The sequence below is a fragment of the Ceratotherium simum genome, chromosome 1 (genome assembly GCF_057802395.1).
Source record: "Ceratotherium simum simum isolate JZ-2026a chromosome 1, ASM5780239v1, whole genome shotgun sequence".
Lineage (NCBI taxonomy): Eukaryota > Metazoa > Chordata > Mammalia > Perissodactyla > Rhinocerotidae > Ceratotherium > Ceratotherium simum.
The window spans coordinates 12,449,056-13,025,771 of NC_141900.1; the positions used below are offsets into that span (position 1 = coordinate 12,449,056).

A 576,716-nucleotide genomic window follows, 5' to 3' on the forward strand; every position below is an offset into this window, starting at 1 on the left:
ACTAATTAGATTTCTAATTTTAATTCTATTTCAAACTTTCCATATCTCATGCAACTTCCTTTCCACATTATTCTGTTGTCTTAACCTCAGAAAAAATGCTCATTAGATCTCTCCACACCTGCTTCAAGAGGTCATTTCTTCTCACATCCAGTTGAAGTCATTGAGAATGCTTCTTTTTTTTTCTGGCTCTTATAATAAATTGTTTTCAAAAGCATTTTTTTCCCCTGAATTTCCAGAGTGATGTTTCCTTCCCTTTGCTGCTGTATTTTTTTAAAAAGATTTTTAATTGGAATAAAGTTCACACAACAAAATTCACCATTTTAACTATTTTAAAGTGGACAACTCAATGGAATTTAGTACATTCACAATGTTGTACAATCATCACCACTGTCTAGTTCCAGAACATTTTCTCACCCCAAAGGGAAACCCTGTACTTATCAAGTAATCACTTCCCATTCCCTCTTACCCCCTAGTTCCGGCGACCACTAATCTGTCTTCTATCTCTACAGATTTGCCTAATCTGGATATTTCACATAAATAGCATCGTACAGTGTATGGCCTTTTCTGTTTGGCTTCTGTCACTTACATCATGTTTTGCAATATTTTTTCATGTTAAATTTTTCGTTTTGATTATTATTCTCACCCACATAGATTAATCTGGCCACCATGTTTGTCAAGAGATAATGTGGTGGAGTTGCCGCCCTAATCTTTATTTGGTAGTTGGGAAAAGCTCCTTCACCGCACGCTAGCAGGAGAGCATGGAGATGTGCCAAGACCTTATCCCAGTCCTCGTGCCTGCTGATTTTCATCTAGCATAGTTCTGCTGGAATCAGGCTGAATCATCTCTCACCTCCACTGGCTAATTAAAAAGCCTGCATTACTTTCAGAAAAAGTAGTTTCTCTGACCAGTTTAAATAAATGTTTTACGATAATATCTTTGAAAATTGGCTCCTTCTAGAAAGCTAGGGAGCAAAAAGAGATGTTTTCAAAATAGCAAGAATTGTGTGTTTGGTATAGGTTATGTAATTGGAAGGCAGAGTAGCACAGTGCTTTAAGAACTGAGGTTCAGATGTCTGGCAGCCTGGATTGAATGTTGCTTTGTCACTTACAGGAAGACCACAGACAAGTTCCTCAATAGCTCTGCACCTTAGTGGAGGAAAATAATAACATCTACCTCACAGAGTCATTTGGGGAGTTAAATGAGTTAATACATGTAGCACATAGATGTCTCATAGGGAAAAAAAAATAGCTTAATAACTCAAATTAGAAAAAAAAGGTCGATGATGTTAAAATTGAGCATACATTTTCAATCAAATCATAAGACAAATTATTATTCAAGTCTCATATTTTTTGTCAATTCAGAGAGCCCACGATTTTTTCAGATTTCTTCTACTTCAGTATTCAACATACAAAAAAAGACAGTAGCAACTCAATATCTGTGATTTCTTTCTTCTAAAAACAAAATTTCTTCCTGATCTTCCTTTCTCTACTCCCACAAATATCCTCATCCAGTGTTATCCATGTTTTCTGGCAGCTCACAATAAGCACACTGCACTTTAGGCTGTGATACACCATGTCCGATGCAAGTGAATCAAACAAATGTGTTCTCTGTTGGGGTGCATCTCTGCCTGGTCCAACTCTGCCCACCTTCCCAGAGTAGACAACAAACAATTAAGTCACCCTCTGGAAGAAGGAGATTTTTAGGTCCCCCAGGTGCTTCTACCATGCAGCCAAGGAGAAGAGCTACTCCTCTAGACATCCATTCCTAAAGTTCCTTCCAAGTGAACCATTCTGTGAATCAAAGTGAATTTTTTTATTCTTCTTTTCCTTTTTAGCCAGAGTCCTCAACTTCTATCATTGCAGGAAAGGGCATATTGTAGGCATTTATTTATTCCCCAGTTTTGACACAGTCACATCTGGGCAAGAACTTGGGCATATAGTCCTTTACAGGAAGATCATTTTCCAGGAGAAAAGTTGACAATAGTTGGAAATCTAAGGCCTTCAAAAAGATCTATGTCTGGGGAAGCACAGCAGGGGAGACAGATTCAGAGGACCCACATTTTAAAGAAAAGATGAAAAGGTCATGGAGGCCTTTGGGTTTTACACATTAAGAAGGAGCCACCCACTCACCTTACCAGATAAAAGACTTCCATTCCCTTCAAGAAAAGTGACTGGGAAGGGATGTTTCTGCCTATTTGGGATTTTGAGAGCTAAAAATAGCAAAGATTTTTTTAAATGTTATATGCAAGAGACAAGTACTGTACAAGGATCATATCCTGGCCAATAATCCTATCCCATTAATACTCCAGTGGGCTGAACGTCTTGGCTCTGATTTCACTCTCTGTATAAAAGTATCTAATTCAGAAAATTAATACAGATGCTTAAATAACACAGTTACCCCTCACCCCCAAAGAATACAATCATTTGGACCCCATATTAAATGGGAAAGGTCACTGAACAGAGAGCCCTACAATCAGATCTAGCCTTGTTATTCACTGAGCATGTGCTTTTTTCATAGTATGTAACCTCTCAGAGTCCTCGTTTCCTCAGTGCCTGGCACGTGGACCATCATCAATGAGTATTAGTTAATTGTATGAATGAATGAATGAAGTATGATTATTAGCTCTGCCTACTTATTAGGATTCTGGTAAGGACCATTTGAGAAAAGATGGGTTAAAATGTTTATAAACTGAAGAGCATCATAAAAATGGAAGCTATTGCTATTATTCAAATCAATAATAATAATAGTAATCTAAAATTAATAAAGTATATCAGAAAAAAAGGCCTTCTATGGGCAACCAAAACAAGCCCTTGATTTCCTATATTATATTCAGAGAAGAATCATAGTTTTTAACATTATTACTTATACAAAATCCAAACACATTAGAATAAGTTTTAAAATATAACAGTTCTTTACAAGATAGTGGTTTTTGATTCAGATCAGAAGCAGCAAGTTAGGAGGCTGGACAATGTGGACCGCATAAGAAGTGAGAGGGGAGAATGGACAAGCTGAAAGCAAGAGAGAGGTCTGGGAAAAAACATTAAAACTTCTGGATTCAAGGAGCAGATTATGAGTATGTAATTTAGGTGCAAGTATCCCACTCTTAGACAACCCCATGGGTAACATTTTATTATAGCATTTTGCAACAACTGATTTTATTAATAACAATGATGAAGACAACATAAGTGGTAGGAGTATACTCTAGTTAAAAGGCAAAAAAATAATTAGTGCACATCTTGAGAATAATTTCCATTAAAAATGCTTCTTTAAAAATTTTGGTTCTTTAGAGGGCAATTCTCCGCATGCGGGAGAGGAGTATTACATAATTCTATATCTCATTCCCTAGGAGTCAGGTTTTCTCTGCCTTAAAGTTGGTAATAAGTAAGCCTACAAATCCCAAGCCAGCCAGGCCTTTGTCTTTCCTCCTACACCGAGGACATTCCAGCTCAACGGTTCTCAAAGTGTAGTCCTTGAGGGTCCTGCTAACAGGTCCCCAAGTCTGTTTGTGAGTTCTTATGGGTAGATGACTCATAATTCCATAGATCTTTATACTTAGAGTATTTATAGCTTACTAATTGAGATATTAAAGACAACTAAAATTTGGTGTTCATACTCGAACATTAGCAAGTTCCTTGAGTTTTCTGAGGATTCTAAATCAGTATTCTTCTAAATATATGGCTGTCTGTTACAAGGGTCTGTAACTTTGCAAAGATACCACTGTGCATGTACATGTAGGTGTTAAAATATCCAATTTGGGGGAAATTTTCCACTTTGTTATTAGTTTTGCTGTCTTGAGTCGGCTGTAATTTTTAATTGCTGCTATTTTTGCTTTTTTAAATATAAATTACTCTTTATTTAACCTCTGTTATTAGCTCATTGTGTTGTGGGTTGTTTGGTTAATCCTCCTGCATGGTGAGACATAGTTGCATCAATAATATTTCTGACATAAAACTTCCAATTACTGGGCTTTAACACATGCATGTATCATATTTCCAACATGACTCATTCTCTATTACTAAAACATACGTGGAAAATCCTCCCATATTTTTTTTTGCATAATGCCTGTGCATGTGTGTTGTTTATACTATTAAGGTAACTGTAATGAAATTACTGGGCTATGTTTTAAGTTTATAGAGCATAATTTCATAGCATAAAACTGTGATAGAAGCTAATAATTTTCTCCTATAAAGTAAACAATAAGCAGTTCATATGTGCTTCCAGCAAGTTTGCTGGTGTAGTTTATCCCTCTCTAATTCTTTGTTATCCCGAAGTTATTTTGTACTAAAATAGAATGCGAGGTAATGGAGCTGGCATTGGGGGAGAAAAGAAGGAGTCCTCTAAATTACCAAAACCATGCTGCTCTCCGAATGAATCACTCTGAGCGGATTCCAGATCACTAAAGTAGTGATGTACATGGAGACCCAGCCAAAATATTTTTGCCCAAGAGCTTCATAAACAAGCTGTCAACAAACATGTGTGGCTGTGCTGTCTTGCAAATGGAATCTCCTGACTCTCCTGGCTGGTCATCTGAGCATGCAGAGAGAATCTGCTTCTGGATCATGTAAATCAGCCCGAGGTTCTCTGCTGGCCAAAGCAGTGTGGGAATTTATATTCCCCAGAATGCGCTGTCTGCCCTCAGCACGGAGGCTCAGCTCAGCTTCCTCTCCACCCTCACCATGGAGGCCTGTTCCAATTCTCTGTCTCCTTCCGGACTGCGGCTCAGGCCGCTCTCAGACCCCCTTGCTGCTTCTTGTTGCCCTCAGCTGCAGCACGCTGCTTTCCACCTGGTTTCTGTCTCTCAGCCTTGCCTCTTTCCATTGATACTATAAACAATACAAAATGCTTTTCTCTTTAATTCATGACCTTAACTTCAAGGTCATGAATTGACCTTGAAGATTTTCCCTGGATAGTCCACTTAGGGGTGGTCTAATCCACTTTTCATACCTGCAGCAGAAGTTTCTTGGGCAGAGCTTCCAGTACATTCATAGGAGGCATTGTTTCTAGTTGGGCTTAGTGCTAAACGAGAGAGCCACCCAGTCCTGTGGCTGATAGTCTGATGAGGTGAATGACAGGCATAAACAAAAGCCAATCCTGTTAAGTGGGCTCTTTCCATCTCTGTCCCAAGCTAGGCAACTTCACCCCTCTGGTTACAATGTACAACAGCAGTCTGCCCTCTATTCCTGTTGAGCTTCAGGAAGCAATGTAGAAAGATGTGGCAGAGAAGGGCATCCATATAAAAGTGATGACCACCTAACTTTCTGGCTGGGTCACATCCTGGTTCTGAGTCAGGGGTCATAGAGCAGGGAAGTGAGGGGGAGAACTGAAATGTCTTTTCTCCTCCCTTCTATCAATTTTACGAACAGCAATGCTGTGTTTTAACAAGGTGATGGGTGGGTGAGCTACCAACTCTCATTCTCAAATCCATCTCCACTAGCCTTACAGTTTGTGAAAATTCCTCAGAGATTCCGTCAGGCTAATTTTGTTTTTGAGGTATATTTGTACATTTATGCACCATTTTAGAAATTTTAGTGATAAGTTAGAAAAAGCCAGACTATCATTTTTTAAAGTATATTTAACAAAGTATTTAAATTGAAAGCAGGAATATCCAGTTCAAAAGGCATTTTTGAGTGTCATCTCCCACAGTCCTATTACAATGACTAGAAAAAAATTTAAAGCAGTTCTGAAAACCAAGGATCAAAGGTAACATTTTGGGAAATTCTTAGAGGTCTTGCTAAAATTACTACCAAGCATGTATAGTTGGAGCTGGATTGAGAAACAGAACTGTTTTCTACATGCTCTACCCTTTGAAATATGAGATCTCCCTTCACAAAGTAGGTAGGAAGAAGTTTCAGACTTCCCCCACGATCTACTCCTAGTTGGGACATCCATGGTCTACAACTGATGGAAAAAAAGAAAACGGAAATCTGTATGGCTATCACTGTCTAGATTTTGATTTATGATACAAATATCTATGCTTTCCAAATCCATGCAGTGCCCCACTCCTCACTGACATTCTCTTTCCGGTTCCGCATTGGTCCAGAGGTTCCAACTCACAGGAGAAGAAGGTCTGTTTCGTGGACAGAGTTTCCTGTCCATTCGGAAGAGGCATTGTTTTAGTTAGCTCTGATACTAATTGGGAGAGCCACCCAGTCCTACAACCGATTCTCTGATAATATGAATGACAGCCATGTACAAAAATCTACCCTCTTCCCTTCTTTGTCCTATGCCCAGGCAAGAAACAGAAGAGAATAAATTTTATCCACAGGTAGGTAGTTCCTTTCATGTAAAATGCTACCAGTGGGAGCTAAGATCGAAGAAGCCCTGGGAGCGTGCACCCTGGACTGAGAGCTGTACATGTGTGTATCTGTTGAAGGAGACTCTAATTATATAAAATATAAAGGTTTCCCTAATTCTGGGAGAACTGGACAAAGAATAGGTGAATATTCTGCTCGAATCCAGAAAAATGGAACAAGATAAATGCCTATTAGAAGGGAACCCAGTGCACTGACCCGCCCTACTGCTTTCCATCTGGGAGAAGTCTTCATGGGCTCAAGGGCAAGTTCCTGGGACCAAGGGTCTGGGTGGGTCTCACATTATTAAAGGATAATTAAAGATAAACCAACCACACAATGGCACAGAATGGGGAAAATACACACTACACGGAAAGGAAGGAAAAAAAGTATTATCTATAAGTTTTGGAGGCACAGTTCACCTCTGAAAACTATTTTTGCCAGGAAACACAAGGACATTTCTTGGAGTTCTCAATAGACAGGAATTTACAGCTCCTGGAAACGGAAGAATCGGCTTGTATGAAAAGATCAAAGATAAAGAAGAGATGCAAAAGCCACAGACTGAGAAGCAGGCTGAGGGAGGGGTAAGCTGAAAGTAAAGTAATGCTAATTTTGAAATATGGAGCAATAGAAATTAAAATACTAATCATAGAATTAAGGGTAATTTTAATTTTATTCTTCATGATTTTCCGCATTATATATGTTTTCTAAAGTAACTATTTTTTTGTAAATAGGAAAAATAAAAGTAATTAATAATGCTGTGTTTTAATTATAAAAGCAATATAGTAATGCAGTAGAAAAACTTAACTATAGGAAAGATGTATAACTCAACCATCCATTATCATTCTGTGAACTCTCTTTTTCCTTTCCTACTTATATTTTATATGTTTTAATCATGTTATAAATAAATTTTGTTTCTTATGTTTTCAACTTATGTTATTTAGGAATTTCTGTTCATTTTATTTTGCTGCATAATCTTCATAAGTGTTCATTTAATGGCTGCAAAACATTCCACCAGAAAACTATTTAATAATGTGCTTAATGGTTCTCTAATTGATGGACATTTAAGTGACTTTCAAATTTTTAAGTTATGAATGATGGTAAAATAAAAACCTTTATATATGCAATCTTTTAATTCTTTTAGATTAGTTACTTAATTTAGATTCCCTGCAGTAATTATTCTTCTTATTTAATCCTAACAATAACTCTTCTAAATTAGGTATTATTACCATCATCATCTTACAGAAGAGGAAAATTCAGCCTTAGAGAAGGTAAACACTTGCCCAAAGTCTCACAGTCGATGTGCGGTGGAATCATGCTCACTGGAGGCAGGCAGCAGGGTCAGCCCGCTCTGCCATATTAATTTCCAAAATTGGTTCTTTGCAGGTTAACATTGCCAATTGCCATGCCTAACAGTTCCTATTTCATGGCATCCTTACCAGCAATTGGGTATTTATGTTACATTTTGGATGATTTAACAAGCGAGGTGGGGGGAAGACCAAATTTTTATCTTGATCGCAGCATGCTACACAATGGCACTATTTTCTTTGCTGATTATTAAGACCACTAAGAGGATTGTCTAAATACAGAGCAATGCCTTCAAAGGATGACTAACTAAACTCATTCCTACTCATACTGCAGGCTCATGTAAGCAGGATCTATTCCAAACAAAAACCAAAGCAGAAACAAAAAAAAAAAAGCCCAAAAGAAGTTAAACTAAAATTCTTGCAAGAATAAAATTAATGCATTAACAGTAATCTATATGCCAGGTGGATGCAATATTCTATGTATTATGTATTGGACTAAAAAGCCTCTTCAAAAGGTTGCAGAAAAGAAATCCTGTGGATTCAATGAACAAGGGTTTTGGCGTGAAAGCCATGACCTGAAACTGCAGATTGCCATGTAAAAATAGTCATAACAGCCCTTCACAGCCTCTCAGATTGCCTTATATAAAAATGGTCTGTGTTCCAGGGTGGTGTGGGGGGGGGAGGGGCGGGGGGGGGTCAAGGAGAGACAATATGTAAGCAATTACAAAAATGAATTCTCAGAGAATAAGGAATAAAGTAACCCCTCCTGTATCTACATAACATACAGATTGCAAAATACATATTTCACCCCAAAGTGCTCAATTCCTGATTGTAAAACACCATAGCCATCAAGTGACTAGTTTATATTTGCCATAAGAGTGAGAGCCTTTTACATTTTGGCCAGGGGACCCTTCTCAAAGTAGATCCCATTCATTCCACACCTGCATTCCTATTGGACTCCCCTCCTCACCCGTGAAAATCCTCCCATGGAACCCTTTGGTGGAGCAGGGTGGAAGGTGGGGCCAGGGTGCATGTATACGAGGCCTTGATGGGGGCAGGCTGAGCACAGGCAGACACCCTCCCCCCGCCACAAGCCTCATATGTGAACCACAGATCAAGCAGAAGCAACACTTCCCAAGCACTCACAAGCACCCTGCACATCTCCATGTCCGTGAACAGGCACTGCGGGGCTCTCCTCCCAAGCCCTCTGACTGCCTGGTCAGTTCCATATTGTGGGCAATTTTGTTTTGAATCCAATTTTTGCTTTCCAAGTGCTTCATTAGACTTGATGCTTCAGGTCTTCCCATGCTCCCAGGCCCACCCCTCACCCTTTTCCTTCTTGAAACAGCCATACCTACTCTGCCTTACCTATTCCCACACAGAGCCCTGGCTCAGAGAACCAACTGTTCAATCTAAAACAAGCCCTTGGTCTCTGACTTTCTTAGCATGGAAGGGCTGAAAACCAGAATCAAGTGGATGGTAAGTTTGGGGCAAAATAACTAAGTCCAAGGGGTTAGAATAGGTCAAAATTCTGGAGGCCAATGGAGAACCCAAAGGGATTGGAGAACTCTACCAAAGTTTACTGAACATCTATATTTCAGTACTTACTCTGAAGTGAACACAACAAGCATTGCAAAAGTGCAAGAGACAAATGACCAATAAGAATATGAAACAATTCTCAACATCACGTTATTAGGGAAATGTAAATTAAAACCACAAATACATACATATCACCTCACACCCATTAGGATGGCTAGTATTAAAAAAAAAAAACAGAAAATAACAAGTGTTGGCAAGGATATGGAGAAACGAACCCTTGTGCATTGTTAGTGGAAACGTAAAATCATGCACCTGCTTTCAAAATAGTATAGCGGTTTCTCAAGTAATTAAAAATAGAATTACCATATGATCCAGCAATTCTACTTCTGGGTGTATATCCAAAAGAATTGAAAGCAGGGTCTCAAAGAGATATTTGCAAAAGGCAGAAGTAACCCAAGAGTTCACCGACAGATGAAGGGATAAAGAAGAATGTGGTCTACACAGTAGAATATTATTCGGCCTTAAAAAGGAAGGAAATTTTGACACATGCTACAACATGGATGAACCTTGAGAACATTATGCTAAGTGAAATAAGCCAGTCACAAAAAGACAAATCCTGTATGATTCCCTTTGTATGAGGTATTTAGAGTAGTCCAACTCATAGAGTCAGAAAGCAGAATGGTGGTTGCCAGAGGCTGGAGAGAGGGTGAATAGGGAGTTGTTGTTTAATGAAAAAGAGTTTCAGTTTTGCCAGATGAAAAAGTCCTGGAGATTGGTTGCACAACAATATGAATATACTTGATACTACCGAAATACACACTTAAAAATGATTAAGGTGGTAATAAATAAATAAAAATAAATACCCTGAGAACATGTATTGCATATGCACTATATGCCAGACACCGTCCCAATGTATTTTAAATGCCATGGCAGGAAAGCATCTTGAAATACAAATGTCTGTGCTGTTCTTTTCTAGTCTTCCTTGCACAGCTCCCACAGAACCTTGAAAGAGAGGGAGGACAGCTGAAACAGAGAGAAAGAAATAGTGTTCAGTACTTTAACTTCCAAAATAAGCTCTTGATCCCAGATCAGAAACAATACTTTTGAGAGCCAAAGTTTTTGATATGCAAGAGGAAGGGTTTTAAGAGAAGAAAAGGCTATTAAGAAGCAAAAAGAGAAGGCCTTAGAGGAAGGAGGGCAGAGCATTTGTGCCAGAACAAGGGATTGAAAAGAGGATGGAGGAAGACCAGACTCCCACGCTCCACCCCCCATCCAAGGCTGACAGAGTAGCTGCAGTTCAACCAGACTGAAGGCTGGAACATTCAACGGCAGGAGTAGGAGGGGCTGGAAGGGGACCAGCCAAAGCCCACAGACCATCATGGTTCAGCAGCAGTGAGCATGGAAGGCTGGTGAGAGCCGTGTGCTGAGAGCTGCCAGCAGGGAGCCCCTCCCATTAGGTAGGTTGATCCCACCCAAGTGCACACCTGTGGCTGGGCCGTTACTGAGCCCCAGGCCACCTGCCTCACTTAACATAAGCTCCTTTGCAGTAGGCGCTGCAATGTAACGGTTGAAAGATGGCTTTACCACTTCACCAGTGTGACCTTGAACAAGTTTCATAACGGGCGGGTCTTGGAAGCCGGGCTGATTCCTGTGCCCGTGACTTACAGAGCGGTCGTTATTGGGCAAAACCTGTAGGAAGTGAAGGAAGCCGGGAAGAAGGAAGGAAGATAGGTGGAGGAAGATGGGCAGAGATGTGGGCGCAGCTCAAGTGCAGCCTTGAGAGACTTCATCTCTCACCTGAGAGGAATTTCAGGAGCATATGACGAGGGAGATGGCAGTGAGGCAGGATTTAGTGAAACCCTAACAGCTTAGAATTTACCAGAATTAAAGGAAGACATAAGTTTTCCTGGAAAGTTCGCATCGTGTGCCAAGAATATCTACGACTAAACTGATATTAGTGAAACTGCAGAACTTCAAAGATAAAAAGAAAATGTTAAAATCTAACAAAGAAGAGACATGGATTACCCATAAAAAAGGAAAATAGCACTTATGGAAACAGCAGTTTTCTTACACAACAACTGAGGCCAAAAGTCTAGGAAGTAATATCTTTAAAGTGCTGAGAAGAAGAAAGAGGAGGGGGGGGAGGGGAAGGAGGAGAAGAACCTATTGACCTAGACTCTACACTTCACCCAACTGTTACTCAGGAGTGAGAGCAAAATACAGCCATTCTCAGTCATTCAAAAACTACAACAGGGCCGGCCCTGTGGCTTGGTGGTTAAGTGTGCGCACTGCAATGCTGGTGGCCCGGGTTCGGATCCCGGGTGCGCATCGAGGCACCACTTCTCCGTCCATCCTGGGGCCGAGTCCCACATGCAGCAACTAGAAGGATGTGCAGCTATGACATACAACTATCTACTGGGGCTTTGGGGGGAAAAAAATTAAATAAATAAAATCTTTAAAAAAAAAAAAAAAAAAAAAAACTACAACAGATTACTACCAATGGACCTTCCCCCAAAGAAGCACAAAAAGATGAAATTTAGCAAGAAGAAAAATAAACCAAAAGGAAAGAGTGTGATATAAGAAGCAACGACAGACAAAGCTAACAGTAAAATATGGTGGCAAATTTAATTAATTATTCACCAAAAATAACAATATGAATAAGACTCAATTTTAGTAATAACCAAAAATGTAGAACTAAAACTTAGGGTAATAATAATATTAAAGACCAAAGGGAAGAATTTGAAGAAGCTATAGATCGCTCAAATATATGGTTTTCCTCAGGGGAAAAATACAAATACTGAATTATTTCATATTTTAGTAGAATATAAAGTTAAATGTTTGTGGTAAAACTTAAAAGATAACTACCAAAAATTGAAATACAAGCTATAACTCTGAAATTAGCAGAGTAAGGAAAGTGAACAAATTTCATTAATCACAAAAAGTAGGAAAAGAACAGAAGCAAGAGGAAAAGCCACGAATAGAAAGCACAAAATGTGATGGCAGAAATAAGTCAGAATATATCAATAATCACAATGAATATAAATGAATTGAATACATCCATCAGATAATACACCATTCAGTTGGATGGAAAAGCAACAAAAAGATCGAGATACATGTTTCTATGTAGCTTACGTGAAACACTAAAAACAATAAACAAGAATCTAAAAATAATAAGCTGTTAAAAGATATACCAGGAAAATACATACCGAAAGAAGATTAGTGAAAAAATATTTGTACTGGTATTAGACAAATAGAATTAAGGTGAGAAACTTTAAGATAGATAAAGAGACATAATACAAAATGATGAAAGAAACAATTCTCCAAGAAAAACCAATAATCGTGAATCTGAATGCACCTAAAAACAGAATCTCAAAGTATATGGAAAAAAATTGTTGTATTTTTGCTCTTTTAACTTTTCAAAGAATCATAAAGATTTTGGTGACTTTTTCAATTCCTGTGACTATATACCGCAGACACTGCAAGATTTCTGGTAGGTTTAGGTCAGAGTAATTTTGTCCTATGTATCAGGATATTTTTCTGCTGTAAACACACACAACTGCAACAACAGCAACAAAATAAAATAACTGAATAAAATTACTTACAAAAGGTTATTTTTAGCTCACCTAACTAGAAATCTGGAGATAAAAATTTCCAGAATTGGTTAATCCAGCAGCTCAGTCAAGTCAGGGGTCTGGTCAGCTTCACTCTGATTGTCTTGGCTTTCTCCTCACAGTCACAAGATGTACTAGTAAGTGTCAAGCATGATTATTTCCCTACTCACAGATGTCCAAAAGCAGGAAGGGCCATGTCTCAGAAGCCTATTAGCAGACTTCCCAGTATGTCCACCAGCCAGCCATGACTCTCATGGCTATTCCTAAACCATCTACTGGCAAAGGGCAATGGGCTACCATGAATACCAGTTATAGACAAACCCTGGGGCAGGGGAGGGGCCCACTTCTCTGAGAATATTCACACCTGATACCTCAGCAAAATCAGTTCTTTTGGCAAGGAAGACAGGGTAGTGACTGTTGGGAGAACACCTGAAAGTGTCTGCTGGCCCCTGGGAAAGGACCATTATTGAAGGCTTGTCCTTTGCTTGTTTCTTGCTGTCTTAAGGCAGCAGGTGGTGCATCTCACAGCATTATTAATTTTCCCATTCTCCTTAACATTCTAAATCTCACAGGCACAAAGATAAATAAATGTGGAAGATGTAGCATGAGTAACTTAAAAGTCATGTTAGGAATGATTCTTCAGAATTCTTAGGGAATGGATTAAGCAAGCAAATGGTATGTGGGCTGATAAATAAAGACTACTGCCCATGTGTGAGTTTGTCTACTTAATTAATAGAAATTTCTAAATAGTGCCATAAAGTAACGCTTAAACACTCAGAACCCTTGAGAGAGTCTGCCTCAGAAGTTATGTAACTCATTCCATGACTAGTTAGGAAACAAAGATCGTACCTCAAGATGTCAGTATCAACCCAGAATACAACTCACTTTCCAGTTTACTCAAATCTCTATCTTCAAAGGATCCTTGGTCAACAATTCTTTCATGGCTCCTCATCATTTCAAGCACACAGTCCAAATCTCTCAGCAAGGCACATATGACTGGGCATTGTCTTGTCCTCTAGTCTCTGGCTTGTGGAACAGTAACACCTAATGTTGTTACCAATTTCACCTCACTCTGGTGGGACTCCAACCCACACTCAGAGGAACTCTGAGGAGGGGCTCATGGGTGGGCCTCGTATCCATAATCCGTCCCTTCCTCGGAGGGTTCTTTCCTGTTCAGTGTCATGGATTTGAAATGAAACTGAAGCTAAGCATTCAATAGCGCAAGCTTTATTCAATGGCCCAAGAATGGAGAAGCAGGAACAAAGTTCGAAAATCAACTTCTCAGCTCCTGGAGTGATTAAGCAGCTATTATAATGGGTCTACGGGAGGAATATTGATAGTTATTTGGGGAAATGGGCAGGCTTTTCTGGGAAGCAAGGGTGCCACCACTTTCTTTCCTTATGTGGTTATATCCTGCCATTGCCATGGTATCAGTGGGTATGTTCTATAATAATATATTACAATGAGCATATAAGGAGCTGCAGGATCTATGTCAGGTCAAGTTGGACTGCCATGTTGCCTTTAACTGGTTTTAACTGGATTTGACCTATGTCTCTGCCGTCTTCTCCTTCCTCTCTTTGTGGTTTCCTGTAAGCTAAAAAGAACACGTTAGGATTGTTCTGAGCAGGGTTGTGGTTAATGTCTTATGGGGTCAGTGGGTTGGGTAACAAAGTGACTATATAAAATACATAGTGTGGCTTATTAGATATTTACTTGTTTATTTCTTGTCTAAGTTCCCCGCACACACACACACTAAGCTCCATAAGATTAGGACTTTGTTTTGTCACTCCTGAATCTCCAGTGCCTAAAATACGGCCTGGTATATGGAGAGCACTCAATCAATAGTTGAGAATGGATGAATGGATAATATGCTGCAGCCATCTTGGATACCTTGTAGGTGTCTGGTGGACCAGACTGAATACAGTAAATAGCGATACCAACTACCCAGTTTCTCCAGCCAAAAAACTAGGATTCATCCTTTATTCTACCCTCTCCCTCTCTGCCTGCACCCTTTCTATCAGTAAGTCCTCTTGTCTCTACCTGCAAAATCCTCAATCTATTCTGTTGTCTCCATTTTCACTTCCATCTCACTCTGGTCCAAGCCAATGTCATCTTTCCTGGTGATACCTTTTTGTTCTTCCTGCCTCCGTCCCCTGTCCCCTGACCCCATTCTCCACATGGTAACTAAACTTTAAAAAATGTAAATCAGACACACCTTACCTGGGTTTTTTTTAATTACATAATAAAGGAACTGAATATTCTCACCGCCTTGCTCATCAAAACCCTATCCATCAGAGATAATTATTTAGCACATGTTCTTCCTAACTTGTCCTATTTCTACCTGTGTATATACTTGTACACACACCAATGCACATATACATATTTTTTTTTTTTTTTTGCCGAGGAAGATTCACCCTGAGCTAACATCTGTGCCAATCTTCCTCTACTTTATATGTGAGCCACTGCCACAGCATGGCTAACGAGTGGTGTAGGTCCATGCCCAGGGTCCGAATCCATGAACCTGGGCCGCCAAAGTGGAGCATGCTGAACTTAACCACTATACCATGGAGCTGGCCCCTAAAAAGATATTATACCCTCATACATATTATGGACAACTTTCCAGGTGAGTATAATAGCTATTCAACAGTTTGACAGTTGAATGAATAAAATAATGAATGGTTTTATATATTACTTTTGTTTAAATAAAGTACAATATGTGTAAGGAGCAGTGGGAATTTCAACAGAAATGTGAATGTTTGTGAAAATACAACTTGATTCTGCAAATGGGATTATTTGCAGAAAACATCAAGCGGTAGGCAGGTGTTCACTGCATATATTGTTCCTCACACTGTAGAAATTATCATGTTGTCTAGACATTTTGTAGCCCATATGACTGACTACAAAATTGAATTCTACTTCTTTACTCCTGTTCCAGTGCCTACAATGATCTTCCTGGTAAATATTCTTGGTTAGAGGATATAGGCATTTTGCATCAGCATTTTGTCATGATAAATTTCCTGGTTATTTTGTATACATACAGAGCCAAACCACAGTCCTGAAGAGCTGCAATAGCACAGGCCGACAATGCTGTACATACTAAGTCATTTTGTCTGAATATGGAACAAAGTGGTGAGTAAAAGATACAGACCTATAAATTATTTCACAAAAATTAAATTCTTGTTAGTTGAATCCAAGCTATATTGAGTCAAAAGCAAGGGGGAAAGCACCATATATGTTATTGATTTAGATGCTAAATGCTTTCCTTTGTGAGAGATTCTGGACTAGAAGAAAAGGTAGGGTCATCTATGTTTCTCAAAAAGATGTCATCTCAACCATTTACTACTTGCATGAGGGGCCACAAGTAGTTTTCTATCCTACAGAAATCCCTACAAATGCAGACAGCATACTTATACTGTGTTGAGACATAAAAATAAGAATAAGAATAAATAACAAAAACAATATATTATGAGCTTACTATGTGTCAGGCACTGTACTGGTGCTTTACATAAGTTATATCATTTGATCTCAACAACAATGCAAGAATAAATTACAATTGTTATCACCTTTGTTTTATAGATTAGAAAACTGAGGCTTGAGTCGAACCAGGACTAGACACATTCTTAACCACTTCTTTATTAAATACCACTTAACATACAAAAGTGTGGTTCTAAGCCCTAAAGATAGTGCTACCATTTATTTATGAAGGACAGTACCTCATTAGACGTTTATACTTGTTGAATGTCAGAGTGCAGCAGACAGGCCCCTGAACTGCCTTCTTTATTCTTCTCCACAGACACAAAAATAGTAGCATTTATTTATAAGTATAACATCACAATGGTCAAAGCTTAGATTGAGTTGAAAATTTGAGAACATGCTAAAGACAACAAAAAGGTTCTTTTAGTTAAGCTTGGAACAAGATGGCAGACAAGTTGAGGATAATCTAACTGCTTGGAGGAGGTGCAATATTAACAGATGACCGAGATGGTGGAGGTCTCCCCCTGGGCCCAGCTCTGTAGCCCAGAGATAGAGTGCATGAAAGAGTAACCCACCACCTAGATCAGACAGGCACAGCTGCATTCTGAACAATGAAACAGACCCACACAACTAGCACAGCATCTGCGCACCGATCGGGAAGGAGAGTTATGGTGACATCATGATCATATGAAGGAAAACAAAGAAAGCATTCTAACAAAATAATTCAAAAAGGTTAACAGATTCTGGATTCAAAATCGCCTTCAGAGTATGAAAACAAAAGATCAATACTAAGAGGATGAGACAGATATACATTCCTTCATTAACACATTATCAACAAATAAAAAAGACAAAACTGAACTTGACCACAGGATATTGACTGGAACAAAACACAAAGAGTGCTAAAAATGCCAAAGTCATGCAGGTGACAATATGTGTATCACATTCAAATCAAGATATAAAATAGTGGCACCCTGAATTTCATATCTGTTTATATTCATTCAACAAGTGACTTGAGTGTGTAGAATACACAGAAGTGTACAAGACAGACACAGCCTCTGACCTTATGGAGCATGCAGTCCAGTTGGAGAGACACGTATTAATCAAGTAATTGTTAGTTTAGTTACATATAATCAAAGATGTAGAGGAAAATTACAGGGTGCCAAAAACAAAGACATCACAAGAAAAGAAAACTACAGGTCAATATTCCTCATGAACATAGACAAAAAACTCTAAAAAAAAAATGAACAAACCAAATCCAGCAACATATAAAGAGAATTATACACCAGGGCTGGCCCGGTGGCGAAGCGGTTAAGTGCGCAGTGCTCCACTTGGGGAGACCGGGGTTTTTGGGTTCGGATCCCAGGCGCACGCCGACGCACCGCTTATCAAGACATGCTGTGGCGGCGTCCCATATAAAGTAGAGGAAAATGGGCACGGATGTTAGCCCAGGGCCAATCTTCCTCAGCAAAAAAGAGGAGGATTGGCATCAGATGTTGGCTCAGGGCTGATCTTCCTCACACACACAAAAAAAGAATTATACACCATGACCAAGTGGGTTTTATCTCAGTAATATCAGGTTGCCTTAATGTCCAAATACATGTAATACACCATAACAATAGAATCAATGACAAAAACAACATACTCATCTAAATAGATGCAGACAAAGCATTTGACAAACCCAACATCCATTCACTATTTAAAAAACAAAAACAAACACTCAACAAACTAAGAATAGAAGGAAACTTCCTTAATCTGGTGAAGAGAGTCTATGAAACACCCATATCCAACACCATTCTTAACAGTAAAAGGCTGAGGGCTTTTCTCCTGATATCAGGGGCCTGCTTTTGCCACTTCTATTCAACATTGTATTAGAGATTCCAGTCAGTGCAATAAGGGAAGGGGAAAAAAAAGAAAGAAAGAAAAACAAAAGAAATTAAAGGTCTCTCGATTGGAGCAGAGGTAATATCGCCTTTATTCATAGACAACATAATCTTGTATGTAGAAACTACAAAAATCACTAGAACTAATAAACTACTTTAGCAGGGTTGCAGGCTATAAGATCAATTTATAAGAATCAATTGAAACAGATTATATAGAAATAGTATTTCTATAAATGTATTTATAAATAAAGAGAAATAGTGTTTCTATTTACTAGAAAAGAAAAATCTGACAATGAAATACAGAAAATTCAATTCACAATAGCATCAAAAAGAATACAATATTTAAGAATAGATTTAACAAATAATATGCAAGACATTTACACTGAAAACTACAAAAGACTGCAGAGAAAAATTAAGGAGATCTAAAGAAATAGAGAGACCTTTCACATTCAGGGACTGGAAGCCTCAATATTAAAAAGATAGCAGTTTTGCATAATTGATCTTTAAACTGAAATCAATCCTTACCAAAATCTCCAGAGGCATTTTTGTAGAAATTGACAAGCTGATTCCAAAATTTATATGAAAAACAAGGGACCTAGAATAGCCAAAACAATTTTGGAAAAAAAAAAAAAAGAACAAATTTGGAAGCCTTATGCTACCAAATTTCAAAACTTACTATAAAGCCCCAGTAATCAAGACAGTGTTGATGGAAACATGGACATATAGAACAATAGCATAGACTTGAGAGTCCAGAAATATATCCTTATATTTTGGTCTCTAGGTGCTCAACAAAGGTGCCAAGACACTTCCAAAGGGAACAGGAGGTCTTGTCAATAATCAGTGCTGCAGTAATGGGGGGATATCCACACACACGATGATAGACTTGGACCCTCACCTCACATTACACATAAAAATTAACCCAAAAATGGATTATAAACCTAAATCTAAGAGCTAAAACTATAGAAGTTCTAGGAGAAATCATAGGAGAAAATCTTCAAGATCTTAGAATGGACACAGAGTTCTGGACCTTTTATGGATCTTTTATGATCCATAAATGAAAAAACTGATAAAATGGGTTTCATCAAAATTAAAAACTTTCATGCTCCAACAGATAGAAAAGACAAAGTGAGCCACAGACTGGGAGAAAATATTTGCAAATCATATATCTCATAAATGGCTTGTATCCAGAATATATAAAGAACTCATAACTCATTCAGAAGACAAACAATTCAATAAAAAAATAAGCAAAAGATTTTAATAGACATTTCACTAAAGATTTACAAGTGGCTGAAAAGCACATGAGAAGATGCTCACAGTCATTGGTCATCAAGGAAATGCAAATTAAAACCACAATGGGATACCACTACACACTCACTATTTAAAATAAGACAGATAGGGGCTCGCCCGGTGGCATAGTGGTTAAGTTCGGGTGCTTTGCTTCTGTGGCCCAGCGTTCACAGGTTTGGATCCTGGGTGTGGACCTATGCACTGCTCATCAAGCCATGCTGTGGTGGCACCCCACATGTAAAATAGAGGAAGATTGGCACAGACGTTAGCTCAGAGACAATCTTCCTCAGGCACAAAGAGGAAGATTGGCAACAGATGTTAGCTCAGGGCCAATCTTCCTGACCCAAAAAAAAAGACATATCAAGTGTTGGTGAGGATATAGAGAAACGGTAATCCTCATACATTGCTGATCATAATGTAAATTTACATGGCCACTTTGGAAAACAGTTCATCAGTTTCTTAAGAAGTAAAATGTAACTTATCATACAACCCTGCAATTTCACTTTTAGAAGTATACCCAAAAGAAATGAAAACATGTGCCCACATGAAGACATGTATGTGAACATTCATAGCAGCATTATTCATCTTAGCCCAAAATCAGAAACAAGCCAAATGCCCATCAACTGATGAATGGATAAACAAAAGGTGGGGCACCCATACAATGGAATACTATTCAGCAATGAAAAAGAATAGACATGCTACAACATGGATGAGCCTCAAAAACTTTATCTTCAGTGAGTGAATCCACATATAAAAAGAGTACATATTATGTAATTCCATTTATATGAAATGTCCCCAAAAGGCAAATTTAGACAGAAAGCAGATCAAGTGATACCTAAAGCTGGAGGTAGGAGCAGGGATTGACTGCGAATAGGCATGAGGGATTTTTTCTAAGGTGATGGACATGTTTTAAAATGGGATTGTAGCGATGGTTGCACAACTATAAATTTGCTAAAAATTATTGAATTCTGTACCTACAATGAGTAAATCTTATGATAAGCAAATTATACCTCAATAAAGCTGTTTAAAAAAATTAAAAGGCTGAGAGTACCGTGAGAGAGTGTAACAGGGTGACCAAATTAGACTAGGAGGATCAAGAAAAGAGTTTTTAAGGAAAAGATATTTAATTTTTGATCTGAACGAAGACTAAGGTTTTGCTGTGTAATGTGACAGTGGGGTGAAGGAAGAAGAGAAAGCAGGGAAGAGCATGAACAGCATTCCAGCCAGAAAGAATCACGTGTACAAAGATCCTGGGTGCAAGGAGCCTGGCAGGCCGTGAGACACACAAAGGATGGGAGTGCAGAGCACGTAGACTAAGGGGGAAGGCAGCATGAGGTAAGGATGGATCCACAATTTAGGTTTCATTGCAGTAAATTTTTTGGATTTCATTTTAAGAGCAATGAGAAATCATTGAAAGATTTTAAACAAAACAGTCATGTGATCATATCTGGATTTTTAAGAAAATCACTCTTGTTACTGTAGATCAAAGGTCAGCCAACTTTTTCTAGAAAGAGCCAGATAATAAATATTTTAGGCTTTGCGGGCCATAGGATCTTTGTCCAACAACTCAGTGCTGTCTTTGTGGCTCAAAAGTGGCCACAGACAAAACATAAACAAATGACCCCGGCTGTGTGCCAATAAACTTTATTTTTAAGCAGTGGGCAGGATTTGGCCCTCAGGCGATAATCTGGCGACCCCTTGCTATAGGCGGAGAATGGGTTAGAGAAAAAGGCAAAGCTGGAGTCAAGGAAACCAGGTTAGAAGACAAGTGCAAAGTGTAAGTGAGATCATGCAGTATTTGTCTTTTTCACTTATTTCACTTAGCATAATGCCCTCCACTTTCATCCCTGTTGTCAAAATGGCATGATTTCATTTTTTTAAGGCTGAAAAATATTCCATTGTATATTCATAGTAATAGAGATTAGAATAGTAGTTACCAGAGGCTGGAGGGTGGGGGAAAAGGGGAAATTAAAAAAAAAAAGTAGAATAGTGGTCACCAGGGGCTGGAGGGAAAGGGTCATAGGAAGCTATTATTTAATGGGTACCAAGTTTCAATTTCTCAAGATGAAAAGAGTTCTGGAGATGGATGGCGGTGGCACAACAATATGAATGTACTTAATATCACTGAACTGTACACTCACAAATGGTTAAGATGGTAAATTTTATGTTATGTGTATTTTACCACAATAAAAAATGGGGGGGAGGCGAGTGAAAAATGATGCGTCTTATATTAGGATTGGCAGTAGAATTGTAGAGAGTTGACTCCAGGCAGCAATTGTACTGTATATAAGGTGGTGAGGAAAAAGGAAGGGTCAAGAAAAACTGCTGGGTGTCTGGCAGGAGTAACTGGGAAGATGGTGGTCATCTCAGTATCTTGGTGGAGAAGTGGATGTGGGGCCGGGACATGGAAACACAATATTTGAAGGAAAGGAGAAGAGACTCATAGAATCTAAGCCTTAGGATTGATATTTAGGTCAAACAGTCCACTTTAAGTGGTCATTTGCACAACAGCTTCAAAGCATTCTGTGGGAGAATTCCCCAAAAGACCAATAGAATTAATAAAGGAATGCTCATATTGTCCTCAGCACCTGAGGTTCCCCCTACTCTCTTTGACCCCTTTAGGTTCTAATAAATTCGCACAGGTAGGTAGGGTCAGATTATGGGGTTTGGGCCTTATTCCATTGGCAGTGGGAAGCTGTTAGAAGGCTTTCCATCAAGAGCAACAGCAGATGAAAGCCATTTTAGGAAGCTGTAGCAATGGTCGAGGCATAATGTTATGAGGGACTCCACTTAGGTAGCCTGTCAGTCCGTCAGTCAATCAAGACTGAGTGTCTGTGCTAGACCAGGCACTGTGGTAAGTGATGGAGTGCCAAAAGAGAAAAGATGGACTTAAGAGGTATTTTGAAGGAAAAAATTGAAGAAACTTGCTGACTGCTTAGATAAAGGGAATTTTAGAAGAAGGAAATAATTTTAAATTAAATTAAAGTTGTGAATTTGAGTGACCAGGAGAATGAGTACCCATGAGGGAAACAGGAAAATTTAGAAAATTGGCTCCCATAAAGGCCAAGGTGAAAAGACAGTACATTCTAATTGCTGTACATTCGTGTTGACTCTGGGTTTCCAGTAGGTTAGTTGGGAAGCAACAGCACCAAGATAGAAGTTGATGCCAAGGGATCAATTTGATGAATTTTTAAAGGGATCCTAAAGAGAGAAAAGAAAAGACCAAAATGGGGTTTCTCTCTGTAACTAACTTGTCTTGCCATGAACCAGGGAGCAAGAGAAAGAAGAATGTGAAACTGAAGAAGGCACTGAGTGAAGCACTTTACTGAATAAAGCAGGATCATGTGGCCACATGAAAACCATCAAGAGTTTTCATATATGAAATTTGTTTCTCTTTCTTGGTTTTGTGTGTGTGTGTGTGAGGAAGATCAGCCCTGAGCTAATGTCTGATGCCAATCCTCCTCTTTTTGCTGAGGAAGATTGGCCCTGGGCTAACATCCGTGCCCATCTTCCTCTACTTTATATGGGACACCGCCACAGCATGGCTTGAGAAGTGGTGTGTTGGTGCGCGCCTGGGCTCCCAACCTGCGAACCCCGGGCCAGCGAAGCAGTGTGTGAGCACTTAACTCCTGCGCCACCGGGCCAGCCCCCGAAACTTGTTTCTCTTTCAAATGTCTTCTTTTCCACTGTCTCCCTTAGTTCGGCCATCATCATCTCCCACCTGGATTACTACAGTATCTTTTTAAGCCACCTCCATGCTCCTGGCCCTCCCTGGTTCAGTCCAGACTCCAAAAGTCCTCCGTGGCTTCCCTTCACTCTGTTGGATACAACTGAAGCTCCTTGGCATAGAAGGCACTTCATGAGCTGATTCTTTGTCTATGCCTCCTGCATTAACTTTCCCCGCCACCTCTTCTCTACCTGCAATACCCAACTACCCGAACCTGTATCTCAGAGGCTCTCAACTCTACTCATCTTCCTTCATCAGGTTGGTGGTATATCACAAGGAATTTGTTACTAATAGTAAAGCTCTGAAGTTTGTGAATATTTGCCTTTTTAATTAATAAGAATATGTTCAGAATTATCCCTGTAAATGGCACTCTCCCTTGTGTGTATTCCAATATGCTGTGCTTTCTTGAATAGGAGGGAAAGGAGTGGAATAAGTTCATGAAACTTGCCACACATATGAAAGTTATCTGTCACGGGGTTCAGATAGGAAAAACAACCACTGTTCTAGATTATACAATGAAATACTCATCACAACTGTCAAACTTAATTATGATTATTTATCTATTGCTCCCACTGTGAGCTCCTCAAGAGTACACACTTATGACTTTTACCTCTGCACATGGTACCTTAAAATGCCTCATAAAAACAGAAGAGATTTTCTTTTCCTACTGTCAAATGAAGTCAGAGGTCATGAAGGTTGCCAGTGATGCCTTCTGGAAGTGAGAAACAGTTCATGGTCTTTGGCTGGGGGTGGAGGAGGGAATGGGTGGTTAGGAAATGGAGACAACAGATGTAGGCTATCATTTCAATAACTTTGGCGCTAAACGGAAGATGAAATATAGCACAGTGTATAGAAAAAAATAGGTTCAAGTGAACAATTTTTAGCCTCCTCATTTCCCATTCTCTCCAGTCTGGCTCTTCTCTAACCATGTCACAGAAGCTGTTCTGGCTGAAGTTACTAATAACTTCTATTGCCAAATCCACGGCACATTTAAATGTGCCTTACCTTCCTTGATTGCTCAGCAGCATTCAACTCAGTAGGCCGGACCCTCTTTTTGAAATACTCTCTTTTCCTTTCTCCTGTGTCATCATGTTGGCCTACCTATAGAATAGGATTTTCTTCCTATATTTTTGACCACTCCTTTGCCTTTGGCCCCTTCACCTGCATTCACTCTACATGTTGGAGTTCAGGCTTCGAACTGGGCCATCTTGTCTCACACTACATTCTTGCCCTGGTAATCTCATCCATTCCAGTGACTTTGAATACTAACTATACATCAATGACTCCCTTCTCTTTAAAAAAGTTTTTAGTCTACTATTTTATAGATATAGTCAACCACATATCCGTACATCTTCACATAACTATGTCTCACTGGGATTACTGCAAATAGCACCAAATGGGCTCTCAGCTTCCATTGCCTTCCAATCCATCTACATACCACAGTTTGGATCGTATTTCTACTCTTTCAAAACTCTTCAAAACTTTAGGTTAAAAATGAAATTCCCTGAGATGACCCAGAAGGGCCTTGCAAGATCTGACCACTGCTTATTTCTTCAGCCCTATTTCAGGCCACTCCTGTCCACACCCGCTCATGATGCTCGGGCCACTGGCTTCTCTATTCTGACATACACCAAGATCCCTCCTGCCTGAAGGCCTTGTGGATGTGATTTCTTTAGCCTACAATTCATTCCCTGTTCCGGCCCATGTTTTTGCCAATTCCTACTCAATATGCATGCCTCAACTTAAATGTCTCTTGCTCAAAGTGAAATTCCCTACCACTTTTCAAACAGAATTAAGTAATTTAATGCCCCCTGTTATACTCTCTTTTAGTGTCCTCTATTTTCCTTCATGGCACTTATCACAATTAGTCTCTGTGTGTCTGTTGATTTGTTTGGCATCTTCCTGTCCTACTAGACTATAAACTCCACAAATGCAGGAACCATATTTCATCTCTAATCACTAGCACTTCACCCAGGACTGGCATAGAACAAGTGCCATAATAAATGCTTGTTAAATGAACGGATAATAAAGGAATAGTAAGCGATTATTTGAGAATAAAAGAGAAAAAGCCTTAGACCTTAAAGACTTCAACAATTAAGCCAATGTCTACATTCAGTCCATAGGTAAGTGATGCTGAAATCAAGGTTTGGGGAGTAATAACCATGGCTCACGCTTTTTGAGCCCTTCCTATCTGTCAGGAACAGGTTTAAAGTGCTTCATGTGCCAAGTCCCTTAACTCACATAAAGCCTATGAGCTTACAAAGGAGAAAGCTGGGAAGAAAAATTTAATTAACTTACCCCAAAGACACAGAGCTGGGAAGAGGAGAAACTGGGATTCAAATCGAGGCAGTCCGGCTCCAGAGCCTTCATGCTCAGGCACTGTTTAATTCAGAACTTCCCAGCTGCTGAGCCACCAATGAGTTACAGATGTGCCACCAGAAATCGATTCATTCAGCCCTGGGGCAGCCAGGCTGGTGGCCTTGGGCCATGAGCAGCCTCCTCCAGGGCTCCTCAGAGGATGGCAGGGCAGGTCTGACAGCTACCCGGGTTCTACAGCAGGAGTGGGGAGGCCTGACCGGTGCCGCCGACACGATAACACCCTACCCCTGGGTGTCCATCTCAGCAGCAGCTGCAGAGGTTGCCACTGAGCATTGCAGACAAGGTGCTCTGGAAGCTGCCCGGTGTGCCGGGGGCAGGGCACGCAGTGCAAGATGCTGATGGATGACGAGCAGGGCTGCAGAGGAGGTCGGGCAGGAAATTCTGTCTTCACATAATTGAATACATCTGTCCAGTGGTAGTTGACACAACCATCTTTTTGGTCAGCTCAGCGGGCTGCATGGTGGCTGCCTGGACACCGCGCGTACCTTCTGCTAATGTGAGCTTCATCAATATCTTGAAATGCTTTATTTATAACGGTTTGATTGCTTTGGCAATCCATTCTCATTTTCACCTTTGTCAATGAAAGAAAAAGAGTTTTTAGATATTTTAATATAATTTCAGCTTTTGTACAGTTTTGAATGGTTGTAGAATAAAATGTTTTAAATGTTTCATTACCTATTTTTGTGAACAAAGTTTCTTGCTGATGGTGACTATCAAGACTTTGAAGAGATGGACATTAAAACCTCTTGAGTGGAGTTCCTTATAGACATTTAAAGCATAAAACCGGTAGTAAAAAAGTTATGTTGATGAAAGCAAGCTCAAGTTTTTCACCAAAAATATTGAAAAGATAGTACTTAGAACTTTTATATAAATTTTATATCAATATTTTCTTTAATACTTTTATTTTTCTTGTCACAATTACATAGTACAAAGAAAATGTAACTAATTTTTTCATCAAGCATCACATAGATGCCCCAAAATTCTATCCAGGTAATGCAATGGTCACTTTCCATATGTACTACAATGAGAATAAGGTTGAGAGCATCTCTATGCGCTTTGCTCTATGTGAAAAGTGTTCTTTTTTTTTGTTTGGCTGAGGAAGATTCACCCTGAGCTAACATCCATTGCCAATCTTCCTCCTTTTTCCCTTTTATGTGGGCCTCTGCCACAGCATGGCTGCTAACAGATGAGTGATGTAGGTCTGTGCCCGGGATCCAAACCCAGGTTGCTGAAGTGGAGGGCACCAAACTTAACCACTTGGCCACCGGGGCTGGCCCAAGAGTGTTCTTTTTTTTTTTTTTTTTGTGACGAAGATCAGCCCTGAGCTAACATCCATGCCAATCCTCCTCTTTTTGCCAGGGAAGACTGGCCCTAAGCTAACATCCATGCCCATTTTCCTCCACTTTATGTGGAACACCGCCACAGCACGGCCTGACAAGTGGCATGTCAGTGCGCGCCCGGGATCTGAACCCCAGGCCGCCAGCCGTGGAGCGCACGCACTTAACCACTATGCCACGGGGCTGGCCCCAGAGTGTTCATTTTTTAACGCACTTGCTTCATAAATGCAGCCCCGTTCAACCATACCAGATAACTTGTGGTTACTTCTGAATGCCTTGTACTCTCTCTTGCTTTTATCTCTGTGTGGTGGTTAAGAGGAGAGACTCTAGAACCAGAATGCCAGGTTTGAATCCCAGCTTGGCCACTTATTAGCTGTGTGACACTGAGTCAGTAACCTAACCTCTCTGTTTTATCATGTAAAAAGGGCATCATAATAATAACCACCTCATTTTGAGGTAATACACATGAACATCTCAGAATGATGCCTGGCATATTGTAAGCACCCAAAAAAGTCAGCAGTTGTTGTTTCTCCCTCTCTCCTCTCTCTGCCTCTCTGCCTCTCCTTATCTTTCCTTTGCCTAGCTGAGTTGCACACAACATTACGACCTCAGCTGCATGTCATTTCCTGTGACTCACCTTCTCTGTCCACTAGACTAGGCTGGTAGACTCTCTCGAGAGCTCATGGAGCCCATAGTGTTGCCCCCTCACAGTGCTGATCACAGGGCATGGTAATTTTCATTTTCTCGTCTATTGTCCACCCTCTCTCATTAAAGCAGGTCCTTCAGAGCAGGAACGGTTGCATTAGCTCATGAATTCCCAGAACCTGCCATGGTACTCAATAACCAGTCAATGGATGAATGGCTGGATGGAAGAACCCCATTCTGTGCCCTGTTTCCATAGCAATGACTGAGGAAGGTAGGCAACTTTTCTCACGGGTATTCAGAAGTCTGATTACAGAGGTAATTATCCATAATATCTTCCTACTCACTCTCCCCTGTCCCAACTACCCATTGGCCTTTATGCCGAGAAAAATGGCTTCCCCCTTTTTCCATACAAATCCATCCAGCTGCCTTGTGTGACTTTGTGTCCCTTCAGAGATGTCCATGGGCCAGAGAAAGGTTTAACACTTTGGTGTTAGCCATGCCCTAGGCTGTATGTGGACGCGAGTTTCTCGATGCTCAGGCAATATGCGGAGCATCTGTCCCAAGTGAGGTGGCTCTGGCTGCTTGGAGCTCAGCTAGGTTGGGCCCCAAACCAAGGCCTGAGAAAGGGCAGGAAGGGCTGGGCCATACCTCTCAACATGGTGATGACTCCAAGTGACAGCTGCAGAAACTTCTGGGCTCTGATTTGGTCAGCAAATTGAAATCCATGTACTGTAAAACAATGTGAATTTGCCTGAACAAATCACCTGAATCCACAAATCTGTGGTTTCCACATTTAGACTCCTGAAGATGTGGGGGTTTTGTTTGTGGTTTGTTATTATTGTTTTTGTTTTTCTTTTAAGGTGTGAAAATAGCAGAGGGAACATAAGTGGCCCATATTACAGAGAAAATAGATTTTCCATCCATCACAGCTGGGTCTTGTGTGAGCTTCACATACTCCAGTGCCACAGGGTTACCCAAAAAGGGAAGAAAGAAAGAAGTAAGAAAGAAAGAAACTAACTTTTTTAAGGTAAAAAATGTATGTGTGTGTGCATGTGTGTATACTTGTAGGGGGGTTAGGAAGAAAAGAGCAGGAAAGGGAACTAACGTTTATCCCACATCTGCTCTGTGTAGGCTCTGCGCTGGGCTTTCTAGATGCTAACTCATTCAGTCCTCACAGCCGCCCCGTGAAAGAGATGTATCGCCCACATTTGCAGGTGGTCAAGCTAAGACACAGAAAAGTAACAACCTCAAGACATGAACAAATTTTGAAACTAGGTTTTCCTAACTTGAACTCCTCACCCCTTTTTTCCCCCCTGAGACAGGTTAGCAAACTCACTGGCCACATTTAGCCCTCTACCTGTTTCTGTATGGCTGCAAGCTAAGAATGGTTTTTATATTTTTAATTGGTTGGGAAAAAATCAAAAGAAGAATAACATTTTATGACACATGAAAATTATGAAAACTGTATGAAATTCAAATGTCACTGTCCATAAATAGATTCCTCGGGGCACAGCCCCGCCCATCCTTTCTCTGTTGTCTCTGGCTGGATTACAACTGCAGAGTTGGGGAGCCGTGCAGAGACTACAGCCTGCAAAGTCTGCGAAGTCTAAAACATTTACTATCTGGTCTCTTACAAAAGAAGTTTGCCAGCCCCTGTACTAAGGGAATGATTTTGAAAGTCTACAGTTGCTGAGGAAAGTTTATTAAGAAGGAGAAAAAGGAAGATTTGGTCCCCTAAAATATTCTCCTAAACTCTAAGAAGGATAACAGAATTATGAAATAGATGTCAAATTGATATCTTATTATAATAAAAATACTAAAATTTGGTCACATTGATGGTAAAGTAACTTTTCCATCTCCTCTATGCATATTTTTATGCTTCTCTTATCAGTATTTACATGTTTAATTTGCAGGGTATTGCCGAGGAAGAACTTAGCAGAGGGGGAAGATGGAGACACGGTCCTGGTTCTGCTTCTAACTAAATTAAGCAAATCACTTAATCGTCTTTGATTTAAATTTTCTTATCTCCAAATTGTGGGCTGGACAAGATAATCCCTAAGGTCTCTTACAATAATAAAATTATAGGCCTCTGTAACTTGGAACATAATTTTAAAATGTTAAGTGATCACTGAGGTTTATAGCAGTTATGGCTCTGCATTTATGGTAGATCAGTGGCCATATTTATGATTTATTTTACTCCAAATCCTTAGTCAGTATGTCAACTCCCAATTATGGCATTGTCCCTATAGGAAAATATGAGCGACTTTATGATGATTTGATTCTCAAGAAGATTTCCAGGGATGCATTGAGCGAAAGACTGTAGAAACTTTTACAGTTCTATAGTTTAGTACCAATTTGAGATTTCAGGGTCTTTAGAAAAGGACTAAAAAGTACAGTGGTATGAGTTTTCAATGGGCACATTATTTTTTTAGTTAAAAAATGTACTTCTAGTAATCGACAATAAAACTATTGAATCCCTTTTCCAGAGTCTTCCATCCATTGACACAGGGATTAAGACACTGAAACAAATATTCATTGTGTTTCTTAATTGTATATATTTCTATCAGAACTCAGGGTCTATTCTGATTGGCGGATCAGATAGGAAGGCTCAAAAGCAGAATTGTAATTCTACCTAGGGCAAGTTCACATTCTATTCTGTATTACCATTGTGTTGCTCACTTCCGTCAGATGGAGTTGTTGTGACTGTAGAACAGTCTGGAAAGAGAAGCTTCTACAGGGAGCCTGCCCAGAGCTGGCTCTCCAGACCAGACCAGAACATGCCCATCTTCCCTGGAGAAACGGCTGAGCTCTAGGAACAGGTGGAAGTGTTCGGCAGCCCCTGCCCATTACGGTGTCAAGATTTCTAATCCTTTTCTAACACTTTGGGTTTCATGTCAACCTGTCATAACATTAAGTACTGGATCATGTACACTAAACTTAAATGGAAGTAGAATAAGAAGCAGAAACCTGGTAGTGGGCTGAAAAGAAATGGAACATTTTGCATTCTTCCCTTCTATAACATTGTTTGCTTTGTTCTCTCTGAGATCTAAGGATGTTTGCAGCTGGTTAAGACTTGTAGCTTCTCAATACATTAGATGATGACTGTCAGTGTCATGTTTAAAAGTTCTTAATCAATAGGGAGCCAGGAAACTCACACCGGCTAGCCCATGTCAATCCTGGGCAACCTTGATTGCAAGCTAGAACCACCCCAAGCCCCATGCAGCAGGGGGCTGGAGGAAGGACATCACATTTTAGTTCAGTGGATGCAGAAGGCAGTTTAAAATGTTCATCCTCTCCCCTCTACTTCTCACCTCTAAACACCTTGCCAACACCCCCCTCAAAACAAAATAACATTACCAACTGCATCTACCCCCAAACTTTGAAAAGCCAGACATTAGGCCTGCCCCTGTATAACCAGCTTAACAAAATCAGCCAAAATTTATGGTGCTGGGGCTGGCCCAGTGGTGTAGCGGTTAAGTTTGTGCACTCTGCTTTGGCGGCCCGGGGTTCACAGGTTTGGATTCTGGGCACAGACCTACACACTGTTCATCAAGCCATGCTGTGGCAGCGTCCCTCCCGTATAGAAAATAGAGGAAGGTTGGCACAGGTGTTAGCTCAGGGACAATCTTCCTGGAGCAAAAAGAGGAAGATTGGCAACAGATGTTAGCTCAAGGCCAATCTTCCTCACACACACACAAAAATTATGGTGCAAATAATTTTAAACTAAATTAATGAAAACATTAATATATAAAACACCAGTCCAAGAAATCAACATCCCAAATTCCCAAACAGTCTTTTTTTTAACATTTGAAGTCCAACCTTTTTTAATTTTTGATTTTATAATTATATGCCTGGGATAGACCAAATTCTAAGCAATGTACCTGGTCAAGACTAGAGGAGCCTCAAAAATGGCACATGCTCTGTTTAAAAATGGGAGGAGAGAAGGTAAGGTTGAGGGACAGAAGATGCTATTTGGAAAATCTTCCTCCTTGTTCTGTTTGGTCAACCTAAGTGGTTCACATATGGCCAGATGTTCCCATTTTAGCTGCCTTGCTACCAACCCAAACTCTCCTTCCTCGAAGTAATTCATCCCCACTCTCTGATCCCCCCCAGTGTGTACTGGCTTCAATCCCACACTCCCCTGAAACTGCTTTCCAAAGGCACCAATAAGTCTCACTCTTTCACTAAGAGTCAAAGCGGACTCCTTATTATGATCTATAATGTCATATTGTCCAACCTCTTGATGCTCAAAATAGGAGCTGCAGATAAACAGCATCGCATCACCTGGGGGCTCATTAGAAATGTAGAACCTCAGGCCCCACCCCAGGACGCTGAACCAGATTGTACATGGTACTAGGATCCCAGGTAACTGAGATGCACGTTAGGTTTGAGAGGCACCATATTAGCTCTTGCCTTCCTGGCCTTCTCCCCACAGTGCCTGGCACATATTAGATGCTCAATAAATGTTTATTCAGGAAACCAAATTGCCAAATCTGGTAGCGACTTTTTAATCTTCAGGTCATTTAACCTCTTTTGGTATCTGAACAGTGGCTACTTCATTCTTTAACAACAGTTCTTTCTTGGTTTCCTCCCTACTGTTGTAGCTTCACCTTCTCAGTCAGATTTGGTGAATTGTCATCATTAGTCCATCATTTAAGTGTTGTCATTGCCCAGGGTTGTGTCATATTGTCTTCTGGTCTATCTGCTTTTCCTGGTGAAAGCATGTTTTCCCATAGTTTTCATTAATATGTATTTCGGATTTCCAACTCTTTATCTCTAGCTCAAACCTGTCCCCCTCAGCCCCAATTCTATGTTTATATATCTATGATCCTAAGAATATTTCTAACTCATTACCACAAAGACTTCAAACTCGAAATATCAGAATGGTACATATTCTCCCTGCCCTGCCTCTTACAACTCCCTTCACCTCTACCATCACATGCTCTTCAATCCTGTGCTCCACAGTAGGTTGGTGCCATCAACTTATCACCAATGTGAGAGAGTGGGAATTACCCTACACTCTCCCTCACCCCTTACAAATCAAAACAATTGCCATGTCCTAATTCCTACATCTGGGTTTCTTGGATTCATCCCACAGGATTTTTGAAATGAATGTGAGGTGGAAAGTCATTCTCTCTCCAGGGTCTAAAGCCATAAGTGGTAAATTTTCTTCCTGACTGAGGTTATGTGTTCTACCATGTTGTTGGAGAAACACAGTCCTCAGCAAGGCACTCTAGCTAAGACCTGGAGAAATCTAGAGATAAGAAATGAAAAGTGTCTCAGAAGAGATGCTCTGAGATCATCTGCCTTCTCTCTCCTGGGATCTTGCTGGTACATTATCCTCCTAATGACTTACCCTTTTTGACTTACCCATTGGGTTTCTGTAACCTGCAAATAAAGAGAGACCCACGAACTTCAGCTATCTGAGAGACCACAGCAGGAGCGGCCATGTTGAAAGGCCTGTGATTACAGACTGGATTGCTTTGGGTGCTGGCACATAGACTGGGGTGCACATGAACCCATTCTCAGAAGGTGTCAAGGACTTTACAAACTTTCTCCAGATAGTCCCAGGAGAAAGGATTAAAAAAAATGACACATTAGGGCCGGCCCTGTGGCTTAGCGTCTCCGCTACCGGCAGCCCGGGTTCGGATCCCGGGCGCGCACCGACACACCGCTTCTCCAGCCCTGCTGAGGCCACGTCCCACATACAGCAACTAGAAGGATGTGCAACTATGACATACAACTATCTACTGGGGCTTTGGGGGGGTGGGGCGGAAAGAAAAAAGGAGGAGGATTGGCAATAGATGTTAGCTCAGAGCCGGTCTTTCTCAGCAAAAAGAGGAGGATTAGCATGGATGTTAGCTCAGGGCTGATCTGCCTCACAAAAAAAAAAAAAATGACACATTAGAAAAAATGGCACATCATCCAATAAACCTTTAACTCCCAAAGACTAAAAATTTATCAACTGTTAAATAACAGCTGGGTTTGAGGCCTTCATAAAGATATTATTTACAGAGGAGAATATAACATTGGGGATTCCCTTGGGTGCAAAAGTCGTAGGTCCAAGTAGTTCTATTTTTCACCATATGTACAGTCTGCTCTTCTAAAACAAAATGGCTCCATGATAAGACTCAGTCATTCCTCTTTCCCCCTTAGGAGGCCACATGCAGTGCTAGAGACAGCTTTGTCCAGTAGAAAGCAAGCATACAATTGTTAATAATTATATAAATAAATACAAAAAGCTTTCACATGTGAGTTGATTCTCTCTAGACCATTCCTCTGCATATAGAGATAAGTTGAGGGTTAAAATTTGGGAGGCTGAAAAGCAGTGTTTGGGACCAAAAGGTGGGTTTGGTTGAACCATATGAAGATATCAAGAGTGGGCTGATATCCGGGCCCGGCAGCATGACTATCCATTCCCCTATTAAGAGAAATGAGTGTAGTGTAGCCCGTCCACCCCAGGCACAGGTGGACACATGGATCCCAAGCTCCAGGTTTTATTAGGGCTACGCATCACGTCTTTGAACGGGCAGCTATAAAACTGCACTAGGTGGAAGTTGGTGAGGGAGGAGCAGAGAGTGAGGGGAAGTGGCGCCACTCTAGAGGACATGGTCTTTAAGAGCTTCCTCCAGCGGGCTTCTGCCCCATCTAATTCCACCCAAGTTCGAACTGAGAGTGCTCCTTCCAGGTCTCTGTGATCTTTAAGCCACACAAGCCCTCCAGCTCCTATTTGAGCAGAATAAAATCCAGCTTCATTTCTTTATGGTCTATCTCCTCTCATGGCACTCTATATATTTTATTCATTTAATGAATGTTTATTGAGATTCTACCCTGGAACTACTACAAGTTTCTAAAATAAGGGGGAAAGAAGTCAAGTTGAGCGTCCATGTGTCAGGCAGAGTATAAGTATTATCTTATTTAATCCTCTAAATAATTTTCTAAAGTAGGTCTTAGGATTCCATTTTACCTATGAGGAAATTGCAACTCACAGGGGTTGAGGAGCTTGCCCAAAAACATACGGTAAAGAAAGGGCAGAACTAAAATTTACAGCAATTCTTTAAGCCCAACCATTGTCACCAATTCCGAGCTGAATTTTAAGGGTAAGAGAGCTCCCATACTGACTTGATAGCAAGTGGATGGACTACTTTCCTTCCATTACTTCCATAACTGGGATCTTGTGGAAACAAGATAACAATGGGAAAGCTCAGTCCACCATAAACCAGTAGACTCTTTTGTGAAAGCTCCTGGAAAGCAAGCTGGAGCCAAGGGTTATGATTCTGGGATGTGAATTATTTCCCTTGGGAAACCTAGGTGTCTGTGCTCATTCCTGCTCCTGAGCATGGTATAACTGACAACACACACACACATATACAAGCTAGTCTCTAAAAACCCTAAAACCTTGTCCTTAATAGAAGCTCTATTGTGAAAGGTACCTTGTCCAAGCTGAACACCCTCTCTTTGGGGGTGAGAAATATGCAGGAATTTAAGTACTGCCCAAGTGTCTCTTACCTAGGCAAGCTTGAATGGATTCTTCATGGCTGGGCTCCTTCTGTGGGAGACTGTAACCTTGATGGCTATCTACCTAGCACCTTTCCATTCAACACTGTGATTATTTAACATTTTTAAAAAGAAAGGTGTTTTATTCTGGCTTTCTGATGCAGCCTTCTGATAAGAGCAGAATCTGGAAAATCCAGGCTAACTAACTACTTTTTGCCTTAATTGCCTGGCCTATATGACGATAATTTACTCAATTCTCCGCTTCATTTTGCATGTGTAGATGAAATTTGACTGCTCAGGCACTGTTAATTCGAGTTAACAAGCAACCAAGAAGCAGTGCATTGGTATTTCAGGCTCAACTTTGACTGTGCTTACAGCCTTCATACCCGTGTGCTTACTGGTGTGCCTCTCTTTGAAATGTGCTCCACAGATACTGCGTGTAACCTTGTATATTTATGCTCAAAAACATATCGAATATTGGTGGAGCTTAAGAAGTGGGCAGAGTGAACATTTTTAAATTGGTATTCCCAATAGAAAATAAGTGGAGGATATGTTTCTCTAGAGGGTACCTTGGGAACTGAAGCAACATGTAGAATCAATACTTTCAAATATGATGTGAAACTTCAAGGAAAGAAAAATAAATGCAATGTGTTCTTAATTCATGTAGGAGCAAAATTATGAACTAAGCATATACTGACACTTCATTATAATGTGTCTTTTAAACAAGGATATTGAAACCCTTTGCGGCATTACCTAAGGCTGTGGGATTAATTTCCTGTGTCAGGTGGAATATAAGCAAAGCCAACACTGACCGTCTATCCTGGAATCTGGCAAGCTCTGCCTACCTCCGAGCCTTCAGCCATGCTACTTCCTTCCTCTGCCTTCCTCTGCTTGGACCACACTGTCAACCTCACCACTACTCTTCATCCTTGGATCTCAGCCTCAGTTACCTCCTCAGAGAGGCTCCCATGACCACTCCATTTATAAGCGGTAGGTCCCCACCCTGATATCTGTCTCGTGTTGCCCTGTTCTTTTCCTTTCTAGTGCTCACCACAAAGTGTGTGTGTGTCCATGTTTGTCTTCCCCTCTAGATTCTAAGCTCTGTGAGGGCAAGGAATGTGACTATTGGCTCACCACCATACGCCCAGTGGCTTGTGCAGCCTGTCACACATCACATGCTCAATGCACGTTTGTTGAATTAGTAAATGATTGAATGGAGACTCCATCTAAGGTCCCTGAGGTGTAAGCAGGCGGAACTAGGAAGGAAACCTCGTTGCTTCACAGAATTTTGCCTGCACACTGTCATCCCACAAGCCAGACTTGTTGATGGGTTTGTATAAAGAAAAACCTAGAGTAGCTAAGGGTCAAGTGCTTTGGATCTTTGCTGTTTCTGAATGATGTACCAGTAAATGACTTCTAAATGATTGTGGGCATGAAAGAGTAGCAAGCTACCTGGAATTGGCAGGTTGTTTCTTTGTGGAAGAAATTTTTCTCCCAAGAGCTCTTTGTGAGTAATAGACTCTTGAAACAGTTTTGTGACTTTGTATATTTCAGTAGAAAAACTATTCAAAATGAGTCACACTTTTACAGGTGAGGGAGAACAGAGACTTAAACCCCCACATCTCTAGTGTCTTCCTTACTGAGTGTGAAGAGGCTGTGACAGGTAACCTGGGGCTCAGCTGGCATAAAAAACAGCAGGAAGAGGAAATCTGCTTTTCTTGGCATCTCCTAATCCAGACAGAAGGCCCACCCCTTCATATACGCCATCTCATTCCTTCTTACGATAACTCTGCGAGACAGATACCAACAGTATTTCCAATTTACAGGTGGGCAGACTGAGTGAATTGACTTGGCAAAGTTACAAAGTTAGTAATGGTGGAGAAATGATCAATCCAGGTCTGTTCTGTCTTATATGCTTCTGATTAGTATTAAAACCCCAAAGAAGTGAGACTATTAGTCATTATCATAAAAAGCAGAGCCGCGTGCTACATATTACGTATAGACAGAAATAGAGAGCGATACAGAGAGGGAGGGAGGGAGGGAGAAACACCCGTCTTTCACCCTCTCTGTCACTTGTGCTTCCCTCCTCAGCCACACTGGACCCTGGAAGGGCCAGGAAAGGGGTGTTACAATAACAGAGGTATAAAAATAATCACTAGCTCTGAGCTCTCAGCTATCGGGATCACGCAGCACAGAGCTCCTCTGTCCTTCCCTTCCCCTGCTAGGTGTTCATTCACTTTCTCCTGCGGCCACCATAAGCACTGTTCTTCCAGTTCTGCTGGGCCTGGCTGGGCTTGCTGCTGCTTTTGGGGTGTGACCCCATTGTTTTCCCATCAGCATTCATGTTAACCTCTCACTCACTCTGATTTCAGAACTCCACCTCTGAACCCCATGGTTCTTGAGGTTGGGGAGGTCTCTCTTCCTATGAGTATTATGGTTCCCAAGCACAGGGCTACCACTTCTTGTCTTTTCTTGAAATATCTCAACTCTTCATTATGTTCCCAGGTGCGTGGCCTCAGTCTTCTCAGTTTCTTATGTAGCAAATACAGGAAGTTTCATTCACCAAAATTCCTTGTAGGAATCTTCACACGTATTTGGAAGAACTACACTGATGAGCTGCTGGGTGCATGTGTCGAGGGTTAGGGAGTGAGACTCAAAAGACAAGATGAGCTTGAACGAGATGTTCTAAACCACTTTCTAAGGAAGATGGATCCTGCGAACTGGAGGGCCTTTGTTTCGCTGCACATTAGAGTCTCTCAGAACACCCAGTTCAGAGGAGCAGAAATGAATTGCTGTGCCTAAGAGAAGAGAAATCCAGGGGCCAGCCCTGTGGCCTAGTGGTTAAGTTCAGCATGCTCCACTTTGGCGGCCCGGGTTCAGTTCCCAGGCACAGGCCTACGCCACTTGTCAGCAGCCATGCTGTGGCAGTGACCCACATACAAAATAGAGGAAGACTGGCACAGATGTTACCTCAGGGCAAATCTTCCTCAAGCAAAAAGAGGAAGATGTGCAACAGATGTTAGCTCAGGGCGAATCTTCCTCAGCAAGAAAAAAAAAAGAGAGAGAAGAGAAATCTGTGGGGCTGGGCACTGAACATGAGAAGAGCAGAGTAAATGAAAATAACACAGTGGGGGCATCACCAGACACGGATGAAGGACAACAATTCTAGTGGGAAATGTTGGAGCTGTTTGCTGTAATGTGTTTGACATTACATCCTCCTTTTACAGTCTGTTTATGAAAAGACTCAGTAGAACCTACAGTTTGTGTAGTGGATTATTTAGGGCAAAAAGAGCAAACTCAAATGTTTTCAGGAGTGAGATATATTATGTAAATGAGTGAAGCTGCAAGTATAAGGTGATGGGGAGTGGTAGAGACTGTGACAAAATGAAGAGTACTAGGCAACATGGACTCATGCACATCAAATAACATGCATCAGCAGACAACACTCATCCCACAGGCGACTGCTTGTTACCTTAGCTTCAAGGAAACTCAAAGAAGTGCTGGGCATTGAAGCCAGGTGAATGGGAGATGATCACGAAGCTAGTAGAGCAGACCCTGGGCTAAGACAGATGGAAAAGGCAAGTGAAACCAGCGCGTCACATGCATAAACTCCTAGGAAAGGACGGTGAGACCTCAGGAAACAGATGCTGGTCACTAAACTGCTTTGTTTCAGACACAGAGAGAAACTTATTTTATTTCGGAAAGAGAGGGATGGAGAAAATCATCCCTGGGCTAGCCAAACCATCAGTAAAATCTACTAAGCTCACCCCATGCCTGCTATGGGTGTGTTTCCTGTGGAGCTGGCAAGGGTCTGAGTATGGGGTATGGGGTGATATCATGCAGCACCCACAAGGGCTCTGAACTTAGCAAAAATCCAAAGGGAGGGTTTTAGGTCTTTCCAACCTGTGGGACTGGCTGAGGTCCAAGCCAATTATAGCTACATTTCCAAGGTGAAGAGGAACACAGCAGACATCTGGATTACATTTATAATCCCAATGTTCTAGGAAGATGGAAGAATAAGTTATGTGGGTGCTGAGTGAGAGACCCCTGGAAGGGCACCTTTGCGAGGCACTGGAAGCATTCTCCCTCTCTGGCAACCAGCCAGTCAGCGTGGGAAAGCTCGGGCCCGTCCACTCTGTGCCACCTCATGAGTGTTTCCTTTGCTGGGGCACTCCTGAGACATTTGTGTGGCTTGCTGGCTGCCTGTGTCCCCCAGTACTTTTCCTACATGCACACTGGCTGGTGGGTGCTGTGCGCGCAGTACCACGATGCCGGGGAAATGAGAAGGGGCAGCAGGAAACCTAAATTGGCCACTGTTGCACTCAGGAAGTCTAATCAGCTCAGTCCAGGAATAGGTTGTCGTGGCCTTGGTGGGGAATGCAGAAAAGAGCTCGTTAGGAAACCTGGAGGTGAGAGGAGGAATGGAGGATTGGGGAGAGAGAGTAATGAGTTGGGTGACACTGGGGTCTGGGACCTTGGTTCTTGCTCTGTCTCCCTTGCATGTCTCCAGGGGCCAGTTCCCCCTCTCCACGTACTCAAATCCATGAGATACCTCTGGAAGTCAGCACTTCCTGGCTGAGTGGGAGGTAGACTTCTCCAGCTGCTCCCCACTCAGGGGGTGGGTTAGTTGGGGGGAGCATGGACAGATGTAAGAAATCTTATTTTTGTTTTGGACTCCGGTTCTCAAATGCAGCCAACACAGTATTTCCCATAATCCTTAAGGAAAAAAGTTTTAAGCAAATCTGAGCTATTTCCCAAAAGAAAACTGGTAAGAAATTCAAACATGAGGACCAACATATGAAGAGCCTTGTGATCAAATATAACTCATAAGAGCAAGAGAAGCCTCCTCTCCACACAGATGTGGGAGGCACTGTGACTTCAGAGCACGGAGGAGAAGAACATGGTGGTCCAAGAACATGGTGCACCAAAGGCATCACCTTCCAGTAGGCAGCCCTATGGTGGGCAACTGAGGCAAAGGTGACAGTCCTCATTTATAGGAGGGAATCAGCACAACAGAGAAAGGAAATAATAGCCATTGCGTTGGGCTTTATAGAGGATGCCTGTTAATTGTTTACCTGGCATGCAACTCTCCCTCTTGCCTGGCCAAGAGGAATACTGCATCCCCTTGGACAAGGTGATTATTCTCTGGGAAGGCACACAGTAAGATTGATTAGGTAAAATGCAGCTGCCTCTGGCTACCTTCCTTGGTTACCTAAAGAAAGTTTGTATGAATAAAGTCTAGCTGAAAGATGGAAACAACACTCAGCAGACATTGTTTGAGCCCCCGGATCCTGCCTTGCCTGAAGACCACCTATACACGTCTGGACTTTTCAGTCAATACCTCCCGCCAACGCCACCACCTTTAAATTTAACTTAAGCCAATCTGAGTTGGAAATTTGTCACTTGCAGCTGGAAGTTTATTAGTACTCATGAAATATCCTCTTGGGATTTCCCAGTAATTAATTAGGGGCTACTGCACAAGGAGATGGAAGAGCTTCAGTGGTAAGTGAGGGGAAGCACAGTAATTATGTACAGCACACATGACAGGGCAAAAAAATGCAGAGGAGTTTGTGACGTTTGCTCTCAGCTTCATCCTTTGTCCTCTCAACTTCAGATTCTTCAGTCTCCTCTGACTATCTCTTTCACTGTTGTTTTGGGTTGAATTGTGTCTCCCCCAAAAGCTAGATTGAGGTTCTAACTCTTGGAACCTCAGAATGTGGTCTGATTTGGAAACAGCGTTGTTGCAGACATTCTTACTTAGGACGAGGTCATACTGGAGTAGGGTGGGCTTCTAATCGAATAGGACTGGTGTCCTTAGGAAGAGGAGAGAGAGACAAAGGAAGAATGCCCTATGACTATAGAGGCCTCGGTTAGGGTGAAGCAGCTCAAGCCAGAGAACACCAAGGATTGACAGCCACCACCAGAAGCTGGGAGGAGGTAAGGAAGGATCTTCCCCTAGAGGTTTCAGAGGGAGTCTGACGCTGCTGAGAACTTAATTTTGGACTTCTAGCCTTTAGAACTGTGAGACGATAGATTTCTGTTGTTTTAAGCCACCCAGTTTGCAGTACTTGGTTCTGGCAGCCCTAGGAAACTGATACAAATATCTTCAAGTTTCCTACTTCATCCAAGTTGTTGCAAAAAGAAAACTGTCTTATCAACTTAATCATTTTGAGAACTCACTATATTAAAATTTCCTAGGACATTTGCATTTGAAAAGAGAACTGATGAGAGATGGCAATAAATGAATCTATGATGGTGGAATTTTAGACATGGAGGAAGGGCAATCTCAGAGCTCTGTAAGTCGGTAAGTGCTTGTTTATCAGTACAAAAGAGGTTCTAATATTGAGTTTCAGGGTGCCTTTGGGATTCTTAGAGATGTCTCAGGAACCACTGCAGAAAGGGGGTGGGTGAGAAGAGAAAGGCTAGGGGGCTGGGCCCTGAGACCCCATCCAACTGCAGCCAAAGTCATTCACTTTTATATAGTGGGATTCCATATAAGATTTCATTTGGAAAAAAGGGTTCTTGTGTTAAAGTAGATTGAAAGTCACTGAATTATGGCATTATTTAAATCACGCTAAGGCAAACTATGTCTTATTTCTTTCACCACTTTGGCAAAATGTGCCCACTTACATATATGTTTCCACTAAAGCAGAGAGCTGTTCGTTTCTGCCAAGACTCTAAGGTGAGGAAGCAGGGACACACGGGAGACACCAGCATTATTCCTCCTCTTCTGTTTTTAGCTATTCTGATGGTTATAAGGGGAAAGATTAGCTGCTATTTCTTTGTTCTTTTCATTTCAAAACTGAGAATCAAGATCTTCATGATTCAAAATGTGCTGGAAGACTGTTTTAAGTAAAAGTCAAAATATCTAGTTTACTCAAGTTGTTGATTTATTGGCTGTCTTTCTTCCTTTTATTTATTTTTTGCCATCGGGTGAACAGAGGCGGCTATCAGGATGTATTATTTGCATCCATGTGACTGAGGCAGAAGCAGTACTTGAGTACAAAAAAAAAAAATTTGACTGATGCTGGAGGAGTATATACCGAAAGGAGGAGCTTGCAACTCTCTGCAACTGCAAAAGTATAATAATAATTCTTACACATTTGTGTCCCTTTACACTTTCACACGCATTATCTCATTGGAAACCCATACAAATCCTAGGAGGTATGCAGCCTGGTTTTCCTATCACCATCCTACAGATGGGCTCAGAGCCCATGGAGGCTTAGAGAATCATCCTGGGCCTGAGGCCAGTCAGTGGGGGAAGCTGGGGCCACCACTCCTGTATCCTGAGACCTCTGCTTTGTATGATGAGTAAGTGGTGGGTTTTTTTTGAAGAGTGGTGAGGTCGAGAAAGAAATCTTAAAACAAATGGCCAAAAAGGACTTTCAGCCCTACTCTATCTCCACAGCTTCTACCATAAAAGCTTAAGTCAGGGTCTGCTTTTGTCCTGCCTTTGAGATAAGCAACAAGTCCCAGGAACCAACTAGTGAATACCACCATCAATTCCCTTAAAAAATTCTCCAGTTAAGCATTTGAATCTCAAAATGCTCTTCAAATCATAATAGCTAATCATTCATCCGCCCACTCTCTTCCTTCAGTCAAGACGCTCAGTGAGTCAACACAAGTGCACACCCTGAGCTCGAGGGAGGCACTGCTGGCTGCGGGTGGGTGGGGAGACTCTCACCTTACCCCAGGAGGAATGGATTTTGGAGTGTCACGGGGGTTTTCTTTTCTTTCTTTCTTTTTCTTCCTTTGTTTACCCCAGGGGAACTCCTTTTCTAAGTTACAGGTCCAAGTTGGGTACACTGAAGGGAGACAGATGAATGTAGGCTGGCCGGTGGAGGAAGGAGGGAAAATAATTTTTACTAGTATGGGCCACAGAAAATAAATCAGAGACAGAGGGACTGCAGCTCAGGGAAAAGCACCACGCTGGAGTGCAGGCTCCAAGCCCGGGGTCTTTGTTTTTGTGTCCTTTATAAAGTGGCCCATGGGGACAGCAGGCTGTGGAGTGGGAGTTCCCACTTCCCAGATTTGGCCCCAAGGGCAGATGAGTCTGGTGGAGAGGAAAACCCTGAACTTCCAAAAGCATCCTCTGGCGAGAGAGGGAGTTTCAGAGTTGGCCTGGGGAAATGTAAAAGGAGAGGGGTGGCCCAGGGCGAGTGTGATCAGAGAGGCCTTAAAAGAAGAAAGGGAAGCCCAAACTGGGAGCAGAGAGGCGGAGTGGGAGGCGATGGGAGCAGGCAGGACGCAGCCTGGGCGCGGGCGCTGGGGCGGGGGGCGGCGGGGGCGTCCCGGCAGTGCCGCGAGCGCAGGCGGGGAGGGCGGCCGTGACATCACGCCCGGGCCCCCTTCCCTTCGCCGGGTGGGTGGGGCCTCGGCGCGCGGAGCGGGCGCGGGGTCAAGGAGGGGGAAGAGGAGGAGCAGGCATGAATGTGTCTGTGTGAGGACTGGGGAGGGGCGGAGGAGGCGGAGGGCGGGGAGGGAGCGCGCGCGTGGCTCGGGGCGCCCGTGCTCCCCCCAGCCCCCGACCCCAGCCCGCGACACGCCGCCGCCGCCGCCCGCATCGCAGCTGGGACCCGCTCCGGGCGCGGGGACCTGGCGGGCGGGGAAGCGTGGGCCCCCGGTGCAGCCTGGAACGAGCAAGAAAGCAAAAGTAAGGCGAGCAGCACTCCAAGTTTTCCCAACTTCGCCCCCTGCGGCGGCAGGCGTCCTGCTGCTCGGCGCGTCCTCCTCGCGCTGGAGAGTGGCAGAAAGAAAAGAGACGAGGCGGGGGCGGGGACGGAGGAAGAGGGAGCTCGAGGGAGAGAGGAGAGTCCGGCAACATCTGTTAAAACTTGGGGGAGGAGGAGCGCGGGGAGGAGGAGGAAGAAGAAGAGAGGAGGGCAGGAGGGAGCGCGAGGGAGGGAAGCCCAGAGCCGAGGGACAACTTTTCCACCCCGTGAGTAGCGCAGGCTGCGCGGGTCGGGGCGGGGGGCTCCTCCACCCCGCGCGGGTTTCCAGGCCGGGATGGGACCTTCTTCCAGAAAGTCGATTGGATGCCAGGAGGGGAAGACGGTGGGGGCTTTCTTTTTTTCCCTTTCCCCTCCCTCCCGCGGGTGAACCAAATCAGAACTGTCACTCAGGGCCTGTGAGTCAGAAGGGATCGGATTACACGATCCCTGAAACCGATGCCGGAGCTGCACGAGCGGGAGGGAACGGGCAGGGTCAGCGCCACCGGCGCGCTCGCACACTCGCACTCGCGCACACTCGCCGCCCCGACTCGTCCGCGCCGCTCGCCCGCCCTCCCCGCGCGCCCCGCGGCCGCCCGCGCCGCACCATGCCCGCGGCGGGCGCCCCCCGCGCCCGGCCCTGCCGCTCGCCGTAGCCCGAGCCGCCCGCGGCCGCGCAGAGCCCGGAGCCGCCTGCCCGCGCCCCGGACGCGGGTCTATGGGAAGTTCGGGGACTTGACAGCCGCCGCCGCCGCAGGTACGTCCCGCCTGAAGTTCTTTGTTCCGCGGGGCCCGCACGGGGCAGCCCGCTCCTGCGGCCGCGCCCGCGCCTGCAGGTCGAGAGAGGGTCGCCCACGGGGGGCAACGAGAGGAAATGAAAATGGCTGTCAGAAGGCGCCCAGATTTAGAGAGCAACGCGCAAGTCATCGGAGCAAGTCTTTTCTGCGCTCCCTCCTTCCTCAAGCTCCCTTTCCAAGTGTCTGACCCCTCGGCCAGCCGCAGACGCACTGGAGAATTTCACATCCCGGAGGGGGGACGAAGTTTGCAGCAGCGGCGATGGCGCCCCTCGCCCCCACTCCCCACCCGCAGGGTTAAAAGGAGCTAAGTGAGACCCCAAAGCTCGGGCGCCTGCCTTCGCCCTGTTGCGTCCCCCTCGGGAGCCGGGTCCCCGCGGGGAGCGCCGCTGCGGGGTCTTCCTCCAGCCTGCGCGTCCCTTCCGGGGGGGGGGGGTGTGTGGTGTGAGCCGGCGGGGAGAGGCGCGCCTCCGTCGTAATAGAGGAAAAGTGAAAGTTGTACCATCTGTGTATGATTTGGGTTTCTTTTATTTCTTCCCCTTTCCAGGGACAGCATACACACACACAAAACAAACAAAAGAAAGAAAAGAAAACAAAAAAGAAAAGAAATAAAAGCGTTAGAAGCTGCTGCAGGCAGTGAGTGCGGGGTTGTGGGTAACCGTGGCCCCGGCAATAATCGTTTGAGAGGCCGCATTTTCACCGAGCAGAGTTGGGTAGGAATCACTCTGCAGAGGACAGTTACTTTCTTGAGTTGCAGAGGGAAGCTGGGCGGGAGGAGGTGGAGAAGGAGTAAATATTTACCCCAAACTTGGAGAGTTTGTCAAGCGACTTTTAAGCAGATTGCCAGATGCCGAAACTCGACTGCACATCCCGGCCTTTTATCCTTCCCTGAACTTTGGGCTCAGGTCCCTGATTGCACCTCCTTCAGGAGATGCCATGCCGGGAAGGGCTGGACCCAGGCTTCCCTTGCTGACCCCGAGTGGAAAGAGGATTAAGGAGGCATCCTCCTGCCCCCAACTTCTCATCTTGGTGTGTAGTGCCGAATAGATTCTGGCCTTGGGCACAGTGCTCGTGGCCCTCTGCCAGTTTATATGTACATATATTTATGTAAAACATTTTCTCCCAGCTCTTTGCCAGCTGTTCCACATTTTCCAGCTGCCATTTCAGTTTGAAATGATGGACTGTCCGCATCTCCAAGTAAAAGAGCCCTTTAGTCAGAGGTGGGAGGGCCAGCCGCTGTGCAAAGACATGGGCAGTGCCATTAGCTGGACTGGCATTATTAGTTCTAAAAAACACCTTCTGCTCTCCTTTTCCTTTCCTCTTTCTTCTCCCCAATTAGTCTTTCCAGAGCACTTTGCTGGAAATTCACAATAATTAGGCTTTTCCCCCCAAATGTGATTTTGTACAGAAATTTGGATGAGGCCATTTTTTAGATCCTTGAAATATGTGTCTGGTGGAAATAAATTCACTTTTAAAAAGAGTTCCAGCTTGAGTGCGTTGGGCATGGCTGGTGGGGGGCCTCTGCCATGGCCAACTGAAATGAGCTCATTTCAGTCTATTTAAGGCAGACACTATTCATCCTCCCCATGTTACACTTTCTGTGTTGTTTGATGTCTTAGCATATTATAGACCGAAATCTTAAAGAATTGGCCTAAAGTATTAATTTTGAGTATTTATGTAATTGCTCTGTAATTTGAATAGGTGCCTTATTGATTGATTCCTGTAATTATTTCATTTACGTTTTAAATTAAAAATTAATAATAGTCTGACAGTTTCTTAATTACATGTGTCAAGATTATTTTGAAGGAGGAAAATGCTATGTTTTAAAGGAGTGAAATAACCTCAGAATCTCTTCATTTTTCTCCCAGAACAGTATTTCAGTTGAGGGGATATGTTAAAGCAGTGGTGATTGGCCTTAACGATGTAAACTGTGTCAAGTATCTAAAGAATTTGTTTATGTTAGGAAATATTGGTCTGAACAACCTGGTACACACACACTGTGGCCCGTTACACTATAGTCATACGGAAAGCAAACATGAAATGAAATAACATTTAAATTAGTTGTAATAGCATACTTACAGAGCGAAGAGAGTTTATTTTATACTAAAAGCTATTTAATTAGAAACTCCTTGCCTAAGGGGAGATCCTTTCAGGGTATATAATTCTTAAAGTCAGCCTAGGGAAGCTTTGGGTTAAGATGCCTGAATGAGTCCAATGTGAGGGGTGCCTAGTGAAATTTCACACACAGAGAAGCTCTTTAAAAGGTAGAGAGTATATTCTTATTAATAGGCTAGTAGGTCCAACTCAGATGCCTCCCGATTTCCCAGTACCTTTACCATGTTTGTAGTCCTTGATTGAACCCTGATATAAACACATTCTTATTGTATGTCTAATTTGTAAAAGACTAGAGAATCAGAAAGAGAAAATTCAGTACTGATGAAAAATGGCTCTGTTGAGTTATTTCATGTCTTATTTAATGGAGGAGTTATTAATTTATCAGTTTGATGCCCAAGCCTAAAAGTGGAACTTCCCTTTGTTTCCTGGCCAGTTTTCTTAATTACCTGCATGCTGGACGAGTTTCTGACTTCCTCTGTGCTCAGCCTTTGAGAGGACCTTCTTTTCTTCTGTGTAAGGGATCCTGCCATGGAGATCCCCCTTCTCCCCTTTTTCTGAGGATAGAGTTTGGGAGTTTATGAAAGGAAGCAATGTAATGATCATTGTTCCATGCACTCACTTATATGGAGACCGTCATGTACTAAGGAAAACCGGTCTTGAAGGAAAAGTGAATCAATGAGTCATGAAATCTTCAAGAAAACCTTAGTAATGGCATGTTAATGCTTTTAGACGATAGTAGATTATCTTAAAAGTCAGACTTTTCTTCTTTATGCAATTGTTGTAAATCCCCAGCTAAAGAATTCTTTGAAGGAGGTTTTAGTTTTGCTGGCATTCATATTCTATAGTTGGTCTGATTTGTTTTGGAAGATTCAAGAAATTTTCTGCCAACTTATATTATGAGAGGCAATTAAAATGCTGAAATGACTATAGAAGAAGTGTGTGTGTGTGTGTGTGTGTATTTAATTTGTTGAGCAAAAGATTTCACTCTAATAATAACTTCAGGTTGTCTTTTCATTAAAGGCTAGCTGACGATTCTGCCCATTAAAGGCCAGTAGAAAATTCTGCTTCATGTTGTCATTTTTCTAGATGAAAATTGATTTGTTCTAGTTTCAAAGCAAATAAAGGGAGACAGAATAAACAACAACAGGGCAGGGGGACTGCTGCAAACTTTTTCAAGTACTTTCAGTGTATTTTTCATCTTTACTTTTATTTGATGGGCCTGTGAAACAGAGCTGTAGACTGGCGAAGACTTTAAATGAAATTTCACACTTTGATGATTTTTTTTAAACTTTGATATATTGACAGCAAAAGGAGCTGCAAAGCTTTTATAAACTTGAGCAGTAACGCCAAGCAGCAGTCAAACGTCTCTATGCATTTGTGTTTAACTGCAGAAGAAAAACATGTCCATGGGCAGTAGAGGTTCTTATCAACCCCCTAATCCCAGATCCCAGCAAACCTTGAGGGCATGCCTCAGATCTTGCTGAAATCACTGCAGACTCTCACAGTTCGCAGATTAAATATGCTCTGTGTTCCTGGCTCCAACAACAGTTTTATGAGCTCACTAAGCTTCCTGTTTTAAGATCCTTTTCTTAAGTTTTTAGGAGCTGCTAAAGGCCACGCTCTCTGGAGTTAGTGGTATTTGCTAATTTAGAGACACTTTAGATATTTCATTTTCTCTAAAAATTGCCAAAATTATTATTTTTAAATCAAAGGACTAGTTACTTGGGAATGAGGGAGGGGCGGTATTGGAAAGAAATTGGGTGTTAAATGTGTTTGTGAGTGTGTTTGGTTGCAAACTTGACACTGTGTCTCAGTTGTTTTAAAGAACTTTTCCTTTGCCTAGCCCTTGAAAATGAGACTTTTTCCACTTGTTATTCTAAATGCACTCTATTTTAGTGCTGCACTGCTTACTACTCATGACCACTTTTAGTGTTTCTTTTTTTTTTAATGTGAAAGTGTTTTTTGTTCTCGGTGTGTATATTTCAACCCGACAAAACGTCCCAGAAAATCTATGGCTCTCTAAAGAAACTGAATGAACAAGCCATTACATAGTTAATAAGGTGACATTGGAACATTTCAGCCCTCTCTTGAAAGGCAATATTGTGTTGCACTCCACATCTGCATCTCTAGTATCTATAGTTGTGTCCTTATATATGGTGCTTTTGCATTTTGCTTAAGAGTCATAATTAAAAAAGAAAATACTTACATCATCCTCCAACAGCATGTCATATAATTCCCGAGAGAACTCGAGCCAATTTTGTGCTTAAAGGTTATTCAATGAATGAAATTGTGAAAGCCCATTTGTCAAAGTACTGCATGGTTTCTGTTAGTTTTCAAGCCCCAAATTCATTGTCTGCCCCAGCCCAGCCATTAGTCATCAGTGTATTAGTGCTGCCTTCAGACCATGCTGCCCAGCACTTCTTCACACCATTATAGCTTTGAAAGTGTACTCTGTCGACTTGTAGAATTACTGCTCTGATTTCCGCTTGGCTGGGTTTGAGGTAAGTCCCCTCCCTACCTTCTAGCTGACTGTAATCCTTGCTTTCTTTTAAAGCTCCTTTCCAGAGATTTAGGGGAAAACTTTCTTGAGGGCCCTGTTGGCATCATACTGTGGCTTTGTTATGGCATGCACTGTACATATAAATTGTACCTGCAGTAAATTGGATTGATTGCTGGCCTGAAACAGCTAATGGGCTTTTTCTTTTCTTTACTTTTTTTATTCGAGGGAGGGGGCCCACGAGGGGCGTGTGTGTGTCACGGGAGTATGTTTTAAACATAAGCATTTGATTGCATATTTGAGTAATTTTTATGTCACAAAATTAAGTAATGGGAGATAAGTGTAGTTTTATTTAAATCTGTCTATTGCAATACCTTCGGAATGCAGTGTGACATCTGATTTGCTTATTTTCATGTGGAAATTTTTAGCTTTAGCGACTTTGCCCTTTTTTGAAGATTGCATAAAACACCTAACAATATTCCAGAGTGCTTTACATTATAAACTATTGATTTTTACAAAAAGAGACTGAAAACTCACAATTTAGATAGAAGATAACTCTGAAATTGCAGTAATGAAAGAATGAGGCAGTTAAGCCATATTCTTGATGTCAATTTGTGATATTTTTAAAAAGAACAATTCAGTCTCAAGAGAGGTATCTGTGTGTGGAGAAACCTCAGCCAGCAGCTTAAGAATGAAGCCTTAATGAACTAAGATGTATGGAAACATGAATGGAGTGGCCAGAAATGTGGACCAGGCCTGCCACTCCAGGACATCTGCTGTTTGAACTGTGGATGTTCAAATGCAATTCCATGCCAAAGCGTTTCATTGCAAGGTGTGTAGTTTGGTATAGTTGCATCGGCAGTTTTGTACATGACTGGGGGCGAGGGGGCAAGGGGTGAAAAAGAGACAGCTGAAGAATTCTGTCTGTGAATAAGCCAAGTTTATAGGCTGAGTGGACCAGGGGGTAATTTTTATTGAATAAGCCTTAATTAAAAATAGTTGAATTTTGAAAAATTTGCTTTTTAAATTGCAACTAAGATTCAAGAATCACAAATTTAAAAATTAGGAGGATGAAGTACGATGAACCATACTTCACAAAAAAGTACATTAAGTATCTTTGGGATATCTCTGGCTGATTTTAACACCCAGCAGGTATTGGTCTAATATTTGTAATGGTTTAAAAGTAAATTACTCTTCATAGAACATGCACTGTACCCCCTTATGCTTGATTGTAAAGACACACATGATTCTGGGAACCAAAAGTTATATAAGTTCTATAAGAATAATTTTTAAATTTATGTGTTTTTTTTCCTTCTGAAGATGTGTGAACTTTTAATTCCTATAAACCTCAGGGAAGGAACACCTTTGATCTGTCATGATGTTTTTGTGATATATGTGGGTTTAAGGGAGATACAGTTTTCATGAGCTTAGCTGATCTATACACTGATAACTGACTTATAGATCTCTTTTTCTGTCTGAGGGTTCTCTGTCTCCAGCACACCCACAGAAAGTTGGGGTGCCAGCTTGCTCCATGTTATTGCTCATTCGTTAATGGCACCTGCTATGCAGGGCACTTCCTGCAAAGCCTAACCAAAGTGCACTGGACTGGTGTTTTATAGTTGTGCAAAACTCAGAAATGGTAACGAGTATTAAATAGAGACCTTATACTCCCCTCAAATGTTTCTCATAAAATACTACTGGTAGCCGAGAAAGTCAGAGTAGCTTATGGTCATTTCTTTTAAATACACATGGCAGAAAAGTAAAACTGGCACACAAAATATCATTTATGATTTTAACTGTAATAGCAATCATTACTTCATGTCAAAAACTTGTCAGTGGTTGAAGTTAAGTATATGGCTTTCTTCAAAGTTTAGATATAATTTACTAAAACCAAATTCACTTAATCCATAGCCAGGCAATTATTTCCCCTTCAAGTAATTCCATTCCCTTTAGAGTAATTCCATTTTGGGATGTCTGTCATGAATACTGCTTATCTGAGATTAGGAGCCTCAGAAATGTAGGAAAGAAAGATTGAAAGCAGTAGACTGCAGATTTGGGGAACCTTCTGGGTTACCAGAGACCATTTATGGCATCTTGAACAGAGACTGGCTTTCTTATTTGCAGTTAAGGCTTTAGGCTTTCCTAATTATGGAAAAAAAATCATATTTAAAGGTAACATAATTGTACATTTAAAAATACTACAGTTAAAAAATCATGAAGATTTCATTAAGAACTTATGAAGTTGAGCTTCTTTTCCTACAGAAAAGAAAGGCAGTGCAGACAGAGAAGGGAGAGGAAGCCCTAGAAATCTTGGGAACTGTTGGTATGTCACAAAGGTTATGCATATCTAATCGATTTTAAGTTCAGAAAGATTTGGAGCACAAGGAAACCTCAACCACATTACAAACCTCTAAGAGGTTTTCCATAATGCATGGTTATATGAAATCCACTGAAATATTTTACATTTCCTAAATTTTGCTCATTGAAACTCGACTATTTCTCACTTCCAGAATTGATCAGAAGTTAAAATCAGCATTAGTTTGTGCTTCTCGATTTTTTTTTTTCCTTCCTAAAGGATTCATTTTCATTAGAAACTGAGTTTTAATGCTTCAGGAAGGTAGAACTATTTAGTAGGAATTTTACCTAAACAGTTGCTCCAAGAGGAGCATCTTAAAGTGGCAGCTAATTGGCTAGTAATAAAGTGTAAGAGAAATGTCACTTTTCAGTGATACAGGGGAGGCCCCTCAGAAATGCTGACACAGGTTGCTTCCTTTTGGGTTAAAAAACATTAACACGTTAGGGAGATCATTCACCTTATAAATATACAGGTGGGTGTAAGTAAATGTAATTTCTCTGAAGGAAAGCCTTATTCCACTTGAGCAATAGTTACCTAAACTGCACAGAATAATTTCTCACTTAAGGTCTAGTCACCGTGCTGTTAAAAGTGCTGCTCTGCCTACTGGAATTCCTTCTCTTTCTGATCCCTCATTGGCAGTAGCTACCCATAAGAAACTGATCAGATTACCATTAATCAGGCTTTTAACTTAGTTGTTTTAAATCTTTAAATGCATTAAGAAAAAAATCAAAGAGAATTATTGCTCAAGTACAGGCAACTTAAAAATAAACCAACTGGATTAGGGAAATAAAATTCGTAGTCTGCTGTTCACAAAGGATGCATTATCAGTTTATAACTACTGTTTCATTTCACCTTAGATTAGAAAGTTGTTTTATACCGTTCAAAATCATTTTAAATGTTGGTTTGAGCACTGGTGCTTGCTTTTTTAAATTTTAAGGGTTTACATGATAAAGGAATCCTGCTTGAGTATGCATCCGAGGTTTCGATGCACAGACCTGCAAGGAGAAAGGCTGATTTTTGCACGTGTTCCCACAATTGTGATTTTTCATGCTCTCTATTTACTCCATAAAGCCTCATGGTTAAGATTGAACTTTGGAACTCCACTGAGGGCTTACCTCCCTGAGAGACCGTGAGATGTGTCTGTGCCCTAACCATTCACAACACCTGAATCTATTTATGGCAGCTAATGAAGAAACAACATTTATGGGCCAGGTTAACAGAAGGTAGAAGTTTTGTGAGTGAAGCACATAACGACTGGTTTTGTAAAGACTTCAGGTGTCCCCAATGTTTTATTGTAGTGCGACACACACTGTGTTGCATTGCAAAGTGCCTGGAAAGTTGCATCGCCCTGAATTCAGCTGGTAAAACAGCTGTGTGAATGAAAGCAGGGCTGCGACCGACAACTGTCTGCTGGAAATGCTGCGGGGCCAGCTGTGCATAGACTTTTCTAGTGCTCGTGAATATGCCCGAGGAGCGGGGTAACCGGGGTGATGAAAGTGATAAGGGGCACTCCTTTCTCTGCAGAGGCCCTGCGGGGTTCCGATTGTTCTGCGCCCCCCCCCCCCCCCGCCCCTTTGCACTTTCGGGAAGACTGCTTCAGGAATGCGGATCCCAGCGAGGCTGGGACGCGGCCCCAAACGCCCAGGAGGTGTCGGAGGAGCCAGACCTGTGCGCGGGGGCGCGGGGCCGGAGCGGCGGGGAGGCCCGCCCGCGGCCGGGGCAGGAGCGCGGAGGCGGCGGCTCGGCGCTCGCAGACGGCCCGCGGGACGCCGAGCCGGCTCCGCAGTTGACTGCGACCGTGGGCTCCGGGAGCACGCCGCCGAGACCCCGCGGGCGGGCCGATGGCGCGCGGGCAGGTGGTCAAGGTGCGAAGACGCGGCCCTGGGCACCGTCTGAGGAACAGCACGCGAAGGGAACCCGACGGGGAAGAGCAGAACGCGTGGAGCGCTTGCCGACGAAACTGACCACAGCCCCACCGCCTAATAAAAACTCTTATTATAATAAATGACTCGTCTTTGCAAAGATGAAAGTTTCTATTTTATTTTTTCATGGCAGCTCTAGTGGCGACTCTAAAGAGAGGGCCACCTGAAGCTTTTTGTGTGAAAGTGCTGTTTCCAGTGTAGGTCCCCACAAGAATTCTGGAATTTGGTAAATGCTGAACCTTTTTTTTTTTTTTTTGCTGGCTTTCAAGTGGAGACGTGCACTACAGCGTCACCTGGTCAGTGGCCCCAGGAAGCTTTAGAGGCCTTCTTTTGTAGGAGGTTGAGCAAGTTCAGATTTATAATTTAGCAAGAAAGTACCCACCTGAAGGCAGGTTGCTGGTAGGAGAGGGATTAGGTTTAAAATAGGGTTTGGAATTAATTGTGCCCTGGGTTTCGGCCTCGGGGAAATGACAGAAGGTTCAGGGACAGTTGAACCGGGAAAAGCCATGGCTGTTTGCTCTCAGGAAGGAATGTTTATCCCTCCATTTACCTATGAAACTTCAAGCTGTAGCAGGCGCGCGCTGTTAGAGAAGTTTTTTTTCGTATACTCAAGCTGCTGGGACTCACACATCAGCTACAGTTTTTTTCCATAAGCGTAGAAAGTCAGGGGCATGCCAGCAAATCTTTCATGTACATGTGCAGCGATGAAACGGAGTGAAGGGGAGCAGTGTGGGGTTGTGAGGAAAGGGACCATGGTGGTAGTGGTTGGGGAAACCTTACATTCACTAAAAACAGTGGCGTGAGGAAAATACTTGAAGTGAAGCAGAACTTAGAAGTTTTCCTTGATAGTTCTGTTCTAAAGAAATTGTACTTTATTATTTGAGAAATTCCAGGTTTTAAAAGTCATACGACGGGCCACTGCCCCAGTTTTGTATGTTTTGGGATTCCATCAGGAATCTTTCCTGTCGTTTCTATACCTCAGGCTTTCCTGTGTCAACTCAGGACCGAGTTTCCAACTCTGCTTAAAAAACTGCCGCCACAGTTTGAAGCAGACAGTTTTCTGCTCTCTAACTCTTCATGCATACTTTTGATGAGGTGTGAGAGCCTAGAATGTTAAAACTTTCTCTTTTGTAACTGACAGGGACAAAGTTGTGTTTTTATCAGTAAAATAAGCTGAGATAATTTATAGGGATATACAGGAAGCAGCTGTCTGCCTTGGCAAGTTGCCATTTTTAGAGCCCTGTTCAAAGCATAAACCACACTTTTAAATAATTAGTTACTAACTAATGAGATCAAAAAATAAGTTGTCAAAATAGAAGAAGGGGGTGGACTCTTGAGTGACCAAGGACCTATTTTTTTAAAATCCATTTCAGACTAGGGGGGTAGGAATTAGTATTCTCAGGGACCATTAATTAGCGTGATTTCAGTCAGTGCCTGGGGCCTTACCTCCTCTTGCAGGAGCCTCTCTCCAGTGATGAGTATTCGGAGGGTTTTATTGCTTTGTTAAAATGAAGTCCTTTGCTTGGGGGAAAAACCAACAACTCCGAAAAAACCAAGTTTGTCAAGGAACTTTGTGACTTGTGTCCTCTCTACTGTTAATTAGCTCCCTCTACTAAGGAAGAGACTTCTTACCAGGAATCCCATCTCTTAGTGGGTTTTTTCTGGTCCATTGGCTTGTTTCCGTGTGCAGTTTTAACTTAGTAAGCTCCATCCAAATTTGACCAATAAAACTGTATGTGTGTTTTGAGGGAGACAATTGTAGTATGGTAAATGCCTGTTTCTCCAAAATGGTTGAGAATGGAGTGTTTTGATTAAATATTCCTGTTAAAATTTTTTATTTTTTTATTTTTTTTTGTGAGGAAGATCAGCACTGAGCTAACATCCATGCCAATCCTCCTCTTTTTGCCGAGGAAGACCAGCTCTGAGCTAACATCTATTGCCAATCCTCCTCCTTTTTTTCCCCCAAAGCCCCAGTAGATAGTTGTATGTCATAGCTGCACATCCTTCTAGTTGCTGTATGTGGGACGCGGCCTCACCATCGCTGGAGAAGTGGTGCCTCGGTGTGCGCTTGGGATCCGAACCCGGGCCACCAGTATCGGAGCGTGGGCACTTAACTGCTAAGCCATGGGGCCGGCACCCCTGTTAAAGTTTTTAGTTTTTATATAATTTGCCAGTTTTCAGAGAAAACACTGGATAATAAAAGAAAACAGATGTAGCTGAACCAGTGGCGATTAGGATTCAAGACACTGCAGAATCATCCGAGTCATAGGATCATTGCTGGATCATTTATGTACTCAGTAAAGATGCTTACGGGGTGTGAGGTGCATGGGCTTGTCCTCATAGAGCTTAAAGTCTGGAGGGGGAGATGGGCACAAAGGTTCAGTGTTGTGATGGGTGCTGGGACAGGCTCATGCAGGCTGTTGGAATTTGGTACCCTGAGGGGCAGTTCATTCAGTAGTTCATGCAGTCAGCAAACACTTGAATGAGGACCTACTGCAGAGGGACACAGCAGCGAACAAAAACGTGTAGAACAGTTGTCTGCAAGCTTTAGGGAGCCTGATCATCACAGTGCTGGTTAAAATAAAGGTTCTCTGGGGCCACCCTCCCAGACGTCATGGACTGGACCCGGGAATCTGAATGTTTTGCACACACCGTTAACAAGGCCAACTCAGGTGGCTCTTGTACCACACTGAGAAACTGCTGTGGATCGGAATGAGTTGCTCTCATGGCATACTTTAAAGATTATTTTAAATTAATTTTGGGGGAGCATTCAAAAAAATTAAAGAATTATCTGACATTTTTAGAGCTAGACGGGACTGCTGGAAATTTCTCCTTCAAGGAGAACTCTATCTGAATTCATGGAAAAGCTTGGAAATTGTATGTATACTTCTGTGTTTAAGGCTATTTTCCTGGGGAGAGGATGGGTAACTTGTAACGTAATCTTAAAGAGGACCGTACTCCCTCCCCGTAAGCTTAAGTTTCAGTGTGTGATGCTGTCATGTGACAGATAAGAACACTGAGGCACTAGACAACTCCAGGGGGCGCCATTCAGGGGGCCGGTCACAAGGCCGGACCCCCAGACTTTTTCATGGTGGCAGCCCTGCGGAAGGAAGCTCTGCAGTCCTTTACTGTGGTACTTGGTCAGCATTCTTTGAGGCGTGTCTCTGAATTTGGAGTGGATCTTACAATTGATATATAAATTTAACTTAGTGCTTCTTTTTTTCTTTTTTGTCCTAGAAAAGCTGTTCATAAATGACTTGTGTGTTTTACAATGAATGACACTGGATAATCAAGGAAAAGAAATTGAAGTTAGTGGAAGAGCTGGTGCTACAGGGCCATGAGGCCTCTGGGTCTTAAGCTTTTCTAGTTACTTGAATTCTAGACTTCTTGTTCAATAGAGAAAGAATTTGCAGTGCCCTTGCAAATTTGAGTTAAGGATGACTAAAAATATTTCATTGGTATTTTAACTCTTTTAGTTGGTTAAACGGTTGCTTATTTTATTTCACTAATTGTTGTTTTGATTGAACACGGTGGCGTCTGCTAAATGTAGAGAAGCAGCGGATGACTGGACGCAAGAAATTGCCCACCATGAGTGTTGCAATCTAGATAGCTTGAAGAAAACATGCTCGAGAGGGTACTTGTCATCTTTTCTTGTAATTCTTTGTAGGTGTAGATCATGACTACAAAAAGGGAACAGGAACCAAATAGAGTGAAAACTGATGAATGATGAGTTGGTGCGATTATCACATGAATGAAGCCAGTGAAAGACTGACAGAACTGAACCTGCCTTTAGTATTTAAGTGGTTCCAGTCTTTGCTGTCGGCAATCTTTTGACTTTTCCTGTGAGATGGAGAGCATGTTTTTCTATTACCTTTATTTGTTTTAAAAATGTAACTCAAATGAATTGAAATGTTCTCATGTTTTAAGAAAGCTTAAAGAGTGTGATTTACCTGAACGAATTAGGATTAAGAGGCATATTGCAATTCAGATATCTTAGTGAGGGAAGCAAAAATCACTGGCTTCTTGGCCCGAATTATCCTCTGATTCAGAACTTTGAGTAGGGCTTGGATCTGAGAAATTGTTGCACGATCTTTAAAATGTCTAATTAAAAATTAAAAATTTTCCCCTGCTTGGAAAGTTGTCCTAATGCCCCTTCCTATAAAGTTGGCCACCTGAAGAGACATTTGTAGATGTGGCTTAAAAGAGTAATGTGACACTTGGGTTTGACACTATAAACACAGCTGAAAACTGAGCTATTTAGACCATTTAGTAACAAGTGCCCAGTAGGAATTTGGGAAAGGTCCCACATTATGAACATTTCCCTCTGTTCTCCTTTGGCGTGTGTAGACAGAATTTGACTGACTTGTTAATAGAACTTTGAGGCATTTTTGCAAGAAAACATGTGGGGAAGGGTCTTGCAGATTTTGAATTTGTCAAAGCTTTAAGCACTTTTTCAGGTGACAGGTGAAGTGGGCTTTTGAGTGAGATTTTTTTCCCCTCTTATTTGAAGTTGATGGCGCTGTTGTTTTATGTAGGCGTTCCTGGTAGCAGAGAGCTGAAGTAATGAGAAGGCATCATGGAGGCCCACTCCCACAGCTCCACGACCACTGAGAAGAAGAAAGTTGAGAATTCCATAGTGAAATGCTCCACTCGAACAGATGTCAGCGAGAAGGCCGTGGCCTCCAGCACCACTTCCAATGGTGAGCAGCCGCGGGGATTACCAGCAGCCAAACCTACAGTCATTTTTATGTTCTCTGCATTCCTTGTGAATTGAGCATTTGCACCTGGACCAGTGTTTGTTCTATGAGAGGCTAAAGAAAGCAGACAGGGGTAGAGAGTGGGGGGGCAAGGGATGGGTAGGCTTTAGTAATCTCTGTCTTGGCACCGAAACTACACGTTTTCTTCCAGATTTTCTAGTTTGAGATGTAAATGTGATAGGTGATTTATTATAGGAAGTTCCTGTTTTGGCATTTTGGAAATCATCTTGATTATTGTGGCAAGAGTTCAAAATACTTTGCATTTCACATGGAAAGTCTACACTAGTCAGAATAATTAGTTATTAGTTATTACAAAAGACACAAAAATTGCCTTGTCAAAATTAGTGACAGGATCCCCCCCCCCGCCAACTTTAAGTAGTCTACTCTAAAGGATTTTCAAAGTTGTTAATGGTCGAGCCTCAAGGTAACACTAGCATCTGAGATGCAGGTTTTGCTATTGGCTTATAAAAATTTAATTTACTTAATTTGTGTTCAGAGATAACATAGAGCCACTGTTTCTATATGCTATGTTTTTTAGTATTTTAGGCAAAGTGTTGAGAGGCATTTCAATTCAAGCATAGAGCATTGAAAATAGATTCCAGAGCCCCCTCTGGTAAAAACAGATTGAATAAGTTAAAGGTAACCTTCACTTCCTTTTCCCACTCTTCCCCTCTTGAAGGCCATTAGTGCCTTTGCTTTTTGTAGATTTCATAGCCACCGTGGCCTCCCCGAATTGCACTCTGCTTTTCCACGTGCCCTTAGGAAGAATGAGCTAGCGCGTTCTCCCGGTCCTGGATGCAGCATATCTGGCCACACCGATTTGCATGAGCCAACCTGCTACCTCCCTCCCTGTGGGCTTATATTTCATTTATTCTGAGAAATATTTTACATATGATTGGAGAGTCAGAATCTCTTTTGAAGGTCACTGCAGCCCAGAACCACAGACTGTCAGTGCAGATATCCAGTAAAAACGCTGCGCCCTCCTGTCCTGACTCTGGTGCTGCCTGAGCTGATACCTGAGGACCCTGCCCCTGTGCTCTGTGCCCATCCTTGTCCATAGCAAGTGTGTGCTGCTCCTATGTGCTCCTTTCCAGATGTCACCAGTGTGCATTGCTGGCTTGACTGGGCGAGGGGAGGGGCTGGTGTTACACCTGCTGGCTAATGAGTCCAGTTTTGAATTGATCCTTAGGGAGATGTATTTATGTGTGAGTTAAAATAATGAATTTACTTTACATACGTATTAAAATATGTCCATCTTTCTCCCTTTATTTGTGGTGTTTATAGCCAAGACTGGAGCTTATTTTAATTGAGCCAGATATTTCCATTATTCTTCCAACGTGGTTATAGAAGACATATTTTCTCCTTAAAAAACATATATGACCCTTGTTGCTTTTTTCTAGAATTTGTAAGAATTAGACAGATTTATGATTTTAGAAATACAATCAGCATAGGTTATTTGGTAATTTTAATAGTAATTTTGTAGGAATAAGCACTTTCTGGATATTATGCTTCATGAAACATCAACTCTTGGTTATCTTTATAGCTTGTGTGTGTGAGTGTGAGGGTGTTGAGGGTGTTTAAATGAGTGAGCATGAGTGTGTGTGTGTCTGCGCGTGAGAACGGGGGAGATGGAGTGTAAGTTGGCAGAAGGCAATGCTGCACTGTGTGGAGATGCCATAAGCCACTGTGCTTTCTGTGAATTTCAGCGGAGTAACAGCAGTGGTCTGTCTGTTCTCATGAAGGTGCTGCTGCTTCTGCTGCTCCTGCATCTGGACACATGTACCCAGACACATGCTTGGGAGGTTTTCGGTGCTGCTGCATTTGTCTTAAGCCACTCTGACCACGAGTTCCCCTTGTGAACCTGTTCAGGGTGACTAGGAACAGAGCTAACCTAACCAGCCCCGTGGCAGCCAGGAAGCCACTGGAGAACATTACCAGAGAAGAGCAGTCACGATTTACAAAGTTAGTCCTATAGTCTGCAATAACCATAGAACTGATTCCTAAACCTAACCCCGCTGACTTCCCGCTCTGATCGGCCTGCGCCCTCGAAGTACACGTGCCCTCCTAAACGGGTATAGAACCTGTCCTGTTTGGGGGCAAACGCTCATTAGTCAGGTTTGTGGGGCATGTGCCTGAATGATGGCTGTCCTAGAAATCCTGCCAGCACTGGCCACTTTTTCAGTGTTCCTATTTCTTCTGCTTTTTATTTTTGGATAACATAAAGACCCAACCAAATAAAAGTGGAAGTGGTGTTTTTAAACATGGATTGCAACCTTTCTCGAAGGTTCCGGAAAAACCAGCAAACAAATTTAAAGAAAGGAAAAAGTGAAACAAAGGAAAATACACCTTTTTCTTTGTGATGGCTTTACGTCAGCAATGCTAATAATTGTAATGATCTTTTTTACAGAGTCCTCTGCAGGTTTCATCTGACTAGTTCAGAGCCTCTTTTCAGCCCCAGGATCATGCTTCAAGGGGTGGAATGGCCCAGCCTCTTTGTGCTGTAAGCTCCTACCTGGTTGCACGCTTCCCTCCGTTCTCAGCTGTGGTCACACAGTTGTTCTGGAGGCTTTGGTCTGGGTTTGGTTTGGGTTTTAGAGCTCGTGGGGTACGGGCTTTCAAAGCTTGGCCCACTGTGAGTGTGCTGGCTGGTGGCTGCCATTGCCATGGTCATCCATCTGTCTGTCTGTTCTGTCTCTGTTCTGTCTCTTCTCTATGAACATTTCAGAAATGCTTGGATACCTCTGCTGAGGCTATTCACAAAAGGGAAATTAAAATCATTTGGATCCTGTCATAGGTAGTACCGATTGCTACTGTTTTCAGGAGATTTTTATGTTTTCTTTACAAAGCTCTGAAATTCAGGGATTTGTAAATGAACAATTAAAAATGAGTTCAGCACCAAGAACCAAACAGATGTAATATATACATTTTCTCTCCTGTCCACAATTTCATGATTAAAATAAAACAAACAAAAAAGTTTTGTTATTGGCACTGTGTTGGGGTGACTTAATTAACTTTTCCAGCCATTATGTGCTGCAGTTTGTTCCTGATTGTGAGCTTTACAGCCAAACCACGCACATTCCACTGCATGTCCTTACAGATCTGTTTTCTTACTTTTCTCAGCTGAGTATCTACTCCTAGAATAACATTCATATAGAGTTTTGTTTAAACACAAACATATACAAAATCAAAATGTATGGTTCAGAAACCTGGAACAACATTTTAAGTAAGGATTTGCCTCTTAACACTGAAATTTAAAATAATGCAAGTGAAAAATTATGTTCTAAATCTTGTATAGGAAAAAAAAACTAGCCAAAGTTGATTTTTGTAACATTTAAGAACCGATCTAGATCAACATATAAAGTATTCAGTACTCTTTCCAGGAACCACAATGTGTGTTTCATGTGCCATAATTTGATTTTAAGCTTCAGTGTTATTTATTAACCATAAATGACAAAAGAGAAGACATTTAGTTTTCTGAATATTTGTTAAGTGCAATTGCAATTGAAATGATCATTTTTGGCATCTAACGTGGTTGTCTTTCACATATAAAGGAGGCACTCAGATATTAGGTGTCATTGTTTACTTAAAAATCTCCAAATCTGTTAATATGCTAGTACCATAAGTAAAATGCCTTAATAATTTGTATGTTTCTGGTATGGATTCATTACTTTCTAAGTTACATGTTGTGTTTTGTAAATAATTAACATTTTTTAATCTAGATCTTCCAATGTTTTAAACATCTCATTATCCTACAAAATTTCCTACCATGATTGCAAATACTGACTTTTCAGGTTGAAGTGTTTTGTCTCATTTTTGGCCTGTGATTTTTTTTTAAAGAAGTAATCTGATATTTCTTATTAACCTACTACTCTGCTTTAAAAAAGAAAAGAAGCTAATAATAAACGTATGTGGGCCATGGTCTTAGGGATCTTTTATCGGATCTGATAGTTATTGGGAACATACCTTAAAGTGATAGACAGCAGAAATGATTATCCTAATGGTGCTGCAATATGAAACCAAAGTTGATAGATTAATAACAAAGAGGAAGTTCCCTGTTCACTTTGATTCTTTCAAAAAGAAGGGCTTGGTTCTCCTCTGCTTGAAAAAAAAAGTTCTTTGAGGTTTGTAAGGGGAAAGTGTTGTGGTCTGCAAATACATAAGGAGATACCTTTGTTTTTTCACTTTAACTTTTGGTTACTTCCTGGCCTTACGATTTGCTTTTAAACTGTCCAACACATAGATGTTAATCGTTATCAATTGGTCTTCTGGCTGGGCGTAAGATGGCTCAGGGTTTTGTGAGAGTTTGGAATTCATTGGCTGTTCTCCACCATGTGCTCTTGTCTCCGTGACCTTTGTTATGGTAAGAGTCGATGTACCTCATTCTGCTCAGAAGTGGCAGTCAGTTTGCACCATATAGACAGTAGGTTGTGAGTTTTAGGTTTCTTGTCCCTTTAGACGTTCAATTCCTCTTTTCTTGGCCACATTCCGTTTCCTGGCACATGATAGATGGATGGAAAGGACTGTCAGATAAAATGGATTTCACATTATAGGGTGTTGGTTAGGAGCACCCACAGGTTTTGGGATCTGAAAGCTTGGATTGAGTTCTGGCAACCCCCAGGACTAGCTGGGTGAGTGTTGGCAAGTTAACTGCTCTAAGTCTTGGTTTCCTTATCTGTTTAGCAAGATAATAATTAGACCCACTTCACAGCATCCCCGGGGGGATTAAAGGAGGCAGTGCCTATACTGTTCCTTGAGCATGGCACAGTAAGAGCTCAGCAGATGGCAGCCATCCCAGTTAGGACAAATCATGTGGGTGAGTTAAATGTTATGAATCCAAAACAAAAGGATTGTGTTTTCTTGAAAATACACATAGGTTTTGAAATTAAGGGAAAAATGTCTGGCAAAAGTAATTTTAAATTTGCAGGACTCTGTCTGAAAAATAGTTCAAGATGTTTCACAAATCCCAAATGTGACCAAGTTTGCACATCTTAAGGAAGGGTGGATTAAAAAACCCCACTTTCTGTACCTTCCTTCTGAGTACCTTCTTAGGCCAGAAAATAGGGAAGATAATTTTGAGAAAATTTATTTTGATTTCTTTAAACCTAGAAAACTGAAGTTGACTGTATGTCCTAGCATTAGAAAGAGCATATGTACATCATTTTTCTGGATGTTTTTCAGGGGTAAACTGTTTCCTTTCAGGTTAGTGATACCCGTTTATAGGGTGGTTTGTGCTGTTTTAGAGTTAGATTTTATGCTTTTTTAAAGAGCTTTCACGTTTTTAAACCAGCTAACTAATGATGAGTAATCTGATTCTCATAAGACCCCTGGCTCCCTTGAGCTCCAAACCCACGTGTCCCTGAACCCCGGCAACCGCTGTGTTCTTATTTTGGCTGAGTGTATCGCCTTTCCTGCGGTCACCCAGGCTTGAAACCGCACCATCACCTTTGACCCCACCCTCTCTCATGCTTCCCGTGTCCTACCAGCTTTGAGGTTCTGTAGATTTTCCTCCGTAATTATTTACAGGCCACCCTACTATGGCACTATGCTATTTAAAACCTCACTGCCTCCTGCCTAGATGATGAAAGTAACCTTCTATCCAATCACCTCTGCTCTTCTCATTCATCAGACTTGCTCTTGCCTTATTAATCTTTTTATGGTTCTGCTTTATGTTACACCCCTACTCTAGAACCTTCTGTGATTCCCAGCTACTTATAGAATAAAGTTCAAAATCTTTTGCTTAATATTTAATTACTCCCCAAATCTGACCCCAGTCTGACTTTCCAGTCTGACGGGCTCCTGCTGGCCTGTCCCATCTGTAGCCTGTGCTTTAGCTGAATGGAAGGGCTCCTCACCTCCGTCCACGTTGCTCCTGCACAGGAGTGTTTCTTCTATCATCAGTGTGTAAGTTCTTCTCAAGTGTGACTATGTCCTCAGTCTCTCTCCTCCTTTCTCCCTATAGTCTGTGTCCTTTCGGAAACCAAAAGGTTTCCGAAACAAAATAACAACAAAATAACGATTTGTTGGGGTATTTTGTTTATTATTATTATTTTAATTAATAGACTATATTTTAGAGAAGCTTTAGGTTTACAGAAAAATTGAGCAGAAAGGACAGAGTTCCTACACACCCCCTCTCCTACCCCCCACAGTTTCCCCTGTTAGCAACATCTTGCATTCGTGTGGTACATTTGTTACAAGTGATGAACTGGTATTGATACACTCTTATTAAGTCCATAGTTTTCATTAGGGTTCACTCCTTGTTTTGTACATTCTATGGGTTTTGACAAACGTATAATGTCAAGTAGGTGCAATTACAGTATCAAACAGAATATTTTCTCTGCCCTAAAAATTCCCCGTGCTCCACCTATTCATCCCTCCACCCCCTCTCCGTAATCATAATCCCCCATAATCTCCACCTCCCATTCCATGCTTTTTGCCAGCGGGGGGATGGGGGGACTCAGCCCATGATGAAGAGGCCTGTGTGGTACGCTGGCCTGCCAAAACTTTACTCAGCAAAGAGGGGGCAGGGGACATGTGTAGCACAGCAGTAGTGTTAATGCCAGGGTTTCAACCTTAGCTTTGCCTCTTAATTGCTGTGTGATCTTAGGCTGATTGCTTAACATCTCTGAGGCTGGTGCAGTGAGTACCCAAACATGTTACCTCTTATTAGTAATAGTAATAGCCTCTTCTAGATATGATCTGTCAGGGTTTGATGCATTGACATGTTTCATTCTCACTCCTTTCAGCACAACATCATTTGTTAATAATCTATGAGTGGTTAAGCTTTAATGTGATTGAGAGAATTTGGGGGTGTTGGTTTACAGAAAATCTTTAAAATGTGGTGGTCACGAGGATCTAGCTTAACAGGCCAGTAGGTGATAGGAGCTGGAAACAGGAAACAGTGCCTCAGATTACTGCTCCTGAAATCGGCACAAGTTTGCATTTAACGAATCAAATGCTTTTAGGGTCTATTTCTCATTCATAAATACTCATTCAAATGATGGGGTGAAATCAGTAATTCTGGGCTAATGGTCTTCCCTGAGGGCAAGGCTCCTTTTTCCTCTTGTAGAGCGTGATTGGATTTCTCCTCTAAAAGAACAATTCTTGAGTGCTCAGATAAGTCAGGAATAAAGATCTATCCCATCTAGTCACAGTTTTCCCAACTGGGGAGTAAAAAGAAGCCATAGCACGAAGTGTTCTGCTTGTGGAAAGTTTCTGGGTTCCCTTGATTGCTTGTGATCAAGTGATGTGGGTATTTCAAATTTCCAGAAATAAACTGATCAGAATCAGAGACAGCAACCAAAGAGGGGAAGTTCCGGGCCAAAATGGAGCTTGTGGGAGGACAGTCTCCCTCTGAGGAGGTAGCTCGGTGGCCTTCCACCATGCACCACTTTGAGCCCCAAGTTTGGGGGTAGGCGGGCACTTGCTTTTCCAGGCAGCTCACAACGTGGAATGCTAGAGGATGCCACGCTGTGCACTGGGAACCAGGAGAGTCCCAGGCAGAGGAGGAGGCAGGATGACGGTGAAAGCAAAAGCCTTCCGTTATCTTGTCTACAGGGAAATCTTTCCAAATACATCTGCTGTAATTTTTATTTATTTAAAAAAATTTACGTGCAGAATAATTCACTCTTTTTGGTGTACAGTTCTATGAGTTTTGACAAATCCATAAAGTCGTGTACCACCACCACAATCAAGACACAGAACGGTTGCAGCAGCCCCACAATTTTTGACAAATACTTGTTTTTTAAACTGCATAGTAATACATACTGTATGAGTCACCAGTAGTAATAGGAAACATTAGAACTGCAGTAGCTGCTTGATGTTATGTTTATCTTGTGTTTCAAAAAAAATCCGTGATGTTTTAGGTCCTGTTAGCAATACTCACTGTTAATTTTTTCCTTTTTATTTAAATAGTTCATGTTGAATTGGTAGTAGAACTGAAATGTTCTTGAAAACTGCCCATAAATATATAACCTAGTGTCTCTGCCAGTCTGAGTCTTTCAAGAATGTCCAATCAATGTATTCTTTCCTTTCAGGCCGATTTAAAATGCCACTTTATACTTAAAACTACAGGGCAACCATATTAATGAGGGCTTTTTTGGTTATTGTTTTGTTCCTATGAATTAATTGAACGAGAAGGTTAGAATCAGAACATTTAACATTTAATGCAGCTCTAACCCAGAGGAAAAATATCAAAGGCTTTGTTAAGTCCGTCTGTCTGTCTGTCTGTCTTTTTTCTTTTTTCTTTTGTAATATCATTCTTTTCCCCTTTAATTTTACAGCTAGGACTTCATCTCAGGTAGGGGAAATGTTTAAAAGTTATTCCTAGTCTGTCTTGGGCTGCTATTTTTTCCTTTTTCACTTGTTTTTTTCCCTTTCTTAGACTCTTTCCTCTCTTGGTCTCTTTTCTTTTTCCCCCTTTAGTTGTAGAAAGTTGAGTTCCATCCCAATTATTAGATCTTAGGAGACCGTTCCCACGTGGTTCTGTAAATGGTCGCTTCAGCCTGCGTTCTTGCATCTCTGCCCTTGCTCTCTGGCTTGGCAGTTGAAAAGGTCTGGCTGTGCCACACAATAGTTTGAGTGGTTGCTCTGGGGGAGACTTTTCCCTGCCTCATCACTCGCCAGGCAGGTGGACCAGAAAGTCTCTTGATTCTTTTGTTGCCTCTCAAAGTCCGAGGTCTTTGACTGAATAAATCCGCCGTCATGGGATAATTTCCTAAAAGGAGACTGAAAGATGTGAGAGAAAAGCCTCACGACTTGGATGCTGCATTAATGAAATAACGGGGCCTTGGAGTTTGCAATTGAAAAATCACCAGGAATGCAGTGGGTGGAGACGGGCTTCTTTTATTTCCCATAATAAACTTTTAGTTCTATCATTTAAAGCAGGCCTGTCCCTTTGCTTGTCTGCCGGCCTGAGGGTGTTTGCATTTGTACCCCTGTGTAAGGGGACAGCCCTGTCCGGCTGAAAGCCATTTGGGCGCTGTGTCTAGTTAGTCATTAGATTATTACTAGTGGATGGGAAGAATTCCATATGACAGGACTAAGGTTGAGTTAACACAGGACGAAAAGTAATTTACAGATAGGCTGTCCCCAGCCATCTTTGTAGCCCCCTGATAAGGTTTCATTTCAGAATGGATAGGCGACATTTCCACTTACAGGCCCATTCTGCGACACCTGTGATAACAGCTTCTGGATCCTAATTGAAATTGGTTTCAAAATGGATTTTCACTTTTCTCTGTCTGTGGAAAATATTGAATGGACTCAGAGCTGCCACAGAGAACCCCGGACCTTGGAAAATGGAGCGGGAAGCTAGGATCATCTTTCATAACAGTGTCGATGATATGACAGTTTTGTTATCTGTCTTATTAATGAAATCATTGATCACCTGATGAGGGAGATAATAAACTGCATTCCACCACTGTTCACGAAGCTCAATTAGATTCGTATTACAACTAAGGAGGGGAAGAAAACAAACAACAATGGAACTGAAGTAGTAAAGATCAATTACAACTTTCATTCCCAAAGTGACCATTTCAGATCAGAATGTTCTGAGTGATTGCAATCCAAGTATTTTGAAATTATAGAAGCCAGTGTTACAGTCAAGGACTGTCTTTTTGGCCGATGTAGAGTAAAGAGCATTTTTAGTAAAGACTCATTAAGTGAAATTCAGAAGAAGGGGGAAGTTCTGAAAGGTTTAAGTGCTTTGTAATGGGGAAAATGGGAAAAAAGAAATCCAGGGATCCTCTCCTCCTCCCGTGGTGAAAGGATTTGGGGCTTGTTCTGGGTGGGGATAGTGGGTAAGGAAGAGCAAACTGAAAGAAAAGTAGCTTATTGTCGGTTCCTCTCTGAAAGTGCTTTGGGAATCCTAGTAAGACTGGAATTAGGCTTGGATTTAAGGAGGTAGCTCTATTGTTTGGTGTTGGGCTGCTCTGGAATGTGCTCTCTGTTCCTCTCCAAGGAGGGGAAGAGATGCTGATGACTTCTCGTGTTTCACGGTGAATTGTGTTCCTAGGTGTTTCTCCATTCTCGGTGCCAGCAAGGATCAGTCCAGTCCCATCTGAGCTTGAAAGAGGAGCTGTGATCAAAGGCTCTAATGATGTCACTGATGTCTGGTGATTGATTAGGAACAGAAGTTCTGGAGAATTCTGCCTTTCCTTATAATTTCAAATTCATTAGTGTCTACCATTAGGGTAGCTAGCTCTTAATCCACAAAATTACAAAAATGACTGATATAGAAAATACTGTATTTTTATTTTCTGGATCTATGTATCTATGTCTATTTTTAAGTTTATTGGAACCATGGCTGCATTTTACAAGCAACCTTCCCCTTTAAGTATACTCCACAGAAGTAGAATTCTCTATATAAATTGGGGTAAATATTTTGGAATTCTTACATATAAGTTGGGACAGTATTCAGGAGTGAAAACATATTCATTGTTTCCAAAGCAGTTTAATCATATATAGGTATACACACATATAATCATTAAATATATTTAAATGTTTTATTACCTTGGAAATTTAGGATTTTGGAATTTTTAAAATTCCTTTACTTTATTTTTATGAAACTAACATTTTCCCCTTGCCATTCAAAAATAAAAACGAATGCGTTCTATGCCAAGAGGCCACACGTCTTACACCTGGGGAAGATGTATCTTGAAAGGAAATAAAAAAACGAAAGAGCGAGAGGTCACTTCTTGGAACCGCTCTCAACTGTACTGTAACTCTTGGCTTAGATCCACCTAGAGTAGGGATGGATTGCAAAAGCATTGGAAAAAATTCTGTTTTGGAAGGCGCTGCAGCCCAAGAAAGAAAAGTTGAATGGAAAATGGAGAATGTAAATTATCGTTAAAGTGCCTGTTACCTTCCATGGTTTGCTGTTGGTTGTCAAGGACTATTGCTTCGTGTTTGCTTATAGCTAATTCCTTTCACAGAAAACTTCATTTTGAGAACTGCTCTCTGAGTAGGACTGATAAATGTGTTTATAGTCTAGAGTGAGTATCTAAAGAGAAGAGATCATGCAAATGAGCCTTTGGGAGAAGATGGGGAGGCAATTATGAATACTAAGCTTTAATGGATGTCAAAGACTCCCCTTTCACAGAATATTTTTGTTCTGATGGCAATGATAAGAAAAATAATCCCACACCCTTTGCCTATACCCAAAAGAGAACTTCTAGAAAGAATAGAAAAATGGCATGGTTAGAATAATGGAACTTCCAGCAATGTAAACACTTTCTGATAAAATAGAAATCTAATATTCAGTTGAAGATTTCTTTCAAGCATTTAAAAACTAGAAAACACACAGTGGCCCATTTCACATTACATTTAAATCAAATCTGTGTTAAAAAACTAATGTTTCTAGGCTTGTTTTCAAATCCTGGCAAGTTTCAGAGCAGTAGGAAAGTTCCTTTCCTATAAATGTTGACAGCAGTTCCGGTGGAGGCTAACGATGTTTTATAAATAGAGTTTACTTAGTAAAAACCATATGTATGCCTAGTGAAATAACCTCACATTTATTTATGTTTTGATTTATAGAAAACATGTGCCCTTTGACAAAGCCTTTGGGCTCTTTTCCGCAATTAAAAGGAAGCATGCTTGAAAAAATAGCTACCATCTTAATGGGAAACTTTTTCACATAAATTCAAAGCACTTTCTTTGATCAGTTTCACACAAATTGAGAATGTTTTTATCCATCAGTTGGACCCCCAAAATTGGGTTAATTGAAGAAGAAAGATGCTTATAAATACACACACACACATACATGTGTTTGTGTACACACACACACCAGCATATATATTGGTTGAATATTGGAGAATCCAGGGATTAAAAAGACTGAGTAATACAAGAGTGTCAGTGTGCAGTTGTGCAGCAGGAAAATTTCTATTGTTGCTTGTTCTTGCTGGTGTCTATGGTGTAGCATGAGGTAGTACTCCTGTTTGGTTTGCTTTGGTTTTTTTATAGGCTGAAGAGGGGCAACATGTTCTATATGTACCTGTTGCTAGGCCTTTACCTGGTTATCTGAGAAGTATCTATACCTCGATTCTCTTTCCAACAACAACAGATGATAAGGAAGGAGAGGGATAAGAAGGTGGTTTGCAAATCTCTGATCCCTTTCCTTTTTTTTTTTTTTTAAGAAAAAGACTGTATAATTTAGTTAAAAATATGTGCCTTTTGGGGCCGGCCCAGTGGCACAACCAGTTAAGTGCACGCGCTCAGCTGCAGAGGCCCAGGGTTCGCCAGTTCAGATCCCAGGCGTGCACCTACGCACTGCTTGTTAAGCCGTGCTGTGGCGGCGTCCCATATAAAGTAGAGGAAGATGAGCACGGGTGTTAGCCCAAGGCCAATCTTCCTCAGCAAAAAAAAGGAGGATTGGCATCAGATGTTAGCTCAGGGCTGGTCTTCCTCACACACACACACAAATATATGCCTTTTGCTTGTTACTCTTTCGAAAAATTCAGGGTTGGGAGTGAGTTGTTGAGAAGAAAAAAACTCTTTCTTACCTTAAGAAAGAAGGGATTGGGGCCGGCCTCATGGTGTAGCGGCTAAGTGCGTGCACTCCGCTGCTGGCGGCCTGGTTTGGGATCCCGGGCGCACCGAGGCACCGCTTGTCAAGCCATGCTGTGGCAGCGTCCCATATAAAGTGGAGGAAGATGGGCACAGATGTTAGCCCAGGGCCAGTCTTCCTCAGCAAAAAGAGGAGATTTGGCATGGGATGTTAGCTCAGGGCTGATCTTCCTCACAAAAAAAAAAAAAAGAAAAAAAAGAAGGGATTATATTAGCTGGGATCAGACTGCAAAATATTGTTTTGTCACTATTCTAGACTAGATCAATGGTTTTCACATTGCTGGGGGGTGGATTAGGGGCCAAGAGAGAGTCAGTGTTTAAATATAGAAACTTCATAATACATAGGTATACTAATGCTACAAGTACAAATCTTACATATAAGTGCTGGTATAATTTTGTACCTTGTTTTAATTGGAGGAGGCCTTTCATTTTTAAATACGAGTGAGAGATTGTATGTGCTTAAAAAAAGAGTTAAATTTTTATAGGAAATCTTTCTCATGAAGGTGATGTCAGTTTTCTAAGCCCTAGGAAGCCTCGCTCCTACCTACATGCAGTCAGGAACAAGTACCATTGAGCATAGTGGCAGCTACCTCAAGACCAACGTGGCGTCTGAGAGGAATGAACCATCTTTTACAGCATGAGGGCTTAACTGGCAATCCAGGAACCCTTGAGGTTCATGGATAAGCTTCAGAAAATGGGCCAACCCCTTGAAATTACTTAATGCAGTGCTTTCTGAGCATGTGCCTATCTCCTCTTTGTGCATGACCTAGTATATGCCAGAGCCCTGGTCTAGGGTTAGGTTTCAGAGCTCTAACTTTCTTCAGGAAAATATTAATTCAGTGATTAGCATTGCTATTTGAAGGAATGATTATCTATGAGAAGAGAGCCTCTCAGTGGTTAGGGACCATGAAACTGAGTATTTCACATACAAAATGTGAGATGATAACCATAGTCGTGACTCAGCTTACTTTATAGGGCTACACATTAAGAAGTCAAAAGATGCTGCTTGCACATCACTGTATCTCTTGACATGGGGAACTTGAGTATATGATTGAAAGAGCTCTTCCCCTCAAAAACTCTGTCTCTATGACATTCACCTTAGGTTCCCCTGGAATGTACAAGAAGGTAAAATGCCAGGAAAGATGTCAGGTAAATAAGAGGAGCTTGAAAGGAATGAGTGAATGTAATCTAAGTTTAGAAAGGGAAATCCACAATTCTCTTCATTGATCTGTATAAATCACATGTAATTTGTCCATTTTGGGTTTAAAGCCGCTGAAGAATTTGTTTAGGCCAGAAAGTGCTGTCACATTGTTAAGTCAAAGTAATCCCAGGTATTTTGGAGGGCAGTCTATAGATATCAGTTTCAGGTGCAAATCCAGGGAGATTTTTGCCCAATTTTGACTGAATTGCTGATAATTACAGGTAGTTGCTACAAAAGCGGTGGATCCTCTGAAACCTGACATGTGTGTGTCCTTGATTTAGACCTGATCTCATTCATTGCTGACCCAACTTCCTACATCCATCTTCCTGGAAGGACACGGGCAGAGCCTGTTTTGGGGACAGCTAGAAGGAACATCTGACTTGGTGTGACTAACTCGTCCCAGACCACGGTCCTCTTTTAAACCTCCTGAACATCCTCAGAGAGTGCTCTGCATAGTTTTCTGTTTGGCATCTGGTTTTATGTATTTATATTTCATATATATGGCTTCACTGAGAGTTTTTGCAAATTTCTTTGATGCTAATTTAGTTGCTTTAAACTCTTTGGAGTGGAGAAAAGAAACAAAACCAAGAGTACAATAAACTTTGATTACCAGGCTCCTAAACACTGAGGCTCTCAAGTAACCCATCTTTGTCATTATTTTTTGAGAATGGAATTTATGGGCAGAAGCTGGGGAGCGTTGTTACTGTTGCTGTTCAGATATAGCTGAGGGAAGGGTGTAGGGCTGAAGGCTGGAGGACACTCAGGACTCGGGTGAACACCGCACTTCACGGGACACCTGGAGAAGATGGTGCACCATCTAAGGGAGACACGATGGTTCATTATACAATAATTATTAAAATAATGTGTTTTAGAAGGCGCTTCAGTGAAAATGGAACATAAAGGGGTGTGAAGAATGAAGGGCCTGCTCTCCACAGCCTGAGACCTTAGAATTGCCCGTATCATTCTCTGCTTTCCTCGCTCTTCAACTTTTTTGTTTGTCTGTTTTTATAAAAGGAACACCTGCTTATTGGGAAATTCAGAGACGCTTAAAGAAAAACGTGAACATGTCGTGGAATCTCAGCACCCAGAGATAGCCCTTGTTAACATTTTGGTCTATTTTCAGCCTTTTTTTCTCTCTTCCTTGTCTGTTTGGTTTTGTTCAGGTAACCATGTACTGGGAGCATTTTCCATGTCATGTACTACTCTTTTCCATGGTGACTTTAATGGCTTTGTGATCTATTCAGCCAATTCTCTATCATTGGACATTTACGTTTTTCTTTTCTTTTTCCAATTGTAAATAAGGATGTGATGAAAATCCTTAAAAAGTCTGTGTGCTTTGAATAAATCTTACCAAATTAGCTTGTGCTTTGAATAAATATTATGAAATTAATAATAATGTTTATGTGTTCATTTTCAGAAATACTTGTTAACGTTAGTGAAATATTTTTAAAGAAAATATGTGAAAACTTTACCTCATTTTGCAAACTTTTTAATTGAAGTATAGTATACAGAAAAGTGCACATAGCGTAAGTGAGCAGCTTGAGAATTTTCCCAAAGTGAACACATCATGTAAATAGCATGAAGATTAAGAAAAAAACACTACCAGCCCCTGGAAAGGTTCTCACATGCCCTGGCCAGTTACTCTTCCTGTGCCAAGGGCTTGCTCTGTGTATCTATTCTACTGCTGATGGGCATTTGGGTTGTTCCAGTGTTTGACTGTTAGGAGCGCTGGCTGTTAGGTACCCGTCTTTTCGTCGACTTGTGTACACATTTCTATTGGATATGTATCAAGGAGTGAAATTACTGCATCATAGAGAGTGTCCATATTTAGCTTTAGTGGATACTGCCTAATAGTTTTCTCAAGTGGTTGTATTTTTCTGTATTTTTCATTTTAGCCCTTCTGTGTAGTGGTATTCATTTGTGGTTTTAATTTGTCCCTGATGACTAAGGGAATTAAGCATCTTTTTAGATATTTTTTGGTCATTTGGCTATCCTTTTTGGTGAAGTGTCGGTTGAAGTCTTTTTTTTTTTAAATTTGTAGTTCTTTGGGGGTAAATAATTGTTTACTAGTTGTTCTGTCACTAATTGGAAATAATAGATATATCTGACACTGTCTTAATATGTTTTATAGCCTCTTTTTCTGAACTATTTTGTTCTGTTGACCACTTCATTCTTTAGCCAGTACCCACCCTCCTTCAGATGTTGTAATGCATTTTATTCGATAGTGCACATTATCTTTTATTATTATTCTTTTTCAAATGCTTCTTGGCTCTTTTTCAATTTTTATCTTCTAGATGAATTTTAGGAACACCTTTTTGGAGTTATGTTGTTTATGAGTTCATCCATATGTAATAAAAGTATGAAAACATGGATGGCTGCAATCAGTTTCAGTAATCGTTGGTACCTCTGGGGAGAGTGGAAAGGGAACAAGACGGGGAGGCTTCAAATGGGTCTGTATCGTCTTACTTATTTCAAGGGAAAAGCTTCCAAGCAAATATGGCAAATATTTAACATGTGTTAAATCTGGGTGGTGGGTATCTTGATGCTGCTCGTGTGTCTCTGAAATATGTCTTGATTAAAAGATACCCCTTTTGAGTTTTGTGTGGAATTATATTCAGCTAGCTTATCCAGGCTTTCTCGTAATTATATTGGCTGTAAGAAACAGTCTTGGTTGCTTTTCTGTAGCATTCTCACAAGGTTACTCTCTTCCCAGCTGTACATCAAAGCATATGCAAATGCAGGCTCGCGTTGGTGCCCACATTCTGCATTCATCTTCAGAAGTATTTTGCAAAAAGTGTCTGTCACTTAAAAGAAAATATGTAGGAAATAACAATTGGCAAGACCTAACAGGTGTTTGCTTTATTTTCACCTTTTATACTTTAACATGTTCTGGAAGCAATTTAGTTTTACTATTGTCTCATGTGTCTTGAATTGAAAGTTGCAGGTACCTCGATAAGTACTGGGGTTAATGTAAATACCTCTTGTCTTCTCTCAGGAGAAATACTCTGCTCCAGCTTCTCTACATCAGGCTACGTTTTTATCAAGTCCTAGCAGCTGCCCTCTATAGTGGTATCTATTATGTGGTGGCTTTGTCTACTGAAATCCATCAATGCCACGGTCAAGGATTATGAGTGGGTTGTTATTTTTGTTATTTGTTTATTTGTTGTTGTTGGGAGAACACTGATAGCAATGGAAAAGGCCAGAGGATTCTTGGCGCTCTTATTTTTGACCTTAAATTACCCTAACCTCTGAGTAATCTTACAAGTAATGACTTGGGAGTGTGCTGGATTCAAGATGATGCTGGTTGTGACCAAATTGAAAAGTGAGTCTGTGAAGGATATGGCCTTGATGCTTTGTGTGACACGTTGCTATGACACGTTTATGAAACAGAACTCGTAAAAAGAAGAGAATCACAAACATCTTTAAGAATGCTGAGTAGCAGAATATTCATCCCTTTGAAGATAGGAAGTGTTGCTGTCAAAGGTGTAATTCCAGTAGTGTCTTAAGCCTTAACTTCATACGCTTGAAAACATGCCCACAACCTGCTGCCTACAGCTTTTGGAAATAATTGAGAGACATGACTCCTGTTTATTCTCCAAATTTCAGATCATCCAGCATTTTGTTGGCCTTTTGTCTGGAGAGATGCACATTCACCAGAGTCATGCCAATAAGTACAGAAAATTTGCCAGCCCACAGAGAAATTCGAACTTCCTTCTTTTCCCGCAGGAGTGTCTCGGGGAAATGGTGCACACAATAGAACTTTTCATGTCTAGACCCTGCCCAGGGGATTTCTGTCTAATAAGAATCTTTTCTTTTTTCTTAAGCATACTCAAATGGAACAAAGCTCAGGAAGAGATTGGGACAGAATGCAGGGAAAGAAAATATAGAAAGCCCCGGACCATCATGTTTTTCCAAGTCTTTTGTGTCTGAGTCCATGCAATTAGAAATGTAGGTTCTTTTTGACTGATGTGCTGCCCATAGTCAACAGATACTATTGAGGCCCCACTAAGTGCCAGACACTGTATCTGATTCTGAAGATTAATAAAATATGGGGCCTGCTCTCAAGATACTTATAAGTGGATGAGTAAACAACTAAAATTATAGTATACTTATTAGGTGCAATGTAAGTGATACCTACAGAGTATCAAGCAAAGTCTCATAGAAGAGGTAATACTTGAGTTAGATCTTTTAAATGTCAGTGGTTAAGGCAGGGGTGGACAGGAGTCTGGGCTGGGGGCTGGAGGATTGATGCAGAAGAAAGGCATCCAGGTCGAGGGAGAGCATAGCAAAGACTTGGAAGTAGTGACGTTCCTGGTGATTTGGGGAAATGACAAACATACCTTGGCCCCGGTGGGAAGGATGGCTTGGACTGGAGAGAATGGAGGCATGGAGGCCATCAGGAGGCTGTAGCAGACCTGGTGGGGAAGTAGGGGGCAAAAGGAGAGCATGCAGAGGAAAGCAAAAGGAGGAAATGAGATGGTGGATAGAGAAATGAGTGGGACCTTGAGGGCATGGATATGTGGGGGAGGTCACGAGAGGAAGAGAAGGGTGGGGTGGAGGAAGTAATTCGGTTTTAAATGTTGCGATTTGCAATGTGTATTTGAACTGTACATCCAGGGCTTGGGAGAAAGGTGGGGCTGAAGATAAAGATTTGAGATTCATCTCAGAGGCCTGTAGTAGTCAAGGCAACAAGAATGAGTGAATGGGCTGCAGACAGGAACAGGCCAGTGGGTGAGACTCAGGAGGAACACTGGTAAAAAGAGATTGAGATAGAGGACCAGGACCAAAGAAGCTGAGAGTTTTAGGAAGGTGAGGGATGGAGGTGGTTTCAGACATGGTGAAGATCAGGAAGATTGAGGGCTGGGAGAAAGCACAGTATTTGGCTATTGGGACTTTACAACATGTGCAGTCATGAGTAGAAAGATGAGATGGAGAGCGAGACCCAGTGGGGTAGCATAAGGCTGAGGGCGTGTGGGAAGAGGAGGTCTTGCGTGTAGAGCACTCTTTAAAGGAGGTGAAGGGGAGATCTAGCGCTGGAGCTGGAAATGTAGGTGGAGTTGAGGGAAGGCGCTTTTAGGATGGGAGGTCTAGTCTGATTGTAGGTGGGCGGTGAGGGAAGAGAGAGCGAAGGTGTAAAGACAGTGACAATCAGGGACAGGCTTTGCAGGTCCCCCAGGGCGGTGCTTCTCAAGCCAGCCTGTGTGGTAGGACAGGGGATCCGAAGCTCTGGCCGTGGGGCTGGTGGTTAAAGCTCCCCAGGCGGTGCCCGTATGCGTTCAGGCTGTGAATCTCTGCTCTAGGGAACGAGGGTCAAGAACATGTGGAAAGGGATGAGCTTTCTAGGAAAGAGCCTTTCATCTGAGAAAGGAGGGAAGCAGGCCTCAGGGGTGAATCTGTGGATAAAAACTGGAGGGAGATGGGAAGGGAAATTCAGAGATTCTGCTCCCACTTTCCTCTGTTTTCTCAGGGAAGTTGTAAAGGATGACATGAGAGTAGCAGGAGTGGGTTTAGGAATGGTGCATTTTTTGTGAGTTATGGGACAAGGTGTGATTACATATGAGAAGAATTGCCCAGTGACATGGGGGAGCCTAGCTGAGGTCAGACATGATCATTTTATGATCGCATCAATAACCCCCCACGTGTTCGCTGCCACTTCTAGCAGAGTGGAGAGAATAGGTAGCTGACTTAGGGTTAGGGCTTGACAGCCCAGGGCTCTGGAGGGCAGAGGGGAGGAGGGGGGCATGTTTCCCACCTACTCTCCTGCTCCATCGACCTGCTGATACGCATGTGTGTAAGGAGGGTTCACAAACTTCCGTCATTTATTTGTCTAAGAGGACAGTTATGAAAGTAGCCCTTGTAGAGATAAGACTCGTAACTTTGTCTTCCTTCGTAGGGATGCTAACCAATTGTTGGCATAAAATGAGTAAAATCGATACTGACTACTGCTCCAACATAAATTTCTTGCTCTTAGTAGAATTGATGTCTTGCACGATTTTAGAACCAGGAGGGAGGCTTGGCAAGGCCATGGAGTACACTGCTTTGGGTGTGTGTGTGTGTGTGTGATCCTATGAATTTTAGGTGAGGTCAGATTTTGGGGAGAACACTCACCAAAGTTGGGCCAATGCCTCTATCTTTGGAATCTTATTGTAATCTAATTAACTGCAAGTTTTAAATATTAAATGTTTTTTTAAAAATACTGGTTCCTTTTCACTTCTCTGTGTGTGTGTGTGTCTCCACTTTGACCTCTTAAATTCTTTTATATAGAAAGCATATTAACGTATACCTTTTTTTTGTTCATTTATTGCTTAGTATTTCTTAAGAGGAATGGCTAGGATTTGAATTTATCTCCATCTAGAAAGACATTGGAGAAATACTAAGAGTTTTACACAAGCACATGTACACGCACACTCAAATTCACTCATCTTCCTCCCCATCCCCAGTAGATGTTCCTTAAAGGCCTGGAGGAGAGAATGACCATGGAGTACTGACTAAGGCTGAGTGGAGGAGGAGCAGGGATCTGACTTCATGCTGACTGTCTTGGCAACTAGGGAAGGGAAACTGAGCCCCTGAGGGCCCATCAGGTGGCTGGGTGTGTGGAAGTGATGAAGCAGCAGGTGGGTAGGGCAGAAAATGGCTGAGAACTGGACCAGGAGAACAAAATAGTGCTTTCCCCTGCCGGGTGCCCTTTCTAGAGAAAGCAACTTATTTTCATGGGAGAACCCAGGTACGTATGTGGAGAAGTTCAGCAGGTGGGGTTCCTGGGGGGAGGACGCCAGAGCGGTCTGAACTGTGGGTTATGCCCCACTGAAGCCCTATGGAAACCCTCCGAAGTGCTGGGAGACTCAGAGCACCCCAGGCATCCTCAGCACTGTGCAAGGACCAAGTAGGCAATTTCATGGTTTCTTGTTCTTTTTTTGGCGGGGGAGGAAGATCAGTCCTGAGCTAACATCCGATGCTGATCCTCCTCTTTTTTTGCTGAGGAAGACTGGCCCTGAGCTAACATCCGTGCCCATCTTCCTTTACTTTATATGGGACGCCGCCACAGCATGGCATGACAAGCGGTGCGTCAGTGCGCGCCCGAGATCCGAACCTGCGAACTCCGGGCTACTGGAGCAGAACGCGCGCTCTGAACTGCTTGCACCACTGGGCTGGCCCCCATGGTTTCTTGTTCTTTCTTTCTTATATTAATGATGATGGAGTGACAGCTTTGAGAATTTTGATGTGGGGACAGATACACATGTGAAGTCCTAGAAATTGCTTCCGGAAGAATAGCTGGACGGGTGCAGGAGGGCCAGCATTAAAGCATCTTTGTTTTCTTTGACCAAATTAGGTTCAGTGTTTTTGGATTCAGAAAGCATGACCATCTTATTAAACCAAATAAAGAGCATCTCGTGGACCGCTGGGATGTCTGGGAAAGGCAGGCAGGAGCCAGGGAAAGAACTGCTCTGGTTGGTGGGCTCCCATCCTGTGCCTCACGATCCCCCACTGCTGCCACGGCCCAGAATTTATGTCGAGTCTTTCAGAGAAATTCACCATGCTGATGCTGAGATGTCCTTCTGTTCGCCAGAAATCACAGCCTACCAGGACTGAGTGGGGTCATCTATGCCAAACACCTATATGATAGATAAGCAAACTGAGGCTCAGAGATTGGCTTTTCCAGGGTCCTCTCGCTCCTGCTCTCCTGGTTCTCGGCCTCCTTACACTCAACAGGGTGGGAGGGAGTGGGGCCGCGGAAGTGGTGGTGTTACATTTTGGTGTCTTGAATCAAAGATTAAGCATTGGCAGCTGCTGCAGTATGTGAGCAGTGATAATTTTCTGTTGGTAAAGTTTAGTTGCCAACAACTATGTGGTTCCCATCTAATGTATACATAAAAGTTGTATAAATGCCACCGAGCATGTGTCTTTTCTGGTTTTGTATCAGCACACGGCATACATGTTTTTCCTCTCTAAAATCTGTGTGCTTTTTTTTCCATTGGATGGAAAATCGAAACATATGATTCCATCTCAGCCCAACAAACTGAAAAAGGACTACTTTGAAATACAAATGACAGTGTCTGGAAACACTTTAAAACGCACTAAAACACTGAGGATAAGGCGGTCCTATCGTGTCATTGTCGGTGGTCTTAGAATGAGAAACTTCACCTCAAAGTTGTGGCTGTAACAGTTTCTACCTCATGAACTGATTCTGTCAACTGCCTAGCAAGTTTTGGACACTTACTGTTTATTCATTAATATTAGTTCATTCCAAAATGCTTGTTATCTTGTCATCTTTCAAATCCTAGAGTGCATAGACCAGGGAGCCCTTCCATCCTCCTAGGAATGGTTCATGTATTATGGGTTTTAGTCTCCTCGTGTCTTCAGACAGGTTAGTCTTGAACCAATCCAGATAAATGTCAATTTTTTTCCTGAAAAGTCTTGACTGAAGGAGATTGTTCCCTCTCATGATTTGCCTACAGTGCCCAAGGAGTTACGGGAGAGCCAGAATAAGACTCGAAGCCTGAACTTCCTCCCACAACCTGAATGGCCAGACCAGCTTGTCCCGTATGAGAAGCATTCTTTCAGACACAAGAAAATAGTTCTTACTACCTTTATTTTAAAGTTATATAATTTATCAGTCAGTCAGCATCACTTTTGTATATACCACACCTCCCCAAAGGAGATGAATTATTAAAAAAAAAATGCAACTGGTAATTTTTCATTGGCTAGCAATTTTGAGAAAGAATTTTTGCAGGAGAAAAGGTAGGGTTAGTGGAATGCTGACTTAAAAATCTTTGGGGAACAAAATTTCTTGGGAGACAGTTGATGTGGAGAGAGTTAGGGAACGTTTTGCATTCTCCATTCTAAGTTGGGGACCATCAGTGGTACAAACCTGGGCCTTGCTGGGGGCCGGGGTGAATTTGCAGGGTCGGGCATTGCACGGGTGGTGCCTAGGTTGTGACCACATGTGGTGTCTGCCTCCCTCACCAGAAATGCGTCGCTGCCCCTGGGAGCCACTGCCCATGCCACATGTCCTCTCCCCTCCCCCAGGTAGGTTAAGGAGTCAGTGCCCATCAAGATGAGATGGGCAGCAAGTACACCACTCAGAAGATGCCTCAGAATGTGAAAATGGGTCACTGGAGAGCCCGCCTTCTGATGAGTGTGGCTGCATGTCTTAGATTCTTGACCATTATTGTTGCCAGCATTAAAAGACGTGTGTTAATCCCTCCGCTCCCTTTTTGGTTTTTACCGGAGAGATATTTTTCTTAGTGGTTAAGAGCACTAATATACAGATTCCGCCCCCCTGCCACCACAAGTAGAGGAGTTTTTATGGAGCCATCACCTCCTAGAGATGGGAAGTCTCGTCGATCTTGGAGTCCACCCCTGCTTTGCTATACAAATCTGTCAGTGAGAGCCCTGAAAAGTCCAGCTACAGCCACTGCTCAGAAGGGACGAAGCTCTTCACAAGGCTGCCCATTCCGTTTTCAGACAATTCCCTTCATTAAAACATTCTTCTTTGTGCGGGGCAAAGATCCCCCTCCCCATAACTTCAACACTGTCTGCGCCTCCTCACCCCACTGCCTTCAGAAGCACTTTAAGTCACAGATGGGGGAAGGATGGTTGATTCCCTGGCCTTCTGGATCCCCACGAGTTAGTGCTAATTCTTCTTCCACAGACACTTGCAAATATTTGAATAAGGCCCAAGGCCTCCTTCCTTTTACCTTTTTTTGTATCTGGGGTGGCTTTGAGTGTTCACTCTCTGTCCACCTGAGCCTGGACATGCATCAATGTATGAAAGTACACAGTACAGTAGAGTGACACTTTTTCTTCTTCACCTGAGCCCGTCATCACGGGATTAAACTGATATGACGTGCCTCCTGCCCTCAAAGAGCTTGCCATATTGTTGACTTACAAAGCTTAGGTAAAAAGAGAACACACCCACATACAAGTCTTGCATTCACCTTTCTTCTGCTTTTGCATGCCAACCATCACCCGTAAAAACTCACTTTGAGTTGTGACCATGGAAACAAAACTGATGGAGACGTGAAGGAGAAGCATGGTGGGCCTCTCCTGCCCCGGCCGGCCCTGCAGCCTGTTTGGTGAGATGTGGAACTGAAGTGGGGGGAGTAGTGTGTGTTGAGGAAAATTAGAATTCTAATGTGCTTTTAATGTGCTTTCTGTAAACTTATTAGAACTAGATATCTTGCCTGTTGCCTGTTATTTACCTTGCATACTAATGTCTGTGTATCAACAATGGAAATTTTTCATCTGCTCCCAAGCAGGCTAGCAGCCTGAAAATCATTTTCAGAAATTCTAGAAATGCTGGTAACCCAACTTTGTGGTGAGTAGCAAAAACCACATCTAACATTTGGATCAAACTGTACATTTTCAAAGTCCTGCCGACTCTTGCATGTCTAACTGACACTTTTCTAACTCTGTTCCTCGTATTTGCAGTGTATTCTTTTGTTTTTGGTTATTGACCGACTGCTTTATAGATGCCATTTGTTATCTATCATCATAGTAAATTTAGGAGAAAAAAAATGCTTCATCATTCTAGTTGGCAATGAGATTGTCCTCAGTCTTTTCCTTAGTTAAAAAAAGAAACATTCTGAAAGAGGTTTGAGAATTTTAAGCTATGCATTTTTAATATCATTGATTGTGTTTCATCTGATTGTTTCTAAACTGTAATAGTCTGACGTTTTCTCTACAGGAGAATTAATCTGTGTATGTGGTGTGTGTGTGTGTGTGGGGGGGTGTCTCAAGGAGGTATCAAAATTAGACCCTAGATAGATAGACTGATTTTTAAGGATTTATATACTAAATCAATTCCTTGAGGGAAGTTCTGTGGTCTTGATATCTTTAAAGAGGCCACAGCCATTTGCCTAGAAGGCTTTGATTCCAGGTCTTGCCAAACCACCATGAGATGAGGTAGAGAATCTTTGGAGAACAAACAGAACGTGCCCTGGCCTGTGAGTCCAGTCATGCAGTCCTCCCACGTTCGCTGAGATCAGCACCCCCAGGGTCAGCTCCGCAGCTCAGGTCTCAGGGCAGCTCCTCAGGCTGAGAATGGGGTTGGAAAAAATCACACCTCAGGGATCATCATCCCGACCTTGGCGCACCTGCTTCTTTCCAGTGGTCCAGCCTCAGCTCCCTGGCTGTCCTCTCTGAAGTGCCCTCCCCGCCCCCCCGGCACTTCCTATCACATTTTCCTTTATTTTTTCCTCAAAGAACTCCTCACTCTATGAAGTTATTTTACTCTTCATGTGTTTGCATGTTTATTTTCTGTCTCCGCACCAGGATCTGAGAACCAAGAGCTTCTCCTGTCTCCTTCACACTGTACCTCTGCTTGGAACAGGGGCCAGCAGAGTGTGGGCTCAATAAATATGTATTGAATGAATGAGTAGGTCTAAAAATGACCTTAAACCACACCTGGAGGGGTTTAGGAGAATTTTCACTCCTCCAGGTTGTGGTGGGTTCTATTTAATTTGCAGAGTAGATGTTTGTGTCGTATATTTTGGACAGCAACACGTATATTTGCCGAAATCACTCTACTCTGCTCCCACCTTCAGTTTATTTTGACCATCTTTGACTGGTTTCGTTAGAAATGTTAGCGTAGGCTTCATGAAGATTATGTGGAGCGAGAGCCCTCTGTAAACATGGGGTGAGTCTCAGGTTCTCACAGGTCCTGTGACGCCCATCAGTTGTTTCAGTCCAGGATCCGAGGGCAGGTGCTGACTTTCATGGCTGGGGTGGTGAAGCCTGAGATGGCCGGTAGGCCTACAAGTAGGGAACTGTCCTCTTGCTAATGAGAGCACTGATGTCGTAAATCTAGATGTGGGCAAAGGCCCGCGTCCTTCTCTGTGCGCTCAGTAGGGCTCTCTGCTCCAGGAGCTGGCATTGGTTTTTGCTTTGAAGTGACGTAATGAAGAGTAACTCCATGGGTGTTTGAACATATGGCTTCAAGGTGGTCCAGTGGTCAGATACCTCTAGAAAGGGGCCATTGTCTTAGGGCTTTTCCTCAGCTGAGGAATCTTCCTTACTTGGCTTCACCTTCCTTTGGTACTACAGGGTACAGCCTATTGACTGGTGTTGGTATATTAGATAAAGCCTAAAAATGGAGGAATTGTTACATAACTACTCATTTGTCTGCATGCACTGGATAGCTGCTGATAGGTTGTGAAGACTTGATTTTTCTAGAGACTCTAGGAATGGTCAACTAAACTTTGTGGTATTAAGATGGACACGTATGGTTGAGAACAATGGTGGGTAAAGGTGAGTTGTGACTTCAGGTTCTGCCCTTAGTAGCAGCGGCTAATAAGGCCTGAGGCAAGGTACTTTCTAGGCCTGTTTCCTTATTTGTAAAATGGAGATAATACTTTTGAGAGTTACTGTCAGGAGTAATAAAATGATGCGTATGAAGTACCTATGTAATTGTCAATTCCATGTTCACTTCCCTTCTGTTGGAAAATGTCGCTCTCTGGCTTCTTTCTCATTTTATTCCATGAATAAATATGTTGCCAACCAATATTAAAATAGATTTCTTTCTCTTTTTTTTTCCTTCTTTTCTCCTCTTTCCTTTTTTTCCCCCTCAGAAGGTCCGTTATTCTCTAGCTTCTCAAATGAGACATGAAACCACCTAGAAGACAATCTCTTATCAAGTTTAGAAACAGAGTTTTCAGAGAAAAATTGGAATCTTCATGTCAGAAACAAAATTGTCTTCGTCAGGTTCATAAATCGGAGCTAAGATGAAAGTATCCTGTTAACTCAGAGTGACAAAGGTGGTGACCTCTTTAAAATCTTTGTGAATCAAACCTTTAATGCTTTTTAAAGTGAATAGTGGCCAATGCTTTTGTGTAATATACTTTTTGATTGTTGTTGTCTCATTTAAACATAGATTTTTCAAAGGTCTTTCTTGGGAGCTACATCTTCTGTAATGAAATGTTGATCAAGACTCCTTTGTTAGAAGACCAAGTATTGAGCCTCTTGTGTATCTGCCCTCCCCTCCACGTTTTCCAAAGCTTTTATGTAACACTGGTGAGACTTGTTAGTTAAAATGGAGGAGCTGACCCACGTTGTCTAGCTTGGATAACCCAGCTGTGTTTCTTGACCACTTATTGCTAAGAGAGATTTACAGGCTATCTACATTTAGGTGTAGGTCCCTTTAAAAAATATGTCCTTTATTTTTTTAGGACCAGGAAAATGCCTTTAATTGTAACTAAATGAATGGAGCAGCATTGTTTTCTGGAGCATCTTGGGGATCTACCTTATTTATATATGTGCTATTTGACGTTAGTGAGGATGAGAGGCTGTTTTTGCTTTTCTAGCCATTAATTCTTGTGTTCAACTTTGTTTAGCTTACTAAATAAAGACACTCCACCAGGACAACTTGGCAACAAAATCATGTTTGAAAAATGATCAAAATGGAAATAAATTCAATTCTAGCATTCTAGCTAGAGCCAAGGTACATAGAAAAGACATACTGTGTCTGTTCAACTGGCCCCTGTGTCCTGGAGGAGGAAGCAGCAACCAGATTTATTGAATGCCTACGAATTGATCCATTCATCCATTAATTTCTCCAGTAAATATTTTTCAAAAATTTCCTATCTACCAAACACTGTGCTAAGTACCTAGGAGTGAATGAAACGGAAGTAATTCCTGCCCTCAAGGAGTGTATAGTCTGTATACCAATTACCTGTGATAATTGTTATGATAGAGCACACAACAGGGGCCCTGACACTATTCGGACTGCAGCTGGGCATCAGGGAAGACTTTCTGGAAGAAGGGATGTTCAAGCTGAAACCTGTAGAATAAAAAAAATTGGAGAAAGCAAGGAGGTATGTACAGAGGGAAATTATGTTGCAGACAAAGGGAATAGCAGGTGAGAATTCTCAGAGGTGAAAGTTATGCTTGTATATTCAAGCAACTAAAATAACTTTAGTGGAGGTAGGGAATGGAGTGAGAGGTGATGAGTATTGAAGAAACGGGAGAAATAAACAGGCTCTAGGCTGTGAAGGTCCAGGAAGCCTTGTTTGAATTTTATCCTAAGGATAGATAAGAAGGTGTTTGAGCATGGAAGATAGGACTATATTTGGGTTATATCACTGTAGCTATAGTGTATATAATAGGTTAGAGGGGGCAGCACAGAAGGTAGGAAGACCTATTAGGAGGTTACTGCATTGACTCACCTTCAAACAGGTGGTGGCTTAGACTGGATTGGTGGCAATGGGGATGAGAGAAGTGGAATGCATTAAAGACATATTAGGTTAAATATGACAGGGCTTAATAGGATTGTGGGGATGAAGGAGGGGGAGTTTGGATGCTACCCAGTGCTCTAGCTCTGGCTCCTTAGGTAGATGGTGGTGCCATTCATTGCCTGAGACAGGAAGAGGAGCAGGTTTGGAGACTGTGATGGCCTCAATTTGACCAGTTAAGTTTGAGGGCATCCAAGTAGCTGAATGTAAAGGTCAGAACCTTAGAAAAGAGGCCTGGGCTGAACATATTGATGGTAATTGGGAAGGGATGCAGTCACAGAAGCAGAGCAAGAAGAGATGAGTGTAGACCTGAACTCCGTGGGGAACATGCACAAGGCACAGATAGGGGAAGAAAATGCTCTCTTTCCAAAGGAACTTGGCTAAATGAGAATATGGTATATCTTCCTAGAAGGTAAACCTTAAAGTTTGGGCCTATCCTTTCTAAATGTAAATATTTATGTCTTGTTTCCTTTTATTAATTCTTTCCTAAGTTTGTTATCCTCATTTTGGTGTTCTACAGGCAAGAATGTGCCTCTGCTGAGGTTGATCAATATTGGAACAAACAGAGTGGGTGTGAGGTGGAAGGCTCTTGTGAAAACGATTTGCTATGTACAGAACTGATACTGGCTGGGAATAGGGCAATGAACTTCATGCATTTTTAAAACGAAAATCAATATTATTGTCATAGGCAAAAAAGTAAAAAATATCCACAAGAAAGATAAAGACTGACTTAAGTTACTTACTATTTTTGTATTTCTGGAGAGGAAGGGAGAGAGTAAGTCTTTTGGGGGCAAGGGATGGGAGACTTGCGCTATCTATGTCTGTTTTATTTCTTTAAAGCTCTCTGAAGCAAATGTGGGGACGTTCACATTGCTTAAATCTGGATTGTAGGTAACATGGATAACTATCGTAGCATTTTTAGTACTTTTCTGTACCTTTGGAATATTTCATAATTAAAAGTTTTAAAAAGGAAACAAAAGTAAGATGAGATGGTGTATGTACTGACTGCCTGTTTAGTTTAGCTCTAGGAATCCGTGGAAATCAGACAGGTAATAATAACTAATAATAAATAAGCATTTAAAAATAAATAACAAATTAAAAGGGATGGGAGTGTCCAGCCCTCTGGACACATTTCTGTGTTCAGAAACCTGACCCGTGGTGGATGGGGATATTCAGATAGTTCTACATAAAAGTTTCAAACACAAAACCAAAAGCTCCTGCTGCTTGTTCTGCGTGGGGGAAAAGGCCCACGGAGAGCAAATTCAGTCTGTGTGGAGGTCTTTGCTTTTGCTACCCATAGAATTCGTGAGTAATTGGAGTCATTTTTTTTCCTTGGAGCTACTGATCCAAGGTGTTTGCACGCAGATGAAGGCAGGGTGGTGCTCAGGAGCAGGGCTCACAGGCCAGAGAAAAGAGTGAGCAACGCTTTGGGTCCAGGAGATAGAAGCTTCCTCCAGGGATTTTTTAAAACCCCTTTTGAGTGGACTCATTGTTTATAACAGCAGCTCCTTAATGGAAAAACAAAAAGGCCAGAGGGTCTGTAGCCTGCTCTCTGCTTTCCTGTGTCGGCCTCTCTGTTTATTTGATTTATCAAGTCTCCAGTAGTTGCTCTGCTCTGTGACCTTCCTTTGCGATTTTTCTAGAGTATCCATTTACTTTATTTAGAAACACAATATTTAAAAAAGCTGGAGCTGAGTCAAGAAATCATCACCTTTTTGATGTGGCTGTTTCCCCGTCTTTTGAAACCTTAGCCACGAAAACTGAATCGACAAGTGTTTCTGGGTCCTGGCTCATGCTCCCAGACAGTGGTCCTCCTAGGCCGGGGAAGTGGGGCAGCAGGCTGCTCAGTCCTCCAGGCCGGTTAACACGCGACTGGAGAACACAGTGCTGGAGAATCTGGTAGAGAAGGGCCTGCAGGAGGCGCTAGCTGCAGGCGGGGCTTGCGTCCTCGGGAGGAAGCCTGATGCAGGAGGCAGCCCTGCAGTGGGACTGGAAACAGGGGCTGGTGTGGTTATGGTGTGATCAAGAATGCGTGTTGGCATCCCTTTGTATTTTAATACAGCTGTGGAATTATTCCTGAGCCTTGCTTTTCCAGATTAAACATTCTGAATGTATGCAATCTTTTAAAGAAGGTTTCTTTTTTAAAGATCATTTTTAAATTAGTTTTTTTACAGTTGTTATCTTCCCTTCTCCTTGCCCTTTTTTTTTACTTTTAATGATAAAGGTTCTAACTATAAAGAAAGTTTGAAGACCAAAGAGTAGATATCAAACATAGTTCATCACTTAACACACTAGCTGTTTTAAATCTTAGTGTATTTTCTTTTGAGTCTTCACCTTTCTGTTGTTATTAGGTTTTGTGGGTTCTTTTGTATTTTCTTTTCTTTATCTTTTTTTTTTTTTTGAGGAAGATTGGCGCTGAGCTAACATCTGTTGCCAATCTTCCTCTTCTTTTCCTTTTTTTCTCCCCAAAGCTTCAGTAGATAGTCGTATGTCATAGTTGTACATCCTTCTAGTTGCTCTTTGTGGGACGCTGCCTCAGCATGGATTGATGAGCAGCGCGTATGTCCGCGCCCAGGATCAGAACTGGCGAACCCCGGGCCGCCGAAGCGGAGCACATGAACTTAACTGCTACACTGCCGGCCCGGCCCCCTCTTTATCTTTTTTAAAACTAAGGGACTACCAAAGGTGTACGTGGAACTCTGTTTAGAAATTGCTTGTAGGAATGAGGAACTGCATGGACCCAAGCCTGGAGACGACAGTGACTAGCATCTTAAAGGACAGTTTAATCCGTGTTATTAAAATTTCTTGGCTGGATATTCACTTCTTTTTCTTCTAGAGGAACTTTAGAATCACCTTATTAAACTCTGCCTCCCTCCATGCAAAAGCACAACATCAATGAAAGTAATACTTTCTCTATAGATTGTGATTGGAATTACATTAAGTCTATTTATTATTTTGGGGCTAATTAACATTTTTATAAGGTACAAGTTTCCTGTTGTGAAATATGGTATGTCTCTATTCAAATAGGGTCATCCTTGTGATGGTCAGAAAGTTTATTACTTCTTAATGTCTTCCTATGGGTTGCATGTATTTCTTGTGTTTATTATTAGCATTTGGTGTGAGTTAGGAGTGTGCCTTTTCAGTTGAATGGGGAGGCACAGGTGGAATGGAGGTGGACACGAGGACTGTTGCTGGCTCCGTCATTGCCACCAGTGTGACTTTGAGCAAGAGACATAATCCTTCTAAGTCTCTGCTTTCTAACGTGTAAAATGTGGGTTATAATGGTAGCTACTTCTTAGGGTTGTTGTGGAAATTAAGTGAGCTAGTATGTTAAGGGCTTCACACCATTTCTGGCAGTTAATATGTGTGCAAAAAATATTATCTGTTTCTATCAACTGGTAATTGTTGGAAAATAGAAAAGCTATTGATTTCTGGATATTTGTTTTCAATTTTATGGCTATACTAAGTGTCTTATTTGTTCTAATAATTTTTCTGTTACATCTTCTCAGCTTTCTAGGATAGACTGTAATCCTATGTGCCAATAATAATATTTTTCTTTTCCTTCCAATTGCTGTATACTTGATTTCTGTTTTATATCACATTAAACTGCCTTCAACTTCTTGGATAATACTGATTAATAGTGTTGATAACCATCTTGGCTGTGACTTTAATATTATTTTTTTATCATGCTAAGGAAATATCTTTCTAGTTTAGGTTTGGTGCTTTTTTTTTTTTTTAGAATGTTTTTCAGCTTTATTGAGGTATAATAGACAAATAAAATTGTATAAATTTAAAGTGTACAACATGATGTGTTTTGTTTTAATAATTTTATTTATTTATTTTTTCCCCCAAAGCCCCAGTAGATAGTTGTATGTCATAGCTGCACGTCCTTCTAGTTGCTGTATGTGGGATGCGGCCTCAGCATGGCCGGAGAAGTGGTGCGTCAGTGCACACCCGGGTTCTGAACCTGGGCCTCCAGCGGCAGAGTGCGCGCACTTAACCACTAAGCCACGGGGCCGGCCCATGATGATTTGATATATGTATACACTGTGGAATATTTACCACAATCAAGTTAATTAACACATCCATCACCTCACATAGTTCTAAGAAGGAAGGTTATAGCAATACAGGCCTATCTCAACAAACAAGAAAAATCTCAAATAAACAATCTAACAATGCACCTAAAGGAACTGGAAAAAGAAGAACAAACAAAGCCCAAAATCAGTAGAAGAAGGGAAATAATAAAAATCAGAGCAGAAATAAATGAAATAGAGACTAAAAAAACAATAAAAAAAATTAGTAAAACCAATAGCAGGTTCTTTGAAAAGATCAACAAAATTGACAAACCTTTAGCTAGACTCACCAAGAAAAAAAGAGAGAAGCCACAAATAAGTAAAATCAGAAATGAAAGAGGAGAAATTACAACAGACACCTCAGAAATACAAAAGATTATAAGAGAATACTATGAAAAGCTATATGCCAACCAATTCGACAATCTGGAAGAAATGGACAAATTCTTAGAATCATACAACCTTCCAAGACTGGATCAAGAAGAAGTAGAGAATTTGAATAGACCAATCACCAGTAAGGAGATCGAAACAGTAATCACAAACCTCCCCAAAAATAAAAGTTCAGGACCAGACGGCTTCCCTGGTGAAGTCTACCAGACATTCAAAGAAGACTTAATACCTATCCTTCTCAAACTCTTCCAAAAAATTGAGGAGGGGGGGAAGCTCCCTAACTCATTCTACGAAGGCAACATTACCCTGGTACCAAAACCAGATAAGGACAACACAAAAAAAGAAAATTACAGGCCAATATCACTGATGAACATCCATGCAAAAATCTTCAACAAAATCCTAGCAAATCGCATACAACAATACGTTAAAAAGATTATACACCATGATCAAGTGGGATTTATTCCAGGTATGTAGGGATGGTTCAACATTCGCAAATCAATCAACGTAATACACCACATTAATAAAATGAAGAATAAAAATCACATGATCATCTCAATAGATGCAGAGAAAGCATTTGACAAGATACAGCATCCATTTATGATAAAAACTCTGAATAAAATGGGTATAGAAGGAAAGTACCTCAACATAATAAAGGCCATATATGAGAAACCCACAGCTAATATCATCCTCAATGCTGAAAAACTGAAAGCTATCCCTCTAAGAACAGGAACCAGACAAGGATGCCCACTGTCACCACTCCTATTTAACATAATACTGGAAGTCCTAGCCAGAGCAATCAGGCAAGAAAAAGAAATAAAAGGGATCCAAATTGGAAAGGAAGAAGTGAAACTGTCACTATTTGCAGATGACATGATTATATATATAGAAAACCCTAAAGAATCCACCAGAAAACTTTTAGAAGTAATAAATGAATATGGTAAAGTTGCAGGATACAAAATCAACATACAAAAATCAGTTGCATTTCTTTACACTAACAACTAAGTAGCAGAAAGAGAAATTCAGAATACCATCCCATTTACAATTGCAACAAAAAGAATAAAATACCTAGGAATAAACTTAACCAAAGAGGTGAAAGATCTGTACACAGAAAACTATAAAACATTGCTGAAAGAAATTGAAGAAGACACAAAGAAATGGAGAGATATTCCGTGCTCTTGGATTGGAAGAATTAACATAGTTAAGATGTCCATACTTCCTAACGCAATCTATAGATTCAATGCAATCCCTATCAAAGTTCCAACAACATTTTTCACAGAAATAGAACAAAGAATCCTAAAATTTATATGGAACAACAAAAGACCCCAAATAGGTAAACGAATCCTGAGAAAAAAGAACAAAGCTGGAGGTATACAGTCCCTGATTTCAAAATATACTACAAAGCTATAGTAACCAAAACAGCATGGTACTGGCACAAAAACAGACACACAGATCAATGGAATAGAATCGAAAGCCAAGAAATAAACCCACACATCTATGGACAGCTAATCTTTAACAAAGGAGCCAAGAACATACAATGGAGAAAAGAAAGTCTCTTCAACAAATGGTGTTGGGAAAACTGGATAGCCACATGCAAAAAAATGAAAGTGGACCCTTACCTTACACCGTACACAAAAATTAACTCCAAATGGATTAAAGACTTGAATGTAAGACCTGAAACTATGAAACTTCTAGAAGAAAACATAGGCAGTACGCTCTTCGACATCGGTCTTAGCAACATCTTTTCAAGCACCATGTCTGACCGGGCAAGAGAAACAATAGAAAAAATAAACAAATTGGACTACATCAAACTAAAAAGCTTCTGCACAGCAAAGGAAACCAACAACAAAACGAAAAGACAACCTAACAATTGGGAGAAGATATTTGCAAACCATACATCGGATAAGGGCTTAATCTCCAAAATATATATAGAACTCATGCATCTCAACAACAAAAAAACTAACAACCCAATTAAAAAACAGGCAAAAGAACTGAACAGACATTTCTCCAAAGAAGATATACAGATAGCCAACAGACACATGAAAAGATGTTCAAAATCATTAACTATCAGGGAAATGCAAATCAAAACTACAATGAGATATCATCTCACGCCCGTCAGACTGGCTATAATTAACAAGACAGGAAACAACATATGTTGGAGAGGATGTGGAGAGAAGGGAACTCTCATACACTGCTGGTGGGAGTGCAAACTGGTGCAGCCACTATGGAAAACAGTATGGAGATTCCTCAAAAAATCAAGGATAGAACTACCATATGATCCAGCTATTCCACTGCTGGGTATTTATCCAAAGAACTTGAAAACACCAATGCGTAAAGATACATGCACCCCTGTGTTCATTGCACCCCTTTGTTCATTGCAGCGTTATTCACAATAGCCAAGACTTGGAAGCAACCTAAGTGCCCATCAAGGGATGAATGGATCAAGAAGATGTGGTATATATACACAATGGAATACTGCTCAGCCATAAGAAACGATGAAATCCAGCCATTTGTGACAACATGGGTGGACATTGAGGGTATTATGCAAAGTGAAATAAGTCAGAGGGAGAAGGTTAAATACCGTATTATTCCCTTCATTAAGTAGTAGATAATAACAACAATAAACAAACACATAGAGACAGAGATTGGATTGGTGGTTACCAGAGGGGAAGGGGGGAGGGAGGAGGGCGAAAGGGATAATTCGGCACATGTGTGTGGTGATGGGTTGTAGTTAGCATTTGGGTGGTGAACATGATGTAATCTATGCAGAAATGGAAGTATAATGATGTACCCCTGAAATTTATACAATGTTATAAACCAATGTTACTGCAATAAACAAAAAATTAAAAAAATAAAAAACATAAAGTGTACAACATGATGATTTGATATATGTATACACTGTGCAATATTTACCACATCAAGTTAACACATCCATCACCTCACATAGTTACCTTTTTTTTATTGTGAATTTTTGTTGTACGTTATTGTTTATCAGTCACCATATCAGTGCATCCCTCCACCCCTTGTGCCTACCCCCCCACCCCCCTAGCCCCTGGTAACCACCAAACAGTTCTGTCTGTCTGTATGTTGGTTTATCTTCCACATATGAGTGAAATCTTGCACTGTTTGTCTTGCTCATTCTGGCTTATTTCACTTAACATAATACCCTCCAGGTCCATCCATGTTGTTGCAAATGGGATGATTTTGTATTTTTTTATGGCTGCATAGTATTCCATGGTGTGCATATACCACATCTTCTTTATCCAGTCATCAGTCGAGGGATGCTTGGGTTGCTTCCATGTCTTGGCTATAGTGAATAATGCTGCGATGAACGTAGGCATGCATAAGCCCTTTGGATTGTTGATTTCAGGTTCGTTGGGTAGATACCCAGTAGTGGGCTAGCTGGATCATAAGGTATTTCTATTTTTAACTTTTTGAGGAATATCCATACTGTTTTCCATAGAAGCTGCACCACTTTGCATTCCCACCAGCAGTGGATTAGGGTTCCCATTTCTCCACAGCCTCTCCAGCATTTGTTGCTTTTTGTCTTGGTGATTATAGCCATTCTAATGCGTGTAAGATGATATCTTAGTGTGGTTTTGATTTGCATTTCCCTGATGATTAGTGATGTTGAGCATCTTTTCATGTGCCTATTGGCCATCTGTATATCTTTGGAGAAGTGTCTGTTCATTTCCTCTGCCCATTTTTTGCTTGGGTTGTTTGTTTTTTTGTTATTCCGTTGTATGAGTTCTTTATATATCATGGAGATTAATCCCTTGTCAGATATATGGTTTGCAAATATTTTTTCCCAGCTGGTGGGTTCCCTATTCATTTTGATCCTGGTTTCATTTGCCTTGTAGAAGCTCTTTAATCTGATGAAGTCCCACTTGTTTATTTTTTCTTTTGTTTTCCTTGTCTGAGTAGACATGGAATTCAAAAAATCCCTTTATGGCTGATGACGAGTAGTGTACTACCTATATTTTCCTCCAGGAGTTTTATAGTTTCAGGTCTCACCTTCAGGTCTTTGATCCATTTTCAGTTAATTTTTTTGTGTGTGGCAAAAGAAGATGGTCTACTTTCATTCCTTTGCAAGTGGCTGTCCAGTTTTCCCAGCACCATTTATTGAAGAGTCTTTCCTTTCTCCACTGTATGTCCTTAGCTCCTTTGTCAAAGATTAGCTGCCCATAGATATGAGGTTTTATTTCTGGACTTTCAGTTCTGTTCCATTGATCTTTGTGTCTGTTTTTGTACCAGTACCATGCTGTTTTACTTACTATTGCTTTGTAGTATGTTTTGAAGTCAGGGATTGTGATTCCGCCAGCCTTGTTCTTCTTTTTCAGGACTGCTTTAGCTATACAGGGTCTTTTGTTGCCCCATATGAATGTTAGCATTCTTTGTTCTATTTCTGTGAAGAATGTCCTTGGGATTCTGATTGGGATTGCATTGAATCTGTGGATTGCTTTAGGTAGTATGGACATTTTAACAATGTTTATTCTTCCAATCCAAGTGCGTGGAATCTTTTTCCATTTCTTTATGTCATCATTGATTTCACTCAGTAATGTCTTGTAGTTTTCATTGTATAGGTCTTTCACTTCCTTGGTTAAATTTACTCCTAGATATTATATTCTTTTTGTTGCAATTGTAAATGGGATTGTCTTCTTGAGTTCTCTTTCTGTTAGGTCGTTGTTGGTATATAGAAATGCAACAGATTTCTGTAAGTTGATTTTGTACCCTGCCACTTGGCTGTAGTTGTTGATTATTTCTAATAGTTTTCCAATGGATTCTTTAGGGTTTTCTATATATAAGATCATGTCATCTGCTAACAGCGAGAGTTTCACTTCTTCATTGCCTATTTGGATTCCTTTTATTCCTTTTTCTTGCCTGATTGCTCTGGCCAGAACCTCCAGTACTGTGTTGAATGAGAGTGGTGAGAATGGGCAGCCTTGTCTTGTCCCTGTTTTCCAAAGGATGGCTTTCAGTTTTTCCCCATTGAGTATGATGTTGGCTGTGGGTTTGTCATATATGGCCTTTATTATGTTAAGGTACTTTCACTCTATACCCATTTTTTTGAGAGTTTTTATCATAAATGGATGTTGGATCTTGTCAAAAGCCTTCTCTGCATCTACTGGGATGATCATATGGTTTTTATTCCTCGTTTTGTTGATGTGGTGTATCACATTGATTGATTTGCGGATGTTGAACCATCCCCGTGTCCCTGGTATAAATCCCACTTGATCATGGTGTGTGATCTTTTTAATGTATTTGCTGTATTTGGTTTGCCAATATTTTGTTGAGGACTTTTGCATCTATGTTCATCAGGGATATTGGTCTGTAGTTTTCCTTCTTAGTATTGTCTTTGTCTGGCTTTGGTATCAGGGTGATGTTGGCCTCATAGAATGTGTTGGGAAGTGTTTCATCTTCCTCTATTTTTTGGAATAGTTTAAGAAGGATAGATATTAAGTCTTCTTTGAATGTTTGGTAAAACTCTCCAGAGAAGCCATCTGGTCCTGGACTTTTATTTTTTGGGAGGTTTTTGATTACTGTTTCAATCTCTTTACTTATGATTGGTCTATTCAGGTTTTCTATTTCTTCTTGATTCAGGTTTGGGAGGTTGTATGAGTCTAGGAATTTATCCATTTCTTCTAGATTGTCCAATTTGTTGGCATATCGTTTTTCATAGTATTCTCTTATAATCTTTTGTATTTCTCTGGTATCTGTTGTAATTTCTCCTTTTTCATTTCTAATTTTGTTTATTTGAGGTTTCTCTCTTTTTTTCTTGGTGAGTCTGGCTAAGGGTTTGTCAATTTTGTTTATCTTCTCAAAGAACCAGCTCTTTGTTTCATTGATCCTTTCTACTGTTTTTTTAAATTTCAATTTCATTTATTTCTGCTCTGATTTTTATTATTTCCCTCCTTCTGCTGACTTTAGGCTTTGTTTATTCTTCTTTTTCTAATTCTGTTAGGCGTAGTTTGAAGTTGCTTATTTGGGTTTTTTCTTGTTTGTTAAGGTGGGCCTGTATTGCTATGAGTTTTCCTCTCAGGACTGCTTTTGCTGCATCCCATATGAGTTGGTACGGTGTATTTTCATTTTCATTTGTCTCCCGATATACTTTGATTTCTCCTTTAATTTCATCAATGATCCATTGGTTGTTTAGTGGCATGTTGTTGAGTCTCCACAGCTTTGTCACTTTCCTGTTTTTTTCCTTGTAGTTGATTTCTAGCTTCACAGCATTATGGTCAGAAAAGATGCTTGTTATGATTTCAGTCTTCTTAAATTTATATAAGCATGCCTTGTTTCCCAACATATGGTCTATTCTTGAGAATGTTCCATGTGTGCTTGAGAAGAATGTGTAATCTGCTGTGGTTGGATGGAGTGCTCTGTATATGTCTATTATGTCCATCTCATCTAGTTTTTCATTTAGGTTCATTATTTCCTTATTTATTTTCTGTCTGGATGATCTGTCCATTGATGAGAGTGAGGTGTTAAGATCCCCTACTACTATTGTGTTGTTGTTAATATCTCCTTTTAGGTTTGTTAATAGTCGCTTTATGTACCTTGGTGCTCCTATATTAGGTGCATATATATTTAAAAGCAATATGTCTTCTTGGTGGAGTGTCCCTTTTATCATTATATAATGCCTCTCTTTGTCTCTCATTACCTGTTTTATCTTGAAGTCAACTTTGTCTGATATAAGTATGGCAACGCCTGCTTTCTTTTTTTTGGCATTAGCTTGGAGTGTTGTCTTGCCCCCTTTCAGTCTGAGTCTGTGTTTGTCTTTAGAGCTGAGATGTGTTTCCTGGAGGCAGCATATTGTCGGGTCTTGCTTTTTACTCCATCCCACCACTCTGTGTCTTTTGATTGGAGAGTTCAGTCCATTTACATTTAGGGTAATTATTGATATATGGGGGCTTGTCTTTGTTATTTTATTGCTCTTTTTCCAGTTCTTTTGCATTTCTTTTGTTTCTCATCCCATGTGTTTCGGACTACCAATTTAGTGTGGTCATTCTCTATGGGAGTTCTCTTAGTTTTCTCTTTCTTTATCACGTGTGATTCTGTTCTGATTACTTGGTTAGTGGTTACCATGAGGTTTGTATAAAAAATCTCGTGGATGTGATAGTCCATTTTTTGATGACCTCTTATTCCCTTAGACTAAGGCGATTCGATCCCTTCTCTCTTCCCCTTCTAAGTTATTGTTGTCACATCTTATTCCTTCTTGTGTTGTGAGTTCGTGTTTAACATGATGAGGTTATATTTATGCTTGGTGCTTACCTTCCCTTGATCTTTGGTTTTATGTTTAAGTGTTTGCTAATCTATTTTGGTAGAGGACTGCAATTTTTCTGGTTTTGTCGACCTGTTTTCCATCTTGTTCAAAACTTTGAATCCCCTTTCTCTTTTTTTCCTCAGGGATGAGGGCCTTCTTGAGCACTTCTTGTAGCAAGGGTCTTGTGGCAATGAACTCCCTTAGCTTTTGTTCATCTGGGATAGTTATTATTTTTCATCATATCTGAAGGATATTTTTGCTAGATAGAGTATTCTTGGCTGAAAGTTTTTGTCCTTCAGAATTTTCAATATATCGTTCCACTCTCTCCTAGCCTGTAAAGTTTCTGTCGAGAAATCGGCTGAGAGCCAGATAGGAAATCCTTTGTATGTTATTTTTTTTTCGTCTAGCTGCCCTTAATATTTTTTCTTTGTCATTGACTTTTTCCAGGTTTACTACTATATGCCTTGGAGAGGATCTTTTCGTGTTGATATATTTAGGAGATCTATTGATTTCATTCACTGGTATTTCCAGCTCCTTCCCCAGGTTTGGAAAGTTCTCTGATATTATTTCTTTGAACAAGTTCTCTGCTCCTTTTTCCCTGTCTTCTCCCTCTGGAATACCTATAATCCTTATGTTGGATTTCCTAATTGAGTCAGATATTTCTTGGAGAGTTTCTTCATTTCTTTTTAGTCTTAGTTTTCTTTCCTCCTCCATCTGGAGCATTTCTGCATTGCTGTCCTCAATATGGCTAATTCTTTCCTCCATATTGTCAGCTCTGATGCTTAAGGCTTCCAGATTTGTCTTTATCTCCTCTATTGTGTTTTTCATCTCTAAGATTTCTGATTGGTATTCTTTTACAATTTCAATCTCTTTTGTGAAGAAACTCCTGATTTCATTGAATTGTCTGTCTGTGTTTTCTTTTATTTCATTAAGCTTTTTTATGATGGCTATTTTGAATTCTCTGTCATTAAGGTTATACATTTCTGTGCTTTCCGGGTTGACTTCTGGGTGCTTGTCATTTTCCTTTTGGTCTGGAGATTTAATATATTTTTGCATGTTGCCTGTCGGTGTTGGCTTACTTTTCCTCATAGTGAAAATATATGGTTTCAGTTTCCTCTTGGTGCCGCTGGGTGGGGGTCAAGGGCTGTGTATTCTGGCCTGCCTCGATCCGTGGGCACTCTCGTCAGCCCCTGGCTGATCTGAGGCGTGGCTGAGTGGAGGCTGCTGGGGGGGAAGCGTGGGAACAGCTGGAGCTGGAGCATGGGAACAGCTGGGACTGGAGCACAGCTAGGCCAAAGCAGCTGGGGCTCGGGTGCAGGTGTGTTGAAGCAGCTGCAGCTGAAGTGCCGCTGGGCCAAAGAAGCAGGAACTTGAGCGCCGCTGGGCAGAAGAAGCTGGAACTAGTCTGTGCCTAGCCAAAGAAGCTGGAACTGGAGTGCGCTGGGCCAAAGAAGCGGGAAGTGGAGTGCGCTGAGCCAAAGAAGGAGTTGCTGGAGTGCAGCTGGGCCAAAGAAGCTGGAGCTGGAGTGCGCAGGGCCGAAGAAGGAGGGGCTGGAGTGCACTCGTTCCACTTCCTCTTGGGATTCCAGCATCTCTGTCTTCTGGTGTACGGCTGCCTGGGTGCCTCAGACGTCCCCTGTGTTGTGTGAATAGCTTCTGTTGGAATATGAATGTCCTTTTTGTTGTGTCTTAGAGGGGGAGAGTTCAATGGAGGAAGCGCACTCCACCATGATGCTGATGTCACTCTGGTGCTTTTTTTTTTTAAATCAAGAACGAGTGCTGTATTTTATCAAATACTTTTTTATCATCTTTTGTTTTTATGACACGTGATTTTTCTCCTTTGGCCTATTGATAATCTTTATATGTTTTCTCATTATATTTCTAATCATGTTTTCTGGTATAAAATCTTTTTGATTTTAGACTTCTGGATGTGACTTGATATGCTGATATTGTATTTAGGCTCTTTGTAGCTTTGCTGTTTGCCCATAAATAGTTTTTTAATTTTTCTTTTTTGTCCTCACAATATTAGATTTTGGCATGGAGATTGCATTAGTTTTTGAAATGAATTGGAACTTTTTCCCAAATGTCTTCATCTAGAAAAGTTTTCATAGCATGAAATCATCTGTTCTTTGGAAGTTTGAATGAATTCTCAAAATAAAACTACCAGGGTCTGGGCCTGGAGCCCTTATTGGAAATAATTTTGGACAGCTTTTCAGTTTCCTCCATTGTTATTGGATCTTTCATATTTTCTACTTTTTAAGTCAATTTTGGTCACGTATATTTAATGAAGATTTTAAAATTTAACTTTATAGAATTTTAGTAGCTTCATTTAAAAAAAGAGCAAACAGCTCTTCCTTATCTATGTTTATCTCCCTCCTCTCAGGCTGTGCTTGTATTTCTATTCTTTTAATCTTACGTAGATGTGCCAGTGGTGGTTTATTTTATTGTGCCCCTTGCCCCACAAACAACTTGCTTTAGGATGTATTTATGAATTGTAATGGTTTTCAGTTCTCCAATTCATAATTTTTTTTGCCGTTATCATTATTTTCACTTCTTCCTGCTTTTTTTTTCCAACTCCTAAAAATGTGGCGTGGGAGTCCATGAACTGTATTTTATAAACCGTGAGACCCTATTCATGTCACCAATTTTATTACTGCATAAAATGACTGTGGGTAATATTATTTGCAAATGTAAATACATATTTTATTTTCCCTATGGATTTGCAAGATATGAAGTTGTGTGTGTGTGCTTAGGCATGATGTTCATTATAGGATGTACCCGAATCTGTCAAGATGTAAGGTAATACAAAGCTATAAAAAAATTATAGCTTTGGAGAAGACTTCAAGAGCAGGTTGATTCAGGCTATTGCTTCTTAGTCCAAGAAAGGAGGAGGTTCATCCTGTTGTCCTAATGGGCAGGGAGGAAGAGAGACTCCTGTTATCCTTGCTAATTTACTCCAGGACTCTGTAAGATTTTGGAACAAATATTCTCACTTTTGTGTCATTAGGTTTTACTTGCTATTTTTTGAACCTAGTTCCTCTTCTTTACTCTTTACTCTTCAAAGCCATCAGAGTACAAAGTGGGTGTTCTTAGTAATCTTTTACATACTTGAAGATATGTGTTAAATTATTTGAACTCCCATATTTTATTTCTCCCATTGATCGTTTTATTTTGTTTTTGGCTGATTACAGCTTTTCCTGATTACCTTTTAAAAATGGAGAACAGAAAAGAAACTTTACTTTTAGAAGAGCATGACTAGTGCTTAGTACAGGAGCTCTGAAATGTTAACTAGCAATTAGATTGTTCACCTTCTCGGTTTTATGTCTATTTCTGCCTTGTTCTTACTCAGATTGACTCTCCGCACCATTTTTCTCTTGTAGGAATGTTTGGGATTTCTATACATTGCATTTTCTCTCTTGGTTGGTGATCGTTCTAAGTTTATTGTTTTTTCTAACGATTCTATCGGTTGGTTGGACCAAAATTTCTTTTATTCATTATTGCTTGTTTAAAGAGTTAGTTTTTAGTTGTCTTTTTATTATTGTAAATAACAGTGCTGTGGTGGTTATCCTTGTGGCTACATTTTTGTTCCCGTCTCTGATTATTTGCATAAATGCCTTCAAGTAGAATTGCTGGATCAAGGAATATATACATTTTTAGGCTTTAATACATATTCAGACAGGCTAAACCAACTTACCCTTTCACCAGCAATGTGTACATTGATATTTTTAACCCTTTACAGTAAAGATAGATACTTTTCTAGTTAGGTGGTTTTCTCAGGCTGCCCTAACAAATTACCACAAACTAGGTGGCTTAAAGCAACAGAAACGTATTCTCTTTCAGTTCTGGAGGCCAGAAGTCTGAAATCAAGGTGTGGGCAGGGCCATGTTCCCTCTGAAGATTCTAGGGAAAATCCTTCCTTGCCTCTTCTAGCTTCTGGTGGTTGCCAGAAATCCTTGCCATTCCTTGATGCATCACTCCAATCTCTACCTCCATCTTCATGTGGGGTTCTCCCCCTGTGTCTGTGTGACTGCTGGCCTTCTTATAAAGACGCCACTCATTGGATTTAGGGCCCACCCTAATCCAGCATGACCTCATCTAACATGACTGATTACATCTGCAGAGGTCCTGTTTGCAAATAAGGTCCCATTCTGAAGTTCTGTGTGAATATGAATTTTGGGGGGACACTATTCAATCCAGTCCAGTTGCCTTGATTTTTATTTTTTTGTTATCTGCTTAAAAGAAAGTAATATAAATCTGATTAGAAAAGTAAAAATCCTAAGCAGCAGCCATAGGAATGCTTGATTACTGAATAGTCTATGTTGGCATCATCTCCAGGGATAAACTTGTTCTTGATTTCTTCTTCCTTATTAATATTAAATTCCTTATTAAATAGCTATGTCCTACATCTCAAACTTCACTCTAACATTTAAAAAAATAAAATGTATTGTCAGTTTACTTAGATATGAAGCAAAAAGCTTTCCTTATAATTTTATTACTAATACTGTTCCTAATGATAGTTTTTTATGCCACTTAGTCATTTTTATTCTATAGAGCACAAAAACATTAAAAGTTGACTTTAGCTGTTCTTTCATTTAATCTCAAAATGTAGATGTCATGAAAATGAGGTGTGATAGTTTTGTTTTTTTTTGTTTTTTTGGTGAGGAAGATCAGCCCTGAGCTAACATCCATGCTAATCCTCCTCTTTTTGCTGAGGAAGACTGGCCCTGGGCTAACATCTGTGCCCACCTTCCTCCACTTTTTATGGGACGCCGCCACAGCATGGCCTGACAAGCAGAGCATCGGTGCGCGCCGCGGATCCGGGCCTGCGACCCCGGGTCTGCTGCAGCGGAGCAAGCGCACTTAATTGCTCCACCACCGGGCCAGCCCCAAGGTGTGGTAGTTTTTAAAAGCTTTATCTGGTGTAGAACCGGAAGTGAAGTCTGTCTGGACTGAGAATTCAGGGGCTTAGATCTACGATGTATTATTTCCAAAGATGGTGTTGTCTAGGCTTATTAAGCCACCTGGATTTATTTGTTGTAAAGGTTTGGGCCTTCTAATGGCTCAACATGAAGAAGGACTTCGATTTCACATTCCATGACACAGTCACATCAACGGACCAGAGGTGGTGTCCCCAAGGCAGGTGGTTGTCATTCCACTGATGTTTCCTCTGGGTGGTCGTGTGGTTTTCCAGCTTTCTCTCTTCTGTGCCCTCTTTCTGCACATGATGTGGCCTTGGGAATGACAAAGGGCATTTAAAGTACTTTTTTCCAGCAAAATCAAGAGCTTCATTGTCTTTTCTGTAGCTTTTCCTTGAGTACCTGCCTTGTCCAGGCACTGTGCTGGCCACGAGGGATGCTAACCAAGATGGAGAGAACAGATTTTAAGGAATTCAAACTTGGGTTGGGTGAAATAGAATACCTAAAAACTCAGTTATAATACCAGGCAACGAATACTATGGTTGAGAGCCTTTAAAAGAGCTGTGGGGAGACAGAAGAGAGAACCATCAGTTAGTTCATTGGAAGGGGTTTGGCAGGGGAAGTTGGTAAGAGGAGTTAAGATTTCACTGTTTTTTTGTTGCAAATCTTAGCTTCTGTAGCATGAAGTGGTGGTTTGTAAGGATGCTGTTCGGTTCTGATGTGCCGAGCCACATTTTAAGGTGGAATTTCATACCTGGGATTGCTGATGATATGCTTGGGTTTTTGTGATCATTTGCTTAACGCATGGTGACAGTGAGGCTAAATTCTCAGTCCCTGCTCTGATTAGGTCCTGTCTCTATTCTTGGCACTAGCCAGCTGTTGCTGAAATGGCTGCCATTGTCCAGAGAGCAGCCAAGCACAGAGCACCTCGACTGCAGAGACAGGTCAAGCCCTTACGCTCCAGGAGGCTGTGCTTGTATAGATGATCAACCTGAGAAAACAAATCCTGAATACTGCTGCCAAGGAGTGGGTTTTTCTTTTCTTGGTGAGGAAGATTAGCCCTGAGCTAACGTCTGTTGCCAATCCTCCTCTTTTTGCTGAGGAAGATTGTCCCTGGGCTAACGTCCGTGCCCATCTTCATCTACTTTTTATATATGGGACGCCTGCCACAGCATGACTTGATAAATGGTGCATAGGTCCTCGCCCAGGATCTGAACCCCTGAATCCCGGGCTGCCAAAGTGGAGCACGTGAACTTAACCACTTTGCCACTGGGCTGGCCCGGGTATTTTTTTTTTTTTATCACAGTCCTTCCCTCGACACTAACAGCACCCATTGCCGGCTAGAGGGGACCACTGGTTGGTCAAGAAGACCACGCACATGTGCCCCGTTACAGCACATCTGGACTGCATGGGACTGAGCAGGGGAAGCTGTGGTACATCTGGCGGCTCTAGAATGGCATGAAGGAATCATTGGGCTATTTGTATTTCCTTAGCGCTGCAGGACAGAAGCTAAAGCTCATGTGTAGCATCTGAGAACTGTACAAAAAATAGCTCTGAGCATCCTGCCATCATTATTAGAAAAATATGGCTTTGAGTGTGGGGTGCGAACCACCTCTTTAAAGGCTTCTGAGCATGTTTTTGAATGGATGCTGTAAAAGGATGCAGGAGGGCATGAATGAGTGATAGAGAATGAGAAAGCAGCCAGCGGGGTGGAAGCAGTCTTTGAGATTACTTCCCATGAGTCTGAAAAAAAGATGCATGGCTGAATTGCAAGGAGAGTACCATTTGTCGATTTGAATGTGTGTGGATTCTGATGGATCCAGGAAGACATGGTCTGAAATGTCTCCAGTATCAGCACTACCATGGCAACGTGGGCCCTGAGCTCCAGGCACCATAGTTATAAAAGCCTTCAGTTCAGGCAGAAGAGAGGACCCAGTAGTACAGGGCAGAAGATGCCAAGTGTACAGACCTCCCCAGCCTGCCTACCTGCATGCCTGGGCGGATGGGGGCCAGGGTCCACCTTAACAGCGTTGTATGTGTTGCAGGTTGCATTTCCTGGGAGGCAGCCTCTGAGTTACAGAGGAGCAGGCCTATCTCCTAGTCTGGAGACAGTCGGTACACAAGGAACGTGAGGGCACCAGGTGGAATGGGTGCTCTGATGGTCATAACAGGGCTGATGAGATATTGAGTGACTGAGGGGCTATGAAACACCAGGAGGCACAGCTGTGGGGCGATGCAGGGGAGAGCGTTGCAGGCCTAGGGGATGGCAAGGCAGAGGCTCTGTAGGGGACACAGGCGTGGTACATTCCAGAACAGAAACAGAAGGGTAAGAGCAGGGAGGGGTGCAGTGAGATGAGGTGCAGATGGGGAGTTTAGATCTTATTCTAAGTACGACAGGAGTTATTAGAGGGTTTGGAGGTAGGAGGGAGCTTTTCCAGAGAGGACGCTTACCAGAGGGTGCCTAGAACACGCCGGTCCTGATTTAAGTGTTTCATATGAGAAACTCACTTAGTTCTCGTGGTAGCCCTGTCAAGTAGGTACTATTATTATCCCATTTTGCAGATGAGGACACTAAGCACAGAGGTTAAATGACTTGCCTAAGGCCACAGGGCTGGTAAGTGGCAGAGCTGGGGACCCAAACGGAGGAGGTCAGACTTAACGATTCTGTGCTCATGACCCCTTTGTTCTGGAAAGATCACATGGTTAATATGTAGGGCAAGAGTAGAATTAGGGGGCCTTTTAGAAACCTGTCACAGGTGGTTTCACTCTGGAGATGGACAGAAGTGGCTGCGTTCAGCCTGTGATGTGCAAGTGCCGTCGCACTTGGATGTGGGAAGTAAAAGAAAGAGAGAGGAGAGGAATCTGAGATGACTCCTTGAGTTTGAATTGAGCAAATATATAAAATAAATATGGATAGGATGGAGAGCATCATACGTGTTCTTTATTTTGGGGTTATGTGGGGCTGGTAGAAGTCTGGGCTGTCACAGGTCCATTAGTGACCTGGAGGAAAACGAAACTAACTTATCGGTAAGGGATGTGGATTCCTGACCAGGAACCCCTTCCTCTCTGCTGTCCCCAGAAATCGTTCAGTTTCCAAAGCTTGCTTGTCCTAAGCCCTGGCTGTGGGACTGGTTGGGTAAGATAAGGTAGTTCTGAGGTACTTCCCCACTCTCCTCCCCAGAGAACAGTCTGGTACATGTGAGCATTTTGCCTGTTGCTGCCTGTCACTGTGCTGTTTGCCAGAACACAGTGGAAGGCAATTAGAAGTCGGCACCACTAACGTGGTGCTGTTTAACCCTGAAAGGATGATAAAGCTACTATTTAATAGGGATTTGCTAGGGACTCTGTCAAAAAATTAAAAAAAATTAGTTCTTATACAGAGAGAGAATATCTTTTACGTTCTATACGAGGCCTTATCTTCCACTGAAAGTCAGAAAGTTAGTAATAACCGGTAAGAAGTGAAACTTGAAAGTAAGCTCGTCTGGAGAACTGTGTTGAGAAAGAAGGTTTGGCTCTTTTGGTAAGGAGCATCCTTTATAGGGATTAATTTTTTTTTAAAGGAAGATTTTGGAGACTGTTTAGAGGAGAGTTTAGGCAGAAAAAGAAGAAAGGAAAAGTAATGCTTGGTTATGCTCTCATTTTCATTTATTTCCTCTAAAACTGTGCTGTCCAGCATGGTAGCCACTAGCCACATTTGCATTATTTACATTTCATTATTACATTTTTTACTTAATTAAATAAATTTAAATTGAGTAAAATTAAATATTCAGTTCCTCAGTCACACTAGCCGTATTTGAAGTGCTCAGTAGCCACATGTGACCTAGCTACCCTGGTGGACAGAGCAGATATAGAACATGTCCATCTTCACAGAAAGTTCTATTGGACAGTACTGCTTGAAGCCTGAGAATCTAAGATAGACCTGGACTCTTGGAGTCACATTGTGAATTCTGGTGCCCCAAGAGCTAGGAGAGAAAGCATTTTTACAGAAAAACTTATAGATGGACCTAAACATGAAAAAAAAGTGCTACCCCATCTAAAAGGACCACTCTGAAATCCTGTAATCTGAAACAAGAGTCTTATTTTTCCGGCCCAGTCAATAGATAAAACACCAGACCCTGGAAAGTTGGGTATGTGGCTGAATCTTCTAGCTAGTTAGTGCTTGATTTTATTAGGATATATAGGACCTTTTCGCTTTTTCTAAGTACTTTAACAGAAGATTCCAACCTAGGCCATTATCTGTCTGGAAAATGGGTCTAATAATCTCAGAGGAATGTAGTGTGGGCTAATTGAAGTTTTTATTACATTTTGAAATTATAAGTAAAAGATATTTATATAGTTACCCTAAAAGAGCTTATATAAAGTAGAAATAGCCTATAAAAGTTTTACATTGACTTGGGATTTCAATCATGTTGCCCATTATGATCTGCGTTGCATTTGGACCTTCCTTTTGTTAGACAGTAATAATTTTAATGTGGATAAGAAGTTATGATACTCTAACATTATCCTCAAAAGATGTCTGTTTTCTAGATTACAGGAGTTAGCAAACTACAGCCTGAGGGTCAAATCCAGCCCACAGCCTATTTGTGTAAATAAAGTTTTGTTGGAACACAGCCATGCCTATTTGTTTGTTATTGCCTAGGGTTGCTTTAGCTCTCTTCTCGCAGAGTTGTGTAGTTGCAACAGAATGGTCTGTGAAACTGTAAATATTTATTCTCTGGCCCTTTACAGAAAACGTTTGCCAGTCCCTGGTCCAGATAATGGGTAATGATTGGAGTACCTTCTAAAACTTTTTAAGGCTATATAATTCTGAGCTGAGAGTCTCTCAAACTGTTTCTTACTTCTTGTACCAAACATCCCTAAATTCCAAGGGGAACTGGATATTAAGAAGGAAGCCATCTGGTTTATAAGGAGAAAACAGATCTCACTGCCTTTTGAGCATTGTTGATATTTCTTAGTCCTTGGCAATATCAGTTATGTGTTATGGATAGGTGTCCTAAATAGTACCAGATCCGTATAAAATAACAGGTCTTTACGTTTCAAGGCTCATCTTTTAAATATCCTTTATGTTTGCAGTTTAAGGTTACCGTTCCTGAGAAATAGGCAGCCTATTAGAATGAAATACCATTATTCCACTAGCCATACTTTATTTTTATTTAGTAGACACAGGAAAGGGTAATCACACATCATACATTTTTAGGCCTCAAAGACCTAATACAGCTAGCTTCCTGGAAGTATGCTTCCCAGTTCTCTCACTTGCCCACTCTTCCTAGAAGACTGTTGCATATCTTTTCCTCATCTCTCCAACAACCCTTTCTGCCTCCTCATTTCTCAGCTGATAACCTTACTTTTCTACTTTGAGCAAATTGAAGCCACCAGAAGAGAACTTGCACTAGCTCCTACAGCCACGTCTCTTCACCTCTCAGGATCTGTGCCCACACTCTCTGCTGTCCCCCTGTTATCTCAGATGATATCTAAAGCCGGTTCTTTCAGATGCCCCCTGGGTCCCATCCCTCTCGCCTTCTCTCCGCTGTCACTCCCATAACCATCCCCTCTCCCTTCTATGGCATCTGTTTTGTTTTTCTGCTGCATCGCTCCTGTCAGTATATAAATATCCATTCTCTTAAAAGAAACAAGCAAAGCTCCTTGACCCTATTGCCACCGGTGTCTTTGCAGCAAATCTGCACAGAGTTGTTTATATTCACTGTCTCCAGCTTTTGTTCAGCCATTCCCTTTTACACCCACTCTGGTTTTGCCCTGATCTCTCGCTCCATGGAAACTGCTTTGTCAAGGCCGCCAGTGACCCCACATTGCTAAATCCAGCGGTCAGTTTTCAGTCCTCCTCACGTTTGGTCCATTAGCAGCATCTGACACAGCTCTTCGCTCCCTCCTCCTCAGAGTACCTTCGTTACTTGACATCCAGGTCATCTCGCCACCTGGCTTCTGCTTGGTGCCCACTACTTGTCCATCCCGTTTGCTGGCTTCTCTTCTTTCCCCTCAACCTCTTAATGTTGGGGTGCCCCAGAGTTCAGTCCTAAGTCCTCTTCTGTCTCACTGGTCATTCCTTTGGTGATAGCAATGTCTTAGGAATTGAAATATCATTGATTTTCTCAATTTGCTCCTAACTCCTAGATTTGTTCTTCCAGCTCAGCCCTTTTTCCCCAAACTCCTTGTATATTCAACTACCTATTAGACATTTCTGTTGTGACATCTGATAGACATCTTACATGTGACATTGCAGAACTGAGCCGATTTCCATCCCCCTCCAGCCTGCTCATCTCCGCCTCTCCCATCCCCAGTTGATGGCAAGGTCATCCTTCCAGTTGTTCAGGCCCAAAATGTTGGAACCATATCCTTTCTCTCTTTCACACACACACACACACACACACACACACACACGCATATCCCGCTTGTTAGGACCAAAATCAGCTCCCTGCTCACCACCTTCCTGGAACCACCTTCAGCTCTTTCCTGGATGACACCAATAGCCCCCTGCCTCTTGCCTCCTCAGTCCTTGCTTCCCCACAGTCTGTTGTCAACACAGAGCCACAGAGAGCCTTTAAAAATGTAAATTGGATTATGTCACTCTTCTGCTCAAAACTCACTAAGGGATCCCCGTTTCACTGTGAGCCAGAGTCCTCACAAAGGCCTCCAAGGCCCTACATGCTCGGCCCCTCTGCCTCTGCCTCCACTCCCCCCTCCCTCTGCTGCAGCCACACTGGCCTCTGGACTGTGTCCTAAACACACCAGGAAAGCTCTGGCCTCAGGGGCTCTTGCTCTAGCTGTTCCTTCTTCCTCCATATGTGTTCTCCTAACTCCCTCATCTCCTTTAAGTCCGTGCTCCATTGTCAGTTTTTCAGCGAGATCCACCAGGATCAATCACCTTATTGCCCCCTGCCTGCCTCCCAACCAGGCCCCATTGCCTGATTCCACTCAGACCACTCACTGTTTATTTTTCCTTAGCTCTTAATACCCTCTAAGAAATACCGCCTATTTCTTCTACTAAACTCCAAGCTTCCAACAATGGGAATTTGTGTCCATTTTGTGGACTGACATAGCCCAAGTGCCTGGAACAGGGTCTAGTTACTAGACTCTGGTACATAGTAGGAGCTTAGTGCATATTTCCTGAATGGATGAAGGGGACTGGTTCAATCTGATGCAGCCCTTCTTTGTGCTACTAAAGGACTGTCTCCCCTTTCTTCTTGAAAGGGGATGCTGAGTTCACTGGAGGACAAAGGCAAGGTCTTTCTGTTTTGCTTTGCTTTACCTTAGGTAGTGAGAGCAGGCCGTCTTTTCGAAGGCACGTATGCCAGTGTGGTCCATATCATGGCTTCCGCAGTGGTGGTGGCTGCCAAAGGGACTTTCACACGTGACTATGGGATTCAGTGACTGTACCCTGGTGGCCTGCAGTTTGCTCTCGTTGATACAACTGACCATCGACCATAAACTAGGGTCTCAACAGAGGCTGCCTGGGTGAAACATAGAGTTAACTTTTAAAACTTTTCCAGTGCTTTTGGCAAAACACGTTATCCTGTCTTCTCCTGGAACTTTCTGTTCCAAAGGAGAGAAGTTGCGTGAGTGGCTTCTGGTTCGTTGTGACATTTGTATGCTGTCTTGGGCTGTCATCCTCTCAGCTGGGATACAGCTGGGCCCTTGGTGGCGTTGGGCTCTGAGGCAGGGCATCTGCTGTACCCACTTGATTTCTCAATTGCGCACACCTGACATCTGTTTTAGTGCTGATGTGATTGTGTGTCCAGATCTGCCTGTAGACTTTGAGCTCGATGAAGGCAGAACCAGGTGGTGTCTGTCTCGGTGCACCGACATTGGCGCAGTCTCACGCATGGTGGGGTTTAGTGAGTGTTTGTGGACTTGTGAGCGACACTGCCTAGAGCAGAGCCTCATCAGAAGTTATGCATTAGGCAGATGAAAAGAGTTTTGGAGACGGATGGTGGTGATGGTTACACAACAATACGAATGTACTTAATACCACTGAACTGCACACTTAAAAGTGGTTAGGGGGGCCGGCCGCGTGGCATAGCAGGTAAGTTTTCGTGCTCTGCTTAGGTAGCCCGGGGTTCGCTGGTTCGGATTGCGGGTGCGGACCTGCGCACCACTCATCAGGCCATGCTGTGGCAGGGGTCACACATATAAAGTAGAGGAAGATGGGCGTGGATGTTAGCCCAGGGCCAATCTTCCTCAGCAAAAGGAGGAGGACGGGGGGCCGGCCCGGTGGCGCAGCGATTAAGTGCACACGCTCCACTTTGGCGGCCCAGGGTTCGCAGGTTTGGATCCTGGGCGCGTACCGACACACTGGCTGTCAGGCCATGCTGTGGTGGTATCCCATATAAAGTAGAGGAAGATGGGCACGGATGTTAGCCCAGGGCCAGTCTATCTCAGCAAAAAGAGGAGGCTTGGCATCAGATCTTAGCTCAGGGCTGATCTTCCTCACAAAAAAAAAGGGAAGAAAAAGAACAAAAAAAAAAGAAAAAGAGGAGGACTGGCAACAGATGTCAGCTCAAGGCTGATCTTCCTCCCCCCCCCAAAAAAAAGTGGTTAGGGTAGTAAATGGTTATATTATGTGTATTTTACCACAATAAAAAAAGTGGAAAAAAAAGGCATTCCACCAGCATATGACACTCTAGCATTGTCTTCCTGGCCAAGCCGAGACCAGGAGACATGAAGAATTTCGACTGAGGAGCACGTAATTGTTTGCGTCAGTTTTGCGTTATTAAAAATTTAGCCCCTTGTCTTTGCTGATGTATATTTTTAAATTTGATTCCCTCTGCAGTTTGTCTTTGGTCCCTGTATCCCTTTGATATACTGCTTATTAATGGTCACCCTTCCATCAAATTTAACATTTTCAGTTCCTACGTTTGAAAGCATAGAGAAGTAGAGCTGGAGCTGTGGTCAGAGGCTTGGGTCCCAGAGACAGGCGGGTTCACACCCCGTGTAGCTGATGACTGCGTATTCTTCACCCTTTTACACTTTGGTTTTCTCACCTGCAAACTGGTGATGGCAATGGACCCGGCCTCATTTTCCCCCTTATTTGGCCTTTCGGTTTCACTGCCCTCGGCTTCCTAAAGGCCTTGCGCTGAATTTCCCTCTTGGTTTGAAGTCATGGGAGTCTTTCTGTTGCTGTTCTTTCAAGGTGCCGACCTCCTACGCTGGCTGTTCTCCCTGCCTCTGTGTCTTCCCCCAGCGCTGGCATCTCTGGATAGTTCACATGATTCAGTTTGAGGGTCCCTGAGGCCTTTGCCGACCCCCCCATCTCCAGTCGCCCCTCCGCACCCCCACAAGAATATGGATTCTTTAACAGGGGCCTGTAGAGGGAAGGACGGAGGCTGTCCCATCACACCTGGCACAGCACCTACGTGACACACTGGGTGCTCACTAAGGAGGTGACTCAGGCAGGAGTGAAGGAACGAGTAAGCGTGTCCCCTTCTCGGCTCCATGAGAAGCTCACCTACCACTCGAGTCTGGCTCCTTATTGTAGCCTGTGCTTTCTGTCAAATAGCTTGGCTGTTGCCTTGAAAATCCGGGGAACGGTTTTACTGTGCCAGGGGAGAGGGCAGAGCCTCTGGGCTCCTCCTGGGCTCCCGGGCCTCGCCGGTTGCCAGCCCCCTCCAGGCACGGGAGCGAGGAGCTGGGCAGCAGGGTGCAGTGATCAATAATCTGCCTTCAGCTGAAGTCCAAAGGAGAGCCCACAACTAGCTGAAGCTTTGGGAAGTGGTTCCTTGGAGGAATTCCTGGCCGCGTGAAGTTTGGACCTTTTATTTTCTCAGTAGCCTAGGGCTGAGGAGGCAGGTTGTCTCAGACACATGAAAGGTGAGGAAGCAGACCTTTCTGCTGAGTGTAGATTGGGCGAGAGGCTGTTATTTGTACAACCGATGGGCTTGTGTTGCCTTGGGCATCTGTTTGCGTGAATTCAAGTCTTGTTCTATTTCTTCTGACTGAACGAGGAGTTTTTTGGGCCAAGCTGGGTCAAGCACCTGGAAGGGGTGGGGAGGAGAGGAGGGAGGGAAGGAGAGAGCAAGAGAGAGAGATACACACACACACACACACACACACGTGCACATATGTACATGTGGGTGTGTGTGTTTGTGAGGGAAAGTGAGAGAAAGAGTTTTCTCGGGAGTCTTGGCCCCATTGACTGGTTTAGATCCTGGATGGGGGTGTAGAGGAGAAGGTTTAGAAACCCGAGCTGAGGGCCGGCCCCGTGGCTTGGCGGTTGAGTGCGTGCGCTCCGATGCAGGCTGCCCGGGTTCGGATCCCGGGCGCGCAGACACACTGCTTCTCCGGCCATGCTGAGGCCGCGTCCCACATACAGCAACTAGAAGAATGTGCAACTATGACTTACAACTATCACCTGGGGCTTTAGGGGAAAAAAAAAAAAAAAAAAAAAGAAACCCGAGCTGACAGATCTGTTCTCGTGAAGGATTTTGTGTGATCTATGGTCCTAAACAGGATTTGTCAGGACCTAGGAGCAAAGTAGTGCACAAAAATGGGGGTGGGGGGGCCGTTCTCTGTACTCTGCTTGGAACTGGCTCCCTTCTGGAGTCTTGATGAGTCTTTGAGGTTATCTTCGGGTCAGCACCAGGATGTGTGGGGTACAAGTAATGGGGTTTGAGTAAATGTTAAATCCAGTTGAAATAGGATTTCATGAGAGGCTGACCATGGCATCTGTTCCCTTATTGGTCACCATGGCTGCTTTGGACAATGTGGCTGGCTAGTCTGTGTGGCCATCCTCCTCCATCGTCCTGTCTGTGACTTGGAGCTCAGTTGACATGAATAAGAGGATGGTTCTGGGGCCTGTACTGTCCAGGGTTGAGTGCATGTGCTGTGGGATTCGATAGACCCAGTCTTCATCTGACCCTGCTGCACAACCTTGGAGAACTTTCTTACCCTCTCTAGGATTTGGTTTTCTCATTGTCAAAATGGGAAAATATGATTATGATGAGGATTTCAGGAAATAGAGATGTGAAGAGTTTGCACAGCCTAACACTGAATAGGTATTGATGTTCCTCTTAGTGTTATTATTCACCTTCGTATGCGAATTGGAATTTGCACAGAGCAGTTACTCCCACAGAGCAGCGTTTGCTTTTCTATATGTTTGTATAACTTAACTCGTTTCCTGCCCACAAAAGTTTTATGAGGGAAGCTGCCGTCACTTCCATTGTTCAAAATGAAGAAACTGAGGCTCAAAAGGGTGAAGTTTGTTTCCTCAGCTCACACAGCTGGACTGGGGTGTGAAAGGTGAGCATTTTGGGGAAATTGGTCCAGCGCACTTTATTCATGCAAGCGTCACTGGTAAATGACGGCACTTAGGCACATTTATCGCTCTGTTGGTTACAGACACACGGGTGGATGAAGTATCACGTATGTGGTGTATTTTTGATCAGCTCGTCTCAAAGTCTCTCTAGGAACTTAATGGACTCAAAAAGTTGCACAGGGTGCAACTCGAAGGTAACAGGCTGCGTTTCTATAAATCAAGCAGGAAGACTGGCTCAGGACTCTGCAGACGTACTGTATGTCAGCATGGGGCGAGAGGCTCGACCGAGAGCTCTCATCTATAGAACCCTTCTCATGTCGGCCCCTTAATCCTCGCGGCAAGCCCGCTGCCATTGCCACGGGCGCAGATGAGGCAACGGTGCTGGGGAGTTCAGGGACTTGTGCGCCGAGTGAGGCGAGGGGCCAGGCCTTGAACCCCGGCAGCCAGACTCCACGCCCGCGCTGTCACCCTCTGTGCGGCCCTGGGGGGTGGCTGAGGAACACAGTTCATCAAAAACGACCTGTGAACCGACAGATGAAAGTGGAGGTCTGTGAACACGCAAAGCTTCTTTTGTGAACCCAAACGTGCTTCAGTTGTTTTCTCTGTGTGTCAGCGAAGAGCCACCATGAACTCCCGGGTTGTCTGGCAAAGGGCTGATTTATGAGGATTTGCTCAACTCGACCAGCTGGTTAACAACACGGAGCTTTTAACGTGCCAGGGGGAGGAAATGAACAAACAATCGTGCGGGAAGAAGCTGGCCAAGTGCACGGGATTGACTGAACGGTGAATTCAGTTGAAAGAAGATTTGACACACATTGCAGACATCTCTAGACTCAATTTTGAACTGGTTCCCGGTAAACTAGAGTCAGGAAATCAGAATTTGTAGGTCAGTTCCCCATTTCCCACAGAGAAAAACTGTCAAAAGAAATCTTTCTTTGTATTATTGGGGGTGGGGGAAGTTACCTGGTTTAGGTGGAATAAGTCAGATGGAAAAGAAAAACTTGTTGCCCGGATGGTAAGAGGTGACGGGCATCCTTAATAGATTTTAAATTTGATAAAATTGCCATCTGAGATTTTTGAACAGTGAGGATGTTTATATTTTACATTATATCTTAACTGTTAATGTGTTGTACATTTTTATGAGCCTTTTATCCCATAGAATACATGAAACCACACTACATTTAATTTTTTTTTAAGTCCAATACCGTCAGGAATCTGCTTTACATTACCTTTTTTGTCCTTTGGAAGAAATATAAAATTAAGATATTTTTGTAGAATTACCATTAGTAGGCCAAGATTTCTATAATCCCTCAACGTGTCTCAGAAACAAAAGCCCTGTGGCAGTGGTCAGGTGTGTGTCCAGTATATAATGAATGAAGATATAAAGTTGTAAGAACTGAAATGGACAAGCTCTGCTTTTGTTCTTAGGTTCTTACAAGTTTCACTTTTCTTCCTCATTGCCCCTCAGTGTGAACCCTTCTTGAGGGCCATTGGCTGTATTGGGTTGATAATGGTTTTTTTTTTTGGTGAGAAAGATTGGCCCTTAACTACATCTGTTGCCAGTCTTCTCCTCTTTTTGCTGGAGGAAGATTGTCCCTGAGCTAACATCTGTGCCAGTCTCCCTCTATTTTGTATGTGGGACGCCGCCACAGCATGGCTTGAGGAGTCGTACGTAGATCCACCCCCAGGAACTGAAACCTCAAACCCCAGGCCGCCCAAGCAGAACACGAGAACTTAACCACTACGCTACCAGGCCGGTTCCTAAAGAATTCCCTGAGGTTCTCTCTGCTTTGGGAGAATCAGTGACTCAGAAAACTCTTTGTGTTCATGAGAAGATCCTGGTTTGGATGCTCTAGTCAGTCTTCTGGCAGGTCCACTTTGGGATGCAAGTGAGGAAAGGGAAGGAGAACAGGAAAATACAGGAAAAAAAAAAGGTTGGAGAATATTATAATATTTATTTGCTCCTAAATCAGAATAAATGGGCAGCTTTCCACAAAGCAAAGATAGGCTACAAACTCATTACCCAGATTTGTGCAGGACACTCTTCCATTCGTGCTGCTAGATTTTTCATGGAGACCAAAAAAGTAACATTAATGCAATTAAAAAAATCCCTTTTCAGAAATTAGAGCCAGACTTGGGCCTTAGAAGTAAGTAACTTAACGGTGCTTGGGATGTCGGGAAGACAAGAGAGAGAAAATCTCTCAGCATGTGTTAGGCTTTTCAGATGATTCATTTAGGACAGTTCTTACCCATGTGTCTGTCAAGGGTGGCTCAGCTAACCCAGTCTGGTGCTCATGAAGGCTCCATCTCTCCAGATGAGGCAGGCAGCAAGCATTTCACAAGCCTCCACAGGGCATCTACCTGGGACAGGATGAAAATAAAAATGTAACTGTCGTCAGGACACCTTGACTTGCAGGGCAAGAGAGAAGGACCAGCCAACAGTGGCTGACAGTGGTCTACCCTCCAGAGGTGCTTCCCCGGGCAGGGGGCTGCCCTCCTTGGTCGGTCATCTTGACCAGTTGTCTTTCTCACTCTAACTGCTGTTCCTTAGTGATGATGGGATTTTGAATAAGATGATTTATCTCTCTGAGCCTCAGTTTCCACAACTGTAGAATGTGCAATAATCTTCACAGTTCACAAGATTGCTGCAGAGTGATATTAGATAGAAGGTGAATGCAAAGGCTCTTTGAAATGCCCTGTTAAATATAAAGTGTTAACAGTAAATGATGAATTGTGTTAACTTTACTCAAGGGAAAATCTCGATTTCGCTGCTGAAGGCTCTCCCCCTTCTCCCAGGCAGTGTGCTGGATGCCCAGCTCAGAGGGCGGACCCAGACAGCTGGGCTCTCTCAGTGCTGTCCACTGCTGCACAATCCACTGCTGCACAATCCACTGCTGCACAATCCACTGCTGCACAATCCACTGCTGCACAAGCTGCTCGGTCACAGAGCCTGTGAGATGGGCTACAACCAAGGGAGGGGGACCAAGAATGGGTACAACCCATACCTTTACCTGGGCGTGGGAGGATTTTGAGACCATTTCATCCCTTTAGCCTATTAAATACGTGCTTCGTCATACCATCTAATTCTGCTGGTTGATACAAATGCCAGTTGCCCAAACCCTCCGACTCTGGGGGTTCTGCATGGTGACCGTCGGTGATTGTTCTCCATTTCTCTGCTGTAGCCTGTGGTGGGACAGTGAAGACGTGTAGAATTCTCCTTTTCAAAGCCCACAGTGGGACTCTAGCTGATGAGATGTTTGAACTTGAGCAGTGTGTGTGAATTCTGCACACCCCCCCATTTGGCGCAGTTAACAGTTTTATTCTTAGAGTCACTATGAGGACACACTCTGTTTTGTGAGTAAAAAAAGACAGCCCCAACCCCCAAAAAAGCACCATTAAAATGTAAGAAAGAATTCCGAGGAGAAATAGGAACAGATTGTGTCACAGTCTTAGGTCTGTGTTATCTGTTATGGATAACGCATGGCAAATGTTTCTGCAGTCAGAAAGGGGATCCTAAGGGAGCTCAGGTGCCGAGCTGTGGTGTACCTTTACCCGTGAAAGGAGCTTTGGAAACGGTATAAACGTGAGCAGTTGTGAGAAGCCCCAAGTCCCAGGGCCGTTGGTCCCCAGTTCTCTACTCTTTCTGTCTCATCACACTTTATGTTCCATAGCATTTGATTATGGTTTTCTAATAACAAAAGCACTACTCAATGTAGAAAATTTTAAAAATATTGAAAAACATAGCAAAAGGAAATAAAAATCACCATCATTCCACTACTCATGTCTGGGTGAAAATTAACATTTGAGTACATTTCCTTCTAGTCTTTTTTCTACACGTGTATCTTCACATCTCTTCAACACATAGGAGTGGGAAATTCTCCTGTTTATTTCATTCCTTACATACTTAGATATTGTCTCCTTCTCAGTTTTCCTCATAGGAAAGGATTTTTAAAATCTTGATGTTTTCATTTAGGAAGAATGTTCTGCCTGTCACAGAAGGCAAAAATGTGCCATTTAGTGAAACCTGTGACACAATTACTTATATGAGAGAAAAGGCCAGGAAATCACATCTCATCCAGACTTCTGAGCAATCTTTGAGAATTTTGCAATCAAGGCTGCTTTTGAATCTGACAGTTATTAGAAGCTCAGGTGAGAAGCAGGACGGAGTGAGCTGATAATACAACGCCTCGAGTATGTAGGGTCAAGAGAGCTGGAAGATAGTGTGAGCTTGCAGTGGAAGACGTTGCAGATTTTGTAGAAGCGTGTAATTGCACATAGAATGATTAATAAATAACTGTGTGCTGAGTCAACCAGGTCACTGCTGCAGGGAGGGGAAACAAATGAATCCTCACAGGTTATATTTTCTCCGGGAGATGAGGGTTAAACTGCGCATGAGCTCACAGAATGTCTGATACCTCGGTCCCACCCCTGCAGGGAGTTTAGGAAAGAACAGAAATGCTCAAGCAAATACTTGATTGTGAATTGTGCTGCGAGTTCTGGCATCTCGTTTATTTGTCAGTGACTCATGTTTCAGAAAGACCAAGAGCTTTCTTAAAGAGCCTATAAGTTCTATATAAGAACTATAATATTTAAGCTTGAAACAGCTTTGAAAAGATACATTTGTTTCTAAATTAAACATTCTTTTAAAACATTTTTTTTAAATTTAGAAAAATATTAGAAAAGGCAGCAAACGGAAGAGAATATAAAAATCACTGATAATTTACTTCGCAGAGATAACCACCGCTGCGGACATTTTGGCATATGCTTCCTGTTGTCACCTCTCCTAGCCCTTCTCTTCTGTCGGCCGTGTGGATATTCCTCACCTCCTACTGTTGGTTATTTGGGAGTTTTTCTCCCTCTGTTATAAATAACATTTCAGTGGACATTGTTGTAGCTAAGTCTTTGCACGGAAACTGAATTACTCCTTTGGATGTGTACGTACGCAGGAAGGGGAGCATTAGGTCAACAGGTATATGCATTTAAGACTTGTCAACAGGTCACCAGACTGGTGTATAGACATGAGCATCCAAATGTACTACTTTTACCTTGCTGAGAATATTGTTTTCTCCTTTACTAAGACTTCTTTTTTTTTTTTTAAACCTTCTTAAGGGAAGGCCTGTCTGTTTAGACATGTCACGCGGCGTCAGTTTATGAGACACACATTCTTTTTTTTTTTTTTGTGAGGGAGATCAGCCCTGCGCTAACATCCATGCTAATCCTCCTCTTTTTGCTGAGGAAGACCGGCTCTGAGCTAACATCTAGTGCCAATCCTCCTCCTTTTTTTTTTCCCCAAAGCCCCAGTAGATAGTTGTATGTCATAGTTGCACATCCTTCTAGTTGCTGTATGTGGGACGCAGCCTCAGCATGGCCGGAGAAGCGGTGCGTCGGTGCGCGCCCGGGATCCGAACCTGGACCGCCAGTAGCAGAGTGTGCGTACTTAACCGCTAAGCCACGGGGCCAGCCCCTACTAATACTTCTTAATTTGGTATTGAGGCAAAAAAAATCAAACGTATCATATTTCAATTTTCACTTCTTTAATTATAACATGAAGTAAAAACTAGTTTTCATTTTCTTCTTACGCATTTAAATTTCTTCTTCAGTGAATTGCCTATTCATGTTCACCTCCCTCCCTCCGTTTAGGGACTTTTTTTGTTACAGAGTAATATTTTTTTATATGTTGCAAATATCTGAATATATTTGTGTTAAGCTCCCTAAAACACACAGCTGTAAGTTTCATGTGTAAGAAAGATAATAGCACTTGTGAATGGGAGCACAAGAGACAAATCTGAAGAGGAGGACGTTTAGGAACTATCTGGAGGGTTTTAGAACTGACACTACCACTTTTTACTGAAGGAAATACGCATGTAGAAAAGAGCACATATCATAAATTATACACTTAGATGATTTTCACAAACCAAACATATTTGTGAAACCAGCCCCATGCCCCAGAAGCAGACCATCATGAGCGCCTTGGAGCCCCCGGTCTGGTCCCTGACGTCTCCCAGCATGGACTAGTTGTGGCTGCTTTTGTACTTTGTAAATTTGTAGCTGGCTTCTTCTTTTTTGCTCCCTGTTATGTTTACAACATTCATCCACATTCTGTGTAGCTGTAGATGTTCATTCACCTTGCTCTCTAGTATCCCATTGTATGAATATGCTGCAAGTTATGAATCCTTCCTACCGCTGATGAGCATTTGGCAGTTTCAAATTTTTGGGTACAAATAGTGCTGCTATGAATATTCTGGTATGTGTCTTTTGGTATCCTCAGGGTTGGGAGTAGTACTAACATTTTAACAAAGTTTCACAAGCCCACTTCCTTCTTCTGTTCTCTCCATCTACATCTGGAGCAAAGTAAAGAACAGCATGGACGTCTTATACACAGTGTTTTTCTTTTGTCTTTCCTTGGTGTTCCTTTTGGTAGGGATGAGAGTGATGAAGTTCTCTTGACAAGGTACCCAGTACTGATCCAAACTGTCAATAACGACTGCGGGCTTGAGGCTGGGCTATCATCTCTACGTGAAGAACTGCATGTTACATCCTGTTATTTTCTTGTTTATCAGTTCTTGATTGACCCTCGTAAATCGAAGGTTCAAACTGTCTTAAGAGGAAAGAGTTTATTAACTTATTGGTCTCACAAGCAACCTTCCTAGGTTTCCTAGTTTAATGAAAACCACATCTTTGGGGTAAGAAATTGGATTTAGGCCATGTGTGTGCTTCAGTTGAGGTTGAGAGATGTACCAAATCTAGATCACACTGCTGTGTGATCTTTTGGTAGAATTAAATAAAAGGCATTAAAAAAATTTATAGCTGCTATTTACCAGCTTTATGTCTGATTTTTTGTCTCTCTAGATTCTTTGGCTGACGTGAGTTTTGAAGTTCTGCCACATTCACTTATCAGCCTGTGGCAAATGCAGTCCTCACCAGAGTGAAGATGAAAGGCTGAGAGTCAAAAAAAAACAAAATTCATGTGCTACATAAAAATGCCCTCCCCTTGTAAGGAATTGGCGGAGTTACCTTTCTCTCTCTCTCTCTCTCTTTCTCTGTATGTGTAGGGAAAAGGCTAGATTCTTAAATTGTTATTCTTTAATTCATCATTTGTGTGTACATCTATTTAAAAGTTATCAATACTTTCCAATCACGTCTAACCTGGTAATTCATCGTCTCAAGGAGGGCCAAGTATTTGTGGATGCATTTTCGGTTTTATGGGTCTCTCTGTAAACTATGAATCACTTTGTACTTGTCCCGTATACACGGGCTAAACATTGACCTCCCCAGCGACTCCCATGAGGTGAGGATTGAACACGTGAGCAGTCTCAACCTACTGAGCAGATGACACCTGACGCTGGGAGAGAGGAAGTCCGTGGAATAGGAGTTTGTATCCATTTTTCTTGCCCTTTATCTGTTTATTTTCATTTTCATTGCTTTAGTGTCCTTAATGTTTTATCTGCCATTAAAGGACACTAGCCTTAAATAGATGAATAGCAAGATAGTGTTCTTAATTGACAATCTGGCAACAGTAAACAGGGGCATAAAGAAGCGGAACCAACCCCTGCAAAATGCTGCCGTAGGTGACTTCCCTCTGTCCCCCTCTCCCTTGCTTGTAACCCCTCCCTGTTTAGAGCTATGCTTTCATTTCTGGCATCTTGTTTCTTGGTGCTCCATTGCCAGGGCCCACGTGGACACCCCAGGGTCCTTTCCTCCGGAGCTTGATCCTGATCAGGTAGACGCTGCTGTTGCTACCCGTGGAAGCAAGCTTGCCTGTCACTGTCAGATGATACCTGGAAGTCCCACCCCATTCAGTCAATTATTTGTTCATCTACAGAATAATCATCTAGTGCCTGTAGTATGCTAGGCATAAGAGATACCATAGCTAACATCTAAGCTAAGATCCAGCCCCTGCCGTGAAGGAGCTTATATATTCCGATGGTGGAGATGTACAGGTAACAGCTAATTAGAGAACAGTGTGAGAAGTTCTCCATAGGCACTGGGCGGGGAGTGGAGCAGCCTCAGAGGATGGGAAAGCAAGGGGCTGAAGGTGGTTCCTCTGTCTCAGAGCCTTTATTCAGGCCAAGCAGTGTGGGGTTGGTCTTGTAGACACTGGGCGTCATGGAAGGTTTGTGAGCAGAGAAGTAACCTGTGCTTCTAGAGGATTTTCAGGCAGTGGAGTGTGAGGGTCACCAGAACTTTTAACATTGCTTCCATTTTCAGTACTCCGTGGACAGCGTGCTTTTGCAGTCTTGAAATTAAGATTGAATAGATGTGATTTTAGGATTCACCAGGTATCTATTTCCCAGTGTTTTGTATTTTCCTCTGTGGTTTGAAGCTTCTTTGCAAGGTTGAGTTCTACATTTTTATTGAATTTTTCAGAATGTTGTTACACTCAGTGACTTTACAGAATCTTCTTGCTTACTTTTAAGGGGTTTTTACGTGTCCCTTTCTGTGGTCAGCCCATCAGAGCACAGAAGTCCAGGACTTGATATCGCCAGCAGCTAGTTTTCACTGGGACACGGCCTGGGCATGACACAGGCAGAGAAGACTTCCACATGCACTAGTATCATATTTTGAATTAATGACATGATAGATTGTGTGGCACGTTTATGTCTTCATGACCTGATCAGTGAAATCAAGCTAACTTGTGACTTCTGTTTTCTCATTTTTCGGTGTTCATATAGAAAAATGGTTCCAGGGGCTAGCCCGGTGGCATAGCAGTTAAGTTCTCGCATTCCGCTTCGGCAGCCCGGGGTTCACCGGTTTGGATCCTCGGCGTGGACCTACTTACCGCTCATCAAGCCATGCTGAGATGGTGTCCCACACAGAACAACTAGAAGGATGTACAACTATGACATACAATTATCTACTGGGGCTGTGAGGAGAAAAAAGGAAAAAAAGGAGGAAGATTGGCAACCGATGTTAGCTCAGGGCCAATCTTCCTCAAAAAAAAAAAGAAAGAAAAGAAAAATGGTTCCATATTTGGCTTCAGGAATATGTATTTTTGGGGGAGATTTGTTTTTTTTTTTTGGTTGAGGAAGATTCACCCTGAGCTAACGTCTGTTGCCAGTCCTCCTCTTTTTTTGCTTGAGGAAGATTAACCCTGAGCTAACATCTCTGCCAATCTTCCTCTATTTTGTATGTGGGTCTCCACCACAGCATAGCTGATGACTAGTGTAGGTCTGTGCCTGGGATCTGAACCTGTGAACCCAGGCCGCTGAAGCAGAGCATGCGGAACTTAACCACTACGCCACTGGGCTGGCCCTGGGGGAGATATTATTTAAAGTAATTAAATAAAAATCCTCCTAGCCCCCATGAAAACTCTCATGCTTTTGCAAATTGTTTTTTAACTCTTAAAACCTTCAAATGGGAACACAGGCAGGACAGTTCACATTGGATAAGGAAGTATTTCATTAAAAGCTGGTGGTTTCTGTGGTTTCTATAGCAGGGTTTTCAACAGATTTGCTGTAACTGCCGGGGAGCGCAATCTGTTGAAGAGGTTTTAATTCCTTCATCATTTCGTTACTGCCTTCTCTTGCAGTAATAAAATTGCTCCTAGAATGTGGAGTTTCATTACTTAAAAACTAAACCTCTTTTTAGGTTCCTTAAATGGATTGAAACACGAGAGTATACAACCATATTAAAACACCACCTTTCAAAACTTTATAGCGTAGGGGTATGTGTGGAATTGTTTTAGTAATTATCTTTCTGTTTATGCTATAAAATTGAACTATATTTTAACATATGCTTTGAATTTTTTACTCCACAATGAATTTCGAGTCTGTCTAGATAGACCCATTAAAAAGGTAAATGAGGGGCCGGCCCAGTGGCGCAAGCAGTTAAGTGCGTGCGCGCTGCTGCTGCGGCAGCCCAGGGTTCGCTGGTTCAGATCCTGGGTGCGCACCGACAATCCTGGGCACGCACCAACGCACTGCTTGTCAAGCCATGCTGTGGCGGCGTCCCTTATAAAGTGGAGGAAGATGGGCACGGATGTTAGCCCAGGGCCAGTCTTCCTCAGCAAAAAAAAAAAAGAGGAGGATTGGCGGATGTTAGCACAGGGCTGATCTCCTCACCAAAAAACAAAACAAAACAAAAAAGTAAATGAATTTACAAATGCCTGGAGACACATTTTGGAGCCATTCAAATTTAAATGATAGAAAAAGACAGGTACTCAAAGGGTACTTGAACAGAATGGGTGGAAAACTGCGTTGAAGCATCAGTGCAGAGAGGAAGCCATGAAGTTGGCCACATGAAGAATCTTGGAAACAATACAGACAACTTCAGGAGTCAAGTGCAAGCCACGCAAGGACCAGAAGGAGAGACGCTGGGGGCAGGAGATTTTAGGATTTGCTCAGTGGTCCTGATGTGTACAGAAGAGCGATGGTGTGTTGGGTGGAGGCGGTGCTGGGTCCAACAAAGACCTAGTTGGAGAAAAGGCAAATCAGAGAGAGGCACCTTACATGGCACAGGTGCAGAGGCGAGGTGGTGATGGGGATGAGCATTCCTTGTGGGCACTGGGACGGGTGTGACAGTCAGGGTGAGCCAAAAGAGCACTCTAATGTTGGGCAAAGGAGGAGCTGACTGAAAGGAAAGGCAGGTGTGCAGAGGTAAATTCCTGCCTTGGTTTTATTCCAAGTAATTTATGAGGCCCTTGGAAGGAAGACTATGGCCTGAATATTACAGAAAGATGTCAGTTTTGCACAGAATCAGTGTTTGGGTGAAAGATCTGCCATGTGTGAATACTGTTTTTATTTGACAGGAAAAGACAGGTTTGTGGTGTAGATTTGAAGATTAGGTTGAAAATAGAAAAAAGCGTTTCCTTCTTCCTCTCCTGGACTAATCCTCCCCAGGAGTCCAGAGCCAATAATGTGCAGGAAGGGAGACAAATAAAGAGGAGCTTCCTCTGCTCGTTGCTTTGTGAGGCTGGGCCACTTGAGAGCCAAGGAGAGGCAACCTCTCTCTGACTGAGCCAAGATTGAGGTCGTAGTGGTGGCTAATATTCTGCTGAATGAACTGTGAGATCTATTTATAGGGAGGGCTGTTACATTTGCTAGCTAGACCATATCAGGGTTTCTTTTTTTCCTGCAAATTATAGAACAAAGAGATGCAATAGAATTGACAAAATTGTCAGACACAATAAAATTGCCTGGATTACATGCTTTGGTCGTTGTCTTCTCCAGCTCTTCCTGAGGACTTTAGGAGAACTGGATCAGGCAATGGGATAAGGATGGAAGAATTTTTATCTAAATGGCTGGGCAGTAAACTTAAAGCTCTTCTGCCAAGAATATGAATTTTCACTTGTGTCAGCAAGATGTGAATTAAAGAAGAAAGAAAAGTGCAAAAACAAACAAACAAAAACCATACAGATACCCACAAACCAAAGCTGCAGTGTTTTGGAGCCTCAGAGTAATTGTTAATACTAGGCTGGTCATTTGAATGTATCTCCGAGGGGTTAGGTGGAGGGTGACCAGTCTTCTTCAAAATCTGAATAACTTTCCCAAACTGGATCTTGTCCAAACCTCCTCTAAGAAGATCTGCCTGGTCTACGCTCCCACCTTCAACATCAGAAGAACCCTTTCCTTTCCAATAGCCGTCTCCTGTTGCCGAGGCCGACTTTACTGTCCACCCAGTCTACTGCACCAGCCTGTGGCCTGTGCTTCTCTTCTCAGGTAGTCCATATCTAGAAAAAATCACAGTTGTAGGGGCCATGGGGGCAGCAGCCATTTTGTGTTTGCTCCTCTCAGAAGGTCAGGTTTCGTGCTGGAACATACGGAGACCTTGAGACGATGCGTCCGTGTGAATCGAGTATGAAGAGTGGCCGGCCAGTTTGTGTTCTTTGTGTTGACTCAGCCAGCCCTAAACACCCTAGACCCAATTTTTCGTCCAAGTTGCAGAAACACTGTCTTGGAACCCTGACTGCATTTGGTCAGGAGATTTCCAATTTGATGGGAACAGGAAGTTCAAAACTTTATTCTTGCATGTGCCTCCTCCATCGCTGTTAGCAATAGTACATGCCAGTCTGGGTCATCCTGCCGTCAAAAACAGGTCATTAAGGAATCTGTCTGATTCAACAGAGGGCACTTTCCCTTGTCCTTTAAAAAAGGTGCGTTGAATAGCTTGATGTGTGGGAAATAGCCTCTGCCATCTGCAACTTCCAGGGAGAGTGTGGCGCTTGTGACATAAATGTGTACTTGTTTGTTTTGTGATTGTTCTTAAAAGAATAAAACCCGACAACTGCAGACACACCGTAAGCTGGAGCAGATGACTGACCTTTCATCACACACAGCTCAGATTTTATATTTAAAATTCGTTATTAATCCCAGCGCTCAGCACATTGAGAGAGGAAACGGTCAGGAAATGTTTTCTACCTTTAGGTTTATGAGAAAAGCCCGAATCCTCCTTTCCCCACCATATAAATTGTCAGGTTTAGAATCGTAGGGAACTGACTTGATGCCCGACTTATGGACTTGTGACTTGGAGGAAATTCATTTCCCTAAGCCTGTTTGCTTCATCTGTAAAGTGGGGTGATATCAGTAGCCACCTGAGAGTTAATCTTAAGGTTTGGAAGCATCAATACTGAGTACTTGGAAAATGGTGGTGCCCCGTTTTTGTATGTATTTCCCAGGTATGCTTCATCGTTTCACCGATGGGTGGTCTTAGCCTGTCCTGAGATAGTAAGTCGGGGGATGGCACACTTTTTCTGTAAAGGGCCAGCTAGAAATACTTTAGGGTTTGTGTAGGCTGTTTGGTCTATGTCACTACTCAACTTTGCTCTTGTGGTGCAAACGCAGCCATAGACAATACAAAAATGAGTGAGTCTGGCTGTGTTCCAATAAAACTTTATCTGTGGACACTGAAATTTCAATTTCATATACTTTTCATGTGTCATGAAATACTATTCTTGTGTTGATTTTTTGCAGCCATTTAAAAATGTAAAATCCATTTTGCACAAAAACAGGCAGTGGGTGTAGGTCGCCAACAACCACCCTAGGAGAATTTGCTTGATCTTTTTTAATAAATATTATTTATGGAGAAACATAAAACATGGTTTTCTTAGGAAGATTCAAGTGTCTTAAGTCATCGTAGAAAACTAAGTAGAGAAGAGATTGATATTTTCGTGCAAATTTCAAGTAGGCATACTTTGTAAATGTTGATGATGTGCTGACCCAAGATACATCAAAGAAGTGGGTGAAAGAGACAACCAGTTGTAATTATAGGTCATTAACCGGGATCCATTTTCCGGTTACGAAACAGCGGTTATTCTCTCTCAAGATGTCTAGCACGGTTCTTGGTGAAGGTGTACACTGGTTTGTTCCCTTGGAGGTTTCAGAACGCTTTTCTGCGTCGTCCCTTTTTTTCCTAGGACATCTGTGAGAAGTTGGCTGGGGCAGATGGGTGATGTCTCATTTTATATAAGGAGGAGCAGCAGCCTAGAGAAAGTCTGTGACCTGCCTGAGGTTCAGCCAGTGTAGCGGTAGAGTCAGGCCTGGTGCTCAGCCTCCCGGCTCCTGGCCCAGGGCACTTGTGTCCCCCCACCCTGCCTAACAGTGTCTTCAAACAGATAATGAGGAGATTCAGGGTGGTACATGGCATTCATAAGTGCCATAGTTTATTAAGATGCTTTTAATATACTATTTGATTGCACCCACAGAAAACCCTGTCAAGTAAGAGGGGCGAGTTTTGTTATCCGCCTGTTACATGAGGCAACCGACAATCTGTTGTATTTTAAGTTATCCTGGGTCACGTGCCCATTAAGTGTTAGAGGCAAGTCTGGGACCTAGGTTTTCAAACTCCTTTTATTGTACCGTGCTGCCTTATTATACGACATGGCAGTTGATGTCATTAATATCCAAACATTGAAAAATAAATGGAAGAAGAAATAGCATCCTGCCCTGGTTCCAGCCCCTGCCAGTGATTTTTAAGTGGAGGTTTGTGTTACGAGAATTTTTGCTTTCAAAATGCTGCATGCACCTCCTGTAAAAGGTCAAATTAAATGATTTTATTTTTGGTAAGTGGCCCATGTAAGTTTATTATTTATTTATTTTGGTTCTTTTTGCTTCAGCTCTTTTGGCTCAATGAAGCACTGCTGTATTTTTATTGCATACCCCATCATTAAAAGAAATGGAAAAGATGCTTGTTAGTTTTAATATTGCAAGGGTGGAAATATATCTGGCACTTTTAGGAACAGTTACAATTCCTAGTAGTGCATTTTAAGAAGTAGTCTGGTTTTGTTCTTGATTAAAAAAAGAGAAAACTTTCTTAAATTTGCTATAATTCGATAATCATCTTTCGTTGGGGAGAAGTCTCTGCTTAGTGTGACGCTGATTTTATTGACTCGTTCAGCATTCCTTTCCAGCCTGTGGGAGGGGAGTACGCTCTGGGGCAGCATGAAGGGCCTTTCATTTGTTGGTAAATAATCCAAGTAAAGCTGCTTCCAAGCGCACGTTTTCCCCCTTTCTCTATAAACCATATGCTTCTTTAACTGTTGGACATATGCCCCTTTCAATAAACTATGTACGGCTTTAACTCTCAGAGCTATTGTTAAGTTGAACACAAACCAAATACTCAGATTGCTTCTTGCATCTAGGCCTGCAACACAATCCCCCAGAAGACAGTGGTAAGTATTCCTTTGCAAAATAGCTGTTCAGAACCTGGAAGTACTGCGGAAAGAGAACAGGTTACACGGAAGGGAAAGGCTCAGGGAAGGGGTGGGGAGAAATACGGTGACAAGAAAATAATTCAGCCTGAGCATGAGAGGCGTCATTTGCACTGCAAGATCCTAACGGTGTCTAAGATCCAAACTTGGCAGAGTAAGAAATTCAGAGAAGCTTCTGAATCACGTGTCAGAATTCCAGACTGAAGTTTACAGTTAAGTACATTTGATTACAGTCTGAAGTATCCTTTCCTGATTACGTTTATAGGAAGAGGTAGAATAATTTTAATAATGAACATAATTTTCATGTATACATATAGAAAAATGGCAAGCAAATCAGTGATCTGTGGGCTTTCAGATACTTGGCAGTAGAGTCTTTGCAGAAGTTACTAGTTATTTATGATAGATGAGAGGGTTGTGCTCATCTGGCCACGTACCTGAAGTATGACTTGAAGCAGTTGTTGCTTAAACTTGTTAAGCCTCAGGATATTTACCTGAATAACTGGGGTGATGATACTGCAGGCCTGATAGGCCTGTGAGCATTCCATGGCATTAATGCATACAGTGCCCTTAGCACTTAGCACTTGGCCTGGCAGTTTCTAAGTGCTCCATAAATGTGAGCAACAGCCATGGTAGTGATGATCTTTTCTTTTCTTTTCTTTTCTTTTTTTTTGGTGAGGAAGATGAGCCTTGACTAACATCTGTCGCCAACTCTTCTCTTTTTGCTGAGGAAGATTGGCCCTGGGCTAACATCTGTGCCTATCTTCCTCTACTTTATATGTGGAATGCCTGCGACAGCATGGCTTAATAAGTGGTGTATAGGTCCGTCCCTGGGATCTGAACCTGGGAACCCTGGGCCGCCGAAGCAGAGCATGCGAACTTAAACCCTACGCCACCGGGCTGGCCCCGTGATGATCTTTTCTAATGAAGTTTCCCTTGTATACCTTCCAGGAGGTGGCCTGGTGACAACTGAGTTACCAGATTGGTGGGGAGGGAGGTTAGGGCATTTTTGGTACTTGTTTGGAGGGCGCTTGTGCATAGATATGAAATAATTAAAATAATCATATAATTTTAAATAAGTAATTTATTGGAACCTCCATAAAGCCCTATATTAATTTAAGATATTATTAATATGTGTAAAAACAGCCTACCAGACACTTCCAGTTTTAAGAGGTGGAATAAATGTTTAAAATAAGACTTGAGGAGATAAATTTGTGGGATAATTTTTCAAGTTATGTGTACTTAAGTTGGAATTCTCTAGAGAATTATTGTAAAGGTCATACTTACGATAGAATTAAAAATAAGAGTAAAATAAATCAACTTTTTCTGTACTCTAAAATGATTGGGAGGGGCCGGCCTGGTGGTGCAAGCGGTTAAGTGCGCAGGCTCCGCTGTGGTGGCCTGGGGTTCGCCGGTTCGGATCCCGGGTGCGCACCGATGCACCGCTTGTCAAGCTGTGCCATGCTGTGGCAGGTGTCCCATATAAAGTAGAGGAAGATGGGCACGGATGTTAGCCCAGGGCCAGTCTTCCTCAGCAAAAAAGAGGAGGATTGGCATTGAATGTTAGCTCAGGGCTGGTCTTCCTCACAAAAATAAATAAATGAATAAGTAAAATGATTGGGAAATATAGAAACATAATCCATAGAAATATTTTCATGCTATTTTGTTGCGTTTCTTAAATTTTTTTTTAATTTAGGAATTGTGTATGGAAATAATTATGTATTTCTCTTCCTTCCCCCTTCCCTTCCTCCAAAAATTTGGATCCTTAAAAATTTTGGAGGCATGCTAGTCTAGTGGGGAAGTGAGTGGACTCTTGATTCTAGTCGAGGCTTTGCCACTTGCAGGCTGTGTTTTCTTGGATACGTCTGCCTCAGTTTTTGTATCTATGTAGTGAGGAACATAATTGTACTTACCTCATAGGATTGGCATGTTAGGCCTTAGAACAGTACCTGGCACTCGGTAAGTTCTTTCCTATGTTCATTAAAATCTTCGAACGCACTATATTTAATGACATAAGATTCCATCATATCATAATATAATGGACATTTATTTTGTTAACTTGTTTTCCTTATTATAAATAACACTGTGATGACATCTTTGAATATCAATCATTATCTTCTTTGCTAATTTATTTCCTTAAGATACATCCTAGAAGTGGAATCATTTGATACACCTGGCCCATTATGGAACTGTTTTAATAGTGTGAGAAAGTGGCTGTCTCTCTGTGTCCTACCTAACACTCAAGACATTGCTTTTACATTTTACTGATGTGTTTCTAGTTGTTTTCTGGGTGCAAGCTTTGTATCAAAAGTGTGTATATTCCTTTAGGGTGGCAGTTAGCCTTCAGTGTGGCCAATCCAGTCTGCTACCTGTTTTTGTACAGCCCATGGGCTGAGAAGGGTTCTTTACATTTTTAAATGTGACATGAAAATTATATGAAATGCAAAATTTCAGTGTCCATAAATAAAGTTTTATTGGAACATAGCCATGCTCATTGGTTTATATCTTGTCTATGGTGGCTTTCAGCAGCAGAGTTGGGTGGTTGTCGAGTCTGCAGACTTATGCTTTAGGACATTGACCAAAATTTAAATTCAAATTTATTTTATATTTCTTGTCACTGAGTTGGGAGGTCCAGTAGCCAGATATTTAAGCATAGTCTTCAGAGTCCGACTGCCTGGGCTCCAGGCTCTGCCCACGAACCAGCTGTGTGACCTGGGTAAGTATCCTAGCTTCTCTGTGCCATTGATTTCTCATCTGGAAGATGAGCATAATGACAGTGCCTTTCTGATCAAGTTACAGTGAAGAGTAAACGAGACCGGTGAAGCCCTTCCTACTGCATAGTAAGTAAATGTTAGCTGTCATTAATTGGTACATGCGTAATACATTTGAGTTGGTGGGCTTTTGAAAAAACAGATTGGTAGGAAGAATAAATGAGACTAAAATTACTTGTATTTTAGAAAGGTAGATGAATTTGGTCTTTTATTTGTTTCTTTTTATCACTTTAAGTGGGACTCCTTGAAAATAAAAATATATTCCCTTGGTGTTGGGATATTAGGTTCTCCTAAATGAGCTTGGAAAACTGGAACAAGGCCAGAAGAAAGGTCTGGCTTGTGTCCTGGTTCCCAGTCTCACTGCAGCGGAGGATGGGTTGGTTGGTGTCTGGCCCATCCCGTTGGCCAGAGGAGAGAAGAGCGGCAGGGCACCTTAAAGCATCCTGTCTTGGCTGTGACCATGAAGATGGGCTTCGAGGGAGGTTCGACTTTGTGGCCCTTCCTGCCTCACTTGTAGACAGCAGCGAGGCTGTTACCTGAAAGTGTTTTACAAATTTGCAGACTTTTGTGGCTAAGTAACTAGGAGTAGGCTGCTGAGGCAAACTCATGCCCTACCTATGGTAAAATTGTGAAGAATCATAATGTGGTATTTTCATTGGGGTTTCTCAAGTGCACGTTTCATAGCTGAGGTCAAAGTGGGCTGTGGCTAGAGGGAGCTTCTGCTGTAGAATCTGACCCGAGCGGGCAGCACCTGGCCTTTGTCCAGAGGCTGAGTCAGCTGAGGTGAGCCCTACTCACAACCCTGATCTGTCACGGTGCAGGCAGAGCTGCCAGCTCATTTTGGCACAATCATGATATTCTCTTGATATTTAAATGGACTCTCCAGGAGGGTCTGATTTCTGCAGTGGAGTAAGCGTGGTCTGTAAAATTTTATTAAAAGTATAATACCGCCATATGCTCAGGCTGTCTCATTACACAGTCTTCTAAAAACAAAAACCATGCAACATAAACACACCAGATGAAGCCAGTTAAGTTTGTGTTCACTCCCACAATTTAAAAAATGGTAGAAAGGTTAGGAAATGGGACTTTGATGTTCGGGGGGAGGGGTGCAAACTGGGAACCACCATTTGAAAGTGCTGCCAGAAGAAGCTGTTACACACAGAGATTTGTTCCTACGCGCCTTTAAAGGAAGAGCAGGCTCCGAGTCCTCCCACCAGATGGGCTGGGATAGATGTCCAGAGTGATAGGATCCATCCCATCGGAGGATGCAACGGGCAGCAGCAACCTGGATGCTGGCCTTGTGAACAGGCATTTCATTGTTTCTGTTAAACCGTTGGTTGTGGATCTTGGTGTGGAATCTTACTGCTCAGGTCTGTATGCACAAAGTGAGAAAGAGGGACTCTTCATTCTTTGTTTAGAAATGGCTAAAACTGAGTTCTCAAGGAAATCTCTAATGCCTAGATGTTCATGAGACTGTTACTCACAGATAGGCATAAATGCGCTATTAAGCAATAGAAAAAAAATTTTGGCCCTCCTGAGAATTTATTGTACTGCCTTTGATGTCACTAATTAACTCACTCTGTAAGCAGCGACTAGCAACTAATAGCAGGCTAATAGAAGAAGCTTCATGACGTTTTAGAATTCTTAATTCAAGGAAGGGCCTTCGCAGTCTCCTGGAACGTAAGGAAGATCTCCTCCTCCCTTTTACCGGAGAGCCTGCAGGGGCCCTCGGGGTCCTGTTGCATCTGTTATTTCTCTTCCCAGGTGCAGGCAGGATTTGGCTAGTGCCTTCTGTTTGGAACTTTGAAAGTTGGTTAGGATGGTTAGGTTTGTGCTTGGACTTCAGTGCCCGAGAGTGTTGGGTCATGTTCCACCAAGTCACAGCGACTCTATCTCTGTCGTTAACGCACAGAAGCATCCTCCCAGGGGCGGGCAGGGTTGGAGACCTCTGACTTGTGGGGGTTCAGAGGCACAAGGAAAGTGAAGGAAACCTTCTAGGCCACAGGGCATGCCTGGTGAGACCTCAGACAAGCTGATAGTGTTATCAGCTCCTGATTTCCCAGATGGGCAAGGAGTCCTCATTGTATTATCTTAAAAAAAAAAAAACAGGAAACTCAGGAGGGGGTTGCTTGCTCTACATCCAATCAGAGCTCTCTGCTGCGGGGTGGGGGGGCGGTGGTTAACGGCATTTCAGGTTTTGCATTTTACTTTATCTAAATTCTCATCTTGCTTTCTCTACCTACTCTCTTCTATCCCAGGAACCTCTTTTGAAGTTGAATGGAACACTGTACCCTGATAGTTGGGGAATGAGGCGAGAAATAAGCCTTGAGTTGAGCGCTAACCTGCTCTTGGGGAGCAAATAGTTTCTGGTGAAGGGCTGGTGGGATGTCGGTCAGCATGGACTACGTTTTGTGCTTTGGCAAAAGGACTCTAGAAATGTTAAAACAATTAAGACACTCCTACAGCTCTGATGGAGGGCATGTTCTACTGTCTCTCCTTTCACCTGGGGACCTCCTGGTGAGGAAAGTAGGAAGCGAGAGCTCCCCTGTAATCTTTGAGGAAGAGTTGCCACTTGAATTTCTCCAAAGCTTCAAATCCTGCTGCAGCCGTCTTGTGTTGCAGGCCCCGCAGTGTGGTTTAAAGGTTGCAGACAAAGCGGAGGCTCTCTCCTGATCCATCTGGGCCACTCCCTCTGTCATCAGTCATTGTCAATGGGAGATGTATGTCTGACCCCAAGGGCATTGGAAGTGTTCTTAGAGGAGGCATTGTTTGCTCGCTCCCTTTGGAAGCTGAGCTCCAGACGTTGTAGGGAGCAGCCCCTGATTTAGGCATAACTGCAGTCTGGGTGGAAAGGGGCAAGATTCTGCTTCTAAAAACTACAGGAACTTTATTCCTCCTTCCTAGCGTGAATCTGCAATGCTTCTGAATATACTTAGCCTCCTCTCTTTCTCATTTCTGATCTCTCTGGTCAAAGTCATGGGGAGAATTCTGAAACAGGGAGGCGGGCCCTCGGCTTCCAATGGTTTTTATTCAAAGAACATCAAAATGTAAATAACCAAAGAAATAAAAGCTGACAAGATGCAACAAATGCGTAATAGGAAAAAAGGAAATAATGCTCCTTGCGGACACAGCGAGGCAATTTCTTGGGAGGAAAGCAGAAAACGATGCTGTGTTTCTTGCTCAGAACAGGAAAGTGGGGCCCCAGGCTTGTGGAAGCACATTAAAAACTGCAGTAACACACAGAGGCCATTGGCTGAGCCTCAGCCCGCGACTGAGTGGGGGCAGCCCTGTGTAGGGCGTGTGTGTGTCTCCACGCCAGTGCGGACAGGATGCTCCACCAACCCAGACGCTGAGCTCGGGCGTCTCACCATGTATTTGTCATTTGGGTCCCAGGTGCTTCCCAGGAGTGGGTTTATGTTGACAAAAACTTAATAGGAGACTATCGGAGTTTTGGAAATGTCTGTGCTTAAAAATCTGCTTACTTTTTTTCCCCTTTTATTGGTGGTGGTGGTGGTGGCCAGGGGCTCATACAAACTCCAGGTCTCGTTCCCAAACCTGCCCAGCGATAGACGTCGTCTTGTCCTGTTAAACAGGGCCCTGTGGCTGCTGTAAGGCGTGGTTGGGATTCTTGCATCACTGCCTTGCCAGGCACGTGGCTGCCTGTTTCTGATCTGGAAACTGGACCTAACACCTTGTCCTGCTGCAGCCCTGGGTTGTTGTGAGGATCAAGTGAGACGATGTAAATGATTAAGCGTTCCATGGAGGTAAAGGATGAGTTCTTTTCTTAAGGAAGGGAGCAATGTTTGCTGGTGAGGCGTCAGAAATGGTCATCTACATATTGATTGAGCCTCAGACCTGTGTTTTAATCCATTCGAAATGACTTTATTAAATCATTCAGTATGGAAATGATGAGGTTTCACAAACTCAGACCTTCTTAAACATGGAAATATTATTTTCTTATTAGCATCCTGTTTGGCTAAAAATCTGAGTATCCAGTCTTTTCTACCCCCTTAACATTTTGTTGCCTCCTCCACACCCCCCATCCGCCCTTCCTTTTGGCTCCCCGAAATCTGAGTGCCACTTTTCTGGGAAAGCCTGATATTCTGACTTCAGTTTTGTAATTTAATGATGGAGAGTTTCCTTAGTAAACCAAATTTAGAGTCCTAGAATGCTTATCTTATATCCAGACCTTGAACATAAAAGGCATTTTATACCCGCAATTGTTCATTTAATGAGCAATTGCAGAGTGCAGGCCGGTTAAGGGATTGAGCTATATGCACTATTATTGCAAGAAGTATTCCGAAATACCAGAAATAGGACGTAAGCTCTGATCAGGGAGACTGCGAGCACAATTACCTTCTTTTCAAATCCTTCTGTGACACTGCGGGAGGAAAAAGGACTTTGAAACTTGAAAGGAAAGAGCTTGCTTTCAACCTCAAAAGCTAGGAGGAAAGGGCTCTGAAATTTGCTCAGAATTCCCAATTCACCATTAGCCTGTTTCTTCCTTTAGCCTCAAGGCATTCTCCGCTTTTTGAAAAGATGTTAAGAAATTCAGTCACAATAGAGAGCCTAGTTTTGAACATGTTTCACTCGGTCCATTGAGGTCTGGGCTCCAGCCTTTGTGTGGGGTGAATTGAGCTGAGCGGCTAGCTGGTTGGAGAGAGGTGAATGAGGAGTCGCTGTGCAGTCGCAAATTCTGGCAGAGAAAGAAGCTCCCCCTTCCTTCATTTTACAATGTGCATTCCTGTAGGACCCTGCTAGTGGTGATATGTGGAGTTGAGCCTGTTCTTAAGTCAATACAGAGTACTTGGTTTATAGCAACTCTCGTTAAGTTTGTCTTGTAATTGAAGCTGCTGTTGACCTTGCTTGGAGACCATTTGTAAAACCGTTTATTTAGCATAAACTGAAATAATAAACCCTCCTTCTCTCTGGCTGATTGTGATAGGGTGACATTAGTTTGATTTAATGATTAGCCGCCTGACCCTTCTGCTGGAGAGAGCGGCTTGAATAGAGAGTTCACTGGGAAGCACTCAGAAAGAATACTAATGAGCTTGTTAAATTTAGCATGGCTCCAACCACTTTTAATTCCTCTAATGGGAACAGCACTGCCTGGGAGAGGGAGAGGAGGCAGGGAGACACCGAGAATGTTCCTAGAGGGTCTGCACAGCTAGAGAAAGCCCACCAAGAGAAGTTTGCAGAAAGTAGCTAGCCAGAGCCTGGGGACTGAGTTGTAAGTATTGTCTGTTCTCTTGCACTCTGTGTCTTCTGCGTCTTGGGGGCAGAGGGGAGTAATGGTTAAAATGGGATCTAAGGGAACAGTTTAAAATCGATGTTCATTGAAAAAAGGTGAACACCATACACTGTGGGCTCCTAAACAGCTAATTTTGTTAGAGTGATAGGAGATGTTCCTAGTTAGTGATGCATTGCAAGGTTTTATTTTTTATATTGGAAGAATCGTCTGAAACTTTTATCGCAAGTCCTAGGCGAGAAAGCACTTGTTTCTTTGGTTGCAATGACAAATTGTACAGCAGTTTGTGAGCAAATGTGCAAGTGTTTGTTCAAGTCCTTCTTCAGGCAACACAATTACTTTCTTTAAACCTCTCATGTAAACGGTCTAAGCAGTGTTTGCAGTGAAGCAACTTTGGAGTGTTCAGAGTTTATGGCACTAAGACTGTCCGGCTCGATGTCAGTTTGCTTTTGGATGAGTTTGGAAAATCTGGGACAGTTTCTCAAATGTGATGCTTGGGCAGCTCTCCATTTGGGGGTAGGAATTCATTAACTTCCACTTGAGCATGGATATACAGAAGGAAGGAGGTACAAAGTGTGATCAGGATGACAGTATTGAAAGTAATTTTTTCCTGCAACTTTTTCGTGAATTGCATGTTTCGGTTTGCCCCTCGAGCTTTCAGCTGTTAAAACGAGAAGCATGAACAGTTGCCTTGTGTTTGGCTATTACAGTCCATTGGCAGATGCTTCTGGAGCAGTGGGCTGTTTGCTTACATTTTTGCAGCAGACTTCTGCTTGTTGCCATGGTGGACGGTATGTTTCTGTCAATAATTTGGCCTGGCGTAGCCTGTCTGCACTGACTCTCAAACTTTATTGAACAACTCGGCTCAACTGAACAAGATGAGACAGCTTTCGTCTTTTGGCTGGCTGAAGTGGTTGCTAAATTTATAAGAGCAGGCAGGAATATGGCTTGGAAAGTTTTCCCTTCACTGTAGAGTGTGCTTTCAATCCCCGTGGCTGTTTGTATTCTGGAGCGTGTGGACTGTCAAGTTCTCATCCGAATGCCCATCAAAAGCAACTCAGGACACGAGGTACACTTCATGAAATAGTTGTCTCTTGGAAATTTTTGGAGAGGCAGTGTAGGTAACAATGTGGTAGCATCCACTATTGTAACAGTCTCCTGATGAAAGTTTCCACGTTAAAAAAATTCTTGCCTGCATTTAACTTTACGAACGGAATGAGTTAATTTTTTCTGTATTAAATATTCGCACTTTGCTTATCTCTTGTTATGACTTTAATATTCACAGAGGTTGGGTTAACGCTCATTAAGGAAATAATTTAATAAAAAAATTACAAAGAAAATAAAAAAAGGTTAGTACTTAAAAAAAAAAAGAAAATGGTTTGCTAAAAAAACACCCCCATTTCCACTCACCGGTCAAACCACTACTTCCTTCTCCCAGGAGGTCGGGGGGAGGCAGGAGGACTCTGGCCAGACCATGCCAATTATTCAATTATTCTCGAAGTTGGATTCAAATGTGCGTCATAAAGGCGTGGCTTCTAAGAAACTCACTCTATTACAGGGATGCAGTTTTAAGAGAAGAAAAGTTAATTTCTTCTAGGAAGATTAAGTCAAGGGAATCCTGTTTTAAACCTGGAACAGATTAGTCCAGCTTGGTTATTCATCTTTCCCAGAGAATGCTAATTAGGTGTCACAGCCCCTCTTGGTAAGGGCTTTCTGGCTTTCCACATGAAGGTCCCTTCTACAGAATTTGTACCTCAGCTCTGCAAGTTCACTTCAGGTTGAAATTTGAAATAAAGGCGCAAATTAGTGGAAAGTATGACTTTGGCCATTTGTAGGTTATAGGAATTTTTATAAAACCAACTAAGAGTTTTAGTGTTTTTGACACCCTTTTGCTAGTACATAGTTGCAAACCCTTATTCTATAGCCTGTAACTTGACTGCCGATGAAGTACAGGGGTGGATTGGTACCTGAAAGTATTCGTCAGAAGGAAAAATAAAAATGTAGGATTTCTTTTTTGTAGTTTGTTTTTAAATTAGCAAAAGCATGGTTTGAATTGCTTTTATAAAGATCAATGTGTGAAATGTGGGATTACACCATTTTTTTTCTTTTTTTAGTAGTTACTTGATAGATTAAACTTAGAATTTATCCCATAATTATTAGGTTTGGGGGTGAGGAGCTGCACAAACCAATGCTAAAATAATGTTTCACGGTAACCTTGTAGTAGTCAGCAAATTCACTGCAAAGATCAAAACATACCTCATTGTCTGTTCTGTTTTGCAAGTCATTTGCTAGGCTGAAAAAAATACCTTGCTTATTTCTTCAAATCCCAGACATAGGCAGAAGAACGAAAGTTGCTACTGGCTTTAGGTCGTTCAAGTCATTAGTCAACACAAAACAGGAGTCTTACTTTAGTTTGTATTTTCACACTCGTCTGTGTTTATAATTATACTTTCTTCTGAATTTGTGCAAAGAGCTATGAAACTGCTAAAGCACACTTTTTCTGTTTTTTAGGGGCTCTCAGCCAGACATATCTGCTTTATGGAATACTTTGAAGATAAGTTTGTATGTTGGGATAAGATGTGCTCAGAATGTGTCCATCTAAAATGTACAACAATATTATTATTTCTGCCCAAATGTAGGGTTGTTTTTTTGAAGATCAGGAATGGGAAACACTTTTCAAATTAGATGTGTAAGCTTTGTTTCCATCAGCACTTACCTGCCAGCACACAGTCTATTGAATGCAGAGCTTGTCTGGGCGTATGCATTGAGAGTGTGGGTATGAATCCAACAGATGAATTGGTCCACTTGTTGTGGGTTCAGATTGCCAGTTTGGTTTAATTTTATGCATCGGTTCTTTGATCTGCTATTATAGAAAAGTCATCCAGTCACATTTGCAGAGAACCATGGTGGAGAGATGGAAAGTTCTTACAGATCAAAGGGAACAGAAGTATTAGGGAACTGGAATATCAGATACATGTGGAATTTCGTCAAGCTGTTTCTTACACGTCTGATGAAGTGTCCGGACCTCACCAGAGCACAGACATACGTCAGCATAACTGATGCCTTCCTCAGTCACACGTGGACTTCAGTCTCACTCCATACTCCTCTGAGTCCTCAGCTCTGTCGTATGGGCTGAAGCAGGAAATGTCTTGCAAGGGCACTGTAGGTTTCCATGATTGGCACCTTTATCCCTTGGAACCAATGGATTTTCTCTTTCATTTCTGGCTCTGTTGGGCCTCTCTCATTGGGTTACAGATCTGACTTAAAAAACCCAAAACATGAAAACTTTGGGATCCCTTTCATCCTCTGAGGAACAGAGGCCCCTTGCCCCCTGGATCACCCAGAGGCCTGGCTTCCTCAGACAGGCAAGGGAAGCTGGACATCCACAGCCTTAGGCTGGCAAAACTTCCAGCTCCACGTGGGACCTGCAGGGATATTGGCAAGACCCTGATGAAAAGCCTCAGTGGCAGATACAGCTGTAAGCTGGTGATGATAATTTGCTGACCCCCTACATCTCAATTTAATAGGCTCATTTCCTGCTCCTCGTCATCCTTTGATTTGTATTTTGGACCCTCCTTCATAAGCAGTTTTGTCTGGAGAGTATCCCATCATGGTGTAGCTTTCTAAGTTGCCAAGAATGAAAAATGGGCTTCTTTTTGGGAGGAGGGTCAGAGAGGGAGACCTAATTGATTACTGTTTTTAATTGCTCCTTAAAGTGGCTGACAGAGCCTTTCATTTTCCTTCTTTCTTTAGAGGATGAAAGTCCTGGACAGACCTATCACAGAGAGAGAAGAAACGCAGTCACTATGCAGCCACAGAATGTCCAGGGGCTCGGCAAGATCAGTGAGGAGCCTTCAACATCTAGTGACGAGAGGGCCTCGCTGATCAAGAAGGAGATCCATGGGTCCTTGCCACACCTGGCCGAGCCCTCCGTACCATACCGTGGGGCCGTGTTCGCCATGGACCCCAGGAACGGTTACATGGAGCCTCACTACCGTAAGTGGTTCCTGCCCCGTGGCACTTATTCCAGGAGCCACGGGAAGGCTGTGTGTGTGTGTGTGTGTGTGTGTGTGTGCGCTTTATGAATTGTTTGGCTTTATTAATGTTTGGCATTAATTTATACAAATGTTTAACTTACTGTCCACTTTTCTTCTTACTCCTCCTCTGTCCTGTCCATTCTTCTTTTTAGGGAGAGCCGTTTTCTTACATCTCAAAGCGATTTCAGGCCTCGGTGGGGCGGCCTTCAGGAAGGTGTCCATCTGTGGCTGATCCACATGGACCTTTCCTGGGAACTAGAACCAATTTGCTCCATCCAAGTAGATGCCAAGGGAAAACTGGTTAGTGGGGAGTTAAGTGGGCGGCGTTAGCAGAAGTCTTTCACAGCAGCGAGTCCCATTTTAAATGATTTTTTGCTTAATTGTTAGGAAGGAACAAACCTCTTTTAACGAATCAGTGCTAAATTCCTCAATATGAAAGATTTTTCTGCATGCTCTCCTTTCTTCCTTAACCAGCATACCGGAAACATCACAAGCTCCTTCTCTAGCACTAATAAAGTTTAACAAATTAACTAGGACCCTGAACACAGATATACGACGGTTTCCTCCGAAGGCAGAATATAAAGAAAAATATATAACGGTTGACTTTATTTCTGGCCTGTTTCTAGTTAAAAACTATAATTTGGTTGTGGGCTAATGAAGTGCATATTGAGGTGCCAAAGCTTGCAGCTCTTGATTGCAGATTTATCACCTTGCCAGGATACAGACTTGCCATTTAACCTCCCCAGTTCCAATTCCAGATGATCCATTGAGCCCCAGAGAGGGGACTGGTTTGTGTTTCCCTTTTTCCACATCATTCAGAAATTTTAGTGTTTTAAGGCAAAAGGTCATTAGCCAGATGACTGATTAGTGAGGACAGCTGATTAGTGCATGTTTTTTTGCTCAAGAAAGTGCCCAGGATAAAAGCTAATTTCATCCCTTCATTAGTTGGCTTGCAGCAGAGGGGAATGTTCCCTCATCAGGGTGCAGATCAAAGAGCCTCGAACAACCTCAAGTCTCAGCAACTGCTTTTTCCCCCCGACCAGATTATATTGTTGATAAAGATAGAAGATACGTTATTTTTTTAAGGAGAGAGAGTTTTGTTCAAGTGGTCAGAAACATGGAGGAAAAGGCTTTCTGGATTCTTCAAAGCTTTTAAAAAAGGCTACAACTTCTCTGTTTAAAAAGTGCTGATCAGTCCTGTTGCTGTGGTTGTTTTTATAGACACAGACATAAGGAGGTGTTGTGTGCATGTTTCTTTCCTTCCCTTGTTAGGGTTTATTTTGTTTTATTTTATTTCTGTTTTCTTTTAGGAATGAGAGTTTAAAATAGTCTTGGTAGCAGTTTTCTCTGTGCACATTCCTAAATTTTCTACACGGTATTTTTATTTATGGGTCTCTGTTAGATATCATCCATGCAGAAAATGTGAAAGAATCTATATACTTTCTATGTATGTTAATATTTCCGGATAGTATGCCTACTTTTTTAAAAGAATCCAGTCTAGATTATTAGCCACAAGCACCTGCATTGTTTTCGTCTTTGTGTGAACACAAACTTTTCCTGTCTCATATTTATGATTTGTTTTTTATTCCAGATGCCCACTAATTAGTGAGGTATTTAATTGGTCAGGACAGCTGACGAGTACTTCTGTTTTGGCTGGCGGAAGTAGGCAGATGACCGTTAACTTTCTCTCTGTGCCATTCAGCTTGCAGCTTGCTCTTGGTCTGTTTGTTCCAACGGTTTGCCCATTGAATCCTCTCCCCGTCATTATAAGCGGGGGCTGGACTCTCGGCACACCTGGGACCCTTGTCACCTGTCGGCGGTCTGCGTGTGCGCCCCACCACCTGGGCCTCCCATGGAGTATTAACTAGCTCTGGGCACTGGAAAGCTCTTAGTTGGACTTGGAACTGTTTGTTTTCACTCTCTTTAGAGGACGTAGCACCGATAGGTTGGGTATTCTTCAGATTTTCCTACTGTATTATTTTAAATCACTGTTAAAATTGCATGATTTATAAGCTTTGTAAGTTGTCTGTAACCAAATGGCAAATGGTATTTTGACCCACCATTCCAACGTACTTCCTAACTTGGTCACAAATAAATGATATCATTACATATATAATAGGAACAGGGAGTCTGAGAGATTACACAGATTGACTCAGGACTCGGGATTTGGGTTCAAGTTTCAGCTTTGCCACGTACTGGCTATGTGACCTTGGGCAAGTGGACTGACCCTCTGAGAATCATTTCCGAATTGTTGAATAGGGGTGATAATAAGACTGCCTGCCCCATGGTGTTCTCGTGAGAATTAAGTGAGACAGTGCAAATAAAGCATTCAGTAAAATCTCTGGTTCATGGCGAGTGCCTCAAAATTATTGTGGTAGTTGTTCTCCTCTGCCTCACCTTCTCCTCCTCCTTCTTCTCCTCCACCTCCTCCTTCTTCTTCTCTTCCCTCCTCCTTCTCCTCCTTACCATCATCATCTGAATGTGGCGAGTTCACTCTTCAAACCAAGTTATTTTTGTTGGTGTTGCAGTTGTGTTTCATTCAGCGTAGACCGGCTTTTCTCTGCCACCTGCTCGCCTGCCTCTCTGAGGTCAGCATCTTCTGTAAACACAGATTAGAGAGTGAGATTGTAAACCTTAGGACGAGGGTTGGTTGGTCAGGACTGTGCGCTGTGGCCTTCTGAACATAATCCTTTCTCACTGAACCTTACTTGATTGACTATAATTTTTTCCTAGTTTGTAAGTAAAGACATTGTGAGCATTTAAATGAGTTTGAGAAGTTTTACTATTTTAAATTCTTGGCAGAAAGTGTTTTATGTAACAAATATAAACTTAATACATTTGGAAAAATAAAAGGTACAGTGTTATTCATATTAAATAATTTAAAGATGTCCTAAACTAAGCCTTAAAGAGTCAGATAGGATATGACTTTACTTTTTCTAGAACCCTGTTGGATTATTTAATATTTACCAGCATAAAGAGTATTTTTTAGGTACTTTATAATAAGATGATCTACCTTACATGGATTTAATTATCCAGGTAAAGCTAATGACTGATGTGATACGGAAGTTGATACATCTAAGAATTTTTTAGCATACGAGAAAAGTACCCTCTTTCTAAAATGAGACATAAAAGTTTGGTCACGTTTCTTGACCTTGCCTCGGTCCTGCAGCACTGTCAGTAACACACATTCATGGCAGACCTTCAGTAGCTCAAAGTTCAGAAACATCTCTTGAGGCCATTCCCTTTTCCTTTGAGTCGTTTGCCAGCCCTGCCAGGCTGCTGGAGAGAGAAGACTCCTCTAATCGAGTGTAGCTGGGTGTGTGAACACTCACAGTAATGCCTTCGTTTCTCTGTGGTTGGAAAATGTAGACTTTCCAAGATGCCTAATTTCTGCTTCTGTATATGCTAACTTTGTATTTCTAAAGTGTGGGCAGGCTTCCTGTAAGACCGGAAAAGGGAAAATCGTTTTTTTCCCCTCAGAAGTACATCTGTAAAATTTTTATTGCACAAGACTTTATTATTCTTGGGTATGCAATGTTGCATCTTCACAAATTGCAGTTAGGCAGGGCTCAAAGTATTTTAGGTTTTGTGGGTTTGACTTAGAAAAAAGAAAAGAAGAAAGAAATCCGGGGATAGGGCACTTCAAACATTCGCAACAGATGTTTGGAATAAAATGCTCACAGGGGGCACTGGGTGGTGTTCGCTCGTGAAGGGTAGCCATGGATGGGCTGTATATCAAGGCAAGAAAGTAGTCATTCAAGCTGCATGGCGAGGACATAGTGTGGTGCTGACAGGCTCGCTGCTACAGGATCACTCGCGCTTTATAACTGGGGAGAGCGTGCGAAGGGCTGGATTTGAGGGACCTGACCTGCTTGTACTGGAGTCAGGATAAGGACCCTCATCTCCTGCCCAAAGATTTCTCAGCAGTTTTATTCTGCCCCTGCTCCATCTGTAGCCAGGTATTTCAAACCACCATCACCTCCTACTTTCGCTGACTGCCGTGCATTTATTCTTTTATAAACTTGCAAAAGCAGGTGACATAATAGTTAAAGCATTCCTGTACCCCGGCCGACACTTAACTTTTATTCTCTTCCCTGTTACAGAAAACATGTGTTTCATTGTCTTCTGTCTTACTGTGAAGAGTTAACTTTTCTAAGTGTCCCTGCAGGGGTCTTTGTGGGCAGTTGCTTGGATTCCCTAGTCATGTCATCTAGGGCCCCTGCTGGTTTTGTTAAAAGGGGTAGAAAGATGCCTCCTTTTCTAAGATTTCAGGTCTCTTTTACAGTTTTATAGTTGTGTAAGGACTGCCTTCCTTCTGCCCCCAATGGCTCCCAAGCAGTAATCCCTCATGGAAAATATGATTGATTCCTCCGTGCAAATGCTTTGATTGAAAACATACCACTGGTATTCTTCCTTATGTTTCCCAGCTCAGATGACAGAACTATTAGTTGCTAATTAGCAAAACCTGAAGAATTCGCTTAAAGAAAAGAAACTGAATTTTTAATTGGCTTGCATTTATTTTCTGTGGAAAGCTGATGTGCTGAGCCCACTTGCATTTTTGTGTGCTACAAAAAAAAAGTAAGACTTTTTTTCTACCTGTCTGTCTTTATATTAGGTGACTTTCCACACTCCTTAGAAATACATCTTCTAAAGTGAGTGGAAGAGAAGATGTGTGTTTTACATATTTAATAGGTGCACCTGCTCACATTCGTCTTACTACTGGAGTGTCATCTGGAGACTGTGGGAGACAAAAATGCCTACAAGGCACAAATGAACAGTTTGGTATTGACCAAACTGCAAAAGCGGTGACAGTTCCCTGAGCACACAGCTCCATTCTCATCCAGGCTGTCTTACCTCTTTGGAGGGCTGTTGATGAGCCAATCAAGAGTCTTCTGTTTTTTTTGTTTTTCCTTGAAAATTAGATTGTTTAACCAGAAAGACTGATGTTGGGTCATACTCTGGGGGCTTTGCTAGGTGTCTTGCTTCCTCAGCTGTTAGTCTTGAATTGTAGGGGGAACTGGAGCTGGGGACATGCAAGCATGTCTATGAACCTTTGCAAAACTGTTATTTGTGAGCTTAGGGATAGCTCCCTGCTTATTCTTGTCTTTCTTTTAGAAATTCCATATAACGACCCAAGCTTTCTTTCAATAACCCGGACGTGATGTTTTAAGACTAGAAACAGTGAGCCACTTCCATAGATTTTCGAAGAGCTACATTGCAAGGTAACTCTGCAGAAAGTGGTAGAAGTTTAGGGATAGTTCTTAGGGTTCCAGATTCAACTCTTCCCACTGAATCATGACTACTCTTGTACCTGACATGACTGTGACTGTACACAGCGGTCTTGGGAGATGGTGAGTGAAACTGGAAACCTATGGTGAGAAAAGCACTGTGGCATTTGGAAAAATTAGTTATTGATTTATCCATTGAATTTTGGGGATATATTTATTAGAGGGGACAAGGGAGAAGCTTGAAGCCTACCTAGGAGAGGAATAGAAAGAAAAGGCTAAGGGAGACCGTGTTCTAGAGAAAATGAGTTGGCTGGTTGGTGCTGTGGCCCAGTCCTCCCTCCCACTGCTGCCCAGCACAGTCCTGCCCGCAGGCAAGTCACACTCCTTAGGCCGCTGCTCAGGAGTGGCCCTGCCCTGGTCACTCTGCTCATACTGTCGTTCCCCCGGGAATAGCTTTTTGCTTTTCTCCTCACCTTCAAGTCCTACTTATTCTTCAATCTAAAGACTACTTCCTTTGAAAGTCTTACGTTCCATCTTACAAGGATATTTTCCTACCCTGAACACGTGTAATTCTTACTTTTAAACACATCTCAGCTACGACCTTGTGTTGTCCGTATACGTTGGCCTAATCCCCTTTAAAATATTGTGATAGTCCAGGGGCAGTGCTTAGCTCTTATGTCCACAAGCATTCCTAGGCAGCACAGGGAAGGCTCATTAATGCCACTGTAGGGCAGAGAAGGAGTGAGCCATTTGGTTGCTAGACCTCAGTCACACCAGAGGTGAAGTTTGTCCAGAGACTGTCAATCAGAGACGGCTTCCAGGCGATCTGAAGAGACTAAAGCTTCTGCTTCCATTTTACAGTTTAGTTAAGTCATGCAACATCTGATCCAAACTTAGTTACCCAGTCTTTTCTGAAAGCAGGCAAGGTTTAAAGTATTTATGACACATTTATACATTATAAATTGTACATTTTTAAAATATTAACAATATTTGCTTCCGCATACATACAGCACATTCAAAACTGCTAGGATTCTCATACGAGGTGGATTGTGGTTCTTGGGAATAAGTTGGCAGCTTAATCACAGACTTGGATACTGTGAGATTAGTGCAGGAGATCCACCTCTCTTGCATGTTTTGACATCCATTTAAAATTGAATGGATGTCAAAGGTAGGTATTTTTCCTGCAGTTAAGGTGAGCATGTTATTTGTTTCCCCTTTTCCAAATTTCAGTGATTTGTCTTATCTTCGGAAACCTCTAGGCAATTCATGATTTCAGTAACATCTTTCCAACTTGTTAGTGTGCAAGTATGCGTGTAATCCATGTTAACGGGAGCGTCCATCGACAGATTGATTAAGGATGATGAATCCAATTGTTTAAATATTCCATATAATTATTTTCCTTTTCTCATTTGGCACCCACTCAACACAAGTGGCAGTTTTTTTAGTTGCTTAGAGTTTCTTCTCCTCCCTACCTTCCCTCCTTCCTTCCATCTTCCTTTCTTCTTCCTTCCTCCTTCCCTTTCATCCTTCCTTCCTTCCTAGAGTAAAACATGAGAAACACAGCAACTCCTGCCATTTCACAGCCACTGCTAACAGCTTTCGTCCCGTTTTCTAACAGAGGCAGCATTATCCTTGGCCCTCCACCTTTTTCCTGTATAATTGAAGACGCTACCTTTGATGTGTCTTGAAAGCTATGCCTCCCGTCCTGCTTCAGCTTTCTCGATCTGGTACCTAGAAATTTGTGCCGTATCTTCATCCTTCTTAGTGAAAGGCCTGTGTTCTCTCTCTGTGTGCCTCTCACAGTTTAGTTTAGTAGAGGGTAACCGACCTGGCATTTTATTGCTCTGGCCTTCCTTCCTATGTTCTGATGGAGTCTGGATTCATGTAGCACTCTTTGAAAAGTATCCAACCTCCTCAATCCTTTTAGCTTTTACATTTGGGTCTCTCCTAAAATGAATTGTTCTTATCTTCCTAACGTCTTCCCTTCTTTTGGGGGGTCCAGGCTTTTTTTTTTTTAATCTCAGTTTTTGATGAGTTTCTTCCTCTTTAGAACAAAATGAGGAAAGTCCTTGATTCCTTCTGCTGTCTGTGTTTGTTGCTCATCTGTCACTCATTTGTTAGTTGAACATGTTGTGCTTACGGAGTGTCCGCTAAGTGCTAACCAGTGTTGGACAGAATGACGAGGTCACTGCTTGCGTGGAGCTTCGGGCAGGTGGGCCACTGAGACAAGGAGATAAGCCTATGCGAAAAGGCAGCACAAAGGACGTGTCAGAAGAGACAGACGCAGGGTCCTCGGGAGCAGGTAATACGCATACCTGACCCAGACTTGGTGAATCCAGAAGGCTTCTTGGAGAAAGTGACATCTGAACTAATCCCCGTGGTGGGGAAATAGAGAGGCCAAAGGAAAACCTGACAACTGTGAGGACCTGGGAGGACTCTGGTTGGAGGGTGGAGCTTAGGTAAGGGAGGACAGGAGACAGGCTGAAGAGGTGCAAGCCAGCAGGCTTCCTGGGAGCTGCTCCTCTTCTGCCCAAATTCAGGGCGAGCACGAGACATGTTTCATGGCTTTTGCATATTTTAACAGATCTTTGGGGAGCTGCGTTTCCCATCACTAACACAGAGTTTCTTGGTCGCAGAGTTTAACTCGCCTCCTCTTTCGGATTTGCCAGTGAGTGATCGCCGTCCGACAGCGCCTCTCTAGCTGGCTGCTCTTTCAGGAGTACTCAGGGCTGTGCCGCTGCCTCCCCTGAGCAGTGTGTCACAGTCTCCCTTGAAGACCACAGAATCCATTTCTACTTGTTCTCAGACTGCTGAGCTTTTCTGTATTAGATAACCCTGGTAATTACAATATCTTGATATCAAAGTACAAATCCCAAACATGGGGAAATAAATGTGGCTTAATTTCCAATGAATTAAGAGTATTCTATATCAAGAGATGTTTCAACTTCAAAATATAATATTCACAATAAAAAAAATCCTGGAGTTTTATTTTATTAGAAAATTTGGAAATCTCCTAACATCAGTCAAGCTAGAGAAATTGTGCACAGGGCCCATGGTGGGGCTGGGAACAGGGGCCAGAAATAACAAAGTGAAGTTCAGCTGGGAAATCCAGTAGCTCATACTGCTGGGGGAAAATGAGAACAAAGACTTCCAGTGGTGGATAAGCCGGCAATCCGGCCCGGACAGAAAGAGCATGAGGGGAGTCGGTGGGACCCCCGAGGAGGAGATGGTCCTCTCGGTGGGGGGGCTGCCGGGCTAATCAGCGGCCATTGTGCAGGTCAGAGGAAGCCCGCTCTAGGAAGCTGGGTGTTGATGCCTCCATTAGAGGGGCCCCAGATCTGCATCCTGATTGGGCTCGTGACTTGTGAGTGGAATAAAAGGAGGTACTGCTTCCTAGTTTAGAGAGGAGCAGAGAAGTGAGCCTCGGGGGTGCTGGGAAACAGATACCTCCCCTTCTTCCCGGTTGCTTTCCTGGAACCAACTTGCTTTCAAATTCATCGAGATGCCAAATTTCCTCCCCCATCCCTGTTTTTCCACTTTAAGTAAGGAATGTCATTGTCCTCCCCACCCCTAGATCTATGATTCCTTGGATCTCACACTTAGCTTCTGTGATCCCAACTTGGCTTGACAAATATGACAAAGCAGGTAGACTATTTTGATCAAATGTGCAGTTTACTTCTATATTTAATGTATCTGTAGCTGTGGGATGCATTTATATGTATCCTCTTTTATCATTAATGATGTTTTAAACGTAGTTTGTGTCCGTCCCTTTCCACAAACTGATGATATATAGAGACAGGGATGAGCAGCTGGAGGCACCTGAGTGCCTCTGGTGCACCCAGTCCTCCTGGTCACACCCCTGGTGTGACCCGCTTCAATCTTACTCCATTGGGTACATGAGGCATGATATTTATTCTCATTCCAAAAATTCCATGTGTTTTTTGAGAGCCTGCTGTGAGTCAGACACTGTCTAGGTCCTGAGGGGTCACCGTTTGCCAAGAACAATCAGGTCCTTGCACTCGTGGGGCCGACATTCCAGCCAGAGGAGGCACACCCCAGACACCTGGGCACAGGTGGCGACAAGACAGCACAGCTGGTGCTTGGAGTCCACTAAACAGGTGGTGTGCTAGGGAGAGGCTCGGGGTGGAGTAATGTTCCTCAGAGTGGGCGGGCAGAGCAGGGAAGGTCTCGCTGGGAGACATCTTTGCAGCTGAGACCCAAATGAGAAAAAGGAGCCAGCCATGGGAAGATCTATGGGGAGAGCGTTCCACTTCAAGAGTGGAATTTGTGGGTTTGCTGTGGCCATGTCCAGGAGCAGAGAGACGGCTAGTGTGGTGGACCAGCGAGGGAGTGGGGCAGTCGGGGGAGACGAGTTTCGGGGGGTCTTGTGGGCCAATGGAAAGCCAATGGAGGGAATGACATGATTTGATTTTTATTTGAGGCATATCACTCTGGCTGGTGTCTGGGGACTGTCATGAAGGGGCGGAGTGTAGAATTAGGGAAGTGACTCAGCGAGCTTTGCAGTAGCCCAGGTTGGAAATGGTCCCCCTCTCTTAGAATTATAGCCAGCAGAAATTGTGCCCTCTCTCTCTGCCATGTGTTATGCAGCTGACTTGGCTCTTAAATTCATTAAATCCCCACAGAAGCCTTATGAGAGGTCATCATGATTTTCCACATTGACGGATGAGGAAACTGAGGCCCCCTAAGGCTAACTTGTCCATTTTTACATGGTTCGGAGGTGGCCAAACCCAGGTTTGAACCCACATAGTTTGGCTCCAGAGTTCAAATTCTTAACCCATGCCCTGTAACAGCTGAGACTTCAAAGTGGCATCCACATCTGTGCAGAGACCTGGCCAGGTGGGCAGTGGTTTGGGCTCAGCCCCATTAGGGGGAGTTTGGGAACTCTGCCGGAACTGGGTGGTGGTATTGCCAGTGGTGATGGGGCAAGGGCTTGGAGAGCCCTTGGGAGGGCAGGCTGACTGTCACTCAGGTCTCCAGGCACAGATTCTCAGGTCCAGCATGAGGAAGCGCAGGTATGCTCCGTGCTCCCTCTGCAGGTGCTGTGTTCCAGGCCTTGCTACACAGGAGGGAAGGAGAAATTGCTTTCCAACTGATATTCTTTCCAGCAATTGCAAGTTAGCTCTGACTTAATTATGGGGAGGCCTCCCGGTCCTCTCTGGGCCCCTCTGTTTTGAGGGCATAAGTGTGTGGGGGAAAGCCGTGACAGTCACCACAACAGGCCCGCAAGTAGAGCGTTACAGTGCACCAGGCCCTGGGCTAAGGACCCTGTTGCATGATCTCATTTAGTTTTCACACAAACCCGTTTGGCACCTGAATTAGCTGAGACAGCGGGACCTTGCTCACAGTGCTGGTTTGAGTCTGGACTCCACTGCCAAGGGTTTGGGAGCGAGTGAGGGACCCCATGTGCCTTGCTCTCCTACTTATCTTGTTAAACTTTGTCTCCCTACCGTGTCCCTGTTTCCCTCATACCTGCAGTGGCTTTGGGGGCATAGGCTGTCTGTTTGCATCAAAGATTGATTCGTTATCTGAACTCTCGGTTCTGAAGAGCAGCCTGTGTAGGTGACGGGAGCTTTCACATGTCAACAGAAGACTGCAGCATCGGGCCCCACCTACGCCTTGTCTGGGGCCAGCTCCTCCAGCTACACAGAGGCCACTGCGATCCCTCACCTGTCCCTCCGTGTGACACACAGGGCAGCAGACCACCCTGCCCCACCCAGGGGAGACGTGGCAGGGAGAGAGCACCCTGTTATTTATAAGTATACTTGGAATGTTTATACCAGAGAGAGAGAGAGAGAACACAAGGCTTTTTGCACAAAGGCATCTTGGTGTCCCACTAATATGGGCAGTTCCTGGTCTCCTGGCTTTGATGTCTCAGATAAACTGAAAGAATCTTGGGGAGAAACAGTTAAGCATGGTTAAGGGGCTGGAGGAATGATTTATGAGGAAAGATGAAAAGGACTGAATATGAGTAACAGCCAGTGCAGGCTAAAGAGACACATGGCGTCTCAAATAAGGAAATAGATATTAAGGAGGGACAAGACTGAGAAGAAAATGTATGAAGACCATCAGGGAGAAGACCAGTGGGGTCTCTTTCTCTCAGGGACCTGCAGGTAGGACTGCTTGCTTTAAAGACTAAGGTGAGCCGTCAGAGCCCATCTGCATAAAGTTATATTTCAAGAGACAGATCTGACCTGAGATATATCTGGATCTGGTAATAAAATACAAGTTCTAACAAGGCTCCCACTGTCAGGAAAATAAGAAAAGTTAACATTGAGACTTTTAAGAGTGACTGTGATCCCCTGAGACAGTTATAACTAGGACAGTCTAAAAATCATGGAAAATTATTATAAGGCTTTTAGAGAAGGCAGAGGGATGACTTCTTAGATATTTTTGTTGATTCACCAACATTAATTTAGCGCCACACATAGTAGAAATAAAAAGTATGACCCTGGCTCTTGATTTTATATTTTGGGGCGAGACCGCATGAAACAACACATGAAAACAATTAAGTAACATATCAACAAGTATAAAATAGCAGGATGAAAGGCACAACCCGGGTCTAGGGAGGGTGAGTTCTGATTCCAAGGGGGTTTTACGACAGCACTCTGACTCCATGGCAAGTTTAAATCCAGTATGAAATTTCTCCTAATGAACATTTCCCTTCTTCCTTCCAAATATCAAATTTATGGACTCTTAAGAAATTCACATAACACATATGCCGATGCTGCCTTTTCTTTCTGCTTGATCTGTTCCAGCTGCGATTTAACTTTCATGTCTGACTTTTATTAATTTATGAGGAGTTCTGAACTGCAATCTGAAATGCTCCCCAGAATTTTAGACTTTTGGGGGGCAAATTTCACATTAGTTGGTCATGACCCTTGCTAATATTTCAGCCAAGCATGTGAGTTTATTGCTGTCTAATAACCTTTCCAGGGCCCTCCAGTGACATGTGCCTGCATGTGCTGTTGTGGCCCGAGGGCGGTCACAGTTAGGGTCTGTCAGTGCTGATTTCACTATGCCTCCCATCCGATCGATCAAACCTGAGCATCCTCAATGGATCTCCTCTGGCACACGGTTCCTGCCCTTGAAGTCTAATAAGCTCATAAGTAGTAGGTTTTCTGGGCTATTGTAGGTGTGCCCTCTGATTTCAGGTGAAAGTTTCATTTGGCATTTTTGTGTACCATAGAGGCTGCCGCAAATTCTTTTCTCCTTTCTTCCCCATCTTCACAGTAACAAGGAACTGAGTCTAGGGCATGCAACGTTCAGATGCAATTTTCGGTCATTCACACTAGACTTTTCTTAAATATGAGTCCTTTACATGCTTGGTTATTTGAATTTAATATTTCGTATTGGTGGCCACATGTTCTTACTGTCCAGGAGCAGAGGCGCCAGACTGCGGGACCATGGTCCATCCCAGGAGTGACAGAGGCCGGTGGTCAGCCGTGGGGACTGTCTCCCCCACAGAGGAAGAGTCTAGAGACCTCTGCCTTATACATCCTCCTTGGAAGTCTGCTCCAGTAGGATATTCTAAAAACATTCTTTCTTTCTGGTAACAGTGCAGCCTTGTTCCTTTGATGCCAGTCTCTTGCTGTTTAATCTTTAGATTTTCTGAAGTTTCGCTCTCATAATGAGCCACCAGGTGAGCATGACTCTAAGGCATGGATTTTTTGCTGCTGCTTTCTGTCCAGAGTATTAAGACTCCAATTAGAAGCTCTATTAAACAGAGCTTGGTATTAGGGCTGAGACTGGCCCCTCTTCTGAGAAGAGTCGCGATCCTACAGGGTGATGATGTAGTGTTGATGTGTGAGCCCTCCTGTCACGTGGATTCCCGACACGAGTGTGTGGAGGGGACTCAGTGGGGTTAGGAGCAAGGCCTGGCTTCAGACTGGCTCAGAAGCTCTGCAGACTGCATTGTGGGGTTGAGTTTTGCAGTTAATGAACTTGGAGGCATTGGCAGTACTAATGATTATGTGTGTCATATCCTTACTTGTCCTTATTTAGCTAATAATACCTAAGACTAAGGTAAAATATTTATTTCAGAGTACTTGCTTCATTTGAATGCCAGCCTAGTTTTGCAAAGAGCCAAGGTAGAAATAGGAACATTCCAAGTGGAGCTTTGTTTTCTTGTCCCTATATTCTGATGGTGTCAGTAATATGTTTTTAGGGTTTATTCATATTTTTAAATAATTTTATACTTTCAAGTAAATATTTCTAAAAATTCTGCTTCTTTTGGAGATTAATATTGAAGGTGGCGTTTTTGTGTTCTGAAATTGTAGGAGAGGCTTTTGGCACTGGAGGTGGTACTAGTGGGATATGGGGATATGTAAAGAATTAAATTGATAGGGTGGTAGGTGAAGATTCTTCTTGTAGAACTCATTTTATTTTAAACACCTTTTAGGATCTTCTCCTCTTGGCTAAATGCTTTACAAAATCAACCTGTTAATATTGGCTCATCTCTGTCAAGTGATGTCAGGTTTAGTTGAATAATTAGAGCTAATGTTCTAAGGATGCCAAAATCTGAAGCTGTGAGCCTCCAATCCGCTTAGGAGATGTAAAGGGATTTTACTAGGATTCCACCCCAGAGTGGTATTCCAACATGGGAAAGCTGAGTCAGATACCAGCAAAGTTCTCTCCTTGAAACTGATTGTGAAAGCTGAACTTTTTTTTTCATATATGGTGGTGGTTTGATTCCTCCAATACTAGTTTATTTTCCTTAGAAAAGATTCCAAAAGGAACGTTGAAATTCTCTTTATAATTTTATTAAAGTTATATTTATAAGTAGCACATGCTCATTTCAACAAGTCATAAAGTACACAGAGCTAAGGATGGAAAGCTAACGTCACCCCATCCTTCCTGCTCCAACCCAAGTCCCAAGTACGCTTTTCAATATTTCTGTTTTAGTTCTTTTGGTAGACGACCATCACAGCTCCAGAATGTGCTTATACCTTTATTTCTTGACGTATCAACTCTAGATATTTTTCACTCAACACAATTTATTGACTCTTCAATATGAGAATTAACCTAACACTGTGCCCTCCTCTCATTTCAATATTGATATTATGTTATTATTATTATTTGTCTAATGGTTATTTTTATAACTTTAAAGAATATCTTAAACCTCTATTTCTTTGCTTCATCAACTCTTCATAGTAACTTTTGGTTTTCCAGTTCGAAAGACGAGGATAGTAGGTCCCCCCACTCCCCTCCCATCCCCTGGAGCCAAGCGTTGCTCTTACGGCGTCGTGGTTGTTGGTCTCTGTGATCTCGTACAGTCGGCACCACGTCTGCTATGTTTTTGTCCATAGATTGACTTTAAAATTGGAAAGTCAATAAAGCATCTACAGCACTACAGCTATGGAAATTCTCCTCCACATCAGACCAGCAGAATGTTAGAGTCACACTTGCTTCTTTGTGGGTCCAGCATTTGAATCCCTATGTCACCCGACAGTGATGTGTCTGGCATTAAGAACAAATGGTTTGGGGCCGGCCCAGTGGTGCAGCGGGTAAGTGCGCATGCTCCGCTGCAACAGCCTGGAGTTCACAGGTTCGGATCCCAGATGCGCACTGACGCACCACTTGTCAAGCCATGCTGTGGCGGCGTCCCATATAAAGTAGAAGACGATGGGCACGGATGTTAGCCCAGGGCCAATCTTCCTCGGCAAAAAGAGGAGGATTGGCATTGGATGTTAGCTCAGGGCTGATCTTCCTCACAAAAAAACAAAAGAGCAGATGGTTTATCTATTCTTACCCTCTCTTAATTGCTTACATATCTACTGTAGTGCTGCTTTGTAGTTGCTTTTCCTCTACTCGTTGCCTTTTTTTTTTTGCAGGGAAAGATTTGCCCTGAGCTAACATCTGTTGCCAATCTTCCTCTTTGTTTTTTTTTCCCTCCCCAAAGCCCGAGTGCGTGGTTATATATCCTAATTGTAAGTCCTTCTAGTTCTTCTACGTGAGCCGCTGCCACAGCATGGCAACTGACAGATGGGTGGTGTGGTTCCGAGACTGGGAAGCAAACCTGGGCCACCAGTGCGGTGAGAGTGCCAGACTTGAACCACCAGGCCATCAGGGCTGGCTCTACCATTTGCTTTTATAATATCCTACATTTTCTCCCCCACCCCAGCCATATCTTCTGTACTTAAGGGAGCCCCCAGCTTTCCTGGGCGCTTCATTCTCCCAAGCAATCTGGACCAGGTGTCTTGGGACATCCCTTCCTGATCATCTGGATTGGATCCACTGTTTCCTGGGTCTTATGACTTTGTCATTCTTAGTTTATTTCCTTATTTTACTGGAGTACGTCAAGTAACTTCCCAACAACAGAGGAGGTACACTTTCTGAGTTCTTACCTGTGTGAAGTACCTTTATTCTGCCCTTGCTTTTGTTTGAGAGTTTAGCTAGAATTCTAACTTAAAAAACCTGTTAACATCCAAGATTGTAGATGAGAAATCTGATGCCTGTTTGATGTGTATGCCTTTGTAGGTGGCTTAGTTTTCCTCTCTGGAAACTTTTGGGGTCTTTTTACCCTTAGTGGTCTAAAAGCATGTCCCTAGTTGTAGGTATTTTAAATTTAATTTCATTTTTGTTCATTCTGCTTATCCCTTGATGGACCATTCCAATCTGAAGATGCATTCTTTATCTCTGGGATAATTGACATTCTATTACATCTTGAATCATTTTACCACCCTGTTTGTTCTTTCTGAGACTCTGCTGAGTTGAATGTTAGACCTCCTGAGTTGTTTCTCTGTGTCTCTAATCTTTTCTCTCAGATTCTCCATCTGTTTGCTTTTGGTTCTGTGTTCTGGGAAATTTCCTTGAATTCATTTTCAGTGCTTTTATTGATATTTTAATTTCAGCAATCATATTTTTAAGAGCTTATTAAAAAATTCTTTTCTGCTTTCCTTTTCTTAGCATTTTGCTCTTGCCTTTCGCATGTAATACTTTCCCAAAACCCTCTAGAAGTTTCCTCCAGGGTTAGTTTTTCTGTTTATTTTGGTCATTCTCATTTATGTCCTTCCTTCTTCTCATAAGCCTAATATACTAGGTGTCCATTCATGTTAAAACTGGGGGGAAGGAAGCTCTCCCAGTTTCCTCTGCTTAGGTTTACATAAGGAGGCTTACTTTCTCAGAGCGAGCATCCTGACAGTGCATATCTACTGACAGGATTTCCTTTAGGGAAAGAAAGCAGGGCCCTCTGCGTGCCAGGATGAGGAGGGCTTGATTCTGAGGAGCGGTGAGAACCAGTATTGCTTGGGCACCAATCAAGGGTCACACCAACCTTGTAGGACTGATGCTGGAGATAAGAGCTTGTGTGGCTCTCGTGGTGAGTGTATTTGAGTGAGAGACCTGGGAGAGGGAGAAGCCTCCAAACTTTATGCTGAATTTGCTTTCCCAGGACAGTTCATTCAGTGTTTTGAAGAAGGCATAAAAATGTTGCTCAGCAAAGTGCCAGCTACCCGTGCTGGTATGCTGTGAAGCAGGAGACAGGCCAGGTGTTCAATGTAAAGATCTGCCCAGACAAAGTCGTCTTGAGTGGACTGGCTGCCCCCTCTGTCTTTGCTCCCTTGAAGAACAGTCCAGGCTGCTGCTTTTCTACAGGCCTCAGCTGCAATTCCAGTCTTAGCCACTTTGTATCTTACAGAAATTGGTTGAAATGTCTTGTTCTGATTTATTTATTTATTGTTTTATTTATTTCTTGACTGTACTAAGAGTATGGGCTCTAGGGCCAGACTGCCTGGGTTCAAATCCTGGTTCTATCACTTCTAACAATGTGATCACGGGCAAATTACTTAGCCTTTCTGAGCCTGCGTTTTCTCATCTCTACAATGGGGATAATAGCAGCACCTGCTTCATAGGCCTGTTTTGAGGATTGAATTGTTAATATAAATAAAGCTCTTAGAAGTACGTAGCACAAAGTATGTACTCACTAAATTTTATCATTATTTGTTAGTATTTATATCATTACTACAGCATCTATTTCCATCTTTTTATTTCAGAGGTCTTCAGAGGGATGGGTGAGAAATGTGTTTGCTCAGCCTGCCATCTTGAACTGGAAGTGATAAATTAAATATTTTGCATTTTTGGTATACTGCACAAAGATCTAGAGTCAGTTAAAATTAGGATCCAGTCCCAGCTCTGTCACCTTCTCACAGTGTGAACTCGAGCAAGCGCTTAACTCTGGTTTTCTCATCTTTAAAATGGGGCGGTAATGGCGACCTCTCAGGTGGGAACAGGAACTAAAGGAGAGATTTCACTAAAGCGCCTCCTAGCAGTCGGTTTTCCTTCTGTGAACAGTCCACGCACGGTCACAATTCCTCTCACTCTGATGCCTCGGTTCTCCCTCTAGAGGAAGATTCTCACTCACCCAGAGAGTGTGGCTCAGGGGCTGTCCTCTCACATTCAGGATCTCTTGATGCTATTGAGTCCTTCTTTATAATTTTCTTTAATGTTAGCTTTCAGAAAAATACATTTTACAAACTTGAGAAGCTTGAAAATAATGGAATTTAACCCTAAACTGGGAAAAGCCATACTTGGATAAAAACTGGGCATGATCATTGTGTTGTATTTTATGGAATAATGTACAAAAATTAAATATTATGACTTCCCAAAAGCAACTACCATCCTGGCCAACAAGTCTTTAAAAAGTCTCACTCTTTCCCACTGGAAGGGCTAGTCATTGATTTCCTGAGCAGTTTCCCCTAGTTTATTTTTTTACCCAAGTAGCCTTAAAAAAATAAAGCAACTAGTATGTGGTTCAGTAGAAATTTAAATTATATAGTTCAACTCTGGCTAATGTCATAACAAACTATTAATATGGATGATACCATCAAATTATATCTTAAATTGAGTGCTTATTTACTGTAGACTTGCTGCATAGCAATGTTTTTCTCCTAACATCTGTATTTGTGTTCCTATATATGTGTCTATCTTCACTAGTTTTATTTCTTTTTTGCACATTAATTATATTTTAAGATAATTGGCTAATACACCCTGGTTTTAATTTATTTTTTAACACGGTCCATTTTAATGTCATTGCACTGTTAAAAAATCATTAACTTGGAGAAATCGATAATATTGTATAAACTTATCTTGTTTTTAAATTGGAAAAGTTATTTCCAGCCTGCCCCAAATATTACTAGGGTTTAAAGATTTTAGGTTGGCGCTGTGTTAAACAGACTGTTCCATTGTAGAAACTGGCCGTGTTTAAGAGATGGGCATAGAGAACTGTGGGGACACACGTCTGCTATACGGAAGGCACCACAGTCTGTAAACAGTTTTACACATCAGATCTCATTGGGAAGAGGGAGGTGAGTAGATTTATGAGCTTTGAACACACGCTGCCCACCTCACGTGAAGTAAGTGTCAGTGTGTTCCTTTTTCAGTCATGCATCCCTGAAAAACATGTAATGGGTGGCAGTGTCAGGGAGAAACATCTTTACCGCAGCTTGGACAGAAGAGCTTAAGGCAGTTTGTCTGCTCAGAGCCTGGGAGCAGCGGTCCACGCCTTGCAGCGTCCCACAGGCCCAAGTTGAAAAGGCTCCTTACTAGACAGGCTGCCTGCCATCGAGAGTCATGTCAGAAGTGGGAAGATAGGCTGTGGATCAGAGAACGAGACTGCGTGGTTGGAAGCTGGTGAAAAACTGAAAAGCTGGAAATCCAAACTGAAAGAGGTGGAATAGCCCCACAGTTGGTGAGGCCGAGCTGGGTGCAGGCAGTGTGAGGGGGTGTGGTTGGATCAAGGCTGGGCTCTGGACCGGTCCTCATCAGTGTGTTTTCCTGTGGGGTCCTCACACTTTTGGGCTGGAGGTGGTCCTATAAGCCAGAACCAAGAAGACCACAGCTTCCCAGCTCTTCAGGCTGACCCTTTTCCATTTCTGAATGAATGGATTTTGGAGCTCAGACCAGAACGCAGACCGGAAGGTGACTGTGGGAGCAATAATAGAATTGCTGGTTTATTTCAGGTGAGGTATATACTTTTCTGAAGTTTTTAAATATTGTACAGACAGAATACAAGACTATGATATACTATAAGATAAGGAGGTTATATGACTTCTCACAGAAGAAACATCATGTAGCTGACTTTGTTTCCCTTTTCCCTTTGGCTACCAGGAAACTCAGATTTCAATTTGCTGCTCAGCTATTCTAACTCTATTGGATCTATGGCCTGCATATTTCCTATTTAACTTTCTCTAGGTCTTGACCAACTAGACTGTTCCCTGACCGGATTTTTATTTAGTTAGCATTTTCTACCTTTTCATATGAATTCTTTAATACTGCCTGAAAGCTTTAGTGAAATGAGGCAAAGTATTAAGATAATACCACTCCTAATCAGTCAGTAAGGAGTGTTAGAATTTCACTAGATGTGAGGAAGAGACACATAATGAGTATTATGAAAGCAATATGTGGAGACAGACTTGTGTGACAGCATTAAGTAGGTTGTTGAGAAATCTTGTATTGAATGAATTTGGAAATGGCAGACCTTTTCAGAGAAACACAGATGCCCCCCTTCCTCCCAGTATGAGTGGGAAATGTCAGATACTTCAGCCTCTGAGAAAGGCCCCAGAGGGAACGAGTTCAGGTTTTAAACTTTTCTCACCTGCAGTATCTGTATGTGTGTAATATTTCTCTCGCTTATCTTCTTTTTTTTTAATCCTTCTAAGTTGAATCGGGTTTGGGGACATTTGCTTGTCATCATTCTTTTTTCAAGTCCCAATGTGCAGGGACTTGGTAAGCATGTTTTAATATTTTAGAATTTGTATTCCGCCTGTTAAAAATGAGATTATTAATCAAGTTCCATAGGATCATGCCTGTGTTTTCAAGTTATCACAGACACACAGCTTTGGTATCTTGGCTTCCAGCGCCGTCGAACCCCATTGTACAGCCCCTCCACGTAAACGCGGTCTAGTTCGACTCTCGAAAATAAGAGGCTTGTCTCCTGAGGACGGCTTCGTATTACGGGTGGAGTATAATCCTTAACATTGTTTTTCTTTGCTTTCAAACGGCTGGGGACAGTGAGTCAGGAGTGAGAACTCCCTTTGTTTCATGTCGTGTGCGTGGCAGGGGAAGAATGTAGCAGGGCAGAAAATGAAGAAAGACATAAAAGGATCTTAGCTCAAGGAGGTCAGATCCATCAGAGGCTTAGTGCTGCCTTCAAAGATGCCTGGGACAGGTGGCAGTTCAAGACAATCAGAGCGGCCGCGTCCGCTGCGGCTGAGATAAGGGATTCCTGCAGCAGCCTGCTATCTGGTGCCCGTGAGCTTTGATGTAACTCTGCTAGCAAGACTTTGGGGAGCAGGCGACTGCCTTCCTCCACAATAGGCTGCTGTTGTTCAGTCTTTTAAGGTCTCATTACAGTGCTCCTTGAGGATTAATCCTCTTTAAGGTTTACATGGGGTGGTTTTGTCCAGAGGCCCAGCCAGGGACTACGGTGCCACCTGTACAAGGAACCGTGGCGGCCCCTTCCTTTCCCTCTTCCCCCTCCAGCTTGTGGTTGTTAAACTGCAAACCTTCATTCAGCACCCTTTCCTTCCCTGTTGGTGATGGCTGGGTTTTTGTCCTGCTCCAGAGGCAGTGCATCCTTAGCACTAAATTGTTGGCTTCTGTTACTCATCCATCCTGCTCTTCAGATTTTTAATATATATTTTTTCACTCTATTCCCCATCTGCTTTACCCCTTTTTAGAAAGAAATCATGATATCACTTGGCTCTAGTATGGATTGCTGAGTTCTTTTAACCCATTGCCCTTAAAAACACACTGTTTGTAAGAAAGATTCCGTAGTTGCACCAAGGAAAACATCCATTTGCATAAATCACATCTATTTGGAACACAATTTAAAAAATGGATTCTTTTAGTGAACATACCCAACTTAAACTTTGTTACATCTACTGTTTTAAATAATCCCATTAGTTAGGAAAAGAGAAGCTGCAGATTTTTATTTCTGATTTGTTTAACTCACACAACAACAAGTAACAAAACTATCTCCTGAATTTCAGAAATAAACTTTGTCCTGACACCGTGAACTTTTGATTGAACAAAGCATTTCACAGACCCTCAAAGGGCACTTGCAGGGGGCGGGTGGGGAACTCTGAGGCGTGCGTGTGGCCGGGAGCAGGTGGAGGAGAGACTTTTGGCTCACTGGTGTGATGTCACATAGCCTCCTGTACTTGGGGACAGGGACAGTTCTGGGAATTAGTAGTTGGACAGGGCGGCTTCTCATCCCCTAATCAGTGGTTCAGGGTAAGTTTCGTTGTCAGTGGCTGAAAGGTAATTATCATCCAACCGACTGCCTTTACCCCGCTCTCTGGAGTCAGTCTTGTTTGGAACTGGGGCCCTTGGATTGACACAAGCACCATAACTGGTCCTCAATCCCAAAGTGTCGTCCATGTGTTAGTTTTGTGCAGGTCAGAGTCTTTCAAAATTGAAATAATCTTTAAAATAACAACAGAAGCAAGCTAAGCCCCAGCAGTCAGTTTAACGAAGGAAAAGATGTAGTCTTGTGGACCCCCGGACATCGTAGAGATAAGCATGTGCTTAAGCTTTGAACTTCTGCAGGGATTGTTCTGTTGTATGTTTACATTGATTGAAACTTACCCAACTATCAAAAGGAAAATCACCCCCCAAGACAGCATTTTTCTGGGGGTGACTTTCTTCTCCCCATAAGTAAAACAGTGGGAAGAGGTGGTTTGGGGGGACACACAGAGAATGATGACTTGGTGGGCTCCAGGGGCCTTGCCTCTGAGGATGACTGTTGACACTGTGCCATCAGAACCAACCATGTGGTCCTTCTGTAGCCAGGTGGAATTCTGACTTTGCCCCAGACATCCTGAATTAGAATTTCTGGGAACTGAGTCTGCGATTCTGTGTTTTTAACAAGTTTTTATACAATACAGTGTGAGAACCGCTGCTTGAAGAGTTAAAGGTCAGATGTCAATCTCAATTTCTTTAAATTCCCAATTGGTAAACACTTAGATTTTCTGACTTAAAAAGATCCTGTAAATTTGCTCACCTGATTGTTATATGTTATATCCCTATTTGATTACACTTTCTTTTTGATAGTTGCTTAAATACAAATTTGAATACTTATGATGAAATCAATTTACTTTCCCTACGTGGTAAAGGAGGTCAGGTATCAAATTATTTGTTGCTGTGGAGAATTTTTATTTATTACTTCTCAAGTATTATTCTTAAACTGAATTAGCAACAGGCAGTAGGGATAAGCCGTACAATTATATTTTTGTATATCTGAATCCCACTTTTGTATGCATTTTAATACATGTATATTTGGATGTGTGTTGTCAACAAAAACACAGCTCTTACTAAGTAGGAAAATACTGTCATTTAGTAGAGTAACCACAAAATGAATGAGCCACATGATGAATTATTTTTATATTGTTACTTTTTTGGTCAAGACTTTGTATTTGTTTTAAAGTAAGTTCTTAGTGCTGAGATTACTAGAGTCAGGATATGGAAGTGTTGATTGAGCTTGATTATCTCCAGAAATGGGAAAATAGAGGCATGACTGGTGAAAAAGTTGGCCTGGTCTGTCCAATGACCCCATCAAAGTGGAAGCTGTTAACTGAAGAGCTGATTAACACATACTTCAGACATAGATATTTCAAATAAATGTCATAAGGGGCTTGCCAATCAATTTTCCTTAATGTGAATGCTAACATTTTGTTAATATACGTAATAAACACGACGCAACAGTAGAGGTGTGAAATAAAATAGGCAGTTTGGAGTAGTACAAGTTTAGTATTTAACATCCAAGTTTATCCTTGTGTTCATTTTTTTAAGAAAGTCTAAAAGACACTCTTGTTTGTTCTAGTAAAAATAATCTCCATTCAGTCATTTTCCACCCTACTGCAGATTCTGGTGAAATGTGATCATCAACAAGTGTGATGTCTCTTCTGATTCATCGTTTGCTACATGGGGGATTAGTAAGCTTGGATTTCCTCAGTGAGTTTTAATAGTGATCATCTTTTAAAATATACCAGTTTTATGCATGCTTCTATTAAGGGTAGGTGGGTACTGATGACTTGGTTGCTTGGGGGAAAATCAGGTGTGATTTTGGAGTCAGCAAGAATAGGATTCAGCTCCCAGCCATTTGCTTGCTGAGGTATCTTGTGCAAGTCACTGAAAACCTCAGTTCCCTTACTGATGTCAAGCACCTACTTCAGAGGCTTGTTGTGAGGGATGGAGCAGGTTTTTGAAGCTCACAGTGGGCTCTTGGTCACGCGAGTCCTCCTTGGTACGAAGCGCCAACCTCTGCGAAGCGATTTTGGTTAAAATAGTCCAGGCACAGAGCGAGTTAGCTTCCTGCCTCGGCAGGATCACTTTTGGCCGATTTGTTCATACATACAGGCCTCATGATTCTTCTCTAATAAAAATCATAGAAAATCTGATTTTATGTGACCAACAGGTGATGACTTTATAATTGGAAAAACTATGTGAAGGCCAGGACCTTCTCTATAACGTATTATAAGTTTAAAAAAAAAGACGCTATCTGATTGTCTTGCCTGGTTTATTTTGATCTAATAGCGTTTTGCATTCTGATATTCCTCAGTGGTCACTGATTTGTTCCTCTTCATGTGATGACACTGGAGGGAACTTGCTGTGTGCTGCTTTAAAGATGCAGGTGCCAGTGTGCAGGAGACACAGCCTCAGTCAGGGCACAGCGGGCCTGGCTGCCCTCTCTGTCACCCGTTTCACCAACCATCCACGTGATGTGACTGCTTGGGCCTTTTTTTTTTGCTAAGATCTGCAACTTATTAATTACCAAAACTGAAACTAAGAAAATGCAAGTCGCCCTGCTGAGTTTTCAGCCTTCAGGGAAAGAAGAGGTACCCTTCTGTCTCTGTTACTGGGTTCTGATTTTACCCTAGTGACTAGAAATTTAAAAGGGCAGCAGCTAGTATTCAGTGAGTGCCTACTGTATGCTAGGTGGTGCCAGGTGCTCACGCCCACCTAGTTGTGGCTGCATTGTTGGTGAAGAAGGAGGAAGTGGGGGTGTGAGGATAGTGTGACACTTAAAAGAGCAGACGTGCAAACTGGAAGCTCTTGCTCCCAATCCGAATCCGTGGGGGCTTCAGATGGAAAGAAGGGGCCTTGGCAATCCTAGACGGAGGCAGTGTTGTCAGCCATGTGTGTAATGTAAGTGGGTGACAGTTGACATTTGTTGACTAAAATAGCATACCTTGCTATTTCATTTCTGCGTGAGGAAAGAGGGCGAAATGCAGTCTGGGTGTCATTATTTGCTATTTCTCTTACACCTCCTGCCCTCACTGCTCTGAACTTATGCCCATCTACCTGCTGGACCAGCGGTTCTCAAAATGTGGTCTCGGGACCACCAGCATCTGCATCCCCCAGGGAACTTACTAGAAATGCAGATTCTGGGGCCCTGCCTCAGACCTACTGAATCAAAACCTTTGGGGCTGGGGCCCAATGATCCGTTTTAACAAGTTCTCTAGGCGAGGCTGATGCAGCTGAAGTTTGAGAACCATTGTGTGAGAGTGTCTCGTGAATGATTTGGGGCCGTCATTAGGATGGGAACACTAGAGCAGGTGAAGAGCTGTGATCAAAGTCCAGAGGGGAAGGAGTGTCTGGTTTCTTCTTGCTTTCTCTCACTGCCAAGTTAAAACCCACAGTAACTGGTAGGAGGGAAATTCAGAGTCAGGAGCCAGTAAACACTATCTCTTCTTTGTTGTGTTTCAGTCACTCGCTTATTGATCTATGACATTCCGAACCTGTCGTTTTACATCCTTTCAACATGTGCTTATTTAGCACTGAGGTGTGTAGGCCACCGTGCAAGGACAATAACAGAAATTCGACGGGAGAAAATGGTAATTGTTGATCCCTCAATAATGAATTCGTGGAAACTTAAGAATTTAAAAAGAAAGTTGAGATTTACAAGATTAAATCAGGGTAACAGATCTAGAGTCATGTTCATGCTTGAACTCCAAGTTAAGGAAAGGGCAGTAGCCACGTGAGTATGGGTCCAATTTCAGCTTCTTCCTGACATTCTTTGAAATACTGTTTTGGCCTCTTAATTTAAAGAAATGAAAAAAGCCAAGCACTTTATTCCTCTCTACGAGGCATCAAAGAGAGGGAGTAAAAAACAGTACCTCGCTGATGTATTTTAATAAATACTAGTTTACTGCATCCCACAACAGAAAGCAAATACATGCAATTACTTGCAAATTTCTTCAGTGTTTGTACTTATAAATCTCTGCCTAAACCTTCCCAGCTGGGAGTTCGGTTAGTCTCTCTGCTGTGGAGCAGGGCTTTGTTCTCACGTTCAGCCTCTGCATGGTCTGGAATAATTCAGAAACGTATTAGAGAGATTGCTGCTCCCAAAAGGCATAGGGAAATAACCTTCACTCCCAGCCTTAGGGAAATCAGCCCAATCAGAGTTCGGGCAGATTTCTCGATTAAACAAAGAACTAACTGTGCACAAATTGCACCTTAACAATTTGTAAGGAGTCCACCTTAGAAATGTCTTGCAGATGGAAAGCTGATATTTTTTAATCAGGGCAGTGGGGCTGCTAAAGTCAAAATGTGGCCAGCGTTTTCCCACTGCTCCATAATTAGTATCCCCCAAATTAAATTTAAAGTTGCATTCATAAGCAGTCCTCTGCTTTGGACCCACTGCCCTGGATGTGGAAACAGAGGGAACAACTCCCTCTGTCCGGGCGAGGGTTCAGGGTGTGTATGAGTGTGTGTGCACGTGTCCAGGTGTCTGTGAGTGTATGTGGATGACTCAGTTCATCTGGAACACATCCCAGGGAGCTTTGGGCTGTCAGTTTTTATTTCTGCAAATTTCATACTGGGAACCAACAAGGGGGTAGAAAGTCATTGCACTTAATGTTGTGACTTTACGTGCTCCTCGACAAATTATTCAGAAATCAAAATGACGCCCCTGTGTCGCTGAGGAACGTTGTTTAGAATGGGCCTTTTTGGGAAAATTTTGTAGATTTCTGCTGATTCTAAGAGATGCTCCTGGCAAACCACCACTCTTCTGAGATTTTTAGAGAAAAGACAGTATTTTTAGACAGGAAATCTGGGCGTACTGGAAGTTGTGTCAATTCTGTATCCATCCTAGCTGCAGAACTTTGTGCTTTAATGAGGCAAAGAGACCCGTGTTCAGCTGGAAACTCACAGGTCCTCCCAAGCCGTACCGCTCGTGCTTAGACCCTCCCAACACCCTGTCCTGACCTTCAGAAGAGGGCAAGCGTTGTGTCAGGTCTGGTGACCTCATTCTGGCCCTAATTAGACACCCCCACATCCTTAGCATAGTGGGACCATAAAGGATGTAGTCAGCGTGGTTCACCTGGTTCCAAGTTTTGAGTTCTGTTTCTGTGAAAAGAAACTACAACCCCATCGGTCCCACAGAAACTCTTGAGATTCCTCATGTGAATCAAAAACCAGTCTGAGAAAAACACTCTGCGTTTAGACTCTTCCTGGTTTAAAAATGGCTTTCCTCAAATGTTCTTTTTGTTTTCTTTTATTGACATAAAAATACAGGCATTGGACAGATTGATCAACAAGGTCTCTTTTTCTAATAAAAATCTGAAGGAAAGACTCCTCCACAGAAGTCAGAAGACCTGGGGTCAAACTCACTGCTCAGCCGTGCAGGCCGGGTGCACTGGCCAGTGCCTTCTTCCTCCCTGAGTCCAGCGCTTGTCCCGGAGGAAAGTCGGTCTGAGCCCCGCCGGCCTCACGGCTGTGGGGGAGTTCATGTGAGAGAGCGGACTGAAGGATCCTCGCTACACTGTGAAAGGGCTTACAAGTTGGTTTTGGTGTTTGGCCCTTCAGGGTCTTGGGACCCTTTCAGAATGCTGGTTTTGCAGTTTCTGTTTCAAAACAGTAGCCAGTTTGGTTTAGACCCATGTCCACGCCACTTACTTTAGGAGCCCTCACATGGTGGTGACAGTCTGTCATTCTGTGCTTACTGTATCAAACGAGCAAGTTAGACTGGTGGGAACTTAATCGGGGAACGCAGAAAGCTGCTGGGACAGTGGGTCAGCTAGGGGTAGGAGCCCGTGAAGATTCAGGGATGTCTGGCCAGTGCCCGTTATTTAAGACTCGGTGAAATTAGAAGACCCATTTTTTAGTCATGGCTGTGCCAGTACGTGGCTCTGTGACCTTGGACAATTGCTTGGTTTCCTCCAAACTTCAGGTGCATCACCTGGAAGTTGGGGAGAAGTGTATTGTCTTGCCAGCCCTGCTGTGAGGAGGCAAATGAGATGACACATATACAGACCCCTTAGCCCATAGGGCTCCATGACTCAACACTGTCAACAGTGGAAGCTATTTTTGGAGCTAACTTATGCAGGAAAAAACTAAAATAAACTAATTGAAAGGTGAAAAACCTTTGAATGTATCTTACTAAAGTTATTAAGCTTTAGAAGGAAGGAGAATATTTGCAAACCTGAGGTTGGTATTTTGAGCTCCTGTTTTAAAAAAAATCCCTGTATTAAAGACAAATGCATCTTATCTTTTCCTGTGTTCTATGTTTGGCAGGACCTTCTGACAGCTCTTGCCCATAGAACTGCATTTGCAGTTTCGGACAATGAGCCTTGCTGTGAGAGTGGGCATTTAATGAACCTCGGGGTCGTCTTGCCATGGAGACAGCCTCAGTTACTTGGGGGCAGTGTCTCCCAGACCACGGAATCCGCAGTGGCACGTGGGGCAGGAAAGCCCCGACTTGGTTGTCTTTTAAAATGGCATTTCAGTTTACACCAGATCCATATTCATCGCTTGAATCTAAACTCTACTGTACATTAGCACGTATGGCCTCTGAGATCACATGCTTGACCACAAGTACTTTCTTGTAACCTGGCAGCTCCAGCCTGAAACATCATTTGTTCCATTCACCAGCGAAAGCAGGTGTCAAGCAAGTCAAGACTATTTTCCCTAATGAGTCCTGGTCTTTTGTAAAGCTTGAGTTTCAGATGTGTCCTCTTCTGCACCCATTCCGTTGAGTCTGGACACGCCTATCAGAGGGGACAGCTTCCCCATTTGGAATGCTCAGTTTGTCATTTTTCTTAAAACTAAGTTGCAGCCATTAGTGTCTAAGTGGCTTGTCGTTCTCAAAACTGTTAGTAAGAGGCGATTGGTACCCAGTACTTCAACATGTACGACTGCCTGTCAGAGCGCTGGCGGCGTCATAAATGAAGGACTCAGCCATGGAAGGGGGCACCTAGTGGTGAGAGTGAAAACACTGCTGAAAAAGGCATTCCTGGAATGGGAAGACCCCCTTTGTAACTGTCAGTCATCTTTCCTTCCCCTGCTGGGTGCCTTCTTTTCTCTCCTCCTGCCTTTCCTTCCGACCAACAGGTTGAGTGAAATCTGAGCCATCCATATTCCTTGGCACAGGAATTTTTAAATGCCAAGACCAAAAAGTCGTTTTGGATTAAAGACCTGGAACTCCCAACAAGTTAGGGAGCTCTGGTTGGTGGGTTGAGCCTTCACCCACAATGAAAGTGTGCATCTGTGCACTGGAACCTTTACCCCACCCCTGGAGGAAAAACACTTTTTAGTTCACAGGTGGCATCTGTCTGTGGATGGTCTCACATCAGTCAGTGTGAGCGCCTTGATAACTTCGTAGACTGGCGAGAATTGCTCTAAGTTGCTAAAATGGAAGGATCTTCAAAATAGCGCACTCAGTGTTGTGAGACTGTGGACTGAACTCTAAGTTATAAGATGTTGAAAGGGATGTACATTTTTAAATTGTTCATATAACAATAAAAGCAAATGAATGAGTTAAAAAAATGTTTCCACATATTTAGAAAGTGGATAGAAAAACTTCAGTTTAATTCAGTTCTTCGCAAAGCTAAAACTTGGGCCACATCCTCTGGGTATTAATGAAGATGTACAGTTTTTTTAGTTTATTCACCAGTTTCAAAAGCTCAGAATTTCTTTCTTTCTTTCTTTTTTTTTTTTTGTGAGGAAGATCAGCCCTGTGCTAACATCTGCCAATCCTACTCTTTTTTGCTGAGGAAAACTGGCCCTGGGCTAACATCTGTGCCCATCTTCCTCCACTTTATATGGGACGCTGCCACAGCATGGTTTGACAGGCGGTGTGTCGGTGCGCGCCCGGGATCCGAATCGGTGAACAGCGGGCCGCCGCAGTGAAGCACGCACTCTTAACCACTTGCGCCACCCGGCCGGCCCCAAAAGCTCAGAATTTCTTAGCATAAGTGTAGTTTACAAATTGTTCATCTTGCCCCTCATCTCGGTTTCCTCGATGCATTTAACCAACACCCACATTCTATCACACCTAATTAATCCTCGTAAGCTCATGTGTCACTGTTTAACACAATCTTCAATAGGGGCCCTATACCTGAAGGTGGGTCACGTGAAAACTGCTCTTTTCCTCCTTTGAATTTGAGTTTTTCTTACGTGTGACATGTTTGGGACCTGGTAGTTTCCATCAAGGCAGGTTTTGCAGAAATTTGTGTTGATGGAAGGATTTTTTGATATTTTCACTTGTTGCTTCAAAAAGATTTCAAAACAATGCTTTTGCATTGAGCAAGTATCTACATTGGTCACCTCTGCACTGGGGCTGCTCTGTCCGCTGAAGACAGTTCATTGACAGTGCTTTCTTATCAGGATTTTTTTTTTTTTTGCTGAGGAAGATTCGCCCTGAGTTAACATCTGTTGTCAGTTAACATCTGTTGTGAATCTTCCTCTTTTTGCTTGAGGAAGATTTGCCCTGAGCTAACATCTGTGCTATTCTTTCTCTATTTTGTATGTATGTGGGTCACCACCACAGCATGGCCACTGACGAGTGGTGTAGGTCCACGTCTGGGAACCGAACCCAGGCCACAGAAGCGGAGCGCCCCAAACTTACCCACTAGGCTATGGGGCCTATCAGGATTTTTAAGGAAATCCGACAGCCCACAACAATCTTTATTTCACTCCTATTTTTAATAAAGTCGTGAGTAGCTGTGACAGATGTTAGTGCTTGCCACCAACCCAAAATTATATAATGTGCTATGAAAGTAAAAACCTCTATGCAAAGTCCTTCCCACTCTCAGGTGGGATAAGAAGTAAGTCAAGGCATAAAACTTCTTAAGTACACCTTTGACCACCTGACAATGACCTCACTTAGAGAAGATATTTTGTTTCTCTAACCAAGCAACTTAACATGTAACTGGCCCCACCGTCTGTCCCTGTTTGTGAGGTTGGCTCCCTGGGACACTGACAGCAGGGAGCTATGTGAATTACCTCCATGTCACACGTGCTCAATAGCAACCTGAAGGCCTGACGGAGTTAATGCAACATCCATGTTGCCTGAGCTATTGGGTGCATGGAGGAAAAGAGGAGAGATGATTCGTACGGCATTCTATTTGGAGAAATGAAAATGCAAGATAGTTTGAAGTTTGCAAAAATGTAGGAAAATGATTTGGGGCCCGTTAGAGAAAAGGGGTTTGCATTTTTATCATATGCCCTTTTTGTTCCCTTTCTCTTCTTCTTCATTTCCTTGTTAGTGAAAATCCTGTGCTGGTGTCTTTTTCAGTTGTGCCCCACCCCAGCATACACACATGTGCACGTCTACACTGACAGATTTCTAAAAGAGTTAATACTGTCCCAGCAAGGGCCCCTGGCCAAAACCTGACTGTAGCCTTCTTGGGTTTTCACTTCACAGTAGGACCTGTCACTTAGAGATGACTGAGGCACATGTTTCTCCTTCCTCAGACTTCTTTGCCCTAATAACCAACTCAGTCCTACACAAGTACTCATACATACTTGCTGTTAAGAAAGCACTTCTGGGGTCCAGCCCAGTGGCATAGCGGTTAAGTTTGAGCGCTCTGCTTTGGCGCCCCAGGGTTCTTGGGTTCGGATCCTGGGCGTGGACCAACGCACTGCACCATTCATCAAGCCATGCTGTGGCGGCATCCCATATAAAGTAGAGGAAGATGGGCACGGATGTTAGCCCAGGGCCAATCTTCCTCAGCGAAAAAAAGGAGGATTGGCAATGGATGTTAGCTCAGAGCTAATCTTCCTCACAAAAAAGAAAGAAAGAAAGCACTCCTGTACTTCTTACTCATCATGTTGCATGCCCATCGTTCCTCAGGCCCCCTTTTTCGCTGGATATCTCTTCTCTCCTGGTGTGGCTGGGATGCATGATCTCAGTTTCCTCATCTGTTAAAAGGGATGACAGTAGTACCTTCTTCCTGGGTTCAACATGATTCTGGCCCTTAGACTCTTCTGGCATTCAACAAATGTCAGGCATCATCATCATTATTATTAGTTGGAAGAATGTAAGACAGTCGGGAAGAGAGGTATGTTCTGTCGTCATGTAACCCAGTAAAGCCAAGTCACTAAGGAGTTGAACCCAAGCCTTGTCCCTCAACACCGATGTTCCCTGGTTGGCTTCCTGGCCTGTGAGAACAGTGGGCACAGTTTCCTGGTGCCCATATACACACGGTGAGGCATAATCCATTTGGAGAAAAAAGACTTGGTTTCCAGAAAGGTTCACGATGTCTTCGTTAAACCCCTGAGGACGTATCAGTCACACGGAAGGTCCTGGGGTAGAGTTCCCCAGTCACTCTTTGTAGGTGCGGGCAGCATCTAGAACACGTTCTCCTTCACAGGCTCTGCTGTCTTCCTTAGTGGCTTCATTTCCTGTTGTTTCCCTCAGGCTCATATGTCCTTGATCTCCAAGGCATTACACACTGGAGCTAGGTCCTAGGATGGCCACACCGTGCGTCTCACCACTACGTTCCTCAGGCTGGTGCACTGCCCATGGGGGGTCATCCTGATGGGCCCCTTTCAGTTGACCAAGTTTGTCTATAACACTGGCGATCGCGTTATAGACTGTGCTCAAACCTGCAACCCTCATCCCCTGCTTCCTGTGCTCTTTTTCCTGGCCTAAGGAGTGTGAGCTGACAGAAGAGCAGAGTGGGGCGACCTGGCCCAGTAGAAACGGTGCCTAACCTCATGGAGACTTAGAGGTGCTCCAGAGCGATGCTGTGAGGTGCCGTGCCTCGTGCTCCTGACATTGGCTATGCCAGACACTTTCTACTTTCCTCAGGCCTCCCCTCCGCCTGTCCCTCCCTTAGAAAAGGAAAAGTCCCTGTAGTTGTCACTTCCATTCCATTCCTGGTGTCCAGTTCATGCTTGCACTATTGTAACGACCGTCAGGCTTTCTGTTCTTCAGTCTGTCCTTCAGGTTGCTGCCTTGTCAGTCTTCTCCAAATGCCCCCAGGAGCATGTTACTCTCCTGCTCGACGGCTGTGGCCCTGCATTGACAGCTCTGTCCACACCACTTGATCTGATCTTCAGCGGCCTGCCACTCGGCACCTGTGAGAACTCTCCACCTTAATCAGACTGTTCAGCTTGCTCTAGGTCTGCCCCATCGGGAGGCCCTCTGATCCCGGCGCTGTGCATGGATGCCCTGCCCTTTTGTGGGCCTCGGTCCAGTCTTACCCCTCCCAGAGCCTTTCCTGCAAGGCTTAGTTTGGAGAATAGCTGAGAGACCACTCAAGTCGTTACTTACTCATTATTTATTTCTGCCAACCATGTCGTAAGTCCTCAGTAATCTTTAATACTCCTTATCCTACTATGACTAATAGCAATTATAGAGGAAACCTGAGGCTTAGAGAAGATGAATAGCTTTCCAAAGTTTGCATGACTAGTGGAAGAGCTGAGATTTGAACTCAAGTCTCATTGAGCCTGTGTTGAAGCCTGTGTTGTTCTGGCTCTCTGCCGTCCCCTCACTGCCCGTCGTGCTCGCTACCAGCCAGAACTGGGATCTGTTTTGTGAGGAAAATGCCCTGGGTGTCCTGCTGTCCTCTAAATAAACATTCCCTGAATAGACTGACATCACACTTCAGGTACACATCTGTTAAAGGAAGCAAACCTGTCTGTGCTATCATTTATTCATTTAATTGCAACCCCCCTCCCTTCTGTCCATTATTTAAAGTTGGTAAATTGCTTACTATCTTTAAATAGTTTTTGGGGTGCTGGCCCGGTGGCATAGTGGCTAAGTTCACGTGCTCTGCTTTGGCAGCCTGGGATTTGTGGGTTCAAATCCCGGGCACAGACCTACACACCACTCATCAAGCCATGCTGCGGCAGCGTCCCACATACAAAATAGAGGAAGACTGGCACAGATGTTATCCCAGGGCCAATCTTCCTCACCAAAAAAAAAAAAAGAAGAAGAAGTTATGAGGTTTCATATAGAGCTGGGAGATATTTGAGTTCTGTCTAGCCTGAGTGGACAGACCTATTAACACTCAAGGCATTCAGTACAGGCAGACCTTGGAGACATTGCAGGTTCCGTTCCAGACCATCACAATAAAATGAATATCGCAAGAAAGTGAGTCACACAAAGTTTTCAAAAAAATAATGATTTTTTTGGTTATAGTTTTAATAACATCTTAAGATAATTGGCAACACTAGTGTTCACAAAACTCATGATTGGTTTTATGTTTTTGTAGATACCGTGAGGGCAAGCATTTCTGGCCTGGGTTTGTTCTGAATTCCTTGGTTTACTCTGGCTTTCTCTTCACATCTTGGCCTTTGCCTTCATGGGACTTAGCACAGTTTTGAATGCTGTCATTTTTTGTGTGCTGGATCAATGCCTGTCTCCCTCATTCGCCTGCTCACTGCACGAGGCCAAGGGCCATGTCTGTGCTGCTGAGGCTGTGTCCTGAGTGCCCAGCAAAGTGCCTGGCACAGGAGGTGTTTAATATTTGTTGAAGTTTGAATAAATGAATGAATGAATGAGTGGGGATGCACCTTTATTCAGGTATCCTATGCAGGATTTGCTGAAAAGTTGGTTGTAAGAGGAATTTTTTTCTATCAAATTATACTATAAAACCAAAAATTTATTTATGTGGAGAACTTCCAATAAACTTTGGAAATATTTGAAGGAAGAATTAAGACAGAGGTTGGTTCCTCCCTCTTTTTGTTACATATATTTTTTTGTGAGATTCTTCCGCTTGCCACTTGTTATTTCCTTGGCAATATCTGCAGCTACCTTCAAGCATCAAACTCAATTCTTGCTGTTCTAATGAAATGAGGCCTTGTGTAAGAAAGATATGCATATTCCTTACATTTAATCCCATTAATAGGAAAGGAATACTTGGTTTCCTATAATAAAGCATCCAAAATAGGAATAGCCAGCGTCCTCTAACAAGATATTCTTAATTTATTGTTTTCTTGGTTAATGTTCCTGCATGTCAAGGTGAAGTTACAATCTTTCTTTTTCAAGTGGCAAAGCTGCTATTCCCAATGACTGCTAGTTGTGCTGATTTTAGAGCACGGCATCTCATCTCCGATAAGCCATCTAGTTCCAGGATCTGGGGTTTATATCTTTATCAGAAGGCATCTCTTCATCTTATTTCCTGATTCTTCATTGTTCTGAAACCTCTCGTCCAATAGAGTCAGCGCTGGTTCCCGGAAACAGGTTTCTCTGGATAAAGCCCATTTCCGTGCTGCTGTGTTTTGTTCATTATTTTTACTGTCAGCTCAGAAAGCTCAGCTGAAAAATGCCACTGCCCCCTTGGTTTTTCTGTAGTCCTCTCCTTTTCTGATGTTGTGGCTTCAGATGCAGAACGTTATGCTGTTACTCATTGCAGTCTCGAGGCCACTCTCCTCCCGCAGCTCCCTGGTTTATATCAGCCAAAACATTAGCTCTGTCTCATTACAGCCTGTGGGATTGGTGTGCTCCTTACATTTCCCGAGGTTCCAGACTTCCAGAAATTCTACTTTCCAAAACATGGGATTGCCTGTCTGTGAAAGCGAGGTTGTTCCTCCCTCGGCACTTAGCTGCTGTGCAGCCACTGTGATGAACCACAGATATGCTTGTGGACGCTGTCGGTTACCTTAGTTTTGTTGGAGGGGTGGGACTAAAAGCAAGGGGCTTTTATTTTGCTTAGAAAAGAAAACATTTGGGGGGCTATGATTAGGTATCTTCAAATATGTTAGGAGCCATCACAAGGAAAAGCAATTGGACTTAATGTAGGTGGTTCCAGAATCCGGAGCTGGGACTCACTGATGGGTAAAAGTTAAAGGAGGCAGACTTGCTAGTGTGGAGCGGGTAGGGGTTCTCGTACCCAGAGCAGTGTGAAAGGGCAGTGCATGGCTTCTTCAGACCCCAAGGTCTCAGACGCTGTGGTGGGTGGTGGGTACTGTGCAAGGGATTCTCACAAGGCAGGATTGCAGTAGATAAATAGATGACTCGTAAGATTCCTCCCAGCTCTGAAATCCCACAGTTTTATTATACTAAGGTGAGCCACTTCGGGGCAGTTTCCTTTCTTTTCTTTTCTTTTTCGTGGAGCAGGGATTATGGATTCTTTTTGTGGTTCAAGCTAGAGAAGTCTTATGGACCATTTCCAAGCCTGTTGCTTTGAAATGTTCACTTTTAGTCAAGTTATGTTTGGGCACTGTTAGGGGGAGACAGGGTCTCTAAGTACAGTTGTGCAGGCTGTTCACTGCACAAAGGATCCAGCTAAGAAGGCTGAACTTGAGCACATACTCTGCTTATCAAGCTCGAGGCCTACCCAGAGGAAGGGTCCAGCTTTCCAATTTGCAGAAAGACACCATCATCTCACCAAGCCAGGTACCACAGAGGCTGGGTCTCCCTTGAGGAGGCATAGTTTTCCAATCTGTGTGCAGATACTGTCTATACAGCTGGTCATGACTTTAGAGAGAGGTATAACAGTTCTTCCTTTGTTCATCAGGATTGACAAAGTTAAGCCTAGACACACCTGTGACTTTTATTGGTGGCCTGTACTAAACACAGTGCTAACCATTGCCATTAACGGTGAGACGTTCCATTAAGCATCCAAACATTTTTGCCAACCCACCAAGCATTCAGGTTCTTGGAAGCATCTGGAGGATTTGCTGCATTGTTGCCTTCCCCTCTGGTCATTTGGCATTGTGTGGCCGTAGCCCTAGCCCCATGCATTCTCCTTCTGAGCCCAGGAATTCCTTTTGACTCTTCCATTCACTGTCAACCCGTAGGGGACATCAGTTTGGTCAGAAAGCAGTTGAGGATTTATGAGCTCTGGGCGTGAAAAACCTCATGGACTCTCAGACTTACTCTGATCACACTTGTGTGTGTGTGTGTGATAAGAACTGTCAGGAATCCAGCGCACTGTGGGCAAGACTGGTTATTTTTTTTGTGTGAGCAAGATCAGCCCTGTGCTAACATCTGATGCCCATCCTCCTCTTTTTGCTGAGGAAGACTGGCCCTGAGCTAACATCTGAGCCCATCTTCCTCTACTTTATATGTGGGACGCCGCCACAGCACAGCTTGACAACTGGTGCGTCAGTGCGCGCCCGGGATCTGAACCCACGAAACGCAGGCTGCCGAAGCAGAGTGCGTGCACTTAACCGCTATGCCACCGGGCCAGCCCCCCAAGACTGGTTATTTTTTAAAATAACAACAACAGTAAACAAAATGAAAACAAATCACCCCTTGGGTCGCTAATACAGAGCAGCGGTTCTTTGAACAGGCGTCCCGAGATGGGAAGTGTCCCCAGGGACGACTCCTCAAGGGTTCCTGTTTCTCCACCCTGGGCAGTTGTGACTGGCCCTCCCTCCTCTGGAATGCGCAGGAAATGAAGGCTCCACACCCACCCATTCACAGAAGCCCTGGAAGGGAGCCACCTTCCCTCCAAGTTCTCATGGGCCAGTCTGCTCTGTCCATGGCCCCTCCGCCTCCTGTCCCGACCCCACCCCCCAGCGCTGCTCTCAGGCTGCAACCAGTGAGGAGCTCAGGCTTCGCTTTGCCTGCCACCTCAGCCCTGTGACCATCGTACCGTGACCTGTTTCTTATGCCAAGCACACTCGGTCTCGTGGATTTAACACTCTGTGCTCGTGTGCAAGTTCCCTCCTGACCTGGTGCCACTGCTTTATAGCACCCTGATGCTTTTGCGTGTCATTTCTCTCTTTAGAACTCTTCGCTATTCCTTAATTACTACAAATTGGTAGTTCCCAGATTTTTGGCAGTCAAGTTAAAGCAAAAAAACAAAAAAACAAAAATCCTGTGGGAGAGACCCACGTAGGGATGCCAAATCCTTATTTGTCCAAATAAGGATGTGAGACCTGGGTGATTTGGGATGCTGGAAATGTAAAACAATAAGAAAAACATCATCTGCTGTTGCCACCAGTTCAGAACAAAAAGGCTCTTTTCACACCGTGACGTAAGAAGAACACAGCATTGAGCAGAAACTTTCTTTAAAAAGGATAACTTCAGCGAGGTGAAACATTCAACAGTTTTATCCTAATTATTCTCATTTAGCTTCTATCATCCAACGTAATTATAGATTTCCAACTCTTATTTGGAGGCTACTGCTGCAAAGGATTCGAAAAGAATGACCTCTTCCTTTCAGCAGCAAAACAAACTAAAGCCCACCAAGGAAGCCCACCGTACCTGGGCCAGAAGCCCCCGGATGCCTTGGCTGCCCCTCTCTGCTCAGGAGGCCATAAAACCTGCAGCGACTGGGTCCTATTGCTCTGCTGCTGTGGCCTCAGTGGTGGCAGCTCGAGGGACACTGAGAGATTTAGGGATGCTGTGCAGCGTAGATGTCTGCCAGAGCTGGTGAGGGGGTGTGCGTGGGGGGTGGACCCTGAGGCCTTAGGCAGGAAACAGCCCAGTTCTGAGGGCCAGCCCACGTGCTCAGCCTCTGGACTTTTCTCTCTCAGAGAAGGTTCATCTACAGTTAGCAGTAGGGAAACCACAGCCTGTATGAAGAGAGTGCTTGCTGGACAGTGAGGCGAGCCTGCTCCATTGCAGAACACACTAGAACTGCTGGGAGATGGAGGCCAAAGACACGTGCTTCTGCCGCCTGCCCAGCTGCTCCCCCCGCCCTGGCCTCATCTGGCTTTTAAACAATGGCTGAAAACCGAATGTCAAAAGGATCAGAGAAACCTTTAGGGACTAAAAGGAAGGCTCAGTGTGTAGGTATGTGCTGAGAAATTTGATTTCCCGGTGGGGCGTCTGGGCCCCTCGGATGAGCTGATGCACTTGGAGGTCAGCCCACACCTTGCTCATTAAAGCCGCTCTTGGGTGAGCGCGGCTGGGGAGATGCTCAGATGCGAGGAGGCAGGGCTTCCTCTTGGCTTGAGGAAACGTCCTTTCCATTCGGCAGATGTGTGTGGAGCGCTGGTGAGTCCCGGGGCTGGCACTGGGCGGGCCCACGAGAGGGGTTCCAGCTTGCGGACTCTGCCATTTGCTTGGTGAAGAGGAACTAAAGAATGCTGCTCCTTAATTCAAACATTTCCTGAAAAGATTTTCTATCATCCGTAATTTGCTTAAGTGCATATTATTTTCTTTTTCATCTTTCCCTGATTTTCTCCCCACCCCGATGTCCTTCCTTCTCCTTCTTTTCAGCTTCTCACTTTTCTGTCTCTTTGCCAATGCGTTTTTTTTTCATCGAGTTTTGCTTTCATGTAGAGTACTTTTTGTACACATTTGAAACTAAAATTTGAAACGAGACTCTTTCTGAAAAACAGTTTGGGGGATAAAGTCATAATCCAGTTCCGCATGTAGATAAAAAATATGAAGCAGAAAAAAGAAACAACCATTTAGAGCCTGATTATCAATCTGCTTAAAGGCCAATTGAGAGTGCTCCCCTGAATTTGCCCACCTGAGTTTGGGGTGCATAGGTGGCTGACACAGGCCAGACTAGGAGTTGGAAACACATCGTTTGCAGCTTGGCTCTGAAAGACCTGGGGTAAGTTATTTATCCTGCCCAAACCTGTAAAAAGAAGACAGAATTTCATAGTATATTTCTTTGGATAAGTCCAGATAAAGTTCCTGGCTGTCTTAGTAATTTCAGGCTGCTATGAAAAATTTACCATAGACTGAGTAGCTTATAAACAACAAAAATTTATTTCTCACAGTTCTGGAGGCTGTGAAGTCCATGATCAGGACGCTGGTAGATTTGGTGTCTGGTGAGGGCCCACTTCTTGCTTTGTAGACGATTGTCTTTCCACTGCGTCCTCACACGGCGGAAACAAAAGGCTAGCTAGCTCTCTGTCCTCTTCTTATGAGGGCACTAATCCCATTCATCAGGGCTCTACCCTTCTGATATAATTACCTCCCAAAGGCTCTGCCTTCTAATACCATCACAACATATGAAGGGTTCCAACATATGAATTTTGGGGGGACACAAACATTCATTCCATAACCTTTGCAATATCTTGGAACTTTAAATGTTTCCCTGAATCTGTCCATCTGTAAACATTTGGAAGTCAGCAATGTGAACCTCAGAAATGTGTGTTTGTTAAATGATTATATCATAATTTCACACCTATGACACATAGTAATCTCGGGTTGGCTCATTAATTCAGTCAATATTTGGAAATGCCTACTATGTGCTAGAGTCCCTACTGGGTTACAGGATTCAGAGGTTAGAAAGACATTTTTCCTGCTCTGTCTCTGTACCCACTGAGAAAATGGGAAGTAAGCAAGGCAAGAACCGATATGTGAGTAAAACTGGAGAGTGGGGAGGTAAGGGCAAGGATCACAGAGCAGGGGACAGTTTGGTTGGGTATTGAAGGATGTTGGGTCCCGAGTATCCCTAGGTAAGTTTCATGTGATGCCTTCTTACCTTTTCTAACATCAGGCTTTGATTTGGATGTAATATTGTCTCCAAGAACTTGTTCAAGATTTTACTGAGTAGGACAGATTCTTAACTATTGGCCTGGCAGGCACCATTTTACTACAGAATGCTTTTATCCTCTACAAGTAGAGGTAATAAACATCCTCATATGCATGGCATACTGAGTCCTCACAGATACTGTAGTGAACCAAAAAAAAAATATATGCATAGTAAATACTAACAAGTCAGTCAGCCACTTACCTGACACACCTTCCTAGAGCAAGCATGTCTGTCATCATTGGCAGCATCATCATTACTATTATCTTTTTATTAGCTTTGCTATTGTTTATGGTTAATGGTAGTGCCTTATCAAATTGTGCTGCTTTTTTTTTTGTGAGGAAGATCAGCCCTGAGCTAACATCCATGCCAATCCTCCTCTTTTTGCTGAGGAAGACCAGCTCTGAGCTAACACCTATTGCCAATCCTCCTCCTTTTTTTCCCCCAAAGCCCCAGTAGATAGTTGTATGTCATAGCTGCACATCCTTCTAGTTGCTGTATGTGGGACGCGGCCTCAGCATGGCCGGAGAAGCGGTGTGTCGGTGCGCGCCCGGGATCCGACCCCAGGCTGCCAGTAGCGGAGTGCGCGCACTTAACTGCTAAGCCACGGGGCCGGCCCATGTGGTGCTTTTATTTCTACTTTTTCAGAATCTTTTCACATTTCATTTTATCTTTGAAGAGGCAAACTGAGGTCCCACCCTGACTACTGCATATCCTTGGACAAGTCATTTAACCTCTTGTGGCTCAGTGTCTGAAGTTGAAAACTGAGGATCCAAATATCCAATTTATTGGAATGTTAAAAGGATCCAATGAGACAGTGAATGCAGCGCACTTAGCACAGTGCATGGCCAAAGAGGAACAGATGAAAAAAATGGGGTCACAGAGAGGTTTGCCAGTTTTCTTGGGTCACATGGAGCTACGATCAGAACTTGGATCAAAGGCACAGCTTTTGGCTCCTAGCCTCACTTCCTTTTTAATAGGATACATTTGATCTTTGAATCATTTTACTAAATAAATTGGAGATTAGATAAGAAGTTCAGCTATTTATGGCACTGTGTGGTTTTACAGATATGTCTACATGTTTTTGTTTCTCCCGCCTCAAAAGGTGGGGCTTAATTCCTCTTCCTTAAGTAGGGGTGGGACTTAATGACAGTTCTAGCGAATAGAGTACTGCAGACGTGAGGGGATGTCACTTCTGAAATGAGGTGATAAAAGGACTGCAGCCTCCGTCGTAGGTGGCTCTCTTAGACTCCTCACTCTGGGGGCAGACAGCTGCCCTGTCACGTGGTCACTTAGGAGCCTACAGAGAGACCCACGGGGAGCAGCTCAGCTCGCCGGCAGCCCCACAGGGGAGCTGGGAAGCACGTCCTCCCCAGTCAGGCCTTGAGATGACCATGGCCCTGGCTGACAGCTTGACTGCAACCTCATGAGAAACCGTGGGCCCAAACCACCCGCTGACTGCTCCCGTATTCCTTACCCACAGAAACTGTGAGATAATAGGGGTTTGTTGTTTTACGCTGGTAACCGTGAGGTAATTTGTGATGCAGTGGTGGGTAACTAATGCAGGGTCTGATCTGCAGAACGGAGTTTAAAGCCTTTTGATCTTTGAGTCTGATGCGTGTTGTAATGTGCCTCAGTTAAGCATCCCTGTGCTGGTACGGTTGGTCACTGAGACAGCATCCCCATGTACACATATTCAGTGGGGTTTTTAGGACGAAGCTTTCAAAAGATCCTGCTTGACTTCAGGGCAGGCCAGAGCAGGATGGCTCCATTCCTGCAGTTCAGATCCTTCGATAATTCTCTTCCTAAGCAGAAATGTTTAGAATCAGAGACAACCTAATCCCAGGCGTAGGAAGAGCATTTGGGGTTACCTGACTCGGAGCCTGCCTTCAACCAGGTAAGGTACTCCCCTGACTTCACCGAGAGGCTCTGAAGTGACTCGCGCAGGCTGCTGCAGCTGGTCAGCGGCTGGGCTGTGTAGTTTCTTCTCGCATCAGCCAGGGTGATGTGATTATAAGCATCAAAAACTGATTCCGGCGAGCTGGCCTGCTGGCGTAGTGGTCGGGTTCGTGAGTTTGGATCCCAGTTTGGACCTACATGCCGCTCATCAAGCCATACTGTGGCGAAGACCCACAGACAAAATAGAGGAAGATTGGCACAGATATTACCTCAGCGACAATCTTCCTCAAGCAAAGAGAGGGAGATGGGCAATAGATGTTAGCTCAGGACCAATCTTCCTCACCAAAAGAAAACAAAAAAAAACACTGATTCTGATTCTTGTACCAGCATGAATTGCTAGGATGACATCAGGAGCTTGGAACTGTCAAAAAATCTAGAAAAGCTGGTGGCTCTTGCTTCTTAGGCTCTAGAGAGGGATGGACTCTTCTGCAGGGAATGAAATCCAGCCCTTTCTCCCTTCCCTCATCTCCTAACCCCAGATTCAGGTTCCTAGAAGAGACCTCAGCTGTCAGAGCCAGGAGCTGTGGCTGTCCCAGACGAGGAGGCTTGTGGTGTTTTGATTTACCCTCCTACAAAGCCTAAATCTAGTACAGAAGGAGTAATTTCCCAGAGGAAACCAGAGTTCTTTGGGAAGAAGGAAGGATGCTTCACGGCCAACAAAATGACAGGCCTACTGCACATGCTTTTCTCAGACTTTCCGAGAATTTTTATTTCTTTGTTTCTGCTCCTGCCCCACAGGAGAACAGCTCGTGGACTTCTCTCCAAGTGTTGCTGATGTACCGTGGCCTTCCTAAAACAAGATTGCAACATTTCCTAGGGTCCCCATAACCAAGTGCCACAGACTGCGTAGCTTAAAAACAACCAAAATTCATTCTTCCACACTTCTGGAGGTTTAAAGTCTGAAATCAAGATGTTGGCAGGGCCATGCTCCCTTCGAAACTTCTAGGGAGGATCCTTCTTTGCCTCTTCCAGCTTCTCGTGACCCCAGGCGTTCCTTGGCTGTGGCAGCATCACTCCAATCTCTGCCTCTGTCTTCCAGTGACCTTCTTCCTGTGTGTGTCTGTGTCCTAATCTCCTCTTCTTAGAAGGACACTAGTTGTATTGATTTAGGGCCCACCCTAATGACTCATCTAACCTGATTACTTCCGCAAAGTCCCTGTTTCCACATAAGATCATATTTGTACATTCTAGGGGTTAGGGCTTCAGCATATCTTTTTGGGGGACACAATTCAACCCACAACACCAGGTGACATTATTTCCTCATACTGCGGCATAGAAGGTGGGCACGTGCTGCTGGATTTTCACAATCATCAACGGCCTTTATTTGTGCTTTGGCTGCACTGAACAGCTCCCAAAGCACTGTTCTTCGTGAAAAAACACTTGAGGGGTCCAGTGGTTTTGATTGACTGGGCATGCTAACTGCCCACTTGCTTGTAGAAAGCTGCCTGTGTTTGGGCCTGATGGAATAGCCTGTGAGGATGACACAGACTTTAAACTCATAATCGAATGAGAAGTTCTTCATTACCATGACATGCTGATGCTGCTTACAAAGGAAGAAAGTGGATTAGCACTAAAATGGATATCATCCTTGTGAAGAAAAAGTACTCTGGCATGAGCACGCTTTTCTTAGAAGCTTCTGGAATGTCAGACTCTGTCAAAAGTGTGTGTTGTTTTAAATTTTAAAATATGTGTTTATTGTAGAAAAATTTGAAGTTACAGAGGAAAACAAGTCTAGTAAATAAATATGGTTACTACTAACTTAAAAAACTATTCAGTATGCTTTATTTTATATATTGATTGTTTGAGTCATTGATTGGTTGGTGGATTGATTTTCTGTTATAAAAACAACATGGGAGATGGCTTGGAATTCAAGGGAAGTGATCATACAAAGTTGGCATCATGGTGAGAGTGTGAAATCTTGGCTTGCATTTGTATTTCCTACCCTAATTTTTTGGCTCTGAGCTCATCAAACATGAAGTTACTATTGATACAGCAACTGGTTTCTCTACAAATGATGTGTCCCAGGGATTCTCTGTGTGGGCAATATGGAAGCTGGTGACAGCTGAAGTCTTCTGGGTTAGAGGTTCCCTGGCCTCTGCGGATGGTGCTCCTGGTGTCACCATCCTCTCCTGGGGGTGGGGGGACTCCAGTCCCTGGAGGAAGGGCTGCAGTGCATCATTTTTATGGGCATCTCACTATTAGAGTCCCAGGACCACCCATAGATGTCACCCCCTTCTGTACACCCAGCCTTAGGTGTTCTAGCCTCAAAACATGTGACAGGCGTGAGTAGGAACTGGGCTGTAATGTTGGTGACCCATCCTCTCTGGAGCCAGGCAGGATAAAGTGAATCCTGTACTGGCCTCGTCTTAGGCACAGTATTGATTTTGGTTTCTCATGGGACAGCTGAGCAATTGGACCCATTAGAGAATTAGAGACATTTTTAATTTTTGAGTAAAAAGCTCTACTAAAAACAAGGCATTATGATAGCTGCAAATGGTGGGATGGAAGAGATGCTGAATTGACGTAGCACTTTCCAGTTTATAGAGCACTGTTATATACATTATCTCATTTTGGTTTGGATTCCTGAAGTGACCTGTGGGTGTGGGGCAGCAGGTTTTATACCTGAGAAAATGGATGTTCAGAGAAATGGGATAATCCGTATAAAGTTATCCTGGGGATGTCCTCTGAGCTCTTTGCCGCCGTTGCATCAGTACACCCTGAAGCAGGAATGGATCACCTCTCTAATTCTGTAGGTGGGGAAATTGGGCTCAGAAATCTCAAGAGGGAGGGCTCCAAAGGTTTTATTTGGTAAGTGGCTGAAATGGGGTTAAAATTTAGAGCTTCTTTTTCCATTAGTATGGCTCTCTCTCTCTAGTACATTGCACAGAGACAGACGGGGGGAAAAACGAACTGTTTTTTGTCTAAGTGTTTGGATTAGTTAAATGTGTGCTGAGGAGGGCACAGGCAGCCTTCTGGTGGGCATTTGCATACTGCTTCATTTCTCTGGACAGTACCAGGATGCGGTGGGAAACAGGCTTTAGAGCGCTGATGTCCTGGCTTTAGATCCCGACCCTTCCACTTATGAGCTGTGAGACTTTGAGCCTATTGCTTACCCTCTCTGAGCTGAGCATGAATCCCCTTATCTGTGAAGAGAAGACAATATCATGTGCTTCCTGGAATTGTTGTGGGAATTAAATAAGGTAAATAAAGTTCTCAGAAATGTGCTAAGCACACAGTAAGCACTTAATAGATGACTTTCCTTCCATTGGCTGTCTAGTGTAGAACACACCACACGTCTGTTCTTTAGGGCTCCACTAGGGGTATGTTGGAAGGACACGGCAGGAGCAGAACTGAGAGGCTTTACTCAAAGGTTGTCATGGGAAGGATTAGGGTTCCTTAACTTAGGGTTCCTTCAGGTTGTAAAGACAAGTTCTGTGCTGTCATGTCATTACTCACTTCAGGAGGGAGAAAATGGCATGATGATTTTTAAAAAGTTATCTTTTCTTCTTTTGAATCTGCCTGGAGGCAGAAGACTTGGGAGAGATATTTTGTTAAAATTTAGATCAATAAATAGAGCTTGCCAAACAGTCTTGCCAAATAATGTCTAGGAGGGGAGATCCTGGCCCTTTTCCTGGACATGGAAGCCCCGGGTTGGGTGGGCCTCGTGCTCCCAGCTGTGGAGGGGAAGGAGAGCTGCGGATGCCCAGGGGAGGGGCGTGCCCTGGGGCACGGCCCTGGGCCTCACCTGCCTGTCCCTTCAGCGTCGCCCCTCCTGTTTAATCAGAGCCTGGGCGAGGGCCTGTGGGGCGGAGACCCTCTGGGGTCTGCTGCCTGCTGCTTTATGGCTCGCATCTTCTACCCCATGCCTCTCCATCTTCCAGGGGGAGTGACTGTCTCTAATAGGGTGGCTGTGACAGATGCTGTGGGAATTCTGAGTTTGGGATAATGAGCTGTCATATGTCATTTCACTTAAACACAATAATACAAATATTTTGATCAAACATTTTCTCCAGCTGTTGAGCGAAAGCAATAAAAGCAGCAGGGAGTGCCAGGGAATTCGCTGTTTCTGAAACGGTTTACCCTCTAAAAGCTGTTGCCTGTTAACTCTTTCTGTCTCTCTCTCTTCCCGCTCCTTCTGATTTCCCACAGCATGTCCAGGGCCGTAAATAAAGAGACTGAATTCAGGGCCGTGAAGGGGGTGAAATTGACCACAGCTTTTGTTAAACGTCCCTTCTGCTGGCCTCAGAGCAGCTGCAGCTGCTGCCACCTCGTAAAACCCTCTTGGCCCAGCCACTGCAGCTGACCCCCAGCGCCCCCACCTGCCTCTGCCCCTCCCCAGTACAATCCGGAGCCTAAGGACTCTGGGCTCACATCCAGCTTTTAGGCAATCATCTTTTGGGGGCACCTGGTACTAGGTTCTTCCTCCTGGGTGGAATCTGGTTTGATGGAGTATTCCCATTATAGATTTCTCCATCCCATCCTGTCTGCTGTCCACTGCTCTGACCTGGCTCCTGGAAGCTATTCCTTCCTTCTCTCTAGGCAGAGAAGGACATAGCCCCACAGTGAGCATCTCAGGGGTGAAAGAGATGCAGCTGAGGGTCAGGGATCTGGAAGGACCCCGGAGCACAAGCTTCTGGCTGCTGTAGCAGTTCTCTTTGCCAGTGGGAAGGAAGCAAGGGGTGTGATCATTCTGAATGCATCATTCAAGCCAAAACTCCTTAAAGGAATGGCCTCACCCCAACTTTTTTTTTTTTAAAAACTATGTCTTCAATTTTAAAAAAGCCACATCTGACTCAGCAGTGCTACCAGGTCTGACATTTCTCATGTGAAGCTGGGGGGGAAGAGATCAGGTTCTTGACTGGACACTCCTTAAAGCCAGCCCCTTCCCTTCCTCTCTCTTCCCTCTCCTTTCCGGGAAATGAATGGGGCTAACCTGCTTCCTGTTCCGGGTTCTAGGAGACCTGACCCCTCAGTGCTCTGCTCTCATTTCTGCCTTCCAACCCCGCCTGTGACTGGTGCCATCCCTTCCACTTAAAGCGTGCTCTGATGCCTCCTATCCGTAAACAAAGTAAAAATGCCCCCGCAGAACTCCATCCTGACTCTTGGGTCTTCTGTTGCTGCTGCCCTGTCTCCTGCCCTCTCTCCTCTCTCTGTAGCCAGACTTCTGGGGGGTTGTGTCATGATCTTCACCTCCTCAGCTCTCCTTGTCCCATCACCCACTGCAGTGCATACACCTCCTGCTCCCTGGGGTGGTACCAGTCTCCTCTACGAGTTTTGCATGAAGCCACCTCCTCCCTTTGGCTCCTCCAACCCCACTCACTCCTGGTTCTCCTGGGTCGCTTATGTTTTTTTTTCCTGCAGCTTTGCTTTGTCCTCTTCCTCTGCTCATCCCTACTGTTGGCCCGCCTCCAGTGTCTGCTGTCATTCTGTACCCTCTCCCTGGCCGACTTCAGTCACTAATGGCATCTCTCATCTTTAGGCCAAACTTGGCTCTGGAATTCCAGACCTGGATCCACCACTCTCCAAACATCTACCAGAAGCCTGGATGTCGAAGTCTCCTCAAACCCCACCCATCCCAGACTGAACCCATGCTCTGCCCACTGCTTCATCCTGGGCCACTGCCTGTCCTCGGTGTTCCCACCACTAAGTACCACCATCAACAGAGCCCCCCGGAGTCAGCCAGCCTTCTCGCTTTCTGTTATCATCATATCCTTTCATCCTTCTTCACTCAGACTCTCCTCCACCCGTACATTTCCGCTCTCACCACCCTGCGTGGATTTTTGAGCCTTTACAGCTCTTACTCCCCACCTAACTTCATCCCACTCCAACCCATTCTCCAGGTTACCACTGGTAATATTTCCAGAATGCACATCTGAAGATTTCATCTCTCCATACAGTCCTCCTGGCTCGTTGGCATGGCAAGCAAGACCCTCTGTGGTCTGGCCTCATTTTCTTCCATGTGTTTCTAGAGCCATGGTTCTCACAGTGGAGTCCCTCAGACCAGCAGCATCAGCCTCACCTGGGAACTTGTTAGAAATGCAAATTCTCCTCCTGCACGCCCCCCCAAACCCCAATCCTAGGGAATCAGGAATCAGAAACTCAGAAGGTAGGCCCAGCAACTTGCGATTTAACAAGCCCTCCAGGTGATTGGAGGCATGGGGAAGTGTGACGACTAGTGCTCTAGAGTGATCCTGGGTCTCTACAGGTCACCAGACACCCCCAGCTGCCTCATGCTCTCTCTCTGCAGGTTCTCTCACCACACTCCCACTCATCCTTCTGAACAAGGCTTTTCCGCAAGGAGAGGAGGTTTCTCTGACCCTCTTCCGTCCCTACCTGCTCCCCTTCCCCCTGCTCACCTGGAAGCCACCTTGTCACCAGGACTCTTTTGAGCTGGTGTCCTCGTTAGTGGCTTGTGACATGTGGGTCCCCATGCTCCCCTTGGGCAGGAATGCCTGTGAGGCTCTCCGTGTCCGCAGGGCCCGCATGATGCCTGGGACCCAGCAGTGCTGGTTAGGTCTGTACCGGGAATCCATTTTTACTTATTCGTGTATTTATCAACAAGTTATTGAGTCCTGAGGTGGCATGACTGAAGCAGCCCAGGAAATAATTCCTGGTTCTAATGATCCTGTCTAAAATGGAAAGATTCTGAGCAGTTGAAGGGCTAGAAAGAAATTGTTTATCAACGAAACAGTTATTTAGGTGCAGTCCAGGTGAAGTGGTAACAGCACAAGAATTCCTGTGACTCCTTCCTAAAACTTCCTTTCAGCTGAAGACGCCTGTTGGACAGGGTCTCGCCTCCTTGTTTCCTCGTTGCTTCTCCTTCATTCCTTTTTGCTTTCCATACCAGGATAGCGCAGACCTGAGGTAAATTTGGGGGTTGTTTTCTGCATTGAAGAAGGGCGAGCATCGTGTCTTTGCCTCTTGGTCCTGAGTTTATTTGGGAACGAGGCCCTTGAATGATTTTTTTTTACCCCCTTGAGGACCACTGGCTTTGGGTAGGAAAATAGACAGACTTTATTCTTTGGGCACAAAGATTTGTCTTAAAGCTCCAATACGCAAGCATTCCCTTACTCTTAAGATTCTGCATTATTGTGTGTTCTTTCTTTTGTAGATTTATTACATTAGCACTTAATTACTCTTCATGACAGTATTAAATTTCATGAGTGATTTATAGTTTTAATAGAGACTTGTATGATTTATTGCAGTTGGCATTTGAGGTTTACCAACTTCTTAAAAGCCATGAGTACTAGAATTGCTTAATCTGACCCTGTCCAGCGCAACCACAACATGGGTGAAACCCCAAATTCAAGTGTAATAGGGACGCCTGCTGCGTAGACCATTTCTGTTTGATGTGACTGTCTGCTTTTGTGATATGTGAATATGTGTGGGATGGTGGTGGTGGGTGTATGTGTGTTTTTAGAGGAAAAAGAGAGTGGATCCCTTCTGTTTTTTAAATATGAGCTCCGAGTGGTTTCCTATGCCCTGGAGGGAAAGATGTGACATGGGGTCCTGGGATGCAGTGGTGTGGAGGAAGCTGGTGACGGGCCTGGGGCTCTGTCTCCATCTGCAGACGGATTCCAAGGCCAGGCCAGGGGCAGCGGCCGACTGGAAGACTCACCTGCTGTCCCAAAGATGGCTTCAGGCGTCAGCGGGCCGCTGACCTGCTCCTCTGGGGCCTCTTGCAGCTGCTGATGCAGCACCGAATCTAACCTGCTCACCATCCGTCCCCCAGTTTTCCCAGCACACCCAAAGTCTTTGTTGGGAAAGCGCCTACTCCTGCTCCTGAGCTGGAATCCTGAGAACTCTCCATAGGCTTTGCACTGCCGCCCTGGTCCCTGTCCTGAGCTTCCCATCCGTGTGTCCACTGGCTGCCCCGGCCCATGTGTTTTTCCCAGGCACAACTTGGCAGCTGTTGCTAAAATGAGTATTATTTCAATGAGATGTTGCTTCGTTATTTTAAAGTGGGGGTAGCTGCTCACTTTGGTATTTACCGAGATGACTTTATTGGCTTGCACTTCTGGAAAAAAGCTGTGCCCTCCCTGCTCCGCCTTCTCCAGAGCCGCCCTGTGGCTAATCCTCTAGGGCCCTCAGCCTGCAGGCAGATAATCTCTCCGGGGTTATCTGTTAATTACCAGTGAATGTGTGAAGTATTTGTGAAAAGGCTTTTGAAGTGAGTTCCACGTGCTGCTGCCTGGGCTGGAGGGCCAGGCCCGTCTCCCGGGCGGAGGGTGTCGCGGCCCAGCCTGGGTCCTCTCGAGTGCTGGTATTCTCTCACTAAATTGTTTGCCTTTCTAATGAAGTGAACTGTTTGTTTGACTCTGTGGTGGAAGGTATTTAAGGGGGGACTAAAGTAAACGTTGGAGACATTCAAATAAGCCATGCATATCTGCTTTGTGAAGGGAAGGAAAACAGTTTGGCCCCGCTCACCTCCGGGAAGAGTCATTAAGGAGCTGTTTAAATAATAAACGGAGCCGAGCAGCGGATATTGCTGGCCGCCGGGGCCGGCCTTTGTGCTTGCCTCCCGGGCCTGGGAATTCCTCTGCCGCCACCGCCGCCACCGGGGGAGGGGAGGGCGCTCCAGCATCGCGGTTAGTAATTGTGATTTATTTACGTGTAGAGGGACTTCGGCTTCATTCAGTCTTGATTAAAACAAGCCAGTTAGCCCTCAGGATGCTGGCGGATGGATGGCAGGGCGACTTTGTTAGCCATGGCAAAGGCAAGCAAGACAGTGTCATCGTGGGGTCCAGCCTATGTCCTCCCTGGCCAGGCGTGCTGGGGCCACTTGTCTGCTGAGCTGGGTCCCCTGTGTCTGGGAGAAGTGTCTGGAATGCAGGGGTGACTGGACCAGCGGATGTGAGGCTGAGGTGGGGCCCCCTGGAGGACGGCTGACCCTCTGCCTGCCTCAGGACACAGGGTGATAGTGGGGTGTGAACGATAAGTGGGTGGATGGGTGACACACCTTTTAGCTGCTTTTAGCTTCTGTTGTTGGGAAGGGTGAAGCAGTGGAATAGCTGTGAGGGGAAGTACATCTGTATTCAGGACTAGCTGCATAATTTGTAGGGCCCAGTGCAAAAAGAAAATGCACGGCCCTTGCTCAAAAATTTCAAGATGTCGACTGCAGAAGATTAAACCAAGTATGAGGCCTTCTGAGGTGGCCTGGGTCGCATGCCCAGGAAGCTGGCTCTGCTGTAGTTTCTAGGGCTGATCTGGACTTGAGGCCAAGTTTTGTCAGTTCCTGCCTGGGTGCCTTTAACTTCTTGTGGTCTCTGATCCTTGTTTTCTCATTTGTGAAACAGGGAGAGTAATACCTACCTCACTGAGTTACCATGTAGTGTCAGTAAAAAATGTGTGAAAAGTGCCTAGGGTAATCTGTAGCACATAACGAGTGCTCAATAAATGGTAGTGCTCAATAAATGGTAGCTATTTATTATTTGAGTGTATCTGTGGCTGTAATTTTTTTTCCCTCCCCTAATGGTTGAGATGACAACAGTGTATGGCTAATCTGGAATTTAGGGGACAGAGTTGGGTTTTTGCCACAGAACCTACTTAGAAATATAGGTATTGTCGGGGGAAGAGGGAGAATCTCCCTCTGCCCTTTCCCTTAAGGTTCTTATGGCTGGCCAAATAATCAACAAGACAGGTTAGCAGGAGAAAATAATACCAAGTTTAATAACATGTATACATGGGAGAAACTCAGAAATGAGCAACTCGTCCCTCTGTCTAAGCTGCTTGCTTAAGTATTGCAGCTAAAGGCGAGGAGCGTGTTGGGGGTGGGTAGTGGCCTGGGACTTCAGAGGGCAGGAGGACAATTCTTTTTGGGGTCATCTATAGATAATGTGGTCAGGGAGAGACAGAGTTTTTGATAAAAGGGGCTTGGTGCCCCTCCCATTGTAACATCTATTTTACATTATCTTTATAGCCATCATGATAGAAGATCTGTTCCAGGAAGGAGCCACCATGTCAAATTCTTTAGGCAGTTAGTGGGGGAGGTCAAATGTCCTTCAGAGAAAACAATCAAGGTAAAGAGATAGATTTCAGGGTGGCCAAATCTTGATCTCCCACAGTATGGAGGACCCTTCATGTGCCTCGTGATCAGAGAAGGCCTGAGTGCAAGGGAGAACATGGGCTGAGGATTCAGATTAGGTACGAAGCTGAAGATACCCAGGTAAAGGTGTTGCCGATCGATGTTAACTTGGATGTCATTGTTGAAGGAGAACCACTTAGAATTAACAATAACCCCTTAAATGTGAATACTTCAGAATTTATGGACCGTCTTCACCTATGTCACTTGGCCCCTTGAACAACTTTGTGGAGTAAATAGGGCTGGGTCTTATTAGCCTTATTTTGTGGGTGAAGAAAATCTATATTATGATTATAGTGATTACTGTCCTTTGTTTCTATGTAAATCTATAAAATATGGCTTAAAATGGGAAGTATTTTCAGCTGCGTGGACCGATGGAGAGCAGAAGATTGGTGTGCGAAGGGTGTACCTAGTAGGTATTGTCCTGTAAAGGCTGCAGCATGCATTATTCAATCTACTAAATGTTTGGCCTTCCTCTGACTTTGGAGAAGGGGAAATTGAGTGGGAAGGATGGGTTTTCTAAGGTTTCATGCTGAGAAGGTGGTAAATTTTGTGCAAATATATATTGGCTCCAAGATGACCAGTAGGTCACCGTCAATTTGGTCTACTGCACGGTATTAGTTATTAAATCCATGCTTTGTTTTAAATACATTGAAGTTCTCATATTATCACTCTTTGAGTCTTCATCAACACTTGCAAACAGCCAAGTGTGAGAAGCAGCCTTGTGCTCTAGAAATGTGTCTAGATTCCACTCTCTGGCAAGTGGGAGCTCATTGAGAAGTGCAGAATGCGGTCATCTCTGTAAGGGTGTGTCCACCATTACCAGGGGAGATGCATGTTCATGTATTGAGGTTGTAGTCCCTAGGGCTGTAGGTGGACCCAGGTGTAGATACGGACTCCAGAAGTAGACCATGTTCTCTGTCCTCAGGGGCCTGTGGGAGCAAACGGACATCACTGAGTTTAGACACCTACCAAGTGAAGTTTGTAAAGACTGGGTCCCATGCAGCTGATCTAGAAACCAGGGTCACTTCGGGGAGAGGGAGGGGAGGACTCAGATGGCGATCACATTGAGACCAGGTAGAGCCTGGGCCTTATTAGACAAGGTGAGGAGCTGCCAAGTGCCAATGGAGGGCCTTGGGAAGAACTGGCCAGTTAGGTCACTCTCTGAGACAGCATATTTGTCAAGGATCATTACCGAGGTTGGAGGTAGAATGGAAGCAGACCGTGCAGAGGCGGTCCTGGCGGCAGGAGGAGAAGTGGGCAGGAGAGCTTGGGCCTCGGGGAAGCCCTGGCAGCACACCTAGAGCCCCTGCTCAGTGAAAGCAGTCTCAGCACCATCGGCCTCTCCAGGAAGAAGTGCCCCTGACAGTGCCAGGCTGAACAGACTAGAAGGTTTGTCGACCATTCCCCCTAGTCCTGAAGCAGAACGCTGGCAGTTTAATCTCCTCTTGGATATTTCTGAGCAGTTTAGCTTGTCTGAGCTGTAGGAAACATGGAGGGGAAGGGGAAACGAGTGGCCTCTGTCCTCTGTGGGTGTGGTGGGGTGTTGTACCAGAAGCCTGGGGACCCGGGCAAGGTGCCCCTTGCCTGCACTATAGTTGAGACATCCAAGGGCATTACCGTGAGAATGTGTGCTCTAAAGGACAGCAGATCAGAGGTGATCTGAAGTTTATTCAGCATTCCAAAAAGGATTAGGCTAAGAATCAAGAAAGGAAGCCAAGTGAGATAGCTGTGAAGGGAAGGGTAGCCACCAAGAGAGGAAGTCACAAGTGTAAACTTTGGGGCTTGGAACTTGGAGTAGCTCTGGACCAACATGCGTGCGGCTTGCGGGCTGTGCGTGAACAGTGAACGAGGGAGGTGGTCAGATAAGTCTAATCACCCTGAACGGCAGGGGGCTGACAGGTGGCACAGCCAGGTGGGCCCCACGTTCCAATAGGGGTGGAGTTCAGGTGTGATATTATGACAAACTTAATAGGTTTTGATTTTTTTTCCTTTGAATTTCCTCCTTTCTTGGCCCATGCTACCAGTGTAATAATTTGATAAACTCAACTTTATTAATGGACCAGAGGAAGTCTTGGACATTGAGAGTTTCCAGATTTTTGCCCTCTCAGTCCTTAATGGTGGGGATGCCATAGGTGCGAATGCCATAGCTAGGCGTTAGAGTGCCCTCCTTAAGCAGAGAGATGTTTCCCTCAAATGATGCTGTTAGACATATGCTCACATAGCCAGTGTTTGTGAGGGCGTGTGTGAAACGTGTGCCTAGTAGCTAATGTAGGGTTGCAGAGAAAATAGAAGTATAAGAAAAACGGAGAATGTTTTGGTACTTGCATTCTCACGAGCTGAGAAACGTGAAGGAGATTTTTTCCCCTAGCAGTGAGGAATTCTCTCCCTTCTGATTGCCTTGCTCATCCTTGCAAGGGAATCACTTCGTGTGCTTTATTATCTTACAATCATGGTGAAAGAAGCACTTAAATAAACTCTTTGCTTAAAAGCTTTGTGTGTTCCTGCTTCATGGTGCTTCATAGGCAGTGAGAATTCAGAGTTTAAGGGACAGGAAAGGGGAGCCTTTCAATGCTCCCAGTGTGCAATAAACGTGGTGGAATTTCAATGGCTTCCAAAGGCGTAACAATAATAGCATTAAGAACAGGCCAGGGCCTTTGATGTTATTGACAAAAAAAGGGGGGAGTGGGTTCGAGGGGGCCTCTGTCATTTCTGTCATGAGCTTTTAAACTTTTGACCTCCAACCTTTTGTGTCAAAGAGCTTTTTCCATACGGGTGTTAGCAGTCTGCTCAAGTATCCTAAATTCACTGGAGCATCATTTCCTTGGTGGGAAAGGACATTCAGTGTCTTGGAAAAGACCCAACGTGGGGAGGTTATTGCTGAGCGCCCACCATTGTCTTAGGGGTGGTGGGTGGGGTGGAGTGGTGACGTCGCATGCCCACATGAAGTGACTCATCGCCCAGCAGGAAGCAGGCAGCCTTGCAGGGCTAGAAGATGAACTTGAGAGCCATGACTGGGCTCAGGGTGTGCAGGCATCTGCTGGGAGTTGTCCCTGTGCATGCTTTGAACATGGGGAGCCCCTGGAAACCTGCACAGAGAGGATTCAAAGAGGTGACGGGGGCTGTGCCTTTGGGGTGCCCTGGCTTCGCCTGTTGGTGAAGTCCCGGGAGACTGGCCTGGTCCACTGCTGCCACTGCACGGCCTCAGTTTCCTTTCTTGTCTTTCCTCTCCTTCACCTTTCCTATAATCAACATTTATTGGGTGTACAAGGATAAGTGAGCCTCCTCTGCCCTCATGCCCCAGCTAGCCTGGGAGGAGAATTAGACACTTCTGATCTGACAGTGTGCCAGGGCAGGGACTCATCACCACGGTGCCTGGCATGGTAGTGGAACACAGTAAGCGCTTGTCTTTTATGTGTGTTTATCCGCCACAGCTGTGCTTACAGCTCAGCCTTTAGTACACGCATACTCGGTGAGGGAGAGCACTTGAGTAGGAACATAAGGGCCCTCAGAGAGCTGAGAGTCCAGTGAGAGAGATGGCAAGGATACGATGTGGGTGCAAACAGAGTTCCACAGGTTGTCCGTGGTGGTCCCACCTCACCTGGATGATGGAGGAGGCAAGAAGGAGCAAGTATTCCCATGGGGCCTCAGGGAAGCTTGACTGAGGGGGTGATATTTGCGTTGAGTCTTGACGACAGAGTAAGACTTGGATAAGAGGGAGTTGGTTCTCCTCTTGAGGGGACAACATAAGCCATAACAATGAGTGCTGTCTAAGGGAGCACTGACTCTTGGACGGGGAGGTATCCTGGATGCGATAGGTTGTTGGGGGCCTTGAATGCCGTGGTAGAGGTTGGGCTGGACTGGGGAAATTGTCCTAGGCCACTGCAGGTTTGGGGAGCAGGGAGGGACATGGTCCAGTCTAGGGTTTAGGGATGTAAGTCTGGAGAATGTAGTTTAGATAAGAGATGATAGAAAACCTGAACTCTGGCAGTGTCGTGGTAAGGAGTGTTTAAGAGTGCTGGCTTCGGAGTGGAAAAGACACCAGCTCTGCCAGTCTATCCCCGCATTATAGGGGCTAGGATAGGATATAACTTCTGGACCTGACTTTTGTTGATTAATTAATTGTTGGTTTACTAACTAGACTGGGCAACTTCTGAGCCCATTGTGTCTCCGAGGCTTCTGTACTTAGATCTGAGATACCGAAGGCTTTTCCTGGAAACATTTCATTCTCTGCTTTCATTTCGTCAATTTTAAGGATCCCAATGTATATTTTTGGAACTATAAATTTGGCTTTTGAATTGTGCTTTATAAAAAAAATGGTCATTGATATAAGAATTTGTCACTAGTAACCAATTTCCATCTTTTAATTTCCGTGTCTGCTTATTGTCACTGAAAATACACCGTTAGCATATTTCAAAGTAAATGGATTTGTCACTGAAATGTAGTGATTCCTTCTATATTTTCATGTGCTTTCCCTCAGAGAGTTCTGCAGTTTAGGTGTAATAGCGGTAAACCTTCTCTCATTTCTCTTTGCTGCCTTTCCCTCTGTTTATTTTTTCTCTCTTATCTTGGCAGGAAAGCTAGAAACAACAAAAATGTCATGGATGCCTATATTTGGGATCATAGGCAAGACACATTCCAGAGACTCTGCATGGAATGATTTTACTGGTCGGCCAGTAGGTAGATGTGGTCTGTTTCTACCACTGGGAGCTCAATGGATGTGATTTTTAGCTGAGAAAAAAGCAAAGATAAAAGAAGTTAGAAGGGACCAGAAAGGGGAGCGATCAATTGTTTGTTCACTACCCAGGACACATTTGAGATGGGAAAGGCAGAGATTTGTTTTGTCAGTTCACTTACAGAGGGCTATTTGTCATTTTCTTTGTCTTTTAATTATGTGGAAACGCCTATTATGTTTGTTAAGGTGCATGGCATGGATGAATTGTGATATGACCAGAGTGTAGTGCTGGGTAACATTTAGATCTAAAAATATTATTTCAATTAATTTAATATGCCTACCTGCTTGCACAGAAGAAATGATAAAAAGATTGCTATTTGAGTAGTGGGGAATGCTCATGCAAATTTATACCAGAGGAGTCAGGGATGTTGGGTAGTTACCAGAAGTAAAAACTGGGTTTTAGAAATAGCATAGTTTTTGTTGTTGATTAGCTTTCTATGTAACTTTGTGTATGTTTACTTAATTTATAAGGAAACTTAAATTTGCAAATGTTAAGTGATTATTGCCATTATTTGCTAGATTTATGGTCAATATCATCCATTATTGTTCTTGTCTTAGAATTTATTTATGATAGGTTTTGCTAAAATCACAGGATAAGTATCCTTTTTCTGAATAATTATTAGTATGGACACTTCTACTATGAAGATATTTTTAAGTCACACAAATTGGCATATAAATATTTTACATATATGGTGTTATCACTCAAAAACTACATACCTGTAAAGAGAAAATTGATGTGTGGTTTTTCTGAAATTTAAAAATTTCTGAAATTATTATGGTATGCTAGGACAGAATTTGTCAAAATGTTTTCTGTAAAGGGCCAGATAGTATATGTTAGGTTTTGTGGGCCATGGGTTCTCTGTCAGAACTAGCTAACTCTGCTACTATAATGTGAAAGCAGCCATAGGAAATACGGGAACAAAAGAACACATGCGTATTACAATAAAACTTTATTTACAAAAACTGGCCCATGCACTGTAGTTTGTGGATCCTTCCTATAACATATGCTCTACACATTTAAGTTCCTGCCGTGGTATCAAGTGATAAAATAATAGAACTTTTCTTTTTTTTATGCAAGGCATCTGTAAGATTTCTAGAGTATGCTAGAACTACAATTTCTTAAAACTTCTGTCACATTATGGAGGGTCTTGTAAACTAGATGATCCATGTTAATGACTCTGGAGATGTTTCCAGCTCCACACAACATGTGTGTAGGACCAGAAAGAAGGTTCTTGATGCTCCATGGGATGATTCCAACGGGGCGCCCAGCAAGTCCACAGCTGGTCCTTGTGGGGTTTTACTCCTTAGATTCCACTCACAGTAGACTAGGAGGGCCACAGACTGCCTTGATGCTCGAGACATTCCTGGTCCGGCATCCCTGGGGTGTCGTCAGGGGGCCAGATCAGCTCCCTTCTGGTGCCATGTTGTCCATAGGCATCTTCCTGTCCACAGGCAGGAATACAAGCATGTCTGAATGAGGGAGTCAGTCTGGGTGTTGGAGTCATTCCACGTGGTGATGTCTCCCTTAGGCCACTGAGCCCTTGGAAAAGGCCTTTCTGGTGCCAAGGTGATGACTGGAGATGCCAAAGGTGGGAAGAGGCAGAGATGAGGCCCCAGCTATCTCTCCACTGTCTCATTGGAGTGGTGAGAGTCTCTCTCTCTCCCCTCCTTCTCTCTACCGCTTGAGACCTCTCATTTGATTGATAGATGCTGGATGATTATTTTGGTTTTGGTATTGATGTGGTTCAGGGCAGGCTACCTCAGAATGTGCCACTTTGGCATGTGGATTATTTTGAAGTGAAGACAGTCAAGGCCCAACAGACTCAAGAAGAGCTTTTTACTTCCCCATTAACTGCCTAAAAGGATTTAGGCAGGTAGTCTAAACCAAGAAGAGAGCTATTACCAAAGATAACTTTCTTTTACATAAAAAAGACTTCCGTGCATGGCAGGACAAACATTTGTTTACCAAACATTTGCTCTTCCCATCTACCTGTGAATTATTTTCCTCTACTTGAAGCCCCAGACCCCCTACCCCCTTCTCCTTAGCTCAGAATAGCATATAAGCCTCAATTGCCTGACTGTCTTTGGGGCTTATATTCTTATGGGACCCCCATACGTACATAACTAAATTTGTTTTTCTCCTGTTAATCTATCTTATGTCAATTTTATTATTAGACCTGCCAAAGAACCCAGAAGGGTAGAGGAGAGATTTCCTCCTACCCTATAGCATAGTGGATTTTGCCCATGTGTGGTTTTAGTGATATTTCTACTGATGGCAGGCGCTTGAGGAGACTAGACATTCCTACAGGCAGGGCTGACCCTAATGACAGGAAAAATAATCTCTAGTTCTGGTCTAGAATAAATTCCAAAGTCAGTGTACAGATGACTTCAGTATTTAAATAAGCCAGGAGAACTTGTGTGCTTAGCAGTTTATTCTTGTGGGTCCTCCTGTGCTGTTTTCTGGGCACTTTCAGGCCACTCAAGTATCATTTGGTGAATTACTCCTTCAGGGCACTAACTGAGCTGACTTTGATCTCTCTTTTTTAATCTACAATTTTTGCATGTAAATTTCAAACCTTAAAAGATAGTTTCCCAGAATGGCATCCAAGAGATTTTATAGCCTGAGGATACTAAAACTATTTCTTGGGAGAATGATGCAACTGAAGATAAATTTCCAAGTGTCTTTCTCTGGCTACAGGTTTTATGATCAACCCAGGCTGTTGTGAAGAGACCTAAAAATCAATGCCTCTCATTCCTAATGGGACCCTTAATGCGCAGCATGATGACAGCCAGTGTGAAATCGAATACCGACAACTATACCTAGCACGAGTATTTTTACTATGCATTTCAATTTAAACACGTGTCAAGCCAATTACATATTTATGGGGTTTAAAGACTGTTCCACTCAAGCCTCGGATAATATGCGGTCTTCAAATCTTGGTTTAGTAGAGGAATTTGGTCCAATGGTCAGATCTCTTGCAAGTCTGTAATAAATCATCTTTGCAGCCATAAGCATGTACAGTCAACTGCTTACCACTGCTCCACAGGCTCACCTCCACCTGGTAGAATTTTAATTCCCTCAGTAAAATTGATTCCACCAGTTCTGCACATTATTCTCCCTGTCTTCCATTTAGCCCGTTAGTTTGCTGACAGTAGAGTACACAGCACTTAGCAGCTGGTTTGTGGAACCATCAGTCAGGAAATTGTATGATAAATAGGAGGTAGCCAGGTTTAGTGGCACTTCCTTCTGCTTCAGCAGTTTTCGCCTGACTTTGGAAAAGTCATCATGTGGTGTTTTGTCAAGGGCCAGACCAGGAGATGGCTGTGGTGCGGTAGCTTATTACACATACACTTGAGTTATGATGCTCTGCAGCTGCGCTGCGCATGTGTAAATAATAAACCATGAGGTGGATAATTATGGTGGCTGCTGGCGACACGGGTCTGTTCTTGTCATGTGGGTTTTCTTGGACAGCTTCTTGGGCCCGTAATGGAATGTGCTGCTGATCTTCCACACAGAAACGACAGCCGAGATACAAGGGAAACACTCAAGGTTTGAGGATTCGGGAGCTTTTTTTTGAGAAATGTGTTAGGATTAATGTCATGTGATGCCACATATGTTCAAGGACATGCTCATACTGCTTTTTATTCTCTGTTTGTACTGTTAAGCTATGGCAAGCATGTCTTGAATTGGAAGAGGGGTATTCCATTGCACTTGCCCAGAAAGTGGCTTAAGAGGAGTGATTTCCACTGATAACTGATCCAGGGTATAATTGTTCACACAGACTTCATCAGTCCAGCAGAAGTTATTTTAAACTAAATCAAGAGGGAAACAAATAGAAATAGTAAAATATTTAAACTAAAACCAGATGTCTTTGTTCAAATCTGATCACATCCATTAATTTTTTGTTCTTTATTCTAATTCCAGAATGCAGAATTCATACATTTCCTTGGGACATAAATAAACACTTTGTACAGTGTTGTCAGATGCATCACATACTTTCAGTCAGAATTAACTTTTAAACTCATGAAACACTATAGACTCAACAGTAAGAAATGACGACTAAATGCCCCGGTAATTGTGTGTTTTATATTTTCCTCTCAAATATTTTTGCAATGCTTGGCCATTTTCTCTTTCATTCTGAAAGAAAGACAGTGAATTAAAATCCTGTTAATAATTTTTTGAGAATGAAAAGATTGCAATGCCTTTTAAATGCCTGTGATAGCCTTGTAGGTTTTCCTTGGGGAAGAGATTTTTACACTGCTTAGGTTCACTGATTTGATTTTAGAGAATTAACTGGTTGGTCTTCACCCCTGTGCACATAATCACTGCAGCTTCACTATGAATACTCACATGAAAGATAATGACTATTATTTCCTGGATATATGAGGTATATATTGAATGTGGAATAAATTCACACATTTTGAGCCCTGTGTGTATGAAAAAATATGGATTTGTACTTTATCATGTATAATAATTCTTAGTTGCACCCCCATAGAGAAGTCAGATACAGTGAACACCCACTTATCTGGTGGAGAAAATTTAATCACACAGAACATAGCCAAGAGCCAAAAGTGAAGAGGTAAAAATGTCTTCCAACTCTGACATAGTTGTCACAATGTCCTTCAAAATGGCCATATAAAATGTGTGTGGGAGAAGCCCTGAAGGGGTGGGTCAGACTTTATGAACGCTTAATTTACACACAGCTCTAGCAGGTTTATTTCTCCGATTTCCGAGAGCAGATGACGTGTGTTAAGTTTGAAGTCTGCTGGAGGCAAGCGTGTTCGCATCAGCAGTGACTGCTAATGGGAGAGGAAGAGAAAGAGCCATCCCGTATCTGAGGGCCATCCACCCTACCCCACACTCAACTCTGATTCATTTGGGCCTGTTTCAAAACCTAAAATCAGAAGCATTCACTGAGTATGCATCAGACTTTGTTTTTGTTTTAATAAGTATAAACAGTTTTCATTGAAAATGAAGTAGCACATTTTGGCTCTGCAGGGTTACTGAGTTATGTGGGATGCTGAATTTGACAACAGTGCTGGATAAACTTTCCAACTTAGCCCACCAACTATCAAGATTTGTGTTACAAAAAAAACAACTCTGACATCCTTTAATATTAAATCCTAAGTGGTGCACTTAAAATATGATTGATTTTTTCATATGGACTTTATAAAGTGTGATAAATAATCAGGTTGTCAGTATATCCCTCACCTGTTGAATTTCCAGCATTGTTGTACATCATTTTGTCACAGCGACAATGATATGACAATACCAAGATGATTCCTTTCCTCCATCTCTACCACCCCCTTCCCGCTTTGTCTTACAATAAGCACAAAATACAGTGAGTAATTGACATTTCCAGTACCATAGTCCTCTTCCAATCACAGAAGTTTTCTAGGTTCTACGTCTGGTAGAATCACAGCTTTGAGGACCTCCTTGGTTGTCTCAATGCTATGTTAATAGTTTTTCAGTCTTATTTTATTTTTTTCTCATAACCATACTCATGTTCCCGAAGAAAGGCAGCAAGGGCAAAGTTCAAAACAGGGGAAGTAAGATATCATAATTTTTTTTAAGTTTGTTTTGTTTACATTCTAAAAGATACTTGTTGAAGAAAATTTGGAAAAAAGAGAAATGTATAGGGAGGAAAATGAAAACCACCTGAATTCAACATACACACATAATGCTAGTCACCCCTGGGACTTAAGGAGATTCACATGGCGGGTGCGGGTTACACCCTCGGCTGTGTTTGGCACAGCCCCCATACTCCACTTCTTCAGCCGTCGCTCAGAGCCTGTTTGCAGTGCCTCATTTGGAACTGCCTGCACCGCCTGCTACCCTCAGGTCTAGGCAAAATCTTCAGACTTTTAGAAATAGCTTGAAGCCCTTCTGAGGCACGTTTGGTGTTCGCGTCAATTCCTGGGAGTGTTTGGGGCAATGGTGGCGTGCTGGCTGCTGGCAAGCTGCCAGGATGACCATGTGTGGAAGGCAGTATTTGAAGAACGAGTTCGGCATATTTGCTGTAATATCAGGCTCATGGCTGTGGAGTCACACCTCTAGGTTTTGGACTCCTTTATTTTGCTTCTTGAAACTTGGGAAAAACTGTAGTGCCTGTTACTAAATATCACCCACACTTCTAATGATAAAATCTGGTAAAACTCTCTTCAGTTTTTGCAGTGAATTGCTATTTAGAAAAAAAAGTTTATTTTCAGAGTCATCAGAGACTATCTGTGTGAGTTGCTCTGAGTCAGTAGGAGGAGAGGAGCTGTTTTAAGTGAGTGCGCATAAGAACCCAGGGTCACAGAACACCAGCCTGAGCCAGAACAGGAGGGGAGGGTGCTCTGGGTCCAAGGGGAATGTTAGGGTTGCAGGGCAGGACCCCCTCAGTTTGCTCCAGCCTCCCTCTGTCAGTCTGAGAGAGTCAGCTCATCTTTTGTAGGCAGGCCGTGGAGCATTTCTCTGGCCAAACTGTGGATTTGCTGCCCTTGTGTTGGGACTATGGAGGCCTAACTCAGGCCAAGAAAGAGGGAAGCATGCAGTTAAATTTTTAAACAAGTGTGTGTGTGTGTGTGTGTGTGTGTGTGTGTGTGTGGTTATATATGCAATGGATTCTAGCAGGGATTTTAGCAAGGACTCCTTCCCTTAAAAAGCATCATGGGTATGGGAGAAAAGAAACTAGTATTTATATAATGTCTTTGTTTAAAATTCACTTGACAGTATAATTTTTAAAATAAGTAAGTGTCTTGTAATCTGTTCCTCTTGGTTTTGTGGCTCCTTCAGCCCTTCCACTCAGACCAGCCTTTCTTCCAGGGTAGGAGCATATGTTGTTCCTCTGTCTTGCTTTTCTCTCTGGGTTTTAGTTGCGTTTATAGGGTCTGCTTTCCCAGGTGCAGGTATTGTTTACTTGATTATATCTCTGCAGTACCTCCTGTAACCTCATAATGAACTTTAAGGAGTTCTTCCAGAAATTCTTAAAGTAGATTCAGTGTAAGTTGTGAAGATAGTATAGCAGTGTTGCTTCATGGATTGGAATTCGGTTTCAAAGTATTCTGTTTATACAGGTTGGACTTTCTTTTTCAGATCCTCCTCATCTTTTTCCTGCTTTCCATCCTCCTGTACCAATCGATGCAAGACATCATGAGGGGCGTTACCATTACGATCCGTCCCCGATTCCTCCGTTGCATATGTAAGTATTAAAACTTTACCCATTAACAAAACTGAACAAGATACTGGCTTTTACTATCTCAGGATTTTTTGTTAACGGTACGGCTACAGGGCTTTGAAGATGTGACAGAAGTATAAGATTTACTTTTGAAATACAGGAAGCCTATCTGTTCCTGGACTCACTGAAGCAAATCCTGCTGCCTCCTGAAGAATGCCTGTCACACTAGGTGGCTGGCAAGTATTTCCTATATATTTTGCTGATGTGTGTTCTGTGGGCTGTAAATACTAAATTAAAAAGTAGAGGCCTAATGGAAGGTTACCATTCAGCATACGTATTTGGTCGAGAGTGGATTTGAAGTTTTTCATGCTAAAATTTCTGTATGTTCAAGTCCTATCCCAGGAAACACAATGAATTATAATGAAATTTTTATGGTAAATTTTCATAGCCCCCGTGGTATGTACCTCAGTAGTCACTTGATTGATGGGAATGTCACCCAAACAAAATGGCAAATGTGATTGAGCATGTGGTTTACACAAAGATAAAAGGAAAGAATGGTTGTGATAACATATATTAGAAAAGGAAGAAGAAAATCTTGTAGAAATAGATATTATTCAGTTTGGGGGAAAAAAGAATAGTGGACTTGCAAACTAAACCAGTATTCTTTCGTAGTATTGTCCAGACAACTGTCATATGCTGTAACTGGAGCCACTCTCTGGGCAGGGCTGTCCTTATTAACAGCCTTGATATATGCATTTAGTCATATCTAGTAATCACCCTTCCTTCTGAGACAGTATGGTTAGAAAAGCACAAGTAATACTTTGAAGAATAATGCTGGTTATTTAGATGGTAGATTGCATCTCCACGGCTATTAGTTACAGCTGTGTAATTACACATATGCCAAAGAAAAATGAAGTTGTTTTAAAACAAGTCCTCCTCTGTGAACAGAATTAATTGATATTAACAACCCTAACTACATGCCCAAGTACACATATAATATTTTACCAACAGTTTTTTGGATCCATCTCCCATTACTGAATTGTAATTTCAGAGCAGATTTGCCTGGAGGTAAGTAATAAATCTGTGTTGCAGACTTCTATAAGCATTAAAGGAGAAGTGGGTATTTATAGAAAGAGAATACAGAAACTTGTGACTTATTCTTCGACTTTTCACTGGCACACAAGTATTTACAGGGTTCTAAAGCCTGCTAAAAATACACTCAAATAAAACCAAGAGGCCAATTGAAAACCCCTTATACAGAGGGAAGGAAATTCCAAATTCAGGCTGAAACCTGCCATGTAATTCACCCCGTTGAACAGAGGTTTTGTGGTGCAGATGGGACCACAGGGATCTCAGATGAGCATCTGTCCCGCGGTACAGAGCGAGCAAGGGCGAGCTCAGCCACGGAGACACAGATGGCTGATTCCTCCCAGGCTTCGGTCTCTGCAGTGATGTGGTAATTTAAATCAGATTTTCGGTGGAATTTCAGAGTTCCTCACTCTTTCAAAAGTCATGTCATAGAGAAATTTCAAAAAATGAGTTTATATGGTAGAATGAACTAGTTCCTCTGGGTTCATTATAGTTTGCCGTGTAATTAAACTTCGGTATGAATTTATCAATAAAAATCCCAAGACTTGGTTCTCTGGCAGAATATAACAACAGCAAGCCCCAATATAGTCCACACTATGTGTTCTAGGCCCTGATTGCTGTCCCTGCAGTATTAGCTCACTAGTGATAAAAACATCACGAGATAAGGCAGGTCAAGTTTGGAGAATCCAGGTGAGGGGGCTGCATTTCAGATATGACTGCTGAGCTGGGAGTTGTACAGATTTTAGTACTTCCTCCTTTTCCAGCCAAGCTTTAGGATACTTGAGCAGCAATTGACTAAATTGTTCTCTAGCTGCCTAAATGTATAGTGATCGAAGATTCATGATGTAAGGCTGGCTGATAATCCTGGGCCTCAAAAGAGAAGTCCTGGAAGGTTCTGAGAGGAAATGTCATTGCCGTGGTGAGTCTGGTGAGTGCCTGAGTCTGAGACTGCTGGTCCTCGCAGGGTCCTGGATGGAGACTCTGAGCTTATACAGTAGGCTCTGGGAAGCTAGGGCAAGTCTCACCTCTGCATCTGTATAACGTGACATTCTCTCTGCATTCCCTCAATGGCCTTCCCTTTCTGCATGGCCAACTCCTGCTTAAACTCCTCATCGTCAAGGCCACATTCAGCTGTCACCTTTGCTGGCTGTCCCAGAGGCTGTTCCTCAGAGCACCTCGCGTGTGCCTTTCTTGTAGCGCACAACCTCTTGCCTGGTCATTTCTTATTAGCAGTCACTGCCCACTGCCAATTTTGCAGACAGGGCCTAGCGCTGGGCCAGACATGTTGTAAAAGGTGCTCAGTAGATGCTCACGCTGTCCAGTCTGGGAGACAGTGGAGAGCAGTCGGAGAGCTTGAACCCATTCTTGCTTTGCACTCAGCTGTGCTGGGAACTCTGGCAACTTACCCTTGCATATATTGGTTTCATTGCATGGAAATGAAGTTATCTGCCTCACCTGACTCTCCAGATCGCAGGCAGAGTTCAATGAAATCGTGTTCATGTGAGCACTCTTCAAAACCCGGAGCTCTAAACAAGTGCTGAGAGTTAGTATCTGAGGCAGTTGGGACGTGACGAACGCTGAGCGTTTGTACTCCGGCCTGACTCAGTCCTGAATCCCTGGTGCTTTTGCACCTTCTGAGGTGTATAAATAGATGCCTGTGATCACTTTAGGAGTGGAGGGTAATCTAGGCAAATATGGCTTGGTTACTGAAATCTTAAAAGCACTTCATGGCCAAGGGATGAAGCAGTAACCTGGAAAAGTAAAATGATTTTATCTAGAACTTCAATTCCAAAATGCTTGCTATATAATTATCTTATAGAAAATGAGATCAAGTGAGCTTACTAAGTTTTTAGAATAAATATTTTTAATTATAAGAAGACAAAATTTGGAGATATTCTCATTATTTTGTACACATAATTGCTCTTCTGGTGCCAACTTTAAAAATTAAATTATAAGTCTCTTGAAAACAGGATTTGTGTGGATGATGGAAATGCCGACAGATCTCTGTTTAGAAGGATGGCAGGCGCTGCGATAATTATGCTAACCTATCCTATCATTAAAGATTCTATTGAAAGAGGTTTATAAATTGCTCCTCTTTTTAGATAAACCACCCTATATTAAGGCATCAATGATATGGTGCAGAATTAAATTAAAATCTCATAAAATGAAATATGTTCTGTATTAGCTGTTTGACACTTAATTTGCCTCTGAATGAGTAGAGGAAATCACAAATTAACCTGCCTTTGTTTTTCCAACCATGGCTTATTAGGCGTTAGAACAACTGCAATTATAGCCTAATAATAACCGCCAAGCCTTATAAATATGTACGGAAATATGTCAGTTTGTGTTAAAGACCCCAGTGTGTTAAATGGAATGCCTTTAGCTTACTCTACTTACTCTCACAGTGGTATCCACAATTGATGGTGAGGCAGTGTAGGTAGAGTACAGAAACTTAAATTCTTTCAAATACAGTACTGGAAATAATATTAGAATTTATAGTATTTCCTTTCTTAACTCAAAATGATGAATTTAGATTCAGGACTTACAAATGGGACAAGGAATGTAGGTATCATCTTTCCTTGAGTTGTCACATAAAGGTTGTCATGTAAAATGTCTGATTCCTACATTATGTTTATTTAATTCAAGCAGTTTGAAAATTAAGAAACACTGGATATGGGGAATTTTCCCTTTTCTTCTAAAAAGTTATTCTCCACTGAATTCACCAGGACTTATGCCCAATAGATAATTGGATTGTCTCTCTTTCTGTCTCAGATCATTTGCTTTGACCACAGATTCCATGTTTTATTAAGCCATGTAGAAAAAAGTGCAAGTTTTAGAAAAAAATATCAGTGAGTACATTTTATTGGATTACTGAGATTATTTGCAGCATTAGTGACAGAACCTGAATCTATATCCACACAGTTGAGGCACTAATTTTATGTGTATATTTTTACTTCTTGTTCTTCTCTATATTTCCTGCCCTGCATTGTTTACATCAGGGCTGTAGCCTTGTGTAATTCCAGGAGGTGTTATTGTATTCTGTGGGAATGGATGATGCTCTCTAGGCTAAAAATTACAACTTGTTTGAAAATTTCGCTTGAAAATTTAGACAATTAGAATATTACACCCCTCTCCTCCAGAATACAGTTGTATTGTTTTCTTTTCTTTTCTTTTCTTTTGGTGAAGAAGATTAGCCCTGGGCTGACATCCGTGCCCATCTTCCTCTATATGGGACACCACCACAGCATGGCTTGACAAGCGGTGTGTCAGTCTGCACCTGGGATCCAAACCCGCGAACCCCGGGCCATTGAAGCAGAGCGTGCGAACTTAACCACTACGCCACCAGGCCGGCCCCATACAGTTGTGTTTTTAAGTGACTACTTTCACACTAATGAAGAAAGTACCCTTTCTCTTGCATTTTGAGTGTGTGCTTTTTTTTTTTTAATTCTGTGTTAGAACTCATTTAAGCATGCTTCATTTTTAAAATTAGACATGGTGTATTCATAGAAACCCAAATTATAAAGTTTTAAATTCCACATTCATTCTGGATTTTCATTTGGGAGAAAATATCTTTTACATACAACGTTTTTGAGCCAAAGTTTCTCATTTGTGGATCACTATGAATTGAATTTCGGACTGTCAGGCCGGCCCCATGGCTTAGCGGTTAGGTGCGTGTGCTCCGCTACTGGTGGCCCGGGTTCGGATCCCAGGCGCACACCCACGCACCACTTCTCCGGCTATACTGAGGCCGCATACCACATACAGCAACTAGAAGGATGTGCAACTATGACATACAACTATCTACTGGGGCTTTGGGGGAAAAAATAAAGGAGGAGGATTGGCAATAGATGTTAGCTCAGAGCTGGTCTTCCTCAGCAAAAAGAGGAGGATTAGCATGGATGTTAGCTCAGGGCTGATCTTCCTCACGAAAAAAAAAAAAAAAGAATTTTGGACTGTCCATTTGCTTCATGCAGAGCTCTGCAATTCATTTTCCAAAGCAGGGTCCTTAGTTAATAATCCATGATAATAATTCAAGCCCCACAGATGTTCTTGCCAGTTGAGCTGAGAGCTACCCTTGTCTCGTGCTGTGGATGTGAACAGGGTGAACAGGACTGCACCCCAAGCTGCACCCCAAGCCGGCACTCCTAGAGGCCGTTGCATTTCACCATCCACTTTACTAATTCATTTTAGAAAACCAGCCTCATCTTTTCTCTCCTGGGGGAATTGAGCACTCATGTTCTGTTCTATTCTGCAGTTCTTTTTTCTCTTAGTTTAGTCAGTGTGGCTCTTTCTAAGGCTGCCTGACTCGCTGGAATTATTCCACCTAAGTAAGAAGAGCTGTTCTTCTCACTAAAAGTGATCTATTTCCTGGCACCTGGGGAGAGGACTAGTACATGGTAGATATTAATATTAGCTGTGAAACAGAGTGCATTGGAAATAAGTCAGGCTTCGCCCCCATGATTATGACTGCCTATAAGGGATGAGAGCAGGGAGATGGAGTGGCAAGTTTGGAGTATGAATTACATACATTTCTTTCCAGAGAGAGAAAGCTCTAAGAAAAGATATGTTATTATGTTAAAAGCTTAGAGAAAGAAAGAGTAAGCAGATGACCAGAGCTACTCCTCAGTTCCCCTCCCTCCCTGAATTCAGCACCTTGCCTGTGCTGTGTACTCTGCTTATTGGGAGCTCAAATAATATTTATTCAAAAGCAGCCTTCAGTCTCGCCACCTGCTTAAAACTGTGATGGGCCCATGACACATAATAGTGATTTCATCCTTTTCATTCCCATGGAAGCCTTCAGTAAAATGTGGAGATGGAGCAAAACCTTGTATTTAGGGGCATAACTAGTTTGGAATATTTTAATAGTACAATTTAAAATTAACAAAAGAAAGTCCTTTTTTTTTCCAATAGTAAAGTGTAATGACAGATTACATCAGATATTGAAGTTAACACTAACACACCCCCCCGAAAAAAAAGAAAATGAACTAAATTATAATTATATCTCTTGAGGGCAAAGACCATCTGTGTATTTCTTTGCATTTGCTAGGCCAAGTCCGTGCCTTACACATAGTAGATCCTAAATAAATATTATTTTCAACGATGATAATGGGCCGTTGTTTCTTAAGCTATTGCAGGATGACTGCCATCATCTTTCTTTTGTTTTTGTTTGTTTGCTTTTGTTCGAGTGTGTCACCTCATGCCAACAGAGCTAGCACACTTAGGACTCAAAACCTAAAGCTTGATTACTACTTAAGATTATATTAAAAGTGCCTATTACAATGTCAGGTGCTCCCCACTGCCAAGTGGATTCCCTGATAGGAAATCAGTTATTGGTTACCTTATGTGACTGGGTTCCATTTAATGCACATCTGTTGTTGATTCCCAGGCCCTTCACATGGAAATAAAATTAGAGAAATTAGCAACCTTAAATGGACAACCCAAGAATAATAGCAAAATTTCAAAGATAAGGGGAAACAATAAAATGAATAGACAATTCACATAAAAAAATATATAATAATGACCATAGCTGTAACGTGACATTTTTGAGTACTTACTGTGGGCTAGCCACAATTTTAGAGACTTTACATAATCATCTTGTGTGATACTTAGAGCAACCCTATGATGGAGTTATTATTACTAGCCTTATTTTAAAGATACGGAAACCTGGACTCCAGAGAAGTTACACAGTTTAGGAGCAGTTAGTGCCATTATTTTAACCCAGGCATCAGACACTACATCCCTTGCTCATGACTTTCCATGCTCGGCTCGTGAAAATGAGCGCTGCAGACTGGCTGCTCTAGTTTATACTTACTGGAGGACACAAGTAATTCTAACAACACCCAATAGGAAGTTTTCAGTGTCACTGGCTGTCATCATCTTCTGCAAATTTCTAAGGTAGGAATATGGCTGTGTGGAGAAGAGCCGTAAAAAGTCTTTTGACCTAGTAAGCATGTCTGTAACCAAAAAAAATTAGATATACATAAATGTTTGCTGCTTTAGAACTTGTGACACCAAACAACTGGACAATTTACATACCCAGCTACAGGGTGGGGTTTGGTAAATTGTGATTCATCAGCTTGTTAGAATATGGAACAGTATTTAACAAATGCATTTGAGAAAACCATATTACAATGTGGGTAAAGAATGATCACTGATTACAGCCGTATACCTAATAGAACATAAGCCATGTTGGACTAGATCACAACAGGTGTCTGCCTGGAACCTTCTTCCCTCAGATAGCCGTGGCCTGCTTCCTCACTTCATACATTTCTCTGCACAGATGTCTCCTTGTCAGAAAGGTCTTCTATGAAGAACCATCTAATGAACGGGGTTTTGCATACTATGGCCTGTGAGCCATATCTGGCCTATGGCTTGTTAATAAAGTTTTGTTGGAACACATTGACTCCTACTGGTTTACTGTTGTCTATGGCAGCTTTAGCATTCAAGGGCAGAGTTGAGTAGCTGACACAGAGAGAATATACCTGCAAAGCTTAAAATATGAAGTTTGCCAACCCCTGATCTAAAATAACAGCCCCTTTCCAGCCTTACTCTTTGCCCCATTTCTCTGCTTTATTTTTCTTTCATTTTTATAAGTGATACTATGCATCATATTTTCTACTTTCAGGCTTTCCTACTGCTATTCCCAGCATTTTTCATCGCATATCACATCAGTTCAAAAGAGAAAATAAGTCTTATTTTTTGGTTATCAGTTCTCATGATTAACTGAAACAATATAGAGCCTGCCTAATCTTCAAGAATTACCTTAGACCAACTACATCCATCGTTTCTTATGTAGGTATGAAAATATGGGTGAGTTTCAATTCCTTAACTTTTACAATTTTAATGAGCTGGGAGCATAAATCCAGATCAACCAATACACACTTTACTTTGTATTAAGAAATGAACGCGAAACTAATAAATTGTACTCAAAGGGCATTAGTACTTATTTCTGTTTTGCAATATTTCTAGTGACTGAAATATTGAATTCCGCTATCGGTTGCAGAGAAAGCAGGCCCTAATTATAGTGCATATTCAGAGAGTCTGAGTGCCAGCTTCTTGGATAAAATTCCTGTGTTCTTTGTGCTGCACTCAGCAGTGGGGTCTGGGAGCTGATACTGACTGGAGTTATTCACGGGCACTGAACCGGAAGCTGCCGGCTCTATAGAGCCTGCTGTCAAACCTGTTGCGGGGGCCTGGGGGGTACTGGACTGTAACAGACTTTTTTCTTTGAGCACAATGCTTCCACTCATGTTAAGCCTGGCTTCAAAGGCAACAGAAATTTACTGCCATCGTTTTATTTATTTTTCAAAACTATGCATTTGAGAAAATGTAACTTTAACAGAATTTGTCCCAATGGGAAGACACTTTCAGGTTAGTTTTATGTGATGTTTACTGCCCAAAGTGAAGCTGCCCGTAGCTCTTCATATGTGGCCGTCTCTCCCTCACTTAGGTAACAGAGCCCGCTCTTTCCACCTAAACAAAGACATGCCATTTCCTATAGCCCCACAGCACGCTGAGTTCATTTCAGACCTTTCCCCTGGGGAACAAAGGCTGTGGGCACAGGGCTGCCTGTCATTCATTCCTTTTTGTTATTGTTGCATCCCCACCCCTGCCCCCAGAGAAATTCATACATCAAAAAATAAAATGCTAGCAGATTTGTTTCCAGGAATCTGCTTGCTAACTTTTCAAACGCTGAGTAACAACAGATTAGCTGGATTTTTGCATCTTTGGTGATCCAAGCAAACTGAAAGGAAATAGTAGGAGAAAGATCTGCTTTAAAACCCATCCTCTGAGTCCTAAGGTAGGGATATTTTTGCAGAACATTCATTTTTTAGATAACTGTATTGGAAAGAAATTTGAAAAAAAAATCGTGGCCATTTTTAGTTTTGATGTAATCTTTGTAAAAGGAATATCAGAACAGTAATGCGCATCTTACATTGCAGCTGGGCAAAAATTAAAAAGTTAAATGGCTTATTGGTCCCATGTTTACCTCCTGCGTTAACCTAGCTGAATTGGTGACATTGCATCAATTGTGATGACTCTGATGTTGAAAAACATCAAGTGCCATTCTAGACCTATACACTGCGCCTCTGCCTCTCCTCTCTCTCCCTCTCCCTGTCTGTCCCTCTCTCTCTTTCAACACACACACACACACCATGGAGAAAATGCAGAGAGAAAAGAAGTGCAAGAACTGCCTTAGGGCATGAGAGTGAATTTCCAGTAAAGAAAAAAAATAAGAGTCTATAACCTAAACCCATAGGTTCCCTAAAATCCGGTCACTTACTATTCTGGGTTATGCAGCATCATGTGTGCTTATAAGTTATAGATATTTAAAACTGTCTTATACAGTTACAGAGTGATTACTGGTTCATTAAACTGTTCTCAGTTGGGACTGTTACAGGGAATAGGAAGCTTAACCTCCATCTGAAAATCTAAACTAATACCAAAATGAATTGTGTGTAGAGTTGCGGTAGCAGGCATTCTTTCACAGGTTCCCCTGTGAGGATCCCTCAGGCTGGTCAGCACCTGTGATTTGTCCCCAGGATAGGGAGGATGCAGGATAGGGCAGATAGCTTTTACTGCCCACTCACCCCCAGGTAGTAGGAGCTGTGCCTGAGGGAGTTATGTTAACTCAGCACATTAAGGGACCCCCGGGGCGTGACAAGGTTAATGTGTGTCTCCTGCTACCTGAGAATGAGTTAGGTACTAACCAGAAAACCAGCAGTACTTTTCTAAATACGTTCAAATAGTATCCAAATATTGTCAAGTTCATCAGAAGTGGACAGTGTCTCTATTATGTGAGGAGTGAGGGGGAGGAGGCATTGGCTGTTAAATGATCCTCCTCATTTGCAAAACAAATCACCAAATCATTTTGCATAAATATGATTTACATTTTTAAGTCAGAGTCCAAAGAAAGCATTCCCAGTTTACTAAAATGCTTCTTGCCTCTATTCAAAGTGATCTCGGGCTCCCCTACAGAACAAAATCCCCATATCCCTAGCCCACATTGTTTTCAACATAAAAATGCACACCAGTGAAAGTTGTCAGAAACAAATTCAAAATAATGAAAGTAACAAAAGCAATCAGATCTCTAAATGGGACTCCAATTTTAAAAGGTTTTTTGTTTCACATTTGCCAGGGATATGGCAGATTAATATTAGAATTATGTTGGATTACATTAATATTTATATTACCTAACATGTCGAATTTATTTAAAGTATATATTTTGTGTATCTTCATTATTTTACTATATATATACACACTCTGTCTACACACACACACCCCGATCACTTCTGTCCATTTGCTTTGTGGTAATCTCAGCCTGTCTTTAGGATTACTCAATAAGAGACGCCATGATCTTCCATCTTAATGGAATTCGTCAATAGGGGATAAGAAGGTCAGCCTAAAGTATTTTAATCGTGTTTTAATGATCAAAATCTGGTCACCTCGGACTTGAGATTTCAGGACTGCTGAGATACATGTGGTTCCTGGATTGAGAGAAGAAGAGTCCAAGTCAAGATTCCCCTGGAAATTGGGGAGTTGTGGGGGTGTGGGCTGAAAGCAGATGTCCAACCTCCTGCAAAAGGCTGCACTCAGCCCTGTGGAAGAGTCTCTCCCAGTCGGATAGTTACCCCGTGAATATGCTGTTTGTGAGAGAGAATTTTCGAAGTGGAAGACCTTGAGCATTTCATGAGTCTTTCTCTTCATTCCCTGGAATGGGGATAGCAGGCTGTGTGCATCTGACTTGGGCAGTCCATGCACTTGCAAGGGCCTTCCCGTGATCTGAAGAACAATCAGAAGATATATTACGCCATATTTAATTTGGGTTAACTTCCCCACCTTTCCCTATCTCTTCACCCAGACGTAGGACTTTTTAGTTATTTTGGTTATCGTTGTTTGTTGTTTCTCTGTTGGTTGAGAGGAGGGAAGTATGAGGAAGTTGAATTGGAAGGAATGAAAAGTAGAGCCCACTCCCTTCCCCCAAGTGTATGGGAGAGAAACATCCTCCTTGGTCTATTTGCTTTGCAAGGGTGTTCTTGGATGAGGTCTTTGTCCGAGGCCCCCACTGAAGTCTCAGTGTACTCAAGCTTTAGAAAAGGCTATTGGCCCTTTGTTTTCTTTGTTGAACTGTTTATTTTGCTTTCTTCCCATGAGGTTCCCCAGCCTTGCTCTGACAACGCTTTTCTGCATGAATTACATTCCTCAGAGCCACAAGTCTCCGAATTCTTCCAGCCCATTTGATTCTGGCCTGTGTGATTAGACCATAGCTTCGACCTGCCCTGGATCTTTGCCAAGCAGAGTGCTTGCTCAGTGCCCCTAACATGGAGACCTAAAGACATTTTGTAACCTTATTAGTGAGCAGGGTAGTGCTTCATTCCAGTTTAATAACTTAGCTGCTGTTGAATAGTCACTAGCTCTAAAATCACTGAAGGAGGCTGCTAGTCATTGGTTTCCTTTCAATGTGAATACAGATATTGAAGGAGGGTGGTTCAGGTTATTACACTCATGCCCAATTCAGTAACAGAAGTCATCCTGAGCAGGGTGGGAGAGGAGCCCATTAGCTCCATTTAAGTTAGATTTACATTTCTAAGGAATTTGATAATCATTTTCACAAAATGCATTTCCATCTGTGTAGAAATAGTGAACAGCAATAATAAAAATTATTCAGATATCTTAGTCATAGCCATTATATTTTCTTGTGCATGTATGTTTTTTTCTGAAGTATGGTTTATGACTGAGACAGAGATAAATCATGAACAATCTTATGAATTATGTTTTTTTAAGCTCTTTAAATATTTGGTTCTGTAATGAATTATACCTTCATTACATATGTTGGTAAAACATTGATACCACTAGACAAAATTCAGCTGTCTTAGGAGCAAAAGTCTCGAAGGGATCTGTTCACCTGTTCTTACCCATTTGTTTACCCATGAGAATCCTGACTGACAAGCAGGTGGGGTGGTGTACTGTACTTCACAGGGAGCCTGCATTTATTGATAGTGTCCCTGGAAGTAGATTTGACTTGGAACATCCCAAAAGAGGACCAAACAGTTTGTCAGAAATGATTGAAAACACAATCTGTGATGAAAATTATATGCTGTGTAAATACGTATTGATACACAGAAGCTCTTCCTTAAAGAACTGGAGAAGGCCCCAAGCAGTGTGGCCAGGGCATGGTTCTGGTTTCTTGAGGGGCCTGGTTTGAACTGGGCTCTTGGCGTCTGATCTTTGCGAGCCCTGCAGTGGCTATGTACCGTAGGGCACAGAGTTTCTGTGAGGGTCTCTCCACCGGTGTTCTCTTTGGCAAATAAATGCATTCACTCTGTGGGATCACAATTCTTCTTCACACATGGAGGATTTGTCTGGAAGATGGAAGTTAAACCTCTTTTGGCTAAAAGAGGCACTTCCTCCTTGGAGTGGGCTCTGAACACAGATCCCCCAGTGAGCTGAAACACAGCTGCCGTAATGCTTCCTGTGTAACACAATTAACATCCCTCACGAGGAGGACTGGATTACAGCTTTGCTGAATAATCGCCTCTGAGCACACCCCCTCCCTACCCAATAAATGTTGATTACATTAGCCCATGATAATGCTGTTTTCTTGGGTTTCAAAGTGTAATTCCAGAAAATTCAAGCAAAACTCTATTGGCACATGGCTTTTGGTGATCCTCTTCATAAAGCCAGTTGACAAGCTGTTTTCGTAATACATGTGGGCCTCAGTCGAGTTCCATTTTCAGCTCTGCCACAAATCCACTGGACCCTTGAACACTCTTGCTGACCACTCCGGGCCTCCTTGTTTTCATCTATGAAATGAAGTAGTTGGATTAAATGGTTTTTAAGATTCCTTCTTAACTTCCCTCGGTTATGGGAAAGTTTAGGTTTGTTCATTGTTTTTCTCCTTGTGTGTGGACACTTAGAAGAGGAGTCTGTGAAAACAGTGTGGCCCTAATACATGCATTCCCACATGCCATTTTTTTCTCCTGCCCCCTCTTTCCTTATGTGAAGATCTTCTGAGAGAGTCTTGCCCAAACGCTGGTCCTACCTCTCTCATTCCTCCTTGTTCTCTCCAGGTGACGCTTTGCACATCCCTCAGCCCCCAGCACGTAGAGCCGCTGGGGCACCACCTGTGTGCTTTGAATGTTGTTCAAATAGTTTCCCTTTGGAGTGAAGAGAGAACTGGAAAACCATGCCATTCTGTTTAGTAAGAGCCCCAATAATGTTAAAATATAAGCATTATTTAAGCATATATGCACATATTTGTATTTAGCGTGGGGTAGTTTTCCTTTGTGTTTAACATCATAGACTGGGTTTGAATCCTGTTCAGGTATTTACTATTAGATTAGTTATTCTGTCTGAGCCCAGTTTCGTTATTCAATCCCATTTTATATCCAGAATTCAAAGAGGGAGCATATAGATAGACACTTAACACAGTGTCTGTCATGTCATAGGTATTTGACAAATGGCAGAATTACCTAATACATGTCTCGTATTACCATATTTAAGTCATCTATTCTAAGTTGTACATCCTTTTTCACCTTTTATCATCTCTGAAATTGGAATGCATTTTACAATCTAGTGTTTTACCATCACTGTTGGTGAAGTGGCAGTCATGAGTCAATAATTAATAAAATTATTATTACTTTGCCTTATATTTCCCTTTTTGTGCAAGTACTAGAGTGATATGTGATAAAATCTATGTCTGAATAAGTCTAAAAGAGCTCTTTTAATAGGTATAAAGTAAAAATTGAAAGTGATAAGGAAGAACTGTCATTCTTAGTGGTACCTAAAATATATATAGTGGTACCTATATATATTTTAGAGAGAGAGTGTGTGTGTAGGTATGTGATCAGCAAAAAGTAGTTTCATTGTCAGGGTTTTTCCCCAAAAGCCCAGCCAATTTTTCCTAAATGTTATAATAATGCAGTTATTTGCAGGACTGTAAAGTTAAAATGTAAAGAGAATATTTTCAAAGTGCTATTGCTGCCTAAATCAGAAAAAATGAAAAGGAGGCTAACTTCAGCCTGGAACAGTATAAAGGAGGGAAGCCTGTGTTGCTTGCTGGGTGTGTTGGTGTATTTGTGCCGATGCATAGCACAGGCTCTCAGAGGGTGAGACTTCATGATTAATGGTGTTTATTCTTGACAGAAGCCTCCTTTATTTATCTGCAATACAGTTTAGCGATTTTATCAGGCACCTGAATGAAAAATATTCAGTCATACCAATATTGCAGTGTAAATTGAGTAGAGTCACTTTTTATTATATCTTTCTGCCTTATCATCTGTACAGTAATTTTCTAGCAGAGGTTTGATATGGAAAGGCTGGATTTAGCTGTACTTGACACAAAGCCTCTTCAATTTCCCCTAAAAGTTCAGGCTGCTCTTAGAAATGTGTGTGTGCGTATCTGTGCGTGTGTGTGTGTGTGTGTATAATATATAAACCCTCTCTCTTATCCAAGCAATTTCAGGATTTGAAAGAATAAAGATAAAATACACAAACCTGGATGGGAGAAGCCTTGTTAATATAAAAACATCTAATAGCTGTGAACTCACTGGTGAAAGCTCCTTTGCTGTTTAAGCTGTGGCTCAGTACTGAGCCTTCTGCATGGCTACGTGGTCCCACTTTCTTCTAATCAATCACCATCCAAGTCCAAGCAGCATAAAACCAGACCCTTCCATTTCTCCTGGGAGGAATATCAAAGTTGAAGTCCAGAGTGGCCTGGGGGGAGCATGAGTCTCTGTGATGATGGAAATACCATTCAAGAGAGAGGGAGAAAGGACAGAAAGTGAGGTCTTTATTTGTAGGACACTCAAGTAGAGTGTCATTAAGTTTTAAACAAAACTTTATTCAAGTAACAGACTTTATAGCATTAATTGTCAAAGCTAATCAATGGCAGACAGGGACCAATGGTTTGAATCATAGAAAACTGTGGATTTTAGGACCAGAAGGGATTTTAAACCTGGTGAGTGGAATGGAGTTCATCTCATCCAAATCCTCACATTTTACAGATGAGAAAAGTAAAGCCCCAAGATGTGTTTCCATAAGTCTGTAGTCCTATGCAGGAGTTCTCCAAGGGTAATATGAACAAGTAATTCTGCCACCTCATTCAGACATTTCCATTTAGTTGAATCTGTCCTCACTTGTGGTGTCAGAAGACTTGCTTTCACTGTGAGGAAGCAGGCACAGCAGGAGACTTTGTGGCTCCTTTTCTAGTAAACAGACTCATTTTCAGTTTTCCATGATCTTATTCCCTGTGCCTGGGGCAAAGTTCTCTGAAGCCATGATAACAACCCTAAGAAAATTGTTATCTCCTTACGTGGAAGTTACTGCTTCTTTTCTGTTGAATGATATAGGCAATTTTTTCTCCAGTACATTAGCTATACTCCTTTGCTATGTTTAATTTATCTTTGAAAAGTTTGACACCCTCAAAGGGGTGAAAATTCTGGCATATTGAGAAGTGTGCCTGGGCTATAAAGTCTTAGTCGGCATGTAGTAAGTCTTACAAGGTCTACTTCCAGTTAATTCTAAAGAACCTGCCACCTAAAAAGGTCCACTCTTTTCACCTTTACTAGTCCAGAGGCCCCTAGCAAACCTTGGGGATTTTATTCTGGAGGAGAGGTGTTTAGATCATGTCTTGGTGGACATCCCTATTATCACTTAAAATAAGGATGATTTAAAGAATGAGGGAAAGTATGAGTCAGATACATCTTGCCAAGGATCATAAGAGACAACACGGAAAACACTCTAGTCAGTAGTTCATAGTAATAACAGTAATTAGGAGGATTGTGATGATGATGGTGATACAGAAAAAGTCCACACCAGCTACTGGAAGACAAGCCAGAGCTCAACCTGCCAGGCTGCTGTTGATAAAGGATTTATTCTAGCTGGTTCTTGAAGCAACGTTTACAAAATATAAATTAAAACAGAAGCCTCATACTCTCCTTGACTCAGAATCCAGATGCACCCTGTTTTAGGTGTAAATATCCTCCATTCCACCTGCAAGAGGACTCAACATGAATCCGGGATTAAATTGTTGGAACCTAACTTCTTGTTTATAATTAATTATTTCCACCCAATATCTGAAGCCTCCTGCTGGAAGACTTCTCAGTTAAGTAATAGAGCCTCACCTGGGTCTCTTGAGCTTTTTAAAATATCTGTTTACTTTAAATTGTTGAAATTTCCAGGTAAATGATAGAAGCACAGGTGTGTTAGTTAATTAAATCACCAGTTCTCATTGAAACTCTTTTATGTACTTTTTCCTTACACCAGGTGGGTATCGTGGTTCAAATCCAAAAGTTCCTCCCAAAGGATGTCATGGTTGATAGGATTCTGCATTATTAGAAAACATAACACCTAGATGAATAACTGCCACATTTCCCAGGGTTTTTCTAGATACCCTTAGTTCATGGGACTTATTCATTCGCCAAGTCACTCCACACTATTGTGTTTCAACATCTTTTATTTTCCTATATGTTTTCTTTTTGGAAAAGAACATTATTTTGCCATTTTGAGCGCTGCTTTGGGGATGGAATTGGTAATTTATCAAATTCCAAAAAATAGGATCTATTAGATTGAGTGGAAAATTGGCAAGAATGTGAGAGAAATCAGACTGAAATTTTTTCCCCTCCCCGTTTTTTTTCTTTTCTCTTGGTAGTGAATTTTTGAACTAAAACCAAGAATAACCTTGATCTTGAATTTACTTTCAGAAAAAAAAATCCCATTCATTTTACTAAGGTCAGGTAAAATCACTGATCTGTTTGCTTTGTTAGAAGAGGTGAGGTGGGGTGCTCCTCCATGACACCAAGAGTGTCAACATAGCTACACTTACCCTGGCTCCAGAACAGTGCCCTCCCTATGGGATCCTGAGGAGATAAATACACAAGAAGGTGATGAAGGCAAGGTAACTTTGGCCTTAACCAACCCAGAGATCTAATAGTAACAGCAGCAGCAGGAATGAGGGTGTTGGTCGTAGGCAGCAAGATTTACTGAGAACTTACCATGTGGCTGGTACCAGGCTAAATGCTTTATGTATACTTTCTCGTGAAAAATTACATAATACAGCACTGCTTCTTTTCCATCTAGGCCTAAATAGCCTTGGAGTGAAGCAAACTTTTAAAGATCCAGTTTACCCAACACCACATCTAAGTCTGAGATCTTGCAACTCTGTTGTGTAGACAGCCTATTAAATGCACACTCCCAGCCATAGGGAGAAATGGAGGAGGAAAGTAAGACAGAGGGCCCTGTGCTCCTCTGAGCCTGGCTGGATTGGCCTCCCATGTGGCCTGGCCTCCTGGAGGAAGAGAGAGCATCTAAAGGAAGAAGATGACTGTTCAAAGGGAACAACTTACTGTCTTGGGAAGGAAGGGAGAAAAGGACAGTGTCTCTTTGCTTTGTTACCGCAAACCAGTTGGGAAGCTCTCTAGAAAACAGGGCACCATCAAATGTCCTGGAATGACCAATGAGAGCAGCTCTCCGTCCCTCCATCTGCAAGGCATCGAGTTAGGAGAAGAATTACAGCTGGACATGTGAACTTTTCACATAGGCAGCCAGAGCTGTTTTCTCATCAAGGTGCTATCTCTGTGGACTTTGTAAAGGAAGATACAACATATTAGTTCTTCTAATAATTAATTCTTTTATTTACATTAATTATATATAATATATTAACATAATATATAACACAAGTTATATATTAAAAATATAATTTATATATTGTATTACTAATTAGTTCTTCTAAAAATTACATAGCATTAATTTTTTATACTAGTTTTATTTTTCTCACAAACTCCATAGCAATTGGAGGAAGAAGAAAAAGATTTCTCTTATTTATCAACACATTGTAAAAAGAAGGGTACCTTTCTTTGTATGGAATATTTGGACTCCATTTGGACAACAAAAGAGGCTGCTGAAAATAATTTTAAATATACTCTGCATTTATGGAACTAAAATATTCAAAACTGATGATCAGTTATTTAAAAACTGGTTTGTCCACTGCCATTTGGATCCGGGATACTGTCTACCCTCTAGTGTTCTCTCTTCTTGCCCATGTTTCTAAAGTGTTAGAGACATGCATCGGGCTTCTTTATACGAAGGTGAGTGGGGGCAGACAGAAGATCCATACTGTGAGATGTGGTCATTTAGCTCCCAAGTGCTTATTTGAACCAATAGTGTATTTGTTAAAAACTCTTTTAATAACAGTGCGTTGCACATTGTAGTTGCTTGATGCGGACTTTCTTTTAAATTCTTTGACTGTTTTCCTGACATTGAAATCTTAATCTATTAATATAGGGTCATTTTTACAGCACAGAATGGAGACAAATTTTGGCAAATTATTTTTTACCGTCTTCTCAGGAAGGAATACAATCAATTTAAGCCATAAATAATTGCACTATTCTTGTAATACTTACATAACATTGTTTCAGTTGTCAAAGAACTCAACTGACATGTTTTGTGACTATTTCCTTGGCCTCTCCCTTTGACTGGCTTAGCAAGATCTTTCCTCTCCCAAAACTAATATACAGAAGTTTATCTTCCATAGTTTACTTTGAATTTAGACTGTGTCAACTAGACCATCTTTGTTTAATAACAGTAAATATCATGTTATTATTGACTGTATTTTTTATGTGTCAATATTCTGCAAATTTTGAAAAATACTAGCGTATATCTATTTGATTTTCTGAACTTAATAGAACTGGTTGAAACCACTGTGGAAAACACTAATATATTTGGCACATAAAAATGTGTGTATTGTTTGTTAAAAAATTGGTAATAAATAGTACACATACAGAAAAGTGCACAAAATACACAGATACAGCTCAATGAATTATAGTGACTTACCACAGAGTGAAAACCTCTAACCACTAAGTCAGTCTGGAAATAGAACAATCACTGGCACCCCAGAAGCCCTCCTTGTGTATACTCCGTCACCTACCCAACCATAAACATTGTCCTGACTATCCTAACATGAAAGTGTAGACTTGTCTGTTATTGAACTTTATATAAACGAGATCATGCAGTATATTATATTCTTTTGTGCCAGACTTCTTCCACTCAATATTATGTTTGTGAGATTTTCCACATTGTAGGTTGTTCATTTTCATAGCTATTTACCATTTCATTGTATGAATTATTTACCCATTCTACTTTTGATAGATATTTAGTTGTTTCCAATTTCAATGTGGATGAATAATGCTGCTCTGAATATTCTAGTACATTGTGGCACATGTGCACACATTGTTGTTGGGTCTATACGAAGAAAAGGACTTGCTGGATCTAGGGTGTATATCTATTCAAGTAGATAATGCCCAACGGTTTTCCAAAGAGGTTGCACCAGCTATACTCACATTGTTTGAGAGTTCCTATTGCTCCAAATCCTCATCAACACTTGGCACTGTCAGTCTTTTTAATTTTAGCCATTCTAGTGGATGTTTAATGATAACTCATTATGGCTTTAATTTGCACTGCGATTAGAAATAATATTTATGTACAGTTTGTTAAAATATAAACAGTTTGTTAATATCTTGTTAAAAGATATTAGAAAAACCTTTAATAGTAAGGAAGAAAGTATAATTCAAACTATTTTATTTTGACTATGTAATAAGTGCATAATGCCTGAAAAAATGCTGAGAGTAAATATAAGATTGACATTGGTTAGACCTGGATAGCTTGGAAATGGGAATGACTGTTTTTTAACAGTAATCTCTTAACTTTTGCATTCATGGATATGAACTCCTTTAATACTCAGATATAAATAGAAAATAAAAATAAGAAAGTCATTCTCAAAAATCCCTTGAAATGATGTTTCACCATTAAAACAAATATTTCTCTCTCTTTTTTTTGTTGTTAAAGTAATCAACCGTAGCCCTTAAATTTTCCGTGTAAGAAAATGTTCAGCATCTTAGTGTTAATGTGTACAGTAAGTACTATTTTAACCTTCACCTTCAGGGCCACTTCTGTCCAAACCATATCAACATTTTGTAGCACAGTCATGTTCCATATTTTTCAAAACCAAGATGCATCCTGGGAGCCTCCCGTTGGTGCCTTTTAGTTATGCCCCTCATGAGGTGACACTCGCTCTTGCGCACTCCTCGTGCGTGTGTGCATTTCACCCCATTAGACTATAAACTCTTTGAAAGCAGGGACTGAATGACCATGTATTATGTTTCTTGGAATCCCCTGAAGTGCTGGAATCATAATGGATTCTTCATAAATGGATTTTCAATAAAATGTATATCCAGTGAGGATATCATTGAAATATTGATCTGTGTGGTTATTTATACATGTAGTTTTTAAAACTTGAAATCCAACATGGTAAATTTGTAACAGGCCTAAGTCAATTACAGATCCATAGGAAATATTCTTTAGCTGCAAAGATGATGAAAATGGGATTTGAAACTGAACCATCTTATCAGCGGGGGTCCTGGCAGTTTAATGGAGTAGATGTTTACAGAGGAGTGGACAAGGTTAAGAGTCAAAAAGTGATAGTAAAGCCCCCAGGACTAGCAAAAATTGGGAGAGTTACTTCTCCTAACCTGAAGGTGCAAACGGCGGAAAAGGTCAGTGATGGCTGGCGCCGAGGAAGGGGGTCGTGCTTCAGGAGTGGTGGCCATAGGGGGAGGAGTGCCACCAGCAGAACTCTAGCTCGCTAGAGGAAGCCAGGGGAATAAATACCCTGACTTGTCTTCCTGCGCCGCAGGCTCCTGCCCGTGCTTCTCATAAGTGGGATCCAGAGGGAAAGCAAGTGAGCTGATTGAGACTGTAAAGACCGGGCTTCCAGGGCATGCGGTGGTTCTGGGGTGAAGGGTGGCAGATGGAAAGTAACCGGCCCACCCATCTGTGCATTTCAGGGTCACGTGATGATCCTGGACAGAGGTCATATAGAAGCTTACCTTGAATAGAGGAAAGAATGAAGTCTAGGATCATGCAGATTTCTGACAGCATCTAGCGTGTTAGCCATGGACATTTCAGATAATTATTTCCTTTGCTGTACGGAAAACAAATTCTTTTATTACAAATTTTCCTTTATTAAAACTGTGCTTATTGAATAATTAATTAGTTGGTTAAAAATACATTATAAGGGCTAACTCCCCTTTGTTCTCCGTTAGGCCACTGCTTGAATATGAAGAGTCTACTTCCTATGGAAAAGAACAAAATTAAACAAAAAGTAAACTTGTAAAAAAACCCCAACATTTCAGTCTTCCGGTAGTTGGAACCCTCATGCAAAGATGCAAGGGGTATGTGTATACCTCCAGCGTTCCAAGCAACGTGAAAGCAAACCGTAATAATCCAGCATATAAACCTTGTTTAGTGCTCTCATAATGGGTAATCCAAGTGATTAAATACTGTGATTTTAATCTTGGCATTTTAGTAACCCAATAAGATAGATGAAAAGGCAGTAACAAATTAGATTATATAATATTTCATTCTACCTAAGAAGTCCAGTTATTCTCTGCAATACGTGTTTTTCTTTTTAAGTTTATCATAGTATACTGTTAAAAATACCCTAATAAGAATCCTCTGCTCTTCATTGTAATCTTATTTTCATGACCTTATAAAAAAATTAATCTGAAGTCAAATTATCTCCACAAATGAACAAACACAATTTTATATTGCTTTATTGTCTTTTGGGAGGACATCAAAATAATCCCCACCTTCTTTCTTGTCTGAAAGTGTACTTCATTTATCCATTGGGCAATATGGAAACAAAATGACAGCCACTCATTAGGTCTTCATGATCTTGGAAAGACAAATGAGTGGGAGCAATAGAGGGGGCGTTATCCCTGAGTGGGCGTGCTGGGCCTTGCATACTTGAGCTGAGATGCAGAGGAAATGGAGCAACAGCTCCTTGCCTCAGTTGTGCCCCAGCAGCCCAGACAGCCCTCTACAGTTTGGGCATCTCTGATTCCAGACAGCAGTTTGTATAATTTAACTTGGAGGGTCACAGGCATATTTCTCTCCTCTTTGGCTACAACATAAATTGCGTGGAATCTCTGTTCTTGGGGCAGTTCTAAGTTTCATTGTTCTTTCCAGAATGTTTGTTTGTCGTTTTGGTTTTTTTCTCCGTGGTTTGTGCCACCTTCACTGCTTGAGCCATGTACAGCCCCAAAACACAGGGAGAACGGAAAACTACAAAGACAGAGAAAGTCATGGGAGGCCAACCATGATCTTCAATTCAATCTCTGTGTGTATCTACTGAAAATATAAACCAGGAAAGAGACACCTATAATTTTTTTCCTGGTGCTACTGTAATCCTCAAATGAAGATTTTTAGCAAGCTTGACAAATATTTACCAGATCAAGTTTATGACAGTTTGTGAAATAATATATGTCATTTATATGGAAAATTTTGTGACTGCCGCCCCCACACCTCCTAGCTCCTGTTCTGTCAGTAGATTCACCCCTCTGGTCATAATCTTGAATGGCTCTTCCACACGGCAGTGAACACACATCTACCTGTTAAATTTAAGGAGCTTCACGTTCCCTCTCAGATTTGCCTTACAGTCAAGAACAAAATAACTGACAAACGATCTAGCTGTTTGGAACAGCAAGGAGACTGGAACTCCAGTCTCCAGAAGTCTTGCCATTTGACTATTAGTATGCTGAGTTTAGAATCTCACACAAAAACAGTTTTGTTGGATGGTTCTGAGAAGAACATCAACGACCGCCACCATCTCCTGAGTGCCCAATGTGGGTCAGTAAGAGCAGCCCCCCATGAGGGTGGGGAGGGGCTACTACTGTTCCATTTTATGTATAAGGGAACTTATGCCTTAGTGACAGTCAGTGACGGAGCCTGAATTCAAATCCAGTTCCTTCAGAGCTCTTGTATTTAATTACTGAGTTTATGTTCTTAACCACCCTATGCGGTTTTATGATTTTATTTGGAAACCCAAGGAGGTCCTGCCGGAGCACTGTCAGGTTGGAGAACAAAGCAGATAGGTGTGTTTTCACCATAAGATTTGCTTTGAAAAGAGGGTTCCAATATTTCAGTGTTTGAAAATCATGTAGTATGCTGTATCTGCCATCCCTAATATGTGTGTGTGTATGTTTCTGTGTGTATGTATGAGGATATATGTGCATATGTACATATATGTCTGTGTTGTATATGTGTATATATTAGAAGTGGAATCTATTAGTATAGGATATGATGTATGTATGTATGTATGTATGCATGTATTCAGCATTTAATAGATACCAGGCTCAGTATATGAGGCTTTACTTATATTGACTTGCCAACACCCCCGTGAGGTAGGTTTCTTCCCCATAGTACTGTTAAGGACAAGGAGCAGGGGGGTGTTGCAGCCGAGGTCCCACAGCGGCCATCCACACCGGTTCCCCTTCAGCACCTGAGCCCTTCCATGGTATCACTGCTCTGGTGGTCTGACTCACCTGTCTCTAGAATTCCTGGTGACCCCTCACTGAGTGAACCTGTTAAACATTTTCTTCTTCCTATCCTGGGATGACTGGTCTTTGACTACTAAATGGTTTGTTTCTTTAGGGCAACTGATTAACTTATGGCTTTCCTATTTGCATTCCTGTCTGAAGGCGTGTCCCACCACCTTGTTTGGAAATAGGTGATCCCATATCTCCTCAGCACCCTCTCTCTGGAAGGGACATGCATGAATGTGACATTCACCATAATGGGTGGGTGGAGTTTCCTGACTTCATCTCCAGGAGGAGCCAACCTTCTTCTCTGATGTTGCTTCTTACTGTTGTGCAAAGGGAGAGTGGGACTCTGGCATTCCTGCCAGGAAAGATGTGTCCAGGTCATGATTTCTTCTCATCGAGGTGCTTTTAGTAGTTGTCTTCAGTCTTCTTGTGGGAACGGGTCAAGTGAAGGTGAAGGCCAGGGTGCAGGCGTCAGACGTCCGCAGACTCTGGTGAGAAGAGAGAACTTTCAGCCGTCTCTGGCTTCCTTGCCTCTTTGGGGTTGGTGACTGCCCCAGCCTGACCTCTATAATTTTCCTGTTGTTCCAGATGCTGATTTTTCTTTTCCCGTGCATGATTCTTCAAAATGGAATCTAGGCCGCTAGGAATATTCTTACTACCCTTCTCAATTCTGGAATTTTAGAGAAATAACAGGTTCCAATTTTTGTCTAAATTGAAAAAACAAGCCAGAAATGCCATTGCCTTTCTTAAATTTTAGTTCATATTGTTCAGATCGAGATTCTTGTGGATCACAAAAGCTTGTCTAGGAGGTATCATCTCCTGGATTTCTTGAACTGTCTACTTTTCTACATTTCTCTGTGCAGGTCTCTCATCATAAATCTACAAATAAGTTTGTATTTTGTCATAATTTTGAATCAGGTCGGAAGGATTGATTTTCCTTTCTGGTAGAAAATGAATTAATGAATTTGAATATCCCCTGTGCTCTAAAGTAGCAACATGTCTAAATGGAGCTTAGGATGTAACCAGTGACATAGAGCTAACCTGTTTTGTAGTAAAGAGCTAAAATTGGATAGACTAATAGATTATGTCAATTTCTATTTAAGTACACTGTAAGTAATTTTACTAATTTCTGAGTGCGCATGGAAAGCCTCAAGTTGTTTTGAAAAGAAATAGCTATTTTCAGGTGGTGAGTTCTCCCTCTGCCCACATGTAAATTTAGAAAACTCTGGATTTTTATTGCGCTTCACCAGAAGTGGCATCTGAATGACAAATAAAAAGCCTCCTTTTGTTTTTTAGTTCAAAATAAAGAGGAATAAGAAGGAGCAAGTGAGAAAATCCTCTCCCCCCATAATTCACCCTCTTTTATTTTCTGCTGAGAGACAATTCATTATCTGATCCTTGCTCTGGCCTGTTTGAGCGCCTGCGCTGTGCACTTGGTGGAGCTGGCTTCTGCCAAGATTACGTGCTGACGGGGTGACAGGGCCAGAGCCCGGCCCGTGGTGTGCCTTTGCTTAGGAGGCGTGCGGAGAAAATATGTTTCTCCTCCCTTTCATTTCACTCCGAGAACCAGTGGCATAAGAGGAATTTGCCGTCCTCAGTCGATCTGCCTCTATCACGGCCTCTCCTTTTTATGGCCGTACCCTCCATGAATGGGGAAACGGAGAGCACAAGGGTTTAGCTTGTCAGAGCCAGTTCAGTGGATTATCCACACAAAACGTTTTCTATTCGAGAAGGAACAAGGCGGCGAGGCGGGTTGCAGAGACTGGCCATTCTAGAATGCCTCTCCCCGGGGGCTTCAGTGGTTCTGGGGAAGGAGTCCCCAGGAGCAGATCTAGGTAGGGTGCAGCAAGGTGTGTTTTAGAATTGATTTTCATCAGCCCAAAGCTGACATGCTACCTTAGCTCATTATAACCAAGGCATGAGCATGATCAAAGCCCATTCTTCTCCAACTTTCTAACCCCAGGAGTACTTAATTACTGATTGTTCACTGAACATGGCTAATCAGGATGCCACATGAAAAATGAGTGTAAAAGAAAGCCGCCTCTCGGTGCTGCCTCACGGAGAGGAGAAGCTACCTTCCAAACAGTGGAGCCCAGCTCCGTGAAACTGGTTTCACTCACAGCTACGAGACCCTTAGCAGTAAAGCCGGAGCATTGATATATACAAGGTCTGATTTCACATTTGACTTCGGCAATTAGTATCCTTTCTTTTTTGTGGCCAGTTCTGCCACGTGCCTGCTCAGACTTCCAGAACACACGAATTTGCATTCTTTTTTGCTTCTTTTTTTTTTAATGCGACACCATGGTGGTGAGAGGTAAGTTTTCAATGGTGACATTAATGTTCAGGTCAAAGGGAAAATAGAATCGCAGCAACTACTCTAAGCTCAGATGTCTGTTGTTTGGAATTTCTTCTCATGAGGAAAGCCAAAGGCTGACCTTTATTTTCCTAAATTCGGAGTACCATGAAATTTCTCAAAGGTCAATTTTCTTTGCCTAAGTAGTTGTATAGTAGCGTTCTACCTGCATTATGTCACCAAGATTTTAAGCTAATAGTTGTGGAAATGTATATGCCTGATATTTTTTCCCCCAAGACACCTTGAATTCACTTAAAGTCTTACTTGTTTTCTTCCACAGACAGCCTCTGCCCATGGAGATATCTGTCTCATGCATACCTCTGGTGTCTGGTTTTCTTTTTTCCTAGGCCTTCTGCCTTATCTAGTAGCCCAACGTATTCGGACCTGCCCTTCATTAGGATCTCCCCGCACCGGAACCCTGCTGCAGCTGCGGAGTCCCCCTTCAGCCCTCCACATCCCTACATCAACCCTTACATGGACTACATCCGGTCCCTGCACAGCCCATCCCTGTCCATGATCTCGGCAGCCCGGGGGCTGAGCCCCACAGATGGTAAGTCTCAGACCAACTCATTCTGCTTCCACACGGCATGCCACCTCCTCCTCCTGCTTCACCTGGGACGCGGTATAGAGGAGCTCTGATGTTTATTGAGCATTTCCCACATGCCAGATGCTGTGCTAAGCGCTTCGAGTGCGTGCTTTCATTGCAACGTTACAGCACCTCCATGAGGGTGGGGTTATGATCTCCATTTTCAGATGAGGATAGCAGTGTGCAGAGGGTCCAGGTGACTGGCAGCCTGGTCCATTGGCAGAGGTGGGACTCAAAGCCAGATCTCATTGACTCCAAAATCTTTGCTCGTAACCGCTGTTGTGTTCTGCAGCTCCATGTATGCTTAGACTGGCCGTGTAGCTGTTTGCACAATGTGCATGTGTATCTGGTATGTTTTGCTTACCATCTGATGAACACTTTTCTGTTCTGCGTGTCTGAGAGGCACATTTGTATAGGTATATCTATTAGAGCAGAGCTTCTCAAACTTCAGTGTGCATACGGATCACCTGGGGATGGTGATGCGATTCTGTGCAGGGTGGGTCTGGGTGGGGCCTGAGATTCTGCACTTCTGAAAACTCCCAGGTGATGTCAGTTCTGCTGGTCCATAGGCCACACTCTGAGTACTAAGGTCTTAGAAAACATCATGGTCCAGACCTTTGCACGTGTCCTGTGTCCTTGATCATGCCAAACGAAAACTAGAAGAGGGATGTGTGGGAAGAGAAACAAACTTTGACTTTAATTCTATAGTACTTGATGCTCGGTTTGGGCTCTCAAAGATCAAATTCCGGTTGGTCCTATTAACCTCACAGTTACTTACTTTCACATGATTCTTTAACTGGAGCTATGTATTCTGCAACTGTGAAGTTGTAAACTGTTCCTTTGAACATTTCCCATCACATGCACACATATGCAAACTCGCTTGCCCACAATTGCTGGAATCTGAATTAAGGTCCAGAATTGCATAAGCCATATTAATTGCAAGTAGTGGGTTATGAGTTAGTTCTCTGCAGCAGATCACAAATCACCAGTGCTTTGTTCAGAGCACAGAGAAGCACCATGCACTCCGTCTCACCGAGCAGTGTCTGCTGCGACCTTGCACTGTCTGCATTCTCCATGCAGACCACTTTCCGAGGCTGGCTGTGCTGGTGGGAATAGCAAGTGGGAAGCTGCATGAGATTTCTTGGTAAACATCCACCCAGTTGTATTTCCAGGAGTAGCTGTGCTTCAAGAACAGCTTCTGGCTCGTTGTTTTTCTTCTGATTCAATGCAGTGAATATACTCATAAAGTACCTAAAGAATAAGGTTTGCCGTTTGGACAAGATACACTTTTTTTTTTCTTTCAGTGTTATTGACACATAATTGACATACAGTACTGTATAAATTTAAGGTGTACAGCATAATGACTTGACTTACACATATTTTTAAATGATTGCGACAATAAGTTTGGTTAACATCTATCATCTCATATAGATACAAAAAGAAAAAATATGTTTTTTTCCCTGTGATGAGAACTTTTAAGACTTACCCTCTTAGCAGCTTTTAAATATACCATACAGCAGTGTTAACTATAGTCATCATGTTGTACATTACATTACCAGGACTTATTTATTTTATAACTAGAAGTTTGTAAGGTTCACATTTTAAAAGTAAAACTATAGGAGAGTCAAATCTGAGTTAGTTCTTCTGCTTAGGATTTTGTTTTTAAATGGGAAAAATGGAGAGTCACCTCCATGGAGTACTTGAGAATTTGTGGAAATGACTAACCAGGAGAACAGAGGGAGAGAGGAATCAGGGAGGCCAGCTAACAATGGACTTGGAATTATACCTGGCTCATGGAAATTTAGTGGGGCCAGTGGCAGGTGGTACCTCTAGTTAAGGTACGGTTGTACCATCTGCTTTCAATAGTATTTGATGATGAGTATGAATAAAACATTCTTTGATTGGTTGTTTTGCCTTCCTCTTCCTGCATCTCAAGAGTCCTATTAATAACCAATCAAATAAAGTCAAGTCACTAATATTTCTCTCTTGTGGTCTAAGATTTTTTAATATATATCTCTATCTTTATCATGTATAAAAAGTATATGGGCAAAAATGTAAAACACAAACCTATTGCTAGAATGCCAGCGCTTCTACGTAACAATTGCAAAACTAACTTTTAGTTAGTTTAAACTTTTAGTTTAACTTAGCTGTGTGCTAAGCACTTTACATGCATCATTGTATTTACTGCTCCCAACAACCTCAGGAGCGGTAGGAGGTGGAGCTGGGATTTGCATCCAAGTCTTCGTGAACCTGGAGACCACCCTCAGGACTGCTGCAGTATCTTGCTGCTTTTGCACATAAATTGGCAGGAGGAAACCTATTATTACCCCACTCTTATAGAGCTGACTCTTACCAGTAAATTACTCCAGATTGATAGGTATATTTTCTTTTTGATTTTGTAATGAAAAAAAGAGCTTTTAAATTATGGAACACAAAATTGCAGCTTATCACCCAGTCATGTGTTATTAAAGCTGTGCTACCTTTTCCACGTGTAAGCGCGCGGCCCTCCAGGTAGTGAGAACTGACTCAGACACTCCTGTCGGGAAGCTTCGGAAAGTATTTTAAGTATGTACAGAAAGATATCGTAGTTGTCTAAGTTGTCGGCTACCATACGAAATGTGAACATACTGTGATTTGATATAAGAAACTATTTTATTTTGGGAGGCAAACATGGGAATGAGTTATGTACATATATACATTTTAATTATTTTGAATTCTTGGTGATTTCTTTAAACTGACCTCAAATATTTTATAATGCATTTCGTTTTTTCCTATTCTTTTCCTTCAGTTTTATTTTCAAATAAAAGTTATCTAGTAGACTTAAGTAAAAGCACAATTTGAGTTAAAGACGTTTTACCAGAATGAGCCATAAAAGGAATTGCTGATGTGGGCTGCATGACAAATGGACTTTGAGATGTCTCAAGAAAAGCTTCTTGTTGACCTTCTTCCAACAAGTAACCATGCTTCTCTTGTCTCCTCTTCTAGCCCCCCATGCTGGAGTCAGCCCAGCAGAGTACTATCACCAGATGGCTCTGTTAGCCGGCCAGCGCAGCCCCTACACAGACATCATTCCCTCAGCTGCCACTGCCGGCGCTGGGGCCATCCACATGGAGTATCTTCATGCCATGGATAGTAAGTGATGGAGCTGTTGTCTGTAGTCCTGGGGGTGGCAAATGTTAACTCCTGAAATGGAGAGGAAGATACAAAGATTAGGTGATTGTCTAACTTCAAACCAGAGGAGGAGGAAGAACCACCGATATTTGGCGCTCCGATTTCCTTGGTTTCTTGGAAGCTTCCACACATTTAGCCATCTGGGGACTCTCTCTTTAGCTCAGGGATACCAACGAACTGGAAGATGCAGGCGATTGTAATTTGGCCGATATACAAAAACTATCCTGCACTGATTGTCTTGGTAACAAAATAAGGAAACATGTTTGATTACATGAATGTATTTTGCCTAGTCATTCCTTGGTTTCGTAGATTTTATGCTTTAAAATTAATTTTAAAAAAAGGCCTGTATTTGGTTTTACATTTTTTTCATTGATTTATTTTGCTTCATATGTTTTCTTTACATTAAAAATGATATTTCACTGAGACCTTTTATATAGGAAGAAAAAAAAAACATTTCCAAATCAGAAAGGGCTCCTTTTAGTACATAGCAGTGGAAGAAAATGGGATCATTTGATGCATTTATATCACTTATTTTTAGGTCCCTCAAGGCTTATGATGATTCCTTTGGATGGCTTATGTAGATGTATAGACAAATGAGCCTATGATTATCACTTTTCAGAACATCCGAGAGTTCTTATTCACTCAGATTCTTTAAGTTCACTTCCATTTGCCAGGTGCCCAGAGGTGAACCTGAAGCATCATCCAAGGTCCATATCATTGAAAGCCCCTACCCTTTAGATATGACAACAGTGTGACTTGGAGTAGGGCGTGTGCTCAAGATTTTATTTGTTTCTTTTCTTAGTAGCAGTGAGTAATTTGTGACTTTCCATCTACGTGGATTCTTCTGTGACGAAGGGTGTGTATTGGTCAACTCTCCAGCAGTAGTTAGTAATTCAGTCCTCAGGTTTGCAACAGAGAGGAGGTGACTGGTCCACACAGGATAAAATCTACAGCCTTAGTCTCCTTACTCTCATGAACTGACTTAGCTCCATTACATAGGAACATAGCTTGACTGGGTGTCCGCTGCGGGGTTCATTACCACACACAAAGTGAAAGGAATGTGTTACATCTTCTGTAAGGTTTTTGTTGTTCTGCTTTGTAGAGTAAAGAGCTTACATTTCAGATTCATCATAACCACATTTCAATTAGGGATAGTTGAAAAAAAAAGTTCAATGTTATTATGCAAATTAGTTATTTAAAATCTGCAAATAAAGAATTAAAATAAGAGAGACTCCTTGGAAGGTCAGCCCATATTACCTTCTCTGTTTCATGAGAATGTGTTTAGTCAGGCAATGGCGGTTTTTATCTAAATAAAGGATGAAGCTACCCTTTTACTTTGTAAAAACTAATTAAAAGAATTTTAATTTGCCTGAGTATATGGTAAATTGATTGTCATTAAGTAGGAATTTAGATGTCCTATCATTCATCACATAAACGTAAACCTCCTTTTTCTTTGTCAGAATTTTTTATTAGAATAGAGAAACAAAACAGTTAACGGTAAGCCAGATCGGAGATATCTGTGTTGGAACAATAAGAATGCTTGGGCTTATATCTAAGAGGGAAGCAGTCTGATCAGTGAGGAACTGGGCCCCTTCTGTCTCAGCAGGTTTGAAAATGCTCACCTTGTGTTTTAGCAGTTCCCTTCAACAGAGGATCCCATGTCACAATCCCCAAAGGCTGACTTCCTCTTTCTTTGCACAGTTATTCAGGGGTTGGGAGGAGCATGTTCAAGGATTGGAAGGTGCTTCAAGTACTACCTTCCTTCCCTCTAGAATAACTGAGAGAGCATTCAGTTAGACAGAACCTGAGAAGAGTGCCCAGAATTTAAATCAGAGGAGACTTTTCCAATGGAGAAGTGAAACAGTTTTAAATTCCTACATTGGATGCCCATCTGCAGGAGCAGAGCCAACCTGGGATCGAGTTGGTCCCTCTTTAGGACTCTGCGATTGGCGGAAACCACAATAAACTGGTTTTGGAAGAGTACCTGAGTTAAAATGTGCCAACAATGGTTATATCTGGGTTTCGGCAGCTGTAGCATGATAAAGTATGATATGTTGCACATTATAATGAACAAGTATTTTATGGCTCTAACTCTACCTTTCCGGATTCAAGTGACCTTAAAAGACAGGAGAGCAAGTCATCTCTGTGAGGAACATCCTAGAGATGAGAGCTTCTGAAAACCACACTATTTGTATTGGTGGAAACTGACTTAAATAAGTGCCCCCTTGGAGGGAAAAACAGAGAGGAGCTGGACCAACCAGGCTCTGTACAAAATGAAGGGTTCCATGGAAGGGATGGGCAAGGGCCCTGGGATCTGTCTTTGAATGATGTGTGGGGGAGATAGGCCTCTATATCAGCATCAGATGGCCTTCTCATCTAGTTAGTAGTTCACAAAATTAGAGGTGCTCCAGGGAGTCAGCTCTGTCTAGAATGTCCTGTTACGTCTAACTCTGCCAGAAGGGTTATTGTCGAGGCTTATGTGGAAGTTGACCGTATGTCTGATTTGCCCTTGGAGTCGTTTGGAAATAGAATGTATTTCTTCATTGAAAACTTCTATGATGGAATTAGCCTCTCATAGTGAGTAAATGTGAAACATTATGTGTAAGGCAGATGCTATAATAAAAAGTAAGATGCTGATTTAAACACTAAAAGATGTGTACATAGTTGGGATTGCTGTTTTTGTATTAACATTCCCTAGATCAGGCTGGTAATGAAACTATTCTAAATGAGGAGACTCAATTTTAAATGTGCCCAAAAGAAAAATTTGAGTAGGTACCACATTCATCACTCAAATTGGTTTTTCAGTTTTATACATGGATGGTACCAACTTACTAAGTTCCAGTTTGTGATTTATTTCTTATTAACCAAAAAGTATATCTATTTATTTTTGTAGTATTATCTATAGTCTTTCATATTCATCTATTCCATTTCATTAAATTACCTCAAAACATGTTGGATTGTTATCTTGTGTCAAGATCTATCTCTGATGAAGAAAATATTCCCAGTGAATTTTCTGGAGACCAAGTGCCCAGACTTTTTTCTATAAAGAAGGTTTACCTTCTACTTCAGTTTTCTGGGTACCACAAAATTGCCACGTCCCTGAAAGCAGGTAAACCCGTGCTATGAAATAGAAACCTTCCATTATTACTTAAAAGTAATCAAATTTTACTTTCCTCTTACCTAGTGGGATTGTGTTCTCATTCTTTCATTAAACTTCAGTTTGATGACTGTGTAAAGTGAATGTGACCTTAGAAAAGGCAGGAGTGGGCCTGTGGGCCACATTCATAGCTATGCCCTGAAATTCACATCTCTAATACCTACCAAGTTGAAGGCAAATGGGCATTTAATTTTTAACTCTCCAGGTGAAAAGCCTTGTATTAAGTTGGCAAGCATTTAAGTGTGAGTTACCAACCTTCAGATTAGAACTTCATTGCTGGAATCTTCTTGAAGCCTAAAAATTCTAATAAATGCAGAGAATTAATTAATTAAGTAATCTAATAAGTCCAGAGAATTAAAATAGACTCATCAAGCCTCATTACAATGCAGAGATTTCCCCCCCCACCTTGGAAAATCTGTAAACAAACCACATCCTAAGATTTTAAATGTTTCTTGAGACTTATGCTGTTAGATTATGGGGAATCCAGGGCAGGGTTCTTCAATCTCGGCACTACTGGGGCCAGATCATTCTTCATCATGGGGGACTGCCCCGTACATTGTAGGGTGTTCAGCAGCATCCCTGGCCTCTAGATGTGAGCAGCACCCACTAGATGTGAGCAGCATCCCGTGAGTTGTGATAACCAAAATGTCTCCAGATGTTGTCACATGTCCCCTGGGGGCAAAATTGCCCCCAGTTGAGAACCATTAATTTAGGATAATGTATTTATCAGTTGTTTCAGTAAAGCTTTAAGTATACCATGGATCAGATAACTACAGAAATCATGGGGAAATGAGGGCATAACCAAGCTGAGTTTTTTATCTTAGGATACTTTAAATTCATTTTTCCCTTCGGCTCATTGCCTTAAAATGGTGCGTGTTGGGGTGGGGAGGGCGGTGTGTGGTGTAACTGTGGGAACTACTGTCTTTGTCGCTTGTGGTGAATTAATGATGGGAATATCTAAGCAGCCGTCAGATTCATAAATCACTAGAAATGAGAGGGATAACACATAAAAGTCTTTCCCTTTTGTTTAGCAATTTATCATTTTGCCTGCACATTAATAAACAGAGCTCCCCCGAGGTAAGCCCCTGGAAGATAAATATTTCTCCCTAATTTCCTCAATTGTAGCTAGTAGATCATAAGCGAGAGGAGAGGTACTTGTCATCGCAAGTTGCCGGCTTCTTATCCTTCACTTCTCCCACGCAGGCAAGTAGCAATAAATAACGGGTACCGAGTGCAACCACAGGTAATCAGGTTCTGTTTTGTTTATGTAACAGGCACCAGATTCCCCAGCCCCCGGCTGTCAGCCAGGCCGAGCCGAAAACGTACACTGTCTATATCACCACTGTCTGATCATAGCTTTGATCTTCAGACCATGATAAGGACGTCTCCCAACTCCTTGGTCACAATTCTCAATAATTCCCGCAGCAGCTCTTCAGCAAGTGGCTCCTATGGTCACTTATCTGCAAGTGCAATCAGGTAAGTATTTTCCTGAATCCATTATGTGTTTCTTTATTAAAACGTCAGCGCTCGACTGCACCTGCATTTGCAGTCTTGACTACCTATGAGGAAGACTACAGCAGCATGATGTTGGGCCTGACCTGGGATGCAGGTCACATATCATTACAGTGAATTCCAGAGCCAATTATTGGCAGACTTCAGCCAGTAGCCCACATGGAGAAATAGTTATTTAGTTATGATGAAATCCGCTTCATAGAGACAGTGAGTATGGCAAATGTTTTCATGCAGGGCCCTCTTACTAATAATAGTTCTCGAGGGGGAAAGCTGACTTCATACCTGGTGGTGCAGCACATGCAAGAAGAGGAGCAGAAATCAAAAGACCAGGCATGGCATAATTCACAATTGTTACTGCTGGGGGAAAGGCATACATTGGGGAGGAAGAAAGAAAAAGGTGACATGAGGGTTTTTAGTCTAATGGAAATAAATGCAGATGACTTTCAGAGGAAATCCAGCAAAAGAAGATTTGCTTGTTTTCCTATTAAGTATTTTTAGCTTAATTTGAAAGATCTCTATTTTGACCGACCTCCTTTGCCGTACAGTGGAATCATTTTGGCACTTTTTTTGGTGAAGTGCATTGTGTCTGTGCTTGTGTGTGAGGTACAAACACAGACTTCTGTAAACATGCTTAATATAAAATATTTCTCCCTGCTAATGATCAAACTTGGGCTGATGTCAGTAAGTAGGGCATAAAAGTAAGCCAATTTATGAATTTTAGGTATGTTTACACTGCTTTTATCAGCTAATCACTTATTGTTTTGAACTGTGCTAGTTAACAAATGGTTATTTTAGACATAGAATTAGATATTACTCTAATTAATTAATTAAGCAACTTTAGCTCTCATTTCCCATCAATAATTTAAGAATTCAGTCACTAGCAATCATTTTGAACTGTAGTTTTGCAAACCATGGATGATTCCTAGCTTTAAAAGTACATATTAAAGGCTATTTTCACTAGCCTTGCTTTGAATCATTGAGGATTTGTCTACTGGTGTGTTTCTATAAATGGACAGTAGCTTTAGTTGTTAATTGATGGGTCTTCCATGATGGATATACATATTACGGAAAAAAAAAGTGTTAGCAGTAGTAACATACCATGTTTACTAGAAATGATAAATACCTTTTTTTCATACAGTTTTAATTTTTTTCTTGGTCAATTATCAGCAGTGCTTTTTGGCAGGCAAGTTAGTGTTTAAATATCATAAATCCCCATTTTGATGTGATGTCATTTTCTTCTGTGTTTCTTTGTTCTTTTAATATGGTCAATAAAGTGTGGAAACATCAAGCAAAGCAAATAACTCAACTTACATGGTAGCAGTCAGTGCATAGAGAGGAGTCCTGAGGTGTTTTCTGGATTAGGTGCTGGGGTCACAAGTGTAGGTTTTGGAGTCGGGCATATCTGTAGTGGGATTCCAGCTTTGCACCAGCTGTGCAAACCTGACTTGCCTGCCAGCTCTCTGAAGTTCGGTCTTCATCTTTGTAAACTACAGACACGACACCCGCTCTATTGGAAAGGGGCACGTTATATTAAAACTGGCTTGGATCTGCAGTGTCAGGATGAAAACCCCTACCCATGGGCAGAGCCTCAGGAGAACTGACCCTGGATGGTCCATCCAGAAGATGAGCTACCACCAGCCCGGCCATGCTGCTGCCCCGTGATCATCCTGGACTACCTCTGAGGAAGTGGGCCCGTCTCAGAACCGCGGCCTGGCTGTTCTACACTCCTGGCAAATGTTCCTGGGGTCACAGACTGCCATTGACCATATCTCAGTTTGCTAGAATTATATGATTATCATGTGGCTTGACTAAAAGGCATAGCATCGAAGTAGTAGAAATGTGGCGCACAGTGATGTTCACACAGAATCGCTTTGTGAGCATTCCTTTCTCTTGCTTCTCCTTAACTTTTCTTCCGTCTTGCTCTCTGCCCAGCTATCTTGATTTTTTACAGCATCTAAAGGACTTAGATTAGAATATGGTGCACAAATGGTCACAGTTCTGTCTTTCTTTTTCTTACCCCAGCATCTTCACTGCCTTCTTGATCTCCTTACCTTTGCCCAAGTAATCTAGTACCAGTACTTGAGAGACCGTCAGTATCCTGACTTGAAATAATCATTTTCCACTGCCTCCAAGGAGCTACAGCTGACCCTGTTATTGTCAGTAGAGCTGGAAGAAGAGGTTCCCGTTAAAGACTAGTCCGGTTCCAGGAGACTCTGCTGCAGTCAGGTGACCGGGCCATCATGCACTCATGTTCTTCCTTGCCTTCGGCTCCTTTCCATTCCGTCTTCTCTCTTGGAGGTGACCTCTCATTCTTCAATACACGTCCACTGTGCATTAGGGTAAGACTCAGCTTTTAAGGCATATAAGGTAATACAGATAACCCAAGATGAGATCAGCTTGCCATGTAATACAATAATTAGAATAATTATCATCGGCACCACTTGCCAGACCTTTAGCTGGAGAAATGTTAGTGCTTTGCCTGCCCTATTCTAAGTTTCATTTTGTGAAATCTGGAAACTGACTTGAGGGATAACCAGTAAGTGATAGGACCAGTGGATGACAGGGAAAGGGAAGAAGTATGGAAGAGTTCTAAAAAGGGGAGCTGACTTTCTCAAGAGTGAAAGACATAAGAGCGAATGTGGACTTCGCATGCCTTTAAGCTCTGCTGTGTACCAAGGAACATGGCAGACATGAGGCATACTCATTGTTTTCGTCTCACAGCGATTTTGGAAAGCGTAGTGTTATTCTTGTTTTACACATCAGCACAGGGGGTCTTTGCAAGAGGAGGTTGGCAAAGGTCGTGCCTGGTGGATATCAGTGCCAGCACTCCAATCCCTGGCTTTTTAATTTACCCCAAACACATTTGACTTTCACACTTACATGTTTTCTAATACCTAATCTGCTTCCTGTATTGGCGGTGCATGTACTGATGGTGTCAGCTAAGTTTCTAAAGGTGTTATTCGGTCTCTAATGACACACATTCAGTTTTCTAAAAAGCGCTGTAGCATCTTCTTCACATTCATGTCCCAGTTCGGATGTGATTCTCCAAGAGGCTGAGAATAGCATTGACCACTATCTGAAATTCCCGTATTTACTTGCTCATCTGGTGGTTTGCTGTCTGCTTCTCTCCACTACAATGCAGTGCCAGAAGGTTGAGGGCTGTTATGTCTTGTTCATGCCTGCACACCCTACCCTACAGCATCTGTGCCCTGTCACTTTGACACCACTCAACAAATATTTCTTGAATGAATAAATGAAAGAGCTCTTTAATGAGTAATTAGAATTCTAATCACCCTCTTGATTAAAGGAAGTTTCTACATGGTAGATGAATAATTCTGGTTTTCAGAAAGTTACAGTCTATATGAATAGTATATTATATGTCCGTAAGTTGATAAATACGTAGAGATAGAGACAGAGGGATGGATGCAAAATAAAGGGATAAAAGAGCAAATGGTTATGTTAAGTTTGTGTATAGTTCTGTGTTTTTCTATTTACTTAATAATTCAGATGGCTATAAAAATACCATATAAAGCAAATATTTGTTGACAAAAGCCCATCAGCATATTAAAACATAGTGCTTGATTATGTCTAACTTTTTCAAACATATTGTCCAAATCTTTCACAAATCTTTTTTTATATCATAACTAAAGTGATAATTCCAAAACATAACTCCATACGCTTAGAAAGGATGTCGTGAAATATTTACTGTCTCAAGAAGCTTTAACTTCTCCATCATCCTGAAGACTCCCATCTAAGACCAGATGATTCACATTTATCAAATACAGGCTGTAACCCCCACTCTATTTGCTTACGGCTCACATTATAAATATTCAGTTAATGCCATTGTCTTAGAAATACTTTTACCTCTGCTAATACCTTCCTCTAGAGATTGAACCACCATTGGAAGAGAAGGTGTTTCAAATGACCCTCATCTTCCTGTAGTCTTCTGGCAAATGTAAATGGAATGAAGAAATGAGTAAACCACTCATTTCTAACCCACTAGTTGCAGCTTTCTCCCTTCAGTTTAATGGCTAAAATGAAGATGGTTTCATATCCTCAGTAGCTTTAGGTCTGGATAGCCAGGACAGATATCTCATGAAGGCGAGAGTTGGGTGCCGAGAGCCACACCTTCACCAGTCAGTGCAGGTTCTGTTGCCAGCACTGACAAGCTCTGCCTGGTGACCAGAGAGCCGGTGGTGTTTCCCGCTTCATGCATCATCAGCCTCTCTGACAGCAGGCCCCCGAGTTCGAGTAAGGGTGTATCTGGCAGGTCCGTTGACACTTCCTGAGGTGGGGTAGGAACTAGCTCAGCCTCCACAGCAACTTGGCTCTCTGCTGTTGCCTGCTGGGAGTACACTCTTTGTCTGTGTCAGAGAAACAACGCAAAAATGAGTTGGGTGGGAAACTTTGTAGAATAGCTGAATACAGTGCCAAATGACCAGTGTCCTTAACACTCTTTGATTGCATCTTCTCAAAATTATGAGACAACCTTCTCTTCTCCCAGGATCAGTGAAAGTCATTAATACTAACTAAAAAAGATAGTTTTCATTTACTCCCAGATGTGGTCGTTGGTTTTGTATAGTACTTCATTTAATCAGTTACTCATTTGTTCCCCAAATATTTAACTGCATATTCAACTATGTGCTAGTCACTGTGTTAGGCATGGGGGCTACAAAAATGAAGGGAAGAGACATGACCCTCGTCCTTGCAGAACTCACAGGAGGGAAAAGCCTCCAATCAGATATGAATGAATGAGTGGAGCAGGGGAAGCGCTGGGATGGGGAGAGTTTGGGTGTTGAGGGGCTGGCTGTCAGCAGCCCAGGGCACCAGATGGCAGTACACATGGGAAGGTGAGTCGATGCACAAGGTTGGAGGTGGGTAGGGGCCAGGTTATGCACGGTGGTCGTGGACCGCTGATCCTAGAACTACAGGATGCCTTCAAGGCTCCCAGTGAGGCTACATTGTTTTAGGGATGAAGGATCTGATGCTCAGGAAGGTTAGTGAGCTGAATCGGGGGCACTCAACTACGTACATGGCAGATCGTGGTGGGTCTGACTCTGAAATTCCTCTTTCTGTTTCCCAGGCCTTACTTCCTTCTCTCCAGTGGGAGACGTGACTGAAAGGATTGGTAGGAAATGCCATTTATAACAGGGAAATAATATCTGAGGATGTTTTTTAAAAATTGATTATGCTTATATTAATATATGATGTTCTAACCATGTCTACATGGCTGACCAGTTACATGATTTGGGGGCTTCGAGCCAAATCTCATTGGAGAGTGTGTTACTGCTATTTATGTTCACAGAGGTCTTGTTTGTTTGGTTGTGTGATGGCAAGTAGCTTTTTTTTTTTTTTTTTTTGGTGATGAAGATCAGCCCTGAGCTAACATCTGATGCCAATCCTCCTCTTTTTTGCTGAGGAAGATTGGCCCTGGGCTAACATCTGTGCCTATCTTCCTCTACTTTGTATGGGACGCCACCACAGCATGGCTTGACAAGCAGTGCGTCGGTGTGCGCCCGGGATGCGAACCTGCGAACCCTCGGGCTGCCGGGCTGCCGGAGTGGAGCGTGCGTACTTAACTGCTGCGCCGCTGGGCCAGCCCCGCAAGTAGCTTTTAAAGCCTTTTAGAACACTTTGATCATATAAAGCCTAGTGTATTTTTGTCCAAAGCATTATTCAAAGAGTGTATATGCCTCAATATAGACGTTAGGATGATACTAACTCATTTTGTGAGTGTGCCAATCTTCGTTTGTTGTGAGTGTGTGGATCTTTGTTTTTGTGCTCATTACTTCTTCTGAGGCTGCTGGGTTTTCCAATAAACTTGCCCTGGGAGCTTTTATGGATGGAAGCAGAAGCTTTATTTTTCTCCTTTCAAGTGGAAGCACGTGCATGCATGTGTGTCACTTTACCTACCATATACAAATAATAATAGCTGTTGGCCTGTTCTCTGCAAAACTGGAAAGAATTGTTCTTACTTGGAATGGCAGCTAATGTGCAGGAGATCTCATAGGTGTAACCAGAAAGTAGATGACCTCCTTAGTACAACAGCCTTTAAGTAGCCACAAAGTTGTTTTGATTGTAATGCCTCCTTCTCCTCCTTCCTCTGTGTCTTCTTGAAGTCAGTTTCTCAAATTGTGAGGCCTTCATGTTATCGCTATGGTGACAGTTGCCTGATTTTACCTGCAATTCTGGTTTCCTGAGCAAGATTTGGGAGAGCTGGGATACTAGAAAGTAAATATCGTTATTGCATTCTTCAGCATATAGAAAACTGGGTTTATTGCAGCATAAAGTTTCTTAATCCCAATGCCCTGACCTAAAGTAATACATCATAAAAAGTATCATATGAGTTTCTTTTAAGGGTGTTTTAAAAATTCACATCTGAATGAATTTAATAACCAGGGCAATGGAAAAAAATATAAGTATTTATAGGTAGTTAGCATTGGTTTTACATTTAAAACAAGACATTTCCTAAGAATCCAAAGGTGCCGTATGTTCTTGACTCTTCACATTGTGTAAGAGATGGTGCTGCCTTTGTGATTCTGGTTTATTCTTTAGTCAGTCTTGGGCCTGTCCCGCTCCGAGCTGGGCCCTCTAGGTCATGGAGGGATTCCAGAGGTGAACCTGGAAACCAATGAGCCTTTCTGCTGAAGCAAAAGTAAATAAAATGTGTAGAGTTTTACTCAGTTACCCACAATCTCCCTCCTCCTTTGCCTGCATATCCTGTGCATGAACACAGAGGAGCCCTGGCTCTGCGATTCAGTGGAAATGAGATGTCCCATGGCAACTCTAAGGACAAACTATTATTTTAGAGAGGATGAAAAGACCATGTGGATTGAAGTCGTTAAACAATAAAATAGAATCTTTTACTTTCAAGTGTGCTGGGTAATCCAGACTCTTGACATCTTTCTTATATTTCCTTAATTTTTTCTTCATTTTTATTTAAAAACAGATCTCTTCCAATATTATAATCAACTCTCTTTACCCTTCCAATATAAAGGACAGCAGCAAGCTGAGTTATGCTGCTTTATGTGTTGTACCATTAAGTTATTCAGCTTATCCCCCACCCTCTTACCCCCATCAAATATAGAATTCCTGAGGTGTTTTTAAAACACATTATGGGCTTGTCTTATAGACTATTTTAATTGGGTTTTGTGCATTTGACTTGAATATTTATGACTTTGACATGCCTGTATGTATAGGAGGGTTGAATAAATGTTTAATGAATGATTTTCTACAATATGAACTTTTAGTGTCCTCACTTATGTATTATTCCAGGAATTAAATATGAATTTGATTTACAGGTTGATCACAAGGGTTTCTGTACAAATGTTGATTCATGTCACTCCCTTGGTGTGAAAAAATGTTTGTTTTGAAAGTCTAATATGATTATGAATTTCAAAGTTTTAGGTATTGATTATAATTAATATATAGCTTTCCAGTTACAAATAATTTTATTCTTTGGAAATATAAATGGGATATGTAGAAAGCTTGTGAAATTAATGAATGATGTAGTGTCTGGATTTTATGACATTTATTTTAGTTATTTCACATCCTTCCTTCTTTTATCCCCAATTTTAATCAAATTGGGGATAGTCGCTGAGATTCTCAGGCAGAAGATTTCCAGATAAGTGAGGTGTGACTGTGCTATTTACTGAAATATTGAGAAACAAGGCCCAGTTTGCAAAATTTGACCACATTTTGCAAAAGAGTATTGACAAAACTTGACCTCTGATTTTTGGTAGAGAATAAATACATCAAAACTTTCTTAAAGATTCAGACTTTGGGAATTTTAATTTTAAATGTTTGGAAAATAGAAGAACTGGTTCCCACTCAGACAGCAGTTTGTTGATCACTTTTAACTCAGCTCAGAGCTGAACATAAGGTGGAAGTGACCATGGGGAGTTATCCTTATGCAGACGTGCTCAGAACACTGTCCCTGGGGCACTGCGTGCAGTGGAATGCTTCTTTAGGGTATTTTATAAAACAGAAAATTCAGTAACCATAAATCTGCTCTGATGGATAGAAATTATATTTGATGGATGAAGACGCTGCGTATATTATAGTCAGGGATCTAAAATCCATATTTTTCTCATTTTCTGTTCTTTAAAGACTAAAGGGCAAATTAACATTTGAATTAATTTATTCTGGCATTATAACTGTTGTCCTAGAATAGTGTTTCCCAAAGTGTTTTGCGAAGAACACTAGTCTCTAGATGCTCCTCCAGATCCTGCTGCAAACTGTACCTGGGGCGGGACACTTGGAATGTGCATTCGCATATTAACAGTTGCACGGGCCCCCGCACTGTATTCCTCAGATTTTTATGATCTTGGCACTTCTTTTTCTTTTCCTCCGTAACACTTGCTCTTGGACCATTATCTCAGGAGGGCTGTGACCGTGTGAGTGCATTGCTTGGGAAGATCTGGGCCATCTAACACTTTATTTCTACTGATCTTATTGACTAAATATAGATTAACAGTCATAAGTCACATTCTCATAAATGTTTGTGTTTTTTTTAATTACCTCATCTTTCAGGTAGTCATTTAAAAAAGAAGTGAAAGCTATAAAAATAGTTTTTTTAATTATACTTTATTAAATGTTGAGTGAAGACAATTCAAAAATCAGAATGTAAAATTAGTCTCTCTTCAAGTGATCCATGGGAAAGAAAAGGAGGAGCAGAAATGTGAGGGCTGGGGGGTAAGAAAGCTCACGTAGAGCAAATTTTAGACTAGACCGTGTCCATCTTTAGAGGAGACAGAAGAGATTTATAAAAATTTTCAACAATATCAATTCTTTATATATCGGGGAAATTATTGAATGAACTATTTAGGAAGTTTTTTTTCAGGTTTTCTAAAGGTAGGGTTTACTTTTGTGTGTGTGTGTGTGCTGAGGAAGATTAGCCCTGAGCTAACATCTGTGCTAGCCTTCCCCTACTTTATATGTGGGAGGCCCCCACAGCATGGATGACAAGTGGTATAGGTCCGCGCCTGGGATCTGAACCCGAGAACCTGGGCTGCCAAAGTGGAGCACGCAACCTTAACCACTACACCATGAGGCTGGCCCCAGTAGGGTTTACTTTTTTAAAAAAATTCCAACCTCTGTAATCAGCAAGGTCTGTCCTCAGCTACTGAAGTACTACAGAAAGATGTGAGTCTAGTCATGAACTTTGTTTATCCTGTTTTACAGGCCTGTTTTACAGGTCAAGTTGTAGTTTTCAGAGGAAAGTATGTTCTTCTTTGAAGTGACTATTCTGAGTGTGGGAGGCAGAATAATAGCCCCCAAAGATGTCCACGTCTTAAGCCCTAGAACCCGTGAACATGTTATCTTACATGGCAAAAGGAATTTTGTAGCTATGATTAAGTTAAGGATTTTGAGATGAGTACATCATCCTGGATTATTCAGGTGGCCCTAATGTAATCACAAGGGTCCTTATAAGAGGGGGGCAAGGAGTTCAGAGTTAGAGAGAGTCAGAGAAGGTCAGAGTGATGTGGGGCCACAAGCCAAAGATGTGGGCAGCCTCTAGAGACTGGGAGAGGCAAGAAGCCTAGAGACTCCAGAACACAGCCTTCCCACCCATTGGAGACTTCTGACCTCCAGGACTACAAGGTATAAATATGTGTTGTGGGGCTGGCCCTGTGGCTTAGCGGTTAAGTGTGCGCGCTCCGCTGCTGGCGGCCCGGGTTTCGATCCCGGGCACGCACCGATGCACTGCTTGTCCAGCCGTGCTGAGGCGGCGTCCCACATACAGCAACTAGAAGGATGTGCAACTATGACATACAACTATCTACTGGGGCTTTGGGGAGAAAAAGGTGAAAAAAAAAAGGAGGAGAATGGGCAATAGATGTTAGCTCAGGCCCGGTCTTCCTCAGCAAAAAGAGGAGGATTGGCATGGATGTTAGCTCAGGGCCAATCTTCCTTACAAAAAAAAAAGAAAGAAAAGAAGTATGTGTTGTTTTAAGCCACTAAGTTTGTGGTTATTTATCATAGCGGTAACAGGAAACTAATATACTGAGGAAGCAATTCAGTCATTCATTGACTCAATATTGAGTGTCTGCTCCGTGCCAGGCAGTGTTCCAGGCACAGTGGGTCAGCGGGGATCAAGACAGACTAGGACCCAGATTACCTGGACCTTCCGCTCTAAAGGGAAAGAGAGAGTATGATTTCAGGGAGTGCCGAGTGCTGAGGTGAGAATGAAATTGTCAAACAATAGAGAATGATTGGATGAGGAGCTGCAGAGGGGGCTCATTTTGAGGGGGCATCAGTCTCAGAAGGCTTCTCTGTCTGAGGAGGTGACATTTAAGCTGAGACTTGAGTGACAAAAAGGAAGCAGCCATCTTGAGCTCTGGAAGGACACGGAGTGACTCTCCTGTCTCACAAGGCGGAGCTTCTTAGGATGACGGCCCACCGCCACTTAGAGTCAGAGAGCAGGAGGCGGTGGCTCGGATCCCCTGATCCCCCACCGGTGGGAAGTCTCTGGAGGCTCTTTGCATGCTGGTGGGAGGAGGGTGTTCTTTCTGGGCTTCTTGAGATGCACATGCAATGCCCAGTCATCACTCATCCTCTGCTTCTTCCTTACAAAACTTCGTCGATGACTTCGCAGGCTCTTCTGAGAGCAAGAGGGGCCTTGGCTCCCAAATTCCTTCACTGATGCTGTGACAGAGCCAAGGACTTTTACTTCTGTCATCAGATTCTGAATAGGCTTTGCAATGGGGAGCAAGCAGCCTGCCTGCCTGCAGCACCTTGAGGAGCCAGCAGCAGTGCTCTCTCCTCTGGGCAGAGACAAGGCCCCCTTATGTGCCGCGCCATCGCCCAGCTCTTTGCAAGCGAAGGAGAGTGTTTCTGTTGCTGGCTCCTTATGAATAGGCAGTGAGGGCTGCAAATCACTCGTGCATTCTATATGTTCTCATATCCCTTGGAAACTAATTGTTGATGTGGATTTTAGAGAATGTTTATTCCTGTCACCTGGTTTTACCAGCAAAAAAGCAGCCCTGGAAGGGCACATTACCCAAATGTGTTGAAAGCTTTCCCAGCCCCTTCCTGTGTCTGCTGAGGTCAGAGAGAATGCACCTGAGGACGGCAGCCTGCAGCGGGAATGCTCGACCTCGCTTTTGTCTTCTTTCCTACTTCTTTTTAAAAGTAAAAATGGACCTACCCTGTCCAGCTAGTAACATATGGAAATTGCTTATATATACAACTGAGGGCGTTTTCTGCCTTGTAAAATGTTTACTTTAATGGTCTTGATTCGTAATTAGGTCCTGACTTTTTGAGCCCCCAAATATTGTACCTCCCAGATTTAGAAGTGTAAATGACCCTGGCGGACCCCGTCTCAACCCTACCTGATCAGGCAGGCTTGGGAAACATGGGAAAGTTGCATGGAGGTGCCTGCAAAGTCTGTGTCACATTGTTAAATATATATGTATTGGGATCTTTTTGTTTTTTGTTTTTTTAATGAATAGAGTAAGGTAGTTACACTTAGTAATACCCATTCACCAAAAGGAAAAGGGGAGGGGGATGGGTTAAATCATTGTGTTTTTTGATGAATGGCTTGTACACTGAAAAATAAATTGGACAAACTGGCATGGAGCTCGGTGAACATGAAATCAGCTATTAGAAGAAAGCTTGTGAACAAATTCTGAGGCAGATATGCATCTTTTGATTAATGCCCTATCAATCATCCACACAGCTACCTTAGCTAAGTCTCGCTGTAATCATTCATGGTTGCTTTCGGAAACACTGGCAGAAACTATAGCGCTGCAGAAACGGAATATTATTACTGATTTCGCCCTAACTTACTGTGAACAATGACTGTTTTCACCATGTTTCTGCTTCCCTTTTATTAAAGAAATACAATACAGAATGAAAGGAGAGTTCCTCCAAGCCTGGTGAAATTCTCCAAGGGTATTCTTAATGATATTCAGTCTTAAATGGGCAAGCTATTGTAATGCAAGGTTGTCTGTAGGAATAACAGTAATGTAATCCCATTGAAGCCGCCTTTTATGGATTGTAGTCAAATAGGCAAAATGTGGAGTCACATTAATGAACAGAGTATATCTTCAGAATTATTACTTAAAGTTGTTGAAATGGTTTGAATTTTGTTATTGTAATTATTATATTCTCAGTTAATGCGCTTAACAGCAATAGTAATTAACCCACCAGACTGGAAATTTGCATGAATTCTACCTTTGACATTACAAGAAACCCTGATTCTTTCTGGGTATTACACAGCAGAATGGGGGAAATATATATATATATATATTTCACTGATTATTTTTTAAGAAAGAAATTTTCATGAATGCAATTATAGTTTTTCATGCATTTTTAAGCCATTGGCAAATTCCTCAAGAGCACTTCATTCTTTTAAGAGGATTTGATTCCTAAACTAGGCTGGCACAAAGAACCATTTGGCACTGCCTACTCGACAAGAAATCTTTGGGTAATAGTGCAGCTTCCTCAGAACTTAGTGTAGCCTGGGAAACACTGTGGCATAATGAAGTGGTGACAGGCATTAGCATGTATAATGGGCTTTAATAGACATTTAATGCTGTTTAGCTGGAAGAGGGAGCTGTGCTCTCCCATTGGAATATTCCTCCATCGAAGCCCATTGATCACCGATTTCAGCCAGGAGAGGTTAATCCATCAGCTTCTGTAACCAGACGGCACTGATGGAAATTCTTTAGGTGGCATTCTGGATGAACCAAGCTTTCCATCTTTACAAACAAATGAGTGATATGACAAGCATCGTGTTCAAAACACATTTAACCAATTGATTTTCTTTCCTCTTGTAATAAGATCTGGAGACATATGAAAGCACGCAGTGTGAGCGAGATTAAAGGAATTGCTCCATGCACGGGAACATACAGGACTGAGAGCCAATAAAAGTCCTATAAAGCATGTAGTCACCCAGACTCTTTTTTATATGGAGTTTGTTATTGCAATAAATAGCTGTTATTGAGCCGATGCCTTTTGTTTCCGTTTTGCTGAATCTCTCAGGTCTGGGTGTATGTGTGCACACACACAGGTGTCTTGTCTTAGTGGTCATTCTGTTGGAAGTTTTCAAGATGTTGGTCAGTAATCGTTTTTAGCTTCTAATTAAAACAGAGCTGATGTGATTTAGGAGGTAAAACAAGGTGTGAAGGTGCAGACATGGTGTGCTCCTGAGTCTCTGGGTTCTGCAGACACGATGATCTTTTCTTTGTCTTCCCGTGCAGCCCTGCCCTGAGCTTCACCTACCCTTCTGCGCCCGTGTCGCTCCATATGCATCAGCAAATCCTAAGCCGACAACAGAGTTTAGGCTCGGCCTTCGGACACAGCCCTCCGCTCATCCACCCTGCCCCAACCTTTCCAACACAGAGGCCTATTCCTGGGATCCCTGCCGTTCTGAATCCCGTCCAGGTCAGCTCTGGCCCTTCCGAGTCCTCACAGGTGAGAGAGACAGCTTCATGAGCTGGTCTGTCTGGGTAATCCTGGAGGAGAGCCGTGCCACCATGTCAGCTGGGAACAGGCATAGGACCATGGCATTCTCTCTGCTTCCATGCTGCAGTCTGTCTTCCTAACCCAGGGCTGTAGTCTTCCATATCAATGATTATGCTGTGTATGTGCTCCTCAATCCTTATTAAACAATGGTTTCTACCACCAGAGTCATTTTGTCCTTGCTGGAAAAGTGGGCTTCTTGATAAGGCTTCGCTCTGACCTGGTCTGACCTGGTATATTAACCCCAGTCAATAGAAACACACAGCGTGAATATGTTGCTCTCATTCAGTCACCATGCACAGGTGCTTAGGATCCTGTGATACTTCAGAGTAAGAATAAACCGTGCTGTGTCCTCTGTTCTTATCTCCACACTGATATTGCTCAGAGAAGACTCTGGATGCTCTAATTAAAGAACTTTGCAAATGGTTAATATTGGTTTCCTAACCCCCTCATGACTTTGTCCTTTTGAAGACTCTTTTGGAGCTCGTTAAAGCCCAGGCCCCCAGCTCTATTCTTGTAGCTTTTAAAAGCTGCAGGGAGGTTATGCTCATGAGTTAAAAACAAGGAGCTGCCTCATGAATGTATTTTCTGGCTTTGAACGTATTTTCTGCACTTTGCTACTATGGGATTGGAGCGTTGTCAGAATCATTGTTCTAGTGCCAAGGAGCGCGCTTGTCTCAAGTTGCATATTATAGCTATAGTCCCACTCATTGATAAAAACCCAATTTTTGTCTCTATCCCTGCAAATGTGACCAGCAGAACAAGCCCACAAGTGAGTCCGCAGTGAGCAGCACTGGTGACCTGATGCACAACAAGCGGTCCAAAATCAAACCCGACGAAGACCTGCCCAGCCCGGGGCCTCGGGGTCAACAGGTAAGGCACTGGGCTCCGTGAGCCAGCTTGTCGCTTCCCCCAGGCTGGTGCCCTTCACAGCATTTCCTTGTCCACTGCCTTCTTGGCCTTGGCCATACCCACACATTTGACGAAAGGCCAGTTAGAGAGTCTGACTCAGTTTGTTTCTCTAGCTCAGAAGCAGACACACAAAAATGCAGGGGGCTGTGTGGAGTATAAACTATAGTTCATAGAGGAAGTGGTTGATTCATCTGTTACTGTGACCAGGCTTCCGTCCTTAGCCTTGATCTTGGGCCTGAATTACGAGCTCCTGGTCCTAAACCTGAGCTGGGCAGAGCTAGTGATACTCCCCATGCTGATCACGTTCTCATTTGTTCTTATGTTGCCCCTTCCCACTTGCCAGGAGAGCCTGGAGAACCGGGAGGGATCTACTTAGGCTACTTAGATTCTGGTCCTTTACCCAAAGCCCTGAAATGGCGAGTTTAGAAATTCCAATCTGGTCTCTGCTTTTAATCACTTAGATGCCTCTGAGCTTCAGTTTTAAAATGTGTAGATTATGCTCATAATACCATATCCTAGGGTCCCTGTGCCTGACACAGGAAGGAGGCCAATGAATATTAATTCCCAGAAATAGGGGTTAGACAAGAGTCTGGATGTCCACAGAATCTGGACCTTGCTGTGGCCAGGCTGCTTCAAAACCTCAGACTGCTTTAGCCCAAATTTTCTTTTTAGCGAGCACCTTGAGGATGGAATGAGTGGGTGTCATGCGTTCTGAAATCCGTCCTTTCTCTTGCATTTTGCTAGCTAACAACCTTGCTGGTTACACCTAAACATTTGGATACAGTTTTTGTCATCTAGCCCTAGATTAGATTCTGAATCTACACACCTAATCATCTCCCAGAATTCTGGAAATTCTTTTTATTTTCATTGCTGTGAAGCTGCCTTAGAAGACTAGCAAGGACTGTGCTGCCAAGCTTTAGATACTGTGTTCTTGGGCAGCGAGCATATCCTTGGAGATCAGAAGTTGAACCAAGAATACATTATTCCTATAAAATCAGCAAAGTGCCTCTCACAGCCTCCAATGGCAGGGAGAACGGAAATAGAAGTACTAGTAATCCAGTTCCCTGGATTCCAAAATATGAGAATAAACAAATTAATATACTGAAAAGAATCTAACCCAAAGAGAAAGAGTGGTCTTCTGGGTAAAGAGTACATGACCTAGTTTAACTGCTTCTCCTATGGGATGACATTTTAGTTGTTTTTCCCCCTTTGTATTCAGGACAGCAAAATTTAGGCTCCACTTCTTATCATCATTATGGTTCAGACTGTTGTCTTTAATCATAAGTTAACAGCCTCTGAAGACATATTTGGTAAATCTGAAAAAATGCACACAAATGATTCCATATGTTTGACTTCTTCGATTCACAAAACCCAGTTAATAGACCTGGACTCTATTTTATTTTCACTGAAAAATTGCTTTGGGAGGAAGACAAATCTAAAGCAACTTTTTCCCTTCTCTTCTCTTTCATTGTGTCTGATTGTTTCCCTCTCTCCTCCCTTCTCGCCACCCCCTGCCTTTCAGGAACAGCCAGAAGGAACAACCCTGGTGAAGGAGGAAGGGGACAAAGATGAAAGCAAACAGGAGCCTGAAGTCATCTACGAGACGAACTGCCACTGGGAAGGCTGCACACGGGAGTTTGACACCCAGGAGCAGCTGGTGCATGTAAGTGAAGGGGCCTGGGACCTGGGCTTTACAACTCCGTGACCTTTCCTGCAGGGTCAGCTTCCCTGACCCTGTGCTGAGTCAAGTTTCTTAGCTGCCAGCGGTGCAAACTGGAGGGGACTTTATGACTTTCTGAGAATAAAGAAAACTCTGAGCCGTGGTGCTTGACCTGTTCAGTCAGCTAAAGCTTAGTGTAAAATTCAATAAAGTCTTCAATAGAAAGTGTAATGACTCTGATCCTGTAAGCCAGAAAACACTATTTTGAGTTAGCGACTTTGATGGTTATTGAGTAATAGTAAGCTAGACATGAATTATTGTTAACCTTTTAACCAAGTTTGATTCTCCTTTCCAAGACCCAGTAACAACAGAAAAAATTGTAGAGGTGGGAGATTCCTTTTTTCCGTTCTACCTTTTTCTCCCAAACCCTCCCCTCTAAGGAATCTGCCATTATTTTACGCAGCAATTAGTGCTCTATGTGAGATGGGTAGGTGCTTGAACTAACCATTAGCACAATTTCTTGACTGGAGGCCAACCCTTGTGGGGCTAATAGTTTCATGGAAAAAGTGATAGGTATTTTCAAATGTGTTTAATGATGTATATTTTTGAAAACTGCAGCGTGGTCAGATTGAGAACCACACCGTCTCCTACCATAAGGTTCAGAAGTCTTTCCCTCACTCCCCTGTGAATTATTTTGAATAATGCACCCCCCCAACCCCCCACCTGATTCGCCGTATTTCCTTTACCTGTGCTTCATTTTATTTGGCACTTTCTCTCAGGCCAATGGAGTCTCCCTAGCAAATGGGACCAGGAGCAACTGAGATGGAGAGACATTTAGATAATCAAGAATAAAAAGATGTAGGCTCACATGCTTCTGTGCAGAAGCACAGGGGCGTATTAAGGCATTAAGGATGGTTTGCTAACTACGGCTGTTTTCCTAAGCTTTTAATGTGATGGAAAATCTGACAGAGCAGCGTTTGTTGTGATTGTCACCCCTAGTCCCCTACAGACACCCATGCGTGTGAACACACACACACTTACTCCATTCTCTTTTCTTTTATAATAACTTTTTATTTTTACATGATCCATATTTCTTGATAATTCTCCTCCATTTAAACACTAAAATTATAAAATTCCTTACACATCCCACATGTTTCATAGGCTGACGAGCTTTTGAAGTGGCCCATTCCATGTAATATACTCCACACACTGCAGTTACATGAGTGTTAAATATATGGTTTTCTAGGTTTTGAGATCTGTTATATGCAGACTGTTTTGACGATTTAACATGACATCAGCAGAGTTTTTTTCTCCCCTCCGTTTCTTTTTTAATCGTGTCTTCTTGTAATTGTATAGGAAGAATTACAGATTTCTTAGCACAGCAAGAAACTATAGAAAGTCAAATGTTTTTAATTAAGGTATATTTCCAGATTTTTCCATGAACTTCATTTGATTCTTTCTCTTTAATTTGATGCAAGGGTTATTTTTAAGCCAAGCCTGACTTAATGGCCGTTTATTCTTACTGACTGTTTTAATGGAAACCACAGACATTGTAATACTAAGGGGGAAAGAACAGTTTGGAATTTTTCTTTTAATGTAGGGAAATATTCCCACAGAGTAGAGTATGCCAGGAATACCCTTAGTGATCTAACAAGCGAACAACATAAATGAGGAGAACTGTTTGTGTAAGAGCTGCCATCGTAAATGAGATGTTGGCAGTGCTGCTTGCTTCTTAAAATGCCCCTCTGAGAGAGAACGCCGTCTCATGATGCCTTGTCTGTGGATACGTCATCGTAGTTTCCAGGGAGTGCTGTGAGTATGGTCCAGCCGTTATCAAATGAGGGGTGAAATAGGAGCTCATCCTAAGTCTACGTTCAAAATGAAGTGTTCTCCTCGTTGGAGGCCAGGTTTGAGGTCAAGTTTTTTGGCTTGTGGTAATTTGAACTTTTCGCTGTCTACTTAATGTGAAAGCTTTTGAAAGATGGTGAATATTGCAGGTTTTCGTATTTAATCTTAGTGGCAAAGGGTTTTAGGTAGTGATGATGTTTTAATGGAGAGATCTAAGTCGTTTTAAGGTGAGGCTGCTTAAACTACCAACTAAATGACCACCATGTTGTCTGTTTTACCAAAACTATCTTTAAAAAATGTGAGTGCACACATATACAGTGGAATTTTTAAAAATTCCTAATAAGCTAGAAGAAATTCATGTCAGCATTAGAAGATCCAATATATTACCTTTATGATATTAATTTTAGTCTGCGATAAATCATATGAATATATAAACTTAATTAAGTGAATTGAAAATTATAATTTACAACAACATAAATAACAATACTAGTTTATATCACTTGTTTTCCACCTATTTACTCATTGTCTGAAGTATGGAAATTCCAAATTTGTACATTTAAATTGATTTCACTTTGCAGGACATAAAAGCACCTTCATAGTCAAGGGGGTATCTGGTGTTATTAACTGTGGCCTGGTGTAGAATAGGCGCTTTATTTTTTTGTTGATTGAATGAATAGCTACTTCAAGTCCACCTAATTACTTTGGTGGCGGGTAGAAAACATACCAGTTGCAAAAACCACTTTTTTAGGGACAGAGGGAAGCATTAACTGTTTCCGTTCCTGTGACTTGCCTTGGAGAGAGGGCATTTTGTGAATTAGTTGAATTTTCATGCTACATACAACCAAGAGGCAAGGTGTTAAACCATTCTGATGCTCTGCCTTATTTATAGCCATGACCCATTCTTTTTCCCCCTCTTACAGTTAATAGAAAGATTCATGATTCTTCATGGTTGTCTATCTCGTGTCTGACAGTTCTGACTGCCCGCTAAAGCAAGTCACTATCTATAATTGATATCCTTCCGTGGAATAGGGTGCTGGCTGCAACTGAAGGGCTTTGCTGAAAGCTCTTAAATCCTGACAAGTTCTCCCGTTGTTCTGGTTCAGTCGCTGAGCTGCACGGCTGGAATTCCAGAGTCATTTGAACTTGGTGCAGAAGGGAGACATGTGTTTCACATTAGCAAATCACAAAGTTGAAGAGGAGAATTAGGGACTCCGCTGACTTTGCCCGCCAGGTAGTCTCATTTCCCGTGTAATGCGCTACATGTTCTCATGGAAAGATTACCTCGTCCCGTTACTGTCCGAATAGATGGGCTAAATATTGCCTTTTCCTTCTCTTCTCCTTTATTTCAAGCCCCTGTCCTTCTCCGATGGTGTGTTTATTTTAGGTTGTGGGGTCTTTATCACTGGGATGTTTACTTAATTTCTCTTCCCAGCAAGATAATTATAGCTGGGCTTAGTTACTCTCAAGCTAGTATTAAATTTATCATGAATTAACTTCTACACCCAGAAGCTAAGAAGATAGATGTATCTTTTCATTAACCAGGTTTTTGTTGTACTTTGTCCCTTTCTTGGTGTCAGTTAAAATAGAAGGGAACAAGAGAATAAGAGGGATATATAATACAAAAGTTCAAGTACATTTGATTAAGACTGAATTTATTATGGATTTGTCAAAATGCAGGCGCTTTCTCTCCTCTTGACATCTGAAAGCACATGTTCTAATATCTCAAAATAAGTTGAAAAGTCCACATTTTCCCTTCAGTTTACATTACAAAGGAAATTAATCTTAAATTTAAATCTGTTTCTGAAAGCTATAGAATATTGGTTCTCAAAGTGTTTCTGCTTCTGTTTTGCTTTGTTTTTTTTGGTTTAGCTTTTGTTATGATGTAAAACAACTCCAATTCTGTCTTCTAGCCTGGCTTCTCACACCAATGAGAGAGGCTTCCAATCCTCCCGAAGACCCATTTCCCTCTTGTATTAATTGTGTCCTAGAAGTCAGTTCCACCTTTGGCTCTTGGATGGTGGAGGCATCTGAAATATGCTCAGCATGCAAAATAAGTCAGTCTCCGGTTCTCTGAAACCTGCACACTTCGTGTCTGATGACATTGTGTATGTGCACCTCAGTGTGGGTCTCCACTGCCAAGTGGCTAGTGGTGCTTGAAAACATCACTGCTGGGATCAGTCTAATCGCCATACCTATGTCCATCTGTTTGCTGGATCCCTACAATTCCTTCCCCTCTATTTCAACAATCCAATCCTCTTTCTGTTTAAGAAATAACACGTATAATATTCTTTCCAAAGGTCTTTAAAAAGTCAAATTATTTTTTTAACAGTTTTATTCCCCACCCCATCCCCAGCAGAATGGTCCTGCTGAGAGGGCCTTGGCAGCTACACTGTGGGAGCTGTTGTCTCTTGCCACTGGGGCCGAACAGCAGAGAACGTTGAGTGGTGTTGCGATTAGCCCAGCTTCAACTGGGTGGCATTGAAGTCACTGTTCTCCTCCATTTGTATCTTTTAAGCATGGTGTCAAAAATTCACCTTTTTGTAGAGTGATTAACCACCTACTTGGATTTTAAATGGCTTTCATATGCTGCAAATTTTGATGTCTAGAAGCCTGCTGAAGTTTCCTTTATCAGAAGAATACAGTTATAATCACCTTTGCGGTCATTTGAAAACAAATTCTATACATCGGCGGCATGAAAAGGAAGGGCTTTCTTTTTAATATCATAGAGATTAAGATATAAAGAAAGCACATCTAATCTGTGAAGAATTGATGCATCCGTAGAAACACGGGGAAGAGTTAGGATGTGGTGAGGACATTATTTTCATATTAATACCATGATCCTAAATTTGCATTTTAAATGTTTTCCATCTAGTTTTGATCCCTTTGCTAAAGTTGCATTATGTATCCTTACCTAAGAGAAAATTGAGTTTAAGATATGTTAGGGTCTCAGATATGAGGCAGAAATTAGTTTTGTGTGCACATAAAACCTAAACGAATGAGTGCGGATTTTGATCTTATTTTCCCTACATGGAGTTGCTAGTTAATTTAGTTACTCTAATTATTTGGAAATATTGCATGTAAAATGTAGACTAAGAACCACCAACTTCAAAGCCATCCTTTGACAATTGTGCCTCAAGGGTCACGTTCTTTTTAAAGTTACTAAGTTGCACCTACAGAAATTGTTCTCATAAAGACACTCAGGAGATCAGACTGAGTCGGGGACGTGGAGGGCTGTGTGGTCCACCACAGAAAGCCTCCCAGGGCCAGGGGAATTCTGAGTGGCAGCCCCATCTCTGCCCTGACCCTCGGGATGACTCCCTGGAACCATTTGACCCTTTAGAATGTTATTTTCTCACTTATCATACTGTGAAACAGCTGTGAAAATAAACGCCATCTCCAACGTCCAAGGCCAAAGAGCGATCACGTGCTGCTGGAGGCCTAATGAGAAACAGACAGGGGGGCTCAACCAGGTTACTTGTTTCTCTTTGTTTCATTATTTGTTTGTTGCAGGGTTGAGTGGGGGAGGCGAGGGGGGCACTGTTGGGTTTGTGGCTTCTGTGTGTTAGCTCTGAGGCTTATTTTATATTCATTCTTGCTGAGCTGAGACATGTACTTGACCGAAGCCAGAGACTCTGTTCTTCCCCAGTGTGGGTCTAATGGATGGGACTTGGCCAAGACATTGCCCCTTCTTGAACTTGGGTTTTAGTAAAAGCAAGTGAAGAATTTGAGTTGGATAGTCCTTCGGATAGGGATGGCCAACAGGTTTCATCTCAAGTGCCAGCGTATTGGCTGGCAGCCACCTGGGGTGCTGTGCTTAGCTCTCCCCCACTTTCAGCCGGTGAGGTGGTGGGAGGGCGCAGTCAGGTATGACCTCAGCCCCCAAGTGGGGTTCTAGAGGATGCAGGTACTTGCCACCTCTTTCCCAGGGTCTTTTCCAACCCTGGAGATTAAATGCCTTCTGGATAATTGTGGTTAATTTTTCTAGGAGGTGGTATATTAATTACTTGAGTAATTATTGAATTACTAAATTTTACTTTTTACTAATGTGACTTAACCTTTGAATGAAGAATAACAAATCAATATTTTGAATAACGTATAACTGCTACAGAATAATGTATTAGTTACTTTCTTAAATTTGTTCAGCTGTTGTATACACCCTGAAATGTTTCATCGTACCCCCTGAAATATTTCATCGAAATCTTTGTCCAAGCAACTGTTTCTGCCATTTGGAGAGGATTTTCCTATCAAAAGCTTTTTGAATGATAGTTCAGGTGAGGTTCCCTGGAATATTCTCTGTGGACTGATGCTATACAAGAGGGGATGATGGTCGCTTTGGGCTGGGCTGGGGTACCTCGCTGGAATACACTTGCCTGTAGCAGATCTTGCCGGCACCATGTGTCCTCCTGTTTATCAGGAAGAGTATGAGCTGACATTAGCAGATCAGCCATGCGCTCAACAACTCCTCACAGAAGAGGGCCTGGGAGCACTGCCCCAGCTTTGCGGTGAGCATATGGCCAGCTTGGCTTAGACCTGACCCTCCAGGACTGGTCCTTCTCTTGGGGAAGGGGAGATAAGGAAACATAAAAGCATAGTGAACAATATGACGCAGGACATAATGAAGACATAATTAAGTAGTTAACGTTCTAGGGGCTCAGAAGAGGGAAAAGGGCATGAGGGGTATCCAGAAAGGCTTCTGGGAAATAGGTGGGAACTATGGTGAAGGTCAAAGCAAAGCATGGGGATCTACTTTTGAGGCATGATGATGAGGATGGTGATTATGATGATGATGATGATGGTTTTATAAGAAGAAATAGCACCCGATCTGAAAGAATACTTTGGCTTACCACTGTTTTCCTACGACAGAGCAATGTGCATTTCAAAGCTGTCAGACCTGAGTTCAAGGCCCGGTTCCCACCCTAGACACGTCACATTCCATCCGTCTCTGTGAAATAAGAATAATGAAAGTATTTACTTCATACAACAGTTAGGGGAGTTAGCTAAAAAATTATACTCAATAAAATGTTAGTGAGTCTCCTTATAAAAGTGAAAAATGTAAAGATATTTACTGGCTGCTAAGTCCGTACATGTCACCTATAAAAACCTGGTTTGGGTTGGTATTTGGGCAGTGTTTGGGTTGGCATGTCACCATGAAATTAATAATTGCATAAAGATGCTGAGTAGGCCCCCTGTTCCTGAAGCTCTAAGAGAGGAGGACTGGAGAGGTCCCTGGGTCTGTTCCTCGTCCTCCAGATCCTTCCTTGCACTCGCTCGTGCTGTGTTGAGATTCAGAGCCTCATCCTGCTGTGTGTTCTGTTGTCCTGACGTCCTTCTGAAAGTTCTCCTAAGTGGTCACCCTAAACCAGGGCTCTGCAGTCTGGGCACTCTGCGGCAGAGGCTTCTTTGGTTGTAGGACTATTAGCGGCATTGCTGACCTCCACCCACTGGACACCAGGAGTGCCCCTCCCCTCTTGTGACAGCCAAAAATGTCTCCAGACATTGCCAAATTTCTCCTGTGGGGCAAAATTGCCCCCAATTATGCCCCAAATCTTTCCTCTTGCAGTGTGGGGGAAAAGAAACAAAAAAGTATATTTGTGATTAAAGATAAATTTTCTCCTGCTTAAATGTACTTTAGAATGTTCAGATTAAAAAGAAAAGATGGGGGCTGGCCTGGTGGTGCAAACGGTTAAGTGCACGTGCTCTGCTGCGGTGGCCCGGGGTTCACCAGTTCGGATCCTGGGCGTGCACCAGTGCACTGCTTGGCAGGAGGTGGCATCCCATGTGAGGTGGAGGAAGATGGGCACGGATGTTGGCCCAGGGCCAGTCTTCCTCAGCAAAAAAAAAAAAAAAAAAAGGTGGAGGATTGGCAGATGTTAGCACAGGGCTGATCTCCTCACAAAAAAAAAAGAAAAGATGACCTCATTAAATAGTCTTTAGCAAAAAGCTATATATGTGGTGTGCATGTGTGCATGCATGTGTGTGTGTATGTGGTGAGCATATGCATGTATGTGGGGTGGGTGTGTCTGTAAATTGGTGGAACTTAATTTTAAAACCACACTCAGTAGTTCTCAGCAAGGCCCATAACCAGCCAAGCTCTTTGTCTTGGTGGAGAAATTCCATCATTGGTTTTTTTGCAGACTGAGGGAAGTCGCTCAGACCTCAGCTTCTGAGATCATAGCAAGTGGGGCTGGAGATCAGGCTCCTGCTTTGACATAAAACAGAGCTCCAGGAACAGAAAGCAATTTTCGAATGCAAGGACTTGTTAAAGATTCAGAGGCATTTAGGCTTTTCCCAGGTTAGCTAAATACTGCCATAGATGGATTTTTTTTATTTCTAGAACAATTTATGTTGGCAAGAGAAGAGAACTGTAAGTGGCATATCCTCAAAAGACTGTCTAGGCCAAGGCCTTAAACTTAAGCCATCTCCATCTCACTCCACCCAATTACCAGTAAAACTGGCACTAATCAGTGAGTGGGGCTGTGGAGAGAACACTGGATGGTGTGTTGGGGATTTATCTTTTATTCCCGCATCTGCCAAACACTGTTTCTGACTTCAAGTAAGTCACCCCACAGCTTCAGTCCTCAGTTTCTCATCTGTAAAGTGGAGAGAATAACATCCATCCTGCTCTCCTCATAGAGTTTTTTAATTTGTTTTTTGTTGGTAGGGATAGAATGAGATCATGTAATGGAAGTGCTTTGTAATTACACTCTAAAGCATTATTCAAATATAAAAAAGAATAGAATCCAAGAGAAGTAGTACTAATAAACCTAATTAATTGAAGAACAGAGAGATTGAGGAGACTTTTCCTCAAAATAAAAAAGAGCGAAGGGCCGGCCCCATGGCTTGGCGGTTAAGTGTGCACGCTCCGCTACTGGCGGCCCGGGTTCGGATCCTGGGCGCGCACTGATGCACCTCTTCTCTGGCCATGCTGAGGCCGAGTCCCACATACAGTAACTAGAAGGATGTGCAACTATGACATACAACTATCTACTGGGCCTTTGGGGAAAAAAAAAAAGGAGGAGGATTGGCAATAGATGTTAGCTCAGAGCCAGTCTTCCTCAGCAAAAAGAGGAGCATTAGCATGGATGTTAGCTCAGGGCTGATCTTCCTCACAAAATAAATAAATAAATAAAAAAGAGCATGTCCTTCATTGGGTTGTGCCCACTCACCTGTGTAGGCTATTGATCTTACCTTCTACGATACATCCTCACCACCTGGTGGCAGCTACACAAAATGCAGGCATAGTGTTGAAATTAAAAAGCCTCATGCGTGTCGGATCTGTGGACTTGGGGTTGGGGCTGGTGGGAGGAACCAGACCTGACACATTCATCTTTTACGTCTGTCCTTTTGAGTAAGGGGAACATACAGAGCAGGCTGTTCAGGCAGATATAGGGCAGGCTATCCGGAGGACCACAGACGTACAGGCAGAGCAGTGGCGAAACAAGTAAGGTGAAGGTGCAGAAGAAGGAATGAGAGAAAGGATTTGTGGAGATTGGATTTGAACGTGGTCTTGAAAAAGGAGGTGGATTTAAATAGGGAAAGGCCATTGCAGGGACGCCTTGGGGCTTCCACGTGGAAAAGACAGCAGGAAGAACTTAATGGATGCAGAAAGTATAGGAGAATTTCATCTATGATAGTGACTAATATAATAGAAGGCTGGAAATTTTGACACTACTTTGAGTTAGAAATATAATTACAAAATCATTCTTTCTGTGCTTTTGGGTTGAAGAGTGGTAAGTAATGCACTTATGGTAGAACCAAAGTGTGTCTAGAAGGCGGAGGGTAATGGGAAGTAAGCTAAAGAGCAGAGTAGCACCGTTTTCATGGGCAACCTGACTGCTAGACTAGGAGTCTGACTTACATTCCAGATGGAGTAGGAGAATTAAATGTTTCTGATGAGAGCAAGGGCTTGAGCCAGCATGAGCTTTAGAAAGATGGGGACTGAGCGTTGCAAAGCCCCGGAAGCTGTATGTGTGATGTATTGAAGAGGGCAGGGGTAGAGTGGGGCAGGGCTGGCAGTGAGACTCCACAGGGGAGACTATTTTAAATTATTTTTAAAAACCTGGGAGGATAGTTTGGAGATGTTTCACAATTACAGTTTTTGCAGCTAATGTGGATGTTGTAGATGTTAGTCAGAGAACAGTCAGAAGTTTCTGGGCTGCTGACTGAGCACCTGGGGGCTGGTTTTGCCCATGGAACCTCTGTCTCGTGTGTGCATGGCCCAGGCTCATTACTTAAGGGTCTTAAGATGCTGTTTCCTCTCTTTAAATTAGAGGGATCAAGGTTGTTGGGAGAAGGATCTGTGATGACATATGGAAGGTGCCTGCTCCAGTGTTAGTCAAGTTTTTAGGGCCCAGTTAGTGATGGTTTTATTGTGATTATTATCATTTTTCTTTTTTCATTGTTTTGTTGTTTGCCTTGCCTTATTTTCTAGTTATAAGTACATAATCTCAAGTTCTGAAAATGTCTTCCTAGTCAGGAAAACAGAACCATGCCAGCCATCTTCTCTCGGCTTTACAGGGTTGAGTTGGGGACGTCCTCTTTACACACCCGGCCCAGTCTTGTCTCAGCTGCTCCGTCCACTCTACATTCATGGACGTCGTGGTTTTTGGGGGTGCCACCTTTGTGCCTCTGCACACCTTATGTGTCCTGAAGAGCCGAGAGCTCTCTCCAGGACAGGCAGGAGAGCCCTGGTTCACGAAGAACGGGCTTTCCCTGTGGCTTTTCCTGGAGGTAGTGAAAGTTCTCTCCTGTACCACTTGGCGAGAGACGGCACAGTTCCCAGCACAAGATAAAGCAGTCAAACTGCAAATAAAACACAGCCCTCACTGTAGTCTCCTTATGTTTAGTGGAGATAAACTCCACCGAAGTCTCAGTGCTGAGCCATTTGGCTTCTGGCAGCGGCTTTAATTGCTAAAATGCAGATTTTTTTTTTTTCTTGATCAAGAGGGGATTATTCTTGTTATCAGTCTAGAGCATCTTATTTCAAGATGAAAAGCCTTTATGGAATTACAGATGCTAACGTTTGTACAAAGCTTTTTGGCGGTTGACAACTCAAAGAGAAAGTATGATTTATTAGCCTATAATGACTAACCCTGAGCGATGGTCCAGGTCCCACAGATTTGTGAAATTGCTTAATGTGAGCTGCCTTTTTATGCCACTCAAACCCCAGGTTACTCAAATAAATGTAGAGTCTACGTTACGTGATGTTATGGAAGCGGGAAAAAGAAAAGAGGGGAAAAAGGAGAGAGGTGGCTTCTAAAATCCATCTTGGTGGTGCCTTTTACAGTAGTTGGGCTGATAAGCCAGCAGAGGAAAGATTAATAACGAGGCTTGTCGCTATCAGTACCCGCTTGTCGATTCTCTGTAACAGGGCTGTCTGTTCAGCATGGAAATTATTGATTAAATAAAAATTGCTATTAGATCGTGATGTGATCCATAATCACAAACAATGCTGGACATTCCTCTCTTAGGTCTGCAGCCATGCATCAAGTTGTTTCTTTTTTTTCCCTTGCCGTAATTTATTTCATGCCGACACTGCAGCTCATTAGGTTTGTCCTTTCTGCTCCGAGGCAGGAAGGCACGGGCATGAGCAGCGCAGATTGGCCGAGGGGCGGGCAGATGAAAGGACGAGCCTGGTTGGGGCCTGGCCAGTTCACGCCTTGGGCTGCAGCAGGGTTTTTGTTTGTTTTTTAAATGAAAAAAAATTCTGGTAAAATACACATAACATAAAATTTACCATTTGACCACTTTATTTTATTTCTTCTAGCTTTATTGAGGTATAATTGATGAATAAAATTGTATATATTTAAAGTGTACAGCGTGATGATTTGATATACGTATACATTGTGAAATAATTAACACTGTCAAGTTAATTAATACATCTGTCACCTCACATAGTTATCTTTTTGTGTGCATGGTGAGAACACTTAAGATCTATTCTCTTAGTAAACTTCAAGTATACAATACAGCATTATTAACTATAGTCACTATGCTGTACATAGATTCTCAGAAGTTATTCACCTTAAAACTGAAAGTTTGTACCCTTTGACGAGCATCTATGCGTTTTCCCCACCCCCCAGCCCCTGGCAACCACCATTCCACTGTCTGTTTCTATGAGTTTGACTTTATTTATTTATTTTTTTTAGATTCCACGTATAAGTGAGATCATACAGTATTTGTCTTTCTCTGACTTATTTCACTTCGCATAATGCCCTCTAGGTTCATCCATGTTACAAATGGCAGGATTTTCTTTTTTTGTGGCTAAATAATATTTCATCGCGTGTACACATACACACCACATTTTCTTTATCCATTCATCTATTGATGCACACTTAGGTTGTTTCCATATCTCAGCTATTGTGAATAGTGCTGCAATGAACATGGAAGTGCAGATATCTCTTTGAGATAGTGATTTCATCTCCTTTGGATATATACCCAGAACTGGGTTTGCTGGATCATGTGGTAGTTCTATTTTTAATTTTTTGAGGAACCTCCATACTGTTTTCCATAGTGGCTTCACCAGTTTACATTCCCACCAACAGTGCACAAGGGTTCCCTTTTCTCCACATCCTCGCCAACATTTATTTATCTCTTATCTTTTTGATAATAGCCATTCTAACCAGTGTGAAAAGATATCTCATTGTGGTTTTGATTTGCATTTCCAAATGATTAGTGATGTTGAGCACCTTTTCATGTACCTGTTGGCCATTTGTATGTCTTCTGTGGAAAAATGTCTATTCGAATCCTTTGCCTACTTTTAAATCACATTATCTGATTTTTTGCTGTTGAGTTGTATGTCTTCTTTAGATATTTTGGATATTAACTCCTTATCAGATATGTGGTTTGCAAATATTTTCTCCCATTCTGTTGGTTGCCTTTTCATTTTGTTCATGGTTTCCTTGCTGTGCAGAAGCTTTTTAGTTTGATGTAGTCCCACTTTTGTTTTGTTTTGTTTTTATCATCTGTGCTTGTAGTGTCATATCCAAAAAAATCATTTCCAAGGCCAGTGTCAAGGAAATTTTTCTCTGTTTACTTGAAGGAGTTTTATAGTTTCAAGTCTTTAATTCATTTTGAGTTAAGTTTTTCTATTTTTGTGGAAAATGCCATTGGAATTTTGCTAGGGATTGCATTGAAGCTGTAGATCACTTTGGGCACTATGGATGTTTTAACAATATTAATTCTTCCAATCTGAGAACATGGACTATCTTTTCATTTATTTATGTCTTCTTCAATTTTTTTCATCAGTCTTATAATTTTCACTGTACAGGTCTTTAACCTCCTTGGTTAAATTTATTACTACTTTTTTTTGTTTTTAATGCTGTGTAAATGGGATTGATGTCTCTTTCAGATAGTTCATTGTTAGTGTATAGAAACACAACTGATTTTTGTACGTTATTTTGTATCCTGAAACTTTACTGAATTTGCTTATTAATTCTAATAGTTTTTTGGGGGAATCTCTGGGGTTTTCTATATATAAAATCATGTCATCTGCAAATAGAGACAGTTTTCCTTTTTCCTTTCCAATTTTGATGCTCTTTCTTTCTTTTTCTTGCCTAATTGCTCTGGCTAGGACTTTCAGCACTATATTAAATAGAAGTGGTGAGAGTCGGCATACTCATTTTGACCATTATAAAGTGTGCAATTCGGTGCCGTTTAGAAAATCACAGTTTTGTGCAATCATTACCACTATCTAGTTCCAGAACATTTTCATCACTCCAAAAGGAAACTGTACCCATTAAGCAGTCACTTCTCTTTGTTCCTCCTCCACAGCCCCTGAAAACCACTAATCTGCTTTGTTTCTCTATGGATTATTTGCCTATTCTGAACATTTCATATAAATGGAATCATATAATATATGATCTTTTGTGTCTGGCTTTTTTCACTTAGCACAGTGTTTCCAAGTTTCATCCATGTTGTAGCATGTCAGTCCTTCATTCCTTTTTATGGCTGAATAATGTTCCACTGTATGACTGTTCCACATTTGTTTATCCCTTTATCTGTTGATGGGCATTTGGATTGTTTCTACCTGTTGGTTATTATTGTGTTCTTATGAACATTCGTGTACAAGGTTTTGTTTCAACACTTATTTTAAAATCTTTTGGATATATTTCTGGGAGTGGGATTGCTGGGTCATATGGTAATTCTGCATTTAACTTATTTGAGAAACTGCCAAAGCTACAGCATGTGTTAAGCTGTCTTTTCTAAGCTCTGCCTGCTCAAGTGGTCTTACCTCCACCTTCACTAACCTCTTTGAAGCACTCACCATTCTGCCTCCCCCAGCACCTCACCTCCTTGCCTGGGCCCTGCCTAGCCTCCCTGGGCTGCAGGCTCAGGCTGGCTCTCTGGGTGCTTCTCTACGGAGTGCCTTGTGGCACTGCCATCTATGGGCGCACAGGCATCTCTCAGCAAATAGCTCCATACGTCCTCTGTCACCATTTTAACCCCGAAAGGGATAGGACTGTTTTGAACAAATGCATAGGCTGAACATTCAAAGCATTAGGTCATGTGGGCTTAGACAAATAAAATAGACTGATAGGTTGACAAACTTTTATTTCTAAGTGGTGATTCAGATGGATGGGGATACAGTCCATGTTCCGCTCAGTAGGAATGAACACAGTCCTCTCACAGTAGCTAGTTTGTGGGTCCCTCACTGGATTTACTGTTGTGATCACTTCTAACTGTAGAATCTTAAAAATGACCTACCTACTACCTGCCTTTTTATTTTTTTAAACCAAGTACAATGAGGTCTAGAAACACTAAGAAATTTATTTAAGGCCACTATAGTGAGTGGCTTTGCTACAAGTTAGTTCATTCATACACAGTCATCTCATTTTAAATGGCTGCTTGGTGCATATAATGAAGGTTTGGCCTTTCAACTTCCTTAGCTATTAAACTTATGTGATCTACGATCCCCCACTCCACCCACCTCACCCCTTCCCCCAACACACACAGTCTCTCTCCCTGTCTCTCTCTCTCTATCCATTTCACTCTTGCAAGGGGAAGCTGCCTAAGGTTTGTTTTTTCCCCTACATATTTACTGTAAGTTGGATACCAGTGAAAGTAAATATAACTCTTCATCACAAACTTCAGACCCCTTTATCAAAATGGACATGAAAATCAGACACCCATCTAGGACTGAACATCTTGACTCAAGCTAAAACTCATAGACTCATCCACAACATGCATTTGTCTTTTGCTTTAGAGAGGATACGTATTATTTATTATGTTAAACTTATGGTGGAAACAACAATCTGAGAGAAGGCAGAACTTTTGGAACTTGAAACTTCAAGTTCTCTGTCCCCACTCCCTCCCCTGTCCCCACTCCCTCCCCCCCACGCCTACTGTTATTTACTAGGTTAAGCTGTGGCCCTTCAAATGGAGAGAGGCAAAGATGAAACTTCTCTAGGGTGGAAGGAGCCTGCAGGACAGCCCCTTGGTGCCTTATTTAAGGCACAGGATCGGCTACAGAGGCACAACTCAGATGGTACATCCAAGCTTCCTGAAGGGCCTGGATAAAGAACGGGAGACTCTGGAGGGGGAACTACTGCAAGAGAATTGGGGTTCACTCAAAAAAGCCATTCTGATTGAGCAATGTGACTTACCTAAGAAAGCAAACACAAAGTATGAAAAATATGGGTCCCAGTGGAATTCTTTGATAAAGTTAGATTTTAAATCATACATACAAAAGATAGAAAGAAACTACATCCATGGAGACAAGAAAGAGGCGTGACATAGACTTATCTGACCCGCGTCTAGTCCACTGGCTGGTGAGGCATGCTGATGACCACAAAAGGGCTGCTGTGGGATCTGGGCAAAGGGAGGCACGTTCCTTGGAACTAATGGTTTAGAGGAGATACGTGGCAGTGAAAGCAGAACAGCTCACTTCATAGTTTGCTCTTGCCTTTTGTGTTTATGTTAATGAACACTCACTTGAAACATGGAACTGAGGGTGCAGCAGTGACTCAGACGAGGCCTGTTCTCCAGGCTTCCCGTCCAGAGCAGGGGACACACAAAGAAGAACGCCTGTCCAGCTGAAACGGGGGTTAAGATCATGATTAACAAAGGGGATCAGAGGCCAGCTGAACGGCAAAACTTTCGAGCAGATTGGCTTCTCCGATCCCAGAGTACTGAAGTTCCTCACAAATGTAACCATGAACCAATGTCAGAAATTTTTTTCTTTTTTGGTGAGGAAGATTGTCCCTAAGCTAACATCTGTGCCTATCTTCCTCTATTTTTTGTATGTGGGATGATGCCACAGCACGGCTTGATGAGTGGTATGTAGGTCCATGCCTGGCATCTGAACCTGTGAACCCCAGGCCGCCAAAGCATAGCATGGAGACATAACCACTATGCCACCGGTCTGGCCCCAGAAATTTTTGAACAATCATAAAAAATGGATGAGGTGCTGGGAGACTGAAGATGGTGAATGTTGTTCTGCACTTTCAAAGGGGGCAAGAAAATGAATTTTGACAATCACAGGTGGAGAATGTCAAGTCAATTCTAGAGGAAAGTATATTTTTATTGTTAAGTTTGTTGTCTTATTACAAGATGAACTACTAATCGCTGGGACCCTCTGGGCTCACCAAGAAAAACGTCATGCTAGACGGGGCTGATGTTTTCTTCGACAATATTGTTAGACTGGTTGGCCAGGAAAAAGCAGTAAATATGTGTTGGGACTTCAGCAAAACATTTAATAAGCAACTTTGGCCAAGACAGAAAATGATAGTTGCGTTAAACAGCACTTAGGAGATGTAGTCATTGGATGGATGATAAGGGAGGGCTGCGCCTCGGCCAACAGAGCTGTTTCTAGAAGCAGGCTGTTGGGCTTGCCCCTGGCCCTGTTTTGCTTAACAATTTGGTATTTGTCTGTTTCTGGGTGGAAGTCATGGAGTACAATTATCAGAGTTGTTTATGAGGAATTTTCAAATCCAGTTAATGACTGAATCAGGGTTCTCAAAGATCTTGGAAAATGAAAACACTGAAATAGCTCCAAGGAGATTAAAAATTATGATAAAAACATCGGGCCTTTAATTAACCATAAATTCACTTTTGCGAGGCACTGAGATTTGCCACCAAACGTAACTGCTAATGGGATTATCAAGTACAGAAATACAAGTACACTATGTTAGAATCATGCTCAAACTGTTTACCACCTCGCCCAGCACTCCATGTTCTAAAGATACTCATTTATAGTCATTGGATCAAGCAGAAAAAGGTCCAAAAATGCCTTGTTAAGAGTGGTTGATAGAACCAGGGAAGAGAGATTTGAGGGTTTCTGGTGGGCAGAGAGAGCTGGGGGGCATGATAACAGCCTTCAAATATTTGAGGGTGGGTCAGCTGTCTTGTGGAAGGTGGATCTGACTTGTTCTCAATGTCAGATCATGGGTCCAGTGCACAGAAACCACAGGGAAACAGATTTAGGCTCGATATAAGGAAACCTGATTTGACAATAAAGCTGGCCAAAACGCTGCCCCGGAGAGAGGGAGTCCCTGCACTGGAAGGTTAGGTATTTGAAGTGGACACCACTGGGTGTGGGGAATTACAGAGGTAACTCAGGGCTTCCACTGGGTTCTGGACGACATGGACTCTTCGCCCCTCGCAAACCTGAGAGAAATTCTTTTATACTACAGATATTTCTTGAAGCCACTTATATGCTGTGTTCAGAGGAGGGACAGGTTGGCACTCATTCTTAACTCAGAATAATTAATGAAATAATCTCAATTTTGTAACAGTTCTAACAGTCCTTCCTCTCTATTTAGTCCAAGCTTTTTCTTTCCTTATTTTAAAATTTTTGATTATAAAATGTATTACTAATTAGTAAAATGAATTAGACTGACACATCATTTGAAAACCAAACCTCTGAGTTCCTCAAATGACAAACTCGGAATGAGAATTTGGGTGCCGTGAAGCCAGAGTTTCCTTGTCTGCCGGTGCTACCTCCAATCCAAAAACTTTTTGTTCTTTTCTCATTTTATTTTGATGTGACTAGCCCTGCTATGGTTATTATATATGAAAATTTCCTTTAGAATTTTCTTTAGAAATCAGTCTTGTGTGCTGAGTACTTTTATATCAAATACATTTTTTTTCCAAGATACTTTCACCTAAAAATGTTAGTTTTAAGCCCGTTCAGAGGTAAATAATCAAATACTTTTTGGATACAAGAAAAGGAATTTTTTCGTCAAAAAATACTTCACTTCTCTCTTGTGTTTGGACTGTGGCTATGTGGCCTAAGTCTTTTGCAATGAAGGATATGAAACAGCACGATTATTCAGAGTGTTTGCATCATTGTTTTCAGAGGGCAGGCCTTATCAGAGCAAGTCCCAATCTTGTTTTGTATTTATATCAAACACCTAAGAGATTACATAATAAACCTTTAAGTTTGCTGCTCTTTCTCATCCTCTCTGTCGTGTAGCAGCAAGTGGTTCTTGTTGGTTCTCCTTTTCTCCTTTCTTTCTTCCTTCGTTTTTTAAAAAAATTTCCTTCCTTAGCCTCATTATCTTGATAATTCACTTCTCTCCCTTACCCGTGCTCTGGGTGGAGCTACACCATCTGGGGTGATGTTGGTCATCCTTCATAGCTAACTGGCCCTTCATTTTCCGACTGTCTATGAGTCACGAGATAGGATGACTGCTTCATTCTGAGGGCATGTCGTGCCATCAGCGAAAGCTAAGCCCAGAACACCTGCTGGACCCTCATCGCCATGTGTGGAACCAGCAACATTCTGTGCCCTGAGAAGTGACCTGACAGCATTGCTACTTCTATCTTTACTGTGCTTTTATCATCAGAAATTCCTGAAAAATGTTAAGAAATTGACAAATGAGTAGAAAGAACCAAATAAAAATGAGTTGTTCTTTACCTTAAGTACTAAGAAAGTACTTTTTTTTTTTTTAAGATTTTATTTATTTTATTTTTTCCCCCCAAAGCCCCAGTGGGTAGTTGTATGTTGTAGCTGCACATCCTTCTAGTTGCTGTATGCGGGACTCGGCCTCAGGATGAACGGAGAAGTGGTGCCTCGATGCGCACCCGGGATCCGAACCCAGGCCACCAGCATCTCAGCGCGCGCACTTAACCACCAAGCCACAGGGCCGGCCCTAAGAAAGTACTTTTAACTTGCCCTTACCACTGATTCCTTGGCCATCCCCTTTAGGGATCCAGTAATTGTCGGTAATGTCTCCCCTGAGGAATCCGGGGGCCTCTGTGTGCTCCACTTGAAGGGATGGATGTTTCCTTGGCATAACGTATTCCCAACTTCGGAATAAACCTGACTGACTGCAGCTGCCCAAATCTGGAGTTTTAGTCGCTATTGGGGCATTTTAGGCCTCCCCTAATGTCTGCAGGAGTACAAATAGAGGCTCACGTACTGTTTACCTAAATATTTAGAAGTTTTAAGTCAAGCTAGCAAACAGGTAAACGTTTTATACTTTGACTTTGTCCAATATACCTTCATAACACCTGGAAAGGCCAGGTGTAGTAGAGAATTCTCAGTGTTCTGTGCCAGAATGTGGTGCCCAGGACAGTTGTCTCCCAGCCCACTCCCTTTTCTTCCCACTATGGCTCTAGAGGGTGTGGAGACGCCCGCCTCTGTGTCCAGGCCCCATTCCCTGCCCTCCCAATAGCTAGTCCTTGGCCTGAGGACACACATACTTGGGGCGATGGCATGGTTTGTCTTCAGAAGGTAGAACCCTAAGAAGAGTCCTGTGCCGGCCCTGGAAGCAGGCCTGGAGTCTGTTGGCCAGGGAATTCCAGAATCTCAGGATCCAGAGTCCAGAAGAGGGATTGGGCTCCAGTCTCTCTGACTCCTCACCCCGTGGGGGAGGTTCAGGGGGAAGAGGCCAGAACAAGACCCTCTAAAGTACATGAAGTGTGGTCTGAGGACCAGCTTCCAGTTCACAGACCGTCACTGATGTGCTGTGAGATGAGAAGGCTGTGCCAAATGTAAGTCAAAGCACTGCCCCCTTCATCAGGAAGGTCTTGCCTCAAAAGACAATTACGTCCGCTGACTGAACAGTGCTCAGTTGGTTTACCATCAGACACGAACACTTTATCTTGTCAGTGACCTGTGCTTTGAGTAGTGCTCCCGGAAGCGCTAGGCTCAGGCAGGGTGGTTCTTAGCTGAGTCTGATGACAGACCTGCTCTGTGATCTGGGTTCCCCTGGTCCCCCAGGTCCTTTCCAGGATAACAGTCTATGAGACATGCTGTATTTTCATCTCACTGGATGCCTTCTGTCTTTCCTTCTTTCCCTGTTCTGCTCTATCCATAGGTAGAATTTTTTTCTGCCCTCTTTGAGTCTTCCTGGAGGGACCCTGGGTTATCATTGGTGATTGGATGAGATGTCATCAAGGGGCACCGGAGAACTTTTCGGCATCAGTCAGTCCCTTGCCCGTCTTGAGCTTCACCTGGAGCTGGTGGGGTCCTTGGGAACCCACATTTCTGACAAGCTCCCGATAATTCCAGTGCTTACAGAAAGCTGAGCACCCCACCCTGGCTGGCTCTGGAGCAGGGTGCACCCTCGGGCTGGTGGCCTGGGGGCGCAAGAGTCTCACTCCGGCCTATGGGCTATGTGCTTACAGCTCCTGCCGCTTACATACTTTCTTAGTACAGGGGAATCTCTATTCTAGTTTAGAATATGTTCCCCATGGAATTTGCTAACCTTGTCTCATCATCTTTTGAGGGGTGACACATTCAAATGAATGATAAGTGGTAAAACAACTAGATTCTTTGCAGTAGAGACAGGCATGTGGTTTGGTTCTAAGAGCTGTAGCCTCATTTTGACTGTGGAGACCATGCTGAACTCAAGGCTTTGAGAAGGAAGTGATTTCAGTTATCCACCCCTTCACCCCCAAAACTGCCTGCTCTCCCTCCTCCCCTCACCCCCGTTCCTCAACTCCTCTCACCAACTGTAGCCCCCCAGCTGACTGGTCTTTTGAGCTGGGAGATGAGTAAAAGAAGGAAAGAACTTGAACAGAAATCTGGGGAGGTAGTAAAATAAATGTCCTTTGCCTTCGTCCTCTTCCCCCTCCGGACCCTGGGCAGCGGTTGGTCAGGTTGTGGCAGAGCAGCGAGGTGGACGGTGTCGGTGTCTGAATACAGGACAAAAGGAGGCCCACATGGCGGGCAGGCTGGCTTTTCTAGGGCCAGGTGTGGGCTGTTTCCTGCCAACTGTGCAAAGGCGTTGCTGTGCTTGATCCACAGGCCCAGCCCAGGGCTCCTGGAAGTTCCAAGTGCTGCTGCTGGGGGTGACTTCTTGACCACTAGGCACCGTGGGCCCTGCGTGTATGTCACTGGAATAACCAGGCAGTGTGGGCGCAGGACGGTGCCCTGCTAAGGGCTTGTTAACGCAGTGAATAATTAAAGAGCATGACGAGGGCTTAGGTCTCCAGCATTTTATTTTGTTTTCAAAGCTCCCTAGCTTCCCTGGAACTCTTCATTCCATCACACTCGTGATTTTTTCAGACCTGTAATTTGGCTCTCGGGATTAAGTGCTTTGTCTGTACTCATAAAATGCTGTAAAGCTGCTGGCCTCTCTAGATGCATTTAAACTCAGAGTCAGTTGGTTCCAACATGCTGGAAGTTTCTTTCCAAAATTTTTAATTGCAGTGCAGTGTAAAATTTAAGAGGGTTTTTGGGGTTAATTAAACGTATGTAATTAATGTAGTGTATAATGGCTCTTCCTATTAATTTTCACAGCCCAAATACTGTTTTCCTTGCATATCCTTTCCAGCCCCATGGGCCTCTTTACCATCAATCAGACACCAGGACCACGCCCTGCACAGGGCCTCTGCACTTCCCACTGCCCCTGCTTGGATGGATCTTCTCATAGAACCCACAGCCCTTCCTCCAGGTCTCTGCCCAAGTTCTCATAGTGTCTGAGAGTCCTCCCCTGACTAGCCTGTAGAAAATGACACATATGCCCCCTCCGTCACTCCCCTTAATCTGCTTTTTAACTTTTTACGTATCTCACAGTCTAAAACAGTACTTTTTTTTTTTTTTTAAATCATTGTGTTGTTTGCCTTCTACCACCAGTCTTTAAGTGCCATGAAATTAAAAACTTTGTTTATTCATTGCTGTACTTCCAGGACCAGGACTAGTCTGGCATATAGTAGCTATTCTGTCCATATTGTTAAATGAATGAATTCTTGAATATTGATTTTCTCCCTAACACAGTGGCTAGAAAAGTGTGTGTGTGTGATTGAATTCACGGTACAGAATGCTTTTTAATCACTTAAGCACTTTGCTAACCATTCATCCATCTATCCATCCATCCATTCTTAAAAGAACTTCAAAGTTCTAAAATATGGTGAATGTTATGTTGATATACAGAAGGCAGCCCTTAAAGAAAAGACTACATCACCTAAGCATTAAATGGGGGAAAGTAATGAGGATTACTTAAAGCAACATGGAAACATTGAAGTGCAGATAACTATTAAAAAATAACCAAAATAATCCATAATGCCTTCAAAATCAACAAAACCAAAGGCAATTTTTATTAAAAGTTTTATACATTTTCTCCCTTCTTACTGTATTTTTAAAAATGGAGAATGTACTAAGTGTATTGGCATGTGAATTTATATTTTGTATCTTGCTTTCATCATATGGATACACCATAATCACCTAATCATTGTTGTTTGACATTTAGGGTTTTTCCCAACGTTTTTTCACTATCAGAAATTATTACGTCTTTGTGTAAAATTCTTTGTTCCTAATTTGGATTCTTCCTTTCACATATAATCGTTAAAACAAAGGAATTAAGTTAAACAGATTAACTGTAGGATGATTTTGACTAAATTTAAAAGAATATATCTTTGGAATTTTGCATGGAATTTTGTTAAAATCTTAAATTGAAAAGAATCTGTATCCTCTAAAAATTCAGTTTTCCCATATAGTAATAGGGTGTACTTTTTTATTTCTGAGCTTTCTAACTTGATGTTTCTCTTCTTATGACCACCTCACGTTTCTTTTCTTGCCCATTCCTAGCCACGAAATTTTTTTCCCCAATTGGTTATTGCTTTTAATAGAAAAGGCACTGAGTTTTTTTGTTAGTTTATTTTTATTTTATGTGCAGTCAACCTGGTAAATACTCTTGATAGTCCTAATGGTTCTGTATTTTATCATCTTAGATTTTCTAATAATATACTTATGTCATCTGCAAGTAATAATAATTTTGTCTTCCTTCTAAAAGGTACATATTTTGTTTTTGTCTCATTGCTTTGGATAAATTTCTTGGAATAGTGTCAGAGAATTCTGTTGGTAGCCATAACCCCTCTTTGTACCTGGTTTTAATGGGAATGTTTCTGGTGTTCAGCCTTAATATAATCTGTTGACTGTTCATTTAGGATGGATAATATTTGGACATGTGAAGGAAGTGCCCTTTTCTCTATCCTAAATTTCTAAGAATGTTATCTCAAATGATTGTGAGTTACTTTATTAACTTTCTGGCGCCTAAAGAGATTACCACATGGTATGATATATTTCCTTGTCACCCTAGAATGTGCCAGGTGAGCTATTCTTTTGATGTGTTACTGGAATTTGTTTGTTCCGTTTTATTTATAATTTCCATATTTTTATGACTGAGATTTATATCTTTGTTTCTTTTTTTGCTGCATTGGTATCAGAGTTATGCTAGCTTTTATTTTTTTAATGTTCTAAGTTATTTCCATCATTTCTGTCTCCAGAGTGCCTTACATAGCATAATAATCTCCTGGTCCTTGAATGTTTGAAATAACATTCCCATAAAATTGTTTGGGTCTAGAGCCTTTTGAGAATAAAATCCTTTAATAACATTTTAAAAATTTCTTCTTATGGTTTGGGACATATTTGGGTTTTCTACCTTTTAAGTCAATTTTAATTATTTTTATTTTTCCAGAAAGTCACCCATTTCATTGAGATCTTCATCTTTAGTGTTAGCAAGCTGTGGTTATTTCACCTCTTTTATAAATGCCCTCTGTGTGCTTAATTGCATCACCTGCTTTATTTTTTTTCTGTCATTTTTATTTTCCCCCATTTACTTGGATATGTCAGTGGTTTCTTTTTTTATTTTCTCCCCCAAAAGCATTTCTGGAATTAGTTATTAATTCTACTATATTTAAATTTTAATTGGTTTCTTTTTGCTTTTTTTTTAAATTTTTCTCTATCAGACTTTTCTTGGGCTGTGTTTTGCTTTTTCTCATAACTTCTTATTTCTTTTTTCTTTTTACATAATAAATTCACTTAAAGATGTTAACATTTACTTTAATTCCCTTTGACTTTATCTCACAAATTTTGACAGTCTTGATATTTCAGAATAGTTCTGTAGTTATTTTTTTATGATTTATTCAGTAGATAATGTCACTTATTCATCAACAAATATTTTTGGGCTGCTGTTATAAGCCAGGCACTGTTGGAGGTTCCGGAGATACATTTCTGAACAAAGCAGTCAAAAATCCTTATCCTCATGGAACTTGCTTTCCAGAGATAATATAGCCTCTAATACTAATAATAGCCAGCTAATACTTGGTTTGTTACCAGGTATTGTGTACCAGGTACTGTTCTAACAGCATGTGTTAACTCATTAATCCACTCAATAATCTAATGAAATAGATATTATTATCCTCATTCTATAGATGAAGGATCCAAGTCACAGAGAGTTTCTGTGGCTTGTCCCTTCTCACATTGCCAGTAAGTGGTTGAGCCAAGCTGGCGTCTGAATGACTGTGCTAACAAGGGTGCCAAGATTTGTGTCCCCTGAACATGGGGTTTCATATGTTTATGAGTGCATGTAAGCTTTTGTTATTAGTTTATAATTTTATCTAGTCAATAGAGATGTGCAATCTCTGCTTTTAATATTTTATTGAGGTTATTTCATGGTGTGATATACGTTCATTTCTTTAAATGTTCTATAGACAAGTAAAAATTAAAGAGTCTGAGGCAATATTCATTCATTCAACCTTTATAATGATGTTATTCCAAATCTTTTTGTCTTTACTTCTTTTTTGTTAGTATCACAAAAAGTTTATTAGAAAATTCCCACCCTGTACTGGCCTAGCATCTCATTATTTCTTTGTCTACTTATTCTATCATAAACTGGTCTTGCTGTATTAAATCTCATGTGATTATGTTTCTAGCAATATTCCTCATCGTTTTAACAGGTTTTGCTGTATATCTTTTGATGCTGTGTTATTTGGTAGAGAAAAGTATTGCTTTCCTTTAATCATTATACTTTTATCAAGAAAAAACAACTTTCTTTACTCCATTTAAATCTTTTTGTGCTAAAGTCTTATTTATTTAATGTCAAGACTACTATCACTAATATCATATCCATTTGTTCATTTTTTAACAATTCTCTATAATTTTGTTTTCAGTGACTTCCTTAGGTTTATAGTTATGTCTATCACCATCTGAAAGATTTTGCCTGTAGTGGGTGGGTTTGAGACGTTTATTTTGAATGTGAATTTTTGTGTGTGTTTTCAATTCTTCTCTTTATTTGTGTGCATGTGTGTGTTGCCATATTTTCCTTATTTTTTTTTTTTTTTGGTGAGGAAGTTTAGCCTTGAGCTAACCTCCGTTGCCAGTCCTCCTCTTTTTCCTGAGGAAGATTGGCCCTGAGCTAAATCTGTGCCCGTCTTCCTCTATTTTGTCTATGGGACGCCTGCCACAGCATGGCTCGATGAGTGGTGCGTAGGTCCGCGCCCAGGATCCGAACATGCGAACCCCAGTCTGCCGAAGCAGAGCACATAAACTTAACCTCTACGCCACTATGCCAGCCCCCATATTTTCCTTATTTTTGCCATGGCCAATTTGAAAGTAAATATAGTGTTTTAAATATTAGTGTATTTGCCTATACATTTATTAAATACATAATTAAATGCATAATTTCTAATTACTGAAAAATATATACCAAAAAAAGCCCCACATTCACATTATTTTGCAGGACAAGTAATTTATCATTTAAAAAAATTTTTCCCTCCTCTTTCTTCTCTTCTGCCTTTATTAATTTAATAAGGGCTTGTAGATTTAATTATTATTATACACTTAATAATTTTGCCACATAAGTCACGTGGCTTATTGTTCTATATGGTTCCTTTTATAACAGTCTTTTCAACAGTCTGTTATACTTGGCTCTGTGTGTTCACTTGACTTCAGTGCTTCATCTTCTCGTGCAATGGCTTCTCCTTTCTTGAGACTTTTTTTTCCCATCTCTTTTTGTCAACAGGAAAACTTTTTTAAAAACTACCTTCCTACATTAGTAACAATTTAAATGAATCAAGTGTTTGGGGGAGAAAATGTATTTCCTCTTATACCCATATAATTCAACATTCTCCAAAATATCTTCTGGAGAACCCTAGTTCTACAGGAAATTGATAGGTGCTCAGTGAAAAGCCAGATTAAACAAAGTCAGTCATTTGTTGCTGCAGGACTTATCCAAGCCTTTAATATGCTGAGGTGTCTTGTGGCCCTTCAAGAGGAGACTGTGTGAGCACAGCCTCAAATCCTACTTCTGACTACTATGTAGCAAAATTGTGTTTTCCTGTGTTTTCTTCTATCTTTTGTTCCCCCCTTTTTTTTTGAAATTTTTTAATGATGCCAAATATATCTAGGTCTTTTTCATTATGTTCAGGTCTGGTTTATGCTAAGAATATTTTCTTTGCTACGATTCGATTTATCTTTAGTTTCAGTATTTCACTTTTTTTCCTTTGGGACATATATGTGTTTGTGCTACGTACCTTGATTTGGTCTCTCTGGTTTCCAGTCGGTTCCCTGCTGCCTCCACTGTAGATTTCGCTCTGCTAGAGCCTGTGTAACCCAGCTTCCTGTCCCGCAGCCTTCCACCTTCTCGCTTCTCCACCTGAGGGCTTTTTTCATGTGGGCATCCTGGCTTCTTGTACTAGATTTTTCCTGATTGTTTTTCGATTCACCTGATTGTTTTTCGATTCACTATTTACAAACTGTTTTTACTCTCAGTCTTTAGCAGTCTTTCTCCTTTTTTTTTTTTAAGAGAACATTTTATTTTTCATTTATTTTTTTTTTCTTGTGAGGAAGATCAGCCCTGAGCTAACATCCATGCCAATCCTCCTCTTTTTTGCTGAGGAAGCCTGGCCCTGAGCTAACATTTGTGCCCATCTTCCTCTAATTTATATGGGACGCCACCACAGCATGGCTTGACAAGCTGAGCGTCGGTGCGAGTCCGGATCCGAACCCCGGGCCACCAGCAGCAGAGCGCGCGCTTAACCGCTACGCCACGGGGCCGGCCCAGCAGTCTTTCTCCTTAACCTCAGTAAAAGAACAATGTTCATGGACCTCATGGGATGGTAGACATTTTTGGCAACTGTCTATATGTGAGGTGTGCTGTGAGTCCCCTCTGGTCGGGGTGGATTTCCCATCTCAACCCACAAATTTTTTTAGGTTTTTTTAATTATTATTGGTTTGTTTTTTCTGGTTTATTTTGCATTATTTCTAGAGTTTTCAATTGCAATACATTCATGTAGTTAAAAAACCAATTGTTGTAAAAGGTATATATTGAAAAGTCTTCTTTTCTTTGTCTCCCAATTCTCAGCTCCCTCTACGAGTAACAACTGTTCTTAATTTCTGTATCTTTCTGGAATTCCTTTTTGGATATGTAAGCAAACACAAATATAAATTCTTATTCTCCTCTACACTTTCTCTAACAATGTAAACAGAGGAGTATGCTTGGCTCAGCCCGAACCAGTTTCCATGCGTGGCAGGCATTCACCTCTGCGGGGCTGAGGTGGGATGTTCCTTCTGCCCGTCTAGTGGGAGACACCTGGCAGTTCTGCTCTAGTGGGTACAACGGGTCGTGATGTGGCCCCTGTGCTTAGCTCTCAGTTCCAGCACTGGTCAGCAGTGAGGACGGCCCCCAATGCACTCAGTGTGTTACTGACTCCCCCGTCTTCTGATTCTTTAGGGCCGTGTGGCTCAAAGGGTGTCCAGGGACAGTGCTCATTTAGAGACTTGCATGGCATTTTGGCATTGTCACCAGTTTGGCATCCACGTGTGTGATCAGTGGCTCCTCCCCTTGAACAGAGTGTAGACCAGTTTGGGTGTTGTCAAACTCATGGGGCGAAGATGCTAGGGTAGTAGGACCTGGGACCACACATCCATCCGCCACAGATGGGAGGGGGGTGGGCTGGTCCTTCACCACAGAGAGTTTGAGACCCACGGATATAGAGTATTTGGAGATACAGGGTCTGAAGTGTGTAAAAGAGAAGAGTTAATGAGGGCAGGAATAACAGTCTGGATGCCTTGAAAGTAGCTGTGGTTTATGGGAGGGGATATTTGCCTAATTTTGTGGTCAGTGCAGCCCAGGAACCCAGAGCCAATGGAATGCAATAAAATCAATCAAAACCTTTTTCTGCCTTTTCGGACAGTTGTGAGTTCAGGTTCAGAAGATGTATCCAAAGGGCCATATTACTTAATTCAAGGCTTGCTGCTTTAGTTAGTGACATGTCAGGCTATGGTCTGAGTTTTCAGTGCTGCTCTTGTTCTGTATATAATGATGGAAGCAGGCCTTCTAGGTCATTTTTGTGTGTCTTCCATGTTAATCCAGATTGTTCCTTTCTTAATAGTTTTTGCCATCTGAAGTTAGATTTTTATTGATAGTAACTTCCTCCGTGCAGTTATATTCAATGGAAAATGAAGAAAATGGTATGCTACCCTCTCTTCAACAGGAAACTCCACTCATCTGAATAATCCAATTTACATACTAAGTCAACTTTCAACTTTTTAAGTAACTTGATACTAAATGTAGAAAACTTCAGATACACTTGAACACGATTTAAATCCATGGGCCCATCATATTCTATAGAAGCTGAAAAGCCATGTGCGAGGAAGTATAGAAAAGTGAACAGACACTGAAGTAGATCGGGGTGAAAAAGAATGCTTTTAGGCAGAAAAAAAAGAAACCAAATAATTGAAGATGTTAGTTCATATTCACCTCAAAGCTTTATTTAACAAAAAAGTGATTTGACTGTTGATGTCCAAAGTCGATGGATAATTTGGTGAGTAAGGTAGAGGTGAAAATATCCATAGCTTGAGCAGTAAGTTGCCTCTGTCAGTGTAATTTGTATGGAGCCAATATTATATGTTAACACCATTCACAACTTCGGCCAATAAAATTAAGCACTCTATTGAAATGCTGTAAAAAGTCATTATTTTACTTTCTTTCTTGCTAAAAGTAATGCATTTTGTATTTCATAGTCTGATGAGAGGTGTTAAAAGTTAGAAATGGAATTTATTTTTGAGGCATTAAAGAAGCAAAAAATTATATAACTGACAACTGTGGAATAGGCCCATTCATGCTTCATTACCAATTTGTTTGACATAGCCCACGTCCTGCCACATTGAGAAGCAGTTGGTTGCAGCAAATCTTGGGCATCCTTTGAATGGTTTTTACAGGCTTTCTGGACATTACAGATAAGAAGTAGTAAAAGAGCTATTTTTTTAAATATACGTAAAGAAAATACAGTGTTCTCTGTCACATGCTTAGAATCTGAGCCTGTGGTGTGAATACCTTAGAAGAGGTGCCATATATTGATTACTTCAGCCATCTCAGTTTACTTATAAAATGAATGAAGTCAGCTCTTGGCTCCTCTAAGTCCCTAATGACCACTTCCATCATTTACCTCCTCTTTCCAAGCATTACCCTAAGGTGACCTGGAGGAGCCAGCTTAATGACAGCATCTGAAGGAAAAAGAATTCCTGATCCTTGCCTCCTGCCAAAAAAAAAAAAAAAGGAGCCTCTGTGCAGCAGGCATATAAGAGATGTTTCTGGCCATATAGCATAAGCTTCCCTCCAGATTCAGCAAGAAAAGCATCAGCATGAGAGTTAGATTGAGAACATCTTTGTAAGGCATCTGGGGGGATGAATAGCTGAACTGCAGCTACAATGAAATATGAGGACACTGAGATTATTGGCTCACGTTGGGGATTCCTGTCGTTCACTCGAGCACCGTTTCCTGAGCACCTGCTGTGTGGAAGTCACAGCGAAGGCCTGTGGGGCACCGGGATGAATGAGATCCAGTCCTTCTACTGGGAAGCAGTCTGGAAGGGGTACAGCAGTGCTCTTGCAAAATAAACCCATCCAGGATGTCAAGCAGAAGGTATCATCAGAGGAATTTCAACAATGGGGAGAGTTAGGGCACACTTAAGGTCCAACTGGGCCACTAGCTCCTTCCTGCTTTCCCTCATTCTTTTTTTTAAATTTCCGTTGCGTTGTACACTTTCTTTCTCTTTTGCTCATCTATTCTTATGAATGCTGAGAGCAGCAGTGGCTCTGATACTCTGTGATCTGGAATGATTGTTGGCTCTGCCAGGAATCGTCAATAGCATTCGCTTTAATAAAATGTGAACGTTGACAACTTCTTGGTCACAGGCAAGCCTAGTATAAAAATGTCGACCTGCAAAGTTGGCAGTCTAGCCACCACATCGCAGCTTTTACGGTTGTTGTAAAATTCTTTCCATAAATAATGTTGAAGTGAAAAAAAAAGCTGAACTTCTCAGAATGTCAAGTTTCCTTATCAACCTTCCAACCAATAAGGCAAAGAAGCAATTCTTTCCCGGGAGATGGCAATTTAGGCTTAGGTTATTATTGTGTATGGAAACATCAGAGGGGAAAAAAACCAAAACCTAAACCCCCATTAAAAAAAAATCTTTTTATATAGCTGTAAAAGGGAAATGTTAACGCCCACACCACTCACAGCTAAGATTAAGGGAGTGTCCCTTGCAGCAGCTTTCCAATATGAAGAAATAAAAATCCCAGTCCTTCTGCCCGTCGTTTCATGGCCCCGTGGACTTGCACAGGAAATCAAGGAAGACTTGTAAAACACTACATTCACAGAGCTCCAAGTTTTGCTTTTCTGCACTTACCGCATACAGATGCGTCGACTCAAATGGGAACAAGATGTGATCTTATTGAGAAAGAATCCTTATAATATCACAATACCTCCCCCTGAAAATTCCCCCAAGCATGGATAAAATCCAGGAGACCTAAAGTAGAATATTGAAGAACACCTTTAAGGCTGAAAGCAAGCTGCGTTTACTTTCCATGTATCCTGTTATATCTACTTATTACAATTATGTCAGCTATTAAAAGCATTGTCATGCTGCATTATGAACTGTTTTTATGTTTAGGATTAGATAACTCTCCCCCACACCCCTACAGAGTGCTTTTATGTCCTAAAGGCAGATCCTTTCTCTTGGGTCAGGAATGTAATAAGGTAGGTTTTCCTCTCTCTGGGATATTGTGTCTGTCTCACTGTGTTTAAATTGATGCAGAAAGCTCTTCAGAGCAAAATACAGTGTTTTCTTTGTATATGAGCCAGCAGTTGACTAACCCATGGAGAATTCTCTGTGTTGAGCATTTTAAAGGTACAGGTTGGATCTGTTTGAACTGTGGATGCTCAGTGAACACCACTGGGAGAGTGGATTGGCCATGGCTCCGGGAAGAGACACCTTCTCTCTCATGTAGTTTTGGGGGAAAAAATCATTGTTCTAACCAATAATTTTTAAATGATAAATTAATTCAGGAAAATTACCCAGTTCATTTTAATAATAATGGTTTAAGACAGAAAGAAAGAGGAATTACAGTTTGTGTAAATGTATGTACATATAATTTAAAGGCATTTAGCTACCAAAAATGAATTTCCTAAAAATAGCAGTTTTCTTTCCATCAGATGTATGAAGTGTTAACACATTCCTCCTGGGAGTTGAACCACAGACCCTGGTATCATCCAAAGACAGCAAATTTACCTTTTGAAGTAAAGAAGAATTTCTCTTAGATTTGACATCTCCTTCCAGACCACCAGTTGCCAGAGGTCAAGGCTGTTTCCAACCAAGGATAACTTATTTAACCCTTGTAATGTTGGTCATTGGTCTTAAAAGTACCCCCGAGTCTAGAATTTCGGAATGGGTACAGAGCGTCAGCAGTACACTGTGTGTGTGTGTGTGTGTGTGTGCGCGCGAGTTTGTGTGTACGTGAGTGTGTGTGTGTCTGCAGGAATTCAAGTATTTCCCTCCTTTATTTAGGGGTACAGGTCACCCTCTCTTGTCAGTGCACTTTCTGTAGCATTTGATTAAAAGGCACTCTGGAACTTTCCCCCCTGGCAAGCCCTTTGGCTCTTTATTTCTGACTACTAAGCTGACTCTTTCTTGACCTTGAATTTATCGCTTTTTTCCCTCAGTTCCATCTATACGTAGGTGGAAAGTTTAGCCCTGGATTCTCTTCTTATCTATGCCATGAACTCTGGCGCCCTATTAGGTAAGCTTCTGAACCTCTCTGAGCATCAGGAAAACCCTTCTGTGGGAGATAAAGGATGAGAAGGAATTAGCCAAGTGGAAAGACATTGGACAAGCAGGCCAGGCCACGAGTTGGTGTGAGACAGGGTGCAGAGCATACAGCCTGCCCACCAGGCCCTGGAAACAGATGGGAGGAGAAGACAAAGCCAGAATGATGGTGATGCTGGCCGTCACCATCCATGACTGTGTGCAGTAGATTTACATCCGTTCATGGGAAGGACTTAGAGGAAGGGCCTGGAACCAGCGTGCCCTCCTTGACTCTTTCTTAAAATGTGTTGATATTTGTATTGTGGTTGAGTTACCCGAAAAATGAAATTCACAGAAGTCATTTTGCAGGTAATTTAGGAAAGATAACAAACATATAGTATACTTTTACTTTAAATATCCAGGTGACAAAATCTGGACCAAACATTCAGTTTCAATTAACTTCTGTCTCTGGTCTCTTTGGCAAGTGCACTCACTTGTTTTTTCCCTATAGAATTTTAAAATTCATAAACTTTTAACCAATTTCTGTGCTATTATGATCACACTGTATTAATATTCTGTTCATATGCAATGTGGAGACAATTATGAAAGCCACCTATATGTTAGAGGCATATGCTTGAAGGGTCAAATGAAACTTTTTAAAAGTTGCATGATTACTCAAAATATACTGGCCACGTTTTTCTAGGAAAATGTGCTTATAAAAATATGTTTTAGAGAATCAAGCCCCCAAATTAAAAACATATTTTTAGGAATAAATTAGCACTTTTTGAGAAATGAAATTCTCACTTTGGTAAGAAGGTAAAGGCAACGCCAAAAAAAAAAACACCAGAAATGGCTCAAATTCAGGAAAAATCACCCTCCCCCAGGAGTGATTTCACCTTTCCCCATGTGAAGAACGGTGCTTCACGCAAGGCGGGCTGCCTTCTCAGTTCTCTTTTGGAAGGCCCACAGATCGTTTTGCGCTCACACACACCCTTATTTTTTTCTTTTTATTTATTAAAAAGTTGCCACGTTTAAACCTGCGTCTCTGTGTAAAGTGCCTTCCTTACTGATTTCTCCAATTGAAACTCTATATGAGCAACCTTACTTCGTTGTTTCTGTCTCTTCAAACACTTTAGTCATGGTAGGGGGCAAAATTTCCATTACATTAATGAGATTTCCACAAGCAGATTAAAGAGGAAATACGCCCTTCAGTCTTCTGTTACTTAACAGCCTTGCAGTAGGAAGAAATCTCTGTATAAACTATCGACAAAAATAATAGCCGGGGGGAAAAATTCCAGTGAGGTAGAATGTAGCTTAATCACAGGGTAACTTGGCCTTTTTTTCTCTCCTTCATCTGAAGCTTTATAGAATTATTTCAAGAGAAACCTATAGTAAAACGTAAGACAATTTGCTTTCTACAGCCAGCGGGACATAACATTGAAAATGAGGATTACCACTTAAGTGCCAGAGCCCTTACCCCAAAGTTATGTCAACATTGTCATGGTGGGCAGAAATAAATTTCAGAATTCCTTTTCATTAATAATGAATGGGAACCAACTAAGATAACTCTGAATTATGTCATTACTAGTTCGAAACCTCAGTCTACAATTGAAATAGAAAAGGGGACTCTGCTCGGTGGACCCTAAAGGCATGTGTGATGCTGGGGTTTATCCGATGGTTGGGAGTAGAGGAATCACAGGAAATTGCTTCTGTTTCCTATGGCTTCTGGTTCTCAATGCACAAACCTAAAGCAGGTGGTGGATTGGGAGAATATTGAGGCCTAGAACCACATCAGCTCCAAACATAGTATTTCTTTGAACATCTACTATGCTGGGCATTGTTCCAGGCAGTTGGGGTATATCACTGAACAAAATCGATAAAAACCCTTGCCTGTGTGGAATTCACGTTCCTGGGGACGGGGGCAGACAATAAATCATAAACAGGCTCTGTACGTAAATTATACTGTGTTAGACGTGATAAGAGCCATGGGGGAAAATAGAGCAGCACGGTAAGGGGATGGAGAGTCTGGGGATGAGGAGGTTGTACTGTAGGTGAAGTGATCAGGACAAGGATCAAGTGGGGTGATCAGTCTTGTTAAGGAGGTGACATATGAAGAAGGACTTGAAGGAAATTGAATAATCTTGGCTTAGTGGCCCCATCCTGGATGTAACCCAGGTGTCTCCAGCTGCATATCCAACTTGTCCAGCCTCTGGAGTGGCATTTTCCTTTAAGACCCTGGCTCTGCTCTTCCTTCCATGTTCTGTGGGAAGTCAGGTGCATCCTAGGTCTCCATGATCCTCAAGTCCCCTCCCATTCTATACTCTGTCTTGCTGGGTGCTCAGTCCCTGGTGACTGCCTTCTTTCCTCCACTCTGTTGCCCGGCACTGAGAGATGCAGCTAGCAGCCTTTACTTCTCCAGCTCTGCAGATCTCCTTGGTGAAAGGCTGTTATACAGAACTGAATTTTACAGACAGCTTGGGGGGAAACAAAGAGGGTTCAAAACAGCAAACAGCTTAAAAATTGAGTACTATTGATTTCTGTCAAGCCTTCCTTGGTCCCTTTCAGCATGGGAATTACAAATGGGCCAGTTTCCCTTCTTAAGCTCACACTCTCCACCACATTGCTAGACATTTTCTCTCTTTCCTATCTGATCGCCCAAAACTTACTGGAACTGGGAAGCTGTCACTGGAGAGAACTTGACTTTTACTGCCTTAACCTCTTCTGTGGACGTTCAGCCCAGGGGTCCTCCAAATACACCCGACACAGTTGATGTGCCCCAGTCCCCCACCGTTTTGTTCTATCTCCTTTGTTCTCTCCTCTACTTCCTTTTTGTTTCCCTATCTGTTAAACACTGATCTGCCATCATTTCCAATTGCTGTTGTTCTTCATCCTCTGTACAGTCTCCACAGGAGGTCAGGGGTTTTCAACTTAGGCTTTGTGAAATTCTTAAAATTCTGTGTATTGAGATCACCAAAGATAATATTGGGGTAGGGAACAGGGCTGCCCTCCTCCTTCAGCTACAGCCTCTCTTAGATTCTTAAATCTTTATGTTCAGACTTGTCTTCTCTATTGGATCTCCCTATGGAGATGTCCTGGAGGCACTTCCAACATGTCAGGTCCCAAACAGAAACATACTCTCTTCCAAATTTGTTTGACCTCCAGTGCCATTGTTGTCAGAATCTTTCAAGCTAAAAATGTTGGTATCACCTATTACTCCTCTTTCTAATTCACTGTCCACAAATTATTCCAAAACGTCTCTCAAATCTAGCCCGTTCTCTCCATCCTCATGGCTACTGCCTTAGTTCAAGGCCACAGCTCTCTCTTGGATGATTATAGCAGCTCCCTAAATGGGCTCACTGCCCAGTTCGTCGTGATGCAACTAGAGTTACCTTTTGTAAACACAGATCTGATCACTGCCTGTTTAAACCTACTCTTGGTTGCCTGGGGTCTGGGTATCCCTCAAGGTTTTGCCCCAACCTACCTCTGGAGCACTCATCCCACTGCATAGCTTCCTCCCCCCTCACTCCCCTATAGCACACACCCACTCTGTCCCCCTATACTTGGTGTCATCTGCCTACACATCTTGTTCCTTCGTGACCCTGGACCTCTGTAGCTCTGGTACCTCCTCTGGGATACACTTCTCTCTTTGGGAGGCTCCCTCTCTTCCATCTGGATTCAGCTCATTTACCTGCTTATGAGACCTTCCCTGACTTCACTCTTATTGTTATCTATCCCATTTTACTTTGACTACTTGTTTCCCATTCACCCCATTTAGAATATCATCTTCTCAGGCACAGTACCTATGTCTCACTCATATGTGTTTTGCCCACAATATACAAATGAATAGATCCCTGTATCCTAATGTCTGTGCTAATGTTTTCTCTAAACTCTATGCCTTCTACTAACGTGAAAAAGAAAATGACAATCTAGATATGAAACAGTTAGTATACATTCATATCGTGTAGGAAGTTTTATTTTTATATACTTACATATACCACCAATAAGGGATTATGATGTTAAGACTGCCGTGGGGTTGTTGCACACCAGGGTAGCGTGTGAATAAGTTGAGTTGATTGAAAAATGACAGAATTGATAGTTCTACATGTTGAAAAGCTTGCTGAGCGGAGATGTCCAGAGGCTTCCTTTCCATCTTGTTTTGCTAAGACAAACCTGGAAAAGCCCTGGGCAGTGAGCCTGCTACTTTTCGATGATGTGGGGACGTGAGGGAAGAAAGAGAGGTGTGCATTCTTCTGGATAGCTTACTTTTTCATTGCAAAGATGTCCATGATGTGAAAGTTAATTTTTAAACAGTATTCCTTTCTGCATTCCTACAGCCAGTCTTGGATAAGATCCAGTGGACATGTCTCATTCAGTCTGGGCTCTTCAGTGTTTAGCACAGCAACTGTCATATCATAAATAAGCATTGAGTTAATAGAGAATGAATGAGTCAGCTCAGCGGGACTGTGGGCAGATTTCCAAGTGGATAATTTTGCCTGCTTGCCTGCCTCCTTCCTTTCTTCCAGTGGTTCTTGAGATTTGCCTGTGTTTCTATCATCAGCTGTTCCCCGCCCTTCTCTGCACACATAAACTCACCTAACTGCTAAAGGAAGACTCTCCCAGCGCTTTTCATGCAGAACCCTCCCTTCACAACGTGATGGGCAGAAGACCTTCAGGGAGAGTCGTGTTGGGGATGTGGTTTGGACTGAGCTGGCACCAGAATGACTTTTCTATCCCATATCTTCAAAGGATTCCATTAAAAAAATTCTGCACTTTTCTACAAATATTAAAAATAAATTATCATTTGAAATCCAAATACATTCTATTGTATCTGTTACTATTTTAACAAATATTTCAGTCCTCAAAATTATGATATCAAAACTTATAAAACAGTCTGCAAGTTCAAGGGCCGATGGCTGTGATGTTCAGAATCAGACTTCAGTAACGTGAAGGGAGCATGGTCGCCTTTATAAGGGCAGTGAGGACAGGGTGCACACATTCAAAGTCGGATCTCATCTTTAATTCACCTTTGCTTATTTTATTCTTGAAATTTGTATTTTCTCATACTCACACTATGTGTTCAGGCTCTTTCAGTGCCTCTATGCTCAGGCTCCGTGTGGATTGCTGAGATCGTAAAAATTAAGAAGTAATTAAAGGCTAACATTTTGTATCCTTCCAGATAATGAAACTCTTCATATCTTACATCTCAAATGGGAAAAGTTTGTATCTACCTTTGCATTCAGGGAGACTTTAAAAAATGAGTTTTCTGTGTTCTTCTTAGAGCTCATCGTGTGTGTGTGTGTGTGTGTGTGTGTGTGAGAGAGAGGGAGAGAGCATTAGGCACCTTAAAATTACAAGTATAAGGTGTGCTGTTATAATTATATTATTGTACTTAACCAACTTATCTTTCAAAGTTTTATAACAAAACAAAGAATTATTTTGACAATAGTTGAAGAGGGTAACTGCTACGCAGATACTAGTTATTATTATACAGAGAAACTACCCATTAATTCTTCTTTCTCTTCATGGCAGAAATCCAAGCCCACAGGGTGGGAGGTTTTTCATGCTCTGGGACACAGTTTGGCTTCTGAAATCTTTAATTTGGCAATATATGCCAAATGCTATGGATAGTGATTCTTTCCAGATATGCTGGATTCATAGAAATGATCCACATGTATGAGTGACTGATTCATTTGGTCCTGGGGAGAGGTTGCGATTTATCGCCACCTTTTCTGGACCCTCTGGCTTGGCCCTTTTTCTCAGTCTAGCAGCCAGTTGAGGAACAGCAAGGTGAAGTTTCACTGCTTCTCTTCAGAGCTAGAGCCATGGTCAGAAACCTTGGCCCTTACAGTGTGTGGTGTGTTTGTTCATTGCAAAGAGATGAAATAGAAGATGCCTTTTTGGAGACTGGTTTTCCAAATTATTTCATTCCATGATTACACAATTAAAATTATCTTGTCTGTCTGGATTTAGGATTCTTTTTCTTATGTCTAGAATGGATACTACCAAATCCTTACTTTCTGAAGTCTTTGTATCTTTCTTTTTGGTAACTAGGTCCCTAATTGATTTGCTTAAGAAGAGTTTGTGTTTTTATTGTCATTTTGGCTGAAACAAAAGTTGGTATTTAAAAGAATAAGATAAAAAGTTAAATGTGCCCAGTAATTTGTAGAAACGATGTAAACCAGGGTTACATAGAATGCTTAGAGGGTGTGATGAAACCACTTTACATCTCTATTTAAATCTCAATGGCATTTAAATACTGGCCCTTCCAGAAAAGAAACTCTGAGAAGTTCTTCAACAAAAGTCACCTTATTAAACTGCAAGAGAACCAAGAGAAGAGTTACATTTATGTTTCAGTAAAACAAGATAGAATTTAGAGAACAAAACTGTAAGAGAAAGAGCACTTTCACAGTTCCTGCAATGAAGGAGAGACCCTTCACCCACTTTCAGGAATGAGGATGTTTTTCTAAGTAATATAAATAGTGTTAATCAATATTATTAATATTTACATTTTGGTTTTTAAAAATTCTTCTCAAAATGTAAAATTTCGTTAAGTTTTAGGTCATCTTAATGTTAAGCCAGTGTACTGTTATTCTCTGTACATAAGTTTGAACCAGTAACACATGCACTTCTTCGGGAGAAGGAAGTATCAGCTAGATAAATTATATCACAAATTATACATTTATACCTAGTTATTGTGTAATTCAAGGTAACAAAACTAAAAATATAGAGATTCTGAATTAACTGTGCTTAAATTTTCCTTGAGTTTTTAGCAAATTTTAGAATATATCATGCATCAGAAAATAGTTTTTCATCATGTGCTATTTTGCGTTAACTTACTTGAACTAATAGTAGTGTATGATGTTTTAGTTTTTGTTTTGTTTCTGACTCTGCACAAGGAAGTTCAGTTTTCTCCATCTTTCCACTCATCTCTACAACTAGAAAGATGAGGAAGGGCTATATAGAGAAATTGTCATCTATGTGAAGTTCCCAGGTTGTTAACTCTGCGTCCAGTGTGAAATCCACTAGGAAATATTGTGTCGTAAAAGTATGTTCCAATTTAACTCAGTCTGTGGATATTGTGTGTGTGTGTGTGTGTGTGTGTGTGTGTGTGTGTTATAATAGAAGTTGTGGTTAAGGTGCAGGCTTGTGCTTCCGCAGGAAGTCATTTGCTAGGCCCCACTCCTCGTCTAAGTGCAGGATAGATGTGGTCCTGGGGAAAGTCACATCCGCCCTGGCTGTTCCTTGACCACTTGTTCCATATCCCCCCACAATGTCCTCTATTACCAGAGTCCATTACCAACTACACTTCTGTGGTTTTCCTTTTTTTGGATTGGGGGAAGGATAATATCTTTATCGAGATATATTTCATATACCATGCAATTCACCCATTTAAAGTATACGATTCAGTGTGTTTTGATTCAGCATTGTACAATTGTCATCCCAATCAGTTTTACAACATTTTCATTACCCCAGAAAGACACCCCATCTCCCACTCTCTTCTCAGCCACAGGCAACCACTAATCTACTTTCCTTCTGTATAGATTTGCCTCTTCTGGGTGTTCATATAAATTGAATCATACAATGTGTGTCCTTTTGTGACTGGCTTCTTTCACTAAGCATTATGTTTATCAAGGTTCGTGCATGTCGTAGCATGTATCAGCGTGTCATTCCTTTTTATACACTTTTGTTTTTCAATGTGACTGGTGATGGAGTTCCCTTTGCAATGGAATGTATGTCCAGCTTACCTTGATGGGAGTGGGGGTAAGGGAGGTATTTTAAGTTAGTTCATTTCTGTTTTCTGAATCCAACGTTGTGAAGCCCTTTGTCCAGACAAAACATTTACCTGCTCAAAGAACTTTGCCTTTCTTACACATAAAAGAAAATAATTTTGTTGCAGAGTTGTACCTAGAAACAAGGTTTAAATAACTGTCAGAGGGACTCCATTTATTTATTCCTTCTTAACCAAGAAGCATATTTTTGTTTTTTTTTCTCACCCTAATTGTTAATATTCACAAATCAGAAGTAGGAAAACATTTTATTTTTATAAAGAGAATGCTGTTTTGTACCCAGAGCCTTAAGTCCTTTTGATGTTTTTCTGTATAATTTTATAGTTCTATCAGAAAACTGAAAATTTGGATATTTTTATTAACTAGTGTGAATTGAAACAGTCGTTTTGTGAGGTCTGCATGAAGATCCCTCCCACAGCAAGCTGTTACAGCTTTTTAAATACTCTGTTAGGAAGATTGATGGGTGCCACAAAACCATTTAAATTATTTTATTTATCTAAAATTAAAGTGCATATTGAGATAAAGGGCCTATTTCAGCCCTGATAGTCTGTGAATCCTGCTTTTTTCTGCTTCTGCCTAGTGAAGCCTTTAGGAATCCAATCACAGCCTGTCCCTAATAGAATCTGTGTCATGACAGTTGGTAAAACTTTTCAAAAATAGTCCATGTATCAAATAATACACAAAACAAGAAGGTATATGCCTCATTTCAGATGAAAGGTTTTGAGAGATTCTTGTGGAGAGTTTTCTTTCAGGCAAAGCATTTCAATCTCTCAAATCAGTTTTAAAGTAAATTAAATTTTAATTGACTCTAAATTATTTTTCCCTCTTTCTCCTTTTCAGAGGAGACTGGACTACTCCTGGACTACATAATAAAAAGATAGTAATAGATTTATAGTATAAAGTCAGGAAGCAAATTGAAAATTGAGCTTTCTTAAAATTGTTTACTTGTTCAGATCCTATCCTATGCCGACATAGAAGGCTTTCTTAATGTGCTTCCTCAGCAAATCTTTAGAAGTTTCAAATTATTGAATTCTGTTAAACGTATTATCTCAGCCTTGTTTATGAGCTAACCTGATAACATTGTAAAAAGACTTAGAAAGTATCAAACATTTCCAGTTTGATATTCTGAGAAGGAAATGTCTTGGTTTTATTTCCTTTCTTTTTAAAATATAATCATGGCATCAAACAGTGGCATGTTTGAGGGTCAAGATGCAGAGAAATGTAGCAAAGGGATGAATCAGAAATAAAGCTGAGGGTCCAACAAGCATCTCTAGGCTTCAGTGAACCCAGCCACCTGCAAGCCCATGATGCAGTCCCATTGTCTTGAGTATTAATATATATGAAATACACCACTTTCCAAGTCTTTATTTTCTTTTTATTAAAGCAGTAATACTGTGTGTGTGAAAGTGAGAGTGTGTGTGTGCGTGTGTACATGACTATTTGTGTGTGGAGAGAGAGATTTACTTGAGTACTGTTCTACTTAACACCATACTTTTTGCTTTTACATGTACCTTGTGCCGTGAAAAACTTGGCAACGTACTTTGTAGAAGCCTTTTAAATTGGTGAAAAAGTCCTGTGTTATTTGAGAAACAGTGGATACTGACAGAAAGGCTGTAAAGTATATGCACAGGGGAGCCATATGGAAATTGTGGTGAGGGTTGAGTCTGCAGTTTTACATTTCCTGCCTTCACTGTTTTTAGGTGTGTTTAACTGTAATACTTTCATTACAACGGAGGAAGGAATTTACCTTCTTGATGTCAAGGAGCTGGCTCATTTAAGAGGGAACCAACTTGAAACAGCAGGGCACTGGTCTGTTGATGAGCGTGTTACCCTGGGGGAGTTTGAATGCAGATGTGCAAACCTTCCACACACACCTTTGAGCTGTGCTGTAGCTTGTCCTCTGGGGAAGTCACTTAGAATGGAAGATGCTTGCCCATCTACAGAACTATGCTTTCTGAGTGGGAATCGGTGGAAATCTGGCTGAAGGAGAGGGAGACGGAAAGAAAGCAGAAGTGTGCTTCCAAGGTTCCCGAACAGCTTGACTAGCAGCTTTATTTGGAGAGCTGCGACCCTTTGGGATCGATGGACTGCAGCCATGTGTTTCATCTGAAGGGTTAGGAATAGATTGAGGAAAAACTGCCTGCTCTGAACTCACAGAGAAATAACAAAGTGAGAAGAAAGGACCCTGATTAGCTCAGTGAGATCCTCTGTGGGCTTCCATTTTGCTGCTGGTGAAAGAAAAGCTTCCCCTTCCCCCTTTTCCTGCAGGTCTTCCTTCCTGCAGCACTGAAGCCTCCAGGGTTGAGGCTAAGGGCGCTGGGCTTACCAAAGAGAACACCTTAAAAAAAGAAGCACCAGCTTCCTCGATTGCCAGGCCAACAGAGTGATGTCTCTCACCTTCCCTGTGCTCCCAGAGCGCCACGGGGAGGAAGAAGAGTGGAGTACTGGGTCTTGGCTCATCTTGCTACAAACCTGATCACAATGGCGAAGCATCAGCTTTGTTGGTTTGCTACGGGCTCCTGAGATGTTTTATTTGTTTCATCAGCCATCAGTTTTCTGAGGCAAATGCTTACAATCCTGATTGGAAAACTGAAGAAATGGATTCATTGAGAAGCTCAGTGGTTGGTCTCAGCCTTTCTTGGGGAATTGCCTGGTCCTGGCGTCCCTGTCCTGTTTATTCAGACAGGGAGAGTTCAGAGTGGCCCCACTGAGAGAGTTGGCACACAATGCTGTAATTTACACCATCTATCTCTCTCTGGCTCTTGGGCCTCTGGCAAATTGCATGTCTTTGTGTTGGATTAGTTTGGAATTTAATCATGCATTATTTTCCCTCCAATTAAATTATTTATATATTTGATTAACATTTTCACTGCTCGGAAGTCAAATTTTCAGTGAAACCACAAATAAACGCACACCCATTGAATTTCAGGCCAGCTTCACATGAGATCAGTCTGTCTACTGAATGTTAAGAATTCACTGCATATTACTGTTCTTAGCTGCCTAGGGTTTTGGTGAGCAAAGAATGTGTGCTCTTTCTACTCACTTCCAGGAACGTGATGCAGAGGGAGAAGTCTGTCTGGCCTACCTCCCTCTCCTTGTTTTAGCCCAGGATCCTGATTTTTATTCCTTCCTCCTGCCTTTTCTTTTCTCTGGCACTGAAACGTACCTCCTTCTAGTTTTACGTCCTCAGGCTTGAGAGCCAGCCCGACAGAGCAAGTCATGGGCTCTGCTAACCCAAGAAGGAAACTTTGAAATCATCTAGTTCAAGGGTGAGCACGCAAATGGCCTGCAGGCCAGATCTGGCCCACTGCCTGTTTTTGCACAGCTCATGAGCAAAGAATGGTTTTTATAGTTTCAAACAGTGGGAAAAAAATTTTTAAAGACTATTTCATGATGTGAAATTTTTGGTGTCCGTAGATAAACAGCTGTACCTGTTCATTGACATCTTGTCTATGGCTCTTCTCCAGAAACAGCAGCAGCGTTGAGTAGCTGCAACAGAGCCCTTTGGCCAGCAAATATTTACTATTTGGCTTTTTACGCTTAAAAGGTTTGCCAACACCTGATCTAGTTCATCACCCTGATTTTACAGATGAGAAAATTAAGAGCCAGATAGGAGAACTGACCTGTCCAAAGGTGCACAGCTCATAAGAAATTGATCTTCTGATGGCCCCAGTGCTCTCTCCACTGTGGCATAAGGGCTGACCTAAGACGAGCCCTGCAGGAGCACTGGCTGCAGAGGCCAAAGCAGCCTTTTGAAAGAAAAGTAAATATTTAGGACACATGAACGTGTCAAGTCTCTGATCTCTTAGAATTTTAATTCCTCTTGAAATCTAGCTCCAGGAAATATTTTAAGCTTAAAATGCATTTGAACTACCTAAATAGGCAGAAGGACGGCTGCATATTTCTTTATAGGAATTGATTACGTCTTATGCTTAGCATTTGGACCATAAAGACAAGCAAGATGCACCTGGTCCCTGCCTGCTGAGGTGGTAGAATCTCATTTCAAGAAAAATAACTTGTGGTCTCCATCCAAGTCTGTACTCGAGCAGTTTCAAAAAATTACAAAAGCACGTTAGATAGAACTCGGGTCCATTCTTTGAGGCAGAAAGGGAAAATTCCCAAGGTGCTAACCTTTCTGAAAGTGAGGTTGCTTCCACTGTCCAGTGCATGTTCTTCCCTGCCCTCCTCATGTGGAGACAGCACTGGGTGTTGTGCTCGTTGACTGGCACAGGGTTCCTGCTGCTGGAATTTTCAGACATTGTCCCAGAGGCCAAGATCGATGAAACTTGGTGAAATATAACTATGAAATGATTTGATTTTTCCAGTCACTGCCCTCGTCAGCTCGTTGTCAGTTCTCCCCTCCCAGCTTAGTAGCGGATCCCTCAACACCCTTGTAGGCAGCTTCTGCAACTCCTCAGTCACTTTGGGTTACTAAAACCCATCTAGTTTAAACTTCTAACCTCACATTCACTTCAGAGCCTTCCTTCCCTATACTGGCCAGGCAAGCACTCAAGGGAGATGGTGGAGTGTTTGCTCCTCCTCTGCGGCCCCACCTGAAGGGGAAGACCTCTCCCCTCTCCTCCTAGAGTCTAGCTCCTGCAGTGTGTTGGGGAGGGGAACAGACGAGAGTCTCTTGGTCATCCCAGTTCCCCTTAGTAACGCCAATTAACTTTGATGCCCTTCTCCTCGGGGGCAGGCATCCAAGTGCTGGCTTCTAGTGGGGTGTATGTGAGTTCTGTCCAGGGGTATATCCCATTGTCTCGCTGCTGGAGACCTGACCCAGCACGCTGCATTCTAGGTGGGCCCAAACTTGGCTACCTCAGTGATATCCACCAGACCCATGGAAGCCCCTGCCTTCTTACACCAAGTGATGGCAATGCTGGAAGCCTCCTGTGTCTGCCTGGCCCATTCTCTCCCGCCATGCATGTTCCTCACCCTATTCCTCACAGACACCAAGTTCTGTCCTTCTACAGATGCTTCTGTCTCATCTTTCTGCAATGGTGTCCCCTTCTCCCCACTCCCATCCTTACCTGCACACCTGGCAGGTCTCCAGTCATCCTTCAGTCCTCCTTTAAATGCCACTTCTTTGGAGAAGCTGACCCTGATCTCTGGTGCTCCACTCGGATTTGGGACCCTCTGTTAATTGTTTATATAAAACCCTCTTATTTCCCTTTATAACACTGATCACAACTATAATTGTATAGTAATTTAAGTCATTATCCTTTCCCCTCCAGTAGACTGTAATTTCCTTGGGGCAGGAATCATGTCTGTCTGATTCCCCAGCACAGGGCCAGCTGCGGAGTGGCACTCAGTACATATGTGTAAATACGTGCGAGATGAATGAAATGTTGCAACCCCAGCATATTCCTTTTATTCCACCCAGCAAGATAGGGTTCACATTTGGATATCTTTCACGTCCTTTGAATTCTTCATAGTATATTATTTTAAAGCAGTAAAACACCTTATATTAAAATCTTATGGTATGAGTACTAGTGAAATGAGGTTGAAGGAAGATAAGCCAAAGCATAAAGTATAATTTCTTTTGCCTAGTGAAAGTTTAGTTTGTTGCATGAGTCAAATCAATTCAACAAATATTTACGAGGACCTGCCAAGTACCAGGGACAGTTGTCAACTGCTGTTGAAACTATGAAACTAAAAGACATGGGTCCTGGCCTCAAGGAGTGGGCTCAGCCCAAATTCTAATTCAGTTTTCCAATTTTAACTTTGCCTGCCTCCCTCCTCCCTTCCTGCTTCCCCGCCTCCCCTCCTTCCTTCTTTTTCTTTCACATATATTAATCCAAGGTCTCAAGCTTTATTTCCAATAACTTGGGAAAAAAACTGCACCAGGAGCAATTTTTATGGAGTGGTTTTGTGTGATCATTTATTTTTCTCCCTGGAAAGGAGAATGCAGAGAACCTCTCTGTATTATGTAGGCTTAAAGGCTGGCCTTCGGCACATATTTGGGACAATCCTGAGTGATGTGAGTGGACTGCAGAAATGGACTTGAAGCATAAATTTAAAGATTGCACATTGTCCCCCATCCAGCACATCTGTTCTCTTCATATACTTAGATGCGCCAGCATAACTTTCAAGAAACACTAATACTTAGGACAGTTGACTTTTTATAGGAAACCACATCTGTTTGTGACGGGGTTGCTGTACCATCATGAACCTGAGAGATTCTGTGTGGTTCCTTGTCATGTGCTTCTGGAAGGATCCTCGTTGTCTCCCGGTGCACTGTGCTGTGTCACCGACTCTTCTGTTCCTCAGGCTTTCTGGGAGCTGCTCAAGGAGAGGAGAGTGACTAGTCATTGCATTTCTCTGGCCTCCTCCAGTTTTAAACTCCAGACATAGCAGGACAGCCTTCCTTTGTCCCTACAGCAGTAGGCCGCCTAGTGGAGTAACTGGGAAAGCCCCACTGTGATGGTGGAATTTTACCTGCAGGCCCCCAGGGACCACTCCCTTAGGAGCCAGAGCCTAAGGAGAAAGGAATGAAAGGTTCTGTCGCTGCTACACAGTGCATGGAACCCAAGGGGGGCTTTCTCCTATTGGACAAATTTATTTGTGGTGTATTTCTATGTACATTTGAGAAAGTGCTTGCAAAAGCCTTAAATTAAGGCAAGTAAAACGTGGAGTCACCAGAGAATAAAACCAACAGGATCAACTGAGGACACAAATTTCCTCAGTAATCTATAACTGGACATTTAAATCATATAATCGCCTTATTGAAATTGACTTAAATTTCATCCAAATTAAGAATCTTCTCTTCCTCTGGTGCTACCATAGGTTTCTCATGTCTCCCAGTGGGGGGGCACTTGATGTATGAATCCAAGGAACTCTATAAAAAATTACTCTAAAACTTTGAATTGATGAGGAATTCAGGGAAATTCATCTTCATTTTAAAAACTAAATTAATAGGATTGTAGAGCTGGAGAGAATCTTAGACACTAGGTAATCCATTCCTTTATTTTGTACATGAAGACAGCGAAGATCCCGAGAGACTAAAGCATTTGGTTGACGATCACCTGGTCCTCACCTTCAGTATCTGGTTTGTTTCTCTGTGATTCTTATCCAAGAAGAAATTCCACTAATTGGAAATAAAGTGTAGTTTGAAAAAGTACTTTGTTTTTTCTTGCTCCTTATTCCGAAATTGTACGTGTGTGCATGTGTGTGCGTGTGTGTGCATGTGCTTGTGCATGTGTGCCCTTTCTGCAGCCTGAGCCATGGCTCTAACCCACAGCCTAGAGTGCGTGAGAGCTGGAGAGCACCCCTGTGGTCAGTTAGCCTTGACCCCCACTTGGCAGATGTGGCCTCCGGAGGTGCAGAGAGGACACATGTGGCTCACCCTGTTGCACAGTTCCGTTCTTCAGATGCTCTAGGCAGTACTTTTTCTGGGACACCAGGCTGCCTCCAGACAGGCCGCTCTGGCTGGTTAGGAAGTATACATGTGCATTTGGTAAAAGCAAGCTTACTTAAGAAAGATACTAACTGGAACAAAACAATCCGTAATATAAAGTTATCGTGGAGTCTTTAGGGCTTATGTTGGGGCATTTTTGGCACTCCCTTCTGTCGCCTTCAGGAATGAGTAATACAATTCCATTTTATTTCTCTTCCTTTTTGCAAACCCCAGCATATAAATAATGATCATATTCATGGAGAGAAGAAGGAGTTCGTGTGCCGGTGGCTGGATTGCTCAAGAGAGCAGAAACCCTTCAAAGCCCAGTATATGTTGGTAGTGCACATGAGGAGACACACGGGAGAGAAGCCTCATAAATGCACTGTGAGTACACGAGTGGGGCAGGCTCTCGATGTAGGGCATCACCTCGCACGAGTGGCTGTCAGGATTCATACCATGGACCCTTTGTCATACTCTCAGGGTGGTGCACGTGACGCCAGCTGGGGGGGGGGTGCAGCTGGGTGGTGCGAGGAGAGGGGTGGAGCATTGTCTGTGATAAATGCCAGGGTTTTGAGACGGGTTTCTGAAATGGAGAGGAAGCGAGGAATGGAGAAAGAGCCCTGATGGCTGAGCCCTGGGGGATGATGGAAGTGTTTTAGACCCGCACTGTCCAACACGGTGGCCACAAGCCACATACGCCTCTTGAGCGCTTTTGAGATGTGGCTAGAGCAACCGAGGAACTGATTTTTTAAATTTAATTTAACTTTAAATATAAATATCCCCACGTGGCTAGCAGCTATCGTGTTGGACAGTGCAACTCTGCAGACTGGCAAGTCTTGGGGGGGACGCACTGGCTGGCTCTGGGAACGAGCACATGGCCACCATGCCTGTCCTAGCACAACTGCCCATTGCCCATTGCCCATTGTTCTTGGAGGGCAAAGGGAGGTGCCAGCTTCGACTTGAACAGCTTAAGTCGACTTTTTGAAAAGATAACCTATATGGCTCTAGAGTTTTTCCTTGTTCTCCTAGTCTGTCCCCATGGCCCAGAACAGACCTGTGAGTGGGCTGGGACTCCAGCGGGCTAAGCCTTCTTCCCTGAGGTGCCCGCCAGGCACACTGGGCACTGCTCAGCCTGGTACTTTACATCTTAAAGGCCCTTTACAAACATGATCAAATTCCATGCCTTTGTATGGACACAAAGCCATATTAATGAACTTTGTGCTGAATCTGAAATCAGTGGGAATTCAAGGAGATCAATGAGCAGATAATGAAACCCATTGTCCACATTGAGTGGGCTGTTAAAAAAAAAAAAAAAACTCCAGGACTTTGACTAGCACTGAAAATGCTCTCTCTCCAACTGCACTGAGCCCCATCTGAATCCCAACAAACGCAGAGTTTAGTGGACTTTTGTTCCTTGCTTTGAAAAGCTACTGACCCTCAAAACGCCAGCCTTTCATCAACTTTGAGGGCGTGGGAGGCATAAGCTGTTATTGTGTGGAGTAATCCAGATTTACCTGTTGTCTTCAGTTTGAAGGTTGCACAAAGGCCTACTCGAGACTAGAAAACTTGAAAACGCACTTGAGATCTCACACTGGAGAGAAGCCGTACGTCTGTGAGCACGAAGGTTGCAACAAGGCTTTCTCAAATGCCTCCGACCGTGCCAAGCACCAAAACAGAACACATTCCAACGAGGTAAGGCTCCTCCAGGAGATACTCTTTGGGCGCAGAGCTTGTGGGTAGAAACAAAGAACCTTCACGGGGAATGTGCATGAAGAGGCGAGCCTGTTCCATCTGTTTCCTCTTGGCCAGCCTGAGCGGGCGCTGACACTGCAGGTAAAGGCTTGGGACCCTGGAGGTAGGGCTGAAAACTGGGCCTGGTTTGAGAGTAATGCAGATGAAGAGGGAACTTCTTAAAACCCCTGGTAGGCGAGTTTCACGTTGTTCAGAACTGCCACCTACTGGTCAGACAGTAGGAGCATTTAACTTGGAATTGCGTCCACCGGCTCTGCCCAGAATAGCATTAATCCATGCAAAGGACAACCCTGTGAGCACCAAGGATAGATTCAGAAGCAATGTGTTGACAGCTGACAGCTTACTGCTAAGACAGCCACTTCTATTTGCTTTTTCCAGGTGGTATCTTCAAATGCATTATATCAAAAAAGACTTTTACAAAGCAACCAGCCTTGGCTAAATACAATTTCCAGACATTCTGAATTCCAAAGGATCTTAGAACCTATTCTCAGACCCCTAGAATGGCTTGTAGTCAATTATTTAAGATAACATATTGAGTAAAGCTTTGTGTTCATGGGTGGATCCTGTTCTGTTGCTGTTATTTTTAGGTAGTTATCCCCGTAAAATTTCAGAGAAGCATAAGAATAAACATGATTTCAAATGATTTTGCTTTCATTTGAATGCTTATCTGCCTGCAGACCTCCAACTTTTCTTTGAAGGTTTAGTTCAAATTCTGGCTCTGTAAAGCCTTCTCTTGAATGAATCCAGAGATTAACAGAAAGCCTCCCCACATTTGGGGCAGAAATAGTGTAGCTAACCACAATTTGTTAACATGAGACATAGTTCTGCCCCACAAAGGATGTCATCAGTTTGCTTGAAAGGTGTGAGAGAAGGAGCATTTGACCTTGGCGTGGCTCTCATCTGACCTCACGAGGTGCCGGTCAAACCTATTCGTGATCTTCCAGTTGGAGAGCTGGGAGAGAGAATCAGGTAAAAGCATGGTGTACTGTTCAGCTCACTGGCCCCTGGCTGGAAGATGGTGAAGAGGGTCCTCAAATAGAGATAGGGCACAAACATCTCTAACTGAATTCACCACGCTCTCTACAAAGCACGCTCACACGTACACTCACACATGCAGACTCTTTTTGAAAAGGTCATGTTGGAATAAGGAAACGAGGCATTTAGAATCCTTATTATTGACCAACTCTTTGAAGATGTTTCAGGGGCGATGTCACATCTCCATTTTTTTATGTCAAAAATGCTTTTACTGTGTGCAATAGTTGCAGGGTAACCTGCTGTACTTGTTTTGTACAGAGTTTTAGGGAGTCCAGAATAGGCAAATCCACAGAGAAAGAAGGTCGATTAGTGGTGGCCAAGGCTGGGAGAGGGTGAATGGGGGTGACTGCTCACAGGTACAGGGCTTCTTTCTGGGATGATGAAAATATTCTGGAACTTGATAGTGGTGATGATTGCACAACATTGTGAATATACTAAATGTTACTGAATTGTGTAGTTTAAAAGGGTTATTTTTATGGTATGTGAGTTTTATCTAAATTTAAAATATTTTAGGGGATTTGATTAATTTAACTTAGAATTTAGTTAATATATTTAACTACATTTCATATATTTAAGTACAATTTTGACTAGAAATTTTGAGGGTGTTCATTCCTATAGATTTTAGCACAAGGTTATCTCCTGTTTCTGTGGAGAAATTTGGGCAAGGGGATGTTAGAATTGGCACTGCCTAAATATAAACATACTTATTGAGCTTGTTGTCTTTTTATGGACTTAAAATATGTGCACGTCTGTTTGCTTTAATTAAGTGCATTATAGTTGAACTTGTATTCTTCGGAGGTAACAAGTGCCATGAGGTATGAGAGTTCAATATCTGTTAGGAGATGAAACGACACCTTGGTCAATAATATCTTTCACCGAGGTTGAGCAGTTTACCTAAAATAAATTACTAACATTGACTGTAAACACATAAATAAAATTTCATTCACAAACACGTAAGTCATTTTTCTCTATTCTCTATACAAGGCTTTGGACTTGCGTATGAATGATGGACAGTTTCAGATACACCAAAATTAAGTTTGACCAGAAAATCCAGATTTGTGTAATCAGACAATCCTAAATGAATCCAGACATTTTCTTTCCTTTATTTGCTCTCTTACTTGTACCTTCATTCATTCACTGAACAAATATTGATAGCTGGTTTTGAACCAAGCACTGCTATTCTAGGAGTGGCAAATAGGGTGGAGTAGAACAGGAAAGGAGTAATTCCCATTCAGGGAAGCCAGTCTGGCTTCCTCCCCCACCCCCAGGCTGCCCTGCCCATTTAGGGCCACTGGACCATAGCAGTGGCCTCTGACAGGACTCCCTACTCCAGACCTGCAGCTCCTGTTCCTCCCAGAGCCACACTAGGCAGGTTTCCTTGAGCTCTGATTCAGTTGTACCTCCCTCTCCAGAAAGTTCCAAGGGCTCAAGTTTAGACTCCTTAGGCTTGTGCCCCTTATTACCTGGCCCAAGCCTGCCCTGCCACTCTTGACCTCTCACCATGGTGACCACAAATGGAACCTTCCAGACAACCTGTGCTTGAACTGCTATGCCCGCATGCATGAAGTGGTCCCACCGCTGGACTTTGCTCAGGACATTCTTTTTTGGCATCCTCTTACCCTCATTTTTATCCCTCAGAATCTTTCCTTCTTTCAGGACCCAACTGCAATGCCTCCTCCTAATCAAAGCTCCCTTACTGAGTACTTACTGTATGCAACACATGTTGGTAGGCACCTCATGTACATTGTCTTATTTAACCCTCCCCATGATCCCATGAGCTGGGCATTATACCCAGATATAGGAACTTAAAAACTGATGCCTCCCACGATCATCCCAACTAAAAAATGATTCCCCCTCGTCCCCATTCTTCTGTAGCATGCACACTTTGTATTGTAGATAATTACATGCTATCTCATTTTTCCTACCATATTTTATATTCCTTGAGATTAAATCCTGTAGTATACAACTTTGGGTTAAGTAAGAATCATTAAATGTTTATTGAAAAATTTTATTTAGGTAAATTCTACAAAGTCAAGTAGAAAAAGTATCAACTGCTTTCACAAAGTACCTTTCCGTGCAGGGAGTCAAAAAGGTAGTGACCACGCCAAAAGTTGAATATCCAGGACAGGAAACGTGGGTAATTCAGTAAGTCTGACAACATCTATCTTTGCCTACAATTATTTTTCACTTCAGTCATTGATCACAACAAAATTTGGTGGCCAAGCTATGTAATTAGGTTAATGTGTTTTGTTGTGAAGCATAAGTTTCCTGAACCTGTGTTCTTGCAGGTGGGTCATGTATGAGTTCACATGGGAGGGTACGTGGGCACACATGTACTTGTATGTGCTGGGAGCTGACGAACATTGGTAGACTCATTCCACCTCCAGATGTGTCCTCAATTCCAGGCCAGCCCAATACACACATGCATATATTTATCGGAAGAGTGGCTCTTCGAACATGTGGTGCTGGCCTGGCTTTGTGCTCCCTCTCCCTCCCCATCCCCGCACTCCTGCCCCATACATCCCAGTCTGCCTGTTGATGGAACAGCCTGTCACAGCCGCACAGTGAGCAAGCCTAGGGCCGATGTCAGAACACCCTAAGGTAATAGCACTGATAGTCAGAGCCATTCTTCTGTCCCTAATGCATAGAATTTCATGTGCTCGTTTCATTATATATATATATATATATATATATATACTGCAAATCACACAAGCTTCTGAATAGAAGTAATTCATGGTTAATGGGAATCAATTCTACCCAAAAGAATCTCAAATTTGGAGGTGAAATCTCTCAGGATAATTTTTGGAATCTTCACTTCACTACATTAGGACATTTCATCATTTTAGGTGGCATTCAGTATGTTCTTGTGCTTTTAGTGAAAAAAGCACGTTTTAGACATACTTTCTGTAAGACAAGGCATCCTTTTTAATATAATGGATGCATTATATTAATCATGCTTTTTTGACTATTGCTTACCTAATAGCTCATCTTCTGTTGTACATAGATATAAATATATACTCAGATAAGCATTCACGAATATATTATATTTCAAGCCAAGTAAACAAAATCACAATTTTGAAGTTGGTCATGAATACAATGCCAGCAGTTCTGTGATTTGAGTAAATATTCAGTTATAAGCATCGATATAATTTTTTATGACTCTCTGTAGGCTTGATCACTGGCCCACATAGAAAATGAAATTAGCATTAAATACTTTATAGACCTCAGTACTCAGACCAGGACTCCTCGTCTCCAGGACACCATGCGTCAGCCCTCTTCAGTTTATGAGTGAGCATTCATAGACAGTCTAACAGGGCTTACGACTTTGAAGATAAGAAAGATTCAGGATATTCTGAGCCCTGAACATCCCCACGCAGCTGTAATACTATCCAAAGGAATATATTTTAGTGATACATAACATGGGAGAGGCTGTAGGCAATTTTCTTATTATGCCTATGTGTAAAGAGCCCATTTTCAAAGGGGGCAGGGTGATGTTAGATCTGAGAACCGGGACATCCACAAGAAATTTCCTCACACAAGCTTTGTAGCATTCTTCTGATTGGATAATGGGTGTCTTTCAAGCCGCCTTCCATCATCATAATCATCATCATCTTCACCATCATCATCCTCAAATATCTATTGAGCAGCTACCGTGACACCACGATGCTTCTTCCTACTCACAGGATAAATGTTCCCAAGAACATAAAGGCAATTTACATGTTCTTAGCTCTCCCTGAGCACTCTCTGAAATAATCTATTAAAGCTGGGTTCTGTGGACCCTGAACAATGTTCAAATGGCCTTTATTAAACCCTTAGTACCCAGAGGTATTTGAACACCTCAAAGCTTTGTGAAAGTGCTTTGAAAGAATTAAAAATATAATGTGCAACCACAAAAGGCTGTCGGGCTGGGGCGTAATCGCTTTCATAACAATCTGTTATTTCATTCTTGTGGCATTTGGCAGAAACCATATGTGTGCAAAATCCCAGGCTGCACGAAGCGCTACACAGACCCAAGCTCCCTCCGGAAACACGTGAAGACAGTGCACGGCCCAGAGGCTCATGTCACCAAGAAGCAGCGTGGGGACATACATCCACGGCCCCCACCACCGCGAGATTCCGGCAGCCATTCACAGGGCAGGTCGCCCGGCCGGCAGACTCAGGGAGCCCTTGGTGAGCAGAAGGACCTCAGCAACACTACCTCAAAGCGGGAAGAATGCCTCCAAGTGAAAACGGTCAAGGCCGAGAAGCCCATGGTATGTCATTCGCTTTCCTGCTGATTTTCCCAAAGCCGTCCTGGGTCATTTAAAAGAACCAGGAGGGCACCCAGAGGGACAGACTGCTCCTGCCCTCACTGCGTCAGGCTCTCTGGTTTAAGGAGGTGAGGAGCTCAGCGATCTGGATTGCTTACTCGAAGTTGATCTCCATAGAATAACTCAGCTCAGAAAAGCTTTTCAAGGTTTCCTAACTGGTTTTTAAAATCGAGCTGGAACCGTACCAACTTGTGGCAGGTAGAAAGACACAGCTGTCTCTATTTTCAGTGGGCCCGTGATGTAGAAAATCACTCAGTCGGTCTCTCTGTAAACATGTTTTCTATCTTCTTTGCCCTGGTGACCAAGATAAATAAGCCATGGTCCCTGTTCTTTAGGGGTTCACAGTCCAGTGGGATGGGCAAACCAATAAACAGATACAACTCAGTGTGATGGGGCTTGAACACAAGTCTGTGTAAGTGCTTTCCGGAAGGGAACTAAGTGCCAGTGCTCTGGAGGACCCGCTGCAGGAGGCAAGTGGTGGAGATGGCGCCGAGTTCAGCGCTCAGAGAGGGGAAGGAGCAGGTCCTGGCATAGCCGCGCACGAGCTGTGGGGCCCCAGGGGGGTGTGCAGTAGTAGAAAGGAGTGAGGATAAAAAGAGGCGGTATGCTTTTGCTGGTGATGGGGAATGGCACAGCATGGCTGACTTTTTAGAAAAGACAACCCCAGTGCCAGTCTAGAGATTAGCTTGATAGACTGGGGACCAGGTGGGCAGTGGTGCCTGGACCAGGAGATGGAGAGCAAGGGAGTGATCTGAATGATGTCATCAGCAAAAATCTTTATGGTTTGGTGACGAATAGAATATATAGATTACGCTACTCTTGCAGCTTCTTTCAAACTTCAGTTGGTGATTTTGCTTTATGTATGTGCCCTAATAAAACATCTAAAATTTTCTAAGAGACAAGACAAATGAAGAGAGTAGCTATCAGAGGAGACTCAGTCCCTTTGTGTTTGGCCACATGTGTAACGGAGTCAGCTGTGCAAATGTGTTGGGTTCTGGTCTGTCACTCTCTGGATGTGGAGGAAACGTACCAGGTAGAAGTCAACATGCTGAGACTTCCAGATGCATGGAAAGAATCAGAGAGGCAGGTTTACACTCAGGTTAAGGAAGCATTTTCTTAAAATTAGAGAAGTCCAGCAATTGGCTGGACATCCTATGAATTCCCGAGTGATGGCACTGTGCAGCAGTACCTATGGGCGAGGAATAATGCACCTACAGTTCCAGAATCGACTGAGTGGAATTTAATGACTTCCTGAATTTTAATGACTTACTGAGTTTATCTTTGAGTCTTAGAAAGTGACATTAAGTCGAGCCGCAAATAAACTTCCAGATTTACCATTATTTCCCAGGAGGTAGCTGTACTTTGCTTTTAAAAAGCACCTTAGTAAAAAGTTTATATATGTATTATGACTGATCACTATCCTCTTAAATTAATCAGTTCATAAACTGTGTTTTATAGACTTTGTTAGGGGGAGCACATATCAATTTTCTAAAATAAAGTCCACCTGTATAATAATTGTGCAGAACATTCAACAGTTTATCCTCAAATGTTTAATGAAACAAGGAAAGTGAATTTGTGGTCTCCTCAATTATGTCATGGAAAGACAGTGATTTCTCTTCTTAGGACATCCTAAGAACCCAAAGTCCCTTCTACCTTTAATGTACATCCCTAGCTCAAGAAAACTTATCATCTCCTCTCCAAACACCCACTATTTAGAAACAAAATTGGTAGAAATAAAATTTGGCAGCCGTTTGGCTCAGTGATGTCCGAGATGCCCCAAGATGCAAAATATTTTATAAAGAAATTAAGTCATAGAAACATAGGGCTGGAAGAGCTCATGGAGATGAGACTAGACCCCATATTTTACAGGGGAGGAAATGGAGGCTCAGTGACCTTAGGGTATTAATCAGATTTCCACTGTAGACTATGTGTATGGAGATGTACACACACATAAGAGTAGATATCTTCATAGACATGTACTAATGCACACGAGATTTACATTCCTAATAGTCTTTCTTTAAAAACTTGTCTTTGATTTGATCATCATGCTATAAATTAAATTCTTTCTTCTTTTTTCTTATTAATCCAACATCTCTTCTGTGTAATGCTCCTAAATGTCTTGTTCTCACTTCCTAAGGACAGTGGGTAATAAGGTGAGGGAATTTTGGCTTCTCTGCTCTTTTTGTTTTGTTTTCATTTTAACATTTAACTTTTATTCATTTCATGTTTCTTTAGTTTTTGTGCTTTGTGATCTCTTTGGTAGTGAACATTACTCAGATCTGCTTCAAACATAGAAGCAATGTGCTTTGAACATTCAGCATGTGGAAATGTGGAGTTAGATGGTGAAATTCATTGTCCTTTTTGTCTAGGTTTTCATAATAAATCACACTGGGGCCGACCAAGCAGATGTTCTTAAAGACTATTTAACTATCGTTTTCACTAGTGTAAATTCAGACCAGGTGTGCTCCACCTTCCTTGAGGAGGATCTGGATACATTTGTTGTTAACAGTTTAATCTACATTTAAATGTCTGAGCTCCTTTAAGCAGTTTTCTAATTATAAGTACGTTTCTGCCTTCTTCTGTGCCCTTGTGGAAGCGTGAGTCTGCATGTGCGTGTGTATGTGCACATACACACGGATTCATGTACACACACACTCTGATTTGACAATCCAAGAGTGAACAACATCCAGAGCCCTGGATGCTCCAGGAACCTCAGGAAGGAGCAGGTGGTCTGGCATTCCAAGACTCTGCTGAAGCAAAAGCATAGGCAAGGCTTCATGAACTCATGATCAGCTTTGTGTATCTTATTTTGCTCTGCTTGGTTGCCCAGGACAAACTTAGTGTATCACGTGGCACTCACTCAGAAAGTGTTCATTTGCTTGGGTGTATGTACTGTGGTTGCAGAAAAAGTGTAACAGGTTCCACTGAGAAGACCTGTGTCCCAAACCCCTTCCTGACAACCCTGTGCATTCCACCCAAGAAGACAGTGGTCTGTAATTGAGGGTGTGCAGTTCTCTCTCCCTCGAGAATTTGTTCTTTTGGCTGCCGTCACGCTCCATCTTTAGAGTAACACTGGAGAAGGGGCTGCAGAGGAATGGAAGTAGCACTGGGCCGGGAGTCTAGGCTGGTTACATCATTACCTTTGTCACTTTGGGCAGTCACTGAACTTCTCTGAACATCACTTTCTTATCTGTATGAAAAGGGTTAGATTGTTTATCAATGAGGGCACCAGGGGAATTTGAGATAGAACAGTTTTAGGTTGTGCAGACTGCTCATTGCAGGCCATTTTAGTCAGTGCTCCCAGACATGGAGACAGCGAGCTCTCGACTCCCCATCTCCAGGAGCCCCTGGAGGGGGTCCTTTCCCTGATGGAGAACCAGTGGACTTGATTAAGTTCCCATCTAGTTGCAGAATTGTCTTACACAGTCCACTTGGTTGGAGTTAGGGAAACATGGCCCAATTCTCCTGATGAAATGCTAGGGACACAGTAGGGGAAGGGGCGGGTCCTTCCCCAGACCCTGGATGGCTGCGACTTGCAGCCTTTCCTGCCCTCTGGGCATAGCAGAAGCTAAGGGATTGAAGTTTTACCTCTTACAACTGCCTTTACCCACACCCTGCTTGGAGTTCTACAAAGTGGGACAATGTAGAAGGAAGGAGCAGAGGTTACAAAGAGCTTGGGGCCCAGCCCTGAACAGCTTAGAGGGCTCTTGTTGGAGAGGAGGTAACGTGAGCTCATGGAGCATAGCTTCCAGGTGTGTTTTAGCCGAGCAAAATGAACCAAGGACTAAAGGCCCCTAGGATAGTAATAGTTGCTAATGCTCTCTGAGCCAATCAGTGACTATTATCCAGGTCTTTTTATACTTTGTGTGCTCTCAGGGCTTCACACTTAATTCCCACAACAATCCCTAAGATAAATAAACTGTCCCGGTTTCGTAGATAAGGAAACTGAGGTTTAGAGTGGCTAAGTAATTTGCCCAAAGAATAAAGTCGTGGAAGTGGGATTGGAACCACGGAGGTGTGTTTGTGGAGTTGGCATTTGGGACAGGATTCCATGGCTGACGTCATGCAGTCACATCACATCCAGCACCCCCTGCTGTCCATTGCCCCACCACCACCACTGCACATCTTCCTGGTGTTCCATCCGCCATTGTGGTCCAGAGCGGCCACCTCCACTCACCAGAGCATAGTTCTTCTCATTCAACCCACTGAGAGTCCTGCAGGTCTTGATCTGCATGATCTCTCATTTTTGGCTCCCTTTCCTTTTTGCTTCTTGGTAACATTTCTTTCCTTTCCTCTTGACCCCAACAGACATCTCAGCCAAGCCCTGGTGGTCAGTCTTCATGCAGCAGCCAACAGTCCCCCATCAGCAACTATTCCAACAGTGGGCTCGAGCTTCCTCTGACCGATGGAGGTGGTGTAGGAGACCTCAGTGTCATCGATGAAACCCCAATCATGGACTCGACCATTTCCACTGCAACCACAGCCCTTGCTTTGCAAGCCAGGAGAAACCCGGCAGGGACTAAATGGATGGAGCATGTAAAACTAGAAAGGCTCAAACAAGTGAATGGAACGCTTCCACGACTGAACCCCATTCTACCCCCCAAAGCCCCTGCAGTCTCTCCTCTCATAGGAAACAGTGAGTTTGGTGTCAGACCTCATGTCTGCTCGGGGGTTTCTGTTCTTTTAAATGTAGCCAGGTCACTGTGAGAGGAACTGGCACTTGGTTTTATGTTTGGTAGTTTCTCCACCAGCCCTAAAATTATGCTGTAACCATGCATAGTAATGTTGCCTTTCTGGAGAGTCCATATTTTCAAAGCAGGCAGTCAGAGGATAATACTGAAACAGAAAGTAAGACTGTGCATGACTCATATCCGATGGTGAAATAACAGCTGTCAGACCAGGGAAAGGAAATCCAGCAGCAGAGGCGTCTGTGGTCCGCGCCTGTCTCTGGTTTCCACATCTACAACCGGGAGTTAGCAGCCACCTTGCCTGATGTTTGCCCAGTTCAAGGACAGGCAAGTACCCTTTCCCATTGTCAGCCCCAAGGCCATCTTTGCTTCTGAGCTTACACTGACTACCTGGAGCGTATCCTAAGGGTGATCCGCCCCACCCCACCAACTCAGGTGCGTTACACCTTCATTGGATATCACAGGAAGCCCTGAGCGTGGATACGAAACTCCTGGAGTGCCTTGGGCCTGGGGACTTCCTCTGACTTGAGCACTATGTACATCCTGGGACTCTTCATTTTGCTTTTGCACTACGCCATTGAAAGAACTTAACTGATCCAGGGAGTTGCTATTGTTTTGTTTAAGCCAGATGGGCAAACTTCGCTGTGGGCCATGTGCTCTAGTAAATAAATTTTTATTGGCACCCAGCCTCCCCCATTCCTTCTCTGTGACCTGTGACCCTTTGGTGCTACATGCCAGAGGTGGGTGGCTGTGACAGAGATGCCTGGCACCGGGAAACCGAAATTAGTTACGACCTAGCCCTTTACAGACAGTTTGTCCAGGACTGTTTTAAGTCATCGTGAAACGACTCCATCTCTCCCTCCCTTTCTCTCCAGGCACACAGCCCAGTACCAGCTGCAGTTTGGGTGGGCCCATGACCCTCCTCCCGAACAGAAGCGACCTTTCTGGAGTGGACATCACGATGTTGAACATGCTCAACAGGAGGGACAGCAGCACCAGCACCATCAGCTCCGCCTACCTGAGCAGCCGCCGCTCCTCGGGCATCTCGCCCTGCTTTTCCAGCCGGAGATCCAGCGAGGCATCCCAGGCCGAGGGTCGGCCCCAGAACGTGAGCGTGGCCGACTCCTACGACCCCATTTCCACCGACGCCTCGCGCAGGTCCAGCGAGGCCAGCCAGTGCGACGGCCTGCCCAGCCTGCTCAGCCTCACGCCAGCCCAGCAGTACCGCCTGAAAGCCAAGTACGCCGCCGCCACCGGCGGGCCGCCGCCCACGCCGCTGCCCAACATGGAGAGGATGAGCCTGAAGACCAGGATGGCCCTGCTCGGGGAGGGCAGGGAGCCCGCGGGGGGCCTGCCCCCCGTCCCCCCTCCCCGGAGGTGCAGCGACGGGGGCGCCCACAGTTACGGCCGGCGCCCTCTGTTGCCCCAGGACGCGCTGGGCACTGGTGGGAGAAGAGCCAGCGACCCTGTGCGGACCGTCTCGGAGAACCTCGCCCTGCCCAGGGTGCAGCGGTTCAACAGCCTTAACAGCTTCAACCCCCCGGTTCTGCCTCCATCCCTAGAAAAGCGCAACTTAGTGCTGCAGAATTACACACGGCCCGAGGGCGGCCCCTCCCGCCACTTCCACTTGTCTCCCTGTCCTCCCAGCATTACTGAGCACGTCACCCTGGAGTCCCTGACCGTGGACGCCGACGTGAACCTGAACGATGAGGATTTCTTGCCCGACGACGTGGTGCAGTATTTAAATTCCCAGAACCAAGCAGGGTATGAGCAGCACTTCCAGAGCGCCATCTCTGACGACAGCAAAGTGCCCCACGGGCCTGGCTTGGGGAGCCGGCCTGGCGACTTTGACCCGCCCGGGCTGCCAGATGGCCACGCCAGCCAGCAGTGCCGCGCGCTGGAGCAGCCCTGCACCGAGGCCGGCAAGTCCGACCTGCCCATTCAGTGGAACGAGGTCAGCTCAGGCAGCGCCGACCTGTCCTCCTCCAAGCTGAAGTGTGGCCAGCGGGCCGCGGGGCCGCAGGCGCGAGCCTTCGGGTTGTACAACACCGGGGGCGTGCACCCGCAGAACACGCTGAGGAGTGGGGTCGGCCCGGCTGCGGGCTATCAGACCCTCGGGGAGCACGGCGGCGCCTATGGCGGCCCAGAGCACTTGGTGAGTCACAGTGGCGGCACTGGCGCCATCGGAAACGCCTTCCATGAACAGCCCTATAAGGCCCAGCAGTACAGAAGCGGCCTCACCAGGCAGCCCGGGGCCCCTGGCCTGCTCGACGGTTCCTGCGGTGCTGGCATTCAGGTGGCAAAGCTGAAAAGCACCACCATGCGAGGGAATGGCAGCCAGCCAGATTTTGGCCTGTCGGTGGTGCCCAGTGAGTCAGCTGGCAGTGCAGTGGGTGGCATGCCGACCCAAGACCCCGTGGGCCAGGGGTACCTGGCCCCTCAGCTCCTCAGCGACAGCATGCACCAGCAGGGGGCAGGCCGCCCCGGGCAGCAGATGCTGGGGCAGGTTAGTGCTACCTCACACATCAACGTCTATCAAGGGCCAGAGGGTGGCCTGCCAGGGCCTCCCGGCATGAACAGCCAGCCCTCAAGCTTGGCAGCTGTCAGGGGCTACCAGCCATGTGCCGGCTATGGGGGCAGCAGGCGCCAGGCTGTGCCGAGGGGCAGCCTTGCTCTGCAGCAAGGACAGCTCAGTGACATGAGTCAGACCTGCAGGGTGAACGGCATCAAGATGGAGATGCAAGGGCAGCCCCATCAGCTCTGTTCTAATGTGCAGAGTTACTCTGGTCAGTTCTATGACCAAACCGTTGGCTTCAGTCAGCAAGACATGAAAACTGGTTCATTCTCCATTTCAGAAGGCAACTGCCTGCTACAGGGTGCCAGCGCCGAAAACTCTGAGTTACTTTCCCCAGGTGCTAACCAAGTGACAAGCACAGTTGACAGCCTCGACAGCCATGACCTGGAAGGGGTGCAGATTGATTTCGACGCGATCATAGACGACGGGGACCACGCCAGCCTGATGTCAGGAGCCCTGAGCCCAAGTATCCTTCAGAACCTTTCCCATAGCTCGTCCCGCCTCACGACGCCGCGAGCGTCCCTCCCGTTGCCAGCGCTGTCTGTGAGCACCACCAACATGGCCATCGGGGACATGAGCTCTTTGCTGACCTCCCTCGCAGAAGAAAGCAAATTCCTTGCAGTTATGCAGTAGGCGTTAGGAAGAAAGGACTGCCAAGAGATGTGGAACTTTAGGAGTTTAAAAGGTTAAATGGACTCCGTTTTTTGCTGGTTTGTTTTTTTAGTTCTGTATGTATTTTAGCATTCTCATCTCACCTAACTGGGATGTGTTTCAAGTATATTCCTTTTATGGAAAAGGACTCTGAAAAACCCTAAAGTATTCTAGGGAGAAACTGTCTTCCATTTCAGTTTTGAATCAGTATTGTTTCACTCAAACCACCCTCTTTTTTTTTCAACTGTAAGCCCGCCCCCCACTTTTTAGTAAACCAGTGTAAATGTGTGACGTGCATGTTCTTCCTTCTTTTCGAAGAGAGGTCAGACTAAAGGATTGGACACGTTTCTCTGTCGCTCAAAGGAAATAGGAGTTGGTGTGCTTTTGACCAAGGGGTTACACTTCCAGCGTTTTAAATTTTCCTTTACATATGCTCAACGTTTGTTTTTGGCTTTTGGTTTTTTTTTAATTCCCACATTGGGTGTGAGGATCAGAATATGGATAGTGAGTTTAAGAATCTTTTATGGGTGCACTGTAGCAGGGATAACAGATTTATGACATGCTCCCCACCCCTAATTCAGTTCAGGGCATACTTTTCAACAGTTGCACACAAGTGGAAATTTGGGGCTCTTGCAAGTGAACTAGTTTGCTCACAGTTTGGGTTTAAAATTCTTCCTGTCTGTAAGTGTGCTCTGGGTGGGTCCGTCTATATGGTCAGTTCTCAGTTATCTACTTTGCCTCTTCTGCCTCTGTCTTCATGAGTGTTCAGTGCTGTCAGCACTCCAGGGAGAGAGGGGAGGGCACTTGGTGACACTCAGACACGTTGCAACTTAGATCTGTTCTGGTAAGAAGTTTGGTAGATTGTAGATTGAAGCTATTGGGTAGAATTAGTTTGGGGAATAGGTGTGGGTTTGCTGTATTTGTTGATGAGTTCCATCTCTTCCCCCATTATCATTGATAACTGAGAATTGATTATATATATAGTTCTAAGTATATAGGTACTTAACCCCACAGCCAGCTATGTCATTAACATATATTAATTCTACCGTAGTGAAGGAGTATTTCTATTCTAAGCACCCTATTTTAGGGGATTTATAAAACTTAGTTGGAAAAGACAAAGCTCACATACAATGATAGTTGGAATAAATTGCTTCAACCATTTTTAGTATTTGAGAGCACTCGGGAGTATGTTAGTAGCTGTGTGGATGCCTTTTTTTACACCCTATCTGTAAATGCTGCATCCATTTAAGAAGTTAAATGTTCTATGCAGTTAGTCCTTAATGTGGACTTCATCTGGACTTTTGTTTTGGATTAAAACATTTAAAGATTTAAGAAGTACAGCTACTCCCACGTGCATTGATACACATAAAAGACATACTATGTGTGCACAGAGTACATGGATTATCCAGCATTTTACTTTTAAAAATATGTAAACTATTAAAAGTATTAACACCCCAGACTACCTGCTGTATTCTATCCCATTGACCCTGGCGTTGGACTTATCCAAAGTGATTCATGAGTCAATTGTGTGGCTTTTTCCCTTTATTCCTGCCAATTAAATTAGTATTAGACAAAATCAAGTAGAATAAAATATTAGATAATAGAAAGAATGTTAGGACCAGCCCATTTTTCACATGTTTATTTTCTCTCATTTGGACCAAGAATCTCAGTGGGGAGGTCAAAGTGCCCTTTGGGACTTTGTGGCCAAGACAGTTGGGTTTGCTTTCAACTCGGTCTTCCTGAGATCAGCAGGGGGATGCTGAGATTTCTCCCACCATTCTCCCACAGGCAGCATCTTTTAGATCCAAGGATGCATCTGCTTTGGAATGGAGCCCAAAAGCAAAAGACAGCTACTGATCTGAGCTCAGTAGGGTTGAGTCTCTGCCACTTTTCAATGGAAACAGCAAGGCTTTTTCCATGTTCCTCAAGCAGGTCATGATCCGGTCACAAAATCAGTGATCCATTCCCTGAATCTCCTTTTTCCCTGAACCTCAAAATCTCCAGGTCCTGGTCTTAGCTTGCATGCTCTTGTGGTTTGGCCCAGTCTCTGTCCTCTTCTTTCTGACTCCTTTCCCCAGCAATATTCCTGGGTGTGACCTGCATTTCTCAATTACCATAATTTCCTGTCTCATCTTTGCCCTACGTGAAAGGATGGACAGCGATTGGGATGAGCACTGCTGTCATCTTGTGCCTCTGCTTTTTCCTTTGGTGTCAGGTCATTCTCTGGGTTGCCTCCTTTCTTTACTTTTTCTTTTCATACTTTTTTCCTTGCTACTGCCTTTAGATTTGCAGGAGACACACTTCAGCTCAATATGTGGCTTCTCTCAACATGGAAGTCTCAGAAGATGGAGGAGGGGAGGGACAGAAGAGGAAAGTGTACTCTTCCAGGAGTTCGGTGCTCTGTCATGACACTCAGTGGAAGGAAGGTCTTTGGGGGCCACTCAGAAGAGTCCTGTCTGGACATCGATCTCTGTAGACTAGCATCTCCTGTGGTGGGGAACACCCCCAGCCTCCAACCTTCTCTCCACTTCTCTGACCCGTGCGTTTAGGGAGATAGTGCCGACTCACTGGTGTCGCATCCTACTTCTTCACGCAGGCTCATAAATGGTACTCCTGTTTAACATCTGTGTTAAATGTGTTTTTATTTGTCAAATCATTTTGTTTTATTTTCTAAAGAACTAGACTGCCCTGTTCCTCACACCTTGGCTCATCCTCTTGAGCCACAGAGTTTTGATTCTTGCAATGTATGTGCCTTATTTTGTGTTAATCTTGTCGATGCGAGGGACCAGTCGGTGTTGCCCAATCAGAGCTCGAGGCTGCACGCTCCCTGGCCGAGAGCACAGATTGTTGCTGTCTGAGCTGTCCTGTAACCTGGTTTCCCGTGTTGTTTTGAACTGATAGGAGGGTGTTCTCTTCTGACAAGTTACTGTTCTGTATCCTGCAAACGTGTAAGATAAAATACAAGTTCATTTTTTTCACCTTTTTTAGATTTTTAAAAAATAAAATGTGTAAGCCTTTTTTAAAAGAAACACATGTAAATACATTTAAGTATTGTAGGCGTAGTGTTCGGATGTTGCTGGCCCTGGGCCTTCCTCGACTCAGCCTGCAGCCCGTGCGATGCCCCCACGCCCACCTCAAGCCCAGGGCTGCAGCCCCGCCACAGATGGACTCGACTTTTGCTTTCAGAACCACTTAGTCCTTTTGTAACAGAGAGAAAGAACGATGTTTCTTACGATGTCAATAAAAAACTCTTTGTACTGAAGTTTTTAGTGGGTTGTTTATTTAATTCATAGCTGAATGGCAAGAGTGCTTTCTTTGGAAAAATCCAGAACCTGTGTTTGGACCCAGACCCCCCCCATACAAGCTGAGTGGACTTTTGCCCTGAGCCCAGATTCCTCATCCCTAAGCTGGAGACGAGGATGCTGATACCCTAGCTAGTGGCGGTGTGAGGGCGTGAGCCTTGGAGGCATGCCGTTTCTAGCCAAACTCTATGAGGAAGGGAGTGAATAAGGTTTAATGTCTAACAACTTGTCCTTCTTTTATATATTATCCTCTCGTTTCAGAGTTACCCTGATGCACTTTAACAGAAAATTGGACGTGGTAGAAGCCTACTTTTATGTGGCTTTTAATAACTGACTATAGACAGAAATGTAAGCTCTTCCTCTCATTTGTCTTTTCTCATCAGCTTGCAGTGTTATCCTCCAGATCACCATAAAAGACTCCAAGAGTCTCCCTTCCTCTTTCTGAGTAGCAGCTGGTGTCCTGTGAGCCGCCACCCGAGGGCACTGGTTGTTGCTGGGAAGGGCAGGGGGTCCTGGTTGTCAGTATCACAAGGCTACAAGGATGGGTGTGGCCCTCGTGCAAATGCACACGTGCACATACACACAGAGGCACACACACATGTACACACGCACAGGTGCACCGGCACATGTCCTAAGGCAACTCCCATCTTGTGGGGGATGGTGTCTCCCTCCCTGTCACCTTCTGCAGGGGTTCTGCAGTTAGGGGGATGCTTCATGCTTTTCTACTTCACAAAGGAGAATTTCCTCCCATAAACCCAAAATTCTTTGCTTTTATAACCAGATCCCTCACGTTAGATGTCCAAATGAATTCAGATAAAACATAAGAGGGGCTGGCCTGGTGGCATAGCGGTTAAGTTCGCGCGTTCTGCTTTAGTGGCCCAGGGCTCGCCAGTTCAGATCCTGGGCGCGGACTTACTGCTCATCAAGCCATGCTGAGGCACGCGTCCCACATAGAAGAACTACAACTCTACAACTATGATACACAACTATGTACTGGGGCTTTGGGGAGAACAAAGAAAAAAATAAAAGAGGAAGATTGGCAACAGATGGTAGCACAGGGCCAATCTTCCTCCCCCCAAAAACAGAGAGATGTACATTATAAAAAAAAAAGAAACTATATGAACGTATACCCTACCTTAGGTATAAATTGTCAGCTTACAAAGATGCATGCCATGGAGCAAGTCGAAACAAATAAGAGAAGTGAGGCTAATACAAAGGGAAAGGAGGATACGGGCCGCCCCCAGGAACAGGGCACGTGACACAGCCTCCTGTCAGTTGGTGTGAGCAGCATGTGGGTATGGCTCACAGCTTTGTTTGAAAGATGCCTCCTGTGAAGGAGACGTGGAGGAAGCAGATTTTGAGGTAAAATGGCAGAGCTGCAATCCATTTGGTATTTCATAAAGACTTATTTTAAGTAATTTTGGGAATTCAAAGACATTTTATATTACCCAAATAAGAATATAATGGGAGAATGCTAGAATAAGATGGAAAAATTAACCCACTGCCAAAAAGTCTTATTCATCCTTTTTTCCTCCAGGGTTTTCTCTTTCTTTTCTTGGCACTTTTCCCCCTTTGCTTTTACTTTATAGTATGTTTACTATTCCAGATACAATCTGGATTCAACTTTAATATTAGCTTTTATTTTTTAAAATCTCATTTTACCCACATAGACCTAGTTTATGCCCTCTCTACCTACTTACTCAAACTCTTTACAGTTTTTAGAAATAGAAACAAAACCTAAATTGGTTTTAGACTTTTTTTGCCATTGTGTGCCTACAGGCATTAGCCCGTACCCCACAGCAGAGGCGTGGAATCCTAGTCCTACAAATATTCTCACCTGTCCCCAAATCTTCCACTTCTTCCCACACCGCTTCCATCCTTCCTCAGTGCCCAGTGGTAGGGTAAGATGGTTCCTGACTTCAGAGAATTTACAGTGTATCTGGGAATATAGGACAGACATAATTACATATCCCATTAATTCCATTAATTTGACAGCACTGCCTAGAGAGCTAATATGCCATTCAGACCCCTTGACAGGGACTGGAGACGAGAAGATGAGTAAAGCAGTGCGTCCATAGGCTTGTAGCCCAGTGGGAGGGCCCGACACGTAACCACAGAATACGATAGTATGCCATTACAGAAGACAGTCAAGGGGATGTTCAGGTGGGCATTCTCCATCTGAGGAGCATATGGCAAGGCTTCTCACCCACGATATTACTGACATTTGGGGCTGGGTAATTCTTTGTCGTGGGGGACTGTCCTATGTACTGGAGGATGTTTAGTGACATGCCTGGCCAAAGCCCACTAGGTGCCAGTAGTATGCCCCCCAAGTTGTACCAACCAAAAATGTCTCCAGACATTGCCACATGTCCCTTGGGGAGAAAATGGTTCCAGGTTGAGAGGCTCTGGTTTAAGGAATGAAAATACATGGAGAGACATATTGCAAGCAAGTGCCCAGAAGAGAGATTCCAGTATAGACCCAGATGCGCGAAACTTTGGGACACAGGGACAGATGAAGCACCATTAGTAGGCACAGGCATACAATGAGAAGAGGACTGAGGAGCAGACCCTGAGGAACACTGGCCCCATGGACCAAGAGAAGGGGTGGGCGCATGTGAGGCAGGCTGACCAGAGCAGGAGAGGGGGGTCAGAAGGCAGGACAGATGGTTTGCTCTAGAAACAGAGAGTGGCAAATTTCAGGAGGCCAACGTCAAAAACATGTAGGTCCAGTAAAACGTGGACTGAAAAATACTAGTTTTCAGAATTTGGAGACCCTGGGTGAGCATGGGGAAGCATTTTTCAGTGGGGTGATCAGGAACAGAAACCAGATCACAATAGCTGAGGATCAAACAACACATACAACAAAGGGGAACTGAGTGGCCTCCTTCAAGTACCGTGTCACCTTTCATCACATCCAACATGCCATCACTACCAAGACACATGGCTCCGTGTTCCCACTAAGAAAGAAAAAACACTGCAGTTAAGCTATGACCTGATGCTTCCTATCCTCGAAAAGAGACGTCACAATTTCAGCAGTGTTACCAACGTGTGCAAAATGCCCACTGCACCTCGGAGGGTATGAGATACATTATTTCCAAAGGAAAGGAAAGAGATAATGGGTCAAGGAGGGGTGGAAAGTTGGATTTTTCTTGTAGTTTTTTCCTCTTCCTTTCTTCCATTTTTTCTTTCTTCCTTCTTTCTTTCCTTCTTCCTTTCCCTCCCTCCTTCCTTCCTTAATGCAAGAGGCTTGACTGTGTTAATCATCCCATAGGAAAGTGGCAGAAGAGAGAGGGTGGTTGATGTTAGTGAACAGAGCAAGCACTGAACTCACTGGATCACGAGACAGATGCCTGTCCTTCTGAAAACGAGGGAAGGAGGGAAGCATGAGGGCAGTTTAGACAGATGTGTGGAAGGTACAGGTGGTCAAGAAGCTGAGGGAATTCAATGGTGACAGACCTGTGAAGACACAGAGTGGTCTGGCACTGAACTTGAACTGGGCCTTTAGAATGAGTGGAGAGCAAGGAAGGGAGTAGAAGATAGGAGAGAAAAGCATGAAGCAGAGTGAGCCTCGGGAGTAAATACTCACCGCTACATTCCTACAGGATCTAGATTAGATTTACTGGGGGCAAGACTCAGGCGGGAGATTATTTTGATCTTTTCAGGGAAAATAAATTTTAAAAATACCTTTTGGTGGCAAAGGTGGGTGGGAAAATGGAGGAGGTGCCCTTGGAATGGCACAGGGCTCAGAGCCGCTCTGCTCCTGCTCCAGGGAAGCCCGAGAGTGGGCAAGTGAGGGGCCATCCCGCCCCCAATTCAGCTTCTTCCCAGCCCCCAGGAGGTGGGCTCCAGCAGGGCCCTGCAAAGGCAGAGTGCGCCCAAGGTGGTGGGGTGCCGGGGAGGACCAGTAGACAGGGCTGTCCATCACTGGCTCTTCACCAAGCAAGCAAGAAACTTCATGAGAATTCCCAGTTAAGAATGCATGGGGTTATTTTTTTCATATTACAGGACTATTTTAATAAATAACAGGCTAATTTCTGCACCCTTACCTCCGAGTCCCACCTGCCACAGCTCTGCGGGGCTCAGCTCACATCTCCCTCTCCCTCTCGCTTTCCCCTCTGCTTGAGCCTTCCCTCACCTGGCTGAGGGAGAAGGGCCAGGTCTGCCTCTCAGGCTAGAAGGAGCACCAGCCTCGCCAAGAGCCCTCCCCTGGGAGACGGGCCACTGCTGCTCGGTTCAGCAGGACCAAGCCGGGGTAGGGAGCGCGTGTGGACCAGCTTGACTCTCTTCCTGCACTGTTTACATCTAACCAGGCTTCTTGCTCAAGCTCTGTCTACAGTGACTATTCCTGGTCACTGCAATCAGAGGCAGCTAAACCCCTCTCGCGTCCATGCTTCTGAAAAAGGTCCAGCCTTGGAATGTGTGCTTCTGATGCCAGGCCACAGTCACCTCCCTCCTGGTTCTCCAGACCCGAGCCATTGAAATAAAAACCCCGAATATGTGTTTGGTGGTATTGACGACCCAGTGCATCCCTCCTGGTGTTCTGCTACTGCTCTGACTGACAGGTGGAGGGCTTATGACACGGAAATTACCTTTGTCGGGAGAGAGGGAGAATCTCCCTCTGCCCTTTTCCTTAAGGTTCTTATGGCTGGCCAAATAATTAACAAGACAGGTTAGCAGGAGAAAATAATACCAAGTTTAATAACATGTATACATGGGAGAAAACAGGGACACTGCGTTTCTCAACACAATAGCAGAATTCTTGTCTTAAATACCATGTTCAGCCAACAATAAAGGAGGATGTTGGGGGTGGGGGAGTCAGTTACAGGAGATTACCACTAAAGCACAGTAAACAAGAGTAAGGTTATTATGCAGATTTAAGGCCTCACCTTTTACATTGATAAGTTTCTAGAAATGAGGTCATCCACCCTCTTCCCAATACAGAGGGAGATACCTTTACAAATGGAGATTTCCCTTATAAATGTAAATGTCTGTCTGGCACCTCCTTGCAGGGCCATCCAAAGAATGTGGCCAGAGACAGAACTTCTGATAAGATGGGCTTGTTGGTGCCTGTTCTATTCTAACATCTATTTTACATTATATTACAGCCATCAGATAGAAAATCTGTTCCTGGAAGGAGTTAGTATGTCAAATTCTTTAGGCAGTTAGTGGGGGAGGTCAAATGTCCTCAGAGAAAACAACCAAGGTAAAGAGATAGATTTCAGGGTGGCCAAATCTTGATCTCCCACACCTTCTCTGAGGTCAGGGGCAGGAGAGGCGGGCAGGGAACGGAGCAGCCCGCTCCTTCTTTGCTCCGCACCTCGGCTCCTGCAGGGCCCCTAAGGGGATGGGAAGAGAAAGGCTCCCCCTGCCAGCAGCCCCGTGCGTTTTGAGTCCTGCGGGCCTCCAGATCAGCGCTCTTCCCCTGCAGCTGTGAAGCCCCTTGCACACAGAAATTCTAGGCCCTGATGTGGTCCGTGCTCCGAAGCTGGACTGCAGCTCTCGAGCTGGCGGACACAGGCCTCCAGCCCTCGGGGCTCGCAAGGGCCAAAGGCGCTGTGGAGGTGTGATTCACCGAGTTCCCAGAGGAAAAGGAGGCAGCCAGCTGGCAGAGGATTACTGAACAGCCAGGCCAAGGAATTCCGTTGCTGTTTGGATGGAGACTAGCAGCGAGCTACCTCGCTCCTCCTCCTCCCCCACTGAGGCTCAGAACTGTCGGCCAGCCAGGGCTCCGGGGTTGGAGTGAAGGAATGGAGCTGCTTCCCGACTACCAAGATAAGGGGCTGTGGCCATGTCCACAGCCAGGCAAGGCAAGAAATACATGCATTTTCATTTGAGGATGATTCTCACACCCCCAAATGTTTACCTCAAATATACCTAGATGCATTGCCCAGAGGTAGTTTTTCAATAAGCAAACTTGATGGACAAGAGAAATAATATTGGCTAACAAACAAAAAAGCACAGTGTGTACATCACAGCTCAAGAATCGTCTAGTCTCCTCCATAAGGGGTTTCTTCCCCCTGCACCTTGGGTACCTCAGGCTCTCTGGTGACTATATGTTAGAGACTCATTGCACAGCCATTCTTAACCCTGCTCCTGTGGAGAAACTCGCTGCTCCATGAACCCAGACCCCCTGGACACCTCCCCTTTGACCTACATCCTTCCAAAGATGAAGTCATGAGACATCATGATAAATATTTCCCCCGAAGTTCATGCAAAGAACAAAAACCAAAGACCCCGCCCAAGCTCCCTTCTCCTCGAGTGTAGATAACTGTGTCACTTGAATCCGGGTAACGGGGTGACCCTTTCTCACGTGCGTTTCTCAAAACACACGGGGCAGTTGTTACTGCCCCATCTACACGGCAGTAACAACACTCTCTGGAGCCTGCAGGGCAGTTGGGAGAACAGAATGTGCCGTTGACCCACAGGACAGAAGGTCGAGGAACAACCTTTCCTTAGGTTGCCTTGACCCGGGGCGCCTTCACCCGCTGTGCCGTTTTAGAGGATTTAGTATCATTTCCCATCATTCTGACTGCACACCCGGCAGCCTCCAAGATGGCGCCCATCCAGCTGGTTTGAAACGCCTTCCGAGGCTATCCTAAATCAAGTGGATTTTAAAATTGAGCCAAAAGGAAGATTTTTGAAAATAAGCTGATTTTAATCCATCCTTGCGGGCCCTGTGCACTAGGACTGTAGCTTCATTCAGACACAGGGTTTCCCCTTCAAAGAAGGAGTACAAAGGGGATGCAGGGAAGGAGGTGCTCTGACACCATCCCCAGCTGGTGTCCTGCAGTTCAGTTCTGGCCTTTCCCCCATGAGGGCGATGTTAGCACAGACCCCGAGTTAAGAGCTCAGTCTCCCACAAGATTGCCCCCACTGCAGAAGCCAGCCACAACTTCAGGGGATGCTCAGCCCATCCACACTTCTGATTGACTGGCTACAAATTCAGGGGCTTCCATGACCTCCTCAGGTCAATAATTCTCTAGAACAATTCACGGAACTCAGGAAAGTGCTATACTTATATTCATAGTTTTATTATAAAGGATGCAACGCAGGAACAGCCAAATGAGGGGATACATAGGGCGAGGTCTAGAAAGGCCCTGAATGCAGAGCTTCTGCGCACCCCCTTGTGGAGTCAGGACCTGTCATCTTCTGGGTACATCAATGTTTTCACCAACCAGCATCCTCCACTGAGTCTCAGTGCCCAAAGGTTTTATTGGGGTTTCATTATATAGGCATCATTGATAAAATCACTGGCCACATGATTGATTGAATAAATCTCCAGCCTCCCCGCCCCCTCAGAAGTCAGGCTGGCTCATAGTCCCGACTCTCTAATCACCTGGTTGGTTCCCCTGGCCACCAGCCCCCATCCTGAAGCTTTCTAGGGGCCCACCAGGAGTCACCTCATTAACATAAACTCAGGAGTGACCCGAGGGGCTCATGAATAACAAAGGCCCCTGGGGAAATTCCAAGGGTTTTTAAGTCTTTCCAAATTCTTTTTTATACAACAGGGGGCTTCTCCTTGGAAACATCGGGAACTGAGAGAGGAGAAAGCATGAGAGCAAGATGTGCCTGGAGCTATGAGGTCCCAGCTCATTGGAAAAGGGCTGGCCCCCCAGCTGGCATCAGGAGATGGGTGCCGGCACCTTCTCCACCAGCTAGATGTGCAGCTAATATACTCCTCTGAGCCTCAGTGTTCTCATCTGTGAAAGTGACTTATTATAGTGCCTGCCCAAGAGGTGTCATGAGGAGGACTTGAGATGGTGGATAGAGAATGCCTAGCACCAGTAGCACTCAGCAAGTTCACTGTTGCTGTTATTTTTTTCCCCTTACCCAGGCAGTAATTACATGTGGCTGGAGTGCAGGAAAAGAGGCCCACAATGTGCAGGGAGATGGAGGGCTCCCGGGAGCCAGAGGCCCTTACAAAGGGATGCACTGAGGCCCTTACTTGCCAGCCAGCCTGCCTGCTTGTCAGTTCTTGACTCACAAAGCAGACAGACCTGTGCAACCGAGCCAGTGTCCTCAGAGGTGAGAATAGAACACTAAAAAGGTGTCTTCATTCAGACCTACGTCAGAGGAATCAAAAAGTCCAAAGAAGCAAATACTGAGGCGGGTATTCTACCCAAATGTCTAGGGCATTATAGGGCCCTGATAAACAGCAATGCTAGAATTTAGATTTCTTAATTCTGAAAGAGCAGAAGAGTACCATGATTCTTTAAAAAGACATTTTATTATCATGTATACACACACATGCAAATATATTTGCACAATCCAGATCCACCCTACGGTTCTGCACAAAGGACACGATCTGCTCACCGCAAGACAAAAGCCAATCGTCAAGAAGCAAGATGGTGGAAAAGAAAGGGCACTTTATTACAGCTTGCTAGCAAGGGGGAAGATAGCCAACTAATGTCTCAAAGAGCCATCTTAAGGGGGCACAAAATCTTACAGCAGTTGTATAGGTCAGTGGGTTATAGAGGAGGCGGTTAGGAATGTTGACACTCAGATGTTACAGACTGGGAGTCGCCACACCAATCTTTCAGTTTTCATTGACGATGGCTATCAGCATAGACTCTCTGTTCGGGGGTCATCACATTCCTAAGAAACTCAAAAGAACAAAGTTATCATCTTATTGCAGCTGGAAAGTACAGGCACAAGCAGGAGTTGTAAAATCTACAGAGCAGTTAGATCTCCTGGAGAGTGCATATCCAGCTGGGTTAGTTTGTCAGAGGTCATTCAAAGCTACAATAGGGTTTCTTTTCTACAATTTGGCTTCCCTTATGTCAACCTTGTCTTGAGCCGGTATCACTACCACCCTGTCCGTCTTCGCTTCCGGCCACAGCACGTCAGCAGGGTCCCCACCTCCCTTTACTGTGGCGAGAGCGGAGCTCAAAGACCATCAGTATTTAACCTCACAGGACACTGCACCAAATCCACCCTCAGTTATTGCACTGGTTTTGAAAGTGGATGATCATTTCTTAACAATGATTTTATCACAAATTTTGTTCTTTGGATACTTCAAGTATTTAGAATTTAAGATAAATTATCTTCCATAGAATTCAAGACTATGACCCAGCGGTAAGTCTGGTGATTAGAAACATGTCATAGTTCTGTGCAAAGATAGCCACTCTTAATATTTTGGTGTGTTTACTTCCAGTCTTTTTGGTGATGAATTCTTTTCAAGTAACATTTATATTCTTATTATAAAATGAATACATACTCTCTGTGGAAAATATCAGAAGAAAATAAAAGTCATCTGTCATTCCACCACCCAGAAATAACTGCTGTTAACATTTTGTGATCTAGTTCTGGGTCTTCCTTTTACAGGTAACATTTAATGATGAGCATTTTCTTATGTCATTAAAAATTCTTTAAAAACATATGGACGTGGGCGGGGGAATGAAAGACCAGTGATGGAGGATTGGGAGACAGGACCATTGCTTTTGTGCCAAGGTCTTCCTACCTCTTAGCTTCAGGCTGGCCCTGTTCTTTCTCTCTTTGAGCTTGTGCATCTGTAATATCGTAACGATTTTCACACAAAGCATAAGATACAGAAGAGGTAGTCGAAAGCTGCTAAGTGCAGGATGGCTACTGGTCAATGGATGATAATGGAGATGTGCAATGAATGAGACACCTGTTGGAGGCGGAGTCGAAATTGGGGAATTGACCAGGTCACACTCTCAGCCTGCTCCAGCATTTCTGTCCCCGAGCACCAGGGAGGCAGAAGGATGGATCAGATGGTGAAGGAACATACACCGTAGGCTCGTGAGGACAAGACGCATAATCATGTCTCTACACTTAGCCCAAATCCTAGAGCGTGCAAGGGCTCAAAGAATGTTCCCGCGTCATGCCATTTAACCCGATCTTCCAGAACCGCAGCTTACTCTAGCAGGTCACGTGCGAATACGCAAAAACACAGAGCGCAAGGTAAGCAGCTGTGCAGGTGTTAGCTGCGGAAGTGTCGGCAGGAAAGGCTGGGTGTGCACCGATGGCAAAAGGCCCCAGGATCTCAGCGGCGGAAACAATCACGTGCAGTCCTCACCCGCACTGCCTGCTCTGCCGTCGCTGTCGCGGACGCCACCGCACACTCGCAGCCACAGCCGCTGGCGGAGAGGATGAGGAGGATGCCGACCCCCGGGGCGGTGGAGGGTCCACGCATCATTGTTGCTCCGCGGGTCCTCTTCGTGAGATTCCGGAAGTTGTCTGGCCCAATGGGAGTGCTTCCTGTCTGGCCTGCGTTTCTTTTCTGGCTCCCGCGGGTGTGTGCCCTGGGTTTGGCTGTGGTAGAGGAAAGGCTGTGTAAGGACCAGGCTGCCGAGCTTCTGGGGAGGGGCAGACGGGCCGGAGGGTCCTGAGTGTAAGTCACCGAGGACAGTGTGTTTGATGTTCCTGGACGCTCCACATCACTTTCTGGTTGGAGCTTTAAGCCTCACTGCAGAGGATCAGAGGGGCTGACAGAGTGAGGGGCGGGGCCTGGGGGTGTGGAACCTTGGCACAGGGCCTTTTGTGATGGGCATCTTGGAGGCGGCCTCAACCACAGCAAACCTTAACATGGCCTGCTGATGGGTTCCGTAGACATCCAAGCCATCCATGCCTCACGCAAGGTCCACCGCTCATCCTGTGCCTCACTGTCCATTTCAGAGCTGCCAGCACCCTCGCCCTGTCCCTCACCCCCACGCCTTCCATGACTCTCATGCCACGCAGGTGCTTTCTTTACTTGGTATCCACACAGCGTCCGCATGTTAACACTGCTGCGTCTAACAGCTTCTCAAAGTGGCCCTTCGTCCCACAGGCTAAAACCTAAAGGGCTGGTTCAATGCCCCACTTGGGTTTGTTGCACTCTACCCTGGGCAGCAGAACAGACGTGCAGAGGCCTCAGGAAAACCTGGGTGAGTGGATGAGACACAAGGAGAAGGTGAGTTGGAGAGGCTATGTCTATCCTGACCTTTGATCTAGCAGAACAGAAACACTATGAAAGGGGTGATGGTTGCCATTTTGAAGAGAAAAGTCAATTTGACAGTATTTATCGAGTACTTATTTCCAATGTACCTAAAAAGAACAAAAGATAACCCCTTTCTTAAGGCCCTCACAGTCCCAATGGAAAGAAAGAAAAAACGCAATAATTCCAGGAGAAGGTGAGAAGTATTGTGAGAGCAGAAGCCACAGGGTCCTGAGGAGGAGCACCTTTCCCAGGGGAAGGGGCTGTGGGTCCCCAGGGAGACCTGAGCTGGGTACTCAAGGGCCAGGAGCAGGTGAAGCTTGAGAGGAGAGAGTTCAGTGGGCTTCCTGGGATGATGTGGAGGCCTGGAGAAGGTGCCCGAGGCTGGGAGCCTGCAGCTTTGTAAGGTGGGGAGGGCTGTGGCTTCCTCTCTTCTCCCAATTACAGCTCCAGTTGGGTGTCGGGAGGTTTGAGGTGATGCAGTCCCCCCAAACAGTGGGGCTCCCAGGAATTATTGGGGTTTAGCCTGTTCAAAGAGGAGTTTGGCCCACTAACTACTGGGATATATAGGGCACTTCTCTTTATGGCAGAGGTATCACCAGTGCCATTTGCATATCTGTTCTTTGTATGAACAAGGGCAGGGAAGGGGTTGTCCTTTCTCTCAAAGACCAGCTCGGGGTGGTGGGACACAGGGGGGCTGCAGACAAGGCTACCAGTGTCCAGGAATTCTTGGTTATGGCATGCTGTGGCCTCCAGCCTCAGATAGGTTGATGGAACAGCCAGGACGTCACAGGTGTCAAGTGACAGAGACCAATCCAAGGCAGCCAGATTGGGGGTGCTGGTGGTGGGAGGGCATTCACTGGAAGAAAGTATCCTCCCTTGGGAAGACTGGAGCTGAGAGCCTGAGCGTTGCTGGGAACTCTGGGAATACTCTCTCCGTTTTTATTTTCTTCTTTTTTCCACCCTTCTCTTTATGCATCTTTCCCAGCAGACGGGCTCTGCCTGGTGGGTGGAAGATGGCGACCCACAGTGCCCAGGTTCTCAGTTCAGAGTTACTGTCACCTGAAGAGACTGATTCTTTCTCAGTCCTAGTTCCAACATCCCTGGGGAGGGTCTGGGAATGGCTCAGCCAGTTTGCATGTTGTGTTCATCTTAGGTAAGGGTGTGGGGTCAAATCCCTCCCTGGGCATGGGCTGGGGCAGGGTAGGGGCACCGTGAGCTGGCACTCTCTGAACTCAGGCTGGAGGCTGGCAAGCCGAAGGCAAATGGGGTCCCTCAGAAAGAGGTGCTCTCTGGAAATGAGAAGAGACTCCTTGAACCCCAACTCCTTCCACCTGGTCCCCAGGGGCAGCAATCACAGGGATCAGAGCTTTGGGACTTGCTTCCTTTCGGAGGTTTCGCCAAGAAGGGGCCCTGTCTGATGTTTCTTAGTGAGTTTTCCTCCTTCAGTTCTCCATAGTTTCGTTGTCTGCAATCACATGGTTCTGAGTTAGTGCTTGTTTAGAAACCTCACAGAGCCATTGGCGTCTGCATTGGCGTCTGGCTGCATTTCTTTGTGTTTTCAGAGTGACTGATGCTGAGTTTCTGGCTATGGGGGATTTGTGAAGTAGGGTAATAACTACCACATTCACAGACTCTGCTACACACGCAATATACACTTGATATTTTATCTTGAATCGCACAGCAATCCTATTATTCTTACCACCATTTTAAAAATGAAGAAACGAAGAGAGAAAGGTGAAGTCACCCACCTGGGATCACTCAGCCAGCAAGTGCCAGAGCCAGGATTTCTGTTTGGGGGATCAAGACGTGGCCCCAGGTGGTCATAGAGGAGCATGGCGGCAGTCACCCTCTCTGAGTTCAGAGGCAGGGGGTGTGTGAGTCTACACAGAGGTGGTAGTTTATGGTCCCGCACCTGCTTACGTGAGCTGTGGGACCTTGGGCAAGTCGACATCACTGTGCCTCAGTGTCCTCATCTGCCAAACAAGACGACATGGGGCTGAGCTCACTGGGTCAGTGAGGACAAGATAGCTAACTCCAGTACGGTGTTGGTGGCACCAGACAATTGGTACATATTAATAGTTCAGATGTCAGGGAAGGGTTCCAAGGATATGAGTGAAATGTGGGGACCCGGTAGGTGTCATTTCAAAAGGTGAAGAGGTGACAGAAGAAGGTATAGGAAATGACGAGATGGGAAAGTGGACCCCAGGGCCGGAAGGAAGGGACTGGTAGGAGCGAAGACTCAGGCTAGGATTTACGAGGTCCTGACACCTTAAGAAGGAATCTGGGCTCCGTCCTGAGGACCACACCTGCGAGGAGACGGCAGGAGAGTTCTTTCAGAGAGTGTTTTAGAAGGAGAGGGAGGAGGCCAGAGGAAGTCAGCCATGCCCAGTCTAGAAGTCACAGCTTCTGTGAGCGAGGGAGCCCCATTTACAGTGAGAACAGACCTGGACTTACAGAGTTTAGAGTCCACAGGTAGGGTCTGTGGCACAGTGTTGCCAAGAGAAAAATTCCTGACCCTCTGCTGCTCTCTAACTCCCCATGTCTATGAGAGAAAAGAAAGCTAGGGATATTTCCAGAACATTCAACCATCAGACACAGTTTCTAAGATTTGCCTGCCACTTTTCTCCCTCCCTATACACTCCCCTCACCACACATGTGGAGGGCCCCAGGGGGCACAGCCAGCTTAGATGGCATTTGGTCGTGGCCTCTCAGAGGAGGTCCCTGGAATGCCTCAGCCCCCTCATCCCGTGCTGCTACTGCCATCCTGTGGTGGAGGCAGGAATTACACCCACTCGGTCCTCTTCCCAGTTCAGAGGCGCCCAAGCCCATGGCGGCATCTGCCCTCTGGACTCATGGGGAAAGAATGGGTGGGCCCAACACATGGGAAACGTTTCCCTCTTAGAAAGTGTAATGTAGGGGTTGGACATTAGGTGAAAAATAGTATCTGGAGATGGGGGTCTTAGTTCAAATGTGCTTGGGATTCTAAATTTTAGAATCAATATGAAGCTTTTTTAGAGAAACATCTCTGTTGCTGCTGCTGTGGCTTCCCTTTCTCTGAACCCAAGACACCATTTTTGCTTTTACTAAATATAAACAAGGGGGATTCTGGGCTGCCTGGGATGGAGAGGCAGGCATGTGGAGGCCGTAGGCCACCTACTGACCACCCCCTGTAGGGTCCGGAGAGCGCCATCCAGTTACGTGAACCAGGACGGCGCTCACCCGCTCTGCCGATTCTGGTTGCCCACGTCCCTGAAGTGATCCAGTTCAGCATTTCCCAGAGTGTCCTTGTGCATTTATAATTTCCTGTCTCTTTCACAGCGTGGCTCCCTTCATCTTGGAAGGCATAAACAGGACCCATTCCGTCAGCCCCTCTGTGAGATGAGGGTGTGAGCAGTTGTCAAGGAGCCACAAGTTACAATGGCACGAGGATGAACTTCAAGACCCCACCTGCTTATACGAATTGCGTGCCCTGGAGGAGCAAGCGGCTCTGCCCAGGGCATTTAACCTTCTGTGAGCCTCTGTTTGCTCATCTGTAGAATGAGGATGATCTCCACCAGTGGAGGGGTTGTGAGGATCAGCTCTTCATTCTGCTCACCCCAGACCACTTAGGAGGACCACAAGGTCCTCCTTCCCCTGCTCCCTTGGCTGTCTAAACGGATTGGTCTGGGACCCCTATATTCCTGCCCAGGTAATCTTTTCCAACTTGGATATGGGTGAAATCTGCACTACCAGAGCACGCAACACCAAAAGGAACGGGCGGGGGCAGGCCATGGTGATGACCATGTGTGCCCCAGAGGACACCCAGGGACGAGGAAATTTGGGGATTTGAAGAGCAGAAGGTAAGAGAGATTAAAGCCCACGGCCAAGGCTCCCCGCCTGTCAGATGAGAGCCAGGACAGATGCTCAGTGGGGGTGAGGGCAGAGCCCACACATCTGCCAGTTCACCAGGCTGCCCGCTAAGGAGAGTAGGGCAAGCCAGAGGGTTACAGACTCAGAGGGAGGAGGGACTCTTGAACTGGGCCTGAACGTGCGTGCCGAGCTGGATGGGTGGATGAGAGGGAGGTGGGGTTTCCAGGTGAGGTGGAGCAGCAAGGCGGGGAAAAGGGATGAGAGTGAGCATCACCCCTGGGTGAGGGGGAGGCTGCCAGACACAGGCGGTGAGAAGGGTGCCCGTGGGGCCGGGGTGAGGAGCTGAGCCTTCATGGACTGTGCTGAATGAGGAGGACACGCGTGTGCAAATGTCCAGCAGACCAGGGAATTGGAGCTCCTGTGAGTGGGCACCTCATACTTGGGGTTCATCTTTGAGGGCCTTGATTCATTTCTTAAAACAGAAATTATTTACTAGTAGGTGAAAGGCGGGAGAAAGAAAAGAAACGTAATGGTGTGCCAAACAGGACTCAGTGCCACAGGGACAGAAGTCGGGCGTCTCATGCCCATTGATGGAAACGATCAACGATTTTATACTCCTTCTAGGAGTATTCCGAGCAGCGAGGCAAACATTTTCCTGCCACTAGGAATGGCGCAGACTGCAGCCGTTGTGGCGTTTATGTCCCTAAGTTCAGTTTACCATTCAACGGAAGTTCTGTCGGGAAAAGCGGCAAGGGCGGTAACTTAGAACCAATAGAGACCTGCTCTCTTGGAAAAAACTGCTCTGAGGCTCTGAACACGGGAGCGGAATGAGAAACGGCGGTCACACACTGCCCCCTGGTGTCCACGGAGTTTATTGCATGTTGGCTGCCTCCAGAGGCTCCGAGGGACTGCAGGATGGTCGGCTCCGTCTTACCTAAGGTAAACCCAGGTATCGTGGGTTCCTCACAAGTGCTCTTCCCAACAGTCAATGATGAGGACCGGTTTCCGTGTTTACCAACCTATTTGCACTCTTGTTGGTCACACAACCCCACAGAGGAAAAAATCACAGAAGACATGTAGCAGTCCGGTCTCTGGGCTGCCCCCCTCTTCTACTGCAGCCCACCCGGGAGCTGGTTTGTGTGTTGGTTAAAAGGCATGCGCTTCATAGACAGATCCAGACTCATGTTCTGGCGCTGCCACCTAGTAGCTGTGTGACCCGGAGAGCGGGCAGGTCACTTCATCTGTCCACACCTTCTTTATTCAGTCGACTGCGTTCTGCACTCCATCACCGCTGTGCTAGGAAGTCAGTTAGAAGAAGAAATGGCCCCAATCTCCAGGAGTTTGTGGGTGGAACACTCACACGACAGGAGGACATTTTCTATACCTCGCCATAAGCTTCAGGGCAAGTCAGCCTCGGGGTCAATTTATCTGAGGCCTGGGGACTGTGACATTTGTCCCATGAGGGCAGTGTGAACGGTAAATGAGAACACGAGTAAAGCATCTAGTGCCGTGTCTGGCACAGAAAACAAGAGTGCTCGTTATCAGGGCTTCAAAGGGGCCTCGTGAGCTGCAGGCAGCAGCGGGTGAGGGAGAGGGTGGAGGTGGTGTTCTGTGGGAGGGTTGTCTGCATCAGCACTGTCCCGGAGAAATAGACTGTGAGCCACAAAGGCAAGCCACAAATGTAGTTTTAAATTTTCTAGTAACTTCTAGAAGCCCCAGTAGCCTAATGGATAAATTTTCTAGTAGCTTCATGAAAAAAGTTTGTAAAAAGTAAAATTAATTTTGTAATAATTTTATTTAACCCTATATATCCAAAATATTTTCAATTCCATGTGTAATCAATGTCAAAAATTATTAATGAGATGATTTACAGTTTTTTGCTCGTGCCAAGTCTTCGTGATCCATGGTCTAGGCTACATTTGCAGCGCATGTCAATTTGGAGCAGCCACATTTCCAACGCTCGATAGGCTGTGTGGCTCATGGCTACCACGTTGGATGCATTCCTGAGTCCTGGAAGGGGACGAGACAGTGACTTGGCTCGTGACCCTGTGGTTGAGCTGGAGTTGCTTCCTACGGCTGCAGCTGCTGCCTGTTTGGCTCCAGGAGACATGACATCAGTGCTTGTCAAAGGGTGGCTCAGAGACCATCTGCTTTAGAATCTTCTGGGCTGTTGCTTAAACATAAAACCAGATTCCTGGGCCCTACCCCATCGGAGTCACCAGCAGTCAGGAATCTGCATTTTCAATAGGCCCGTCAAGTGATCTGGGGGTCCGGCATCCCCTCTCCTTTCCAGGACAGAGAATACATTGCTTTGGAGTACAAGATGATAGATCTTTCTCTTCTCTTACTTCTCCTTTTGGATGAAGTGTCTGGAACAAGGGTGACTGTTAGAATTATGGAAGTGGTCGTGACTCAGTTGCCAGTCTCCTCGTGCTTTCCTTGATTCCCTTCACCTGGAGTTTAATCTTGGCTGCGGTCAATCACTTCCTCCAACATGAAGCGTTCTCTCCAGACATGGACGTGGTGTAGGCCACACACTATATTTCCCACAGTACCTGAGGAGGCAACACTCATCTCCAGTGGAACACCCAGCCACGTCCACCAATGTTCCAACCCTCTACCCCCAGATGGAGGTGACAGGATGAGAGAGAGGATGGTGCTATAAAGGCAAAGCTGAGAGAAATCAAGACATTCCATATTTAAAAATAGTAGCTCTGTATTCAGGATGTCGTGTGTCTTTGATATGATATGATATGCTAAGCTATTTGCTCAGCAAAGGACTGTAAGTGCACTATCTCATCTATTTCTTCCAACACCCTGAGAGGTGACTACTATGTTTCGTTTTACAGATGAGGAAAGTGAAGCTCAGAGAGGTTCAGTAACTTGCTCAAGATCACATGGCAAGTAAGTAGTGGAAACAGTGCTAAAGCCCACAAAGATGGGAGAGAAAAGAGCGATGAGCCAAGTCATGAAACTGGGGTCCTATTCCTCCCCCATTTGAAATCACTAACCGTTGGCTTAACATAAATCTTTTATTTTTTCTGAACTTCAATTCTCTCCTTGAAAACAGGATAGTCAAGCCAAGTGAACTTGATCATCTCTCTTTTTTTTTTTGGTGAGGAAGATTGGCTGGGAGCTAACATCTGTTGCCAATTCTCCTCTTTTTGCTTGAGGAAGATTGTCGCCGAGCTAACATCTGTGCGAATCCTCCTCTATTTTGTACGAGGCATGCCACCACAGCATGGCTTGACAAGTGGTGTGTAGGTCTGCACCTGGGATCTGAACCTGTGAACGCCGGGCTGCCAAAGTGGAGTGGTGAACTTAACCACTATGCCACTGGGCTGGCCCCAGGTCATCTCTTTTTTGAATATTCATTTCCCCACTTGTTGTAGGTTGAGTTTCCTGGAAAAGAGACTCCAAAACTGTGAGCTTTTCATGCAAAATATTTATTGGGGAGCACTCTTGAGCAAAACCTTTCACGGATGACAGAAGCAGGATGGGGCAGAGGGAGAAGTTGAAATGCAACACAGTTTCAAGAGAGGCCTGCTGGGAGCTCTGGAGCTGGGATGGCCCCTGAGGACTGTCCCAATAGAGGCAAGGGAGCCAGATCTTTGTGTCCTCAGAAAGACTAGTCATTGGATGCAGGCTGCCTCCAGAGAGAGAAGGTTTCCTTTGGAGGAGGACAAGTCAGGAAAGTGCTTCATTTGTGAGCCATCACTACCTCCTAACACTCGCAACAGCTGAGACCTTGGGTGCCTGCACTAGAAGGGAGGTCTGGGCAGCACATCACAGCGTCTATTGCTGTCTTTCTCTCGTGCTCTTCAGATTCACTTCATCTAGTAAGTTTGGCCCCATGCAGAAGCAGATGCCCCAGGATTATAGTTGATCCGCTTTCCTCAGGAAACTTACAAGAGGAAGAAAGCCAGTGGAAGGAACTATATCCCCATCACAACAGTCTTGGGTCTGCAAGGTGTACTCATCATCTCGCTCCTCTACTACCTGTTCTAGATGACCCTTATCCTTGGCTAGCACCTCTGCTGGTCTTGTGGCTTACTGATGTGGGACTCAGACCTCTGTCCCTGAGGGGTCTGAGCCCCTACTACCATGACATCCTCAAGCCATGGCTGCTACACTTGTCTATTTCTTGTCAAATTTAGGCTGGAGAGTAATGAGAGAATACTGGATCACGTGGGGGCCAAATCTCTTTCTTGTCCTCATTGTATAATGGTAGCCATACCTCCCCCTGAAGATCAGGGTCAATTACAATGGCAAGTGTGATGATTCCTTCCTGGGTTGCTGGACTCCTGACACAGGAAACCTAAAGTTACCAGACTTCAGAAATAGCTTAAAGTTTAATGGGATCCTTTCTATGTTCCTTGTGATCTCCCTCTGGGAGTCAGGACTTCTAGATATGTAAAGCCTAGAGTTTCAGGAATGGGAAGCACGGATTGCCCAAGTGGATCTTTGGGAATAATGGTAAGCGAGATCATGCCTATTTCAACCTCTTGGTTCTTAGACTCTGTATTCTACTTAGCAAGGTCAGAACATCTCATATGATTTAGCATGTACACTGCATCTGGAGGATGGTGTCCCATTCTCACAGGGCATCGTCTCCAAGAAGGTACCAAGACTGGTCATTCCATTGCTCTATCAGGCTGCAACTTCTGGTGATGTGAAATGTCATAGGGCCATTGGATTCCTGACATAGCTCCTTAGTCATACCTCCTTGGACTAAAGCAATGTCATGTGGAATCCCATATCAGTGAGATAAGCCTTTGGATAGTGGTGCTGGCTGAGACTCTGCAGGCAAAAAAGACAAACCAGTACCAAGAATATCTATTTCTTCCCATCAAGATGACTCTCTACCCCTTTAAGGGTTGAAATGGTCTAGTGTAATCGACTTGCCACCAAGCAGGCAGTAGTTCACCTTGAGAATGGGTACCATATGTGATGGCTCAGCATTGGTGTCTATTGGGGGTACAGCGGCAGCAGTAGTGAATGGGCCTTGGTGAGTGGGAACCTAGCTGTGGGATCCATGCATAACCTCCTTCTCTGAATACGCTAGTCCTGAGCCCATTGTGCCAGGTCTGAGGTGACCAAGGACCGAGGCTAAGCTGTTGTCAACTCTTAGGGTCATTCTGTCTACTTACTTGTTTACTGGCTCTTTGGTGGTGGTTGCTCTCTGGTGGGTGTTAAAATGTGATACAAAATCTTCATGCGTTGTGCCTGCTCCCCAGGCTTATCCACATGCCTCTTCCCCAGACCTCCTTATTCTTGATCTTCCAGTCTTTCTCCTGCCAGAGCTGTGACCGACAGCCAAGCCATTCACTGCTGCATGTGAGTGTTCTCCCCTCAGACTACTTTTCTTTCCACACAACGTGAATGACTGCGTGCATTAGCTGAGTTCTGCCTATTAGGAGGATTTAGCCTCATCACTGACTTTCAGATCGTCACCCGAGTTGGACTGTATTTCAGGACAGTCCATTTTCAGCCTGAACCCACATACTTAGCCAACTCATCTGTGAACAAACTTGGCCTGTTGCCCCCCGTTAGTTAGTCTAAGAGCTGAAGAAGAGATTCCAGTACAACAGCGGTGGTTGACACGAGGGTCTGGGCCACATGCTCATGCAATGACTTGTGCCCTCCATCCCTGTTTGTGCTGATCTTGAATATACCACATCTAACTTAAAATGAATTGCTGATGAGACCTGACCTCATGGCCTGGTGGGTCTAACCCAGGTCATGATGGGCAGTGTTAGCTTCATAGTTGGTCACTTGATGGCCTATGGTCCAGCCCTCTACGAATTCTCAGTGACAGGAGCTATTTCTCAACTAATGTATAATTTTCTACTGCAGATGGGTTGGCCTTGCTCCAGAACCTTAGGGATGTACATTGTGATGTTCCTATCAGGGCTTGCCAAAAACTCTTCACGATGTCTTCCCACCACGGATACCACTAAAACCATAGGGTCTTTGATGTCTTGTAGCCCATGTGGAAAGACTGCTTACACTGCAGCTTGAATCTGTTATAGAGTCCTGATCTGCTCTTGGCCCCACTCAAAGAACAATGTGATGCTCTGCAAGATTGTTGCATAAACGAGCCAAAGATGGTCTCTGTATGTGAGCCCCTGCATTATTTATTCTTCACAACGGGCTGAGATTGATTAGCTCAAAAGCCCACTGGCGTCAAACTCAAATTTTTACATATCCAATTATATTAAACATAGCTCAAATAATTTTAGTCATTTAGAGCCTGCCTGCTTTGCATACCCTACCAGACTACACCCAACATCTGCATAGATAAGCCCCGGGGCTATCAAAACCCCAAGGCTCACTGTCCTTTGGAGCTCTCTGACCCCCAGCCTCCCCTTTGTACTGCTGAGTGACATCAGCTAGACTCATGAATCCCCTCTCCTCCTGGAGTTCCTTTCCCTTCTCCCTCCTGCCCATGGAACACAGTTGGCTGGTAGATTTTCTGACCTTATGTGTATATCTACTCTAATATGCCCACTTCTCTGGGCATTTTGATTCCTTTCTCCACCATTTGACCCAGAAAGTTCTGGTATCTCTTCTCCAGTTAGTGTGCCCAAGCTTCCAAGAGGTAGCCCAGCAGCATATTAGCATTATCTGCTGGGGACCTTGCCACGATATTCACTTTTATATCACAGGAGAGGACTTTCATTTGGACGAACTCTTCCTTATCGCCTCTTCTTCCCCTGGATCAGGTACCCTGAGGATCCAGACCCACATGTACCTTCTGGCTCCTGCTAGGAAATGTTATTCAGATCCTGTAGCTCATTCAGGGTTGTTGCAGGTGTCGACTGCCGTGTAACAAACTGTTCCAAAGGGAGTGGAGAGGAGCAACCATCTTCTGTCGGTATTCTCTTTCCACAGTTCTAGGGGTTGATGGGTTTAGGTAAGCAGTCCTTGCTCTGTGTCTCCCATGTGGTTAGAGTCAGACACTGGCTGGGGATGGAGTACCCCACACTATACTATTCCTTTATAGGAAATGACCAGAATAGGAAAATAAAAAGAGAGACAGAGGTGGATTAGAGCTGGGAGGATGGGTGGATTGTGGGTGATAGATAACGAGTGCAGAGTTTCTTTCTGAGGTGATGAAAATGTTCTAAAATTGATTGTCATGTCAGTTGCACAATTCTGAATATACTAAATTCATTGAATTATATGCTTTAAATAGGTGAATTGTATGGTATATGAATTATATCTCAATAAAGCTATTACAAGCCAGCCTTGGTGGTCTAGTGGTTAAGATTTGGTGGTCTCATCACCACGGCCTGGGTTTGTTTCTCGGTCAGGGAACTACACCACCTGTCTGTCTGTTGTCACACTGCGGCGGCTGTGTGTTGCTGTGATGCTGAAAGCTATGCCACCAGTGTTTCAAATACCAGCAGGGTCACCCAGGGTGGACAGGTTTCAGCAGAGCTTCCAGACTAGACAGACTAGGAAGAAGGACCTGGCCACCCACTCCCAAAAAAATTGGCCATGAAAACGCTATGAACAGCAGTGGAGCATTGTCTGCTATAGCGCAGGAAGATGAGAGGATGGTGCAGAAAGACTGGGCAGGGTTCTGCTCTGCTGTACACGGGGTCGCTAGGAATCAGAATCCACTTGATGGCGCTAACAACAGCAAAGCTGTTACAAAAACAATAAAAAGAAAGCAGGGTCTATTCTGTGATTGAGTATCTAAATAAGTCTTATCTGTAGAGAGGAAGGGCCAGAGCAAGGATACAGCTGTAATTGATAAAGAAGTAATTGGTAAAGTTCCCATGTTTGCCAAGAAGGGGATGTGCAGTATTTTGTCAGTTACATAGTAACCTTGTTTTTGTCTGTGCTTAGACAAAGGTAGGGAATAGCCTTGTTTTGTCCAACTTTATCATGGTCTCAATGTGACCTTGTCTGATGTTGGTGGTGCTGGCATTCTGTGAGCCAGCTGATGTCCACCAGGAGAATAATACTGGACCAGCTGTGAGTGCCAGTGAGCCTCTACCAGCACCGAGGCCAGTCTTGGGCCCTAGGGGTTGCTTATTTCCTTTCTTATTTGGATTCATGGGAAGTTATGTGGGCACTTAGGTGGGTTTGTGAACCGTTGAAATTGTGTGCCGCATTTCAGAGCAAGAGTGTGAATTTTACAGACAGAAAATCCATAGAATCTGTTAAAGTCTTTAAAGTGGTCTGTAACCAGAAAAGATTAAGAAACACTGGCCCAAATTAAAAAGTGAAAAAGGATAAATATGAAACTCTGAAGCTCCCGATATGTTAGGGGCAGTTAGAGAAAGAGGATCAGTAGGGGCTGGGGAGCCCAGAGAGAGGAAGAGGAAACCCACTGAGAGAGGCTGGAGCCTGCAGCCCCGGGAGGGTGGCTTCAAGATGGAGCCCATGCCTGTATCCTCACAGGCCATGGAGATGTCAGGAAAGATCAAACTAGACTGCTTGAGTTCATCAGACAGTTGCATCTTGGGGATGAGCCATCAGAGTGGGATACTATCCCAGGAGATATTTTTGTAAGAAAATAGGCACTCATTTTCCCTGAACAGTTTAGTCACTGACCTGCACGAAATACCTTCTGGTTTTTGTCTGCTTTGGGTCTGTGAGTTTGAGGAGTCGCATTTCCTTACCCAGAGGCAGGGTCAAGACACAAAGGTCACTGGTCTCTGCGAGTGACTGAGAAAGCCAGGCAGAGTCTGAGCCTCCTCCCAGCCAGCGAGCCCAGACCAGCTCCCTGACTCACCCCATCCATCCTTCAGTGAGCTCTGGAGGGTGACAATGAATGGAAATTGTAAAATTCCCAGTTGAATGTTTTCTGAAGCACTCACCAGGGAAACAGGAAGTTGCACACCTCATAGGTCTGTGTCTCCAGCTTACGAATGTGTTCGCTACGTTCAGCCAGGAAGAAGTTGCTCACAGCTCTGCTCCATCTGAAAAAAGCCAGAGATGGGTTTTCCTGAAATAGAGTGGTCTCTCCCCATTCCTCTTTGTTGACAGTGAGGTTCTCTGCTTCTACCTGCATCCACTTCACATGGGAAAAAGGAGGGGGAAAGGTTAGTTACCCTCATGCCTGTATTTGGAATATTTCCAAACCAGCTCAGGGGCTCTGATTATGACTAATGACCAAGATCCCAAGGGAATCTGTTACTTGTTCCCCAATTTTGTTCCTCTTAAACCCAGAATATTAGTAAGATTCTGTAGAAATTGTCATAGTAATAGCTATTGGATTCTTACTATGTACCAAATAAATTACACATGTCAGCTCATTTAATCCATACAACTCTATTCTCTAAGTGCTATAAGTATCACCATTTTGCAGGCGAGAAACTGAGGCATGGATAATTTAACTATAAGGACCACCGTTACCTGTTCCATGTGTTGTATGACTATTCTGTATGACACGCTATGACTATACATATTGCACTATTCTCTATTCAATAAATAGTAGCATTATTCCCATTTTATAGAAGAGAAGGTGAGGCACAGAGCATTTCACTAACTTGCCCAAAGTCACACAGCTGAAGCTGTGAGGAGGAGGTAGCTGTTGTATTCTGGGGTCTATGCCTGACTTCTCACAAGCAGCTCACTATTGACCAGCACCAGCCCTTGTGGTGAATCCCAGAGGCTCAGAATAGCTCGTGAAGCTCTGATGGATGTGCCTGGTCAGGCATACATTTTCCTAGTCCCTCCAGCCTTCAGCACATGTTTATCCATGGCTGGATGGGGACAGGGGATGATCCATGACCTTAACAGCGTTCTCCAACGTTTAGGGACCTGGAAAAGGACTGTTCTCATGGCTGAAGGTGTGTGGTGAGGGAGATTTGTGGGACGGAGGGGCTGGGAGGCAGGCTGAATTTGCCAAGTATTTCTGATTTGATTCATGGCTGTGCAGACACTCAAAAGCCACGGTGTTCACTGAAGGGTGGCGTTGCCCGCCGGAGCCCAGCACCACAGGTTCTCCAGAACTGCTCTTGGGGTCAGTGGTAAACAAGGTGTGTGCTCTTTTGCTTCTTTGGACTCTCTGACCTCTCTGACTCCCCAGGACCCTGGGTTCATCAGCCTCACTTTGAGTCCCACTGGGGCTCCTCTCTTTCTCTGCCCTGCTGCAATTCTTCCTATAGTTTGGACTCTTCTGGGAAAACATTCTCAGTTGTTATCAAAGTGGAAAGGATCTGCTAAAGTAATTTACATTAGATAAAGGAATTTGGCTCCTGTTACTTATTCAGACCATTAGTATTAAAATGCTGTTAATGCCAAGGCATCAGTCTCTCATAGCAGGGTGGTGGGCATCAGCGGTGGGCTGGTGGTACTGGCCGTGGGGTGGGAGGAGGTATCATAAGTCAGGGGCTTTGCACAGCAGCCTCCCTGGTGCCCCACATCCTGTTATCTTCTTCCTCTGCATATTCCATCCCTGGGTAAGTGGGAGGAAGATGGTTACCATTCCAGTGATTTTTCCAATCTAGTTTTTAATCTGTTGAGTGTTTCAATTATGTAAACTTTATTTCAGCATCTAAAAGCTGTTAATAAATCTGCCAGACACAGTGATAACACTAATAGCCAAAAAAATACATATCGTAATACAAAAATGCTGGTGGGCCCAGCTTTGGGTCTGAAAGCCCTGCAAAACTAATACTGGGACTGAAGGGGCTGAGGCATCAGGACGTGGGCATAGATGCCCTGGACAGATGTCTTTTGGAGATAGAAGACGTGGAAGAAAATATATATATATATATTTCATATATGGGCTGATATGGAAATATTGAGAAAAAGGAAAATACCTCTCATATGACCAGACTGGGAAAGTGAGGAAGATGCTTCCTAAGCAGAGGTGGGACAATCTAGAGTGGCGAAAAGGTTGAGGGAGAAGGAAGTTTCGATGGCAAATGTAGGTAGACAGAAAAGTGCGGACTCTCCGTAAAGCTTAGTTCCTGGTTTGAACAGCAGACCTAGCTAAATATACCATGAGCTATAAGTCAGAGGAAACATGATACTATATGTATCATGGGGCTTCCATTTCTTCTTCAGTACATTTACTTCAAAGAAGTGTTACCCTGAAATTTGATGTTTAATTGAAATGTACTTTAATTTGCCTTCCATGGATTATATTTTACTTAGAAATCGAGGCTTGCAAATGTCTGGTTGTAATCCTCATGTGTATCAGAGAGCTGTAAGTCGTATCTCTGGAATGGTCCATTCCTTGGATGATATATAAAGTGAGAGGTGTGAGCTAGCTGCACACCTGAACTTCAGGGATAGTAAATGATGACACCCTTCTCAAAAATGGGCCACAAACTGATGAGCAAACAACCCTTTGACTGCCAAATAATTTTGCTTTAATAGTGTAAATTTGGCATCTTATGATTTTGCATATCGGAAGGAAGGGGGATGGTGACTTTTCACAGTGGGAGCAGGCTGTCATTGTCAGGATGAGGAGGGTTGACATGCCAGGTGGTGCTGACCCAGGTTTTACTTTCTTGAGGCCTGGTGGACTTGTGACTCTGGGATGGACTGCGAGAAGGATGGTGTAAGTGATAAGTGGAGTGGCCAAGACATGCAGGGCTATAGTCCAGGACCAGAGAAATGCCCTCTCTAAGGAAGGGCAGAGAAAGTCAGATGTGGAAAGTCTACAGCCCAGGACCTGTTAGAGGAGCCTAGGAGCACAGGCTGCAGAGAGAACAAAGGGTAAACAGGGTTCCTGAAGAGGAATAGTGTGAGGTTAGGGAGGGAGGTGGCTGGAGGGCAGGTAGTCCTGATCAGACACCATAAGAATTATTCACGGAGCCCAAGAAGTGAAGGATTCACTTTCTTGACAGCCTGATGCATGCCAATGGCCCGAACTGACTTGGGTGGAGGATGCAGCAGACGATCAGAGCAGACGAAGGGACTTTCAGGCTATGAAATGGAGTGGAGACAAGGGAAGACCAGAAAGGGATGTTTGGGATCTAAAATCTTGCCTAGACAATCAAGAAAGTTCAAACTATTCTTGTTGGCTGTATTTGGCTTCAATCTGTGTAGTGTGGCACACTTGAGTTTTGCACTTGAACCAGTAAGTGTTCCGCACTGAAGTGAACCAGGTGATGGAAAAGAAATGAGAGTGAGCCCAGCCAGTCCACAGTGGCTTGCTCGTTGACTTCTGTCATCAACAGGACTGGGCCCTCGGCACTTCATGTACTCTAGTTCATTCTTTTCCACCACAAATCCAAAATGGGGAGTGGGGAGGACACCAAGGCACATGGAGGCAAGGAGGGACGAGGGTGGAGAGCTGGCTATGGAGATGGAGAAGAGACCTAATAAGGAGGAAAATCACCCTGGCTGCAGTGCTGATCCTGCCCTACCTGGAAACACAGCAACTCTGAGAAGACCGTGTGTGCCTGTCTCACCCTTTGGTCTATGCAAACCCACCCGGCCTGCATTGTGACACGGTCTTCTCAGTGTCGTCCACGGAGGAAATGTTTCCCTTTACCGTAGGCTAACCTTCTATCAGGACACATTTAGAACGTTTAGGTCTCAGCAGTTGAACACTGAGCTCATTGCCTGAGCCAAACAGCCCTGATGGCAGCCCTCCTGGCAGAAGGAAATATGCCCCTGGGCAGTAAGGCACATCACATTCTACCTCCATGAAGCCAGATTGCAGTATATGTCAGAGGCCAAGAAGAGTGTGAGAGCCAGTGAAATTTGGGTTAGAAAAGTAGGTTTCAATCCTTTCATCTCCACAAAGCCATGTGAAATTCCGGATGTCATTTTTAATTCTCATAATCTCAAATTCCTCAAATAGAAATAATAATGCCTCTCTTGCCGACATCATCAGATTTTGGGTAATATCAGATGAAACCAGGTTAGGAAAGGGCTTGGTAGATTATGAAGGAGTGCGGGGCTGTCAGTGGCTGTTATGGCTCCATGGAAACCTCTTATCATGGCACAAAGAATGGCCAGCTGAGAGTAAGACAGTAGTATCACTGTCACTTACAAAGGGCAGCATATTAATTCTTCTACATCACTGGGAAAGGAAAAACAGGAAGCATTCCAGCCTCACGATGGAGTGATGGGCTTGGGTCAGAGGGCACGTTTACCCTGACCCATTATGATAACTTAATTACGTTCTCTTTGGGAAAGACCAAAAAAGGCTAACGGACTCAGGGGTAATGACGACACTAAAGGGCCCTGGTGAATGTCTGTCACCTTCGGGTTTATTCCACTACATTCTTTGCACTGTCTTTCAGGAAGATTTCCAAAGAGCACAGATAACAGTTGGATTGTCTTACTCCAAAGGCAGGCAGGGCCCCAGACAGAAACTTTCTGCTTCCGAAAAGTAACGTGAGCGCCTCAGGACTCAAGGCCACAAGTTTAAATTCAGTTCACATCAGTGTGACTAAATCTTTCACTAATGACTGTTCAAAGGCTCAAGAGGAAGATATTGGTCAAGTTGGGAAGCTCCCAGGAGACCCATCAGTCTCAAATCATAGCCACGGCAGACACCACCTAACTGGCTTGATGACTCTTCAGTAGACACATGGAAGACGTAAGTCATAGAGTAAATGTGAGTGAAAAACAGGAGAAAACATATGTTCAGAAGAAGAAACATCCTGAGAAACATTCATTTAAAGATACGTCATTTAAAAGTTCCAAGAATTGTTGAAAAATCACATTCTATATTTGTTGGCTAGAATATTCCATATTAGATCAGTTAGGGCCACTAGAACCTGGAGATCCATTAACAAAATTATTCAAAGAATCTCTCTTCTTACTAGTGACCTGTAGGCTTGACTTATCAATTCTAATACAATTCTGTTAAATTCTTTGTTGACTTGTCAATATCTCCTTCTTATTTTGTTAATTTAGGATTTCTGTCTTTTGAAGATTTTTGCTTAGGCACATACAAATTTATGATTCCTATAACTTCGTGATAATTGTTCTATTATTATTATATTGTGCCCCTATTTATCCTTATTAAGATGTTTTGCCTTAAATTAAACTTGTCTGATATCAATACTGCTATATCAGCTTATTTTGAATTATTAGTTGCATAGAATATATTAGTCCACCCTTATAATTTTAATCTTTCTGTATATTTTAGCTTTAGGTACATATTTTGTAAGTTGCATTTTGGACCCTGTTTTATTTTACCTAACATGCTAATTTTTGCCTTTCAATTAAGTATAATCCATGTATGGTATATTTGGATTAATTTCAACCATATAGTTTTATATGTTCTATAAAACATTCTCATTCTTTGCCTTTTTTTCCTCCTTTTCTGTTGAACTGCTTTTTTTAAATATGTTTTTCTCATTCTCTCTGTTGGGTTGGACTATGTGGATTATAATTTTATTCTTTTAGTGGTTACTTTAAATTTCTAACATATACATTTAACTATACATTTTTCCAACAAAATCTCAAGTTCTTCAGTATACTCTCCCCTCCTGCTTACCACAAGGACCTTCACACACTTTGTCCTCCTATTCCCCAATCTTGTTATTGTTGTCTAGAGTTCAATTTTCCCCTTTAAAATTTAGTATTTTTTCAATTAAAAGATAATAATCACAATAAATAAATATGAACAACAAAATAAAACAAAAATTGTAAAGAATAATAAACATAAAAAAATTAAAAAATAAAAATATTTAAGAAAATATGTGATTGCTGTTTTGTTAGTTAAATTTTATTCCGTTATCTCTATTCTTGCTTTTCTCTTTTCAGCAGCACATTCCCTGAAGTTCTTTTGGGGAACTCTGTGAGTGGTAAACTTCCACAATCTTTTTTTTTTTTTTTTGAGGAAGATCAGCCCTGAGCTAACGTCCATGCTAATCCTCCTCTTTTTTTTGCTGAGGAAGACCGGCTCTGAGCTAACATTTATTGCCAATCCTCCTCCTTTTTTTCACCCAAAGCCCCAGTAGATAGCTGTATGTCATAGTTGCATGTCCTTCTAGTTGCTGTATGGCTGGACGTGGCCTCAGCATGGCTGGAGAAGCGGTGCATTGGTGCACGCCCGTGATCTGAACCCGGGCCACCAGGAGCAGAGCGCGCTCACTTAACCGCTAAGCCATGGGCCGGCCCTCCACGATCTTTACAAATTTGAAAATGCCCTTATTTTTCTCCCACTCTTCAGTAATAGTTTAGCTGGGTATAAACTCCAAGCTTGATGGTTGTTTTCCCTTTATTTTTGAAGCCGTCTTTGAGAAGGCTGCTATCTAATTTCCATTCCTTTCTAGGTAATTTCTTTCATCAGCCTCAAAGTCTTTAAGATTTTCTCTTTATCTGGTTTTATTTCCTTTATCTGTTTTATTTTATATATTATAATGATATTGGTATTTCTGAGTGTGAATTCATCTTTATTCTTGATATTTGGAATTCATTTTTAATCTAAGGGTTTTATTATTCCTTATTTTTCTAAAATTCTTTTCTAATGCTTTTCTACCGTTTCTTCCGTTCTTTTTTATGGAACTCCTTTCAGATGTATTTTGAGTATTTAAGTTATTCTCCATGTCTCTGAACTGGACTTTCTCTTTCTTTTGTTTTTTAATTCTTTGTGTCTTTCTATGATGTGTTCTAGTTTTAATCCTGTTAGATGCAGAGGGCAGTGATCTTGTCCTCTTATAAATATGGCATCATCATCCTAAGACTGTAGTATTTTTCACATAAAAATAAAGCAAATGTCTCCGTTGAACAACTAAAGTTGTAAGCTGAAGATTGAAATTTTTATTTAGGCAAATATTACACTGCCTTATGGGCTAAAGTAACTCTTTAGCATGTCATGTAGAAACCATTCCAATCTGACCTAAGGCCTCCAGACACACCTTCTGCAACTTGTGCATACCTTCCCTTTCTTAGTGTATAGACATGATGTTCTTTCATGACCCCAAGTCTTTACATATGCTATTTCCTTCTCCTGGGATGCCTGAATACCCCAGGATTTGAGACCCACTTCAAAACCAATGATTCTGAAAAATCTTTCCCAGTGTCACCAGAATTAGCACATTCCTATTTTCTCCCATGAATTCTATACAAATCACAATATATTGTAATTTTCTGCTTACAAGTCTGTTTCCTCAGGGAGATTTTAAGAGCTGTTTGAGGGCAAGAAATAACTGTCTCTGTATATCCAGCTTCCAAATCATTGCCTGTCAAAAGTTGTCGTAAAATGTTTTTTGGATGAGTTTTCAATGACAAAGAGAATTCATTATTGTTTAAACCTAATCTCACTCTTCTCCTTAATTTTTATTCTGGACCACCCTCCACTAACAGTTGGAGCTGCTTTTGATTTGGTGTCGTTCATTTGTTTTCTTTCCAGGAGGCTGCAATCACATCCTGCAAAGAGGAACCAGAAAACCCCATTCTGTCCTCTCATTGTATGGACTCTGACACTGTTTTGCAAACGACTGGGTTCAGCAAGTTCTCAACCACATTCAGCAATGGCACTTCCCCTGCTACATTTTGAAGCCAATACAGGGAAGACAATCTGTCTGGTTTTCATTGGTTAACACTTAACTAGTCAAAAATGTGTTTTGTAACACATAGTCCATGTCCAAGAGGTCTTGCAAGATTTCCAAATCTTTTCCCACACCCTTTTCCTTCTCACCCTCAAAAAAAGAAACAGTGTTTTGCCAAAAACAAATTATCCCAATTCTCAAAAAGGACTGATCTTACATAGGAATCTTCAACCCACAAGAGTTCATTTTGGGCCTAATCTTGGCCAGTATCACTTCCGTGGAGCCTGTGTGTATCTAATTTGCCTCTAGCTCAAGTAGCCAAGCTGAACACCAGCACCTCCTCCCCATGCCTCAAGGCTGCTGGCCTTGAGTAAGCCTGGACTGGAGAAAGCCAGGGGCACTGAGGGGAAAATGGATCTGGGAAATGCCCTAGGATTTACATACTGTAAATGCTCCCCAATGGCGGCTGCAGTCAAAACCTCCATTTGCCACACGGCAAGGAAAGATTCTTTTCTTTTTTTAAGCAAAATGAGGACTGGTTGGACTTCACCTCAAATTTTTCTTGTCACCAGAGTGAACTGGCCTGACGCAAAAGACAGAAACAAAATTCTATAAAGAACTCCCTGTTTATTAACAACTCGAGCAATTTCATGTAAAATCTGAGGTGTTCAAGCAGTCAAATGCCTTTAAAATGGTTTTGTAGAAAGAAAACAAAAGTAAAATTGTGTCAAAGGAAAAAAACCCAGACTTGGAAATGTATATAACTTGTAGAAATTGAAAAATTGACTTAGGAAAGATCTCAACTGTATTTTAACTGTTATAATCAGGATGCTGATGCTTCTTTTTCTCGAGGAAGGGAAAATATACAGAGGAAAATATACAGTGTGTTTCCCACCATGTTAGCCTCACTGGCACTGCCAGAGACCAGTCTTTGATGCAACATTACAAAAGCTTCCCGATCTTTGTCTTCTCAGAGCCATCGTAGCTACTATAGTTAGAGGGCATTATCTAAAGTGCAGACCCTGTCATACCAATCTGTTACCAAAACCTTTTAAAATGTTCCCACTTAAAATACCTTACCTGGACCTTTAGAGCCCATCATGACCCACTGCGTCTCACACAGCCATCCCACATGCAGCCAACCTATACTCCTGCCAATGCAGGCTCAGGGAAACAGCTTATACACAAGATTATTATTATTATTTTGTGTGTGTGAGAGGAAGATTGGCCCCGAGCTAACATCTGCCAATCCTCCTCTTTTAGCTGAGGAATACTGGCCCTGGGCTAACATCCATGCCCATCTTCCTCCACTTTATATGGGATGCCGCCACAGCATGGCTTGACAAGCGGTGCGTCGGTGCCCACCGGGATCTGAACCGGTGAACCCCGGGCCGCCGCAGCAGAGCACATGCACTTAACTGCTTGCGCCACCGGGCCGGCCCCATACACAAGATTATTAACAAGTCTAGTAAGTATTACTAAAGAAATGAAGGAAGGAAAATAAATATATTTTAAAAACTGGGTGCTAAAAGGTAGACAGGTGTGTTTATAGTACCAGAAATGAAAATAATATTTATTGAAATGAAGTCCTCAATAAACAGTTTAAAGGGCAGATATTGTTGAGAGAATTAGTGAATTGAAAGATACAGCAGGGGAAATCACCCAGAAAGCATCACAAAGAGATGAAGAAATAAGACGTTTAGAGACATGGAAAAGAGAAGATGCAACATTTGTCTAGTAGCAATTCTCAAAGGAAATAGTATAGAGAGTCAGAGAGAGACAAATTTGAAGAGATTATTATAATTTCCCAGAATTGAAGGAATACATAAATCCTGAGATTGAAGAACTACAGCTTGAAGAACATAAACCCAGACAGATTTAAAAAAAAAATCCACACATGCACAAGTTGTAATGAAACCGTAGAATTGCCAAAGAAAAAATTCTAACAACAGTTAGAGAGAGAGAGAGATTATCTTGAAAGGAACAAAAATTAGACCAATGGAAGGCTTCCTATCAGCAAAATGAAACAAATTAATGAGGAAATACCTTCAAGAGGTGGAGGGAAAATAACTGTCATTTTAGAATTCCACACACTGTAATATTATAATTTAATGGTGAAGGTGAAATAAAGACGTTTTTGGGCAAAGACTGAGAGAATTTACTACTTACAGGTCTATTATTTAATGTATTTCAGTAAGAAGTGAATTTAATTTAAAGGAAGGAGTGAAATGTAGAGATGAACTGGAATGATATTTTAGAGCTAGCATCCACTTTGCCTAACTCTCTGACCAGGGCTCCCGATACAGTGGAAAATCCCATTAGGGAGAGGCATATATGCTCTTGGGCGAATTTACTAAAAATTTTGGCTTCAATTTTCTACAATCATTTCAGCATTTTCTTAACATTGACCAGAAGTAAGAGAATATTTTTTTAGCTCTTAATACACCAGCTTACTGATTTCTAGCAGAAATGTGCCTCCAAAAATATTTTGGAATTTAACTAAAGCAGATTTTTTGTGTCCAGGTAGAACTAGGAGGAACTCTGATTATATTCTGGAAATATCTTTGCAGAATCCATTTATGGCAAAAACACTGGTTCTTTATTTTTATTTCTGTCTAAATTTATAACCTACTTGTAAGTTTTGCAAGGATTGCTTTGGGGGCCATTTTTTATCATTAACATAATGTTGAAAGAACATGACACAGAATAAGCAAAGCTATTTCAAGTCTCCACATATTAGTGTTATAAACTTGTGCAAGTTACTTAACTTCTCTGAACTATAATTTTCCTCATCTGTAATGTGGAAACAATAATCATTTCCCCTCTGAGTTGTTATGATGGTTAAGGGGCCTATTGTGTGGACTGTTCCCGGCTACATGTCATATCAGAAAACCCAGCCTTGCCTCCCAGGAGAATTTTCCCTGGGACACAGAAGTGTAGGGGTGTAAGCTCCACCTCGCCCTGACACTTCTGTGAGTGCACAGCTGATCCCCTGACTTCCCCCCAGCACCCTGCCCATCCATCCACCGCTTTCAGAAACCTGAGATTTCAGGTCATGGGAATTGTGTCCCAGGCCATTTTCCTTGACTCTCTGTGGTATCTGGATCAGAAGACATGGTTATTGAGTGTACCAGAAAGAAGTCCTCTTCTGGGATGAGTGTCGTCAGAAAATTTCCGGTCATGAGCATCATTCATCCTTAACCTACTGAGTTTCCCACCCCCCAGAATGTATCATAAAAGTGTGGCTTTTCTTCTCTTTGAGGTCTGTTTCCCCCATAGTGTCTGTGACTCACATAAATAACACACACGTTCCTCTCATGGGAACTCAGTGTTTATGCACAACCTTCAGCTATACTTTGCCTAACCCAGTGATGTAAAAATTATAGCTTTTGAACAGAGGCAACTGATGTAACTAATTTATTTTAGGAGAAAGACATTCTCCTGAGGCATCATCTTGTGGTATAATGCCAAGTACAATGGAAAAACTATTCAGAATCCATTATTTGGGTCCACATGAGTGGGCTTGGGTGTCTATTTGCCTCTCTTCTCCAGCTTAATGATGAGAAAAGAGTATTTGTTTATATGATGGAACAGGACATAAAGGAAAAAGGGAGAGAAGGAAGGGAGTGAAGGAACATAGAACGTGCTGTGCGTACAGTTTGTGTTAGGTGCTGTGGAAGGTTCTGGGAAAGGTGTGGTCCTATTATCCTCCCATTTTACAGATGATGAATCAGCCACTCAAAGAGGTCAACTGACTTTCTTAGTGCTATAAATCCAGTGCTTTTTCTACTCCACCATATTGGGATATTATAATTCATTCAGCTTTCAATTCCTGTTGCAGAGGAAGCTCTGTGAGTCAGAGTTTAGAATACTCAAAGTACATCGTCCCTGTCCTTCAGGGACTTACAGCCTAGTGGGGTCAATGATTGTAAGAGCTGATTGATAAATGGATGCAAACTAGTGGTTCCCAATGGTGGACTTACTTTCCTGGAGGGTATTTGGAAATATGGGTGATATGGCTTTCCACAGTGACTGGCAGGTGCCGCCAGGATGAGTGGGCAGGGGCTAGTGATGCTAAATGTCTCCACTGTGTGGGACAGTGGAGACATTGTACAAAAGGAAATATTTTTTCTCTCCCCAAATGCCAACACTTTGCCTGTTGAGGAAACTCTTGTATAGACAGAAAGTGCTCTAGGAATGTGAAAAACAAAAAAATAATTCTGGCTGGATGGATGAAAAAGGCTTCATCAAGCAGGAGCTTGAAACTGTGCTTTTAAAGAGGGGTAGGATTTTGAGAGGCAGGCACATGGCAAAGAGACTTTTCTAAGTAGGTATTAACTCATCTTTTTTTCCCCAATACAACACACCAGTGACAATAAGCCACTACGTTATGGGAACTTGGGACCTGAGATCTTCCATGATGTTGTGTGTCTTCAACATTTACCCCTGCTTAGCCCACACTCACATGGAGAATAGTGGTTCCCTGAGGAAGAGGAGAATAAACAAGGCATGAGGTTAGGGAGACTCAAGATGCGAAGAGACTGGTTTTACTGGAGAGCATAGAAGAACCATAGGAGTCCAGGTTGAAAAGCCTAAGGTTAATCAAAACTTTGAACCCCATATTAAAAATTCAGAATTTTAGTTGGAGGCAGGAGTATTTTTATTAAAGACTGCATAGAAGAGATTTTAATGGGAGAGAGCATTGGCAACTAGTTAAATGGCTATTGTACATATGGGAATTCATATAGGTCTAAACTAGAACAGAGGTTGTGGTAGACAGAATAGTGGCTCCCCAGAGTGTTCGCGTCCTAATCCCTGGAACCAGTGAATATGCTACCTTACATGACAAAAGAGATTTTCCAGATGTGATTCAATTAAATATTTTGCGATGAGAAGATTATCCTGGACTATCTGGGTGGGCTCAATGTAATCACAAGGTCCTTATAAAGGAAAGAGGGAGGCAGAGGGTCAGAATCAGAGATGTAATGATAGAAGAAGATGGGAGAGAGAGGAAGAGAGAGGAGAGATTTGAAGATGATTTGGATAGTTTGTTGCTGGGTTTGGAGATGGAGGAAGAGGCCATGAGCCAAAGAATGCAGGTAGCCTCTAGATGCTGGAAAAGGCAAGGAAAGGGATACTCCCTTAGAGCCTCCAGAAGGAATGCAGCCTTTCTAACCTGTTCATTTTAGGGCTTCTGACCTCCAGAATGGTAAGATAATAAATTTGCGTTGTTTTAAGCCACTAAATTTGTGAAAATTTCTTATAGCAGCAATAGGAAATGAATACAGAGGTAATGAGAGAGGAACTAGTTTCCAGATAAATTCTAGGGATATTTGCAGGGAAAAAATGAAATGGGATTGATGATTGAATGAGGGAGACAAGGATCAAAACTAAAAACTGACATCATGTATTCCAGGCTGGTTGACTGGGAGCATTATGGCTTGATGAGCACAAAGATGAGAGTTTAGAAGGAAGGACTGGTTTGGGTAGAAAGCGGATACATTTGTTTCAGAATATGTTGAATTTGAGATGATGGGTAGCTATCTAGAAAGCAAATAGTATTTAGAGAGTCTATTGTAATTTTAGGGGAAACATTAATGTGTAAGTGGATTTGCCCAATAGTGAGAAATACAGTTGGAAAAGTGAAAAATATCTCTGAAATAAATACAAATTTCTGAAGAGAGAGAGAGAGAACAGGAGAACAGGAAGGGAAGGAAAAGAAAGGAAAGGAAGAGAAGCCGAAGGAACTTATAAAGGGCTAAGAATGTTGTTTTAGAAAAGGAAAGAAGGAAAACAAATGTCTGAGGAAGCAGGAGGTAAAGCAGGACACCTGAGGGCCGAAAGCCAAGAGGAAAGTTCCACAGGAGGTTGGTCAGCCCTACTGCAGAGAGGGCAAGGAGGATGGAACCAGGCTGGTGGTCAGGAGGCTCTTGATGGCCATTTCACTGGAAGTCTGGGAATGGGGACCACCACATGCAAGGTTAAAGACAAAGTCAACAATAGAGAAAACAACAACGATAAAAACAGTGGGTATTCATTGAGCGTTTCCCTTGCCGCTCTCAGCCGCACTCTCAGATAGTGCCCTCTCATCGTACTTCATTGAGAAAACCCAAGCCAGCCAGCAGCAGTGGGAAAATCCCTGGTTTTCTATCATTGAAACACAAACCCACCTACCTCTGGACCCATCTTCTCCTTCTGCCTCAGGTTGAGGTGCAGTCATCGCCCTCCTCCAAGGCAGAGTTCACTACTGCCCTGAGGCTGGACTCCTCTCATCATCTCAGGGACTCTGCTTGTCGGGTTGTCCCTGCTCCCTCTGGTATTGTCAGGGATCATTCCTAGCATCAAACAAATATTCTTTACAATCTCCCATCTTAGAAAAAATCTCTGACCCCCAAATTCCTGAAGCTATAGCCCCACTACACTGAAATGCTTTGGTTAAGTTCTTCCTCAGCTTAAATATTATAAAACTCCAGGCCTTCTCTGTGTCCTTATTTAATCGACCTCTCAGTTCAGGCTGCAAACATCCTCAGCATGCCATAGAAGCGGTATCATTTTCTAAATGGGCAGTGATGTGATAAAAGTTGGGAAGCACCCATCAAGGTGAACAACATGGTTCATTCAGTTCCTGCTTCTCTGGCAGCACCCAAAATCCTCCAAGAAAGAGTGCAGTGTTACCTGGGAATCCATCACCATAGACACTCCATGAGTGGGAGCCCTCAGGGAGGCCCTTCCACTATTCCACTGCAGATAATGGTCTCATCTCCTCACATCTACTGTCAACGTGATGACTGATGCAATGATCACCATGCACTGATTGATGTGCTGATGACAAGCCATACAAAGATCTATTCTACGAAGCAAAGTGGAAAGTGTAGGATGATTATGGAAAGGTGTAGCAGCTTGGGTCTTAGTGAAAGAGCATGGAGGAGAGGGCCAGTAGCATGGTTCTGGCAAAGTCCAGGCTGGGCCTAGAGAAGGAAAAAGTGAATCAGAGCTTTAGAATTTAGAGCTGGAAGGGATCCTGGGTTTTATCTAGCCCTGCATTTCATAAAATGTTTCCAGAACTCTTGTCTCACAAGATGCTCAATGATAAAAAAAGAAAATTCTCCAATCAATTATGTTTGGGAAATATAAAAAACTATATCCTCCTGGGTAAATTAGAGCTCAAAACATCTGGGAAGTCCTACGGTAAAAACACCTGTTATCTGAGGTTTTCCAAACATAATTTGACCATTAAACACTACTTGTCACCCAACAGAACTAATGTTCTGGAGAATTCATCTTGGGAATCGATGACCTAGTGTTATCTCTGCGTATCACAAAGAGTAAACTGAGGCTCGTGAAAGCTAGGTGACTTATCCAAAGAGAGATGCAGAGCTAAGGACTGATTCCTGACTTCAGTGTCCTTTATAAAATGGCCCTGATTGTGCACCGACGCACCGCTTCTCCTGCCATGCTGAGGCCGCGTCCCACATACAGCAACTAGAAGGATGTGCAGCTATGACATACAACTATCTACTGGGGCTTTGGGGGAAAAAATAAATAAATAAAATTAAAATGGCCCTGATTACTTTATAAATTAAAAAATATATCCTATTAATTATTATGCATATAATTAAAAATTATATATCTAATTATTATTTACTCACCATAGTATTAAACCCATACACTTGAGAAAAATACTCAACAACAAAAGGATTTTTGAAAAACTAACATTCAATCTAGTAGGCTCTCACCATTCCTACATGCATTCTGGATACTGAAGGGTATACTTTACAAGAGTTTTTTTCTCTCTCAGTCTATAATTTTAGCATATATAATTCTATATTTGCTTACTTGTGATATAACAATTAACAATAATTAAGCATGTCTGATGTTCCAGGCACTGTGTGAAGGGCTTTGTAGGCATTTTCCCCATGAGTCCTAGCAACAATTCTATAAGTTAGTTGACGTTATCACTCCATTTAAACCTGAAGAAGCTGGGACTCAGAGAAGTAAGGAGCTTGGCCAGAGTCACAGAGCTCATAGGTGAAGGAGCTGGGTTTCTGACCTAGGGCTGGCTGACTCCAAGCTTACAGTCTTAACCACTATGTTTTCATAATATTCAGGAAGCTGTGTGGATTTAGAAGATTCCACACTGACATCTCAAAGTGTTCCAAGTAGTCAACTCCCAGTAGGAAAAGCAAGTGATTCAATGGCTAAAGAATTCATACTAAGGCACTGACATGTTGAGCAAGGCTCCAGCCTGCTATTTATTCTATGGCCTTCTATAAATCATGAAGCCTTAAGAAAGAGGTAGGACTTTGTATAGTCAACTTTGAAAAAGACCACAGAGGCCAGAGTTGCATCATCAGGTTAGTTCTGACCACCTACTTTGTCATCACTTGGCTGGTTGAGTAAGACAGTCAGGCCATGAGAGAAAACATCAAGGACCTACATGCACACATACCGGCACGCTATTTTTTGCTTCCCTTTTCTTGGTGACCTCTTATGGAATGCTGTGGGAAAACATTCAATTCCTGAAGTTCCGTTGACTACTGAGACATGAAGATATTTGAACTAACTCTTGCTAAGAAACCATAATTCAGAAAGACACAGACCCAGCCATAGTTGTATTCATGAATTTCATTTTGTTTCCTTTTACAGTTATGTGCTGCAGAATGCCGTTTTGGTCAACGACAGACTACATATATGATGGTGGTCCTATAAGGTTATAATGGAGCTGAAAAATTCCTATCACCTAGTGACATTGTAGCCGTTGTAACTACATCACACAACTGAAGAAGAGGCAAGAGAAAAGAAAAGTGCCAGAGAAGAAAAAGAAGAACCCCCAAGAAAATTCATACTGAAGGGTTTAACAGAAGCTTTTACTGACCTCAACATGCTTCTTAAAAAGTTTGAGAACATGGACCCCAACACCAAAAGGTTTTCATTAATAGAGGAATGTTCATGGTGCTCTATCGGCTTACAAGCAAATCTGTGATGAAAAAAGAAACAAACCAAGGAAACCACCATGACATATGTCTGAAGAGTGACACCTCCTTGAGAGGAGCCTCAGGCTGGTCCTTCAGGAGACATTCCAGAAGAAGGCATTGTTATCATGGGAGATGACAGCTCCATGTGTGTTATGGCCCCTGAAGACCTTCCAGTAGGACAAGATGTGGAGGTGGAACACAGTGATACTGATGATCCTGACCCTGTGTAGGCCTAGGCTAGTGTATGTGTTTGCGTCTTAGTTTTTAGCAAAAAATGTTTAAAAAGTAAAAAACAATGAAAAATTTTAAAAATAGAAAAAAGCTTATAGAATAAGGATATAAAGACAGAAAATATTTCTTTACAGCTGTACAATGCGTTTGTATTGTAAGCTAAGTGTTATTACAAAAGAGTGAAAAGTTAAAAAAAATCAAAGTTTATAAAGTAAAAAGTTACAGTAAGCTAAGTTTAATTTATTATCTAAGAAAGAAAATTTCTTTTTACAAATTTAGTGTAGCCTGATGGTACAGTGTTCATAAAGTTACACTTGCGTACAGGAATGTCCTAGACCTTCACATTCACTCACCACTCACTCACTGAGTCACCCAGAGCAACGAGCAGTCCTGCAACCTCCATTCACGTAAGTGCCCTGTGCAGGAGTACCATTTGTTATCTTTTATACCATATTTTTACTGTACGTTTTCTATGTTTTGATAGATACACAAATACGATTGTGTTACAGTTGCCTACAGTATTCAGTACAGTAGCATGCTGTACAGGTTTATAGGCTATGCCATAGAGCCTCGGTGTGTAGTAGGCTGTACCATCAGGTTTGTGTAAGTACACGCTGATGCTGATGTTCACACAGTGGGGAAATCGCCTAATGATGCATTCATAAGAACGTATTCCCGTCGTTAAGCGACACATGGCTGCATTTTTTAAGTGAAATTGCCTCAGAAAATTGGAGAGCCATCTTTCTTTCTCTATGTAGATTTTATTAGATACAAAAATAATTCATCTAGTTATAGGTAGAAATGTGTGGTTAACCTTTAAGGAAAACTAATGTCAGAGTAATAAAATCTTCCATTTGCAGAGCACTCCGTCACACAAAAGCCATGGTCACATTCATTTCCTCTTTCTGATCCTCACAAGAGCCTTTGAAAGCTGGCAGGGCTGCTAGTACGGGTCCCTTTCATATTCATTCATTTATCCATTAACTATGTATTAAGTTCCTATTTTGTGCCAGGCACTGGCGATACACTAGCAAACAAGGTAGGTAAGTTCTTTGCCCTCCTGAAGCTTGTATTTTTACCAAATGTGGCAGGCAATAAAAGAATGAATAATGAGTAATTAAATAAGGAAAAAAATGGAAGAGTCTTAAGTACTATCCAGAGAATTCAACTAGGTGGCCATGAGATAGAGATCCTGGGAAGCTACTTTAGATCAAGGAAGGTCTACCTTGGTCAAGGAAGGCATCTCAGAACAGGGTATTTTAGCCTGAAACCTAAATGATAAGAAGCTAGCTCTACAAGGATGAGGCCAAACATTCTTCATAGACAAAAAAATTGAGATTTAAAGAGATTCAGTAACTCTTTATCTGACAGCACTCTCCTCTCCTCTTCCATCTATGAGTTTCTAGCTAATAATCCTTCATTCCTTCCCCAGTGCCGCATCTCTTCATGTCCAGAATGGGCATGCAACCCAACCTAGGCCAATTGAAACCCATCGCCAGAATTTTTCACTGTGGTTGGAGGTTAACGATCCTTTTCCTCTTTGCTGGCAAACCTGTGAGTACATAAGAACAGAACTGCTTTCTTTATGTCCCTCACATGGCAAAGAGGCCTTTGGCAGTAGGAAAGAATGAAATCCAAAGCAGAGAAGCAAAGCACAGAGGGACAGAGTTGTGGCTGTGTCAAAATTCCTGTTTCATTGTCTCCCACTATACTCCTGCCCTTCCTTGTTATGTGAGCAAATAAAGTCCTTTTTAGGCTTGATTGAGTTGGACTTAGATTTCTGGGACTTGAAATGTAATCCTTCCTGACTAATGCAGTTAGTATATGGCTTATCAAAGACATTACCAGCAAACCTTACATAGGAAGGGTTTGTAATAGTCTGTGGGAAGAAATGCAAGGAAAGTATAACAACTGGATCAAATTTGGGAAAATACACACTAACACATCTGGGGAAACAGGATAAAAATGTTTGAGTTTATGGGAAAGAGACTTGTAGGGAAAAGAGTCATTCCAAAGTAGTTGCAATGAATGGTAGATGACAATGAATCACAGCATATGAATCGATGATGTGAAATGACAAGTAAAATAGCCTTTGAGGTATGGAAGAGATGACAGTGAAAGGTATTGTGAGTCACAGGCATTTGTGTTAAACATGCTTTGCAGAGCCCTCCATGAAGACCAGTTGTCAGAACCAGCTGGGATGTCTTACACGTGAATGTGGCTGGTTTTTCTATATCTCCCTTTGGTATCATCTCTCTGTACCTTTCTCTGTTCTTCCATCCTTTCCTAGCTGTCTGTCCTTTGGTCTTCTTAAAGACTGAAAAGACCATGTAGATATTAGGAATCACTATAAGTGAGATCTGGAATTTTAGGCAACTAAAAAAAAAGTACTATTTAATCACACAGATAGCAAACAGCAAGTTCTGCCTTGGTACTGCTCTCCATGCTATGATCTGAGGACCATTTCTGACCTATAGCCTTACTGTCCCTTAGATTTCCTTATTTTTCCTCCTTGAGGTTATAATTCAGGTGTAGGGAAGATCTTGATCAATGACCTTGGGCAATTAGGTAGGTGAATGGTGAAAAGAAAAAAAAAGAAAACAAAAAGAATGGAGAAGACAAAAATTTAATAACACTAGTGGTTAAGCTGCAAATGACTTTAGGAAAGATTTTAGGGCTAAACAAGAATAAATCTTATATAAGTATTAAGTGTTCTTGTGGTGCTTTTTGCATAATCTGTGTTTCTGCAGTGACCTTCATTCCAATCTGCGAGGAATTGCCATCCTCTCTCCTCAATCAAGTGTTTAATATCAACATCTCTTGAGTTATAGTACTTCCTGAAAAAGGCCAGATGGACCATATCTATGTTGTTTTCATGGTGTGTGAGTTATTTACTGCTGTGTAAGAAATTCTCCCAAAAGTAAGTGGCTTAGAACATCAAACATTTATTATCTCACAGTTTCTGTGGATTGTGACTTTGAGTGTGGCTTAGCTGGGTGATTCTGGCCCATGGTTTCTCATGAAGTTGCAATCAAGATGTCTTCCAGGCTGCAGTCATCTGAAGACTTGGATGCGGCTGGGGGACCTGCTTTCAAGCTCACGCAGGTGGCTGTTGTCAGGAGGCCCCAGTTCCTCGTGTGGGACCCTTCACTGGTCAGCTAGAGTGTCCTCCCCATATGGCAGCTGGCTTCTCCTAGAGCGAGTGATCCAAGAGAGGAAGCAAAATGAAAGCTGAAATGTCTTTTATGACCTGTCAGCGGAAGTCATACTCCTTCATTTCTGCCACACTCTATTTGTCAGCATGAGCCGTCTTTAAGTGGGGATGGGAATTAAGCTCCCCAACTCTTGAAGGGAGGACTATCAAAAATTTGTGAAAATATCTTAAGACCACCACAGGTCGTAAATATGAAAGATAGTTAGAATGAAAATACAAAGATGACAAACAATATTAACTTAATAGAATAAATGAATAAAAAGAGAGGAGGCTTTGATTAGTAGTAGAATAGGCCATCCGATGAAAATGAGGGAAGAATTATGTCTTTAATTGTTTAAAGACTACAAGAGATGGTATAGTCTATACAAGCTATCTTCACAGCTTCTTCTCCCAATCACTTTAAAGAATTATTTTATTGAAGAATTATTTATTTTTTACTAAATACATGTACATGTTCAAAATAATTAAATAGTGCTAAAGTCTTATAATGAAATAAAGAGTCTCCTCCTCCAATCTTCCCAGCTAATCGTCCTGCACTCTAGAGGCAAACCCTTTCCTCCTTGTGCAGATACCTTACATAACTTAACTCCACGTTTTCAAGTGATGTGTCATTACTATGACCTTTTAGTTTATCAGTGTGAGACATTTTCTATTTACTAATTGCTACAATAGATGAGGATCTAGCTCTCTTGTACTTCAGCCTTACTTGATTCCTCTGTCCTTCCTATGTATTGTAGAGACCTTCTTACCAACATAATCAGAACTGGCAGTTGATCCTTTAATTGAAAATGTGGGTTAAAGCAGATAATCATAAAAATTACATTTAAAATCTCTTAAATATTTAATTTTAACTGAAAGCATATGACTTTTTCCTGTAGGGTCAGAGAATTCTCCTGGATTATGGGTCTTGCAAAAAATAAACCCAGGACACATCTGCTATGATTGATTTCCAGTTTGGGTTTCTTTAAAGTGGTACAGAAAATTTAAAACATTTGCAAGGCAAACTGAGTACAGAATGCTTCCAGAGTTTGGATTTTTCTCCCCAGTCATCAACAATTTTCTCTCTGATTTTTAACAATATTTTTAGTGGGAGCCCAAGTGCATAGCATTGGACTTGGGTTCCTGCTCTTGTTCCTACTCTCCCAGTGGACATCTACTGACCACTGACCACGTGCCAGGACCTGCTCTCAGCTCTCATATTAACTTATTTAAAATTCTCAGTGGTCCTCATACACAAGTCCTGGTGTTATCCCTATCAGAAAAAGCAGCTGAAATTCGGATATACCCAGAAGAGATTACTGTGTGTTCTTTCAGTACAGCACTGAGATTGGGCATTCTGTCGACTGGGCTAATTTACAACCACGTAGGGGAAGAGGTTAATTTATAGATTTTTATCTGATAGAGATGCAAATAATTTATTTTTGAAAGAAAAAATAACCCCAAAGGTGATGGTTTACAACTGTGTTGGACATTACCAGTTTTGTGTTTAATCAAGCAATCTTATTCTAATACTCTAGTCATTAAATTATATATATATATATATCCTCAAATGCTGTTTGAACTGGTTTAATACCTTACTGCTTTACTCATTAATTAATGAGTTCAATAAAATTTTTGACACGTTTTCATCTTTTTGAAAATTATACTTTAACATCTTCATTTTACAGATGAAGATAATACAGCAAAGAATGGTTAATGTTTTCCCAAGGAAACACAGTGTTAGAAAATGATATATGAGGGGCTTGCATTCAGTGTGCATGGGAATCTGTCAGTAAAATTTGCAAATGGAGTGAAGAGTGCCAATTAACCTGACAAATCAGTTATATTGAGGCCAGTTAAGAGAATATCTATTGTAGTTAAATTGCTGTTTTTAGTTAAATTCAAAAATGTTATTTATAACAATATGACCATGAATATTACTTGCTCCAGATCCAATTAATTATGGTTTTGTAATACAGAGCTTCTTTTCTCTTCTTGGAATTTCTAATTGTCTGTCTTTTCTTTTGTCTTTTATTATTATGTCAATTCATGAACAAATATTTCTAAGCACCTATTGGGTGTCATACTGGCAATACGGATACTGCAGTAAACAAAATAAGGAAAACCCCTGACTCTGTGGATCTTATACTCTAGTGGGGGAAAAGCAGACAACAGTCATAACACTAAGTCCAGTTTGTTCAAAAGTAAAAGTGCTTTAGAGCAAGAGAATAAAGCGGGATAAGGGACATGTCAGAGTGGATGGAATGTGATTTTAAATAGCAAGAAGGCAAATTTTGAACACAGACCTGAAAGAAATGAGGAAGAAAGCCACGCAGATGACAAGAGGAATAGTGTTCCAGACAGAGGGGATAGCCAGTGTGAGGACTCTAAGGGTGAGCCTGGTGTGTTCAAGGATCTCCAGGAGGCCAACACAGCTGGACCAGATTCAGTAAAGGAGAAGTACGAGGAGGTGAGTGCAGAGAAGTAATTAGGGACCAGGACGTGTTGGGGCTTTCGGTAGGTTGACCTCTTCACCTCATGCTGCACCCAGCCCTTTATCATGTGACTTTGTAGTCTCTCCAGCTGGAGATGGAGTGTACTTCTCTGCTCTATATGTCTGGGCTCAGCTATGTGACTTTGGCCAGCGGGATGTAGAGAGAAGTGTGCACCAGTTCAAGCCTGGGACTTGAGAGACATCACGTGTTTCTGCTTGCCTTCTTGTGCTTCTGCCATCACTAAGAGAAGAATTTTCTCTGAGTAGCTGCTGATCTTTCAAACTTGTCACAAGAGTGAGCACATTTGTAATAGATTTAAGCCCAACCCACAGCAAAGAGCCACGCCCAGCCAGCACTGCAGCTTGAGGAAGAACCACCCCGAGCCCAGCCTAGGTCAGCCAATCAACAGTCAATCTGTAGACCCATGAGCAAAACAATGCATACTTATTTTTGTAAAGTGCTACAAAGCTGTTTTTCACATGGCATTATTGGAAATATTTTGATGGTAGACCCAAAAAATTCGTTAATGGTTTGGGTAAGGGTGTGAAAGAAAAAGGAGAGTTACAGATGACACCCAGACTTGGGCTAAGAAAATACAGGGATTGAGCTGCCATTAACTGTGACTGCAGATGGAGCAGGCCTTGGTGTCGGGGAGATCAGATGATTGGCTTCGGACGTATTAAGAAATCTATTGTGAAGTTGTCCTTCATTAATAGTGGAATAAGTAATTCAACACAGCCTTTCACTGAAGACAAATTTTAAAAGCTTGACAAAATATTAATAAAATATGCTTGAAGGCTCCAGAGGGCAAATAAGATAATGAAGAATTACTGGGCCAGGAGCTGGGAAAGAAGACAGGCCCAAGAAGGTGAGTCTGACTGGGAAGCTGCTTTTCCCCTGAGGGCATTTGCTTATTCCAGAATGGGCAGTTGGGATGCTGAGAGGTTTTGATGGCCTTTCAGCATTAGTGGGATAGGGATTGGAGTCCAGGACCCAAAGGGGAACCCTGAGGGAAACCCCTCACTTGGGTAGAAGCCATTGAGACCTGCACAGCAGGACTGAGAGGGAACTGGAAGTGCACTGGTCCCTGCATGGATTGCAGCACAGCTTCAAATTATCTCAGCCTCTGAAACTTGCATCAGGTGATCCTGATAGCATCAAAGGTAAAGGAAGATCATATCATCCTAGACCTAAATTTACTTTTGAAATAACTTGCAAATACAATTTCTGACACATGGAAAGAATAACAAGGAATAAGCAGAAATAAGGTAACATGCACAAAACCCAGGGAAACATCAGGTAGTGGAAAAAGATACAGGACTACAGATACCGAGGTTATCAAAATCCAAAGTTTTAAGACCTTTTGATGAAATCTTGGCTGAAATTTTTAGCAGGTAACTAGGAAGTATTAAAGTCACTAAATAGAAAATATACAACTGGAAAAATACATTAACTGAAATGTAGAACTCAATACATGGATTTCAAAGCATCTTAGGCACAAATGAAGAGAGAATTTGTGAATTGGAAGATACATAGGACCAAAATATTCAGAAAGAAGTACTGGGGAGGAAAAGGTACAAGATAAAAATTATAAAGAATTTACTGAGAAAGTCTTACATATGTGTAATTGGAGTACAGAAAGAGAGGAGAGAAAATCAGGGTGCAGGAGAAATATTTGGATAAAGGTGAGGAATATTCTCAAACTAATGAATGATGAGTAATACATTCACATAAATTACGTAGCCTTTTCAAACTGGATCCTTTCATTCAGCATAATGTTTTTAAGATTCGTCTATGTTATCTATGTATCAGTAGTTCATTCCTTTTTAATGCCAAATATCATCCCACTGATGGATTAACAGTTTGTTAATACATTCACCAGTTGATGTGCTTTTGAGTTATTTCCAGTTTTGATGATTATAAAGTGGCTACAAACAATCATGTACGGGCTTTTGTGTGAACATATATTTTCATTTTACTCAAGTAAATGCCTAGAAGTGGGATTGCTAGCTCACCTGCTACATGTACATTTGACTTTATTGCCAAATTGTTTCCAAAGTGGCTATAGCATTTTGTATTCCTACCAGCAACATATAAAAATTCCAGTTATTCTGCATCCTCACCAACAGTATTGCCAGGTTGATTGATCGATTTTTATTATAGTCATTCTAATAGGTTTATGGTGTTATCTCATTGTGATTTTCATTTGCATTTTTTTAATGATTAATGATGTTGAGCATATTTGCCTATGCTTATTTGAAATCTATCTTCTTTTTTTTTCTTTTTATTTATTTTTTGTTGACATCGCATTGCTTTATAACATTATATACAGGTACACATCATTATATTTCAACTTCTGTATAGACTGCATCTTGTTCACCACCAAAAGTCTATTTGCCATCCAGCACTATACACGTGTGCCCTTCACTCTCCACCTACCCCCTTCCCCTCTGGTAACCACAAATCCATTCTCTGTATCTATGTGTTTGTTTGTTTATCTTCCACATAGGAATGAAGTCATACAGTAATTGTCTTTCTCTCTCTCTGACTAATTTTGCTTAGCATAATGCCCTCAAGGTCCATCCATGTTGTTGCAAATGGCAAGATTTCATCTTTTTGTAGCTGAGTAGTATTCCATTGTATATATGTAAGTATATAACCACAACTTCTTTATCTATTCATTCGCTGATGGGCACTTAAGTTGCTTCCAAGTCTTGCTATTGTGAATAATGCTGCAATGAACATAGGGGTGCATATATCTCTTTGAATTAGTGTTTTCATGTTTTTTGGAAAAATACCAAAAGTGGAAAAGCTGGATCATATGGTATTTCTACTTTTTTGGGGGAGAAATCTCCATACTGTTTTCCATAGTGGCTGCACCAATTTACACCCCCGCCAGCAGTGTATGAGGGTTTCTTTTTCTCTACATCCTCTCCAAAACTTATTATTTCTTATCTTTTTAATTAAGTGTGAGGTGATATCTCATTGTAGTTTTTATTTTCATTTCCCTAATAATTAGTGATGTTGAACATCTTTTTGTGTGCCTGTTTTTCATTTGCATATCTTCTTTGGAAAAAGTCTGTTCAGATCCTCTGCCCATTTTTAAATCAAATTGTTTGTTTCTTTGTTGTTGAATTTTATGAGTTATTCATATATTTCAGATATTAACCCCTTATTAGATATGTGATTTGCATATATCTTCTCCAAGTTGGTAGATTGTCTTTTCATTTTGTTGATGGTTTCCTTTGTCTTGCAGAAACTTTTTAGTTTGATGAAGTCCCATTTTTAAATTTGCTTGGAGTATCATCTTCCATCCCTTCACTCTGAGCCCGTGTTTCTCTTTAGAGCGGAAAGGGGTCTCCTGGAAGTTGCATATTGTTGGGTCTTTTTAAAAAATCTATCCATGCACTCTCTGTCTTTTGATTGGTGAATTAAACCAATTTACATTTAGGGTGATTATTGATATATGGGGGCTTAATGTTGCCATTTTGTGTTCTGTTTTCTGATTGTTCTATATTTCCATTGTTTTGTTTCTTTTTCCTTGTGTTTCTGTCTGCTATTTTAATTTGGTGGTTTTCTGTGATGTGTTTCTCAGTTTCCTCTTTTTTTATGTTTTGTGACTCTGCTCTGAGTATTTGTTATATGGTTACCATGAGGTTTGTATAAAAGATCTCATAGGTGAGATAGTTCTTTTCCTGCTGATAGTATCTTTTCTCCATTTGCCTATGCAAATTTCATCATTTTCCTCTTCCTCTTCTATGTTTTTTTTTTGTCACAAATTATCCTTTTTTGTATTGTGAGTTTGTTACCAAATTGTAGTAGTTATAGTTCTTTTTGATGCTTTCTTACCCTTTAACCTTTATGTCATAATTAAGTGTTGACTAACCAATTCTGATATAGAGTTGAAATTTTCTGATTCTGTCTATTTATCATCTTACTAAAAGCTTTGTACACTTTTGCCTTTTTATTTCAGGTAGGAGGTCTCCTTTCAACATTTCTTGTAAGGCCGATCTGGTGGCAATGAACTCCCTCAGCTTTTGTTTGTCTTGGAAAGGCTTTATTTCTCCTTCATATCTGAAGGATAACTTTTCTGGATAGAGTATTCTTGGCTGACAGTTTTTATCTTCCAATATTTTGAATATATCATTTCACCCTCTCCTTGCCTGTAGAGTTTCTGCTGAGAAATCTACTGGTAGCCTAGTGAGGGTTCCTATGTAAGTTATTTTCTTCTCTCTTGCCTCCTTTAATATTCTTTCTTTGTCATTAACTTTTGACAGTTTTAATAAAATGTGCATTGGAGAAGGTCTTTTTGCGTTGAGATAATCAGGTGTTCTATTAGCTTCATGTACTTATATATCCAGTTCCTTCCCCAGGTTGGGAAGTTCTCAGCTATTATTTCTTTCAATAAGCTCTCTGCTCCTTTCTCCCTGTCTTCTCTTTTTAGCATATCCATTATCCTTGTGTTAGTTTTCCTAACTGAGTTGGATATTTCTCATAGAATTTCTTCATTTTTAAAAAATCTTAGTTCTCTCTCTTCTCCCACCTGAATCATTTGTAGATTTCTATCTTTGAGCTTGCTAACTCTCTCTTCCATACGGTCTGCTCTATTTCTGATGGTTTTTGCTTTATTTTTTGTCTCATTAATTGTGCTCTTCAGCTTCAGAATTTCTTTTTTTTTTTTTTTTAGAGTTTCAATTTCTTTGGTGAAGTACTCCTTCTGTTCATTAATTTTATTCCTGAGCTCTTTGAACTGTCTTTCTGAATTTTCTCACTAGAAACCTTACAGTCCAGGAGAGAATGGAAATGATATATTCAAAATACTGAAAGACAAAAACTTTGAGCCAAGAATACTCTATCCAGTGAAACTATCCTTCAGACACAATAGAGAAAGAAAAGCTTTCCCAGATAAAACAAAAGCTGAGGGAGTTAATCACCACTAGGCCTTACAAGAAATGATGAAGGGAGCCCTCCTACCTAAAAGAAAATGGTGAATGTTCACAAAGCTTTGAGCAAGGAGATAAATATACAGACAAAATCAGAAAATTGCAGCTCTCTATCATAATAGGTTAGTAAACACTTAATTATAACATAAAAGATAAAGAGAAGGAAAGAATAAAAAACTATAAACACTAAAATTTAGTCACAAACTCACAACACAAAAAAGAATTTGTGACAGCAAGATGTCAGAAGCAGAAGAGGAAAGGGATAGAACCTGATTAGGCTAATGATAATAAGAGGCTATTAGAAAATGGACTATCTCATATATGAGATCTTTTATACAAACCTCATAGTATCCACTAAAAAAAAAAAAAATCAGAGCAGAGCCACAAATCATAAATAAAGAGAAAACTGAGAAAACCAACAAACTGAAATGGCAGTCAGAAATACAAGGGAAAGGTAACAATGGAAATATAGAACAACTGGAAAACAAGAGATAAAATGGCCTTTTATTAAGGCCATTTTATTAAGTATTAAGCCCTTATATATCAATAATCACCCTAAATGTAAATGGATTGAATTCTCCAATCAAAAGACATAGAGTAGCTGGATAGATTAAAAAACAAGACCCAACAATACTCTGCCTACAGGAAAAAGTTGTCAGCTTTAAAGACAAACATAGGCTCAAAGTGAAGGGGTAGAAGACGATACTCCAAGCAAATGGCAAGCATAAGAAAGCAAGCATTGCCATACTTATCAGACAAAGTAGACTTCAAGGTAAAAAAGGCAATGAGAAACAAAGAGGGGCAGTATATAATGACAAAAGGGACAATCCACCAGGAGGAAATAACTCTTATGAATATATATGCACCTACCACAGGAGTGCCAAATTATACAAAGCAACTATTAACATACCAAAAAGGAGAAATTGACAGCAACACAATACTAGTAAGGGAACTCAATACTCCACTTACATCAATGGATAGATCATCCAGACAGAAAGTCAACAAAGAAAAGTGGCCTTAAGTGAAACACTGGACCAGATGGACTTAATTGATATATATAGAACATTCCATCCAAGGCAAACAAGGCAAGCCTCAATAAATTTAAGAAGATTGAAATCATATCAAGCATCAATTCCTACCACAATGCTATGAAACTAGAAATCAACTACAAGAAAAAACCTGGGAAAGTCACAAATATGTGGAGACTTAACAACATGCTACTGAAGAACCATTGGATCACTGAAGAAATCAAAGGAGAAATCAGAAAATACCTAGAGACAAATGAAAATGGAAACAAAACATACCAACTCTTATGGGATGCAGCAAAAGTGGTACTAAGAGGAAAACTTATAGCAATACAGGCCTACCTCAACAAACAATAAAAATCTCAAATAAGTAATCTTAAACTATACCTAAAAAGAACTAGAAAATGAAGAACAAAGCTCAAAGTCAGTAGAAGGAAAGAAATAATAAAAATCAGAGAAGAAATAAATGAAATAGAGACTAAAAAACCAGAAAGGATCAATGAAACTAATATCTGGTACTTTGAGAAGATGAACAAAATTGACAAACCCTCAGCCAGACTAACTAAGAAAAAAAGGGAGAAAACTCAACTAAATAAAATTAGAAATGAAAGAGGAGAAATTAGAATGGATACCACAGGAATACACAGGGTTATAAGAGACTACTATAGAAGCTATATTCAACAAATTAGATAATGTAGGAGAAATGGATAAATCCTTAGAATCAAATAACCTCCCAAAACTGAACAAAGAAGAAATAGAGTATCTGAATAGACCAATCATAAGTAAAGAGATTGAAATAGTAATAAGAACCTCCAAGAAAACAAAAGTCCAGGATCAGATGGCTTCTCTGGAGAATTCTACCAAACATTCAAAGAAGAGTTAATACCTATCCTTCTCAAACTATTCCAAAAAATTGAAGAAGACAAAATGCTTCCTAACTCATTCTATGAGGTCAACATTACCATGATACCAAAACCAGACACAGACAACACAAAGAAGGAAAATTACAGGCCAATATCACTGATGAACACAGATGCAAAAATCTTCAACAAAATATTGGCCAATCTAATACAGCAATACATTAAAAGGATCATACACTATGACCACGTGGGATTTATACCAGGAATGCAGGGATGGTTCAACATCTGCAGATCAATCAACATCATACACCACATTAACAGAATGAGGAATAAAATTCACATGATCATCGCAATAGATGCAGAGAAGACATTTGACAAGACACAACATACATTTATAATAAAAACCCTCAAAAAAATGGGCATAAAAGGAAAGTACCTCAACATAATAAAGGCCATGTATGACAAACCCACAGCCAATATTATACTTAACAGTGAATAACTGAAAGCCATCCCTCTGAAAACAGGAAGAAGACAAGTGTGCCTAGTCTCACCACTCCTATTCAACATAGTACTGGAGGTTTTGGCCAGAGCAATTAGGCAAGAAAAAGAAATAAAAGGAATCCAAATTTGAAAGGAAGAAGTAAAACTCTTGCTGTTTGCAGACGACATGATTCTATATATAGAAAACTGTAAAGAATCCACCAGAAAGCTATTAGAAATAATCAACAACTACAGCAAAGTTTCAGGGTACAAAATCAACTTTAAAAAATCAGTTGCATTTCTATACTCTAATAACGAACTAGCAGAAAGTCAAGAATACAATCCCATTTACAATCACTACAAAGAGAATAAAATATCCAGGAATAAATTTAACCAAGGAGGTTAAAGACCTATACACTCCAAACTATAAGACATTATTGCAAGAAATTGAAAAGGACATAAAGAATTGGAAAGATATTCCATGCTGATGGATTGGAAGAATAAACACAGTTAAAATGTCCATATTATCTAAAGCAATCTACAGATTCAATGCAATCCCAATCAGAATCCCAATGACATTCTTCACATAAATAGAACAAAGAATTCTAAAATTTATAAGGCATAGCACAAGACCCCAAATAGCCAAAGCAATCCTGAGAAAAAAGATCAACACTGTAGGCATCACAATCCCTGACTTCAAAATATACTAAAAAGCTATAGTAATTAAAACAGCATGGTACTGGCACAAAAACAGACACAGATCAACAGAACAGAATTGAGAGCCCAGAAATAAACCCACACATCTTTGGACAGCTTATCTTAGACAGAGGAGCCAAGAAGATACAATGGAGAAAGGAAAGTCTCTTCAATAAACGGTGTTGGGAAAACTGGACAGCCATGTGCAAAAGGAAGAAAGTAGACCATTATCTTACACCAGACACAAAAATTAACTCAAAATGGGTTAAAGACTTGAAGGTCAGACCTGAAGCCATGAAGCTCCTAGAAGAAAATATAGGTAGTACACTCTTTGACATTGGTCTTAGCAACATCTTTTTGAATACCATGACTACTCAGGCAAGAGAAACAAAAGAAAAAATAAACAAGTGGGACTACCTCAGACTAAAAAGCTTCTGCAAGGCAAAGGAAACCATGAACAAAATGAAAGGACAACTCACCAAGTGGGAGAAAATATTTGCAAATCGTATGTCTGACAAGGGGTTAATTTCCAAAATATGTAAAGAACTCACACAATTCAACAACAACAAAACAAACAACCCCATCAAAAAATGGGCAGAGTATATGAACAGACATTTTCCAAAGAAGATATACAGATGGCCAACAGGCACATGAAAAGATGTTCAACATCACTAATTATTAGGGAAATGGAAATCAAAACTACAGTGAGATACTACTTTACACTTGTAAGAATGGCTATAATTGCCAAGACAAAAAAGAACAAATATTGGAGAGGATGTGGGGAAAAGGGAACCCTCATACACTGCTGGTGGGAATGCAAACTGGTGCAGCCACTGTGGAAAACAGTACGGAGATTTCTCAAAAAATTAAAAATAGAAATACTATATGATCTGGCTATCCCACTACTGGGTATTTATCCAAAGAACATGAAATCAACAATAAAAAGAGACTTATGCACCCCTATGTTCATTGCAGCATTATTCCTAATAGCCGAGATGTGGAAGCAACCCAAGTGCCCATCAACTGATGAATGGATAAAGAAGATGTGGTACATATATAATGGAATACTACTCAGCCATAGAAAAGACAAAATTGTCCCATTTGCAACAACATGGATGGACCTTGAGAGTATGATGTTAAGCGAAATAAGCCAGACAGAGAAAGACCACCACTGCATGATTTCACTCATACTGGAAGATAAACAAACACATGGATAAAGAGAACAGATTAGTGGTTACCAGAAGGGACAGGGTTGGAGGGGGCGGCAAAAGGGATAAAGGGGCACATATGCACACGACAGAAAAAAACTAGACAATTGGTAAAAAAAAAAAAAGTAGAGTGCTGGTGGTGAGCACTATACAGTCTATACAGAAACTGATATATAATAATATACACCTGAAATTACACAATGTTATAAACTAATATGATCTCAATAAAATAAATAAATAAATAAATAAATAAGAGTTAGGTATTTAAGACAATTATTGAGCTGTGACTGTTTTTTTTTTCAGATCTGTGTTTTGTAAATATTTTCTGTCTGTGGCTTACCCATATCGATCAGTTGTTGTTGCATAACACAACCCTACACCATCCTAGTCGTCTGTAACAATAGCATTTATCCTCTCACCTGTCTGTGAGTGGGCTGAAGGTTGGCTGCTTGCAGCTGGGCTCAATTGCATGGTGCTAGCTGCTGGCTGGTTTTGTGTTTTCTCCACATATCTCTCATTCTTCTTGAACTAGTGTGCTAACCTGGGTAGAAGAGAGCAAACAGAAACACAAAACCTCTTGAGGGAAATGGGAAGTAATGGGTATGTATCTATTATTTTAAGGTTATAAATGTATTCTAAAATTGATTTTGATGATGGATGCACAATTATGTGAGAAAACTAAAAATCATTGAATTGTACCATTTACATTGGTGTATTGGATGTCATGTGAATTACATCTCAATAAAGCTGTGTAGAAAAGGAAAGAAAAATCAGGTTGTAACAACAGATTTTCCTCTCTAAAAGTGTGTTGGGGTATGATGACTACTTATGCAAGTTTTTTTCTCTTTAAATAACTATAGATTCTGTTTTCCCTTTTCCCAAGAAAATAAAGCTTTAAAAGTGCTTAAAAAGAAAGAAAAAACAGAGGCTTGCCCTGTGATGTAGTGGTTAAGTGCATGTGCTCCACTGCTGGTGGCCTGGGTTCGGATCCTGGGGACGCATCAATGCACCTCTTGTCAGGCCATGCTGTGGCAGCCTCCCATATAAAGTAGAGGAAAATGTGCAGGGATGTCAGCTCAGGGCCAGTCTTCCTCAGCAAAAAGAGGAGGATTGGCATGGATGTTAGCTCAGGGCTGATCTTCCTCACCAAAAAAAAAAAAGGAAAGTAAAAAGAAAGATAGATGTGAAGCCACTTAAGGCCTAGGCTCAGATCTGGTACATTGTCACTTCTACTCACATTCCATTGGCCAAAACTTGTCACATGGCCAAGCCGAAAGTCAAGGGACCAGGAAGTATACTCCATCTTAATGGGAGCAATGGACAAAAGGCGTGAGTATAGAGTGGTAAAAACATGGATGCGATAATTCAATCTATTACATATACGTTCAGACATTAACATTCTAAAGAATGTTAACATTCTTTAAGTGGTTACCTTGGGGGTGGATGGTAGTGACTGGGAGGACGACAAGGGGCCTTGTGGGGTGTTCCTTCTGTTACAGACTGTAGCACTTTCTGTGTTGTTTTATTTTAACAATTTTCATGTTGTCTTAAATTTCTTGTTAGCCTATTTATTTCCTTTTCCATCTCTCAGTTTCTGTGTTCCAAAACATTCTTTGCATACTCTCTCCAATCTATCATTTAGGTTTGCTAATATTCAGAAAAATTCAAAGGCTTTTTAAAACAATTTCTGTAAAAACAAAACAACGTTTCTTGGAACCTTCCTTTAAACTTGAATCTCCTACTGTCAAAAAGACATTTCTCTATTCTTTCTGCAATAATTTCTAAAGGTCTGCTCTTCATTTACAGACTCTCTATGATGATGAACAGGATTTAATAAAAGATGAAAAAGATACCACTAACTGCATTTTAGAATCTTAGGATTCACTTGAATAGATACTTCATATACCTGTATAGATACTTTCATATACCTAGTTAAGTAGTAATGCTTTGCAATACAGAGAGATTAAAAAAAAAGAAAAAAACTTATGCACATCGTTCCATCCAACCCCTAGTTCAGAAGTTCTCAACACTGGCTGCACATTAGGATTACCTGGGGAGCTTTAAAAATAATACTGATGTCGAGCTCCACCTGCAGAGAGGCAGACAGAATTGATTTGTAGTGGAGATTGAGCATCAGTATTAAGTTTTCCAGGCATTCTAATGTGCCTCCAGAATGGAACACACCACTCCAATTGTGTAATGTACTTTATTCAGTAGCTTCCAGACTTGAGCATCACTAACTTTTTATTTTGCTAAGTACAGATATTAAAACACCAATAAAAACTTATCATCTATAATCACCCCTGCTTTACTGAGAATATATATTACCACCAAAACATAGAAACTACATAGTTAAGAAATAAAGTAATGGTCTTTAAATCGAATAAATTTAGCTTAAAAAAACCCTCAATTGCCATTATATTATTGTATCTCTTGTTGCACTACAAACAATGGCAAAACTTGTCATGAGTCATCTCCAATCTGCAGAGAGGCATTTGAGAACTTTTGGAACCAGGTGCACTAATGGATATTGTCTTGAATCAGAAGTATCAGAGTTTTCCTGAAGGCAAGGGTTTGCTCCTTCCTTGTCCATCCCACTGAGTTCTTGAAAATCAGGCCATCTTTTTGTCCTTCTCTTCCTCTTCTGGCATCAACATCTTGCAAATGCCTGGGAGTAGCGGGCAAGCACATGTTGGTTCTCAGAGCATGATGCTCTTTTGTAGAGTTTCAAAGATTAATTATGCCATCCACAACACTCTTCTTTGAAGCCATAACACTTATACATTCCTGAATGTGAATTTGGTAAAAATCTTTTTGAGTATCAATATATGTCTAGCTAAGCTGAAAAACAAGCTGAAGGGTGAGGAGAAACAATCTTTTGCTCTCTCATTGCTTCTGTGTTCTCAGTTTCCTGAATGTTTCATTCTGTGGTGAATGTTGATATGATGACATAATCAGGAGACAATGAGTGACCGTCTGAGCTAAAGGACAGAGAAAATCCTTATATGGGAATGTAAAGTGGTGCACCACTATGGGAAACAATATGGAGGTTCCTCAAAAAATTAAAAATAGAATTCCATACGATCTAGCAATTCCACTTCTGGATATATATCCGAAGGAAACCAAATCACTCTCTCCAAGAGATGTCTGCACTTCCATGTTCATTGCAGCATTATTTACAATAGCCAAGACATAGGAACAACCCAAATGGCCATCAACCAATGAATGGCTAAAGAAAATGTGTGTGTGTGTGTGTATCCAATAGAATATTATTCAGCCATAAAAAAAGAAAGAAATCCTGCCATTTGCAACAACATGGATGGACCTTGAGGGCGTTATGCTAAGTGAAATGTCAGACAAAAAGAGACAAATACTGTATGATCTCACTTATATGTGGACTATAAATAAACCAAACTCAGAAGCAGAGATAAGATTTGTGGTTGCCAGAGGTAGGGGGAAGAAGGGGCGATTTGGGTGAAGATAGTCAAAAGGTACAAACTTCCAGTTATAAGATTAATAAGTTCTGGGGTTGGGGCCGACCAGGTGGCACAAGCAGTTAAGTGCGTGCGCTCCGCTGCGGCGGCCCAGGGTTCGCCAGTTCGGATCCCGGGTATGCACCGATGCACCACTTGTCAAGCCATGCTGTGGCAGCGTCCCATATAAAGTGGAGAAATATGGGCATGGATTGGATGTTAGCCCAGGGCCAGTCTTCCTCAGCAAAAAGAGGAGGATTGGCAGATGTTAGCTCAGGGCCGATCCTCCTCACAAAAAAAAAAAAAAAAGTTCTGGGGATTAAATGTACAATGTGATGACTATAGTTAACAATACTGTATTGTATATGTGAAAGTTGCCAAGAGACTAGATCTTAAAAATTCTCATCACAAGAAAAAAAAATTTGTAACCATGTGAGGGGATGGATGTTAACTAAACTTACTGTGGTGGTCATTTCTCAATATAGACATGTATCAAATCATTATGTTGTACACCTTAAAGTAATACAATGTCATATGCCAGTTATATCTCAATAAAACTGGGAAGAAAGTTCCTATACATCTTTGTTCCACTGTAGAGAGAGATCCTGGGTCAGTGGGCATATATGCCATTAAATTAAAAAAAAAATAAGTACTTAAAAGGCAAATGCCTTAGGGAGAACATAAAAGAGAAAGAAATGTGGTTTGTTTAATCATCAGTTTTTTGTCAAAGCTGACATCTGAAATTTCATACATTTCACAGCTTCTTCCCCAATTTCATTGCCTAGTGAGCTTTGCTTTGTTTCTAGATTTTCAGAATCCTTGGCTTAGCTCTTTTGTTCTGATCTTTGTCAGAATGAGAGGTAAATATCATAGTTTTTCTTGTACAACGGTAATCATCAAGAATATCTGAAAAATGTAGCCTCAATGGATTTTTGTATTCAGACATTAAAATAACAGAATAATTTTTTTCTACACATGTCAATCACACTAAATTACCTCCCATGTTGTTAAATTTTCAATGAACAGCAAGAAAAAAATTTTTTTTTCTGGCAAAGTCCTTGAAATAGAGCATCGTGACGAAAATTTTGGGCTAACCTGAAAGAAAGGAATGTTAGCGTTCTAATTGCGCCTGGAGTCCTAGGCTTCTTGGACAGGTGTCTGCTTTGCTCTGTCGGGAGAAGATGTGGGAATCATAAACTTGGTTGCAAAGAGAGGCTAATTTAATGTTCATTTAATAAACTATCCCTGGAGAAAATAGCTAAATATGTTTCCCAGGAAGAAAATATTCTTTTAATCCTTGGGATACGAGTATCTGAGAAGAAATCGCAGCTCGTGATCTTAAATAGCAAGTCAAACCCTGGCAGGGCCCCCAATCTCATTCCTGGTGGGTTCCTGTGGAGTGTTAAGGAAATAAAGGAGCCAGACAGCCACGTGATGAAGACGTGGGTCCCACGCTGCCACAGAAAGTGCTCGCAGCTTCCGACCTAACACCATCAGGTTCTCTGTTTCCCCCACAGACTGCCTTTTGGTTCTTTGAGTCCTGCTGCATCTCTGAATTTCACCGTGTGACTCAATTTTTAGCTCTCTAAGTTTCTGATCTGAGACATACTGACATTTTACGTGTAGCCACAATTGCAGGATGATTAAGAAAATACCTTTTTGGGGCTTCCCCCCACTCATTCTCAGTAGCATTTAGCACAAAAGGACTGTCCATATCAGAGGGACATTTGTAAAGTCCGAGATAGGACTCATGTTTAAAATAGGGTTGGGTAATTTTATAACAACAGTTGATAAATAAGTACAACATAGCCATAATCTTATTTACCCACTTGGAATGTTTATTGTTAGAATGTAACGGGACAGCACTTCTTCTCCTCCCCAAATTTATCCCTTGGTGAGATAACTAAAGAGTCTGGATTTCATGTAGAATGAGTTACCATAATCAAGAATGAATGAATCCGTTCAGAATGAGTTACCATAATCAAGAGTTATGCTGCTAACTTGCCACACTGTCTCGGGGAGTAGCACTTCCACAACACATATAGTAATCTTGGATTGAGGCGGCACTGACTTTCAGTTAATCACAGGTAGTCTGGAAGAGCTAGAGAAGGAGGTGGACCTTGAGTAGAGTGATCTACACTGATGTGGGGACCGTGGGCTGGGGATTGGGGATGGTGTTATTGGTGAAAATGTTTTCGGGGTTTGACGGATAGTGTTATCTCTCCTTCTATGGATTTGAATTTTTAAAATAGCAACACGAGTGTTTCTTTTCTCCTTCACTAGTAATTTTCTTTAGCTTCAGTATTTTGTCCCTGTGAGGCCATATCATAACAGGCATTAAATGCCTAAACATTTAAAATTATCAGGGGAGGGGGCTGAAATCACACCATTCCAGGGACCATTACTTTGTATTCTGTTGTAGATGAAGTGCCCTAAGATTTATGGAAGATTTATGGAGTGTTCCTATGATCTAAACCTCACAGGCTTGGATATGGTACACAAAAGCCTGTCTACAGCAAATAGCCAAGTTCTTCCTTTCAGAAGATTGTTCCTGCGTCTTGGATGGGATTTTCCTCTCTGGGAAGCAGTGAATGCATTTGACTCAATGGGGAGGTATGTGGGCAGCTGTCACAAGACACTGAAACCATTTCATTCCAGGAATGAAAATATATCAGGTTAATATCTCAAAAGAATCACCCACATCACACATGGGTCTGTGAAGAGTTGGGAAGGAAGTGAAAGAGCTGAACCTACGTAAAAATAGTTGCTCAAGACTCTGCCTTTAACTGTGAAATTAAAAATTATAGCCTTCAAGTAATAGAAAATTTCCTAACATAAGAAAAGACACACAACATTGTATAATGTAGGGCAGACAATGATGTAAGAGGATGCAGACTCGAGTTGGGGGGAAAGATCTCACAACCTTCTCAATCAAAACTCATCTAAGTAAAATGGAGGGACTCTGATATTTTTATTTATTCTATTTATTTATTCTATATATAAGTTTTATTTATTCTATATATAAGTTGTTTAAATTAAATCTTTAAGAGCTGTTACATATTTTTAATTCACAAAAGATAATAGTTTCTGTCAACGTTTCCTGTTCAAAACTATAAGTTAAAAACCATTTAGAGCATTGTTTTGTTGAGTTGGATCCCTGGGATGAAGTAGAGCCCACCAAAACTATAGTTGAGATTCTGGGTTCGAGAGTGGGCAAAAGAGGGTAGCTATGGCCTGAGACATTGTCGAGTATATTTCTGTCTGAGAAACACAGGATATACCTGCTTCAGGAAAGGAGTACCAGAAGCTTGAGTCTTGAACTAACATTCTTTTAGGAAAATTTAGAAAATATAGACAAGCCAAAAGAAAAGATTTAAAACATCCTGTAGCTTTATATCTCAGAAAGTATCACTGTTAATATAATATCTGTATAATATTATAGTGTAAATCCTTCCATTCTTGATCAATCTTCACTCCCTCTATCTTTCCTTCCATTCATCCCCCACTGCTTGTCTTCTTTTTTCCTCCCTTTTCTCCTTCTATTCATTCATCCATCTCTCCCTTCTCTCTTTTTTATTTTAGATATATATGGGATCATATCATTGGCTTTCTCTTTCAGGCACATGAGTTTTTATTTTTTCCAGCTTTATTAAGATATAATTGACATATAATATTAGTAAGTTTAATGTGTACAGTAGGATGATTTGATACATAGATATATTGCAAAATGTTTACAATAAGGTTAGTTACATCCTTCACCTCACATAGTTACCATTTTGTTGTTATAGTGAGAACATTAAAGTTCTATTCTCATAGCAACTTTCAAGTGTACAATACAGTATTGGTAGCTATAGTCACCATGCTGTACATTAGATCCTCGGAACTTATTCATCTTATGATTGAAAGTTTGGACCCTTTGACTAATATCTCCTCATTTCCCCCACCCCTCAACCCCTGGCAACTGCCATTCTACTCTCTGTTTCTATGAGTTCAATGTTTTTAGATTCCATAAGTAGTTGAAATCATACAGTATTTGTCTTTGTCTGTCTGATTTATTTCACGGAGCATAATCCCCTCAAGGTCCATTCATGTTGTTGCACATGGCAGGATTTCCTCCGTTTTTATGGCTGAATAATATTCCATTATATACATCACATTTTCTTTTTTTTTTTTTTCTGGGAAAGATTTGCCCTGAGCTAACATCTATTGACAATCTTCCTTTCTCTCTTTTTTCCTTCCCTCTCCAAAGCCCCAGTGCATAGTTGTCTATTCTAGTCGTAAGTCCTTCTAGTTCTTCTTTGTGAGCTGCTGCCACAGCATGGCTACAGACAGACGAGTCATGTGGTTCTGTGTCTGGGAGTTGAGCCCAGGCTGCTGAAGCGGAGTGTGCTGAAGTTTAAGCACTAGGCCAGCAGGATTGGCCCAATATCACATTTTCTTCATCCATTCATTTGTCGATGGACACTTGGGTTGTTTTCATGTCTTGGCTATTGTGAATAATGCTGCAATGAACATGGGAGGGCAGATATCTCTTCGATATAGCGATTTCATCTCCTTTGGATGTATACCTAGAAGTGGGATTGCTCAATCATATGGTAGTTTTATTCTTAATTTTTTGGAGGACTTCCATACTGTTTTCCAGAGTGGCTGTATCAATTTGTATTCCCACCAACAGTGCACCAGGGTTCCTTTTTATCCACATCCTCTCCAACAATTATCATCTCTTGTCTTTTTGACAATAGCTGTTCTAACAGGTGTTAGGTGATTTCTCATTGTGGTTTTGATTTGCATTTCCTTGATGATTAGTGATGTTGAGCATCTTTTCATGTACCTGTTGGCCATATGTATGTCTGTTTTGGAGAAATATCTATTCAAATCCTCTGCCCATTTTTTAATCGGATTGTTTGGGGTGTTTTTCCTTGTGCGTTGTATGAGTTCCTTATATATTTTGGATATTAACCTCTTATCAGATATATGGTTTGCAAATATTTTATCCCATTCTGTAGATTGCCTTTTAATTTTGTTGAATGTTTCTTTTGCTGTGCAGAAGCTTCTTAGTTTGATGTAGTCCACTTTAGTTTTGCTTTGTTACTTGTGCTTTTGGTGTCATATCCAAAAAATCATTGCCCAGACTGATGTAAAGAAGATTTTTCTTTATGTTTTATCCTAGGAGTTTTATAGTTTCAGGTCTTATGTTTAAGTCTTTAGTCTATTTTGAGTTAATTTTTGTGAGTGGTGTAAGATCAGAGTCTAGTTTCACTCTTTCGCATATGGATATCCAGTTTTCCTAACATCATTTATTGAAGAGACTCTCCTTTCCCCATTGTGTGTTCTTGGTGCCCTTGTCAAAGATTAGTTGACAGTATATGTCTAGGTTTGTTTCTGGGCTCTCTATTCTGTCCCATTGGCCTAAGTGTCTGTTTTTATGCCTGTACCATACTGTTTTGATTACTATACCCTGTAATATAGTTTGAAATTAGAAAATGTGATGCCTTCAGCTTTGTTCTTTCTCAAGATTGCTCTGGGCTTTTGTGGTTCCATAGAATTTTAGTATTGTTTTTTCTATTTCTACGAAAAATGCCTTTTGAGTTTTGACAGAGATTGCATTGAATCTACAGATAGCTTTAGGTAGTATGGACATTTTAAAAATATTAATATTTCTGATCTATGAACATGATCCATGAAATTGTATAATTTATCTTCAATTTCATTTATCAGTATCTTATAGTTTTTGGTGTATAGATCCTACACTTCCGTGGTTAAATTTACTCCTAAGTATTTTATTTATTTATTTATTTTGATGCTATTGTAAATGGGATTGTTTTCACTATTTCTTGTTCAGATATTTCATTGTTGGTGTTTAGAAATGCAACAGATTTTTGTATCTTGATTTTGTATTCTGAAACTTTACTGAATTCATTTATTAGTCCTAACTCTTTTTTGATAGAATCTTTAGTATTTTCTATATATGAGATGTCATCAGCAAACAGAAAATTTTATTTCTTCCTTTCTGATTCAAATGCCTTTTATTTCTTTTTGTTGCCTGATTGCTCTGGCTAGGACTTCCAGTACTATTTTTAATAGGAGTGGTGAGACTGGTCATCCTTGTCTTGTTTCTGGTCTTAAAGGGAAAACTTTCAACTTTCACCATTGAATCTGATGTTAGCTGTGTGTTTGTCACATATGGCCTTTATTATGTTGAGGTATGTTCCTTCTATGCTCAATTTATTGACAATTTTTATCATGAAAGGATATTGAATTTTGTCAAATGCTTTTTCTGCATCTATTGAGATGATCATATGATTTTCATCTTTCATTGTATTAATGTGGTGTATCACATTTATTGATTTGCAGATGTTGAACCATTCTTGCATCCCAGTGATAAATCCCACTTGATATGGTGTATGATCCTTTTAAAGTGCCATTGAATTGGGTTTGCTAATATGATGTTGAGAATTTTTGCATTTATATTCATCAGGGATGCTGGCTTGTAGTTTTCTTTTCTTGTAGTGTCCTTATCTGGCTTTGATAAGGAAGGTAATGCTGGCCTCATAAAACGAGTTTGGGAGCGTCTCCTCCTCTTCACATTTTGGAAGAGTTTCATTGGTTAATACTTCTTCAAATGTTTGGTAGAATTCATCTGTGAAGTCAACTGGTCATGCGCTTTTCTTTCTTGGGAAGTTTTTGATTACTAATTCAATCTCCTTGTTTGTTCTTTGTCTGTTTAGATTTTTATTTTTTCCTGATTTAGAATTAATAGGTTGTGTGTTTCTAGGAATTTATCCATTTCTTCTCCATTGTCCAATTTGTTGGTGTATAATTTTTCATGATAGTCTCTCATGATCGCTTGTATTTCTGCAGTATCAGTGGTAATATCTCCTCTTTCATTTATAATTTTATTTATTTGAGTCCTCTTTTTTCTTGGTAAGTCTAGCTAAAGGTTTGTCAGTTTTGTATATCTTTTCAATAAATTAACTTTTCTCTTGTGTGCACTTGAGAATAATGTGTATTCTGTTGCTATTGGGTAAAATGTTCTGTATATGTCTCTTAGGTCTATTTGGTCTACGATATGGTTCAAATCCAATGTCTCCTTGTTGATTTTTTTGTCTGGGTGATCTATCCATTGTCAAAAGTGGGGTATTGAAGTTCCTTACTATTATTATTTTGTTGTCAATTTCTCCCTTCAAATCTGTTAATATTTGCTTAATATATTTAGGTGTTCCAAGATTGGAATCATTTATATTTATAAATGATTGTTGTATTTTCTTGTTGAATTGACCTTTTTATCATTATATAATGGCCTTCTTTGTCTCTTGGCTTAAAGTCTATTTTGTCTCTTGGAAGTATAGGTACTTTGCTCTGTTTAGGTTTCCACTTGCATGAAATATGTTTTTTTATCCCTTCACTTTCAGCCTATGTGTGTCCTTAAAGCTGAAGTGAGTCTTTTGTAGGCAACATATAATTGGGTCTTGTTTTTTTATCCATCCAGCCACTTCTTGTCTTTTGACTGAAGAATTCGATATATTTACCTTTAATTATTGATAAGTTAAGATTTACTAATGCCCTCTTATTAATTGTTTTCTGCTTGTTTTGTAGTTATCTTATTCTTTTCTTCCTCTCTTGCTGCCTTCCTTTGTAAATCGATGATTTTTCCAGAGTGATATGCTTTGATTCTCTTCTCTTTATCTCTTGTGAATCTACTGTAGGTTTTTGCTTGTGGTTACCATGAGGCATATGTAAAACATCCTATAGATAGAACTTTTTTACCCCAATAACAATGTAACCTCAATCTTATACAAATACTCTACCCTTTTACCCTCCCTCTTATATTTTTGCTGTCACAATTTACATCTTTTTATATTGTGTATCTATTAACAAATTATTGGCTATAGCTATTTTTAATACTTTTGTTCTTTAACCTTTGTATTAGAGTTAAATGGTTAATGCACCACCATGTTACAGTATTAGAGTATTCTGAATCTGACTATATGCTCATCTTTAAAAGTTTGTTGTGTATTTTCATGTGTTTTCATGTTACTAATTAGTGTCCTTTCATTTCAACTTGAAGAACTCATTTCATCATTTCTTGTAAAGCATGGCTAGTGGTGATGAATGGTGCATGGCAGTGGAGGCCAGTGGCAGGCATCAGGCTGGCAGTGTGCAGGTGCACAGCTGGAGGGGCCACCCCTGAGTGCATACATAGTGGTGAGGGTTAGCTGAAGGGGTCTAGGCTGGTATTTTGCACTCATGCAGCCAAAAGGCCTGGGCTGGTTGCCAGTGTAGATCTCAGGCTCTGGTGGGTGGGAGGAGGAGGGAGCGGGGTGGGACTCAGGTGGCTGATGTCTGCAAATGTGAATACCTGTGGGGCCAAAACTGGTGAAATCTACAGGGGTTCACGGTGGCTGGGCTGGCGTTAGTAGTTTCTTCAGTGGTGAAAGCTGATGGAGTCCTCTGCAGAGCAGGTCACTGGGAACTGTGGTTGCTCCCACTATGTGGTTGGTATTGGTAGCCCCTGCTTTTCTTCCTTGTTGCTAGCTGTCTCTACACATCTCAGCTTTGCTGGTCTCTGCAAATGCATTGATGTATGTACAAAGCTATTAATTGAAGCATTGTTTGAATAGCAAGAGACTGGATACAAGAAAATGCTCATAAGTATGCCTGGTTAAAGAAACCATTGGGCATTCATACAATGGAGTCATATTATACAGCCATGAAAGAGAATGAAGACACCTTTATGTATCTGTATGGAAATATCTGCAAGATACATACTTAAATGGGAAATGTACAGTGTAGAATTCTGTGTAAATATGTTATCATTTGCATAAGAAAAGGGAAAACATGTGTAAGTATTTGCTTGAATGTGTATCTTGAAGGATACACAAAAACAATTTGTGCTGGGTGTTTAAGGGGAGGAAACTGTGTTTAGGGTCAGAGATGAGAAATGTTCACTGCAACTCATTCATCCATTGTGAATTTTGAACCGTGTGAATTACTGACTCCAAAAATTAAATATAAACAAATGAGATATTCTTTAAAACGCACCTTCCCTCACCCCTCTCTCTCCAATAAAACCATATAAAATCAAACAGACTGGCAGCTTGCAGCGCATCGTCCTGTTTCCTGTGTGCTGTGGGCTCCACTTGCACTTGCTGCTCGTGCCTGCATGCACTCCACTGCAGGTCTCCAGCTCCCTTGCTGGGTCCAGAGAGGAGAGTCCGTACTCTGTCCCCTTTTGTGTTTGCCCAGAGTAGGTATTCAATCACCTACTGGGTTTTTTGGCTGCTTGATCTTGTGCTGAGACACTGCTGGTGAAGACAGCACCCTGTGCCCACCTACTTTCTTTCATTCATACACAGGAGGGTTTATTCTTGTACCTGGGAAGGGGCATGGAGTCATGTGATGTTATTTGCAGGCTGAGGGGAGAAGAGAATGAGGAAGACTGATGAGCACAGCATGCTTCTCAACAAGCTGCATCTCTTTGCAGGGCTGGGGTGGGGGAACTTAGAAGCTGAGAGAACTGTTTTCAAAGCACATTTTTGTGAGGCTTTGGGAATAAGAATCACATCCTTGGACTGAGGAGATAAAAGGTGGGGTGAGTTCAGAGAGGCCACTGTCCCATCCTGGTGGAACTCAGCCCTGAGCTGACATTCCTAGGAGCCAGCAGAAGGCTGCTTCACGCTGCTTGGAGGCTACAAGACTGAGCGTTGACAGCCAGAGCTGAGACGGAAAATAACGGGCCGCTGCATGAGGCAGCAGCAGACGGCCCATAGGGGTTACATCTCAGGCATAATTTGGGGGCTCCCAGAGGTAGCTATTGCAACATAAGGTCCTACTGAGAGCGGTGTTGTGTGTGTGAGTGGTAGGTCTGTCAGATGGAAGAAGATTTAGAGCCGTTGAAATTTGGGTATAAATATGAATCTGATCCACATTTGTATTCAGAGAGACCAGATAACTTTTGGGTTATCAGTTCACATTTATTGACATAATTCTTAATTGAAATATAATTCCAACTCTTTCCATCAATAAAAGATATTTTTTAAGTGAAATTGTCCTCTCTATTTGAAAAGACATCATTCTTAATTTAGAGAGTCTTGTCAGATACACCAATCCTTCAGCTTGCAGTGGGTGCCCCTTAATTATCTGTGGTGTCCTGACTCTGTCTCAGCTTTCTTGCTGCTGTGCATGTGCCCACGGGTTCCCTCATCCTGGAATCCCCACTCCATACAGCTCACACCCACCCACACTGCAACCTGGAAAATTCCTATTTATATTTGCAGACTACAACTAATTCCTTTTTAAAATATTTCTTGCCCTTTCCTGTGCACAGATGGAGTTTTTGTTCCTTCTCTGTTCTCTCAAATATGATATGTCTCCTTCTGTATAGCAATTACAGGGTAGCATTATAAATCCCACACCAGGCAATCCTTCGACATCAGCCGGACGTCCTATGATTCAACTCAATTCCGACACTGTCTACCTGGACATAGCGTCAGATCTCACAGGTTAAGGGCTCACTCCCATGAGACTGCCATCTCCGCTCCACTTCAGAGGCCAATCACAAGTCCAGGTTGTTACCTGCGCTTCTGACTGACTGGCTATAGATCTAAGGTTCCAACCACCACCTTCTTGGATTCAATTAATTTGCTAGAGTGGCTCACAGAACTCAGAGAAACAGTTTACTTACTAGATTGCCAGTTTATTATAAAAGGATACAATTCAGGAACAGCCAGATGGATGAGATGCTTAGAGCAAGGTATGTGGGCAGGGGCACGGAGCTTCCATGCTCTCTCCAAGGTGCCACTCTCCCCACATCTCCACATGTTCATCAACCAGGAAGTTCTCCAAACCTGTCCTTTGGGTTTTCATGGAGGCTTCATTACATAGGCATGACTGATTAAGTCATTGGCCATTGGTAACTGAACTCAATCCCCAGCCCCTCTCCCCTCCTCAGAGGTTGAGGGGTGGAACTGAAAGTTTCAACCCTATAATTACCTGGTAGGTTCCCCTGGCAACCAACTCTCTCATCTTTAAGAGATTTCCAAAAGTCACCTCATTAACATAGCAAAAGACACCTATATGGCTCTCATCACTTAGGAATTTCCAAGGATTTTAGGAGCTCTGTGCCAGAAGCAGGGATGAAGACCGAATATATACTTCTTATTATAAATCACAATGTCACTCACTTCACTCACTCTCTCCCCTCTCCCTTATCTTTGTCCATCTCTCCCTCTCTCGCTTTCATCCATAAACCTTGTGTGGTGAGAGGGTCTGAGCTGCTCTAATGGGTAAACTGCTCTGCTGTGGCAAAGTCTGGGCTGGGTGGGACAGACCACCTCCCTCTGGGAGGTCTGCCCTAGATGCAACATTTGCATGGTGAGGAGGTGTGGACCCAGAGGAAAAGGGGACTAGCCTGAGCTAAAGAGACAAGAGATCTCGCTCTGATTGGGCCCAGTCCTACAGAGGACCACACTGGGTTTTGTTTAAGGTGCATCTCCCCTCAACACTCTAAGCTCATGATCAACATTGCATGGAAGGTCTAGAACAGTGCTTGGCTCATGGCGGGAGCTGAAGAAACACTGACTGACTACATGAGTGAAGGAGATGGGGCGCTCATCTTGTGTGCACATACCTCTATCCGGAACTTCTTGGAAGTGAATGAGAAGGAGTCAGAGGGGAGGGGGCGACTAGGGCAGAACAAGATGTATGGAAGGTTCTGGATCCCTTGCCACCAACATCTCATTTCAAAATGTCTAACTGACTACACATTATTTTATATGCTGTTAATTAATAAAATAGCATTTTAAAAGTTTTATACTTCAGGTTTTCTTGCAGCTAGTCTCAATTCATGAGGTTTCAATGTTTAGTCTGACGATTGTTGACCAGTTTAATCTCTCATCACTGCCGAAACAAGCCTCAGAAAAAGACAGGAAACAGGAAACTAGCTACTCCTTTTATTATTCCATCTATCAACACCTTTTCAGTCACCATAATAAAAACAGATCTGCAGAAGCAGAGGAGGATGGAGCCACCACAGGCGGGGGCCACAGACTCGCCATAGCTACGAGCAGAACCACGTGGACATCATGAATGACGCTGAAGGCAGGCTGTGGCTCCTTGTGTGAGAGTGACTGTAGTAACACCATCTCACACTTCTCTTTGGCCTTGTACTTTGTAACATATGTCATATATATGTTAATGCCATCCTTGCCCAGCTGGATCCCCAAAACTGACCATGGCCCACTGGGAGTTGGCTGCTAACACTGAAGGCTGTCCCCTTCTCTGGAGCTGACGGGAGCCCCTGGCCTGAGAGGTCACACCTCTCTCTCCCTCCCCAACATCCCAACGTGTCTGATTCACAGGGATCCTCCCTCTTGCTTCCACTCTTGCTTTAATCTCACTTTTCCATCCACCTTTTCTGAATTATCCAGTGATGTTAAACACAGGAAAGAGCAGTGATTCTAGCTGTGTGCTAAAATCACGTGGGAAGTTGTTTCTAGTAGAGGCTCCCGAGCCCACACAGAGCCTCTGGATCAGCACCTCCCTGTCGGCTCTTGTGTAGCCAGCCTCGCCCCCGCCTGGGCATGTTCACTTGGCATCCACTGTGCTGGGCAGCAGAATGCTGACTTCTGCCACTCCCAGCTGGGTGACCTGGGCTGAGGCAGTTAATCTCCCTATGCCTCCATTTTCCCATCTTTAAAATGGATGCCACCCGCTTAACAATATGTTTGTGATGATGAAACCAGGTAACCATGAAAGCATGATATCTGGATAGGAAGTTTATTAGTGAGGAAAGATTCATCCATTTATGAGAAAGACAAGACTGCAGTGGTTTAAATAAGATGAAAGCTTATTTCCATCCCAAGGCATAGAAGTTGGACTCATGAGGCCTGGAAAGGCAGATCTGTGATATCATTAGTGACCTTGGCTCTTTCCAACTCTCCAGTTTGACATTCCCAAGGTTACCTCATAGTCCAAAATGGCTTCAGGAGCTCCAGCAATCACATCCATGTTCCAAACTGGAAGAAGCAGAAGACAAAAGTACCTGCCTCCTCTTTGTTAAGGAAACTTCCCAGAGTTCCCACATCACTCTGTCACTTACATTGCAGATGGCAGAACTTATTCACATAGACACATCTAGCTGTAAGAAGGCTGAAAAATATCTTTCACTCTAAGAGGCAATGGGTGTTCTCTTAGTAAGGAAGAAGGAGAGAATGGATATGCGGGTCACCAGCAGTGTCTACCACAGAAAAGAAGCTTTGAAGTCAGCCTCCTAGGATTCAAATCTCAGCTCCACCAGCTACTAGCTTTGAGCAAGTTACTCAGCCTCTCTGTGCTTAGTTTTCTCATCTGCAAAGTGAGGAAAATAATATTACACACCTTGGAAGGCTACTATAATGAGATATACTTCAATATAAAGGACAGCATCTGGTATAGAGTGAGTGCTCAATGAATATAGATCACTAGTATTATTTCCCATTTACCCCTCTATTCTGTGCCACACCCTCTGCTAACATCTGAGAATTTAAAGAAGAAAATGAGATTGGCGCAGGACTCTTTCTCCCCCACTTGATTCTAGTGCCCCAATCCTCTCCATTGGCCCTGAAGTCGCTCCATTTGAGTCCCTTCAATGGTTTGTGCCATGATGATGGGACACAGCCTCCAGAAGACCACTGCTCTTTCCTGAGTCTCTTGAACGACCTGAAGTTTTCTAGCAAATGAATACCTAAGTCACTAACTGCTTGCTAACTGAATGCATGGCAGACTGGCTCCGAGGGAATCAGGAGATGGGAGGGGAAGGGGTGAAGATGTAGGGTGCGGATCACATGGAGGGGGCACCGAAATATAGGGGTAGCAGGCTTGTTTTGCCTGCTTTGCTCTCTTGCTGGTGGCAGACCCTGAGGACACAGTTAGGACAGGAAGGAGGCGTAGTAGGTTAGCTGGTTCGTGGATGCCTCTCTCCTGAAAGCCAGTTGTGTGTGCTGACATGCACCAAACATGCTGGGGTTGCATTCTAGCCAGGAGTGGGCCAACCTCTGGGGTTCTGGCTCCCTGCACCCCGCTTGTCCTGGTCGGTGGTGTCCGGGCTACAGGGAGGAGCCCTTTCCCCTGCAGGCTGCAGTCGGTGGTCCACGCACATAAATGGGATGGAGAGCCCATCAGGCCTGCTCTGGCTGGTTCTGCCTGGGAAAATACTCTCATCTCCTTTCTCTAACAGTACACTTCTGAACACAGCAGGGAAAGTTTTTCATGAGGAGGCCAGAGTTCTGGGTTTAGGGCATAGATCGGGCCCTGGCTAGTCATGAGACATTTGGGGTGGTTTATCACTCCTTGCTCAGTTTTTCCTCTGTGGAAAGAGAGTAACAATATATCCTGTCACTTGGCCTTGCATTTTTTTCAGGGAAAAAAGCCTGAAACGAAGAAGAGAAACTTTGGGAGAGAGGATTATTTCCTGTTTCTGGAAAACAGCACTGTGAGTTTTCTTGGTTTAGCTACTTATAACAACAACAGGTGACCCACGACCCTTGGATATTAGTTTCTGCTTCTATGACAACAATCTCGAGTTCAGGAGAGCTACCAAAGGGAACCTTCTCTTGCCTCTTTCAGACTTTGCATTCCACCATCCATGCTCAGAAAAGCTGCACCATCCACCAGAAGCCCCATGTTAGAAATGGGGATAACTTAGGACTTGGCAGCATATATTCTATTTTGAGTGGGAACTATGTGGCAAACTGAGTTCGTATGTTTCTGGATGAGGATGTTGTAACATGGGGAAGATAATAAATGATGTGATGTTTACCTAAAAAATTTAGAATATTGTTGGAGAGACAAGACAAGCACCCATAGCGATCACTAAGGAGAGGAAAGAATCCAGGGTGGGGTATTTGTCTAATGTGGAAACAATTTTCTGAAATCTGTCTACCTCTCTGGATTGATCTAGAAGATCCAATGAAGATCCCAAAAGACGGTGTATATACAGCACTTGGTAAACTGTAAAGTCCTATGTAGGTATTGTAAATTACACTTGGCTAGAGAAGGCTTCACAAAGGAGGGAGGGTACACAAGACTGAGCTGGAAGAACAGGTGGCAGAGGGATGAGGAGGCCCTTACAGGTGAGGGTCACATGGGTGCTGCTGGGAGGCCGGAGTGAGTGTGGTCAGGAAAGATGGGTCGGCTCTCCTCACATCCACCTTGAGAGGTCGGTGTTCGTGTCTCCATCTCACAGGCGAGGAGGCTGGGGCTCCAAAGGTGAGCGGCTCATCAAAAGACATGGTTAGTGACGGACTGGACTGGGTCTACAGCTCTTTCCACTTTGCCTATGGGAACCTAATCTGAGGTTTCAAGCTCAAAGTCACAGCTCAGTGCATTTGCTAGAAATGACCATACATTCGGCTCTACACCATGTGAACAGGGAAACAAAACCGGTCATATGATCCGCAGCATCCAGGGGACAGGAGTCGGGAGATGAGTTCCCTGACAGGGTAGAGCTAGGGCTAGTTTGAGGGGGTTTCTGTTTCTTGAAACCAAAGAATCCCCGACAAAGCCCTCGCTTTATCACCTCCCTAGCCTCTGTCTCCCTCTTATTTGGCCTGACCCAGAGGAAGGCAGAGGAAGTAATAGCGCCTAGTCTGTGGCCAGAAAGGCATTTTGCTGGTTGGGTACTCAGGGGCAGAGGAAGAGGTGCGGCAGGGCCAGAGGCTGCCGCGGGCCTGCAGAGTCAGTGAACCGAAGCACAGAAGCCGGGAGACGGCGAGCAGCCCGCCTGGTTCTTCCGCGCTGAGGCAGCGGGCCGGGCTGCAGGGGAATCCAGCGCCTCTGGGGAGGCCGTTCCGGGCAGGGCCCGGCAGGGACGGCCCCGCTGGCGGCTGTGTGTGCTAGCGAGCCTTCTGAGCTCTGCTCTGGGCAAGCGCCCCATGCTGGAGGGCCGGGAGCCAAGGGGCCGCCTGCCCTGCTGCGCCCATTCCTGGGCAGTTAGCTGTGCAGGCAGCCGCGCTGCGGGAGAGGAGGCTGCGCCGCGGGGGAAGAGCCGGGGAAGGCAGGGCCCCACCCAGAAGCCGCGGCAAACACATCAGGAGCAATCGAGGCTGTGCGCTTGCAAAATGGATGCAGTGTTCTGTTGAAAGTGTTTTGCGATCAGAAAAAGATGACTTTGCTGCCTGCCTTTAATTCCATGTTGGAAGCTTCTGAACGAAACGCTGAGATTTAAGGTAGAGGGGAAAGAGGAGGAAGTTATTCCCTTTCTCTCTCTGCTCTTTTCTTACTTTCTACCACCACTCGCCGCCCCCCAAATTTGAAAACACACACGCTTTGAAAACACACACGCACACAGACACATTGTGCTCTTGATGGCTTGAGTGGAAATAGCGCCCCCTGGAAGTCGCCTGGTAGAAAGGTCCACAGAGAGCGCCCCCAAGAGGGTTCAAATGCTGTGTTTGCGGGGCCCCCGGGGAAGCGGATCGCACATTTCCTAAGGAACTGTAGCTTCTCATTCGTCTGCAGTGACAGCTTCCCTTCGGCCATTGCCAAAGGCACTTAGACAGCCTCCGACACAGCCCAGCCCCTGGCTTCCACAACGAGCCGAATCATCCTTTACGAGGCCACATGCGCTCAGCGGTCCCCGAAGCCTCTGTTAGGAAGTCAGGGGGGAGCCTGGAGATTCTGGGAGCACACTGCAGATTCCAGGGGTGAAGCCCCTGCTCTGTGGTAGGCCTAGGCCTGAGGGAGGCAGAGAGCCAGAGGGCTGCGTGGGGAACACTCCTTCTCGGCGCTGGAGCTCGGGGCTCTCAGGACCATGCCCAGGCCGTTAACATCCTTGCTGCGAGTGCTGGGTTTCTTAGCCCTGGCCTTTAGCCACGGAGGGAAGGAGCTGCGTGTGGGTACGGCCAGCTTAGGACCACTCTTGGTCAAATCAAGGTAGGCAGATCCTGTATGTGTATTTCTGTGCAATATATATGTCCCCAGATGAATAAATCTTCAGCAAAAGCAAAAGCTGACAATTTGGGAGAAGAGTTCATTTCCATTTAACAGGGGAAGATTTAGGACTTGGTCTGCAGTCACAGCCCTGCTGATTCTCTGCCAGAAGGAGACTGAGTACTCCACCCCATCCCTGTGTGTGTGTGTGTGTGTGTGTGTGTGTGTATGTGTGTGTGTGTGTAGGGCACTCTCTAGGTGTCAGCAACGCGGCTGAGTGGTTCTTGGAGCAGGAGGTAGGAGCGAGGAGAAGTCCAGGAGAAGTGGGGAGGATGCGATATCAGTACATCTCTCTCTTGGTGTCACCCAGAAATTTTGAACTCAACAAACCCAAGTTTCATTTCCTGTCTTTATTTCTCAAACTGCTCTTCCTGCCTATGACCCCTGCTCCCCACCCCCAAGCCCATAATTGTAATCCAGTCCCAGGTCTGGCCCAGTTGGCTGCGTTCAGTCTCAGCTACTGCATCTTCCCTCACCTCCAATTCCCGCCACCTGGTTGGTGTCCCCTCCCCCCATCTTACTCCCCCTCAGCTACAGTTATCCTTAACTGTGACTCTATAGAACGTGCTTCCATGTTCTCTCCTGCCTCCAGGCTAAAGCCTAAAGCCCTAACAGGCCTTAACAGTCACAAAAGGAGAGTTGGCTCTACTCGCTCATGCTCATCTCTGCCTCTCAACACGAGGCACTCACTGCCTCTGGTTTACTGGGCCACCTTCAGTTTCTCATCCTCTCTCACCTCTGAATCTTTGCACAAACAGATTCTTCTGCCTGAACAGTCTTCCTCTTTCTAGTTTGGTTAGGTCAAATTCATTCTCCAGGTCTCAACTCAAATATCTACTTCCTCTAAGAGGCCTTTCCTAACCCCGCAACTGTTGATTTGTTGACCATCTTCCCTGTTTCTTGGAAACCCTCAACTCCTGCTGTCCCTTGTAATTGCACGCTTACTTGGCAGTCACTCCTAAACTCTGGGAGGGCGGGACCATGCTTATATTGTTCTGTGGGATTTCTAGAATCTAATACAGGACTACATGCACAGCAGGTGCTTTATAAATATGTCCTGAGTGGATGAGGGAGTGGATTAAATGCAGTGTCTATAAGTCTTCCAGTGATCAGGTGCCATGAAAAGAGTAAGAGCCTTGTACTTGAATCCTAGGTCTAGTAGTGGCGGGATATATTTGTCAGGGCTCTCCAGAGAAATAGAACGAATAGGAGATCGGGGGAGGTTGAGGAAGAGGGAGAGGGAGAGAGAGAGACTGAGATTTATTTTAAGGAATTGGCTCACATAATTGTGGAGGCTGGTGTGTCAGAATTCTGTAGGTCAGGCTGGCGAGCTGGAGACCTAAGGAGGAGCTGAGGTTGCAGCTCTAGGCCAAGGTCAGTCTGGAAGGCCGAATTCCCTCCTTCCTCTGGGACCTCAGTCTTTTCTCTCTTAAGATCTTCAAGTGGTTGGATGAGGCCTACCTGTTATGAAAGGTAATCTGCTTTACTTAAGGTCTGCTGATTTCAGCGTTAATCACATCTAACAAATACCTTCACAGCAACATCTAGACTGGTGTTTGACCAAATAACCAGGTACCATGGCCTGGCCAAACTGACACATAAAATTAGCCATCATATGGGGCAATCTAGGTGAGTTATTTAACGTCTCTTAGCCTCTATTTACTTCACATTGATGGGGACAATGTAGCGCCCGCCTCATAGGGTTGTGGTGAGAATTAGAGTAGACTGTGTCTCAACAGCCGTGGCATTGCCCAGCTCATAGTAGACAACAGTCCCTCCTTCTCATCTCACTCTTACTCCAACCATGCTTCACCGCAAAGGAAGGGCCATGCAGTTACAGAGATCCTAAGTGCCAAGCATTTTCTGCTCCTTCCACCCCTGTCTCAGAGGAGGGGATGCTCCTGAGGAGAAGGACGTCCTCTTTTCCCTGTTCCTAGAGGCAGGCTGTGTGTGGCTCCTTCACTCCATTTCCATACCCTGTGGGAAAGAGGGTTGAAGGGATGAAAATGGCTGAGGTCAGAGTTACAGATGGACTCCTGAGTGAAAAGAGGGTGAAGCCTAGATTGGAATTGGAATTCTGTGCTCCTAGAAGATTTTGTCACCCCTTCAAGGCTCTGGTTCCACACAGGCTCTGGAGTCACAGAAGGCCAGCACACAGCTTTTGTCTCTGCCGGGGCCCCTGAGCGACTTCTCCTTGTCCACGGCATCACTGCTGTATGTACACATAGGCCGCTGTGTGTCTGGCTCTTGTTCTCATTTCCTTGAAACAGAGATAATTTTGTGTGATAAAAAAATGCTTAAATGTAAGACCCATAGACCTCCTTCTATTTTAAGCAAAATTAACTTTCTTTTTTTGTAAAAAAGGAAGAAAAAATATTGCCCATCATGTGTGTGGCCTGAACACAACCCTCAAAATATCTTAAAGGTTATCCATCAAGGTTTTTAAAAGGAAATATATTATTCTTAATTATTTTTATCTTATTATTATATGATATACTTTGTGGATTTATTTTTTAACCTGTAATCTTATGCCAGAAGAGGCCATTTAGGCTTATTTTTATTTGTAGGCTGAAACAAAAACATAATATACGGGACTATGTTTACTATTTTAAATTTTATTCTCTGTTACTTTTCCTTTCAACTTGAAAAGACATTTTGGGCTACAGGTCACCGTTTGGCCCTGGGTCAGCAGTGCTCCCTTCAGGCCGGTGGGGCATGCCTGGGAGAATTCCCGGTCAGCAGGCGGCCATATATTTCTTCCTTAATCCTGTGTGCGTGGGCGAAGTATCAGGCAAAGGTATAAATAAAATGTTCTGACTCCACATATGGTATTTTGGGTTTAAAAATCCTTCATAAACTTTTTCCATTCCTATCAGCAGTTTTATTCGTTATGGGACATGCAGTAATTTTCCTTTTGGGATTATTTGAGAAGCAGCAAAGTCTTCTTGTGAAAAAAGCCTGTTTGCCATAAGATTTGTGCAAAGATTGAGTGCCTGTGGGAGAGGACTCCCTATATAGCCTATCTAAAATTTTCAGTAGGGTTTCCCCTCTCACTGGCTTTCTTGTTCTCAGGTGCATGGATCCTTCAGTAGCATAGCCCCAAGGATGGAAAAATGCTTTCCCAATTTCCTTCCAGGGTACCAGGATCATGTCCATGGGCTAGTTGATGGGTTTTCTCCTTCCTGTCTGCATTCAGCTGGTGTTATTACTAATTTGGGGGTCCAGAATGGGAAATCAGGCCAAAAAGATGTAATCTGAAAATTTTAAAACTGCATCACACTCATTTTGCCCCTGCATATTGAAGTTTCGTGTATCTTTCCACCTCTGTGTGAGACTGGGCATGGGCCAGGGGGTGGAAGAAGCATACTTTGGATCAAAAAGAGCCAATAGAGGGGTGTGTCCTAGGAGGCAGAGTATCTAGATGCCTCCTACTGGGGGGCCTCGTTCATAAGAACAAAGAGAAAGACACACACTCCCCTCTGCTTGACAGTGAGCTCCCGGCCTGGCACATGGTAATTGGGTCTGGAATATTTGGACAAACTAAGAGGGGCAAGCACCAGACCAGATGGTGCCACATTCTTTTCTCTGTCATCTTCCATCTCGAATCATCACCAAATCACTCTGATTCTACCTGCTCATTGCCATTCACATCTGTCCTTTTACTACAACCATCTTAGATCGTTTACTGTTACTCCAGACGAGCGTCTTCAGCTAGTCAGACCACATTCAATAGCCTCAGAGAAGGATCCACCTTGTAGCTAATAAACTAATAAGCTTCACCCTCAGGGCTTCTCACTCCAAAAGAGCCCTAGCAATGAGTACACATGGTGTATATATTTTTTTAAATGCATTAAAAGTAAGATCTATTTAACCATAATTGGTTAAGACTATTTTCTTTTTCCATTGCAACTTCCCCAGCCTCTACTGTTGGGGTGTTAGTGCAGTCGTGGGCATTTGGGCCTCCAGCTAAAGGCAAGTTGAGTTGGGAAGACATTTGGTTTGGGTTTACTAGGGGATACTTTTGTGGTTGGCAGTAGTTTCCAAAAGCTGTCAAGTTATTGCTAGCCATCCTGGGGTGGGGGTGACTTCTAGGAACACTACTCTGGCTCACTGTGCAGATGCCTCCAGCCCTGTGACATGAAGTAGGTATGAGTGTGTCCTATGGCATCTGACACCAGGCGTTTATGCAGAGTCGAGGAGAAGCAAAGTTTAAAATGTACAAAGCAGGAAGCTAGTCTGTGAAAGATTCTTCCCAATGTCAGATATATAAAATTATAAGCAGAGGGTTTTGTTTTCAATAACAACTTGTTAAAGCAGATGTTCTCTCCTTTCAGGAATATGGGACATCCTGTTGTGTATACAGTTAAAAATGGCACCATACCATTTTTTTCTCTTTCGCTGAGAATTCTGCAAAAGAGATTTATTGGAATTTCAATATTTTAACCTGTGTTTGTGGTGTTTTTTACCATTCTAAAATTTGTATTTTGTTGTGGTTTATTTTCTCATTCTAAACACGTGTTCTTTTTTTTTTTTTTTGTGAGGAAGATCAGCCCTGAGCTAACATCTCTGCTAATCCTCCTCTTTTTGCTGAGAAAGACCGGCTCTGAGCTAACATCTATTGCCAATCCTCCTCCTTTTTTTTTTTTGACCCCCAAAGCCCCAGTAGATAGCTGTATGTCATAGTTGCACATCCTTCTAGTTGCTGTATGTGGGACGCGGCCTCAGCATGGCTGGAGAAGCGGTGCATCGGTGCGTGCCCGGGGTCCGAACCCTGGGCCACCAGTAGCTGAGTGTGCGTACTTAACCACTAAGCCACTGGGCAGCCCAATACGTGTTCATTTTTGTACCTAATTATATATTCTTATTTTTGAATTCATTTGCTTAATAAAGGCTCCCCAAATTGTGTAACCTTCAGGCCCCAGAAAAATCTAGATAAGCCACTGACTGTCCTCCAGAGTGCACTCAGGTTGGTCTCCGTGTAGCCGAAGCCTGCCTGGTGATGACTCCCTCATCTGAACGCTCGGGTGACTTTCAGCCCTTCATGAACTGCGCATGATCCTCAGCCACCCACCTGCCTCTCCTGTCCTCGGCGCTAGAGCGCTGCACGCCTACAGCTCCTGGAACATGCTGCCTCATTTGCTCCTCACCTCCTTTGACCACGTGCTTCCCTCCAATCACAACGACTACTTCAGCGTTTGTTTTTTTGTTTAATAAACTTCTATTGGTCCTTCACAATGCAGCAAGGCAGAAAACCATGCAGTGAGTTGGAAACCTGCTGGGACTAGAGTTGGACAGAGTGGCCCGAGGGCTGTAAGTGTTCACAATTGGCTTTTGTGAGCTGGCCTTGGTGAGTCTGAAGGGCCGAGAGCACAACAGCCAGCAGGCAGTGCGCGACTTGTCCCTGGTGGCTTAGCAGAGAGCAGGTGCTGAACTCACGCGCTGAAGGAGCCCATGAAGCATCCCACCGTGGGGCCACCCCATAAAGGGCGGCAGCAGGAAGGACGGACGCCGGGCTGTGGCATTCCTCCCTTTCCTGGTCTTCTGGCATCTCCATAGTCCACGTCCCATGGCGTCTTCTTGCTGCAATGGCCGTCTGGTCTGGATACGGGGCTCGTTCAGTGCCCCTCCCTCCCACTGTCACCCTCACGCCCACACTTCCTCACATTCCTGCTTTGCTGCTGCTTTCAAGGCCAGAGCAGTGGAAACACCTTGGGGAGAGCCATTCATTTCTCCTTTATTCTTCCTTTATCAAGGTGGTCTCACTCTTTTCCCCATTCTTAATTAGTCTGCCAAGACAACGGTATCTATAAATAGCCTTAATCTTATAATTGTGACTAAAGGATCCAAATCACACGTGGCAAAACAGAGCAGGAAGAGCAGTCCTAGATACTCTTCGGTTGCTTGGGATGGGATTATTAGCAGCAACATTTATGATAGTGAAGCAAAGGCCGATTATTCTTTCTCCCGTGACCTGAAAGCCGTTTCAGGCCGGCGCTCCTTCATTATTTAGTGTGTGCTTTAATTAGTCATGGGACTGTTTTACTAAATTAAGCCAGAGTTTTATTAACATTTACAGAGTATTTTCTCCTCTTTATTTCCTTTCCTGTCATCTGTCTGTGTGAATGTGTTGTCCAGTCTTCCCTTTAGTTTAGGGATTTGCACGTAAGGAAGGTTGTGCCAAGTTACAATCCCTCTGCCCCCTTAGAACGTACACTGTGTATCAAGAAAAGATATAAGCAGACTCTGGGAAAATTCCAGGCTAAAGAAAGCAAACGTTACATCTATCAATCTTTAAGCATGCCCTTGGACAACTTTGCAGAGCTCTCCTGTGATTAGCTTTTTGGGGAAAAATGAAAACAGTTTCCTTTGCATCCCCGAATTCATGCACTTTATGTCTTCTTTCAGATGTCCAATTGGCCAGTGTGAAGCCATCGCCCCCAAAACCCCCAGGCTTTCTGCCTGGTCAGGGAAACAAATCGCTGCTCAATCCCAAGAGCTGCATTCTGTGTCGATAAATCTGCTCTTCAAATTTGCTGTCTCCAATGTCACTTTATTTACATAAGCTGGAGGAGGAGACCTAAGGACAGAGCCTGGTATGTACCTGTCTTCGAAGAAAGTAGACGTCTACCATTGTTCTGTCAGCTTGACCATGAGGAGTGAGTCAGGGTGGAGCACTGTCCCCCGGCCGGTTGCCTGAAGTGCTCTGTGCTCAGGCAGGATTGAGATGTCCCTGGGACTGCTAGGCTTACATCAAATGCCTACCAGGTGATGGGGCCTTTGGAGCCACTGGATGACTGACATGAGATAGATGACAATTTCCCAAATACAACTTCACCCTGCTGGACTTGGTACCAAATGTCAAATACCAGAGAATCATAATAACCCAGACATCAAGAGTGGCACGCTTTCAAGGACATTTACTGTTATTCCAACAAAACTATAGTCCAATTTTAAGCTCCACAAAATTCCAATGTTCCTTTCATCTCGTGTGAGTAATAAGGGTTACAGTCGGATCAGAAGTGCAGGCTGGGAGCATAAGATAAATGACAACCCACCACGCCTTCTAGAGAATACAGAAAGGAGACTATTTATTTTATGCAAAAATAGTTATAACTCTTATATGTGCTCAGCTGATCTATTATGCGCCAAAAGATAAGTAGCCCTTTTTTTTCTTTCTGGCAGATAATTAATAGTTTCTTATCTATATTTCCCTTGTCCAAGCTCTGCTGCTAAGCAGAGTAGAAGAAAAGCATGAGCGTGTTCGATATGTTAATTATAAGGTTATGACATTACAAAATGTAACCCAAATGCAGTGGCCTCAAAGATTCTGAAATCTGTGCCAAAGATGAATCATTGAAGGATAGAGTTACAGCAAAATGTTCAAGAAGTGACCATTTCTATTAGTTTCTTATTTATCTGTCATTCCCTTGAATAGAGCTGATGTTATTCTTTTACTTCCTTCTATTTGCCCACTCTTTTAACGGATGTATCAAGTGCCTATTCTCTGTGAGATGAAAGGAGTGGACACACAATCATGGCGTGGATACTGGAAGGCTAAGATGTGTGTAGTGTTTTCAAAAAGCAATAAATATGCTGAACACGTAGAGGCGCTAGTTGGCGTATAGTTTCTGTGGGTCCCCATAAGCCTGCATCAGTTATCTAGTCAATGTCCTGGACTCAGAGGGACCAAGGGCCAATAACAATCCTAAGAGGATGCTGCCCAAGAGAAGCAGGCAGGCTGCCTCAGCCTGCGAGTTTCTTCCTATCACACCTGTGAAGGGAGGACGGCCTGGAGCAGAGGCAGAGGGAAGTTTTTCCTGCTTCCAAATCCTGCAGTCACATGGCTTGGACTTTAAGCCACTTCCTCCTCTTGGTTTTCTTGCTCTTGGGCTAACCCCTCGGTGCCAATGTCTTCAATCAAGTCCGATGATTTCATTTTCCCAGTAAATCTTGTTGCTTCCAACAAATGTCTTTTTTTCCTTTAACTTGATGGACAGAAGTTTTAAACAAAACATTTTCCATATTTTATATCTGCTATTCATTTTATCTGAATTCATTTTTATTCAAAAAATGAATAAAAATAAAAATTGTTTTGTCTACTTTCCAGGGCAAGTCTCCCCAATCATACATCTTATAATCAGTCACTGCATTTACATACAGATCTGCACGCCCAGTCTGGCCTCCAGGCCAGTGCCCCTGTCGAAGAACAAGCTGATTCTTTCTCACACCTGGCAGGTGGGGGGTACTGGGGACTGGGGGAGGTGGGGCCTCTACTCTGCTAAGGCTTCTACAAAGTCAGCTGCCTCTGTTCTACATTTATCTTTCTCCTCTGGGGCCTTCCCTAAAGCGTTCCCCTGCTCTACCCCACCCTCTCCACCTCTTTCCTCTCCGCCTTCCCTTCTTAGTTTACAGCTGTGTTCCAGAACCTCTCCATCACGGCCCAGGCCCCTTGCATCTGCCACCCAATGCTGGACTTCCACAGAGCATTCTGCCAGAGGACCTGGCTATATTTTGGGGGTGGTACTTACTAAGTATGATTTTTCCAAACGGCTGGCCTTTGGCAAGCCCCAAATTATATTTTGCCAATCACTTTTCTCTCTAAATTTTCAATCCCTTGTGTATTTTAAGAGGAAATTTAATCTGTTTCTGATTCATTCGCAATTATAGTAACTCATCAGAACCTTGTATTGTAAGACTTATTTGATGTTCAAGTCTTGTGAACTTTTTCATAGTACTTTGAAAACATAGTTCCTCGAACTTGGAAGTAGCCTTTGGCTGGCTACAAACTAACCTTAACATGACACTGTGTGCTTTCAGTTCAAGACCTAGATTAGCTAGAAGGTGTCGTTGCCACTCCCCGACACCCCCCCCCCCGCCCCATGTTAAGCAATTGTTCAGAGTGGCCTTAGTTATTGCATCCCCAGAGGAAGATATTTAATTAGGACTACTTGTGCCTGGAGGGCAGAGTCTCACAGTGTGCCAGCAGTTACAGGGCCGGGTGGGGTGGGGAGGGAAGCCTGGAGTTTCAACCCTTTATGGGAATTCGTGAACATTAGCGTTAACATGATTGTGAAGAACCCAAGATCCAATCATCCCAATTCCTGATAGGAAATCCGATCTCAGGGAAGTTCTTAGGCACACTCATCAGTGAGATAGCCAGTAGAACTGGATGGTAGCAAAAGTGGGGAATGTGTGTGGAAGTAGGTCTTTGGGGATGGAAGTCACTGTATGTGGAGCGGCCTGTGGAAGTGATGTATAGACAATTGAAATGGGAGCTGGAGTTTCCATTCCAGGCAATTGTAAGAGAAATGAGGAGAATAGTTTTAACAGCTCTTGCTATGCTCGAGAGGAAACTGCACACAAAGTGGAGTGTAAACTGGACATTGAGATGTCTAGACCAGCTGGAAGGCTGCAGACGAGGAGTTAGCTACAGGAGGAAGAGTTGGGGTAGCAGATGTCCTGAGTGGACTCTGATATCCGTTTCTAAAGGTGCAGATGCCATGTACAGCATAGCATCCCAAACAACCAGTACCTAATGCTCCGTCTTTGCAGAATCCAGTGGAAACTGGGGCTTGGCTGTATCTGCCCTGACAGGTCTGATATGCAGCCAGTAGTTATCAGTACCAGTTGGGGTCCATTTTGATTGGGCATTACCCGTGCTGTGTCAGTGTTTAATTATTTGTTTAGCTTTCTTTTTTGATTTAAACTTTGTAATCCCATCCTATATACATATATGAGAGCATAGTTGGGGTTCCAGAGCAGTGACAAGCAGAGGGTTCTTTTGATCAGTTCCAATCAAAACGCGTGTCTTCCACCAGAACAATGTCATATAGAGGACATGGCAGGAGTTATGCCAGGAAAAGTTACGAGAGTAAAAATTTAAATTAGTAGAGAAGAGAGATCCAATTTTATCAAGGTTAGGAGATCACCTACAGGCCACCCTCGGACTTATACCATCTCTGATTCAACAGTGTTGAGATTTGGATCTCATGTGGAGTCAGACGTGAGCCTTCTCGCCATGGAACAAAAGTTGGTGGGAGCAGCCAACATGATGAAGAAAGGAGATGTTTGGGGCGCTGTGGACTCCCTTCTAAAGGAAGCAACAGTTGGCCCAGCCCCTGTCCTTGTCACCTGAACCTTCTCCTTCCTCGTCACGTTTCTAAATCCTGGGCACCCCTCCAAGTCCAGCTCAAGCGCCATCTTCCCATGAAGACTTCCTTGGCCCCCTCAGTCCATGTGGTGCACCTGTTCATCTCTCTGCCCTGGACACTCACAGTTCATGAAGTTTTATTAACATTTCCTTACATTGCTGTTCTCCTTTTTATAGATGTTTTTCTGGTCTCCCCCAGGTATATGGTTACATTCTCCAGGACTAGTTTTATACTTGCACCACTTTGGTTTCCTCACAATGCCGAGCATAGAACCTTCATTAACCAACTGTACAGAAGGCTGTGAGGCTCCCTGAGCCTCCTCAACCCTAAAGTGGCTCCAGGTGGCCACAGTGAATAGTTTTTTTAGCTACATAAGAAAACAGACTCCTGGGCTCTGGAGGAAGAAGGCAGGAAAAAGGGGGTGACAGGGCTAGAGTGGAAACCAGAACTTGAGAGTCATCATCGGGGGGAGAGTGGTTGTGTGTGATGGTGGGTGTAGGGAGTGACACTTGTCTGTGTGTCCTGTGCATTGGGAAAACTCAAAGTCTGTGGCAGAACAAAAGAAACTGATCTTTTGGCTTTAGGTGCATCTAGCCAGACAACATGAGGCAGCCTGGAATTGCTGTCTCTCCTCCCAGGAGCTTTTTTCCTCCCATCTGCTACATTTCACCCAAATGAGGATGCAGATCAGAAACATGGTGAGTGTTAGACCATATTCCTCCTTTCCCCTTTCTCTTTCTCATGCAGACAAGAACACAAGACACGCCACTGTGGGATACTATTATAATTAGCGTCACCACCATTTAAATCAAACTCTACTTAAAGTATACGTTTTATGAAATGAGGTTTGTCAATCTCAAGTCTAGGATCATTTTAGGTCACTACCTGAGCCCCACTATCTATATATGATTCCACCTCCTTTTTAACTTATTATTGTCTACAATTTTTAACATACTTATAACTCTACATACTTTGTACATGAGGGATTATCTATGCCCAGCAAAGTGTGCCAAGAGGGAACACCCTGTGAAATAGAGAGAAAAGCAGAGAAGTCAAGCAAGAAAAGTTTGCAAGTAAATGTGAGTATCCAACTGCATTGTCAGCTGTCTTGAATGCTACTGAAAAGTCAAATAAAATGGCAGAAAAATTAACGCTGGGTTTGGAGACATGGATGTAGCTGTTAATCTGGACAAGGGCGGGATCAGAGATGTCTTTGGGGAGGAGGTGGGATTGGAATTCTTTGAAGAGTGACTTGAAGGTGAGAAAGTAGACACTTTTGAGGACAACTTTCAAGAACATTTAGCTATGAAACAGAGAAGGGCAATGGGCTAGTAGGGTTTTTGCTTTGCTTTGCAGCCTTTCTCCCCAACTCAACTTCCCACATGTTGTGGGACTCACTTACTCTCTTCTCCTCTCACCCAGATTCTGGTCCATCCCTCCAAAATATCTGTTCTTAGATGGACCTAGTAGATATATACAGAGCATTCCATCCAAAAACCGAAGAATACACGTTCTTTTCAAATGCACATGGAACATTCTCCAGGATTGATCACATATTAGGCCACAAAACAAGTCTCCATAAATTTAAGAAGATTGAAATAATACCAAGCATCTTTTCTGACCACAACGGTATGAAACTAGAAATCAACTATAGGAAGAAAATCAGAAAAGCCACAAATACGTGGAGATTAAACAAAATGCTACTGAACAACGATTGGGTCAATGGAGAAATCAAAGGAGAAATCAAAAAATGCCTGGAGACAAATGAAAATGAAAGTACGACATGCCAGAATTTATGGGATACAGCAAAAGCAGTTCTAAGAGGGAAGTTTATAGCAATACAAGCGTATCTCAAGAAACAAGAAAAATCTCAAATAAACAATCTAGCAATGCACCTAAGGGAATTGGAAAAAGAAGAACAAACAAAGCCCAAAATCAGTAGAAGAAGGGAAATAATAAAAATCAGAGCAGAAATAAATGAAATAGAGACTAAAAAATAAATAGAAAAAATTAATAAAACCAAGAGCTGGTTCTTTGAAAAGGTAAACAAAATTGACAAATCTTTAGCTAGACTCACCAAGAAAAAAAGAGAGAAGGCTCAAATAAGTAAAATCAGAAATGAAAGAGGAGAAATTACAACAGACACCTCAGAAATACAAAAGATTATAAGAGAATACTATGAAAAGCTATATGCCAACTAATTCGACAATCTGGAAGAAATGGATAAATTCTTAGAATCATACAACCTTCCAAAACTGGATCAAGAAGAAATAGAGAATTTGAATAGACCAATCACCAGTAAGGAGATTGAAACAGTAATCAAAAACCTCCCCAAAAATAAAAGTCCAGGACCAGACGGCTTCCCTGGTGAATTCTACCAAACATTCAAAGAAGACTTAATACCTATCCTTCTCAAACTCTTCCAAAAAATTGAGGAGGAGGGGAAGCTCCCTAACTCATTCTATGAAGCTGACATTACCCTGATACCAAAACCAGACAAAGACAATACAAAAAAAGAAAATTACAGGCCAATATCACTGATGAACATCGATGCAAAAATCCTCAACAAAATACTAGCACATTGCATACAACAATACATTAAAAAGATTATACACCATGATCACGTGGGATTTATTCCAGGTATGCAGGAATGGTTCAACATTCACAATCAACGTAATACACCACATTAATAAAATGAAGAATAAAAATCACATGATCTTCTCAATAGATGCAGAGAAAGCATTTGACAAGATACAGCATCCATTTATGATAAAAACTCTGAATAAAATGGGTATAGAAGGAAGTACCTCAACATAATAAAGGCCATATATGACAAACCCACAGCTAATATCATCCTCAATGGTGAAAAACTGAAAGCTATCCCTCTAAGAACAGGAACCAGACAAGCATGCCCACTCTCACTACGCCTATTTAACATAGTACTGGAAGTCCTAGCCAGAGAAATCAGACAAGAAAAAGAAATAAAAGGGATCCAAACTGGAAAGGAAGAAGTGAAACTGTCACTGTTTGCAGATAACATGATTTTATATGTAGAAAACCCTAAAGAATCCACCAAAAAACTTATAGAAGTAATAAACGAATATGGTAAATTTGCAGGATGCAAAATCAACGTACAAAAATCAGTTGCATTTCTATACACTAACAGCGAAGTAGCAGAAAGAGAAATTAAGAATACAATCCCATTTACAATTGCAACAAAAGAATAAAATACCTAGGAATAAACTTAACCAAAGAGGTGAAAGATCTGCACACAGAAAACTATAAAACATTGCTGAAAGACATTGAAGAAGACACAAAGAAATGGAAAGATATTCTGTGCTCTTAGATTGGAAGAATTAACATAGTTAAGATGTCCATACTTCCTAAAGCAATCTATAGATTCAATGCAATCCCTATCAAAGTTCCAACAACACTTTTCACAGAAATAGAACAAAGAATCCTAAAATTTATATGGAACAACAAAAGACCCCGAATACCTAAAGGGATCCTGAGAAAAAAGAGCAAAGCTGGAGGTATCACACTCCCTGATTTCAAAATGTACTACAAAGCTATAGTAACCAAAACAGTGTGGTACTGGCACAAAAACAGACACACAGATCAATGGAATAGAATTGAAAGCCCAGAAATAAACCCACACATCTATGGACAGCTAATCTTCGACAAAGGAGCCAAGAACATACAATGGAAAAAAAGAAAGTCTCTTCAACAAATGGTGTTGGGAAAACTGGACAGCAGAAAAATGAAAGTAGACCCTTACCTTACACCATACACAAAAATTAACTCCAAATGAATTAAAGATTTGAATGTAAGACCTGAAACTATGAAACTTCTAGAAGAAAACATAGGCAGTACGCTCTTCGACATCGGTCTTAGCAACATCTTTTCAAGTACCATGTCTGACCGGGCAAGAGAAACAATAGAAAAAAGAAACAAATGGGACTACATCAAACTCAAAAGCTTCTGCACAGCAAAGGAAACCATCAACAAATGAAAAGACAACCTAACAATTGGGAGAAGATATTTGCAAACCATACATCTGTTAAGGGCTTAATCTCTAAAATATATAAAGAACTCATGCATCTCAACAACAAAAAAACTACCAACCCAATTAAAAAATGGGCAAAAGACCTGAACAGACATTTCTCCAAAGAAGATATACAGATGGCCAACAGACACCCGAAAAGATGTTCAAAATCATTAACTATCTGGGATAGGCAAATCAAAACTACAATGAGATATCACCTCATGCCCGTCAGAATGGCTATAATTAACAAGACAGGAAACAACAAGTGTTGGAGAGGATGTGGAGAGAAGGGAACTCTCACACACTGCTGGTGAGAGTGTAAATTGGTGCAGCCACTATGGAAAACAGTATGGAGATTCCTCAAAAAATCAAGGATAGAACTACCTTATGATCCAGCTATTCCACTGCTGGGTATTTATCCAAAGAACTTGAAAACACCAATGCATAAAGATACATGCACCCCTGTGTTCATTGCAGCATTATTCACAATAGCCAAGACTTGGAAGCAACCTAAGTGCCCATCGAGGGATGAATGGATCAAGAAGCTGTGGTATATATACACAATGGAATACTACTCAGCCATAAGAAACGATGAAATCCAGCCATTTGTGACAACATGGACGGACATTGAGGGTATGATGCAAAGTGAAATAAATCAGAGGGAGAAGGTCAAATACCGTATGATCTCACTGATTAAGTAGTAGATAATAACAACAACAAACAAACACATAGAGACAGAGATTGGATTGGTGGTTACCAGAGGGGAAGGGGGGAGGGAGAAGGGCGAAAGGGATAATTTGGCACATGTGTGTGGTGACGGGTTGTAATTAGTATTTGGGTGGTGAACATGATGTAATCTATGCAGAAATAGAAGTATAATGATGTACACCTGAAATTTATACAATGTTATAAACCAATGTTACTGCAATAAACAAAAAATTTAAAAAAAATCCATTTAAAAAAATAAAAAACAAAAATACCCCACAGAATATCTGTTCTTTTTTCATGCTAAGGACTTTTGTTTTCCATACCAAATCAGACTCTGAGCTTCCCTTTGCATTGCCTCTTTCCAACAGATCTCCATGCCCCATCCTGGTATCATACTCACGAAAGTGATTGGCTAAACCTAAAAGGGCTCCATCCTTAAAAATAGGAAAATCTAGATGAAGCTTCAAAATTAGCTCTTTTTTTCCTTTAAGATATTTCCAATCAAATACAAATACCCACACAGATGTCCACCTCCGTTATCCTCTGTATGTGAAAAAAAACCCAGCAAGTTTTATTCTCCTATCTAGCAGATGCCCAAGGGCTGTGTCTCTGTGTATGTGGATGTGTGTGTATGCGTGTGTGCATGTGTCTGTGTGTGTGTGTTAAAGAGAGAATAGAATGCACAGGCTAGAAAGAGAGTTAAAATTCAGTCAAAGACACCTCTTTAGGTAATTATTCTGGTCTCCAACTGCGTTTTAGTCAGGCCTGTGTGGAAACATCTTCTATCTCCATATTCCAATCTAGGCCTAAAAGTTGCTGGGCAAGATATAATAGCTATTTGTGGTTTTTTCCCTTATACATTTGTTCTAATAGATTTTCCATTAATGATAGGGTTTTCTGGATGCACAATCTTAAGTATAAGACATTTTTTTCTTCTTCCTTCCCAAGAGTTATATGTTAATTTTCATTTATTGTCTAATTTGCATAGCTGGGGCTTCAGAGCAATGTTGAATAAAATAAGAAAGAATGGGCATCCTTGTCTTGTTCTTGAATTCTCATGTTTCAGCATGAATTATGGTATTTGCTATTAGTTTAGTATCCGTATTCTTTCTTATGTTATGGAAATATCCACTTATTCTTAGTAGAGTTTTTGTTTGTTTTGTTTTAGCATGAGGAATGGATGTTGAATGCTAGAGAGTGCTTTTTCAGGATCTGCTAGAATGCTAATATGATTTGCTCCTGGCACCTACTGTGATAAATTTTGGAGTTTCTAACCCTAAACTGTTCTTGCATTCTTACAATAAATTCAACTTGCTCACAAACACTTATTTGTTGGTTGTTTTTTGATTAATTGGTTTTTGTTTAAAATGTTTAAATTATGTAAGACAATGATTTATTACCCATATTTACAAAGGAATGTTTATGTTTTCTTCTGTTACATTGTCAAATTTTGATATAACAGCTAGAATAAAATGGAGTAGATTGCCTGTTATCTTTTTCTAAGTACTGGGTTATTTATATGATATATTAGTTAGGCTAACACTAGCTAGTTGCTACAACAAACAACCCCCAGTCTCAGAGCCTTAACCCAGCATGTTCATTTTTTGGTGCCAGCGCAGTTAGATGTGAGTGAGTGCAGTGTGTGTTGGAGCTGGCTCACCCGCACTCACGAGGACTGATTGTGAGCATCTCTTCCCCACAGTGTGCTCAGTGATGTCATGCTGGTTGTCTACAGTCAGCCACAGTGGGAGTATTTACGTTAAGACAGAGCATGGAAGGTCCCTACAGGACCTTTTATAGCTTAGGCCTGGAAGTAGCATCTTTCATTTCTGCAGACATTCCGTTGGCTGGAACTTGTCACACAGGCCTCTGTAGATGCAAAGAATATGAAAAATCTAGATGTCATTCTTCTATATGTACATATGGATTTCCTTTGGGACATTCAATTCTGTCCCATGGATCTGTCTATTCTGTTACCAGGACTAAATATTTTCATTACTATAGCCTCGTATTTTTGATCCAGTTCCCTCTACTTGGTTTTTTTCCCCAATATTTTATTTGTTATCTTTGCCCATTTGTTTTTCCAGACTGATTTTAGAATTCATTTGTCAAATTCCAAGAAAAAATATTCCATTTGTATTTTATTTAAATTGCATTTAGTTTATAGGTTATTTGGAATAAAATTGACAAATTGATGCAGCTATTACATTAATAGATTAACTAATTAAATAACTCCTTAATTCCTAGAATTAAATCTCCTTGATCACTTTGTATTATTGTTTTAATATGTTGTTGAAATTGAATGGATACAATTTGATTTAGAGTTTTTACATGTAATTAACAAATGGGATTGGCATCTAGTCTTAGTGTCTCTTTCTCTCCTCCCCCTCTCTTTTTATATCATTGTCAGGTTTTCCTATTAGCTTGAATAAACTAATTGAGAATGGTCTCATCCTTTTCTATGCATCATAACAGTTCAAATGGCCTGGAAATTGTTTGTTCCTTGAAGCCATCTGACATTGTTTGCCAACGTTTAAAATTATTCCACAGTTTTTGGTTTACTCAGTTTGTCTATTTCTCTCTAAATCAATTATTGTAATAATTATAGTCTTAGAAAATTATTTCTTCATGGAGATTTTCAAAACTATTATCATAAAATTGAACAGAATTATGCCAGGGGTGGGAGAAGGGAGAATTGACTGGGAAGGAGCACTTTCTGAGTAGTGGAAATGTTCCATATCTTGCTTGTGGTGGTACATATGCAGGGTATAAATTTATCAAAACTCATTGAAATTTGCACTTGAAATCAGTGCATCTAATTGTATACAAACTATACATCAATAAAGTTTATTTCTTTAAAAAAGCTTTTTCAATATTTAGTTATTATCAATGTATCAGTCATATATAGGTATAGTTGTATTTTTCAGCCTTACCTCTGTGGTCACAATAAGAATGTTTTCATCTTACTTGTTTTGTTTTATTTTATTTCTTTTTTTTTCTTTCTGTGTTTTAGGGTTTCTGTGTTGCCCCTTTTGTTGCTATCTCTTGTTGTGTACATTGTTTTCTTTTATAATTTTTATTAGATAATTAGAAGGTATGAACTCGGTTTTCAATTCTACTAGTGTATATATTCAAGTTAAGAAAAAAGCACCTAAAGATATCTGCACCTCCTTGTTCATGGCAGCATTATTTATAATAGCCAAGATATGGAAACAACCTAAGTGTCCATTGATAGATGAATGGATAAAGAAAATATGGTATATGTTACAGTGGAATATTGTTCAACCATAAAAACGAATGAAATCTTCTTGTCATTTGTGACCACATAGATGGACATTGAAGGCATTCTGCTAAGTGAAATAAGTCAGACAGAGAAAGACAAATACCATATGATCTCACTTATATTTGGAATCGAAAAAGACCAAATGCATAAGAAACAGAGATAAGATTTGTGGTTGCTGGAGGGGTGGGGGCCAGTGGGAGGGAATTGGATGAAGGGAGTCTAAAGGTACAAACTTACAGTTATAAAATAAATGTCATGGGGATGTAATGCACAGCATGGTGACTATAGTTAATAATACTGTATTACATATTTGAAAGTTGCTAAGACTAGATCTTAAAATTTCTCATCACAGAATAAAAATTTTGTAACTATGTATGGTGACAGACGTTAACTAGACTTATTGTGCTGATCACTTCACAATGTATACAAATTTTGAATCCCTATGTTGTACACCTGAAACCACTATGTTTTGTGTCAATTATACTTCAATAAAAGAAAAGAAGAAAAACACCTGATCCCTCTATTTATCAATGTCAAGAATTAAGCAGTATCAAATGACCTCCCTGATGAAGAAAGTAACTCTTGTAACTTCTTCGACCCTTTCCAGCATCACTCTGCTGTTGTAATGTACAGCTTGCTCAGAGCAGGTGCTCAATAAATATTTGAATAAATGAATAATTAGAAAAGAGATGGCTGTGATTAATCAGTCCTTCTCAAACACCAACATATAATGTATATATTCATAATGCACCTTCTTTGGATGGCTGGTGGGTTTCTCCTCATGCAAATGGCAAGTTTGCTGATGCAATGCCCACTCTAGGGCTAGCGTCCAACATACTCCACGTGTGCTTATCAAATGAATGAATATTGCTCATAAGAAAAAAACTCTCCCATTGTATTGGTGGGACATCAGGAATAAGAAATATGTGATTGCCTTATCTCAATCTGTTGCTTGTTGTCTAGTACTAGCAGTGAGTGGAAATTTTCATCTAGCCTGATATTGACTGGATAGTGTGTCTGTTTCATGAAGTGTGCAAATGGGGGAAAATGAGGAGACACAAAATAATTGTTATATCTAATGTAAGAGAGGAATCATACCCAGTCTCTGAAGAGGGAACATCCGTACACTTAGTGTACTGCCCTTCTCTCCCCACAAATTATAACTTGCAGTGTAATGTGTCATAGGGCGGCCAACTATCTTAGTTTGCCAGGGACTGAGGGATTTCCCAGGATGAGGGGCTTTCAGTACTAAAACCAGGAAATTCTTAGGCAAACCAGGAAAGTCCCAGACAGATCTGGATGAGCTGGTGACCCTAAGTATAGATCTGAAAACATACAGCAGTAAACAACATGTTATATAGCAATGAAGGAGTAAGGAGATCCAGTAGTACGTTGACATTTCAGAGACCCAGGTTATGTACTTACTATAGCATAGTCTCCACAGCAGATAGAATTTACACATTAAGTGATTTTTTTAAAGTGGTGTAAGAGTGTTTCGACAAATGGTCTAATTATGTGTCACTGGTAATATTTATAGACTTAGAGGACAAGGATGCCCACTTTGCTCAGCTGGCCATGGTGATTACCAGTCATCATTCGGTTTATGAGACCATGTTGGAACCTACAGACTCTGACTCTGATCTGCTGTCGTTAGAAATCTCAATCATTTACCAAAAGTGTCAAGTCACTGAACCCATGGGTTTAGGTTGTTTTGGAAACGGAGCTAGACTTTCTACTAAGAACCAGAAAAACATTGAAAACATAAAACAACAAAAATCTGTGGTGTGTTTGTAAAAAACGGTGACTCTGACCCTGATCTAAACCAGAGTATTTCCCTCCTGGCTCCCTCCCTTTTCCCCTTAATTAAGCTAACTGGAAAGGAAAGGCTTTCATCAGAACAAAACAGCAATCTTCCTACCCTAATCTCTAGGAGAAAACAGAGAATATGGTCTGGAATTGAATTTGAAATATTAAAGAAAAATGAGCACCAGCTCAATGCTGTCACTGTCCCGTGTTTATTTTTCTTTTCTTTTATGTCTGATGTCAAGGAGAAAATAATGTTATCTGCTGGAAATGTGAGCCTGTTTGCATTTTGAGATAGTTAGAATTAATGTCGGAGGGCCACACTAACGCCAAACAACCCCTGTGCTTCCCATGTGTGTGAAACATTTTGTAATGACTTTCACTTAATCTGGGAGCCTGGCAGGCTGCCGCAAACCACCTAGATCCAAGCACCAGAGTTTCTTTCTCAAAAAGAAAAATTTATCTACTGGAAGTTAGAATTTAGGGCATCGGGAAAACAGAGTTCTGCAAATTGCTTTATCCATTTGGGTTTTTCCTCCATCTCTGTTTCCTCCTTTTCCTTCTCAGTTGCCAGTGCTTCCAGCGCACATAGCGATGACCCTTCACCTCCCAGCTATTGTATAGGCAAGGCTTCCAGAGGAAGGGGCAGAGATGAATTTTCCTTAAGGAGCCATAGACTCAGGGAACTCAGTGCTGAGCTATCATCTGTGAGATTCATTCAGTGAGGAGAGCCACACGCAAGGGTCATTTGTTGTGGGGCAGACAGTAGTTGACAGGATTTTCAGTTTTTCAATAGACTGTTTTGCCAACTGTACACACAGTCAGTGTGATTCATGCATAAGAATCTCTTGCTTAAAATCTTTCATTAGCCTCTCAACACCCATAGGGTAAATCCCAAACCTCTAAACCCCTTCGCATGACGCCCAAGGCTTTTCTTGCAATAAGTCATCTTTGGCTCTCTGGCTTCATTTTCCTACTGCCCGTCCCACATACCACAGGTCACAGGCACCAAATGCCTTGCACTTCCCAGAGTACATTGTGCACTTTCACGTACATACACTTCCCTCCATTTAGGGAACTCCTATTTACCTTCATCTGTAACCAAGCATTTAGCAGCTAGTCGATGCTCAATATATTTGTTGTGTGAATGAATTCCAAAAGTCAACTCCAACATCATTTCCCCTGACTCCTCAAGATGGAATAAGGACTCCATTCTCTGTGCTTCCCCAATTCCTTGAATGTGCTTTTGGCATAGCGGTTCACAACAAGGCACTATTTTGCCTCCCAGGCATATTTGACAATGTCTGGAGACATTTTTGGTTGGCACACTGGAGGGGATGTTACTCGCATCTACTAGGTGAAGGTCAGGCTTTTGCTAAACATTCCATACTGCGCAGGACAGTCTTCCACCACAAAGAAATATCTGGCCCAAAACATCAATAATGCCGAGGTTGAGAAACTTTGTTTAGCATCTCATCTTTCACAATAGTCATCTTAGGGACATCTGTCTACTCCATTAGACAGTAAGCTCCTTGATGTCAGGGACTATATCTTAATTATCTTTGCATTTTCCATTGTCTAGCACAAATTCTGGCATGTACAAGATGCTCAGTGAATGTTGAATGAATGAAAGAAGAAAGGAATGATGCATTGCAGAAAAGCTAAGTAGTGATCATTCTCTAAGGAGTTGTGAAAAATAAAGATATGGCTTGTTCCTACGTGTGACAAACTGAAATGTAAGCTCAAAGAAATTGCCCAGTTTCAAGGAAATGGCATCTCTCCATTTTTTCCATTCCAAAGGGATGTCTTTCCATGGTGCATAACCTTACCAGCAGTGCCATATTGGAAAGTACCTTCTGCCTTGGGAGAAGTAGCTTCTACATCACTGCACTTCTCTCAGCCCCTTAAACTTCACACTAACGGTTGATTTCTATTTTCACACCAACTCTCAAAATCACTGTCTCTTTGTAATTGGTGTCAGCTACAGCATTTCAGAAAGTCCCATAAATGAGCCCCATTTGGGAGCTTTTTGGAAGTGCTATTTAGATACCTCCTTCATGCGTGTTCACTTGGACTCCAACCATTTGTCAGGGAAACCATTTAAAAAGGCAATTTGGAAGCCCACCCACATGGTCCCCGCACCTCTTTCTTCTTGCTGATGGTATTAGACTAAAATTGGTCTGGTTTTGACTTTACCGACCCCTCTGACTAAATGATTAGATAATGTTTAGAACAAGAACTCGAAGCAAAATGGTCCAACTGTGAAGTCTGTGTTACTCAGAGGCCTTCGTGGAACCTCCTCTTTGCTTTGCAATTCCTCCATAGAATTGTGTTTTGCTTGGAAATACTGCAAGTAAATTCTGGTCATAGTCGATGTTTGCCATAATGAAAGCATGAGGGGCATGATTTTCATTTAAGGTTCGTCTTCCCAGCAGGATCCCCCTACTTTGCTGAACGTTTGAGTTGGGATTATCCTTACCAACCAAATGAAAGCATCCGCAATTCTGTTTAGATTCCCACAAGAATTAAGTTCACTCCACACGGGCAAAATTTCTTCATCTCTCTTTGAGAGAATTCTACCCAATAGTCTTCTTGAAATGTGAACTTATTACATTGAAGACCATGCATTTAACTTAATAAAATAATTTGTGAAGCTTAATGGATATGTTTCACAATAGCCCTTTGCTTTTTATTTGAAAAAAACAACAAACAATTATTACATATTACGACGTGCAAACAATAGATGGGGATTCAAAGAAGGATAACACTTGAAATTTACATTGTGTCCAAGAAGCTTCGATTGGGACCCAGATGCAAGAGGCAAAAGGCTTACACATGGAACATCACAATGAATGGTTGACAGATGTTATTTCAGTGGTAGAGAGATGAGGAGTTCAGAAAATGAGGAAAATATGAGTGTGGATTAAAGTTCTTAAAGAAGCTTCATCAAAGAAGTGGAATAGATAAATGTTTTCTTTCATACCCTTTTCTGGACCCTCATGTTGCTTTGTTTATTTTGGTACCCTCGGACCTGTCTTAGGTTGGGTTTGTTTATTGTGTGTCCTCTCTGTTCTCTGACATCATTATCTTCTGGAAGGCAGAAGCCATGGCTGGCTGCTCGTCGCTAGATCTCCGTAGCGGATGTTGCAGTGTCTGCTACAGAGATTTCAGCAGACGTTAGTTGAAGAGAAAGTGACAGGTAACCATGGTGTCACTTTCTTATACACATTGGGCAAAAGTGCTCACTGTAATGACATGAAAAAGAAAACAAGACACCAAAGAATGTGCTGTACTCCCTGGTGTGGAAGGAGGCACAGTTGACTGCAGATCTGCAGGTGTGAGTCAGCGCCATCTGATTCTTTTTTACATTATACCAAAGTCCAATCGCTTTTGTCCCCTTCTGGGGTTATAGAGGATGAGAATTTGACCTGTGTTCCACTTAAAATAGTTTATTCAGTTTTACTTTCCCTCCGACCGACATTCCTAAAATGACTAAATTTGAAATAATTTAAAAGCCACATTAAAAATAAAATCAAAATCCACAAGTCAATGCCTTCATCTCTTTCTTCATGGCCCAATTCACAACTGCTTTAGAATCTGGAATTTACTCCAGGGCAGCTCTGCAAAATTCTGTATTTAATTGCAGCTTGTAGTTTGAGACCATTATCCATGCTCATGAATTGCATTGAACTTACACATAAATTTTACTTGTCTAATTTACTAATTACTGAGAAGGAGTAATGTGGCGGCATCTTAATTTAGGAAAAACATCTCAAATGCTTTCGCACACGTTTTACATTTGGCATAATGTAAAACACATTTCCCCACAAAACTTTTTCCCTTAACTCTTAAGCCCCTGAGTGTTTCAGTGGGAATGCAATACTTTTTATCTGGATTCATTTACACTCTCGTTTACTCATCAGCATGGTGTTTTGTAAGAGATATTTAATATTCTCCAAGAGCCCTTTATTCTTCTGCACATTTCAAACTTTTTCCTGTAGGAAACACTGTGTTCCAAGCCATAAATTGAGTCTGAATCCCAGAAAACAGGAGTTGGGGGAAGCCGTAAATTCCAAATGAGTTCCAAGTGGTACTGATCCTAACTGCCCGTTATCCACGTAACTGCGCACCCTGCGTGAAGAAGACTTGTGAATCTGGAGCCGTTAACCTTGAATCCACTCTCGTGCTTCAGAAAGGGTCACTGTATCCTCGAGTCGCTCTGTTGGTTCTGGGATAGCTTCTTTTTCAGGAAACACGTGTCACAACTGATGAGTCCTCTCTGGGAGGAATCAGCTTTCCAGAGTGACTTTCTCCTACTGGAAGTGAAGGGCCAGCACTGTGAGTAAGCTGCCTGTCACAGTGGCCGAAGGACACTCCCACCCACGACCACTGAGCAACACCATAGCAGACCTAACCCTTCCTGCAACTGATCCAGACTTACGGCTAACTCTCCTGTCAAATTTCTTTTTATCAAAAGCATTGAAAACCAATTCTAGTGAGCTATTTTTAAATAAATTTATTGGAAGAATACCAGGGCCTTCCTTGGAATTCAAAGAAGAGTTGAAAATCCAGCTCCTTAAGACATATGGCCAAAGGAACAATGTAAGGAGGCTGGTAGCCCAGTGCTATGAACGATTGGGCAAGTCACAGAACACTAAATAACAGCTGAGCAGACGCCTAGGTGGTGTCTAGTCGTACCAACTCTTGCAAACTAATATTTCCCCAAATGACCACCTTTCCAACTAACTAATCCCTGGCTTGTTCTTTTTATTCTTCTTTTCTTCAGTATGGAGATTGTGGCCTTCCTATTTGCTTTGGTTTAAAAAATTACATTATTCTTATAATTGATTATTTGTAGAATTGACTATATTATCATAACCTTCAGATTTCACATTAAAAATTTATTATTACTTTCTGTAAATAATCTGTCCATGGCTTCTCCTGTGACTTTGGGTTCCTAAAATGATGAAACAATTTCTATAACTGACTCACTCTGTTCCTCAGGGACAAGCCTTTTGGTATGACAATTTGAGTCCAAAAATTCCCCTCCAATCTGAATACTTATAATCACTGGACTTTTTCTTTGTGAAAAGCATATCCCAACACCTGAGAAGCCTGGCTCAAAATAGATCAGATAGTCTCTCTCTTTTAAATATTTAGTTTTCAATCAAAAACAATTTTTGGAGGCTGGCCCAGTGGCGTAGTGGTTAAGTTTGAGCACTCTGCTTCGGCAGCCCGGGTTCGTGGGTTCAGATCCTGGGTGTAGACTTATGCACCACTCATGAAACCATGCTGTGGCAGCATCCCATATAAAAAAATGGAGGAAGACGGGCAGAAATGTTAGCTCAGGGTCAGTCTTTCTCAGCAAAAACAGGAAGATTGGCAATGGATGTTAGCTTCATGGCCAATCTCCCTCCCCCACCCTCCAAAAAACAAACAATTTTTGAAGTAATTGCTTGGTCAGTTTACTATCCCAAATGTACGCACACATTTTTATTAGATAAGTTAGATTTAAAAAAAAATTAGATAAAGCTAACACATAATTATTAGATAATTACATAAAGTCAAAAATTTTTGTTTTTATAAAAACTGATGGGATCTATTCAAACTGTGCTGATAGAAAATTAATAGCTGTTTTGAATTACTTAAATCCATGCATTTAAAATAAGGTAAATTTCTGCTGAGTTTCCAGGTGGCCAATGATGCTGAAGACTTGGATTCCAGGTTTGTAATGAGTGGATGCAGAGATGCTAAAATGCTACCTGACAATCTTGAGGCAAGACAAGAGAATCCACATATTTGCTCATCGTGCGTGCTGGTTCCTCAGCCTCCCTAGGTAAAACTCATTCCTTGCAACCTCAGCCCTTGTAAAAACCTTATCCTACATCTAAAAAGCAGATCCACTCGAGGGCTGCAAATAAAAGACAGCTTTGTTAAAGGCATATCCTCCAGCTTTGCTGTTTATTAGCATACTTGCCAACATGAATCCAGAGTGTTCATTTTTGGGGGTCATTATGTCCACTTTCTTAAGGTTGAAAAATCCTTGCAGAGAGGAAAGTCACTAATGTGTTCTTTCTCTTTTCTCTGATTTTACTGGGTCAAGAGAAAAACGTGTAAACAGAACTTGCTTTTATCATCTGCCAAACACATGGATCCAAGGTTTTCCTCCAAGAGGAAGAGATCTTATGTCCAAGGGAATAACTTTACCAAAAGGAACAAAACATACACTTCGGCAAGCACCTTCTCCTTATGTGTACACAGGTTCAAAATTTTAAATGTCTAGGAAGACAATATCTTAAGGAAATAAGCATCAAGAGTAAAAGTATATGTTAGTGGTAGAGAGCATAGAGACAATACAATATTTCATATATTCTCAATATGGTGTCCCATATTCCCACAAATTAACGTGGGTCTGAAAGAAATCAGACTGTGGTCAAATGAGAATTTGAATTCAAAATGCTTTAAAATATGTTTCTCACCAATTATAGGTTTTTGCATAGAAGCTTAAGAAAGATACTAGGGTGTGAAAATGCTTACTGTCATAAAACAATAAGGGGAAAGGGTCTTTAGAGATGTGGCAGTGCAACGCTGGTTTTACAGATGAGAGAACAGAGAACTGAGTCTCTCAAAATGGCGTAACCATTATACGGCAGATTGCATTCAGAGCGGAATTGGATTTTATGACTTCCAATAGTCTTTTCCAGTTATTTGGGATTAAAGTGTGAATTCTGATTTGAGAACTTATAAAAATAACTTATAATTCCACCGTCAAATCCCGTCTGCCTATTACTCTCTTTGTACTGAAATTTCATGGAGGTTACGAAGGAGAGTTCATTCCTATGAATATGTGTGACCTAAATAATATTATGAATATCAGAATCCATCACCCATAGGAAGTGTCAATTTAAATAATATTTTGAATATCCTTTTAAAATGAATTTAAGAAGCAGACTTTTGTATTTACTTCCACTTGAATACAAAGAATAATTAAATTCTTGCATGACTAACCTTGGAAAAGGGAAGCCATTTGTTCAGTCTCAGTTTCTTTACCTGTATTACTGGGAAAATCAACCTTACTTGTCATGATTGATATGGGAATTCTATGAGATAATGTGTGCAAGGTATCTAGAATTGTGCCAGGATCAGGAATGCCTACTCAGGAATTGTACCTACTCAGGAATGCTGGTTTCCCAGAGGAATAATATTCCTTGAGAAATATTAAAACCCTTCTAATCTCTATGACTTTACTTCAGATCCTTTTTGAATGAAACAGGGCATATATTTATTGATACACAAAGAGCCCAGGAATGAATTCTAGAATTATGGTTGAAAATACACCTTCAGTAATTTTTACCTTTTCTTTGGTCATGTCAAAATGGTCACCTGACTTCAGATCTTCAGCCCTTTGTGTGGTGGCCCCTCACGAGGTTGGCTTTCAGTTTTGTTAGATAACAAAGAACCCAACTTTCACCTCCCTAGCCTGCAGTCCTTCCTTCCAATACCCACTATACTGGGTTGAATGGTGTCCTGCCCAATTCATATCCACCTGCAACTTGTGAATGTGACCTTATTTGGAAATAGGGTCTTTGCAGATGTAATCAAATTAAGATGAAGTCGTACTGCATTAGGGTGGGCCCTAAATCCGATATGACTATTGTCTTGATACGAGGAGAAAATAGAGACACAGAAGACACCTAGGGAAGATGGGACATGTGAAGATGGAGAGAGAGTTTGGAGCTGTGCTGCTACAAGCCAGGGAATGAATGCCAAGGATTGCTGACAACCACCAGAAGAGGCAAGGAAGGATCCTGCCTTAGAGTCTTCAGAGAGAGCATGGCCCTGCTGACTTCTTGATTTTAGACTTTAGTCTCCAGAACTGTGAGAGAATACATTCTTATTGTTTTAAGCCGTCCAGTTTGTGGTAATTTGTTTTGGCAGCACCAGGAAATGAATACACCTGCTCATACAAAGGTCACGGGCGTTTGTCAATGATTATGTAGACCATCCTCTGCACCGTAGCAGTTAGACTGAAATTCTTTTAGTAATCCTCATTTGGCCTAAATGTAGGACCTGGATTTCTGTAATCTACATCATTCCTGTTATTTCCTTCAGAGAAAGAATAATGAAAAATGAGGTCACCTCTAGTATCCTTTCCAAGGACTTATTTTCTGCCATTGAATCTCAGCACTCAGACTCTCTCTGAGATCAGATATGCTTCCAGTCCTAATGAAGCAGAGAACTGCAAAATCCAGAAGACCTTGGAGAAATATCATTAGTGAGCAATCTATAACAACTGAGAATTTCAGGCCAGAAAATATTTATGGTTAATTGACCTTACGGATATTAAAGTGGGTTTTAGGATTTGGAACTTCTCTATTTCAGCTTCCCCACTGACCCCATCCTAGAGTGTTGCACATAAGACATGACGTGAGAAGTGGGTTTCTATTGACGGGAGCATTTTACTCCCAAAGGATTTTTCAGTTAATGCTGGACTAAGCACGTATGTTCAGACTCAGGTAAGGGTCTGGTTTCATTCATACAGTGTTACATTGGAATACAAAGGGCAGTATATTAAAATGTAAATAAATCTCTTCAGAATTTACTGGAAGTAAAAAGAGTATACATATATAAATATAGAGACATCAATCCATGTATTTAATTTGACTCTTCCATTCTAGTTTTCACTCTATTAATAGATTATTGCAATAATCTTCAAATTGGGCCTCTATATCTTTCCTCACCCCAACTGTCCTTTCAGCAAATAAATCCGCGTGCAGCCCTGAGCTGGATTGGAAGGTACAAAAATGAAGAAGGCAAGACTTCTATCTCTGAGAACTCATGTTTCTGTAAGGGATGCACACACACAATTTTAGGATAAAATATAAATTTTATATTTACATAGTCCTTTTATAGGACTATGATTATAAAGAAAAAGATCAATTGGTTTTTCGTGAGAGGGTCAAACCGGTCTTCAGGGACAAATGAGGGAATATTTGAGCTGGTCTTAGGAAATGAGTAGGTGAAAGAATAAAACTAGGGCTCTTAAATCCATGACCCGTCCTAGAAGCACTGTGTTCAGATCAGATTAATCTACCTGCAGCACAGCTGTAACTATGTCACCCTCCTGCTTATAAACATCACTCTCCGCTCTGACTCCCTGCCCATTCCTTCTGTGGTGAAGTCCTGACACCCAAGCTGGAATTTAAGACCTTCTATAATCGTATCTCAGTTTTATTCCTCTTACTTCCCTACCCCTGCATAGTATTGCTCAGGACTTTGCCTCCATGGCTCCAGGCTTTCCCAGTCCTACTCCCTTCACACTTCTCATCTCCATTGCCAATGTTTCAAAATGCAGCTTGGCATCACCTGCTTCAGGAAGTCTTCCTTCTTCCCCTCAGAGGTGTTCTTTGGGTTTCTGAATTCCCATAGCACTTCATCTATTCTGCTCTCAGGCTGAGTGTGATGGATTGTATTATATTTCCCACATATTTGCTGACCTCACAACCGTACCCATTCCTGAAGCCTCCTCCCCGCCCTCCTAGGGTCTCATTGATATGAGACATGGCCAGTGACTTCCTCAGGCCCATGGAATGTGAGAGGGAGTGACGTGCCACTTCTGTGTAGAAGCTTTAAGGAACTCCATGTGGTGCTGCCATGGGGCCAACATGTCCCAGAAGGGGCTGCTCCTTCTGCCTGATTCCAGCGATATCGACAGCATGGAGCAGAAACGTAGTTGACCTATGGGGAACTTTTCCACATGAGAATTATTGAGGGCTCCTGAGAGCTTGTGGTTGTATTAGCAAAGTGTAGTCTATCAAAAGATGATTTATACAACAGGCTTCATATTCAGCCTTAAATGATGAACGTTTGCATGTATGTCTTTTCTTCCCAATTACAGTATAAGCTCCCTGTAGAGTCTGTGTGTGCTCCATCTTTGGATGTATCACTCTCATCACAGTGCCTGGTATTCAGTAGTTGCTTACTAAACATTTACTGACTCATTTAATAAATGACTGAGTGATCGCAGGAAGTGTGTGTGTGATGCACCAGCAAGAGCACAGAGGGTTGGAGCAGGCAGGCTGTGAAGATGAGGATGGAAAAACCAGCTCATTTTTAGTTCTAGTCAGGCCTGACTCTTTATCCTTAATACTCCCTGCCCTGTTGGGCTACATTATCAATTAGCCAGGTGGAGGTTTGTTTTTATTTAGAGATTTGTCTTATGATCTTCAAGATAAAGAGCAGAATTTATTTGAAGAGGATAGACTATGAAAAGGGTATAACCTGAAAGTTAGATTAACAAAGTGACATATCAGGATAAGGATATATTAATATCACAACCTGATATGATAAAATAACAGATGTGATGAGGATTATGGGGAGTAGCCTAATCTTCAGGTCTCTTCGAGGACACCTGGGAAATTACAGGAGGTAGATATGCTAGAAGGTTCACTAGGTCTCCTTAGAGCGATGGCATGGCCCAGTGCTTCTTCAATCTTAATGTCTTGCTAAAATACAGATTCTCAGAGGGTAGGTTACCGGGGAGGTACTGAGATGAGACATTTCTATCAAGTTCTCAGTTACTGCAGCTGGCCCTTGGATCACTCTTTGAGTAGCAAAGTGTTGGAGACTTTGGAATTGTCAGCATGAGACACTATGGTTGATACCTTCTAGCAAAGGGGAAAGCAGGCAAAGTTGGTTCCAATGCCCAAAGGAGGTATGGGACACAACTAACCTTTGCAACATTGGGGAAAGTCTGTGCCCCTGTATTTTGCTAAAGTCAGAAAGGAAGTACTTTGCATGTGGTGCCTGGTGGACATCACAGCCAAGAGGTTAAAAGCACCAGGACTGAAGACAGAGTCTTGGGTTCAAATTTCACCTCTTCAATCTAATGTCTGGGTGACCTTGAGCAGTTTCTTAATGTCTTGGAGCCTCCATTTCCTAGTTTGTAGAAAGAGAGAATATCAGAAAGTAGCCCAGATACTGGAGGGGAGTGAGCCCTCCTACAACTTGGCAGCAGGATCAAGACGATAAAAAGAGGGCCCTTCCTGCCGCAATTTTGCCCTGGGTATGAATTCAAGAGTGAATATAGAGTGAATATAGAGGAGATGCCCACCTGCAAAATTTACAGAAATTGTTTGTAAAGTGGTTACCTGATTTTTCAATCCCCTCACTGACTTCAAATAAAACAGGAATTGAGAACAAAGAAGAAGGAAGGATTTGAAAAAAAGATTTCTTTGTAAAGAGCTGTTGCAGGGCCATTTCGCAGGATCCTCTCCCAGAGGGTATGAGGAGTAGGGATGGGGTGCTGCCTCTCTATCACAAGCCCAGGGAGGGGCTTCCATGGATGAGTTGGAAAGCTTGCAGTGTGTCCCCTGCATTTGGGAGACCCAGAAGACTTGAGTTTGATAACCAGAACACTAAGTCAGCCTGTCACGACAAGATGTAGGTTGCTATGATGAAACTTGCCTGTGCTCCCAGCCCTTGTTGGGTCAAGGGATGCTTGTTCATTTCTCGTGGAGCAGAGTGAGGAGACACTCACACACACAGAGTGAAAGGCCAGGCATGTGGCTATCTTGGGCGCTGTCCATAAGAAAGTGAAGAAACCCAACAGTAAGAGGCTCAAGGCTAACAGGAGATCCCTAGGGGGTTTCTACTTGGAATAAGATGTGTCTTTCAGGATCAAGGTAACAGCACAAATGAAGTCCTCGGTGCAGGAAACTCCAGAGAACAAAGAAAGTGTCAACAAGAGAAGGAGTAAGGCTTATTCATCTGCCAGGCCCAAGGGTGCAAAGTCAGCCCTCGTCTGTACCTGTCGAGAAGGCCTTTCATCTCCTCTTTCCACTCCATCCTCTGCCTCTTCTGACCTGATCAGAAAACATCTAGCAAGTGCTGCGACAGTGGGGAGGGAAGTGTCAGTAGGGAAAAGAAAGAAGTACCTATCACCTTCTGTGAGACTGCAGCTCTCAAGATGAGGGAGGGGAGATCTGACACTGAAAGAGTTTGATGTTTTGACTAAATCTGGGTCTGGACATTCTGACTTCAGAATCAAAACTTTTTAAGTTATTATTTAAGTTCTATTAACTGTCTATTACCTAGCGGTAAGGAGAAAATTCTTGGGTCTACTGTAGTTTTCACATAGGGGCAATGGAGGGTAACTTCCTTAAGTAATAGTAGTTGTAATGCTTTTACTCCTCAAGTAAAATGCTTTACTTCCTTTAGTAAAAGTAGTTGTAATGAGATAATGGGAGATAAATAACAATCATAGTATTAAGTTGCATTTTGATTGCATCACAGTTGTACTTGCTCAAATCCCAGTTAAATCTACCTTGGCAACAGAACCAAAGACCCACTCGTGACAGCAGGAAGGCCTGCTCTTTGGAGAGAGACACTTGTTGGAGGAAGTGGGGAGCTGTAAAGCCTATTGAAGAGGGGGCTTGAGCCACTTCAGGTGCCCCAATGTGACAGGCATCTTGAGGGACTGGGGAGTCTCTGGATTTATGAAGGGCGAGCTCAGGAACCAAAAAGCAGGTTGTTTTCACCCAAAGAATGAGCCTAGGGGAGCACCAGTGGTATTTTCATGACCACTGTAAACGTTAGCTAAGCCTCAGCTGTCTGTCCTCCTGCTCCCCTTTCCAACCCCAGGCTGGGGAAAGCTGATGAGGAAGATTTTCCAAAATCGTAGAGTGAAAGCATCTGAATTCAAATTGATGATGCAACTTCAATAGTAGTTTCAATAGCTGGTTCAGGTGAACACAGGGCAAGTCAATGAGGGAATGACAAATACAGAGGTGCTGTTTCCTGAGTCACCTGGAAAATCATCTGAATTCCTTCCTCCCTCTCCCTTGTTCACGGTGGCAGCAGTTAAGCCTGTCTTCCTTTCCAACTTCCTTCCTCACTCCTCACTGCCTGCCATCTCCAGAGAGCTGCCCCATTCTGATATCTTTCATTAGAATGATCTTATTTCCTGGTTCTACTCTCCCCAGAATACCTTTTCTACTGATTTAGATTAGGGAGAAAGAAGGAGTAGGGGTTTTATGGGGCTGAAAACGAAGGAGGCTCTGATATGTTTGACTTGATGCAAGAAAAAAGAGGAAATCAATCTGATGAAGCTGCTAGGAGTAAGGCACTTCAGATTCTATCATACTCTTCCTGCATGGAAAGGGGTGGTAGGATGTTATATACTAAAATGTGTGACAATTGCCAATCCATTTCGTCTGTGTGTCACAGCACCAGAGCGTCACGGTGCAGGCTCGCTCCCTTACAGAGCACACTGTGGCAGCAAGAACACAAACTTGGCACTGGACACACTCACACTTGAATCTCACTTCTGACAGCTGCTAGCTTTTGTACATTCATGTGCTCAGCCATTTATTACTGCAATACAGTTTCCTAAAGTACCTGCAATATGTGGAATGCTGGGGAGATGCTGGGGCCACATTACTCCAGGAGATGAGTTCCTGCCTTCAAGCAACTCTTAGCATAGTGGGGGAGATGTACATTGTGACAAATAGAGTGCAGTGTGACCAGTACAAAGATGAGATATATGGAGGCTTCCTGTTACCCCCAAGGGTAAGGAATGTCCTTCACTGAGGCAGAAGCAGAGGGTGGGTGTGAGCTCATTGGTTGGACATTGGGCTGAATGGAGAACACCAGGGGTGAATTAATTCACAGAGGATTGGAAAGGCAGAATGCATTGAAGGAGTATGCGTTTTTCCATCCTTAGCACAGGGTGGGAGTGGGAAGAGGTGGAGGTGAGGGAAGAAGGGCAGACTGGCAAGGGCGTGAGGTCACGGAGGGCTTTGTGAGCCATGCTGAAGAGTTTGTATTTTAACTACATACAATGAGAACTGCTATAGAGTTTCATGCCAGGGAAGGCCATGATCATATTTGCATTTTAGAAATATTTCTCTGAAGGAAGTATTTGAAGGGAGAGATTGAAGCCAAGAGGAAAGTTAGGATATTATTGCAACAGTTCAGGTCAAAGGAAATGAATTTCTGAACTAAAGTGGGAATGGAGAGGAGATGTCTGAAGTTGGGTTCCCAGGAAAGTGGACTTGGAGACAAAGATTGGAGTGCAAGTAGCTTATTTGGGAGAGTAGAGACATAGGGTAGTACACCTGGGAAGTGGCAGAAAGAAGGAAGCTGAGAAAGGATGCAAAAAAGACCGGGCTACCATTGTGGAGTTGAAGCTGAATTCTACTGGGAACCTGTACAGAGGGTGTTAATAGTTGTCCCATGCAAGGGATGAGGAAGTGGGGATATTTATCCACTAACTCCCATCCATCATTGGTTGAGAACCTCTCCTAAGGGCATTAGCTTCCTGACACTTTAGGCCTGCCCTAAGCATGTGCAGAGAAGGCTTTTGAGGAAAATAGAGGACTTCAGGCAGCAAACTATGAGTGTTTGAAGTCAGGAGCCATTGATGTGCTCAGAAATGATGAGTGTCAAGGGGATACAGGCAGCATGCCAACAGTGTCTGCTATAGGAGGTGACAAGTTTAGAGGCAGAATGAATAAAGGGTTAGACATAAGGATAAAGGAGAGGGAATAGTCTAGAATAGTTTCCAACTCTTCATAGGAGTGATCAGACAAAAATTAATAAGTCATGATTGAGAGAAGAAGATCGAGAATAAAAAAAATGAATTTGGAAAGTTTTTTAAGCCCTATAAGTTTTAAGTTCTGTTTTTGAAATATTAGAATGCTTATGTTATGGTATTAGTGTAAGGAGTAATTGATCCAATATTTATAAAAAGCCTTATTCAGTACCTAGCATGAAATTAACATCCAATAATAAGTAATATTTATTCTTTGCTTATGTGAGGAGAAACTATTTTACATATTTTATGTGAATTATCTCATTTAATCCACAGAAGTCTATGATACCATTACTATCCCCATTTAACAGATGAGGGAACACAGAGTGGTTAAGTAGCTAAGTTGTGTTTAAATGATTATTGTGACAACCCAGTGTGTTTGCAAAAATGGTGATAATAGAAGTTCTAAAATTACGCTAATTTTATCATCCATTCATCCATCCATCTATCCATCCATTCATCGATTTATCACCTACTCATCATGCCTTTACTGGGTGTCAAATACGCACCAAGCATTTCTTGGTGCCTGAAATTTTGTCACTGTTGAAGTTCTCCCCCATAGTACAATATAGTACAAGTCTCCGTCCTCTGTATAATAACCCTTTGAATTTTTGAAGATAGCTATCGTGTATCTGGCAGAGAAAGTGTGGCTTAAAGAAGAAAATGAGTGAAACTTGATTGTACATAGCCATTTCTTACTGTGCTCAATGATTTCATTTTTGTAATCTTATTTGGTTATCTCAATATGAATAAATTAATTATTAATATCATTTCAAAGTTGGTAATTCTTAGGTCAAGTTCCCCAGGAAACAGGCTCTGAGGCAGAGATTTAAGTGCAGCTTATTGACTTGGGAGTGCCCCTGGGAACAACACCTATAAAGGAATGAGGGAGAAGACTGGCAGAGAGAGAAGCTGAAAAGCAATACACTTGCAGCAGAGGCTTCAGTTAATCCCACAAGGAGTTTCTGGGGCTGAGATGGTTTTTCAGAGATATTATGCATTGAGGTAAGACAGTCTGGCCTTTGGATCTCCAGTGTACATTCATTATATACAGGCTACCTTCTGGAAGGGGGAATAATCTGGACAAGGCATTTCCTTGTGGTTGGGGGAAATTCCACAGAAATGGTGGCTGTGAGCCATCAACAGACAATACTACTGGCAGCTGGCAGTGCCTTGGTCTTGAAGGTGGAACCTTGGATCTTTGTGGCACATAAGAGCATCCTCTAAACTCAGGTTCAGAGAAACTAAGCAATTTGTCCAAGTTCAACAGTAAGTTGAGGTCAGCTCTTCTTTTGGACTCAAATGACTGTGTTCTCTCTACTAATATGTGTGAACAAAACTGGAATTTTGAGTTCAGTGTGAGTAAACCAGTATCATGTAGCTGCAAAAAAAGGGGACTTGGACTAAATTACTAGAATTAGAATATCCAAAACTAGTCTGAGGGACAAGACCCAGACAGAATATCATTTATGGGGAGTGCTGGAAGGACTCTATCTTGTTTAGACTAAATAATTAGAAGGACAAGTGTAAGTTACATTGGGATATTCTAGGGGTATCTGTGTGAAACGGTATTAGAATCGTAGAATCACATACTTTCAGAGTTGGAAGGAAGTTTAGAGACAATCTACTTAATTTGTATCCCAAGTCTTCTCCTGAAGACCTTGGTCAGTGAGTGTTCAGCTTCTTTGTGAAAACTTTCAGTTTTCCTCACCTCTTGAGTGACAGGGAATTTTCAGTGACAGGGAATCCATCCTCTCTTCTCAGTCAGCTCCTTGTTGGAATAGCTCTAATCCTCAGAAAGGTTTTCTTTACATTGAACCAAGTTGTTTCATTACAAATTCCACTCACTGGACTTTTTCTCCTCTATAAACTGAATACTCCAGTATCTATGCAGTCCTTAAAAATATTTGAAAGTGGTTATTCTATCCTGTGAAACAAATGACTCTTTCCAGGTCAACTCCAAGCCTTCTCTTCTCTGACTCTTCTCCACTACCTGTATTACTTATATAATTTTGAGATTTTTGAATGGATCATAGAAAATATATATGAAATTAGTCTGTAACAAAAGCCTATCTTTTTAAATAGAAAGTCTCTCAGAACAGTAGAGAATGAGCCAAACATAAAACTTCTAAATTCAATCTATCACCTTGCAAATCATTTAAATTAGGTTAAGAAATTCTAAGAGCTATTTGATGCCCCAATTCTTTTATTTCCATTGCTCTCCCATAAATAAGATTTAGAGTCTTCCCTCCTTTTTTTTTGAAAGTTGGTATTTACATGCTAGGTTGATTTTTTTTTTTTTAGTTTTTATTTATATGCTAGCTTGAATATTAGTTCTCGATTCTCAATGAAATGTCCACTTTCTCATACAAAAGAAAAATTAAGTCCACTCTCTTGTATGAAGGGATTTTTAAAAATGGTTTTAATTTATCTCTGTTAGATGGGCTTCACCAATGGATCAGGCCATAGGACAGTCAGACATATTCAATCATTTGCTTCTGCATTGATTCCTATTTGCTGCTTACTTATTATACATTCAGGTTCTATTCTAGTTGCTGTGAATGAAAAGGCGATTGGAACACTGCCCTGAGATACGTGCCATGGTGTGATAGAATTCACGTGAAAGTAGAGGGGAGAGTTAGGGGAGTTGGAGATGGCCTCACAAAAACCATGACCTCTGAGCTAGGCCTTGAAAGTTGAGTTGATTTCCTTACATGGAGAATTGAAGGAAAGGAATGTCCAGACAGAGTCATAGAATTTCATAGTAGGAAAGATTTTACAAACCAACTATCTCACTTGTCTTTTTTTTACTAGGGTAACATTGGTTTATAACATTATGTAAATTTCAGGTATATATCATTATATTTCCACTTCTGTATAGACTATATTGTGTTCACCACCAAAAGTCTAGTTAACCTGTTTTGTTTAAATGAGGAAACTGAGGCTCAGAGAGATTAATGGATTTGTTCAAGGTCACCCAAACTGTGATAAAATAGGAGAGACAAAAAAAGGAACCAGTTGTGTTTCTATACACTAACAATGAACAATCCAAAAAGGAAATTAAGAAAACAGTTATATTTACAATAGCATCCAAAAGAATAAAATACTTAGGAATAGACTTAACCAAGGAGATGAAAGACTTGTACACTGAAAGTACAAAATGTTGCTGGAAGAAAATAAAGACACAAATAAATGGAAAAACTCCCATGTCCATGAATTGGAAAAATTAATATCATTAAGATGTCAAGACAACCCGAAGCAATCTACAGATTCAATGCGATCCCTGTCAAAATCCCAATTTGCAGAAATGGAAAAATCCATCCTAAAATTCATATGAAATCTCAAGCGACTCCAAATAGCCAAAAAACATCTTTAAAAAGAAGAACAAAGTTGGAAGTCTCACACTTCCTTACTTCAACACTTACTACAAAGCTACAGTAGTCAAAGGAGTGTGGTACCAGCTTAAAGACAGACATACAGACCAATGAAAGAACAGAGACCCAAGAAATAAATCCTTGTATATATGGTTAAATGATTTTTGGCAATAGTGCCAAGACCATTCAATGGAAAAAGGACAGCCTTTTCAGCAAATGGTGCTGGGAAAACTGGATTTCCACATGTAAGAAAATGAAACTGAATCCTTACCTTATACTATGTACAAAAATTAATTTAAAGTGGATCAAAGACCTAAACATAGGAGCTAAAATTATAAAATACTTAGAAGAAAACATACGGGAAAAAGTTTATGATATTTGATTTGGCAATGATTTGTTGGATATGATACCAAAAACACAAGCAACAAATAAAAAAACAGATAAGTTGGATTTCATCAAAATTGAAAACTTTGTGCAATAGATGACTATCACAGAGTAAAAAGGCAAATCACAGAATGGGAGAAAATATTTGCACATCATATATCTGATAAGAGATTGATGTCCAGAATATATAAAGAACTCTACGACGGAACAACAACAAAACAAACAACCTGATTAAAAAATAGGGGGCCGGCCCCTTGGCTTAGTAGTTAAATTCAGTGCACTCCACTTTGGCGGCCCGAGTTTGGTTTCTGGGCACGGACCTACACTACTCATCTGTGGCTATCTTGTGGCGGCAACCCACATACAAAAAATAGAGAAAGATTGGCATAGAAATTAGCTCAGGGCAAATCTTCCTCAGCAAAAAAAAAAAAAAAAAAATAGAAAAGAAGAAGAAGGGCAAAGGAGGACTTCCAGTTTGCAGTCTGGCATGTGAGAGTTTGGAAGTCGATACTCTGTCTTAACAATAAGTAAAAATCTGAATGAACTGAAAAATCAGCTTTTCTTAGATTCACCAGAGAAATGCTGCCCCCAAAATTGGACACATAGGCAGATACAGAGAATCACAACTTATTGGAGCAGGAATCCACAAGCAGTAAACCTCTGTTGGAACCAGTACAAGGGTAGAAAAATCTGAATTGTAATTGACCAGTTGCTGGAGGCTCAGTGTAGACAAGTCTGTGAGTTAAAACTCCGGGGGGGGGCCTTTTTTGAATTTACCTCCTGGAGCTCTCAGGTTCTCACAGTGAAGATCAGAGAAAAATTCCCTCTAGCTTCTGGCAGAGGGAGGGAAAAAGTAACCATTTTGAAACATGCCAAAGTGTTCTGTTCATCTAGGGAGGCCTACCCTCAAAAGAACCCATTTTACCAGAGCCTAGACTATTGGGATTTATCAGAGCCTTGCCAACCTGGGGAAGGGAAATACCCAACTCCAGCCCACTCTAGCCTTCCACCTGGGGAGGAGAGAAACAACCAACTCCAGCCTCCACTAGCCTCCCAAATTGGGGAAGGGGATACCTAACTTCAGCCCCTTCCAGCCATCTTGTCCCACCTAAGGCAGGGAAAAAACTGAAAGACACTTGTGAAGTTCACAGCCCAGGGGCACAGGCTTATGAAAAGACTGAGTAACTAAAGTTAGCCATTTGACTAAATCATAGGACTATAGAATACTTCCCCTTCTCCCTCACCTTACCATTACATTACTAAAGGCCTCTTTACCTGAGTTCTTTTCACTCAGTTCATCAAGTCTTGCTTTCAACAACAAATCACAGGGCATACTAAAAGGCAAAAAAGGCAGTTTGAAGATACAGAGCAAGCACCAGAACCAGACTTAGATATAGCAGGAATTATCAGACTATGAATTTGAAACAATTGTGTTAATATGCTAAGAGCTCTAGTGGAAAAATTAGACCAGAGGCAAGAACAGATGGATAATGTAGGCAGAGAAGTGAAAATTCTAAGAAAGAATAAAAAAGAAATGGTAAAGATCAAAACACCAGCAGTAATAAAAGATGCCTTTAATGGGCTCATTAATAGACTCATAAATAGTCGAGGAAAGAATCTCTGAGCTTGAGGATATGTCATTAGAAACTTCCAAAACTGAAAAGCAAAGAGAGAAAAAAGACTGAAAAAAAAAAATGGAACAGAATATCCAAGAACTGTGGGACAACAAAAGGTGTAACACATGCATAATGGGAATACTAGAAGGAGAAAGAAATAGAAACAATATTTGAAGCAATAATGACTGAGAATTTACCAAATTAATGTCAGACACTGTTATGAAACGAATTGTGTCCCCATCGCTCAAATTAATATGTTGAGGCGCTAATCCCTTATGTGACTGTATTTGCAAATAGAACCTATAAGGAGATAATAAAGGTTAAATGTGGTCATAAGGGTGGGGCTATAATCTGATAGAACTGATGTCCTTTTAGGAAGAGGAAGAGACACTAAAGATTCTTTCTTTCTCCATGCATGCACAGAGAATAGGCCATATGAAGACACAGAGAGAAAGCAGCCATCTACAAGCTAGGAATAGAGGTCTCACCAGAAACCAACCCTGACGGCACCTTGATCTTGGACTTCTAGCCTAAGAACTATGAGAAAATAAATCTCTGTTGTTTAAGCCACCCAGTCTATGTATTTTCTTACAGCAGCTTGGGCAGACTAATACGAAGACCAAACTGCAGATCCAGAAAACTCAGAGAACATCAGGCAGAATAAATGCTGAAAAAAACTGCACCTAGGCATATCTTATAGAAACTGCAGAAAATCAGAGATGAAGGAAAAATCTTGAAAGAAGCCCAGGGGAGGGGGAAGAATAAAAACCTTACCTAGAGAGAAGCAAAGATAAGAATTATATCCAACTTCTCCTCAGAAATCATGTAAGCAAGATGAGAATGGAGTGAAATATTGGGAGTGTTGAGAGAAAAATCCTACCAAAGCAGAGTTCTGTATCCTGAGAAATTAATCCTTTAACAGTGAAGGAGAAATAGACGTTCTCAGACAAACAAACATTGAGGGAATTTGTTGTCAATAGATCTGTCTTGCAAGCAATGTTAAAAAAAAGCTCTTCAGAGAGAAGGAAAATGATATAGTTCAGCAACTCAAATCTACATAAAGGAAGAAAGAGCATTAGAAGAGGAATATGTGAAGGTAATTAAACATTTTTATTTTTCTTATTCTTATTTGATCTAACAGATAACAGATAACAGTTTGTTCAAAATAATAAGAACAATAATGTACTTGATTATATATATATATCTGTGTGTATATATATATATTTACACATGTTTATATGTAAGGGAAATGAATGACAATAATAATGCAAGGAGTAGGAGAAGAGAAATTAAAAATATTTTGTTATTATAAAGTACTTGCACTATCCATGAAGTAATATAGTGTTATTTAAAAGTGGACTTGATTAGTTGTAAATGTCTAATACCAACTCTAGGTCAACCAATAAAAAAGCAAAAAAAGAAGCATAATTTATATGATAAGAAAGGAGAGAAAATCAAGCCATATAAAATGCTCATTTGAAAAGTACAAATGGCAGAAAAGTAGTGGAAGATAAAAATAGGAACAAAGAACAAGAACAATGAATAGAAATGGTAAAAAATGTAGTAGATATTAATACAAATATATCTGTCATCACTTTAAACATCAATCTTCTAAATATACTCATTAAAAGACAGAGATTGTCAGAGTGGATAAAAAAACAAAATATTTGGAGGTTAAATAACACACTTCTAAATAACATATGGCTCAAAGAAGACATCTCAAGATAAATTTAAAATATTTTGTTCTAAATGAAAATGAAAGTAAAACTTACCAAAATCTGTGGGATGCAGTGAAAGCAGTGCTTAGAGGGAAATTTATAGCATTGAATGCATATATTAGAATATAAGCCTACCAAGCATTTAAGGAATAAATGATACCAATTCTCTACAATCTCTTTCAGAGGATAGAAGCAGAGAAAATACTTCCTAACTCATTCTATGAGGTCAGCATTACCCTAATACCAAATAAGACAAAGATATTAAAAGAAAAGAATACTAGAGACCAATATCTCTCACGGACATAGATGCAAAAATTCTCAACAAAATATTAGCAGATTGAATTCAATGATGTGTACAAGAATTATACACCATGACCAAATGGAATTTATCCCAGGTATGCAAGGCTGGTTTGACATTTGAAAATCAAGTAATGTAAGCCATCACATTAACAGGCTAAAAGAGAAAAATCATATGACTACATCAATAGATGCAGAAAAAGTGTTTGACAAAATCCAACATCAATTCATGCTAAAAACTCTTAGTAAACTAGGAATAGAGGGGAACTTTTTCAACATAATAAAGAATGTCTAAACCTATAGCTAACATCATACTTAATGTGAGAAACTTGAAGTTTTCCCACTAAAATCAGGTACAAGGCAAGGATGTCCCCTCTTACCACTCTTTTTCAACATTGTACTGGAATTTCTAGCTAATGTGATAAGATAAGAAAAGGAAATAAAAGGTATACAGATTGGGAAGGAAGATATAAAACTGTCCTTATTCACAGATGACACAATATGTAGAAAATTCAAAAGAATTGACCAAAAGAATCCACAAAACCTCGTGGAACTAATAAGTGACTATAACAAGGTTGCAGTATACAAGTTAATATATAAAATTCAATTGCTTTCCTATATACCAGCAATGGGCAAGCAGAACTTTAAATTAAAAATACAATACTATTTACATTAGCAGTCTATAAAATAAAATACTAAAGTATAAATCTAACAAAATATGTACAAGATCTTTATAAGGAAAACCACAAAACTGTGGTGAACAAAATCAAAGAACTAAATAAATAGAGAGATATTTCCTGTTCATGGATAGGAATATTCAATATTGTGAAGATTTCAATTCTTCCCAACTTGATCTGTAGATTCAAGGCAATCCCAATCAAAATTCCAGCAAATTATTTTGTGGATAGCAACAAACTGATACAAAAATTTATATGAAGATTCAAAAGACCCAGAATAGTCAACATGATATTGAAGTAGAAGAACAAAGATGGAGGAATGACACTAACCAATGTCGAGACTTACTATAAAGCTACAGTAATCAAGACAGTGTGGTATTGGCAAAAGAATAGACAAATAGACCAATTGAACAGAGCCCGGAGAGAGCCCAGAAATAGACTCACATGAATATAGTCAACTGATCTTTGACAAAGGAGCAAAGGCAATACAATGGAGCAAAGATAGTCTCTTCAACAAATCATGCCGGAAAAACTGGACATTCACGTGCAAAAGAGTAAATCTAGGCACAGATCTTACTTCTGTCACAAAAATTAACTCAAAATGGACCACAGACCTAAATATAAAATGCAAAACTATAAAACTCCTAGAAGATAACAAAGGAGGAAACCTAGATGACCTTGAGTATGGTGATGCATTTTTAGATACAACATCAAAGGCACAGTCCATGAAAGAAATAATTGATAAGTTGGATTTCATTAAAATTAAAAATTTCTGCTCTGCTAAAGACAATGTCAAGAGAATGAAAAGATAAGCCATGGAATGGGGGAAAATATTTGCAGAAGACACATCTGATGAAGGACTATTATCCAAAATATACAAAGAACTCTTAAAACTCAACAATAAGAAAACAACCTGATTAAAAAATAGGCCAAAGACCTCAACGGACACCTCACCAAAGAAGATACATAGATGCCAAATAAGCATGCAAAAAGATGCTCGACATTGCTAATCATTAGGGAAATGTAAATCAAAACCACAATGAGGGGCAGGCCTGGTGGTGTAGTGGTTAAGTTTGTGTGCTCTGCTTCTGGCAGCCTGTAGTTCACGGGTTCGGATCCCAGGCACGGACCTGTGGATCGCTCATCAAGCCATGCTGTGGCAGGTGTCCCACATAAAGTAGAGGAAGATGGGCACAGATGTTAGCCCAGGGCCAATCTTCCTCAGCAAAAAAAGAGGAAGATTGGCAACAGGTGTTAACTCGATGGCTAATCTTCCTCGCACACACACACAAAAACCACGAGATACCACTACACACCCATTATGACAGCTATTAATAAAAAAACAGAAATTTACAAGTATTGATGAGGATGTGGAGAAATTGGAACCTTTGTACATTGCTGGTGGCAATATAAAATGGTGAGCTGCTGTGCAAAATGGTATGGTCTTTTCTCAAATAATTAAACATAGAATCACCATATAATTCAGCAATTCCACTTCTGGGTAAATGCCTAAAAGAATTGAAAGCAGGGACCTAAACAAAAATTTGTACGCTCATGTTCAAAGCAGCATTATTCATACTAGCCTAAATGTGAAAGCAACCCAAGTGTCCATCAATGGATGAATGGATAAACAAAAGGTGGCACGTACACCCAATGCAGTATTATTCAGCCTTGGAAAGAAAGAAAATTCTAACACATGCTACAACATGGATCAATCTTAAAGACATTATGTTGAGTGAAATAAGCCAGTTACAAAAAGACAAATATTTTATAATTCCCCATATGATGTACCTAGAGTAGTCAAATTTATAGAAACAGAAAGTAGAATAGTGGTTTCTAAGGGTTGAGGCGAGGGAGAAATGGGGAATTAATATTTAACGGATACAAAGTTTCAGTTTGAGAAGATTAGAAAGTTCTGGATTTGGATGTTGGTGATAGTTTACAATTATATAAATCTGCTTAATGCTACAGAACTATACGCTTAAAATGGTAACTTTTATGTTATGTATATTTTACCACAATAAAAAAATAAGATGGGAGACTTTTCTATCCAGGGATAAGGGAGACTAGAAAAATGGCATCCAGACATACACACAGACACGGATACACACAGACACACACATGCACTACATGAAGCCAATGGCTTAAAAAACCTCTAGAAATGTTTAGTTAAAATCTGAAGATCTAATCAATAACACTATAAAACTAAACTGACAGACCAAAAAAAAAAGGATGAACAAATGAAGACATGTCATGTTCTGAGAGTGAAGGAGAGAGTATTGTAAATTCCAGCTCTCTTTCTTTCCTGTATTAACTTTTGTGTTTAATGAAATTCTATTCCCAATGTCAGCAAAGTGAACCCAACATTCATTTAGAAAGAAAAAATAAATTAAAAAGTAGTCAAGAAAATGTTGAAAAAGAAAAAGAAATGGCTGTTGATTTACTTACCTTACCAGTTGCGATCTGCACTGTGCTTTAAAAAACTACAATAATGAAATTAGTGTGATTCCAATGCATAAGGTGATAGAAGAATGAAATAGAAATGTGAGAGATAACAACATAAGAAAACATCCTTAACATACAGTCAAATTTGCTTAAAAATCTGTATATTAAGTGAATGAAAGAAAACATAAAAAATATTAACAGAAATCATCTTTAGTTTGTGGATTGCCCATGAGTTTCATATTCATTTGTATATTTGTATTTTGTAAGTTCTCTAGCAATGATCAGTATGGATTTTAAAGATTTTATTTATTTTATTTTTCCCCCCAAAGCCCCAGTGGATAGTTGTGTGTCATAGCTGCACATCCTTCTGGCTGCTGCATGTGGGACTCGGCCTCAGGATGAACGGAGAAGTGGTGCCTCGATGCGCACCCGGGATCCGAACCCGGGCCACCAGCATCGCCGCGCGCGCACTTAACCACCAAGCCACAGGGCCGGCCCCCAGTATGGATTTTAAAATCAAGAAAGGGCATCATTTTCAAAAAAGAACAGAGAAGACAAAGAATCCTGCCAGCCCCAGGAGAACATGAGTCGGCTTTTAGGACAGGCCCTGCCACCCGCCTGGCCTGCCCCAGGCAGCTTTGTGTTCTTTTCCCTAGACTCCCTGCTCCCACAGCCAACTGGATGTGTGGGCAGAAACAGAACAAAATGCTGATCTTGAGGAAAAGCTGTGAGATACTATCGGGGAGAAATTAAGAAGCAATTTTGAATGAAGATTGGAGGATTTGTCAACAAACTGGAGGGAATCCAGAGAAGAACCAAGGATGACTGAAGACCTGGGGCTGAAGGCTGGACTTGCAAATAGAGATGAAAAGAAAATGTGTTTAACTTGGCTAGACTCTAAGTAGAGACTTAAAAACAGCATTGGAGCCCAATCAAACCGCCATTAACAACTGCCAGGCAGATCCCCATCCTAAGTGACCCTGAAAGGTCAAAACAACCTCTTAAAATGTCCAGTGTTTTTAGTTCAACCTGAGGTTAGAGACCAGATCTTCCCCACAGCACAGATTGCTCTTGCACGTGTGCCAAGAGCTTGTCTTCCATGTGCATTAAGGAGGCAAGTATTGTGGAGAGGAAGTGGGTCTCTAAGGGCAGCTCAGAAGGGTCCCCAGGACAGAAGATGCTGACCGGGCCAGAATGAGCCAGGGTTTTTTCCCATTTGCATGGTGCAGTGCTCTAATAAAATGGTTTCTTCTTCCTGTGGTTCACTATTCCTGCTTGTTTTGTGTTTATTTGGGGAAACAGAGGGACAGTTAGAAAGAGTGACGGCAAAAGAGAGAAACAGAGATACACAGAAGGAGTGAGGCCAAGAGAGTTCTGGAGAGAGACCCAGGGAGGTACCCAGAGGGAGGGAGTGGCTGATAACCAGCCAGAAAAATAGAACCTCGATTGGAATAAAAGCCAGAGTAGAAGAATGGAATAGGCAGCCAGAAAGGAGAGGAAGGGCAGAGGACCCAGTGATCTGTCCTGGGGTGGGGACCAGTTGGCAATCTTGACTCATCAGTATTTGTCAGACCATTTAAAGGGGAACAGAAATCTGTGGTAAGGCAGCCCTGTTTATTTTTAGTATAGAATTGTATTTTGGTAACAAGAAAAAAAGCAAAAGGGAATTTAGAATGGAATTCAGGAACTCTGCATTGACTCTTGAGAGTGTCTCGAAGAAAGGCCTTGGTCAGTGGCCTGTGGCTGAGCTGGGGCTGCTCTCTCTTGTTCCTGTGGATGAACCTTTATGTTGGGGAAAGACATTGTCAGGCCTTATCCATCAAATATGGTAAATTCTTGCTCTGGTTGCCTCACTCTGAGGCATTTAAACCCCGCCACAAAGGCACGTACTTAGAATGCTTTGTAAATTTAGATGGAAAGTCCTCAACCTTGCCTCATTCTTAAAGATGATGTAAGAGCCCAAGTCTGATGGGCTGACAATCTGGACTTCTCCAGCATTGCACAAAGGCATGCATTCGTGGTGTCTCTTGCTTCATTCTTGTCTTCCTTATGTAGGAACGTCACTAAGTAATAAAATAAAATAAATATTTTTACTTATCTTTCTATGGTTTGATTACAAAAATACAAAAATCCATTGAGGAAGAAAGTTAAAAATTTCCAAACTTACCTTGATTGATTTTTCACTGAAATAGCAAAATTTACATCCTACTTGGAAATACTGCCAAGTCAAAATGACAGGGATGCACTATAAAGGAATACAACGTGTCACGTCATGCGAAAATACAGATTTGTGCCATTGAGTCTAAGCATGGTATCCCTATTCCTTTTATTGGAGGTGCCCACATCTGAAGAGCAGTTGAATTATTTGCTTTCTCTTGGGGGTAAGTTCTTCTGGATTTAAACACTGTTCTTTGGAAATATGATGCATTCATACATAAATTTGCAATTAAATAAATATACTCGTATTGGCAGTGTGCACTCAGTGATCATTTGAGTACCGCCTCTGTAGACTGAAGTGTATGACAGGGGTTCTTTGAGCATAGCCCTTAGGAAGAGGAAAGTCACAGAGAGACCAAGGCTAGGCTAAATACGTCTGCACATCAGAATCACCTTGGGAACATTGAAAAAATATAGATTCTTGGGATTTATCCCAGGACCATTAAATAGATACTCCATAGTGAGACCTAGGAATCTGTATTTTTGAAAACGTTTTTATGTCTGGACTAGCACTGTGAACAGTGAGCTGGAGCATCTTCTGTTTCCTGCCTCTAGTTGCTGAATATGTTCTAAGTGCGGTTACCAACTTAGGGTGAAGAACTCCCTCAGGCAGAGCTAATCGTGTCTTCTAGTGGCAACTAAATTGACTTCTTCTATACTGAATTAGATGATTTCTCCCAACGTTTGGATCACCAATTCTATCTAATAACTCTGGAATTTACACAGTTGGTTGTATAGTAGATGCAATTTCGAGGTCTGCTTGAACAATATGTCACGTTGATTCTACTGATGTTTTTTTACCATGTCAGCTTTAGTAGAGTGAGTTGATATGCAAATGTTCCTTTTTTTCAGGTGAACATTATTCAAAGAATTTATAAAACATGGTACTCAGCAGCTCTTTTGAGGCCACAAGCCAGTCGGGTTTCATGGCAATTGTTTATTGCATGAGAACATAGTTGCCAACTTTTCCTTAGTAAAGTTATTTTAGGGTATTCTTGGATGTTCTGTGACAGGGCAGGAATATGGAAGAAAGGAAGAAAAAGAATGGGGGAGAGGTGGAGGGGGTGGTGGGAATTTCTAAACAATGCTCCCAGTCTATCGGCCTAACTATGGGTTAGTGCTCAGACTGGAGGCTGGAAGCAGAGGAAAGACGGCCTTTGACTCACTGTCACCAACTCTGAGTAAGACTCTTGACCTTTTGGTGTCTTAGTGAATGAACCCACGTGGAAAGAAGCAGTGGGAAAAAGTGACATGGTCAAACTGGCCATGAGGTCTCCTAGGTAAATACATGATGTTGGAATTAAGAGTTCTGTGACCTTCTGTGGCTTCTTTCGTCTGGGGAGTTATTATCATTGCAGCAGACAGCCCTGTCATTTTCCCTCTGTGGTGAGGAGGAGAAAGCCTTTCATGCATAACTCCAGGATCACCGTGGGAGCTAAGAAAAGAGTAGTCATCGCATCACCCACCCACCAGGTCCAGTTTTCTCCAGAACAAGAGGAGAGAGGCTTCCATGTGGTCAGTTTTTTAAAAACTCAATTTTATTGTACCCGCTTTAAGTGTGCAATTTGAAGAATTTTAACAAATGTATACATTTGTGTAACCACCAGCACAATCAAGATACAGAATCTTCTCTTCACTCCTAAAAGCTTCTTTGTGCCCCTTCCTAGGAAATCTCCCTCCACTCCCAGCTCAGGGCAACCACTGATCTGCTTTTCATCACTATAAATTAGATTTGTCTTTTCTAGAGTTTCATATAGATGCAACCACACAGTACGTATTCTCATGTCTGGTTTCTGTAACTCGGTTTAATAATTTTGAGATTCATCCATGCAGTTGCATACATTAGTAGTTTGTATCTTTTTATTGATGTATAGTATTTCATTGTAGGACTATACCACAATGTGCTTATCCAATCACCTGTTGATGGACATTTGAGTTATTTCCAGTTTGAGGCCATTATGAATATGAACACTTGTGTACAGATCTTTGTGTGGGCACAGGTTTTCATTTCTCTTGAGTAAGAATTTCTCTTGGAAGAGAACTGCTGGGTCACATGATAGGTGTTGGATAACTTTAGAAGTGTCTGCCAAATAGTTTTCCAAAGCTGCTGTACATTTTGTATTCCCAGCAGTAGTGTATGAGGGTTCTGATTTCTCCATATCTTCTCCAACACTTGTTATTATCTGTCTTTTCATTATAGCCATTGTAGTGGGTGTGTAGTGGTGCCTCAGCATAGTTTTGCTTTGCTTTTCCCTGATGACTAAGGATGTTGAGCATCTTTTCCTGTGCTTATTGGCCATTTGATTCCCCATGCTATCAGCTTAGAAAGGGAAGGTTTTTATTAACAAGGGAAGAAGTTGTCTACTGTGTGACGTCTGTGGCTCCTTTCCTGTCAGTAGAGAAAGATGAGGCTCCACTAACTGCTGGTGAGAATGACAGGGGCTTACCTCGTGGAATCAGCCACTAATGCTGCCACCCCATCCTCCTTGAACCCTCACCTTGGCTACATCCTTTGCTCACAATTTCACTCTTCCCTCTCAGATCACTTGTGGCCTTTTAACAACCTCTTTTCTCCTTCAAGCCTTCCCTTAGTGTTTTACCTTGCATATAAGTGGAAAAATAATTGCTTTTGTAAAAGCAACTCACTGAGATCTGCTCTGGTTGATCCATTCCGCACAGTCTCCGTCTTTGAAACGCTTCTTACCCTGATGACAATAATCACAGCCTCCTGTAGTAGCTACTGGGAAGCGCCACCCAGATTCCCTCTTTGGATTGAGGCCTCCATTTCCCCACCTGCCAGGGATGCTGCCTGCTGACAGCTCACAATTAAGTTTGTGCCCCAGAATTGTCCTCAGCTGAAAGGAGCTGCCTTGTCCTTGGGGATCCTGCATGGAGCGCAGGAAATGAAAAGTTGATACAGGGAGTAAGGAGTCCTGGCCCCCTTTCCTCAATTCAGGAAATCTTTTAAGGGCTATATCAGCTGCAAGCTCCCTGTGGGATCAGCAGAAGCCAATGTTGCAAATACATTGGACTCACCTTTTCTCTCTGCCCAATCCTACTGCCACCTGCATGCAAATCTGTCTCAGGTTATGTTTTCCTGGGTGTATTAGCTTCCTGTGGCTGTGATAACAAATTACCACAAACTGGATGCCTTAAAGCAACAGGAATTTATTCTCTCACAGTTCAGAAGGCCAGAAGTCTGAAGTCACAGTGTTGGCAGGATTGATTCCTTCTGGAGGCTCTGAGGCTGAATCCCTTCCATGCCTCTCTCCCAGCTTCCGGTGCTTGCCAGCAATCTCTGGCCTTCCTTGGCTTGTAGACACATCACTCTAATCTCTACTTCTGTTCTCACGTCACCTTCTCTTCTGCGTATTTTTAAAAGGACAGTTGTCATTGGATTTAGGGCTTATGTGGGTAATCCAGGATGATCTCATTTTAAGATTCTTAACTAATTACATCTGCAAAGACCCTTTTTCCAAATCAGGACATATTTACAGTTTTTGGGAGGACCTATCTTTTGGTGAGGGGCCGCTATTCAATCATCACACTGGGAAATTGGCCTAGGACAGTTGCTGACAGGGGCCTAGCGGACATATTTGAAAGTAGGGTTTGGGAGCTGGATCCACCACCATTTCTCAGCAGTGAGGACCCCATCACAGGAGTGAGTGGAGTGCCCATCGTCCCTGGCATGCAGTAGTGGGACGATCATTGTTTAAACTTTCACTGGTATTAAACTGGAATGGAAAGGAAATAGGCTGGTAAGTGCCTCCGAGGTTCAAGGAAAGCAGTAAGCATAAAGACTATGGACTCAAATGGATATTATATTGAGGAAAGGCAGTGAAAGCCTGAGAGTGATCAATCACCAATATAAAGAGAAAGGTAAAAACCATGGGGCCTCACTGAAGCATAAAAACACTCATCTTCTGTAGATGGAGAGCACAAAGAACTAAGGATAAGTCCTGGGGCTTAACTAAGAGTAGCAGAGCTCCAGAGAAGGCTGGCTTCTTAACCTTGGCCAGTTGGCTATACCCAGGGCAGAGCCCTGTTAGGGAAGGAGTGGGACCCTGAGGCTTGGGATGGCAGGTCCAACTTGATGCACTCAAAATCTTGGATTACCCAAGATTCCCTTGAGACTTTGGGCCTATAGAAATGGCCACTTTTCCCTTTAAGAGTCTAGACCTTCTCTCCTTGCTTACAGGTAATGTAGAGGCCTCTGCCTAAAACATCATACTCCCCTCCCTTAGCATCCTTCTCATCTCCCTTCCTGGCCACGAGACCAATCACTAGGATAAAATCACAACATAATGAGGCCAGGAAAGTATGGGGTCCCCTAAAGGAAGAGAAGGACTGTACCTCCATAGAGCTGCAGTACCAGCCTACATGTACCAATAGGAAGCTGGAGGATGTGTACAGGCTGGGTGCTTAGAGTATTGGCTCCAAGGGGGTGCAGCATAAATTTGGATAAGTGAGAGTTTCTTAATATGGCAGCACTCTCCTGTGATGCAGGAGCTTTGCCTCAGCAAGGCCCCTAAGAAACAGTGCTAACACGTTGCTATAATGGCTCCTGAGACTTGGGGGAGAGCAATGGTCACACCAACTGAAGTAGAAACCATGATCCCTTGGTCATACACATGGGCAAAGGGATCAGAAAGTTCAGAGAAATGGACAGGCTGGAGTAAAGCCAGCAAACCCAGCTGCCCACGCTGGTTCTCAGGACAACACGGAGACTCATTCCTCAAAGTGAAAGCAGTGAACAGCATCATGAAGCACCAGTGGGACGTGCTGGTACAGAACTGTTAGCAATGGGGATGGCAGGATGTTGAAGTAATAGAGGACAGATGGTGGAGCTTAACTGTCAGAAGCAAAGTGGCTGCTTGAGTGTCCTCATGACACAGAGTATGAGAGAGAGTATGCCAAGGGGCAGCTGCCCTTTTAATGACCTAGCCCCAGATGTCACTTCTGCAACATTCCGTTTGTTGAAATGAGTCACCCAGTCTGGTCTACATTCAAGGGGAAGGAAATTGTGTCCACCTTTTGAAGGGATTAATAACAAATATTTGCAGACATCTTTTAGAACAAGCTAAGGGACATTCCTAAGGGAAATTTGGGCTTTTATCACTGCAACTCAAGGATCTGTGGGTTTAGAAGTCATAATTCCAAAACAGGAACATTTTCACCAAGAGACATTAAACTTTAAGCTACAGCTGTTGCCAGTCACTGTTGGCCTTTGTGTCAGGAGACCAGCAGGGAAAGGAAGGTGTCAGCAACCTGGCCAGGGCAAGTTAGCCCAGTTATGAGGTGGACAAAAGCTTGCAATTACCGAATGTGGGTAGGAATGAGCACATGACTCACTGGGGCATTTCTTGATAGGCTTCTGCCTAATTTTGTCAGTCAATGAGCAAGTGTAGCAACTCTGGCCTGAGAGTCTGGGAAACACCACTCAGGTAAGTTACCTAGAGTGGGAAGGTGCTAACCATGAGTCAAAGAAATCTAGGACAGGTATAGAGGAGGGAGACGATGAGCACCAGCATAGGTCCCGAGAACAGATACTGAAGCAGGGTTGTCTTCCATCCACTAACCTTCATTTTGTAATTTTCCCTGAAAAAGCAGCCATCCAGGATTCTGAGGAGCCTTACCCAGTTGGAATAAACTTATCACATGAAGGAAGTGAACCCAGGTTGCAGAGTGGTGGACTGTGGTGGATGCTGGGGTGCACCCCCAGACACATAGCCCCTTGGGAACTGAGGCCCTCGTTCCCTCAGTGGCTGGAGTGCTGCCTGCCTTGGCTCACAGCCAAGTCTTTCTCTAGGAACTTGGCTGAGAGAGCAGCCTCGCCCGCAGCTATTACCTTCCTCCCTGGGGACAGCCTATATGTAATGAGTGGTCTGATGCGAAGGTATAAAGACTGGCCCCCTTGCCTCAGTTGGAGACATCTTTGAAGGGCGATCCTCGCTCCAGAGCTCACAGTGGAATCACCTGAGGTCCTGCTGCAACTCCACCACAGTTCACCTGCTTCTTCTGCTCTGCCATTGTGTCCCCGCTCCCTGCATTCCCCAGAGTATCCCCTGCTTACTGATATTGATCTTAGCACTTGTTTTCCTGGAGAACCTCATCAACGACACCACTGTTTACATAGTGGTTACTGTGCTATGCTGTCCCCTTACATATATCATCTCTCTAAACCTACTCAATAAGTCTGCAATGTAGCTACTGTTAGTATCTGCAATGTACAGATGAGAAATCAGAAATCATCTGTCAAAGTTCACAGATAGAGTAAATGGCAGTTGGCTTTAGACTTAGATCTGTCTCTAGAGCCTGAAGCCTTGAAGGTTACCTTTGAATTTTCTGTATTTCACGGTCCTGAGTCTATAACATTTATTTAGCAAAAAATATTTAGTTATCTTCTGGGGTGTGGCTCCTAAATGATAGTATAGATGTAACAGATGTATGGGTTAGCTTTGCTGCAGTAACAAACAACCCTGAAATCTCAATTGTTAACAAACACAAATAGTGGTTTCTTGTTCACATTACAGGTCGGCAGCTCCGAGTGGTCTGTGGTGGCTTTCCTCTGCACATCTTCTCATTCCAGAACCAATGCTAAAGGTTCAGCCCTTATTTAGGTATGTCCTTCTTATGGCAGAGAGAAAAGAACAAAAGAGCTCATGGAAACTTGTGATAGGATACGTTATATCTGCTCACATATTAGCACATTACTCTGCAAGCCTAGAGAAAGTGGTGGTGGTATGTGATTCTCTTACAGGGAGAGGGGGGTGAATGATTATGAACAACAATGCAGTCTTTTACAGCAGATATCCATGTCAGGGCTATAGCAACCTAATAACTCATTTGCACCAGTTAAACAATTTAAATTCAGAAATTATTTATGTAATGCATTATGTAATGCATAATGAGGGGATATTCCAAGTGCAGAGAAGTGGTTGAATAAAACCAAGAAGAGGCCCCGTGGAGGGAGAGGACATGGCAAAGAGCAGTGCTTTGGAGCTCAACCAGACCAGCCTTTGTGGGTTTGCAGGATTTATGTCCTTCACGTTGGAGACCCTTTTCATGGCCACAAGAAAGACCCTTCTCCCCGTAGCCAGTGTTTGGGAGGTGTAAGTGAAGGCAGGATGCCTGGGTTTGCCATCATGGAAGAATGCTAAGAAGCATAGTCAAGTTTTTCATTTTGCAAGAGAGATTTTTGGTTTTATATTTTTGATGTGAAAATAGTGATCTGAAAATACCTTTTCCCCCCTGTGCTTTGCTTTCTGTCAAATTTGGTACCACTGAGACCCAGTGAACAGTACTTGGCAAGCTGCCAAACTAAACACATCCCAGCCAAGCGCCTAATAAGGGAAACGAACATGTGGTGGGAAAGCGTCTTAAGATGTTTTGTGGAAATCCACTCTTGATGAGGCTGCAAAAACAATCATTTCTTCCTTCCTCCTTAAATCTCAATAAATTAGATTAAATCCACCAGCTTTCTTTTTGTGTAGAGCTGGAAATTCTAATTCCAAATGGTTAGCTTTGACTAGTAGCATTTTAAGGAGTTAATAAAAAGTTCATATCTTTCACAGGGAAGCTCCTATATTATGCAAAAGTTCCAAAAGACAGGAATTTTTTCCAAAAATACATAATAACTAACTTCATATTTATTTAATTGCATTTATAAGGCATCTGGATGCTGTTGCATGAAAATTATAAATAATTTAAATATTATTCACTAGTATATTTAAAAAATAAATCCACTACTTTATCAAAACAACTGCAGGGACCTGGAGTAAAGCTAGCAACACTTGCAAATTCTCTATTCATTTGACTTAAATTAATCCTGTCATCAGTCTACAGAAATGAGTGTTTCCAAGTCTATATGCACTCCCATATCTCTCTGTACTGATAATATAGTTTCCCTCAGACAGAGTTTCCTTACTTGGGAGATACAAATTTATGATTATTTACATGAATGTTATCTGCATTTAGGCTCTGAGAGAGCCAGGAGGATTGTCTATGCCAGCCAGCACCTTCATCTCTATGTAGATACAAGTGTCTGTTTTATAATCCCATATGGACTGGCTAGAAATGCATTTATTTTGAAACTAAAATCAAGAAATTACTTTAAGAAACCTGTTTTAGCCTTTTGCCATAAATTAAAAAGTGACTTGAAAACGGTACATTTTTTGAAGACTATTTTTTTCAAAGATAGTGGTCAGAAGAAGTGATTTTCCAAAGTTTTGCAAGCTTGGTAACGGGAAATTTTCTCTCCTGTGCAGACTTCTCTTTTCACTTTTCTGCTATCACTGAGACACTACCTTCATTCAAGAGAGGGTGAGGCCAGCTCCTTGGAGCTGTGTGGAACTTTCATTCATGCACCATGTTATGTTCCAGGAGTGAAGTCACGACGGGTGATTCATATTCATAATGACTTCATTGCTCCAACCTGGGAAGTCATCAGACATTTGCTGGTGAAAATGCTGCTTAGGTCAATATTGACATGCAAAGTTCATAGAAAAAGCAATTCGATTCTGGGTGGTGATGAGTCAGATTCAGAACTAAGAAACTGGTAATTTATGGGTTTCTAAAGAAATCTTTTTAAGTAAAAAGAGCCAAGTGACAAAGAAGTATCACAATGTCTTGTTTTCTAGGATTTCACACAATGCCTCTCTTTAAATATTCCAAACTGTGTGATGTTTGAATAATACTTATACTTTTTAGTTTTATTTCAGAAATTCAGCATATCCTTGGTTCTCTCCAGGCCATACCAGCCTAATGGTATAAAGTAATTCATTTTTTTCAGTCCTCATTTATCATTTATTTATTCAAAGATATTTATTGATTTTCTACTCTGTATCAGGCAATGGAGATTCAATAACAGTAAACCCTTCAGACTTAAGAACTAAATCAATAAAAACAATTTTTCATTGTGAGAAATGCCAGTGAGGAAGTAAATAGTGATATTAGAGGGAATAAGAGGTGACAGTTGTTGGAGTAAGGGAGGCTTGTATTATAGGGTGACTAGGATTGGCCATACCTAAGTCATGGGAAGGAACCAGCCAGGCAGAAAGCCCAGGAGAAAGCAGGCCAGGTGGAGAGAACCAAGTGGGAAAGCTTTGAGATGGTCAAGAGCTTGGCATGTTCTGGGAACAAAATGTATCCAGTTTGGCTTTGAGAGTAGGGAGTGAGATAAGATTGGTAAGAAGCTTAGATTCTCTTCAAAGTACAATGGGACACACCTGAAGGGGTTTAGGTAGGGGAGTGATGAGATCTGATTTTCATTAAATCAGAATCATAACAACATTAAAAGACAACAGTCACCGGCTTCATCTACACCTCTGAAATCATTGGTCTTTCACTCCCTACAAATTTCTCTTTTGTATCAGAGAACCCCTCCAGAGCCTTATGTGTGCTCCTGAGTTTCCAGTTCTGGGGGTCTGCACTCCTCTATCCTGACATTCTCAACACGCCCAGAGACCTCCTTGATCACACTTTGGCTTCATCCCTCCTGGCTCAAGATGCTCTTGTCACTGGGTTGATGGTACACTTCCTGGAAGAAGCTATTACCCTATCATTTTTTCATGATATCACTTCTGTAATTGGCTTTATCAATGCTCCTTTGCTACCCTCCATCAGTTCCCACAAGCAAGATGAAAGACAAACACTCCTTCCACTTGTGTTCAAGTGTGTGAAGGTATGGGGGACAAGTAGGACTGGCTGGCCTGGGACCCATAGATGGGGAAATATGCAACCTGTCCATAGCGGATACACTGGAGGCGCACACTTCCCAGACTGGAAGAGAAGTAGAATCCAAGAGCACCTGTTTGAGTTCTTGCAATTCCAAGATTGCTGTTGAGGATATTCTCAATCTAACTCTTAAGATTTCTGAATCAAAAAACATATCTGAGAAACAGGTTTTTTTTGCTTATGTTCCTGGAGTATCTTGGGGAGGGATTTGCAAGTGGTGCTAATAGATGTGCTCAGAGATGTCACATGGGGTGTAGGTGGTCAGTGATGGTAATGTCGTGAGTTTCCGTCTGGGAAGATGGAAGTCCAAGGAAAAAGCATCAGTTGTATTTGATGAAAGTTCTGGGAATTCACTACATTTTGGGGAGTGGGGAGCAATCTTATGGCTCACCATTCCTCTCATCAGAGGAAACTGTATATAGTGTCCATCCACACATCATGAATTTAGTCCTGGGTTTGACTAGACTCACGCTGCCCTGCTTGGCCATCTTCTCCACCCTTCTAAGGGAGGATCTAATTGTAGTAGGGAGAGACTCTGTGACTCTCTGTAGACTTGGAAAAACAGAATGAAAAGGGAGTATTTTGGTTAGAGTTGCCTTAGGAAAAATCATTACAGGGAATTCGTGGAAAAACTTTGCTTTCCAATTTCAGAACTTCTCAAAATATCAGGTAGCTAAATATAGAACACTGTTCATAATCTTGCAGGTCCTGAGGTCTGGCTAAAAGTGAGCTGTGTGATGATGCCTTCTCTCTCTCTTTTCAAAAAATTTTCTTCCCCATTCTGCCTTGTAAGCTTAACCAAGGATGATTATCAAACAAGAATCTTAATTGCTGTCCTAACATGAGTTCTTTCTTAATTTGAAAAACATGCTTGGTGTTAACAAAATTTCCCTCTGTAAAATAGTAGCTGAAATGAACAATGTTTCACAGACTAAAAGAGTTCACAAATGTATCTTTCAGGATATGTTTTATAAAGTTTGTGAAAATCAAAGGAACAGCCCAATCACCCAATGTTCTTGCTGTGAATTATAGAGTAAGTAATTCCAAGGATTTTGAATGTTGGACTGGGAGATCTTGCTCTTTGTGCCCCCTAACGGAGAGCTATATCAATAGAAGGGAACGGAGATGGCTGTAAAGCAAAATTTGTCCACTGTAAGAGGTGTGAGGCTTGAAATTCACTCTAAGTAGAATCATTAAAATGTATTCTTTGGTTATATAACTTGTCTTTAATTTTTAACCTTTCCTCTCTAGGGCAATTAAAAAGTATAAAAATTTGAACAAAAGAGTGGGGAGGGATACCTGTAATCGTTCAATCATTCTCTCTTCCTCTCTCTCTTGCTTTACATGTAAGTATAGTTGATTCTCCTTATCTGCAGCAATTACGTACTATAAAGTCCCTGGAAACACTGAATTAGCAAATACTGAGTCATTGCTCCTAGGAGAAATGCAAGGTTAGGTCCTACAAGCTTCTGGTCACAACATTTTCATCAAAGGATGAACACAAAACTTTGTTTTATGTATGTTTCTGTTTAAAGACACTGTGTTTATTTATATACATATTCTTGATTCATTAACGTTGAACTCATGGCCATCAGCACTGTAATTCATAACTGAATGAAGCTTATCTAACACATGTAATAACGCAATTTGAAAAGAAAAATTCAGAGTCCTGTCACATAGATTTTATGAACTATGCTGGCACTTGGCATGGATGGGTCCTCAAGACTCCTTGGATTCCAAGAAATCTGTAGCTCTTTGTAGGCTGGTCAAGTCTTCAAAAGTCTTACCTAATCAAATTCTTTACTTAGAAATTCTTCAGTGCTCACATAAAGGTTGATTAGCATCCTACTTTCCAGGAATTATTTGGACTCAATTAGGCCCAAAACTTAGATTATTCTCCTTTGAGAAAGATTAAAAAATGAGAATTTCCCTTTTATAAAAGGATTGTCATGAAGAATCAAGCAACAGGCTCTCAGTTTGAGAGGTGTTGGTGTATGTTTGCTCAACTTCCCAATTTACACTTCGTGGAATGATCCGATTTCCATGAAGGCAGATGACACTTCCTATTTCACAATAGCATGTATGGGTAGTTAAAGGAACTAGAAATCTGGAGATGGGGAATTCAGAAAAACTCTTCTCTCCTTTTGACTAAGTTTACTGCTGCTTGATTCCCCCCCCCGCCCCCCGCCCAATTATAATTTCCACAAACATTTTTCCTCCTCTTAACTCAAAAGGGAATGACACTTGGCATTCTTCTTGACAGTGACTCAAAAGGAAATAAAATAAAAATGCATGACTTTATGTAATCAAGCATAAAGTCTTTTCAGCTGAATTTATTTCACCTTAAATGGGTTTCTAAGATAAGCAAGTCCAGAAGATATAGGGTGGTCTGGGTGGTGTAAATTACTTGATGTCTCTGTTCTGTTTTCCTCGTTGGAACAATGACAATAATGGCAACTATTCTCCCTGATTTATTGGGGAGATGCTACAGTCAGGCATGCTATTGTTAAGAGGCTGCAGAGCCAATAGAAGGGTCACACGGTCCTTTTCCTACAGTACATTGTTGATGCCCAGAGTTGCCAGAAGGACAGCTTGTACTGAGTTGACTTGTAACCACAGTTTTCCTAGACCTCATAGGCTTTTGGTGGCAAATACTCTCCCATTAATTCCTAATTCAGTTTCCCCTGGCTTGCACAATATAGACTTTTCAGTCCCATTTCAAACTTTTGCCAATTATTACAGGAAGTCCTTGGAGATGACTTTGTGAACTAGCCGATAGTTCTCACATATTTTTCCAATCTGGGCTCTTTCATTGATCTCTACTGCTTCAGAGCCCCTTAATGTTGGCACCCAGCCACCCAGAACACCTGTTGTGTTCCACGTAGAAAGGCAGGGAAAGCACCTTTCTTCTACCCTTTGGTCTCCTTGGCTTTGGAGAGTCATTGCTTCTCATGTATAACTTTTCCTCATTCTCCTTATAATAAAGACTGAGGAACATCAACTCCTCCTTCTGCTCCTGCAAATAAACTTCTCACACAGTTCCTTTCCCTAGTATATAGATTCCAAGGGCTGCCAACCCTACTAGAGGTGCCTGGACTTGTGTGAATCCTAAGGGTGGGCACAAATGCACTCAGACTAAGGCTCCTACTTTAGGTTTAAAGTTAAAGTAGGTGAGATAGATAATTTCCATACTCTACTCTCAACAGCTGTCCAAGGAAGAAGACATCAGGAAATCTGTCTTCCATGTTCTGAGACGTTAGGTATTAGCATAGCTTGAAGCGTCCAAATGGCTTACCACTGACTACAGAGCATTTGAAGCTGAGTTATTATACATGGATATTCGATACCCTAAAAAAAGTCCCTTCACCAAAAAAAAAAAAAAAAATGAAGCATACATCTGTCTGATGTGAAAACAGAATTTACATGTACAATCATTATGAGTTTATAATCATAATATTAACAAATTTGAAACCTAGACAGCTGGAGAGGAAGACTTTGTGAAATAAAAGTGGTAACACTAAAGCTTGATTTCTGTATGGATTTTTTGGGGACCTTTTGTGATTTCTATAGACTTACATAATTCAGAGAGCAAATAACAGAGGATTTTCTGCTTTCCAAAAAGAAAAAAGGTTGATGGTTTGGTGAAAAAGAGGAAGTCTTTAGCTTCTCTCTCAGGCCCTCTCAATGCCAAAGCACTGGCATCATGACCATGGTTAGGATGACAGCATTATCCACCACAGCAAATCGAGCGGCAGCAATTATCCTCTTAATTAGTCAATACTTTCTTCACTCTTTTCTTCTCACCAACTCTAAGAACTGGACTAGATAAGCAGAGAAAATAAGTTGAAACTATGTGAGTGCTCTTAATGCATGTTCTTCGACCTAAGTTTCTAGGAGAAGGTATATTCAAATGAAGAAAAGCAATGTTGGTAAAATTAAATGGAATGTATGATCTCATTGTTTTCTAGACCAGTGCTTCTCAAACTTTAAGGTCTACACACATCACCCGGGGATCTTGTTTAGATGCAGATTCTGATTCAGTGGGTCTGGAGTGGAACCTGAGATTCTGCATTTCAGCAACTGCCAGGTGATGTTGATGCCGCTGTCCAAGGACCATACTCTGAGTAGCCTGAAACTTGGAGATGTTTAACTTCTCTTCCTCTCTTTTGCCATTCTATATATGGCTACATAGCCAACCATTAGGACCTCTCAGATTAAAAGATGAGAACAAAAGTAATTGTAGGTTACATTTCTTAGTTATTAGCACTTCTGATAAAGATTTAGTGTATCTTAGTCTGTTCGGGCTGCTGTAACAAGATACCACAGACTAGGTAGCTTATAAAGAACAGAAATTCATTGTTCACAGTTCTGGAGGCTGGAAAGACCAAGATCAAGGCACCAGCATGGTTGTCTTCTGGTGAAAGCCCATTTCCTGTTCATAGCTGGCATCTTATTGCAATGCCCTCACATGGCGGGAGGGGCTAGGGATCTCTCTGGAGCCTCTTTTATAGGGCACTAATCCCATTCAGGAGGGTTCCACCCTCATGACGTAAGCACCTCCCAAAGGCCCATACCTAATACTATCATCTTTGGGGGTTAGGATTTCAATATATGAATTTTGGGGGTACACAAAAATTCAGACTATAGCATAGTGGGAAGAAGATACTAGAACAATGCTGTCAAATGTTACAGTGCACAGGAATTACCTGGGGATCTTGTTAAAATACAGCTTCTGATTCAGTAGGTAGGAGTGGAGCCTGAGACACTGCATTTCTATCAAGCTTCCAGGAGGCACTAAAGTTGCTGCTCAAACTTTGAGTAGTGAGGGTACTCACTAGTAGACAGTAGAATTTACAACTCACCCATCCTTTTTCTCTTTGTTTGCATTTGTTGAATTTTCCAGAGAAGATTGAGAAAAAGGCATGAGGCAGAAATCTTAATTTTATTTAAATAAGATACTTGCTAAGATTCTGGAGAGGGGAAGATGAGAAGAAGGAGGTGGGGTGCAGAATGTCAGTGTCAGGAGGCAGTAAGCTGAGTTCCCTTTGCTTTAATCTCTTTCCCAAGTGAGTTCATTTGCTGTTTATTTCATGACGTTTGTGCCTGTCCTCTGGCCCCAAAGCCCGGAGGTGTCCAGACAGGTGGTCACTCTGCTGCACATCACAGACCACTTAGAAGGCTGAAGATAGATAATTTTAACCCAGGGAATTCCCTTCATGACCAGGACTGCCTCTTCTTCTTCCCACTTTGAATAAATAGAAGTCAGTGGGACTTTCGTCACCTCTCACTTCTGTTCAGTTCAAGTTTCTGTCTGCACATGTGTGTACATATCATTTGCAGGCAAACGGAAAGGCTGGGTTAGCTCAGCCACCACTCCAGAGCGACTCTTCATTTTCTAGACTGGCAGTGGCAACCTAGTGCAGTTTTCCACATGTTCCCTCTAAATTCGTCTACAGTCATCCTTACCCCACACCCTGTCACCCCCCCTCTGTCACCATTGTGCAGCTCCTGGCTTCTAACTGTTGGACACTGACTATTGAAGACAAACACTATAGAAAAAGCCCAGGGTCATGTTCATGAGCGTGCTGCAATGCTTCGCCCATTTGCTTACTTTCTCATTGGACACCCATATACTTCCAGATGATCTTTTGTTTCTGTGCTGAACACAGACACATACTCGCGCGCACACACTCCCCCACATACACAGCTTTCTCTGTTTATTTCTTCTGAAATAATATTGCACAAGCTTGAAAGCTGAAAACCATCTCACTTCCTTACCAGCCAGTTGAAACTTTCCTGATGACAGTCAGAAGTGACCACAATAGGCAATGAGTTAACATTTCAGTTGGGAGGATTTCCCCACCCTCCTCTCCTGTCAATGAGGCATAAAGTTCCCAGCTGATTTCTCCATCTGGCCCTACCATTCCTGGAAACCTGCTTCTAAAGAAATCAATGGGAAGATGTGAAAGAGGATTTTGCCTAGGCACGGGAGGTGGACACAGGGGGCTGACGTGGTCTAGTGGTTCTCTCATGGGACCAGGAGTGGGAGTCTGCTGCCTGTTTTTGAACTTTGCCACTAGCTTGCTGTAGGGACACCAGCCCTCGAGTTCTCAAAATAAAATTAAATTAAAATACAGAGGAGATTCAATTCCTCATTAGAAATATTTTGAACATGAAATCTTCAAGGATTGGCTCCATACATAAAATACTCAACTGAGTCTAGATAAAAATACAAGCCACAATTTCAGTAGGAAGGGCTTTTTCTAAGCACACTCACGTATGTACACAATATTGAAAGCAGGCATAGCAAGACCTGATTTCTTCAGTGTTGAAGGGCAGGCATCTCTCGCTACTCCCTACTCTTTCTCAGCATTGATCCAAGAGTGTGTGCTGCATGTTAGGAGTTAGATACTGATTTGGTTTTTCCAAACTGAGTGAGAAAAATTTTTAGAACTATAATTTCTTGTGAGTCAGGTTACCACGCCACATAAGATAGTATTGTGCAAAGCGAAATGCTGCAATAGGAGGCGGGGAATTAAGACTGGAAGAGTGATGTGGAGGTAGGAAATGATCAAGGCTTTCCCACAATCTTTTATGGGGCAGAAATTATTCACTGTGGCATAGAATCCCAGGAATTCAAGGCAATCCAGATTCTAAGATCACACATCCCCAACACAAACTTTGAACCAGCATGGATGCCCTCTCTGAGACTGTCTCAGCATTATACCAGGAACACCACATTGCTTCAGCAATTCCCATTACAAGACTAATTGTTTTCTTTACTCTCTACCATTGAGGACCACAGAAATCCAATCCCTTCTCATGGGATCCAGAGGAAATACTGTTGTTACAAGTCAGCCTGAGAGGGATACCTTTCTGGATGGTCAACCAGTTGTAGCGCTGGGCATTGACCTTCTGGGCTTTGTGGGACACCACAGTAGTGGTCCTTGTTTGTGCACTCAATACTTGCCAGGTACAGAGCTAAATAATTCACATGTGTTGTCTCATTTAGTCCTTGCAATATCCCTTTGCAGTAGATATCATTATCCCGATTTTACAAATGAATAAACTGAAGACGGAGGAGTTAAGTAACTTAACTGAAGTCAGTTAGCTATTAAATCAAAGAGTTCAAATTCAAACCACATCTGTCAGACACCAAAGCCAATGCCTTCAATGGCTATAGCAGACCACCTTCAGGACCACTTGAAACTCCTGAACCTCCAGGACCACTTGAAATCCAGCAACTTGTGGTAGAGACCCTCTGTGGTCCAAGTTTGTTTCACCTCAAAAATATAAAAAACTAAAATAAAAAAAAGACTTGTGCAAAAAATATCCAAAGTGTTAGTATACACAGAATAGCATCAAGAGTGTGTTCTTGTAAGGCGACATAACATGCAGCCTAGTGATTGTGAGCCCTGGCAGAGTAAGAGCTGAGTTTGATTCCAGCTCTGTGGCTTATTGAGTCTCAGTTTTCTGTTCTGGGAATGGGTATAACACGTACCTCATATGGCTGCAGTGAGGGTTAGTGGAGGCCATCCATAAAGTGCTTACTACACGGTGTCTGGCACACGGTAAGTGTCCAATAAATTGTATGTTTGTAGTTGTGTGTGTGTGCATGTTAGTATACACACCAAAGTATAAGTTAGTCTGGATAGACCTGGCAAGGACAAATCTTGAGATCTTTTGTTTTTTTTTTTGCTGAGGAAGATCAGCCTTGAGCTAACATCTGTTGCCAATCCTCTTTTTGCTGAGGAGAATTGGCCCTGGGCTAACATCCATGCCCATCTTCCTCTACTTTATATGTGGGATGCCTGCCACAGCATGGCTTGATAAGTGGTGCATAGGTCTGCATCCAGGATCTGAACCTGCGAACCCTGGGCCCTCGATGCAGAGCATGCAAACTTAACCAGTACACCACTGGGCTGGTCCCCTGAGATCTTACATCTTTTAAGTCACCAAAAGGTTAGAGTGAGCCAGGTATAGACAGGAGACATACGATCTCTGTATGTTGTACACTCATGAATTTAAAGCTGGCCATTGCAGTTTTTAATCTCTCAGATAATTGCAAAGGATTCATTTGAATTGAATTCTATTCTGGGAATCTCTCTATTTCTTAATGAGAAGCAGCTGATCCTTGCGCTTCATCTAGTAAATCATAAGGTAACAAACTAGGAGGAAAAATTACGGTTCACATCCTTGGTGAAGGCCTCTTGGAGAGTTAGAAATCACGACCAACTAGATCATTTGTGAAAACATTTGTTCAAGGATGCTATTTTTTAAATTATGTATTTATTATTTCAGAAAATGAAGAAGCTCATCCCTTGTGGTATAAAAGCAAAGTAGATGCTGAATAGCCCACAGAGGGGTTGGAGCCTGTTTTTAGAGTAGGTGAGTTGACTACCTTTACTTGTGTGACTACCTTTACTTTGGCAAAAACTAATAGCAGGTGTCTTGATGCTATAGCCAAGAATAGACAGTAAAAGTCTCAACTTTACATTTTACTCTTTTTCTTTTTAAGTGCTGATGCATGTATGTAGTGAACTCTTAAGACTTTGCATTGATCTCTTCAATATGTGACATATGGCAGATAAGTCTATCCATCACCTATAGAATTTCACAGGAATTTAACTTGAAAATAATGATTATGGTTTATTCTTTGCTGGATATCTAGCTCTTAGCACAAAATCCGGCACATTCAATAATTGCTTTTGGGTGGCTTGACTCAAAAAGTCCTGAAAAGCATGATGATTAAGCTAAAGTCACTTGTAATCAGCTGTTGATGACCTTGGATGTGGCCAACGTTTGCCAAGGACTCTTTAAGTGAGATACAGGAAGGAGAATATTGGCAGTAAGCACTGTTCATTGCCTTATTCATGCTGTACTACATTCTCCACAGAATTTTCCCTTATTACTAGGCATTAGTAACAGCACAATCAATTTAGGCTACTAGTTTTTGACAAATTACTGTTTTCAATTTTTGTTTCTAGAAAAAAATTCTGTATTTATATCTTGCAACTGAATTGGTGGGATGGCTTGATCCCTAGAGAATGGCACTTGATCTTCCTAGTAAAGATTAATTACCCACACCTCACCAAAGGAGATATACTGTTAGCAAATAAGCATATGAAAAGATGCTCCACACCACATATCATCAAGGAAATGCAAATTAAAACAACAACGAGATACCACGGCACACCTGTTAGAATCACCAAAATCCAGAACAGTGTCAACAACAAATAATAGTGAGGCTGTGGAGCAACAGGAACTGTCACTCATTACTGGAGGGAGTGCAAAATGGTACAGCCACTTTAGAAGACAGTTTGGCAGTTTCTTACAAAACTAAACATATTCTAATCACGTGATCCAGCAATTTCACTCCTTGATCTTTACCCAAAGGAGTTAAAAACTTATGTCACAAAAACCTGCATATGGATGTTTATAGCAGCTTTATTCATAATTGCCAAACTTGGAAGCAACCAAGATGCCCTTTGTAGGTGAATGGATAAATAAACTGTGGTACATTCAGACATTGGAATATTATTCAGCACTAAAAAGAAATGAGTTATCTGGGGCTGGCCCGGTGGCGCAAGTGGTTAAGTGCGTGCGCTCTGGGGTTTGCTGGTTCGGATCCCGGGTGCGCACCGATGCACTGCTTGGCAAGCCATGCTGTGGCAGCGTCCCATATAAAGTAGAGGAAGATGGGCATGGATGTTGGCCCAGGGCCAGTCTTCCTCAGCAAAAAAAGAGGAGGATTGGCAGATGTTAGCGCTGGGCTGATCTCCTCACAAAAAAAAAAAAAAAAAAAAAGAGTTATCAAGCCACTAAAAGACATGGAGGAAACTATATTACTAAGTGAAAGAAGCCGGTCTGAAAAGGCAATGTACTATATGATTCCAACTATATGACATTCTAGAAAAGGCAAAACTATGGAGAGAGTAAAAAGATCAGTGGTTTCCAGGGGTGGGGGACTGGGAAAGGGATGAATTGGCAGATTCTAGAGGATTTTTTGGGCACTGTATGATACTATTATGATGGATATGTGTCATTATACATTATACATTTGTCTAAACCTATAGAATGTACAACACCAAGAGGCAGACATTGGGTGACTATGATGTGTCAATGTAGGTTCATCAATTGTAACAAATGTACCCTCTGGTGGGAGATGTTGATAATGGTGGAGGCAATGCATGTATGCAGGTAGGGAGTATATGGGAAATCTCTGTATCTTCCCCTCAATTTTGCTGTGAACCTAAAACTGCTCTAAAAAACTAGTCTTAAAAAAATTAGTTACTCAGAGAATATCTTAAGAAATCTGTCATCTAATAAATCTGTTATCTATTTTGTACACAAAATTAAGTCAATCCTCATTCCCATATTTGAATTACATTCAAAATTTTGGTGAAAGTTACTTAAGCAAGTTTTCTATGTAGGTACTTTATTAGAAGAAATAATCAGTGGAAAAATTAAACTGTGCAAATTTTTAAAAATAAAATATTATCTTAAGTCCAAAGTATTATTCTGTGTCATGAGAAATAGGTAACATTGTTTAAAAGTTCACAGATCTGATATTAGATAATTTTCCCAAAATAACAATAAAAGCTTTTCTGGAACTTTAAACAGTTGCCTTTATTTCATTTACTCTTTTAAATGCATGAGTACAGTCGTAGGATTTATTTCAAAGTCCAAAGGCTGTGAGTTTCCTATTGTTATGGGTGTTCAATTGCCAGCCAGACCATTAATTCCAAAATGCCATCCTTGAGCTGGCTAAATCAAAATCACTTAGGAAATTTTAAAAAATTTAGATCACAGGGCCCTGCCCAGAAATCCATTGAGTTGAAATTTCCAGGGTGGAGTCAGCAGTCTATTTATATGGTTCCCTAGTGTTTTGGGTAGGCATACGAGTTTGAGTTCCTATTCTTTTGTTTGTCTGTTAATTCAGATTTAGAATGGAGGGATTGACTTAAATTGCACTTAAATGATTCTTATATTCAAAAAATCTGTGGTTTAAAAACATTTGTAAAATAGTTCAAACTTAATAGTACAGTAAATAACTAACACTTAGGCCAAGAAATAGAACAATCTCAGAGCCATAGAAATCTCTCTGTGTGTTCCCAAGCACAATCCCTCCCTCCCAAGAAGAAATCACCACTATCCAAACTCCTGTGATAATCATTTTCTGGCTTTTCTTTACAGTTTTACCACCTATGTATAAATCCCTAACAATAGTTTATTTTTAAATTTTATATAAACTGATTTATATTATATGATCTCTTTTATGTCTTGCTTCCTTCATTCAAATTATGCTTATAAAATTCATCCACATTATTGTGTAGCTGTAGCTCAGTCCTTTTCTCTGCTGTATAATATGCCATTGTCTATATAGACCACAATTTATTCACCCATTTTATTTTGATGAACATTTAGATTTTTTCTCAAGTTTTGAATATTATTAGCAATACTGTAAGTGGTGTTCTTGTCCTTTATCTTGGTGCACATGTGCATAAGTTTCTTTTGAATTCACACACATGCATACACACTCACACACGTGCACACATATAGGCAGTCCTTGCTTTGCACAAAACTATGTTAACTAAAACTTGTACATATCCGAACTGTGTCCTCCCTTAGCAGGTTCTGTGGTAACTGTTGCCAATGTTACCTCCATTGCCATGGAACTATTCAAAGTGAGGACACAATTTTAATGTGCAAAATTTCAGTTAACGGAGTACTGTGCTAAGCAAGGACTACATGTAAATACAGACATATACCTGGGAGTGGAATTGCTGGATCCTAGGAATTCATGTCCTCAATTTCATTAAATAATACCAAACTATTTTCCAAAGTGCTCGTGCTAATTTACTTTTCTGTCAGCACTGTCAGAGTACCCATTTTTCCACATCCTTACACACACTTGGTATTTCTTTGATTAGTAGTGAAGGCATCACCTTGTTATGTGTTGTTGTTGGCTGCATGTATTTCTCTTAGGTGAAATGTCAGCTTAGGTATTTTTCTACTTTTCTATTAGGTTCTTTTTCTTTCTCTTATTTATTTACAGAAGTTCTTTATATATTCTGATATGTTCTTTGCTGATGTGTTATAAATATGTTTTTCAAATTTATGGTATTATTTGGTGAACAGAACCTCTCAATTTTAAATGTAGTTAAATTTAACAATATTTTCTTTTGTAGTCATGCTTTTGTGATTGCTTAAGAAAGACTGCCCTACTTTAAAGTCTAAAAGATATTTTCTTAAATATTTTCCTAGAATTTTAAGATTTGGCTTTTGACATTTAGGCACTTAATTCATCTGGAGTTGATTTTTGTTTATACTTGAAGTAGGAACCTAATTTCCTTCTTTTTTTCATCCTTGTGCAGACAATTTTCCCATATTCGTTGTGAATAGCCCTCCTTTCCCTAATGATTTTCCATGCCACACCCTGTCATACATCAGAAGTCCATAAATATCAGTGTGTTTGGTTTTGGATTCTCTGTTCTGTTCCACTGGTTAATTTGTTTATTCCTGGACAAACACTAGATTGCCTAATGATATAGCTTCATAATGAGTCTTTCATAATCGTTCTCTTCAGAAGTGCTTTTGCTATTCTTAGTCTTTGACTTACATTTTAAAATCCACCTATCAACTTCCATGAGATTTTAATCAAAGTTATAAGAAACCTACAGATCAATCAGAGTCAAATGGACCTCTTTAGGATTCTAAGTCTTCCTGACGATGAACATAGTATTTCTCTCAACTTACTCCGATTTTCTTTAAAATCCTTGAGTAAGGATTATTTTGTGTGCAAGTCTTGTACATATTTTGCTACATTTATTCCTGGAAACTTCATAGATTTTTCTATTGTAATTTTCTATTGTAAATGTTACCTTTTTAAAAATATGTTTTTGAAGTATTTATTGCAGAACTATTGATAGGGAAGCATTTCCTTTAAAATTAGACAGTAAACAAGGCTGCTCCCTATCACCGCCATAGTCGACATTATAGTGGAGATCTTAGCTAGCACAATGATACAAGAAAAGAGATTAAAGGCATTAGGTTTGGAGAAGAGGGCCATTATTTACAAATAATATCATTGTACACATAGAAAACACAAATGTATTATGGATGAATTACTTAGAAATAATAGATGAATCATCAAGTTGACTAGACATAAGACCAACATATAAAAGTCAATTGTACCTCTTAGTATACTTAGAGTCTATGTGACGAAAGTGTAATATTTAGCAGATATAGGGAGAAATATGTCCTGGTACAATAGCATTCTGTAAAAACACATTCCATTTTATGGATGTGGTTTACCATTTAACCAATCACGATAGAAGCCAAAATCCTTAAATTAATTGCCAATGGAATTCAAACAAATTGGTACCTGTCTATACCAATATACAAAGGGGATTCTTTAATACAGAACTTTATAAAGACAACAAAAAAATTGATTGAGGATGACTGAATCCACACTATGCAATTATGATAAGAATAGTCATTATATTAATACAGCATAGTATAAGTAACATAAAGAATTATTCTGACTACAACTTCTAATTCCTTCTAGGAGAATTGGTGAAACACGTAGGGATGATAGAGTTAAGCGTCTCTGTCCAAATTCCATACGTACAACTTGTTGTTGTTGTCATCGTCCAGATTCTGAATTTTCTGTTGATCCTTTTCTGGGTGTCTGTGCAAACCTGCGCTGGAATCGTGACCTCTTTATGCCAAGCTAGGTAAGAAGTATTAGAGTTCTTTGTTGTTGTTGTTGTTTTCTTTTTTTGCAATTGCTTAGCATTAATTATTTTAGTAAACAGCCTGTAGCATGCTCTACCCCAGATCCATGCACTTGTGGATTTTAAGAATTTCTCTCCTCCATTTCTTCCTGAAAAATGTCAGCAGCTGCTGCTTATTATAAGGGAAATGGTTAGTTTATCTATTCGTGTAGGACTTTATCCTTCTGTTCTGGCTCACTGTTTTTTCCTCTTCTCCTTTTCGGTGGGATAAAATCAGCTTCCAGATTCCTAATAGTTCTGAATCTACCTGGAAAACGCCCCCAGTTCATAGTGGCCATGAGAGTCCATGGCATCTCATTATCCCCTTCACAAACTTCTCAATAAGGATTTTGTCTCACCATTTTACACCTTAGCCTTTCCATGCCCACTATTGGGTGATTTACAAAACCCCTCTATATCTCTATTTTAAAAGTTGCTGAATTCTATTTGAATGGCTTTGATTAATGTTTACCTTGCATTTAAAAAATACAATAGAAAAAAAAAGGTGCAGTGGCAATGAAAAGATAAAATACCTAGGAAAAATATTAGACGTGCAAAATCTACGTGAAGAAAATTTTAAATCACTGAAAGACAGAAAGGAAAAACTGAAAACTTGGAAGGGCAAGATTCAAATATCCTAATGAGGTCAATTCTCCTTCAATCTATTTATAAGTTTATTGTGAGCCCAAAAGAAATTGTACTGAGATATTTCTAGAACTACATAAACTGATTTTCAAGTTCCTAGGTAAAATAACTGTGAAAGAATAGGCCAGAAAAAATATGAAGAGAAAAACTAATGGGAGGATATTAGGTATATTTACAACGTAAATCTATAGTAATTAAAACATCATGGCATTGGAGTATAAGTAAGCAAACAGATCAATATAATTACACAAAGACCCTGGAAACTTATCTCAAGACATGTGGGGATTTAGTATGTGAAAAAGCTATCACTGTATATCAGTAAGAAAATATGAGTTATTAAATTAATGAGGTTGAACATTTGGATATTTATCAGGAAAATTTATTGTATTGGATTCTTAGCCCTCTCCTTACATTAAAATAAATACAAAATGGATTCAAGATTAGGCATAAATAAGGAAACTACAAAAATACTGAAACAGAATTTTGAATCAATCTTGGTAGGAGGAAGGCCTTTTTAAGCATGGCAGAAAAATCTGAAAAGAAATACTGATAAACTGATAAATTTAATTACAAAACAATAAAATATTTCTGTTAAAATTTCTTGTGCTATTTAAGAGTATAATTATGAATTTTAATGCTTAAATATTACTCTATCTGAATAATATTTCTATACTTGTTAAAATAAAAATGTAGCTGGGTAGAAAAGAATAAATGCTAGCTACTTGAACCACAAGACTACTCTCATACCTGATGTAATTGAGTTTTATTTTATTTTATGTTTTGTTTTTCTTTTTTTTTTTTTAGACAAAGTACCCAGAAAGAATGGGCTCTTGATTGCTGGTATTATAAACCCTAGCCTATGACTCAGATCCTATAATATTATAACACCATGTTACCTTGAAGGGAGATGGCATCCTTGAGTTTCATTGGCGTGATGCTTCAGTAAACCTTGCAAAATTTCCATAGTTACTAAGGAGAGAGAGAGAACCCGGGTATTTTCAGTCTGATGCTCGCTCATTCAGTCATTCTGTTGTGACTTCAGCAAATATTGATGACATAGCTATTTTGTGTAGATGTTGCTAGGCCTAGGGAAGATTGTCATGATCCCTGCTCTCATGGAACACATAGACTCTCAGAAAGAGAGGAGAGGATTCTTCTTTGACTCAAAGACAAATATATAAGGTGATACTTAGTGTACTTGACATGATATAAATTCACTGGGTCTAAGATCAGCTTTGTCCTTCTAAAAGATGACTGGCACCAAGAGACTGTGTCATTAGTTATTTTTGAAGAATTGACAGCTGAAAGTGACCAACCAATTCATGCTATTGTTAAAATACATTCTTATAAAGATTTTCCTAAATTCTGGACTTGGTAATAATTTTATGAGTTGCTATATTTTTTTTAATTCACTGCTTATTGTGACAACACAAATTAATGTATGTGTTTAATTAAATAGAATGGCAGATTTAATCTAACCCATTATTGAATTAATCTCTCCATCTACTTTTTGTGGTGATATTACTAAATAAGGAGAAGAAAATGATTAAGCCCATCCATTTTGGGGTTCTAGGTTCTTTTATCATCATATATGAGTTGGTTGGTATTTGATTAAAGTGTTTATTAGCTAGTTAGGTGAGATATTCCTAAATCAACATTACTATATGCATCTGGGTTTTCTTCTTTATATTAACCAGCTGTTAATTTTTTGGTTTTTAATAGATATTCTACTAACTCTGCAAAGCCCATTTAAGTACCTTTCCTAGTTCCTTGAAACCTATTTGCTTTCTCAGCAGCTTTGCCCTCTTGCAACCCTAAAGTACCCTAATAAGTGGTTCGAAGCTGAGTCAGGTACAGGGTAGTATTTACAAAGCAGAACGCTAGCCTCGTTATGTGTTCTTCTGGTTTCCATACAAATAAATCAACCATGGATCATAAAATTCAAGCTGTAATAACAATCGCTAATATTTAATAAATCACTGACTGGTTTGAAAACCTGTTCAAATATTTTGTACCACCCACAAAAGCAGTTGTAATAAACTGCTTGGTTATAAAAATCACGTAGCACATAATTATTGGCATTGTCATATTCATTTGTTCTCTCCTTCTCTCTTTTTGGAAACAAAATTCTTGGTTTGAAAAACAACTTTTCAGTGGCATTTCCTATTTTGAATTGTGATGTGAATTTTAAGTAAAAAATAAACTAGGGCCGGGATAAAAGTGAAATTGGACCTTTTTAAAAATAAGAGATCATAAACTATAATTTTAAATGAGTCATTGCTGATTAATATAATAATAATTTTCATAGGGAACTTATTGCATTGTATATAGAAAAGCCGCTATGGAAACTCATAAAAGTGCTGTGGTTTGTCAAAGTTTTAGATTAATTTTTTATAAGAGAAGTGACTTGGAAACTATAAACATGTGCCCGGGTTTAGCACAGGGAATTTTGGATTTTAAAAGAAGAAGCGTAGGTTCTGACTTATTTATACTGGCCAGGACTTTAGTTTCTGATGTCCTAAGAAATACTGAGTTCATGTGCTTCGAATGCTGTCAGAAAAGGCTATTCCAGCATCTGCCATTGTGTCTGTCCAGAAAATGGGTGTTTTGATTTTAAAAGCCCTGAGATGAATAGAGAATCTACACTGGTCCATAAGCCAGGGTCAACAATTTTGTCAGCACAGCCAAGTATTACAAATACGTAGGAAAAATAAAGAGCCTCTCAATTTAATGCATCTTTACCCAAAGTATGTTGGTTATGTATTCAATGGGAATCCTGTTGTATTACAGGGGGCTTGGCCCTCCTGATAGCCACCCAGCCCAGGGAGACAATTGCCAGTGATGAGACAACTGCCAGTGACAAGTCACTGACAAGATCCTGATCATCCTCTGCTCTCAGAGCACCTCTGTTCAGTATCTCAACATCTAGGAAGGACAGGTAAGTAATTTTGTGGACACTTTCCTGTATAAACTAGATTAAAATCTCAGGCTATTTCTGGATAGGATGAAGGTTAGGATTAGGTCAGTGGCAACTGAATGCTCATGATCAAGTGGGAAAGCTCCACGTAGGCAAATTCTAAGGTTGCCTTGCAGTGTCTATATAAAACTCATCAATCAAGGACCAAATGGAGATTTCACCAAGGGGACCCAACACCTACCAGGTGCAGGGAAAGGTGTGAAAAACACCTAGCACCTCTTAAAAGGCCTTCAAATTAATTTCAGCTGTTAAACCCTCTGAGCTCACATTATGTAATTTCTCTTGCTGTGGGGTTGGAACCATCATATATCTTAATTATGAAGAATGAAGTTAAACTGCAAAGGATGGGTGATTTACCAAAGACTTGGGAGAAAATCTAATTAGAACTTTAATTAGATTTGGTAACTTTCTCTTTTCCCATAAATTCTCTTTTGGCTTTTCTGGGATCGCATGAACCGCTCGGGTAAGAAAATCTGTTCCAATCCTGAACAAGGGCAGGGACCACCATTCCACAGTGTAAACTACCCTGTTGCCAGAAGAAGCCTCATGTATCAGATGAAGATGTGGGCAGTAAATACCTGCTGATGAAGTGATGCAAATAGACGAAACACGCATGAAAGAACATAATCATACAGTGCGTGTTATAATACCTTACCCAGTGGACTTTGTGGTTGATGAGCCCCCACTACCCCATCCATTCCATCCTTCAGATGATTAGTCTAACCAGCGAAGGTAATTCTCCCCCTGGCCAGGGATTGGTTCAGAAATTGTCAGGCCTAAACCAACCAGAGCCAACGAAATGTAAAGCGAGTTCAGGATAGCTTAAAGAATCTAGTTGAGAGAGGAGAGAAAGAAAGAGTGAGAATATACATATACATACACCTACCAACACAAATACAGCTTCTAAGCTGGTGTGAATGGAGAGGAAAGACCTCGAACACTGTTCATTTGCCTCCTTGTCTCCTCATCCCTGGCTATCCCCAGACATGAACAAGGAGGCATGTTTTCTTAATTGCTGCTAGTAAACCAGCCTTAGAATAAAGTTAACCTTGTTGGGACAGGTAGAGCAGGGAGATGCAAATACTTAGATCTGGATGATGATTGAGAGCTACTAAATCAATCCACCCAGAAGCCCTTTAACCTCAGGGCTCCCTATAATGTGAGTTTATAGGTTTTTCTCATTTATAAACCAGTTTGAGTTGGTTTTCTGTACTTGTAATAGAAATCCTAATCAATATACTTTAACATTTATTAATTTACTTCACATCATATTGCCTTTTAGGGTCTGTGTGTTGGTCAGTCACCCTTCCCCACACATCTCAATCATTTGTCTGCTCTTCTCTGCACCCCAGGACGTTGACCACTTTGAACTGCATTTCCTGGGCTCTAGAGCTTCCGGTTAGGTTCAGCTAGTGGGAGGCACCAGTAGGATATGGAAGGACGGAGGAAGATATTGGGATGTTTCTTCAACATTCCCACCAGCTTAGAAGCTGCCTTTCTGTTGGCATCTGTGCCCCTCCATGACCACAGCTCCTGGAGGAGGACCCTCCTCCTTGGCCTGGGTAACTCTTTCCTGCCCTTGTTTCTTCAGCCCTGGGGGTGGTAACAGCTTCCCTCTGTTGCCTGCCTCTGGCTGCCCCAACATTTCTCGTTGGTTCCTTTAAGTTTGTCCATATCCCCTGCAAGTGGCCTTTCATTAAAGTCTCTTCATTCAAACCATCTGCAGGGAATTCCATTTTCTTCCGGGACTTTGACTGATGTAGTCTGCCTTCTGCCTCACTTTCTGGCTTTCATTTGTTAGAAGCTATAAAATTCTCCAACACTGAACTATAAACAGAGCTATTCAGGGCAGAGATTGGGGTTTGGTGAGGAATTTACAGGCTTTCTTCTGCTACTTATTGACTGACTTTGGATAAGTGAGAGACTGGCAAATTTTTTGTGCAAATATTTTAGGCTTTGTGGATTGTGCAGTTTCTATTGCAACTATAAACTGTCATTTTTTAAGTAAATGAATGTGGATGTGTTCCAATAAAACTTTATTTACGCAAACAATTAATGGGCCAGATTTGATCCCCAGGCCATAGTTTGCCAAGCTCTAAGTTAGTTCATTTGGTTTATGACCCTAAAGTATGGGAACAAGATGTTAGTTTCATAGACAGTTTCAGGAGAAAATGCTTTGTCAGGCATATTTTTTGATTACAAGCTGACTCTTGTATACGATAAGTCATTATGGGGAGATAAGTTTTATGTCAAATGTAGAAGAAAACTTTCCTTTCTCTACCAGCAGAGAGCCACAGCACAGATGCAGTGTTCACCAGGATGGGAGGGCTCACTGTTGCCCAGCCCTTCCAATCTCCCATCTGGAGCCAGAGCTAGGTTGTTAGGTCTAGGCAAAGGCACTGGGTTTTAGAAGCCACTTCCTTTTTTTAAAAAATTATTTTATTGGGGTCATATTGGCTTGTAACATTGTGTAAATTTCACGTGTACATTATTATATATCAGTTTCTGTATAGATTGCATCATGCTCACTACCAATAGTCTAGTTTTTATCCGTCACCATACATATGTGCCCCTTTACCCCTTTTGCCCTCCCTCCACCCCCTCCCCCTCTGGTAACCACTAATCTGTTCTCTTTTCTGTTTTCTCTTATGTGTTTGTTTATCTTCCACAGGAGTGAAATTATATGGTGTCTGTGTTTCTTTGGTTTGTTTCGCTTAACATAATACCCTCAGGGTCCATCCATGTTGTCGCAAATGGCACGATCTTGTCTTTTTTTTATGTCTGAGTAGTATTCCATTGTGTGTGTGTATATATATATATATATATATATATACCATGTCTAGAAGCCACTTCCTACTATTTGCTATTTTATGTCAAGCAAGGACAGAAGTGAGACATATCTCCCAGGGTGGCTCCTAAGGCTAAGGGAAAGTTTAGATTGGTAAACTACTAAAATCTTAGGTCTTCCAAGAAGCCTTCTTGGATTTTTCAAGATCAAGACTGCCTCTCCCTCTGTGGTGCTTCCACAAGACTCTCCCTGTAGATATCTTGGAGTTGTTATTATTTTTTATTGTGTGGTAAGTCAGTGGTGTACATCTCTGCCCTCAGCTACTAGGTAGTACAGGCCTTGAGGACAGAAATAGACTCAATTCATCTTTCCATGTGCCATGAAACCTTAGTACCGGGCCTTACACATGGTGGGTGCTCACTGCTTAATTGAGCTGCATTTAATTCTAAAATAATTTCATTAAAACTTAGGCGTACCTTCAACATTGCCTGGGACAAGAGCGTAAATGGAGGCCCATATACCACATTCCTAAATATGTAAAAGCTACCGTCAAAACTATGTCTATGGCCTAGCTTGTCTTCCCACTCCTGGCGCTACAGCCTGCTCATTGGGAAAAACCCTTGTGATTTGGGGGCAATGCTCTTCCCCCGGCCAGCCTTGCTGTCCTCAACCTGAGAGGTTACATGGACCTCCTGGGGCAGATCATGGTGGAAGCTGGGCCCAAGCTTAGGATTTCTGGGCTGTGCTGGGGAGCCTGAGGTGAGCACTGACCTAGCTTCCCAGGGAGACAGGCTGGGCTGTGTCCTTTCCTTATGCTGCGCTTGTCTGAGTCAGGACTTCTAGGTTGTTCTAAGGGCCTTCTAGAACCACAGGATCTAAGTATAGGGCAGCAAGAGAATGGATATCTGGGGAATTGGTCTGCTAGACATCCACTTTGCCGATGGAGGGCAGCCAACCTAAACAAAAGCAGACACTCTCTCTGTTCTCCTGGGCCAGTGACTGTGACCATAACCAACCCTCCCCAACTCCACAAGTATACACACACACATTCTCAGCCCTTCCTCTGGCCTGGGGGTTCAGTTCAGCTCACGCTGTCCTCTCTCATAATCCAGGTTTGTTCAAGCAGTTACTGAACTTTCTAAAATCTTTTGGCACAGAAAATCAAGCATCTTTTGTTGTAGAGTTTGTGATCCTCGAGGTGCACTGGGCAAGGACTCTCTTAACCAGGTCCAAGGGCAGCATCAGAACCCAGAAGGTGCATCTGGAGGATATTATATGCATCTTCCCACTGCATCTGCCCACTGAACAAATGATTCCTGTTGAAGTTGTTTGCTGTGGTTGGTGTATACAAGTGGTCAGATTCACCTGCAGGGCTTGCTAAAATACGTACTGCTGGAACCCATCTCCAGAGTTTCTCATTGAGCAGGTAAGTCTGGGATGAAACCTGAAAATTCACACATCTAACAAGTTCTCAGGGGATGCTGCTTGTCTGGGGCCCACACTTTGAGAACCTCTGGTGTATTTGATTGCATACTCAGTGAAGACCCCAAAATAGCCATGGTTCTCATAATTCCACAGACATGCAATGGGTTACCCTAGCTGGCACTGGCCCTAAGATATTGTTAGAAACTTGATCTTTAGTAGCTGGGAAAAGAAGGAAAACATTTAAAGCTGCAAGCAATTTCCAGTCTCTAAGGGTAGGGACGTGAATTTACCTCAGAGGCAAATTGTTGCTTTTGGTCTGGGAAAACCACTTGAGTCTGCCATTTATTTACAAAAATGTAAATCAAATATTCACCCACTGTTCTAGAGGGAAATGTGAAGTCAGTATTAACCCGAACACAGATGTTTGAGACTGAGAAGTTAAGTGTTCTATTTGATAACATAAATTTTGGGGAAAGATTGAGCCAAACTTCTGTCTGGGAGACATAGCTGTCTGGGTGGGGGCAGGGTGTGTGGGGGGGTGCACGTTCCAGCATTTCCAGGCCTGTGTCATTTTAAGGGTACTTTCCTTCAAGCTGTGGCCTACTCTTGCAGCTTTGTGTGTGTAGCCATTGTTTTCCAGAACTCCAGAGCTGAGACCCAAGGACGGAGGAAAGAGGGTGTTTGTAGAAAAGCAACATACCAGGCACTTGCTATGTCTCACGCAGGGTTATTCTGTCAGAATCGCCTACGAGGAGGCTTAACTATTATTTTCTGATGTAATTTTTCGGCTAGAGCATTTCCTCCAGAGGAAAGAAATATTTCCCCTGTCAGTCCACCTGGGAATAGGCTGCTCAGCCTAGGAAAATGAGGGGAGAGGAGATGGTACTCTGAGTGAGGGAAGGATTCTCCTCTCAGGGCCTAAGAGCAACTGGCCTGGATTCTGAGGGTGGCTAGTGCCTTAGAGGACCACCAGTGATGGTGGGGGTGGGAGGGAGGCTGGCAGACTGCTTGTAAGGGTCCTTGAAGACAGGTTGGGGACTGCGGGCTCTGCAACTTACCACTTCCAGCCCATGGTTGCACTTTCCTTCTCTAATACCTGAGTTTTTTGTGAAATATTGTTCAAACTTGGAGTTTAATCTTTGTTGGGACATGAGAGTTATTAGCTTGAAGCTAATTGGCCAAGGAGAGGGCCAAGCTCCTGTCCAGTGCCACTTCTCAAGGAGAGTGGACCTCCCTGGCAGGGTGGGGGTCTCCCAAGGATTGCTGCAGGGGTAGAGCTGAGGACCAGAGGGGCCCAGCCATGTATAAAATGACAGTATGGTGGGGAGGGGCAGATTTCTTTCAGTTTGGACCTCAAAATCAACCATAATTTTGAAGTTGCATTATGATAAAACTGAATATTTGAGTTACAAGTGGAGTATGGTTGGTTGGTTTGGTTAATAACTAGAGATAATTTAGGAACAGCAGTATATGTGAACACCCATCCTAAAGATCAGATACAAGTAGGAAGTGTTCCCTTTCTTTAATAGGATAAGGTAATTTAAGTCCTCATGACAAGAGAATATATCCAAATAGCTATATCAGCAAGAAATGAAATTCTTTAGCTGTAGATCTTAGATAGGAAATGAAGTTTCATTGTACGAGCTTCAAAAACTCCCTCTAATGAGGCAATATGATTTTCATCAATTCTATTAATCTCCCATGGCACATATGCAAAAACTCTAAACATAGAAGGAAATAAACCATGTTAGAGCAACAGAAGGGGTTGAGTAGGTGCAGAAGGTCACTAAAGAAAATCAATTTTCCTGTAATTTACTTGAGAGCTCCAAAAATAACAAACAAATATCAATCTGGAACCAGATTCTTTCCCGCTTCACCGTGGCTCTCAGGATCTTGTAGACCAGACAAGGCCATCCATAAGGTGGGACGTCTTGCTTTAGCCAAAGTAAGCATACTTGTGCAGAAATCCAAAACAATTTGGAAAGAAGAAGCCAACATGTAACACATGCTGATTCAATGAAAAAGTTAATTTACATCTAGGACATCAAAGAGTTAGACTGAGGACAGCCCAGTGTGGGCACAGGAGCCTTGGAGATGATCACCAATAACTCATGCTGGGAGGCAAGTGGCTTATGCAGAAGGCAGTCATCTAATGCTTAACAATGGGGAGTAACTACTTTCTATTAGAGGAGTTTTGTATGTCCATTGGCTTCTTGATCTTACAAACCGTGAAACAGATAAGAATGTATTACATCACTCTTTTAATGAACATGGAAGCTACTATTTTCTTATAATTACTCTTTACTGTAGAAATTACAGTAACATTACATGGGAAGATTCATAGGACTAAGGCCAGACCTCATGCACAGAACACTTTGCAATCTTTATTGGGTTGCTTCTTAATCTATGCCTCAGTGTCTCCTTTCAAAAAAGATTCGAATTTATTTGAGACTGAAACATTTTCTAAAAAATCACTTTACCCAATAAATGTGAAAATTAGAGGGACATTATGTTTTCTGCTTAAAATGTTATGAACTAATTGATATTAGACAATATTTCTTGGCTATCCTGTTTTTCCCTGCTTACATAATTTTCTTGGGAAAATCTACTGGTGTGTAATTATCTTCTAACCACACTTTTCTAGTAGAGATTTCAGAGAGTCTTTTCAATATTTTCCTATCCATCTCCAGGGCCTCCATCAGAAGCAGTGATTACTCCTGTCCTTTGAACAATAGAAACAGAGAAGAACACACGAGAGAAGAAGTTTGCCCAGGGTCACACGGTGAGCCAGCCGTGGAGTCAGCCACCAACACTTGGGCTCCAGACTCCCAACCAGGACTTATTACCTGGGCTAACAAGACTGTTCCACCTCTTCTGGCCATGGGCCTTTAGTGGTATTGAGCATGTATCACTGTTCTTTATGTGACACAGTCCCATAAGGTGGTGTTTCTGTAACACCAAACAGTGGTGTGTAATAGAATAATCATGGGAATGCTCATTCCCATTTGAGAATGCATAATTCCCAAAATAATCAGCTAATCTGATTAGCTGATCCTTCACTCATCAGAATAGTTGTTTTGCAAGGTCCACTTTGATGCCAAAGTATTTGGGGTAACTTTTAAAAGTATGATTTGAAAGAATTTTCTTTTGAAGTTATGAAATTGTCTTTTTGGCAGATATGAATGGTATTTACATTCTAATTCAAATCTACATAGATAACTCATTAAGTTTATGTGGACTCTCATCTTGGATACCTTAACATGTATTTGATAATTTGATCTTTTATAGTATTAACCAAAATATTAGCTGTTTAATCCACTCTCTGAAAAGAAAGTAGTAGAAAGGTGTGCTGAGGAACCCCACAGCCCGAGGGTCAATATAATACATCTGTACCTGCAGCCACTGATTGCCTGCTTTTCACGGCAGCACACCTCATGTTTGGAAGAATATAAAAAGTGTGATCTTTATTTCAAGGAGTTTAACTTTGAATGAGGAGAAGGAAACTCACAGAAAGGTAATAAAAGCTGTACTAGGTACAAAGTACTATAGAAGTATAGAGGAGGGAGAAATCGTTTTACGTGCGACAAGAAAGACTTGGTGGCTAGACTGCCTTTCAACTACCCAGGGGTTGGGGATGTCACACCAGGAGAAGAGGGCCTGGGCCCTCACTTCAGGTGGACTAAAGGAAACACAGACTAATTCAGGAAACAGCCATTGGTCTGATAAAACTAAAGCACAGGTTTTCCGTCTTCATAGCTCTCTTCAAAATGCTCATACGGCATTAAGCAGAGATAATCAATCACTATGGACCAACTACAAAGATCTGTGGGGTCTTTTTGCAGCCCCCATTTTATAGCTAATGGATTGAAGGTCCTGTCACATGGTACAGGCAAAGGGCAAAGTCGCTGGTTGCAATTTAGAGTGTGATGACCTGATGGGCTCTGGGGACACTGGTTGGCATTTAGGCAACCAGCAGACGGTCACACACTCTTGATCTCCCCACCACGCCGCTGGATCCACGTCTGTTTTTCAGGTCTAGAAATTTGCTTTTGCCTCTGTATCTGGGAATAGTCTGGTATTTTATAATGAGAGCCCTAACTATTCCTTCATCCACCTTATTTGCAAGCCCCGATCAGCATGTTCTCTTCTGGTGCAGATTCATTAATTGACTGTAGGGGATCTATCATTATGGTGAATGAGATAATTATGTTTGTTATTAAGAAAATGTGCCTCCTGATAGGTATGCAAGACTTACCACTGAGTGCTAAGAAGGCAAGACTGGAAATTTCTGTTTCTGTTTTAATGTAAAAATAAGCAAGAAGCTTTACCAGCTTATAATGCGCAGCCTTGGGGAGTGCATGTCAGATTGTCATGTCATCCTCTCTAACTGTGGGTGTGAGGCCAGAGGGACAACAGGCATGACCTCAGTCATTTGCTCTCATTGAGACTTTTGTTTATAATCTTATTATATTACATTACATTTTATGGTATTATCGAGTTTAAACTAAATATGAAAGTATCTTCAAAAAATTCCTGCAAAGAAATCATGAATTGAAGATATTTCTAATAACGCAAGCCCAGGTGGTAAGCATGAAAAAGGGCATGACTATTCCCTTTCCTTCAAGTTCTTCTGCCACATAATGACATTAAAAATGTGCCAGCATATTCTAATCTGATAAGGAATTGGCCAAAAAAACTATAGTTACCAAGAAAAGTTTTTAGATAGGAATTTACAAGACTTGTTGCTAAGGATAATCTGGCTCTAAGAGCATATTGTGCTCGGAGATATTAGCTAATAACAGTAGTAAGTAAATGTGATTTACAAATAAATACACACATGTTGAGATGTGTGCTGACACTGTTAGAGACGCTGTGGAAGAGCGTCCCTTGTTTGTGTCATGCGCCTGATGAGATGAAAAGCGTCCCCATGAACAATGCTCATCAGGTGACGCCTGCTCTTTCGCCCATAGCAAAACACGACCCCACGTGCCCCTTCCTGGGTCAACACTGCTCCTGCTGGTGCTTTGGCATCCTGTTTCTGGACTCCATGCTGAGTGTCTCCATTCAGCTTAGCATCCTATCTTTAGCTCTCTTGTTACGCCCTGCTTGTTCTGCATCAGGCCTAGGAAAGACTTGGATTGTAAATATTATTTCTGTGGACACAATTTTAATCATTATATTTTGATATTTTTGTGCTTTAGGAGAAGGAGGTCCCCGTCACCTTATATGCCACCTGCAAAGGGCATATTCATTAATGTTGAATAAAATATACTTCCAATCAAGATATTGAACAAATGAAAATGAAGAAATGGGTTCCTTTCCAAATTTGACCTTCTTATGCATGATGGAATTTCACTCCTATTCTAAGAATAAGTGACATGAACATGAAAAATAATCCCAGGTAGTTTTACTCTGAGATGGCATAGTGTGACATATCTATGAAGTAAATAAGGCCTAGATGTGCTTTCCCATTTCCTAAATGGAGGTGTCGGAGCAGGTGGTTACTGTTAAGTGACTTGTCTTAAGTTGAGCCAGCACTAACTTTTAAATTAGACTCTTGTGAAGTCTTTTTTTCCCTCCAGAATCCTTGGGAGGGGTAAAAATGCTTAGCACTGCAGGCATAAATATATATTTTACATGCTATAAATAGTTATGATTTTCTAATTTGTTTTTAATCTCTTCTTCCTTTTTAGCCAAGGGCCCTGGGTAACCGATAAATGATCTGCCAACTCCTGGGGTTTAATAAAGTCTTCTGATAACTTTCATATTATTTGAAATCTATTAGCTTTGTAATGTGCCCCCACCCCTACCCCAGAGGCAGTGACCATAAAATAAAGTATAGGAATTAGCTCATTGTTCCCAGGTTTGGAGTGAAAGTCACATTATAAGACAAAGCTATCAAATGAGACGGCACTAGCTGAGCAGGCCAGAGATCTGTCCTCATCTTGGGCTTCTCGCCTTTGATTTGAAGTGATGATTAAATCAGATAAAAGAAAAGAAATATGGGAAGGGTGTGGAATATACCATTTTGTAATGGTGAACCTGAGCACGTCAACCCATGATGACAAGAAATGCTTGTCATTAGTTTGGTTCTCTCAGTGGATTACCTAGTAAATCAGTGCAAAATGGGTTTAACTGTTTCCTGCCAAGTGGTGTCAAGTACCTTATCTGAATGAGCTAGTTTAGTTTACCAAACTCCCTACTTGACAGGGAATAATATCTGCTCTGAGAGTGTGGCTCACTGTCCCTCTGCATTTATGTCACCCTACAGAGCTGTCAACTTCCCTGCAAGGCCTTGCTTGTCTACATTATGAAGCATTACCTTTTTCTCTGCCTTTGCCATTCAAGGTCTCTGGAGCTAACTGAAGCCCACCAACTCAGAAAACAATTTAGAGGCCAAAGCCCTGCCTCTGGCAAGTCTGGGAGGCCTGAGCCTCTTAGCATAATGAATATAATTCTTTTTAATTTCAAAAGTATCATAGAGCAAGGCCAAATAGGTCCCAGCCGGCTCACCTGTTAGCTGTGAGCTCTCCATCCCAGGGCCTTGGGACCAGAGAGGTGTCTCACCATACGTGGGAAGGGGTTGATTTACATGGGAGAGTGGCAGAAAGAAGGCTGAACACCAGAGACGAGACATTTTGGCAAGATTGAGGAGTTGGTTTTTTTTTTTTTTTTGGCTTTAATAAAATTAGGATTGGTTGCCACTTTATTGCCATCGACAGGATCAGGTATTAACGACTGAATGCAACAACATCCAACTCAAAAGAATGATCAAGCACATGTCATCCCAAATAGAGGGGCCAGCAATCAAAGTCGGCACTGGGTAGGGGGCAGTTCTTAAAGTTATGTGGCTAATGGCCTCTGCTTGCTTTAAATTGTCTTAAAAAATTCTGAAAAATTCATTTTTATTTTTTTAATAAGAGAATAAGGGATAGGAGTATTGAGTATGTGTGTATGTGTTTTGTGTGTGTCAATGTGCACGCACGTTTGCAAGCACGCGTGTGCTCATGAGTACATCCTTGTCTTTGCCCATGTGTGTTTGTCATAAAACTTGAATGTAGTGCAAGTTTTAGCTGGAAGGAAAGCTTTTTCTAGCAGAGTTATAAATCACTTCGAGGAGTGATTTTCAGTTGAGAGCTGCCAACTCTCATGTGAAGTGACCACGCCAGGCCTGCCATTCAAAGAAGCTTGGAGACCAGTCTTGTTTGTCATCTGAAATGGAAGTGATATGTTCTTGGGGATGCCATGTGAGAAGGCAAGATGGAGTGTTCCTGTAATTTGCACTATCTTTGGATGAAACTAGAAGGAGGTGTTAGTATGATGTAATATATAATATGGAGCATGAAATGATTAAGCAGTTGTATACTGAGCTACTGTTCTAGACAGAGCGGAAACAGAAAACCTGTTTATTGTTACACAAAAGATGTATGGCTACCACGTTTCTGTTCAATAAAGGATCCATGTGCGGTTATGATTCCAAGCAGTAAGTTACTGCACCTGTGTTCCATGTTTTATAACCTTTTCCCATCCTATGGTGAGAACTCCAAGCCCAGAGAGAGAAATGCAGACACAGATCTTTCAAGCTAGGGATGGAAATCCATAGCACAGCAGAGTTAAAGCTAAAATTGACGGAGTATAAGGAAGGTCAACAAAAACACTCATAGAAGGCCATTGAGAAGACTCCTCTTTAAGCAAGAGGTTAAGTCATTTGGTTTCTGAAGCAAGGAGCAGGTCTTCAGCACACCAGGCCCAACAGTTGTGAATGATGGAGGACACACGATGTCTGGACTAGATAAGGACTCATCTCTAGTCCCCCGTTTCAGCACGAGTGCCTTAGTGCAGAGACTGACATCAGAAACCATCATGTCTTCAGTGGAGTTCACTGGCTATAACTGTGAAAGCTTACTGGTGTGAAAGGGAGAATAAAAACTGAAAAGCAGCAGATTAAAAAATACATTCAAATAATTTTAAAATAAAAAATTTATATTGGTTGCCAAAAATACACTGTCTTTTTCTTGCCATGTCACCTATTTTATGGAAAATCAAATCTTAAAAAGAGCTTATTTATAGAGTAAACAAGTCATAAACAATGTCAGTTAGAGGCAGAGACAGTTCCAGCAAAAAGGATTTGGATGTTGTTCTTCATCCACTATTAGAAATTCTTGCCAAAGATGCTTCTGTTACCTTCAGGGACGGCACAGATTGCCCTTTAATGTGACATCACTGTCACGTACTGCGGTCCCTGGGCCTCCCTAAGCTGAGGCAGTGGGCCAAGGCCGGGCATGTGTTCGCTGTGTCCGGTGCAGCCGAGAGCCTTCCTTCTAACTGAACTATGACGCTCTCCCACTTCTTTTCGTCTGTGGTCCTCCCAACGATGTTAACTGGTGCTTTCCTCACTTGGTTTCACTTAAGAATCAAAAAATAAAAGCACTGGGAAAATGGATGCATTCAGAGAGCAAAATGTTAGAAACTATTACATTCATATTTTTGAAAATTAATTTCTTCCTCACTTTATTCCTTTATATAGACGACTTTTAATGTATAATTCACACATAGCTTTTATGTATTTATATAAATCTTGAGTAGATTGAGAAATGGCTATAATTCTCATTACAGAGTTTAGGGTTTATTTTCTAAGTTTTGTCATATACAAAGACCTGAATCAGTAGATTTCACTGATTTTTCTCAGCCAAGATCCTATTGTACAGAGCAGGCAAAACCAAATGAAGCAGCATCCTTTGCAACCCTCTGCTCAGTGAGGCTTATTTCTGTCTGGGTATGCAGCATGTTCAATGGCTCCACCAGATGGGACACCTAACATTGTCGGCACCCCTTCCACCCCAACATGCCACCATGTAGGCGAGAAAGTCACACAGTGGATGAGGACAGAATGAGGAGGACAGCGTCCTCTTTGAACTAAAAACGTCACATTCATGAAAACAATAGGAAGAAGTTATAGTTCAATAATCCGGAGACGGGAGTGGATTTAGGTGCCTCGTTAATCACTGGAAGCAGAACTGGGACACTCGGGTTATTTCCTTTTCTGGGCCTATAACAAAGTCGCTTATATTCCCACCACTTGCTCTATTAATTTCAGACTTACACTTTTGCAAAATTAAAAACAAAATCAAGGCTCTTCTTATTAAAGTCTCACTATTCACTGTGGGAACCTGTCATGGAGATGCCCATGATAGTCCCTACAATCCAGTCTCCTTCCCACATTCTCCTCCATGACAAGGAATCTTAAATCTGTAAATAAAGGAAGGAAGACATTATTTAGACCCTGGCCTTCCATTAATATTTAGCAACGTGAACTTAAGATGCTTGTTGATAACAAAGATTGAGAAAAGGCCAGCCTCATCTCTGTTAGCATACATTCGCACAATCCAGTGTTTCTGCCTCGATAACTGGTTTTCCTTTACTTTTGGTTAAGGTCGTGTTTAACCTCCATTTCCTCCACTGTGTTCTTTTTGTCTGCACTTCGCATAGTGCTTCGATACAAACTCCTCGGAGTGCATCTTCCCTTAAGCAAAACTTCTCCTCAAGAGCTGGCCAAAATACAGGCTGAATCTACCTGGGGGCACCAGTCATATGTTTAACACATGTAGAGGCTGCAGAAGGCATTTCCTCAGTGCATTTCCTTTGCATTAATGCACTTCAAAATCTAATAAGATTTCATTTAGGGGAAAAGTAGGTTGTTCTCTCTCAATGAGGCAGATCATTACTTTTCCATTTGCTAACATGGTTATGCATGCTGTCCTTCATAATTCAGATGCTACAAACATGCCAATCAGCAAGATGCGATGTGAGTTATTTTTCTAATAAAAAGCACACAATATTGTGCTGATCCAGGCCTGGTGCGTCATCCAGACCCCCAGTGACCAATAATGCGTATTTGTAAAGTTCCTGGCTGGTTTGGAAATATGGTTTATAATATTCCTTTCCTTCCTTGAAGCTAAATTATTTATTTCAGTTGAACTCCTAGGCATTTGTGTTTAGATTCTTTATGAAGGAGCAGCAAAACATTGTGGTTAAAAGTTTGGGCTTTGGAGTCAGAAAGATCTAGATTAGAGGCCAGGCTCTGTTGTGACTAGCTGAGTGGCTTTCTGCAACTTGCATGCTCTTGGAGCCTCAGTTTCCTCCTCTGAAAGTGACATCAACAGTCAAAACTGCCTGACAGAAGCTGTTTATCTTTTAGAATACGAGATTAAGTAATGCAGACGAGACCAGCTGCATTGCGCCTGGCACCTCATAGTGACTCCTTAAAAGGTAACTTATTACTATATGCTGTTGATTTAATCTTAGGGCCTGGCGGAGACACCATCCACAGATCCTACAGGAAGTAGTTACCTTCTGAATATCATTATACCCTCCTAGGAGAATATTCCGTCTCTACTCTTGGACTTCTATGGCACCACACCCCATGGTGTGGGTGCCATATATCTCTGGCCTCTAAGTGCCACATTTTTCTCTTCCAGCCATTAAATGTCATCTTTGACACTGTCTTCTCCCTCTTCCCCTAAACCAAGCCATCATCAAGGCCCATGGACTTGTCCTCTGAAATTCACTCACTTCTCTCCATCACACAGCCACTGCTGTAGCCCAGGCCACAAATGCCCCTTGCCCAGGCTACTGCAGGAGCCTCCCTACTGGTCTTCCTATATTCAACCTCCCTCTTCAGCTCATTCTCCATAGAACAGTGATCACTTAAAAATGCAATTTAAATAAATTGTCCTTAGCCAAACCTCTTCTTAAAACCTTCCCTTAGCCTTGTCCTAAGACTAAAGCTGTTAACCAGGTCCCCCAGGCCCTGTGAGGTCCAGCTCTGCCTATCTGTCTGGCTTCATTTCACATCACTTTCCCTCCATTCAGCCATGCTGGCCTCCTGCTCCTAGAAACCAGGGAGCCTTTACCAAGCAATGGTTTCTTTTCTCTTCCTGTATCTACTTTTATATTTACAGCCAGAAGAAAAGAATTCAAAGCTTCTTTTTCCTTCTTAAGGGCATGGAGAGGTTTAGTGAGTTCAGATTTTCCATAGACTGTTGGAGAGTCTCAGATGAAATGTCAAAAACAAGCCCAACAGATTATTATGATTTGAACTAGGCCAACTAGGCCTAAACAACTTTGGTATTTCTAGTAGGACTGAAATTGTTAAACCAATAGCCATTCCCTTAGCGTGTGTGAACTTCCATTTCTAGGCCAAAGTCTAGGTAGAAAAGTGCTCACATTTTAAAATGTTATATAGCAGAAAAAGGTAGTGGAATGTTTTGCAACCTCAAAAAATATTTGGTTTGGGATTCAGTCCCGGGTGTCATGGCAAGTCAGCCAGGTGACAGTGAAGGATCTGAAGGTGGATACGTAACTCACCAAGAGGCCAGGAGCTTCAAATCCCCCTTAGAAGTGAGGATCCCAGGGTCTAGAGCAGAGAGCTGTTCTGTAGTAATGTCTGGTGACACCCCAACAGAGTGCTTCTCCTCCAACCCTGCTGTTGTTGTGACACCTCCACTTTATATCACTGCTGGCACGTGCCCAGAGGTAACCCCAGAGGAGGCCAGGCGACCCTAATGAGAGCTTGGGCTGGGGTGAAGCTGCAGAGGGTACTAGAACAGCTGCTGCAAGACACCCAGCTACCCACAAAAGTCTCTACACTCGATAGCCACTGAGGATGGGAATTCCCAGTTCTTCTGATGCTTATAGGTATCTTCTGGAATATATAGCCAATACTGCAGTTGTCATGTCCCTGGCACCCCATGAGTGGAAAGTTGGTGGGGCCATGGGCGGGGATGGTTGGCATGTGTGATTCTTGGGGCTAGGCTCTCATTAATTCCTTTTCTATTTGCATCTAAATTTCACCAACAAGAGTGAAAAAGCTGTTGAATTGTTACTGTTTTCAATTTTGGTCAATTTACTTCAACCATTGAAGACTTCAAGCTTCAAAGTTGAGATTTTCTACTAATACCAATATCCATTGACCATTTATTGTCATGGGAATTTTGTGACGATTTTTGAAAGTTAAAGGAGGTCTTCCCAGACCCTTTGGATGAGGTTAGGCCTCTCTGTTATGCCATTCATAGCACTTGCTGTTTCTGTATTCACAAAAGTGATCCCACCTGTAATCATTGGTTTAATATCCTTATTCCCTGCCAGACTGGACGTGTCTTGTGTGCACATGAGCCCAGCCCTTCTTATTCACTGTTGTTTCCCCACATGTTGGACCTATAGTAGGTGTTGTATATATATTTATATTTAATATACATATATTTGTACATAAATATATAAAATATATATATTTAAAGAATGGATGAACAAAAGTAAGCCAAAACCAGAATATGTGTCATCAAATGAGACGTCCCGCAATATTAGTATGGGGTCTAAAATAATAAAATTTACTGCTGCATTTTAACTAGGGCATCTTAGAACCTCCTTATACTGATAAAATAGAGGAATAGAGGAAATAGATGAAATAGAGGAAACTGAGGCTCAGAGAAGTTGGAGACTTGTCAGCTGGTAAGGGGCAGAGTTGGGCTTCACCCCCAGCTCTGTTCTCTTAACTCTATTGTTTTAGAGAACTGAAAGTCAATGCTGAGATAATTAAAGATGTATATTCTGAGGCCTGCTCTGTCTAAGGCCCTGAGAGGGACCCAAAGACAGCTGGACAGGAGTCCATCCAAGCCCTGAAGGGGTTATCAGGAGGTAAGTAGCATTTTAAAAGCTAAATAAAAACACAAGGCAATAAAATCTCTGTGGAGACAGGGCATGACTAACTGTTACATGAACTGTACTCGTCCTACATGCCGTGGAGCAAAGGGAGGAGGGAGGCAGGGCTGAGGCCGGGAGCAGCCAGGAAGGTTCCATGGAGAGCAGCTGACCCTGAACTTAGCAATGTGGACGGGTAGAGGGGATGTGCGAGTCACAACTTTTTTTTAATATAGATTCAAAATAATGAACAAACTGCTGTCCGGAAGCCCAGATTTTTCTCCACCTCTGAGAAGAATCTGGGATTTTTGGTCAAGTCTGTAGCTCTTTTTCCCCACATTAGTTTCTCCAGCTAGAAAATGAAAATAATTACCTGCCATGTTCCTCCCCCATAGAGATGCTGCAAGGGTTAAAGGATTCTGTAAAGTTTTGAGGGTCCCTCTAAAGTAGTTATGCAAAACCAAATTATAATCATCATTACTGTTTTTGCTGTTGGTTTCTATTATCGTTATTATAAGACTGCCCCTGGAGAAGCATAACTTGTAGTGCGGTCACATCCTGTTCAAATAATTAACTGTCTGCATCATGACCCACCTGACTGGAAAAGGCTGGGCAGAACCTTGGCCTCAGCAGATCGTTCCTGCTACTCCAGAAGGTTTCCTGTGGCCGGAGCCTGCTCCCCACCTCCCTTGGACCAGGACTAGCTCTTAGATAGGTTTGTTTTATTTTTTTTCCTCCAGCACACACAATGTTTTCAAAAATGACTTGATATTTAAATATCAGAAAATTTCAGGTAAGAGTCTAGAATTGTGGAATTCCTTTCCACAAAATTACTGACAACAATGGGCTCACATTTTAGCACAGTGAGAATCAACCAGTCCATTGAATGCATGTTCATACCTTGACCAGGCCTCATGTGACCTTTGTCATCATGGGGACATAACTGCCAGTCCTGTGGGCACCTGGGTCTTTTGGCTACATCTGTCTCTTTTCCATCCAAAGCACTGACAGGTCAAGGGTGAGCTGCCTGTGGGGCCACACTAGGTGGAGGAAGGTGCCAGGTCAAACCGAACATTAGCGGCATTACCGATGACCAGTCCATGGAGACTGAGCCAAAGAGAGAAAGATGGGGTCTGAATTCAGAGCCTGGAGCCGAAGACCAGAGCCAGGAAGTCAGGTACTAGGCACCTGTGATTGGAGAATGGGAGCCAACAGCAACAGTGCTGGAGCAGATTCCATAAGCCCAAGCGTCTGCCGGCGCTTGCCCTTTAATGACACCGTTTATGTTGATTAAATAGTTCATACTTATACGTTATAAACATTGGGAAATTGCAAATCTGTGTACCTGTACTCATACCCAAGCCCACCGCCAGCGATTCTGATTTAATAGTTGGGGTGCGCATGGGTGGACAGTATTGTCTGAAAGCTCCCAGGCACTTCCAATACGCAGTGTGCAGCCAGGGTTAAAAACGACCACTCTAGATGAGCTGATCTTCCTTGTGACTCCCTTTTTCCATTCAGTGATCTCAGTCTGACCCTATAAATTGAACATTCTCTACATAACTCAGTTCCTTGTGCACAAAAACCCCTTTTTTGAGGCTCCTCCCTTCCTCTTTCAGTTCCCTAAGATGATGTCTGGATGGATGAAGGAGGCTTACGGTGTCTCAGGTCTGGGTGGTTTCTCTTTGGCTCCTCTGGATGACATCTTTTGTCCTCCTAGCCACTTGCAGCTCAAGCTGGACCCTGGTGGAACATGATTTGGCCACCCTTGACATGGTCAGGGTCTGATAGCCTCCCTGACTCAGCCCCAGCCTGCCTCATGTGAGTGCCGTGAACCCCTCAGAGCCAATACCACATCCTCCAGCTCTTCTCCTCCTTTGGGTCAGGCAATCAACCAAGAGGACTCTGCAGTGCCGGGTACCGCCCAGACACAGGGACCCTGCTGGCCTTTGAGTGCCCCTAAGGGCTTGTGCCAACCTGGGCGCTGTCCAGACCATGAGACATGAACATAGCTCACCAAAGAGTAATGGGCATGCCATGTTGGATGGTTGCTTTACTTTGATGGGACTTCACTTGGGTGGGTGTGGAGGCAGCTTTCAAGAGGACCTCCTCTGAGTTCTAATAAAATTGAAAGAAACATACCCTGCCCCCAGTTTTCCCCACGATCTGTACAGTTCTCCTCTGGTTTCCCAATTCCTGCTTCTCCTGCCTTTTTCTCCATTTCTCTCCCCAGAATCTCTGTGGCTGTCAGAGGCAAATTTACCTATACTTCCCCTCCATTTCTGTCTGGGATTCCCATGTCACTCACATCTTCTTTCCTGACTCCAGCATCCCTAAGGCTTAGCCAATGGGAATCTCGCAGTTAAGGAGACCTAACTCGGGAAGAATTCATACTGTTGTCCTCATTTCTAATTAATTTCATTAATTCTTCTTTTTTCAAATGTTCTTGGCTATTGTCACCCACTTACTCTTTCAGATGAAGGATCTAGAAGAATTACAATCATGGGGGACATTTCTTGTATTAGATCTGCCACACTTTGTGGGCAAGAAGTCACTTAGGGTGGCCCAACTCTGTAAGACAAACTCCCCTGTAGTCATCCTGGGGACTTGTATAAGAGTTCCTTGAAGGTGGCAGCTGCTATATATAACAAAATTTCATATTTGAACTAGAAGAAAAGAATACAGTATTCATTGGAGCTGTTCACAGATATTCTGTCTCTCTTTCCGCAGGATGGAAGGAATTTCCTTCATCTGCCAGAAGTTAGGTGTGGCCATAGGATTTGCTTTGGCCAGTGAGATGGGAAGGCCAATGCTGGCCAGTCCATTAAGAGCCAGTTTGAGCTTCACCATGGCCTTGGTGTCCTCTGCCAATATGTTGGACTATGTGCCAGGTGGCAGCTGCTCCATCAGCTGAGGTCCTGGATTGAGAACATCATGCAGCAGAACCCCACACACCCCTCACTGGATGTGCGGCATGAGTGAGAAACACACCTTTACTGTCTTAAGCCTCTGAGATCTGAGGTAGTTTGTTACCACATCACAGTGGAGCCCACCCTGAATGTAGTGAAGGAGGGCAGCATGCACATGTGAACGTGCAACCACGAGCATGGACCACACCTCCACCCAACTCAAACGCTTTTTTTCTTTGCTCTTTCTCCATCTCTTTTAATTATCTGAATTGTATTGAATGATAAATTCATCCTTTTAGATAACAGATTGTAAGTCCAAAATCACTCTTACATATTGAAAAAATGGTCTAAAACCAGGACTGGGGGAAAATGAACAACTGCAGACAAAAGATTGGTGGGCCGTGCACTCCAGTTTATTTGCCATCAGGTTCCCAAAGAAACTTGGGGCCAGGGGTGCTCTAGGCACAGACATACTTTTCCTTGAGCAGCACCGCCTGACATCCTGCCCCGCCTCCCTGCTTCCCAGTCTGCCCTCCCTCTTCTCAAATCCCCATGGAGCAGTGTAGACGAAAACCTGAGGGGCTCTCATCGCTCTGTTTTGGGAATATGGAATTTAGAGCTAGTTGGTCCTGAGCAACTAGCTCTCTGTCACTTCTCATTGGGGCCTCACATTGTTTTTCTAGCCGAGAGGCACATAGGTATTTTTAAGCTGTTTCTCCCCATCACAAAGCCTGTGATTTCTTTAATCAAAGTTGTAAAGCTAAGATACTCATCTTTCTAGTTAAAAAGTCCCAAACTGAAGTGTTATAGCATCTAAATGCCTTTAATTATCCCAGATTACTAGCCCCCTTCCTCTAAAGTCACACCCATCAGCCTCTATACCTAGAAAGAGAATGCCTCCTACCCTGGCCCTGCTTTTCTTATTTTTAATAGATTTATCTTTTTGCATTTTATGTTACTATTTGTTCCAAACTTACTTAAAAGAGGACTCAAGGAGGACAAGAAAGATGTTTTATATTTCAAGATAAGAAATAAAGTACATTAGAAGCTAAGCAAAGTAGTCTACAGCCAGAATGAAATAGTTATACCTCGAAATATTTTCCTCTTGCTAAATGGAGGCTAAAATCTGATTTTTCTAAAAAGGACTTTAAAGTTTCATAGTGTCCGAGGTTAAACCAAATTAGTTCAAGAAAAGAACGACGGTTTCCTACAGTGAGACTGAAACAGCCTCCCCCCGGGATTCCTCATAGAGAGGAGACTGTATGAAGTAATAACATCCTCTCTATAACATATAAATCTCTGTGACAGATTTCACAAAGTTGTCACTTATAATTTCCCTCAGTATAGGATGATGACATCGCATGGGATTTCACCTGGCAAAACAATCCCTGGGTGGTGGGGTGGAATTGAGCAGTGGAATTATGCTCTCCAGGAACTCAGCTCCCTAGTCAGCTGGCTGATGCAAGGATGAGTTTCAAACTTTCTATAAGGAAAAGATCAGCACTCCACAAACTGCTGTTTATCTGGTCAAGCTTGTGAAACACCAGTTGACAGCACTGTCCTCTGTGAGGTGTCCATCCAAATGCCGACTTTTCCAGAGCTCCTGGAAGAGCCTCCCAACTGCACGCTTTCCTGATGCGGTGGATCAACACGTCCACTCTTTGTCAGTTCCCGCCATGAACAATCACATGTGTTTACCTCCGGGCACTCCCTTGCTAAGTGGGCAGCAGGGCAAGATGGGCTTGACCCACGTACCTTCTGTGGTTTCCACTTGACCACACAGGAGACACATGACTCTAGGACATGCCAAATGGTGCAGGTGCAAGCTGCCCCACTGATACCCACTCCTGCTACCCTACCATCTCTCCTATGTTCATTTCCTTTGCTAATTAGGCAGAGTCAGTCAAGTCCACCACCTAAGTAGACATCCAACTGGAGAGCATATGCCAGTCACCCCTTGTTGCAAGAACCCCCAATCTACTCAGGTGATTCTCTTGGCTATGTCCTCACTTGACTTTGAAGAGGGAAGAACATGACCATTCTCATGAGAAGAAAGACAAAATACAAGTCCTTCTCATCCTAAATCTGAACACTCTACAAGGCCAACGACTTCAACGATTCTGCCTTGCTCTTCTTACACAGACTGTGAAGGAAGGAATATAGGGATGTTGGCTGGCCACGGAGGGACTGATTCTGTCACCTCTTACTAAGCCCTGTGGTAAGTTGTGTAGCCCCAATGGCTGGCTCTTCATCTCCTGTGGATACCTTAGTGCCTCTTGGTTTCAGCTTTGGGGCTTGAGGTAAATTTCAGAAACAGTGGAAAAAGTCCCCATCAGTATCTTATAAATAAATGCATACCCAATACACACTCCTAGAAAGAGTTCTGAGAGAGTATACATCAGTGTTAACAATGTTTACATAGTAAAATTATGGTTTTTATAATTTTATGCCTCTTATTGCCTATAGGTTATAATTTTTCTACCCAAAGCCTGCCTTATAATGAAAGGAATAAGTAAACATTATTATTATTTTATAGAATACATTTATTATATTTGTTTACAATATTAATGATGGAGATTCAGTGTCAAATTTCTATGCAAAACGCATATGATATAATATAATACTATATGCCAATTATACCTTGATAAAAATTTTTTTAAAAAGCATATGCTGCAAATAATACAGGCTTATATTATATTTTGTCTAAAAGCAAACTTTGAATTACCAAATTTAGTGGCTTAAAGTTACTCTAGAAGTTAACTAGTCCAACCACCTATTCCAAAACCCCTAAACCTACTGTTCATTAGAATGGTTCAGGGAAGGAGCCTATCCCTATGGGTTTATTTATTTATTTTTATGAACATGCTTTGAAATTTTTTAAAATTTTCTTATTTATTTTTTTTAAGTGGGGGATTTTATTTTTTTAACTTAATTTTTTATTGAGGTAACATTGATTTATAGCATTATGTAAGATTCAAGTGTACATCATTATCTTTCGACTTCTGTGTAGACTACCTCGTGTTCACCACCAAAAATCTAGTTGCCATCCGTCACTGTACAAATGTGCCCCTTTACCCCTTTCACTCTCCCCTCAGTTCTCTTCCTTTCTGGCAACCACCAATCTGTTCTCTGCATCTATGTGTTTGTTTGTTGTTGTTTTCTATCTTCCACATGTAAGTGAAATCATCAAGTATTTGACTTTCTCCGTCTGACATGTCTTTTGGCATAATACCTTCGAGTCCATCCACGTTGTCACAAATCGCAAGATTTCATCTTTTTATGGCTAAGTAGTATTCCATTGTATATATAGACCACATCTTCTTTATCTATTCATTCACTGATGGGTACTTAATTTGTTTCCAATCTTGGCTATTGTGAATAATGCTGCAATGAACACAGGGGGGCATATATCTTTTCGAATTAGTGTTTTCAAGTTCTTTAGATAAATACTCAGAAGTGGAATAGCTGGATCATATGGTAGTTCTACTTTTAATTTTTTGAGGAATCTCTCTACTGTTTTCCATAGTGGCTGCACCAGTTTGCATTCCCACCAGCAGTGTATGAGAGTTCCCTTCTCTCCACATCCTATCCAACACTTGTTATTTCTTGTCTTTTTAACAACAGCCATTCTGACAGGTGTGGGGTGATATCGTATTGTAGTTATTGTATTATCATATAATATATTGAAATTTGCATTTCCCTAATAATTAGTGATGTTGAACATCTTTTCATGTGCCTATTGGCTGTCTGCATATCTTCTTCGGAAAAATGTCTGTTCAGATCCTTTGCCATTTTTTAATAAGGTTTTTTGGTTGTTGTGTTGTATAAGTTCTTTGTATGTTTTGGATATTAACCCCTTATCAGATGTATGATTTGCAAATATCTTCTCCCAATTGGTAGGTTGTCTTTTTGTTTCGTCAATGGTTTTCTTTGCCATGCAGAAGCTTTTTAGTGTGATGTAGTCCCATTTATTTATTTTTTCTTTTGTTTCCCATGCCTGAGGACTCACATTCAAAAAGATACTGCTAAGACCAATGTCAAAGAGTGTACTGCCTAGATTTTCTTCTAGGAGCTTTATGGTTTCAGGTCTTACGTTCAAGTCTTTAACCCACTTTGAGTTACTTTTTGTGAATGACGTAAGGTAGAGATCTGCCTTCATTCTTTTGCATGTGGCTGTCCAGTTTTTCAAACACCATTTATTGAAGAGCCTTTCCTTTCTCCATTGTATGTTCTTGGCTCCTTTGTCAAAAATTAGCTGATGTGTGGTTTTATCTCTGGGCTCTCAATTCTGTTTCATTGATCTCTGTGTCTATTTTTCTGCCGGTACCATGCTGTTCAATCACTACAGCTTTGTAGTATACTTTGACATCAGGGAGTGTGACATCTCCAGCTTTGTTCTTTCTCTTACGACTGCTTTGGCCATTTGGAGCCTTTCATTGTTCTATATAAATTTTAGGATTCTATGTCATTGGAACTTTGATAGAGATTTTATTGAATCTGTTGATTGCTTTAGGTAGTATGGACATTTTAACTATGTTAATTCTTCCAATCAATGAGCACATAATATCTTTCCATTCTTGGCATCTTCTTAGATTTCTTTCAACAATGGTTTATAGTTTTTAGTCTATAGGTCTTTCACCTCCTTTGTTAAATTTATTCCTACATATTTTATATCTTTTGTTGTGATTTTAAATGGGATTGTATTCTCAATTTCTCTTTCTGCTATTTTGTTGTTAGTGTATAGAAACAAAACTGATATTTGTATGTTGATTTTGTGCCCTGCAACTTTACCGTATTCATTTATTATTTCTAATAGTTTCCTGGTGCATTATTTTTATTTAAAAATTCAAATGCTCATCCCAATAGGCAAATAGATAAATGAGTTGGGGTATATCTATGCAATGCAATAGAACTAGTAATAAAACAGAACAAACTGCTCATACTAACAACAACATGGATGAATAAAAAAATATTATGCTGGGGCCAGCCCAGTGGCACAAGCGGTTAAGTATGCGAGCTCCGCTGCAGTGGCCCGGGGTTCGCCGGTTCAGATCCTGGGCGAACACCAATGCACCACTTGGCAAGCCATGCTGTGGCAGCATCCCATATAAAGTGGAGGAAGATGGGCATGGATGTTAGCCCAGGGCCAGTCTTCCTCAGCAAAAAAAGAGGAAGATTGGCAGATGTTAGCACAGGGCTGATCTCCTCAACAACAACAACAAAAAAGATTATACTGAGCAAAAGAAATCTGACACAAACAGTACATACGCAGAATTTCATTTATATGAGATTCTAGACCAGATAAAACTCATCTATAGTGATGGAAATCAGATCGATGATTGCACAGGTTGGAAGGAGGATAAGACTGACGGCATGAAGCACAAAGGAACTTTCTGGAGTCCTGGAAATGTCCTATAGCTTTACTGTGGTAGTGGTTAAATTGGGATAGGCATTCATCTAAACTCACTGAACTGTGCACTTAAAATGGGTGTATTTTATTTTTGTAAATTATACTTAAATAAAGTTGATGATTAGAACAAGTTTTTTTTTTTTTTAGATCAATATGCTATGAGAACTAAGATTATGAAACTCTTAGAAGTAAACATAGGGGTAAATCTTCATGTCCTTGGGTTTGGCAATGACTTCTTAGATATGACACAAAAAGCACAAACAAAAAAAGAAAAATAGATATATTGGACTTCATCAAAATAAAAAATTTTGTGCATCAAAGGACACTATCAAGAGAGTGATAAGCAACCTACAGAATCAAAGTAAATATTTGCACATCATATATCTTATGAGGATCTATTACCCAAAATATATGAAGAACAGTTACAACTCAAGAGCAAAAAGATAGCCCAATTAAAAAGTGGTCAAAGGACTTGAATAGACATTTCTCCAGAGAAGATATCCAAATGGTCAACAAGCACATGAAAAGATGCTCAACATCATTAGTCACTAGGAAAATGCAAATCAAAACCACAATGAGATACCACTTCAAACCCATTAGGATGGCTATAATTAAAAAAAGAAGAAGAAGGAAACAACAAGTATTTGGGAAGACAAGGAGAAATTGGAACTCTCATACATTGCTGGCAGAGATGTAAAATGGTGCAGCCACTGTGGAAAATAGTTTGGCAATTCCTCACAAAGTTAAGCATAGAATTAACATATGGCCCTGTAATTCCACTCCTGGTATATATACAAAAGAATTGAAAGCAGGTATTCAAAAAAAAACTTGTACACCAATGTTTATAGCAGCACTATTCACAATAGCCAAAAAGTAGATACAATCCAAATGTCCATCAACAGATGAATGGATAAATAAATGTGGTATATCCATACAATGGAATATTATTCAGCCATAAAAAGGAATGAAGTACTGATACTACTGATACATGCTACAGTAAGATTGAACCTTGAAGACATTATGCTCTGTGAAAGAAGCCAGACACAAAGGCCATATAATATATGATTCCATTTACACGAAATATTCAGAATAGACAAATCCATAGAGAATGCAGATTGGTGGTTGCTAGGGGCTGTGGGGAGAGGAGAATGGGGAGTGACTGCTTACTGGGTACACGGTTTCCTTTTAGGGTGATGAAAATGTTCTGGTGGTAGTGATAACGGTTGCACAATTTTGTGATTACACTTAATGCCACTGAATTATGCACTTTAAAATAGTTAAAATAATGAATTTTATGTTATGTGTATTTTACCACAATAAAAAAATCAGTGAACCAAATGTTGTAGTGAAGCAATTACACGTGTTTTCCACTCCCTCGTTATCATGTGAAGGAATTTCCTGAGTTATACTCCTGGCCTTTCAGTCTTGGTTCAGTCCCTTCCTCCTTGTCCCTTTGGGATTGACCTGTCCTAAGAAAGATGTTTATCCAGGCAGGTTGCCATGGTTGAGACCTGCTCTTGCCCAGCATGGCCTGTGATTGGCCAAGAAGGCCTCTTTCAGGGGAGAAGTCTTAGAAAGACCACTTGTCTATATCTAAATCATGTCATCCAATCTAACTTATAAATAATAAAGCTGCATTTTAGTCTCATCTGACTTCTTCATCTGTCTCTCTAGATTTAAAATTTTAAGTTTGAGTTGAGTGGGAAGAGGAGTATTCTTTACTGACATCTCCCACTGAACCCTTTCCCCAAAATCCCAACAGACCCATAGTTCTAAACCATAATGCATGGCCACAATTAACCTCTTAACTTCTTAAAGTATGTGCAAGCATTCACCTTGACCCTTAAAAAAAATCAAGTCAGAAAAGTACCAAAGAACATCTATCTTTGAGCAATGAGACTTCCTGATGTGCTCCAAGCTAAACTTATAAATTGTGTTTTATATAATCAAATAGGTTGGCCTACTCCATGTGATTTATTAATTATAAACTAGTTAAAATTAGAGTGACATTTAGAAAAAACATGTCAACCTCTTTATCATCGCCTGTATTTCCTCATTCCTTTCTCCATTTTCCCCTCTGTTGCGTGTCACCCTTATTTGGAGACTATGACTTACAGGAGGTACTATAGGACTGGAAGGCAAAACACCACTTAGAACTGAAAACGAGTTTTCAAAAATCAATAAGTATGTATATGACATTTAAAGTTTTAAAAACTTGTTATTGGAATTACCCAAAGTATTTCAAAGCAAAATATACATTTTTATAAAACCATTAACTGATTGGATGCTTTCAAAATTCTTAGTTCCACACCAAAAGCAATACAGAAAATATGAAAAGAACTTGTATAAAGAGTGCAAAGAAAAGTTGAGGAGTTTAAAAAATGGAAAGATAACAAGATTTAGAGAAGAAAAGTCTGATTGGCAATAAAATAAATATCTTTAAACATTTACAGGGCTTTTACTGAGGGAATAATGTGTCATGATCTTTGTCTCTTTGTCTCATCATAAATGAATTTTCTTCTAGAAAAGGAATGGCTTCCTTACACTGAGAATTACTAAAGGTAAGAATGAGTTCTCAACAGAGACTGGAAAATTTGATCATGGACAGTTAGTGTTAAAGGGACATTCTCGTTCCAAGGGCTTGGTGCAGGCTGGTGGAAGGCATGCATGGAGGGACGGCTTGTGTTTCTCTCTGTTCTCCAATTCTGTTAAGAATGTTACCAGCTGGTAAAGGAGTGCAGAGTGGGGTGGAAAAGGGAGGTGAGAAGGCAGCCTAAGTGCCCCCAGCAGATTTTATTCTGTTTTCTTGTAATAACAACCCTGGTTGCTATGACTGTGTTCTCTATTCCTGGGAATTTTTAGGAATCTTCTCAGTAATCCACATGGTCTCCAATTTTATATTCTATATTGCCCTGTGCCTTCTTTCTGAGATAAAGAATCCTGGAGAGGCCACGAGCTATGGCTCTGAGGAGGAAGGAGCATGACGCCACAGTACTGTTGTAAATGCAGTGTGAGTGAAAAGTGTCAGTGACAAATGGGCCATACACATTGTCACCAATCAGATTTGCATGCTTCATATTAAGTATTACAAGCTGAATTCCTAGACCTGACCAAAATAAAAGAGGAAAAACTCAAGTTTGTGTGGTTGTGAAAGGCATATTCGTTCCTATACAAATTAGTTGAGTGTTTTTTTTTTTTTTTTATGAAACCACAGTGTCTACTAAAATTAGTAATAACTATAGTCCTCCATACAGGAATTTCTCTTCTAGGTATCTATTCTGAAGAAAAATCCACATGTCTACACAACAGGGTTTATTGAAGCATTATCTGTCACTGTGACTAACTGATAGCAACCTTAACACACGGAATGGTTCAACTATCTGTAGGATATTCATACCATGAAATATTATGTAGTAATTATAAAGAAAGAGGTAGACCTCTATATTTAGACACAGGAGATATCTTAGATATCTTGCTAAATGAGAAAGCAAGTTTCATAAAGATACATAGAGTGGGATTCCATTTCTGTAAATAAAAACACATAAAACCAAACTATAGAGAGAGATATAGCTATAAGAACGTTTGAAAACTTCCTCTGTGCCAGCCACTATACTAGTGACTTTCTATATACAACCTCATTTACAACTCACAATAGCTCCATGTGATATGTGCCATTGTTATCCACATTGCAGATGAGGAAACTGAGGCACAGAAGTTAAATAACATGCCCAAGAGTCACTCTGTAGGTATATGCAAATACATAGAAAAAGTCTGAGAAGGATCTACAGAAAAGTGATAATAGGATTATCTTCTGGAAGGGGAATGAGAATGAATAGGATTCAATAGTGGCTATATTCTTCACAAAAATAATTCATACGCATATCTTAGTCAGTTCTGGATGCTATAACAAAATGCCATAGATTGGGTGACTTAAACAACAAACGTTGATTTCTCACAGTTTTGGAGGCTGGAAAGTCCAAGAAAAAGGTGCAACATATTCAGTGTCTGGTCAGAACTGTCTTCCCGGCTTGTAGACAACCACCTTCTCGCTGTGTGCTCTCATACCTTTCCTTGCAGTGTGAATGTGGAGAGAGAGAGAGCTCTGATCTCTTCCTCTTCTTATAAAAACACTAATCCCGGGGCCGGCCCGGTGGCGCAAGCGGTTAAGTGCTCATGCTCTGCTGTGGCGGCCTGGGGTTCACCAGTTCGGATCCCGGGTGCGCACCGATGCACTGCTTGGCAAGACATGCTGTGGCAGCATCCTATATAAAGTGGAGGAAGATGGGCATGGATGTCAGCCCAGGGCCAGTCTTCCTCAGCAAAAAAAAAAAAAAAGAGGAGGATTGGCAGTTAGCACAGGGCTGATCTCTTCACAAAAAATAAATAAATAAATAAATAAAATCAATATCTCTTAAAAAAACAAAACACTAATCCTATCATGGGAGCTCCACCCTCATGACCTTATCTAAACCTAATTACCTTCCAAAAGGCTCCATCTCCAAATACCATCACACTGGAAACTGGGGCTTCAACATATGAATTTTGGAGGGACAAAGACATTCATCCATGGCAATATATATCTGTGTATTGTGTGTGTGTATATACATATACATACACAGATAACTTTTAAAGTAACAAAAAATAAAAATAGAGAGAAAAAATTAAAAGAAAAGTGACTATTCTTCTATTTGAGCCTTTATGGAGAAAGTGAAAATTTTCCCATTGACCTGAAATCTGCCCTTTCATTCACGTCTGTATATTGCTATTCTGACTCTCTGCTAGAATCTCTTGGCCACTTTTTTGTAACTCTTGCTTCCTCAAACAACACCAGCCTTAGTGAAGGTGAAAAGTTAAGGAATAGCTAACTCTCACAGGGTAATGCAAACATCACTGGTGCTCCCTGAGACTCAGACCCTAAGAAGGAGGGAGTTCAAAGACCAGGGAACAATCTCATTGATCTGGCATTTCCAGCCCAATCTTGCTGAGATTCCCCACAAGTCTCTGTCATTTTCCTGGTAAGGGCTTGGGGAGTTCACAGAGATTCTCCTTTACGGCTGTTGGTGGTTTCTTATCTGGACAAAGCCATGTTATCCTCCATTCCACGACTTAATTCAACACTCACCCAGTTGGTATCATTGGTTCCAAGCCTACAAGTCTTGTCAGTGAAATAACTCACTCTGCCATCAGTGTCGACATTTTAAATTAGTTTTGTGTGTTCATGCAGGCCCTTCATGAACCTACTCTGGAGCAAATTTGTCAAATGCTCTCCAGGACAGCCAGAGGACATTTTAATGAAACTAACTCAAGTCTCTCCTTATTATCACCTATAGTGGGATCCAAAGACAGTATCCAGAAAGTCTGGGGTTCTCCTACCTTGAGGTGTGTTCCTTGTCTACTTGGGCACTCCTCTCCAAAGTTAGGGGAAGACTTGGTCTACTCTTTTTATGCAACAATCTATATTTTCAGTGTCCAAGAACCTGATCTCAATTTCTTTTCATTAATTCTCCAAGAAGGCCTGTTGGGGCCACGTACAGACATTACTCCCAATGCCATATTTGGATCTCGTGTTTCCTGAGTTAGACATGCAGATTAAGATTCCTGCTCTTCTTTGTCTCCAGGTACTTATAAAACACTTTCCTAATGATAAAGTTGGGAAACAGAAAAGTATCTAGTATGTATGTGCTCCTTAATCTCTTGAAAGGTTAAAAAAATTGGGATGTTTATTATACATTTATTCTTGACTGAGATAAAATATGGAAAAACATATTTATATAAATATTTCATTAAGACAAAACCAGTATTTTTCTCTTCTCCCTTATTGTATCCTCATACCTTGAGTATATCTTGATATGAATGTGCATACATATATTCCACTCCAATACTAAAGTTCTGGTTGGAGATTTTTCCTCCAACTCTTGCTGCTGGAGGGGTGATAGGGTAGATTGTGGGAGGTATTTCCTGGCTGTAACACACACATATAAATTCATTCTAGTTTATTTTTTCCTAAGGTAAATAAATCTAAAAGAAGACAGAAATTGCCTTTCTTAAACTCTACATGACACCTACTAGGTTGGCCATAATTGAACAAAAGGAAAACAACAAGTGTTGGTGAGGACGTGAGAAATTGGAATTTTCATACATTGCTAGTGTCTTTAATTTTCCCTCAATCTTTCTTGCAAAATAGACATTCTGGATACACAATTCTGGTTGGACCTCCCTCCTCCCCCCTGCACTTTGAAGATGTTATTCCACTGGCTTCTGGCTTCCATTATTGTTGATGAGAAGTCTGCTGCCAGTTTAATTGTTGTTCCTTTGAGGTGAACTAGCTTTTCTCTCTGGCTCCTGCTGCTGTTGTTATTACTACTGTCACCATCATCATCATCATCAGTCCTTGATGTTTTGCAATTTCACTATGAAGTGTCTAGACGTTTATTATTTTTATTTTTAATGCTTGGAATTCCTTGTGCTTTTTCTCAGTGTGGATTCTCTTTTTATCCTCTCTGGAACATTTCTCACTCAGTATCTTGTCCGTATAACCTCTCCTCCATTGTCCCTATTCTCTGTTTCTGAGCTCTAATAAGATACTTGTTTGACCTTCTCATTCTGTCTTCCAAACCTCTTAATGTTTTCCATCTTTTCATCTCTGTGTGTTGCATTTTGAATAGTTTCTTCACATCTATTTTCCAGTTCAACAATTCTCCTTAATTTCCTTGAACATTTTGTGCAATTAATTTATGTACTCTGTCTTATAATTCTAACATTTAAACTCCATGAGCATTTAAATTTCTTGGTTTTGTATATGATTTCTGTCAACTTTCACACCTGAATTTTTCTTCTCACTTAGTGTTTAGTTGATCTTAATTTGTGGAAAACTTGGAGGCCTAAATTGAGGATTCTTTATTTCAGAGAGGATTTGTGCCAGGGGCACTGCTACGCCAGGGCAACTCTCGCCTCCTTGTGGGCTTCATCAGAGTGCTTCAGAGCCAAAGGTCAGTTTCAAGCTCAGGGTGTTTTGTTTTCCTCTTAAAGGTATCCTTACAATCTGTCAGCCCACAATGACATTTTTTTTTTTTATGGTAAGGAGGATTGGCCCTGAGCTAACATCTGTCACCAATGTTCCTCTTTTTTGCTGAGGAAGATTGGCTTTAAGCTAACATCTATGCTCATCTTCCTCTATTTTGTATATGGGATGCTGCCACAGCATGGCTTGATGAGCAGTGTGTCGGTCTGCACCCGGGATTTGAACCTGTGAACCCCGGGCTGCAGAAGCAGAGTGCGTGAACTCAACCACTATGCCATCAGGCCAGCACTAGCAATTTTTTTAAGATGTAGAATTTGTAGCAAGAGAGCCACTTAGAGTTCCTGTCCTCTGCATTCCTAGTGACAGAAATCTCTGCTTTATTTCAGTTTACCTTACATTATGCCAAATTTATTTAGTAAAGTAAAGGGATAGGCACTATATAATAGAAAAGATTAAATCCTTTAACTCATCTCCATAAACCAAAATCATTTTAATAACATGGAGAAAAAAATTGTTTGTATCTAGAGGCTGACATTAAATTAATTTCTCTATGAATATTCCTTTGATATAGTAACAGAACTGAGCCTGGAATCATTTCCTAAAGCAGGAGCTAAAGTGTGTGGTTTTGGATATATCTCTATTGGGTTAATAATACCTCATCCTATGTACCTTTTTTAAAAGGGGATAAAATCTTCACTCTAAACAAGATATAAAATAAACCCACTAATGTCTGTATTTAGTTCACTGACTAATGAAGGAACCAGTAAGATGTTACCATCTCTCTAAGACATGACTGGAGAATCTGAAATATCTGCTAGCCTATTTTCTACTGTCCTTTCATCTGTCAGTATGACTCAGTCTCATTCTTAAACACAAATGGTTCTGCCCAGTCTGATGCAATTCGTTGCCACCCTTGAGCTGCCGCTGTTGGGTTTGTAGTAATTGCTCAGTATGTAGTGCGAGTGAGGAAGGGAGAAGAGGTCCTGGCTCTTGGTGTTGCAGTTCCTCAAACAGCACTACTGCAGACCAGCATCTGAATGGGCCACAGTGGTTCTTCAAGCGAGGAGCACTCCACTCTGCAAAATGGACTCCAAAAGAAAGCATTTGTCAAAGGAGAAAGGGGGTTCTGGCTCCCCAGTAGAGAGGGGTATGGAGCCTATTCCTAAGCAGATCCTTTGGAAGTAGGTCAGTGTTCTGAGGAAGTGGCTGTTTGTGTGAATCTAAAGTGTAGCAAGTTGGATGCCCAGGACAGTTCTCTCGTAATGACATCTTTGATAACTAGGAGGTCTATTGGCTGCAGCATTTTCTTCATAATTCTATCTGAAGATTTACGCCTTGTCAACATCAGTCTTCATTGCCCACCCTTCTCAATTCAATTAGGCTTTCCCCATGAAAATAAAGTGCTTAAATAAATTTGATGTTCACATCTCAGTTAAGTACTTTCATCCTAAACAAGGATTTCAAAATGTGGTCTTCACGACCACAGTCAATGGCAGGGAATTCCTGATTCCATTTGAAAACCTCATTGAAATTCCTTTCATTGTTTAAAATATATTTTTAAAGAAGCAAATCTTAGGATGATAATTGCCCATTCACATGTTTATTTATATTCTCCTTATTTATATTTCTAACGTCAAAACTGAACTTGTTTTCCTTTTCTGGTGACTTTTTCCCCTCCTAATTCTTTATTGCACTCATTCTCATTGCCAGTGTTTCATTTTCTCACCAGGGCCCTCCAGTGAAAGGGCCTTTATAATTTACTTCAAATAACTGCTCTGTCCATAGCCCCCTAGAGACCTTCTTCATATTCTCTACTGTTGATATTGTCTTTACTTCAGCAGTTCTGTAAACCCTCCAAAGAACTCTTGGGAGCCTCTCTTTTTAAGATCATCATCTGCTAGTTGATATCCATCTTCTCCACTATGTAAGGGATAAATTTTATGTGCATATTTATAAGCTTCTGATCATTTTGGCAATAAAAAGCTACAGTTTCTCATTATCCTTTAAGCTGCACATTTCCTCTTATCAAGAAAAGAAATGTTATGGGATGTTAGATGATGGATGCTTTGCTTTTCTGACATTACTATATTTATCATTAGATTATTTATTGAAAAACATTTATTGAGTGCTGACTATGTGCCAGGCACTGTTGTAGCTACTTGGAATAAAATGGATGTGACACCACTGCTGGTTCCCAGGAACTCCTGGTCTAGGGGTGCTACAAATATGTGAGCAAATGTAATACAGTGAGAATTTCTAGTAGAGTTAGAAGGAAGTCCTCTGACAACACCAAAGTTGCCTTCTGTTGGAAGACCAAGGATAAGGGAGGATCATAAGAAGGAGGAGGGAGTCATACATTTATCCCACAAGATGTTTGAGTAGGGTTTTGAGAGAAGAATAGAGGTTCTCCAGGCAGGGCACCCAGGTAGGAAGAGAATACAAGGAAGAAAAAAGGCATCAAATGGGAAGGTAAGGAGTCATGGAGAACCATGGCATTTCCAGAAAAAGCCACAGTTGGCTGTAACAGAGACTTTGCTTTGGGGTGTCAGGGGGGATGAGGATGAAAATGTATACGGGGCCCAGAGAGCAAGACTCTCTATATGTGATGCTACTGTGTTTTCATTTATTCTGCAGATGATGATAAGATACTGAAGACTTTAAAGTCTCAACTGGCTTGAGGTCTGGAAGCAGTTTGAAGGTCTATTGGAGGAAAGAGATTCCTTGCACGGAGAACCCATTTAAGTAGTTGACGCAAGAGATTAGAGGCCCACGGCAGTGGAGACGAGGGTGAAAATTCATAAGAACAGGCATCCAACAAAGCCTTGTTGAGCCCATCAGCTAAACTCCATACAATTGAGGAAGGTGAAGTGGCAGTGTCTGGAGACTGATTAGGTATGTTGAGGAAGGGGCAGGGAAGAGTTAAGGGTCACTGAGAAAATTTTGACTTGGGGCACTCTGTGTAAATTTCAGTTCCATTAACTAAGATGTGAATTAGGGAGAAGGAAAAGGATGGGTGGTGGTTTTGTAGGAACTTAGATCAGTTTTGAACATAACAGAATGTGAGTTTCCAGATGGTTATCAGAGTAGAGACCGAGACTCAAGAGAGAAGACAGGAAAGGAAAAGAGAAAGGAAAAGAGAAGAGAGAATTGTTTTTTATTCTAGATGCTAAGAGCTGTGCTATGTGCTTCAGGCTACTACAAGGGGCCCAAAGGAAAGGGATTTCAACAATTTAGTAAAGGTATTGCCATTCAGCATTGTGGTAGTTTCCCTTCCCGGAGATTCTTCTTGATTTGCAAAATTCACACTGGGCCCTCCGGTTACAGAGAAGTAATGCAAGAATTGCTGCAAGATTCTTGAAAAAAAATTTAAAGTCATTATAAATATGACTATAGATGCCGTAACCTGATATGTTAGGTGGTCTGTTTAATCATGTAAATTGGGTATCTCCAGAGCTGAACTATGGCTTTGACAGGTTAGAAGCAGGTTTTCCATAAATACCAATTTAAACTAAACCATTGGTATTTCCCACGTGGTATTTTTTAAGATTGACAAATCCAGACTTTGGCAAATTCTCTATTGACAATTATGGGCTGTGGAGGACAAATGAGCACACAGCTTGCGGGTAGAATAGGGGTGGAGTTGCTCCTGAAAGAAACTGGGGAAACACGTGAGACTCAATCCTGTCTTTCAGGAGCATCTGGTAGAAACAGACACAAAAATAAAACCCAAAGGAACATGGCGATTTCAGTGAAAGAGACAGAGATTTGAGCAGGGTACGTGGGAGCCTTATGGGGAATACCCAACCAGTAACAGTTGGGGGAAGCAGGGGTAGGGTAGAGACTGGGGAAATGCACAAAGGAGGTGCCATCTGCCCTGAGTTTTCGATGTTGAGCGGTGGTCAGGCAGGTGAAACGGTGTGTGCGGGATTGCAGGGAGAGAAAATGGGGAGGGGCAAAGGCACAGGGCAAGGCAGTCCAGTGAGTGTCAACAGCTCCACACTTCAACTTCTTGGAGTCTAGAGTGTTGGAAGGAGAGGGGGGAGAAAGAAGGAGCTAGAGCAGGAGCAGTGGGGAGGGTGGAGTGCTAGGTGGCTTACAGAACTTGGGCTATGCCTGCAGATGGTAATAGAAAGCCATTGTATGAGTTTAATCAGGGGCCCAGCGCACCATCGCAGCAGTTGTGTGAGGACTGCTTGGAGAACAGCCTGCAGAAGGCAAACTTAGCTCTCACAGAAGGTCAGGTGAGAAGTGTAGAAGGCCTAAATCAAGTCAGGGTAGGAGGACTGCAGAAGAGGGCAGAGCCAAAAAAGTGTCAGGGCGGTAGAACTGATGGTCAGCCAAGACTTTGGTGCTCTTGACCAAGGTGGGAGATAACAAATAAGGGAATATGGGAGGTATTAGCTTTAGACACACTAAATCTGAGGTCTCTGAACACTTCAAGAGAGAAGTCTAGGCTAGAAACAGAGCATCGGGTGATGGAGATGATGGTGGTAAGCCTTTTCTGAGCACCTCCCCTGTGCTATGCATTGTACTGTTTCACATTCATTAGGTGGTTAATTCTTGCCTTGCTTTATTCTTCTTTAGAGCCCCTATCACTGTTGTGTATTAAACACTGTTGTGTATTAAACGATTCACTTGCTCACTTGGTCAATGTCTGTCTCACACTATACTAGAAGTGCCACAAGGACCAGGATTTTTACATATTTTGTTTATCACTATATATCCAGTGCAGAGCACACGGTAGGATAGTAGGTACTCAAAAAATTTTGGTGAGTGAATGAGAGAATCTTCATGATAAATATAGCAGGTAGGGAATGATTATTTTTTCTATTTTATAGGTGCGGAACCAGGCTTGAAGGATACTGAGAGTAACACTAGAGAGGTAAAAGGAAACTGGGAAAGGAACTGTGTTGTAGAAACCGAAGGAGAACCTGCCCAAACAGGGCAGTGGTCAGCAGTGCCACACTCAACCAGTGGGTCAGGTAGGGAGTGCTCTGGGCAGTGTCTGTAAATTGGGCGTCTCCACGCCTCACTATGGCCTTGAGGAGTGAGAGGCAAGTTTTCTTTATAGCAGCAGAGACCAGAATGAGTACCTTGCCAAGGGGATGATGGTGACAGAAGCCAGCCCATGGATGAGGACTCAAGGGAAGGGAGTGGAGAGCCTGGGGGTAGATAACAGTTGCCATTAGTTATCTTGAGAGGAAAGAGGGAAACAGGACAGTGACTAGTAAGAAAGAGGTGAAGAAAGATTTTTTTATTAAGGTGGGAGAGAATCCAGCTCTTTGGCTTGCATTTGACACAGAATAAAAATGTGCATGGTGTATGTATATGTGTGTGTGTGTGTGTGGTGCATATGTAGGGAGGTGTGTGTATATATGGGTATGCAGGGTGTAGGGGTGTGTGTGTGTGTGTGTGTGTGTGTGGTGCATATGTGGGGATGTATGTGGGTGGGTGTGTATATGTGAGGGTTTGGTGTGTATATGGAGGGGTCTATGGGTGTGTGGGGTGTATGTGCATGTATGCAAGTGTGTGTGTGTTTAATGAGTGAATGAATCTATAATGTCTATAAACCTACTTTGTAAATTGTAGAATGTAAAAAACAAATGTAAACTGTTATTACTCTCTGCTTAGGTTAATCTTGGGAAGATTGTGCCTTCAAAGCCCTCACCTTATGCTGTACTACCAAAGTTATTGGCTCTGACGATGATCCCCGTCATTCCTTCTTTCACAGGGAACTGTGCATCCTGCCCTATGCCATCTCATATAGGGAGTTTATAGGGAGAAAATTGTCCCCTCCTCTTAAGGAGAGGGAAGATATTATGCATCATTTATCTGCAAGTTTTTGTGCAAGTTGCTTGCATCAGGAAGAGACCTGAGAGGAACCAGCAGAGCAGGCCCTCCGCCCCTTGGTGAGCCTAGCTCTTCCTGGAACATCAGCCAGTTTTCTCAGGCAAAAAGAGAAAGCAGAGATTGTCCTCCACTCCATTCCAGCCTGCCTGTGGACACCACTGGTCACAGCATTTGCCAGACCCAGTGCAAAATGAAAAGGAGGGGGTGGGGGGCGCTTTTCCACAATGATTATGAATCCAAGATGGTGACAGCAGAGCATTAACCCATGGCAGTTCCTTCCAAGTTCAGGGGCTATATGAGAGCCCAGGGTGAGCCCACCCAGACCTGCTGCCGACCAGGTGACCTAAGGTTTGAATGGAAGCTTCAGTTCTCGTCTTATGTGATATCTTTGCAAAGCTGGCCATTTTTAAATTTCTTCTATTAAAAATAAGGTGATTTCCTGACACCGACACATCCTCACGTGGCTTCTCCCCTCTCTCTCTGGCAGGTCCTCTTCTCTCTCCTTTGAGGATCCTCTTCCCACCCTCAAGCGACTTTTCTCTTTTCTTGCAACACTATCTGGGTGGTATCGGAAATTCGTTTATTTTCAGTCCTGCGGCCCAAGGCAGGAAACTTCCCTAGCTTACATATTTGGTGAGTTCCTGAAAATGTGAGCCTGCGGCTATTATTTCTACGTGATATTATATCCTTCCGTGGGTGTCCATTGAATTTGCAAAGACTTTCCCACAGGTGGCTGCAGAGCATCCCAAATACTTTAAAGAATACAAGTCCACAGTCGCTTATCTACAATTCTGGAATTCTGGGGGTTGGCGACCCTGAAAATTTGTGATTTTTGGTAAATTTGAACTGATGTGAGACTATTTAATGGCGTTTATCTCACTTAGTGTGAATATTTACATGTTTCACTGTAGAAAACTTAAAGGGTTTGAGTGCTTGCCCCAGCCCCCGATGGGGATGCTACACAATTCACAGTAAGTGCTCACTAAATTATCTTTCTGAAAATACGACAAATTCTGAAGTCTGGCCTGCATGAGTTGTGGTTCAAGAATTGTGATCCAATATTAATATTCGCTTTTGGAAGCAATTTGCTCTAGTCAATGTATACTCTATTATCATTTGCTTCATACACAAACTCTCTGGGCATGTAATTAAATGGATATATAAGCCATCCCTTTCTTTAATATTCATATAAAGGCCAAAAAACATGGTTATATACTTCCAAGGTATTTCCATTCCTTTGGGAATATTTGGTGACCACGTGGAGTTTTAATATTTAAGTCTTAAATCTTTAGCAACCAATTCCTCATGAATTTATTAGTTTTATGGAGTTAGTAATCCTATATGTAAATACCGGAATAAAAAGATTATTGTGTTCAAACATATGGCATTAATGCAATCAATCCACATTTCTAACAAATAAACAGACAAATAAAATACAACCCTCAAACTTACTCCTTTAAGCTGCACATTTCCTCTTACCAAGAAAAGAAATGTTATGGGATGTTAGATGATGGATGCTTTGCTTTTCTGACATTACTACATTTATCATTAGATTATTTATTGAAAAATATTTGTTGAGTGCTGACTATGTGCCAGGCACTGTTGTAGCTACTTGGAATAAAATGGATGTGATACCACCGCTGGTTCCCAGGAACTCCTGGTCTAGGGGTGCTACAAATATGTGAGCAAATGTAATACAGTGAGAATTACTAGTAGAGTTAGAAGGAAGTCCTCTGACAACACCAAAGTTGCCTTCTGTTGGAAGACCAAGGATAAGGGAGGATCATAAGAAGGAGGAGGGAGTCATACATTTATCCCACAAGATGTTTGAGTAGGGTTTTGAGAGAAGAATAGAGGTTCTCCAGGCAGGCCATCCAGGTAGGAGGAGAATACAAGGAAGAAAAAAGGCATCAAATGGGAAGGTAAGGAGACATGGAGAACCATTTCGAGAAAAATTAGGGGACCAATGAAGGTATTTTCTTTTCTATGGGAGCTATGTGTAAAGTGCATTATGGACAGTTATAGTTTTGTAGTTAGTGAGTAGATACTAACTGTAGTTATAAATTGGGCAAAAATATAAATCTTTACTAAGTGAGTTGATTTGAGCGGTTACCCTTATTTACCAGATAAGCAAACTGAGGTACAGGAATAAAGAAAATGTCCTGCTTTGACCTTTAAGTGTATTACTGTTGGTCCAGAGAGTAACTCATTAGTTCCTGTACCACCTTCTTCTCGTCCTCCCACCGCCCCCCACCGGCTCCACCTCCTCCTCCCTCCTCTTTCTTCTTCTACAGTTCAATGCCATATGTTTATTCTTTTTTTATTTAGAATTTCTATTATCTTCATTGACACTAAGTATTTTTTCAGTTCCCATGTGAAACATACACAATGTCTTTGGGATCAATGATTATCTTCTTGGAGACAGAATTAAAGACTGTAAAAACTATCTGAGGCATGGGATGAGTTTTACTGGCCAACCTAAGAAACCCATTACTTGGTAGAGCTGTTGAGGTTTAATGCGATTAACTCTGAGAAAGACCTAGTGGGCATAATTATAAACACTGTTAAACTGAGTAAGATTTAAAACATTGCTGCAATTATGTTTGGGTAAATCTCAATTTATAAAGAGTGACTGTTTACAAAGCATGAGGGGGCTGTTGCTGGACAGGTTGGAGAATGATGCAAATTTTGACTGAACTTTGCAGAGGACTTCACAATATAATTTGGTGCTCCTTATAATTTGGTAAGGTGAATTAGAGTTGAATATTGTCTTCTAGGAGCCGTATGCCTAGAGATATTTGTAGTATACCTATTACAGAAGTGAAGTCAGTGGTAGAGCCAGAATTAAAACTTAGGTCATCTGAGGATCCCGGATCTACTCTCACCCATTTAGCCATAAAGGGGGTGAACTGAGTCACCAGTGCAAACTCTGGGGGAGGGGGCCCTAAAATAATTTCTTCTGACTATGCTACATCTTATCTTGCCACATTGTGGGTGACAGAGCCTGTCCTCATTATCTTATGCCCACCCATGAGCCCTTGTGTAGGAGATGTGAGAAAAATGAAGTCTGTGGTGTGATTTTGATTGTCATGTGGGAAGAGGATGTAAGCAGCTCCCTCCTCATGGACCGGGGAGCTGAGCAAGCAGGCCTTTAAGGATGGATCCCTGGCGCAGCACTCTTTCCTCCGCCTGACAGCTGAGAGTGCACCTCCTACTTCCTTGGCCACAAGCACACATTTTTAATAAGACATCAGTTGAGCAGCAGAATGTCTGATATGACTTTTAATTGCATTCTGCTTCCTGTAAGCTCTTACTTCCTCATCGTTACAAAGAAAATATCACCGCCTTCAGGGTCACAAGGTAGCTTTTTTTGATAAGCAATCTCCAAATTTTACATAAAAATTCTTAAGAAGATATGACCCATGTGCCCCGCTTGTGGTGAAAAATCAGTCTAATTTCTCTTCATGTCCAATCATATCGTTTCCAGGTCTTTGTCCTTCTGAGCCTCTCCCTCTGGAGGTACCTAACAAATGCTTTCTCCTTGGAAGTAGTAATTAATAACCCTTTATGGAGGAGCATACAGGAAAGTTGGGCCATTTCTCTTGAGGGAGACCCTTTCTCTAGTGTGGTTGTCACTGCATGGTGTTGCCACCAAGGCAGGAAGCTGAGCATTCTAAGGCCTGGTCTGCTCAAGAAGCCCTTAGGCACTGAAGGGCAGCCCAGCCCCACCTCTGGATCCAGAGTGTGGAGGAAACTGCTCTGCTCTCAGGCATATTCTCATCCAGGGTTGCTTCACACTAAACCAGACACAAATTCCAAGATATAGTCCTATCACTTTAAGCTCATCCACAGACATTTCCCCCAGGGCCCTCCATGGTATCTGAACGTGGTCCAGGAGGGGTCACAGAACCTGCTTTACCAGAAGAAGCTCTCCCCAAAAACCTGGGTCATGATTTTTAGCTTAAATCCAACTCTCCTGGGAGCCCCTTTCCTCATCTGTTGGCCTCATTCAGGGCAACCTTAGGCCATCAGACATCCTCTAATAACTCAGAACCTCAAAGGTTCAATTCCATTCCTTCTTGATGGCTATTTGGCCCTTAATATGAATCTACTGATGCAAATAGATGGAAAGGAGAGGGGCAAGGCCCAGCTTTATCCACCTATGGAAGCCATGCCTCACAACTTGCCATGCCAACAACAAAACCACTATGTGCTTGTTTCACATGACATATTTAAAGTATCTATTTAACTACTTTTTCCCTGAACAAAAATGGTGGGTCTGTTTTCCCGCTAAAACTAGAAATGACCAGTGTTGTTTAATGTTGGTTTTCTAAAAACAATAAACTAAACAAACAAATGTGCAAACAAACAGATTCACTCCACCAAACGGTACTGCTGTGAGCTATGCAGCCACCTCAATAGAAGCACTGTTGTTGAGGAAGAAGATGGAGAATTTCTAATAAATGTGATGTTCCATGTGTGGGAAAGTAACCACCAACATAGATGTTCTAACTATGTTAGGGACCAAGAGAAAGTCCATGGAATCTAATATAGCCAGGAAGCCTGAGTGTTGAATGAGGAAAACTCCACTTCCATTGTACAGAGCCCAAAGGATGCCTTACTGCTGGACAATAAGGTGAGGGACATGAAAGTGTCCTGACAGGACCCAAGTGGACTAAAGCTGAGAACATTCCATACGTTCTTCCTGTTGACAAACTTAGCCTAGACAATTTGCACCCCATTCCAGTTCAGGTAGGGTGGAATCACATCTAACATAAAGCTAGAGTCTAAGATCAGCACATAAGGCTAACATTATATATAATGAAATTATCTTGAAAAATCCTACAATCCACCCACAGGTTCATAATGTATTGTTTTGTGACCATAACCCCAGAAGAACATCAGGAGCACATCTCTTTCCCCTATTCTTGGGCATATGTGTTGAGTGGCATGGCAGGTGGAATCACCCACAACATTGTGTTGTTCTCTCTTTCCTCCAACGTGTGTAATTCAAATCACACAAGTTAAATGTGCACGTGATGTGACTACTCTGTAAGTGGGGAGGACATCTACATGTGAGGTCTTGAAAAAGTAGCATTACACAGAGAAAGGCAATATTGACCAGGAAGTGCAAAGGAAAAGCACACTCCTGAAAGCATACTTGGGTATTGAAGCAGGAAATTTTTTTTCCAGTGTTCTCAATAAACTGCTAGTCTGAGATGAAGCCAAGGGAGCTAAGGGGAGATTGACACAATTCTCGAAAGACTCTCTAAAGTGTTTCTAAATCTGGCTTCCAGGGCACCATACCAGTTCTCCTGTTGTACTGGTCATTCTTTCTCAGTCTCCTTTGCTCCCTCCCCTTTAACTTCCCAACTTCTAAATTTGGGGACCCCACAGCACTTAGTCTTTGAATCTCTTCTTTCCTAAATACATGATCGCTTGGTGATCTCTTCCATTCCCATGGCTTTACATACCACTTGTAGCCTGATGGTTCTGCATTTACATCTACAGCCCAGAGCTCTTCCAGGAGCTCCAGACTCACCTACCCAATTACCTACACAACATTTCCACTTTGACATAAAAAGCATCTCAAGCAAATGTGTCTAAAACTGAGTTCTTGATTCCCTACTTCCACCATATTTACTCTTCCTCTGGAATATCCTGTCTCTGTCAATGGCACCTCCATTCACCCAATTGCTCCTTCTTTCTTTCTCACACTTAATCAAATCCATCAGCAAATCCTGTTGTCTGGATATGCAAAACATATGCACAATCTGGAGCCTTCTCATCTTTCTGGACACCACCCTAATCCAGGTCCCTGGCATCTCTTGCCTAGACCACTGCCATCTTTCCCCAATTCGTCTTCCTTTTTCTACTCTTGCCTCTCACAGACCATTCTTCTCACAATGGTCAAAGATGCCTTTTAAAGATATAAATCAGATCACGTATCACCTTTCTCCAAAAGTTTCTGATAATTTCCCATTGCTGTTAGAATAAAATAACAAGTCTTTTTATGGCTTTCAGAACCCTCCATGATCTGGCCCCTGCCTAACTCTTCAACCAGATCTCATGCCTTTGACCTTTCTTTGACTAATCACAGGTAACTTTGGCCTTTAACAGTTCCTAGAACACACCAAACTCTTCATTTCATCAGAACATTTTTACATATTTTATTATTTATTTTATTTATATTATTTCCCTTATGCATGGAACCACCCCTGCAGTTCTAACATAGCTGGCTCAAAAAGTTACCACAGAGGAGAGAGGAGAGTGTAATTAAAAAAGATAACCCAGGGGCCAACCCGGTGGTATAGTGGATAAGTTTGTGCATTCCGCTTCAGCAGCCCAGGGTTCACTGGTTCAGATCCTGGGCACGGACATACTCACCACTCATCAAGCCTTGCTGAGGCAGCGTCCCACATAGAAGAAGTAGAAGGACCTACAGCTAGGATATACAACTATGTACTGGGGCTTTGGGGAGAAAGAAGAAAAAGAGGAAGATTGGCAACAGATGTTAGCTCAGGGCCAATCTTCCTCAAAAAAAAAAAATAGCCATAATTAAAAAAAAAAAAGATAACCCGGTCTTCCTTCGAAATTCAGATTCTTAGTGCTGTGGATCAACCCAGTGTTGGGAAGAAGAGACATGTCATTTAAATCAACTTTATGGTTGAATCTTTAATTTAGATACATTTTAATAATGAAAACATTATGGAATCTGCCCAAGATGTTAAGTGATACAGATGGGAAATTCACCATAGCATGGTTGAAGGCAAATTTTGTGGGGAAATTAAAAATAGAATAAAAACATTTCATATTTATAGTTCTTTAAGTTGACACTTCTCAACAAACCAGTTCCTGTGGTTTAGGGAACACCAACTGATGCACACATATCAGAACCAACCATGCTGCAAAACTTCCGTGTTGGCCCTAATAATATTCCAGGTGATTCTTTTAAGTTTTCTATGTAATGTATCTGGGGCATATTACAAGAATATCATACCCTAATTGAGCAGTATTATGTATGAGGCAATAAAAAACTTATCAAAAGGTAAGCAGTCAGGAAATGGAACTCTTGCATGCCTTTACTAAAACAAAACAAAACAAAATAAACTTAAAGATGCACTTCAACTGATAAAGATGGAAATTTTAAATTTCAGCAACAATTCAAGAATGGAAAAGTCATACATCAAAGGACCCCAGGTAAACATTAAAACCAATAAAGTGTATAGAGTGATGTACAATACGTGTAAATATGGATTAGAAACATAAATACACAAGTCAAAACAGTTCTTTAAAATATAATGGCATATTATGAAATTAATCATGTAATAATGAAATGGATCTATTACTCCAAGTCAATTGATAGCAATTAAGAAATAGAACAACAGAAGAGTAGATGAAGTAAAATGCATCAAGTTCCTTACTGTGGTTATTGCCAGACTCAAAGTTACTTAGAATTAGAGATGTGTAGCTTTAAATATGCAACTTGATACTCTAAAAGGTGACCCAAGTGGAATAAAAAAAAAAAATTACCACTTGAAAATCACCATAGACTAGAAAATAAAGACCATAATGTAGATATAATTGTCAAGAGTATTTTGTGATCTGAAAAAAAAAATCACTTTCATTTTGCAAAAGAATTGTTTGCAGATATTGGAAAAAATGTAGGAAAATGTAAGAGTGTTGTAGTCATTAATACAGTGTTTGTTAAAGAAAATTATTTTTTTAAAAAAGCTTGGGAATGTAATATGTATATAATATACATAAAGAAAATTTTTATGTATTTATTTACTTTTAACTTAAAAAATAAAGGTATGTTATTTTTATATAACATAAAAAATAAAGGTTATGTGTTCAGAAAACATTTAGAAAACATGAAGCACAGATTGGAATTCAAAATTTCAGTAATTTTCAAACAATAGATATTACACAAAATATCAGATCAGAATTCCATAAATTTATACAAAAATAAAAGTGCACTTTATTGCATTTTTAAACCCCAATCTCATTAGTTTTTGTGAGTGTGTGTTTGTCTTTGGTTAGCATATAATACACAGAATTTAAAATGCCTAAATATCAGTTTTTTCTTTCTTTCTTAGTAATGGAACCTCCAATTTTAGTTGGATATTTGGCCAACCAGAACAAAGACTTCTTTTCCCGCCTTCTCTTGCGGCCAAGTCTAGACATGTGACTGCGTTCAAGCCATTGAGATGCGAGTTGAAGCAGCGTGCGTGCATGGCTTCTGGTAGGTGTCCTTCAAGGGAGGAGATGCGTCTCTCTGTATCACTTCCTTCTTCCTACTGGCTGGGCAGTGGATTAGAGTGGGAGCAGCTGTCTTGGGCTCTGGCGCATCACCTAAGGATGGCTGAGAAACAAGGTAGATAATCCTGGGAACCTGATGTTGCAGAGGACTTTGGTTACATTTGAGAAAACAGTTCCTGATTAGTGATAGAAAAATGAAACCAAGTGGGTTGTATAGAGGAGTGAGTGGTTGATGGAAAGTAGAAGCAAGGAGTACAGGCTACTCTTTCAAGAAGCTTCACAGTGAAGCCAAGGAGATATGGGGCAGTAGTTTGTGGGAGAGTCAAGTTTGGGAGAGGATCATGCCTTTTCTGGTGGGCGGGTGGGGAAGCAAGACACTGCAGATTCTGGAATGTTTATAGCCTGAGTCCAAGAGCGAACTACCTGTGGAGAGAGAGAAAAATTATACAGATCATTGGAACAAAAAAAGAAAAAGATTAGGAGGGAGTAGAATCCAAAGTAAATGGAGAAGGTGCTAGTCTTCTACAGCAGAAGGGAAGAATGGGGACAGATAGACACAAATTGGGAAGTTCAGGATAAGGAAATTTAAGGTCAAGTAACCTCAGCTTTTTTTCTGAAAATCAAGGAGCAGATCAAGTCTTAAGAATAAGGAAAGTGGTCAAGGTTTGAATAATCCTTGAGGGATCAGAAAAACAAGCAGACTGCAGATAAGAAAGAACATTGTTGAGCATTCCTGAGGTCTCACCAGAGATTGGCCAAAAGAATTTATCATCAGCCAATGAGCAAAGCAACATGATGTTCATCAGCAGTGCTTCGCAGCTTAGAAATTAGAGACGGTTAGAATGAATCATTAGGCGGTTGTAGAACAGACTACTTGCAAGGCTTACACAGCAGACGATCAAAGGGTTGGTGGAAATGAGTGTGTTGATGACAGTGTGGTTGAAATAATAAACCATGAAGTCCAGACAAGTTAGGAAATAAATTGAACCAAGGAGGGATGGAGAGCCTGATTAAACAGAGACAAGGGAGGAAGTTCAGGTCTGCTTGCGTTGACAAAGAAGAGTGTGGGAGCGACAGTGTTGTGGTGGTGGAAAGAGGGAACTCGGTGGCGCACAGGGGTGGGGAATACGGGAGGTCAGAGGTGGAGCAGAGGCCCAGAGGTGACTGCAGGTGAAGCTAAATCAGAGAGAGTGGGGAGGAAAGAGCAGAGGGGCAAAGGCCTGCAAAGCTGAGACACAGAGCGTGGCATCCAAATGAAAGCTGAAATCACACACGGTTTTGGAAGGAACAGGTTTAAAGAAGAAAATTGATCCAGGGGCCAACTTTGCTTCAGAGGCCATGGCTATAAACCAAAAACTAATAGCGTGGAGACACGCAGTCACTGGAATAAGAGAGCAGGCCAGCCAGCTAAGAAGATGCTTCTTGTTGGTAACTTTCAGGATTTTTTTGTACATATGAAACCTGCAAGGTATGCACTATTAGATCCATTAAATAAGTAATTTTTAGAAAAAAATTTGATCACTACCAAGTCATTGTGAATGAGATATGTTGGGTTCTTGCAGTTATTATTATTTTCTGAATAATGATAACATTTTTGTAGGTAGGAAGGAACCATGCAAGACCTCTGTGCTATTGATTTTTTACTTTTTTCTTGTTCCAGTAGAGGGCACTCAAATCTCAAATAAACACATGCAATCATTTTACAGCAATTGTTTTATATAATTAAAGCTTATATTTAAATGAAAAAGAAATTTTGATTTAATAAGACTTACTAGTCACATATGTAAATTTCCCTAACATGAAATGAGATCTTATAAGTGACCGAATGAGGACAAGCCTCCCAAGACTTGCTTCTTCCATTTTCACTCTGCACACACCAACAGTAGGAAGGAAACTCTCTTCTAAACGTACTTCTGCAACAGACGCCTGATCCTCAAGTTCCATTTTCATTCCCATCTGACTTCTTTGAGAGAGGTTTTAAATAACATGGAAATAATTCTGTGGGTGACTGGACAAATATCCTGCAGTGAAAAAAATCTGAGAAAGAGCTAATAAGACAAAAGTGGCTTTAAGACTAGAGAAGCCTCTTGCTGGCAAATCTGTAAGACAAACGAGTGAAATCCCTAAGAGTGAGGTTGCAGCCACTGTGCTTACCCCACAAGAGGTTCCTAGAGAAGTTTCAAGAAGACCTTGTGTTTTAGAGAGCTGTTAAAATGCAACTATTGTTTGTATTTGAGGGAAGTCTATCTTCCAAGCACAGATTAACTTTGTGTGTCTTTGGTTGCCAATTTGGCAGAATTACAGTGGAAGATGTGAAGAGTGGTAACGTGGCTGTCAGCATTTCATCAGAGAGTCTCCTGCAGGAGTTGGGCCCTGAGGTCAAATGATTCTACAGCTATGGTCTTTGCCACAAAGGAGCTACCATGATCCAAACACAGCAGTTTTTCCAAACACAGAGGACATTTTGGTTTGGCTTTCTGTCTTATGTTGAGTAAGGGTTATTTGCAGGAAGAGAATGGGAATCACTCCCAGCCTCCTGTAATCATGGAGATCTATCAGTATGAATTAGCTTCTTAGGTAGATGGGAGGCTGCTAAAGGGAAGAGAGGATTCTCTCCAAAAAAGTCTTTTTGGCAGAGATGGTAGCCCTGGCATTATAAAGAGTATGTTATGACTTTATGACTTATTTATAACAGATTTTTTTAAAGCACTTGTTGCAAGACTCTGAAACCTTACAATTTAAACAACTCCCCTTCTCTGCTCCCCGCCCCCACCAGACACACAGCCGTCCCAGCACTCATAAACTCAGTCCTGTCTCCTCTGGAATACCTTCGTGCTGGGATTCCGTGGTCGTATTACAGATGCGTTAACTCCCTTATGCCTAGGATGCAAATGCCAGTGGGGCAAAGGGCTGAGATGCTATGCAAAGTGGAATTTTTTTAAAAAGTGCTTTCCTTTTTTCCTAATAACATGACAGCACAAGGTAAAGGATTTAGAATTTAAGACCTCGAGGGCGTGCAAACATCAATAATGAAAATCAAACAACTTTAAGATTGTGGGGTTAAATATAGAATCTATATTTATGGCTTGGTTGTAATTGTTGAGCATGTCTAGCCTTGCCGTATATTGTTGACACATCAGGCGGCAGCTGTCTCATTGTTTATTCTTTTTCTCAGCTTTCTGACATTGGCTTGATTTGTAGTTGGAAGCAATAAATTACAAGGTTGAGTCTAGTTTTTAACCCTCTGGCTAAAGAGTTCCCATTACCTGGTTAGGTAAGCTAAACTTTTTATTTAAAATGACATAAAAATCATAATAAGAAAATAATTCAAATAAAAATGAATGCCAATGGACTTAAAATTAACAAGCAACTCCCTGTGTGACAACATGGAAGAGTGGAAAACACACAGTAGTCCCGTCAGCAAGTCTGACTTCTATAGTTGAAGCAAGCCACATCTTCTCTGTGAGTCTGTGAATTATTCCTTCTCCAACCCAACCAAACAATCTCAGGATCCTGTCCCTCTAGGGATGACTTTTGTATCATTTAGGATACATTCTGCTGTAAGTGACAAAAGACTTAGCTAAAAGTGGCTTAATAACTTAAGGCATGGATGATCTTACCTAACAGGAGGTCTGGGCACAGGATAATTCCAGGGAAGTTCACTCGATGGCTCAGTGATGTCAGCTGTCCTGCAACAATTTTGTCTTCAAGGCCACAGGATGACTGATCCCAGTATCACATCCTCCTACAGTGACATTCACAGACAGGGAAGTAGGTGTTTTTTCTTATTTTCATTTTCTTAACAGCAAGGAAAACTTTTCTAGAAGTTCCAGACTTCATGCACTAACTGGAATTGTGCAATGAGTCCATCCCTTGGCAAGTCACCAGTCCAGGAAACAGAATGCTCATAGTTGGTCTGGATCTATCAGCATCCACTCCCTGCAGCGGGAGGGAGTCACAGCCTACCCTGGAATACAAGGTGGGTGTGAACAACATCAGCATTCCACGAGATAAAGGTGATGACCAGTGGGTGCTGGGTAGGCGATGAGCAGTGAAACAGTGTCTGTTGTTCCCTCTCAAACTCTCTTTGCATGTGAACGTGCACATAAGACTCACTCACTTGTAGGTTTCAGAGTGGTCTGAAAGCAGAGTAAATACCCCAAATGACAAATCTTTCTACCCATCCAGCTCAATTCCATTAGGTAGACACTGCCCTCTTTACTCCACAGTTTGGAAATTCTTCTCTTTGGAATATATTTGTACTTTGTTCAAAGCACTTAAGAACACATATTAACTTCCTCAAGCAGGAGCTCCCGAATGTACTGGATTTAATTGAATCCTGATCCCTGTAACTAATACCTGAAAAAGCATGACACTCCATGATACAGATTATAGGGAAAACTGTCCATCATTACTGCTCAAGCCTTATTAAATGTGATGGTAGGGGAGGGGAGAAAAGTACAGTGTTGCTTCTAGAACTCATCACTGTCAAATTGTAAACTTCATATAATCAGCTTTTACTGTCCCTGTGGTTGGATGATTTCCTTCCAAAAAGATCCAGAAGCCTCCCCTTACCAAGTGTTTATCTCTCTTTCCATTTCAGGGAACCTCTTCAGTTGAAGATGGTCTGGCTTATGACCAACATGGTCTCCGTCTTCCCTTCTCTTCATGTGGATGGTAACAGATGAAACTAGGGGTAATTTTTGACCAGGAGAAATGTCATGTGGCTCCCACTCTTCATCCTTTAACCTCTGGCTTCACTATATTTATCTGAAATCCAGTGGGGCTTTCCTGCTGGCATGGGGCTGGAGTTCCTCCTCCTGTAAGCCCACATGAGATGGAGCCACAATGTGGAGTTCTCGGAGACAGTCACACTGGAAGAGGAACTGCATTCATAAATTATAAGAGCTGAGGTCCCAAATCCCAGAAGGCAAGTCAGGATGTTCTCGACAGAGGAGCAGGGCAGCAGTGGACGTCGTTTGGGAAATGGATCCAAAAATTCAGAGCCAGGAGAGTGTGAGCAAGAGGAAGCGCACCAGAATCAAGGGCACAGATAGGGAGAGGGAGATGGAGCAACTGATGTGTATGCATGTCAGTCCACCTGGATTTACCAGGAGCAGTGTGGATAAAAAGTCTTCCAAATCGTGTACACCATCCATTTATTGGGGTTTTGAGAATGGCAATGATAAAAATAAGAATCTATTTCTTTTTTTTAATTTTAGAGTGGTTGCTTTGGGATCCAAAGCTATTTACAGTCAGAGTAATCTGAGGTTCTGTCAACTTCCTTTGTCTCATATTTTAACCTCATCTTACTCAAGATTCTTTCTAGATTTGGAGATAATTATTCACATGCAGTTGAACTTTATCTTCAGGAAGAATGAATTGATGTGGAATTTGTTGTGTCTGTATCCCAGTTATTGCTGTAGATTAAGATGTAGTATTTTGTACAGAGTCATAAAGAAGTAGCCTGAAGACACTATGCAGCATATAAGTTTGGGTTCAGATGACAATTTCGTCTGCAGATTCACATCACATAGAGCAATTAAGCTGTATTTTCTTATATTTGCCAGTATTGAAAAGTCAAAACAGTTTTCAAGGGAGATACACACACACACACACACACACACACACACACACAGTTGACAAGGTGGGTTTATTTCTTCAAGTAATTAAAAACTTGACTAATAGTGACTTAACCAAATAGAGGCTTATATTTTTCAGTTAACAATACTTCTAGAGACAGACAGTCCAAGAACTGCCTTTTATCCTTTTGCTCTGCCATTCTCAGCATGATGGCTTATTGCCTCAAAGTCAAGAGATGGCTGCTCTGGCTCTAACCATCTCATCTTTGTTCAAAGGCAGAAGGTGAAGGAAATGGGTGGCACCATCTATCCTTTTATCAGGAAAGGATAGGTTTTATTGGCCAGAACCTTGTCACATGGGCATTGCTAGCTACAAAGAAAGCTGGGAAAGTGTGTATTTAATTTTTTCAGCCTTAATGGAGAAGGTAGCCAAGGGAAAATGGGGTCAGGAAAGGACTTGGAGTAAACCAGCCAACAATGACTGCTACACTTGCTAGAATAAAGGTCTCACACAGGGAAGCTATTAAGATTTAAAGGCAAGTTCTTATTTAAATGAAACCTTGTGTGGCATGCCCTAACAGCTGAAAAATAGTAGAAGCCTAGAGGTTCCACAGACTGAATTTAGAGACAGTCTGAGGGCTGGCAGGTACGAATGTTAAGAACAATTTTTAAGTCTAACTTATTTACTTACCCGCCTTCTGAGTTTTCTTTACCTATACTCATCTTTTCTTACCAGAATTTCAGAAATCTTATATAGGTACATAAATTATTACAAAGTAACACAGGGTAAAATTGGAGCCCAGGAATAAGGATGAGAACAAACTGGAAGAAGGAATTTGGTTAAAAAGGTACTCCTTGTTGAGGTAAACACGTACTATGGAGGGACCCCAAATTTGCCTTTAATTTCTCTGTCAGTCAACAAATAAAATCATGGCAGTTACAGACGTAGTTCACAGGGCACAGAGGTAAAAACAGAACAAGTGCTTGGAGGAAGAAAATAGGGTCCTCAATCCATCTGTTTCATTTACTTGCCTGATTTCTCTTCCTTATCCTTTGCCTAATATTTCCTCTAAAAGAGACCTATTAGGTTTCTTTCAATTGAGGTGGAAATGAACTCTTCCTGGGTCCCAGAGCAAAGTCAGTGGGGAGAGCAGCATCCATCCCTGGGTAATCTCCTCCCTGCAAGTTACTGCAGCCGCTTCTTGGGACTGAGGTCTCCACAACTGGTCTGCCACTTGGAGTATTTTTTCAGTGCCTTTCCTAGTAGTGGATATTTTTTATTATTCTGCAGTTAATAAACAATTTTGCATTAGTTTTTTTCTTGGGTTAAAGGAGAAAGGAGACAGATTTATTAATTGAGAAGCTACAAGGTGTCAGGTACTGGCTTTGTGTCTCATCCAATGTCCCTGCTGGCTTGGAAGGAGTCACATATTGCAGGGGGAGTGGCTGAGGTTCAGCAAGGTTAAATTACATGCCCAAGGTTAGACCCAGTCAATGGCAAAGCTAAGATTCCAGCTTGGACTCCACTCTGAAGCCGAGGTCCACCCGTTATACCACTTTAAAGGAACTGCGTTTATTCAAAAAACCAAGGTCCACTGTCATAGCTGGACCTCTGAGGTTATGTCATTCTCCCTTGTCCTCTCTGTTCCCCAACCAACTTCTCTCAGGCTGTTCTAAGAAGACTCCTGGACTTGGTGTTAGACAGCTTGCTTACTACTTCCTGTTCTTTTATTCAATAGCTGCTTGACCTCGGGTAATTCACTGAAGCCTTGTAAAGCCTAGTTCACTCATTCAGGGGGTGAGGATGATGATAGTGCCCCACTCACTTCATGTCAGTGGTGGTGGGGGGGGATTGGTGTAAAACTCAAACTAGATCCTCTTTGTTGCACGTGCTTTGGAAAAATTATAGGCTTTAATCACACTCAATGCATTATTTTTTATTTATTACCGTGATCTCAAGATGTTCTTGTAGAGAAAATCCCACTTATCCTTCAATTTTTAGGCCTCAGGTCACCTTTTTAGGAAAATCTGGCCCTCCTGTCTAGGAAAACGCTGACTCTGTGAGCACTCAGTAGCCTGTTCATGGCGCTCGCCATGACTGTAATCAAATAATCTTCTGTTTGATGTCTGCCTTCTTCCTACTTGGAAGGAGAGGTTGCCTGCTTTATTTAGAGCTCTATTCCCAGCACCCCCCAGACTGGTTGTTAGTGTATATCAACAGGAATTGATCAATTTTAATGTCAAGGGTATTGTCATGTTGAGAGGTCACTTAGGCAATTCCTATAACCTAAAAGAGTGAATTTGTCTTAGCCTATCTTACCTGCTGCCGGAGCGCTTACTTTGGAAAGGGAGAGTTTTAAGGTCATGCAAAAGGTAAATGGTTTTTGACTCAGACATCTCCTAAGGCTGATCCTACTCAGCTATAAGAGAAAGAACTAATGCTGGAGAGGTAAGCATAGGAACTGCTGGATAAAATAGATCCTCATTGATTGGCATTTTAGTGCCTCCCTAGTACACGAATTGCCTGTATACTGCATTAACTCACATACCAGGACATGCACAGTTACACATCTATACAGGCTCACGTGCACAAACACATGCCACTGTAGTGGGCACCTCTGAAGAACATTCCTTGGGAAGAAGGTTGACTTTGGAAAGCCAGCTAATTCTCCTGCAGACCACTTGGTTATTAGCGAGGATGGTCGCCACCATGGAACCACAGCGTTGGCAGTCTCTGGATCCAACTCTCTGGATCCCTGGTCCTCTGCCTAGGCATAGTTTCAAAAATTTAGACACAAAAAATAAGTGGAAAAAATTTTTTTCTAGTAATGAATGGATGTAAACCAAACTCAGCTTATACCTAGAATCCAAGAACCTATTCTTGGACTTGGCTACCTAGAAATGAGATTTTTGAAACAGGGTCTTCCCAGTTTGACTTCCTAACCATCAGCACAGTTCAGGGTGGTGTACATGCACAAGACAAGCACTGGGCCGAGTCTTGAAATGAAAATGGAAACATTCAAGGGAGACGGTAGGAAAAAATTTTTGACTAAGCAGCCAGTAGAGCAATGGAATAAATTACTTAGGGAAACATTTGGGGATCCCTAAATAGAGGCGTTCAGGAGAAAAGGGAGATGGAACACATATTCCCATTTGTCATTATTAACCTGCATTTATTGAGTGTGGACAGGGTACGAGGTAGCTTTCCAAAAGCCGAGGCACCCCCAATTCCTGTGGAAAAGTGTGGAGAAAAGCTGCATTGTGGCAGCTCAGGGCTGTGGTGGAACTCTTGACTCATGAAGACCCTGCTGGCTGGCCGAATCTGTGGTTCCATGGCAAGTTTACAAACTCGGAGATGCCTCCTGCTCAGGAAATCATGTCTCAGGTTGGTTATGAACACGGAAACGTTGATTATTTTTGTGATCATTAATAGCAACTCTAATAATTAGTCCACTTAGAATTCTATGTGTTCTTTTACTTGTTACCATGTTTTGAAACATTACTAATTAGACAAATCTTTTCTCTTGGGTATTTGGTAGAGGAAATTGTGACTGGGAATAGCAACTAAGTCATGATGTCTACTTGCTCATTTTGAATAGAAACAGGCTGCTGAGCAGAAAATGCCACGAATAAAGGCGGACAGGCTGGAAAGGCGTCTATGGGACGGGGAGAAAGATAGGAAAGGTCTAGAGAGGCCTCTTTCTTGTCCAGAATCTTACTGTATATTAGAAGGGAGTAAATTGGTTGGTCCAAATGCTCCATAAAAGCCCTGCATAGAGATCTGCTTTTCCTCAGAGCCACGTCACTGGTGGAAAGTAGGGACACAGCTGAATTGATTCACCGTTTCACAGAAAAACCATGCTCCTGATTCCCTCTTTAGTTACCTTCAATACAGACAGACAACCAAATCAAGAATTTGGGGGATAGCTTCATTAAGTCTGATTTTACTGGTGTCTGATTGGCCAAGCCACACATTGACCTATGAAATAAAGCAACACTGTTCATCAGAAAGAAGAAAGGAAAACATTTATCCCTTCCCAACTTTTGACTCCTGGCTAGTCAACTGAGCATCACCCTCCCTTTCACTGCACAGGTAGGGCTTTCCAAAGAGGCTAAAATATTGCCCTTTTTTCATCTCTCCCCTCTTTTTCTACCCCCTTTACTTTTCTGCATCAATTGTGGAACTGGCACTTCCAGAAAACAAGAGACCAGATACTGACACATTGAATCCTGGAAATATCAACCCCTTGGTAAAGCCTTCCCTCAGGGTTAGAAATGGAAGTACTTTTATAAAAGTGTCTTGCAGGGCTGGCCGGGTGGCGCAAGCAGTTAAGTGCGCGCGCTCCGCTGCAGCAGCCTGGGGTTCGCCAGTTCGGATCCGAGCACGCACTGTCGTACTGCTTGTCGAGCCATGCCGTGGCGGTGTCCCATATAAAGTGGAGGAAGATGGGCACGGATGTTAGCCCAGGGCCAGTCTTCCTCAGCAAAAAGAGGAGGATTGGCAGATGTTAGCTCAGGGCTGATCTTCCTCCCACACACACACACAAAAAGTGTCTTGGGAATCGTAGGTTTCATATATATCATTGGTGCAGAGTATCACAGAACTAGTCATCTCAAGAAGAACGCTTGCCAGTTGTTAGAAATTACTAATAACCTTGCTTCCAGGGTATTTCAGTGTCACAGAAGCCAGAGAACAGAATCAAAGAATCCACACACTCTGTCTAATGCAAACATCAAATATGAATAGCTCTCTTTGCAACTGAAGATAAAAAGGAAAAAAGAAAAAAGACCAACAGAAGAACTATGTGGTTGAAAAAGAAGTGTCCATGATATTTCACATTCAATGTAAAAGTAGTCTTCCTACAATTGTTTACTAATAGAACATTTTAGAAATCTGTTATCCTCAAGCAGTCTAAGAAAAAGTGACCTGAAAAAAGAGGGCGATGTGATACAAGGCTACGGAATAATTTAGAAAGAAATAAAGGATGAAAAAAGAGTTAAATGAGATAAAAAGGGTTGTAAAGAAACTACAATTGCAATAGCAGAATTAAAATCTGTACTAGAGGCTATATATTGAATAAACTTCAACACTGATGGGAGTGACACACTTCAGTAGCTGTTCTAGAAAATAGAAAAAACATAGCAAGAGACGAACACTGAGAGAAGAAGAAATATGGAGTTCATACAAGGAAAGCCAAGCTAGGAATTACAGACAAACCTGAAGAAGAAACCAGACTAATTGGAAGAAAACTTTCTTGAGCTAAAAGAAACATCAGAGTGTGCAGATTGAGAAAGGCTAAATAAGTTTCAGGAAATGTTAACAAAAAGAATCATATATCATACTATCAGGATGAGTTTTTGAATTATGAAGATAAAGAAAAACAAAATAAAATAGAGCTTATGTATCCAAGAAGAAAATAAAAAGATAGCAGCAAGCTAACTTGGAGAACAACAAAAATCAAGCTGCCTTCAGACTTTTCCAGAAGCAAATAGAAGGCCGTGGAGAGATAACATCAATATCGTATTAAGATTAAGAGATTACTGCCTGAGAATTGGATTCAATCAAGTCTTTATTCATGTGTGACAACCCAGAAAGTCATTCTGTGATATGTGCAAGTTAATAAAACATGTTATCACTCACATTTTTGAAGAATTTCTTGTAGACATAGGCTATGGTACAATAGCGTTATGTTAGCACACACAATGAGTTATGGTGCAATTACGAATGAATGCTGGTGATGAGTATTTGTAAAGTGTATTGTTTCTAAGGTGATTGAAATACTTTATGAGATATTTACTTGAATTCCCACAAAACCCTGGGAAACCAGCTGTTGATGAGATTTATGGCCTCTATATTTAGAGAAAGTAGAATTTAGCTGGATTAAGTGATGTGCCTCAGAATCTCACCAGTACAAATGGAATCAGGAGTCATATCTTCTGATTCTTGATGCAGAGGGCACTAGTATCAGATTAACACTGCCTCTTTCTGTTTTGATTTAATTTTAGGAGGTTTCTGTAATAAAAACAAGAGAAAAAAGAAAATTGGCTTGAAAGCTGGACCATGCTTAAAATAAATTCCTCTTCACTTTCCCAGGATTAGGTTAGTACCTAGGTTTCATTAGAAGCTTTCTTTAGATTCCACTAACAATCTTGTCAACAAAATGGAAAGGCCTTCAACAATGATGGGTTCTTAGTTTTTAGGTCCTAGTACGTGCCAGGCACTGTTCTAGGCAATAGGGCTAAAGAGACAGAGAACTAAACCAAATAAAATCACGTGCTCATGTCTCCTACCATCAAGAGTTAGAGAAAAGGCTTTTTGGTGAAACAGATCTTCCTGACTACAGCAAAGGATACATATTCCAGCTGTGGTAATTAACATTCTTCATCTTAAATACGAAGGGACAACCGAGGATCACCAGGAATGAGGAAAACCGAACAAATGTATGAAAGATGAACAAACAGAAAAACTGATGATGGGGAAAACAAATTATTCTGGGCACAGAATAGAAAGTGTCTTTTCTAAGGGCACTTTTTAAATACGTCCTTAGAAATATTTTAGAAGAAATCAAATCCAAAGAGAGAAAAGAAACAGAGACAACACAGAAGCTTTTACAAATTAAAAGTATGTTAAAACAAAAGTAAAGGAAGGGCTGGAAGGTAAAGTTGAAGAAGTCCCTCGGAGCCCAGAGCAAAGATAGGGAAAACATGAAAGAAAAGGAAAGAAGGAAGCAACAGGAGCATTAATCCAAAAGATCCAACACCTGATTGATTAACAGTCATGGGGGTAGTGGCACAGTTTGCTTCTATTGTGGTGGTGGTTGTTATTGTTCATGTATTAGTAAAAATAATAGCTAACACTTATTGAGAGTTTCCATTTTGCTGGAACCTGGGCTAAGCTCCTAACCCACAATGTCCTGTTTTATTATCCTACCACTTTTTGTGTGTGTGTGAGGAAGGTCAGCCCTGAGCTAACATCCATGCCAATCCTCCTCTTTTTGCTGAGGAAGACTGGCCCTGGGCTAACATCCGTGCCCATCTTCCTCCACTTGATATGGGACGCCGCCACAGCATGGCCTGACAAGCGGTGCATCATCGCGCACCCGGGATCCAAACTAGGGCCGCCAACAGCGGGGCGTGCGCACTTAACCACTATGCCACTGGCCCCTCCTACCACTTTTTAAAGGGAACAGCGAAGCTAGGCCAGAAAAATATTTACAACCTAAATTTTGATGTGGTTATTGGTTGTATTTAATTGTGGGGAAGAGAAATGGTCAAACGATAACTTTTGGGTGATTGGACACCAACAACTGAGACCAAAAGCAAGAGCTGGTTTTGGGGAGAAAGAAGATGTGTTTAATTTTAACGTGTTGAGTCCAAGGTGCCTAAAGGATATCTGAATAGATGTGATCAATAGATGGTTGGCTATATGAGTCTGAAACTCAGAAAAAAAGGTCGAGTCTGAGAGAAATTTAGGAATCACTCACGTATCTGTTAAAACCAGAGTGAATACAATCGCTCAAAGAGAGTCTGAGTGTAGGCAGAGAAGAGCAGAAGGTCAAGGAGAAGGGAGGCCAGGGGAGAGGCTGGGAAGGAGCATCAGTGAGTGGGGATCCTGGGGCCAGAGTGTCAAAGAGCCATGGGACAAGAGAGGTGAGGAGGGAGTAGCCAAGGATGAAAAATGATGCCCTGGAATTTTCTATGTGGAGGATCATTGGTAGGTAGTATTTGTCAGAAAATTGTAATGGCATTCTGGGAACAAACCAGATCACAGCTGAAGAATGAATGAGAAATGAATTTGTCAAGTTCTTCATCTGCTTCATGTGTGAAATGGGTGAATAACGCCTATGTCAGCAGATCTTGTAGGATTAAGAGGTAATGTCTGTAGCACATTTAGCAAAGTGGCTGGCACGTGGTACATGCTCAACAAATGGAGGAGATGTACATACATATATATAAAAATACTAATTTTTTAACCAGTATATTATGGTGATTGGATTTTGGACCTGGATAGACTCGGGTGTTTAGTTTAGCTCTGCCACCATATTGTGTAAACTTGGACCAGTCACTTTGTTTCTGTGAGTGTCTTTTCTTTCACCTGTAAATGTGGGGTAGAGAAGCATCTACCTTCTAAAACAATTTCTAGGCATTATCCATTATTTTTTCCTATTATGAATGGTATATTAATTTGTGAATATTTGTGTTCTGTCATCAGGTTGAACTCTCATATTAGTATGCAAATTGATATAGTTAGGGTTTGTCCTGTTATATCATGGTGAATACAGGTTGTTTAATATTGGTTTGGATTTGTTCTCCATATCATTCCCCTTTCCCTATATGAAAGGTAGAAAGCCAAGTCTGTTTTATGTGTGTGCCCTGAGTACTTCTGCAGGGCAGACTTTTCCTAAATTTGGAAAAGACAATGGTGGGTATCAGGAACAGGCAGAGCAGAGAGGTCATGGCCAAGCTCAGAGAAGGAAAGGGGGGTGGAGGCCGGCGCCCGCCTTGAAGGAGCAGTGGAGACCTGCGGGAGGCCGGACAGCGCCTGAGAGAGCAGCAGTCTCAGTCCTTGTGGCCAAGAGGCTGGTGTCCCCGCACTAGCTGGTGGGGACCTATGGACAGAGAGACTTTCATTTTTCCCCAGGAAATGTCGCAATGGGAGGAGGACGAAAAGTCATAACAGAGGTTTGATTTTCCACTGTTGTGTGTTGATGTGAGAACTAAAGAAATATAATGTGTCTTGCACGTAAATTTGTGCCCTTAGAAGTCATAGCTGCAGCACACTCATACTATCTACCAAGAAATAAACGTAATTTGTTTCCATTTTGCTGAGTTTTGTCCACTATTTTTATTTTTTGCCTTATTATACTGACCAGGACTTGCAAAATAATTAAGAGGCTTCGCAGTTAAGAATGAGGAACAATTTAGCCACGACCTGCATAGACCAGGACATCTGGGTGGACACAGGCGAGATCAGTGATGATCATGCCTTGTGCTCTCCAGCCCACCGAGACTGGGAAGCTAGATGAGCTCTCTCACCTCTCCTAACTCACGGCCGTCTAGAATTTAGGTGCAGGAGAAAATTGGGACATTCCAAACAGAGTGACGTTCATTTGCTAGCATATGGCAAATTGAAGGCTCATGGTAGAAATTAATAGCGATAACACAAAAACAAAGTAAGTTACCTATCCTGACCCTCTGTGTCTGTAGATTAAGATTCATTCGCACTCTTACTTCAGTGCTTCTGGAAATTTTTATCTTGTGTAACAGCCTCACGAGAGCAGGTATAGCAAAAACCAGTTGAATGCTGTTATACCAACCAGGCACTGCTAAATCTAAGAATTTTTCATCTTTAGTGCTCTTCTAATATTAACACATGTAATCATTACACTTATAAGTTTTCTTATGGCATGAGAAATAAGTATATAGATGCCATATATATTGTGTTTTATGTATGAAAGTATAAGATCTATTAACATTTGCTTGTCGGCCTTTTGCACCATCCCAAATCAAGACCTTCAGAGAATCATCCTTTCCAGTAATCCCATCCAATGAATTCTTTGCTCTCATCCCTCTTCCTCCCTCTGCATCCCCTCCTAACACCCACTCACCTCACTCCATCATGCATAAGCTGCCATTCACTTTCAGTTTTCACCCTCAATGCTTGCTCCACCATCTAATCTCCTCTGACATGGAGTCCTCCATGATCATTCTTTCTCCAGTCAAGCATGCATATTTTCCTGCAGTACCCAGATCCTTGAGAGCATGGGAGTTGGCGGGAGCCACTAACGGTTCTTATCGCTACCCACTGCTGCTCCAAATACGAAAGTAATAGAGTTTAGAGGTAAAGTGCATGAACTTCAGGGCCAGGCTGTTTGGATTAAAATCCTCACTCCATCACACCTTTAGATCATATCCCTGGACAAGTTATTTGGTCTTTCTAAGCCTGAGTGGCTTCATCTGTAAATGGCAATAATAAAAAAAAAACTACTTCAAAAGGTTGCTCAAAGGATTAAAGGATATCACACATTGATCAAGCACTTTGTACCACGCTTAGCAGAGGTGAGGGCTTGATAGTTGATAACCAACAATGGCATCATCTTCATTACATCTTCACCCTCATATAAAAACAGCTTGGAGGCCTTGGCTATCCAGTTGTCCGCGTTCTGTGCCTTACACCACCTCAGCTTTTTATTCATCCAACTCTCCCACAGACCTTTGAATTCCTGAATGCCAAGGACTTTTACACCCACTCCACATAAGATATCCATCCCCATGGCCACACATTGCACTTTTTCACTATTTACAACCGTTTGTCTTTTGAAATCTTAACCTTCAACATTCCACCCTCTGAGAACCACTTCCTGTCAGTTCTCTCTATCGCCCTCTAAATGTACCATTTCACATCATCAATGCCTCTAATTCCTGGATGGTTATATTTTTCACGAACTATCAGTTGTTTTCGCGCTTCTTCTTTGTTCACCAGTTCAGATTCCCGAGTCCACCTACCATTTTATTGACATTTCCTCTTACTCCCATTCTTTATGGTCCTTTCGTGACTTCTGCTCTGCCAGAACCTGACTCCGGATTGCTCTGCACGCACTGTCCCGTGTGGTAGCCCGTCACGACAGCCACCTTTCAAGTGTTTAACAGGCACATGTGGGCAGTGGCACTCTATCGCACAGCACAGATTACAGAACATTTTCATTATCACAAAAAGTTCTACCGGATAGCATTGCTTTATTTACACAATTAACTTTTTGTCTTCTACACCTTGGGTGAAGAACACAGCTGGAGGAGACAGAAAAACTATGTGGTGGGTGCCACTTGAAACGTCAGTGTGTTCAATCTCAATAGTCCTTGAGGATGCTGGGACTGTTCTGAATTAGCCCGTCTCCTACCTCCTTCCACCATCATTTCAAAATTTCAACTGTCTCCTCACACCTTCCACCCCACTGTCTCCACCACCTAAAGGTTCATTACTCTCAGCAGATGAACTTACCTTCTTTTTCACTGTGAAAATCAATTGTAATACATGAGAATTCTCTTAGTTCCCTTCTGTGTTGGTTATAATCACATCTTTCTATGCCTACACTTTATTTTTTCTTCCTGCTTATAGCTTATCCTTCCACCTGTGCTTAGGATTCATTCATCAGCCAAGAACTGTTTACTGAGCAGCTACTACATGCCAGGCACAGTTTTAGGTGCTGAGATTTAGCTGTTAATAAAACAATGTCTCTACCCTCATTCTAGTATTATCAGGTAGACAATAAACAAATGTCTCAGATGGTGATAAGTATAATGGGGAAAAAAACCAGACTGGGCTAGGGAATGCCAATGTGGAGTCAGTTGCTATTTTATACTGAGTGGTCAGGACCTTGTTGATCTGGAGACAATTGACAAGAAACTCAAGAAGTGAGCCAAGAGATTGTCTTGTGGAAAATGAGGAAATTCCTGACAGAAGGAATGGTAAGTGCAAAGGCTCTGGGGCAGGTATGGGCTTGGTACATTGGAGGGATCTCAAGAGGGCCTATGTGGGTAGAATATAGAGTATGAGGAGTAACTGAGAAGTTGTGGTCAAGGGACATAGTCAGATTATGTAGCTCCTTTCTGGACACAGTAAGGACTTTGGGTGAGTTGAGAAGCCATGGGAGGGTATGAGCAGAGGAGGGCCCTCTTGCAGTTGGGGAACCCTGTACACTGATTCTTAACTCGTGCCCAAAGAAGGTAAATTGGTTGGTGGCAAGCAGAGAAAAAAAAGGAGTAGAAGGCTACGTTTGTGGAGGAACCATATTCCCACCAATAGTGGACCAGGATGTGGGAGTTTCCCATGGATCGAACATGCTCTGTGTGGGAGGGAGGGCAGGCCTAGGCCTGTTTTAGGTCCTGCCCAAGAGGATGGCCTTGGCAGAGAATATGCAACAGAGAGAGTCTATATGTAGTAAACTCTGGACAAGCAGGGCCTGAGTAAGGAGCAGCCAATCAAAAGGGGGTCATGGACTATGTCAGGGTGACAATAGGAGAAGGGGCCAGCAAGTGGGGAGCAGCCAGCAAAAGAGGGCTATGGCCCACGTCATGGCAGCTGCAGGTTGAAGGACTCAAAGATGACCTGAACGCTCCCACCAGGGAATAAGTCAGGTTTTAGCATCTGCCAAGCTCTGAATGCGGGAAGTCATTTAGTTTTCTCTCACTAAATTTTGTTAGTGATGGCACAGGCTTATCTCTAGAAATGGAGGACAGAGGGTTTGTCCTAGATGAGAAAGAAAAAGAGGAATAAGAGCAGTATATGTGGGAAACGATGAAGAATGAACACATGTAGCCGTACGAAAGAAAGGCTGCAAACAGTGCAGCATCTTTCTCACTCAGTTAATTCCAAAGCCAGGGGGCAAACCGAAACCTAAAGGTGATTCCTCCAATAGAAAGGCATGTGTTCCCAAGGTGGCAGAACGGGCCCTGGCCTCGGCCTCACATTGAAAGCTCCTGCCCATGGCCTCAGCTCTTTTCCTAGGCCCCAGAGACCATCAGCACCGAGCTGCAACTAAAGATCTAACACTAAGATTTAAATGGTGTTCAGGGAAGTAGAAAGGAGGACAAATGAGAGTTTATGTACTATTTTGGGGCAAAGAGTAAGGCTTAGACCTCTTATCCTATTCAAAAAATGAGTTCACAGAAAAGAATAAAACAGCAGCTTAGGGCTTATACATAAATTCTGCAACTGACAAGAGGGAACCAAACAAAATAGCAAAGAAAACTAAAGGGCTTGCTCCAAAGTCAAAGAATTGTTAAATCAATAATTTACTTATACATTCAGAAAATTTTAGAAACAAATGAGAAATTTGACAAAAATAGTTGTCAAAAATAAAATAAAAGAAAATGTCCCCAGGATAAGGAACAATCTCTCCATTTCTGGAAGAATGTAAACCACAATTTTGTTTCTGGTTTTCTCTAAATGGTTCAATTTCAAGGGACCCTCCTTTCTTCTCTTCCTCCCTCCCTTTCCTCTCTCACTCTTCTCTCTCTCTTATTCCTTCCTTTCTTTTTCCTCCCACTGTATTTGCATTTTAAAAACAAACATCTTTATAATCACAAAAAAGTTATTATTTTTTGTGTGTGTGAGGAACATCCATTGCCCATCTTCTTCTTTTTTCTTGAGGAAGATTAGCCCTGAGCTAACATCTATGCCAATCTTCATTTGTTTTGTATGTGGGACACTGCCACAGCATGGCTGATGAGTGGGGTAGGTCTGCTCGCAGGATCCAAACGCACGAACCTGGGCCACCGAAGCGGAGCTCATGGAACTTTAACCACTCGGCCATGGAGCCAGCCCCGTAAAAAAGCTATTTTATTTAAAAAATAAATACTATTTAATGATATGCTATCATTAAATGACAAACTTTGAGTAACTACAGGTAGAGAAACCTGGAATTATCTACAGTTGTCATAAAGCCCTGACACAAGGAAAATTATATTCTAATTAAGATAATTGTTGGATATGGACTTGAGTCAAATGCATAAAAGGACCAGGTATAAAATGGAACTAAAGTTAAAATTTCAACAATACATTAAAAAAAGCATATACCGTGAACAAGTGTGATTTATTCCAGGGATGCAAGGATGGTTTAACATCTGAAAATCAATCAACGTGATACCCCTCATTAACAAAATGAAGAATAAAAATCATATGATCATCTCAGTAAACGCAGAAAAAGCATTTGACAAAATTCAATATCCATTCATGATAAATAGTCTCAACAAACTGGATATAGAGGGAACGTACCTCAATATAATAAAGGCCTTGTATGATAAGCCCACAGCTAACATCATACTCAACGGTGAAAAGCTCAAAGCTTTTTCTCTAAGATCAGGCAAGACAAGGATACCCACTCTCACCACTTTTATTCAACATAGTATTGTAAGCCCTAGCCAGAGCAATTAGGTAATAACAAGAAATAAAAGGCATCCAAATTGGAAAGGAAGAAGTAAAACTATCTCTATTTGCAGATGACATAATATTATATAGAGAAAACTCTAAAGATTCCACCAAAAAAATGTTAAAACTAATAAACAAACCCAGTAAATTTGCACGACACAAAATCAATATACAAAAACCAGTTGCATATCTATACATTAATAACAAACTATCAGAAAGAGAAATTAAGAAAACAATCCCATTTACAATTGCATCAAAAAGAATAAAATACTTAGGAATAAATTTAACCAAGGAGGTGAAAGATCTGTACACTGAAAACTATAAGACAAGTGGGACTACATCAAACTCAAAAGCTTCTGCACAGCAAAGGAAACCATCAACGAAATGAAAAGGCAACCTACCGGGTGGGAGAAAATATCTGTAAATCATATATCTGATAAGGAGTGACTATCCAAAATATATAAAGAACTCATACAATTTAATAGAAAAAAATAATCTGATTAAAAAATAGGCAAAGGAATTGAATAGACATTTTTCCAAAGAAGACATACAAATGGCCAACAGGTACGTGAAAAGATGTTCAACATCATCAATCATCAGGGAAATGGAAATCAAACCCACAATGCGATATCACCTCACACCTGTTAGAATGGCTATTATCAAAAAGACAAGGGAGAAAGAGTGTTGGCAAGGCTGTGGAGAAAAGTGAACCCTTGTACACTGTTGGTGGGAATGTAAATCGATGTAGCCACTGTGGAAAACAGTGTGGATGTTCCTGAAAAAATTAAAAATAGAACTACCATATGATCCAGCTATTCCACTTCTGGGTATACATCCAAAAGAAATGAAATCACTATCTCAAAAAGATATCTGCACCCCATGTTCATCACAGCATTATTTACAATACTTAAAACATGAAAGCAACCTTAAGTGTCCATCAATGGATGAATGGATAAAGAAAACATGGTACATATAAATAACGGACTATTATTCAGCCATAAAAAAGAAGGAAATCCTGCCATTTGCAACAACACGGATGGAACTTGAGGGCATTATGCTAAGTGTAATAAGTCAGAGAGGGAAAGACGAATACTGTATGATCTCACTTATACGTGGAATCTAAGAAAACCAAACTCACAGATACAAAGAACAGACTGGTCACTGTCAGAGGTGGGGAGGTGGGGTGTGAAATGGGTGCAGGGGGTCAAAAGGTACAAACTTTCATTTATAAGATAAATAAGTTCTGGGGATACAATGTATAGCAGAAAAGTGAAAAATAAAATAATAAAGCATAAAACAATATTAAAATTGGGAAAAGATGTGAATGGAATGAGACAGAAAGCTCAGCAACAGCTAAGGGATCGATGGGGTGAAATATGACGCTCATGTGTCCATGTATTCCATAGGTGAGAAAGTCACATTCCAAAAGGGGAGATCAATAAACAATGCGGATTAAATCTTTGCAAAAATAGTTTTTGACAGTTTTCTTTGTTTTGTATGCCAAAATACATTCCAGATACTTTGGATTAAAGAATGAAATGCAAAAAAAAATATTTAGAGGAAAGTGTAGATGAATATCTATTTGATTTTCTGATGGAGAAGAAGCCTCAGCATAAAGAAAAAGATTCCTAGATTGGCCTACATAAAAATGTAAACTCTCTTTCGGTCAGAAACACTATAAACAAAGTTAAAGGGCAAAGAACAAATAGAAAAATAATTAAAATAATATGTAACAGACAATGGGTTAGAGTCCTTAATATAAAGAGTTCTCATTACTAATAAAATATATTTTAAAACATATACATATATAAATTTACATGTCATGAAATTTTATTTAAAATATAAAACTATATGAGTACAGTTCTTATAAATAAAAGAGATAACAGGCAAAGAATATGAACAGCCGCTGGAAAAAAAGTTGTGAAAATTGGCAATAAAATGTTTTATATTTAATAATTAAAAAATGCAAGTTAAAACAAACCGTATACCATATTTGGCCTGAGGGAAAGACTCTGATACCCTCAGGCCAGAACATGGGGTAAGAGCCAGGCCCTTATGCTATTGATTGTAATGTAAATAGGTCAAAATCCTCAGGAGGGCAATCTGGCAATATATATGAAGATTTTAAATAGGTCCACGCTCTTAGATCCCATAATTCAACTTTTAGGAATTTATCTTAAGGAAATAATCAGAGGTGCATTCAAAATGCAAAATTATGTCTGCAATACTATTTATAATTGCAAAATTTTGCAAACAACTTCAATGTACCATAATAGTAGACTGGTTTAAAAATAAAGGCAGATCTATATGATAGATTACTCCCCAGTCATTAATATTTTCAAGGACTAATTGGACCATTGAAAATACTCATTACATAATGATAAGTGAAAAATATCATTATACAAAACTATATTTATAGTAAGATTGCAAGTTTGTTTTACACATACTCATGCATATATATACACCAAAATTTTAGTAATGAATATTTCTGGGAGGGATGATTATATTTGATTTACTTTTTTTTTTTTTTTAGCGAGGAACATCAGCCCTGTGCTAACATCTGCCAATCCTCCTCTTTTATTGCTGAGGAAGACTGGCCCTGGGCTAACATCCGTGCATCGTCTTCCTCCACTTTATATGGGACACCGCCATAGCATGGCTTGCCAAGCAGTGCATGGGTGTGCGCCCGGGATCTGAGCGGGCGAACTCCAGGCCGCCGCAGTGAAGCGCGCGCACTTAACTGCTTGCACCACCAGGCTGGCCCCCTGATTTACATTTTTTATATTCATCTATATTTTCTACATTTTTACAAAAAATGTGTGTTACTTTTAAAATCAGGACAAATGCCTTTTAAAATGCGGGAATTTTGGTATTGGGAGCAGACAAATCCATCAGAGAGAAGGTACCCTTTATTGCTACCTTCCTAGCTTTTCTTTCTATACAGATCTACCAGAAGAGGGCGCCTCAGCCTCTTCTCACTTGCACAATAGCTGGATCACCTGGTAGGTCAGAGATGTTCCACAGGTCAGTAGGATTCTAATTGGATGTTTCTCTTTCCCTGGTGGTCACATTCCTTTCGAGTCTCCCAGAAATTTGTTTAGACAAAGGATATGTAGTTTTGAATGGCCCCTGTGAGACTTTCCTCTGGTCACACTCTTAACAAACACCCAGTGTTGATGACTTGTGCTTGGTCATCCCTGTGCGCTGGTTCCACCTAGGCAGCTGCTAGAAATCAGGAGTCCCTCTTCTCAGGAGGGAGAAGACTCTGCAAAACATGACTCTATTTGATGGCTTTGCCTTACCAGCCACAAACAGGTTCATGGAAGGAGCCAGACACACATCTACAACCTAATAGGCTGACTCAGCCACCTGAGTGGTACCTGAACGTACTTTGCTTCTTAAAAAGTACATGCTATTCTTCATGGGGCCAGTTAGGGGGCAGCAGATACCCTGGCATCCTTTGCTGTCTAAAGGAAGCTTCCAATTTGGAGACACTCAAGTTGCTGTGTATTATATTACTATTTTATTTACCATGTAACATGGTCTGGCAGTTCCTTCCTGCTCCAGCTGATCATTTTTGGGAGCCAAACTCCTCACCTAGTAGAGTGCTTATAATGCAATACTGAGCAAAGGTGAACCCAAGTAATAAATTATCCTGTATAATTACTGTACTTCGCCTCAGCCGAGTCAGCTTCATCACTGTCTAAATATTACATAGCCTCAGCCTTCTCTTTTGGTCTATCATTCTGTCTCTCACACACACTTAAGTAAAGCTTTATTTTGACTCCTTAAAATACCCTTAGGATGGATCTGCAAGTAAAGGGATGAGTGAAGACATCCATAAAATTGCTTCTGCAAGGGCCCCAAGATTAAGAGAATGAAGTATAGCGTGGCCTGTGGTAAAAATATTTATTTTTTATGACGCATACACATTATGGAGATGCTCTTTTTTCAGGCATATATGTATATATATATGGAGAGAGAGACAGAGAGAGAGAGCCACTGATCAGCCTGACAATTTTGTCTGTTCAAAATGTTTTGAAGAAACAACAGTAGCGTGATGCTGAGCTCTTGAGCATCTCTGAACCAATGTCTTCCTTTGGTTTTAGTAACATGCCTTTTTTAGTTGTCAGAAGCTCCTCATTTGACAAAGAGTAGGTGGGGAAACTGGACCACAGAGAGGTGGACTGACTAGCAACATACAAGCCAGTGACAGAGCCAAAATGTGCAGTCAGGTCTCGCCAGGACCAGCCTGTCCCAGTGGATGCTCAGAGCACGTCTGCCCATCTTTTCAATGCTCTACAGAGCAGGACACAGAAAGTTCCATTCATTCAGCAAGGCTTTTTAGAGAAAGCAGGAGAAATAATACTAGTAACACTTACTATATACCAGGCATGTTCTCTGTGCTTCGCATGTATTAACTCATTTATTCCTCACAACAGTCCCATGAAGGGGGTGCTGTTATTATCAGCATTCACTAGTCGAGAACTGACTGAGCTACTGATAGGTAATTTGTTCAGCATCCTCCAGCTTGAAAGTAGTGAATGCTGAATTTAAACCCAGGCAGTCCAGCTGCAGGACCCACATGATTGACCACTACGTTTTAGCACGTCTTCGAATGGAGTTTTCACATTTCAGAACCCTGGGGTACAGAGCCTGTGCCTTTGGGTACCAAGAGGTCATGGGTAGATGCATCCACCGAGATCATTGGGGTCCTCTTCACCAGGGGCTGTCCTCTCCACTCAGATGCCACCAGGGCCAGAGTAAACCAGGAGTCATTAGGGATGCTTTGGTTCTAGAAACTGCCTCCATCTCAAGCCTAGGAAGAAGGTGTTCTGAGGAGGACTTTCCTTCTTGGGACAAGAACACTTGGTGAGCTTTGGCCTTTCCGCACCTCCATCTGAAAGCTAAGCTTTTCTATGGGAGTTTGAATTGAAGGTTACAGATGATTGCTCAGAGGGGGAAAGTGTGAAATGGTAATCGCTTTCATATGACACTTGAGAAATGTTATAATAAAGCTGAGTAAATTGGAGCATGAGTTAGCCGGTCCTTTGCCTAATGATGTCACCCACTTTCTGCTTCCTCCAGCCTATGATTAATAGAAGGGGGATTATTACAGTAACTCACTCCTAGTGGGCAGCAGGACGTCAGCAGCAGCTGAGCAAACTGACTACACTGAGTCCTGCGTGTGGATGTGGGCATTTTTTTCTCCCTGTGACTAACATGAAGCTAACAACATCTAATAAAACAAAAGCTTCTTGAAATTTGGGGAACTTACTGAGTGAACTCTTTCCTACAGGGAGCACCATTTTAACTATTCTCATTGCATAGTGAAATGATGTTGGAGTTGGCCAAAATCACATGATTGCCTTTCCGCCTCTGTTCATTAAGTGATCACAGATTAACCCCTGGCCTTTGGGAGAGAAGTCTTCTGAAGCTTTTTTCCTCCTAATCAAATGTCCCTTCCCTCCTTCACCATTCTATATCATCTTTAAAGAGGAACTCAGTGAGTATGAAGAAAAGAGACTATGGCCATAAGTTATTTTTTGCAAGTTTAACATTAGTTATAGAATCTGGTGGTTCCAGTTAAACTCTCAGAATATTGGGCTTAATTACAGTTTGCTTTTCCAAGCTGATAACGATGAACAGAAGTCCTGCTTGCTATTTCATCTTTGCAAACTTGACCTTCCTAAAATTAGAATGGGGCACCTGAAAATATTTACTAATCGAGCTGAGCCATTGCCAGAGCGCACTGCCAGTGTACAGGAAAGTACACACTGCCCGGAACAACGGCACTCCCTTGTGTGGGCCTGGACGTGGCTCGGAGGCACTCTGATAGAGGGGCAGAACCTTTGGACTTTTTCTATCAGCACATCAGAGTGGCAGCAACACACTGATAAGAAAATACACACAGGACTGCCCCCAGCCTTTCCGTGTCTTCCCCTCCGAAGCTACAATTTGGGAACAGGTCGTGGGGGCATCTTTGTGGATAGGCAGAACTGCATTAGAATCAAGATGTCTGCTCTTATCAGTCCAAAGGAATCTATACGCTAAACCTATATGTTCTCAAGTCAGCAACATGAAACTTATTACTCGAGGGGATCCAGGTGAGAAAAATGATTACAACAATCTGTTATATGTTCTTTTGTAAGTATTTTTCATAATCTTCTGGGGCAATATGGAGATCAACTGCTGTAGCAGATGTTTTCCAATTGAATTAGAACTGAGCTATGATAAACAATTTCAAAGTATCTGTTGGTCAGGAAGCCCTTGGAGGGCGTATTTATTCAGTTCGAGTTAGTGTTAGTGTTGGGTATATTTTTTCAATATATGTTTTTCTATAGAGGTTATAAATGTTCATTTCTCTCTCTCTATTGAGTTTTTCACAAGTACTATATGGTTACTTCTCGGGAAGAAATCCAGGCATTTCTGAATCATTTGGAAGTTGATTGAGGCCTTTGGTTCCAAAATGACCATTTACCTGAGGAGACTGTGATTCACATGTTGGAGTTGATGAGATGGCGTCAGAGTGTCTAAGACATTCCTCTCATGGCTCTTTTCATCTTAAAACAATCTTTCACCGACCCTATCCTTCCTGGATGATCCAGGTCACTCAGGGACTAAGTGATGAGCCAAGGAAGTTAGCCTCGTCCCCTGGAGAACAGCATTTCACATCTAAGCTGGTTTGATCCAGGAAAACTCCCTTCTGTAGATTTCACCAATATTCGTGGATTATTATCATTATTTATCATGATGTGGGAACCTTCACAAAAGCTCCCCCAGTCCTCATGGGAGGGCAACACCTGAGGGGGCATAGCCTTCCTTGAATAATCATACCACTTTCTTTTAACAAGAAAGTTTGGAGAATATAATCTTGCTTGGAATAAACATTAGGATTTAGGAAAACACTCTGTTTTATCTCTTTGGATATTGATTCTGTGTCATTCCCTTAAGGTATTAAACAAACAAAATCATGCTACATCATATTTGTTTGCTCTAGGAGAAAGGCATGGTAATCTCACTCTTGTGAATTTTACTTCAGGGAATCCTCTATTGCATGGATTTATCTGACACTGAATTGCTAAAATGAATAACTCAATTCTTCATTCACTTACTCTTTTCCATGAGTCTATTGCCTCCTAACAACTTGGGCGTGGGCCAGCTCATCTCATTTTGTTGCTGGTCACCAAGATTCTGCTTTTGGTTAGAACACAAAGCCAGCAGGAAATTTATTGAGGCCACACTGGAAAGTTGGTTGGGATGAGATCGATGTTGCCCGAGAGGTACTCTTACTGTGTCAGTATCCGCTGTGTGGTGCGGGCCTCCATTAAGCAGGGAGCACAAGACACAGAAGGAGGCAGAATCACTTGAATTATTAATATTTTGCATAGTTGCTATGGCCCTTTGGAGCATGGATGGGAAGAGAATTAGGTGAAACTTTAAAATTATAACTCTAAATCAGGATTTTTCAACTGCAGAACAATTAACATTTTGGCCAGATAATTTCTCTGTCCTAGGGGTTGTCTTGTGCGTTATAGCCTGTTTAGCAACATCCCTGGCCTCTACCCACTAGATGCCAGTAGCACCTCCCCTCCCAGTTATGCCAAGCAAAAATATCTCCAGACATTGCCAACGTCTCCTGGGAAGCAAAGTTACCCCAGTTGAGAACCACTGCTCTAGACTGAGGGATAACAGTTTACTTACTGGGTTTGTTGTTCTTTTCTTTCCCTAACCATTTTAGTTCTAGACTCTGGGTTCCCTTGGTTCAGATAAGGCACTTCCACATACTCTGAAAACAGAGCCCTCACACATAGCACAAGGCCTTGTGGGATATTCTGGTGGTTCTCAGAGAAATGTGAGGCTTAGGAATAGAGTTTTGGATTAACTATTTCTGACCCTGTTATTTTCTAATGAATTCTGGAGGAATTTTAATGTGTCCCTCTCCTTCTCTCTTTAGTTGTATTCATTCATTGATTTAACTTAAAAGCAAATAGCTTCCTAGTTCAATTATGAATGTGAAATGCTGATCTGTCTTTGTTCTACATCTCTCTACCTCACGTACAGCCCAAGCGATGGGCAGGCTCCCTCTGTCCAGGAAACAGGCAAAGTTTGCCAATCCTGTATTGGATCTAAACCATTGGATGAGACTCATGAAATCTCACTGCAGCAAATATCACTCCGAGCCTGCCCACGTTTTCTGGATTCTGAGCCTCTCAGGGGAGGCACTGCCCCCCCACTGAGGCGAGGTTTTCCTGCCTTGAGTCCAGAATAACATGTCAGCTGCTGAGAACACCTCGAGTCCTTCTGATTTCTCTCCATAGTCACGTTTTATGTTTGGCTTCCCAGACGGGATGAACCAGAAATCATGCTTTTTTGGAAACAGATTTTTCATAGGAAGGAACTAAAACACCCTGAGTCGTCAGCAGCCTAGTCCATGCTCTGAACGCCCAGCCTCGTGCCATTTCAGCTGAATCAGACGACAACTTCCCAGTCACCTGCTCGGGGTGTTCACGTCTCCTGGCGTGTATTTTTCACTGAATAACAGCAATGCATGAGCTGCAGCTACAATAAGAGAGCCATGAAAAACAGCCCCCTTTTCTAGGCCTGTTTCCTTGTTCCAGGAGTACTGAGCAAAGAGACCAATTAATAGCACGGATAGAAGCCGAAGGACATACGGTTTGCCTCAGAAGAAAAATGAACATTCTTGCCTCTTGATCTATGCCAACTTTGTACAGAGACAGCTGCCGCCAGGGGTAAACACCACTATAGGTTAGCCGTGCCCTAAGGTGTGTGTCACCTCGGGCCACAGGGAGGCACAGGGACGCTGGTCTCTCCCCTGTTTGCACCACTGAGCTCTTATCCTTAAACGAACTTTGTTTTCTGACCAGCTCACTAATTGTGATTGAAAACACCAGCTCCCTAGCAAGGCACCAGCGCTGGAGTTAGCAGCAGCAAGACAGGCCCTAATTGCTCCATTTACATAAAAGTAGAAACATACAACTTCTAAATATAAATCTCTGGCACATCGTGCCTTTTGCAATTACAGTAAAATAAGGTACCACAGTTTCCCTCCCGGCTCCCTCTCGCAACAAGCTGCTCCACCGGGTTCTCCAGGGGCTGCTCCTCGAGGCGAGAACAGAGCCATGCAAATGCTCCAGCGAGCGGCTGGGCGCTTTGTGAAGTAGCCAGTAAATCAGGCCGCCTGCACTAGGTGAAAAACGCGGCGGCAGCGGGCCACTGTGCCAGCGCAGTCGCTGGTAGGACCCAACTCCGCAGTCGGAAAGGGGACAGCTCGTGGGGCGTCAGCGCTTCTAGCGCGCCTCTGTCCGCCCTGGAGCCGGCCCGCAGGTCCCCGTCCTGGTCCCTGACATTGGCTGTGCTTGCAGCCCTGGCACGAGGGCTAGGTTCAGAGATTCCCAGCTGCACTCACTGAACAGTGATTTTTTTTTTTCCCCTCTCTGAATTCTTTAGCTGCCAAAAGGGGGGAAAAATCAAGAGCTGCTTTTAAAAGAAGTTGCCCTTGCTGGTGCTCGGGGTAAAAATAGAGGCGGCCGCTCCGAGTGGCTTGGCCCTGACTCCAGACCCGAGAGCCGGGCTCGAGCAGCAGCCGCGTTCCGGCGTGATCCCCGGGAGCTGCCAGCAGGTGTTGCTCAAGGTACAGTAGCAGGCCGAGCAGCGGGACCGCAGGGCCCGGGCGTGGGGAAGCTGCGGGGGGAGGGGGCTGGAAGTGAAAGAGAAACCAAACCCAGGAAGGAAGAGGAGATGCTTGTCAGGAGCTGGGCTGACCCGTTTACCCCTGGGCCCTGGAGTTCGGAGGGGGTTAAAAGATCAGTCCCAGTCCAGAATATTCGACAGAAGTTATTTTAACCTGCCTGCTTCCTCTACCACCCCCACCTTCATTTCCACTGAGTGAGGAGGCATTTCCAGTGTGGCTCAGCTCCAAGGCTGGGGATTCAGGTAGAGAATGACATCACAGCTGGTGGGCCGACCTGGCAGGTGGGCACTTCCGTGGCATCCGATGGCCAACGCGATCTGAGTCACACTTATAGGGTGGCTCCTCTAGTCAGAGTGCTGCAGATTCCTGTGACACAAATGTTTAGAAAGAGCCACCATGCATCTCAGAAATAATATCACCTCTTCTTTCCTGAGCACAGGCTTCCCTGCAATTGAGTATTGTGGATCCTACTTCGTAGACGAGAACACTGAGGCCCTACGTGACATGGTTAGTAGGCAGTGGACCTGGGGTCTGATCTGGGTTGGTGGTCTACCCCCACACTCATGGCGGTGGTGGTACTTCCAGGACCCCAGGGTTCATGCGTGGGGGAGGGGGCAGGTTTAGCTGCCCTGCAGGCCATTGCTCTCCAGCAGTGCTCCTCACAGAGGTGGGACGTTCCTTTCTTCTAAAGAGGTTGAGTCCATCCAGTTCTCAAGTGCTGGACAGCTTTGGCGTTAACCAACACTGACCCTGTTTCTGTCTTTCCTTCTCAGATTCCCTCTGTTCCTCTACAACCTAATGATTTTATTTTCTACTTCATTTCTGCGTATGCAGATCGTAGAATACTCACCCCCCAGCCCCCAATGTGCAGCTCAGCATCCACACTTTCTCTGTGTTCAGCCAAGGCAGACTCTGTTACGCAGAAGACTTATGGTGTCCTAAAGGAACCTGCTTCAACTGCACGTCAGGAGGCCAGAGCCTCTGTATTTTGCTTGTGGGCACAGTGAAAAGTTTATTTTATGCATGTTAAATCCTGCATACAAAACAACATATCTGGTCAGATGGCTTTCATTAGCTCCCAATTTTGCACATTTTATTCAACTTGTCATGAGTACCCAGCTATATTCCTTCTCCATCAGTCTTGTCTGAAGATTCCTTCCTCCTGTGTTATTTCCCAGACTTGCTAATACTCCCCCACCCCCCTCAAAAAAAAAAACCATAACCAACTTGACCCGTATTTCAAGGAATGTTTTTCTTTTCATTAATCTCGTGTTATGTTTGTAACAATTTTAAAATCATAGGACTTGAAGTTCTGATAAAGAAGAATGTTGTATGAGTTGTTTTTTTTTTTTTCTTTTTTGTTAGATTGGGATTCTAAAGACCTGGGAAAGATAAAGTTCACTTGCAGAGAATGACTGTTTCCAAAGTTCTTGGTGATAAATGATTTATGAAGCAGGCATTCAATTTCAAGCGTAAAATAATAGTGTAAGTCAGGGAAGGGGAAACCATTATCATATCGGTATGCATATGTTCCTTTTTTTCTCAATGAAATATCTTATTTTAAAAAGTAAAATTAGAATCCCTATAAAGAGCACTGTGAATTTTCCTGCCTGTAAGAAACAATAAAATACTTTTTAAATAGAGGCAACTTCATGAAGTAACAGATGTTTTATGTGAAGACATAAAGCTGAACCTGAATATAATGAGAAGTGTGTGTGCGAGTAGTACAAGAAAAGTTGGAAGTTGGACACTCAGTGAGACGTAGCTGTTCCATTCCGGTGTTTTTCTAAAAGGTAATCCAGTCAGTCAGAGGTTTAACTGGCTCAGTGATCACCCAGTGTCACAGCAGCCAAGAAAGGCTTTCCATTAGATAATGAATTATGAAATATGGCTCACACTGGAAAAACCAGTCATCTGCTGATGTCATGCTGATTCTGACCAATCCCAAACAAAGCCCCAGCCCTCCTCTGTTTGAGTGGTACCAATGTGTGAGTGTACAAATAAGTAGTACAGTATAAAACTTCCCAGTGCCAATACCATGAAGAGGAACTCAGACAGCTCCTAACCACATAATACAAGAGTCTGCTGGAGAAAGAGAGGACCGGAGAGGTAATCTTTTTAACTCTTACTTATGAGCTATTTACACATTCAGAATCAGAAGGGTTAGAAGGAATTTTACAGCTTATTGGCACTTCCATGCACATTGGGATTTATATCTTTTTATATTATTCAGGCAGGTTAATATAGCTTTTAATAGTAGAGCATGCAAATAGATTATGTGTTTATACAACTCATTCAGCACTTAAATGCAAATACATATGCCAAAGAGAAAGCTATTTTTTAAGAGTTACATTCACAAACAGTAAATTCAGGGAAAACACACATACTCACATACAGAGAGAATCCAAAGATTGATAAATTGCACTTATCTAAATGCTACTATTAGGACTCTTGAGTTGTTTGGAGTCATTAAACTTTTAATTCTATTTCAGGCTCTCTTGTAAAACTTAATTGGACTACGAAATGCTTTGGGTACTGTATATGTGACGCCAAATAAGTACATTGTGCTAAGTATTATATTTCAAAGATGTTTTATTAAACAATTATAATGCAAACTCTCCCTTCCCCATTCTCTTTCACCATCACCCACTAAAAAAATTAGACTTTTTAGGGGAATGTTAGCAAAGTCTTAACAATAAGAGCAGAGTAATTGATGTTCCTGGAGGTGAAACCCCAAAGCTGATAGATGGCTTGTAACAGAGAAAGTCTTGCAAGTAGTTGTTTTGGGAAAGGGGGACAGTGTATCCAATTCAGAATAGCATTGTTACCTGTGCAAACTGTAATTTTAACTTAGTGTCACAATTTTCTCACCCTCCTCCCCTTGCCCTCGGATCTTGTCCTTGTACTAATGATATTTATTAACTTTTTCCACCAAACTGCATTGCTTGACTATAATGCTCTGAACACACTAGGTGTCAGATATAAGCTGACTGTATCTACAGAAACTGAGAGGGCTTATATGTGGGAAAGAAACCGAGAGGGAGGGAAAGCTTTAACAGATGGACCTCTTAAAGATACTTCTGCAAGATAAAAGCAATAAGAAAATGAAAAAGGGGACTGGGGGGGAGGAGAATAAAAAAAAAACTCAGAGAAGCATTGTTTAAAAATTCACATTTTTCTTTTTCTGTGAACAGTGAAATCCGTGATGATTTCATCTGTGCTGTTCCTTTGAGGGAAAAAGAAGCCATTAAAGGGGCCAGTCCATGAACACACTGATCTGGGATGGGGTAGGGGGCAGGCTGAAAAAACTACCACATGACAGAGAAAATAATTTGCCAATATATTTTAGAGATTCTTTTCCCATAGGACTAGTTATTCAAGTCACAGGAGTGCAGTGTTTGTGTAAAATAATGTGGGAAAGGGCAAATGAATTTTGCATTTGATCTGTGAAGTCAGGGCCGGTGGTGGTAGGCTGTAATTTGTGAGTGCCTGTGTGCAAAGCAGAAGGGGGTGGCGGCTAAGGAGAGGGGAAAGAGCTTCACAGGACACGGACACGTAAAATGCTGCCTGCCTGTGGATCTTCCAGTGCCCGGCTGCATTTTGCAGCTGGGGAAAATAGAGTGTATTATATGACCCCAAACAAAAGTTCTATTGCACTCCCCTCAGATCGCCAGCCGGTGGTGAGGACCCTGAACATTTCAATAGGAATGAATGGGGAAACGAAGATCTCCAGGATTCCCTCAGGCCCGAACAATTGACTGGCCGGCCCCCTAGCACGTTGGCCCCTCAGCCCTCTTCCCGACTCCACTACCTGTCCACTGACCTCTCGGCACCCCGAGCCCCACCGGACAGGACAGGCCGGTGGGCTTTTGGTCCCCTGGGGCTGTGGCTAGGTAGGGTGGAGGGGTGGTGGGGGTGGGCTGTTTCAATCCAGTCATCCCTGCTGATGGAGCCAGTGCATTTGTTTGGCATTTTCTTTCTCCTCCAAAAGAGGAAGAAGGTGAAGCAAGGGGACTGGGCAGAGAAAGAAAAAAAAAAAAAAGAAGTAGAACAAAATTAGGAGAATTTCTTTCAGAAGGGAAAGTAGAACTCCCGAGAATGCTGGTATTTGAAGAGAGGTGTGTGTTGTGAGGGAGCAAGGAACAGAAGGAAGGCAGCCTGTCAGAAAACGGGCTGTCCCTCCCCTTCCTAATCACAGCCTTTACTCACAGACGAACTCCCTCCCTCTCCCATTCACTCACTCACTTAGGGCCAATCGTTCTCTCGTTCTCTCTCTCTCTCTCTCTCCCTCTCCCTCTCCCCCTCTCCCCCCCTCCCTCCCTCCCTCTCTCCCTTTCCCTCTCTCCCTCCCTCCCTCTCTCTCCCTCTCCCCTTCTCGCCCTCACTCTTCTCTCCCCCTCTCTCCTCTCTCCCTGTCTCTCCCTCCCTTCCATCCTCTCTCTGTCTCTGTCTGTCTCCCCCCCCACCCTGTCTCTCCCTCCCTCCCTCCTTCTCTCCCTCCCTCCCTCCCTCCTTCTCTCTTACTCGGAGACAGTCAGAACTCTCCTCCCTGACAGCCACAAACCTACAGCACTGACTGCATTCAGAGAGGGAACCTGCAAACAAAACTTCACAGAAAACTTTTTGTTCTTGTTCCAGAGAATTTGCTGAAGAGGAGAAGGAAAAAAAAAAAAAAAAAAAAAAAACCTGTGCGAGAGGGGGGAGGAAAAGCAGGGCCTTTTAAAAAGGCAATCACAACAACTTTTGCTGCCAGGATGCCCTTGCTTTGGCTGAGAGGATTTTTGTTGGCGAGTTGCTGGATTATAGTGAGGAGTTCCCCCACCCCAGGATCCGAGGGGCAGAGTGCAGCCTCTGACTGCCCGTCCTGTGCACTGGCCACCCTCCCAAAGGATGTACCCAACTCTCAGCCGGAGATGGTGGAGGCCGTCAAGAAGCACATTTTAAACATGCTGCACTTGAAGAAGAGACCCGATGTCACCCAGCCTGTGCCCAAGGCGGCGCTTCTGAACGCTATCCGAAAGCTCCATGTGGGCAAAGTGGGGGAGAACGGGTATGTGGAGATAGAGGATGACATCGGAAGGAGGGCAGAAATGAATGAACTTATGGAGCAGACCTCGGAGATCATCACGTTCGCGGAATCAGGTAGGTGCTGGCATTGAGGGTGGTGGTGGGGATATGTTTCTTTGACAGTCCTAGGAGGAACTTCTTTTCCCTCCAGCTCTAAACTGCCTGGGAAGGTCATTAGTTATTAGGTGATGGAGGGGAGGGGAGAGAGCTTCACAGAAATGGAATTCTCGATTGAGCCTGGGCTGGAGATGGCTAGCTTACACTTGCTGAACTCAGCCGGTCACTCCGGAGGAAGCTCCGGGGCCAATCTGAAGCTGGAAGCTGGTCTGTGAGAGGCTCCCTCGCCCTGCCTATGAAACCAGATCTGAGCAGCCGGATGGAAGCCGGGGCATTTTCGGGTGCTGGAGGAGCCCAGGAGGCTTCCGGACCCCATCCAAAGTTTTTACTGGGGGGGAGGGGGGGCAGAGTGCGGGATCGGGATGGAATGGCACAGATGAAGTCATTCTTAAAACAAACCTTCCTTTTAAAAGTCCAGTCAGGGGCCACATCAGCGAAGAAGGGCATATTTATTAGTGACAGTCATTTTTACCTTTAGAAACTCCATCTGTAAGAGCACAGGCATCACATTCTAGGCAGTAAAGAGCGACTTTGGGGGACAGTTGACATTGAAGCAGCAGTCACTTTTGAAACTCTGACTTTTGCTCTTGGAACCAAAAAAAAAAAGAGTTTTGTTCTCTATAAAGTTACTAAGAGCTCTCTGCCAAGGAATGCAACCTTGACAAAGTGCTCTCAGATACTACACTGAACTCTCACTCAATCCTTAAGAGGAAGAACTTTAATAAATAGATTCTAATCAATCGTTGGCTCAGGACCACACTAACCTGTTGCTGAGTAGGAAATACCTGTCAAAAATGCAGGCTGTAGACCTGGAGCCAGTTAAGTGACACAGATCCTTTTGCATGCCTGCAAGCCCTTGCACGCCCAGGCACACAGATGTGTTAATACCCTGTTACTTTCATGGTAATGCCAGGCTAAAGAATTGTAGCCCTTGCCAAATCCATTTGAAAGGAATGCCATTGTTTTGTTTGGTAGAGCATATGGCCGGTAAAGTATGTGCAGGGACTCCCAGCATTTCTGTTTAAAAGTTTGCCGCAGCAGTATAAACAATTAAGGCAACACTCAGAATTTCCAATCCTGAAAACCTGTTGACTCAGATGTTCTATTTTCAAGAAAACCATGCGAGACCTGGGCATCCTTTTTGGGGAGTAGATAGCCCACTGGCTTCCTGGTTTTTCCCTGTAGGAGAAGTCCTGGTGTCCTGCAAGCTGCCCGGCAGGGCAGTTTAGCTCTCTCACCAGCAGCTTCTTTCTTTTAAAGAAGGTCTTACTTTCTTTCTCTAGAACGCTTTCTTGATGCAGCCCCAAAGAACATGGTAATTATGACTTTATCTCTTGAAGCTTATTGAGGAAAAAAGTCAGGTTGGAGTTTTCAAGTTGCCACCCAATTTTTCTCGACCTTTCCTGGTGGCAAGGTAGGAAAGAAAGTGCTTAATGACGTTGGGGTCTGTTTGGGGAATGGATTCTAGTGGTCCAGAGGACTGCTCCCTCCGTGTCCTGCCCTGCCGCAAGGGACCCTGTATAGGTTTTTATACACCAGTTGCCACACATGATGGCCTTAATTGCAGCTCATACTCCTTTGGCTTTACCCGCATCATATAACTAAGTGTACTCAAGCCTTTGACCGCTTTTAACATACACCTGATGCTAGCAATCTGCCCCTCTTTCTGCCTTATCTGACTCCTATAGCAAATCATTCTCTTGGCATTGAGAGATTTTGCAGTGAAAGAATTTGACCTTTTACATTCTTTCTTACTTATGGCCTTCATCTCAGTGCCAATCTTTTTCTCAGTTATATGAAATCTTGTCATTTTTTTACTTTTCCATTAGGTATTTAGTTTGAAAGAAATTGAGCTATTTTTTTAAAAAGGCGATTCATTTAACTCACACGCTGACTAAAGTTTAAGGTTTGTAATGGAAATCTCCTCCTGGTTGAGTTTACAACTTGACTTTGGGTGAGCTGCTGGATTCTTAGAAAAGGTTTATTACACTTGCTTATTTTTCTCATCTGAGAAATTTTACACATTACCTTCAAGTTGATTTACTATGATTTCACAGATGTAATGATTGCTATGTGGACAATCTACTCTCCAAATAGAGTAGCCTGTGAATATTTTGCTAACCCTGGAAAGAGATTCATCATCTGAATGATTGTAGTGAATATATGAGCGTCTTGTTGCTTTTGGAATAATTCAACCTTAATAATATATAAACTACATCAAATGTCAAAATTTCTGGAGAATAGCAAAGGGCGTTCATTTCTCTTTTCTTTATAAACTGTCATGTACAGCATAGACTCCAATCACTCAGTGTCACCCGCATGCATGCCACAGATGCATACCCATAGATGAACCTTTCAACCACAAGATTCCTCAATTTGGAGGATTCATGTTTCATTTTTGCCTCAATTCTCCTTGATGGTTAAATAAAGCCAAGACATGGCCCAGCAGTTGAGAAACCACAAAAGCTCAAGTGCCTAGAAGTTTTTGACCTGAGCTTGTCCCATTGTGCTCAGGTGGAAAGTGCTCCATCTTGTAAAACCTAAATGAGCTGTAATTGACCAAGCAGCCAGGAATTATTCTCAGGCTTTCTGAAATTTATCCCAACAAATGAAAATGATTTTCTTTTTATGTGTGTCATCCAAGATTGCTCACCAAGGTTTGCATGGCTGGCACAGAATCGTCTCTGTTTACCTTAAGACCTTAAAGGAAAAGAGGAAGGGATGAGTAGAGTCCAGCCAACTATCACTGTAATTGTCAATGAAGCTAAAATCAGTGGCCTTCTTGACTACTACATATTATGTTATGTTATTTTGATATATGATAATAGCTGGTCAGTGTACAATAACAATGTATCATTGAGTCTCCATATGCTGCCAAATTTATAGGCTGATTATGGTAATTAGCAACTGATAGCACTTGTCGAAGAAAGGATAAGGAAAGAAAGACAAATGAAACTCCAAGAAATAGAAAATGCTCACATAGCCTAGGTGTTGTTAAAAGTAACAAATAAATCTCTCTTGGAGGATTCTAGTTACAGAAGATTTGAGTTAGAATTTTACACTGCCCAAACAGGGGTCTAAGCAGGCTTGCTTGGATGACTATTTTCCGTCACCCCAAGAAAGCCATCTCGGAATGGAGTTGACTCCCACCCTTCCATGCCGAGCTTCTGAACTTTCCTGCGAATTACGCCTCACTGAAAGGGTGCCTTTAGGGGTTACACGCTTTCTTCTCTGAATAATGGGAAATGACTGGCCACAAGAGGGCGCATTCCAAAGACTTTTGCTCCTTACCAGTTAATCTAGGCAAACGCAATTTCACCTACTGGAAGCCCCAGTCTGTAGCGCCCTAATCTTGGTGATTATGAGTTACCTCCTGCTTCCTCTCATCCTCCAGAAAAAGTTAGGATTTTATGGGATGGGAGGAACGTGACTACCTGTGATATATTAAATGAGACAGAAGGGAAGGAAATGGGAATTCTAGTGAGGCATGTGAATATTCTGGAGCTCTATGGAAGACAGAGGAATGATAAATTTCAGAAGCAAACAAAGCAGAGCGTGGAGAAATGTGACCATGAATCATCAGCAATACTGATGTGCTCACACATCTCTCCCTAACACGGCCGCCTGGGCTATTACAAACACGTCTTCCGTCTGCCCTGATTCTTGTGCCTAGTTTGCCTGTCTTATCAGCGCTTTTCACCAGCGAGAAATGACGAGTGACTTCAAACAGGGAGGGAAAAGGCTATTTATTTAACGCCTTGTAGGAACATGTGTCCAGCTTTGGAGGATGCATTTGTTTCCAAACTGAGAGTGTAGAGAGACATGGTGCAGAGAAGATGTGGAAAGAGATGCAGTGGTTTGGGCCTGTGAAGTAGGTGTATTGGAGTGGGGGTGGGGGAGGTGTCAGGGTAGAAATTCAGTTTTAATATTTGGAGAAGTGGGAGTAATACCTTCCCAGGAACTTTTTGTGAAAACACATGTTTGTCTTGGCCCCTCTTCTGCTACAATAGACTCGAGCATGATCTCTTAGCAATAGTTCAGAATTCTTTATACTCGATTGGTTGCTAGATCCAAAATCAAAAGTGTAAAAGTTCTCAGGAACATTGGAAGAAGTCTCTGAAATTCTGTGGGTTGAACCTTAAGAATTTTTTCTACTTCTTTTAGGAACCTAAAACCCTTTCTCACTAAATATTTAACCTTCTTTTTCATCACCATTTAAATGGAAGATGCACAAATGAGGCCGAGCATTTACAATTCAATAGTAGATCTTAAGAAAGATATTAAGGCTAAAAAAATCAATCAAGATGATTTATGACCAAACGTAGTTCTACTACAGGCAAGACCCTCTACTGGAGGTTAAAGAAGGCATAACCTTTAAGACCTCACTTGCTGCCTTCTGCAGAAACCCTTGGAAACAGTCCAGATGCAAAGTTAGTGCTTCAGAGAACACACATGCTGTAAACGGTAGCTGTGCATGCTCCTCCCGGTGACTATACCGCATCTAGGCACAGTGAAACCTTGGCGAAGAATGGAAAATTAAAGTAACAGCCGCATTTTACAGCGAGGCTTTCCCCCCATGGTGAGTTTAAATCCTCTGTAAACAACAAGGCTTTCCACATTCACGTTAGAGACATAGCTATTATCCATATGTAGAAGGGCAGCATACTTTAATCAGGACGCTGGTGAGAAAACAAAACAAAACAAAACAAAAACGAAACACTGCGTGTGTGTATTGCTTGGTTCATTGGAAATGTTCCTACGCCCACAAATCTGAGATGCTGGACTTGCGTGCGGATAGGCAGCATTTTGCATCCTGGTGTGGAGGAAGGGAACTACAAGGGGCTTGGCTGCTTAACCCTTGGCACGCCTGCCTTCGTGATTGAGTTATTCAAAACATTTGAAAAATTCTGAAAGCAAAGAAAGTGTGCTTTCAGGTGTTTTTACTTCCAGCTTCCACAGTATTTCCTCTGTCCAATGCCTCTCGCCCGGCATTGCAAAGGTGTTCCCTGTAAGGTGCAATATTTATCCCCCCTACCCATTTTTATGCATTCTTTTTCTCTCCCTTGGCTATGTGTCCACCGAGCTCATAGAGGTTTAAGTGATGAAATGTTATCACCCACATGGGTTTGCGTGGGACTTTCTTAGTGAATTACTCAGGCAGAGCAGGCTATGATGCAAGCCTTGCTCACAAGCCTCGGGAGGGAAAAAATAGCGCAGAGGATGAAATGAATATTATCAGACAGTAAGTAATGAAAGGTTAGCAAAACCACCAGCTCTATCTGGATAGGTACTAGTGTAGGAACCCCGTGCGCAACGGTATAAACTAACGCCGTACCTGCTCACAAAGCATTATGGGAAGGCTTCCATTTCAGGATTTTGTAGCAGGAGATATTTTACCAAATCTGAAACTGATTAGTAATTGATCCTAAACACCTCAGCCTTAGGCAACCTCCTTCCATGTGTTGAATTGTTATGCATAGAGATTTGAAGATGGGAGCATCCTGAAAGCATAGCGATCTCTCATAGCAGCATAGCGATCTCTCTCAGGTAAAACACAGAAAAAGGGAATAGAATCAAGTGAATAGTTATATTGTTCATACCTAAGAAATCGGAGGGTTGTAATATCTTTCTGAAACCTAGAGCCCTGTGAAATATTAATTCCATCTCAGCTTCTAGCTGTGTCATTTTCCCCACCCCTTCTGCAATGAAAGCTAAAGGTAAAAGAAAAAATATGCACTGCTTAATAAGTCAGAATACAATAGAACTTTTAAAATGTACCTGCATGCAAGGTAGACATTAGGAAGACTTGCATCTCTCTCTTTCCCCTGTTCTCCTGAGCATTATGGCAACAGCATTTTCATGAAATTGGATCTCAGTTTTATTTTATTTTTCCCTGGTAAAATATCATGCAATATACAAATAGCAGTTCCAGAAATGGACACCAGGAGAAGGAGGCGACAGGCATGTCAATTAGTAGGGGGAAAATCCAAATGTCAGAAATATGGGGGAGAGAGACCGCACACAGGCAATGGATGCGAATACAGGGAACAGAGTCTTTCAGCTCAGATAATTAAACCGATGTATAAATCAGCGCCGTGCCCCTTTACAATATGCAGGCGATGCCATACAGTTAATTATCAGCCAGGACCAGGATGAAAGTCATTTTATGATGACTCTCTGATCCTAACATAACAGCACCTGACAGATTGAGCCCCCTCTAATGAGTGCTCTCTTTGTACAATCCTCTCTCAGGAACCCTAAATCATTTGCTTCCAAGTACAGCTGCCTAAGAAGAAGAGGTGGGGCTCCATCGTGTGTTAGAAATCTGCTCTTGTGAAAGGAGGGGCTGTCCTGCAGGCTGTTATGGGAAGCAAGTGGCCTCGGCCCCGCTAGACCTACAAAAACAATTTGCATGTGCTGTCACTCCTTCAAGTTGGCCAGTTAGCTCTACCCCCCATCTGTAGACTTCTCTGGACTTTATTCATGGAAAATCCAATGTGTGCATGTCCACACTGCCATCTGGACCCTCTCTTTACCCAAAGACCATCTACCTTCACCCTCGGCCCCTCCCGTTAAGCCTGCGTAAAAGCAGGGCAGAGCCTGTGGGAATGAGTTACCTGAAACCCAGAGAGCTTTCCCATCCTGGAGACTAGTCAGATTCTCCAGTTTCACATGCTTTCCTAGAAAAACAAAACACAACCTTGTGCCCCCTGGCTTCTCTAATTTAGCAGCTACTATCTCTCTGTCTTTACAGTGACACCCTGTGCAGTTTAGGGTTTCAGAAACTGGCCTGCGTCAAGCAGAAGGGCGAGCAGCAGGTAGCTTGTTAACATTCTCCAAGGGGCAGGGCGCATGTGCCGCGCGGGAGGGAGCCTGCACACTCCTCCAGGCCTCTTCGCAGAGGCTCCCGCGGCTTCCCACAGCCTTTCCTCTGGTCTTGGAAGGACCCTACCACTTAAAATCTGGCAAGTGTCTTTTCAGATTTAAGTGATTAAGCTCTCCTTCCTGGAGTCTTCTCTTTTGCTTTCTTAAAAAACAAACAACAACAGAAAACCCACCAATTTTTAGCAAAATGGAATACTGGATTCATGTTTTGAAAAAAAGTCATCATGCTTTCTTAAAAAAGACAGTTTCCTCCTCTAACTGCTGCCGGCTCTGGTGAGCACATCATAAACCCAGCTTTATTATTCATTTCAACTCCTGCCAGACTCCAGGTTGGAGTCAAAGGAACTCCCCTCACCACCACCACCACCACCATCTCCACCAGCGTCCTAGCAAGTTGATACAAAGATGCCAGAGAACCTTCCGGATACATATGTAGCCCTTCTTGGCCCTGGCCTCAGTGAATTTACCACTATCATAATCACAGTGTGCAGAGTGTGTTAAATTAAGAACAGAATCTCCAGGGCGCAAGGCACAGAAAATCCTGCCTTCTGCTGCAGAGAACTTGAAACTGTGCCTAAAATTTATAGTACTGTAAACATCTCAGGGCTGAGAGTGATAAGTATGGCTGGATTTCCGTTAGCTATAGAAATCCAGGCAGGGAGACCCTCCTAGGGAGTTGCGAGTTCTAAGATGAACTTCTTTAAGATTGTTCTCAGATTTGTACAAGGGATACATGGATGCTGGGCAGTTGTAAGCAGGTACATGCAGGAGGTGGGTATGAAAAGAGGGCATGTTTCATATACTACCAAGTGGTAAAAGTGGAAATGAGGGAAAATACTTGCTCAGTCAGAGAATTCTAGGGTGGCCAGCTGCTCCTTACAGTAAATGTTGTTGCATGAATAAACGTACAGGTGCTTATGGAGAGAAGGAAAGGAAAAAAGAGAAGGAAGTAGATGACTTTCTAATTTTAGAGTTAGGCAAGAACTGAGTGGTCGCTGAATCCAACTGCCCTGCCACTATAGGGATTTTCTCTCTATTAGAAGCAGTTGTTATAATTAAGGCTCATTAATCTGCATTCAGAAGAGAAGGAGGCAAAAATGGGGGACGTAGAAGTGGCAGGTAGATCTCTTAATCTAATATAACTCAATGCTAAGGATGCCTCCATTTGTTCATAAGGAATCGAATAATTGCCTACTTTCTGCTAAACACTGGGCTATGACAGTGAACGAGATAGATAGGACCTCAGACCTGGGACATCCTGAACTAGACTGGCGGGAGGGTAGGAGTGAAGATGTGAGGGAAGGCTCCTGGAGGAAATGGTGTTGGCCCATCTGAAAACTGAAACCTTATTGAGGGCAGCCACAGAGGGTGGTGTGTGGGAGCAGGAGTGTTCTAGGCAGAAAGAACAGCATGTGTCACTGCCTGGGGGTGAGAGAGTGCATGGGATGCTCACCACCTCCAACAAACATCGTGTGGCTGGACCACAGAGAACAGGGCACAGGGAGAGAGCTGGAGTTGAAGGCAGGAGCAATTCAGGCAGAGCCTAGAGTCCTGGGCAGCTTCTGTTTTATACTGAGGGCAGTAGGAACTCAGTACAGGACTGTAAAGAAGGAGTGATATGATCAGATCCGCCTTTGGGAAAGCTTCCTTTACCTGCTTAATGGAGAAATGATTGGCAAGGGGCCTGGCTCCATGCTGGAGAGGCAAATAAAAGAAAAGGCTATTGCAGTGACCCAGGAAAAAAATGATGAGGGAGTGAAGCAGGATGTGGCAAAGGAGGAGAAAGTGAGCTGGGTGGGTACATGCCACACAGACTTACACAGCAGGGTTGTTTGCATGTTTGCATGGGAATAATAGTATTTCCATGGCTTGCTAGAGCTTACAGTGTGTTTTCATTTATATTATCCCATTTGATCCTTCCAAACCTGTGGGATAATAGGTGAAATGTCATTATGTCATTCTCACTTGATAGAAGATGACATGGAGATTAAGCAATTAGTCAACAGACACAGAACCTTAGGCCCCCAGACACACTAAGATCTAGGCCCTCTTCTGTCTAGAGCAAGAGCTGACAAACTTTCTCTGGAAAGGGTCAGAGAGTAAATATTTTAAGCTTCGTGGGCCGGACAGTCTCTGTCGCAGCTACGCAGCTCCATGTTCTAGTGCAAAAGCAGCCATAGACAACCTATAAAGAAACGAGCATAGCTGTGGTCCAATAAAACTTTACGGGCACTGAAGTTTAAATTTTATATAATTTTCATGTGTCACAAAATACTGTTTTTCTTTAACCGTTTAAAAATGTCAAAGCCATTCTTATGGCCCATGGGCCATAATTTGCTGACTCTCTCGAGATGGTCTGTAACAGAGGCCCCATGCTTGCCTGAAATTAGTGAGTAGCCACAAACACCAGAACTAACGAGTGTTCCTGCTCTCTGTTGTGCTGTGTTTTGTCTTCAGGCACAGCCAGGAAGACGCTGCACTTTGAGATTTCCAAAGAAGGCAGTGACCTGTCGGTGGTGGAGCGTGCGGAAGTCTGGCTCTTCCTAAAAGTCCCCAAGGCCAACAGGACCAGGTCCAAAGTCACCATCCATCTCTTTCAGCAGCAGAAGCACCCACAGGGCAGCTTGGACACAAGGGAAGAGGCCGAGGAAGCGGGCTTAATGGAGGAGAGGAGCGAACTGTTGATATCGGAAAAGGTGGTGGACGCTCGCAAGAGCACCTGGCACATCTTCCCTGTCTCCAGCAGCATCCAGCGGTTGCTGGACCAGGGCAAGAGCTCCCTGGATATTCGGATTGCCTGTGATCAGTGCCACGAGACTGGCGCCAGCCTGGTGCTCCTGGGCAAGAAGAAGAAGAAGGAAGAGGAGGGGGAAGGGAAGAAGAAGGATGGAGGAGAAGGAGGGTCGGGAGTTGACGAGGACAAGGAGCAGTCCCACAGACCTTTCCTCATGCTGCAGGCCCGGCAGTCTGAAGACCACCCTCATCGCCGGCGGCGGCGGGGCTTGGAGTGTGACGGCAAGGTCAACATCTGCTGTAAGAAACAGTTCTTTGTGAGTTTCAAGGACATTGGCTGGAATGACTGGATCATCGCTCCCTCTGGCTATCACGCCAACTACTGCGAGGGTGAGTGCCCAAGCCATATAGCAGGCACTTCGGGATCATCGCTCTCCTTTCACTCGACGGTCATCAACCAGTACCGCTTGCGGGGTCATAACCCCTTCGCCAACCTCAAGTCGTGCTGTGTGCCCACCAAGCTGAGACCCATGTCCATGTTGTACTATGATGATGGGCAAAACATCATCAAAAAGGACATTCAGAACATGATAGTGGAGGAGTGTGGGTGCTCATAGAGTGCCCAGCCCGGGGGGACAGGAACAAGAGTTGTCCGGAGAAGACAATGGCAAAATGAAGAAATTTTTAAGATTTCTGAGTTAAGCAATCAGAAAAAATATAAATTAAAAAAATAAATAAACTAGAAACAAAACCTGAAACAGATGAAGGAAGATGTGGAAAAATTCCTTAGCTGGGGCTCAGAGATGAAGCCGTAAAGGAGACAGGAACTGGGAGGGAAAGGGGGAACGGGGTGCCCTTCATTTTTTCCGGCATCAAAGTGATGACATCGGTTGCTTAAATGGGAGTATTGTCCTCTCCTTTTCAGTTCCCTTTCAGTGTGAGCCTCGAAGTCAACTTGTCTAGTCTGCAGTAATGTGGGCTAGCACAACCCAAATAGCGTCTAGAAAGCCATGAGTTTGAAAGGGCTGGTTACAGGCTCTTTCCCAGCCAGCTACCCAGGTCGTAAGGGATGTCTGTGTGACCCTCTCTCTGTGTATATCAACCCGTGGACACGCACACAGACACACACAGACACACACACAGACACACTGCACACACAGACACACACACAGGTACACCACACAGGCATTTCCACACAGCACATACATACGCATACTGGTAAAAGAACACTAGTGTGCAGGTGGTCACACTTTCTTTTTCTGCACCACTCTCGCAACAAAACAAAACAAAACAAAAACCAACATAGAAAAATTGAGAACAAGAATGGGAAGAGTGAAAGATCAAGGAAAAAAGAATACCAAGTTACATTTCGTTAAGGTGCTTATGATCTTAGAACTATGCAACCTAATAGGTTTGAAACTGTTTACCTGAGAGAGAACAAAAAGAGAGACTTTTTTGTATTGGAAGTAACCTGATTAATTTTTATTTTCTTCAAGGAGAGATACTTGAAAGGAATATGTTTGTCCATCTGTTGGATCCAAACATTTCTATATTTTGTAAATGTTTTTTTTTTTTTTTTTATCGTTTACTATTTGCACTACAATGGTGTTTGACCTGTCTAATCCTTATTTAACAAGTATTTTCTTTGGGTGGGGGTGGGGGGATTAAGAGCTGCACTTAATGTGAGCTATAAAAGAACTGCTACAGCACACAAAATAGCTATTTTTATTATTATAATTATAATTATTATTATTATTTTGTACCTTAAAAAATAGACATATACACCAAAGACATTTGTGTGAGCCTTTAAACAGTCTGTCTGTGGTTGGTATCATTCACCATCAATGAGTCAGGGGTTGGGATTGAAGGGTGAGTAGGGTGGATTGTGTTCAGGCTTTAAAGACCTGAAAAGTTTGGTTTTTGACTCCTTTTGCATCCATGAAACAGGACATTTCATACTGGATGTACAGTAGTTGTACACTGTTGGATATCAAGTTCAATCGGATTCATGGAACGCTACATGTTTGTATGTGTATATATACATTGCTTGTGCATATGCATATCCGTGTGTATATATACATGTATTGCATCATGTCCATACACATTGTAAGCACTTCAGACTGTCATTTTTAATGTTCTTAAAGCAATGAATGTTTGTGTGCAAAACACAGTATTTTTAAGAAGGCTAGGCTATCGTTTTTGCTTTTACTCTGAACTAGGTGGGCACATTTCAAAAATTTGGATGAGAAAAAGCCTGGGAATTCCAGTGAATATCCAGCAAGACCCTCTTTCAATGTACAGGGATCCAATTCCCTCCTTTTTCTTGTCCCCCACCCCCATCCTACAAGTTATTTCCTGCAAAGAAAACAGGAAACTCATGTTCATCAAAGCTCTAGGCTGATATTTTTTTGTAACTTGTATTTATTATCTATTGGAATCAATCTTAAATCAGAAGCTTTTTCAGAAAAAAATTTTAATCTTTAGACCAGAATGCAATAGTTGGGTGCATTTTTTTAATGATTAAAGCCTGGTTTTGAGAGAAATATTACCTGCACAGCTGGGCTAAATAATGTTGTTGTCACTAGTTAGAGATAAATAATTTGGGAGAAGGTGTCAAGAGAGTGGGAGTAAGAAGAGACCAGTTAGGAGGCAGGGATGTCAGCAGTAGTAAAAATCCATAATATTTTAATTTACAGCCAAAACCCTAGATATATAAGCTTGTATGTATCAATTCAGTTGCAAAAAGAAAAAAACTTTGTTTTATAAATATCGAAGTACGTGCTTAAAGCTAAATTTTTACTAATTTATTCCATAGTATTTAGCTTGCCTCCAACAGCTAAGTTATTCATTTATGTGCTTTTTAAAATACAGAGCCTTATTTTTACTGACTTGTTTGAAGTTTGCAAAAATTGAAAAACTGTCTAGTAATTGGAGAAAATTATTTATTAGTATTTTGTAAAATAGTGAAGCTTTCAGCCCTGTGTCAATTTGTAGATTTTTTAAAAATTTAATTGTAAGAAAATAAAATATCAATGAGAAACCAAACATTACGAAAGGTGGTTTAGCTCTTCTTGAGAAATACTCTAAATCAGTCCACTGTAACGCTAGGCTGTGTCTAGGCAAATCGCTTTAATGTCATTACCTGGCAGATATACTTACTATGTTCTAGAAGTCCACCCTTTCTCATGCAGGACATGTTGTATGTCCTGCATGAGAGTGGATTCTAATTAAGTATGAAAGGGAGAATGCGCAAAATTGGTACTTACTTCCTCACTCTTAACTATTGACCAGGAAATCACGCAGACAAGGAAGGTACATGTGGCGAGGAAAGTTTTAAGGAGAGGAGTAGATGGTGATGTTCAACTTTACAAATTTTTGTGAAAAATTTTGAGGGCCTTTTGATCTGTCTCTTATTTGGTACTGGAACTACTAGTGGAACCTATGAAAATAGCGTGGGGAGACAAGTCCTGCTTCACTGTGTAGTAGCAGTGATGGCCAAACGGGAGGTTAAATAGACAGCTAATACCTGTTTGTCACTCCCATTCATTTCAAATGTGTATGCCATCTTTTTAAGCCCTTTAAGTTCTCCACATATTGGGGGTAAAATGGGGTTTGATTAGTGGCCATAGTAATTAGAATGAAATTCTATATGACAATATTTTAATGGGATGATTTCATTTGAATTAAATTGAATGATTGGGTTTATCACATCCACAAACTTTAGCCTTATTTCATTAGATTTACATGGCCTTGAAATAGAATTATAAATTTCTACTATCTTTAATAATCTTGGAAGATATGCAGGCTTGTGAACAACCACACATTTCATGTAGCAGCATGAGGCCAAAAGAAAAAGCTTTTAAATTCTACCGTATTGGGTTCTTCATAGTATGTTTTCCTTGAAACAAGGGTGGCTCTATCTGATCTTAGCATCTCTCTACTTTTTCTCTAAGGCTAATCTCTAGGCTATTAAAAATCTACCCACACCAATCTTAAAAGCTCTGAAAAGCATTTGTCCCAAATATCTTTTAAGAATGATAAATATTTTGTAGATTGGATTGATATTTTCTATTTTTTTCCCAAAAAGTAAGGTGAATTCCAGCACACTGAGTTGAGATTTTCTTGTCCCTGAAGAACACCAGTTTCATATTTATTTAAGATTGATTCCACACTCTGTTTTCAGGGAGAGTATCTGCATTCTCCTCTTAGGTAGAGCAAGTGAATTTTTTTCACCCCCAAGGGATTGGACCTCGAGGTGACTCTAAAAAACAGAGAACGCAAATGCCTCAGCTGTATTAAGCATAGATTCAAATTATCGTGTTCACTTGAAAAAATGATTTCCTGTGGGCCTTTTGGCAGCTTCCCTTTTCAATGTAGAGACAAATTTAGTCACCCTGAAAACCTACACAATAAATGAAACTTGTAGATGTGGGCAGAAGGTTTGGGGGTGGACATTGTGTGTGTTTAAATTAAACCCTTTATCACTGAGAAGCTGTTGTATGGGTCAGAGAAAATGAATGCTTAGAAGCTGTTCACATCTTCAAAAGCAGAAGCAAACCACATGTCTCAGCTATATTATTATTTATTTTTTATGCATAAAGTGAATCATTTTTTCTGTATTAATTTCCAATGGGTTTTACCCTCTATTTAAATGCTTTGAAAAACAGTGCATTGACAATGGGTTGATATTTTTCTTTAAAAGAAAAATATAATTATGAAAACCAAGATAATCTGAAGCCTGTTTTGTTTTAAAACTTATGTTCTGTGGTTGATGTTGTTTGTTTGTTTGTTTTTATTTTGGGTTTTTTTTTTTTTTTTTTGGCATACTACATGCAGTTCTTTAACCAATGTCTGTTTGGCTAATGTAATTAAAGTTGTTAATTTATATGAGTGCATTTCAACTATGTCAATGGTTTCTTAATATTTATTGTGTAGAAGTACTGGTAATTTTTTTATTTACAATATGTTTAAAGAGATAACAGTTTGATATGTTTTCATGTGTTTATAGCAGAAGTTATTTATTTCTATGGCATTCCAGCGGATCTTTTGGTGTTTGCGAGGCATGCAGTCAATATTTTGTACAGTTAGTGGACAGTATTCAGCAACGCCTGATAGCTTCTTTGGCCTTATGTTAAATAAAAAGACCTGTTTGGGATTTATTTTTTTATTTTTATTTTCATTTCATGTCTTATTGGTTTTCCAAGATCAACTTTGCACACATATTCCTACAACCTTTGCTGGGTAATCATTTCATTTCCACCGAAATTATCTGGAAGAGTGTGAGAAACACATTGAATGGGAGAGAGAGAACAAAGCTGTAGTGAGAGAGCTCAAATAGAAGAAGAATATATATTGCTGCAGCAGATGTTTGTAATGGGCTGTAGATACTTGGACCAGCAATATTTATATTTTACTCATTTTGTTAATTTCCCATTTCTCAAACTGTAGTGGCAAGTAACATGAAATAGAGAGAACTTCTCTCCCTCCCTCCCTCCCACCTTCTTCTCTCCTTTCCTTCCTCTTTCCTTCATCCTTTCTTCTCTTCTTTCTTCCTCCTTTCTTTTCTGGCTAAAAATCTGGAATTGCACAGAGCCCCTAGAGCTAGAGAACTATATGCATAGGAAAGAAAAGTCTTGGGACCAACAGGACCAATTTGGAATCACAGAAGTACAGTCAAGAATGAATTCATGGTTCAATCTTTTCTTCTATAGGTTTTTCTCCAGTATCTGTGCCCATCCCAGAGGTTATATGGAGAAACTAACTTTTGTAAATGCCCTTATAAACCAAGCATGCGCCCATGCACCATCTTATTGCTATTCACATATCGTTGTTTTAAGCACCCTGAACAATAGATATAGTTATCCCTGCCTTCACAGATGAATCTTAGGCATAAAGTAACATTAATTGGAACTAGAATTCCAAGCCAGGTCTATATTCAAGTCTAAAGTTAATTTTCTTTTTGCTGTTCCATACTTCCATTTTTGTGTTAATTTCCTTATGTACTGAGAAAAAAGGAGGGGGTGAGGGTGGGGGTTGAGTGTTGAAGACACTTCTAACTTTTTACCACAGACACTTTATATTCATCAGATATTTCACTTGTACTCATCTCCAAGCAAAATGCCAACTTCATGTAAATTCATGCTAAACCTTTTTGATCTGGTTTAGGTAGGAAAGCTCTATTTTTTAAAAAACTTAGAAAACGGAACTGTTACAGTTTTGCTTTATATTTATAAATTTGTCTTATTTTTCTATTCTTATATTTTGCTAGAGGAAACCTCTTGTCCAAAGTATTTTACTTTATGGGTCCCAGGGAGACTGTGTGTGTGTGTGTGTGTACGCACACATGAACACATGCACACATGCATTAGCCTTCATTTCCTGCCCAAGTTTAACAATGAATGCATATTAGGAACTAAGTAAAGACTCCACTGAATTACAAATGAGTAATATTATTATGAAATTTATATGACTGTTATTGTAATTAAGGCAAAATTAACTGAAAGAAAACAAAGTTGAAGTCAAGTATGGAAAAATACATTGACTGTGTATATGTGTATATGTAATATACAAACATATATGTATATGTAATATATATTACACATCTAACATATATAATATATATACATATTTAGGGGGCAGAGAGAAGGAGAATGTGTCATCATTTAAAGGAAATATCTAAATTCGTTTCATGTGGAGGTTTAATTCTTTTCAGAAAGCATTTGTCTGAGGAGATGTCTAAACAAAAGGGAGCAGAGCAGGGCAAAAAGTCCTTCTTGCATCAAATCAAGTGCCAGCTCGTTTAAAAGAATTCCGATGTTTCTGCATTGATCCAATTTTGAGTCTTCTCTTTGGTCCATGAAAAGGCAGGATTCATTAGAAATTCTCCATTACTCCCTATCAGGCTTTCTTTGTCATGTAATTAGTGCCTACAGTAAGAAAAATAAGGAAAGCAAATTGTTTATCCACAAGCAAAGAGCCACAGAGCTGTTTCAAGACGTCTTAGAAATAGACAATTGCCCCACTTTCTATGTCCACTTTTGCGAAGAGCTGGCGATCGGAGGAGTTCCACCATGACTGCAGTTCACTGGAGGGACACCAGAGAAGTACTTTTCTCACAGAAAACTTGGCTGTTAAAATCTGAAAGTGGTCTAGGGAAATATTAGGCCAGCTGATTGAATAAAAATATAAAAAAATATTCTTTTTTTGAGCTGATTTCTGCTGGGAAGAAGTCAGAGAAAGTGTTGAGAGAAGGTCCAGTCACAGTCAGAGAAGAGCACTGAAAAAGCTACCAAGGCAAGAGTTAACTTGCTGCTGTAAGTCTTACTGTCATGGTGGTGGTGGTTTCTGCCTCATTGCCATGTGGGGGACACAGTGTTCTAAGACAAATACTATAATGTAGCAACAAAGATTCCATCAAATACGCCTTTCATTAATGAATTTGTCCCAACACAGTTGAGCACCACAGCCTAGGCCTGAGCACCAAGCTTAGTGGTCACATGGGATAAAGGCAGTCATTATGGGGAAACTCTTCCATTGTGAAAGAAAGAAAGAAAGGAAAAAAAAAAGACAAACACTGCTAATCTATGCCAGAAACAGCAGGCCTAAGGCAGGAGTATGACAAAGCATTGCGCTTCAAAGTGTTTATTGTGCTAGAACTTCCAAGCACTTTGAAGACAACTATCAAACCATTCTAAATGGAACCAGGGAGGCTTCTCGCCATTGATCTCAACAACAAATGTTTGTGTTTCCTGGTCAATTTATTTATCCCTCAAAGACTCTAAGTAACATTCTCATTAAATAGGATATTTTTAAAGATAAAACTAATTTTCCATCTGAGTAATCACACCCTAAATATGATCAAATTGTCAAGGGGATGAAATGGCTTGAAATGGTATTGCAATAACACATTTAGTAGCTATTATTATGCTGTATTATGGGTTTCAGAATTCTGAAACCAACTAACCCTTGTGTTCTCAAACTACTGAATTTTCATCAGTCTCTATCAGATCATGGGCTGGCTCATGTTGCCATGAAGTTACTATTAATGGCCTCAGGTTGAAAACATGGAGCGAGTAAATATAGCTCTTCCTTTTGGACTTGGAATAATCAGATATGACTTACACTTAAAACTAATTAACTGAGTGGATTAATCATTTGTTTAGCCACTTTATGAAAACAGTCTGGGCAAAGAATGCAAAAGAGTGTTCTCCAAGCTGAATGCTGCCTAGTGGGTAGGATGGTCCTGTGACTCCTTGAAAGACGAATAGAGAGCAGATGCTAGGTGGCCCCATCAATGTCCCAGAAGCCAAGTGTCAATAGGTGTGGAGAAGCAAGATAAGCATGCCCTTCTTTTCCTAAGAGAGCCAGTTCTCACCCCAGCACCTGGCCACTCCAGCTCACTCCTGTAACCAGGTATCATAGTGGCGTGAGGGAGGGTGATGGTGAACAACTTTTATCTTTGGGCTTTAAACATTTCACAAAACAAGAAATGTAATCTTAACCCATTTTAAATTGAACAAGTACCAAGTTATGATTCTGACTAGATCCATCCGTCATCTGGAAGACTGATTTGCAAAGTAGTAAACCCAGAATTGGGAGTACATGGATTAAGCACAGGAATTAAATTCTATGGAAAAGAGATCATTGTAAAAACACCTTTCAGATGATCAAAAATTGGGGGAAAGGAGATGAAACTCAGGGGTGGTGAGGGTGAGGTCAGGTGCTTCTCTCTAGCTTCGGCTATGCCTTAGACTTATCAGGGAGTAATCTGATAAATGCACGCACTGACCTCTAGGAATCAGATTTGTTGAGGTTCCTTTTTGTTGTTTTCCTGAAGGAGGAGTAAGTGCCCAGGGGAAATTAAGGTGGGGAAAGCTGCACCCCGCACAGTTGGGCTTCAGGACTTGGGTCTAGACCAGTGGAGAGAAGAGGTTGCAGGAAGAAATGGAGGAGGCTTTGCATCAAGGACTCTGTGTGTAAAGGGGCAATTCTTTAGTTCTCAAATAAGAAATTGTGATACCATATGGGAGAGAGGACCATTCCCCCTGATTTTGCACTGAAAACGGCACCATAGATGCTACATAGAAAATGAGCCAACAGCTTTGGGAGCCATGATAGATAGGACCTTCACCAGATTTGGACATTCTCAAGATGGCCTCTGGAAGCAGTGGCAGTGTGATGGATCCCCATTCGACAGAGGCCTTGTAAGAACTGAAGCTGACTGGGCAATTTATGGGCACATGTGAGACATCTGAGGTTTCCCAGACAGAACTGGATAAAATTTAGGGCTGAGCCATAGAGTTGACTAAGTTCCACCTTTGAGAGAGTGGGGCAAAAGCTAATGAAATTTGGCCTATTTCATTTAATACAACCTTCTCTGCTTTTACAGATTTGTAAGGGTGGAGGAAACTCAATTTATGTTAGAATTTTATACAATGACACAGAAAAGTGTGATAGGTTCTAAGGAATTATTTATTAAACCCAAATTCAAACAAATCACAAAAGTGTTTGTTTTACTAATGAAAATCTTTAAAAGCAACTTATTCTTTGACAATCTGAGATGTATTTTGAATAAGAAATGCGGCCTAGGAAATATCTCTGAACTCCTAGAAGGAAGGACTTGGAAAAAGTGAGAGCCATACTTGGAAATGGTCCCTTTTGGGCAAGGGTAGCTGAGAGAAACTACCTACAACGTGTATGGGTATATCACATATTTATTTAACAAGCTCCTATCAAGGTATTATGTGCTGGGCACTGTTCTGAATGCTTTCTGCTTTATGAGAACTCTATGAGGTAGAGCTTCTGCTTCCACCTCTGCAAAGATAGGCCATAGCCACCACTTCACAGGTGAGAAAGCTGTGGCACAGAGTAGCTGAATAACTCGTCCGAGGTCAAACACCTAAGTTGCGACAGAAGTAGGGTTCCAACCCCATGATGTCTCATGCCAGCCATTGCACCCTCAGCCATATGCTCTCCCGCCTCTCCACTAGGACGATTGCTGATACCACACAGCTGCCTTCTCTGCTTCTACATGCGGATTGTGCATTTACAGCTAATCCAACCAACTACTTCTTCACCTGGTAACCCACAGAGCAGAGGCATTGTAGTGAGGAGGAAAGAATATTGGACCATGAGTTAGGAAATCCAAGTTTAGCCTGCCTCAGGCACTAAATAACTCTGTCATATTAAGTCACATTTACATCTTTGAGTTTCATAGTCCCTATCTATAAAAAAAGCCCTATTCTAAAAAAGGGCTGCATTTCAGCCTCAAGATTCTAAAATCCCGGCTAGCCAGATAGGTTAGATATAGATGTTTTGGACAAAGTACCTGCATCTCCTTTTGTAACAGATATTACCACAAGGACCTACCTAATCATGAGATGTACTTTTTAATTAGCTGTTATTCCATTTTTGATGTCCCAATAAGTGCCTTTGTTATAACTGCAACAACAGTAAAACATTTGATTTTACTTGTTGTGGAAAAAAAATTGTCAGAAACACTCAACCAAATTGGTTAGAAAAATTGCTTCAGAATTAACCGTGTTTCTTTTAAAGAAGACGTCAAAGTAAAGAGATGAAGTTTAGATACCTGACATATATTTACATACATGTTGCTGTTTTTAGCCTATTTGGCTACTTTTTGCCTACATTTCTTTATTTCTGGACTGTGTTTCACATTTCATATCATTGGATTTCTACCTCTTTTCTTTTTCACTCTCTATCAAGAAAGTGTGTGTTTTTGCTTCTGTGTTTTAATTTTCTATCATTCTTCCTTTCTGTAGAGTATTCTTCTAACTTTTTCTGAAAACCAAAAGGAGAGGTCATTAAGAGTAAAACATTTAGGGGCCGGCCCTGTGGCTTAGTGGTTAAGTGCGTGCTCTGCTACTGGCAGCCGGGGGTTCGGATCCCGGTCGCACAGACGCACTGCTTCTCCGGCCATGCTGAGGCCGCGTCCCCCATACAGCAACTAGAAGGATGTGCAACTATGATATACAACTATTTACTGGGGCTTTGGGGAAAAAAAGGAGGAGGATTGGCAATAGATGTTAGCTCAGAGCTGGTCTTCCTCAGCACAAAGAGGAGGATTAGCACGGATGTTAGCTCAGGGCTGATCTTCCTCACAAAAAAAAAAAAGAGTAAAACATTTAGGCAGGGAAAGTTTCAATGAGGCTTCATGCCCTAGGTCAGAAATTCTGTAACGTTAGTGTGCATCACCTGGGAACATTATTAAAAGACATATGCACATGCGTCACTCACCAGGGAGTTTTGAGACAATAGGTCAGAGTAGCACCTGGTAATCTCTATTTTGTAAAAGTTCTGGAGCAGTGGCTTGGTGATTCACACTTTTAAAATTAGTCAAGTCAATGCAATCAATACATCAGAAGGGCTCCATGAGGATGAGGGGTTTTTTGGTTTAGGATTTTTTTTTTTTTTTTTACAAGTGGATGGAGATAGACGAATTAGAAAAATTGGAACCTGCCATATCGAATTGGTGACCCTGAATTCCTCTCTGGGAGCAAGTAGGTGATGTGTTAGCAAGAAGCGGCTAAGTCTGGGTTTTTCCTCGTTCAGATAGTCTTTTCCAGGACCATGGGTAGGAAATGTGAGCACATGGTGTAATGACTAGAAAAGTAGACACATTCATCAAAAGATTATTAATAGTTATGATCTAATTAGAGATGGATATGGTTTTAAACTGTATATAAAGGGCTTAATGATATATTCTTACTTCATTGTTTTCTCTTTAGATTTAATATGAAGGCAATTTCAGTAATCACATAAACTCACCTCTGAGAAAAGTCAACTTGGTTTCTTTCACATGAATGGCTAATGTGCAGCATTAACTTGACTGGAAATTGTGTATGCCTGGAGAAATCGAAGATGAGTCGGTCGTGGAGTGAGTACTAAATATATTTGGTTCAGGCTGTCCTTTTATTTGGTGACGTGACCTTGAACTAGATGCTCTGATCCTAGATTTATTCTTCTGTAGGTTGGAGCCATTGATACCTATTCTGCTTGTGTCTCTGTGGTGCTGTGACAGTGAGCTCATGTTCAAGTGCTTTAGTGATTGAGGAATCAAATAAGGATGAAGATGCTCTTTCCATTTTCTTTAATCAATAAACACAATCTCCCAAGCCATTAATTTGTTTCTAACCTTTATTGTTTTAATTCAATAATTTAATGTTGTACCTAAGCCATTCAATGCACCACTAGGAGATGAAATTATGATAATGAAGCACAATCTGTTTGAATATAGTTTTTAAAGAACCATAGGGACCGCACAACACGACCTTGGTCAGGATGTATTTTTGATAGCATTTTTTTAAACTTTGAAAGCTATTTCTCCATACAATTTTCAAGTTGAGCCAATCTCAAAATCTTTTTGGATTGATGTGCTTTACCATCTCACTCCAATGTAAAGTCATTGGAGATGCATTTATTGTAGGCTGTCACTTTCTAGAGACCCAAAACAGAAAACTCTTCTATGTGAAAAGCAGAAGGACCCCTTTGGCCCAGTGAGAGGGTACATGCTATTAGAACAATTGAAGCTGAGTTAACTGTCAGTCAAGGAAAGTGTTGAAAGATTTTTCTAATCATTATAGTTATGCATGGCCTGTAATATTTTGCCTCCGAGTTTTTTTTCTTTTCTTTTCTTAGCCTGTGAATTAAAATTAATAAATAAATAGAATAAAATATACAACATAGTGGTGAAGAGAATAGCTTCTAGATTAGGTAATACACATTTTGTCAGCTACTTAGCAGCACCGTGACACTGGGCAAGTTACTTAAATTCAATGCCATTTTTCCTTCTCCTTTTAAAATTTAGGATAAAAATAGCATCTACCTTATAGGACTATTTGGAAAATTTCAGATGAAAAGACATCTAAATGGCAGAGCTCAGTGCCTGACATGGGGAGTTCACCATTGTCCCTTGCTAGAAATATCTGGTTATACTTTATGGCCCCACCCTCCAAGGATTATCAGAAACACCTCCTTCAGTGAGACCCCTGGCCCATGCATCCTGGGACTCTTCTTCTAACAGTGGCCTCACAGGGTGTTTTGAGAGTAGATGTTGTTGCTTGCTCTCCATGACATAAATCATAGAGAATTATTGTTTTTGACCCAAACAGCTTTCTTTAATAATCCTGTTATAGCTGTCCTTCTCAGCTTAGTCCACCTGTTGAAGTAACAAATTATATTAGTTTCGTGTGTAAATTAAAGTAGCACCTAATTTCCTTGAATGGATAGAAACTAAAATGTTCCATATAAAGAATTTTTTCATAATTAGAAAAATCTTTTAAAGAAATTAGTGTATGTTTGGCTATACATAAAAATATGATCAAACAGGTTTAAATAATGAGGACATCTGTTGCTTACATAACTTGGAACCAAGTTTTCAGGCACAGTATAATCATAGCACCAGCTCTATTTCTTTATAATTCTCTGATCACTCCCCTCATCAGGATTTTGACTTTGTCATCAGGCTCATAATCTCTTAGCAAAAACCTGGGCATTATTCATCTTTATTTGCAACCAGCATAGATTGCTTCCCATGGCTTTCTTTTAGAAGCAATGAAGAAATTTCACAGAGCCAGCCCTGATGGCCTAGTGTTAAAAGCTCGGTGCTCACCGCTTCGGCGGCCCAGTGTTGCTTCCTGGTCACGGAACCACACCACCTGTCTGTCAGTTGTCACGCTGTGGCTGCAGCTCACATGAAAGAACTAGAACGACTTACAACTAGGATACAAAACCATGTACTGGGGGCTTTGGGGAGGGGGAAAAAAGAGGAAGATTGGCAACAGATGTTAGCTCAGGGCCAATCTTTCCCTGCAAAAAAAAAAAAAATTGTCAAAAATTTCACGGAAGTCACCAAATAAACCCTTCCTAGTGACTTTCTGGCCCAAGTTTACATAAGCCAATCACAAAGACAGGAAACTATGATTGACTCAGACAAGTCAGAACTAACTTCCTGAACTGGGATCAGTTCCCTACATTGCATTGCTACTAGATAGGTGGGATTGGGTAGGATGGGTGGTAGAAACCCAAACGCCACAAGTGCCGAACTGCTATTTCAGTATTTTTGATGGAAACCTTTATACAGTGTCCCCACCTTCCACAACCTTGAATAAACAACACTGATCATAATTTTGCCTTTTTTTTTTAGATGATATTGCAGAGATTATTGTTCAGTGATAATCTCAGTAATTACTATTTAGGTGAGCAGAGCTGTTTGCTCTTTAAATATTTCCTGACTCTTTTTGAGTTTTTTTGCTCTTTTCTGCTCTTCTGAATACTTTGTCTTCTCAGTTGTTTTGATGCTAACAACTTACATTCTGGTGATAGACAGCAATCCCCTTCCCAATTTCACTTTGCTATGAGAGGAAAAGTCACAGAAAACCTCTTAATGGATCCCACTTAACTGGCTCTGGGATTGATGGATGATCCTTATTTCCTGCATAAAACACATTGCCTGATGCACTCAGAAGATTGCATACGTGTAGCTAGTGGGTCCCTCTGCACAATACCTGTGCATTTTTGCTCTCGCTGGTTGAGTGTATGCTTACTAAGGCTCGGGTGTGTTTGTTCCCAAACCTGTTTATGCCAGCTGTATTTGTGACTGTTATACATAAAAACTTGAAAGCTGAGAAAAGCAAAAACCAAGCTAATGAAGAAATGAATTGTTTCTATAGAGTTAGAGAATATCACTAAAAACATTTGTGGCTCAATTAGCCATGAGAGAGACAACTGCAAAAAAGTGAAGAAAAATTACAAAATATAGAAAGATTCTGCATTTAAAAAGTTTTGTAGGGACCTTTAAGTTCTTGTCCTACTTTAAAGAATCACAAACTGGAAATTGTGGAAGATGTGTTAGTAACGTGATTCATAAATGAAAATAGTGGCAACCTCTAATCAGGAGATCTACTCTCAAAGAAAAGGCTTTGGCTCTGTATCAAAAGCTTGGTGAATGAATGTACATACTTTAAGTTAAAAACAAATGTTAAAGTATATGTCCTTTTGTATAATTACCCTCCTTAACGAACTTCCTCTATTAACCATTCAGCTCCACATCGGGCAAGAAGGCTTTCACATCTATTGGAAGGATGAGCTAGTGGCAGTGTGTGCATGTGCGTGGTGGGGAGGCAATTGTTGGGTTGTAGGAGTAAGTATGGTAAGTCCTCATCCATAGTAGCAAGACAATGTCTAAAGTTAATCAAAAATCATATAAATGTAAATTGTTTGACACTTTAGAATATTTACTCAAAAAATGAAAGCTAAAGTGTTAAAAAGCATTTGCCTTTGGAAAGTGGAAGTGTTATAGTGAGGGGCATGCTACGTAGAGAGGAAAGTGTTGTTTGCATTATACACTTATTGCTTCTGACTCTTTAATTGTGTGCAAATTTTACTCTTATAAATATAAAAATATTAACCAGGAACATCCAGCAGTCCTGATTTTGTTAGTATGGTAGTCAGTCTCCAACACAGCCCCCAGTGAACCTTGCTTCCTGGTATTCACAATCTTCCTGGTAATCCCCTCCCGTGTTCCACGTTGTATCAGGATTGACCAACAGGACTAATAGGATAGTGCAGTTACCAATAGGATATTTCAGAAGTGATGGTATGTCACTTCTGGAATAAGTTATAAAAGAGCCTTTGGCTTCTGTCCCTCTATCTCCGTCTCCCTTCCTCGCTCTCTCTCATCATTTGCTCTGGGGGAAGCCAGCTGCCGTGTC

At 42.0% G+C, this 576,716-nt stretch overlaps 2 protein-coding genes across 4 annotated transcripts; both read left to right on the forward strand.

Moving 5' to 3' along the window:
- Positions 1–43,927: 43,927 nt before the first annotated feature.
- On the forward strand, positions 43,928–317,373 carry GLI3 (GLI family zinc finger 3). Of its 3 annotated transcripts, none has more exons than XM_087434410.1 (15): positions 43,928–44,439; positions 57,902–58,066; positions 140,424–140,666; positions 204,423–204,528; positions 230,673–230,875; positions 233,897–234,043; positions 238,514–238,715; positions 251,957–252,170; positions 252,975–253,091; positions 254,653–254,793; positions 302,309–302,458; positions 303,602–303,766; positions 308,824–309,114; positions 313,480–313,807; positions 314,735–317,373. In XM_087434410.1, the coding sequence occupies exons 2-15, from the start codon at positions 57,943–57,945 to the stop codon at positions 317,065–317,067; spliced, it is 4,764 nt and encodes a 1,587-aa protein (XP_087290536.1). In that variant the 5' UTR covers positions 43,928–44,439; positions 57,902–57,942; the 3' UTR covers positions 317,068–317,373. The 3 variants fall into 3 exon arrangements, with proteins under 3 accessions (XP_087290536.1, XP_004441520.1, XP_087290645.1); XM_004441463.3 differs by having other exon boundaries at positions 252,978–253,091; XM_087434519.1 differs by having other exon boundaries at positions 251,957–252,140; positions 252,978–253,091.
- Positions 317,374–548,201: 230,828 nt separating this feature from the next.
- Positions 548,202–566,140, forward strand: INHBA (inhibin subunit beta A). The gene is made up of 3 exons (XM_004441465.3): positions 548,202–548,292; positions 550,822–551,325; positions 560,710–566,140. The coding sequence occupies exons 2-3, from the start codon at positions 550,938–550,940 to the stop codon at positions 561,600–561,602; spliced, it is 1,281 nt and encodes a 426-aa protein (XP_004441522.1). The 5' UTR covers positions 548,202–548,292; positions 550,822–550,937; the 3' UTR covers positions 561,603–566,140.
- The last annotated feature ends 10,576 nt before the right edge of the window (positions 566,141–576,716 follow it).

Excerpts from the sequence above, each read along its gene's own strand:
- GLI3 (XM_087434410.1), top strand. The coding sequence starts at position 57,943 with ATGGAGGCCCACTCCCACAGCTCCACGACCACTGAGAAGAAGAAAGTT. Across the intron at positions 140,667-204,422 it reads TTACATGGAGCCTCACTACC|ATCCTCCTCATCTTTTTCCT; the intron begins GTAAGTGGTTCC and ends TTTCTTTTTCAG. Across the intron at positions 253,092-254,652 it reads CGGGGCCTCGGGGTCAACAG|GAACAGCCAGAAGGAACAAC; the intron begins GTAAGGCACTGG and ends CCTGCCTTTCAG.
- INHBA (XM_004441465.3), top strand. The coding sequence starts at position 550,938 with ATGCCCTTGCTTTGGCTGAGAGGATTTTTGTTGGCGAGTTGCTGGATT. Across the intron at positions 551,326-560,709 it reads CATCACGTTCGCGGAATCAG|GCACAGCCAGGAAGACGCTG; the intron begins GTAGGTGCTGGC and ends TTTTGTCTTCAG.